This window comes from Manis pentadactyla, chromosome 2 (assembly GCF_030020395.1).
Source record: "Manis pentadactyla isolate mManPen7 chromosome 2, mManPen7.hap1, whole genome shotgun sequence".
Lineage (NCBI taxonomy): Eukaryota > Metazoa > Chordata > Mammalia > Pholidota > Manidae > Manis > Manis pentadactyla.
In genome coordinates this window covers 107,307,181-107,883,896 of record NC_080020.1, presented here as the reverse complement: position 1 = coordinate 107,883,896, position 576,716 = coordinate 107,307,181, and the positions used below count along the sequence as shown (strand labels likewise).

At 39.2% G+C, this 576,716-nt stretch overlaps 3 protein-coding genes, 2 long non-coding RNA genes, 1 other non-coding gene and 1 pseudogene across 9 annotated transcripts; 4 read left to right on the top strand and 3 right to left on the bottom strand.

Moving 5' to 3' along the window:
- The first annotated feature begins 69,058 nt into the window (after nt 1–69,058).
- Nucleotides 69,059–69,223, top strand: LOC118925247 (U1 spliceosomal RNA). Its single transcript, XR_005029959.2, has one exon. It is a non-coding gene; the product is annotated as a U1 spliceosomal RNA (small nuclear RNA).
- Nucleotides 69,224–160,418: 91,195 nt separating this feature from the next.
- GHR (growth hormone receptor) lies at nt 160,419–411,809 on the top strand. 4 transcript variants are annotated; one of them, XM_036910891.2, is made up of 10 exons: nt 160,419–160,853; nt 279,469–279,549; nt 345,521–345,586; nt 384,463–384,592; nt 390,909–391,081; nt 394,732–394,910; nt 398,940–399,105; nt 401,122–401,212; nt 408,463–408,532; nt 408,854–411,809. In XM_036910891.2, exons 2-10 carry the CDS (start codon nt 279,480–279,482, stop codon nt 409,820–409,822), a joined length of 1,914 nt encoding a protein of 637 aa, XP_036766786.2. In that variant the 5' UTR covers nt 160,419–160,853; nt 279,469–279,479; the 3' UTR covers nt 409,823–411,809. The 4 variants fall into 4 exon arrangements, with proteins under 4 accessions (XP_036766786.2, XP_036766790.2, XP_036766787.2 ...); XM_036910895.2 differs by lacking the exon at nt 160,419–160,853 and adding an exon at nt 161,371–161,589; XM_036910892.2 differs by lacking the exon at nt 160,419–160,853 and adding an exon at nt 260,927–263,778.
- LOC130681857 (uncharacterized) lies at nt 290,573–327,429 on the top strand. The gene is made up of 2 exons (XR_008995066.1): nt 290,573–291,751; nt 327,258–327,429. It is a non-coding gene; the product is annotated as an uncharacterized LOC130681857 (long non-coding RNA).
- Nucleotides 411,810–457,089: 45,280 nt separating the features above from the next.
- CCDC152 (coiled-coil domain containing 152) lies at nt 457,090–476,078 on the top strand. Its single transcript, XM_036910897.2, has 8 exons — nt 457,090–457,176; nt 458,862–458,967; nt 462,651–462,719; nt 468,557–468,621; nt 471,208–471,310; nt 472,902–473,029; nt 474,895–474,978; nt 475,956–476,078. Exons 1-8 carry the CDS (start codon nt 457,090–457,092, stop codon nt 476,076–476,078), a joined length of 765 nt encoding a protein of 254 aa, XP_036766792.1.
- A 136-nt stretch (nt 476,079–476,214) lies between these two features.
- SELENOP (selenoprotein P) lies at nt 476,215–485,985 on the bottom strand. The gene is made up of 5 exons (XM_036910896.2): nt 485,789–485,985; nt 482,517–482,732; nt 481,615–481,827; nt 480,231–480,348; nt 476,215–477,648 (listed from the first exon to the last, which is right to left on the bottom strand). Exons 2-5 carry the CDS (start codon nt 482,717–482,719, stop codon nt 477,028–477,030), a joined length of 1,155 nt encoding a protein of 384 aa, XP_036766791.2. The 5' UTR covers nt 482,720–482,732; nt 485,789–485,985; the 3' UTR covers nt 476,215–477,027.
- A 49,930-nt stretch (nt 485,986–535,915) lies between these two features.
- Nucleotides 535,916–538,964, bottom strand: LOC118925194 (uncharacterized). The gene is made up of 4 exons (XR_005029950.2): nt 538,850–538,964; nt 538,396–538,450; nt 537,945–538,102; nt 535,916–536,788 (listed from the first exon to the last, which is right to left on the bottom strand). It is a non-coding gene; the product is annotated as an uncharacterized LOC118925194 (long non-coding RNA).
- A 12,327-nt stretch (nt 538,965–551,291) lies between these two features.
- On the bottom strand, nt 551,292–552,306 carry LOC118925195 (etoposide-induced protein 2.4 homolog; annotated as a pseudogene).
- Between the last annotated feature and the right edge of the window lie 24,410 nt (nt 552,307–576,716).

Here is a 576,716-nt window from a genome sequence, read left to right as displayed (position 1 = left end):
GTGTTATACCCTGTATCTTACTGTATTTCCTTGAAAACCAAACACTCATTTATATTATTTAAATTTGATTAAGTGAAATACTCCCTCATTCAACCATTAGAATAACTTCTTGTTTCATATTCCTACTGTTCTTGGGTAGTTTATTACAGATACTAATTTGACACTAACTGGTAATTTTTGGGTACTCCTCAGGTACTGAACAAAAGAATCAGAAGATACAAATAAAGAATATACATTAAACAAGTCATGTGCTTAATCAGGATAATTACACAGGTTTGCTGTGGAAATAGAGATGCAATGTTATTGCCCTAGCTTTAAATCAATGCTGGTTCTACTATGCTCATTGTATTTAATTCAAGGACAAAATTAAATTCCATTTGTATGCTCTAAATACCTAATGTAAGTAAGTACTCACTCTAAGGTAATATACTCTGCACAAGTATATACTTTATATAACAAAATTAAAACATATAATATCCACACTTCACTTAATAGTTTTCTTACTTTTAATTTTTAAAAAAGACACTTTCAAAGGTTATAGATAAAAAGGAGGAAATAAAACCCCCAATCCTCAGATGGAAGATTGCATGATACAATATTTAACACAACAGAAAGAAGGCAGTGGGAACTGGTGTCTTTTACATTCTGTGTAACTAGCAGGTGACTTTTCCTCAAATGTCAGTTATAAAATCAGTGAGCCTTATGTACTATGACTAGATAAGACTTGACCAATAGATAGATAGATAGACTGATAGAAAGGGAGGGAAGGAGGGAGAGAGAGATAAGAGCACCCAGTCTACACTAACACTTGGCTTTTCTGAAGTTTAGTCCTCTCTCAACCTCACCAGAGTCTCCACTCAGAAGTAAAGGAAAACATCCTCTTAGACTTGAAAAGAGTTGTCTATAGCCATTATCAAGCTACAACATTTTATTCCAATTTAACAAATGTAGTTGCCACACTGGGTTAAATAGTGTCCCCCAAAGTCATGTATACCCAAAACCTATCATGAATCTGACCTTATTTGGAAATATTTATAGACGTAATCTAGTGAGGATGGGGTCACATTGGATTGAGGTAGGCTCTAAAGCTAGCATGCCTGGTGTGCCTGGTGTCTTTATAAGAAGAGGGAACTTTGGGCACAAGGATACAGACACATAGAGAGGACACTGTGTCAAGATGGAAGCAGAGATTAGAGTGGTGTGTCCACAGCCAAGGAATGCTAACAATTGCCAGCAGTTACTAGAAGTTAGGAGAGAAGCATGAGATTATCCTGCTGAATGCCCAACAAGAAACCAGTCCTGTGCACACTTGATTTTTAACTTCTGACCTCCTCAACTATGAAAGAATCCATTTCTGTTGTCTTAAGCTACTTAGCTTGTGGTAGGAAAGCCTAGGAAAGGAATACAGTTGCTTGGTTATCTGCTTTCCCAACAATGGTTGACTAAAGTAGCTAATGAGAAGGGATAAGAAAGTGTATTTTAGAGCTCTAAATGGTTTAACAGCTGTTCCAGTTAGTATAAATGGGAATTCCCTTCTTGGCTGTTGGGACTCCCTCAATGTCAGTTTGCAAGTTGATATGAATGAGAACTTTTGATGTTGGTTGGTAGGAAAATCAGAGCAAATATATGTGAAGAGAAAGAAAAGAGAGGTGGGGAATGGAAAAGGATGACATGAACTGTTCATCAGTGCTTGTGGAAGGAGAGGTTTAAAAGCAGAACCCAAATCAGCAGTTTTCATGAACAGTTTAATGAAATGTTGGTGTCTTCTATGATCAGCTAACCAAGTAGAAATCAAGGTCAAGGAAAGTCTCTCTTCCACATTTTGTTATGCTTGTACTATAGTTGTTATAAGGAAAACATAGATCAGTTCATGGAAATTAAGTGCTTAGAACAGGTCTGATACACAATAAATGTCTTCTATAATTATAAAAGAGAAGAACATAAACAGACCTATTTCGAAGTACATGGAAGGCACCCCTGAGGTTACTCCAAAATAACTGGGAAGGTTTACTGGTTGTATATCTGTAAGTCGAGGCAATAAGCTAGACGTATTTGTGTTATTAATTAATATTCATTAATTTAGTACATATGTGTTAAGTAGCTTCTAAATCAATAAACTCAGTTAAGGGAGAGACTGTTTACTCACACTACCCCAGTGACAAAGTGAATCCCAAGTCATGAGTGACCGAATGGCTGAGGGCCATGAATACAGGGGGACAAGACATCATTGTCCCACAGGCTAGCAGAGCCAAGACATATTCAGGTTAAAATGATGAACTTGATCCATATGGAACATTTTTTAATGAAGTTTTAATTTTTTTCTCCAATGTGACCAAAATAAACAGTTTTGCTATAATTATCTGGAAAATCAACCGATGCAGTATAGCTCATTTCTCCCAAATGCTCAGACAAATCAAATGAGAATGAAAATTAGGAAAAGCAACAGAAAATTAGTCATTTCAAGAAACTGCAATGAAACAAATGCATTTTCTTTGAAAACTCTCAGAACATAAATCCTTAACCATTAAAGTAGGTTTTACTAATTATAGGCAAGGCATTTCATTCTTTCATCCTTCTCTGAAAATAGAAATACACTGTAGCATACCCAGTCACAATGTTTTTGCTAAAGGAGTCAAAGGATTTATTTATTCCTGTAACATCACAGAAATAAGATCATTTTCCAAGCAGCATGATTTAGAATATTACTTTGAAAAAATCTAATAGCTACTTCTGATCTTCCTTACCCAGAAAGAATAGAAAACATCACCTACTGTATTATCCCTTGGGCTTTTGGCTAAACACCGGAAATCTTGGCAATCTGTCTTTCTGATCTCCCCATCCTGTATACATTTAATGTTGCCAGTTTTATGTAATGTAAATGCATTATTAGAACAACATGACAGACATGTGTACAAAACATTTTGACAAAGCTATGCAAGATGGGAGCAGAATTCTTTGAACAAGAGAAATGAAGCCCTCAATAGAGTTTTAGTGATAAATAGGAGGGGGTTGAGCCTCTCAATTCCAATATCAACTAATGGTAAATTTCCTTCCAGACTTACTAGAAATAGAGCTGGGTTCTGAGGTCTAGGAAGAGCATGCTCAGTGACAATCTTTATCTTAAAGCAGGAAAGTCCATTGCCCTAGTGGTGGGTGTAATTCAAACTGATTCCACTGTCCATTTTATAATGGCAATGTAATCTTAGTAAGAATATCTATTGTTATACTGAAGCAATACAGTAGCTCACTATGATACTGCTCAGAATTCAGAGGGATCATCTAATAGTTTCAGAATAAAAAACCATAGTTGTAACAAACAACAGAAAGATTTGTCAAACATTAGCCTAGTTGACTAATAACAGTATTTGATATATATTAGTTCCTTTCCTTACTCATACTTTTCCTTATCCATTGTCAAACTTAAAAGGTATATTTATTTCCAAGCTTAAAAAACTTTTATTCTCTTTTGTACTTGAGAAGTAGAGGGACAGTAAAATGAACACATTTATGATTACTGTCTGGTAATTATTTTGGAGGAGCCACTAAATAGCATGACAAGTAGACAATATCATAAGTGTTAGAGTTGAGTATGAAGTTCAGTAGGAATACAAAAGAAGAAATAGCAATGAACTTTTAAGATTAGATTGCTATTCTAACTATATTGTGTCATGAAAGAAGGAATCTTTTAACACATGATCTCTTTGGTTATGTTAAAAATAAAAACAGAAAAGTAATGATTTCCTCTTCTTATTCCTTTCCCCAGATGAATACACTATCTCTTGTTGGTTTCCCTTTATTCTTCTGACTACTGTATAAATAGATCTTTTATTAAATTATCCTCAATTGTCATCAGTTTCCTATGTGGACTTGGGTACATCCATCCATTTTTCTTCCTTGGCTTCAGATCTATTTCAAGAAGCTGAAGGGAAAATACAATGTCCATATATATCATGTATACTGTATATAAGACAGTTCTATGGACTGACATTGGCCAACATTCACCAGTGATAAGATTGAAGTGTGAAGTGGGGAACACAGAAAATATATCTGATTCTTTTTTTTTTTTTTTTTTTTTAATAATTATTTTTTATTGAAGGGTAGTTGACACACAGTATTACATTACATGAGTTTCAAGTGTACAACACAGTGGTAGAACATTTATATACATAATTCTAGGTTCCAGCTATCACCCTACCATGCTGCCACAATATCTCGACTATATTCGTTATGCTATACATTACATCCCGGTTACTAATTTATTTCACCACTGGAAGTCTGTCCTTTTTTTTTTTTTTTTTTTTTTTTTGTGAGGGCATCTCTCATATTCATTGATCAAATGGTTGTTAAGGACAATAAAATTCTGTATAGGGGAGTCAATGCTCAATGCACAATCATTATTCCACCCCAAGCCTAATTTTTGTCAGTCTCCAATCTTCTGAGGCATAACAAACAAGTTTTTACATGTAGAACAAATTCTTACATAATGAATAAGTTACATAGTGAACAGTACAAGGGCAGTCATCACAGAAACTTTCGGTTTTGCTCATGCATTATGAACTATAAACAGTCAGTTCAAATATGAATACTCATTTGGTTTTTATACTTGATTTATATGTGGATACCACATTTCTCTCTTTATTATTATTATTTTTAATAAAATGCTGAAGTGGTAGGTAGATACAAGATAAAGGTAGAAAACATAGTTTAGTGTTGTAAGAGAGCACATGTAGATGATCAGGTGTGTGCCTGTAGACTATGTGTTAATCCAAGCTAGACCAGGGCAATAAAACATCCACGTATGCAGAAGATTTCTCTCAGAACGGGGGGGTGAGGTTCTAAGCCTCACCTCTGTTGATCCCCAATTTCTCACCTGATGGCCCCCCTGCGACTGTGCCTGTCTTAGGTTGTTCCTCCCTTGAGGAATCTTACCCGTCTCTGGTTAACCAGTCATCTTCCGGGGCCATACAGGGAAATGTGAAGTTGGTAAGTGAGAGAGAAGCCTTATTGATTGAAAAAGTTAGCTTTTTACTTCTTTGCATATTTATGCCCTGTGGCTTCTATGCCCAGCATTTGTCTTGAGGTATCTTTACCACTTGGAAGAATTACGATACTCGATAAATTTGATACGAGGCACGAATTCTATTTAAGGGTTGTAATTAGGAAGGAAGAAGAAAAGCTATAGAAGTAGCAGGCGGAAGAAAACATGGGAAGATTGATTATTTCTTTGACATATCTTCTTGTAGAGTAACTTCAGCATGTATAGGTTTTAAGCTACTACTTAAATTGCACACACACATTAACATAATAGGAGTATAGTTACATAAACAAAGCATATCTGTAATTACCAGCCATCTGCAGTGAAACCAAGAAAACCAGTTAGGCACCTTAGGCATTTGTGAAAACTTATCTATGATATGGTGGATATTGTCCAACTGAACTTGAACAGTCTGAGAGAAATCAGACAAATTAAAACAACCCATTCCTGGGGACTGTTCACATGCCATATGTTCTTTTAACAGTAAATAGTTTGTAGTTGTAAGACTTTGGAGCGCTACAATTTGCACTTCTCCAAATTCTTGGTTGAGTTCCGACAGTATAGAACCAGTCCAATTTTGTTGTTTTACTGTCTGCACAGGCCAGCTTAGATATCTCCTTCCTCATTCCCATGGCAAGTCCAGGAACTGGTGGGATGAGTGCATCTACAGCTGTAGCAGTGCGTGGATCTTTGTTGGGGTTTTTTGATGATCATTTTCTGGCATGAGTCTTCCAGAGAGTGCAGATGTTGGAAGTTCTTTTTCATATCGTATCTTAGTTCATTTTCGGGGTAGCCCAATTAGGCTTTGATCCTCTGTATAAACACAAACAGACCCTTTGCCTACACTTTTATATGCCCTTTATACCCTTGTGTAGAACTCGTTGGAGGTTACCACACAGGAACTGCCCTTTTTTTTTTTTTTTTTTTTTTTGCTATCACTAATCTACACTTACATGATGAATATTATGTTTACTATGCTCTCCCCTATACCAGGTCTCCCCTATAAACCCCTTTACAGTCACTGTCCATCAGCATAGCAAAATGTTGTAGAATCACTACTTGCCTTCTCTGTGTTGTACAGCCCTCCCTTTTCTCCTACCCCCCATGCATGTTAATCTTAATACCCCCTTACTTCTCCCCCCCTTATCCCTCCCTACCCACCCATCCTCCCCAGTCCCTTTCCCTTTGGTACCTGTTAGTCCATTCTTGAGTTCTGTGATTCTGCTGCTGTTTTGTTCCTTCAGTTTTTCCTTTGTTCTTATATTCCACAGATAAGTGAAATCATTTGGTATTTTTCTTTCTCCGCTTGGCTTGTTTCACTGAGCATAATACCCTCCAGCTCCATCCATGTTGCTGCAAATGATTGGATTTGCCCTTTTCTTGTGGCTGAGTAGTATTCCATTGTGTATATGTACCACATCTTCTTTATCCAGTCATCTATCGATGGACATTTAGGTTGCTTCGAATTCTTGGCTATTGTAAATAGTGCTGCAATAAACATAGGGGTGCATCTGTCTTTCTCAAACTTGATTGCTGCGTTCTTAGGGTAAATTCCTAGGAGTGGAATTCCTGGGTCAAATGGTAAGTCTGTTTTGAGCATTTTGATGTACCTCCATACTGCTTTCCACAATGGTTGAACTAACTTACATTCCCACCAGCAGTGTAGGAGGGTTCCCCTTTCTCCACAGCCTCGCCAACATTTGTTGTTGTTTGTCTTTTGGATGGCAGCCATCCTTACTGGTGTGAGGTGATACCTCATTGTAGTTTTAATTTGCATTTCTCTGATAATTAGCGATGTGGAGCATCTTTTCATGTGTCTGTTGGCCATCTGTATTTCTTTTTTGGAGAACTGTCTGTTCAGTTCCTCTGCCCATTTTTTAATTGGGTTATTTGTTTTTTGTTTGTTGAGGCGTGAGAGCTCCTTATATATTCTGGACGTCAAGCCTTTATCGGATGTGTCATTTTCAAATATATTCTCCCATACTGTAGGGATCCTTCTTGTTCTATTGATGGTGTCTTTTGCTGTACAGAAGCTTTTCAGCTTAATATAGTCCCACTTACTCATTTTTGCTGTTGTTTTCCTTGCCCGGGGAGATATGTTCAAGAAGAGGTCACTCATGTTTATGTCTAAGAGGTTTGTGCCTATGTTTTCTTCTAAGAGTTTAATGGTTTCATGGCTTACATTCAGGTCTTTGATCCATTTTGAGTTTACTTTTGTATATGGGGTTAGACAATGGTCCAGTTTCATTCTCCTACATGTAGCTGTCCAGTTTTGCCAGCACCACCTGTTGAAGAGACTGTCATTTCGCCATTGTATGTCCATGGCTCCTTTATCAAATATTAATTGACCATATATGTCTGGGTTAATGTCTGGATTCTCTAGTCTGTTCCATTGGTCTGTGGCTCTGCTCTTGTGCCAGTACCAAATTGTCTTGATTACTATGGCTTTATAGTAGAGCTTGAAGTTGGGGAGTGAGTTCCCCCCTACTTTATTCTTCTTTCTCAGGATTGCTTTGGCTATTCGGGGTCTTTGGTGTTTCCATATGAATTTTTGAATTATTTGTTCCAGTTCATTGAAGAATGTTACTGGTAGTTTCATAGGGATTGCATCAAATCTGTATATTGCTTTGGGCAGGATGGCCATTTTGACGATATTAATTCTTCCTAGCCACGAGCATGGGATGAGTTTCCATCTGTTAGTGTCCCCTTTAATTTCTCTTAAGAGTGACTTGTAGTTTTCAGAGTATAAGTCTTTCACTTCTTTGGTTAGGTTTATTCCTAGGTATTTTATTTTTTTTGATGCAATTGTGAATGGAGTTGTTTTCCTGATTTCTCTTTCTGTTGGTTCATTGTTAGTATATAGGAAAGCCACAGATTTCTGTGTGTTGATTTTGTATCCTGCAACTTTGCTGTATTCCGATATCAGTTCTAGTAGTTTTGGGGTGGAGTCTTTAGGGTTTTTTATGTACAGTATCATGTCATCTGCAAATAGTGACAGTTTAACTTCTTCTTTACCAATCTGGATTCCTTGTATTTCTTTATTTTGTCTGATTGCCGTGGCTAGGACCTCCAGTACTATGTTAAATAACAGTGGAGAGAGTGGGCATCCCTGTCTAGTTCCCGATCTCAGAGGAAATGCTTTCAGCTTCTCGCTGTTCAATATAATGTTGGCTGTGGGTTTATCATAGATGGCCTTTATTATGTTGAGGTACTTGCCCTCTATTCCCATTTTGCTGAGAGTTTTTAACATGAATGGATGTTGAACTTTGTCAAATGCTTTTTCAGCATCTATGGAGATGATCATGTGGTTTTTGTCTTTCTTTTTGTTGATGTGGTGGATGATGTTGATGGACTTTCGAATGTTGTACCATCCTTGCATCCCTGGAATGAATCCCACTTGGTCATAGTGTATGATCCTTTTGATGTATTTTTGAATTCGGTTTGCTAATATTTTGTTGAGTATTTTTGCATCTACGTTCATCAGGGATATTGGTCTGTAGTTTTCTTTTTTGTTGGGGTCTTTGCCTGGTTTTGGTATTAGGGTGATGTTAGCTTCATAGAATGAGTTTGGGAGTATCCCCTCCTCCTCTATTTTTTGGAAAACTTTAAAGAGAATGGGTATTATGTGTTCCCTGTATGTCTGATAAAATTCCGAGGTAAATCCATCTGGCCGGGGGTTTTGTTCTTTGGTAGTTTTTTGATTACCTCTTCAATTTCGTTGCTGGTAATTGGTCTGTTTAGATTTTCTGTTTCTTCCTGGGTCAATCTTGGAAGGTTATATTTTTCTAGGAAGTTGTCCATTTCTCCTAGGTTTCCCAGCTTGTTAGCATATAGGTTTTCATAGTATTCTCCAATAATTCTTTGCATTTCCGTGGGGTCCGTCGTGATTTTTCCTTTCTCGTTTCTGATACTGTTGATTTGTGTTGACTCTCTTTTCTTCTTAATAATTCTGGCTAGAGGCTTATCTATTTTGTTTATTTTCTCGAAGAACCAGCTCTTGGTTTCATTGATTTTTGCTATTGTTTTATTCTTCTCAATTTTATTTATTTCTTCTCTGATCTTTATTATGTCCCTCCTTCTGCTGACCTTAGGCCTCATCTGTTCTTCTTTTTCCAATTTCGATAATTGTGACATTAGACCATTCATTTGGGATTGCTCTTCCTTTTTTCAATATGCTTGGATTGCTATATACTTTCCTCTTAAGACTGCTTTTGCTGTGTCCCACAGAAGTTGGGGCTTAGTGTTGTTGTTGTCATTTGTTTTCATATATTGCTGGATCTCCATTTTGATTTGGTCATTGATCCATTGATTATTTAGGAGCGTGTTGTTAAGCCTCCATGTGTTTGTGAGCCTCTTTGCTTTCTTTGTACAGTTTATTTCTAGTTTTATGCCTTTGTGGTCTGAAAAGTTGGTTGGTAGGATTTCAATCTTTTGGAATTTTCTGAGGCTCTTTTTGTGGCCTAGTATGTGGTCTATTCTGGAGAATGTTCCATGTGCACTTGAGAAGAATGTATATCCCGCTGCTTTTGGATGTAGAGTTCTATAGATGTCTATTAGGTCCATCTGCTCTACTGTGTTGTTCAGTGCTTCCGTGTCCTTACTTATTTTCTGCCCAGTGGATCTATCCTTTGGGGTGAGTGGTGTGTTGAAGTCTCCTAGAATGAATGCATTGCAGTCTATATCCCCCTTTAGTTCTGTTAGTATTTGTTTCACATATGCTGGTGCTCCTGTGTTGGGTGCATATATATTTAGAATGGTTATATCCTCTTGTTGGACTGAGCCCTTTATCATTATGTAGTGTCCTTCTTTATCTCTTGTTACTTTCTTTGTTTTGAAGTCTATTTTGTCTGATATTAGTACTGCAACCCCTGCTTTCTTCTCACTGTTGTTTGCTTGAAATATGTTTTTCCATCCCTTGACTTTTAGTCTGTACATGTCTTTGGGTTTGAGGTGAGTTTCTTGTAAGCAGCATACAGATGGGTCTTGCTTTTTTATCCATTCTGTTACTCTGTGTCTTTTGATTGGTTCATTCAACCCATTAACATTTAGGGTGACTATTGAAAGATATGTACTTATTGCCATTGCAGGCTTTAAATTCGTGGTTACCAAAGGTTCAAGGTTAGCCTCTTTAGTATCTTACTGCCTAACTTAGCTCGCTTATTGAGCTGTTATATACACTGTCTGGAGATTCTTTTCTTCTCTCCCTTCTTGTTCCTCCTCCTCGATTCTTCATATGTTGGGTGTTTTGTGCTGTGCTCCTTCTAGGAGTGCTCCCATCTAGAGCAGTCCTTGTAAGATGTTCTGTAGAGGTGGTTTGTGGAAAGCAAATTCCCTCAGCTTTTGTTTGTCTGGGAATTGTTTAATCCCACCGTCATATTTGAATGATAGTCGTGCTGGATACAGTATCCTTGGTTCAAGGCCCTTCTGTTTCATTGTATTAAATATATCATGCCATTCTCTTCTGGCCTGTAGGGTTTCTGTTGAGAAATCTGACGTTAGCCTGATGGGTTTCCCTTTATAGGTGACCTTTTTCTCTCTAGCTGCCTTTAACACTCTTTCCTTGTCCTTGATCTTTGCCATTTTAATTATTATGTGTCTTGGTGTTGCCCTTCTTGGATCCTTTGTGTTGGGGGTTCTGTGTATTTCCGTGGTCTGTTCGATTACTTCCTCCCCCAGTGTGGGGAAGTTTTCAGCAATTATTTCTTCTAAGATACTTTCCATCTCTTTTCCTCTCTCTTCTTCTTCTGGGACCCCTATAATACGGATATTGTTCCTTTTAGATTGGTCACACAGTTCTCTTAATATTGTTTCATTCCTGGAGATCCTTTTGTCTCTCTCTATGTCAGCTTCTATGCGTTCCTGTTCTCTGATTTCAATTCCATCAATGGCCTCTTGCATTCTATCCATTCTGCTTATAAACCCTTCCAGAGTTTGTTTCATTTCTGCGATCTCCTTTCTGGCATCTGTGATCTCTTTCCGGACTTCATCCCATTTTTCTTGTGTATTTCTCTGCATCTCTGTCAGCATGTTTATGATTCTTATTTTGAATTCTTTGTCAGGAAGACTGGTTAGGTCTGTCTCCTTCTCTGGTGTTGTCTCTGTGATCTTTGTCTGCCTGTAGCTTTGCCTTTTCATGGTGATAGGAATAGTCTGCAGAACTGGGACGAGTGACGGCTGGAAGGACTTCCTTTCTTGTTGGTTTGTGGCCCTCCTCTCCTGGGAGAACAGCGGCCTCTAGTGGCTTGTGCTGCGCAGCTGCGCGCAGACAGGGTTTCTGCTTCCTGCCCGGCTGCTATGGAGTTAATCTCCGCTGTTGCTGTGGGCGTGGCCTGGCTCGGGCAGCTGCTCCAAAATGGTGGAGTCCCATTGGAGCAGGAGCTGCTGGGAGGCTATTTATCTCCGTAAGGGGCCTCCCTGCTCCCTGCAGCCCAGGGGTTAGGGTGCCCAGAGGTCCCGGATTCCCTACCTCTGGATTAAGTGGCCCGCCCTGCCCCTTTAAGACTTCCAAAAAGCACCCGCCAAAACAAAACAACGACCACAAAAAAAAACAAGAAAAAAAAATTTTTTTTTTTAATTAAAAAAAAAAAAATTTTTAATTAAAAAAAAAAAGGTGGTCGTTCGTTTTTCTTTATTCTCCGGTGCCAGCCTCAGGCCTCTGCTCACCGGTCTTTCTGCCCTGTTTCCCTAGTATTGGGGTCCCTGTCCCTTTAAGACTTCCAAAAAGCGCTCGCCAAAACAAAGCAGCAAAAAAGCAAAAAAAAAAAAAAAAAAAAAAATGATCGCGCGCTTTTCTTATGTCCTCTGTCGCCCAGCCTCCAGTGCCTGCTCACTGTTCTTGCTGCCCTGTTTTCCCAGTATCGAGGGCCCTGCACTCTGGCCCGGATGGCTGGGGCTGGGTGTTCGGCAGCCCTGGGCTCCGTCTCCCTCCCGCTCTGCCTGCTCTTCTCCCGCCGGGAGCTGGGGGGAGGGGCGCTCGGCTCCCGCGGGGCCGGGGCTTGTATCTTACCCCCTTCGCGAGGTGCTGGGTTCTCTCAGGTGTGGATGTGGTCTGGATATTGTCCTGTGTCCTCTGGTCTTTATTCTAGGAAGGGTTGTCTTTGTTATATTTTCATAGATATATGTTGTTTTGGGAGGAGATTTCCGCTGCTCTACTCACGCCGCCATCTTCCGCCCCTCTATATCTGATTCTTAATGTAAGTTTTTATTAAATGCCAGTACTTTATAGAGACACAAAGTATGACCACACTTTATTCTACTTTTTCCACAGAACTGAGAGGGATCACATGCTTATCTTTCTTTCCTTTTTGCTTCCCAGTAATAAATCACTTTTACTCTCATATCATCTCATTGGCTGTGCCCCATAGTTGAGGTGAAAGCCTAGAGCTTGCTGTGATTGAACATAGCATATTATGGAAAAAAGAAGAAGACAGGTTAAGTCAAGGATGCCTATGGCCCTGAGAGTTAGTAAAACATGGGAAATAGAAAAGTACAAAGCAGTGCCATGCAAATCTCACTCATCCATTCAAGAGGCATGTTTTCTTTCTGGAATGAATATTCAGAGTGCTCCAAACGGCCTGTGAAGATTTACCCATCTGATGATTTCTACCCACTTCCACTGATTCACATGGGGCTTAATAATAAGGAGAGAAAAAAAGTAGGAAGTACTTTCGGCACTGGGAAATCTTGAGCAGGAAAAAGAGCGACCCATAGGTGCTTAAGTGCTGTATTTCATTCTTATTTCCAACTGGAGAATGAGTCTACTTCAGTAATCATCATACTGCTCAACAAAGATTGAGGATTATATTATGTGCCTGGACTAGACAAATTAGTTTAAATAAACGTATAACCTCATTAATCACAGCAACTCTATTTATGTAATAGGAAGCCTTTCACATGAAGAATCTGAAGCAGTGTTCAAGCATGTTAGGCAAAATTAAACTGAGAATACAGAGAACTCAGGATTTAAACTCCAGCCACTTTAGTCCCAAACCTGTGCTTCAGTCTGCTACATTGCTCCCAAGAGGTAAAAGGACTTGTGAAAAATAGTTGACCAGCCAGATGATAAAGTTCATTAGATTTTATAGAAATTATGACCATGTCTAATTTAGTGAAAGGAGTAGTTGATTTATATTTGAGAGGTGATAGATGTATTACTTAAAATCTGGTTATTAGAAAAAGTATTGGCTAAAATATTTTAGCTAAATTTATTGCTCTTTACTCTGGCATTATTCAAATATCCCACAAAAAACTAAATGGACAACCATAAAATTAATCTGACAATATATTTTTATTTTAAGATTATAATTGCTAGATCATTAATCTTTACTACATGAACAGCAGCTCTATCCTTCCATTTAGAAGAAAAATAGACCATCACATTGGCTTTTTTCCTGTTCATAAACTAGAGGAAATAACCCTGCCCAAGAATCTGATCTGGCTCAACATATCAAATGAGTTTAATTTGAAAGCTTCTCTGATCTGTCTGAAAAGAGAAGGATGACCACTGTCTTAGCTTGGAATCCCCAAAAGCAGTACATTGAATTGTCAAGTCCAGGAACAACTTTACTAATTATGTGCTAATTAGCAAAATATTTCTTTACTTCAGTTAGGATTTATACTGTAGTCTTTCTAAGAATTAAGGTTTATCCCAGAAAGACATTTGTGGATGTGTATTTTTTTTATGCATTTGGATTATCCAGAAGACTAAGGAGATACACTTGCCGCTCACAGATTTTGGAGTGCTGTATCCTATTCTGTGACTCACCCATCCTCATCCTCCACCTCTTCAATCTTTCTGGTGTTGCTCTGAGCTTAATAACTCAGAATTTGGGCTATACACTACTAGAGGATTATAGGATCCACGTCCACAGATATCCTGAGGGTAAGAAGTGGATGGTTTCCAAATGCAGACCAACTGGTGTAAATAAGGAATGGGGTTGCCCCCAAGAGAAGTTGGGATCTCTGGGGGAGTTTAAAAGAGAGATTCTTGCAGAGGATAGAGGATTTAAATATAATGCATGCAACCAAGAATTGGGTATAACCATGAGAGTACTCTCTGTAAAGAGTTTAATATTTGCACATTTTTCCTTGGATTATGGGAAGAGTCCTATTTGGCATACAATCCTAAATGCACCTGATCCCCACTGTAATTTATTTTATTGTCCTGCACTCTTTCAATAAAGGTTAATATACACATAGACTTCTGTGGCAATCCTGGGGAGTATATATCCTGTCCTGTATTTATTTCACCACTGAGGACAGCAAAGAGGTGGCTGTATCTCTTTCTGGATGGGGGAGATATTAGTATAAAATCTTCAGAGTAGAACCAGCAGCAAAAGAGAGACTGCCCATGGGAAACCTGGTACCAAGGGGAGGAATATGTGTTAGGATAAGTGACTTTGGGTGGAAATGAAACAATTTTTTGGATATGAACACATTTTTCCTAAATGTACCAGGGAAGGGATGGGGGAGCTTAATTCTTGCCTTATAATTGACAAACAAGAAAAGCTACAATTAACAGTCATGACCAACTCAAGATGCAATAGTGATGATTCTCTGACAGTTAAGCTTGTTATTGTCTTCATTGCTAAGCTTTGCATGAGAGGTGACACTATAATAGAACACTCAATTAAAGCTCAGGAAACTCTAGTAACGAGTTAAATTTAGTTTATAAACATAAACTTAAAATGTCTTTAATTACTCCCTTAGTACTTATCTCAGTACCATCCCTTATAAATGCATAAAAATTAATTCCCATGAAATTGTGTTGATATGAATGGCTTTCTTGTATGATCTTGAAACAGCCTTAGCATTATATAATAACTTCTCAATCAGGCAATAACCCAGAAGTCATGACCGGATTTTGACAAACACTGTTATAACTTGGGAATCAGTTATTATGGCCAACATCTTCTGAAACATGCAAAAGAAGCATGAGGTATGGGAGGTAGTATGAGAAGATGAATATGTTAAAGTATTAAAATTAAAGTATTAACATATTTGAAGTTATGGATCCTGAGAAATATACATATAACACTACAGGATAGGAAGAATAAATATAGTCATGGGGAATATGAATTCTAACAGTGATAAATAGAATCTCTTAACTATTACTACATATTGTATTGAATTGTTTGGAGAAGATAAAAAGAATATAACAAAGGAAAGGGTACACCTTATTCAAGGAATCAGACATACTAGGAATGAAGATGGAATAGCATTATATGTCAAGAAGATACAATTTAAAACAGCTTTATTTTTCTGTTTATTAAAGTAATATATGGCTCTTGTAAAAAAAGCAAACAATCCAAACATCTAAAAATGAGGCATAAAAGAATAAAGATACCACTAATGTCATCATTAAATATGTATTTATTTCTAGAAGACACATTCATATGAACATTTGCATAAGGTTCTATACAGAAGACATTTGCATCAAGAGAAAAACAGAGTCTAACATTGGTGACTTTGTTGTTAGAGGCCACTAGCTGCTGCCTAATTGAAGAAACTGGATATGAGGGACGACTGTTCACAAATTAGTAGAGGCCAGATATAATAGTAATGGAAAAAGGCACATTTAGTAATAGAAATTGTAGCAGTAACAATAATGGATATTTATTACAGACTGTCAGGTACTATGCAAAGCACTCTATATGGATTCTCTCCTTTAACACCACAAAATGAAGAGCTAGATACTGTTGTTTCCTTCAGCTTACAGATGATGCTAGGTAATTTGTCTGTGAATGCACAGTAGGTAAATTATGTTAGTGATCAAGAAGTTCAACTCCTAGATATTTACTAGAAGTTTCATTCAGCATTGCACATTAAATGCTCACTAGACTGCTGACAGTCACATGACCGTTTAGCTGGGGAAGTTACCTTTGACCACCAGGGAGGAATTAGTTTTTGAAGAGATGGATGAAATAGAGTACCTCTGGGGAAACAGGATATTTCTAAAGTGCTCCTGTCCCCACTATAGTAGCTTCTCCACCACACTGACTTCTGGTCATGAGCATTTAAGTCTTATTCTGAGTTAGAGAGAGCCTATCAGGCTGCTCCCAGAGCTGCACTCCCATCCTGGGAAGCTTGGGAAGCAAGCACCTAACCTGCTGGCTTTTAGGCTAGAGGCCATCTGTGCCTCCTGCCATGGTGCAGAGTGGAAGATTCCGAACACCCAGAGGAGGTCAGTTCTGGTTGCCAAAGTACAGCAAATGTCCAGGAGACCTGAGGAGGGAGAAGCCTGTCTTATTAGATGAATTTTCCTTGAAGGGGAGAAATAAAGGGAAGAAAAAGGTTTAAAAGTAAAAAAGAAAAAGGTCTGCCATGCCTTAACTTTTTTCTTCAATTAAAAAATCAATAACGTCATTTATTTTTCACAGATATTTTTCAGGTCAATATGTTAAAAAAAATTTGTCAATCAAGGACTACCTATACCTTTTAAAAACATTCTTTTTTTCTATCCTTTTATTATAGTAGCTTTCAAATTATCCTGTAAGGAGTCCCACAGGTATCCTCAGGAGATGATAGGACTCTAGGCCGTTTTATTTGTTTTCTTTTAATTAATTAATTAACTTTTCAGTTATAATTGAGTATTTCCAGTTAGTATTGAGGTATAATTAACAAATATAATTGTAAGATACTAAAAGTGTGCATTGTGGTGATTTAATATGCATCCATCATCTAACATACTATCCTGCTTTTTTTTTTTGATGGGAACATTTAAATTCTACTCTCTTAACAAATTTCATTTATATAATACTTGCATTTTTAAAGTTTACCCAGATTATTCATGAGGGTGGCAATTCTGTGGAAACAATAAAATGCTATTTGCTTGTACCAACATTAAACTATCCTGTTGCTCTGAGGGTGGAGATAGGAAGTAAGTAGTTAATTAGTTAAAAGGTCTGTTGGATCTCTGTAAACAGGAGACAATGGCAGAGGGTGCCTTTGAGCTCCAAAGCTTTCAAAAGGGGGCAGAGTCAGAGCAATAGAGCAATTTAACTGGTGGGAGAAGGAGGACCATAAAGATGGGATTTATTTGTTTTTGATCCAGACAAATTCTGAGAAGAAGCTAATTCTAAAAGCAAACCAGAGAAATAGGTCATTGGCCGTCTCATCGTAGGTCAAACTCAGAGCTATTACTTCTTGAAGGTTTTGCAGGGAGCTATAAATTTAGGTTTAAAACCCATCTTCAACTTGTTTGGCTGTCCAAGAACTTGCATTTTTGGCTTTTATTATAGATATTTATGTGTCTAAAAGACATTAACATTTCAATTAAATGGCTTATCTTTCACTCAAGCAGTATGTAATTGTTTTGAGGCAGAGTAAAAAAATTCAAAACATATATTGTACAGAAGATTTGACATATTCCTCAAAACTGAAACTTAAATCACTGTTTTGCCCCTTCTCTAGTCATAATGTTATGTGAGTTTTTCTCTTCCATTTTCCATGAACACCTATCATGCTGTCAAATAATTTTATACAGAAGTGCTATATGAAAGAATAGACATGTAATGAAATGCCTTCACACTAGGAAATAGCCTTTCCAATAGAAATGGTTCTATTCAGATCTTTTTTATTCTCCTGAATTCTCTAGTTTTGTTTTTCAGATAATAGAGCATTAATCCAGCTGTGGACCATTCTACGCTGAAAATCCTTTGATTTGGGTCCCCATCTGGGCAGAATTCACATACTCTATTCACTTTGTCATAGATTTACAGTTTGCTTGATTGGGGCCATACACTTTTGTGTGTATCACTTAGTCGCTATGGAAAATGCCTTTAGCGACAGCAAAACTCAGTGTTAGTTTCTTGCTTAGCTTTTCTCTCTGGTTGTAGTTCTAGCACAGCCTTATTTTAAGAGTATGTCAACATTATTAAAACACTGTCAGGTTTTCAGCACTCAGTGTTTGAAGAATATAGAAGCATGCATTAGATTGCATTATCCTTTTTCATATCCACAAATAATATATTCTCTTAAAATATGACTGTTTACATTGAATTACAAATTGTGTTCTTAATTCTTTCTGTTACTGCTATCTCTATGAGGCCCAAGTTTAGCTGACTTGTGGGATAATAGACTGACATCATGTATTGCTGAGTTCAAGCTAATTGGTGAGATATTTTCTTATATTTATTTCAGTATTTAGTGGCAGTATTTCAGTGGCACCAATATTTCAGGGACATATTGAACCACAATATTTCAGGAGCAACTGAAAGCATCATGTATATCTCAGCCATCTGGATAAATTTCTTTTTGAAATTTATGAATGAAAGTTATTTTAATAGAAGTCAAATCATCAAACACAAATGAGTGTCTGATAGACTCTAACCATGTAGTTTGGTAATGATAATGATACAGAAATTGATTATAAACAGTTAAGAAATTCGCATTGCAAGTGAATATGGCAAGTTTCAAGAGGGTAAAACCTCTCTTCTTTCCTACATCCCAGGATGTTTTAGGAAATTAAGCAGAGGATATTTTTATTTGGAAAGTCTAACTTCAAGGTAAGAATTGAAAGGAAAGGAAATTTTGTTTAGAAGTAAGCCAAAGAAAAACCAAATAAAGAAAAAACATATATATATAGTAGAAGATAAAAATGTGAACACTTCCTAGAGACACATAGTGAAAGCATTTTTGAGGTAACAGATCTACTAGCTAAGCTCCTTAGTCATCAATGGCTTTTGCCAGTAACTCACCCACTGTCACCTATAGATTTCTGCATGGGTTTGTTTCACTCTGTATCTCTCCCCTTACCTGCCAATTTACATATGCATCATCTTTTGGTCGATGTTATACTAAAAAGGACAAGGTAAACCACATAGTTAATACATCAAATTATAGGACCCAGTGCTAAGAGTGCAGAAATAGATCTATATCTTATTTATCCCAAGCCATGACATGTGATTGATATATCTACTGTATGTATCAGAACTTTAGTGTAAGTGTCAGAACATTTTAAATTTGTCTTTCTAAAAATGTTGAAATTTCAAACTGAAAGGACAAAAGTTATCTCTTTTTTTTTTTTGCACAAAAGTTCACAGAGATTCTTCTCCAATATGCCACCCAGAGTGTTTCTCCTGGAATATTTTTTCTTCCTGTGCATTCTCATTCTTTGAAATAAAACAAAGCTTGATTTATGACCAACTTTTTACATGATGTTGAGCGAATCATTTTGGTTTTATTTGTTTTGTTCCTTAAATAGCAAATGACTTGGAAAGATGTAATGAAAAACACATTTTAAAAATCTTTTAAAAGCAAAGTAATACCATCCTGTAATTTTATAATAAATCTACATATAAAATCTCAAAAGAATTTCCTCAAGCAGTTTTAATGCCACATCTCTTGTAGTAAATGGATACCCAAAGCATTATTTAAAATTTTTTATTAAGGCATCATCGATATACACTCTTGTGAAGGTTTCATAAGAAAAAGAACATGGTTATTACATTCACCCTTATTATCAAGTCCCTCTGCATACCCCATTGCAGTCACTGTCCATCAGTGTAGTAAGATGCCACAGAGTCCCTATTTGTCTTCTCTGAACTGCACTGTCTTCCCCATGATCCCAAGCACACCATCTGCACCAATCATGATGCCCCACAATCCCCTTCTCCCTCCCTCCCCTCCCCCTCTACATCCCTCCCCTTTGGTAACCACTAGTCCCTTCTTGGAGTCTGTGAGTCTGCTGATATTTTGTTCCTTCAGTTTTGCTTCATTGTTATACTCCACAAATGAGGAAAGTCATTTGGTATTTGTCTTTCTCTGCCTGACAGGTTTCACTGAGCATAATACCCTCTAGCTGCATCCATGTTGCAAATGGTAGGATCTGTTTCTTTCTTGCAGCTGAATAGTATTCCATTGTGTACATGTACCACATCTTCTTTATCCATTCATCTACTGATGGACACAGGTTGCTTTCCTATCTTGGCTATTGTAAATAGTGCTGCGATAAACATAGGGGTTCATATGTCTTTTTGAATCAGAGGAGTTGTTTTCTTTGGGTAAATTCCTAGGAGTGGAATTTCTGGGTCAAATGGTATTTCTATTTTTAGTTTTTTGAGGAACCTACATATTGCTTTCCACAATGGTTGAACTAATTTACTTTCCCACGAACAGTGTAGGAGGGTTCCCCTTTCTCCACATCCTCACTAGCATTTGTTGTTTGTAGTCTTTTCAATGTTGGCCATCCTAACTGGTGTGAGGTGATATCTCATTGTGTTTTTAATTTGCATTTCCCTGATAATTAGCGATGTGGAGCATCTTTTCATGTGTCTGTTGGCCATCTGAATTTCTTCTTTGGAGAAGTGTCTGTTCATATCTTCTGCCCATTTTCTAATCAGGTTATTTGCTTTTTGGGTGTTGAAGCATGTGAGTTCTTTATATATTTTGGATGTTAACCCCTTGTCAGATATGTCATTTACAAATATATTCTCCCATACTCTAGGATGTCTTTTTGTTCTGCTGATGGTGTCCTTTGTTGTACAGAAGCTTTTTAGCTTGATGTAGTCCCATTTGTTCATTTTTGCTTTTGTTTCCCTTGCCCGAGGAGATGTGTTAAGGAAAAAGTTGCTCATGTTTATATTTCAGAGACTTTTGCCTATGTTTTCTTCTAAGAGTTTTATGGTTTTATGCCTTACATTCAAGTCTTTGATCCATTTAGAATTTACTTTTGTGTATGGGGTTAGACAATAATCCAGTCTCATTCTCTTGCATGTAGCTACCCAGTTTTGCCAACACCAGTTGTTGAAGAGGCTGTCATTTCTCCATTGTATATTCATGGCTTCTTTATTATATATTAATTTACCATCTATGCTTGGGTTTATATCTGGGCTCTCTAGTCTGTTATATTGGTCTATGGGTCTATTCTTGTGCCAGTACCAAATAGTCCTGATTACTGTGGCTTTGTAGTAGAGCTTGAAGTTGGGAAGCGAGATCCTCCTGCTTTATTCTTCCTTCTCAGGATTGCTTTGGCTATTCGGGGTCTTCTGTGATTCCATATGAATTTTATAACTATTTGCTCTAGTTTATTGAAGAATGCTATTGGTATTTTGATAGGGATTGCATTGAATCTGTAGATTGCTTTAGGCAGGATGGTCATTTTGACAATACTATTTCTTCCTATCCATGAGCATGGGATGTATTTCCATTTATTGGTATCTTTAATTTCTCTCATGAGTGTCCTGTAGTTTCAGAGTATAAGTTCTTCACTTCCTTGGTTAAGTCTATTCCTAGGTATTTTATACTTTTTGATGCAATTGTGAATGGAATTGTTTTCCTGATTTTTCCCTCTGCTAATTTATCATTAGTGCAGAAGAATGCAACAGATCTCTGCATACTAATTTTATGTCCTGTATTTAAATTTTTTTCAAAATATACCACCAATGTTTTTAATCCCCTTTTGACTATGAACTGATCCCTTTGGGTAGAGTATCAGCAAATTTCCAGTTAGTCTTTATCACTTTACCACTTACAGGGTGCCAGATGCCTGGTGGAGAAATCTGATAGCATGAAAAGTTATGAGAATTTGGTATTGTTAAAGTTGGAGACTTGACTTTCCTCCTTGACTCTCCTCTATAATTATATCATGATGATCAAGTCAAATATTTTCTGTATCTCTGTTTTATTATCTATTAAGTAAAGAATTTGACAACATGATTTCTAAGGTCCCTCTGATTTTTTTAATTGCTTTATTGTATCCCTACATTGATGATTTAGAAATATTTTCCATCCAAGGTCAGTAATGAGTCTATGAGACTACAATAAAGTATTGTTCCAAAATTGTTCTGCTTTAGTTTTAGGTCTTACATGTTTAAGCCCTTACCACATTTTGTCAAATGTTCATGATACTTTAAACATACCAGAAACCATTGTCCATCATCATTGAGATGAATAATATTGTGATATATCATACTAACAATACTAACTACAGCTATGCACAGCAACATGAGTGAATCTTACAACAATATTTAATGGAAAAAAAAGGACACAACAGAATATTTACAGTTTTATTCCTATTGTAGAAATTTTAAAACCAGGGAAAATTAAGCTCTATTGTTTGAAGATGCACATATAGGTTATAAAACTTTAATTTTTTTTTAACGGGAAGGAAGCTATTATTCCAAAGGTCATGTAAGTGTAGAAAATTGTCTTCCATTAAGACTTTTGGTTGAGTCTGCATCATATCTGTGGGTTATGCCCACACCTTAGATAATGTTGTTCATTATTCTGGAAACACTGTACTGCCTCCCTAAGGGTAGACCAAATTGACTTGGTACTTTAGTAAATGAAACAGAGAGGAAGAATCCGATAATACATTAGCAATGCTATGTCTATTAGACTCTGTCCTTTCTTATAAGGTATAGCCCCTTACTTGGAAGTCTGTATTTTTCCTAATTTAAATCTGATGATTTTATTTAAAAGATATGAAACATAAGTTGTGTTTGATTAGGTAGTGACTCTCAAAGCAAATTTATCTTATCAAGATTTTAGGCAATGATTGACAAAACATATTGCAGTGAATTTTCCCATAGGGTATATTTAACCTCAATGGTCTGATATAATATAATGTGAAAAGGGAATTTATAATTCCATCCTTCTTTTCTTCTCTCCCTTCCCTCTAAAATATAGAGATAGGTGTTAGAAAGTGCAGAGAACATGAAGAAAAACAGCTAAGAAACTACCTATGAGATGCTTATATATTAGGCCAATTTTGTAATTTTGGCAAAATGACGACAAAAACTTCACCTTTCCTCATGTCTTCATGACTTTAATAAAGCCATTAAATGATGGCCCAGATTCTCCAATTTAATATCTTACTTATCCAGGTAGGTCCATAATGCTGCTTCTACTCCCTTAAAAATGAATATTCTACATTCCATTCCATCAGAAACTTGTTGTTGTTAAGACTATATTGTCAGTTAATTTGCACCAAGATGTTAATAGGTAAATAAGTGTGTGTCATTCTATTTTACCCAGGTTGCATTTATATTTTGACAAATATCTTCAATACCCAAACCAAAGGGTATACTAATTTTAGGAATTCCAACCTCTGGGGCTAGATGGTAAGAAATATACTATTATCAGAGTGTGAGAAGATATTGTTGGCTCTAATATCCAAAATTTCAGGGTATTTTAAACATAATTTTAATGTGTAAATTTCCATACATCCACAGTACTGTGGTGCTAGCACCACAAACTTTCATTTATTCAATAAAAAATTTTTAGTTCACTTTTTTTTTGCTGCAGTCCCTGTGTTGGACATTGAAGACTTAAAGATTAAGACATGATCTCTGTAATCAAGGAGTTCATTGACCTGTGGAATTTATAAATAATAGCAATAAAATGTAAGTACAATTGTGCAAATATGCAAATAAAGCAAAGTACTATAAGAGCATTGAAACAGGAGCACTAACAACCTGCAAGAATTGGGAAATGAAGTTATCTGTAGAGGGCTTACATGCTTACATAGCACTGAATAGACAAGACCCCCCCCTTCCCCAGGCTACCATTTTTTCCACTTTCTCTATGTCATTAATTTGCTGAAAGCTTAGGCAAGAATTTTGCACATGTAGGCTTTAAGGGAGCACATAGATAAAATAAGGGCAATGGAAAAGCCATCTCTGATGCCTCTATCAGTTCTAATGCACAGCATGACAAGGTTTAAGAGGAAAGATTATATAAACAGTAATAATCTTTATTTTACCAAATCTCTTTACATATCTCTAAAGTCTCTAAAAGGTATTCTAGATATCTCCACCAATGTCACAAAGAACACATTCTGTTGCCTACTCTGTGTCATCTAACCTTTTTTTCTTTTCTATTGGTATAGTCTACGTTAGTCAGAATAAGGGAAGCTATACTACAATAACAAACAAACCCCAAAATCTAAGTGGCTTTGTACATAAAAGTCCTTTCTTACACCAAGATCATGCCAATTTCAGTGAGGATGTGGCAGCCCTCCTGGGAAGCTTTCCTCCAAGTTGTGACTTGGAGAGCCAATGTAACACAGGTTCCACCATCTTATCATGTTTCCAACCCACCAAGTGGCCTGAAATTTCACTAAAGCAGGGAAAGAAATACTGGAAGGAGATGCATTGATTCTTGAATGCTTTGGCTCAAAGGTAAACAGTTCTCTTCTGTTCACAAAGCATTGACCAAAAGTAGTCATATATTCTCACTCAACTGCAGTGAAACTGGATAATGTGGGGAGCATGTGGATATTTGGCAAGATGTTAGTATCTCTACCTGGTTCTTCATAAGAGTTTTCATGGCAATTACTGCCATGGATTCTTTGCAGCCTAGAAGTGCCCAAGTAGTGCTATATTTTCTGAAGACTCAAAGCACCAGAACCAGACCACATTCTATCTTTAAGTGTGTGTAGACCACTTTTCTCCCATCATTGTGCGACACATTCTTCCTGGAGACCAAGCTGTGACTTGTGAACCAGTCATGAAGCTTTTAATGGTAATGTTTTTCAGGTTCTGCTTATGAGCCCACACAAATGTAATTACCTGATGGTTATCCAGAAGATAGAAACCATATTCTCCCTTCTAGGTCATACACTCCTTCTACCTCTAACTTTCAGTCATTCTCCTCCTTTTAGAGTCCCACATGCAGCCAGCACTCTGACATGAGGCTTCCAGAGTTCTGTCAATAAAAATATATTAAGGTTTTACTAAAGGCATGAGCTAGAAAATACATACCAGCCCTTAGGCCAGATGGAGATTTAATTCAAACCAATTTAAGGAGACATGAACATAGAAAACAATGTTTGTGTAATTTCTAGGCATATTATATTTGAGATCAATGTAAATAATTTCATGATTAATTTACACCTGGGAGGGACCACTATTACAACTTAGAATTTGTTTCCTCTAACCAAAACTTCTCATGAGGCATTGGAAGGCAATCACCTTCCTTGTGCATATGGAGAAAATAGTGAGGGCTACATGCCACATTGTTCTACCTATGTGGTTTTCTCCCCATTGTTTCTCTCCCACCAGAGCTAACTTCACCTTCAGTAAGCTTTGCATATTTCATCAACATTCTAACTATAAATTTTTTCCTTTTTCTAATTAAAATATAGTTGAACTACAATATTATATTGGTTTCACATGTACAACATAGTAAGTCAATAATTATATACATGACAAAATGCTCACCACCATTAAGTGGAGTTACCATCTGTCAACGTACAACAAACTTACAATATTATTGGCTATATTCCCTACACTGTACTTTCATCTCCATGACTAATTTATTTTATAATTTGACGTTTGTATTTCCAACTATAACTTTTAAAAGACTATTAGCAAGAATGTTAAATGGCTTTATGCTTTATGAAGCAGTGGACAAGTTTCTTTTTTTTTTTCCCCTCCATATGGCGCCTGAAATCCACTGGACTCCAGTGAATCCATGGCAGTCTGAATTAACTAATCTTCCAGCTGTCAGAGAAGCGTTTATCTCAGAGTTGCCTCTGGAAAGTTCCTATGCTGTCAGTCACAGGGCAGGCTCTGGTCTCCTGTCTGCTTAAGACACTTTCCTAAAAGGAAGGCCACCCAAGATGGGGCTGTCCCTAGGCCTGAAAGAGGTGGAGCCAGGATGAGCCAATTTCCCAAACTGCCAATTTAAACACTAACATGATTTCACATGCCAAAAACCTGTTTGTACATAATCAGGGAGAAAGCAGAAAAGGAAACTATAATAAGGGTAGTTTCTCCTGAGTTTGTATCCATGTCTGTCCATGTTTGTTAATTTTTTTTTCCCTCTTTTAACTTTAGAAGAACATTAGCTTTTTAAGGGCAGAACAGAGCTTTGTAATATTGGGTGTCTATCCTGATATGATGACTTAATAAATGTTTAATATATAACCAGGCCATAATTGTCTTTATAGTTTAAGAATGAGAAGCTGTCCCTCTTTGCATAACATTATTTAACTAAATGAGAGAAAGAACTGTTATGTTTTCTTCAAAACAATCACTGGTTTTAACTATGTTGTGTGTGTGTGTGTGTGTGCATGTGCGAAAACAATTTTGTTAGTACAGATCAATTGAACTCTCTCCTCCTAAGTATTGACATCATTATTTCTACATAAAGTAGGTAATAAAACTAAACAGAATATAGTAATCAAAAATTCAGTATTTTCAGTGGTAGCTGAAACAGCCTCAATTCAGGGAAAATATTTAGACATTTAAAGATGTCCAAAAATATGTGAAAATGGAAAGTTGGGCCCATATGAAGCAAAAGATTTTGAAAAGAGGAGGAGAATCTAAAGAAGGGAAAGATATAAAGTTTTGGTAGTGCCAGGATAATCCTATGAGTTTATGAATTAGTTAATTATACTAACCTAGCAATAAACTCAGGGAAATTATCAAATTAGTGAACATCCAAATGTTTTCACCTTTGTCTGAAGGCTCCTTGAATTTTATCCCCTTCTCCTTACCCTCTCTGCTTTTTTAGCTTGAGTTGAAGTCCAAGAGAAATAATTTTCCAAATCGATCTCAAATTAGAAGCTCTTATGATGAGATTAAACAATATTAAGGATATAATGCTTAAAAGAAGTTTTTGAAATTTAAAATAGAGTCAGTGTTAGAAGACAATATTGCCCACAGATCCTGGGCCTTGAACTTTAGGTTTTGCTATAGTCTTTTTTGCCCTCTCCATGTGGGGAGATTCTACACTGTAAAAGGGATACACGCACCTGAATCTCCCTTAATCCAGACCAATCTCTGAGTACCTGGGAACCTGGAATTTCCTGCCCTATGGCACCAAACCCACCAGGGCCTGGCACACCTCTTCAATTAATCTCCCAAGGACAGACTACATCCATGGTATGTATATGCTTGAGCCCAAGGAGTATTTCTTGCAAGTATACCATATGAAGTAGTATAATATTTAAAAATAGGCTGTAATAAAGCACAGAAGCTTAATATAAACCCAAGACTATCCAATAAAACAAAATAAATAAATAAATTGTGAAGATAAAATGAAATCCTAAAATACACACAATAATCCCAAAGAAGCCAAACAAGAGGAAAACTGCACAAAGTACAGATGAAGCAATTAACATCTGAATTGCAAATGGTAGACTTAAAAATATCTATACTGAAAATTATTTTAAGTATAAATAGTATAAAGATACATTTTAAAGGCAGTAACTATTGAAAAAGATTATTATACATGAAAATAGACCCATATACATGTATAAAAACCCAGATATATTAAAGTAAAAAGTAAAAAAGAATGGAAAAAGATATACCATTACTCAGTAAGTATAAATAAGAAAATTGGGATGGCTGTATTAATATCAGACTAAGTAGACTTCAAAATAAGGAAAATTACCTGGCATTCAGTATGTCAGTAGCAAAAACTGACATAAGTTAAAGAATAAACAGATTAATCCACCATTATATTTTGATATTTTAAAAGATATATAATTTAATGATAAAACAAGTAAATAGAAATCAGAAAACAGATGACATGAGCAATACTATCAATCAACTTGATCTAATTTATATATATGTGTGTGTATGTGTGTGTGTGTATGTATGAACACAGCAAAGAATAATGCATATTCTTTCCAAGTGCATATGGAAATTTTGTCCAGATGTATACTGAACCATTAAAAGGCTCAATAAACATAAAAAGGTTAAAATGTTGATAATTTAAAATTAGTCATGATTAGTAATTTAATTTTATGACCAAAAGTAAATTAAGTTAGACATCAATAACTAATAATATTTTCTAAAATCCCCATATATTTGTAAATTCTACAGCACAATCTGAAGAAAAAATTGTAAAATACTTTGAATGATAATAAACCAAGACATCAAAACTCATATTATGAAGCTAAACTAGTGTTTACAGAGAAGTTAAATGTTTGTAGTAAAAAAGAAGAAAGGTGAAAAATAATGATCTAAACTTCTACCTAAAAAAGCTAGAAAAAGAAGAGCTAATAAAACCCAAAGAAAGAGAAGAGAGGAAGTGATAAAGCTAATATTAGAAATCAATAAAATAAAAAATGTATGAACAATAGAGGAAAATCATTGTAACGAAACAATATTTCCTTAAAAAGCTTAATGAAATTGATAAACCCATAAATTCTCATCAAGAAGAAAAAGATATAAATTATGAATACTGGAACAAAAGAGATTTCATAGACATTAGGAAGATAAGAAGGGAATATAATGAACAACTATATATAAATATACTCAATATAGATGAAATGGAAAAATTCCTGGTAAGACACAAATTACCAAAACATACACAAGAAAAAATAGAAATTCAGAATAACTCTGAGTTAAAGAAATTAAATTTGTAATCTAAAATATATGAACAATGAAAACTCCAGGCCTGAAGGTAGCCAATGTAACATGTAATAAGATAACAAGGGGAAAAATACATATAATTTGAAATAAAAAGACTAAAACTGTCTTTGTTTTCAGATAATGTGATTGTGTATGGAGAAAATCTTAATGAACCTATAAAAACTATAATGAGTGAATTCAGAAAGCTTGCAGTCTACAAAGTTGATATACAAAAAACAATTGTATACTATCAATACTTAGAAAATAAAAATTGAAAGCAATACTTCCCATATAGGCATAAAAAATCTGACATATTTAGAGAAAAAAATTTTAAATATGTGCAAGCTCTGTATACTGAAAGCTATGAAGCATTGAGAGAAATTAGACATAGATGAATGTAAAGCTATACTCTGTTCATTCATTGGATGACCCCATATTGTTATGCTGCTATTTCTTCACAAATTGGCCTATAGTTTCAATGCTAACCCAATCAAAATTCCAAAAGGCTTTTTTATAGAAATTGACAAGCACACTCTAAATTGTATATGGAAATGGAAAAGATATAAAAGGATGAAAATAATTTTGAACAAAGGAGAAAAGAATTTACTATAAAGCTGCAGTAATCAGGACTATGGTATTGGCATATATCTATCTATCTCTATCTATATATCTGTATCTCTATCTATCTATCTATCTATCTATCTATCTATCTGTCTATCTATCTATCTGATATCTATAGTTATATATATCCAGGAAGAGACCCACCTACATTTAATTATTGATTTTGGGGCTTTCCCAATAAGGCTATATGCATAACCCATCTTTAATGTGTTCCCCAGACACTACCAATTTTGGGGAACTTAGTCTATGGTAGACCCTTATTGTACTTTTGTACAATAAAAAAATAAATAAACACTTGCTCTAAATTTCTGATTGTTTTCTACCAACAACATTCCTTAACAATGTGCTCATTGACATTCCTTCCTGAAGACACCAAATATAATGGGGAGAAAAAACAGAGCTTGTAGAACATTCCATTTTTTTATGGAAGGCAAAGAAAAGAATTGGAAGTCCAAGTCATGCCGTTTTGACTGCATGACACTGCTCTGAATTACAGTTAAACTGATAATAAGAAAGTGGTAAACTTTATATATTCTCTGGGTCACTTTGTCACCTCATGATCCCTGAAGTGATTTCCTTCAGCTCTTGTAATCCTTCCAGTTAGGTCTGTTTTCACTTTCGCATTGGCAACTTCCTATTCTGAGTCACATTGACCTCTGTCTGCCCTGAAACAAGGAGGGGGCCAGCTTAGCTGTTTGACTGTGAACATGTGGGGAGGAAAGTAGTGACATACCTCAGAGAGCCCAGTTTGCAACCTCCCTGAAGTATCTCCTATACATGAGGTCACCTACCAACATTTTTGCATTCTGTCTTCCCTAGGCCATCTTTTTTATCTTACTAAACGGAAGTGTACAAAGAAATGGTTCTTGAGTAGAGCCTGAACAATCAGTGTGTTCCCTGACACTTCCTCAGGCTTTTAGAGTATGTGTTCTCCAGTTCAGGAGAATTTGTAGTGTGGCATTTGACCAAATTCTTTATTCTATAGATCTAATAACCAGATCCAGTGTGCTCTATAAAATATCAATATCTCATTATCTTGCATATTTTCTTTTCCCTCTGGTCAAACCTTCTGAAGTATTTAGCTAAGTTACCAGCTCTTCCAACTATGCTGTCACACCACCATGGTGTAAATAAAGGAAGGCTTTTTTATTTCCCTTTTAAAAAAATGAGTTTTCTTTGGGAAAACATTACAAATAAGCTTAGGTCAATCACAAAACTTATTTGTCTCTTTATTCATCCCATATGTTTGAAGGAAGAAGTTGGTTGGTATGAGGATCTGAATTCACAAAATCACAACCATTCTCTTCTTTAACAAATGATTTCCAAGCAAACTTTGACTGCCTTTTTCTAAAGGATCATGCTCTAATTTGCTCAGAGGCCAGCCAACAAGCAGCTGACTAGAAGGGAGATTTCCAAAAGAGCAATCTCTGCCCAGCTCACAGGAAACAGCCTGTGAAGTATTTCCAAACCAACACTGCCAAAGATCTTTGCCAGCTAGTTGTGGTCCCCTGGTGTCCAGAATTCTCAAGGTCTCTTCCTCACAGCTGGCTAAATGCACAGTGGGACCTCTGAATATTCCAGATGCAGATTAAGGCACCCACAGGATGGTGTGTGGAACAGAAACAGAGAGGAAAGGGAAAGACATAAAACAATATAAAAGCACAGGAAATGGCAGATTAACTGGAAGGTATTGCATGTTGGGACAAAAAAATAAAGCAATGATAGCTGTATTTGAGAACATATTCAGATTGCAAATAATCTGAAGGTCAGTTTTATGGGACAATGTAGGCTGGAGAGTCTTTAGGTAGAGATTGTATCTTTATAAGTCGGAGGTAAACATTAAAGGGAAATAATACAAATAAAAGAAACGTTATGGAAAAAAGAATCAAATGTCGATTCATTTGAATGTAGAATCGGAGAGGGATGAGTCAAAAGATTTAGGTACTGAGCAAATGCAAAAGGCAATGCTGGGTTTACTGGCCTCGAATTTATGTTTTGGAATACATAATCAAAGCTTGTAGATATTTGCCTAAAAACTGTATAACTTTAACTGAGTTTCCACCAAATTAGTGTCATTTTATGGTAGACTTTATACTATAATATTTTATGACAGTTAACATTGCTAAGAAACTTTACAAAAATAATAGTAACATGGAGAAAGGGGGACAAGAAATGCAGTTTTCCATTCATGAATCAGCTGACATTTCTAAAGCACTGATATTTCTAAAGCATTAATCTGTGTATGTATGTACTGCCCCTCCTTATCAGTTTATATCCCATAATCATTACTATAATCACTCCTCTTCATATACTCCTAGTTCGGCGGCTTTTCTGTGCTGTCACTGTACTCGCTGGCAAACTCCAATCTTGGTTAAATCCAACTGCCTGCATTCTAGTGCCTATGGATGAACAGCTGAAGATGGCTGGAAGAAAACAGACTACTTTTCAAATCTCTTCTCCAAACTTCAACTTCCCTTTCTTCTAAATCACTCTGAGGCCTTTTCATCTCATTTCACTAATAAAGTACGGGTAAGCAGAATAGACATTCCTCATTTTTTTACCACCAAAATTTATAAAACTATCTGCATCTATACTGATACCCTCTACTTCTCTTCTAATAGATGAGTCATCCACACTTTAAACTAGGCCGATACATCACTTGTATCCTTGATGCTATTCTACTACTCAAGGACTTCGCTCCTGGAGTTATTCCTCCTTGCTTCAGTACCATTATTTTTTCTCTTTCTATTATATTATTCTCAATAGCATACAGACATGCTGTACTATATCTCTTGTTTAACAAAGCGGACAAACCAAGTCCATCTAGACAAATAAAACCAAACAAAACCAAAAGCTTGTACCCATATGCCCTTCTAGCTATTGTACTATTTCTCTGTTCCATTGTTTTACAAAAGTGTTAGAATAAGTTGCTTATCCTCTGTCTCCAATTTCTCATCTTTTCTCAACTCATTTCAGTTAGAATCTTATTTCTAATAGAAATATTATTTTTCAGGGTTAGTAATGAACATCATGCTGCAAAACTCAGTGGTCTAGTTTCAGCCATCTTATTTGAATTCTTAGTAACATTTGAGAGAATTTATCATTATTTTGGGACCATGTCTTGAAATGCCCTCTTCCCTTGGCTCCTGGGACACTACACTATATTCCTACCTCCCTGACTGCACCACCTTTCATGTGGAGCCCTGCTGACTCAGTGCTTCCAAGTCTGTCCTCAGAAATCAGTCTGAACTCTATCTAGGGATTCCATCTGACTCACCCAATTGATTCCCACATTTCCACCTCTAGCTCTGATCACTCCCATGAGTCTTAATCTAAGATATATGACTACCTATATGATATCTATACCTAAATGCATGTTAGGCACCTTAAACTCAACATTTTCAAACCAAATTCTCTTTACTTCATTACCCCAGACTTGCTCTTCCCATTTTCCTCATCTCAGGAAATGATTCCACATACACCCTGCCACTCAGACCCTAAAGTTGGTATATAGCTCCTTTCTCATACCTAATTTATCAGCAGAACCAGCCAGCTCTAATTCCAAAGTTTATCCTAAATTCAGTTTCTCTTACAATTTCCATGACTACCCTAGAAGCCAGCTTTGTGTTGATTTGAGAACTCCAGGGAGAGCTGGCTGATTGTAGGATATTATGCTTTTCTAATGTTCTTTTTAAGACTGTATAAATCTATTTTAGTCTCATTTCTATTTCAGAGCTAAATGGTATTTCAAAGGTTATTCCAGGTGAAAATGTAAAGTTTAAAACTATTAAGAGCACATCTGAGCTAATCAAGGCTTTTAGTTGTTAGGAGGAGGTAAGAAATGCTTCCCCACCACATTTTAAGGACCTAAAGCAATCCGCTTAGTGCTCAATGTTCATAAATGTTTTAGTGATTAGTAATTAGTATTGTCTGATAGCAAAATGGTCTTAAGCCACATGGTGAGAGATTCAAGTGCCAAGTGATAGAGGTTCTAGTTCTGTTTCTGTCAAATAGGCAAGTCACTTAACCTCTGTGTGTTTTTCCTTCTACGCACTGGGTACAGTAACTGCCCTTTATTACACAGAACTGTTGTGCGGATAGATGATGAATATATGTAGAAATGCTTTGTAATTTTTGAAAGAAAGAAGAAAATTTAAACCTAGGTTTCCTGAAACACAACTAAAGGTTGCCCACCTATTTATTTATTTATAATACCTTTTCCTTCTTTTTATTTAAAAAATTATACAATACATATAAAAAGCTTTATAATAGAAGAAAATAAACTTGGGTGAAAAGTAAAGGAAATCTTCAATTACTTAGTAGTCTTTCTGCATTCCACTTTACAATGGATGGGTCAATCATGATAGCAATACTAATACTAATTTTACATATAAAGAACATTTTTACTAGGGCCAGGCACTGTGTTGAGTGTTTTACAAAACTTCCTGTGGCAAGTCAGGGATTTCTTTCCTTAAAAGTACCTTCAGTCATAACATTTATGTCCTGTCAAAGATTTTCCCCATACTGCAATCAAAATTGAAGGCCAATGTGATACATTATAGATATTTTAATTGCAAATAGTTGAAGTAAAATAGGCTATTGGTTAACTCTTAGTTAATAGAACAAAATAAAAGCAACAAATGTAATTATTCCCTAAGAATTCTGATTGCTTGTGATTTGGTAGGTTTTGGTTTTACTTACGCATTGGTCTATATAGATCATCTGGAAATTTCCAGACTTTTACACTTAGCTGAGGCTGTGTATTAATGTTTCACAAGTTTCCAAGGAGAAAATTTTAGAGTTGATAACTTCTGTACTAAGTGACAAAATTCTAATCTAGTCAAGTATTATTTAATGTACTTATTGTTACTTTTCATTTACACTTTATTTTTTGTGTTCTTACTAACTTTTTTAAATGGCTGATTTTATAAAAGTTACATAAATAGAAATAGTCACAACCAATATGAACTTCCACCCTTCTGCTTCCCAACGTCAAACATTTTTCTTTTGCTATGTAAGGAAATGGTTTCCTTGGCAATTCTTGGCCACTCTTGCTGCATTTAATGGACTGTATTCTTTTTTTTTTTTGACTGGTGTGCAAAGGTAATGGACTGTATTCTTTTCTACATGTATAAAGCAATCTGCTGCCTTTTGTCACTGCTCTCACTCCATGATATTTTATTTTATGTCTGTTGACTTACTTTGTCATATATTCCTTCACTACTACTTGATATGAAACAGCATTATTTCCATCTGTCTCATATTGCTATTTGAAATTTATATTGTGCTTGCTTTCAAAGAGGAAAGTTAAAGTAATAAACTTACATTAGAGTGGAACAGTTATGGATGAAAAAATGAAGTGCAACATACAATCCTTATTCAGATATTCTATTTTATCAGAATCTGGGAATAAACTTTTGCCACTCTTGAAATTTAATTTAGCTTATGTCATTTGACAGCTATGTCATAAAAGGAAACATAATGGATTTTTTGGCCTCTTTGTCTAATAAAATGAGGCATCACAGATCATCAGGTAGGATTTGCTTTTTCCTTTGGTTCAGTTGGCAAAAGAGAATAATATGTTGATGAAGATTTATTCTAATTAAAGTATATATTACAAGAGTTAAAATGTGGCTTGATGTGCCACAGCAAGACAAGTGTCCCAATAACAACCCTAGGTAGCTTCAGGCTAGTGACTCATTCCCTGTCAGAACCTTCAGAGTGCCTGGCCCCCTCCAATGTCCAGTCTTGTGTATGCTTGATTTACCTTCTCACTGCCTCCTTTCTCTTGCCACTTCCATCTACTGCTCCTATTTCTATCCTTTGAAGGCCTCTGCTTACTGGTTTCTGTTTGAGATTCTGACTTCTACTTCTGACCACGTCCTTTTTGTTACACTTAAACATTGTAATTTGACTGATTGAATAGTATTTAGAATAGAGCATGGCTGTATTGATGAACTTAGAAAAATGGAAGCAGTTTGATACTGGAGATTAAATAGGTAGAGTAATGGACAGAACAGAAGCCAGAAGGAGATGTAAAATAAAAGTAGTAGTTCTAATAATCTATTTATCTACACGTTTCCTGTTGGTTCTGTTTCTCTCTAGAGCTCTGACTAATACAGATTTTGGTATCAGGATATGGGATACTGGTGAAACAAATACCTAAAAATGTGGAAGTGACTTTGGAACTGTGTAACAAGTACAGACTGGAAGAATTTGAGCTACAATGTTAGAAATAAAACCTGTGTTGTCTTGAAGAGACTGTTGGTAGAAATATGAATGATAAGGGTGCTTCCGGTGAAGTCTCAGATGGAAATGAGGAAACTGAAGGAAAGGGTATCCTTGTTATAGGTGGCAAAATACTTGGCTGAATTGTGTCCTAGTGTTTTGTAGAAGGTAGAAATTATAAGTGATTAAACTGGATATTTAGCTGTGAAGATTTCTAAGCTACACGTTGAAGATGCTGCTTGGTTTCTCCCTGTTGTTTATAGAAAACTGTGAGAGGAGAGAGGTAAATTGAAAAGGAATTGTTATGCAAAATTGAACCAGAACTCAAAGATTTAGAAAATCTTCACTCCTTAAAATCTAATGCAATTTGTCCTGCTAGATTTCAAACTTTTTTTGGAACCATGACACCTTTCTTTCTATTTCCCTCTTAGACAGGATGTATATCCTGTACCTGCCCCACCATTGTTTTTTGGAAACAGATAACTTACCTGGTTTCATAGGTTCACAGCTGCTGAAGATTTTTGCCTCAGGATGAATCTTATCTTGACTCTCATTCACATTTAATTAAATGATATTTAGATGAGCTTCTGGACTAGAGTTTATGCTGGAATGGGTAAAGACTTTTGGCTTAGAGATGGGGTGAATATGTTTTGCATTTGAGAAGGACATGGATTTCGGTGGTCCAGAGACTGAAGTGTTATGACCTGGGTTATGTGCCTCCAAAATTCATATGATGAAGTCCTAATCCCCAGTACATCTGAATGTAACTGTATTTGGAACTAAGGTCTTTGAAGAGGTGATTAAGTTAAAATGGAGTCTTTACAGTGGGCCCTAATCCAGTATGATTGATGTACTTATAAGAAGAGGACATTTGCACACACATACAGACACCAGACACATGTGTGCACAGGAGGATGACCACGTGAGGACACAGTGAGAAGGTGGCCATCTGCAAGCCAAAAAGAGAGGCCTCAAAAGATACCAAACCTACTGACACCTTGATCTTGGACTTCTAGCTTTCAGAACTGTGATATAATAAATTTATGTGGTATTTTATAATGGCAGCTCTAGCAAATTAATGTAGTGAAAGGTTTTAAGCAGGGAATAAATCTGATCAGATTTATATTTCTACAGTTTTCTCTGCCTCAGCATCTCCTTTGACCTAGCATTTACAATACTAGACATGTACTCTATGAATACAAGAAAGAGAAAAGCAGCTCCTAGCATCCCAGCCTGAGACTTACAACTAGAACTCAGAGTTGTCAGGAGCCAGCCTAATGTTGATGGCTACACCATGTTCTCCTGTTGGACATAGACATTCTCACAAAATATCAATCTCAGACAAAATCACTCAGAGGCTAAGTTTTGTTTAAGTGTAGATGAAAACTTTCACTGTGCAACCCACAAAATACCATTTGGGGAATATTTTTCCCCTTTCCTAACTAATATGTGACTGCTGCTTCTTTCCCAATTACATATTATCCTCTCTCTAGTAAGCTCTTCCTATAGATATGACTTGTTAAAATATTTAACCATAGAATTATTCCTGCTTTCTGACAATACCATATCAAGCTAATTCCAATTCCTTGGACCTTTTCCAAAATCACCCATAGTACACTTTATTTCTTGCTACCATGAGTAGTAAATCCAACTTGTGCAACTGCATGTATGATCTTGGTGGACTTTGGCTGGAGGTTGTAGACAGGTATTACTGCAAAAGTATGTCAAGTACAATAATGTTCATTGCAGCAATGTTTGTAAAGCAAAATGCTATAAAACAAACTAAAAGTCCATCAATTGGGGACTGAAAAAATAAATCCCAGACCCACCTTTGAATGGAATACCATGTAGCTATTTAAAAGAATGAGGTAGATCTTTGTGTGCTTGTAGAAAGATCTCTAAGTTATGAAATGATAAAGTACAGAAAAATGAGGACATTGTGATTTAATTTTAGTAAGTCTTTAAGTGTTTCTAAATTGTTATATTCATGATAGCATTTTACTGGTCCCAGGACCCTTCAAGTGCTCTCATTTTTGTGTGTTTTCTGTATTGATACTTACCATATTTTTTTAAGTTCTGTATTATTTCATTTTAAAGTAATCATATTCACCCAATACATTTAAAAATACATATTTTATGAAAAATAATTATTTTTCCAAAACAAAAAATTATGTTGGTGAGAAGTGTCATTCTTCAACATTTTGCAAATTTTATAAATATTTATCTTAACAAAGGACAACTGGAAGTGTCTTTCTGGGAAAAGATCATCTGAACTACCATAGTTTGTTTTAGTCATTCTTTCAAGTAAAAATATTATATGAAAAAGTAGCTTGTTTATCTCAAGATCCAAAAATTTTCTAAGTAGTCTAAGTACTTTCCTTGCGACAGCCATCACATTTGATATGCAGCAGAAGTATTTTATGTGCACTGTCCATTTCTTTCACACAAAATATTAAAAACTTAGGTGCTCACAGGTCAAGATATAATAAAATTATTTTTATTTTTGTTTTTACTTCATTAAGATCACTCTTAGGTAGCATTTTTGTTTTCCCCATGAGTGCTTGGCAATGACAAATATAATTACTACTATTACCTTAGCTACTTCTGTCTTGATTCATGCTGATACCAGCAGTTTTACCCACCCCTGTTTTTGCACCATCAGTGCAAACACAGTAGAAGAGGCAGATATCTTTTTACTATGATCGTGAAAATGGTTTTGACCTAAATGGATCCTGGAGAGCCCTAGTGGTGTGTGGGACCACACTCTGTGAACTGCTACACTAGAATATCAATTAAAACTAGGTAATAGGCACAACTATATCACACTGATTAAACTGAAATATTCAAAGGAAATCACAGACCATATATTTGATTAAATAGGTAGAAAATTATACCATACACAGAGCTTCTTAACTTGAGTGAACCACTGAATATACATATAGATGCAAAATTGGCATTCAGACTCCTTGAAATGATCTGTGGATCCCAGATTAAAACCTGTCACTGGGGACTATGCATTACTCTTCATAATTTTTATTGTCTTTCTCAATTCCATTTCCACTTATATTACTCTGCCTCTGCTTAAACTTAAAATCTCAGTGTTTCATAAAGGCTGTTAAAAGTGCATGAAACTTTTACAATTTTGTTGAGTCAAATTCAAGCAGGGAGATGCAGGTGCCTTTTGTATTCTCCCAACTTCTCTCCAGTCCCACTACTTAGCAGTGACACTGCTGTCTTTACTGTCTTAATCTTAAGCCCTTCTTTACTCCAAAGGCATATTTGTAAGTTAAGAAATAGCATTTTCTAAGAGAAGTCAGTAATGGCATGAGGCATAAACACGTGCATAAGAAGGGATTACAGAAGATACATGTGTAAAAGCTGATGGCCATGCATCATGCCAGTCAGTGCCTTTCAGTTAAGTGGATGTGTTGCAATGTCTCAAGCTTCCACAAGGTTTTCAAAATAATGGGGAAAAAAGTTACACCAGAGGACTTTATGAGCATAGGAGGGAAGCTCAAAACTTCAGGATTTCTCAGATAAGTTATTTCATTTCACTGTTATCTATTTTTCATATATTTTATGAACAGCATTTATTTTTATAAAAAGTTTACTTTATTTAAAAGAAATCTTTTTTTTTTTGGTAAAAAATAGAGATCTTTACTCACATAATTTGGAGTTTTCCAAAATATTGTAGTAATACATCCACAAACAGCAGGAGGTTCTTATCTGGACTTATGTGACATATTTTTTCTTTAAAATAAAGTCAATCCTTACAAATATTAGGAAGCTATTTGGATTCTGTCTACAGTGCTACATAACACCGTTTGCTGTTCTCTTCTGCCTTTTTAAAAAAAATGAACACATCTTAGAAAGAAAAACAAGGAAATGTATTTGCCTTTCATTTGCTAGAAGCCTGATATTAATGCAATTCAATAAGAATTTATCAAACACTTACTAGACCCAGGATCTGTACTAGGCTCTATAGGAAATGAATAAGATATAAAATTCCTGCCATCTAGATGCATACAATTTGGAAAGGGAGCAATATATGTTAAAAAAAAGTATGAGGTAACCTGGAATATGATAAATTCTAATAAAAATGTGAAGAAACAATAAAATTAATTCTTTTGGGGGCATCACTGAAAGATTCAAGGAGAAAATGGAATTTGAACATGGCCTTGAAAATGGAATTAAATCACAGGTGATAGAGATGGGGAGGACATTCTAGGTAAAAGTAATGGATATAGGGAAATTGTTGGGGGTGTTCTGGAAATGAAGAGTACTTCAGTTGAGAGCACTGGGCAAGGCAAAAAGCAGAGGGGGTGAAAAGGGTGGTTTTGAGGGGAAGCACTCATGTGGCCGTGCCTTCTCAGCTCTCCCTCCCACGGCATTTCTCCTTGCTTTATCAGTCTTCTTTTACGTCCTTGAACTGATATACTCCTCTGGCCCACATTGTTCCCCATGCTGCACATCTTCGCCTAGATAAATCTTACCTATTTTGCAGATCTCAGCACACCTCCTACACACTTTCTCTCCTTAAGGAAATTTCCTGATTGACTCATTTTGACTTAACACTTAAAATGCATTTTCAAAAGTATATGTGATATTTTCATTAATGCCTGTCTTTCAGCAGACTAAGGGTTCCAAGAAGTAGGAATGGTGACCACTTGTGTTCACCCTTTTATCTCCAGTTCAGAGCATAGTACCTGACACATAGCAAACACACAATAAATGAATATTGGATGAATGACAAATGAAGGTAGAAATGAATTAGTGATGTACAAAAAGATGCAGGGTAGCCAAGGTTACATAGCTTGCCCACTCCGACCAAAATGATACAGGTAGGAATAACAAAAAAAGAAGTTGCTCTTGAGTTGTGAATTCAACCAAGTGTTTTTCAAGTGTTTATAACTGATTTCCAGTGTTCCCTTGAAAAATTCTTATTTTGCAACTTTGAAATCTTGCTGTGTTGCAAGGAATTTGGATCAAGTAATTAATGTGTACTCTTGGGAGATAAAACCCTGTGGCATAATTTTAAAGTTTCATTTGTTTTGAAGCAAGTTTTGAATCTCCTGATTTACAAGAAAACATAGGTCAAGTCTTTCCCACCTACTCTAAAGAGCACAGAGCAGGTACACCATGGATGCTTAATATCTGTCAGCTGGAGACAAACATAGCCAAAAACCAGGTCCTCTGACCACAAAAGTACTTCTGTTCTGCACTGTAAATGAGTCATGTAAGTGGCAATAGGGTGAATAATCACAAAGTTAGTTCATGTTATATCAAAGAAAAAAATGACAAGTTTGAAAAATGAATAGAATAATATTTGGTGTTTCAATAATAAAAGTGTCATTTGATCAAATTTTCCATAGATTCTAGAACACCCAGTGATAGGAGAATTATTTCTAAGGAGGGCAGAAATTGTTGTAGCCTTGTCTTATTAATATCAGTGGAACCAGAATAACCCATTGCGTATTTCCAGCCAAGCCAATTCCTCTCTTTCTATTCATCCTTCCTCTGTCTCTAGATTTTTAACTCAACATACCCAAGTCACAGTGAAGGGATTTCCCTGGCTCAGGGATTTCCTGGAGTTTGGCAGTGCATTTTAATATGTACCAAGCATGGCCAGAAGGGTCTCACAAACACTCCATCCCCTTCCTTTCCCTTCAACAACTCTTAATTCATGATCTGCTTGATTCTTTAGCCATTCCATTTTGTTGCCATCAGATTGGGTAACACAGCCTTCAGTTGTGTGCTCTCTGACCCCCAGTATGAGGTGAAGAACTTCTTCATGGAATATAGACCTGGAAACCAGGCTTGTAGAACCAGAAAGAGATTTGCTGTTCTAACCCAACATCCCATTTTGCTTGTATAATCCAAGACCTAGAAAAATGTGATTTAAAGTGTCCTGGTTGGTCTATTCCAGAATGGTCTATATCCACTGAAAAAGAGGGGCAGAGAGGTGATCCCAGTCATTTGAATGTAGCAGGAATGTAAGGGAAACAGCTGGGAACATCTAAGAGCTGAGTTTTTAGGAAAGCAGATGTTTTAAGAAATAAACTGTTCTAAAAATGTGTGTCAAAGTAAGCCTCATTGTGCATTTATGCACCTGGGTCCCACCCAGTTCCTTTAGAAGACTTAGGCAATGGCTCTGAAATGTAGTTGTCTATGTAAATAGCCTGCAGTTTTTCCAAATTTTGCCTGCTTGGGCCCATCCAGAGAAATGAACCTGATTCTGTGAGGGTGAGGACTAGGTATGTTCATTTTGAAAAAGCTTCTTAGGAGATTTGAATGCCATCCCTGCTTAAATACTAGACTTGAGCAAAATAGAGGTATTAATATAAATGTGATGCTTAGTGGGTCTTATCCATCTGCCTGGGGAAAACAGTCTGGATTGAGTGGGGGTGGGGTGAGTGCGAGGCAGGGGAATGGCCCTTAGTGTAACCCCTATTTATATTTCCTTCTGGACACCAACAGTAAGGAAAAGGTCATTTCAGCAGTTCAGATGGGACAAAGGGTTTCTTTATGGTGGCGGCAGCAGGGTCTGCCATCACTGGTGACAGCAGTATTATGGTAACAGAGCACCTGGTTTTTGCCCATGGCCACTCCTAGTCCACAGATCTTAGGGAAGCTAAAATGACAGTCACAGCTTCTATACCACGGGAGCTGTTATGAGAAACAAGGCTCTACATTGGAGAACTGATTCAGTGGAATTGTGGATTTGTTGCAAGCTTTCTCAAGCAATTCAGTTTTCTTATATTCTTCTTGGTAGAAAAATGTATCCATCAATAAAATTTGAAATGGTGGAGGTTACTCTCCCACAAATTTGCTACCTGGTTTAAAATTAAAGTCAGTGTCATAAGATTTTCCACACATATAACATTTATTAGACAAATACTCATTAACAGTGCAGATACTAACAGTTAAAACTATTCTATAAGCTTGATGAGGTTCCATTTTTCTGTCCTTTAAGTTGCTTGGTCACACCTGGAGTCAGAGATTCATTTGAGGCAGATTTCCATGTCTGTGCCTTCTGGTGGGCATGAGGCAAACAGATTTCCCAAGTGGCTGGATGCAGGATCTGTTAAGGATCAAACTTTGGGTGGTATTTCTAACGGTTACAGGATGCAGGCCTTGATGAATCGTTATGTCAGGATAATACAAATGGGGAACACCTCTCATCTCACCAATGAACTACATGGAACATCCATTATGCTATTAAGCCAGTGCCAACCAGCTTTCCCAAGGAAGACAACTACAAATCAAAATGAAATACAAATAGCTAACAAAATAGAGAAGAGTCATAGTTTTAGGAGAAGAATTCTAGTTGATAGCTATAACAGTTTACAGTATGCATAATACTTAATTCTGAAACATTGTGCACACATTCCCTTCAAGAGGAAAAACAACCAAGGATGTCTGGCATCACTACTTCCAGTTCAACTCTGTTTTAAAGATCCCACCCTGCCCAGTACAGCAGAGAAAGAAATAAAAGGTGCAAGGATAAAAAGGAGGTAACAAAATGTTGTGTTTAGTAAATGATGTGACTATTTAATATCGAAGAGAGATTACACAAAAATTATTACAGTTAATTTAATATCCAAGAGAGATTACACATAAATTATTACAACCATTTAACAAATCTGCTAGACCCAAAGTTGATATAAAAGAAAAATATATATTTCCATATAACAGCAAAAATTAGAGAAATTTTGAGACAAATACCAATTTTAAAATTGAAATAAAATTAAATATCTAGGTATAAGTTTAACCAAAGATGAATAAGATCTCTACCCATAAACCTAAATATATTATTGAGAGAACAAAATAGAGACAACTAAATAGAGAGGTATATTATATTCTTGAATTTTAAGGCTAAGAATTATAGAATGTGAATTGCTTCCAGATTAGACCAGAAATTCAGTGCAACCCCAATTAAAATTGAACATCTATTTTTACAGAAATGGATAAATGTTAAATTTATGTGGAAATTAAAACTGTGGAGCTAACACCAAATTAGACAAATCAGCCAGTGGGAAAGAATAGAAGACTCCCAGAAGACCTACGCATACATAAATACTTGATTTATGACAATGGAGACACTAGAGCAAAGAGTAAAACATGTTATTTTCTATAGACTGTACTGGACGATTTCCCTTTGGAGAAGGAAATGAGTCAAATGAATCAGCCCCTGCCTCATACCATCACAAAAATCAATTCTAAGTGAGACTTGAATGTGAAAAGCAACAAAATAAAGTTTTAAAAGTTAATATAAGGGAATAGTTTCAATATATCAGGTAGGAGAAGATTATTTAAAAGGACACAAGAGATACTAACAATATAGTTGATTACATTATATTTTAACACTTCCTTTCCTCAAAAGAGAGTGAAATGGTAAACCAGAGAGTGGTAGAGGATATTTGCTACATAATACTAGACAGAGGGCTTCCATCATAAATTGTATCCCTACAAATCAATAAGAAGACAGATACCAAGTATAATCCAGTAGAAAAATGGCAGGGGAATTAAAAAAATAATTCTTAAAATAGTAATGCAAAATAACCAAACACATCATGTGAAAAAGTACTGATCCTCATTAGACATAGGGAAAATCCAAAATAAAACAACAGGAATATACTGATACTCACTCATCAGGGTGGCTAAAATTAGAATGAGTATCAAGTGTTGATCAAGTTGTAGACCAAGATTTAATAAAAATGAAATACAGCTGTGTACCAAGAGACATGTATAAGACACTGTTCATAGAGATATTATTCATAGTAGTAAAAAACTGTAAATGACTCTGATGTCCATTAAAAGTATAATAAACAAATTTCAGCAACTGAATTTTATTTAATAAGTAAATGAATAAACTAGAGCTATGTGGACCAAAGTGGAAAAATCTCATAAACAATATGAGAAAAAAAAACAGACACAACAATATATTAAGTGTGATTCTATTTATCTACAGTTCAAAATCAAGTGGTACTAAACAGTTGTGTTTAAGGATAAATATTTGGATGGCAAAAGTATAAAGAATAGCATGATATACTATATATATATATATATATGTCTGGTATATGGTATACTATGTATATATATATGTGTGTAGTGTGTGTGTATACATACACACACAGAATAGCATGATATACCTGAGCCAGAATGCTTTTTCTCCTACTTACCAGCTAGGCAGACATGTCACTAAAATTCTCATCATTTGTAAAATGAGAGTAATAATATCTACCTCTCAAGGTTGTTGTAACAGTTAAATGAGGTAATGCATATAAAACTCTCAGCATAGACCTGGTGTTAGGTGTTTCAGTCTTTGAGGGGTAACTTTACTGTTAACCCTCACAGTTCAGAACCAACTGACATTGGAAAAGAATCAGAATATGGGCTTAATGACTGATTAATCTGATGATCATATTTAAAACCACAATGATGCTTCATAATCTCAGGCCTCTGGGAGATGGAGTCCCCATAGGCAGTTTTAATGTCCTTAGATCTCTGTGGGTAGGAAAAAGAAAGCAAGGACATATATTTAGGGATCTGGCTCCTTTATTCCACCTAGTGAAGAGACAGCAAAGAAACGTCAGAATCTTTCCATCTGAGCCATCAGACAGAGGCAGACTCCTCCCACAGAGGAGGATTGAAGTGTTACCTCATTAAGTACTCCTCCCTTCACAGAAACTGAACTGCAGTTTCCCCAAACACATGACACACACTAAAGACTCAAAATGCAAGTATAGTAATCATGGTATTGGAAGGAGAAGTAGTAATTATTATTGCTAGCATGATGATGAGATTGATGATAGTTTTAAAAGTTAAAATAACATGCAGCATTGAATAAAAGATATATAAATTTGCTCAATTTAGCTCAAAAACAATCTTAGGAGCCAAACTAGCAGCATATTTCACAAGCATAAATGTTCAAATCATACCTCAAGACAGAGCTTTACACAGTGTTAATGGTCATCTGGCGGCTATGACTTGAGACATCCAAGAAATGGTCCTACTGAGAATTGTACCCTAAATTCCTAGCCCAACAGCATAAGGCTACATCAAACACTCATTTCTTTGGGTTTAAAGAACATGAACTAGAAAAATGCTATTGAAAGGGTCATTAATGGGGTTCATTCTTTGTTGTACTTAGTTCAACTTGAAGGATTAATCAGAGTACCAAGAAGTTCGCCACCATTTTAGAAAAAAGTGATCCGGATTCTGGGGCTTGGTAAATCTGTAGCTGAAATCTGAGTAGGAAGGTTTGGGAGGTTGGGAAGTAGCCTGTTAGGAATAGTATCAAAGGTGTGATGCCCAAGGAAGGACATCCTTCGGGGCATCTGGGCAGAGGGGTGATGATTGCAAATTTCACTTACTTCATGATTTGTCCAAGGCCTATTCCCAGCTTGAGCTATGAGTTTTTAATGCCATGATGTAAATAATAATGTAATCTTACGTGGAAATGAATCCTGTGTGAACCTAAGGAGGCAGAAGCTTATAGCATCACTGGCTTATAATGTGTTGTGGGAAATATATGGGACTCTAGAGACCAAATACCTCATCTTTCCTGGAGATGCGTAATGGAATGACCAAATGGGTTACATGTCTATTTATTTAAATCCTTTGCTTTGTATTTGTTCTTCCTCCCTTATTACATTCCTCTCACCTATGCCCTATCAGAATAGTTTACTTAGCATTACAGACACAAAACCTGACAACTCTCTCTTCAACATCTTTATCATTCTGGTTTTTTATAATTGAAGTATAATTCATATATAATATATTGCTTTCAAGTATACAACATAGTGACTTAACAGTTATCTTCATTATTAAATGCTCATCCCAACTAGTGTAGTTACTGTCAGTACAGAAAAATATTACATTATTATGATCTGTATTCTCTATGCTGTACTTTCATCCCCATGACTAATTCATATTATGATTGAGATTTTGTGCCTCTTTATCCCCTTCACCTATTTCACCAGCCACCTCAATCCCTCCCCCATGGTAACCACCAGTCACTTCTCAGTGTCTATGAGTCTATTTCTGTTTTGTTCATTTGTTTTGTTTTGTTTTAGATTCCATATATAAGTGAAACCATATAGTATTTGTCTTTCTCTGCCTGGTTTATTTTACTTAACTTAGCACCCTCCAGCTCTATCCATGTTGTTGCAAATGGCAAGATTTCCTTCTTTTTTATGGGTGAATAATATTCTACTGCATATACATACCACTTCTTCTTTATTCACTGTTCTAATGCTGGACACTTCGGTTGCTTCCATATCTTGGCTATTGTAAACAATGCAGCAATAGACATAGTAGTGTATACATCTTCTTGAATCAGTGATTTTGTTTTCTTTGTGTAAGTTTCTAGAAGTGGAATTGCTGGGTCATATGGTATTTCTATTTTTAGTTTTTTGAAGAACCTCCATACTTCTTTACATAGTGGATGCACCAACTTACATTCCCAGCAACAGTGTAGGAAGGTTCCCTTTTCTCCACATTCTTGCCAATACTTGTTGTTTCTTATCTCATGCAAAGTGGCCATTCTGACTGGTGTGAGGTGATATCTCATTGTGTTTTTGGTTTTCATTTCCCTGACAGCCTCTTAGTCATTCTTGACATCGTGAGCAGGTGAGAAGAATTCTTACTTTACTCAGAGGACATATTTTGAACACATCAATGGATTTAAATCCAAAAGGCAAATTGGAAAAGCTACTATTGTGCATGTTACATATTCTTCATTCAACTCATAATTTATAGGTGCAAGAATGAAAATGACAATAGCAACAACAGAACAAACAAATCAAAACCTTCAAATCAAACATCAAAACAGTAGCTGAATGGATTTACTTCCCAGAGAACACATTGTGGAGAAATTTACTCAGTAGTTCCCTAAGCAGAACATGTCACTGTTTTTTAAGTGTTAGCATATGGGTGGGCGTTCATGGTGCTCATGCTGGTTAATTGTATCCAGCACTCTGGATTGAGTGAATCCCTACCTCTGAACATAATTGGCTAAAATAAGTTCTGTTTACTTGTCAGAAAAGACTCTCCTGTAAATTTCAGTGAGAATCTGGTTTGCAGGGGTAGCTCAGTGTTCGTAGTCATTTATCAGCTTCAGCTGGTCAAAACCGGTTGTTTGAAAGAACATTGGTTTTGACATCTAGGAAAAACTGCCATCACTGGATAATTTTTCTTATACACAGGTAATTTTGTCTTTATGCTCCTTTTAATTCTCCCTTAAGATTAGCCCCAGACTAGATGGAAATACCTGTATTTATTATCCATTTATTTGTATGAATTCCCAAAAGGCTGCTCTCCACTAAAAGCCTTTCATTTCAGCAGGGACATACCTCCATGTATTCCCTTCTTCCATTCCTTCCAGTCAGTTACATCCCCAGGGGCTGGTCCCATTCCCTGTAACTCTACCTTCCTCTTGCTCTCTGCCTAGAGACTTTAAGAGATAAGTATATGATTTAAACTACCAGTTAAACAAGTTTAGAGAATGAATTCTTTCTTGGTTTCAAGAACATGTACAAATGCTTTTGATATAATATTAAGCTAAAGAATAAGAAAAACTCTATCAATAGTATGATTTTAAACACATGAAAAAAGACTACACAGTAGAAAGATAGGAAGGGGTAGAGACCTGAGGTTAGTGGTGTAAAAACTGATTTCTTTGGAGTGCTAGGATGACATGTATTTTTTTCTCCTGAAATTTGGAGTTCTTTTAAAGTATTTTTAGTACTCTTATAATCAGAAGGAGAAAAAAACTTATCCAAAAGACTATGGTCAACGCACCGAACATAGGTTGAAATACCATAAATTCAGAATTGGGAGTTTCACTTAATGACACTTATACTACACAATATAAATATTATAACAATAATATTTTATTGCTATAATATTAATTGCAAGTGATATTAATAATTCTTTTTCTTAAATATATTTAAGTAGACTTTTAAAGAAAAGATTTATGATGTCAAGTGCATCCCTATGGTGGAATCTTGTAAGATTAAGACTTAACACACATGGTAGGGGACAGTGAGGGGAGAATAATGTTAGGCAAAGAAAACAACCAACATTTGTAAAGAGTTTAGTCTGTGGCAAGACTTTATGTCATTATTTAAAATAATTGCAACAACAACCTGCAGTATGATACGTGTATCATTGTCTTCACTTTGCAGGTGAGGAAATTGATGCTAAATATTACCTGCTAATATGTGGCTGTGCAGGGGTGTAAATCCAAAAGCTCACATATCATCAATATCATCTTCATTATAGTGCTCAATAAATTGTAGTAAATGAATCTAGCCTTTCTTAAGAAACAATGAAAATAAATGGTGGAGTAAACTATGTTTGGTAGCAAGGAACTGATGGGGAATGTAACTAGTCCTAAGAAGTTTTTATTTCTTTTTTCTATTAGAAAAAAAATTTAATATTTGGGTGCTATTATAAAAGGCAGGATCATATTTTAAATAAAATACACTGGTTAGGATGCTCTTTCCTGTATATGAATGTCTCACCATTATTTGTATATGAAGAACTAACTGAGCCAATGAGCTGGACTGATAGGTTCCAGTTCACAGAGGATCACAGAGGTATGCCATGGAAGTATGAGAGGCAGAGCCAAAGAGCTATTTGTTTATGTGTGGTAATGTCAGAACCTTCTTTTTCCACTCCACACTGATCAAACCACCAACCCTCATCTGAATTCCTTCCTATTTCCCTCCTCTTTGCCTTCTTTTATATCAAGCACAGATATTTCTCACTTTCTTATTTCAAAGATTCCTTCACTCCCTCTTCTAGTGCTTTCCATGAGTAGTAGTTCCTGTGAGGCATGATTTCCAGGCTGGCAGAAATGCATCCTGCTGCCATATACTTTCCTGAACTACCCAGTGAGCCATGTATTCCAAGGTTAGAGCTCTGTGCCCTTTCCTGACCAAGCTGGGGATGTTTAAAAGTTCCAAAAGATGTGACTCATTAGGCCTTATCAGACACCCAAACCAGTGGTGTTCCCACAGTGCTTCAAAAAGTGCTAGGGCTTCCTTAGCAGTCCCTCAGATGTAGCTGGGAAGAATGGAGTTGAAGGTGGAGATAACTCTGGTGGTCCCCTTGGGCTGCCAAATTCAGAATGCATCATTTCTATCCATTGTCATCCTTGTAAAATTTCATTGAAGAAAATACTGTTATCTTAGATGCACCTTATCAGAGAACATTCTTAGGCTGAACCTTTTAGAAGTTGAAACAGGTCCCTTTGTTCTTAAGTCTCATATTACATTAAATGCTAAAAAGAATGCTCAAGAAAGGGTTAAAATTACATTAAATATTCAATATTGTCAATATGACTATGTATACTGTCATTTGGAGAGAACATCAAAATGCTGTTTGAAAACTATTTGAACACTGTACTCTGCTAGGTCCTGGTCCTAAGTAAGATTTGATGCTGTCAGTTGAGAGCTCAATAAGTGATTGCAAGCTTCAAAGGGATGAGGAAAGGGTGGCGAGAGAAGAGACCTGGGGATCCAAGACAAATCACCTACTTCCAACTATGGTTCTAGTTGACCCTGCTTGATATTGTTCTCCAACTCAGGACAAACTTCTGTATTTCCAAATTGTTTTTGGAAAATGCCCTGGATAAGCTAATCCTTATTACTGCCCTAGCCTGTCTTATCAAGCCAATTGAAACAATTCTTGATACATTGTGGTAGATGAAATTATTGTTCCTAACTATTCTCTCCTTCCCTGTGATAAAATTATTTAGGAGGATCACGGGAAGATGGCGGCGTGAGTAGTTCAGAGGAAATCTCCTCCCCAAAACATACATATTTATGAAAATACAATAAATAAAACTATTCCTAAAAGAGACACCAGTGGATGCAGTACAAGGGACTGCTCTAGATGGGAGCACTCCTAAAAACAGCACAGAACAAAACACCCAACATATGAAGAATGGAGGAGGAGGAAAAAGAAGGGAAAGAAATAATCATCAGACTGTGTTTTTAACAGCTCAATAAGCGAGTGAGGTCAGACAGTAAGGTAGTAAACAAGCTAACCTTGAACCTTTGGTAACAACAAATCTAAAGCCCGCAATGGCAGTAAGTACGTATCTTTCAATAATCACCCTAAATGTAAATGGACTGAATGCACCAATCAAAAGACACAGAGTAATAGAATGGACAAAAAAGGAAGACCCATCTATATGGTGCTTACAAAAGACTCACCTCAAACCCAAAGACATGCACAGATTAAAAGTCAAGGGTTGGAGGAAGATACTTCATGCAAACAACAGAGAGAAAAAAGCAGGTGTTGCAATACTAGTATCAGACAAAATAGACCTCAAAATAAAGAAAGTAACAAGAGATAAAGAAGGACATTACATAATGATAAAAGGCTCAGTCCAACAAGAGGATATAACCATTATAAACATATATGCACCCAATACAGGAGCACCAATATACGTGAAACAAATACTAACAGAATTAAAGGAGGAAATAGAATGCAATGCATTCATTTTGGGAGACTTTAACACACCACACACCCAAAGGACAGATCCACCAGACAGAAAATAAGTAAGGACACAGAGGCACTGAATAACATGCTAGAACAGATGGACCTAATAGACGTCTATAGAACTCTACATCCAAAAGCAACAGGATACACATTCTTCTCAAGTGCACATGGAACATTCTCCAGAATAGACCACATACTAGGCCACAAAAAGAACCTCAGTAAATTCCAAAAGATTGAAATCCTACCAGCCAACTTTTCAGACCACAAAGGTATAAAACTAGAAATAAACTGTACAAAGAAAGCAACGAGGCTCACAAACACATGGAGGCTTAACAACATGCTCCTAAATAATCAATGGATCAATGACCAAATCAAAATGGAGATCCAGCAATATATGAAAACAAATGACAACAATAACGCAAAGCCCCAACTTCTGTGGGACACAGCAAAAGCAGTCTTAAGAGGAAAGTATATAGCAATCCAGGCATATTTAAAGAAGGAAGAACAATCCCAAACGAATAGTCTAATGTCACAATTACTGAAATTGGAAAAAGAAGAACAAATGAGGCCTAAGGTCAGCAGACAGAGAGACATAATAAAGATCAGAGAAGAAATAAATAAAATTGAGAAGAATAAAACAATAGCAAAAATCAATGAAACCAAGAGCTGGTTCTTCGAGAAAATAAACAAAATAGATAAGCCTCTAGCCAAACTTATTAAGAGAAAAAGAGAATCAACACACATCAACAGAATTAGAAATGAGAAAGGAAAAGTCATGATGGACCCCACAGAAATACAAAGAATTATTAGAGAATACTATGAAAACCTATATGCTAACAAGCTGGAAAACCTAGGAGAAATGGACAACTTCTTAGAAAAATACAACCTTCCAAGACTAACCCAGAAAGAAACAGAAAATCTAAACAGACCAATTATCAGCAACGAAATTGAATCGGTAATCAAAAAACTACCCAAGAACAAAACCCCCGAGCCATATGGATTTACCTCGGAATTTTATCAAACAGAGAAGACATAACACCCATTCTCCTTAAAGTCTTCCAAAAAATAGAAGAGGAGGGAATACTCCCAAACTCATTCTATGAAGCCAACATCACCCTAATACCAAAACCAGGCAAAGACCCCACCAAAAAAGAAAACTACAGACCAATATCCCTGATGAACGTAGATGCAAAAATACTCAACAAAATATTAGCAAACCGAATTCAAAAATACATCAAAAGGATCATACACCATGACCAAGTGGGATTCATCCCAGGGATGCAAGGATGGTACAACATTCGAAAATCCATCAACATCATCCACCACATCAACAAAAAGAAGGACAAAAACCACATGATCATCTCCATAGATGCTGAAAAAGCATTCGACAAAATTCAACATCCATTCATGATAAAAACTCAACAAAATGGGCATAGAGGGCAAGTACCTCACCATAATAAAGGCCATATATGATAAACCCACAACTAACATCATACTGAACAGCGAAGGGCTGAAAGCTTTTCCTCTGAGATTGGGAACAAAACAGGGATGCCCACTCTCCCCACTATTATTCAACATGGTACTGGAGGTCCTAGCCATGGCAATCAGACAAAACAAAGAAATACAAGGAATTCAGATTGGTAAAGAAGAAGTCAAACTGTCACTATTTGCAGATGACATGATATTGTACATAAAAAACCCTAAAGACTCCACTGCAAAACTACCAGAACTAATATCGGATTCAGCAAAGTTGCAGGCTACAAAATCAACACACAGAAATCTGTAGCTTTCCTATACACTAACAATGAACTAATAGAAAGAGAAATCAGGAAAACATTTCCATTCACAATAGCATCAAAACAAATAAAATACCTAGGAATAAACCTAACCAAGGAATTGAAAGACCTATACCCTGAAAACTACAAGACACTCTTAAGAGAAATTAAAGAGGTCACTAACAAATGGAAACTCATCCCATGCTCCTGGCTAGGAAGAATTAATATCGTCAAAATGGCCATCCTGCCCAAAGCAATATACAGATTCAATGCAATCCCTATCAAATTACCAACAGCATTCTTCAATGAACTGGAACAAATAGTTCAAAAATTCATATGGAACTGTCAAAGACCCCCAATAGCCAATGCAATCCTGAGAAGGAAGAATAAACTGGGGGGGGATCTCGCTCCCCAACTTCAAGCTCTACTACAAAGCCACAGTAATCAAGACAATTTGGTACTGGCACAAGAACAGAGCCACAGACCAGTGGAACAGAATAGAGACTCCAGACATTAACCCAAACATATATGGCCAATTAATATTTGATAAAGGAGCCATGGACATACAATGGGGAAATGACAGTCTCTTCAACAGATGGTGCTGGCAAAACTGGACAGCTACGTGTAAGAGAATGAAACTGGATCACTGTCTAACCCCATACACAAAAGTAAACACCAAATGGATCAAAGACCTGAATGTAAGTCATGAAACCATAAAACTCTTAGAAAAAAACATAGGCAAAAATCTCATGGACATAAACATGAGTGACTTCTTCATGAACATATCTCCCTGGGCAAGGGAAACAAAGACAAAATGAACAAGTGGGACTATATCAAGCTAAAAAGGGTCTGTACAGCAAAGGACACCATCAATAGAACAAAAAGGTATCGTACAGTATGGGAGAACATATTCATAAATGACAGATCCGATAAAGGATTGACATCCAAAATATATAAAGAGCTCACATGCCTCAACAAACAAAAAGCAAATAATCCAATAAAAAAATGGGCAAAGGAGCTGAATAGACAGTTCTCTAAAGAAGAAATCCAGATGGCCAACAGGCACATGAAAAGATGCTCCACATCGCTAATCATCGGAGAAATGCAAATTAAAACCACAATGAGATATCACCTCACACCAGTAAGGATCGCCATCATCAAAAAGACAAACAACAACAAATGTTGGCGAGGTTGTGGAGAAAAGGGAAGCCTCCTACACTGCTGGTGGGAATGTAAATTAGTTCAACCATGTGGAAAGCAGTATGGAGGTTCCTCAGAATGCTCAAAATAGAAATACCATTTGACCCAGGAATTCTACTTCTAGGAATTTACCCTAAGAATGCAGCACTCCAGTTTGGAAAAGACAGATGCACCCCTATGTTTATCGCTGCACTGTTTACAATAGCCAAGATATGGAAGCAACCTAAATGTCCATCAGGAGATGAATGGATAAGGAAGATGTGGTACATATACACAATGGAATATTACGCAGCCATAAGGAAAAAAACAGATCCTACCATTCGCAACAACATGGATGGAGCTAGAGGGTATTATGCTCAGTGAAATAAGCCAAGCAGAGGACGAGTACCACATGATTTCACTCATATGTGGAGTATAAGAACAAAGGAAAACTGAAGGAACAAAACAGCAGCAGAATCACAGAACCCAAGAATGGACTAACAGTTACCAAAGGGAAAGGGACTGGGGAGGACGGGTGGGAAGGGAGGGATAAGGGCGGGGAAAAAGAAAGGGAGCATTACGATTAGCATGTATAGTGAGTGGGGGGCACGGGGAGGGCTGCACAACACAGAGAAGACAAGTAGTGATTTTACAGCATCTTACTATGCAGATGCACAGTGACTGTGAAGGGGTATGTGGGGGGGACTTGGTGAAGGGGGGAACCTAGTAAACATAATGTTCTTTCTGTAATTGTAGATTAATGATACCAACATAAAAAAAATTATTTAGTTACACCTTTTGTGGTGCCTTCCAATGAGTAGAATATATGTGTCCTCACTCATTGACTTTGGACTTGGCCATGTGACTTACTTTAATAAATAGAAAGTGTGTAGAAATATCAGTGTGTGAGTTCTGAGCTGAGGCTTTAAAGGCATCACATGTTTCTGCTCACCCTATCTACAACCATCCCTCAAGAGAATAACATGTCCTAGAATAACATGTCCTAGACTATTCCATTACTCTGGGTTACAGAATGAGAAAATGCCTGAAACTAAGCCAAGCCAAGCCCAGCATGGTTTATTTGACCTATAGCCTATATGTAATGAGAGCCAGAAATAGATGTTTATGAATTGTGGGGATTGTTACTGCAATGAACTGACTAATACATACATTTTTTGCTCTAAGTGTTTTTGAACAAACTTTCCATTTTCCTACTAGACTTGGAATATCTTTCCACAGCTTTATATTCATTCAAGGTTCTTTTTAAATCAAAAGCTCTCACAAATTACAGGATGGGAGAAAATTTCACTTTCTGTAAGGCTTCCTCTACTATTCAAACCAGCAAGGGCTCATCCACCACCCCTAGACACCCACTGATGACTTCACATAACAGAAACACATTATTTGATGTGTGCCATATTCAGTATCCATACAAATGCCCTTCCATATATTTTTCTGGAACAATATTAATCTATTTGCATTTGCAAACCCTTGGGCTGTGAAATGACATAGTTTTGTAATGAATTGGTTCCAGGCCTAGTGTATAGATGTTAAATAAATTTTTATTCAGAAGTGAATTTTCCTCACCAACTGTTGACACACACTTCTTTCTTCTGGCAGAAATTCAGATGGATTAGATTTTACCTGCTTGTCTGTATCTAGGGATTTATATTCACTGTAGTCTGGACAATTTGTGGGCCATATTGGATTCCAATTACATGTCAAAAATTTCAGCTTTCGTTTCTGATCTAATACCATAGATAATGAGGTTTCTAAGTTCTCAACTGTATGGAATGAGTTCTCATAAATTGGATTAGTGAGCAGAATAGTTATGATTTTTTTTAAGTTTAACTTTATCTTGTATTCTGGGCTAATTAATGTTCTGCAGTGAATTCCTTACTACTTGAACCTGCTTAAATCAGGCAAAATGCATCTTATTGTTTGCAAACCAGAACCCTTGACCTATTCAGGCCTCCTCCCTTTTACTTGATATTCTCAAACAAAACAGAAATTTCTTTAAAGAATATGTTCCCTTAAATAAAGGAAGATTAATAGTTTTTACAAAGAACTCAAAATTTAAGTAAAGAGACTGGACAGGCATAGCACTCTGATACACAGACATGAAAACAGGAGAATGCCAAAAATTGTAGCTAATTTAAAATGCCTGCAACAGGTATGTACTGAAAAAGGCTTTTGCATGAAGCATTCCACTTTATCAGGAAGCCAGTATGAAGAGAGAAAATAAAGGCCCAGAAATTTCAGTACCTGACATAAGGTGAAGAAGTTTGAGCTAGGAATCAGGAATACTGAGGTTTAGAATCACTTATTTTGGGAAAAACTGTGGCTTTGAGCAAGTTGCTTTACTCTTCTGAACCTGTTTCCTTATTGGTTTGATGTAGTGGATGGATTAAATTACTGCTAGAACCCCTCTGAGGTTTCTGTGAATTTCTACAACATAAGAAGAAAGAGTATGGTGTGTGGAAGATAGAAATATAGTAGACATTTCCATATCATTACCACAAGCATTGACCTTTAATCATATATTTCCATGTGTTATGTGCACACAAATATAAATTTTTCCTCAGTTTGAATTTTGAGAATCAGGCTAAGAAGAAAAATTAGGCATGGGGTGGGAGTGAGGGTCAGGCAGTGTTGCTTTTGTCTCAACCATAAAAGCTTATCCCTTAAAAATACACATCTTGAGGGGCTGCTATAGATGGAAGTGTTCCTAAGGCTAAATAGCTGTCACCAGAATAAATAAAACCACAGTAAAAAAAAAAACATCTTAATTAGCACATAGACTAGACTTTCTCCACTCTTCTACCACTGTCTCTTGAGAAGAAAAATCTTCCCAAACATTTGGAGTGATGAAAGCTTGTTGAAACACTGTTGGTTCATTCTTAGTGATGATTATGCAATGTAGCATCAGTACGGCTTTTGATGGATTTATTTGATTGTGAAAACACCAATCACTTTGTTTCTGTTTGTTTCCAGACTTGGGACTTAAAACTGCTAACATTTTAGAGACTTACAGATCATTCAGTCTTATAACCTGCTTGAGGTTTGAATCTTTACCACAACATCTCTGCCAAAAAGGTCGACCACCTTATGCTTTGATATCTATGGTGGAGAGCCCTCTAAGGAAGATTTTGTATCACTGAATCAAATTATTTCTCCCTATAGTTTCACCTGTTAATGCATATTGAATTATTTGAAATGACCAAGAGTAAGAATGCTCTTTCATAAACTAGTCTTTCATGAATTAGTTTTGATTCTTTCAACTAGTCACTCTTCTCTGAAAGCATTAGAGTTTCCATCCAGAACTGAACTCAAAATTCCAGATGCCAACTTTAGAAGACTCTGGAACTTCCTCATTTTGACATCATTCATACAGTCTAACATTTTATTGAATTCTTGAAATATATTCATTAAGCTCATTTTTATCTATAATAAAAATATTTTTTAAGCTTCTTAGCCTTCCCTTCCCTATCTTGTGGTTATAAGGTGAATTTTCTAACTCAAAGGAAAAATTTTACATAATCTCACTACATCTGTTTTAATATATTTGATTAACTTCTTAAAAATAAAAATTCCTGTTTAAAAAATACATGCACATGACATATATAAAAAGAAAAACAGCTGTAGTCATTTTTAAAAAGCTACAAATTACCTGAAATTTCAATACTTTGGAATAACTTAAAGATATTTCTGGAACATGATCCAAATATATTTCTATATATGCTGTTGGGTAACTATATTCAGAAAAAATTAATAGAAATATGATCATACTATGCACACCATTTTAAGAGTACTAAATATTTTTCTTGTACTTTAAAAAGGAAAGAAATTAAAACTGAAGTTAATTGTAAACTTCAAATAAGTGTTTATACAAGATAATTTTTCTAACATTAAAAAAAGGAAATGAAAACTACAAGGGATGGAAGCCATATGAATGATTTACTATGGGTTTCAATTTTATACAGTTATCAATTAAATTTCTGCTTTAAAATATGCAAAAAGGAAAGACTATGGAACAGTACAAGATCACTGTTTGCCAAAGGGTCAAGGGGAGGAAGGTAAGGAGGGATGAGGAGATGGAACAGAGGATTTTTAGGACAATGAAACTGCTCTATATGATACTGTAATGGTGAATACATGTCATTATACATTTGTCAAAAGTCATAGAATTACACTCAGAGCCAAACCTAATGAAAATTATAGACTTTAGTTAATAATAATCTATCAATATTGGCACATTGATTGTAACAAATGGACCACACTAAAAAGATGTTAAAAATAGGGGAAACAGTGTTTGGGTGGGGGTACTTAAGAAAGCTGTACTTTCTGCTCAATTTTTCTGTAAATTTAAAAGTATTCTTTTTTAAAAGGCCATTAATTAAAAACAAAAACTAACAAAAAAATAGATCTAAAACATTTAAAAAAACAAAAGGTTATGTAATCCTCCAATTTATACATAAAAGATTATGTATCTTCTCCCTAATTCCAAATTTTTATAGCTTATTTTCCTATGTTTAAAGAGTTGATAGCATTTATATCTTATTCTTCAACCACCAATGTATTATACATAGGTTTTTTGCTCAAGTGAATTCAGTGTTTGCTCTTGGTCTTTTCTCCAGACTTTCTCAAATTGTGTTCTTTAAATTACCCTTTAATTGGTTAGATATTATTTTCAAGAACTTACAAGTGTTAGTTTTCTTGATATCTTTCATGTCTGAGTATGAAGGTTCTCTGCCTTTATATTTGCTCAACAAGTTGGCTGGAAATAAAATTCTTGGATCATTTTCTTTTCCTTAAATTTGAGGACACGTCTCCTTTGTCTTTGAGAGCTGTTACTAGAGAGAAAACTGAGCCTGCCCGATTCTTCCCACTTGAAGATGACTCCAATTTTTTGAAATTCAACAATTAATTAGAATATGTCTTGGTGTCTTTCTGTTGAAATTAACCTTGACAGTAATTAGAATGTGTTTTAGTGTCTGACTTTCTGCTTCATTTTTTCCTGGCGCATAATGTAAAGAAAAATTTAGCTCCTCATTTCAAGAAAAATTGAAACGACCTACATACTTTAGCGCTACATATGGTTCCGTTTATATTTATTGGAGCTTCTACTTTGAGGATAGCATTATTCTTGTTTGATAATTTTGATTTGTCATTCATATCTGTCATCTTTCTAACAGCTTTGATTTGTCTGTTACTTTACAACCTGTGAAAATCTTTGTAGCTTCTCACTGTAGCGTCCAGTCCTCTTTATCCCTCCAGATTTGATTTTCTTCATCCTCAGTTTGGATAAGCACATCTTCTGTATCTTCTCCAAGTCATGATAAACATTGCCTAGGACAGAACCCTATTGTAAGGTTAGAGATTATAATTTAAAAAAAATTCATTCAAATGGGTGGGACTTTAAATAGTACCATATTATTCCATCTTTTGTTTGTGCATAACATTACAGACGTAGATTTAGTCAAGCATCTTGGTAAAACTTAGATTTTCAGCAAATGCTTTTCTGTGTTCTGTTAATCAAATAATCTTATCAAAATAGGATGTCTCTGCATTTTAGATGAACCCTTAATAATCTCTGCTTTCACTTCTAGGTGTTCACAAAACTATTTCTTCGTTAATGTTTGCTAAAAGCTTACTTGAAATTGACATCACACTTACTATTAATATTTTATGGAAATGACATCTTAGTTTTTTTGATAACCTGAAGGTATTTCTCTGTCTTGAGTTTTCTAATAATTTTCTCATTCTCCGTGATTCTCAAAGGTCACAGGCAGAGGTTAACAGTCTAACAAGTTTGCTCTCCATCTTCTCTAAAAAGCGATGAGCTGGACCAGGAAATGGAGACTTGTTTTGATTAACCATGTCATAAAAGTAAGAAGAGAAGATCCAGATTGTGAATCTGCCGCTGATACAGCTTATACTTCTATCCTCTGATTGTCTGATACTTGTCTCCCCAGTAAACTGAAAACTCCTCAAGGACGGTTTTTTATTCACTGTCTTATTCTCAGTGCTCAGCACAATGCTTGACCCATCAAAAATACTCAATAGTCATTAATGGGATGCATTATCAAAGTAGTTTGGAAATACGAAAGTTAACCGTTTGTAGGTAGGCTAACTACTGATCAACATCACAGCATTATTTCTCTAAATGAATTATTTTCCCAATTCTAAACAAACAATTTTCAGAAAATGACTCATTTCTCTTCTAAATAGTTTCTCAAATTTGTTTGGGGGGTTTTCACAGAGGAAATTCTTTTCTTTCATAATCTTCACTTGAACAAAAGGACAGACAGAGCAGCAATAGAAATACAAAAGTGATGGACAAGTGACAGAAGAGGAAATAATGAAAATCAAGAAAATAACTGGACATTATTTGGTCAAAGATAATTCTGCTTGCATGCACTCTATGCTAACTTTGAAAACAAATAAAAAACATAAAACTGGGTTGCTAAATAGATTCACTGGACCACCAAACTCCCTCAGACCAGGGGTATTGGGTTGGGTGTGGCTTTTCAATATCTAATGTCATATTTTCATGACCTTTAATCTTGGCATTATCAATCTTAACAATATTAAAAACAGGACCTGATATCATGTCCAGGGGTGCTTTTTAGTGAATACAAATTGCAACAGCGATTCTAAAGAGACATAACTGTGGATACATAGGCAAGTCTTCTTGTAATGCTGATAGCAGTCACTTGGAATGAGATTTCAGATAAACTTCACTTTGTCTAGAAGCTGAGGTTGCCTTGCTGCAGATGGCCTTCCTTCTCTCCGGTGTCTAAGAACAGGAATTGATCTGGGATCTTCATCATTTGTATCCCTTCTTATGATATCCACACAATTTACAAATTCTAAAGTTCTGTCTTTACAGGTATTAGAGAAGGAAATAACAACAGAAAATTAAGAAATCCCTATTTTAAAAGCCTTAGCTAGAAAAAGATACTGGCTGGAGATTAAATAGAAAAGCTGCAGGACTTAACATTTCTTTCCCATTTAGATGTTCATTCTTCTCAGTAGAAAATTGAAAATAAGCTTCATGCCTGACCTCAGACCACAGCTCCTTGTACTGAAATATCCTGTTCTGCTGATTATAAAACCAAGTAGCTTTTGTAGACTGTCTGCTATACCAAATGATGAGGAATATTTTGGAATTTTAAGAGTCCAATGTTAAAAGGGAATCTTGCAGCCAGCTCATGAGAGCCTTCATTATACCAAGGGACACCCATTTCCAACCCTGAGAAATCAAAAGCCACCTGTGGAACCCACTGAATGGGATGGAATTATTTGGAAATGCAGCTACAAGGAAAATAAATTAGCCTCATGACACAACAAGTGCTCTGTGTGGGAGTATTAAATTCATTGGAAATGTTGAGAACTCTGGACAAGTTGTTGAAAGAGGATGTCCAAAGTTTCTGCCAAATCTATATGAAAAAAAAAGGGACAGTTTAGAATACCTTTATTATTATTATTATTATTATTATTATTATTACTGCTATTTTTGTTTCTTGGGAAGGGAAAAAACAAACTTAGTGTCAGAGTTGGTAAATTATAGAATATTCTTAAACAAATGAAGCTTAGTTTGTTTCAGAACACTAATTTCACAGCTGCCATGCCTGTTGGTCTGGGCAGATGAGGGCCACTTACTGTCCCCACATGAAGGCACCATGAACTTCCTTAAGTTCCTACTCATTGGCTCCAAAAGCCATTTTGGAGCTTTTTACTCTCTGAATGAGCTCAGAGTCCAAATAAAGGAGGCTTAAAGAGTGAAACAGAATTGTGGCTATATAAAGCATCATTGTTGCCAATTCTTACTTATTTTTAAGTGTTCTAGGGAAAGTTATAAACCTGATCTTAAGTGAATTTGCCTTGGATTGGTTATAGTTAAATTGAGAATTTAAATTTGGAAGATGCCTCAATTCAATCTTAGTTCAAACAGGTACATGATGCAAGACTGCACAATCTTATAAAGCAGGTATCTCACTTCTGCTCAAATTCCTACTTGTGCAAAGAAATGTACTCTTCTCTTTTGATCATTAACATTTTTCTTCACAATGAGTCAAAGTATTATTTTTATAAACAAGGTATTCTAAATATTTTAGAGATAGCTCTTTTGATCCTCCTACTATGAAGTAGATAATATTAGCTCCACTTTACTGAGTCACAGTGAGGTTAAATAGCTCATCAGAACATTTACAGCTAGTAAGGGGCAGAGCTGGTATTCAAAATAGGGTGGCCTAGCCCCAGAGATTATGCTCCTAGGCACCATGCATATTGTTGAAATTTATCACTCTCTGGCTTTGAGATGCATTACTGTGGTGGTCTTCCTGTGGATATCTGTCATTGTTTTTGATGAATTTTGTAAATGCACAGGAGTGATATGCAAATTAGACAATTCTACAGGAAGTCTAAGGAGAAGGAACAAATACAAAAGAACATTGCTCATATTTTTGTAAACTAAAGACTTTATTTTCTTGTGGAGATTATAGAAGTTAGCAGGAGAAAAATTTCAGCTTAACATGAATGAACAAATAAAATTCACCTCATTAATATTTATTAATTTATTTTACTAATATTAATATTATCTGCCCTGCAAAAATGCACTGAGTCACTTGAGGAGTAAATAAACTCACCTTCACTGAAGAATCTAAGCAGAGGCTTGAAAACTGTCGGTCAAAAGATGCTCTTGAGGGGATCCCTGGATTTTATGGTAAATTGGGCTCAGTGGCCTCAGTGACCAAAGGTTTATATGATACAGTTTTCACTGATCCACACACCCTCATTGGGTAGAAACTATCCCTCATTTACCTTCATGCTCCAAACCTGCAGAACACAGATATGATATGGCCTTTGTAACATTTTATCATTCAGGGTTCCTTGGGATATCAGAATGAAAGCAACAAACCAAGTTACAACTCAAATTTAAAAAAGTTAAGACACTTTAATAGTGTAATATTTTGGTACTCTTTTGAGCATAACAAACTGCACAGACTTCAACAGATCTTAGATTTATGAAACATGGCAAAACACCATTTTTGCAACTTGATTTTTAGGAACCACTACTGCTGGCTCAACTATAATACCTAATTTGTATAGCTGGGCACCTAGACATTTTAGTGGTGCAAGGCTCTATTTCAGGAATTTTTTCATCTGGGTTTGGAGGGGTTTCAAAGTCTTTCTAACTTGCTAAACAAGTTGAATAATTCAGCAAATTATTGTCTAAAGTGGCTTCTTATTTTTGCCCCCCTCACTGCCACTATCATCAGATCCTAAAAGAGGAGGCTCAGAAAAATTTTAGAATTATCATAGGGTATTAGATTTATGCCAGAATTTGATGCCAGGTTCAATATGTTCCAGGATAGAAAGAGCTGTTGCTGTTACTATGGATTTAATTTAGAAAGGTCAGGGGTAACTGGGCCAAAGGCACAAATTCCTATCTTTAATTGAAATGTCTCTGCAAAGGAATGCTAAGAATCCAATCCTCAGTTGAAATCAACTTTTGAAAAAAAGGATTTTAAAACAGAAGTCCTAGATTTCCAGCAGCAGGTTTTGATCAGGTCTCATTTAAATTTTAGGGTTAATTGTTAATTGCTATCATTCCCCCACAGCTCACAGATGTAACATTTTCTATTTGCTGTTCAGTTAAAGAGCAGATTTTAAGCCACTTGTTCTCAAGGGCAACCTTCTTGATGTTATGATCAAGACAAAACCTAAAGGCTTATTTATTCTTAATTTTGTCTTTGTAGTAATTGTCAAACTTTATTATTCTTAGATTTGGAAACTATTTCTTCTTGTACTTTATACCCCTAAAAAGATTTCAGTTTGCTGAATTTATAGTAGCAATGAGTCTGGCTACATTTTAGGATCTAATTTTATATCTGTGGTATCAACAACGTAGATAACTTTTCAGAATCTTCTTTGATAAGCAGAAACATCACAAACTCTTTAGGATTCTGTAAAATGACCAAATTTTACCTAAGTGCTAATTTTACTCTATAATGGACTGTAATGGCTACCATTGTCCTTCAGCCCAAAAGACATATTTTTTTGTGCTACTAAAAAGAGATCTCTGGGGAGATACTCATGGGTAATTAGGTGTAGCTTTTAAAATCCAACATGTATTTCATCTAGTCATCTCTTATAATTTTATAGACTTCCACTGAGTGCCTGCACGAAGATGACCAGGTATCATTTGCAAAATGATTGGAGACCATCATGCCTACAAAAGAAATCATGTACTGAAAAGTCTAGGCCTTAAATGCATCCATTTTACATGTAGGCAAGAATAATAAAATAGAATGGCAGTGCTTGTTTTTTAAGCTCCCATGGCCACATCACTGTAACTAGATACTACTTGCAATAAAAATGACCTAAAAGCTAAATGCTTTTGCAAAGACAACCACAAGTAGCCTGTTTTACATTTCTCTCCAGTTCCCTTGTGCCAGTTTGACCTAACATGTGCTCCTTTCTTTGCCAGCTTGCCTCTGAAGTCCCAGCATCCCTTGAGATTGAGGTTACATATGTTCCCACAATGCCAAAGTCAACTATAAATATTGCTCTCTTCTTTGCTATAATTTAAACCTAGGAAAAGTTCGACTAGCCACAGGAATGCAGAATTTGGATAGGCAAATTTATTTCTAAATTTTCATTATAAAATTGATATTTCAATTGGATTAGCACTCATCTATATCATCAGTACATTTTCATTATTCTTATAAGAGAAAAAGACTTGGATTTGAAGGGAGATGAGTGAAAGGGTTAGGGGAGCTAGTGGTAATGCTGCTCTGATGTATCATCTGAAGTCTTTAACATTTCTCCTCTTTTGACCATGCATAGAGCATTCCAGAATGTTTTTCCCAATTCCCTCTTCTCTTCCTTTTCCTTGCCTTTCTCCTCCCTCCATTGTCCCCCAGTGCTCAAATGTAAGGAAATTTGAACAGAAGAAGAATAAGAAATGTTCCATTCTTCAAGTCTTTGGTCTAATCTTTCACAATAAACCTTGGACAAGAGCTCTTCAAAAGGCATGGGTCATAGAGAAGCTTCTAGCATTTTGGTCTCTGAAATACATTAATGCATATATTTATGTAGTCATGCTTTCAAATACTTATTGAGTACTCCCACTAGTCCCTGGGATAGATAAGGATATACCTAATTCTTCAGGGGACTCATTGCCTAACAATCCTTCTATAAAATGAAAACCAGAATTTAAAGTAAGGAACAAACAAATAAATAACAACAACAAAATAGAACTGGAATGGTTTCTTATTTCCTCTCCCCTGAGATATCAAACCTCATCATGTCACTGTCTATTATCTTAGTTTGGGGGACACTGAATGGATGGATGGATGGAAAATGGATGGATGGATAGATTAATTAACACTGATTGTTGACTGAGATTCAAAGTTCTTAGCACATAGTCCTGGGTCTTCCAAAGAGAGCCTGAGTTTGTAAAGAAATTACATAGAAAATTTGAGTTTTCTGATGGCAAATTATATGCAAAATGTATTTTATATATAAACATACATTAATACAGATATATATATATATATATATACACTCTTTATATACACAAAAATATTCACATAATAACTTCTAATACTCGATAGTTTAAAGAACCAAAACAACTCATTATTTTTTCAGGAGTTTTCGGTGACTTTGTCCAAGAAGAGAAAGTTAATGTCACAGTTGGGGCTAGACTCTATAGCCTAGACTCTAGTGCCTGGACATATGATGTAATTTTTTTACTTCTACATGCTTCAGTTTTTACCCTTTTAGATATATTTTCCTTTTCTCTTCATTATTGAACATATTTGAGGTAATTTAATAATTATCATTCTTTTAATTTTTTCTTAGAAAACCAGTCACTGATTTTCTCAAAAGCATATAGACAGGGTAGGATTAGAATTTCTCATGATGAAAGAAGAACAAAATTATTTTTCATGTTATTTGTCATAAAAGAGAAGATAAGTGGCTGGAACACCTTCATGTTTTCACAAGTCTAAATAAAATTGGTCTTTGCTATGTCTCAAAAGGACTTCCTATGGAATGTGAGCAGAAAGAAGCATCTGTTGTACTGAGACATGGGAATTGCTGGCATCACATAGACTTTTTCCAACCAGCTACAAAAACTAAGAGAAAATTATATAGATCTACTGAAATGTATCCAAAAAGAAGTCATTTTAATGTTAGCATGATTTAAGATCCCAAAGCCATCAGTGTTGCAATTGGCAGAAGATACTGAAGCATATTCTGAAATCACATACACTAACTCTGAATTACAAAGAAGAATTAAATAAAAGGTAGGGTGAAGACCTCTCAAGTTGTTTATATGGGCCTAATTCTGAGATGTACAAATTTGTTGACATACAGGCCAAAACAATGAGCTCTGACTGTCTCCTGAGTTTCAGTCAGTAGACAGTGTCCTGTCTATTAGGATTCCAGTTCTTTCCCTGAATTCCTAGATAGGTTGGTCTCTCTGTTTCTCTCATGGGCCCCAATGTGAGAGATGAAGCAAAGTTACCATGTGTCCAGGAGAAGACTAAAGTTAATATAAGTGGTTCAGTTCAAAAGAGAAAGACTCAAACATGATTACTCTGCCTGTCTATTGTCCACACTCTCTGGTTTAAAAAAATCTGCTTTTCCCAGTACCCCTTGCTTCCAAAGCAGGTATTTGAGTCAAGTGGCTATGTGGAGAAAGTGAAGGTTCCTATGGTCAGGATTTCACCTGGCTCTGGTCGGCTTGCTCACTACACACGTGTGAGTAATATGTTGTTAATGACTCTATATAAATAGTGCCACCCAGTGCTCTGGGCTGCTGCATGGCTACAGGGCTGCAAGGCTGCAGGAGAGCAGAGGCTGGAGTGGTGGTAGTGCCAAGGACAGAGACTGAGATGGCTGCAGGGGAAGAGAGGCCTAGAGGCAGAGACTGGCTTGCTGAATGAAGACTTGCTCTGAGATAAAGCATGCCCAGTGGTTGTAAAGAAAATAAAGACACCGAGGGTTCCTCTGGGAGAGGTGCAGCCCCCTCCCCATGTCATGGAGCACTATATGCTTTTGCTTTGCCCCTATACTCAGGCTGAGCTGGTAGATTTGGGCTCCTGTTTTAGCAGAAGCCCTTGAAGTCAATATCAGCTTGGCTCCTGCATCTTTGGGATTTAGGGGTGGATGGAATTGTGCTGTCTGGATCAGAGATGAGAAAGCTGGCTTCCCTGACAGTTCATCCTGCCTTGAGGCAGGGATTACAAAATACACATCAGACCCCAGCATATCACTCCCTCATCAATTGGTTTATGGCTGCACTTTGTGCTGTGTGGCCCAATCAGGGTGATTTTCCATCCTCCCCTGCTAGATAACAGACCTATGATGAGCTCCAACAGGGGTTACAGAAGCTAGGCATGAAAAATGCTACCTATAGTCCAGAGAATTATGGCTCAGATGAGAAGCCTTTTACTGTAGGGATGAGAAATGTACTTCAAATGGCTCCCACATCTCTCTTTGGGCCTCGAGTGGCCATTCTTGCCCCTCACTTAGGGAAGCCCATAAGTGAAGTTACCTGTAAAGTAGCAGACATGGGAGAGGCTCAAGTAATGACAGCACAGAAAGAAATAAGGTCTGCTACTCAGAGGAAGAATTTAAAGGGCCCTGTGAAGGTTATGAGGACTCAGGTTTGGGTTGATTTGATATGGGCAGGAGCAGACAGAAGGAAATTAGGTGGGAAATCAAGTAGAATCTTACTGGAGCTGTGGCAACAACTGACACCGGAGCAGCAGTTCCAGCCACTGAGAATGAAAAGGCAGAGACCAGAGACAGAGCCACAAGTCCAGCCTGTGTGTTTGCAAGACTTCCTGCTGGAGAATGAACCAACCTCACTTGAACCACGCAGAAAGATGATTGGGGCACACAGTTTGATTGAGGGGAAGATAAAGTTACCTGCCCTGGTGGACCAGGGGGGAACCGGAGGCCACAGGTTAAAATATATCCATTGGTCCCCATGAACCTACAGTGTGTTCTGATTCTGGTTGACACAGGTATTGAAACCCTTTGGCAAAACAGACTGGCCCCCCCATTCCATGTCCCCACCTTCCTTCACCACATTTGATTAAAGCAGTGATAGCAACCTGATTCACAGGTTGGCCAACTTTAAGAAACAAACACACTAACAACTGGCTTAGTCAGTTAGATTCTCAGTTTGGAAAAAATGAATGGAAATCAAAGAAATACTCATTTTAACACAGAAAAGCTAGAGTACCCCCAGAGAGTAGACAGCAGCTGAGTGTTGCAAATAGAAAAGTACCAGAGTTACAGTCTTTAAGTTCCTGTTTGTAGGCATTTAAAGCCTACTTCAATCCAGAAATATCCTCTATCTCTAACATTGAGTCCTTGTGTTTTTAAATTTCATCCACCTCTCATTCTATGAGCGTCCTTACACTAAACCTCCCTTTATTTGAACTACCCTGAGTGGTTTTCCCTACTTTGCAAACCAAAGAGCCCTGTTTAAGACAATGACAAGGAAGATATTTCACGAAAGTCACCTCATTATCCTATGACTAACCTCTAACTCTGAGAGTGAGCCCTGAAGTTCTTGAGTTCATCCTGTTCAGCTCATGGCCCTTAGAACTCCCCACAGAGACTTCTGTGCCTTTATATGAATGCCTTTTGCTGATTCTCACTTTTTGCCCCTTGCCCTTTAATTACAGACAATGGAGTAAACCTGTCTTATACCCACCTAATATGAACCTGGCATCCTGCTGGTCTTCATGCTTTACTTGATTTGAATCTTGACATTCCTAATAGGACAGCCAGTCCTATAACTGTCTTTACTTTAGCTTTTATCCTTTAAAAACTTAGTTTTCCAGTATATTTTCAAACATAAGAGACAGAGCCAGTTACAAATTGGTTGCTGTAAGCCTTGTTCCAGAGATTTTGAGTTTGTGAGCCTGGGATGGAGCCCAGAAATCTGCACTTTATCTAATGCTCAGGTGTTGCTGATGTGATTCTTGAATCAACTTTGAGAAATACTACTCTGGAACACTGGATTCCAGATCCAGTAGGAAGCCAATGGATTATTATAATCCCCTGGAGATCATTTGAAATGATCTCTTTTGAGATATCACAGTATCTCTGAAGTTGTTCTGATTCAATATTTCTGAAGAACAGAATGGAATCATGCTAATTTACCTGAAAAACTGAATGGAAAAGCAAAACAGATAGTCTTTGGATTGTTTACACCAGGTAGGGTTTCTTCTGGCGGATCCCGACGTGTGGGATATTTGCATCAGAATCATCTGCTGTGCATGTTGCACAGGGACTTATACCTCTCTACATACAGTGGTCACAATTTCTGGCAAAATGTGAGGATCTGCTAATTTGAAAAGTTCCTCATATTTACCTGGCAGGGAAGATACCATAATTACAAAGGTGATTTTTCTCAGGGTGAGACTTATCCATTGCCCTCCAGATGGGCTGACCCCTGCAATTTCCCCAGATATGGGAAACTGAACTGCTTAATTTGTGGTAGTGGGGGACTGCGTTTGTGCTTTCCCCTGTTAAAAAAAGAAAGAAAAAGAAAGTTCTTCAGGTGAGACTTAAATGTTCCTGCCTTTCCCTTCTAATCACTGATCATCCAAGCATGAGCATTACAGTATTTTACAGATTGTTCCCAAATTTGAAAATGCATCAGTTGGCCATGTGAAAACCCTTAGAACTGAATTAAGTGCTCTCATTTCATGAGGTATAATTTATGAAGTATCCATCTGGATCCTTAGAAAAGTTTCCATTTAAATACTGTTATCAACATGAATAATATGTAAGTAGCCACCTCTGGTTTGGAAGGATACTTCAGTATTTAATAAGAGCCTTTTGGAAGTGCATTAATTCATTGTGTGGTTCCCTCTTCTTCTGCCCAAACACCAACAGAGCCAGGAAATATCACTGGACAGGAATAGGAGTGGAGTACTTCTGCAGAGATTATACTTGGTCAAATATTGCCAGTTTTTCTTTTTTTAAAACTATTTTAAGGAACCAACAATACAAATTGCCTGTCAGATTTTCACAAATTACAAATCGTCTCACCTTCCAAAGAACATTTGCCATTAATTTCCCACTGTATAATCATCCCCAAGTACAATTTTTCTGTGTCCCTCCTTTTTAAGGAACTCTAAAACCTGCCCAAAGCTAGCAGAAGGAAGGAATAATGAAGATTAGAGCAGCAATAATTGAAGTAGTATACAAAAAATAATAGAAAAAAATAAATGAAACTAATGGTTGGTTTTTAAAAAAAGATAAACAATATTGACAAACCCTTAGCTAGACTGATTTAAAAAAACCCAGAAGACTCAAATAAAGAAAATCAGAAGTGGAATGGGAGACATTTTAACTGATGCCACAGAAATAAAAAATGGCAGAAGGAACTATTATGAACAGTTATACATAGTTATATACATAATAGTTATGTATATAAATTGAACAACCTGGAAGAAGTGAATTAATTCCTAAAAGCATCCTAACTAGACTGACTGAAGAAGAAATAGAAAGCCTAAACAGACTGATAACAAATGAGACTGAATCAGTAATCAAAAAACTCACACACAAAATATAATGAGTGCAGGAAGAAACTTTTCAAGGTGATGAATATGTTAATGGCATAGATTGTGGTGATGGTTTCAAACACAGGTATATACTTATTGTATACTTATCTCCAAACCTGTCACACTGTATACATTAAATATGTATAGCTCAATAAAGTAGTTTAACAAATGAAATAAATTAAAAATAGGAGTGGGGAAATAAAAGAAACTAGTCTTTAATCCTGAAAACCCTTACTAACTGACAGGTATGCGTTTGTTATTAATTACCACTTTATCTGTATGGTTGAAAACCATGATTTTGTTATGCTATAATGTGAAAATAAAATTTTTCATAAAAATTCTTTCCAGGGCACAGCAATTTTTTCCCTCCATGATTAAGAGAAATGTAACAGAAAGTTGAAGGATAAGGAAAAAGGAGAGATATTTGAGGAAAGGGAGAAAGCCAAGGAAAGCCAATGTGTATTACCATAACATATTTATTTAGGGTAAATGTACTAGTTGTAAGTATGTATTTCATAGTCTTTTTTTTTTTTCTCTATTTTTACCAGGGTAGTATCCTAGAGAGAGCCATCTTCATTTATAAAATTAACATGAGCTCATTGATAAGTGGGCATAGTCTGGAAAAAGATAGAATTCAGTGACTGAAATAAGTAATTAGAGTGAAGAGGAGAGGACATCAGCATGGGCCACCGAGAGAGGGGGCAGGGTAACATGGTAGGTGACCAAAGCACAAGGAGAAATGTTATTCAGGGATAGAGTCCCACTGTGAGGATGGCAGAAGGATACTTAAAAATAGGAATACATTATTATTAAATTAGAAGTGTTTGTGTTTGTGATAGGTGTAACCTCAACCATATCCCAAATCTGCATTAAAATCTGTTACCATGTGTAGGTCCTCACTGAGCCAGGGCACAGAACAGGGATAGTTTCTGAGGGCCAGGCAAGATAATTATCAAATTCAATTGGTTTGGCAGAAGCAGGAACTTGGGACCAAGTGACTAAGAAATGTAAGCCTCCTCTCTTTCAAGGAATCCCTGGAAAAAATAGAAAAGAAGTTGAGTCTCTTAAATTATGTGATTGAGATCATTTCATTTGAATCTTAAATCATAAGGTGTTATCAGGGGCTCCATTTCCTCTGGGAATTATCAGTTTCCTTCTTATATTTCCCTATGCTCAATGTTTCCCAAATTTCATTCTTCTCAATACTATTCCTCGAATAGGGTTGAGAATTTGTATTAATAAAAATAATAAATAAAGATTGCAAATTTATTATTTGGGGTGAATAGCCCAACAATGGACTCAGTAAAAAAACTGCATTTAATCAGATCCCGGGTAACCAGCAATATCCATTCACTTTGGTTTTCCACGTCTGGTAATAGGAGGAAGAGGACACCCTGAATTAAAGCTATAAAAGCCAGAGATTTGACTAGAATTCTTCCTGCTGTATGCCATGTACTGTGCAAGACCCTAGGAAACAGTTTTGAATGTGATAGATCTGGTATCTAGACACTTGAATTTCATTGGTTATTCCAGAAACACTTGTCCTGTTTTGTACATCTTCAAACCTAGGATTATAACAATACACCCAAGGTCCTCCATCAACAAAATAATTCACTTTTACATCTACTAAGACAAGCAGAAAAGTAGTTGAATGTACTTAACTCAGACAAAGTGTTTTTTTTTTAAAGTTGTAGAGACCAAGTCTCAGGTCTAACGTACAATTCTCAAGTGTTCTTTAAGTTTTACAAAATAAGTATTTTTAATATTTATTAGAATGGTGAAGGAAAAAAGAATTTGATGGAGTTTCAAATTACTTCTAAGTAAGACTGGATGCTTTATTTGTGGGACCCAATGCAAAATGAAAACTCAGAGCTCTTATTAAGGAATTCTTAAGAATTTTTAGGACAGAGACAGCAGAGCATTGAAACAAGCACACGGCCCTTCTAAAACAAGGGGCTCTCTGTAAATGCATAGGTTTCATGCCCATGAAGCCAGCCCTGTGTCTAAGCTTACAATTCACTTAATTTGTTCTAGGACTTTATTTGATACTTGAAAAAGCAAACACATAATGAGGGGAAAAATAAGGCTGTAGCCCAGAAAATAGGTAAATAAATTTTATCACAGTATCATCTAAGAAACTGTTGTAGAAACTTACATTATAATATTTTTTAATGTTTTTACCTAATGTTTACAATTGTTAATTACTAAATAATTTTAAAAATCAGATTAGTGATACATTTCATGGATATGCAGGATTGTAAGGTTTAAAGGGTCATCAGTCTGCAGATACTTCAAAGGAGGAAGAAATCAAATTTTCCCTTAAATGCAAATGAACCTAAGATATTTTACTTTCTACTTAAAAAGAAAAATTATTTAGGAATTGAAGGTTTATCAGACAAGATTTATAACCACAAGAAGTCTCCAGTAAGATGAGGTGCTTTTTAACAGAGACGATTACTTAATTAATTATGGGCAATTTACTTTCTCATCAAATACAAGTGAGTACACAAGAATGGACAGGAAATAAGTCATGTTTGAGTTCTTACACTTTCTCATTTTAATTAGTGCATATTGTGTGGTTTGCCCGTTAGCCCTTCCATAAATAACATTACCTACTGTTCAGAACTTCAGTTTCTTCATTTCAAAAATGAGAAGTTTCAGCTAATTGACTTCTGAATGCTCTCCTGCCCTTATTAAATTAAAAATTATATATTGGTAACAACAGTGCCTACAAATTTCTGTGTAGGATACTTAAGATACAAGAAAGAATAAGCCACAGTTCCTGACCATAGGCAGTTTACAGTCCAGAGGGGAGGCAAGCACAGCAGTCAATCACATGGAAGACAGCTCCAACGTTCTAAATTTAATTCTACAAAAATATCTTACCAAAGAAACACAGAGCCTTTTAAGGTTTGGGTATAATGTAAAATTAATGGTCTGGGAGCATGTAGCACAAATCAATCTCCTTGAACATTAAATGTAGATGCTAGAGGCCTGAGTGGGTTTTAACGTTATCTTATAGCCAGTACTTTGGGTGTTAGGCTGCTGTCACCCATAAAAATGCTCAGGGTTACATCTACCTGCTTCCTCTATATTAAATTGTGTTGATTAAATGCATAACAGGGACACAATTTCAGACCATATTTATCTTCATCACCAGACTATGGCAATAAAGTGACCGTGAAGCAAAACTTTGGCTTCCTTAATCCCCTTGTTTTATATCCTGGAAAATTTTATTTGGTCAGCAGCCTTTTCAACCTGACATGGCTTTCATCTCACATATTTGTTCCAGCAGATTGAATCAAGGTTATAGTACATCATTCATCTTCTAATAAACAATGAAAGTCAGAAAGATTAAAAAGTGACAGCTTGAAATAGGGCATAAAATACAACCAAAGTAACAGAAAATTGAATTAATATGGCTTTAACATGATTTTCAAAGGTCTCCAGTCTGGATTTTGGGCCCAATTTCCTGGCTGGTTTAAAATGAGGCCAAGGAACTTAAATGATGTGCCTGAGAAGAGGCCATGAGTCAGCGGCTGAACTAGCTGGGCCTATAAGCAGAGTGGCCACAACAGATAGTAAGCTTTTTATGTTCTGAATTTCAAAAGAATCACGAGCACAATTTTCATTAATAAAAAATGTGCTTGCTTGATTTCAAGACTTGAAATGGTACCTCCCTAGTTATTAACTTGGAAAATGTTATAGGCTGGGAAACAGTCACTTGGAAACAGATGCTAGGAAACAGACACTGGGATGGAGATTTGCAAGTGGACTGCTTATTGTGGGAAATCTTTAAGAATGGTACCTGTAAGGGAGTCGGGAAGGCAGAACTGGGCAGGGGCATAAATTGAGCTGTGATGCCTTGGCAACAGAGGCCTCAGCCACTCCCACAGAGAGCCTTGGGGTTGTTTTGGTTCTTCAGTTTTGTCCCAATTTGAAGCAAAGGGGCTAGGCCTTTCTACCCTGAGGCCTGCTTCAGCTTGCAGCCAGCATCAGGCAACACTCCTGACCCAGGGGAGGCCAGTGCCCTTAGACCTGGAGAGGGGGTCTAGGCTGTTCACCTCAGCATCCTCTGGAGTTCACCCCATGCATTGCTCAGGTTCACTTGTTACATCCTACTTGAGGAGAGCCCCTCCAGGATTCTGGTTTGTCTCTTTTCTTGGGAAAATTTACATAAGGTAGGTTAGTCGAATGAACTGCAGCCTCCATGGTAACCGTTAGTCTCAGGGTTGCAACTAATGCTTATCATTTCCTTGCTCAACTACCCATCCCAGATTACCCTCTCACTCAGCTGACACCTCTGCTGGGAGAAGGGGCTTGCCTGAGGGGGTGACTCTGACTCTAATCCCTGGGATTTAAGGCCCCAGGGCCTTCTAAAAATATATAGCTTCTGCACTTGTCTATTACTGTTGTTGCTGGGCAGCTTCATCTGGGGAGGTCTGTCCCTGTGCACTGGGTGAAACCTCAACCCCAGGTCGGGGAGAGCTCTTGACTCTAACCTCAATCTGGTCAAACAAGTGCCAGCAAGAAAGGTATTTATTAAAGCAAGAGTAGAAGTGAATGTCAGGAGAGGCATGCAGGCAGTAGAGAGCAAGGAAGAACAGAAGGAGAAAAGGGAAGTTCATTGAACTCCTGCTCGGCATAGGATAGATCCCTTGGTAATTCTGAAAGCCAGGGTCATCTGGCATCCAGTGTTCACTTGATCTGCTTGGTGTGGGAATTTTATGCCTATTACTCCAGAATTTTGGAGTGCCATGGAGCACTGGTTGGAATGAGATTATGTTCTGAGAACTTGAACTTCCCTACTGGTCTAAAATAAAACAGGGAGAGGGAAAAAGATTGTCTTAAGACTAGAAAGCTGAATTAAGTAGCAAAACGACAAACACATTTACATCGAAGGTGAAAGTCAGTGAGTTCTTGTCTTAATCATGAAAAAAGATTCCAATATGAGTGCAAGAGGCTTATGCAACAGGAAAGTTATTTGGTAAGACCTTACACACCCAGATGGGAGTGCGGGCAACCTCAGAGAAGTTTGGGGTTTTATAGAGCCTTCTGGGTAGGGGTTGGCATAAGGCATGATATATACAGAGTGATTCATAATTCTTCTGAGGTCTTGTTTTAAGAATAGGATTATTTAGGGGACTCTGTTGATCCAGATCTCCGCATTCTTTACCCCTGTAGGTTCACTTACACTCTGGAGGTCTATCTCTCATTCTGGTTACAAAGTTACTTAACTGATTAAGAAGTTGCAAGAAGAGGAAAAAGGGCATAGATTAAGTTAAAGAATAAACTGGGCCTTTTTTCACAGGCTAAGTAGATTTACAATGGCCTGACCCTTCTCCTATTTCCCTGCTCTATCTCACTGTTATAATTGGACAGTAGAGAACTTGGCTTTTGCCCTTGTCCATTTTCTTTAAAAATTAGAAGAGAAACATGAGACACTGTAGTGAATCATCCGGGTGACAAATACATTCTTCCCTGCTCCCATTGTGTAACAACAGCCCTAGTGTCTCCTGGTCATTAGGGTCAATTACTCCTGCTAGGATGGTGCTCTTCTTGCCTGGTGGTCCTGGTACAAGGAAGCAAAAGTGACCAGGAGGCACCTAGCTGATCATGAAAGCATTCTCCCTCTTGGAACCAGATCCTTTGGACCCTCAGAGTCTTGCAGAGAAGGGAAGCAAAATTCTCCAATTGTATCTCTGAAATTGATATTAAATATTGCACAATGAATGTACAAGAGTGATGGCTAGTATAGAGATTAAAAGTATATAACAATATTATATTAGTAATAGTATAGGGTAAATTCAAAGATTGGGAGAAATGTTAAAATGATTACTGTATCAATTCAGGCAAAAACTGAAAAGGGCCTAAAGTAAGTGAGCAGTGTGAAGCAGAAAGATCAGCAGCTGAAACATTGTAAATATGGAATGAACCAGGGGAATGGAAGGAGAGTCCTAAAGGAAAAGGAAAATCTCAGATAATCCCCATGATTCCAGCTTAGGTTACTGCTAAAGAGGATACAAGATACAGGAAAAGAGCAGGTTTGGTTCTTTATTCAGTTTGTTTTCAAGGTGCCATAGGAGATTTAATGTTTTAGGGTCCTACACTGATCAGTGTCATTTGAGGAGGCCCCTGATTTCTTATTTGCTAGTTTCAAACTGTAGGCCTCCTTCAAAAGTTCTGCACACAGAAGTCAGTTGTACTCTTTCAATTCTCGAAATTGTAACAAGCATAACTTCATATCTTTTAAAAGTTTTATATAGATTACTCTCCCATAGAAATTATTTAAAGTAAAACTAATGTCAGCTCTGTTGTGATGACTCCCAAATCGTATCTCCATACTCATTTTTCCAACTATATATTCCAAACTGCCTGCTGGACACTCTCACATGGAAGTCATGCCAGTGTTTTACATTCCGCACATCCAAATTCAATTAATCCCCACCTCCACTGGTTCTCCCTTATCTACAAGAAGGCTTCAGCAATTTTTCTATTCCCGATAAAGGAACCACTATCCTCTCAGCCAGGTTCACAAACTACAGCTCATAGATTAAATCCAGCCCATCACCACTTTCTGTAAACAAAGATATTGCAACACAGCCATACCAATTCATCTATATATTGTCTATGGCTACTGTTGTGCTTCAAGGACAGAGTTGGGACAGAGACCCTATGGCCCACAAAACCCAAAATATTTATTATCTGAACTTTTACAGAATAAGCTTGCTGACACCTGCCATAAGTCATCCAGGATCAAAATCTCTGAGCTATGTTAGACTCACTTCCCACATTTCTCTCACCTCATCTGCTGCCTTTTCTTCAATGTTACTGCTGCAGATGTCTCTCACTCTTCTCTCTGCACTCTCTGTCTACTATTTCAGCCCTCCACACACCCTTAACATATCTCTTACAGCACCACTGTGGGTAAAATTGCAATATTTCCAGAATCTGTCACCTGGCCTTAGTGCATCTCTATTTCAATAAGTGTTTCCAAGGTGTGGAGAGAATTAGTCCATCTCCATATCAATAGGTGATTACAAGGGCTGGAGAGGTTGGGTGGGGTCCCTTCTACCCTTCTTCAGCAGTTGCGCAAGAAAGATGTGGGAAAGCAGAAGTGGATGACTGCTTGTAAGAAATGAACAGGTTTCTCCCACCTTATTTCTTCCTTCGATTGATTTTGGTTTCAAAGGTATTTTGCCCTGGGATTTTCCCTCCAGAGTTACAACCACCTTTCAAGATCTGCCTGGCTTCCATCTCTACCCTTCAGACATGAGAGACTACAGACACTGTTGTTGTTTGGGGGAAAGGTGGCGGGGGGTGTTTGGTCAGGGGAAGCTTCCCAGAAGAGAGAAATTAGACCTGATGAAAGGAAAACAGGCAATTTTTAGAAAAACAGAGAACTCAGGGAAGGTGGCTGGAGATGTAGACTTGAGGACACTGCATAATTGTGAAAAAGGCATTGGAAAACAAGAAGTGTTTGGGGAACAGCAAGTAGCTTGGTATTGTGGGAAGATGTGTGTATAGAGGAAAAATGGAAATACAGACATAAGAAGATAATGAACCTGGTGACAAAGAAGCCCACTCTAGAAACTTGTTTAAGCTATGTCTCCACCTACAGTCAGTCTCAGCTCCTACTCACCATTCTAGGCCCAACTATGACATTTTCTGTGGTTTCTCCCAATCAAGTCTTCCCTCCTTCCTCTGGACTCCTGTAATAATGCATGCTAACCTCTCCCATGTATCGCTTTCTAACTTGGGTAGCAATATGGCAGAATAGAAGCCCAAGATTTTCTTTTAGTAGATGTGATAAACTATTAGTAGGTAATAATCTTTCTCCATTTACTGCCCAAGTGATAGCAGTCCCCTCCTTTTCTCAAGTCATGGCTTCCTCGTTTATAGTGTGGTAATACCTTGGTAGCAGATGAGGCTTCTGAAAACAGTAAAGTGCTGAAGAAATGAAAACTAGCATTTGTATAGTACTTGGTAGATATTTATAACTTGAGGAAAAACCTAATGTCCTACAAGTTTTCAGAGTGGGAAACCTTTTGTTTACTTATTTATGTCCCTCTCTGACCTATAAGATAATGATGCCGGGGTTCTTGTTTGCGGAGTCAAAGAATGAACTCAGCAAACAGTCAAGGTAGGAGAGCCAGGGAGAGGCTTTTACTTAGAGATACAGTGAGAGAACAGAGCTCCTGGCTCATGCCAGGAGGGGACAAGAGACTCCACAGCAGTGCGTTGTCTAGGGGTTTTATAGGTGGTTGAGAGACAAAGGACTAGAGATGCAGACTCACCAAATGGTCTCTAAATGTTTATCTTTGAGGAGACACTAAGTTTCTTATCAGTTCTCCAGACTATTTTGCAGAGTTAGCATAAGAAATTTACTGCTTTGATTCTTCCCAGAATAGCAGTTTCTTGGTTTAGGAGCATATCAATCAAGGCTGCTTGTCTTGCTCTCAAGGTGAGCTGAGTTATTGTCTGTTTGTTAAATAGTAAGTTAAGAATCTTACTTCTTAACTTCTTGGGTGTAGAAATGCAATCTTATCTTTAAGATGGAAAGAATCCTTCCTGCTCTTCACTATGTTGTTTACGGCTGGGCCTGCCTGCTATATTAATTGCCTAGGTTATATATTACTTGATTAGGGGCTAGAGGAGGAAAAACAGCATCTGGGTAAAGTTAAAGATAAACTGGGCCTTTTAGCAGGCTAAAGTAAATTTTCTAATAGCCTCATTTAATTGACACAAACAAGACCTGGGCTATGCTGAGGCATTTTCTTATCTGGGGGATGTTCAAACATTCCAGGCCAAGTTACTCCTGGCTTTTTAGTTTTAACTAATCTTTACTGAAGAATGCTTATATTCTTAGTTTTATATTTTACTTTAGAGAATTAATGTGACTCTGACTTTACTTAATTGTTTAATGCAGAGTTTTGGTAGGGGTCTTTTTCCAGAGGCCCTTACCCTACTCTGACTACACGCACTGTCCCTGTCTCAATAACTTCAGGTCAGACAGCAACTATGTGATGTGCATTTTTATATCAACAGCACATAAAGAGTATTCAGTACATGTTTATAAAATTAAATTGTCCTACTGCAGTGGACACAAGATGTGATCACAATTGCACTGATTATTTTTAAATTACACACTAAAATTATGGCTTAGCTTATATTGTTACTCTCTAGTCACCTTGGAATATTTAAGTTTTTCTGACATGTAAAGCATCAAAAGAAAATCCAGAGTGTTTTGATTGGTATGAATATTTTATTGAGTGAGAACAAACTATGAACAGGGGTACTTCAAACCAGAAATCAGTCTAAAGCTCAGAGGCATGCTCTTACCGACAGCTTATAAAGTGGAAGTAAGAAAGCTTTTTAACCTTTAAAATGATTAGTTATTACAATAGGGGTTTCCAGACAACAGGGGATTGGTTAAAAGTGGTTATCTTATACCATTTTAGGAAGATGATTTAAGTTTCATTTACTATTATCAGAGGCATTTACAAGAAGTAACCTGAGTTATATTTACATTTGTAAAATAAGTTAGACTTAATTTTGCTTATGTGGCTTAGTTGGTTTTGTCTGCTAAGGACATCTCCAAGGCTGGTATCCATTTTCTTTTATTTTAACCAAGACATTCAAAAATTTTGAGGTGACTTATTAGATTATATTCTAACTGATCAAAATGATTGTGAAATTTTTCTTTGGAGTCACTTGAAGGATGTGGCATCTTTTTATAATACTATCCTGAATGTTAGAAAATATTCATTCTTTGGGGATGAACTAATTTTTAGGAAAACAACCAAAATTATTAGAAGCCAACTATGATACTAATTTGGTTAGAAATGACACTTTAGAATGAAATAAAGAAAATTAATTTATTTCTTGCAAGCTTAGTTGAAAGGCAAGTCCTGAAAAGGAAGCACAGAAACATTTGAGCAGCAACACAGGAATACCACCTATTTGAAGAGTTCAGGACTTCTTTGGAAGCCTAAGTAACATCTTTGTAAAAATCCAACCCTTTCCTTCATAGTCGCTCATCTTTCTGCTAACATATAATCCATCATGGCCTGCTCTGCGGGGGATCACTGAACATAGAATTTATGGTAAAGAATCTGTCCTACCACTACAGAACTCTCAGCTCAGTTGCTATTAGGCAAATATTATTGGCCCTTGTTTCTAATGATTATTCTAATAGATTTTATTGAGATAAATTCATGCAGCTCTGTGCTTGTTTCTCAGATCAAATACTCCTTCTCCTCTACTGGGATTCTTGTGGGATCTACTAACCATTTGAAAATGTTCACACCCCAATTCCTATCTCTGTGACTAGGTGTCTTTGACATAGTTCTCTATGCCTTCAGTTCTTCCTGATTTTTTTCCTATCTGCCCAGTCCTGACTGCTCTGTAGAGCTATACTATTCACTACAGTGTATAGTAGACAGAATAATGTCCCTACCAAAGACGTCCATGTCCTAATTCCCAGAACCTGTGACGTCATTACATTACATGCCAAAAGGGACTTTGCAGGTGTAATTAAGGACTTGTGATGTGGAAGTCACCCTGGATTATCCAGGTGGGCTGATTATAATCATAAAGTTCCTTAAATGAGAAAGAGGAAGGCAAAGGAGTTAAAATCATAGATGGAATCTAACAGTGAAGCAGAAAATGGGGTGATGTGGCCATGAGCCAAGAAATATGGGCAGTATCCAGAAACTGGGAAAGGAAAGAAACAGATGATCCCTTGGAGTCTCTAGAAGGGATGATGCTCTGCCAACACCTTGATTTTAACCCCCAAGAACCCGTTTTGGACTTCTAACTTCCAGAACTTTAAGATAATAAATTAGCATTTCTTTAAACCACTAAATTTGTTGTAATTCATTACAGCAACAATAGGAAATTAATTCAGGTAGCCAATAGTCTCATGGGTTTTCTTTTTAATTTAAATAAATTTCAAATATTTAGAATTAAATTTCTTATCTTAGCTATAGCTTCAATTGGTAAGGAATTGTAAATAGCATTTGTGCCGGGGCAGTTAATTGGTAAAAAGTAATAAGGTTTGTTTATATAGGCTTCTTTGGCCTTGAATTCCCCGTCTCTGACAATAAGGATGACTCCTCATGTCCGGTGCAGGGAGGGTACCTTTCACATGGGAGATTCCTGGTTTCAAGGCAAGGCAGACAGAGGAGGGTCAGAGAATCTCTCTTGCTTCTGCTGTTTCTCCAGACGTTTTAGTTCAAAGTAATCAGTATGCCATTGTGGCACATCTTGGGGCAGCCTGCCCTTGGTCCCTACACTGTTATTGCAGAAAGTTCCATCCGACAGCATTGGATTGTGTTGTAACAGAGGTCTCTTTGATTTATCCCAGATGTCCTTCCATCATAATAGACTTAATAAAGCTAAACTAAACATCTTCCCTCTAATTCAAAACCTCCTTGTCAATAGCAGTGGCCCAGAAGACTATCCAAAGCAGTAGACATCATCTTTGCTCAAAAACTTCTTGATAGAGTTCTTTCAGGAATCAAATGGCAGCCCACAGGTAAGGGAAGGAAGACAGCCCCACTACAAGTCCTGCTCTTTATTAGAGAATGTTCAAGGTAGGGGGAGTTTTAGACACCTCAGAGGAAATTCTCTCTCCTAATTTTAAGTTCAAAGTATTTCTTTTATTTTCTTCACTGCTTATCAGAGTTGGGTTGTTTATTGTTATGCCAATAGTATTTTTATACCAGAAAAGCAGACTGTGTTCATTGGTAATGTCTTTCATTTCTTGGTATCTCAAAACTGAAGAGTGACATATTGAACTTTTATCTAAGTATAATAAAAATTAGAATAATAAATTTTGGAGTTTTTTTCCTCACTGAATCTACAAAAGAGGAACCTCTATTGTATTGGATCTCTTCATAGTTTAGAAAGTAGGTAACTGGAAACATTTTAGTAGATAGAAACTAGCTAAATTTTATTCTCATTCAATATGTCTCTGCTACAGGAGACCAGCTTTCTCCATACATTAAATATAACCAGGCAGATTCACTGTCGTAAGAGGATTCAGACAGTCAAATGCATGCATAGAAAGTAAGCTCAACTTGATGTGCTAAGCAATGGGAAATTTTTTTTTGAAGACATAAAATATCTAAGACAATTGCATGAAAAATGTGTGAAAATGCATATCATAAGCATTATTAATACAAACATATGCCCAACACACATAAGATTACTGACAAAGCCCATTACTTGATGAATCTGCTCTTAGTATTTGTTTTCATATAGGCATCTATCTTGTGACCTGTACAATTTTCCTCAGAAAGACTGTCACTTAAATAATATTCTCAAATGGAAGTTCTTGGACCATTACCATGTATTTTTCCTACAATAAATTCATAGCTTTTTCTTTTGCTGAAAATATATAACATCTTCAGTTTTGTCTTCAAATCTGGTTGCAAAAACTTGGAGAAGGCATTAAGGGGACTTTGGAACTCTGCTGGTGTTCTATTTCTTGATCTTAGTGGTGAATGCTTGAATATTACTGTGAAATTTTATGGAACTTTAGTCCTTATGGTATGTGTAGTTCATTAAAATTATACATCAATTTAAAATTTGTTAAAAGAATAAACAAAAAATCAGATTCATCAGGGTAGGCAAATGATGGATACTAGAAGGGTTTGAGAGACTGGATAAAATATATCCCTTCAATCCCCATTTCTTAATGGGAACTGATATGAAACAAGTTTTCTGCATTTATATTCTTAATGCTTTATTTTTCCCTTATTCCTCAGAGTATACATTCCTTTAAGAGAACCTAAGGAAGTAGCTATCAGGGGCTGGTTATAAAAGGATGAGGCAGGAAAAGGCAGTCAGCTGGTCAAAGGTCGAAAGTCTAATGTTTTTTGGAGCCTAATCATGTTATCAAAAACAATTTGCAAGATTGCAGGACTGGACCTATATGGATACTGTACAGTCTGGTTTAAGGGACAGTAACCTCTAAATAATTTTTCAATGAAAAATTACATTAAGAAATTACAAACGAAGGATTTATCACCACTTCGGATTCTGTATGCCTTGTATACTTTTTGCTTTAGATTAAACTCCAGGAAAAAAAACTCACCTTTTTGTTTTCCTGGTTTTCAGAAAGTTTGGGCAAGAATTTGCCCAAATTGCACCAACACAGCATTTGATTTTGGATTTGTGTTACCATATATGCTGTCTTCAGGAGAGCATCTGTTTTTGCCCACACACACCCTTGAAGTTGGATTTAGCACTTTTCACATTCATTTTGAGAACTGACTCCCTTCAGAGGCAACATTAAGCAATACATATTTTACTGAAGATTTAGGAAAATATTTGGGGAAAATAGTTTTTATTAAATTCCATAGAGCAAGCATTTAATAAACATCTCATTCAATACATTTTTTCTGCACCCTCTCTCTTTTTGGTTTCATACTAATCCAAGGTCTTCTCACTCTGATCCTTTTCCTCATTTTCCTGACTAATTTGTATCTGCTCCACAGACTCCCAAAAGTCCAACTCCAGATAGCCAACCCTCCCGATGCACACACAGCCCACTGGAAAAGGTGGTCCAATCTTTGCCCCTCATTTCTTTCTCAGCAGCCCCGTAGGCTTGACCAGCCTTCCATGCTCCACTGGAACTTTCGGTGGTTACTTTTGTCCAAAGCATTATATGTATAAACAGAAAAGTGAGAAACATCCTTTGCATACCTGCTCTGATGAACAAAAGTTTAGTTTAGACTCAGGACTTCTCAAGCCTTTAACTTCTCAGTGCAGCAAATTTCCCATAAAACTGAACAGCTCTGGAATATTTGGGGACACTTAAAAATTGTGGTATTATTAAAATACAAGGTGTTGTTATTTTTCCATCTTGCTCCCTCATTCCAGCCTAAATGCAGAAAAACAGTAAGGACACTAGCCAATAACCATAGGCCATGGTTAACATCATAATGTGCATACTCTACAGATAAAACAATCTCCTTTTCATATGACACGTAACAAGAAATATTACCATCACAATTTGTGTCATTTCCTCATAGTGACTCCTAAGCAAACAGTGACCAAAATGCTCAATGCTTTTACTTTGGATAGATTGAAATGCCTTGTGACAAAACTGCTCTGGTCTACAGCTGTGTCCGTGATTTACGCAGAAGTGAAAACTGCCATCCTCAGAGGGGAACTGTCAGTATTTGGGTTTCTGTCACTTACCTTATTTTGAAGATTTGGGCTGATTGTATTGCTTTCTTTGGTTCTATTTACTAATACACTGTAGCATAAAATGTACTTGCATTTATTAAATGAAACAAACATCTGGTCTTGCCCTGTCATTTCATTCATCTAGCCATCCAGTCATACATTTAAAAAGTTGTTTACTAGCTATTATTTGCAAGGCACTTGTAATGTAAGGGTTTCAAAGATAAACAAGTCAACTCCCCCATATTCATTAAGTTCATATTTAATGAAGGAAGATATACACAGAAAACAGAACAAAACAAACAACTATGAACAATAAAGACAAAGTAGAAGTAGAAGGAGAGGTTGTTCATTACTGGAGGGAAGTAGGGGAGCAAGAATGATCTTTTCAAAAAGCAAATCTGATCATTTCTCTCCTCTACTTATGTCCCTCTAAATGATTCCCCATCACCATAATAAAAGATAAAATGTGAGCATTTCAAACCAATCTCCAGCTTTTTAGCCAGCATCAAATCCTACTATTTTCTTTATTATTCACTGTGCTTCTGTCACACTGGTGTTCAACTTAAACAGGAGGTAGAATAAAGATTTTTAAAAATTAAATGGCTTACTGATTGCATGTCTTATGTTTACTATGTCAAAGGAATTCCTCCTCAACATGTAAAATACTTTCACTAGAGTTAAAATTCTCACCAATAAATGGCAGGGAAAAGAAGGGATTTATGCTACAACTTTTCATCACACCCATAGCTTGCTGATTTGGTTTTAATTTTTAAATTTTTTATATTTTATTTTTTTATTAGGGTATCATTGATGTACACTCTTATGAAGGTTTCACATGAAAAACACTGTGGTTACTACATTAACCCATATTATCGAGTCCCCCCCATACCCCATTCAAGTCACTGTCCATCAGCACAGCAAGACGCCACAGTCACTATTTGCCTTCTCTGTGCTACACTGTCTTCCCCATGATTCCCACACACACACCATGTGTGCCAATCACAATACCCCTCAGTCCCCTACTCCCTTCTTCCTCACCAGCCCTCCCCCACACCTCCCCTTTGGTAACCACTAGTCTCTTCTTGGAGTCTGTGAGTCTGCTGCTGTTTTGTTCCTTCAGTTTTGCTTCCTTGCTATACTCCTCAAATGAAGGAAGTCATTTGGTACTTGTCTTTCTCTGCCTGGCTTATTTCACTGAGCATAATACCCTCTAACTCCATCCATTTTGTTGCAAATGGTAGCCTTGTTTTCTCGTTATGACTGCAGTTTTTAATATTCCATTGCGTATATGTACCATTTCTTCTTTATCCATTCATCTACACTTAGGTTGTTTCCATGTCTTGGCTATTGTAAATAGTACTGCAATAAACATAGGGGTGCATATGTCTTTTTGAAACTGGGATCTTGTTTTCTTTGGGTAAATTCCTAAGAGTGGAATTCCTAGGTGAAATGGTATTTCTACTTTTACTTTTTTGAAGAACCTCCATATTGTTTTCCACAATGATTGAACTAATTTACATTCTGATCAAAAGTGTCGGAGGGTTCCCTTTCCTCCGCATCCTTGCCAGCATTTGTTGTTCCTAGTCTATGTTGGCCATCCTAACTGGTGTGAGGTGATACCTCATTGTGGTTTTAATTTGTATTTCCCTAATAATTAGCGATGTGAAGGATCTTTTCATGTGCCTGTTGGTCATCTGAATTTCTTCTTTGGAGAAGTGGCTGTTCATATCCTTTGCCCGTTTGTTAATCGGGTTATTTGCTTTTTGGGTGTTGAGGCATGTAAGTGCTTTATATATTTTGGATGTTAACCCCTTATTAGATATGTCACTTACAAATGTATTCTCCCATACTGTAGGATGCCTTTTTGTTCTACTGATGGTGTCCTTTGCTCTACAGAAGCTTTTTAGTATGATGTAGTCCCATTTGTTCATTTTTGCTTTTGTTTCCCTTGCACAAGGAGATGTGTTCAGGAAAAAGTTGCTCATGTTTATAGTCAAGAGACTTTTGCCTGTGTTTTCTTCTAAGAGTTTTATGGTTTCATGACTTACATTCAGGTCTTTGATCCACTTCAAGTTTACTTTTGTGTATGGAGTTAGACAGTAATCCAGTTTCATTCTCTTACATGTAACTCCCCAGTTTTGCCAACACCTGTTGTTGAAGAGGCTGTCATATCCCCATTGTATATCCATGGCTCCTTTATCGTATATTAATTGACCATATATACTTGGGTTTGTATCTGAGCTCTCTATTTTGTCCATTGATCTATGGGTCTGTTCTTGTGTCAGTACCAAATTGTCTTGATTGCTGTGGCTTTGTAGTAGAGCTTGAAGTCGGGAAACATAATCCCCGCAGCTTTATTCTTCCTTCTCAGGATTGCTTGACCTATTTGGGGTCTTCTCTGGTTCCACATGAATTTTTGAACTATTTGTTCCAGTTCGTAGAAGACTGCTGTTGGTATTTTAATAGGGATTGCATTGAATGTGTACATTGCTTTAGGCAGGATGGCCATTTTGACAATATTAATTCTTCCTATCCATGAGCATGGGATGTATTTCCATTTATAGGTGTCTTCTTTAATTTCTCTCATGAGTGTCCTGTAGTTTTCAGAGTATAGGTCTTTGACTTCCTTGGTTAGGTTTATTCTTAGGTATTTTATTCTTTTTGGTACAATTGTGAATGGAATTGTTTTTCTGATTTCTTTTTCTGGTAGTTCATTGTTAGCATATAGGAATGCAATAAATTTGTGTATTGATTTTGTATCCTGCACCTTTGCTGAATTCAGTTATTAGTTCTAGTACTTTTGGGGTAGTTTCTTTAGGGTTTTTTATATACAATATCATGTCATCTGCAAACAATGATAGCTTAACTTCTTCCTTACCAATCTGATTGCTGTGGCTAGGACCTCCAGAACTATGTTGAATAAAAGTGGGGAGAAGGCCCATCCTTGTCTTGTTCCCAATCTTCAAAGAAAAACTTTCAGCTTTTTGCTGTTAAGTATGATGTTAGCTGTGTGTTTGTCATATATGGCCTTTATTATGTTGAGGTAGTTGCCCTCTATACCCATTTTGTTGAGAGTTTTTATCATGAATAGATGTTGAATTATGTTGAATGCTTTTTCAGCATCTATGGAGATGATCTTGTGATTTTTGTCCTTCTTTTTGTTGATGTGGTGGATAATGTTGATGGATTTTTGAATATTGTACCATCCTTGCATCCCTGGAATAAATCCTACTTGATCATGATGGGTGATCTTTTTGATGTATTTTTTTATTTGATTTGCTAATACTTTATTGAGTATTTTTTACATCTATGTTCATCAGGGATATTGGTCTGTAATTTTCTTTTTTTGTGGTGTCTTTGCCTGGTTTTGGTATTAGAGTGATGCTGGCCTCATAGAATGAGTTTGGAAGTATTCATTCCTCTTCTACTTTTTAGAAAAGTTTCAGGAGGTTGGGTATTAGGTCTTTACTAAATGTTTCAGTAAAATTCAGCAGTACAGCCAACTGGTGCAAGAGTTTTGTTCTTAGGTATTTTTTTGATTACCAATTAAATTTCATTGCTGGTAATTGGTCTATTCAGATATTTTTTTCCTGTGTCAGCCTTGAAAAGTTGTATTTTTCTAGAAAGTTGTCTATTTCTTCTAGGTCATCCAATTTGTTAGCATATAAGTTTTCATAGTATTCTCTAATAATTCTTTGTGTTCTCTGGTGTCTGTAATGATTTTTCCTTTCTCATTTCTAATTTTGTTTATGTGTGTAGACACTCTTTTTTTCTTGATAAGTCCTGCTAGAGGTTTATCTATTTTGTTAATTTTCTCAAACACCCATCTCCTGCTTTCATTGATTATTTCTATTGTCTTATTCTTCTTGATTTTGTTTATTTCTGCTCTGATCTTTATTCTATCCCTCCTTCTACTGACTTTGGGCCTCATTTGTTCTTCTTTTTCTAGTTTCATTAGTTGTGAGTTTAGACTGTTCATATAGGATTGTTCTTCTTTCCTGAGGTAAGCCTGTATTGCAATATATTTCCTTCTTAGCATGGCCTTTGCTGTGTCCCACAAGTTTTGCGGTCTTGAATTATCATTGCCATTTGTCTCCATATATTGCTTGATCTCTGTTTTTATTTGGTTATTGATCCATTGATTATTTAAGAGCATGTTGTTAAGCTTCTATGTGTTTGTGGGCTTTTTTGTTTTCTTTGCATAATTCATTTCTGGTTTCATACCTTTGTTGTCTAAGAAGCTGGTTGGTACAATTTCAATCCTTCTGAATTTATTGAGGCTCTTTTTGTGGCCTAGTATATGATCTATTCTTTAAAATGTTCCATGTGCACATGAGACGAATGTATATCTTGCTGCTTTTGGGTGGAGTGTTCTATAAATGTCTGTTAGGTCCATCTGTTCTAATGAGTTGTTCAGTGCCTCTGTCTCCTCTTATTTTCTGTCTGGTTGATCTGTCCTTTGGAGTGATTGGTGTGTTGAAGTCTCCTAAAATGAATGCATTGCATTCTATTTCACCCTTTAGTTCTGTTAGTGTTTGTTTCACATATGTAGGTGCTCCTGTGTTGGATGCATAGATATTTATAATAGTTATATACTCTTGTTGGACAGATCACTTTATCACTATGTAATGTCCTTCTTTGTCTCTTGTGACTTTCTTTGTTTTGGAGTCTATTTTGTCTGATACAAGTATTGGAACTCCTGCTTTTTTCTCCCTATTAGTTGCATGAAATATCTTTTTCCATCCCTTTACTTTTAGTCTGTATATGTCTTTGGGTTTGAAGTGAGTCTCTTGTAGGCAGCATATAGATGAGTCTTGTTTTTGTATCCATTCAGTGACTCTGTGTCTTTTGATTGGTGCATTCAGAACATTTACATTTAGGGTGATTATCAACAGATATGTATTTATTGCCATTACAGGCTTTAGATTTGTGGTTACCAAAAGGTTCAAGGGTAGCTTCTTTACTATCTTACAGTCTAACTTAACTCGCTTATTCTGCTATTACAAACACAATCTAAAGGTTCTTTTTATTTTCCTCCCTTATTTTTTTTCCTCCTCCATTCTTTATATATTAGGTGTCATATTCTGTACTCTTTGTGTATTCCTTGACTGACTTTGTAGGTAGTTGATTTGCTTTTGCATTTGCTTAGTAATTACTTGGTCTACTTCCTTTACTGAGGTTTTTTTTCTCTGGTGACAGCTATTTAGCCTTAGGAACACTTCGATCAACAGCAGTGCCTCCAAAATACACTGTAGAGATGGTTTGTGGGAGGTAAATTCTCTCAACTCTTGACTATTTGGAAATTGTTTAATCTTCAAATTTAAATAATAATCTTGCTCAGTAGAGTATTCTTGTTGGAGGCTCTTCTGTTTCATTGCATTAAGTATATCATGCCACTCCCTTCTGGCCTGTAATGTTTCTGTTGGTGATAGAATAAAGGGTTTTTCTTGGTACATGATCTTTTTTCTCTCTCTGCATGCTTTTTATACTCTGTCCTTATCCTTATCTTTGCCATTTTAATTATTATCTGTCTTGGTGCTGTCTTCCTTGGTCCCTTATGTTGGGAGATATGTGCACCTCCATGGCCTGAGAGACTATCTCCTTCCCCAGATTGGGGAAGTTTTCAGCAATTACTTCCTCTAAGACAATTTCTATCCCTTTTTCTTTCTTCTTCTTCTTCTGGTACCCCTATAATGGGAATGTTGTTCCATTTGTTCTCTCAATATTCTTTAATTCCTAGAGATCCCTTTTTCTCTCTGTGCCTGAGTTTTTTTATATTCCTGTTCTCTAATTTCTATTTCATTTACTATCTCCTCTACTTCATCTAATCTGCTTTTAAATCCTCCACTGTATGTTACTGTATTTTTCCAATTTTCTATCTCTTTCTTGAATTCCTCCCTGAGGTCTTGACTAGCTGCTGTGGGGGGGCCACCCTCTGACTGGGCTGGTGCAATGGTAGGAGCAGCCAGTTTGCGAGCCATTGCTGGCTTAGAGGAAGGAGCAGCTGTGTATCACAATGGGGGCCCTCATAGCTGCTTTGCCAGCCAGGGAACTGGATACCCAAAGCTCCTGAAAGTTCCCAACCTGCTGGGCTGAGTGAGCTGGGACAATTTTGTCCACCTGTCCTCTCTCCTGAGCAGCAAGCTCTGTGCAATCCTTGCCCCTTTAGCAGCCCTCTCACTGTTAGGATGTCTCTCAGACTGCCTGCCTTTCTTTTGTCCCAGAGCAGCCAGATGTGGATCCCTGTTTTCCACAAGTGGCTGGAATCTCTGTCTCTCCAGGTATTCTTCATGTCTTAGCTTTCCAACCCCACTAATCACCAGAGCACCATGTAATGTTAATGTAGGTTTGTTCTCCCACAGCAGATCTCCAGGGCTGGGTGTTCAGCAGTCTGGGTCTTCCACCCCCTCCCTGATCCATTTCTCTTCCTCCTTCTGGTGAGCTGGGGTGGGGGAAGGGCTTGGGTCTCACTGGATCATGGCTTTGGTACTTTACCCTTTTCCATGTGGTCTGCTCTTTTCCCCAGATGTAGGCAGTCTGTTGCAGCCTTCTTTCCTTTTGCTTTTTCAGGATTAGTTGTATTTGCTATATTTTTATATTATATACAGTTTTGGGATGAGGTTTCTGTCTCACCTCTCACACCACCATCTTTTTGGGGAATGCTTCTTTGGTTTTAAAGTGGGGTCCTCCTGATAATAGTCCCAGAACTCAAAATTAGGAAAGAACCAACCCATGTGGAAAAACCTTTTCTGATTATTTATCTTTTGAAGTTTTATAATATTGTAAGGGAAAGAATGCTTTTAATAGTAATAGCAACAATAATAGTAATAGCAGCTAACATTTACTGAGCACTTTTCTATATATTTATGCCAAGCAGTAATGTTAACTTCTTTATACATATCATTTATGATAACTACCCCCACACCTGTGAAGTAGTACTATTACTGTTATTATCTTCTAGATGAAAAAGAAAACTTAGAGAATCTAATACCTTGCCCAAGAAAATAATTTTTTTATCTAGAGTGAGCTTTTAAAATTATATCTATATCACTTAATGTCAGTATCATAAAATTTTGTGAAGCCACAGCAAAACTTTCTGGACTCATTTTTCCAAGCTGTATTTTCACATGTGATCTATTTTGAAGACCTAGAAATACAAAACTATTGTATGTGGCAGTTTGTCCCTAGGTCTAGGCCTGGAGATGAGCACAGCAGTGAATGTATGGGCAAATTATTTTGATAAGTAAAAATAATACCTTTGATTTATTTTATTTTATTTACAAATTTAAATAAATACAAGCATGTATTTTGACAATTTCTATAAAGGCATTAGAAATAAATACATTATTTTAAATAATCAATAACATGATAAAAATTCAATAGTCCCTTAGTGCTATCAAATCTCAACACTTCCTCAGTGACTTCTCTGGTTGAGCCCACAGTCTCTCAAAGTAATATATTCTGCAGTGAAAAAGAACACTTACATCAGGCTTTAACTGAGGGGATCATTTCTTCCTATACTTACAGGACATAAGACTCTCCTCGGGTGCTTGAGAATCTGATTACTAAGCATGACTTAGATGGAACACATGAACTGGCATTTTAACCAGTATCCAAGTGGTTGAATTTAGTGATTGGGGAGAACATTTTTGAAAAATGGTGTTTTAGGACACACTCAATTTACTGCTTTGTTAAGAAAAAAAAAAAGCAACATCTTTTTTGATTAAAGGAATAAAAAACTTCCGTCTCTGATGAACTAGAGTTGCCAAATTTAGCAAGTAAAAATACAGAACATCTAATCAAATGTGAATTTCAGATAAGCAATGGATAATTTTTTACTATATGTATTTCCCATGCAATATTTGGGGCACACTTGTAGTAAAAACTTATTTCTTGGTTAACTGAAATTCAAATTTAGGTATCTGCTCTTTTATCTGACATCCTTATTACAGAGAGGCCAATCAAATTTTAATTCAATGGGTTTTAAGATTGCACTCATGTTTGTCTAGGCCTGATTGTATATTATAAAGAGGAATGATAGCACCTTTTACTACAAAAACTTTTAAAATCCGAATCTAAAGAACAAAACACAGAAAAAAAGAATAAAAAATAATTCATAGTGGGTATGTTGCCAAGTGCTCTCTTTCCGTTGTGTAGCTCAGTCTGATAAGGATATTGAGGTAGAATCTACCAGCATGTTCCATGTCAGGTAGGACATGATCTGTTTCCTGAGCCAAAGTGGGTTACAATTCTCACCACCATGAAGGTACCATGATCAGCTCCCATGGGAGAAAACCTACAGGCTACTCAGATGGTAAATTTGAAAGGGATTTATTTTCTGGTTAAAATAAAATCCTTCTCATCTTGATATCAGACTTCCAACCAGTTCAGTTATCCATTAAACTGTCATAAATTTACCAGTAAAGGGGGAAGCTTCAGAAACAGAAAACAGCTGGCATTGGCACATATTCTATAGCTGTTGTCATGGGATTGTGAGTAAACTTAACCATTCTTGCCTTTAAAATTATGATTATGATTAGATACAACAAGGAAGGTATCTGTTGACTGAGAGAATCAATGTACTGAGAAATTGTGTTAGATGGTGTCTTGCCAGAGGTTTCAGTCCTGGGCAAGTTCACTCTGGGTTCACTGAGACCAAATTGTAGCAACAGAACACTGTGGGTAAAACCAAGGGGGTTGCATGGTAGTTACACCAAGCTTTACTTTTCGGCAGGTCAAGCACTAGCATCCCATCAGCCTCCCTGGCAGTGCGCGAACAGTGAGCCTCTGCCTTGGGGCCACTTCATCTCCCAGATGCCCGTCTCTGCCCTAGGCGCTGCTGCCACTCCAGCCTCTGCTCTCCTGCAGCTGTGCAGCCCCAGGGCACTGGGTGGACTCTTTATATAGAGTCAGTAATAACTGATTGTTCACACATGTGCAAGCCTGCACCTGTGAATATTGCACATGCACTGGGGGCAACTATCTTAGGGCCAGGTGAGGTAAAGGGCCATAGTAACTTCCATTTTTCCCACAGATGGAAAATTCTGCATGTTAAAAACCATCCCAGGCTGGCTGGGCTGGGAGCAGAATGACTTCTCTTGTCTAATGACTCTGGAGGATTCCACCGCCTTATGGTAGGATGACCCTCAGCAATGGGGAAATGGCTACTTGCACTTTCAGGCTTCCCAAAGGGTAACTCAGGCCTCATATTCCAGTCTAACCTCCTATTCCTCTCCAGGCCAGGTGTGAGCAGGGAGGCAAGCAGGGCTGCATGAAGACCCAATCTGGATCTCCTGACTTATGCCTGGCAGCAACTCCCTGCTCTCAGCTTGCCTGGTCCCTAGTTCCCAGAGCCCTCAGCTGCTGCTGGAAGTAACTCCTAAAATCCCTAGGGCTTTAGCATCGCCACCTACTCTATCTGTCTCATGGCACCTCTGTAGCTATATTAGTTTGCTAACCACCACAAGCTGGCTACCTTAAACAATAGGAATTTATCATGTCATAGTTGGGCTGGCTTGAAGTCTGATAACAAGGTGTAAGCAGGCCCATGCTTCCTCTGAAGGAACAAAGGAGAATCTGTTCCCTGCCTCTTTCGTAGCATCTGGTGCTTACTGACCATCTTTGGTGTTTCTTGACTTCTGCTGCACCATCTTGATCTCTGCTTTCATGTTCACATGCTGTTCTTTCTGTGTGGCATCTATGTCCAATGTCCCTTCTTATAAGGACACCAGTCTTTTGGATTAGGGGCCCACTCTATTCCAGTATAAACTCTTCATAACTTATAATACCTGCAATGACTCTATTTCCAAATAAGGTCACATTCTGAGGTACTGGGGTTTAGGACTTCAACATAAGAATGTTGGGAGGAGGGCACAATTCAGTCTATAACTGGGTTGCAAGAGAAATGACAAATATGAAAGCCCCCTAGTACTGCTGGGAGAAGGAGAGAGCCTTCTCCATTTTCCTAACATTACACAAAGGAAGATGTTTTCACCACTATCCCTACATAGTGAATGTTGAAGGGATTACTTCTTGTTTTTCTCTCTCTACAGAGTTCTTTCCCATCCAGAGTAGACAATGAATTGCTAATAAAAAGATTTTATATGAGAAAATAAAATTTTAAATACAAGATTATATATGAAAGTGCATATTTGTATATAAGGGGCAAAGGAAAATTGGAGCCACGCAGCAAGTCCTCCTCTTGAATGCTAACTGTTATATCACTCTGTCTGGGGTCACTTATTGTGTGTCAGACATTGTGCTAAGCATTTTGAGTATGTTATTTTATCTGCATAACAACTCTGTGGGAAGTACTGTTACATGCCCATTTTAGAAATAAAATGATGACACTGAGATTCAAATGCCTCAAGATAGAAAGTCACCCAGGTAGGAGGCATTGGAGTTGGCAGCAAGGTCTGGGTGTCTAGGCTTGAAGCCCAGAGGCTCAACCATTTAGTCCTCCCTGGGGAAGGTTTAGAGTGGGCAGATGGGAGTGGAGGAGAGGGACAGAGGCCAAAGGACAAGTGTGAAAGACATTAAATAAGAGGAATTGAGAGGATTGGGAACAGGCTAAATTTGAGAGGGAAGAAGGAGCAGCAGGGTGCTCTCTGAGATTTTGAGCTTGTGTGGCTGCAGAACAACAATAACTCTGACAGAAATAAGGAAGTCCAGAGAGGGAGCAACTGGGGGCAAGAGGGGGAAGGCGAGGGGTGAGCTCAGTTTCAGACATGCCCAGCTTGGGCCTCACAACCCCAGGGGTAACAGCCAGAGAGACCACAGTGCCAGCAGTCCAGTAATCCACGGGCACAGATGCAGAGGAAAAGTCAAGTGTTGCAACAGACACAGGACAAGCTGGAAAGAAGGGAGAAACATCAGGTTTAGATTTTCCCAGTTCTGAATTTTTAAAACTTATTCTTATAAGAAGCCACCTCAATCAAGTTTACTGATGATTGGTGAGAGGGTGGAGTGTGAATTCTATTTGTTCACCACTGCCCAGTTCTAATTTAATCTTTTGAGATTACGTATCTTTGTCCCCCTTTTTTTCTCAGGAAAAGGCAAAAGAACTTAAATTGCAAAGTATCCAAGAAAAATAAGCCTCAATTCCTTATTCATTTCCATTAATGTCTGCCTTATTCTCTAAGAATCAAGGGAGATTAACATTTTTTTGTTGTTTTATTACTGCTTTGCTCTGGGATATTAGGTGTTTGTTTAAATATTTTTTTTCTAGCTGTAAAAGAAATCTTTGACCATAAAGGGATTTGCTGAATTTATGAACATTGGCCAGTTGAGCTCTTGAACATGAAAATTTTGTGGAATAAATATTTACATAAATCTACACTAGTACAAAAAAACAAAAAAAATGTACATGTACATATTAAATTAGCTCAAATTTGTATATGGGAGAGAAGATAGTACTAGATGATTTCTCACAATGTAAATTCTGTGATTCACTACCTAATGAATCATGTATTTGAAAATGCTGAGAACATATTGACATCCAGACAACTTATGTCTCATTTCTTTTACATTCACAAACATTTCTACCTTCTCCTGTCAATTGCTACACCTCCACAAAATGAAAGCTTTCTACATCATCTGTCCTTTATATTTGCCCATGCTCCCTTCCAATAGCTTGATAACTAGACTTGGTTAGTCTCATTTATTCTTGTTCTTTCTTTTAGCTTTAATTGGCATACTGTAACAGTGTGAAGGAATCACCTTTAAGGAGACTGTGTCTAGTTCTCTCTTGATTCCCATTCTCTAACAAACCAGGAGAAGGTTGTAGCTATTTCAGCTCCAGTGTAAAGTGCCTACACATGAGAGGGACAGAAATTAATCAGTCTCAGTTATATTCAAGCAGTGAATCTTAAATGTGGTCTCTAGACCAGCAGCATCAGTGTCAGCTGGAAAACTTGTTAGAAATGCAAATTCTTGATACCCTATTCCCAGACCAACTACATCAGCAATTGAAGGCCAAGGAGGGATTAAGCCCAGCAATCTTCATTTTAACAAGCCCTCTAGGTTATTCTCATGCACAGTGAAGTTTGAGAACCACTGTATTAAAGTAACTGGCTTTACTCAGAATAGAAAGGAGGATTGTTCTTAACAGAACAAAATTAATTTTCCCTGATTTTCATCAGAAGGGACAGGGCTTCATCAGAATTCTTTTGCTGTTTGCTTGCTTGTATGGAGAAAGTGAAAGTTCCTAAGGCCAGGATTCTCACCTGGCCCTGGTCAGCTTGCTCACTACATGTGTGGGCAATGCGTTGTTATTGACTTTAGATTAAGAGCTCTGCCCAGTGGTCTGCACCAGCATGGTGGTGTGCCTGTATGCTGCAAGGCTGCAGGAGAGAAGAGACTGGAGTGATGGCAGCGCCGAGGACAGAGACTGAGACGGCTGTGGGGCAGAGAGGCCCAGAGGCAGAGGGCAGCTTGCTGCATGCAGACTCGCTCTGAGTGGACAGGATTCTAGTGATTGACCTGCCACCGTGGGAATAAAGTTGAATATAAACCCCTTCACCCCAAGAACATTCCACTGTCATTTTTTCGGTCTCATTGAATCCATAGTGAACTTGTCCAGAGCTAAAGCCCATCGGCAAGACACTTGTTTTAGCAGAAATGGTGTCCTGCTTCTACCATGAACCAAGTAAGCTTAACCTCTTAACCTCTCTGGGTCTCATTTTCCTCATCTATCAAGTTAGAACCTCAAACTATCTGATCTCTGTGGCTTGCTCCCAATTCTAATAATTTACATTCTAATTTTTGGTTCATCAATCTCTGCTATGGCTAATAGCATTTATTTTTAAGAGGGCAGACCAGTGTCAGTATCATAAGGTGATAATAATATTGTGCACATGGCAATGAAACCCACATCCTTGTCTCTTCAGAGAGCCATCTATCAAGCATATTTTGTTTAAAAAAAAGTCACCTCTCCATAACAGAAGTAAAGACCAAATAGTAAATATTTTAGGCTTTAGGGGCCATTGGTCTTTTTCAAAACAACTCAGTCTGCCACTTTTTGTAAAGCAAAAACAGCTTTAAACAGTATTTAATGGAGCATGGCTAACTTTTAATAAAACTTTACTTATAAAAACAGTGATGGGCTGGATTGGGACCACAGGTCATAGTTTGCCAACCCCTGCTTTATATTTCTCCATTAAAAAAAATTAAAATAGAGGATTTAACCATTTCCTAGCTGATTGCTTAGTCATTAGTCAGATGTTTAGTTGCCAGTCCACTAACAATTCATTAACTGATTGTAATCATCAAAACAAAAAAAAAAATCTAATGTCCCTATTCTGCCTTGATGGTGGTTGATCTGAAGTCAACCAAAACATAGTGTTGACCAGACCCAGTTTTATGTCCAATTCCTGACCTTGATTCCCAAATGGAAGCAGATTCTCTACTTTCATAGACACACTTTTAAATAGTTTGACTTTGCCATTTCTACTGTTATCACAGGACACAGCAAAAGAAAACTTAATTTACCTTTACAGTTGTGGAACTCACTATGATTTAGCTGCTTTTCTAATGTACAATTCTTATCCAAAGGCTACTGCTGCAGGTTATTGATACTCTGTGTTACCAAGTTATTGATACAATATCCTTCACAGGACTCCTTTGTTTTAAACCTTGAGTCAAAAAGGTAAAGATACCATTGCACTGGTACTACAAAAGTTATAACATGCAAGTAAATTTCAGTACATGCTATTAGTTTATTTTCCTAATTAGTAGGTTAGTGAGTCTGTGTAGAGAAGGCCCAAGATAATGCTTTAAATTCTTAGTTGCATGAATGCATCCCAGAAACACAAGCAATTGGGCTCATTTCATAAATGGAAAAAGAAAAGCAAAAACACTAGACATCTTTCCAAGTACAATAAGAAAACATGTTGGGTAATTCTGAAAAATCCCACTCTTCAGTCTGGTCCCAAGTAAAAGCATATGCCAGAGAAACAGCTTGAACTTATTATGAACTTGGAATTAGATTCATGCTAACTTTCCTTATATTGTTATTCTGTCAATATTATCTATATTATCCTTCTATGCCCACTTATAATTAGTCCTCAACTGAATTATTGTAGAACATAATGCTTAAGACTTGGAAAGCTAAGTCTTAGACTGTTGATATTTCCACCAATTTAATAAATATCTTGTCACTGAATGGAAAATGAGCACCACAAACATAACAGCATATTGTTGTATTTTAGAACAACTTCAATAGGGCCATACTTCCAAAAAGTATTAGTGAAGTGAAGAATGAGGATGAGATCAAATGACATGGGCTTAGGTGTATGCATCCTCATGTACAAATGAGTACCTGTTATTCATCTTCACCTGCTTTTTCTAAGAAGGATGTAAGATGGTCTATGACTCCATTTCTTCAAGGAGATTTCATTAAATAAATATATCAAATTCTCCAGTTTCATGAATCACAGTCTAGTGCTAGATGTTTTCAGTGGTTATTGTTTTTATCATAAGAAATGCATGCTACAGTGGACCTCACCCGTATTCTCTTCATACTCATGGATCAAGTTTATGCCAGCAGCATTCTCCTGCAGTCCCCTGTCACATGGCTTTCTCTCAGCCCATGTATGAGACAAGCTGGAAGTGTCAGGGAATTAAATCTCCCAGGAACAGCTCTTACTCAGAGACTGATGAAATTTAAGAATAAATATCCTGGCTTCTCCACCTGTCAGATATGGTAAATCCAGGGGTGTTCTACATTTAGTTCCCCAGAGAGATTGAGCCCCAGTTGCTCACAGCAATAAACTGCTTGACAATGCATCTCCTTCCCTTTTTGCCTCATTTTCTGTCCCCTACTGATGCCCTCCAAGATCACCTCCTAAATAAACTATTTGCACTGAAATATTTGTCTCAGCACCTTCTCCTGAGAAACCCAAATTAGGAACCCAAAATAGGAGATGTCACAAGTTTAGATAGATTCTTTGCTGGTTGAATTAAACATGTCTGAATTTCTGGGAAAAGACTTAAATTTCCAACTTATATAGCCTGGCTGGATTTTAGAAATCAGAACAGTAGGACCAGTCTGTTAGTCAGAATTGATTTGGGTCTTCCTACCATCTGCTTATGGATTTCTGTTGCCTGAAGATAAAGAGATGAAGCTTCAACATTGAAATTACTAAATTCCACTCAAAGTTACCAAACCAGGGTTATGATATTTATTCTAAAACATATTGAAACTTTTCAACTGCTATAGTTTTATTAACATACCATAATTGTCAGTAGCTAAAGATTTCAGAAATCCAATCAGACATAGCACTGAGTTAAAGATTTAAAGAGCATTTACTGGATATATTTAAGTGTTAAAGGATGACCGTAGATTAAAAGAAAAATTTCAGTATAAAAGACAATTTAAATAGGCATTCATAGGAAAGGGAATTATCCCAAGTGTCCCTAATCAAAGATAATTCAACACTTAATTAAACTACTTCATATTCATCCCAGTGTACTGCCTACTTCAACTGGGAGGAGAACAGTTGCAGATCTAGCCAAGGAACTGAAATATTGATACAGATTTCAAAAGTGTCATCACCGGCCATTTAATATTGCAGCTTCCCTCACTTTTAACATGTGTCAAGGGTGAAAAACAGCAACGACAAAAAGACTACCAAGGGCTAAACCCCCATCCTTAACTCTTCAGACAGAGGAAAAATGCTGTCCTTAGTAAAATAGTAAGTCTATTGTTTAAATCACGTAACTCTTACATGGAAACTTCTGTTCTCTCATAACTCAGACATTTGAAGTTAGAATCTGAAAGCTCAACCCTGTTAAGGTTCATTAACATTACACACACACAGTAGACCTAGTAAGTATAATCCCACAGATAAACTTTCACCAAGAACGATCACAGAAACTCACATTTTCATCTTCACATAACAATACAGACTTGTAATTCATTTTATAATCACAAGACTGTGGACATCTCTGAATATAGAAGAATCATGAGGCTGTGGAATATCAATATTTCCTGGACCTCTCACTTATTACTCTAAGGCATACCCCAGAATGATTAGCTTAGTGGACCAAACACTACAACTTTTTAGGAACAGGTTGGAGTAAGACAAATAACTTCAAAAATTCAGTTGTGAAAAAGAGTTGTACAAAGACCAACATCAGCAAATTAACTGATGATAAATCAGTATTGCCATTCTGCCAAAGAAGCTTCTTTTTAGAACTTCCACCAGCCACATTCTGGGGTGATCTTTTGACTCCCCTAACGGTTCTTTGGTTCACTTCCTCTGTGTTCTCATCAGAAACATCCTTGATACCTAAAGCATGCCAGCCCAACCGCAAGCACTAAATAACCCCAAACAGCCATGCCCAGCAGAAAGACTACCCAACTTCAGCTCACTGACTGGTGGATTCCCCATTTCTTCTCATTTAAGTATGTTCTCTCCTTAGCTAAACAAATTATAAAACATCCTGGGGATTAAACAACACACCCACTATTAATTTTTTCAAGCTTGATTAGCATGAATTACAATAAACAATGGAACACAGATTCTTTTAATGAAGAGGCAAGGATATTTTATGTAGGTTGACAAGGAGTATTAGGCTATGTTAATAGTTACCATTAAATGAATATTAGTTATTTTTAGATTAGGCAATATTTCAGAATCTGGGAAATCAGACCAGAGCAAGAGGGTTTGAAGGGAAATTTGGAGGGGGAAAGGGATGGGTTAAGAGTAAAAAGATGTAGAGAAGAGTAATCCTAGAAGGGTTTTATTGGACTCCCCTCCTTTCCCGTTCATCTGGGAAGAGAACCATTGCAGGTAGCTATACAGGAGGGTATTTGTCAAGTCAATTCAAATCTTAAAATGGGAAATAATTTAGTCTTTCTAGGCTCCTATTTGACTATTTGACACAGATGGGACCATTTTAAGGTGATTCACATAATATTTTAAAAATTCTTCGAAGACCTGTAAAAGTGACAAGGTTAGTAGATTTGAATTATTTCAGTTTATATGAATGACCCTTAAGACATATAGAATATATATATTCCTGAAAGGATAATCTTAAAAACAAAACTATAAGCAACTATATTCCAATTTTTAAAAAGAAGAAAACAAAGTTATATATAGTGAATCTAATTTTATCAAGGAGAATTTATAGGTGTGTTTCCATAAGAAAACAGTATCCCCAAAGCATATTAAAATCTATGCTGTAGGGACGTTTTTCAGTTCACCTCCAAAGACCACAGCCTGAATTTGAAGGGCTCCTTTCAGTATTATCCAAAGGCCTTTCAATGGGAACTGGAAACCAAGCACAGGCTGCTTGGGAAGGACACATCATGGAACACAGGGACTGAGCTCTACATCAGACAAGGACTCAAATTCTTTCTTTTGACCATGCTAGTTATGAGTATTTTTCTAATGCCTTGGTTAAGAAGTTGAGATCAAAATAGATGAGAGAGGGAGAGAGAGAGATGTATGTAAATACATATATACATAGATTCTTAGCATTTGTTGAGGTCAGTGAAATATATAGTGTGTAATCATGTTGTCTTTAAAGTTTCAGTCTAAAAAACCTCCTTCCGGTAGGGGTAGATATATATAATGCCCAGGATGTTTAGAGCCTTACTTGTTATAATTAATCCTGGAGCCCCGAATGAGTAAAACTAGATCATCTCTTATAGATCACTATCTGAATGAGCTTTCTCACTGGGTCAGCTGCACTAGTACATTGTAAATAGCTCCCCCACATGCTAGAATACACGTCACTTTAAATGGTCCACCATAAGTCAATCTCTCACAGTGTGTTTACACAGCATAGTATTCACTCTTGGCACTTAGGGGGAGCTCCTGGTAATATTCCATCTCCTCCACCTTCTGTCTTCTCCATCCATCTCCTCCCCCACCTTCGTCATTTCTCATTCTTGAATACTTGCCAAATAATTCACATCTATCTGGACCGGGAATAAGCCAAAGTAAATTAAAAATTCCAGGTGTCACTTCACCTGGATATATTTACCACCCAGAGTCTCAGGGTCAGAGCATATGAAGCTAATGCTTTTTTCAGGCCTCCCGTAACTAAAAATTGTTTGGGTCTTTCTTATTTTGGTATCAGATTGCATAATTCATTCTGTGTGCACACTCAGAGACTTTTTTGGCAATATTACTCAGCAGGTGTATTTTCCCACCAGAATAACTGTGGAGCATATTTTTTTAATGCATTAGCTAATATTTTGCCAAATGAAGTTCAATTTATTATTTTCAGCCTAGGACACTTTTATGTATGTCTAGGGCTCAAGCTGCTTGCTGGTATAGCTGCAGATTTTGTTTTAGGACTATTACACGTTTTTCAGCAACCCACTAATGAACCATTAAATAAAACTAGCTTGTTCACTGCAATTTGACCAAGCCCAGGCCATTAGACACACAAGTTACCTTTTTTATTTCCTGTTGTTTGGAATAATTCTCCTTTCCACAAACTTGGATAGGCTCCTAGGGAGGTGAATTCATTCCTTAGATTTGGCATCTTCTAAAAAATAAAGTCCTGATAAAAATCTAAAGACTCAAGACCCAACCCAGGACAAACGTGCTCAGTGGTATTTTGGTTCCACCTTCCCCTTCAGTGGCCTTTCTCATTCTAACGTCCTTGTCTCGTGACATCCTGGTCTCCAGAGCATGGAGGGGAATAGTCCAATCAACTCTAATCCCCTGTGAGGCCACTGGCCCTCCCCAGGGGTAATCTAGCCTGTCAGGGGGCATTGACAGTGTCTGGAGACATTTTTGGTTTTCACAGCTGGGGAGTGGGGTGGGTGGGCTACTGGCATCTAGTGGGTAAAGGCCAGGGATGCTCTCAGCTGTCCCCATCTCACAATGCACAGAACAGCCCCCAGCAAAGAAATATGCTGCCTACATGTATTAGTGATATTGCCTGTTACTTTTTTTAGAGTTTCTTCATCTTTTAAAAGGGACCAGGAGAAACATAATTAACCCTATAATCCTATCACCTACAATTTCAGATATAAAATGAGACATAAGACCTATCAGCTTTCAGAGATCCAAACATATCCAGAGACTTCTATCACATCACATCCCCACCTACCCTCCCCCCACACACCAGTATTTCAACCTCTAGAGAGGATAAGAACAGGGAGCAGAGCTCAATAATGGCACTTAAACCTCTTTTTCTCTCCTAGAAACTCCTTCCAATCCAGAAAGGAGCCATCACCTCCTCTCACCATTCCAGGGTTTTAAGTTAAGGGATTCCTCCAGACTTTGTGGTTCATATTGTAAATTCTGTCTTCTATATCCTGTATCGGTCTATAGCTTTTAATATTTTAAAAGAAGCTTTTGACATGAAAAATAAATGTGTAAATAGATAGCTAAGTATAAATAGATAAATAGTGTTTCCTCTTAAATGCTTGGCTTTTGCCATTGAAATCAGAATTTTCAAAACTGTTGCCTCTGCTATAGGCTACACAAGACTGTAAAAGAATTCAAAAATAAGAATTTAGATTTTTGTCTTTTCCTGTGTCATTTCCATTCTAATGGTGGTGGCTTCAAGATGAAAACCTTCACTACTATTAAATGGTGGGAGGAATGTTAAAGAAAAGTGAATGGGGAAATATGTAGCTTACTAACAAAATTTATCCTATTGTCCTTCCTATTTTTTCCATAAACCACCACAAAAGGATATTTATTCTCACCTAAATTCTTCCCTTCTAGGCAGGTGGGACTGTGACTCTTTCACAATGTTTCTTTAAAATATTTCTGCTAGGCTCATCAAGATCTTATATGGCGGCCTGGATACTGGAAGGAACATTCATCTCCTCCCCCCAGGGTCTCACCGCTCCTTCCTCGGGGCTCCTGCCATGCCCTCACCCCCAAGGGTATGGCCTCCGGAGCCCCGGCAGCCTCCCTGTATGTGAGTAGGCTCTGCAGGCCTTCCCTGAACAGGCCTCTGCTCAGATCCTGGCAGTGACCCGTGAGGACAGTAGGCACCAGCAGAGCCAAGCCTGGCTTGACCCAGGACCTAGGCTCCACTCTCTGGTCTCCTTCTGACTTCCAGAGAACTCTGGACCCTATTAGCTTTTGCTCAGCTGCCCACTCTCTTTGTGATAAAAACATTGCCAAAGTTCCATTTTCCTACCAAAAGAAAACCAGAAACAAGGGCTTTATTTCTCTTTATCTGCTTTATCTCTCAGTTGTCATCCTGGAAAGGTCCCCCCTCAAGATCCTCCTCTGGAATTTGAGCTAATATGATTGGAACTAGTCTTTCGTCTTAAAGAAAAACTTCAACTCTTTTCTAACTTCAGAGTCCAAATAGAAGCCTTAATTTTTCATCACACTGCTAACCCCCACCTTCACTTTCTTACTTCTGCTACTTATTTCTTGGGAATTTAAAGCCTTCTTCAGTGTATGTTCAAGCTAAATATTAATAAGTCCACTATTCTAAAATAAAAATCTGACTCCTCTGTGTGTATACCATCTCTCCTAGAGTCTAGGTCCTGTCCTCAAGCTGACGCTCCAGTTCTCAAGTAGGGTTTATAATAGTCCACGGTGCTTGAGAATTTTTTAAATTTTGGACTGATGTCCCTGAAAGACATAGATGTGAGAGAGGCAATATAGATGTAATCTCTTCCTACAACTGAACAGTAGCTAGCACAGAACTCTCCATCCCTCCCCGTGGGTCCTAAATTATGAAAAGGGAGGAAGCCTAGTTGAGAATAAAAATATTTTGATGCTAAATGATACTTTAGGGATTTTGATTCTAAATGATATGTTCTTTGCTATTCCTTCTACTTTATGCTCTTTTCCCACAATTCTTTTATGCCTCTTTCACCATTTAATTTCCAATGATAGCTTTTTTCATGGCACTGCCCACAAAAAAAGAATGAATACATCCTCAAACCAAGGGATAGACTGAGTTTCTGAGTGGCCTTTTGTTGAACACATTAGGTATGGAAGCAAAAGTAAGAGCCAAGTTTTGTGGGAAGAAAATGGATTTTTGTTTGGTACACTTGATTTAGAGATTTTGTTTCCTGAAATTCCAGAGTCTTGCCTTTTCTAAGCAAGAATAAAGCTAAAAGCTAGAATGTAGAAGTTTTCAAAAACACAACAATAAAATTGAAGTGTTTCTAGAATGATGATGTTAGCCATTCTCCCACTTAAAAGTTCAATTAGAAAGAAGGAAAAAGGAAATTGGAAGAGATGTGGCAAAATTTAGATCCCAGGGCATGTATACCCAAGAAATAAGGCAGAAGGATTGAAATTTTAGTTATAAATTGTTATCATCCTAGTCTTCCAAGAAACAGATGCCAAGCTGAGATTAAGAAATGACAGAGACATTGGGGGAAACACCAGTGAGGGAAAGTGGGGAGCAAGACATCAGACCATGGTGAAGGGCTGAGTCCTGTGATGGAGGGAGGGAAGGAAGGAAGGAAGGACATAGACTGTAGTACAGTTCAAGGAGATTTTTGTAAAGCCTACAGGGAACCTTTGAGACAAAGTCCCCCATCAGATGAACACTATGCATCCCACGTGGTTTTATGACCTGACTATACTGGCCATGCTACCCACTGGCTGGGAGCAGTTCCTGAGAAGTATGGCCTTGCTCAAACACAGTGATGCATTTCTGGGCATGGCAGGTAGACTTAGGGATCAACTACACTCCCCAGTTGGAGGTCTGAGAGGTGTATTTCCATGCTAACCATAGAAACCCTCAGGGGATCTGGGAAAATCTCATAGCAGAGGAATCTTGTGTAAGCCTAAGAGTCCAGCCTCAAGTCCAGTACAGCACCTAGGTGGCCAAATACCAATGATAGACAAAGGGATCTTGGCAGATTGGCTTAGTGTCGTATGGCAGATCATCCAAAAGCTGGCTGGGAATGACTTAGGGAACCCACAGGATTCTGGTGCCAGTATGAGAATGACACTAACTAACATTGTAAACTGAGACAATGAGAAAGACCATGGATATTAGTCACCGATGCCAGTACCCACTGTCTGGAGACCAGGTGGGACTAACAACATCTTAGCTGAGGTCAGAGCACATCGACCGATGTGCAGACATGAAAAGGAGCTACATCACAGCAAAGGCTCTAGTGGACAGAGGACAGCTCAGTACTTGCCATGGTGGGTATCAGCAGGTGGTAGCAACCCCACAGTAAGGAGGGCTGCAGTACAGATGTTTGGATGTGGAGCATAGGGAAGTTAAAACTTATGTTTTTCTCATTTGGTACAAGGCGGCATTTGTGTTTTTAGGATATCTCTAAACGGATCAAAATAACTGTAATACAATTATTGGATAAGAACTTGATTACTTTATTTTAGGGTTATTATGATAGTCACTGCCATGTATATACTTAAACCAGAAATACTAAGGTCACTATATTCATCTAATTTCATTAATGAACAAACAAGAAATGAATTACAATATTTATTTGTTTTCTCACACTATGTATGTTTCTAATTAATTTGAAGCTAATATATCTGAATTGTTTATAAATTGTTCATAGTAAACAGATTTGATTTCAAGAAAAAAAATTAATTGCAAATGAGCTGACTCAAGCGTTTGCAGAAGAAGCTAAGTATTAGCCTAGGGCAAAGTATGAGATCCTACCAGCCAGGGAAGGATACCTACGTTTCAGGAAGTGCGATAGCAGCAGAAATGAATGGCCATGGGGAGTTGTTAAGAGTATAAAGGGAATACTGAAACCAAAAAATCTGAGAACTTCTCTCAGAATAGGAGCTCCTAATTCTGGTGGATAGTTGTGTCTTTCCATGTTCAAGGTTATGTAAGTATATAAAAGGGACACAGCACAAATTTTGATGTGACAAATGATCAGAAAAAGTCATGAATTCAATAATAAGGGAGTCATGCTGGGGAGAACAGACCGGAGAGGAGCACCATGGGTGATTCCTGTAAGTCATGCGTCTCAAAAGATGGTGGAGTTTTGTGGGAGTCTAGGAGGCCCCAGTAGGAATGGAGGAAGTAGAGAATACACTTTTATGCATGTTTTATATATGTATTTGGTGACCTGCACTGCCTTCTCTGCTAGAAAATGAAAAAGAAACTTAAAATAATGCAACATATATAAAATCTATTTTGAGTACTTAATATCTGTCTGGATTTACCTATATCATTTGAAATGAATAGGTTAGAAGTGGATGGAACCCAAAAATAAAGGTCACCAGTCTCCCTACAAAATATAATTGACATCTTGAGGAACTGTACTCTTAGAAGATATGGGAGAGTCTAAAACTTATATTCAATCTAAAACCTTTATTTAAGGAAACTTAACTACTCGGCAAAGCTACATCATCTCTCTTCAGTACTTTACTCAAATGGAAAAATGGGTGATTTCCCAATGTGGAGGATTTCAAAGTTTCTAAGCCAAAACGAAACTTCTTACACTTGTATCTGAAAACCTCCCAGTGGATCACTGAAGCCATAGCAATACATTACTTAGGCACAGACCACTATCAGACTTCTGTCCTTGGCTGAATACCAGGAAAAAGAAAAAGAAGTTTTCGAGCAGCCTTAACAGATGTCAAGGATTCCAGGCATTAAAGCTGATGCAATTTGCTATTAGGACAGCCTCTTAACTGCTGTTAGTGCTAATTCTGTATATGCCTAACACCTTGCTGATGTAATGCTTAGGCCACAGCAGCCACAAGAGCAGCAGAAAAGTTTGAATTAGGTCAAGAAAAAGAAGCACCTATGGCAGGCACCCCAATAGAAGGTAACATTTATTTCTTGTATCCCATGTGCCTTCATATGTATCTTCTCTAATCCTGACAACACTGAAAGGTAAATGCTATTCTTCCTATTTTACATGTAAAAGACATTGAGTTTGAGTGACACGTCTGACATTACACCACCCACCTTAGATCTAAGTAGAAATCCACACTGAGTACAAATCACATAGGTCAATGTTTAGGTCCATACATTACAGCATTTTCTTCCTCCTGAGAAATGTGCATCTTATCAAAAATTATTTAGAAATAAAATATATAGGTATGTTTCTTCATATACACAACAAGATTTTTGGATAAAAATGTCTTGAAGATTGCATTCAGTGTTTAAATGTTTGACTCCATAATTTTTATCCAAAATTTTATTTTTTGTGACTTTATTATTACATATTTATGTGACTTTATTTCTAGTTGCCAAAATAAAAGATATTCATTAAAATGTATTCATTCTCTCTCTGATCTTTTTTCGTTGTATATTCCATCAAAAAAGAATTCAGAGAAAAGCTATTTAAAGAAGCAGATGATTTTAATGAAACCATTCTTTTAAAAGGCTGTTTTTATTTTTACTAATTAGATCTATTTCAGAATTAGGTCAGAAATACTTTTCTCCCCAAAGACTTATAAAGCCTTTCTAAAGAATTTCTAAAGTTTATTAACAAGAAGGGTAAAAGCCTCTAGGAAGATGCTTTGGAAAAAAGACAGGCAAGTGGTCCAAGGGGACCTAAGCTCCCCTGGAAATGCCTCACACAAGCATGAGGCTGGAGTGAGTACTGGGAGGGAGTGAGAGGGAGGAGGCTGTGTGACTTGTTTCTTTTTTTAAGAAAAAAGAAAAAAAAACCTCTTCTGTTGGCTATTTTCCTGTGCATCTCAGGAAACCACAAGTCATTTCTGAACCCTCTTTTCTTCCCAGAATCCTCCCCTTCTCTCTTGGCCCTCCCCTCCCCCTCTCCTTCTCCCCTCTCTTCTTCCCTCCTCCCTCTTCTAGCTGTTTCTGTCCTGTCCTTGCCTCTAGTCTTTTACTCTGTGCATTTTTCTCTTTATTTCTATTTATTCTTTCCTTTTGTTCCACTGTTTTCTTGACATCTTTATTATTTGAGGAAATACTCCAAAGAACAATGATTTCCCAAGGAAAATCACAACCTCGTGGAGTTTGATCAGACTTGGAGGAAGAGGCACTGAGGTGCCTTGTGCTCTCTTCAAAGGAATAAGAATTCCATCAGGGAACTACAGCTTCACTGCTTTCATCTTATAGCACTCTAGTATAAAACTCATCTTTACCCTTAAGCCTCCTGATTGTACATTTCAAATAAAATGACCTCCCTTATACATGCAGCAAATTCAACTCCTGTATTTGCAAAAAACTCAAGAGTATAAATAACTAATGTATACAACTAAATTTAATAAGGCTGCAAATTCAATGAAGGCAGGGACCATGTTGTCTCTTTTAGTATTTATTTTTCTGACTATTGTGTATGCAGAGTCTTCACCATGCCAGGCACATAACAAGACAATCCATATTTGTGGATGAAAGAATGAATGAGTGCAACATTCTACAATTTGGCCACCTATAATTCTTAATTCAGATCAAAGCAAGCACACAAAAAAATTTAAATTGAAAGGCTTTAAATTGGATAGAATTTCTGAAAACTAACTGATTTAATCTTCTGAATTTCTTTGCTCTTTCTTTGAATGGGAATAGTCTAAATGGTAAAAATTATATCTGGTAAAAATTCTCTTAACTAGAAAACAAGAATATAAAATTATTGAGGCTTTTTAATTGTACTTTTAGTGTGGGAAAAAGGCATGTAAAATGGACAAAATGTTAATAGAGGGATATTAGCTTGCATATAAAAAATATATATAGCTGAATTCTGAGGATGCTTTACAAGTCAATATACACTATGCAAGCCAGTCTCCTATTCCAATCTACACCCATATTCACAGATCACTGGATAATGCAATGGCAGATAAAGTTTTATATAGCTAATCTGCCTTTCCTAAACAATTTCACTCTCTCTGTTGTGTGCCCCTATGCACATATAATGACTTGTTGATTGACTACATTCTTTGTCAAAAGAATATTAAAATCCCCTTCTTACATTATCTCTTTCTGTTTAAAAGGGTTTTTCCTCCAACCCTAGCTCTCTGAATCGACCCAGAAAAATACACAAATATAAAAAAAGAAGGTGTTTGCTGGTAGTGAAATCCAAAGTCAAGGAGAATAATGACCAGTTTATCTTTTCTAGTCCTCAGGGGTGAATGGAAAACCAGCACAATGATAGAGTGCTTGCTTGGTAGTTCTCATAAAAACCAAGTCATGAGGGGAAAAGACACAAATCTATATGCCAATGACTTCCCAAGCTATAGGAAAAGTTACTAAAGGGGCCAACATGAAGAAAGAGGGTAATTTGGGTAGGAAAGCAATGGTTTTAAAGGTAAAATGTCAGAACCTCTTGGATTCACAAATACATAAAAATATGTTCTTTTTAAATCATTAAAACTAAGGCATAGAGGAATAGAGAACAAAGTTCCATTAAAAGTTACTTTGAATACTGCTATGATGACCATGGGGGTGCAGATGTCTCTTCAAGATAGTGATATTTCCTTCATATATACATCCAGAAGTGAGATCATATGGTAGCTCTATTTTTAACTTTTTGAGGAACCTGCATACTGTTTTCTATAGTGGCTGCACCAATTTATATATTCACCAACAGTGCACAGTGTTCCCGTTTCTCCATATCCTCCCAGCACTTATCTATTTTTTTTTAGGACATACTAGACACATTGTTAGAATGAGATCTCTTGTTTTTTTGATAATAACACTCTGAATAGTATGAGGTGATACTGTGCTTCTGATTTGCATTTCCTGATAACTAGTGATTCTGGGCAACTTCTAATGCACCGGTTGGCCATTTGTATGCCTTCTTTGGAAAAATGTCTATTTAGCTCTTCACATTTTTAATTAGTTATTTTGCTATTGCATTGCATGAACTCTATATTTATTTTGGATATCAACCCCCATCACATACATGGTTTGCTATATATATGTGTATCAAATCATCTAATAGTACATCATAAACTTACACAGTGTTATATGTTAATTACATCTCAATAAAGCTGTAAAAATTTCAATTTAAAAATTTTAAATTGCTTTGACTCTAGAACTTTGAATGAATCCATGTTTTTTAAGTCCACGAGATATTGAAGCATTTCTGCTTCAATGTCTTTCCCCATAAATACGGATTGTCATGCTACTGATATATCAGCTTAGTCTAGGAAAGGTCAGGTGACCCAAGGCCTGTGAAAAGGAACCCAGTATAAAGAATCTGAGCCCTTTGAGGCTGGAGAGCTTTTTTCTGTCCTTGCCACATGATGCAACATTACCTGATACTAAGGCCAGTGTTTTTTCTAAAACCTAGTGATTGATTTGCCTTCTCTGTCTTTTAAGGGAAAAGGGCCAAATAAAGATAAGCACTTAGATTTTAAGAGTCACCGTAGTCATCTTTATTAAAATTTAAACTGTAACCATCTTTATTAAAATTCAATTCCATTAGTCATTTATTGAGATTCTTCTCTCTGAATAACTCAGAAAGTATGAAAATAATCTCCAGCAATGAAATCCAAATTTAGTTCAGAATACTCCAGAAGATTAGATGAATGAAAATCAGAGAAGAGAAAGAAGAGCCAGCAGTGGGATAGCTGCCTGTTGTCAACAGACACCATACATGGCAGTTTTGTTTAAAGGAATTAAAGGAATTCTGCATCTCTGGCAAGTTTCCCCTCTGATATAGGGCTCTCGATGCCAGGGCAGTCTTCAGGGAGCCTTGGCCTTAGGATTTTAGATTTGGGACCCACAGTATGCAGAAAATATGTTCTCTTCCTTAGAGGAAATAACCCTCTGCCAATATATCAAGGGCTATCATTAAAAAATCTGTGAACAGTGAAAAGGCACTACATTTTGGAGCCTGCAGCAGAGATTGCTAGAGGTCCCCAGCCACTCTCTCTTTCCCCTGGAGTATTATATTCCAAATTTTTAACTAGGCAAATGTCTATACTGCATAATGGCTCTAGTTTTCAGTCTCTTTTCCATCAAGGTTGGAAATGCAGTGAAATAATTTGATAAGATTCAGCAATGTGAGTAAAAATGAACTCTGAGTAAATTAGAAATACAAGAGAACTTTCTCTCATATGACAAATGATATTTGAAATAAAACCTACAATAGACATTATAATTAAGGGTAAAATTTTTTAACAGTTCTCTTTGAGATCAGGAATGAGAAAAAAAATGCATGATATTACCATTTCATTTCAACATTGCACTGGATGGTCTAGTGAGAACTAAAAGGTAAAGCAATAAGAAATTTTAAAAGGTTTGCAGATTGGAAAGGAAGAAACAAAACTGCCATTTTCATAGATCACATGATTATGTGCATAAAAAATACAAAAGAATTCTCAAATAAACTACTAAAGTTAATAATAGAGTTGAGCAAAGTCCCAGAAGAGAAAATCAATATACAAAATAAACTGTATGTTCATACAACAGCATCAAACAGAAAATGAAACCTGTAAAAAGATACCATTTATAAGCTTGTCAACAAATATAAGGTCAGAATAAACCTAACAAAAGATATGCAAGACTTCTACAAAAAATATAGATGTATATAAAATGGAATATTATTCAGCTTTAAAAATTATGTATGAAATATTATAAAGTCAAACTCATAGAAACAGATAATAGAGTGGTGGTTACCAGGGGTTGGGAGGTGGGTAAATGGGGAAGTATTGTGAAAGGATACAGACTTTCATTTTATTAAATGAATAAATCCTGAATTATACCTAATTACAGTGCAATAACCATAGTTAATAATAAAATACAGTATTCTAAAAATTTGCTAAGAGAGTGGATCTCAAGTGTTCTCATCACACACAAAAAAGGTAACTATGGGATGTGATTGATGTTGAGTCAACTTATTGCGGTAATCATTTCACATTGTATACAGATATAAAACATGCTGAAAACCTTAAATGTATACAGTTTTTATTTGTTAATGATAACTCAGTAAAGCTGGGAAAAAATAAATAAATAGAATGAACAATGGGAAAAAAACCACTATTTGGCAAGCAGTGCAGTGATAATTGTTGCAAGCCAGAATCATAAATGGATGCTAAAAGTAATCAGCAAAGGTATGATAGGAAGCAGGGTATTTACATAGTTTCAAAGTATTTCCCCACAAGATATTTATTAATTTAAAAAAGTAACATCACAGTGGAGAAGCCTAGCAAATGACCTCTTAACCAAGGGATCAAAGTTTATACTATAAATAATAAGACAAATGAGACAAATCAACTTCATGTACCTCCTGATATGAAACCCTGAGAAGGACAGAACGTTTTTCTGTAGTACTGTTGCCAGAAAGGTGTAACCTGGTGTTAATCCTAAACAACTGAAATCAAGGGACAATCAGCAAACACACTGGTGAGTACTTTTCAGATGCATCAAGGTTTGTAAGAGAAAGAAAGTAAAAGGAACTGTTCCAGGTTTGAGAACTGTTCCAGGTTTGCAACATTAGATCCTGTATTAAATAAATCCTGGACCAGAAAGAGGATTATAATGGGACAATGAACAAAATATGAATAAGATCTATAGATTAGTTAAGAATATTGTATCAGTGTTGATTTCACTTTGGCTATTTTTTACTTTAGCCAGATAAGAATGTCAACATTTTGGGAAACGTGACAAAAGATATATAGAATTTCTTTCTACTATTTTAAAAACTTTTTTGTTAGCCTGAAATTACTTTAAGATGAAAATTTAAATAACAAAAAATTAAAGAGAAAAACTTTGATTTAAAATTCAAGCTCTATTCACTTCTAATATAAACTAAGTTGTCAGCAATATTAAATTTGTTGAAATCATATAGAAAAATGAAATGTAAAAGGAAACTGGAAAAATACATAAAAGCTTCCCAAATGCTTTTAAGATAAGGCAAAGTTTGAAAAAACCACTGATCTACTGCTGCTATTCTAGTTTAATAAAATGAGTAATAGAACAATTCTTTCCTATTCTCTGGAGCCATTTTGTAGAAATGGAATATCTGTTCCTTGAATACTTGTTCTCACCTATAAGGCCATTGCCAATTGCCATCCTCAAAAGTAATGCTGCAATGAACATCTTTATAGACATGAATGAGGTTTTCTTTGGGGTATATGTGCAGTATTCCCATACCTTCTACATTTGCTACCCATACCCCTCACACCCCCATCCTGGATGAATTTGAAATGAATCTGAGCCATAACATGAAATCCATAAATATTTTAGTATGTATCTCCAAGAAATAAGGACTTAGGTAAAATAAATCAATGACACCATTACCAAGCCTAAAAAAACAAGAATAATGTATTAATATCACCAAATAAAGCAGCTTATTTTTGAGTAGGAATGATTAGGAAGTTTAGATATATATGGTGGCTACAAGACAGGACTGAATGTGGTAATGTTCTTAGGAAAACAACAAATGAGTTATGGGAGTTCAGGGAAAGGGGAGTAATTTCCAGCATTGAAGAATTCACACAGGGGAAAGGATCAATGTTTAGGACATTTTACAACTGTTTGTTTGGCTTTTCTCAGAAAAGTGGTCTGAACTAGTACACAGGAGGAAGTTCCTCTTCTCCATGAAATACTTGTGAATTCTGTGTTCTTTCCCTTTTCCCTAGTAGGCAAGAAAGAACAGGGAGAGAGATTCAGTTAGAAAAAAAGAACTTGCATGTTTACAATTTAGACAAATTTTGAGCATTCAGAGCCTAATTCTGAGGATTCCAATATGGAGTTCATCTTCCCATTCATCTTCCTAATTCAATGTATCTTTTTTCCTGATTTAAAATCCTATCTCTAGCCATTGAAGGTATCTTTAAAGTTCTTGCTTGAAGAAAGCTCTTTGGAATTATGTATTACCAAAATATATCATTTTCTCATGCCTTGCAGCCTCTAATTGGTATTTCTGAAAGATTCATTCAGGTCTCTCACTAAAATTTAATATCTAAGGATAGGTGAGAGGATCTTTTTTTCCTGAAAAAATTTTCACCCTTTAAGAATTCAAGATGCGTGAGGTTAAAAAAACAAAACAAAAACAAAAAAACCTATGCCAGCAAATAATGATAGTAATAGATTATAACCTATAGACTAAAAAGAATCCCTGAGTCCATATTGACATAAATAAATAATTGAATAATTAGATAAATGGGGGAAAAGGGATATCTCCTCCTTGCAGCAGAACTCCAATAAATAAATATAGGATTCTAGAATAGAAAATTACCTTTAGGTGATTACCATCATAATAATTGTAAAGAAAAACAATTTATGGACATTAAAATTAATGGGTAACATATAATGAAAAATAGAATATTTTCAGAGCCCCAAAGTATGTCACTTCAATATATTAATTAATTACAAACTGAAAGTAATAACTTTATGGTGGGGGATCCTGGCAGACACCACCTTAACCAAGATTAGCATCATCTATGATTTAAAAATAATAGTATCTGAGATTGGGAACAAGACAGGGATGCTCACTCTCTCCACTGTTATTTAACATAGTACTGGAGGTCCTAGCCATGGCAATTAGACAAAATAAAGAAATACAAGGAATCCAGATTGGTAAAGAAGAAGTTAAACTGTCACTATTTGCAGATGACATGATATTGTACATAAAAAACCCTAAAGACTCTACTCTAAAACTACTAGAACTGATATCGGAATACAGCAAAGTTGCAGGATACAAAATTAACACTCAGAAATCCGTGGCTTTCCTATACACTAACAATGAACTAATAGAAAGAGAAATCAGGAATACAACTCCATTCACAATTACATCAAAAAGAATAAAATACCTAGGAATAAACCTAACCAAAGAAGTGAAAGACCTATACCCTGAAAACTACAAGACACTCTTAAGAGAAATTAAAGGGGACACTAACAAATGGAAACTCATCCCATGCTCTTGGCTAGGAAGAATTAATATCGTCAAAATGGCCATCCTGCCCAAAGCAATATACAGATTTGATGCAATCCTATCAAATTACCAGCAACATTCTTCAACGAACTGGAACAAATAATTCAAAAATTCATATGGAAACACCAAAGACCCCGAATAGCCAAAGCAATCCTGAGAAAGAAGAATAAAGTGGGGGGGATCTCACTCCCCAACTTCAAGCTCTACTACAAAGCCATAGTAATCAAGATTTGGTACTGGCACAAGAACAGAGCCACAGACCAGTGGAACAGATTAGAGACTCCAGACATTAACCCAAACATATATATGGTCAATTAATATTTGATAAAGGGGCCATGGACATACAATGGCGAAATGACAGTCTCTTCAACAGATGGTGCTGGCAAAACTGGACAGCTACATGTAGGAGAATGAAACTGGACCATTGTCTAACCCCATACCCAAAAGTAAATTCGAAATGGATCGAAGACCTGAATGTAAGTCATGAAACCATAAAACTCTTAGAAAAAAACATAGGCAAAAATCTCTTAGACGTAAACATGAGTGACCTCTTCTTGAACATATCTCCCCAGGCAAGGAAAACAAAAGCCAAAAAAAAAAAAAAATACTAGTATCATAAACTTCCAACCTGATGCTCCAAAAAGGGTATGAACAACATCAGCTCTATGGCATATTTGCTCAAAATGCATAACTTCGAAGAGGGAAAGTCTTAAAAATACTGATCAGTGCTCCTCAAAAGTGTTAATGTCATGAAGGTAACAAAAAACTGAGGAACTATCACAGATTGGAGGTGACCGAGGAGATATGACAACTAGATGAAAAGTGGGATCCTGGATTAGTTCCTGAAATAGGAAAAGGACATCGGTGGAAAACTAGGAAAATCTGAATGAGGTCTGTAGATTAGCTACAGTATTGTGCCAATGTTAATTTTCTAGTTTTGATAATTGTGCCATGGCTATGTAAGGTGTTAACACTGGGATTCAACCAAGTCTGCATAGGAACTTTTGTACTATTTTTGCTACTTTTCTGGAAGTCTAAAATTGTTGCAAAGCTGTAAGTTAAACACTATGGAAAAAGAAACCTATTCCAACAATACATGAGTATATCCTGGCTTGGGGGAATCCATTTACACACATCTTGCCCTTCAAATGGCTGGACCACACCATATTGGGAAAGAGGATATTTGCCCTGCAGAGGAGGGCATTTTTTCAGAGACCTCTAAGTTGTCACTCAATGCTGTGTAGCCATCAGAACCAGCAATAGAATAATAAGGAAGGGTTAGGAAATGTGTCTTTTATGCACCATATTTTGCATGGTTTACAGCAGTTCTAGGAGTAGTTTTTATTTGTTCTCAAATTGTTGGACAGATAAAGACCCATTCTTAAGCATAACTGTGGACTAGAGGAAGCCTTCCATGCCATGTGCAGAGTTCTCTTTCTGTCCTTTACACTTACCTTAAGAATCTTGAACATCCCTTATTCTTCCTTCCATCCTGTCCTTAATATACTACCTAGACTCTACTCTCTGAGATTAAAGGAATCAAGCCTTGGTCAGAAAAAATCCCATTAAGGGTACAGACGTGCATATATGCATGTGTGTGTGTGTGTGTGTGCCTGTAATTTACGAAGTACCCACAGCAACAGTCTCCAAACCTGTATCTGCCCATCCACAGGATGGGACAGGAGAGCAGCAGAACTGCAGGCAGTAAGTTTGTACCTGCTACCCTAGTTTCCCTTTCTATCTCTTTTCTCTTTAAATGGCATCCCCTTATCTGCCTTTCCATTTTACATGACTAGCTCTTCCCTGCTTTTCCTTTCACATCCCCTGCTAAAGCAGAAAGATATCAGTAGCATTAATGATATTGACACAATATCTGTCATACAAATGTGATTGTCCCTTTCCATTTGTGGGTGGAATGAATTTTTTAAGGGTTTGGGATGTTTCAAATTGTATCAAAAGTATTACACTAAACCCAAAAAGCAAGAAGTGCTGCTGGCACCACCAATATACCCTTGGAGCAGGAGTGGGCTTGCAGACCGACTGCCTTGGAACAAGACCTCTGACTTAGGAGTGAATGAGTAAGTCTCCCAGCGAATCTCCATCCCAGCCTGAACCCTTACAACCACGGTGGGGAGCTTTGGGAGTGACTCTGCTGACTGTCCAGTTCGGATGCATGAGCCATCCAAAGAAAGCAGTTTTTACACTAATCTCCAACTATTTCCAGACTTGCCTCACCATCCCTGTCTCTAGAGGTGGCAGATGTAGAGACAATATCAGGATATCCCCTTATCTTTGTAATTAATAAAATAATATTTGAGGAGAAAGATTGATATGAGCACTGATGTTTTAGTAGTTGAATTTTGAGCATAGGCTTCTGAACTACCCACTCTTCTTCCACCATTATTACAATACTATAACTGATCTTCAGTCCTTTTTAGAATTTCACCAGTTTTCCCATTAAGTCTTTTTCCTTTCTCAGAATCCAATTTAGGATCCACGTTGCATATGTAGTTATCATCTCTCCTTGGTCTGCTCCAATCTTCAAATACTTTAGGCACTTTCTCTTCCTCTGCCCCAGCAAGATGGTAATTTACACTTCAGACAAAGCTGAGTTTCCTGGATTGCCTCGCCCTGGCTGGGGTCCGCTTCAAGAGGCTGCTGCGCTGCTGATTGACATAAGCTGTAAGGCTGAGCTGCTCTTCTTTGCACACGTGTCCAGCCTGACCAATAGGAAAGCTCTGAAGAAGTCTGGGGACTTGGATGAAAGCTTCAAGCTACAAGCACAAGATGCTTTTGAAGTCCCATGCTTTGTTTACATGGATTTTATATTTTGCTCAATAAATTATGCATACTTACTTTTAGTTCAGAAAGAATAGTTCCCTAAATTTTATAACAAAATTAACATTTCGGAAAGATGTGCCATGTTTATTCCACAGCTTGAAGTATTCATCCCTGCCTACTTCAGTGTGAGAAGCTCATTACTTTACTGTTTCAAATGTATAACCCTGGATTAAACAAGCCGCAGTGACTAAATGCCAGTCGGTGTTCAGCCACCACCTACAACCCTGTTCCTATAGGCAAATGCCTTCCAAGTCACAGCTGTCTTACAAACTTTTGGCTCATAGTCCATTTGTAAGTTGGGAACCATTTGTCCCAACAGTGTCCTTGCCACAGAGTTTTTAAAAGTCATCGCAACAAATGGTTCTTTTAATTTTTATGAAAACCCAACACTTCTCCAAGTTGCATGCAATTTTCTCCTCTAGATATCAAATTGCTTTCAAGCAGAACTTCCCAGTGTGAATATCTAGTTGGGAAAATAGTCTGACAACATAAAGAAGACAAATGAAAACGCAAGGCTGAACAAAACTCATTTATAAGCAAGGGCCTTTGATTCTGTACTTTGTCCTTCAGCTTCAGGTTTCAATTTTCCTATGCAATTTTCTGCTGCTCAAATGATGCAGTCGTTTCGTTGCTTGGATATAGATAGTAGACTCCAGCTCTGAAAGCAACAAAAGTTGGCGAAAAGCTCACAGGAAGCCAACTTCTTCCTTTAGCTTTTGTCAAGGCCCTTTGTATTTCTGAAATGATCAAAGGCAAGCGCAGGTGAAAAGCAGAGCATCACTGCTGAGTGCTACCAAGGACATGGCCTGGAAATTATGTTTTCCCTGGAAGAAAGTTTTTACTGAAGGGGAGTGGGAAAGGTGAGTATAGTCCTAGAGGTCACTGGAGTCAAATCCTAAACTTCCCAGCCTCATTTTAGACTCGGGACATTGCTGTTACTGGGTCTGCTTATGGAAAACCTCTATCAAGGGGTAAACAAATCTTTTCTTGCCCTCACATGATGTTTTTCTATTCCTGCAGCTTCCCCTCTTCAGGTGTCATGTTTGGAGGAGAGTAACGTCATTTATGCAGCAGCGCATTCCAGCCTCCTTCCAGGCAGTGGTAAGTGCAGACGGAAACCACTCCACAGGAGACCACCGGTGGTCATGAGAATCTTAAAGGTGCCGTGTGTGGATCATAAGGCTCTGAAATCTGACTTCCTGAGTAATTTCGAGTTCTTTCAAGATGGGATAATTCTCCCTCCTCTCTTACAATTTAGGATAATTGGCTGTCATAAAGGAGCCTAGACACACCAGATCGAAAGACCCTGCCTGAGTGCGCAACTTGTGCAGAAATGTAAGTAGAGTAAACCTCATGTCACTCGCCTAAAATTCCTAGCTCCTGAGAGTTTATCTTCTATATTGGGGGTCTGCAAGCTACAGTTCTCAGCCAGATCTGCTCACAGCCTAGTGGGGTTTTTTTTTGTTGTTGTTGCTGTTGTTCTTCTGCTTAGTTGAATGTTTCTTATACTTTTAAGTAGTTGGGGGAAACCAAAGGATGAAGTATATTTTGTGACACATGAAAAGTATTTGAAATTCAAATTTCACTGTGCATGGATACAGTTTTATTGGAATATGGCCATGCCCATTCAGTTATGTATTGCGTTTGGCTGCTTTTGTGCTTTAACTGCCAAGTTGAGTAGTTGCAACAGAAACCATGGACGGCCTGCAAAGCCTAAAATATTTATGACTTGGCCCTCTATGGAAAAAGTTTGTCATCCTCTGGTCCATGTCCACTGAGAACTCACTTTCACCCAGTGCTGTGCAGCAGCGAGGTGGGGCATGCCTGCCACAGGGGGACAAGTGTTAGGGAGGGGGGAGGAGTGCCAGGAGAAGCATGAGAGAGATTTGGAAGGCACATGTGCTGAGCCACGGGTTATCTGCTGCTAAAGCTGTTTTGTGCTTTGCTCTGAAGAATTTTATGTGTATTTTTAATAGAAGGAACTAAGACCCAGTAAAAGTTGGACAAATTAGGACACAGAAAGCAAGGCAAGAATAGTTGTGGCTATAGCATAGACATGTACTGCCTCTGTCTCTGAATCCTGGTCTCTACCTCACTGTCTCTTCTGGTTATACTTGAAATGAGAATTACAGGAGGAGGAATGAAAGGAGGAGGAGGGGAGATAGAGAGAGTTTTATATGAAAGCAAAGTACTGGAGTAATAGAGTAGAGGACAAAGCAGAAATCAAAACAAGAAAGATAAAATTACTGATTGTGGAATAGTGAGGAGGGCCTCGCAGAAGAAGAGTTCTGAGCCACAGATGATGCCATCCTCTATTCCTACTGCAAATTAAGCTTCTTAAAAGGAGTCCATGAGTCTATTAATTGATTGATTAATTGGAATAAAGATGAAGACAATAAGGACTTAGAAGGTAGAAGTGAGACATGGCATCAAAAAATAATTTTTCCAACTATAATATGTTAAACAGTGACTTTAAAATTTTTTTCCAGTGGATTATTAATTCAAATAAAAGCTTATACATGAGGCTAATATGTAGAGGGCATAAAGATAAACTGGCTGTGGCTAAAAGCTGGCCTGACCTCCAACCCCACACACCCCTCTCCCTTCACCAGCATTCATACACCAGAGTGTCATTCAAGGCTCTGTCTCTCTCAAAAAGAATAATCACCACTTTCTAATCTGATGGGCATTGTTCTGACTTTATGGGAGTCACTTTGAATCTAATTGCCAAGAAGAAGGAGGATATAAACATGTGTTTGCAGTCTCTGTCCACCCTGGACTTGTATAACTGCTATGAAATGTTTATAGTTTGGTAATCATGCAGATTAATTCACAGCTCACACATTTTAAAACTGTGTTGTAATTCTCCCATGAAACTCAAAAACACTAAGGGTTAGTTTACAATGCATATAAATCAAACAGAAGTTTGTTTCATGTGGTATTTAGGGCACTACACACCTAGAAAAGGAGGACTATCAATCCCTAATTTTAAAATAATAACATTAACAGTACAGGGACTACAGTACTAACAATGAATAGGATTCTTGTTACCTGAATCCCTAGCAGATTTGGAGTTATGAAGGCATTTACCATTTGTGTTGCACAGGTCAGTGTGAACAATGAAGGATCAATTTATTGATAAAGTTGTCAAAATAACAACTGGTTTTCCTTTAAAGAGTTTTCTATTCTTCATTCTGTGGTACACAAGTCAACTTGTCAGGTCGTCAGGAGACATGGGGTTCTCTATGCCTTCTTGCCATCTAGTTGTTCAGATCACACATGAGAAAACACACACAAGTGTGCCTGGCATGGCTGTCTGTTTTTCCATCACATTCATAGCCACCTATTCCTAAAGGGGGAGGGCTTCCATGACCTCACCGCACACCAGGACCACTTCAAAACACCTCCAAATGTCCTAATGAAAATTAATGTAGACCTCATTCGTTGTTTTTCCTTGAGAAATGCATTACCAACATTAGCACTCAAAGAGAGCATTGTACTACCTTGAAACATTGCCTAGGAAATAAATGTATAGTGGGGGAAACAGACCAATGAAACCTTCTACCTCTCCAATCTCACCTCTTCCCTGTGGCTAAAGGAAGCATGGTATTTCCCATCAGCTCTACCCCACAATCAATAGGAAGGAAAATGTTGAGTAAAAGTACAAATTGTCTTCTTCTACTTATATAAAGAAGACTCCCCTAAGGAGTCTATCAACATTTAATGTGAGTTCTTCAAAAGAGAACCACAGGTCTTCCAGGTAGGCAGATCCTGAAATCAATAGATGTTCAAGTTAACATGAGGAATCACAGCTGCATGGTACAAAGAGGGCCTGTGTAACTCATCTCCAGTCTGAGCTAAAAGCATGGAGTTCACCTAAAGCTCTACTGAGGAAAGAGTCAGGACAATGATTAATGACTTGCAGGACCTAAGAGCTCAAATTAGACTTCTTTTGAAGGGCATAAATTAGGGGGAAATGTTATTGCTCTTATATATGTTGTTAAAATTGACAATAATATAAGAAGTAATATCAGCATAAAATGACTATTCTTCTTGAACAGAAACTATCAAAATCGAAGGTATACTGAGCAGTAATAAATCCAATTTGCAATATCCAGGGCTTGAACAATTGTCAGATGATTATGCCTCAAATAGATTTTCAGGGTTCCATTTCCCTGTACAGAACTGCAAGGGGATTTTTCATGCTCCACTACTTATTATGAACAAACTGAGCATCGTGTTCCTGCATGAAAGCTTAGGAAGGCCAGAGAAATTTAGAAAGATTAAATGCATTATGATTCTGGAAATGAATTTTTGGGGAAGGAAATGTTTGTGACCACATGATTCTTGCTGTAATATTAGTTTTGTGGTTGGATGGAGGTGGAAAGTTGAATGTTTGAGAGGCTAAAAATGTGGAGGAGGAAAGAAAGCCATAATGTACAAAAGTAAGTGATGGCAGGTTGTTATTCGACAGTAAGTTTGAAATTGTTCCAAAGAATGGTAGATGAAAAGGCTAATGCAAAGAGGTGGGGAGGGTTTGACATTACTGATGAATGTGATAACTGAAGGGAGGCTTCCTCCAGGAGGACCTAGACCATACACTGGATTTAAAAGCAAGCCTGTGTGTTAGTTATACATATGAGGGGAGCTTGAGCTAAAGAGGTCTACAATTTTCAGTAACAACTAGGCAAGGTAGAAGATGGAAAGACTAAGCCAAGTACAGAATGCAGCAAATTCAAATTCAAAGTCATCATAACTCCAGTAGCTGTATGTTGCTCTCTGGTAAAGTCTCCAGTAGTCAACTGATGGTCAAGTATTTGTGCAATATAAACCACAGACCTAGTCCTGAGTGAGGTGCTGTGAGACAGACAAAAGCCCAAGGAGTTTAAGGTGTAGCTCAGATCACAGGGCTTTTCCTTAAGAGCCATTTAGTGAGCCAAAATGTGTATAATGTATCATATTATGTGATACTAATAAGTTAAAGTTAGGAGTAAATATAATAAAGTGTCCCATTGCTGTAGACAGAAAATTCAAAGAATCAACTGGACTAGATTCACCCAGGAAGGCTTTAAGAGGAGTAATTTAGGAAGGGTTTCTCAAAGTGTATGTAGTGGTTCATCACCCCCTCCACAGTGTCAGTGGAAGGTGGGGCACATGGGAATGAATATACAGGGGTATTTCTTTTATTTTTTATTTTTAATTGTGGTAAAATACACTAGCAAAAATATACCGGTGAGAAAACCATTTATTACCTTGGGATCAAGAAGACAAAACATCCAGCAATTCCGAAGACAGTCTCCAAAAAATGAAGAAGTTTCCTACCTAAAATGCCATTGGTGCCCCCCACTCATAAAACATCGCAAAAAAAATAAATATTAAGAAATAGGCCATTGCAGTAAATCAGTTACTAAGTGATAAAGCCCTAAACTTTGGAGGAGGCAGTGAAATGAGGCAGGGATTCACAGAAGGACACGTTGACAAGATTCAAGATAACACTGTAACTAACTGAGCAATCGAGAGGTAAGAGTTACCTGTGTGACTTAGGACCGATCTTGGCCCCTATTTCTTCTTATTCATTTGCAAAATGGACATGTAATCTCTAATGTCTCTATCAACTCTCACATTCTATGGTCTTTTGACACTAAGTGTTTAAGCCTAGAAATGACTGTCACAAGCATAAACGAGGATGTTTAGAAGCTTGGTAACCCCTGTAGAAAGGTCCTTCTTTGAAAATCCTTGTGAAGTTGGCCATGTTTGACTTGATAATTCCTCTACTGTCTTCATTTCAGTGTTTTCCCATCAAATACCTGCCCAGGAACATTCTCATGGCTTTCCAGTTTCCTAAACTCTCTGAATGCTTTGGAAGGACTTGCCTTTCTAGAGCCATACTCTATACCCACAGAAAGTTTTCATATTTCTATTACTTAGCTACAGCTATATAACAAACCACCCTGAGACCTAATGGCTTATATTTTCAGGTTTAAAACAGTAATGTGTTATTACTAATCATAGCTATGGGTGGGATGGGTAGTATTGTTGATCTGAAAGACATAAACTGATCTCAGATATGTTCACTCATAATTCTGTGGTCAAATAGCCAATCAGTTGAGTCTGGCTGGGCTAGACTACCCTGGTCTTGTTCTCCTGGCTGTAGCAGGGTTTTAAGAGAGAACAGAAGCACACAAAGTTTCTTAAGGCCTAAACTTAGAACTGTCACATCTGATTGGCAAATAACAAGGCCAAACTCAATCTCTTAAGGGGAAGAACAACAAAGTTATATTGCAGAAGACATGATTACAGAGAGAAGAAAAGGATGTTTGAGCCATTTTTGCAATCAGTCTATCAAACTTAATTATTTCCTCTAGTCTACCCTTTCAGGATATAGCTAAGTGACAGCTAATAATAACCCACTGATTCCAGACAATGATTTCTTCAAGGATGAGGATGACTAAGTCTTTAATCTTGGTGTCCTTGCTTAGTACAATACGAGGGTTAAGGCAAGCTCTCAAGAATATTTGTTGAAATGACAAGAAACAAATTTACAAAGACATTTTAATGCTTATTGTGGAAAATGTCTTTCCTATCTATTCTTCTCTAAGAGTTAGTAGGTAATTTAAAACTATGTTTTATAGAATGCTATCGTGTTGATTTGGACTATTACACATCACTAGAAAAACCTAAAGCTGTAATTTTACTACTGGCATATTTTTTAAATCTTATTTTTCTTATAACTCTTTTGTATTATGCTGGGGACTCAATATGATTCTTCAGTATGAGCAACTGAATGCTTTCAGTTAATAGCTGGATGAGAACAGCTGAACTAACATTATCAGGGAACTCCCAAAGTGGAGAGATGGAAATACTCTGAATTAACATATCATGTCATTTTAGATTTCTTTATTTTCTAGATGTTTTAAGCCAAAAATTGGTTTATTGTTCCTCTCTGCCCTGAATATTTTTGGAGTATTTCACACAGTGATGAAATATCTATCGGTGGTTTCTTCTGCAAGCCTCTGCTCTCCAGTTATGATAGAGCTATCTTTAAAATCTCATCCATCAATTGGCTCTGTCAGTGAATGGATCAATTAGGATTTGCTACTTTGATTTAAAATAAGTTGACAGTGTGTCTTATCCTTGATGTACCAGAAATTATTCTCAAGGGAGAGCAAAACATTGGGCTATATGGAACAAGCTAGTAGCCCCTGGGTGGTTATAGACACAGTTACTATGAAAGCCAAATGATTTGGGTAGATAATTCTATTTCCTATTTGTTTCACAATAAGCAGTTCCCTGAGTAACAGTGAAGGCATTGGAACAAACAGGTTTTTGGTCATGGTCAAAACTACAATGGCTCAGACTGTTACTGGATCTCTTCTGCATCCTGTGGAAAACAAGGGTAATAACAGAACTTATCACAAGGAATATTTGTGAGGATTAAGTTATTTAACTCACTTAGAGCATTAACTATCATGTCTGACACATAGTAACTTATCATCATTATGGTTGTAGCTCTGTTAATTTGCTTCATGGATTCGTTGTTGCTCTTGCACAAAATGAGCCCTCTGATGCTTATTCTGGACAAATGATGACTTTACTGCATTCCAGCTGAGCATACTAATGGTACTGTCACTAAAAATAGTGTTAATAATAATATCATTAATGGAGACTGAGTGTGAAAAATGAAAGACCCTTTATCCAAGGAACTAAAGAGAAAGATGAGACATTACCATGCTATTACCTAAAAAAATGAATATTCAGCACCAAGGAAAACTAATCATGGGTAAAACCCAAATCCAAAAGATGTTGATGATCCCAAAAGAAATATAAAATTGATTCTTTGTGTGGAAAAGCAAAATTAGATATCTGTTTCACACAATGAAAGCAAATAAATCTGGGATGGAAAACAATCTCTATGACATTAGAATAAAAAATGATTTTGTTAAGAAGCAAAAAGCATAGATCAAGAAGGAAAATACTAATATATTCAATTCCTTTAAATTCAAGAACAAACAAGAACATTTTGTGTGAAACAAAAGTTATCATAAATAAATTTTTAAGACTAACCATTGGCTAAGAAAAGATAATTGCAACATAAATAACTGACCAATGATTTGTATTCAAATATGTAAATAAACTGAAAATGAATATGAAAAAAATCAAACTAACAGGAAAATAAGCCAAGTATATGAATACACAGTTTACAGAAGCAGAAACCTCAATGTCCACTAAACATCAGAAAAAATGTAATGTTTACCTGATAATTATGGAAGTACATATTAAAAAATAACTGGCAAACTGTAACACATACATCAATTTGGAAAAAAATGTTTAAATCTCGCAAAATAACAGCTGGCAAGGAGCTGAGAAAATAAGATTGCCTGGACATTGCGAGAGGGAATAAAAGCACCACCTTGAGAGTGCTTTGCCATATCTAGTAAATGTGAAGACATGCATATTCTATAATCTAGCTATTCTAATGTCTGCTGTATACCCTAGAGAAAAATCTTCCACATGCATAATAAGAAATAATGTACATAATGAGATGTGAACAAGAATGTTTATAGTAGCCCTGTTTAAAAGAGTGAAAAATTCGTATAAGCTGTGTTAGTCAGACAATGGAATATTGCACAGCATTTAAAACTGAATTAGAACTACATGAATCATATAGATCAACCTTGAAAAAGCATGCTTGAATGAAAAAAATTGCAAAATTTTACATAAAGTATGACATTATTTATGTAAAATCAGAAAACATATAAAGCTGAATTATATGAATGAGTCATGAATACACATACACTGTGAATGTATGCAACTTTGGACAGAAAGGACACTCATCAATTTCAGGCAACTGGATACATCTGGGAAAGAAGATGGAGAAGGGAATCTGTGAGGAATATAAAAAATTTCAATTGTTTCCATAACATTTTATTTCTTTAACAAAAATTCTTAATTTAGGAAAATGTCAACATTTTATGCAATCTGTACATGTTATGTAAATATGTAATTTTTAAAATAACTTTTTTGGTATTTTTTTGCATAATTTGAAATACTGAAATATTTCATAATACAAGAAGGGGGAAATTTTACCATTAGGAACATTTATAAAGTCATTAGTAAACCAAAGCATATTATGATAACACCAAGCTGTCCCTCATCAGGTAATTTCCATCTCACACAACACAGCTGAGACTGAGATGCATCTAAGTTGCTAAACCAAGTTCCAAAACTATATGCTCAGACTCATAATTATTACTCTTAGCAGAAATCCAGATCTTTCTTTAAAGCTTATTAAGTGTAGCTTTTGAAGATTGTTTAAAAGTAGCAAAAAGTAAAATATTATCAGAAGAAGAAAAAAATAAAAATATAATAAACACTCATGAAATTTGAGTAAGTTAGATGGTTGCTATTAAGTGTACACATAAGTAAGTCCATAGGCCCTCTATCTATAATCCATTAGGCCCTAAAAGTATCGTATCAGATGGCACCATACTGTATGTCTGGTAATGATACCAAATACCTAAAAACACTTGTCATTCAGTTCTGTGTACTCTAAGAATTCAAGAATGTAGGATCAATACATCTTAGAAAAATGCCCATCTAAAGTTTATACTTTTTGTTTTAATTTTGAAATGTAGTGGGCTTCATTTCTGTTGCCCATGTGGTAATAGCCTTAACTCAAAGATGTGACTCTGAGAATGGGAATTGCAGAGTATAATGTTGAAAGTTTTATGTGGATACGAGACAAATATTTCATTTAGATGCATTGTGCTACTTTCATACCTACAGCTTCCCTGAGAGTGTGATTGAAAGCAGAGCACCCAAAGGGGAGGGAGAGAGCTATATTTCTCTGAGAACAAACAATAATTCAAAAATTCTGTGTGTATAAAAAACAGCACTGCAGTTTTTAACTCCTGAATGTCATACAACATATTTATGAATATTCAAAACAAAGATTAAACATTAATAATTTTATAAATATAACAAAATTTTATAAATTTATTTCTTACCTCAAATTCTAGTTCTCTTAGTTTAACTGAAGTAATAATTTAATAAATGGAAAAAAATTTTAATAGAGAAAAACAGATCCCCTAGGTAATTTGTTAAAGAATGGGAAAGGTGAGTATGATGATAACTTTGTTAATATTTTATAAATTATTTCAATAGATTTTATTTTTTAAACTTTATTATTTTAGAGCAGTTTTAAGTTTGCACAAAATTGAGAGGAAAGTACAGAGATTTTGCATATACCCCTGCCCCTACACCTGCATAGCCTCCCCATTATCAACACCTCCTGCTAGAGTGGTACATTTGTTAACAAGTGGTGCACCTACACTGACACATCATAAGCACCCAGAGTTTACCTTAGGGTTCTCTTTTGGTATTTTACATTGTATAAATTTAGACAAATGTGTGAGTGACATATATCCATCATTATAGTACCATACAGACTATTTTCATTGCCCTATAAACCTCTGTGCTCTACCTATTCATCCGTTTTCTCCTCCAACCCCTGATAACCATTAATCTTTTTGCTGTCTCTATAGTATTGTCTTTTCCAGAATGTCATATAGTATATAGCCTTTTCAGATTGGTTGCTTTCACTTAATAATAGTTACTTAAGTTTCTTCAATGTCTTTTCATAACTTGGTAGTTCATTTCTTTTTAGCACTGAATAATGTTCCATCATCTGGATGTACAGTTTATTTATCTATTCACCTATTTGAAGGATACCTTGGTTGCTTCCAAGTTTTAACAATTATGAATAGAGCTGCTATAAACATCTATGTGCGAATTTTGTGTGGACATAAGTTTTCAGCTCCTTTGGGTAGATGTCAAGGAATGCAATTGCTGAATCATATGATAAGAGTATATTTAGTTTTGTAAGAAACCATCAAACTGTCTCCCAAAGTGGCTGTACCATTTTGCATTCCCACCAGCAATGAATGAGAGCTCCTGTTTCTCCATATCCTCACCAGCATTTAGTATTATCAGTGTCCCAGATTTTGGTAATTCTAATAGCTGCATAGTGGCACCTTGTTGTTTTAATTTGCATTTCCCTGGTGACATATGATGTGGCACATATTTTCATATACTTATTTGCCATCTGTAGATCTTCTTTATTGAGGTGTCTAGAGTGGTCTTTGGCACATTTTTTAATTGTATTGTTTGTTTCCTTATTGTTAAATTTTAAGAGCTCTTTGTATATGGCTAGCCATACTTTATCAGCTGTGCATTTCACAAATATTTTTTCCCAGTCTGTGGCTTGTCTTTTCATTCTCTTGACACAGCCTTTCAAAGAGCAGAAGTTTTTCATTTTAATGAAGTCTAGCTTATCAACTATTTCTTTCATGAATCATGCCCTTGGTGTTATATCTAAAAAGTTGTCACCATATCCAAGGTCATCTAGGTTTTCTCCTATGTTATCTTCTAAGAGTTTTATAGTTTTGTCTTTTACATTTAAGCCTATGAGCCATCTTGTGTTAATTTCTGTGAAGAATGTAAGGCATATATCTAGATTCACTTTTTCACATGCGATGTCCAGTTGTTCCAGCACCATTTGTTAAGAAGACTCCCTTTGCTGCACTGCATTGTCTTTACTCCTTTGTCAAAGATCAGTTAACTATGTTTATGTGGGTCCATTCCTGGGCCCTGTGTTCTATTCCATTCATCTGTTTGTCTGTGCTTTCACCAATACCACACTGTCTTAATTACTATAACTTTATAGTAAGTTTGTAAATTGGGTGGTGTCAGTCTTCCAACTTTGTTCTCCTTATTCTGGGTCTTTGCCTCTCCATACCATTTTTAGAATCCATTTGCCAATATCCATGAAATACTTGCTGGAATTTTTATTGGAATTCCATTGAATATAGAGATCAGATTGGGAAGAACTGACATCTTGACAATTGTGTCTTCCTGTCCATGGACCTTCTCTCCATTTATTTAGTCTTCTTTGATTTCATTCATTAGAGTTTTGTCATTTTCCTCAGACAGGTTTTCTATATATTTTGATAGAGTTATACCTAAGTTTTTCATTTTGGGGGATTCTAGTGTAAATGGTATTTTGTTTTGAATTCAGATTCCACTTATTCTTTGCTGGTATATAAGAGATTGATTTTGACATGCTAATTTTGTATCCTGCAACCTTGTCATAATTGCTTATTAGACCCAGGAACTTTGTTGTGGTTGTGGTTGGTTTTTTAGATTTTCTACATAGATGATCATGTCATCTGTGAACAGTTTTATTTCTTCCTTCCCAATCTGTGTACTTTCTATGTCCTTTTCTTGTCGAATTGCCTTTGCTAGAACTCCCAATACAGTGTTGAAAAGGAGCAATGAGAGGCAACATTTTTGCCTCATACGTGATCTTAGTGGAAAAGCTTTGAGATTCTCACCATTACGTAAATTAGCTGTTGGTTTTTTGTAGGCATTCTTTATCAAGTTGAGGAAGTTCCCATCTGTTCCTAAATTACTGAGAGTTTTTATCATGAAATGGTGTGTATTTTGTACAGCACTTTTGGCATCTGTTGATATGATTGTGTGATTGTTTTTCTTTAGCCTATTGTATAATGGATGCATTAACTGATGTTCATATGTTCATGATGTTCAAATGAGTCATCTTTGCATACCTGGTATAAATCCCAGTTGGTCATGCTGTATAATTCTTTTTATATACTGTTTGATTTCATTTGCTAGTATATTGTTAGATTTAATTTGCTAAAATGCTGTTGGGGATTTGTACATCTATGTTCATGAGTGATATTGTTCTTTAAGTTTTCTTTTCTTGTGATGTCTTTGTTTTTTGGTATTAGGGTAATCTGGTCAATTGAACAAGTTAGGAAGTTCTCCCTCCACTTCAATATTCTGGAAGAGATTGTAAAGAATCAGTATAATTTTTTCCTTAAATATTTGGTAGAATATAGCAATCAACCCATCTGGGCTTGGTTATAGGCTCATCAAACTTACTGATATTTTCAAAGAACAATCTTTTGGTTTTGTTGATTCTCTCTATTGATTTCCTACTTTCAGTTTTACCAATTTCTGCTCTATATGAATTATTTGATTTAAGTTGACAGGAAGAAAGCTGTTTGGGCTTCTACTTCTCTTGATTAAAAGGCTGAAGAAAGCTGTATCTCTATTAGATGATGGATAAGCCTATGAATTTCTCTAGAGCATCAACAGAATATTATATTGATATGGAATATCAATTTATAACTCTTTTAAAACTCTCTCCATCATCTTTATAACCCTACAGCTTTTGGATATAGAATCTTCAACACTATTTTACTAGTATTTCATAGATTTTTAAAAATTATTTTCTCTTCCATTGGAATCACACATATAATCAACAAGCTTATGTCCAATATGCATCCAAACTGGACCAAAGAAACACTTCTTTTGGTGTTGGAGGGGCCATGGAGGAGCTGACTCACAAGCTGGGCCTGGGCAACTGGAAGCTCCCACCTCCTCCCCTGTCCTTGGAATGTAGGTTGCATCCACCATGTCAGCAGTAGGAGCTGTTTCAAGGAGGTAGCCTTGAGGTAGTGAGGTGTTGTTGAGACCATCTGGACTGAATACATGACTTAACTCAGTTAAGGCCTCCATATAAATTAAGATTCTGGTGGGCAGATGCAGAGATCTACTCATCCTGCAGCCACCCTGCCCAAGCCTCGTATTAATCTTACATTAAGGCTTATTAAAACTGCCACCTACCAACTCTCCTTGTCTTTGTGTGGGGCCAGTTTCAGATTTCACTGGGGAACTATTGAGGTTGCAAACCAATATTCAGTCTACTTCATGCACTGTCTATATTTGTCTTAATTGTATTATTGTTAATATTAACATATTAATTTTCTCCATCTTTCATTTATTTATTTTAAACAATTCAGGGAAATGTAATAAGCCAAGTACCATTGTAATACAAAGATGGTTGTTTTATGGAAACCAAACAAGTTGACTGGTAGGCAGAGGTGGATGGCAATGTTTGATATTCTGTTGCTAGATGAAACTCTAAATTTGAATTAAGAAAAGTGGTTTAAGGGTAGCAGAGTAAAAGTAGAAATCCTATAGGGCACACTGATATGTACTAGAAATAGCCTGCCTAGGCTGTTTTGATTAAAGAATAGAGACTTAAGTAGCAAGACTGCTGAAAAAAGAAAAATCATACACACACTCCAGTTGGTGAAAGGTGTGGAAGCCTCTGGTCCGGAACTTGGTCTTAATTCAGAGAGAGTGGTGTCTTTTATTAGATGCTGTACCACATAGTTTGATTCTGAACTTAGCACAGATACATGATATGAGGCTAAATGTAGCCTTACAGACCAGGTTATTTAACAAGGTGACATGATCAGTTTTCTGACCAAAGCTGCTAGCTTTTGGCCAAAGGTCAGCTGCCTTTTCTCACTGGCGTCCTTTCCAGTGCTGCTGCCTTATCTTGGTTCCTCTGTCTGGTCAACTGTGACAGGTAATAAAATACTGTCACCGAACAAAATCCAGTGAAACCCTCCTCAAGTAGTAAAAAGAGAGGAAAAAAAAAAAGATATGCTTAGTTCCCAGAGCTTGGGTAATCGAATGTTAAGAATGCCGAAAGGACCTACATCTGCCTTCAGTGCAGTAAATGAGCCAAATAACAAGTCAAATAACCTGGCTGACACAGAGTCCACAGGTGAGGTGACAGACAGCTTATAGTTGGCATGAAAGAGAAATGAAGGAATAGAAATGTCAGGCAGATGTGCTAGAATGTCTCACAATTTCTCTATTGCTTTCATCACTACACTCTCAAGATATGCCTTTTGTAAATTCTTCTGCTTCCATTCTGGCCACCGTTCAAATCTTACAATGCCACCTTATCTGTTCCTCTAACACAATTATCCCTGAAACGAAAGAGTCATGTTCAACGCCTTGGTGGCAAGAGCAACTGGTAGAAGACTCTTGCTATATCCAAGACTCCCTTATTCTCCTCTTAACTTTTACAGCAATGTCCAAACAACTATCAATACCTTTCTTGTGCTTTGCGGACATCATGCAGGTTATCCTCCTTAATGATCTGTCTCTAGGTTACTGCATCTATTCTCTTGAGTTACATGATTCCTACTCATATCTTTCAGAATCAAGTTTTTCCTGTCTCATGGCCACCATCTACATGTGTCATTGCAAAAGGGCTCATTGATAACAGAGACTATTTTCTTATTCATCTTTCAATGACAAATACCCAACTGCCTAGGACCTAGTAAGTTCTAGATGTCAAATTCATGTTTCTTTACTGATTAAATGGCATTTTCTTCATTTACTTTAGCTTTTCAGAAATCATTTTTTCAGTGGCTTTCTTCTCCAACCAGCTCCATTACGGTCTTCACTCGGAAGTAGTTAGCTACTGCCTTGGGTACTGCAAAGAAGAAACAACTTCCAGATGCTGGTTATTAATTTAAGAGGATTCATATTACATACAGAATTAGTACCATGCTTGCTTCAGTTTTTCATGTCTTAAAAAATGCCTCAGGCCACATCTGGATATATCAAAACACAGCAGGAACTCTAGAGCTGCCGTTCACCTGGTCATGGCTGCCAGTGGAGAAGAACATACATGGTCTCATGCAAGACACTATGCAGGTGGACAGAGTAGGGAGATGACTACATGTAGCCCCTGAGATGTCTGCACTCAAGGGGGTAAACCAGGCATTCAGGCATGTCTAAGATTTGACTAAGGTACTAAGTTCCCCAAAAGTCTGCCAGCCAACTGATTTATGTTTTACAAAGCAGGGACCACTAAACAAGTAATAACGGGGCTAATGTCTACAGTTGTCCCTACCTCTTCTACCAGGTTCCCCATCTCTATCCCACCCATCTCCCCTAAATCATTTTAACTGTCACTCATGCTTTCCTCCAACACACACACACACACACACACATGCACATTATCTCAACTACATACTAATCTATCTTGACCAAAGTTTAAAAAAAAAAAGCATTTTCTTCTTAATTTAGTCAAATTAAGGTTTTAAAGAAAGGTTTTAAAATTTTAAAGAAAACTTTAAGGTAGAAAAAAAAATCCAAGAGAACACAAACAAAACAGAGTAGAGTGGAGAAAACAAAAGTGTAGAAACAGATGCTTTTAAAGCATATGTTTATGAGCCACATTTCTAAATTTAACCAGTTAGATTGACTGGCACCACTGACTTCATAATGAAGGAACCCTTTCAGCACTGAGCATATTTGCACAACAAAAGTGACTGCCTTGGCTAGGACTCCGTGATGCATCCAACTCTGTTACCAGCCCTTCTCTTTCCCTTAAAATGATTGGCAAGCCCACCAAAAATACCAGCAAAATAAAAAAACCAAGCACATTATTCTGCAATTACATTCATCACCAAACTTCTTGGAAAACAAAGCTAAACTCACTGCGTTTCCTCCCCTTGACCCCCAACTGTTCACTCTTGTTCCCACTGCACTTTGGCACGTGCCCCCAGAGCTCCTCCAGCACTGTTCCCCGGTCAGCAATAACCTCCTGATGGCCAAATCCAGTTCCCAGTTCTCTGAAATTCGGCCTTTGACCCTGTTGACCAATTCTTCATTCTTGAACCTCTTTTTCCTCCGTTTCTGTAACCTCCTGGTTAAACTCCTACTAAGGAATGTTTGTGTCTGTTTGTTAATTTCAAAATTGACTTGGAAGGGCTGATAAATAATATTATTTTCTATCACATGCCCTCTTTCTACCTCTGAATATTCTCTGTCTGTCTTTGTTAATGACGTTACATTTACCTATTTCTTAAATGTAATTATTTATTCTACTTTCATTTGTATCACTTACCCTCTTAACCCCCTAAATTTCTTCCACTTCCATAGCTCCACTTGTCACTTGATGAGCAGAAGACTTCTTAACTGACCTCACCAACCCTGCATTCTTGGCCCACATTTCCCACCATCTGCTGTCTACTGCTGTAATTTCTGATGGACTTTCCTTCTGTTACTACCCACCCCTTTTGCAGCCACAGGTTTATACATTTTAAAAGTCTACTCACTCTTTAAAGCATAATTGGAATTGTTCCACTTTTCATCTCCCTGGTCAGAATTCAGTCCTTCCTATGAACTGTTCTAACCCAGCATCACCCTCTGTTTTAAGACCTCTTATAGGATGTTGTATAAATTCATTCTATCATGCTCCCTAATATGACTATTACTAGATTACTAAACTCTATAAGGACAGAAATCAATCTTGAACACTTGTTATGCTGCTTAGTATAGTGCCTTGCATTAATTTATTCACACATCCACTTATTTTCATTAAGAAAGATCTGTTGACCACACACTTGTGCTAGACATAGTGTTGGGCACTGGAAATACAGGGATGAGCAAGACAGATACAGTCCCTAACTTCAAGGGACTAGTTGGAAACAAATAGGATAATTGTAGCAAGTGCTATGAAGAAAACATAATGACACAGAGACTGATAGGGTAAAGTCAACTTCAGAAATGAAGTCAGAAGGGATTTCTGACATCTCAGCTGAGATGTCAGAAGGAATTTCTGACATCTCACCTGAGATCTAAATGATAAGGACAAGTAAAGCACAAACAGATCTGGAAAAATACCATTTCAAATAAAAGGAGGAATAACAAGATCAGAATGTAAAGATAAGCAAGAGGGAGACTGTGTACTCCTTAAAACAGGATTTCAGATTTATTTTTAATGCAATGGGAAAATACAGGAGGATTTTAACCAGAGAAGTGATGTGATCTGAATTCCAGATTTAAAAGACCACTCTGGCTACTGTGTGAAGAGCGATTGAAGAGTGGACACAGGACACTAGGTAAGAGGTGATGCAGGAGCCTAGGCAAGGATAAATGGTGGTTTGTACTAAGTTGGGCCTGAGGATATAGTGGGAAAATGGTTATTATATTTGTGATAGATTTCAGAGTTAGTGTCAATAGGAATTGCATCGGATAAGATGGGGTGTGCGAGAGTTATCACACAGTAATTACTCAATAAAGGTTTGTTGTTTGGCTGATGGCTTCTGAGTTCAGGTGCTTCCAAGGTAAATAATCTAAGATCCTCCAAGTATGATTTAACAACAACAAAAAATGTTAGACAGGTATGTATGTATGATTCTCACCAAGGGAAAAAGTGGTTTCAATTCCAGCCTAAGTCCAAATGCCACAACCCCAACTCCTATTCCCTTCCCATATTTCTATATTTCCTGGGAAAAGAATTAAGCATTTTTAAGTGGATTTAAGGGAAATGTAGAATGAAATCTGTAGATATGCATATGAAAAGTTGTCTGCCTTTGTCTTTTTTGAGAGGTCTTTTCATGTTCCTAACCACACAAAACTGACAGTTTACCCTGGAATTAATCAAAGGATCATTCAGTGATAATTAGAAGAAACTGCTTTGACCAACTCATAAGTGAACTTCTTAGTAGTCCTTTAAAGTTGTGAAAGTTTTCTGTACAAATGAATAATTCTTATATAAGTTATCTCAAAAAGCTCCTCTTGGTCCCTGGCCAGTCTGTTATCACAAGCAAAAAATAAAATGCTTAGAGGAGATATTTTAGTAACCTGAAAAAAAATTTAAAAAAGAATTCAACTTGTAGTAGTTCTCAAACCTCACAAGGTCCACAAATATACTTTTGGCCAAGTTTGCACTGACTTTTCTTATAGTAACTAAAACCTTGTCCCTTCTCTCTCCTAGTTATCTTCAATTCCATTTATGTACACATGTATTAAGTATGTATGTATTTGACTAGTTGAATTTTTTAGGTAATTTTAGATTTACAGAAGAGCAGAAAATAATATGGTTTCTATACATCATTCCCCTAGCTTTCTCCAATGTTTATGTTTTACATAATTATAGAACATTTATGAAAACTAAAAATTAATCCCAGTGTAATTCTAATAACTAAAAAATAGAACTCATTCATGTTTTACCAGTTTTTCCCTCTAACTGTCCCTTTTCTGTACCAGGATCCTACATTGCATCCAAATCAGTCGTCACCACAGGCCAAATCTGGCTCACTGTCTGTTTTTGTAAATAAAGTTTTATTGGAACAAACCATGGTCATTTATTTATATATTATCTCTGCTTGCCTTTACACTAAAATGGTAGCAATAAAAAGTTGTAATAAAGACTATGTGGCCTACAAAGCCTAAAGTATTTAATACCTGTCCCTTTGCAAAACCAGTTTGCCCACTCCTAATTTAGATATAATGTCTCCTTGGCCTCCTCCAGTCTGTGACTGTTCCTTAGTCTTCTCTTATACTGCAAGACCCTGACATTCTTTAAGAGTACTAATCAGTTATTTTAAAGAATGTTCTTCAACTTAGGGTTGTCTGGTGTTTCTTATGATTACATTGTAATTATATATTATTGAGAAGGTGACCACAGGCAAAATGTGCCCTTCTCAGGTATATCAGCAATCATGATATCACTGTTTTTATAGATGATGTTAAGCTTGATCATTTAGCTAAGGTGAAAACTTACTATTTTCCTTTTTGTAATTACCAAAAATTTTGGCAGAGATACTTTAGGGTTATGCAAATATCCTGTTTTGGTTAAACTTTAGCCAATATATTTAATCATCTATAATGGACCTTGCCTCCAGCAATTCTTACTACGCTATTTGAATGTTGATTTTCTATTTCCTTCATTCCTTTTACATTTACTGACTAATTCTGATGTAAGTTGCCACTTCTAGACCATTTGTTTATTTATAATTATGTCAGTATGCACTCAAATATATTTGTTTAATTTTTTGGGATCTTAATCCAATACTATCATTATTTATTTTGTTGCTCAATTTGTTCTAAATTTGGCCACAGGGAGCTTTTTTTAGTGTCACCTGTGCCCTTTTGATATGCCCCCAATTTTTTTTTTTTTGAGCACCTTCTCATTTCAGACACAGCAAGATACTCAAGTTAATTTTGTGTTTCCCCTGACTCAGTCCTGGAATGAACCAGTTCTCCAAGAAGTCCTGGTTCCTTTTATTGAAGAATGGTATTCAGAAAATAATATCTGGATGTTAGATGTGCTTGTTTGCTATTGAGGTGTCACTATTCTAACCACTCTCAGTGGATAAAACTAATATACAAACTCTATTTATTTACTTATTTATCTGTGTATGTATTTAAAAAACATGAGTCCATTTTGATGTCTCTGACACCAACCCATCTCTAAAGTATTCATTCTAATGTCCTCCTTTCCTTATTTGTAACTTCTTTCACTGACAATGAGAAAACTGGCTCTATTATCTACAATACATATACTTATTTATCAACTACTATATAAAAACAAAGCGGTTTCAGAATTCAGAAGCCATATCTCTGTAAGAAACAAATTTACCAAATATAGTACTGTGTTTACATATGGTTCTTTTATCTTTAGCCTTACAGCAGTCAAAACACCATTTCCCAGATCTATTTCAGTCACCTCCTTTCCTTCCATCTCTCAGTTTGGTTTTGTGATTTACCTACTGTATTCTGTTAGAAGCAAGTCACAGTTCCCACCCTCTAGGGAATAAGGCTCCCAAGAGCAGAGATCTCTTCTTATATATCCTCTAGTTTCTATACAATCTATCACTTAAGACTAATAACTACACAAACTTGGTTATTAGGTCATGCTTGTGTTAAATTGGTTAATATTTTTAAATTTTTTTATTCAGGCTGAAAATAGAAAATCGAGATGACAGCTCTATATCACAGACATCCCTTCATTTCAACGCAGTTGACCCCGAGACATTTCCCTAAGCAACTGCCTTGACTTTGCGAAAACTAACCCAGGCACTTCCACACAGAAAAACCCAGGAGGCTGTAAGTGCCTCCTACAGCAGGTAAACTCTGCTTAGATCTTTCCCTTAATATCAAATCCTTCTCAGGTCACACAGAAAGAAGAGAGGGCAGGTCTTCTAAGAGCCAATGTCTTGTTTTTTGCAACTTACATTTTTTTTCCTGGCCCACATTTGCTTCATTCAGGTATTGGACATGTGAGCTAAAACTAATTTTCATAACCATATAAGCTGGGACCATGATTACTTTTAATATGCATACTCTACATTATGCTGTAGTATAGATGCTGCTGTCCCTAAATGTGTTTAAGTCTCCCCCAGTCCTTATGAGAAAACATATGCAAAGCTTTGGAGGGTTTTGCCAAGTATTCCAGAATTGAGAACCTGCCATAATACAATGAAGAACAAATCTCTCTAGAGAAGGCAACAGGCTCATGATGAGAGCCAGGGAATAAGGCCCTGCCTTGGGGCAGAGCAGATCAGAGAGAAAGTGTAGCTCCCCATTAAGCCTGAGGGGGGTTTGAATGTCTTAGAAGAAACTGTTGAACATCAAGGCTACTATTAGATAAACAGAGTCACTGCTATAATTTGCCACACAGAGGCCTTGAAAGTATGACTGAGATGTCCACTCCTTACTCACTGATCTGGCACCATAACCGTGAATAACTGCTCAGCCCTGCACTTTGAAGGGTGTAAAATATATATATAAGAAAAGGCTTTGGTCGTCAAGGACCTTGGAGACTCACCACCTGCTTTCATCAGATAGTGATAAAGACCAGTCTTGATTAGGTGACTCAGCTTCTCTGAAAGACCAGGAGAGAAAACAGTAAGTGGAGTCTAAATCACTGCATATTTTTAAACTGGAATATACAAAGAAAGTAAGGCAAGTCAGGGCTGCTTAGGAAAGTGGAGATGGCAGGACAAAGGAAGAAAAGAAATGCAGACTGACTATTCAATTACTGACAGTGTTTTTGAAAGTATGTGAATCCAAAGACACAATGAACTAAAAGGGCCCTAGTGCTTTACTTTAAAGAGGAACCAAATCTGACACTGAAGGTGAGGTAGTTAAAAACTTTCTGAGATTAAATAGTTGAGGAAGGGGTACTGGAAAAAGGGCATTCCTTGAGTGTTTTTAATGTATGTTCAGTTGCTGGGATTCTCGATTGAAATAAAAGACATAAAAGTGACAAATCTCGGAACTGCAAAAAGGCTGAAAGGAGAAGGAAGGGAATAGGTGCCAAAAACTCAGGGGAAATGCATCCGCAGAGTGTTTTTTAACAACTACAAACTGGGATGTGGATCGTCTGAATCTGAAGAAACTACAGCAATGTAATAGCAGGGCTTTAGAAAAGTAGTAAGAAATAGTGGATGAAAGCCAGCAGAAGCCAAGATCAAGAGCTGAGTCCGTGGGAGACCTTCAGAAATGGGTGACTTTCTTGATCTGGGTAACAATAAAGGTTAAAGCAGAGAGACTACTTTAAAAGCATATAGTAAAATTCAGTAATTTCTTCTCTGCCCACAGTGACTTATATCTTCCAAGCACTTTCACTCCCTTGCCCTCATTTCAGTTCCCGCGACAATCGCAGTATGGTTTAATGCTTTATAGGTGAGGAAGTTGAAGTCCATGGAAGCCAAGTAGCTTATTTTGTATCACAGCTAGTTGGTGATAGAACAGGGTAACAAACCTCTTAATCTCTCTCGAGTACTCTGCACTGTACCATGCTCTATCTTCCTAGCAAAACAGGTCATCATCTATAAGACCATTTTTATAATCTGAGAAAATGTCAAAAAGTGTCCTTTAAGTCCCACATGGCTGAGCTCCTTCTCATCCTGCACCCACATACCCTCTCCCCTTTCCCCAGTGGCAGCCACACAGGTCTCCTCTCAGTCATGCACTGGACTTGATGCAGGCCTTAGACACGACATCCCTTCTGTCTAGAAAGAAACCTTCTCCCATTTCCTCGGGTTCCCGTGGACTCCTCCTAACTTGAGTGTGACTTCTCTCCAGAATGTCTTCCTTGAACTTCAAGCTGCCTTAAATCTCTCTGTTGTACTTTAAGGCTCTATGTAAACTACTTCATAGCATATCACAGTTTTGTTTTACATTAATTTAGATGATTCATTGATTAATGTCTTTCTCTTCCATTCGTCTGAAAGCTCCATGAAGGCAAGCCAAAGCCAACGCCTGCTTTGCTCACTGTCATACCTCCATGCCTGATTCAGTGCCTGGCCCAGAGGCAGTGTCGTTAAAAAGTTGTGCAGGGAATGACTGCTAGGACTGCTTCTCACATGGATATCACTAGCTTTCTGAAATAATTTATCCATTTTGAGTACTATGTCTAGATCATATATCTGTGCATGGGAATTACCTGGTATGCTTATAAATCTGGATCCCAATTCCCAGAGATTTGGATTTAGGTTGTATAAAGTGGAGCTCAGTAACCTTCAATTTTATACCAAATATCTCAGGTGTTTCTGCTCCAGGTAGTCCATGGACCACACTGAGAAACACTGCCAAGGTAAAGCTGTTCCCAAAAAAAATTAATAGAAAACGATTCTAGCCTTAAGCTATACCTTAATTAAAGACAAATTATGGGAAGGATAAAGCATGAGGAGAGAGAGAGAAGGAGAGAGAGAAAAGTGGTCAAAATCCAAAAGGATTCTGCATAATATACTAATCGAGGGCATGTTTGAATCCAGGTTCCACTATATATTGGCTATGTGACCTTGGGCAAGGCTCTCTGACCTGTTTCTTCACTAGTGTAATGGAAATAATAAGAGTATCTTTTTCATAGAGCTATGTAAGAATTAAATGAATTAATTTTTGTGAAGCTCTTAGAATGGTGTCTATAACATAATAAGAATTATATACATTTTTGATGAATAAATGAACATAAATAAATTTCAATGGCATACCATCCAAAACATATATAAAAAAGATTATAGCAAATTTTAAAGTATCTGATAATATTAGATACTTCATCAATACTCCTTATTCTAAATTATCTTGGCTATTATTAGGCAGTTATGCTTTCAGACATACTTTACAAATTCTTTTGTCCCAACCCATTGGAATACTGATTGGAATTATAATAAATTATTTTATTAAATTGAGAAGGGTTGATATTTTATGATAGTAAATCTTACATCTAAGAACATAGGTTTTTCTTTCTTTATTCAAATTTTATTCTATGTTTTTAAAATATATTTTATAGTTTTCCTCATAAAAATCCTGTCCCTTTCTTGCCAAGTTTTATTCCTATGAATGTTACAATTTGGAGGACTTTTGTGAATAAAACTGTTTTGTTTGTTTCCATGTGTTTTTAAATTTTTATTTCTTTTGGAAGACATTATATATATGCATGGTTCAAAATTCAAAATGCACTCAAGAGTATTCAGCAGAAGTCCCTCTAACCCCTTTCTTTGGTTCCCTCCCTCCTCACCTTTAAAACTAGGAAATTTCATCTTTGCACTGTAAAAATAAATTATATAAGTGATTCAGAAAACTATATACACTATGCAAAAAGATAATACATAAGGTGTTCAACCTGCTGCCATTTAATTATATCTAGATTTCAACACAGCCATCATCTCTCGTGGCTCAACCTCTTTCTCTAACTCACTGAAAGTATTTGTTACTTAATGCAGGCTGTTTTCATAAACTTATCTGATCTTGATGAATAAACAACATTCACTCCTCGATGAGTAATCAAATTTCAAATTCTGTGAATTTCAGCCTCAAGTTTCCTTCACCCATCAAACAAAACTGTCCTTCACCTCTCTTTGAGTTCAGTTAATGACTTCGCCATTCACCAGTTACCCAGCTGGGAAACCCCAGGAATGGAAATCCAGCTCACAGTAAGCCCAGAACCAAGACAGACACATCAAGCTTATGTTTTCTTCTTTATTGGGTGTGGGGTGGGAGGGGAGTGGGAGAGGTGCCGAGTTTGGCTTTTACTTTGTATAGAGTATTTCAGGATGCCCCTCAGTTCAGAAAAAGATAGTGTAAAAAGTTCTGTTATTTATCTGTGTTTGGGTCAAAAAAGAAACCCCAAACAAACTAATGACACTGAAAACACTACATTAAAATCATATATGAGAAGCTCCAAAGCTTTACTTATTGGTACAATTATAGCCTTAAATTATTTTGTTCTTAAAAGCAAGAGAATGAAAATAAATGAATTATGCACTTAAGTCCAGAATTTAGGAGGAGGAGTAGAAGAGGAGAGGTGGGGTGTGCAAAAAATAAGCCTAAGGAGACATTAACTAATTAGAAAATAGCTTTTTTAAAAAGAGAGAGAATCTATATGTAAATGCAAGTGCTGTATACACAGGCACACACACACACTCTCTTACACATATATACACTGAAACACAATTTTTCATGAGACAAAGTTTAAACCTACAGTGTGATACACTCTGATAAACTACGATATTTAAAGTGTACAATTTGGTAAGTTTTGACATATGTATATGTTCATGGAGCCATCAACACAATAGAAATAATGAAAATGCACTATATATATATATATATATATATACAGGAATAGGCACCAATGTCTAGATTACTATATAACAATGGAAACTTCCTTCTTGAGAAAAGTGACTGTTAGAAAGTCTGCTCTGGTGCTCAGCAGCTGGTAACTGCCAGTTCTTCCACTGAGCTAATTCAGCCTCACTACTATCAAAGGAGAAGAAGAAATGAACCTCCAGAACCATCTGTGGCTCTCCTTGCCTGATGAAGAAGCAACATCAAAGAGTTGAGAGTAATTCATGCTTCAAATGTTGCTAATGGGTTAAGTAAGATAAGGACTAAGAATTGACCAGTGGATTTAACAATGGGGAGTTCACTGATCACCTAGACAAAGCCAGTATCAATGGAGTCATGGAGGAAATGGCTCAGTGGAATAAAATTAAGAGCCCTTGGAGAAAAGGAATTGGAAACAGCGAGTTTAAGTAACTCAAAGAGTGTTGTTGTCAAAGGCAGAAAAAAAATGGTGATGGATGGGAGGGGAAGTGAGACCAAGAACAGTTTTTCTTCTTACAGTAAAAATTATGACAATATGTCTGCCTGCTTGCAAGAATGATGACTCAGAAGAGAGCAAAAGTTGGTAGTAGGAGAGAAGGGAGACAGCAATGTCATGAGTGAGACAACATGGATTCTTGCACAAAAGAAAGGAGTCTGGCTTTAACCGAGGTGGGAAGACTGATCCATCGTAACAGGTATGTGTGGACAGATGTTGGAAGCTGGGACATGTAGTGGGAGTGGAGGCGGGTCTTGAAAGCTATCTTCATTACTTCAATTTTCTTAGTGAACTAAGAAGCAATGTCATCAGCTAAAAGTGAGGATGGAGAAGAGGTATTGGAGGTTGGAAGGGAGATGAGAGCTGAAATAATAATCTGAAATTATATACTCTTGTACATAATTGGTAAGTCATTCTAAATGGGCTCTGAGTGGGAGGATAGTAGCATCAGTCAGAAAATTAAACAAGTACACACTGAAGAATTATTCACCCAGGAAAATATGGGCATGCTTGAACTCATTGCTCCCACAAAACCCTAATCCCTATAGTTACCTTCTGTGACTTAACATTAAGACATTAATTTCCATCATGTTTGCTGTGTTTGCCTTTCATTACAATACTTCACTCAGGGACTGAGAACTATAAGACAATTTCCTTTTAGACTCTTGGCATTTTGCTATTACTTATTGCTTAACAAGAGCAGTATCAGCTGTGTGGCACCTCCATGGGAGGGGGGTGGGTGTGTGTCTGGCAAGGTAGGAGAAAAACTGTCTTTAGCTTATTTCTTCCTTTTGTTAATTCTATGTTTCAAATAGGAAGAGAAATCCAGGTTTTTCTGTTTCATTTTGGTGACAATGTATCAACAGGAGCCCATCCTCATCAACTGAGAGAGCTCCACTTTGTTTTACAGTCACATTTGCCAAATTAAAATCTGGGTTATCTCCTTTCATGGGGAAAAGAAAAGGAAATTGTATTTTTCAGGTCTGTCTTAATGCATCCATAAAAAGAAAGACCAATTTGTCTCTGTTCCTGAAGAACATGAAAGCATCTCTCTCCTAGCTGCCTTTGTGAAAAAAATAAGAAAAACTGAGCTTTACAGAATTATTTCATTTTGATCATTCAATGTGTTTTCAATAAGAGGCTAGATTTGATTTTTAAAGAAATAACAAAAATGCAAAAGCAAGTCCATTGAACAGAAGTTTTGGCTTGAAGTTGAGGTAGATGATAAAATAGGAATATAGACGGGGAAAGAAGACATGAGAAGAGTAACTTTATAAAGTAAATTCTGAGTTCAGTATTTTTCAGGACTCTCAGTAGGCTTTGTTTAGTTAAATATTGACTTCACTTTTCAGTAGTCCTATTGTTTGGTAACAAGCACAGGACAAGCAGGTTATTCAACAGCAATCTATTACAGCCCCAAATACCAGAAAATCCATATGAGGCTTCCTGTAGCATACAACTCTGGGAATAGATTAATAAAACTGAAGAGAATTCTGAGGAGGAAATTATATGATTGTGTCATAGGGCCACTTGGCCTGAACAATAATGCCATACTCCATTTGGCATCAGTTTGCTAATACAAATGTGAAATTGACTATATTTTCTGTGGAAACTGCATATTTTTAACCACAAGATATATTTGAGATGCTAGTCTTTCAAAGAAGGCAAATAATTTATGTCATACTGCATATTCACTGATTTTTGAACAGTTTTGAAGTGGTCATTTCTAGATCCAAATGGCCTTTCTCACAGATATTATAGCTTGCTAGCATTATCAGACTAGAAACTTTAGGATGAGTGCAGGTGAGGAGATGTACATATCAGAAACCTGTCACCCAAATACTACTGCTTAATTTAGACTTACAAGAAGGAAAGCTAATTTAAATTTTGTAGGAGATATGGCTTTTTTAAACCTTTGGGTGAATTCACTTGCATTTTTATATATAGTTTGCAGCTATTCATTTGTTTTAAATTATGATGCCTTGGTTTTGAGATTTATTCATGGCTTTAAACTTAAACATACTCCCAACATGAGCACAGACACCCATTCATCAAAGCTATAAACATTTTTCTTTTCTTGCCATATGTACTCTATGGTAAGTTAGAGGGTGAAATAGAAACTTAAGAACATTTGAAAGGATTTGGCACACCAGATCGGCATGTGCAGAGGCTTGCACCCTATGTTGCATATAATATTTTTTTCAGATTATATTTTCGTAGGAGCTTATCCAGATTAGCTATAGAGTAAAGGAATGTTGGAACAGGAAGGAACCCTAGAGAGAGTCTAGAGCTTGAGGCCAAGCCAACCTACTTGTTTTATAAATTCTCCTAGAGAAATTAAGGTGCCCAGTGTTACAACAATGTGTGTCATGACCCCCGTCTTCTATTGTGTAGGATATTTGGGAAGGATGTATCATGTGTACGTAAAAGTACAGGCTTGGGGTCAGACTAATTCACATTAAATCCCTGCTCAACTGATAGCTTGCTATGTAAACTTGAGCAAGCTTCTCAGCTTCTGTACCTTAAATTAGGGATAATAAGTAGCATACCACGTAAGACTGGTGCATTATGTGATATAATCGATGTAATAGGTCATCACACATAGAAAATAATAACACAGGAAATGTATAAATCATTATGCTAAAATTCCTGATGGTATTGTAACACATAGTGAAAATAACTGGCTCTAAATAGCTTAAAAATTAAATTTGAGTGGAGTTTTATCAAAAAATTATTCAGGCTACTTAAATTTTATTTGTGAATCTCATTTATTGCACAGCATATAGTATTGAACCTGGGTTGCTTGCACACCCTAAGTGCTTGTGTAAAACCAAGCCACTTTGAAGAAGGTCTATGTAAAAGTGGATGATCTCATGCAAGGCAAATGAATAAATTATAGATACATACATATGTGACTGAAAACATGTAAGAAAACCAGCCCTCTTGATTTATCCTTTTTCATTAACTGAATTGGAATCTGGTCATATTAAAATCAGATTTGGTCACCCTCAATGAATAGATTATCGTTTTAAACAAAAAATGTCAGAAAAATCCTATGTCATCTTTAGTATTTGATGGATCTGGTTATTTGAATTCTGCACTTAAGAACTCAGAACCTGAACATCAAACATATTTTTACAAAGTATAGCCAATGAAATGCCAATCAACAGTTATGGCCAACTGGCATTGAAGCAACTCTTTTTGGTTGACAGGCAAATTGTACTTGGGTCAGAGAGAAAGCCAAGTCCGTGAGGATTCTCTCATAGCATTTTAAACAACAAAGGCTCTATTGTTCAGATAAGGGGTCCCTCATGGAAGGCCTCCTTGTAAATAAATAATCTGAAACACACCAGACAGAAATGACTTTTGTTGGAACAAGCTTCCAAGCAGTGCTTAAAAGTTTTTCAAAAAAGTACTTGAAAGTTAAAATAACTTTTATCATTATTGCAAGTTAGGGTCCACTTAATTCAAATGCGTATCATTTCAAGTTGTCTGAGAAGCAGATGCCAGGATGAAGTTAGATGTGTGAAGGATTGAACTGGAGGAGATACCTGTGAAAGGGGAGAGGGAGCAGAATGAGCAAGTAGAGCATTACACCATCATGCAGGCCTAGCATCTGGGTAAGAAGAGAGAGAAGATGATCATGTAGGAAAAGCCTCAGACTGTAATGCAGCCCTGAGAGTGCCTCAGTCATGCAATAGGGGTCCCTAGAGCACAGATTGCCCTTTAGTAGAGTCTGGTGTCAGGCAGAAATGGCGCAGCTCCAGTTAGCCAGCCCCTGTCTGGGAGCAACCTAAAGAAAGCGTGGCCTTGGCATGAACATTATGGTGGATCCCAAGGTGTGGCCACTGGAGGCTGTCTGCCAACCTCCATACTCGCACAAAGTTCTCTGGAAGAGAACATCTTCCATCTCCATGGCAGAACACCTAAACATCTCCATGGCTGTCACAGATGCCTTTCTAAAATAATATCCACCAGGGTTCTCTAACTGGGCTCCCTGAAAAGACAAGAGGGTTAGTTAAGAATAATTGAAAGAAGAATTAAATCCAATTTCCTATATACAGTATCATAAGCAATGAACTATAGACAATAGCCGGGGCTCAGATATTAACTTCTAGTTTCTGTACATAGGAAATGATAAAATCTTTGGCCTAGCATGGCTTAAATAAAATTTCTTCTGTTGTGGTAAGCTCAGGTTTTCCTTTTACCTATTTTATGGCCCAGTTATTTAATTATTTATTTCATCCTTTCCTGCAGTTCTAGGTTGAAATGACTTTTCTGTCAAATAATTGACCACCTTACTAATAGTACTACAAAAATCATCAGTTTCAACTGCACAAAGTTCTTATCTTATGAATTCTAACCCTGAACACTATTCCTAACTTGATGACACTTCTTTATTTCACAAAACCTACAAATAATTCTCCTCCCTTCTTTGACAGTCCTCATTACGTGGAAATGATGACTTTGCATAGAAGACCCCGCAGAGTTCTGCTGCTTCTCTTGCTCTACACAGAGGAGGTAGGGTAACCAGACAGTGGGTGGGTTTTATGTCCCTGGCTTTTGGGAGAAAAAGTAACCACAGGGATTGAGCCTAAGAAACAAACTATAGTCTGTTACACTTTTCCTCTGTACAACATGCTAAACCTCTCACTGCAGCAACCCAGAGGTGTTTCTATCAGTGTCATAACTACTAAATGTAAACTATACAGGCACCTCACCCAGGCCCTCTGACCAGCCGTGCCTCCCATTTGGCATATCTAGAATTTATATTTTTAAAAGGATCATCTCAAGCTTCTGACTAAAACCTTCTGTTTGGGTAGAAATGTTAGGACAACAAAGCACTTCGTATGCAGAGTGTTCAAGTAGAAAAGCTCTGTCGTCTTTGAAATCCACCAGGGAGCATTTTTTCCTCAGTAAATTCTATCCCTGGACAAATTAACAAAGTACAGATTACCTCCTGAGCTAAACTTTTATCACTATAGCATAACCCAACCTTAACCTAAAATGTGCCAAGAATTCTGACAGCTCCCCAACAGGAAAGAATGTGCAGCTCCTCCCTGACTTATGCTGAGCTAATCTGTCAAGCACAGAGACTGGGCACCAGCACGGAAAGAAACTGACCTACAGTGGGAGTTGGAGTAGTGACCAGCCTTACTCCACTGGAGCTCTCCCTTCCCTCAAAGTCTATGAATTGTTGGACCTATATGAACCGCAGGGAGGCCCTCTGGGGATTTTTTACACAACTATCATTCTTTGTGACTCAGTTTTGCTAAGGGTGTTATGACATCTCCAGCTAGTTGGTTTAATAATGCCAAATTTTAATGTAAACAACACTTCCTGAAGGAAAAGCTTTCTAATCTAGCGCTTCATGTTCTTAATGGGAGTTAGCTTTCACCCTGTTTGCTTCAAGGGTTTATCTCTGCATGTGGACTACACAGTTTGACCACATTACCTGTTTCTTAAACCAGAGTAAATGTATTACTTTCATCTTTACAAAAATCACTGCTTTTTTAAAAGGTTCAGGAATGTTCTTTGCTCACTGGAAAAAAAAACTAATAAAACTATACAAAGAGTGAACTTGTGAAAGTTTTATATTACTCATTGGAAAAAATTCAAAGAGTACACAAAAACTATATGAAATAAAGAGTGAACATTCACCTTTCCCTCATTTGCCCCTTCCCCCATGTCCACTAGGAGTAACCAGATCTTTTGCTATGCATTTTTATAAGCCAGTTCATACTTAAGATATTTTTCTGCAACTACTTTATTTATAATACATCACCAACAGCAGCCCATATCAGTGAAGATTGGTCTTATGCTTTGTGAAGTTGCATAGCACTGTACTGTATGTAATTTTCATTTAGCTGATCCATATTAAGAAGCATTTTGTCATCAGATTTACCATTAAAATTACCATTTTATCAATTACCATTAAAAATGGAATAAGTGTCATTGTCAGTATGTGTGTGTACTTGGGTAGATGTTACAATAGGATGATTCCAGAAGTAGAACTGATAGTTCAAAGGGTATGAAGAGTTTAAGTTTTGATATATATTGCCAAATAGCTCTCAAAAATGTTATTAAGCATGCATTACCGTCATTATATGGGAGTGACCCTTCCCATGCACTTGCCGCCACTGATGCTATCAATCTTTGTGATGTGTCAGTTCCCCATTTGGAAATCTCTGAAAACAGTACCGTCTCTTGGGGAATTTTATCAGGGAACCTTTGATGACCTTGATTCACACTACAAATATTGGGCTGCTGATTCTATTAGTCCTATTAAGGCCACTTTCAGTAAGTTAAACTTACTAATGTTATTTATTTCTACGAACTTATTTTCAGATGGTGATCTAAAGAGGCAAAAACAGGCTCTAAGTTGTATTTTCATAGTTTTCAGTTTGGAATCAACATCCATAATGCATAAAGCAAGCGCATGTGGTTAAAATTGTTGATTAACTCTTTTGTGAGTCACAAACATAAGTGAAACAATCAGCATATTTATAGTAAACTTAATAAACACCCAGATAAAACAGAAGTTAGGTCAATCTCTTACTTCAAGTAATTCCAGGAAAGGTGAGAATTGTAAATAAATCTCAGATATCTTGCTCATTTTTTAAAAATCTGGATGCATTTTGCTTAACCCCTGTAACACACATTTCTACAAACTCTTTAAGATTTTCATGAACTATGAATGCAATTAAATTTTCAAACACCAGCATTCTCAAATCTAAGATATTACTATTAAATAACTTTGAACCAAACATTCTGAGGTCACTATGAAGTTAACATTTTATGTTTCTTAAAACTAAATGTCAGCAATGGCTTTGAGTTAAAAAGGAGTTGAAGGTGAATCTGAGATCACCTCTAATTTCTGGTGGCATTTTCCCACTGAGGTATCTCCACCCGAATGTTCAGAGGAAGAGAGGGTCCCTCAGTCACATCCTGCACACATCACCAATACAGCATCCATTCTACCACATCAAGTCCCTGTGTGATGACCCCAGGAACAATTTCTTAAACATATTAGTTTCAGAAGAAGATGCACTTCTAACAATGGTTGGCTTTCACCTCATGGCCTGTGTGCATCTTGTAAAGGATAGTGTTTTCTTACTTGTTACAATCACCAATAAACTCAGAGCCAGTATTGTGGCCCACTTCTGGCAAATGAACAAGACTTTATGATATACATTTCAAGGGCCAACTGTCCCTGCCTGTTATCTTAGTTTTATACCCTATTTTCCTTTCCTTCCAATTTTTTCCTTTGTTTTATTTATTCATCTTTTTAATTGTATATTTCTCCAAAAGCCATCTCAAATCCTCTCTTAGTAGAAGGGGGCTAGAAAAACATTAAATAGACAGATAAGTAAGGCAAACAAATAATAAAATAGAAAATAAGGTATATGGACAGATTAAGAACTGTGACACCATATGTTTAGAAAATTATCAAAGTCAACAGAAATTTTGCTATGCATCAACCACTTTGATTTATTTATGCCTTTTATTATATAAAAAAGGACAAATTAATTACAGGGCTACCTCAGCTCTCCTTATACAGTGGATGTATTTCTAAAATGTTTGTGAATCAATTTATTGTAAAGCAAATTATGTATTTAATCTACTAGAGAAACTTGCTATTCAAACACTTCATAGTGTTTGAAAGCACAGAATTTTAGTATGTGAATATTCATCTAATATAGATGAGGTTTTTTTAATGCAGATTTAGGTTTTATGTTCCCTGATTTAAAACAAAGCTAGAGTGTAAAAGAAACCTAAAAGTCCTTGTTCTTTATACCTCTTCCCCTCCCACTTTCTAAAATTTTTCACTCCATAGAGAAAACCACAGTTAATAATTCAATGTGATTTTCCCAAATAATTTAAAAAATGAAAATTCAGAGATTTTATATATATATAACAGACACTTCCAAAAGATATCCAAATGACAAATAAATATACAAAGAAGCTCATCTTCCTTAGGTATCAGAGAAATGCCTATATAAATCACAATTTAGTGCTTATTCTATAGGCATCAGAATAGCTAAAACAAAAAAGGTGAAAAACACTGAGTAGTGCTGAGGCTGTGAGCAATCACTCTCTCTCATACACTGCTGGCTGAAGTGTAAATTCGTACAACTGCTTTCAAGCACCGTTTGGCTGTAACTCAATAGAAATGTGTACAATGCTTACCAAACCACACATACCAGAACAGCCATTAAAGAACTATTTGCAATAACCAAAACCTGCCATCTAACAAAATGCCCATAAACAGTACCACTTTTTGTTACCAGATTGTTGGTGTCTTCTGGATATAAACTTCACAATATATTGCTTTTCTTTCAGCTTTACTTTCAATATTGGTATTGGATTGCCTTAAAAAATGAAATTCAACTTTTTGAACAAACATTTGCTAAGTACTTAATGTACACTGAATTCTGCACTGAACATCTCAACTGAAAACCCAACATGGACCTCCTTTCCCACCCTGCCTTCTAAAGAAATGTGCTTGGGTCTAAACGAGATCATGGAGTAAGTACTGCCTTCAGGCTTGTGAAAGAGAGGCCCCTGTGCTGGCTCTCTTCCAGCTGTACAATTCACAAGACAAGGAGCCTTTAGATAATGAGATGTGCCCACCTGTGGGCTCTGCTTCCTCTTTAGACCATCCTCCAGATATCCCAGACTTTGGAGCACCCAGCCTAAATGTCCTGGAGTCCTGAGGGTGGTGAGGAAGACGTGGAATAGAATTTGGACATGTGAACTTGGGTTACACACATGTGTATAGGAGACCATCTCTGTGCATATGGGAAGCCAGGAATGGGAAGAAAAGTGGGGAGGATTGGAGATTGAGGATCAAGCCCATCTCTCTCTGCATTACCACTTTCCAGTGCAGAACTCTGAGAAATCTAAATTTAAAACTCTCTTCCAAGGTCATTAAGAGGGTATATTTTTCAAGATAAGAAGATAAAGCATATTGTGTCCAACAATTTGTTAGCTCAACTGTAATTTTTAATATTTAGACCTACGGTATACGGGCTCCATTTCTCTTCTGGCTCTGTACCCCACAAATCTTAGAGGTGAACCTACATGTAATGGTATTAAAAGTGCTTTGCTTATCTTTCCCACTCCACCTCCACCTCTGCCCTCCCCATTAATTCAGTTCCTGGACATTGGGGGAAAATTGTAAAGTTTTTGCCTCAGACAGATGCTTGTGGTCCACAGGTTTAAAAGCACAAGATGGACAAGATGTTAGTTGTGGCTATGCAGAGAGGGTAAAGGAGTCCAAAGAATGGACTTGGCCCAGAAAGTTTCTGGGTTCCCATCCAGCTCTTATAAATACCTAATTATATGGCATGGTCATGTCCCTTTGCTTCTGTACTCCAGCTTCCTCACTGATAAAGAGAAGATGACCACACCTTCATGGACTGGTGTGAAGAAGAATTGACATAATTTATGTAAATACTATATAGTGTTAGGAAAACACAAGGTAAATTTTATGAAGCAAATTGAATTTTGACAGACATTCTGATTCATTATTTGTCTACAAAGCTGAGACCTATTTCACTTAGTGCTCCAATTCTTGTATGAAAGATATGATTTCCTGTGGTAAGATGTCTCAGTCTTATACCTGGTTCAGCAAATACAGCAAAGGGCCAGTGACCTTGAGAAAAGCGCTGTTACCTTCTCTCCTCAACATGGTCCTTGCTCTCCTGAAGGGTTTTTCTCCAGCCAGTAATTCTCCAGCAGTTCATCCCCTCACCTGCCCTTTCCTGGCTTCCCGGGTAGACACTGGGTGGTAAGCAGGTTTGTTGCTTTCATGAGGGATTCAGTGGTCTTCTTCTTGGGTTTTCACGATGCCCTTAGAGAAGTCTGATGGCAAACTAAACATTTAGTAATTGCAGATATTCTGTGAGCCTAATTTCTATAAAGGAAAGTTGCTTTGAGAAACTTTTTCATACTTGTTCAGATTTCTCCCTCACTCACATCCTTTTTTTGCTTTTATATTTCCACCTCTTCTAAAAATAAAGAGGATAGGAGGAAAGAACAAATAATATATGATGAAAAGTAGGGAAGGATTAAATGTGAGGAGAGAATCAGTGGAAATCTTCTGATCATGGCAAGGTTGCAAAATTCCCTTCCTTGGAGGGTAGGCTGAGTGACAGAGGAAGTCAGGTCAGAGCTGGGGTTCCCACCACATCTACCCAGCTCCAGGGCTCCTGCCATTTCCATCATTCCAGTGCACCTATGTGGAAGCTCAGGGTCCTCCTCTATATTGTGGTGACCATAATGAGACTGGATCTGATACTGAGAGCAGTAACTTATAAAGGATTTTGGTGAACAAGAGCAGGTTCTTAAAAGTGGAGGCCCAGGATGGCATAGGATCTGAAAACCATATCACATGAGAAGTAGTGGAAAAACCTGCATATGTCTGGCCTGGAGAAGAGGTACTTTGTGGTAAGATGTGTGAAGGTGTGACTTATGAAAAAAAAAAAAATTTAAATTTCTAATTTTTTCCTTGTAAGCTGTAAAGAAAGAAGTCGGTATAAATAATGGATGAGTGGATTCTGGCTAAAATACCTTTAACAAATAGTGCGGTCATATAATGGAACGTGCTTGCTTTCCAGTAAGGGAATTAGTGGGTTACTCATCACTACAATTATCTGGACAGAAGCTAGATGACTATCAGATGTTTTTTAAGAACAAACTTTCCCATTTGATGAGGATACAGAAAATAATCTCAAAAAAACGTTTTTTTAATTCTTTACAGTTAAATGATTTAAAAGGAAACACTCACTCATGAGCCACTGTTGAGACCTATTTTAGTGTGTTCCTTTCCACCAGGTGGCTGTACATAGCCTGGCATGGTCCAGGCCCTGAGCTTTCCTGTGGTTGGCTCTGAATCCACCAGAGAGTCAAGGCAGTCATATTCTTTTTGTTTTTGTGAGCTCTGAATTGAAATGTCTGTTTTTTTGAAATTCATAAAATAAATGGTGGTTTGAAGCTTTAATTCTGGCTCTGGGATTTCCTCAGAAGTCTTGGCTAAAAATTTCCAGATCATTAAAGAGATTTTACCCTGTAGACTTTCAACAGAGAAAAGACAGGCAAATACTTCAATAAATTGTTTTCTTCCCTTCATGATTCCCCTGCCATCATCTCAACCAAGGCATTTGTGGGCTGGGGTTGGGAATGAGGGTGGAGCTCCTGCTCAAGGAGCTCTTACAATGTGTTCAAACTAGCACATACCCAGTTCATCATGCACTGCCGAGTTCTCAGCGAGGACGGGACTCCTGGCACACTTACACCTGGTGCCTGACATGGCCGAGTTCCTCATCTCCAGCTACAGTATTCTTTAATCAGCACTTCTTATTATGTCTCTAGTTCATTGTTTGCCCTAACTCAAATGAAAGGTCCATGCGGTTTTTGTGGGTGTGTTACATAAGTTTTGTTCCCTGACACATCTCAAGCTCCTAGGACAAATCTGTCATGGTTTAGGCTCACCAACATTTGTTGAATGAAAAAACCTGGTGGATGGCAAGTCAGTGTTAGTTTAAAAAAATCATTTAAAGTGTGTTTTATTTTTAGAATCTTATTAATTTTACCAATAAATATTAAATAGTCTGAGTTCTCAAAGAAAACAGGACAAATAGGATGTGTATATGTATATATATGTATATGTGTGTGTGTGTGTACATATATGTACATACAGGGACAGAGATTTATTGAGTTGATTTTAAGGAACTGGTTCATGCAGCCATGGAGGTTGGCAAATCCAAAATCTGCAGGGTAGGCTGGCAAGATGGCAGGCTGGAAACCTAGGGAAGAACTGATGAGGTAGTTGAAATCCAAAGGCAGTCTGCTGGCAGCATTCCCTCTTCTTGTAGGTCAGTCTTTTTCCAGTAAGTCCTTTAACTGACTGGATGAGGCCCATTATGGAGAGTAATCTACTTTACTCAAAGTCTACTGATTTAAATGTTAATCTCATTTTACAAATACCTTCATAGAAATATCTAGAATAATATTTGAACAATATTTGGATACCGTAGCCTAGCCAAGTTGACATACAATAGTAACCATCATAAATATCAACCTAATAATTTGTTTTACAGCTGAAATTATCTCCGATAGCAGCCTCCACATTCTATGGACCAAGAAATTCAGTCATTGTGAGATGAATAGTTTATCCAAAGTCACAGATGACACACACAGCACCCCAAGGCTCCTGACTGCCAATCTGTGTTCTTCAATTACAGATGCTACAAAAGGATGCAGCTATAGAATGCTGCTTCAGGGATTTGGTGTCTGTTTGGCTTACAATGCCCTAATCCCAGACAACTATAGATTTAAGGAATTCATACTGTGGAGTTGTATGGTTTGGGGAGATACAATCTGACCTAGATATCTGCACTTGAATACACATAATCTAAATCATGTTATAATTGTTTTTATTGTCTTCAAAATGCAGTTTATATTGCAGCTAAGCTGTAGTGGGGGTATGCAGCAAGGTGGGGGAAAGGCTGACTGCTAAAGGATAAAATGGGTTGGCCAAGATAGAACTCATTGACAAGGTAATATCTGAGCAAGACTTAAAGGGAGAAAGGGAAGATATCAGGGGAAGATATTTAAGGCAGAGGGAAGAGCCAGTGTGAAGGTTCTAAGTGAGGAGTGTGCTTGGTCTGCTTAAGAAACAGCGAGGATGCCAGCTGTATTTGGAGCAAATAAGTGACTGAATGATGGGGAGAGTTAAGAGACACGGTGGAGGGCAGAGGTACATAGCTCTTGTAGGATCTTGTACATCATTTTGAATTTTATTCTGACTTAAATGGAGAACCACTGGAGAGTTTTGAGCATGGGAATGCCATGATATGACTTAGTTTTAAAAAAGAGTCCCTCTGGCAAGTGAGTTTAGACTAGTCTCTGGGTTAGTGATAGTAGTGATAGAAGAGAGTTTGATCCAGGGAGACCAATGGAGTTGGGAGACTACAGCAGTAATCTGGGTGAGAGATTATGGTGGTGCTAGTGGTGAAGAGCTCAAGAAGTGAACATAGTCTGAATGTGGAGGGTGAGCAAAAAACTGTGGCAATCTGGAGTTCTGTATATCTAGGCTTGATATACAAATTCAGAGGATACAAATTTTCATTCAATTTGGTTAAACATTTATTGGTCACTCTACCATTTGCTGGGAACTAACCTAGACCTTTCTGGTACAAATAATAAGACTATATATATTGCCTCCCTCAGGGGACTCATAATTAATGGGGAAAGCAAATATATCAATAAAAACTGAAATATGTAATAAAAGTAGGTATAAAAGCCTCTAAGGATGCAGATGCAGGGATAACTAATTCATTCTACCTTTGGGAAATGCCAGGAAGGACTTTAAAGAGGAATTAAATAGTTGAGCTAGAAGTTGAAGATTAAGGAGAATTTCTGTACATGGACAAAGCAGGATATTCCAGGCAAAGGGAAAGAACAGTTTTATGTTTCATAAGGTAAATGAACTCTGACGTGCCTTCACTTGTAATAAATTTGTCAATTTAATGCCTGATACATTTTCCCCTTAATCTGGAAAATATAAAGAGACACATACCACTATAGACCTATATATGGTCATATGTGAGATCAAGAGAGTTTCATTCATGGGACTTAAAGATAAAGACTGCCCTTCATGGACATTTCAAGTTTATATGTGGTTCTACACTGCTTTATATTAAACAGCATGTCTTCTCAGTACTTTCTGTGCACAATGGCCTTTCTGTCAAAGGCAAGGCAGTAGCCAGAGTGGTCTCCTTTCCTGTCTCACGGAATGAAGGCTACAGCTTAACCCAGAGGGGAAAAGAAGGAGCCTGGCCCTGAAACCATCTCAGGGCATGAACAATGGGACTTAGAAAATATTTTGAGTCCATCAGCTCCTTGTAGACTAGATTAAGATTTTCTGGGCTGAATTGGGGTGGGTGGTGTGTGTCAGTGGGGGGATGAGGGGGTGAGAAGGCACCAGGGGATATAGAGGGAGGGTTTGGCGGGGAGCCAGAGTCTAAAGAGTCAACCGGAAGGCCGCCTCAGATAGGGGTGGAGTCAGCACGTGAGGACCACCTGGCCTCCATTCCCGACAGTACTTCCCTTTTCAGCGAGCTTGGCATGTGCTGCCCACACAGCAGGATTCTGCCTGCCTGTGTCCTGATCTTTCTCTATGTGCGCCACTCCCCTTTTAAAAACTCCAGATATTGGTAAGCACTCCTACTACACTAGCAAAGTGTGGAACCCCAGAAATCAAGGGATTGGGGAAGCGTCTTAGGCAAAAAAAGCCTCATTATCCTGGGAAGAACAGAACAGGACCAGTTCAAGATTAGTATCTACCCCCACTAATGCCCCAGGATGGGACAGCGGTGCTACACAGCCCTTCAGAATCACCCCTCCTCCTTTCATTCTGGTGGCATTGCCTGGGACTTTTGGGTTGCTGAGCCTCTGCTGAGCCTTGGAAGGAACTTTACATAAAGAACAGAATTTTCCACTTTGATTGCTTTAAATACAGTGGTGTGTTATGTGACATCCACTGCCCCAGCGTTTCTGGTCCTGTGTTCCTTCTCAAGTCTTGGCCTCCACGTACTACTCTCCATGCCCCATGGATCTTTTACTCTAGTGCCAAGAAACTTAGTTTCTTTAAGTTGTTGTTTAAACATTTCTCTTTGGATATGAACTTGGCTTCCTGTCTGGGAGCCCTGTAAAAAAAATGTCATTTTCTAAGCCAGAGCTGTTAGAAACTTTTAGATAAACGACATTGCAACTGGTTGTCAGTAATAAAGCAAATAGTAAAAAGATAGCATGACTGGCTGCTCCTTCAGATCTCAGACAACCTGGAACTGGACTTTTGTACTTTCTGCTTAGGAAAGCATGTGGAGGCTGCGAATTTGATGCTTTACAAAATGTTGTGCTTGTATGCAAGGACATGAACTTTCTGAGCTCTTTAACAACTTCTCCTTTCACTTTATTTTCCCTACATTGGAATGAAGTTGGCAGGCCTGTGTTTGACAGATGAGTTATGTCCAGCTCAGGGCAGTCAAAACACATTCCCTTGGTCACACACAAGGACAATCCTCAGGCTGAGGCCTGTGCCTAGACACCCTGCCCCCCTATGTTCTGGCTTCTGGACATATGTCTCTTCTAACATGCCCTGTGTCCTTGTTAAATTACTTCATCTGTCTCCGTTTTTTAACTTCCACAAGGTCCTTCCTACTTTTAACTATCTTTTAACTGTTATGCCCCAGTGAGCAGGAGTTTGGAAATTGGTTGCAGGTGGAGAGAGGCAACGTTTGGTTGTCTAATCACGTTCTCCAAGCTGTCTTGCTCATTTTTTTTTCTTTCTTAAATCTTGCCTGCAGACAGCTAACTTTTCTGTAGCATTCCTTTGAAGTTGTGATTGCACTTACCCTCTTCTAGGTTCTGCCTTCTCTTTGGGAACGGGTGGGCGGAGAGGAAGGAAGTGTCCTGCAACTACCAATATTTTCCTCTAGGAGGAGCCGCGCAGCCCAGATGAGTGACACGCACCAACTCCAACTCCTCTCCCGGGAACGCTTCATCCCAGCTCCTCGGAATGCGTGGCCCGGACGCCGCTCTGCGTCTCCGCAGCGGGTCTCGAACCGGCCTCCCTGAACTCCCGCTTCCCCTCTTTTCGGCAACCCAGGACTGGGGAACCGCGGGCCGGGCCCGGCGTGACCCCCGGTGAACGACGGCCGCCTTTTCCCACCCATCCCCTCCCATCTTCCTTTCCCGTTTCACCCCACCCCCTCCCCTCCCCGAGCCTGACAGCCCGCGAGCTGCCAAGCAGGGCGCAGCCATGGGAAGAGGAGGCGGTCTAAGGAGCGGCGGCGGTGGCGGCGGCTGCAGCGGCGGCAGCGGCGGCTGCTGCTGAGCCGAGGCGGCGGCGGGGACCCCAGGCTGGGGCCACGCAGGCCGGAGGGCCCCCGCGCCCTCGGCCCCGGCGCGGACGCAAACCCGTGCTCTCTCTCCGGAGGCAAGGATCGGAGGTACTGGAAGGGGGCACCGGGAGTCGGGCTCTTATTTTCCCCCTGTTGTGCCAGGGGGCCTGGAAGTGGACCCAGGGACACCAGTTGTTTATGAAAGTGGGGATCTTTCTTATTTACATGGATAATTGTTTTCCGAGTGACTTGGGAGGTGGTTGTACTCCCCTTCTCCCCGCCAGGAAATTGTTTTCTGCGGTGGGCTGTTGTAACCCGATCCACGCTGTGGACGCGCGCGCGCGCGCGCGCGCGTGTATCTGTCTGTCTGTCTGGAAGTTGGTGGGGGGCGTTAGGGAGTTGGGGTCGTCCGAGAATCATCTCACGCTGGTGCCTGCTCGTACCCGTGTTGGCGGTGCCTGGAGGGGCTTCCTCCGAAGCCAGTTTTGTCGTAAAAGTTTTGCGAGTGTTTGTGTTTGACATCGTCAGTCGGGCTGGGGCAGGAACTGCTGAGGCTGCCGCTGCTGAGCCGGGAGAAGTCCCTGGCAAGCGGACCGGAGGAGAGGGGAGGCGGTCCGGCTGTGCGCGTCCACTCCGCGCTCTTCTTTCCAAAGCGCACCGCCCTTTGCGCGTGTGTGCAGGCTGCAGCGGTTCATTGGCACCCGGGGAGCTGGGGTCAGTAGAGTCACGGTCACCAGTCCCTATGAACTGGGGTGGGTGGAAATCGTGGCGAGCCGAGCTCTCCCTGGACACACTTGTAGTTATGAAATCAACCAGGCTCAAAGTTTTGACAGGACTGCCCGAGGTATGAGAGCTGCGGGTGAGTGGGGTAGCGGCGTGCCTGGGGAGAGAGCGTTGGTGCCGCGCAGAGGCTGCAGGGCAGGGTCACCCACTTGCGAGTGCGTGGGGAAGTCTATTTTGGGGTGATGGCTTTATATATAACCCGGGGGTTGGGATGGGGACGCCGGTCGGGACACGGCTGCGGGAGCTTGTGGCCTGGCGCGGTATATGTGTGCTGAATGGGTGGGTGTACGTGCGCGCTGTGTGTTGTGCGCGCCTGTGTGCGCTTGGGGAGGCGTGTCGGCGCCTGAGCCAGTAGGGTGTGCAGCGGGGGAGGAGGAGGCCGGAGAGGTGCCGCCCGCCTGTTTGTGCCGCCTGGAGACCTTGGAAGGGACAGGGAAAGGTAACGGGAGACCAGAGGATTAGGAAGGCGCAGGAGTTCTGCATAGGATTTAAGTACCACGCACTTTCAAACATTAAACCGTTTGCGTTTGAGGGGCTGAGGGCTGGAGGTGAAGGTTTCTGGAGCTCTCAGGAGACCTGCAGAGAAGGACAAGGGTTATGGGAGATGTGTGTATGTGTGGGTACAGTGCCCGAGACCCGAGCCCAGGTTGGAGCTGCGGATCTGAAATTCTCGGGGCGCTGCTGTCCACAGTCCAGAGACTAGCTGATCTCTGGGGTGTTTGTTTACCTTTAACCCCCGGTGTGTGCGCCTGAGAAGGCACTCACCTTTTTTCTCACAGATGTTGTGGCAGCTCTGTGCCCTGAACAGTTGGTACTGTAGGCTATTTTCCATGTGGGTCACCATGGAAGTCTTTTTTCTCTTGGGTGCTAAGTTACAGATCTTGGAGTAACTAGTATTGAAACATTTCTAGAAATTAAAATGCATGATAGAAATGAAATAAAATGGTTAGTAGACAGAGTTGTTGGTTCCACATTTTCTGTGATTGGGGATTCTGTTTCCTTTTGAGAAAAGTAAAGCTCAGTGTTCTCAGATGTCAAAGAGGTTCTCCAGTTATTTATGGTTTCCCTTCTTTGGAACTTTAGATGGAATTGGAAGGATGTGTTTTAGCCTAGAGACCTTTGGAAAATACGATTTGTACCTAAAGCATGTCCCATCCCTTATCTCCTTCTTCCACCCTTACAAACTTTTGCTTCACATTAGTCTAAGGAAAGTTGGTGAGTCACATTCACCTTTTCATTTGGTGTAAATATATCACAGAAATTAAAGTTTTGTTCTCCTGAATGCCAATGAAAGCCAACACTTAATGCGCAAAGATGTAAAATGGAAGTCTATAAATGCAATGACAAAGTGACGACACGAGGACATTTTTTTTAAAAAATAGAGCATAACCCTGCCTTGCAAATATTTGTTCTAGGCAGAGTTTGGGGCTGTGTTTCTGATTATTGCTTTTTTTAACAGCAGGCTCCACATCATAAACCACTTAAAATGGTTGCTAGACGCCCTCTCTATGCTATCTCTGATGCCTGTGTTAATGGAGGTTTGCGGTGCTTGGTAACCTATGGGACTGTCACATCGAGTATCTTGTTAGCTCAGGACATAGTTATAGCACATAGTGTTTATGTAATACATGGAACACCAGTTGCAGCCTGCTTCTACCAAGGGCATGAACCACCCCAGCACAGAAACAAATCTTGAAGTCAGTCCAACTTGGCGAGCCTTTTCAGCTCCCTGGTAAGCATTGTTAATGTAAAGATAGATCTGAATGGTACAGTGAGAATGTGGAAGCAAATTGTCTACCTCAGGAAAAAAGGCATGGGCTACATTATTTAAATCTGCTAACCTGAAGATTAAGCTTCTCTGGTCACTTCACTGGTAAATTGCAACTATGGAGATTTGGTGTACTTTAGAGAACAACTTTTAAAAATATATGTCAGGAATGAAAATAACCTCTTTTTCTTAGTGTCTCCACATATGTCCATACAAACCGTCACTTTTTAATTTTAATAACCCTGTAATCTCTGTGGTAGTGATTTAAAGAACATTAGTATTCAATTCATCTAATCATTATCTGAATCTTGAATTGATAGCAATTGAAGTTTGATAAGATTGGACACAGCCTTCTACTAATTGTGTAAACAAGGCAATATAGGATGTGCTTTTGGCAAATGATTTTTTTCAACCTGGAAGATATACTATAAATAATGTGCTCAATAAAATGGGTGATTATTATGATAATAAACTTTAGGGGTAACTCCCTATCCAGTACATGAACTTCCACTTCAGTATCCCTCCCTGTAAATGGGCCAGTCCACCTCTTCTTGGAATAATCAAATGGCAAGATTTCCAGAATGGACTGGCCAGCCAGAAAGCAAGATATAATGTATCTGGTTCTGTCTTGAACTGAATCAACATTTTCTTCCACCCATTGGCCTACAGTTCAGTTGCTGGAGCAACACACACTATGAATCTTATCTCTTTTCCCTTTACATGCTATATTTGAAAACACACCTTATGCCCCTTCGCCCTGAATTATTTTTTGTCTATTGCAGCTGTTTCTCACCCACTGTAGGGTCTCACTGTTCCCTGCCCTAACCAATATGCCCTAGTTCCACATTCTTGCCATTCCTCCTAATATATGTCGTCTAAAACACAGATGTGAAATCTTTAGTTCTTGATTTTCTACATCTATTAGGGCAGCTTACTGTTCATGAGCTCATTATACTGTTTACTAATTTCAAACCTATAAACAAAATAACAATTCATTCTTTTCAGAGGGCTAATCATCCAGAGTCAAAACATTATGACAGTAGTTTCAAAACATTTTTTTCATGCCTGAACTTTCCTATAAATATAGAAAAGGTAATGCTGTGCAGGTAAATAGAGTTCTACATGCAATGAAGATAGCTACTTAATTTCTCCTTATCAAAGAATACCAACCCCAAAAGTACCAAATGTAGAATGTTCTGAAGACAAGCAAAGTGAAGCTGCATGTACTAGATATTACAGACTATGATGTAGGCTTCTCCTGGACCTTACCGTGTTTGCTTCCACAAGCGTGAGTCAGTACTAGCAATCAAGCATTTATTGAAGGCCTGTTCTGTGCAAGTCCCAGAGAGTATGCCATCTGGCCCTAAATGAGGTGAAAGTACATCTGACAGAAATGCTTCCTCAGGCAACTGGGATTTAAGGTGTACATGCAGGACATGACTGAGTCAACAACCTTCTCTTCACCTGGAGGTAAATGGTTTGCCAATGTTGCAGGGAAGTCTAAAGCAGGTATCATGAGGCATGAGTGCTAGGGAAGTTCCTTCCTCCTGTGATGTGTCTGGTCAAGTCGGACAAAGGTTCTTATGCTCCTCACTTTCCAAGCCCTAGCTTTCTTGGCAGAAGGAAGCAAAGCTGGTATTTATAGGGGGAGAGGGTGTGGTTCAAAGGCAAATACTTTGTGACCCGTTGGACCTCAGTTTGAATCTGAGCTTTACCACCAACATGAAAATGAACTCCTCTGAGACTCACTTTTCTCCTCTGTGAAAATTATAATGTCTTGCCCAAGGCTGAGGTATTTCCACACAACCTAGGTAGCATTTATGGTCTGCACTGCATATAAGACACCTACCTGGTATGATTGATTTCTCTTTTATGTTTCTGTCTGAGGCTTCCCAACTAAATTATATTTCCCCTGCTACCAGCTGAGAATCTGCCACAGCTGAGAATCTTCTGTCTTCCTGCAAGAAATGTTTATGGTTGATGATAATGACAATGTGTTAACAGCAAGTTTGAATGTGAAGGAAATGACTATTTTTCTTGGCAAAAAGAGAAAACTCACCTGGGATATAGACTGATGTCTGGGCCTATAAGAAGCCCCTACATTGTGCACAGACCCTTAGTCAGGAAAGGGGGCAAATGGCAGTCTTGTGCTCTTAGATGAAATGGTCCACCCTGTTCTCATTGTATGTGAGAGAGAGAGAGAGAGAGAGAGAGAGAGAGTGTGTGTGTGTGTGTGTGTGCATGCAGTGAGATTCCTTACTCATCCTTTGTATTATGGTCTCTGTCCATATTGCATTTACTTCTTTGCTTCATTCTGTTGTCCTTTAAAGGGAGGAAATAATCAATGGTAAGATGCATTTTTTTAAAGTTCAAAAATATATTTCACTACTTTTCACTTCCTATCCAACCCCCATCCCATCCAAATTATTGCAGACCTACTGACAAGTACTGGGACATGCAATTACCAAACCAAAGTTTTACTTTGATAAAAGAAACCCCCAAGTTAGAATGGCATAACATGAAATAATAGTAAACTAGGTGTCAGGAAGCCTGCTCCCTTCTAAGTTCTGCCTCTAATTGGCTTTGCAATTTTTGCAAACTATTCAGCTGTCATCAGCTTCATATTTATAAATGTTAATAACATATAGACAACACCAACAAGAAGAGGAATGAAAAAGGTGACCTCTTAGATTCTTTTCAAGGCTATGATTTAAAGCCATATAATTACTGGATTTCTCTCTTCTCTCAGCTCCTTTGGAACTTGGCTCAAACTTCTCTGAGAATACCTATTTCATTCCTTTTCAGTTTCATGGTCTACATTGTACCTATCTGCCTTGCGAGGCTGTGGTTTCCTCAAAAACAGGAAGTAAATATTATTCATTTTTACAATTTTACATTCTTTGATAAATGCTGAAAACACAGCAGCAAGTAGCTGTAGGAAGACTTAGCTGAATTAATATGGAATGCTTTGGACAGGTAAGCTAGAACTTATATTACTTTTTTAATGATATGCTACAATCTTGAACACAAGCATCAAGAAACAGTGTTTGCTTCATTTACTCCCTCACCGTTAACTTTTCAATCAATTAAGTAGAACAGATAAAAATGTAATTGTGTCTGTGCTCCCAGTTCCCATTTGAAAACAACCAGCTTATCACTATCTGATGCAGAAAGTCTTTGTGAGGCAGTTTTCTTTTCTTTGGCTGTTGTTTTTGCTTTCAGCCAAAGAAAATTCCATGATGATGCCATCCTTAAAATAAGGACGGTAGATGGGATCACTATTGAGTCTCAACTTCCTTCTTCGTGCTTCTCATCACCTTTTAATATAGGCAAACGAAGCCTTAGCTCAGGCACCAGTTTTACTTAATAATGACTCATAGAAAGGCAGCGTTTTGTCAGAAATTGCTGGGCTGAGTGTTTTTAATTAGCATCTAAATTTACCTTCAAATACTCCCTTCCAAAATCCGTAGGTAATTTGCTCTACAGGTTCCTTAAAACTTCCAGATGTGTTTACTGCTTTGATTAGGGCTTGCTTCTTTTGTGATTGACTAGACTTCTGTCAGTTTTCTTTAGAATAATATCATTAAAAGCCGAATGAATTATACTTCTTAAATTGTGAATTCGTTTAAACATAAGCAAATCTGTTTCCAGCTGGCTGGGCTTTGACGTGGAAAACTTATCTTAGGAAAGACGCCCACTTTACGGAGATTTGGCTTGGGTGGTAGAAACGACCCTGATAAAGCCCTCATTCAACCTTACAACATCAAAAGATTTTGCAAATTGAACTGATGCTTTTATATATTTATCTATGCTGGACAGCCTGCTATGCTGAACGTTTGCTATAGTAACTCCTTGATTGTTTCCTCAGTTGTTTATAAAATGAAACATTTAAAGTGGCATATAATTTAAAAACTTAAGAGGCATCCCTTTCTATTCCTTTAGTGTACATTAGACATATGATAAAATTTTTTTTTACATCTAGGTTCCATTTTTATACCTAGCAAGTCAGAAAAATTAAAGAGGAGCAAGAATGGAGATGAATGACTTCTTTCATATTAGCAGTCAGTGTAGGATCTTATTCGTATAGAGGTGTTGGCAAAACAATACTTTGCTTGTCATAGAGTCAATATTCAATAAATATTTTATCGACAAACTTAGTATGTAATAAAACAGAGAAATTGAAGTTCTGGCAAGAAGTACATGGGGAGTTGGGGTACAGGGATGTGGATAGGATTGGGTGATACCTAGGATCTAAGCTCATAATGCCAATTGCTATTATTCTTCTTAGATTAATGACATCCAAACTTGATAACCAGCTTTCCTAGGTAGACCCTGCTCAGGACCTTGGAAATATCTAGAAGTTTTTAATATTTGAAGCAAGATGGAGACGTGTTTAAATTTTTCTGTAGGATTCAGTAGGACTTGTAAGACATATCCAGTTTGGTATACAGACATACAGCTCCTGGCATACCCCTCATCACTGAGCATGAAATTCTGATTCTATTTGCTTTTGTCCCATAAACTTGAGTGTTCTTATTCATTCCTCTAAGTACATGTAGAGTACATGAGAATTAATTATGTCATCTGAAAAGTACTTTGAAAACTACTTGGGAAAAGCTGTTGAATAAATAAGACTTTTTTTTACTGATCTACAGGATGTAAGTTTGGCCAAACTAGTGGTATTTTGGGGACCACTGTGAAAAATCAAAGACAGAACACATATTTATTGAGCCATTACTGAGTTCCCAGGAATGTGCTAGACACTCAGGGGAATATTAAAGTACTATAAGATATGACCCTTTGCTTTGGGGCCTAGCATTCAGGCTAGGAAGGCAACACTAATAATGTACATGGTGTGATGATTATAGAAGAGCTGACAATTACACAAGTTAGTGAAAAATACTATTAAACTGTAAATGCAACATTTATTTAGAGAAAAGGGAGAGCTATTTGGGCTGAAGTATTTGGTGAGAGGCCTTATGGACAAAGTGTCTTCTGAGTCAGGACTTAAAATATGGGAAAGTTTTTTAATAGGTAGACATTTTGTGTAAGAGGGTTGGGCATCAGGAGGTATTCCATGGAGCTCACTGGAGTCACCTGTAACAGGAAACAGGCAGCGTATAGCAGCTGTGGCTTTGTTTTCCATTGGAAGTGTTTCTCGTTGCTTACTATAGCTGCTGCATATAGGGTCATCACTTGGGTGGGGTTATTGGGATGGGCACCCTGAGCCCAGTCCTTGCTGGGGGATGGTGATTGTTTCAGGGTGGTTCTGCATACTTCTTGTGGAGAAACAGTGCATAAAGTCAATTTTAAAACTTCTTGCTTTATCAGTATCCCAAGGTCTATTGAAAATACCAACAGTATGCTTTCCTTTCAAGAATATGATCTTGAATGGATCCTACAATGGTAGAGTTGGCCTGAGATTCCCCTCCACTCCCACTTCCCGGCCACATGCTTATCCTGACAGTCTTGGACCAATAGAGCTATAAGGCCATGATGGGTGCATGGTTTACCCATTAGTGATTCTCATCCAAGGTACTGCCTCTCTGTTAGGCAGTGTCTAGGGTATTTAGAAATGTGGTGGTAATCAGGACTAGGAAGAGTTATATAGGCTTTTGTACCTAGAGTCAGAGATGCTAAATTCTTGTAATGCCTGGGGCAGACCTATAGAAGGAAGAATTGTACCTCCTCAAATGCTAGGAGACTCCTGTTGAAACTGAGTCCAACATCCTCACTTTATTTATAGGTGAGGAAATTGGAGTCCCTGAGAAGTGACAAGTCTTCCCCAGGATTAAACTCCACAGTGACAGTGACAAATTTATGACCAGTTCTAGCTTTCTTTCAAGGGCTCTTTCTGCTCTAACACATTCCCACCCATAAACATTGACTTTAACCATGGAACAGCACGTTATTTATCGCTGTCATTCATATGTGAGGTTGACAGCTGTATTAACTATCTGAGTGGGTGGGCTGTGAACTGAGACAAGTGACACTTAACTGGATGTTCTTTTCACTGGGGTACACAGATTTACCTGTGAGTTAGGGCTGGTACATGCCCTTTGAGATGTCAACCAATGTGAAGACCTAAAGGTGTGTTAGCATTTCTGGAAAGGGCATGGAGCAGGCTTTGGAATTAAGTAGGCTTGTCTTACGGGATTTGAATCCAGCTCTGTCATTTACTACCGTTATTACTCTTGGCAAGTTAAACTTTGAACTTTATCTGCCAAATGTGAATGCTTTACTTTGCAAGGCTGTTGTAGTTAAGATGAGTCAAAATAATGCCTGGCATATACTGGACATGGCAGGAAGAGAAGATTCCCTGCGACACCCTTTTGAGAGGCTCTGAGAGGGAAGACTTAAGACCCTCACCATAAACCATCACTTGCTTATTTTTACCCTCCTCTTTTCTTAGCCAACCAATGTTAGGGCTTTAGTAAGTCCCTGAAGGGTTTCTTTGGTTTGAACTATTGGAATTCCCTCCAGAAGAGTACTGCTGGCCAGAGATTAGTTTCCTGTGATTTTTCTGTCAGTGTGCCTAGACTATTACCTACAACAGAAACAAAAGATATATCCAGATGATTATTGTGGGCTTATGAAATTTGAATGTTAAAATCAATACTAAGAGCCATTCCTGGATATAGATGTCTGTCAGATGTCTATCTGCCAGTGATGGGAGATCCTCTTTCGGTCAGGTGAAACTCTTGGCTGGTTAAGGGACAGTTGGCAGTAAGCCAGTTGGGGTGGTGGGGTTTGTGGTAAAAGGCCTTTCTGGGTAAAGAACAGCCTGTAATGACATGCTGTAAGACATGAAGACCTAGAGGAATGCAAGCAAATGTCTAACAGCGTTTCCTTCTTTGACTTTGAAGAAATATAAAGGCTTTGACACAGGAGCACTTTCCAATTATTGACCCATTTTAAAATTACTTACTTTGTTAAAGGATAATTCCCTAAAAAGGTAAAATCATGATTCTCCTGCAGATATAAAATGAACAGATGTAAAGTGATAGAGATATTAATTAATGATGAAACTTGAAATGTTACAGCCATTTCAAAGGAGAACTCATAGAAGCACAAATTGATGTAAAGGAATGCTGAAATGAATTTGCAGTTCCTGTTCTATCCCTAGGGCAATAATAGGTTACATTCCAATGAATGCAATTGATTGGCATTTGTATGAACCAAAATTATTCTTATGGCTCATTTCTACAAGGTAACTTCTGACTTCTGAGAGCTGTAAAATAGCTTAGTCAAAGACAGAAAGGCTCAGGCCTCTATATGACCAGCTAATCCCTGGAAGCTTCAGTATTCCACTGAAAGGATATCCAGTCATTTTTCTTATCTCAAAGTCAAAAGGTTTTCCTTACACCTTAATGTTTCCACTGGCTGCCATACCTGCTTGAACTCTTAACTTGCTGATGAAAATTTTGCAAGATGTGATTACTTATAACCTTGGGAATTCCCCATCTTTCCTAGATCTATACTTTATTTTTAAAAACTTTTGATTATTGGAAATATCAAACATAGACAAAGGAAAGAGAGTATTGGGAGCCTCAGTTACCCATTACTCAGCTTCCAAAGTCATCAATATTTTGCTAATCTTGTTTCACCTTTCCACCCTGCCCATGAGTATTTTCAAATGATCCCCAAACATCTTGGCTTTTCATTGGTAAGTATAAATACTTTAGTATGAATATCTAACAAGTAAGCTTCCTAATTTTTAGTAACTATATGGTCTTACATTTTATGGGAATAGGGAGATAAGAGAGGACATTATACTCTTCAGGCCTGACTGTGATTATGATGGAGGGGGATTTCAAAGAGCCAAGTCAGCATGTATATGTATATGGCTGTCTTCACAGGACTTGTTCTCTCTTGTCATCAGGCCCTAACTCAAATGTCACCTCCTGAGAAAGAACTTCTCTGACTCCTTTCCAGAGTAAACTTCCCTCAACTAGGTCATGCTATCATCTGATCTATTTTCTTCACTGCACCTATCACTACCTAATATTATGTTTATTAATTTGTTTTCCTGCGTTTTGTCCATCTCCACTGACAAAAATGTAAGTTCCCTAATAGTGGAGACATTTTCAGTCTTGTTCACTTTATATCTCATACAAAATCCTCGGTAAGTTTTGGTTGAGTGAATGAATGAATGCATTTTAGTAGTTGATACGAGTTTTTGTTAGTATTTTTCCAAACATTTATTTCCCTTCCACACATCCAAAAATGTTTGGCTCTCATGTGCCAGTTCCTACTATGTTTATAATTTGGTGAGATTTCCTCATGGTATCGAGTGAGGAGATCTTTCCAGGGACCAAAGATAATCCAGGATAATGACAATATCTCCCATAAGTGACCTTGAACTGAAACACTTCAGCAGCCACTTCACTTGATCAGCAAATATCTTTAGGAGTAATGTCTTGGTTTGGACTTCTACCAGAAGCAGACTGTGAGGCAAGGATTCAGGTAGAAATTTGTTTGGAAAAGTGAAATAAGGAAGGGAAAGGAGCCAATAAATGGTGCATTATGAAGCAAGTTACTGCTTTTGGCAGCTGGCGTTTGTCATATTCCAGGAGAGATTTTTGGAGTCCAGGCAGAACACACATCTCGTGGTCCTCTCAACCAAGGTTGAAGCAGTGAATATTTATCCACCAATTTCCATCAGTCATCCATTCCTGGTCGCTAACACTGGGGAGGGTAAAGCAGTCTCCAGCTATAAGAGAGAACCTTCAGGAAAAGAAATGTAGGTGCTAGCCATTAGGAATTGCAGTGCTCCATGCTGTCTGCAGTGTGAAGTGGCAGGAGTGAGGAGATATGCAGAAGGGACAGGCAACTTGCATTGGATAATACATTAATATGATTTTTTAAAATACACTTTTTATTTGGGACCAATTTCAGATTTACAGAAAAATTGCACAGACTGTACAGTTCATATTTATATATCCCTTGTCCAAAATTCCAGGTATATTTGTCTGAAACTAAGAAACTAATGTTAATGCAGTACTGTTCACTAAATTTCAGACTTCATTCAGATTTTCCTCAGTGTTTCCACTAACATCCTTACTATTCCAGGATTCAATCCAGAATGTCACATCACATTTAATTTTACAATTTTTATATACTGTACATACACTCTTTTATTTGGGTCCACTCATGTGTTTAACTAAGCCTTTAAAATTTGATAGTATTTTTTATGAGTGAGAATATAATGATGTTGACATCCAGCATCATGTTGGACACAGCGTATGTTCCAAATATAATAAAACAATAAGAATAAAACCTTATTCAGTAGGCATATGTGAGCTGGGCCTCCATCAGTTAGCTAACATGTACTCCTAACAGTGTGACAACTTGGAAGAAATTTTATTTTGAACATTTGTCCTGAACATGAAATGTGAAGCAGACAGAACCCTATCCATCCAATGTGCGTAGCATTATATGTGCATGTCACATTTCATCTTGCTCATTGTGAGTCACATGGCCTTGAGAATTTTAGACAGAATGAGACTCCAGGATGTTAAGTTACTCCCAGGGATCCACAGGTGGTAAATAACACAGCTGAGATGAAACATATTTTCAAGCTTCAGAGCCTACACTCTTAATACTATACTCAGTTACTCCCACTCTTCTCCAGTTGCCTACCACCTACCTCGGTGCCTTTCTGCTAAGCATGCAGTCTTCAACAAATCTGTATCATCAAACTGCAACAGCTATGGATGCAGGCAGGGTATATTTCTTAGTGAACTGGACTAGGTGTCAGCCTTGAATTTGTGGATTATTTTCAAAGCCTGTCTAATATTTGTAAAACCCGTTTTCTTGATATTCACATACACTGACTACAACGCTCTTCAGAAAGTTATCCACTCTGATAATAAGGTTTTGATACAGGGCTAATAATAGGCTTGGAAACAAGGATCTCCAAAGAGCAGGGCATGATGTTATGTGATAATTCAAATATTTGATTGTTTTGTGTGTTTGAGTTTGGATAGTTGACCTCCGTTTCTTAGTTTTCCCGTAGTTACTGTGTTTTTTTTGAAGTGTTACATGAGGGATATGGAATATTCAATGAAATCTTTGACTAATTTTATACTTGCAGTGGTCCAACAGAAAATTACCCTTTGTTGTCTTGGAACCAGGGCATGAAATTCTGGTTCCAAGAAGGAAAAATTCTTATAAATTACACTACCTTTAATTCTGGGAAGATAAACAACATGAATATCTAGGCCAACCAATGCTGAAATTTCTCTAACCTCTAATTCTAAATTCAGAAAATAATAGGCTTTCAGGTTTTTTGTTAATTTTTACTTTGATTACAGGTTGTTGGAAGCCTAGGGTCGGTATCTAATAACACAATCTATGTAAAACATGAGTTATTGTTCTCAGAATGAGGTCTAACTTCTAAGGAGATACAAAGGGATAATCATGTAAAAAGATGGGCTTTTTTTTGGAAGGAGTAAGCAGGGATTGACTGAAAGGTAATCCCTTAGACTAACATTTAGAGCACTGCACATATTTAAAGGAGAAAAGCCATTATCTTTCAGAACATATGTATGAAACTGTTTCCTTTACTCAAATAGCTTGCATTAAGTTGGCACGGTTTTAAACCACAACCTTTGACCCTGTATATATGTGATTACACGCATAATCTGTCAATGCACATTTGCAAACTGTGCCCTGGCAAGCCCTTCCAGGGGCCTTGGGGTTTCCAGAGGCCAGGGAGGGCCATGCTGGCAGCACTGCTTGCCTCCATCCCTGCAAAGTGCTATGCTTTCATTGTCTCTGCTTCTGAGACAATTCAGGTTGAAGGAACAACCTCTCTTTCTTAAAAAGAGCAGGCAAAAATGTTTAAACCCATTATATATTTCTTATAGTTATATAGACTGCTTTTCTGACTGTCATTAGGAAGCCCTCAGACTTCTAGAGGAAAAATCACATTACCTTTATATGTCTAAGGTCAGATTTACCTTCATAGCTGCTCAATTGTAAGCCCCTACAGGGAAAAGGACTATTTACTTTCTGCTTAGTGGGTACCCAATAAACAGTTTGCTTCACCAGTTACTGTTGTGTGGGCAACATAAGGAATTGCTGACTATGACCAAGGCCTATCCCAAGACCTTTTATCATGTTGGATTATTTAGTTCCACACAAAACCGCTATGACCCATCTAATTCTATGTTTGGTGAAGCTGTGACATAGGGAGGTTAAATCCTGTGCAAGGCCCACAGTTGGTAGGTGGCAGAGTCAAGATCAAACATAGGTCTTCCTGGTTTCAAATGTGTCTAAGTCTCATGACTGCCTATGTGGTAGTTTTAAAAATATGCCCACAAATTATTTGATACTTCTCCCTTTAAGATGTGGAATTCCCAGTTCCCTCCCCTTGAGTGTGGGCTGGATTTAGTAACTCATTTCTAATGAGCAGAGTAGCATGGAAGTGAAGATACATAACCCTGGAGTAGGGGTCATTCACAGGCAATGTGGCTTCTGGATCTTTCACTCTCGGGGAGCCAGCTGCCATATTTGGAGCTGCCCTATAGAGAAGCCCACATGAAAAGGAAGTAAAGGAATCTGACAGCCAGAGAGGAAGGAAGAACTCAGGTCGCCAGTCTAACAGCCAGTGTGAACCTGAAGCCCCTTGACAACACCCACAGTGAGAGAGACCTGGAAGATGGAGCCTTCAGCCACAATCCAGCCTCGGAGTAACTGTAGCCCTTACCTCCCAGCAGTGTGACTGCAACCTCATGAAAAACCCTGAGCCAGAACCTCCCAGCTCAGCCTCTTTTGGGTCCCTGCCCCTAGACTATAAGATAATAAATGCTTGTTTAAATAAATCTTTAAGTGGCTAAGTTTGGGTTAATTTGTTATGCACCAATATATAACTGTATAACTAAGGAAACCTAACACTGCCTTGATCATTTTTTTAAAAAGAAATTGTTTTAGGAGGCGGAGCCAACATGGCGGCGTGAGTAGGACAGTGGGAATCTCCTCCCAAAAACATATATACTTTTGAAAATACAACAAACACAACTAGCCCTAAAAGAGAGACCAGAAGACGCAGGACAGTGGCCAGACTGCAGCTACACCAGCGAGAACCCAGCGCCTCGCGAAGGGGGTAAGATACAAGCCCCGGCCCTGCGGGACGCGAGCGCCCCTCCCCCCAGCTCCCGGCGGGAGAACAATAGGCAGAGCGGGAGGGAGACGGAGCCCAGGACTGCCGAACACCCAGCCCCAGCCATCCGGGCCAGAGCGCAGACACAGTATATGCCCAGGGGGCCCTGGATACTGGGAGAACAGGGGGTAGACCTCAGAGCGGGTGCTGAAGCTGATGCCCCTGTGACAAAGAAAAGCGGGGGCTTTTTTGAAAGTCTTAAAGGGACAGGGACTTAACAGCTTGACGGAAACAACCCAGGTCACAGTACAGCAGCTGGAAATTACAGGGAAAACCGGGTGCACTAACCCCCTGGGCAACAGCTCTGAGACCCCTCACGGAGGCAAACAGTCAAGCAGCCCCCCCATCCATCACCCCACCGGGCGCTGCGAAAGCAGAGAAGCAGCCTGAGACAAATTCCGCCCACAGAAAGGGAAATTTCTCCCTTCCGGCCAGGCAAGACACAAAGACCCACTCTACACGCAATTACCCAACACAAGCCACTAGGGGTCGCAGTTGCCCCAGTAAAGAAAGGCCAGTAGTAAGTGAAAATTTTGGCCCTCCCAGCTGACAGTCAATAGCACCTGTCAACATGAAAAGGCAAAAAAATATGATTCAGACAAGACTAACCCAGACAGCTTCGGCATCTGCTACATCTTCCCCTGAGAAGGAATCTGGGGAGATAGATTTAGCCAGTCTACCTGAAAAAGAATTCAAAACAAAAGTCATAACCATGCTGATGGACTTGCAGAGAAATATGCAAGAACTAAGGAAGGAGAATTCAGAAATAAAACAAGCTCTGGAAGGACTTCAAAACAGAATGGACGAGATGCAAGAGACCATTAATGGACTAGAAAACAGAGAACAGGAACGCAGAGAAGCTGATGCAGAGAGAGATAAAAGGATCTCCAGGAATGAAAGAATTTTAAGAGAGCTGAGTGATCAATATAAAAGAAATAATTTAAGAATCATAGGCATTCCAGAAGAAGTAGAGAGAGAAAAGGGGATAGAAAATGTCTTTGAAGAAATAATTGCTGAAAATTTCCCCAAACTAGGGGAAGAAATGGCCTCTCAGACCACAGAGGTACACAGAACTCCCATGACAAGGGATCCAAGGAGGGCAACACCAAGACACATAATAATTAAAATGGCAAAGATCAAAGACAAGGACAAAGTATTACAAGCAGCCAGAGAGAAAAAAAAGGTTACCTACAAAGGAAAACCCATCAGGCTATCATCAGACTTCTCAACAGAAACCCTACAGGCCAGAAGAGAATGGCATGATATACTTAATGCAATGAAACAGAAGGGCCTCGAACCAAGACTACTGTATCCAGCACGAATATCATTTAAATATGAAGGAGGGATTAAACAATTCCCAGACAAGCAAAAGTTGAGGGAATTTGCCTCCCACAAACCACCTCTACAGGGCATCCTACAGGGACTGCTCTAGATGGGAGCACTCCTAAAAAGAGCACACAACAAAACACCCAACATATGAAGAAGGGAGGAGGAGGAATAAGAAGGGAGAGAAATAAAGAATCATCAGATTGTGTTTATAATAGCTCAACAAGCGAGTTAAGTTAGACAGTAAGACAGTAAAGAAGCTAACCCTAAACCTTTGGTAACCACAAACTTAAAGCCTGCAATGGCAATAAATTCATACCTTTCAATAATCACCCTAAATGTAAATGGACTGAATGCACCAATCAAAAGACACAGAGTAATAGAATGGATAAAAAAGCAAGATCCATCCATATGCTGCTTACAAGAGACTCACCTCAAACCCAAAGACGCGCACAGACTTAAAGTCAAGGGATGGAAAAAGATATTTCAAGCAAACAACAGAGAGAAGAAAGCAGGTGTTGCAATTCTGGTATCAGACAAAACAGACTTCAAAATAAAGAAAGTAAAAAAAGACAAAGAAGGACATTACATAATGATAAAGGGCTCAGTCCATCAAGAGGATATAACCATTATAAATATATATGCACCCAATACAGGAGCACCAACATACCTGAAACAAATATTAACAGAACTAAAGGAGGAAATAGAATGCAATGCATTCATTCTAGGAGACTTCAACACACCACTCACTCCAAAGGACAGATCCACCAGACAGAAAATAAGTAAGGACACAGAGGCACTGAACAACACACTAGAACAGATGGACCTAATAGACATCTACAGAACTCTACATCCAAAAGCAACAGGATACACGTTCTTCTCAAGTGCACATGGAACATTCTCCAGAATAGACCACATACTAGGACACAAAAAGAGCCTCAGTAAATTCCAAAAGATTGAAATCCTACCAACCAACTTTTCAGACCACAAAGGCATTAAACTAGAAATAAACTGTTCAAAGAAAGCAAAAAGGCTCACAAACACATGGAGGCTAAACAACACGCTCCTAAATAATCAATGGATCAATGACCAAATCAAAATGGAGATCCAGCAATATATGGAAACAAATGACAACAACAACACTAAGCCCCAACTTCTGTGGGACGCAGCAAAAGCAGTCTTAAGAGGAAAGTATATAGCACTCCAAGCATATTTAAAAAAGGAAGAGCAATCCCAAATGAACGGTCTAATGTCACAACTATCAAAATTGGAAAAAGAAGAACAAATGAGGCCTAAGGTCAGCAGAAGGAGGGACATAATAAAGATCAGAGAAGAAATAAATAAAATTGAGAAGAATAAAACAATAGCAAAAATCAATGAAACCAAGAGCTGGTTCTTCGAGAAAATAAACAAAATAGATAAGCCTCTAGCCAGACTTATTAAGAGGAAAAGAGAGTCAACACAAATCAACAGTATCAGAAATGAGAAAGGAAAAATCACAACAGATCCCGCAGAAATACAAAGAATTATTAGAGACTACTATGAAAACCTATATGCTAACAAGCTGGGAAACCTAGGAGAAATGGACAACTTCCTAGAAAAATACAACCTTCCAAGACTGACCCAAAAAGAAACAGAAAATCTAAACAGACCAATTACCAGCAACGAAATTGAAGCGGTAATCAAAAAACTACCAAAGAACAAAACCCCCGGGCCAGATGGATTTACCTCGGAATTTTATCAGACATACAGGGAAGACATAATACCCATTCTCCTTAAAGTTTTCCAAGAAATAGAAGAGGAGGGGATACTCCCAAACTCATTCTATGAAGCTAACATCACCCTAATACCAAAACCAGGCAAAGACACCACCAAAAAAGAAAACTATAGACCAATATCCCTGATGAACGTAGACGCAAAAATACTCAACAAAATTTTAGCAAACCGAATTCAAAAATACATCAAAACCATCGTACACCATGACCAAGTGGGATTCATCCCAGGGATGCAAGGATGGCACAACATTCGAAAGTCCATCAATATCATCCACCACATCAACAAAAAGAAAGACAAAAACCACATGATCATCTCCATAGATGCTGAAAAAGCATTTGACAAAGTTCAACATCCATTCATGATAAAAACTCTCAGCAAAATGGGAATAGAGGGCAAGTACCTCAACATAATAAAGGCCATCTATGAAAAACCCACAGCCAACATTATATTGAATAGCGAGAAGCTGAAAGCATTTCCGCTGAGATCGGGAACTAGACAGGGATGCCCACTCTCCCCACTGTTATTTAACATTGTACTAGAGGTCCTAGCCACGGCAATCAGACAAAACAAAAAAATACAAGGAATCCAGATTGGCAAAGAAGAAGTCAAACTGTCACTATTTGCAGATGACATGATACTGTACATAAAAAACCCTAAAGACTCCACCCCAGAACTACTAGAACTGATATCGGAATACAGCAAAGTTGCAGGATACAAAATCAACACACAGAAATCTGTGGCTTTCCTATATACCAACAATGAACCAACAGAAAGAGAAATCAGGAAAACAACTCCATTCACAATTGCATCAAAAAAAATAAAATACCTAGGAATAAACCTAACCAAAGAAGTGAAAGACTTATATTCTGAAAACTACAAGTCACTCTTAAAAGAAATTAAAGGGGACACTAACAGATGGAAACGCATCCCATGCTCATGGCTAGGAAGAATTAATATCGTCAAAATGGCCATCCTGCCCAAAGCAATATACAGATTTGATGCAATCCCTATGAAACTACCAGCAACATTCTTCAATGAACTGGATCAAATAATTCAAAAATTCATATGGAACCACCAAAGACCCCGAATAGCCAAAGCAATCCTGAGAAAGAAGAATAAAGTAGGGGGGATCTCACTCCCCAACTTCAAGCTCTATTATAAAGCCATAGTAATCAAGACAATTTGGTACTGGCACAAGAACAGAGCCACAGACCAATGGAACAGACTAGAGAATCCAGACATTAACTCAGACATATATGGTCAATTAATATTTGATAAAGGAGCCATGGACATACAATGGCGAAATGACAGTCTCTTCAACAGATGGTGCTGGCAAAACTGGACAGCTACATGTAGGAGAATGAAACTGGACCATCGTCTAACCCCATATACAAAAGTAAACTCAAAATGGATCAAAGACCTGAATGTAAGTCATGAAACCATTAAACTCTTGGAAGAAAACATAGGCACAAACCTCTTAGACATAAACATGAGTGACCTCTTCTTGAACATATCTCCCCGGGCAAGGAAAACAACAGCAAAAATGAACAAGTGGGACTATATTAAGCTGAAAAGCTTCTGTACAGCAAAAGACACCATCAATAGAACAAAAAGAAACCCTACAGTATGGGAGAATATCTTTGAAAATGACACATCCGATAAAGGCTTGACGTCCAGAATATATAAAGAGCTCACACGCCTCAACAAACAAAAAACAAATAACCCAATTAAAAAATGGGCAAAGGAACTGAACAGACGGTTCTCCAAAAAAGAAATACAGATGGCCAACAGACACATGAAAAGATGCTCCACATCGCTAATTATCAGAGAAATGCAAATTAAAACTACAATGAGGTATCACCTCACACCAGTAAGGATGGCTGCCATCCAAAAGACAAACAACAACAAATGTTGGCGAGGCTGTGGAGAAAGGGGAACCCTCCTACACTGCTGGTGGGAATGTAAACTTGTTCAACCATTGTGGAAAGCAGTATGGAGGTACATCAAAATGCTCAAAACAGACTTACCATTTGACCCAGGAATTGCACTCCTAGGAATTTACCCTAAGAATGCAGCAATCAAGTATGAGAAAGATCAGTGCACCCCTATGTTTATCGCAGCACTATTTACAATAGCCAAGAATTGGAAGCAACCTAAATGTCCATCGATAGATGAATGGATAAAGAAGATGTGGTACATATACACAATGGAATACTACTCAGCCATAAGAAAAGGGCAAATCCAACCATTTGCAGCAACATGGATGGAGCTGGAGGGTATTTTGCTCAGTGAAACAAGCCAAGCAGAGAAAGAGAAATACCAAATGATTTCACTCATCTGTGGAATATAAGAACAAAGGAAAAACTGAAGGAACAAAACAGCAGCAGAATCACAGAACTCAAGAATGGACTAACAGGTACCAAAGGGAAAGGGACTGGGGAGGATGGGTGGGTAGGGAGGGATAAGGGGGGGAGAAGTAGGGGGGTATTAAGATTAGCATCCATAGCGGGGTGGGAGAAAGGGGAGGGCTGTACAACACAGAGAAGACAAGTAGTGATTCTACAACAGGTTGCTACGCTGATGGACAGTGACTGTAAAGGAGTATATAGGGGGGACCTGGTATAGGGGAGAGCCTAGTAAACAAAGTATTCGTAAGTATTCGTCATGTAAGTGTAGATTAATGATTAAAAAAAAAAAAAAATGCAGTTCCTATGTGGTGACCTCTAATGAGTTCTACACAATAATATAAAGGACATATAAAAGTGTAGGCAAAGGGTCTGTTTGTGTTTATACAGAGGATCAAAGCCTAATTTGGCTACCCCGAAAATGAACTAAGAAACGATATGAAAGAGAACTTCCAACATCAGCACTCTCGGGAAGACTCATGCCAGAAGATGATCATCAAAAAACCCCAACAAAGATCCACGCACTGCTACAGCTGTAGATGCACTCATCCCACCAACTCCTGGACTTGCCATGGGAATGAAGGAGATATCTAAGCTGGCCTGTGCATACAGTAAAACAACAAATTTGACTGGATCTATACTGTTGGAACTCAACCAATAATTAGGAGAAGTGCAAATTGTAGCGCTCCAAAATCTTACAACTACAGACTATTTACTGTTAAAAGAACATATGGGATGTGAACAGTGCCCAGGAATGGGTTGTTTTAATTTGTCTGATTTTTCTCAAACTATTCAAATTCAGTTAGATAATAACCATCATATCATTGATAAGTTTTCACAAATGCCTAGGGTGCCTAACTGGTTTTCTTGGTTTCACTGGAGATGGCTGGTAATTACAGGTATGCTTTGGTTATGTAACTATACTCCTATTATGTTAATGTGTGTGCGCAATTTAAGTAGTAGCTTAAAATATATACATGCTGAAGTTACTCTACAAGAAGATATGTCAAAGAAATAATCAATCTTCCCATGTTTTCTCCCGCCTGCTACTTCTATAGCTTTTCTTCTTCCTTCCTAATTACAACGAATTCTTAAATAGAATTCGTGCCTCATATCAAATTTACCGAGTATCATAACTCCTCCAAGTGGTAAAGATACCTCAAGACAAATGCTGGGCATAGAAGCCACAGGGCATAAATATGCAAAGAAATAAAAAGCTAACCATTTCAAACAATAAGGCTTCTCTCTCACTTACCAACTTAACATTTCCCTGTGTGGCCCCGGAAGATGACTGGTTAGCCAGAGACGGGTAAGATTCCTCAAGGGAGGAACAACCTAAGACAGGCACAGTCGCTGGGGGGTCATCAGGTGAGAAATTGGGGATCAACAGAGGTGAGGCTTAGAACCTCACCCCCCCTGTACTGAGAGAAATCTTCTGCATATGTGGATGTTTTATTGCCCTTGTCTAGCTTGGATTAACACATAGTCTACAGGCACACACCTGATCATCTACATTTGCTCTCTTACAACACTAAACTATGTTTTCTACCTTTATGTTGTATCTACCTACCACTTCAGCATCTTATTAAAAATAATAAAGAGAGAAATGTGGTATCCACATATAAATCAAGTATAAAAATCAAATGTGTATTCATATTTGAACTGACTGTTTATAGTTCATAATGCATGAGCAAAACCAAAAGTTTCTGTGATGACTGCCCTTGTACTGTTCACCATGTAACTTATTCACTATGTAAGAATTTGTTCTCCATGTAAGAACTTGTTCGTTATGCTTCAGAAGATTGGAGACTGACGAAAATTAGGCTTGGGGTGGATTAATGATTGTGCATTGAGCATTGACTCCCCTATACAGAATTTTATTGTTGTTAACAACCATTTGATCAATAAAAATGAGAGATGCCCTAACAACAACAACCAAGAAAAAGTACACACTTCCAATTGTAAAATAAATAAGCAACCGGGATGTAATGTATAGCATAAGGAATATAGTCAAAATATTGTAACAACTTGGTATGGTGATAGCTGGTACTTAGAATTATCATGTATATAAATGTTGAATCACTGTGTTGTACACCTGAAACTAATGTAATGTAATACTGTGTGTCAACTACCCTTCAATAAAAAATAATTATCTAAAAAAAAAAAAAAAAAAAAAAAAAAAAAAAAAAAGAAATTGTTTTAATTTCATTGATTCTTAAATTTTGAAGTATTGATACAGAAGAAAAATTTTCCAGAAGAATGCATGCTGCCAAAAGTAAGTAGTAAAATATTACTGCCCAGTTAATGTAATAGTTAGAATGATTTCTCTGGGATTTGGGATTTTGTAGTTCAAAGGACAACTGCTTTAAAAATCCATGATTTAAAGCAAAGGATATTAATAATGACCACATTGCTGAAGACAGCATTTTGAACTTTATAAAAATCCTCCTGGGGAAACTCAGGAAGTGTTCTGTTTGGTAAGTTATCATTGATAATCTTAAATTATCAGGAACACTTTACATGATTTAAAGAGGGATATAAAACAAAGTTGAATTTTAACCCTTTTCCCTGGTGATTTTACTTAGCTTTTCAAAGGAGGTCCTAAAAGCTCATAGGTCAGGCTATTTCTTGGTTTGCTCTGCCTGAAAAACTGCATTAACTCTGCTTTATGACTACTTTCAGTTTAATAAATGACTTAGACTTTGATTAATATCTTTTGAGCTTAAGCCCAAGAATTTGTATAAGACTTTGGGATATAGTACTGTAAACTTATTTAAAGATGAACTCTGACAGCTACAAGAAGATATAATAGTGTTGGCTTTAGTACATATATATGTGAGTTAAAGAATTCATGAGTTAAATGAGTTAAAGAATTCATTCATGAGGTGGCTATGGCTAGCTCTTATTTGTATTCAGAATGAATATAAAGTAGAGATGCTGGTTTTCTCACCTAGGCTGGAGGACACAGATCAGACCTCCTAAGTCCTTCTCTTCAGTCTTTTTTCTCCATGCAGCTTGTACCCTGAGTTCTCAAAACCACTTTTTATATTGAACTGAACTTGATAGTATGTACTTGACCTTGATTCGTGGATTTATGCCACAGGAGAAGATAAAGATGAATATTGATAGCCTGAGTGTAAAAACCCATTATTATCATCATTCGTTCATTTGCTCACTTACTCACAAACTCATTCATTAATTTAATACACAACTTTGTCCAGCAGAGCAGTGGACGAGGTGCTAGAGTACTACAATAAACAACTCAGGAATAGCCTCTGTCCTACTCAACCTCCTGCTCTAGGATGGAGAAAGATATTAACCAGATATAATTAAAACCATTGTAAGTAACATAAAATAAAATATAAGGGGACCTGATCTAGGTTTAGACTTGGTGCTTAGGAAAAGCTTTCAAAAAAAGACATTTGGAATTTAAAGAGATAGAAGAGTAATCTGGGCAGAGTGAACGAGAGCCAGGAAGATACTCAGTACTTTTAAGAAATGAAAATTGTCTGTGTGATCAGAGCCGAGAGAGTGAGAAGAAGCAAGATCTAAGAAGAGGCCATAGAAGTGAGCAAGGACTGTATCTTACATGGTGTTGCAGGCTGTGTTATCGTCTTTACTTATCCTAAGAGCAATGGAAAACCATTGAAGGTTTTGAAGCAATGGGGTAACATAAATCATGTCTGCATTTTAAGGTAGTCACCTGGCTCTACTATGAAGAATGGGTGGAGGAATGGTAAAGTGAGGTATCCAGGGAGATGGATTATGTGGGCCAGAGATGTTGGTAGCTTGGACCAGAGTGGTGATGATAAAGATGGAGAGAAGTGAATAGATTTACCCTTATTTCTGGTTAGTAGGATTGGATTTAGTGCTAATTCAGGTATGACAGGGGAGGGATGTCATGGATAACTCCCAGGTGCTGGGCTTCTTCAAGTGAATGGGGAACACTGGACAGAGAACAGGTGCAGGTTGAGAGAAGTGGTTTAGTTTTGGGACATTTTGAATTGTTGTCTTTTTGAAGACATCCACAAAAGGAAATGCAGTGCTATCTTGGTCCTGAATCAGAGGAGATACCTGGAGATATTTGGAAGTCAGTGAATTACACACGGTTTTGAAGCACAGAGATAAGTAAGATTACAGACAGCAATGTGATAGAGTAGATGCTAGAGTGTCATCTCAGAGTCCTAGAAAAGGGAACAGTTTAAGATGCTGATGAGGAGCACAGTTAAAAGGTCCTGTAAATGTGCTTTGGGTTAATAAGGCAGATGTCTTGAAGGGCTTTTAGAAGTACTCCAATGGTGCAGTGATGGAGGCAGAGGCCAGAATGAAGTGGTATGGGAAGTGAAGAAAGGGAGACCACAGAGACGGGTAACTCAAAGACATTTGACTGCCAAGGGAATCAAAAGAATAGAGCTTTAACTAGAGAAGGAAATCGAATTAAGGGAGTGTTTTCTAAGGTGGGAGAAGATGTGAGCATGTTTCAAGGTTGGTGGGAAAGAGCAATGGGGAGACAGATGGGTATCTCGAAGATAGAGAGAGGATGAATAGTTGATCGTGCAAGATTCCTGAGAAGATGGAGTGCTGAGACCAGAGCACAGTCGGAGGAACTGCATGGGGAGAGGACTCCTGCCCATCTGTCTGAAGAGGGAGGAGGAGGAAAGTGTGTGCATGTGGAGGTGTAACTATGACATAAAGGGGTTTCTGTTTCATGGCTTCTGTCTGCTTGGAAAGTAGTTGAGTGGGAGAGAGGCAGTGGATGGCATACTGGAAAAGAAAGGAGGTAATTTCAGAGATTTGAGGACAGAGAAAGCTCAAATGTGAAAGGGGATAAATTAGTAAAGCTTAGTAGGATTGCTAGTTATTACTTGAAGGGCAAGTTGAGGTTGCTGATCCCAAATTCATGGTGATACCATTATTAAAAGTATTGTAAGATACTCGATCCTTCCTGGAGGTGTTCAGTGGTTTACCAGGCATAGAGAAAGTGGGGTCACCTAGGCCTCAAGTGCTGTCAGAGAGAGATGACAAAAGATGGCACCAGCAAGGAAGCCAATGAAAGGAGAAACCAGGAATCTAAACTGGTTGAGAAAGAAGGCAGGACAGGAGAAGGAGAGAGTGGAGATCTGCATGAAGCTTGTAGTCAGAGCTGTTGATTGAATGTGTTGGGAGATCAGAAGTCAGTGATCTGATCGGAACAGGATGCTGTGTCTCAGATCAATTAAACCTGAACCCCTGGGGGTGGGGCCATAGGTTATGTAAAGCTTCCCCAGGTGATTCCAGTGCTTATTTAAAAAATCAAACTATGTTGATTGTTACTAAGCCCATGATGGCAGGAATCAAGATGAAGGCGCAAATAGAGAAAGCAGGCAAAGGACTATGTCTTAAAAATAAAACAACAAAGTAAAATACAAAACCACACATTTCCTTCTTCACAAACCAGAGTCATAGGTTTTGTCATCCTGCTCATTCCTCTCTAATATTAGAATTCCAAGGCAAAGAAATAAGATTGTTATGGGGAAAATGGTACAATTTAAAATGAATTACCTGAGACCAAAATAAAATTAAAAAAAAAAAAGAATTACCTGAGGGCTAGATGTTTTGGAATTTGACTAATGAAAACTGGCATCAGCAGCATGGTGACTGCTTTTGTTCACTGTAGTCTCTGTGGATGGACAACTCTCTGACTCCCTTGGCATGAGATGGTGTTGGTCTGGCTGCACAGGTCAGAACGTGTGGCTCAGGTCCCTACACGGGGCTTCACTGGCCCTCAGCCTGGATCCTTGGTCTTGGTGGCTTTATCTCAGTCCTCTTGTTTTGGAATAGTACCAAAATTCTATTCACTGAAGTCACTTAGGAAGGTATGATAATGTTTTATCTGGAATTCAGTGACAAGGATCATCCCTGCCAGGTTTTTCAGGTAAGAAAAGTTACCTCTGTTCTTTCCATATTAAATAGAAGGCTATTGTGTAGGTCAAAGACATTGTCTAAGGAAGACCATCATAAAAAGATTCAAGTAGACATGGAGCATGTTGTGAAAAATCTGACATGTTTTGCCAGTGTATTAGGGTTCTCCAGAGAAACAGAACCAATAGGATGTGTGTATAAAAAGATTTATTTTAAGGAATTAGCGCACACAATTGTGGAAGCTAGCAAATCCAAAATTTGCTGGTGGGCTAGCAGGCTGGAGACTCAGGGAAGAGCCAGTGCTGCAGTTCAAGTCCATTGGCCATCTCTTGTAGAATTCCCTCTTGCTTGGGAAGGTCAGTCTTTTCTTCTCCTGGCCATCAACTGATAGGATGAGGCCCACCCCATCATCATGGAGTGCAATCTACTCTACTCAAAGTCTAACTATTTAAATGTTTATCCCATACAAAAACATCTTCACAGAAATGGAATAATGTTTGACCACACACAGGTTTCCCCCACTATCCATAAGTACAGCATTTCTTTGAAATCTTTTGTAAGTTGAAATGGTGTACAGCAAAGAAGCAATTATCATTAGTTTATATGCAATTTTTTTTGCATTTCCAGACCCCAAAAATAACCTTTCTTAGACTTTTCTGATACCTTAGGACATCTTGTTAACAGATGCACAAAATAAGTAAAGATAAAGCACAGATGCTTACAGACACAGTTCAAAGCTCTGGTGGCTTGGTGCTGAGTATAGTTCCCAGGGAAGAGCCACTCTTGATGCTCTGGGTGTGTGTTGTGCCTTTAAAAAGGCTCGCTGCAAAACAAACACTGAACATTATTTTTGCTTTTCCCCTTTTTTTTGTATAAGTGAAAATCCTCTTCAGATTTCTTTCAGTTAGTGAAAACAGGTACTCATGTATGTCTTCCATAAAAGCAAAGAGGTACAATTTAAACTTTCAAGAAGCACAGGACACCTGTATCTAGGCACTTGAAGCCCAGTCAAGTTGATGCATAAAATTAACCATCACACCAAGGGAGGTTCTAGCACTGTTTTCTCTGTATTCAACAACATCAAAATTGAATTAAATTTGTCATGTGTTGAATGCTTAATATGTGCCAGGTGCTATACAGACAATAGACTGCAAGTTTTGGTCTTCTTTCTGATGGTGAGCACTCTGTATATTTATTTTTGTGGCACTGTGTTTTAACACTTAGAATACTTCTGTCCACATAGAAAGCATGCAGACTTGCACAATGCTAGTGATAAGAGACTTCATAATGTTGTGTTTGAAGCCAAAGCTTTGTGAAGTCACCACAAGCAGTTAATATATTTCCATTTGACAGTAGTTATAAACATTAATCAGAAGGTTCACTACTGTTTTCAGCTCATACACCTGGGTTGGAGCAGAAGCAATAGCCACAGCAGCCCTTATTTATCCTCCTTTAATTCTATCTCACCATTGCCAAATACTATTAAATAATTGTTGTTCTGATGACTCACTTTCTCAAAAGTCATCTTATGAGTCTCTGGGTTGATTTTCTGATTCCTTAGCCTGATATTCACAGCCTTGTGATACTACCCCAACCAACCTATTTGTATTTTCTGCTGAGCTTCAAACTGAACTGCTTTTGCCCTCAAAATATCTCATTTGTTTCTGCCCAACAACTTTTGTTCCTGTTGTTTCTCCACAACAGCCTTTCTCTCTGTCATTTTTGCATCCTCTCTTTCTACTTATCTTTTGAGGCTGAGCTCAGATGCCAAAAACTCAAACTCCAACACTACAATCTGGTCTTTCCCCTGCCTCTCCTGCCTTCCCAGCTATGAGCTCCTTCTTTCCCTTCCCCCAGGCACTTCATCAGCACATTATTTACAGAGACTCTCAATGAGCTTCTCACGAGCTGACTATGGCCGGCCTGCCTTGGGGATCCTTTCTGCGGCCTCCCGACTAGCTACAGTACCTTGTGGACGGTGAGTGCTCTGTAAGTTCTTGATGGGAAAATTAAAGTAAGGAACCTGGCATGTAAAGCCTCACTAAGATGTATGAATTTCATCAAAGGAAAGAATTTTTTGTTGACTTTTATGCATATCCTCCCCAGTACTTAGTAATGTGCTAGGCAGTGGGCCCACAGTGGGCATTCAGTAATTAGTAACTGATGGATTTATTCTGTATTTGATGAAGTTTTTTGGATGCTTTCAGACTAAAGGCAGTGTTATTGCTGCTAAACATTATGAGGGAACTACGGTATTTATTAAAATACAACAAATAGAAAAATGAATCAGACATGAGTCAGATTCATTGAGGAATTGTGCCACCATCAGGCTTTAAAGTATTAGTGGTGATGTCACTAGAAATATCCAACTCTGAGACTACCCATAGCCAGCTTTATGTACTAAAAAAACAGTAGGAGTGTATTCTTCTGCTAGGGAAAAGACTCTTTTCAGTAATACCTGTTTTTTATTTTTTATTTTTTAATTTATAACTTGACTGTGCTTTTCTGTTTCTTCCATTCTGTGGTGGTGAGTTTTCTGAAAATACTCTTGATTTCTCCTGATTTAAATCACAGCAAAAGAGACTTAGGCAAATATCAAGAGAGACTGCATATGGTATCTGTCTTCTGATTGGGAAAATGTACTTCAGTTCATTCAGTGTTTACTGATATGTCATATGTAAACTGAGCAAGGAGGGTCTGACTTAACGCTCTGTGTGCTTCAGAGAAGGAAGCAAATTTTTTGTTTGTTGATATGCTCTAATGTATTTTAAGGTCCTTGTTGAGATATAATTGACAGATGCCATTGTGTAAGCTTAGGGTATATGCCATGAATATCTGACATGTATATAGTGTGAGATGATTCCCATATAAGGTTAGGCACCACGTCCATCACCTCATACAGTTTACCTGTGAGTGTGTGTGCACATGTATGTATGATGAGAACATTTTTTAGATCTATGTTAGCACATTTCAATGCAATACAAATTTCAGTACTGTATACAATACATATAGTTAACTATAGTCATCATGCCAGACAGTAGGTCTTTAGGACTTCCCATCTTATAACTGGAAGTTTATACCCCTTCACAAATCTCTCCCCATCTCATCCACCTCACAACCCCATGGAGTCACCAATCTACTCTGTTTCTATGAGTTCAGCTTTTTTAGATTCCACATATAGGTAGGATCATACAGTATTTTTGTTTGACAAGAGACTCATCATGGGGCAATTGAAGCCAAAACATTGATAAACGGAGTAGCCACAACCAGCAGTAGGCCCACTGTGGACAGAAGTCATAGTTGCCACAGGAGGCCGAACTGCCCAGGAAACCCACCTTTGTCCGCTTACCCACACAGGTGCACAGCAGCCTCAGTTCGTTGAACTCAGCAATGCTGGGCTCCATACTGACTGCTGGCGTGAGTCAGACACTCAGGATGTGAAGAGAACAGATGTGGACTTGGGAAGCCCACAGCCTAGGGGCATTTAACTTCCCTCACAACTAATCCAGTGGGAGGCAGAGAGATGGAAGCAGCGGAGACTCATTACTGCTGGAGGAGTCATGGAAGGCTTCCCAGATGTGCAATTTGAGGTCATTCTTGAAAGTTCTCTAAGAGGCCACTAGGCAGAGAAAAGGGGGAAGAGTGCTTATAAGAAGGACATCCCAGAAGCATGGAAATATAAAAGAAGATAGTGTATGTCTTGCCAATGGTTTTCAACCCTGGACAGTTCCCTATGGATTCAGTGTGACCAAAGAAATGACAATAGAACGTTCTTGGGGTGAAAGGGTTATGCCCAACTTTATTTCCACGGTGGCAGATCAGTCACTAAAATCTCGTTCACTCAGAGTGAGTCTGCATGCAGCAAGCTGGTCTCTGCCTCCGGGCCTCTCTGCCCTCACAGCCATCCTCTGGGCCTCTGTCCTCTGCACTGCCACCACTCCAGCCTCTGCTCTCCTGCACCCTTGCAGGTGTGCCACTGTGTTGCCCAGAGCACTGGGCAGGGCTCTTTATATAGAGTCGATAACAACATATTCCCAACAGGTGTGCAGTGAGCTAGCCAACCAGGGCCAGGTGAGGATCCTGGCCACAGGAACCTTCATTTCATCCACAGTGTATTAGAAAAATAAGTGGCCAGGTATCTGAGGGTAGGTAAAGGGAAATGGTATTGGAAAAGCAAATGAGGTCATATGCTGTGTCAGGCATTTTGGCTTTTTCTGGGGCTCAGTAGGTGGCTGCACCAGAACTTCTTATGTAGGTAAGTGACATGATCAGATGTGTTATTTTGGATAACTCACTGTGAAGGAGAGAGAGACGTTTGGATTGCATTGGTTGACAGGTTGGGCGGAGGTGTATTTTTTTAAACAATAAACTGAATGAGCAATAACTTGTCTTACTCTTGCTCAATGAGTAGGATTTTGCCAACATCTTCATAGGATGAAAGGAAGCCTGATATTTATCACTAAATCTTTGGAGATTTAAATATAACACTAACAATGCTGTATTCCACTTTTGAAGCCAGTCATCCCTGCTGGTGTGTGAAGAGGAATACTTCAAGTGCACACATACAAGGGAATGCAGCAGTTCTCCATCACAGGCAGTCCGGAAACCAGGCAGGATATTTAAGCTGTAGCTGTTGTTATTGGCAAGAGTTCAGCTCCAGGGAAAATAAATACACTGAGTTAGCGGTGGTGATGAGAGTGACCTAAGAGTTGTCTTTTTTATACTGTTGCGGGGGAAAGGAAGCCATATGCCTAATGAGATGGGTTCTTGTGAATAGCTTGCTGTTCCTTCTCTTAGTATTACAGCTCTCTGTCCACAGTGATCTAAGTGATTGTCCCCTGAGAATGCTGAGACCCCATAATGTGTTTCCTCTGAATGGATTCTAGTTATTGATGTTTCTCTGTATGAGATTAATTTTTGAGCTTTCATGGAACTTTATTTGCAGGTTACATGGGAATGGAACTTTGAAAATCTTACAGTCATACATTGACCAAGTATTTATTGAGGCACAGAATCCTGCACTGGTGAGGGAAGGACTGACAAGTCCTTTGCCTCTTCGAGTTTACATCCAAATAATTGTCGCATGATAGTCACTAGATTTAGGAAATAACACTAGCATCAAAAACCCGCACTCCTGCTCGGAAGCATTTGAAACATTTTACAGACTACATGTATTGAAGCCCAAACTCTACTTCCAGGGTTCTCTCTCTCCTGCTAGCTGTAGGCTGCATGAATCTTTGGGCCACCATTTTTTCCACTGTAGAATTAATAAATTAGCCTAGATTAGTGGTTTTCAACTCTGGCTGCCAGTTAGAATCACCTGAAAGCTTACCCTTACCCAATTAAATCAGAATTGCTGTTGGAGGAGGAGGTAAGCATGCATATTTTTAAAGCTTCCAGATGATTCCATTTATTTTGAAGCCAGGGCTGAAACTCACTGGACTGAGTTGGAGATTCCCAAATGGAAATTGATAGGTGAGTTTTCTCTGCACATGAGTATCAAGCTTATTTTTTAAGTTAGTTGTCAACATTAAAACAAAAAAGATTTCCTGTTTCTCTTGAAAAAAATGGGAAAAGTGGGCTTATGTTTCCAAGTGACAAAAATTCAATGAAGTAAAACACTGTTTCTACCCAGTCCAGTTGATTCATTTGAGTTAGTTAACTGGCTCTTGAAGCATTTTCATTTGTGAAACTAGATTATCTTTAAAGTCTCAAATTATTTGAATTGCTTGTTTCCAAAGCCAGAAAACTGATGGCAAACAAATGACACCTATATTTGTAAGCCAGTTGTTCTATGAAGTCAGAGGGAATTTAATCTTCAAAGATGGAAAAATCCCAGGGTCCAGTAGAAGGGGAGATACACCTAGTTAACAGCAGAACTCCGCATCCTACTGTGTAGAGGACACCTGCCCAGGGGCAAGAGGGAGGGGGTATCAGAGGATTAATTTATTTTCCGGGGATTTTTAATGAAGCTTCCCTCCCCCAAACCCTTTGAGTTTTTTCACTTTTTCCTGTTTGGGAGCTGGATCATTAGTTGGGGTGTGTCTCGCATTCCCTAGGGAGCAAAGAGGCAATTATCAGAGACCGGGCTCCTTCTGCCTGGGCTCTGCTGTGCAAAGCTCTTGAGGTTCTTGCCCTCTTTCAGCTTCTTTGTGGCTTTTTGCTGTGTCTGCCTGAGAGCAAACACCTGCAGTGAGGGGACTGATTTGTGTGGTTAATTGGCAGCTGCCTGGCATGTGATTTAAATGGGGTATATTTGAATTAATAGGATTTTATTTTTTACAAGTTGAAAATATGTACTTAATCTGTGTAGGCCCTCTTATCCAAAGGGAATAATCCTTTGTGCCTTGCTCTATTAAAAAAGAAAACAGTATACTTGCAACTTCATGATATATGCTACATATGATGACAATAATAAAAATAACATTTAATGAGTACTTTATGTGCCAGGAGTGTTCTAGGTGCTTTACATAAATACCAAATTTATTCCTCACAACTCTCCTATGAATTAGGTGTTGTTATTATTCCTGTTTTATACATGAGGAACTCTGAGGCTCCAAGAAGTTATTTGATCCTCATATTACAGAGCTAGGGTGAGATCCATTAACCTGTGAAACCAGACTTCTGTTAGCATTTTTTGGCAAATTCAGATGTGTATTGATTTTGACAAAGACAAGGCTCACTGCTATATAGTAAATATTATTTTTTCCCTAGTTCCTCCAATTACTTCACTGGATATGCTATTATTGTCTGTTGATGTTGTTTACACATGGTGGATTACTGAATTCCACGTAACTTCAAAAATCTGGAATTTAAGCTTATTGCCTATATTTCCTGCCTTTCACTTAAAAAAAAAATGACACTGGTAACCCAAGTAAATTACTTATTAGCAACATGACCTGGGCCTTCCTACCTTGATTATTTTTGGTTAGGAAAATGGGGATTATAATATATACCCAACCTCAGCCCATATTGCCAGGATCAAGTGTGATGACAGATGACACTCTAGAAGATGCCCGTGTGTATCTCAGGTACTGATGCAGTCTTCGTAATGTGGGATGTAAGGTGGACATTCTTTAGCCTAGGGACAACAATCCATGGAGATTTTTCCCTTTTAAAGTTTTAATCCCATTAAAGGTTTCTGGATTGACTGGACAATAAGGATTATTTTTCTCTGAAATCCAGGCTGAAAGTTGATTTCATCTCCCCTCCCCCCAATCTTGAGGCAACTACTGCCAAGTTCTTTAGTGGGAATGGCTAATGTGATGGTTTAATTTCTCTTATGAAACCGTGTCTATTCTTTGTTGCTGAAAGGTTATATATGTGTTCAACCTCTGCAGTAAATTGACATGAGTGAATATCTCCTTATATAGTATAGCTCATGCTAATGTCAGGAAAATATTTACTGAGAACAGAAGGGATATGGGGGCAAAAAAATCTCATGCTTGCTAAGTGATTTCAGTTATTAGTTGAGACTTTCACTCATCGTTTTATGTGTGGTCATGTGCTTGTCATAACTCTTGATTTTATGGCAAAAATAGCAGCCTTTAGAAAAGTAAAAATGGGTCTGCATTCTTAGGTCCCAACTGCTCTGTGATGTATGTGTGTATATGCATATGCACACATACATGTATATACATTATAAATATGGATATATATAGGTGTGTGTGTGCATACTTACCATAACTAATGCCACATATAATTACTGTAGTGAATTCAACAATGACAACAGTTAGAAAAATGTCAGGAAACGTAATCTTTCCCAGTAAATACTTTAATTGCCCAAGAAACTTCTGTGTTTTTCATATTGTGGGATAAAATAAACATTTATTTTAAAACAACTTTCTCATAAAGTTCTCTCTGACACATACAAAACTAATGTTTGTTAACTCTTAGAGTAATCTTATGAAGATAGTGAAGGGTAAGCTCTATAATCTCTCCTACACTAAAGATTTATAAAAAAAGAGATTTAGGAGTTTTAATTTTTTTTAATCAGTATGTACTTTAGGGTTTGATATTGGTTTCAGGACAATTAAGTCTTTTAAGGGTTATTTCTTAATACACGTTTTAACTCCTATTTGTTCAAACTCAGTTAAAGCAAATTTTTGCTTTAAGGAGAGGGTTTTTACTTCCAACCCCTTCAGTAATGTCTAACTTGAAAGAAAATGATGCCAAGCTAAAGAAGCTTTATAAATCCCATCACCAAATACCTGTTTTCTTTTGACTATGTCCAACATAATGAATTACCTGCTCGTTTATGCTTCAATTTCAAAGGCTAGATCCTAGTTGTTACCCTATGTTTCTGTCACTAAGCTTTACTCGCTGAGGTGAAATGCTTAACAGGGGAATCCACAGTATAATTGTGAAAAATTTCAGTTTCATTATGAGGAGGCTGTAACAAGATAAAAAAGAAGTTGAAAGACTAATGAGTAGGACATTAGCACACTGAGATGAATGGGCTACTTCTCTGAGTTGGCTAGCTGGGCTAGTCTTGATAAATAAGTGCCATTGTCTTAGCCAGAACATCATCATTAGTGTGTTTTTTGAAGTTTAAACTATACTTCCTACTTTGAGAGGTACACCAAGAGAAGTGGACTGATCAGAGGCCTATAAGACCTCTAGTCAAATCCTGCTCTTTTCATTTTTTTAGTCACATGTTATATATGGACCAAATGTTTGTGTCTGCCCCAAATTCATATGTTGAAGCCCTAGTCCACAACGTGACTGTGTTTGGAATCAGGCCTGTGAGGAGGTGATAAAAGGTTAAACGAGGTTGTAAGGGTGAGGCCCTAATCCAATAGGGCCAGTTACCTTACAGGAAGAGAAGAGGTCCCAGAGGTCTCTGCCTGCCATGCGATGACATGGCAAGAAGGCAGCCATCTACAAGACAGGAAGAGAGCCCTTCCCAGGAACAAAATTGGCTGACATGTTGATCTTGGTCTTGCAGCCTTCAGAACTGTGAGGAATAACTTTCTGTTGTTTAAGCCACCCAGTCTGTGGTATTTTTTTATGGCAGCCTGAAAAGACTTAATATATCATGTAAACAGATTACTTAAGTTGACCAGGTAGGTGAGTACATTATTTAAATCTCAAATCCTGGTTCTACCATATTCTAGCCATTTAAGCACATTACTTTTTCCTCAACCTGTAAAATGGTTTTGTTGTGAATTTTAAATGAAATTGTACATGTACCTTGCTTACCATAGTGCTGACCCATAGAAGGCACTTTGTTTTGTTTCCAGAAAGTTTCGAGTGGATCTTAATTATGCAAATGTTTGCCATTGGGAGTGTTTATTCCTATATGCAAAGGGTTGACCTCCTGTTGAAATAGTCCTATGACTGATTGCAATAATTTTGCTTATTAAACTTGAATATTTAAAAACCTACAGATAAAAATGTAACTCAAAAGCAATAAAAAGTGTTTCTTAATAGTTGATAGATTAATAGGGAATCTAGAAGGAACCAAATGTTTAATAACCAAGGTTATATTAATAATACTCATTTGAGTGCCTGTCAATAAGGAAATAGTTACCTTTCATGATTAAAAAATGAAGACCAACTGACATACTTAGGGCTCTATTATGTTTTCTTCATATGGCCCTCTAGGACCTTATTCAATATCATTTCGAGGCATAGAAAGGCTCCCATGTTCCCAAATATATCCTAAGGTGTGCTCAACATCCCATCATTAACCATGCTTTATGACTGAGGAAGAAAGATGGCTGGAGTATCTTAATATCCGGCATATGTTTTCATTCACAGAGTGGGCATGTTCCTTCCTTGCCAGTAAGGAAAAAGGAGGAACACCAATGACTTATAAGAACAGCCCTAGTTAGCAAAGGACATGGCCTGACTGAGGAGGACGCAGCTGTCCCTTCTAAGCAGGGAGAATGGAAGGAGGCAAACAGGCTGAATTCTGCCCTTTCCCCATCCTGTCTGTTCACCACATTTGGTTAGTGACCATTTTCTAAACTCAGACTTCATCATCATGTCATTCATTGTCTGCATACAATTCTTTAGTTGTTCCCTAGTGCTGTTAGAGTAAATCTTTAGCAATTTTCCTCAAAAAGCCGCATGGTCTGGCACCTGTCTACCTCTCCAGTTTCATATCACAATGCTCCTTTTTGGCAGTGGCCTTCTTTCAGGTCTTGAGATTATTTGCTCCCCACTGTGTTCTTGTATGTAGTAATGACTGTCAGCTCAATTGGCATTTCCTTAGGGAGATCTTCCCCGACGACCCTCGACTGGCTATATGTTTATATGATTATTTGATTCATGTTTGTCTTCCTGCAATAGTCTGTCACTACCATGAGCATGGAACTGTGTCTGTATAACTCTGTCTCCAGCACTTAGCTGAGTGCTGGGTTCCTTACTGGAGCTCTCCTAGTATTTACAGATTTATCCAGGGAGGGTGAAGCATGAGCATCTTAGTAAAGCAGAATGTTAGCAGGGGACACTGGTGGGAACCAGTTGGAAGGAATAGAAAAGTGCAAAGAATGAGTTTTCCCTTCTTCAAGATTTTGCCTCTGGCAGACCGCCTCCAAGTCAATACCTAAGAGGCTATAGAAATAATCCCTGTAGGATTTGGGTCTTTTCTTCCTGTCAGATATAGTACCCAGGAACCAGGAGCTGCCTCATAGGAGGTAAATTCAACTGAAACTCTTCAGGCCACATTTGGAAGGAGAGTCTGATAAATAAGTATCCAATCTAATCTATTCGTATTTCCAACCCAAGTACGGAGACTGACTTTAACAATGAAACCAGGAGTTTCTCTGTTTAGGGATTACTTGAATTGTTGGTTTTCTCTTGTCAATCTATTATAGATCAGAGTTCTGTTTCTTTCATTAGAGTGATTTAATGCTTCTCAACTCTGACCCTATGAGCTAGAGGTGAATTTATTTTTCTTATGGCCATGGTTATTATGAAGTTGCTTCTTATTAAAAATGAACCTAATTTAAGTTTAATAGTTTTTATGTTTGGGAATATTTTACTTTTACACCTAAAAAAGATGCAAAGGGAAAACTAGATTCTAATAATTTTCTCAATTCATACATAGACTTAACCACTTTGTCTTAATACATAAATCAATTACTTATTTTGAAAGGAGGAGGTCTATTTTCAAATAGATGAGATTACCCAATTATTTGCCTTATGTAAGCTTTCACCATTCCTTATTATTGAAAGCAAGTTTTTATCTTTTTCTCTGGTTTATCATGATTTTGAAACAATACTTTGTCTTAGTTATTCAACAACAAAATTGTGTGTGTGTGTGTAAGAACACATGTATAGATAGAGAGACCCTCAAATCTAGAAATTATGATACAAGGTTGAAATGTCAGCACTTCCTATTGCATAGTTTTACATTGGGAAGGTATAGCTATGCATTTCAATGCATTACCAAAATGGAAAACTAGAATGTGTTTTAAAATATAGTATTTCAATTAAGATCTGAATGGGAATTGGCATACATCTGACTTAAACTTTTGAAAAACAAGGAAATTGTCAGAAAATAATTAATGATAACTTAGTTTCAATATTATACTGATAAATATTTTAAGAATAGGTTATAAAAACTAAGGGAGAGGTTTATGATTTTTAAGGCTTATAATGCAATTCCTGAAAGATTGTAATATTTATTTAACCTTTTCTTTATTTAATTTAGAATAAAATTACTGTCATCTTTCTAAGCATTTATGTAATAATGTTTCATTTACTTTTCCATTAAAAGTTACTAAGATAAATAAGGAGTCGTGGTGCATGGGGTATAATTTAATAAACATGTATTTTTTGGTAGAAAACTAATCAAGTCCTGCTACAAATGTATATTTACAAAGAAGCACAGTAAACAAGCTTAATGATTTAGTAAATGATATGGCTTCAGGGAAAATATTTTTATGCATTATTGGCCATATCTTTTAATACTTTCTTTGAAAATAAAATTACATTCCAAGATTATGAGGATAATGGAATTTTATAATTGGATAGTTAAGTCCTAAATTGATTAACAGCAATATAAACATTAAAATGGATTTTAGGTTAAATCTGAAAATGATTTTTTTTAACTAAAATCCTGATTGACAATGGGAAATTCAGATATTTTCCTGGAAATATTGGGTAGTCAGTCGTCCTTCTGGAAATATGAAATAAAGGGGAGGGAGAGATGGTTGGACCACAAACCTCTTCAGAGACCTTTTAGCCTTTAGCTGTAAGGTTCCTATGTTTTATCGTCATAGAATTTTTAAAACAGAAATACCTTAAAATAATTTAGTGCTGCTTCTTTGATTTTTACCAAGGAAAAAATGTGCTCATAGACACATAATGTAATTCAGGCAAAGCTAGTGCGAGATTCCAGGTCTTCTGACTTCTAATACAGCCTTTATTGTCTTCTACCTACTGATGCCTGGTCCTACATATGTGTGTTTATGGGTCATTTACCGTGTGCCAGCACTGATCTAGATGCCAAGGATGGATGGTGAATAGGAGCTCATATTCTGACTCAAACATTCACTTGCTTGCTTCTTTTTCTGATTGAAACTGCCTTTTTGCTTGATCTGCAGCATTGAGTTGTGGGTTTATTTTTACTTTTCAGTTCTTAGAGAACTGGCAGTGGGGACATGTCATCAGAAACACCGATCTGAAAAGCTCAGATGCGCTGTGTGACTCTGAGGTCTCTGGAAGGTGGCAGATAGTGGGAAATCATGTAGCCTGGAAAGATTGGACTTAGTCAAGGGGAAAGAGAGAAGAGGCAAGTGTGAAGCAGAGAGAAAGTAGGAGAGTCATGAACCCGTTCTGCAGCTGTGTGCCCACAGACTGGAAGGAGGAACAGGACCGGGATGGCTCAGCCATGTCGCCTCAGTTTTGTTAAGTATGTGATGGGGATCAAGGAGGGTTGATCTAGGGGTTCCTAGGAGTCCCTGGCAGACCTAATATTCTCAATTATGAATTGCTGCACACACATATACACACATACAAAATGTACTTGGTAAATAATGTCTGTCATTAGGAGTGTCCTGTGTCTCCTTCACAAATAAAGGAAGAGAATCGGACTCTTCCCAGATTAGAAGAACTAGGCCATAGTGACCCTAGTGGGTGAATTAAACTGACTGAAACGGGGCATTGGAATAGATTTATTTGGGGGAAAATAATGAAGAAAAGAAATAGGAAAAGATTCTCTTTTGAGGACTAGTTTGCTATTGCCAGTTAGGAAACTCTGTGACCTTCTTGAAAATAGAGAATGATCCTTCTGTAAAAAGTGCTTTCACTGTAGATACTGTGTGACACAGAACCCGGCTCCTCGGAGTCTAAGTCGGACACGATGAAGAGCGGTGGAGCACCCCGGTCAGCGACGAGCATCTGGAGCCAGAAGAAAGACGGACGGGCTGGGCACAGAAGCTGGTTCTCAGAGCCAGAATGGATGGAGTTTGTTTTTCTTATACTGAATGTGACTATTTTGAAGAACAGATTTGTTTTAAATATGGCTATAAAGGTTAGGCAAGGTAAATTTCAATATGAATTTTTATTAGAACATAAAATAGAGCCATATTTAGTTTTGACTATGATACATTAAGTGGCAGTCCCGAATAACTTCATTCTAGAAAAATGTCCTCTCATTCTGAGAAAAGGATAGTTTGGGAGCTTAAAACAAGACAGGTGTTTTCAAAAATTTTATTACTTCTAACAAACTGCATTTTCCCACTTTTCAGTGGGAACTTATGGGTTCAGGGAACTTATGAGAGCCTGATAGGAAGTGATAAAGAAGGAAAATTATTCCCTAGGTTTGTGTGGTCTATAAACAGTTGATAAAGGAAGAAATGTAGTGATGGGGTCTGTTTTGATCCGTTTGAGCCACCATAACAGAATTCCATAGACTGGATCGCTTACAAGCCACAAAAACTTCTCATAATTCTGGAGGCCAGAAAGTCTGAGATCAAGGCACCAGCGAAACGGATGTCTGGTGAGAGCCGTCTTTTCACTTTGTCCTGATGTGGCTGAAGGAGCTAGGGGGTTCTGTGGGGTCTCCTTTCAGGACACTAATCTTGTTCAGGAGGGCTCCACCCTCACCACCTACTCACCTACAAAAGCCTCACTTCTGAATACCATCATGTTGAGCATTAAGTTTCAGCATATGAATTTTGGGAAACACAAACATTCAGTCTGTAGCAGGTGGATCACCCACTTTGGGATTTCCCTGGTAAGAGACAGTATCATTATCCCCACCTAAAAGATAAGGAGATTGAGGCTTAGACCTGTTCTTGTCTGGTATATTTCTCTTTAATAAACCAGTCTGTCATCCGCTTCAGCCTACACTAGAGAAGCTGCCAGAAGAGAAAGGGGAAAAAATGTCTCATGGTGCTAGAGGAAGTATCTGCTTTCTTCTTGCCACTTCTACCCACCTTTGCCTCTACAAGTCATGTCCAAGCACCTTGTCTTAAGAGCCTCATGAGACCTTCCCCTCTTACCAGGACCCCAGTTCCCATAACAATAGGTCCAACACCCAGGGCAGTCCTGCCAGGTGAGCGCCCCTTCAGACCCAGAGACCAGGACATTGCTGCACACAATTTGCATGATACCTGCCTCACCTACACCAGAGCATAAACATAAGCAGTGTTTGAGTTCTCAAGTTTGGACTTTACCTGGGCTGTTGCTTCATTTTCTAACTGTTTACTGATTTTTACAATGTACAAGTTTCTTTCTGGAAAGTTCCCAGGGACACTTACTCAATGGGGGCAAATATTCATTTTGTCTCTCAGGAAAACATGTCAGGAGTTAGCCTATCTCAACAACCTAATCAGCCCACCTCCTAAAGGGGGAGGGAGGCATGTGTGCATGCATGTATGTGTGTGTGTATGTATATGTAAGTGAGTATTCACATATATTGCATTATTTTCTTAAAATTGCCTTGCAATTGTTAATTGTTATTTCTTTCCCTTCATTTAATACATCAGGAGAATATTTCAATTAGTCAAAGGTGAGACTGCAAATTTATGTTTGGTTTCCTAAAAGATTTCCTCTGGACTTGTGGGGCATCATTCTGTCTATACCATCAGTTGAATGTGGATACTCTATTGCTGTATCCAGTACTGGTTCATTCAAGGAAATGTGACTTTGGGCCCTTCAAAAGCCCACCAGTGCCCTTCTGATGATTAGAGCAAATCACCATAAACTCCTCTCAGAAATGAACTTTCCAGAGAGAAATCCTGAACTTAGACTAGTTTGCCACAGACCCTAACCTTTTACTGAAAATCTTGCCTTCTTTGAGGTCCACTGTGAGACAGAAACATCCCCCTTAGAGCTCAGCTCTATGCAGGCATTAGTGTACTTCTTACTGAGCTGAAGGAATACTGGATCCAGTTTGAGTCTAAACTTGGAGTAAAAAAAAAATACCACTCAGTGTAACTGCTTCTGTGACTGCTTTGACTTCCAACTTGCTTTTTCCTTCTTTCCCTATCACCCCACATTCTTGAGAGGTTTGTTTGTTCATAGGTTTTGTTATCTGGCTTTCATTATTTTAAAAAAATTAATTGCACTGAGTCCATTGGGATAAGTACATGGTAAGTAGTGAGCACTGAGGAAATCCTCCACTCCAGCAGGCCCAGGGCCTGGGAATGTGTGTGTGGAGAAGCCAGGAGCAAGGCTGCAAGTCCTGAGAATTTTCTTATTTGTGAGGGTAGAAGTCACTGTTTATACCTCTGTAAACAGCCTGAAAATATCTGAGCACCTTTCTGTTCCTGCTTTCAACTGGGCTAGCACTTAGCCCTGGAATATGCTGCACCTCGGTGTTTTTCTGAGGAAATAACGTTTTTCCTTTTCCCTCAGATCCCTGGTGCCTGGCACAACACTTTTTAGATTTGCTGTTGTTCTGGCAATAGGTCAACTGGCTCTCATGGTCCTTAACATTTTGGATAAATACTTCCAACAGTTGTGACTGGAAAGAATCCAAATCATTTCAAAGCATTTGCATCCATTCTGTGTTTAAGACACTGTATTTTGAGTGAGTTTTCCATTAGTAACTTTTAGAAAATGACTCAGAAGGAGAAGCTACTGTCTGAGGAACTAATAGAAAATTGATCAGTTTTTTATATATCTCTGTATCAATGATATAGTAAGGGATTCACTTCTTATGTAAGGAATATGATCAATGATCTTCCTTACTGTCCAAGGAAGATAAAGATCTTTCTTACTACCCAAACATTATGCCATCAGAACCTATGGAAAGATAGTGTGGCATAGTGGTTAAGCACACACGTGCAAAAGTCAGACAGCCTAGATTTAAATCCTATCTCTACCACTTGCAAGATAGATGATTGTGTCTAAATTAGTTGACCTTTCTGTCCCTCAATCTGGTTTTCCAGAAGATTCAATAAATTAATATAGTCAAGTGCCTCAAGCTGTACTTGGTTCACAAAATGTACTACATGAAAGGTTGGGATTGTTCAGATGGAGAAACGAGGGTCTTAAAAGGCTTATATGTATTTTGGAAGTAACAGAATCAGTCAATGCCAGAGACAAGAATATCACTGCTCAGTGCCCTAGTGGAGAACTATCATTTTTAAGAGTGATGTGGGGAATGAAATTTATTGATGAAAACCAATTCATTATTAAAGGGAAGGTGGGAGCATGGGAACTAATCATTCATTTATCCAGTGGTTTAGTCAGTAACTGTTTAATGCTTACTATGGACCTTGAACTATATTAATGTTGTGGGGATGATGCGAAAAATAGTAAAGAAATTCATAGCACATTTATTTAACCTGGGTTAGGCAAGATGTCTGGTTTGCTTTTTTTTTTTTTAATTGCTGGTGACCATTCCACTGAGGACTCTGTAGTCTTAAATTTCAGGACAACACGCTTGCATATAGTATAGTGCCTTGCAGACATTTGGCAGAATTTGAAGGCTTGTTTGCTGACTTTAGGTGGAAAAACTCTGCAACAGGACAATGGCGGGATTATTATGGGATTCCATCCTTTAAACATCTCCTGGAAGTTGATCATTTTTAACTACTTCTGGACATGTGATACCTCTTTCCTTGGAGAAATCTACATTAGAGAGTGTTCTGGTTTTAAATATAATTGACCATGAGCTTAATTTGGGCCAAGTGCTTTGTTGGCATAGTTACCCCCAAAACTTAACTCAATTGTGAATTGTTTAAATGCTATGTACAAAAGTAGAACTATCTGATACAAATATGCATAGTCAGACCACATCTAGGATTAATGGTTTCTGATCTAGGTGACATGTTTTAAGAGGATGTTAACAAATTGGGGAATATTTAGAACTGGGTACCAGAGTGGTAGAAGGACAAGAAATCATGCCAAAAGCCTAACAGTAGAAAGTGCATTAGATGCCTATGTGGAACTTAGTATATTGTTCATAAGAGTTAAAAGGATTGACATCAGCAAAGGAAGAAGAGCGTTAGTCCAAGCTGCTTCCAGGGAAGAGTGGTGGATGGGGGACTAAGCCTAGAAGTGGACAAATACAAGGAAGACTTTCAAAACATTAGGATCAGTCCCTAAAGAAACCAACTGTAGGGTAAGGAAAGAGTTCTGTGTGAATGGATTGATTCAGTTCAGCTGATGAACACGCCTCTGAGCTTGGGGGGCTGAAGTCCTGGTATATGTAAGATTCAACTGGATCACCTGAGAGATTCTTTATCTTCTAAAGATCTTTTGCTCTGTGAGTTTATGACTTGGATATCACCCCCAGTGCTGTCTTTATGCTGCTTAATCTAAATAATGTTGAAGTCAGTGTATGATTAAAGATTGGGTGAATTGCTGTGATGTATAGCATGATTTTTGCCATATTAGCAGTTGAAACTAATAAAGAAAATGCTTTTTCCAAGTAAGAGAGGTATGAATATCTCAAAGATAAGATTTCTTGGTGGTTAGAAAGAATTTGCTCTCTGGGTCTGTGCTGTATACACAGTAGGTCTTAACCAGAACCTAGTTAGGTGAACTGTACAATGTGCATTCTAAAAATGAGATTCTATTCTTAGACAAAACTCAGAAAGCTGGTAAATGAATTAGAATAGTCTATTAAAATGTATGTGTGTGCCAGAATGCTTCTGAGAAGATCCCTCTTTTGACAGTGGAGTGCCTGGTTCAGGATGGCCATATGCTCTAGCTGCTTTCTGGAGGAGTCAGTGATTTGCTGAAATGTAGCCAGGACTGGCTTTGATAAGACCTTTTCTAGGAGAGGCATCACAGATAGCCTCAGAAGCAGACAGAGGTCTTTGGCAAATTATTTCTGAATAAAGCCTATCCCTCTGACTCAATCCTGGAATCACGATAGAAGGTCCTGTTTGAACTTACATTCCCCCTCTTTTTTATGTTCTTAAAGACAGAAGTAAATTTTGGTTACTAACGGTAACATTCTCCAAGAGGAACATGGTAGTGTGCATCCTATGAAAGCTGGATGCTCAGGTAAGATGATCAAGGAGATATGGGTGGTATTTTCAGTATTAGAAACCTTTTTAGGAACAGTATTTTAATGTTTTACAATTTTCCTTTATTTATCCTTGATTTTAAACTATGTCTTTTTTGAGAAGTTAAGTATTTCTTGGATTAAAGAGAACCAGTAAAGGGAATTTGTTAGGTTTATTCTTGGCCTAGAATTTCCCCCTCAGGTGGGCTGCGGTGGTGGAGGTGGAGGTGGGGGTGAGCACAGGCAGGCTCATTGTGAAGCTGTAGAATCTGAAGCCAGAGGGGCCCTAGCCATGTGTTCTCATGGTGGGGCATTTTTTTTCTTTTTTGGTAAAAACTCAGAACACCTTGTATTTCAATCATAATTGATTAAAATCACTGTTTCCTTCCAATTCAACTTTCCCTCTGTGCTTAAAAAGGATCTCTCAAATCACTTAAGTTTCCAGCATTACAAACAGGGCTCTTCCCCTGGGCATAGGAATGGAGTGGGTAATGAATCAGAAATGTCCTATGTAGCAGAGTCAGCCAAAATATCAGTAGCAAGTAAAAATGGGAAGATGTGGTGCGGGAGAGTGAATGAGAGTCCATATTCTTACCAGAGGTGACAGAGGGAAAACAGGGTCTTTTCCCTCCAACTTTAGTGTCTGTTTTGAACAGGGATACCCTGTGCATGGTACCGTTTTATGTATTAGTTAAGAAAAATACACCAGATTAAATCATTTTAAAACTCATGAACTCTTCAAAATAATGCAAACTGACAATGAGTTAATTGTGAAAATAATGGTGAGAAACTGCCGACTAAAGAGAGAAATTGTTTAAAGACTATTCTCTTTTCCCCTGTTAAATTACATAATTATAAAGCTTTATCCCAAAGTTCCCTTCTGAGGGAGAAAAAAGGCCAACCGAAATTCAATAGGAATTGGAGGCTCCTGGGGTTCAGTTTACTGTGCTTCAGAGTGTCACTGTCTAACAGGCTGTCAACGGAATCCTGTTAGGCCAGGGTCTGACTTTCCTGCCTTCTCCCTCACCTCTCCTCACACACACTTGTGGTTCTTGTTGGCATTCACACTTGGTCTCTTTTTAATTGTCAGCATACGTAGCTTGCAAATGAGAAATCTGCTCAAGGAGCCTGAACATGGTGAATAAAGGTTCCTTTCAGCCCCATCTGTGAGTTTATGATTATGTGAGATCTTACAGATGTATTTTATTTGGACATATAAAAACACACACACACAAAATGTTTCTTCACGATATCCAAAATATTTTATTGTTGGTGATAAAGATTAAGGAAAGGGGTCATCACTCCTGAAATCAACTATTTCCCAAACGATATGTAGTTAACATGCTAGGGGAGGGAATCAAATCTAAAAGTGATGCCCACTTCATGAGGCCAGCTGATGTGGGAGGAGCCTGGAAAAACTTGGAAAGGTAAGTTTTAGCCCATGTCCAGAAGATTATTATTAACATAAAGACAGGTTGCTGAGGAAAGAGTAGCTACTTAATCAATTCATCCAGATATGAAACCTAAAAACTCAAAAAAGGATTAAAAACCAACAATTGTGACTTTCTGGCTATATTCCAGGGGAAGGATTTGACTCAGATTTTTATCTTGTGTTTAGAATCAGCCTCTGCTGTCTCTTTCCTCAACATAAAATAGGTGCTTCATAGTGCTTGCTGGCCAGCATGCTGATTGATAATGGTAGAAAGTATGCAGCCTAAACACTTGTGTCTGCAAAGATTGTTTCCCCTTTGGAGTTTTCATACTATGGGCAACCCTCAAGAAACCCAGAAAAGCCACCTTTATAGACAGGCATATGACTATGTTTACTTAGAACTCAGTGAAATGCTGTTCCTTGGACTATTCTTTCCAGGCTTGTGTGCATTAACTAAAAATATGAATAATTCTTTAAGTAGAACCACAGGTGTCCACCATTAGGTGCCCTTTCAGTCTAGCAGTTTGGAAGGTTTTCAGAAATTGTAAAAAGTGACTGATAGAAATAACATTTTCCAGAAGAGGGAGGTATATTGTGATTGATCAGCCTGCTGCTTAGTCCGGAAATTGTGAAATCTGATCAAAATGAAAAGGATGTTTTCTTTGCATTCTCTTCCAGAAATACAGAGCCTACTACTCTTCTGTCTTAACTTATCTGTGCTGCCCTGACGAGAGTCCAGAACTGCTTTTAAATTCAAGAGGACAAATGCTTTCTGCTCACTCAGGTCCTCTGAGACATGGCCCAAGACAGGAAAAGGGTGCTTAGCAAGGGCTCTTTGCCAGAGATCCAATATATGAATTATATTATGAGAATAAAAAATCGGCCTACTTACAAAAGGTTAATCAAAAGTTCATTGTAGTGTGTTCCTCCTTTCCTATGAAGGAATCGATTTAAGTTCTGGCCTCTCAGCAGCAATAGTTTTCAAAGAGGCAAGCAGCCCTTCTACCAAGTGGTGCCAGAAATACCTATAATTCTCATGTCAGTCAGGAGGATGGAACATAAAAGGTTTGCACACTCCTTCACCAATTTACACTCCTGGTTATTTTACTTTAAAGCCAGTTGGGAAGAATTCTGCAAGGCTTTTGCCCAAAGTTCAGTATTTGTGAACTGTTGAAAAATTTAAAAAGTGTCCCAGGATGGGTACGGTTGATAAAATTACACTATCAAATTTGCTCATTATTTTCAGGCTGCTGAAAATTACTTGAAAAATCAGTCTTAGAGCTAGAAGAGATCTTGTCCCTCCCTTAGTACAGTCTCACTTCTACAAATCCGTATTGGGCTCTTTCCATTCCCTACTTTTGCCCTGTGCTTTCTTACTCTCCACCTTTTGGGCCCTCCACTCATTAATTTTCTCACTCTTCCAGGTCTAGCTCTTCAATGGGAAGGTTTCTTGTTTAGAATTAATTGTTTAGTTCTCACTGTTCTCTTGGCATCCTGTATAGATCAATACCCCCACCATAGCTTTATCATAATAGGCTTAGGGCTGGGTTATTTGTGTATTTGTGTACTTATCTGTTTTTTCCCCCCTCCCTTGTTGTTTGAATAAATGAATAGATTTATTCTAGATCCAAGTTTGCAGATGAGAAAATGAGCAGTGAAGAAGTTTAATGACTTGCCCAGGGCCATATGTTAGAAGAATTACGAGCTTCACTCTGAATCTGCTGGTACTCCAATACATTTCCTCCTCTAGTCCTATGCATATTTTCTTTTTTGCTTAATTTGATTCATTATAGTTATATATAAACACACACAGAGCAATCCCTAAATTATAATCAAGCTGTCTCTATAGTCAGTTATATGCAAATCAGAATGCCATTTTACTTAGACTCATTAATACTGTACACGGAAGATAGACCCAGAAGCCAGCTCAGGAGAAGACTTTTAGTTCACTAGCTTCATATGGGCCTGGCGTAACTCACTAGCCTTTCATTAGTTCCTCACCTCCATCCTATATCCCTCCCTGCCATGTTCTAAATCTCCACTCCTGAAATCCTGCCCCTACCGTCTTGTTCTCAGCATGAGCTTGTTTATTGCTTTAACTGAGATGATTTAGGTCAGTGGTTCTCAAACTTAAATTTGTATAAAAAGATCCCACAGCAGGTTTGTTGTCACATAGTTTGCTGGGGCTTATCCAGGAAGTCTGATTAGGTGGGTCAAGGGTGGGGCTCATGAATTTCCTACCCTAACGCCCTCACAGGTGATGCCAGGACAGCTGACCTGGGGACCACACTCTGAGAACCACTGCTTTGGGTCCCCTATGTGACAGGGCGACCTCTCTATGATACAGAACCTCTCTGATTACTATCTTTCTTCTCTTTCTGTGAGTTGGAATTCAGAGAAGGTTATTCTCCTCCCTTTCCCCAACTTCTAGCCCCCATCATTTTGTCTGTTTCAGGACCTTGCTCCAGCTAGTAGCCCATCTCCCTCTGAGTATCTTTTATATCGCCCTCTATTGCCTTTATTTCTCTCCTACTTTACTAACGTAACTGCTTAGGTTTCCTTCCTCTGGTGTACAATTTAAGATGCATTGATAGATCTAAGGATTGTAAGCAATTTATTTCTATAAGGATACATGACAATTTCAGATTTGACTCTGTTGGTTAGGAACTGAGCTCCTGTAATTTGAGCATTTCCTTGAAGACAGCAGAGTTGAGAAGCCATGTTTAATGTTTATTTGAATGGAAGTGGATAGAAGAGACTGCTGACACATCATAAAAGAGTTAACTTGTATGTTTCTATATTCCAAGAAGAGCTGGTTCCTCTAAGTACTCAAATGTCAGACTTGACTCACTGACCTGCACTGTTCCCCTCTGAGGCCCTGCAGTACTGGCATGCCAGGCAAGGCCCTCCAGCTTTCTCTTGAGCGGTTGGAGGTGGAAGAAGGGTGCACTGGTATACTTTGCAGTGCTTCAGTGATAGCCCTCTTTACTTAAGAACTTGACTGCGGAAGGATGCTTGTTCTTCTGACGGTCACTCACACTTTTCATTTGTGTTCACATCACGTCATTAATCTTGATTACTTCTAATAAATCATAATCTTATCCAATCACACATCTTATGTGACTCATTCCTACCTGTTTTTTTGCTTTGAACTCTTTCCCTAATTCAATATTGGTATTCTTTTGAATATATAGGAATCAGATAAAACATGTAGGTGAGGTATATGAAAGAAATGGGGACTTCTCTGCTTTATTCATTTTCTAAAATTTGTTCATATTTCTATAACATATACAATTTTATTTGTTCATATATAACTATATTTTAAATTATCTGGCAGAAACCTAATGAAACATTGTCCCCTATCTAAGGTGTATATTCCTTGAGATCAAAACTGTATCTTTTATTCCTTTTGAAAAATCCTTAGTAACATTTTAATACAGGCCTCTGAACTTAATTGGTGCCAGCTGAATGAATCAATGATAGTCATGAGTGAACATGTAAGTCTCTAACTTTATGGTTCAAAAGTCTCATTGTTTTAATTCAATTGATGCTCTTTAGAAAAAAATGTTTAATTGTGCAAGTTTGTTCAGATTTTTCCTCTTATCCTTTTTATGTATGGTTTATAAAAATACTTGGCTATCATTATTTAATAATTTTTTTTAATCCAGAAGGTATGTTCTAAAGCATCACTTATGAATTTGTAGATAGCAGTCTTCTACATAATGATACCCTTAATATACTCAATAATTCAGGTTCCATTCTTTATCCTTCTAATATGCTATTACTTTAGTGACATTGATTTTCTTCAGAAAACTTTGTACAATTAGATTATCATTATTCATGGTGAATCTCAGGAGTCAAAATCAAATGATTGACCTCTCTGCACATTGCTCCCTAAAGGGCCAAAGTGGTTCTGGATTCAAGGACTTCAGAAAGGTTCTCTCCTAAGCTGGCCAGTTTTATTAAATAGAATATTATCATGACTGTTGTTTAGTCTACAGTTTAGTGTATGGCAAACACCTTTTCTTGGTCTGATAACTCATTGACAATTGACTTAAGCCTTGACAAACAGATTTAGGTTCACAAAAGCTTCATCCTATGTGGTGATTTTCAGTACCTAACTTCCTTGTGCCTGTTTCCAAATTTGCTAAATAAAGATTATGCCTGTCACTACACAGCTCATCAGGATTACAATGAATAGAGATCATGAAATACAACACTAGAAAAAGACCATTATGGACCAGATTGCAAAATTGCTACAAATCAACACAGGGCAACCTACTATAATGCCAGATTCCCAGACATGGTTTCTCAGGACAGTGGGCTGCATTTGTCCCTCATTTTTGGTTCTTCCAAGATACCTACCAAAAGTACATTTCAACTAAGAGACAAATGCCATTTTTCTTCTACTGTTGAAAGGCACTACTAAGAGAGTTATTTATTCTATCCATCAGCCTATAGGCAGAATTGTATTTAAAATAAAAATATGTAATAAAAATTACTGCCTATGTATCTTAAAAACCTTCCAAATGAAGCTTATGCTGTTGATTGTATTTGTCATGGCTCTAAACATTTACATATCATGAAACTTTTTTGCTAACATTCTTGACTTTGAACTCTTTCTGACTCGGAAAGTGAGAAGAGCTTTGTACCTTTACTGATACAACTCTTCATGTACTTTTATTTTTGCTTCCTGCTGCCCACCACAATATGCATACCTGGTGTGCTTGCTGTGTCTATATTCTGGCTCCTGCTTTCTTTTCTTCAAGCTTAGTTAGCCGAGCTTTACTTGGTCTCCCCATGCAGAATATTCTCTAAATCTATGATGAACTCTAACTAGAGTGCTAAACTCTAATAAAATAATAATGATATCACTTTTATCAAAACACTATGCTCATTTATGTATTTCCTCATTTAAATCATTTTCTCATGTAACATGTTCAGAGTCACCTTTTAGTAAATGGCTTAGCTGGGATTTGAGCCCAGGTCCATGCAGTTCCAAAGCCCACCCTTTTAACTGTTTGCTAATTATGATGCAACACCCTACACATTTCACCTGTTCTCTATTTTAACTTCTCAATTTTTTTTTCACTTGGCAGAGCTTCAGTGTGTTAGTGTTTTGAGTTCTTTGGTACGTGTGTTAATATTGAAGACTCACCAACTATTTCTCATTTTATATAAAAGATTCTTCTGTCTCCATATTTTTTTAGCTTCCTTTCCAGTGTGTTTCTGGAGGAAACTGTAAGCTGCTCATTTTAGGGACTCCCCATTGAGCAAGCACATATATACCTGACCCCAAATAGTCCTCATCTTCATCATTACAGCTAACATTTAGGTAGTTCATTATGCACAAAACATTTACATGGATTCTTTCAGTTAATCCTCAGAAAAATCCTGTAAAATAGACTATATTGCCATCCCCAAGGTTAAGAAACTTGCCCAGGTTCAGTTACTACATGGTAAACTTGAGTTTATCCAACAACAAATTCCACATGTTTAACTATACCATGTTTCTCTCAATGGAATCTAGGGTTCTGCCTGCTTCCTGTTCCTTCCACTCCTCACCATGTGTCCTCCCTGCCTCTTTATCCTGTCCTCCCTGCTCCTTACTTCTTCCCCTGCCCATTACCCCCCTGCCTGTTCGATCCTCTCCATTTTCCCTTCCTTAACTTGTTCTCTTTAGGTCATACCTTGCCTTTCCAGTGTCCTCCCAGTTCATCTACATGACCCCCTTTCCTTTTTGTTTTTTTTCAGCCACTTACCTATCTTTGAAAAAAGTTTCAAGCCTGACAGTGGACCTTCTAACTCTCTTGGCAATTTCTGATCATGATGACATAAGATAACAACTAGCTATCTTGAGTAGGTGAAAACGGGTGGAATATGAGATTGAGATAAAAAAGAATCTATTTTTTTCTATTAGAAATATAAATAATAAGTGACTAATGTCTTGAGGTCTATAATTTCTAGGTACTAAAAAGGACACTATTTATACATAACAACATACACACATTTTATGCATTGATTACCATTTTACCAAGCAGCATATTTTTGGCAATGCAACTACAAAAGGATTTTTCAGTTCTCATCATATAGAAGCACAGAGAGGCTCAGCAGTTTGCCTTTCATTTGCTCTATTGTGTAGAGAGCTGCTTTGGAGATCATTGTGCATTGACATGAATTATCACTTTAGTTTCATTTGGATGTCTTGGCTTAGGCATGTTGCTTTTCTCCCCAAAATCAGAAGTTACAGCCATTCATTATCATAAATAAGACTTTTGAAAGAGAACAAAGCCATAAAATAAACATTCAAGAGTAGCATTGGATATGCCCGGGTTAGCAAACTGCCCTTCTATTTAGTTGAACTCTAAACTTTATTTAAATACCCTCCTTTTTTTCCTCTAAAAAGAGATAAGAAAACTAACGATTGCTATTTTTCTTTAGAATCCACTGTAAGAACATTTTAGTAAGAAATATTCCCACATGGAAAAGTACAAAAATTGGGCAAGTACTCGCAGCTGACCATTAGAACTTGGAAGGGGAAACATGAAATGAAATTCTTAGCTTGCGGAATGGTGTGGATAAATTTTGATTACTGAGACCCAGAGATCCAGCATTTTATTCACTGAGACTTTGGAATGATTCATATGGTCCCCTGTGACTTCCACCTTATTTCTTCCAGAAGAAATAAGCAATGTGTTACCTAAGACCACATTTATTTTCAGTAATGGGATCACCACATGGATTATGTTATGCATACTGTGTACTAATGCATAGAAGGATCTAATGCCTCAAAATGTCACAAATTGATAACTCTGGCCCAGAAATCTGAATTACCTTGGCAGAGCTATGTTGTACAATTGAATTCATCTGATTAATATTTGCAGTTGTGACAGCTGGGATGGCCTTCACTGGTATATGCCACTCTGCTGTGCCCAAGCTATGAATGCAAAATGAAAGATCAGCAAGATCTGGTCAAGAGGCCCATGCTTCATAGAGGTAGCTGTCCTAGTAAATAGTGTTTTAGCTGTAATCTGGCCCCTAATATCCTGCCTGGTTTTTCTGAACTGAAGTCAGCTTTGTCAGAAAAAAAAATTTCTACATATTTTTCCTTTAAAAAAACAAAAATAAAAACTGCCCACCATCTCCTACCAAAAGCAAAGTCATAGTATCCATTATACCACATTTTTTATTGCACAGATTTAAAAAAAGACATTCACAAGCATGTTTCCTGAAACATGACTCTGGACTTTAAAACATGATTTTATCACAGCCTATATAACTCAGGGACCAGTTTGATGTCAGAAAGCCATTTTTTTGGTGTTTTAATCATCAGAAAATCCAACTATTGAAGAGAGAGTGAAGGTTTTAATATTTAAGTAAGCCTGGCACTTGAAGAGAAACACACAAATCTTATTTGGAAAAAAAAATGCAAGTTCCATTTTGGACACTGCAAATGACAGTGCCAGCTGTTGTCATAATATTTCTAACATCCATGGAGGATTAATTCCAGGCCCAGCAAGTTCATTGGATGAGCAGAAAGAGCTGTGGAAGTAAACATTGGTGCTTATGCTCTGACATTGTGAAATGAGGCAGGAGGCCTCTGTGGAATTAGATATCTAGCCAACACTGGATTATCATGCCTGTGGATCATTCATTTTGTGGATTATCTGCAGAAATTTTAATACCATACTTGCTGTCTTCTGCCTCTTGGCCTTCTTCCTCTGTAGTAGTATACTTAGGAAATGCAGTCTCACTTGAATGTACCCTTTCCATGAATGTTCATCAAGTGTTCATAGAGTACGAGCTGAGGGCACTGGGGGATGTAAGACATAGGCTGGTTTTAGCATTTACTTCACTACAGAAATAGAGGAAATTAGCATGATGAAACATACATGGGCTTCTGAAGCAGGTGGGCCTGGAGTCAATCCCTAGTTCTTTTAAAATGTGTCCTTGGCCCATCACTTCAATTTTCTGAGGCTCAATTTTTTTTTCCTATAAAATGTGGGTCCTAATACCATGTTTGAGTTCTTTTGAGAATTAGAAATGTTTATATAACTCCTAGAGCACTGTGTGGTAGTTATTTTTCCAGGATAGATGTGTCTTTTTGTGTATGTTCTGCGAAGCAGAATGCAGAAGTGCTGAGGCAAACAGTCAGAGAATTCCCCAGGCCTTCAAGGAGGCAGAAGTGGTGGATAGGAGGTCTGCCATCAAAGGAGTGGGCTTGAGCCAAGGCAGGGTGGGTGGGCGGTACCTCACTCCCCAGGCAGAGGGAGAGGGCATTCCTGATGGCAGGTGTGGGTCACACCAAGGCATGCAGACAGGAATGCAGGTGGCATGTTCAAGGCAAAAGATCAGGACTTTTTAGATAAGACTGGATGTGGAGACCTTGAACAGCAAGCACACTAGGAGTTCATGAAATAGTGACTCCTAGCTGTAGTGAAAGAGAAACCACAGGGCCTCTTTTCTCTCCTACCTCCCCTCTTGCTTACATCATGTTTGGGCAGTTCCAGCTTGTCCTTGCACTCTGTTTCTGCAAGCACTTTTAAGAAGACAAAGCTGTAAAAGGGATCTCTTTTTGTCTGCACTAGTATAGCCACTGTGAAGCTCTTCAAACTACTAGGTGGTGACTAGTAATGATCAGGCTTTCAAAAGACAAATTGAGTTTATAAGACTGGTGTATCCTGTAAAGTGGATGGTGATGAGAAAAACAATCAGTGGTTAATATTGAAGAGTGGGAGGATTAGTATAGAGAAAACTGAAATATAGTGAAATAAATAAAAGGTAAAAAATATCAGGAAGGGACTGCTTAAGATTCAGGTTAAGCCATGTAGAAATCATATTGATTAATGGAACAATGTATCTGATATGTGTAACTAACAACTGACTGGGGGCTGTTTCCGTTGTTGGTTTGGGAATAGGAATGCTTGTTTAGGAAGATGTGGAAGGGGTTTTTATGCTGTAGCAGAAGTAGTTGAGGTGAGGCCAGGAAGGGGACGCAGTAGACAGGGCTGTGGTTCTATTTTACATGGGTTGTGTTTATAGAGAGGAAAGAGTGATTTTAAACAGTTAACTGATGGTAAATTATGAACTAACACTTGCAAATGTCGGTTTTAATCCAGATTTTCTTTTTGTTGCTGACTTGGAAGAATTTTAGAGAAATCTATTTGGGATGATTAAATATTATTTATGAGAGCACATTTTGGTATCACAGTTTAAGGTACTCCTAGGAGAAAGCTTTACAAACAGACCAACCTGAAAAGACCTATTTTGTGTGTATTCAAATTCAAGATAAGGGAATCAAAAATTCTGTTGCCTGGGTAAAATTTTTGAGAGTTTTTTGGAAATTTGGCAAACAATGGGCAAAAAAACTGACTTAAAATACAGATAAGCCTGCAAGCATTCAAAGGGTGGAGGCATCAAAGAATGTAAGAAGTAGTTTAGATCACCGCAAATAAATAATGGAATGTGTAACGGAAAATCGGAATCCTTGCTGTCAGGGCAAAGTCATTCTATTCTACAGAAACTCCATTGCTTGGCATGTTTAAGATAAAGTGCAAGTGGTGTTTTCAAAGGATTGGCACCCCCCACCCACCCATGAGTGACTGGGCGTTTTCTCATGTTAGTCATTCTGTAGGCAGAAAACAGATTTTGTTTCCGAGTGTGTCAGAGGAGGTGGGGACATAGAGGACTTACTGTGTTAAATGAAGGCTGTTGCTTAGAAGAAAGCTGGCCTTCCTTTAGAGTGGACAAGGATTTGGTATATCATATATTAGGAAAAATGTGTATTTAATAGATTTTTAAAATTTTGGTTATCAAGTATGCTTTAAAAACTGCTGTCTAAATATTTAAACATTTTCAGGCTCTGATTGGAAAAAAAATAAGAAAATCAGTTTCTGTAGAAGGCTGTGTGCCTAAAATTATTTTTTGTAGCTGCATGGATAAGTAAGATGCATAGTTTCTGACCTATGTGGAGAACTTTCTAGGAGAACTGCGGTACCCAATAATAAATGATCTTGTGAAGGGATTTAACACATAATTAGAAGGATCACGCATTATCTGTTTCCTACTAATGGGATCCATATGCAGTGATAGAAAAGAAAGTAAGCTTTTTATGGTCTGTTAATGTTCATAAATTTAGAGCAAAAGAAGTATTTCCAAAAGTACTGCTTTTATTTACATATGCCCAATTACTATTCTTACACACATTTTAAACATTAAGCTTAAACTATTTCTTGCAGCTTTCATTTGCCAAGACAGACTAGGATGACATAAGTAAAACACAACCAAGGTGGGGAAGTTTTCCTTTTCTTGCCCTACATTACAGTCATGCTGCAAACCTTCCATCGTGGTTCTTTGGCTGTGGTAGGTCTAGCTGTGTAGAGATCAACTAACATGGCTTTACATAATCAACATAGGGAAGTTTTTTAAGAGACTGTGAGCTCTTAGAAAGCAACAAGTGAATCTGAAAGTTTCTGCAGATATTCCTCTCCACCTCAGTGAATGGGCACTGTAATGGATGCCCAATAGATGCTTAAGAGAATATAAGTCCCATAAGGCAGCATATACTTAATTCTACTAATCATGGCCACACTCTCCATAAACCCTATAGCTGAACTATTTTAGGAATTCAAAAGGAACAACAGGAACTAAAGGGAACATCATCACCAAGATTGGCTCTCTGGCTGACATAGTACGTCTTGTCTTGTTAGAACGGTTGACAACCGTACCCTGGCTGATTGGAAGTGTGGGATGTCATTTTTAGGCAAAAGGAAGAGATCATACACAAGTTCTTGCCTCTCCTTTTCTGCCTTGCTGGGTACTAGTATTGGAGCTCAAGAAGTTATGGAGCCCTATTGAAATTCCTAATATTCAGAAACCAACTCTCGTTGTTCAAGACTTGGGGACAATAATGTCTCCTTATGTCCTCTTCTATCTTAAATTCCTCAAGTACCCACAAGTATGGATGGATATACAGAAAGTGACAGTATCTAGGAGGCACACCATCTGTGTAACTAATGCTAAAATCCTAAGCATTTATTCAGCAGTCTATCTTCTGGAAATTTGCTGGGAGGCAGTCACAAACATCTCTATGTACCTTTAAGCGCAACTTCGCTTGGATGGGAGGATAAGAGAGAAAGCATACTGCCTTAAATACAACTCAGATATAGCAAACCAATCCCTTCTTAGGTACATGGCATCTCCACCAGAATGTAAAAGGCTTTAATAGATAGTCATGAAATGTTGGATTTTTATTTTTGCTCATTGTCCTTTACAGAAGAGTGTACTGCAGGGAAGGTATTCACCTTAAAATGCACTATAAAAATGCAGTAGTTCTTTCTGGTGCAATCCTTGGCTATCAGAGCCAAACATGTAAGTGGTTGGAATTATTTCTGATTTAGCATCCCCCTTAGGTAGGTGATGAAAGCTCCCACGTCTTGGTATTTCTGTTTCTGAATATCTGCAGTCTCACCGAAGCACTATGCCAGCATCCACATTTTATTGTTTCACAGGTATGGAACTAAGTGACATATCTTCCAATCCCCCCAGCCACTCCCCACCCCCACTCTTTTCTTCCCTCCTGAGAAGGATGGATGATCTTTACATGATGCAGATATTATTTCAGAGTACTTTTGTTGCTTTTATAGGCAGGCAAGAAAGAGAAGTGAAAATATCATCTAGAAGGAAGGTGTGCCCACGTCACATTCAGGTCACTCTATCTGTAGTAAGTACTCATAGAATGTTCCAGTCACCTTACATATACTGGGAGATATGTACACAGAAGAAGAATGCAGTAATAGCCTCCTTTGAAAGTGATATAGTGTGGCTGAAAGGTAAATAAAAATTTTCTTCCCTACCCCAACCTCCCAGGCTATGAATTATTTATTAGCTAATTTTTCCACCAAGATCATAATCCTCTCACCTGTTGCTTGCCAGCCTAGTGGATTATTAATATTGTTGTTCTATTTATTTACATATTTTCCTTATGTGTGTCATTCATCCTATATGTATTAAACACAACTGCCCAGTTACCGTTTCTTATTTTTCTTGTGGATGACCTTTCGTCACTGCCCTATTACTGTGAGATCAGAAAAAAAATGCACTGGCCTCAAAATTAGCCCAATACAGACATAGGGGGCAATAGGGGGTTCATTTGGGTTGGAGTAGGGAGCTGTTGATGCAGATAACTGACATTTGTGTACCTGTCTTCAAATTTCTAGAAGAAACGCTTGCAGCAGAGGAAGCATGAAAGCCTTGGCTTGCAGTGGTCTCTTGGGGCTGGAGCTCAGGAATCTCAGAAGTATTTAGCTCTATATGTCTTCATTATGCGGGAGATAATGTTGAGTATTTCATCTCGTACTGCAGATTAGTTTGGGGGCCATCAAAGCTTCCCTGAAGATCAAGTCAGTCCTCTGCGCTTGCCTTCACTGGATATGAAATCCACTTTGACAGCAGCTCTGTCTGCTAAGTCATCAGTAATTCCACTGATTATGTCAAGTAGGACTGATCCTTTGTGAACACCCCTCTTTTTATTAAAAACAGAAAGAAAGAAAGTAAGAAAGAAAAAGCTCCCTGTATCTAGCTGGCTGTGATTTAGCACTTGGTAAAGAGTTATTACAGATTGAGATGGTGCCAGGCTGTTGCTGTGATTCATCTCTTCTCTTGTTAAGACCAGTTGAGACAATTCAGTCGGAAACCTCCCTGCTTTGTAAAGAGGTACTTTGTGTCAGAAGAGGAAGCATAAGTGTAAAAATAATTACGCTTTGTGAGCAGAGACAATTAGTTTTTGATTTGTAAATAATTCCTGCAATTTAAAGTCAAAAGTACTGTCAACTAATTCAATATACTGGGCTTCTTCATCATTTCCAATGGCTTTTTCTCCCTTTGAAGGTCATTGAGCTAGCTGAACCAGTTTTCTTCTTAAAATTTTGCTGCAGAGCTAGTGACATGAGGAAAGTTTAAGGCCAGATATATTGGATGCATCTATATCAAGATGCAGCTCTGGAGCTGTGCCTGATCTTGGGACGCCAAATGGAAATCCATGGCCTGCACTGCATTAGCCTAGTTCCTGGAAATGGAGGCAGTATTATTTGACCTGTGAAGTTTGTAAGTGTCAGCCGTGCCTTGCCCGACAAAATACTGATTACAGCTGTCAAAGGACAGATTCCCTTCAGGACAACTGGCACCCATGGATGGTTGACTACCCAGAGTTCGCAGTGTCCTGACAGAAAACTCATTTACTCTCACCCATCATTTTCATCCATAATTTCTCCCCTTAGTAGAAACATTAATCCCAATGTAGGGCACATTACTTTCCACATTTTATTTTACTCAGTAGAGTCCCTTCCTAATCACTAATTTCACGTTCTTCCTTCTCTTGCCAAAACCCAGGGTCTGTGTCACAGTGGTACAATAAAGAAGCTTTCAGTAGAATGGAGCTGGATAACCTATTGGGGTCTAGTACTTCAGTCTGGTTTTCAAGAGCATAAATCTTCAGTTCTAGCTCTTAGATTATGGATCTTTTTAGGAACTCTAACCCAAATGCTTTGATTTACAAGTAAAACAGTTGAGGTCCACAGTGGGTGAGTGACCATCTAAGATCGCCCAGCTGATTGGTTGTGGAACTGGGATCGAAACCTAGGTTTCTTGGGACAGTGCTTTGGCCATGACACCATGTGGCCTTTCAGTCTATCATGTGTGCAGATGTTCCATGTTCCCTCCACCATTTCCTTTTCATGCTCCAATCCTGAGACCTGTGGGTGTGACCTTCTTCCTCCTGCATTCTACCCTGAGCTTGTCAGCAGTGTGGTGAAGTACTGGCCAGAGTGTTAGAGGAGGTTATGTTTCATTGCTCTGAGATTATTTTAGTGCCATTCAAGAAAGTCACTCATTAAGAAATTAAGTTGCAGCTTATTCCAGCACCTCCATGGCTTATCTTTCAGGAACAAGAACAATTTACTCCATACTTGCATTGCCTCTAAACTCTTCCTTTAGGCTTTAAAATATCTACTGAAAAAGAAAGAAACTATAAATACAGATGAAATACTAATAAATCTAGAATCTCCTCCTTGCCTGAAGTTCTGTATGTAAACCCTAGTGTGGTTTTCCGTCAAATTTTTATAAATCTCTTATTATATAAGATTTTCAACATTTCTATAAGTAGGCAGAATAACATAATGAACCCAGAATAGCAAATTACCCAGCTTCAGTAGTTATCAACTCATGGCCAATCTTGCTTCATTTCTGCCCTACCCAATTTTCCCCTCCCATATCATTTGGAAGACAACACCAGACGTCATTTCATTTCATTCATTAGTATTTCAGTATAAATCTCTAAAAGATAAGCATGTTTTCCCTCACCTTCCCCCAGTATTATTAAGGGAGAATTGATAAATTGTAAGATAATGTGTGTATTGTAATGATTTGATATATATATATATACATTGTGAAAAGATTTCCCCATGTAGTTAATTAACATATCCATCACCTCACATATTTAAAAGATAAGCATTTAAAGGTATATTTTAAATACCATAATTATATAAAAAATTAATAATTCTTTAAATCATTGAATAGTCACATAGTATTTAAATTATAATTATCTTACAAATGTCATAATTTGTTTTTCATAGTTTAATTATTTGAATCAAGCTCCAAATAATTTCTACATATTATAATTGGTCATAAGTCTTTTCAGTCCCTTTTAATCTATAGGTTCAAGATCTCTGTATCTGCAGTTTATTTGTTGAAGAAATTGAATTGTTTGTCCTAGAGAGTCCACTACAGTCTGAATTTTGCTGATTGCTTCCCCATGGTATCCTTTGACATGTTTTTCTGTCCTCTTTGTTTCCTGTAAATTGGTAATTGTATCTGAAAGTTGCATTAAATTATTTTTTCAAGAAAATGAAAAGGTACATACTGATATTTACTGGAGGGTAGAGAGGAGTTGTTGGTGTGAGGTGCTCAGTCAGGGTGAGGTACTCTTTGGATGTAGAGGAGGAAGACTGGGGGAGCTCAGGATGATGTGGTGGCTGAGAGCATAGACCCTGGAGCCAGATGGTTCCAGTTTCAGTTCTGTCACTTTGCTGTGTAGCCTTAGGAAAATTACTTGACCTCTCTGCTGTTTCACTTCTGTCATCTGTTCAATGAGAACAATACCTCACAGGATTGTGAGGATCAACATATATATATATATATATATATATATATATATATATATATAACATGCTTAGCACATTGGCCTCATGTAAGTATTTGTAAATGTTGTCTGTTGTTTATGAAGGAAGTTAGAGGAGTTTCAGACAAGGAGAATAGTGGAAACAAAGGTACATTTCTGGAGGACAGCAGCATAGCCACAGACCAGCTAGAAGGCCAGCCTTCTGGAAGGCTGCACCAGGCCTGATGACCCCTATTCTGACTAATTTTTCTCCATTGCAGTCTCTATTTTTCTCAGCTTTCTCCACATCCCATCCCACACAAGCTATTTTTGTCATATGCACACTTGGCATGCAAGTAAGGAAGAAAGCAAAGGCAGAACACAAGTGTCAAGTGGTGTTGGGGCCAGGAGTGAGGGAACCTCGGGTGTCCGGAGGGCATTTGTGTGCTCCAACGTTCTGCGACATCCCCCAGCCCTTACTGCACATCTGCCTTGTGTCGTACTTTAGTGCTTCAAGGGTCAAAGGTGGAATTCTCATTGGTGTTCGCCATTTATTCCTGACAGTTACTTTGACCTTCACGTGGAACCCTGACACTGTAGTCCACAGATTATTTTATTCATTTGCATCTATTCATCTTAAGCTTTTTATGCAACCAGGTTGCATTCTCTGCCTCTCCTTGCTTATCACAGTTTGCATTAGTCTTGGAACATTTGAGTCTTTGGCTTTGCATGATGGCACTGTTTCTAATATTGTAGGAATGCCTCCCTCTCCCATCTCATTCCCTTTTTCCTATTGGGTTCCTCTGCAAGCCCTCTGGGTTGTTTCATGGTGATGATTATTGGTGAGAGTCTTATCTATTACCAAATGTTTCTTGTTTGGTTTTCTATGGTTCCAGTGTCCTTTCAAGCAGAGACTGACAAACCGTAGGGCACCTGTAGTTTAACTGGAACACAGCCATATCTGTTCTTTCACCTATTGGTGATTGCTGTCTCACTACAACAGTGAAACTGAGTATTAGCAACAGAGATCCTATGGACCGCAAAGCCTGAAATATTTACTCTCCAGCCCTTTACATTAAGAGTTTGCGGATATCTACTTTAGAAAGAGGGAAGTTATTAGATTGGTGTGATGCCAGTGAACTGCTGGCTAGGAAAATAGAAATTGTGGAATTCTAGAATTTTTTTTAAAATGCAGAGAACACGGTAAATAGTTACCTGTTTACAGGTGACTTACATGCACAGAGGTTTCAAAAGAATGTGTGGTCTTGTAAATTGGGGGAAGCAATGGAAGGCCTTTTTTGTGTGTGAAGGTCTTCAGACCATTAGGTCATGCAGTGGGTTGCTCTCCTTTTTCACTTTTCCATTTTGCCATAATTTCCTGGAAGATGAATGTTCTGGGCTGCATGGGGATTTGGGATACTTTGTACTGGTTGCGTTATCTCTGATATTCTTGGGTTCCCTCCTAGCAAGTCCACACATTCTCTCTGCTCCCGTCTTGCAAGGCCCGATCTGCTACTTAACTTGGGTTCCTGCTGCTCACTTTGAAGGGAATCTCTTTCATTTGCCTGGGGCCTTGTTTACTCAGTAGTATCTGTGCCAGCTGACAAGTCAAAAAACTCTTTAGACAGAGGCCTGCTTTGAAAGTGTTAGCTAGTAGCAAGTAAGTCTGGCTTAATTTCTCCTAAAGTCTGGAGATCTGATTGGAAGGGAAAAAGAAATGATTTATTTGTTGATTGGATTGACTAATTCATATCAGGCATTCTGAGATAATTTCACACACATTATCTTATTTAAAACCCCATTAAAAACCGTGTAAGGGAGGTAATATCATACTCAAGAAACTGAGACTCAGAAAAATGAAACAAATTATAAAGTTCCCATGCTGTAGTCCAGTCTCTATCAGTAAATGTCATGAGCTGCTCCTAGCTTTCTATTCCATAATCCTTAGCATGTTGCCTTCTTCTCCTGCTCACAAAATGGCTGCAGGAGATCTGGCACCATGTTTCCAAGCAAGAAGAAAGTGAAAAATAAAGGATAAAAGGCAAACAGATGAGCCAGCCAGTTTATTATTTTTCCTAGTTGTTCTGCTTGGTGACAACTTATATCTTACTAGTTATCATCATAGGGCCATCCCTTCTGTAAGGGAACCTAGAAAATGTGGAGGTTTTTTGTTTTAACCTGGGCACATTGCCACCTTATAAAAATGTGTTCTGTAGATACAGAAGTTGGGGAGAATTGTTATTAAATAGGCTCTTTGGTCCCTTTTTCAAGAGGTCATTCTGATGCATAGAAAGATTGAAAATCTCTGGTCTAGATTCTTGTGGACCTTGCTTTTCTTCATTTCAAATGAATTTGGTAGAATAAAGATTGTTATCTCTGCAGTCTTCTGGTATGAGACAGGGATCCAACGGACAGCATGATTTCCTTCCAGCTTCCATGGTAAAACAAGGCCCATGCGTACGAGGAGTGGCGGGTGCTTAATGTCCTCAGCCAAGTGTGGGGAAGTGCGGTGTGGCTCCAAGTCTCGTAGCTACATGGCGGCAGCAGAGGTCTCTGTGGACCACCTAGCAATCCCTTTGGTAAGGGCATGGGGGGGCCACTCAGAACCACTGGATCGCATCAGCTGGGCAGATGCATGTAGCATCTACTGGAGCCTTGGCGGGATAGGGAAATGTCTGGAACCCATCAGGTGTCTACTGTTTAGTCAGCAGTAACTTTTACCTTCCAGTCACCATTCCCTATGGCTCTTGGGTGGCTGCGCACCAGCTCCAAGCCTGGATGAGTCCTGCTGTGTTGTAAGGAGAGGCATAATGACGCTTCCAAAATGTAAATGTAAACACTTGTGTGGGCAGTTTTCACATTGAAAAGGACGTGCTCTCAGGGAACCAGCTATCACATGCCTGAGTACTTGCCCCACACCTGGCTACCCACAACTAAGTTCTTTTGGGGGGACAGTTTGTCATCAGTGCTGTGTGCTGCCAGGCATAGAGCCTCAAGGGAACAGGATGGCCTAAAAAAAAATAAAATGAAATAAAAAAGAATTTCAGTCTGTGAAGGAAAACAGCATCCACCCTGCTTGGTTCTCTGAGGGAATCAGGCAGCTCAGGAGAGCTGGGCTTGTTTATTGTTGCTCTGCAAAGGGGGCTAAAACCTAGTGGAAGCACTGACTGCACCCTTTTTCAAGAGGAGGGCATTGTAAAACAAAATGCCAGAAATGTCATAGTACAGAAATCATAAACTCGGGAAGCCTATAGCACTTGGCAGGTACATAAACATGTGAAATGAGCCAGTTTCACACAGGCAAGCATGTGTCCAGAGGCATTACTGACACAGAGGAGTGATGGTTCTAACTCCCTTCCTTCCTCCTTCTAGTCCTCTTGCCTTTCCTCTTTTTCCTTCCTCTCCTTGAAAAGCCATGGACTTAGAATTTTGTGTGAATAACCCAGTTTGTTAGTGTTGAGGACCAGGGTTGCCACTAGTTCATCTGGCTCCTTTGTCCAAATGAGGAAACAGCACCCTGTTCCTTCATGCCTGTGCCCGTGGCTGTGCAAATCAAGGCAGCCTGCATTTCATCCCTTACTCGCCCCTTGGCTGGGCCTTTGTGCCAGGCACAAACTGCCCAACTTTAGATGGTGGCCTCAGAAGTTAACCATGTTATGCGAACCAAATAAAATATATGTGTGGGCCACATAGCCCACAAGCTTGCATTTTACAGCCTAAGGGGTTATGGTTAAAACAAAGCTCCAGGGTCAAACCACCTGGCTTCAAATCTGGGTTCTGTCATTTAGGCAAATTATTCAGTATCTCTCTGCCTCAGCCTCCTGTGTCTATAAAATGGGGATGATATTAAATAATGCATGAAAAGCACTGAACATTCAGAGTATGGCTAATATCATAGCACTTTGTAAATGTTCATTAATATCAAAATTCCATAAGAAACGGATTTTGCACACTTATTGGCCTATCTCTCTCTGCAAGTCAAGTTTGTTGGAGAATTCACAGCACATGAAATGGATGAAAGAATGCATGTTGGACCTTCATTACTTTCATTCTACTGCAACGGAAAATGCTTATGTTCTGTCCCTGGTGACTGTGAAGGCAGGGAGCCCAAAATAGCAAGCATTACTTACCAGATGGCCTGCTAAGGCCTCAAGAACCTTAGTGAAGGGAACACGGCTTGAACCACTGTTTGTCTCCCTGCATATAGCATTTACACAGGTTGACAACAGACGTGCATAATGACATTTTAAAACTATTAAGAAAATATTAAATTAAGTTCAGAGTCATCTGTTACAAAAGGCAAAGGTGTGTGGGATGCATTTTAGAATAATTTACACTGAAGCATTTTTAAAGTATTTGAGTTTAAAGTGTCAGTTGCTCAGTTATTTATGTTCATCTTCTAACCTGGCTCATTCTCATGGGGACAAGCCACAGAGCTAATACTCTATCATTACAAACTGTCACAGTTGTGTATATCCAGCATGCATCCAGCTCTGCACAAAAGATTGATTTCCATCATTGAGACTGTCCTGGGAGGAGAGCAGTAACTCAGCACTGACTCCAGTGAACCTGTGGTTGGCTGCAAAGATCTCACTGAAATGAGAGCAAACCCAGCGGTGTGGCCCTGCTGGGTCCAATCATATCAACGTGTCCAATAGCGTTACACAAAAGCGGCAGCCTATTGATGAACTTTAAAACATGCCTAGAAAAGGGCATCCAAGAAACAATTTATTTCTGTCTACATTTAAATTAATTTTTTTTTTCTTACTTCATTAATATCCAAGTTTCCCCTAAATACTCATCAAGCTCTACACAGATATGAAGAATGTCCCTGGACTTGCAAAGATGAGAATTGCCCCAAGAATTCTATTATTTGCCTAACATAGACTTGGCTGAACTACCATCAGTCTAAAGCTTCTCTTTCTAGACCTGGGTTTCTCAGTCTTGGCACTGTTGACATTTTGAATCAGAAATTCTTTATGGAAGGAGCTGATCTGGGCATTGTAGGCTGTTAGCAGCATCCCTGGTCTCTACCCACTAGATGCCAGTAACACACCAACTTGTGACAACCAAATATGTCTCCACCATTGCCAGATGCCACCTAGGGGAGGAAATCTTCCAGGTTGAGAAACCACTGCTTAAGACTAAGAAAAACACAGGTTTGTAAACACAACAGGTTTTTATTTTTTTATGACAAAAAAAAAAAGGCTCTAAAGATGGCAAGTGTTGAAAATCAGCCATCTGCAAGCTATACTGACAAAATACATTGGAAAGATTCTGTAGTCACCTTATCTGGCAAATCGGTGACTTTGCTAAGCTCACAGCAGCTTTTCCATGTGTCATGTTAACTGCTAGCAAACTTACGAGTCCAGAAGGGTAATTTGTCATCGAAGCCTCCACATTACCATGGAAGTATTTGTACAGACTCCTTCCATACAGAAGTGTGGCTTGTCCATTGACATTAGCATATAAAAATTCAGTGTGTGGGAGTAAGAAATTCATAAAACAGAGAAGGACCTCTGAGATCGTCAGGTCTGCTTTTCATGTTCTATAGACCAAGACACTGAGGTCCAGAGAGTAGACTTTGCAGCACAATTCATGATAAATCTCAGTGATTCAGATACTAGCTTGAAATTTTCAACATTATAGGCACAGAATCATGGCTGAGTAAAATGTTAAAATTGTACTTTCATGGCAGTTTTCAAGGTTTTAGGAATAAATAAGAGAAACCAGAGACGTAATTAAAAACATCTTTCAAATTGAAGACATTTCAAAAAATTAAGGATACCATCAATGCACCTTTTGCTTCAGGATCCAGAAACTTTTTTTCCTTTATAACACATAATTGTATAATATCAACCTACTGGGCATGTAGATTTCCATTAATTCACCTTATTGTGTACTTATAAATTATGACTAAATGATTTGATATATGAAAGAAAAAATGGTTTATAATGTGTCCTTATGTCAGACCAAATATTCTCATTGTCTCTCTCCCTACCTCCATATACCATATTACCTCCACCTGGATTGTATTCCTAAAATAAGATGATGTGAATAAATTCATCCCATTGGTACATAATAGTGTCCCTGTGAAATTTCTTTTACTAATTGGAAGAAACCACTAATTGCATATTTTACACTTGAAATGTTTTTAAAAATAGGTAGTATTAGTATTTTCTTCATGTGGTCAATTCCTGATCTCAAGGAGAAAGAGTAAGGCAGGAAAACAACAGTTGCAGATAGTTTCAGACCAGGTGTTCAAACTGGATGATGAGAACATCACCAGAAGAAAGGTACAACATGTTCTAGAATGTGCAAGTTTTGATTACAAGGTGTACTCTTGCTGCATGGTGTGGTGCCTCGGACTCTAACTTTAGTGTGTGACTACCAAGGTCTCTGAAACAGAACTCCACAAGGTCAGGTATGGACCTAATATTTCTCCTGCTGTGTTCCAAATATCTCCCTGTGCCCAAGCAATGAAAGGAAAGTTTCCTACTGTGATGTGGCAGAAAGGTTATCAAAAGACTCCAGGAAATGCCTTTGACCTTGTTTTGGACCTAGAGGATGATCTCATTCAGTAATCGATATGGTGTCAAAATATGGAATGTACTAGTAAAACATGCACACGATTCATTTTTTTTAAAAAAGAAAAAAATTTGTTGGAAGGCAGAGATGCAATCCATCCTAGATTTTAAGGCAAGAAATGGTTGAAAAGAGATATTATTTTTTACCTAAAACATGTTGAACTACACTATCACCTTTTGGCACTGATGTGAAATGAAGATTCCCTTTGAAGACTATTAATGCATTTAACAAATATTTGTCAAGAGCCTGTTATGAGCTAGTCACTGTTGTGGGTAGTAGAGATTCCATTTTAAACAAAATAAAGTCATTTCTTACATTTAATGAAAGGAGATAGTCAAAGAAATTCACAATATGCCACTTATCCTGTAAGTGCTATTGGGAAAAACAAAACAGGATAAGGAGCCAGATGAAGTGGGACTGGGCCAAGGAGTTAGTATTTTATATGGAAGAGTCAGGGAATGCCTCTCTAATGAGGTGACATTTGCTCAGAGAACTGAAAGAAATAAAACAAAGAGCCTTCTGGGTATGTGGGGGAAGATAACAGAAACGGCTATCAATGTTCCAACAGGAAATGTATTAGGACTCAAAGCAGCAGGCCTCTCTGTGCTTAGAATGAAAGAGGGTGGGATAAAGCAAAGGGGAAGCTTTGGGAACACAACAGGGATACACTGAATGTCTGCACAGAATTGATTTGACCCACCCTAAAATGAAATTATGTGTTTACATATCTCTTACATGGTTTTTAAATATGAGACCTACAGCTCTGTTAAGTAATATGGTCTTTGGTTTTAGCTGAGTTGTAACAAACATGGAATTGTCTTTTGGAGTTATCCCACAGAGCTGAGACCGACTCAGAAAGCAGTAGTTCGTATACACTGCACAGGTTGGATGATATATCAATCTGGGCTGGGAAGTAACAACACCAGACTGCGGTTGCCTATGGGCCCTGGTCCAATTCACCACATCATGTGCCTGATTTTTAATGGGAAGAGAGTTTGCTAAGCAGACAAGTGGAAAGAAGGGGGGCAGTTTCAAGAAGGAACTGCAGAGGAATTGAGTGTAGGTGAAGCTCCCATGTTATCTGGCTTCATGTTGCCTTCACATCCTTCAAATGACCCCCCTACTCGTCTTCAGTATAAACAATATGTTCTTCTAAAAGGCAGACAAGGATTCCAAGGACTTCAATCACAACACCTGCCCAAGAGTCTTTTAAGAAATTCTTAACTTACATTCTGGGTCTCTTACACATTCTCTGTAAATGTGAAGAGAGAAGAGATACGAACTAGCTCTGTCCTTTTCAGCTAAGAATTGCTCCAGGTTTTTGAGTGCCTACCATTAATCAGGGGCACATGTACCAGTTGGAAATGGTTTGCCTGCTCTCAAGGACAGTCAGATTTCACCTGCACGCCTCTCAGCTTGCCCTGCCTTGAGGGTTGCTGAGCGTGTCTGTTGGGAGTGGTTGACTTAAAGCAGGCCTGGCATAGGACCAGCAGGAGAATATGCTAGAACTGTACTTCTTAGAGCTGAGGGTTTCTGTTCAAGCCCGATCCTTGGACTGATTAATCAAAAGTGATTAAAGAAGCAAAGAGGCACTTCCTGAAAAGGGATGGCATCCAGGCACAAGTCATTACTTGAGCAATTTTGTCCATAGCACTTACTTCAAGTGCTTCAGTGTCTATGGCTTTTTGCTTTTACAAGTCATGATGTTTTTTTAAATGCTACCATACACTCGGCAAACATTTTTTTACATCTACCCAAGGCCTAGTCCTATGTTCAAAAGAAATGGGTGACATTGTCCTTGTACTTGTGGAATTAATAGTTTTGTTAAAAGATAAGACTTCAGCAGCAAAATAATCCAAAAAGTAGCAAGTGAGAAGCCAAGTAGGTGTTAGCTAAGCTCTGTAGGAATCATCCAGGCTTTGGAATCTGATAGACCTGGATTTGAATCAGAGCTCCGACTGACCAAGAGTGTGCCTTTGTGAGATCCACTTACACTGTCATGTTGGATCATTGAGATGACTCAATAATATACATAAAGCAATTACTAAAGTGCCTGGCACATAGGAAGCACTTTATTATTACTATTATTAACAGTAATGGAAAAACAGGAGAGCTAGGTTCTAGTTTTGATTTTGCAATATTTAGAGAACTTCAATAAGTCATTTAACTTCATCACACCATCCATGTAGATCATCTACAATGCAAAGGGAATAAACATTCTCTGTATGATGTATCTTACTTCCAAAATTCCATTGTATTTTGAACTGAAATGTGTTGAACAAAAAACTCATTGGATGTTTCCTTAATACTAATAATAATGCAACAATTAAACATAAGTATTTACCAAGGACTTGCTCAGGAAGTAAGAGCCATAATGGACTCTTTATATTCTTTGTTATTCATTCCATGTGATACACTCAATGAGATAGATAACCTTGTTCTATTTTCTAGATTCTAAGCCATATTTTATCCAGTTTAATATTTCTGAAGTCAGGATTCATTATACAATTGAAAAGTATATTTAATGTGCTAATTTATTTCTGTCCCAAAAGCCATTTCTAAGTGAGATCAGCCTGTTATAGCCCATAAAATCTTTGAAGCAGAGGAAATGAATAATTTTTCCTCTATTTTGGGTGATAATACTGGGGGCTCAGACAGGTTAATTTACATGCCCGAGATTAATGAAATAACAAAAGCAAAGCCAGAATTTGAACTGAGATTTGTCTGGTTTCACCCACTCCTTCATACTTCTTAGGAGTGAAAGGTTTAAAAAGTTGCCAACATATTGTCTTTTGTTCACTTCATTTTCCATAGCAAAGTATATTTGTTTCATTACTAGTGTGAACTTTAGATTGCCTACTTATTAAATCTTAACATTTAGTCCTCCTAGCCAGATTTCACAGGCTGGGTATCCTGTGCAATGTAACATTAACATCCATTTACTGTTGACATTGCTGGTGACATTGGTCATTCTGAAAAGTTGTTTTCCTTAAGATAAGAAACTAGTGGACTTACAGATCTCCCTTAGAAATTTCACCATGACCTGAGTTCACTTGAGTAGTAGATTTTTCCCTAGACTTTCAGAATCCGGGGTCCTTACAAGGAAACAGGAGTGTAGTCACTAACAGTTGATTATTAAGCAAATTCATTGAAAATTAACAGCAGTATTCTTTGACCTCAGTCTTTATAGCAAACTGCTAATCTTAGGTAAATATAAGATTGTATTACTAATCTATTGACATTTAGCACAAATTAGCTATCAAATGGGCTACTTGTTACTATTGAAAACTTTTTGAAGTATATTACAAATCTTATTTCCTGTGTGTTTCCTCTCTGAAACAGAATCTTAGGACCTTTTATTAGGCCAGGAGAACCTCCCAAACAATCTAATAATGAGCTGATTAATTGTCTGTGATATCAAATTAGCTCTGTCTCCAAAATCATTGTAGTTCAGCGTCACAGTTAATAGAAAAAGATTTCAAAGAAGGTGACCACTAACCTTTGTAAGTGTCCTTTGCATTGGTAAATGAAACTTTAAGTGGAAAAAGTGATTTGCAGACCTGATTCCCAGTTAAGTCATTCTGAGGTTCTTAAAGTGAACAGTTCTGTCTCTGCTTTTAACAGGACATAATTGTTAGCATGTCCACCTAGATTAAAGGAATGAATAAACTTACTTATGTTTGGGATTTGCCTTTCCTTCCTCTAGTCTAGAAGCTTCAGCATAGCAGTGCAGTAAAATTACACAGATAGAATTTGAAAGTGTATCAGTCAGGGTCCTAGAAAGAAATATAGTCTAATTTAGAAGATTCAGAAGACTTTAATGTAAAAATGTGGGTGGGGTTACAGTCACCAAAAAGGCATGTGTAGACACTGGGCCCGTGGCTGCAAGAAGGGGCTGCTAGATGTGGAGCAGCCATGGGAGGAAACTGCTGCTATAGTTCTGGGAGAGCAGGAGCTGCAGAGGAGGCCACATGATGGAGGCTAGGTTACTGTAGGACTTAGGCTCTGCCAGAGCACAGGGACTGTGGGGAAGTCATCCCTGACCTCTCTGTCAACCTTCTCATCTCCATTGTTCAAACCCAGTAGGAAGTCAGCCAGCAAGGAAGCCTGGAGATTACATCCTGTCGTGTTCCAATATTATAAAAGATAAACATACAATTGTTGACCTGTGTCTTTAGCCACTGCCCTATTTTTCTATTCCTCTTTTCAGCCAAACTTGGGAGAGCTGTCCATTGATTATGGTGGGACAGCAGATGGAAACTCCGCTTGTCCCTGGGACAGTTTACTCTGTTGATAGCAAATCGTTGATCTTCATCTTTGAAGATGGTCACCCACCCTTCTTTACTTGGTCTCCAGTACACGTACTTCCCTGATTTTCCTCACACCTCACAGGTATTCCTTGAAGCCATGTTTGCTGTTTTTGCTTATCACCCCAACCTGTATTCAAATGACCCAGGAACCAGGCCTCAGAATTTGTTTTTCTTTTGTACTGCTCTACCACTGTAAACACCCCCTATTTCCATTCCAGGAATACAAGATCTTGTGCAAATAATTGGAAATTAAGTCCTCAGGTTTTGTAGATACTAGCCTGGGTTCTACCTGCTGGTAGGTTGCTAGAAAATCACTATTTGATGGGAATTTGAACACATTTTCTCTTGTGGTTTTGAATAAAACCTATATACTGAACACTTCCAAATTAACCTCACCTGAGCTCTGATCATGTCTATTTAGCTACGTAGTTGATATCACCACTTGAATGCTTTAAAGAAATTCAAAAAATTGACCTTACCAACACTGAATTGATCACCCTTCACTGGATCATCCTTCAATCACCCTCATATCAGTTGTTGACACCTCCATCCTTCAGTTGTCTAGGTGAAAAATATTGGAGACCATTGACTCTTTTCTTTCCCTCATTACCCACAGCCAGTTCATCCATAAATCCTAACCATTTCTGCTTTATGCTGCTGGTCCAAGCCACCATCCTCTCTCACCTGGATTCTTGCAGAGACTGCCCCCACCCCCACCAAGCCCCAACTGGTCTATCTTCTCCTGCAGGTGCTTATCCTCTCTCCTCCCAACCCCTCCACCAGTTTATTTTCAGGACATCATGTCATCACCTAATGCCTCTGCTCAAAGCCTTCCATTGCTTCCCATTTCATAGTGGCCTATAATGCCCTTTGTGATCTGGTTCCCTGTTATCCTTGACTTCACTGGGTAGATGTTTCTGTTATGACACTATAAACATGTCCTGTTCAATTCTGTGTTCTGTGCAGTGTACTCTAAAAATAACAGGAAAATTAGGATTAGAGCAGACTTCCTCTGTCATGTACAACCAAAGCAATACTCCTGTCCTACCCAGCCCTAACCAAAGCAATAATGGACACCGTGGGAGAGCTGTGCAGGTGGGAGGGTGCACATTTCTGGGGAGGCGGCTCTGGCGCAGGCACTCATTTTTAATTCTCCTAAGTGGAGTTGAAATCACTCCAGCCTATGCAGCAACCAACCTGAGGGCTTTCTCCTTTCCTACTAAAACTAGAATTCCACTACTGCCATTCTGGCTCTTTTTGACTAAGAAAAATCTTGTTTCCATGTTATATCAATATTATCCTACTATTTACCAATAGCCTGTGAGCTAATTGCTGTTATAGAAACACATGTTTTAACAGAACAGCATGTCCTCCCTTACTGCCTTCTTGGCTATTTCTCAGATGCTAGGCGAGTGCCTACCTGGAAGCTTTCACACTTGCTCTTCTCCCCACCTCGTATCCTCTGCCACAAGAGAGGCTCCTGAATTTCTTCATCTCTTTCAAATCTTTACTCTTATTTTTCCTTCATAGTGTCAGCTTCCCCAACAGCCCACTTAAAATTACAATATCCGCACCTACCTCCAGACTTTCTCTCCTATACATCATTATTTACTTTTCTTCATAGTGCTTAAAATCATCTGATGTACATTACACATTTATTGCCTGACCCACATCCATGAGTATGTAAGCTCTGTGACAGCAGGGGTTGTGGGGTTTTTGTTTCATTTTTTTTCTTTTTTTCTGTGCTACATCTTGAGTGCCTGCAATATGGTCTAGCATGTGCAAGGCATTTCATAAATGTCGAATGAATGAATGAAACTCAGACTCCTTTAGAATTAATCTGAATTTCCTTCTTAATCTTAAATCTTAATCTGAAAGTCCATCTGCCGTTATTTTCTTTCTGATTTTGTTTATGTGTTTGTGTGTGTATGGCACAGGGAGCGTGGCTTTTATCAAACCTGGTTTCCTATCTACTTTGCTATGCATCAGCCTTCATACCTACCACACTCTCCCTGGGGATATTTAAACATGTAAAGCTTTGATATTTCAGTAATTTATTATAAGGAGTGTCCTGGGAAAGAATTGTGATGCAATTTATATATATATATATATATATATACACACACACACACACACACACACACACGCACACACACACATACATACATGTATCTTTTTGTATGCCTCTACCAACATAAGCATTCCTTGCTCCCAATCTGGGAATCCAAGATCTCGTGCTAACAGTTAAAAATTAAGTCCATAGGCTTTTCAGATTAGCCTGTGCTCTAGCTGCTAGTAGGTTGCTGGAAAATCAATTTTTGATGGGAATTTTAATACATTTCTTCAACACTCATTACCAATCTTAGTGTACATTCAAGACAATAGATCATTCCAATACTCCACAGTGATGGCGATGGTGCAGGTTAGTGCCAACATTACAAAGGGGCAAGGCGGTGGTGACTAACTCCTTCTGTTTCTGGGCAAGGCTTCACAAGGGTAGTGATGATAAACAGTTGCAGGTGGGGGAGATGGTAACTGCAGAGTTGCTAGGGGCAGAGAATGGGGAGGCGTGAATCCAGGAAGTGACCTGTTGAAAGGTACAGAAATGAACAGATTCCTGGTATGTTCAGGGAACAATATGCTGAATCATTAGGCATGGGTGGTGGGTGTAGGGTAGGCTGAGAGGCAGCCTCATGTGCCATAAAGAGTTTGGACTTGATCCAACTAGAGAGCTATCAAAGTTTTAGGTGACATGACTGGACTAGTCTTCCTGCTCCTCACCTTTCCCAGCTGAACCCTGGCTTCTTGAAACTGTCAACTTTAAGCTTATGTGCTGGAGAACAGGCTCCTGTTCCCAGTACTTGGATGAGTACTTGACATACATATATATGTACACATACACACACACACACACACACACACACACACATGCACACACACTTGTTTTCATAAATACATTTTTTGTATATAAATACATATGCATACACATATACACACATGTTTATGCACATATGTATATGTATGCATACATATGCTCATGTATATGCACATATACATATATTTGTGTATTTATATATGTATTTATGTGCATTTATTTATGTATTGTACTTAATTTATATGTATATATATTATGTGTAAATATAAACAAATGACCTATCAATATTCATTTCTGCATTTTCTCTATAGCAAAATTTACTCTCTATCCAAATCCTTTAGGGTCCTGCAGTTGACCAGCAGGCTACCCATTGGAAACTACCTTTATAGACTATTAACTAATAAAATTAATGGATTCTAATTAAGTAGACACTCCAAAACATTTTTTGACTTGAATTAAAAGCTTGACACATATTCTTGCTCAGGTCTGTCTTAGGTTCCTTCTACCAGTTCCAATTCACCACTCTGCCTGTGGTGGTATCACCCCCAAACATTTTGAATACCCTGAGATTCTTTGGTGTCCTAAACTCATGGCTCAGGAAGAAAACTTGTTTTAATGGTAAAGGAAATAAGACTGAATTGGAGAGGTCCCTAGTGAAGTTTATTATGAAAACAATACCCTGCTGTAAGCTGTCTCAACTGTCATTGACAGGTTGCATATCATTGACAAATTATTCCATATTTCTGCATCTCAGTAGATTAATGTAGTAGCTCAACTTTGGTAATTGTGTGATTGCTAAACACCTGACACTTTAAACAAAAACAAAAGCAAAAAAAGTACCTCTTTGGTGAGATTTGAACTATATAGGGGGCAGTTATTTGAGAGAAAAATGCCTGCTTAGCCTCTTAAATCATATTTCCCAGGGCTAGAGTATGTACATGGTTTCTTGTGTGTATCCAAATGACTTTGTGGGTGTCCAACCTCTAGTCTTCTCTCTCCTATGTGGAGGCCAGCTATCTTAGGCCACTTCACAGCTCATTAGCAATCCAACTGGAGGCCAGGGATAGGAAATAGATGAGATGAAGCTTAAATATGTCACATTGGTTATTTCTTAGCAACTGATAAAAGGCTTAGCAGGATGAGGTTAAAACTTTATTACAGAGGTTTGGGGATTATCTGTGACTTTAGCATATACGTTACTCCTTTCCCCTGCTCCCTTTTTCTAGTGATTAAGCATGGGTTGGCTGCAAACATTAATGGGGCCAATATAAAATTTCTGCACTTACCATGCAGGTCCTTAAACAAATTATTTTGTCATTTATGAGAAAATTAAAATAAAATGTACTTTATTCAGAATGTTATTTTTCCTAGCCCAAATTAGACAAGTTCTTGAACTACAACTGCTCTTGAAGACAAGTGTCTAATTATAATAAAAAGCTTTGTTAAAGTCAGTGGATATATCTTACACTTATGTTTTAGATTCTGCTGCTTAGCAGTGGCTTTTGGATACAGGTCCCCAGAGCAGATTTGTTCTGCAAATCCTCCATGAACAAGGTCACCTCTTTTCTATAAGAATACCAAGATATTCTACACTGGGAAGATAAATTCACACCACTTCTTGTTGGGATCTCCAGCCTTGCTTTTCTGATAACTGGACCTCTCTTTCCTCCTATTAGAACTTATAATCCTCAAAGGCAAGTTTTATCTGGGTTTATGTAAACTCCCAGGTATCTGTGATCACAGACATAAATGGCTTTATATATAAGAAGAAAGAAACTATTCCGAAATATAGGGATACCCTGAAACCCACATAAGTGGAAAAGCCAGCAGAAACAGGCATTGGATTTGAGAAATAGAGATGGAAGATTGGGGCATAGCTTAAGTAAGGGGTTGGGTGGGTAGGTAGGGCAGTGACTAGACTGGGATCTCTGGTGAGGTGATGCCCGCGCCTGCCCCTGGAACTCTGCTGTGGTGGGGACATTGGTAAAGGTCTGTGATCGTTGCAGAATGAGAGGGGAGGATAGAAAGAAAGACTGTGGGAGGATTAGTGGAAGATCCCCATAAGTAGGATGATACCAGTTCCATTTGATAAAGGAACTATGAAAGATTTCCTGTTTAGTCTCTAACATCTGAAAGATGATTAGACCTTTAAGGACCAATGAGACACTCTCATTTCACTGGGAGGTTGTGACATCTCAGAGGAGGAGGAGCGATGAGGACAGGTGATAGGGCCAGCTAAGTCTTTAAAAGAAAGTCTCATAAAAGGTGGCCAGGAGAGGGCAGTCACCTTTTATCAAGAGCATGGACTGAAATTGTGGTACACAGGCCACAAGGTCATAAAGCATGATGCAGGTTTAACCAAAATGCAGCATTACACACAGTAGGCACTTAATAATTGCTTGCTAAATACATGTTACCTGCTGCTTTTCCTCCAGTTATCATCAGAATTCCATAGAGATCTTGAATCTGGTCCCTCCCAGAAAACCAAAAAATGACACTAAAGAAATGTGATTGCAAACCCACAAGTCAGTTTTTGCCAAACTGCTTTCTTTTCCTTGTAGTTTATTTTGGCATAGACCAGTGTCTCTTTCATGCAGAAGGTACTGTTTATGGTTGTCATTATCACAATTTTCCTTCTGTATCTTGCTGTATACTCTCTTCCTGTTGATAAATACTGTCTGTTTACTAATGGACAATGCTTTGTAAGCTACTGAATTTTTCTTTTTCCATGGGATCAATGTTATGCTCTGTGTCATCTAAATAGTGTTGACTTCTATATACTAGGGAGCTGTTCAGAGGAAAGAACAGTGATGGTGGACACAGGTTAGGGCTAACTTAATGATTTCATGCTTTTGCTGTGAAGCTTAATTAATAAGATCCCAGTTTCATTCTGTTGGATTTAGTCTGTAATCTGCTGAACTCAGTCTTGAATTCACCATGGGGTACATATAAAAACAGCAATTTTTGCCAGAAGTTTGCATTTCTCTCAACTGTAGCTATTTATTCAGCTCTGAAAAATTTAGTGGATGGTCCAGCCTTAATAACCAAAAAGAACAGATTTGACTTAGAAAAGCTCTGGTAAAGGAGGGCAGTAGAAATCCATTTTATCAGTTTTATTACAGCCTATAAATTAGTTCATTAGTTATATTGATCTTATAGGAGGTAATATTTTAGCTTTCTCTTTATCAAGTTGTTTAAATATAAGAACTTTGTCTGTTGTAAGCTCTTCCTGACCCATGAAATGAATAATAATAATAAATGCTAATAGAGACAAAGACTTTCTTTAGCTTATTTTTAGAGTGGGGACAGAGAGTAACTGTGACTTTATGGGATAGAGTTTTATTGTTTTTGTTTACTCATTTGGGTCATTCTAACCTCTAATTGGTATTCCTGACTTTCGTCAATGTGCTCCCGTATGGGAGAGGCAAAGGCCTGAAGCTGGGAGTGATGTCGCAGAGATGGCTATAAGCCACCTGACCAACTAACAACTAACCAAGCACTACCAACTCCACAAGCACAACTAGCCAACTATTCAAGAACAGGGCACTCCTGAGAGAATCTTAGAATGTGGGGTGAGGCTGAACCCACACCCTGTACCACAGAGACCAAGACAGACTATATTAGAAGGGTAAGAGAAAGCTATACATTGACTGCATTGCCCCTTCCCCAGGCCAGCACAGGAACTTAGGGAGAGGTCTCCCCTGAACCTCTGATTCCTCCAGTGGGGAAAAAACCTAGGGGGACAGCTAGCCACAGACACACACACCCAGCATTGTGGGTTGCTTTGGGGAGCCCCTACTCTAACTTTGCACTATAGGGGTTGCAGGGTAGTCTATGGGGCTCAACCACTGGGAAGCTGACTGTGATGGAACCTAATCAGAGCATATGGGAAGCAGCACAACCCTTTTAACAGCCCTGGCTTTCTGTCTGCAGAGCAAAACTGGTGGCCTCACCTGAGCAGGGAATACATTGCACACTCTGGACAGGTCCCCAAACCACAAGCTATACAGGCCCTTGGTCCTTTTCTGCTGTCCTATTAGAGCAGGGAAGTTAATTCATAGCCCCATCAATTACTGAATATAGTACCTAGCCTGACCATCTTGTAAACCTAACTAGAGAACCCAGACAATGGTGTAGCCCATGCCATAGCCTCAGCTGTGGAAGGAGTTAAGTGATTAGTCCTATCCAATTGTTCTCAGCCAGTGCCCCAACCCCCATCCCTGTCCTCAGAGCTCAAACATTTGCCTTGCCTCAAAATAGACCATAATAGCAGGCTCCATTTGCCCAATGACACTGTCAGCAGACAAACCCAGAAACCTAAATTGAGCTGACTGGTAAAAAATTGTCTCTGCCACAGGAGACCTGTAAAGTCTGGAAGGGGATCTTGATTACTCAAATGTGCAGACACCAATAGAAAGAATCAAGTATCATAAAAAATCAGGCAAAGATGACACCATCAAAAGAAACTAATATGGCTGCAATAACTGGCCCTAAGAAAATGGAAATCTATGGACTGTCAGACAAAGAATTGAAAGTAATCCTTTTAAGGAAGTTTAGTGAGCTACAAGAAAACACAAACTAAACAAAATTAGGGGAAAAAATGCATGAACAATACAGGAAGTTCAACAAGAAAATAGCAAGCATCAAAAAAAATACAAATCCTAGATTGAAAAATACAGTATCTGAAGAATTCAAATAGAGAGTTTCAAAAGCAGACTTGACCATGCAGAAGAAAGACTTAGTGACCTGGAGGATAAGACATTGGAAGTTACCCAGCCAGAAGAGCAGAAAGAAAAAGGAATAAAAAAGAGTGAAGAAAACCTACAGGAATTATAGGATGCAGTGAAAACAAGCAGTATTTGCATTATGGGAATTCCAGAAGAGAAAGAGAAAGGGACAGAATATATATTTAAAGCAAAAATGGCTGAAAAGCTCCCAAACCTGGGGATAGAAATGGGCATGCATATCCATGAAGCCTAACAGATCCTAAATAGGTTGAACCCAATAGAGCTACACTGAGATACATTATAATTAAATTGTCAAAAGTCAAAGACAAAGAATTTTAAGAGCAGCAAGAGAAAGAAAGAGAGGCTAGATAAAAGGGAACTCCCATAATACTACTGGTAGATTTCTCAACAGTATCTTTTCAGGCCAGGAGAGAATAGGATGACATATCAAAATATTGAAAGAAAATTACTCAACCAAGAATGGTGATCCTGATTAAGCTGTCCTTCAGAAACAGGATGGATAAAGATTTCCTCATTCAAACAGAAGTAAGGTAGTTTATTACTACCAGACCTGACTTATAAGAAATGGTAAATGGAGTTCTTTATTAGTACTTCCACTTAAAGAATAATTTTTTTAAAAGTAAGAAATTAAACATAAGACTAAAACATTTTTAAAAGAATAATTAACATCAGCATTCTTCAATAACTAGAACAAATAGTTCTAAAATTTATATGGAACCACAAAAGGCCCCAAATAGCCAAAACAATTCTCAGAAGGAAGAATAAAGTGGGGTGGATCTCACTGCCCAACTTCAAGCTCTACTACAAAGCCACAATAATCAAGACAGTTTGGTACTGGCACAAGAACAGAGACACAGATCAATGGAATAGAATAGAGAGTCCAGATATAAACCTACACATATATGGCCAATTAATATATGATAAAGGGCCATGGACATACAATGGGGGAATGACAGCCTCTTCAACAGCTGGTGTTGGCAAAACTGGATAACTACATGCAAGAGAATGAAACTAGATTACTGTCTAACTCCATACACAAAAGTAAACTCAAAATGGATCAAAGACTTGAATGTAAATCATGAAACCATAAAACTCTTAGAAGAAGACATAGGCAAAACTCTCTTGAATATAAACATGACCAACTTTTTCATGAACATATCTCCCCAGGCAAGGGAAACAAAAGCAAAAATGAACAAGTGGGACTATGTCAAACTAAAAAGTTTCTGAACAGCAAAGGACACCATCAGTAGAACAAAAAGGCATCCTACAGTATGGGAGAATATATTCATAAATGACATATCCAATAAGGGGTTAACATCCCAAATATATAAAGAACTCACATGCCTCAACACCCAAAAAGCAAATAACCCAATTAAAAAATGGGCAGAAGATATGAAAAGACACTTCTCCACAGAAGAAATTCAGATGGCCAACAGGCACATGGAAAGATCCTCCATATCACTAATCATCAGGGAAATACAAATTAAAACCGCAATGAGATATCACCTCACACCAGTGAGGATGACCAACATCCAAAAGACAAGCAACAACAAATGCTGAGAAAGGGGAACCCTCCTACACTGTTAGTGGAAATGTAAACTAGTTCAACCATTATGGAAAACAGTATGGAGGTTCCTCAAAAAACTAAAAATAGGAATACCATTTCACTCTTAGGAATTTACCCAAAGAAAACAGGATCCCAGATTCAAAAAGACATATGCACCCCTCTGTTTATTGCAGCACTATTTACAATAGCCAAGACATGGAAGCAACCAAAGTGTCCATCAGTAGATGAATGGATAAAGGAGATGTGGTACATATACACAATGGAATATTATTCAGCCATAAGAAGAAAACAAATCCTACCATTTGAAACAACATGGAGAGAGCTGGAGGGTATTATGCTCAGTGAAATATGCCAGGCAGAGAAAGACAAGTACCAAGTGATTTCACTCCTCTGTGGAGTATAACAACAAAGCAAAAACTGAAGGAATGAAACAGCAGACTCAGGGAACCCAAGAATGGACTAGCAGTTACCAAAGGGAAAGGGGTTGGAGAGGGTGATATAAAATTAACATACAAAAACCAGTAATTTCTATGTAATAACAATGAATTTTTCTGAAAAGAAATCAATTCCATTTTTAGTAGCACAAAAACAACAAAATACTTACAAATAAATTTGAGAAAAAGATCTCTGAATGCTGTAAGACATTGACAAAAGAAATAAAAGAAGATACAAATAAATGAAAAGATATCCCCTGCTCATGGATTGGAAGAACTATTAGAATGTCAGTACTACCAAAAGTCACCTGTAGATTCAGTGCAATCCTTATCAAGATTCTAATGTTATTTTTTCAGGAGTAGAGAAAAAGAAAACTCCTAAAATTTATATGGAACCACGAACGAGACCCCAAATAGCTGAAGAAATCCTCAGGTGACCAAAGCAGGAAGCATCACACTTTTTTATTCCATGCTATACTGTAATGCTGGTGTGCATGTGGAGAAAGGGAACCCTATTGCCACTATGGGAAATAGTGTGGAAGAGCCTCAAAAAATTAAAAATAGGACTACCATATGATCCAGCAATTCCACTTCTGGAAATATGTCCAAAAGAAAGAAAAACACTAACTTGAAAAGATATGTTCACTCCCATAGTCATGGCAGCATTATTTACAGTAACCAAGATCTGAAGACAACCTACTAATGGATGAATGGATAAAGATTGTGGTGTGTGCGTGTGTGTATATATGTATACACACACGCACACACACACAGATACACAATGAAACATTATCAGCCTTAGAAAAACAAGAAAATCCTACCATTTGCAAAAATGTGCATAGACCTTGCAGACATTATGTTAACTGAGATAAGTCAGCAGAGAAAGAGGAATATTGTATGATCTCACTTATATGTGGAATCTAAAAAAACAAAAACAAATTCATAGAAAAAGAGATCAGATTTGTGGTTACCAGAGGCAGACAGGATAAGAGAAAGAGAATTGGAGGGAGGTGACCAAAAGGTACCTACTTCCTTCACAGTTCTAAGATAAAGATGTACTACATATCTAATGTACACGGTGATGATAGCTGATACTGCTGTATGACATACAGGAGAGTTGTTAAGAGAGTAAACCCTCAGAGTTTCCAGCCCAAGGAGAAAGTTTTTTCCTTTTTTTCTTTCTTCTTATTGGATCTATATGAGAAGGTGGTTCTGAGCTGAACTTATTGTAATAATCATTTCACAATATATTAAAACAAACCATCATGCTGTAGGCCTTAAACTTACACAGTGACATATGTCAATTATTTCTCAGTAAAACTGTGGGGAAAAAGGTCTGAAGTTGGTACAATTAAAACATAAAACCTTAATAAACTATCCCATTAATTACCACCTTGAAAGCATTTTAATAAAGTAAGTTTGTTAGATTTTTTTCAAGTGTAGCAGAGATTAATTTCTTATGTATCTGTGGATAAAGTGAAGGCTTCTGTGGCCAGGATTCTCACCTGGCCCTGGTTGGCTAGCTCACTACACATGTGGGCAATATATTGTTATTGACCCTATATAAAGAGCTCAGCCCAGTGCTCTGAGCAACATGGTGGCATGGCCGCAAGGCTGCAGGAGAGCAGAGGCGAGACTGGAGTAGTGGCAGCACTGAGGACAGAGACTGAGACGGCTGCAGAGGCAGAGAAGCCCAGAGGCAGAGACCGGCTTGCTGCGTGCAGACTCACTTTGAGTGGTTGGGATTGTAGTGATTGACCTGCCACCGTGGGAATAAAGTTGGGTATAACCCTTTCACTCCAAGAACGTTCTACTGTCATTTCTTTGGTCTCATTGAATCCATAGTGAACTTGCCCGGGGCTGAAACCCATTGGCAAGACAGTATCACGGCTATGCTTCTACTTAATGCCTAGAAACAGTTCATCTATCATAAACACTTAGGCCAAAAATCACTTAAGAGGCAGTAAAGCTCAGTGATTGAGGACTCAGAGGCCAGGAGGGCCAACAGAAGTCCTGGTTTGGCTACTTCCCAGCTGAGACCTCGGGCTTCAGGGTTCCTTTCTGCAACATGATTGTAGGGCTGCTTCTTAGGTTGTGAAATGAGGTTGTATGTGTAAAGAGCTTAGAACAGTGTCTCCCTCTGTAGGAAAAGTAGGGGAGAAATACTGAGAGGAGAGAGATCTGGGGAGGTGGTGTAGGAGAAAGTTGAAGCAGGAAAGTAGAAGAATCCCAAGTATAAAATGGCTTGAGATATATCCAAGAGGAGATACATAGGTGTGCTTATCAGCAAAAGATTGTAATCTGTGTGACTTAAGTCCTGGCCAATTGCCTGGTGTCCCCTAGGGTCAGATCGATCCCTGTTGGCACAAAGGATTTTATGGACAGGTGGTTGGGGCAAAGTTCGAAACCTGATTGTTTGCATTTGATTGACAGGATGTGTAATTATTTACCGGTGCTTGCTGAGAATATCAGTTCAGCTTTTTTGGCAGAAAAAGTATTACATTTAATATTTAGAGGCATCTGTTTAGTCGCCTGCTCTGGCTTTTGTTACAGTTCTCAGTTTGGCATGTAGCTACAAACCCACTCGTTAACTCACTAGACATTTATTATTTAGAAACTCATTTTCTCAAAGCAAAAAAGAACCCTTTGTCATGTCCTAGTTCCTTCCTGTAAGGATGACAGTACCTGTGAGTTTAATATCATGGGGCTCGTTGGAGGGCTGAGAAAATAAACTTTGCAAAGACAGTAATAACTTAAATTTTTTTTTCTTAGATGGAAGTTTCCTTTTCAAAATCTGAATTGAACTTTATCAAAACAATAACTGAACTTTGAATAAAGCCAGATTACTGGGTTGGAAGCTCCAGGAGGGCAGGGATGTGTCTATGTTATGACTATTACCTTTGGGCCTAAATCAGTACCCAGGTCATAGTGGGCACTCAGTAAATGCTGACATAATGAATACAATATTTATGTTAGCATGGCTGTCGCTTGGCATAAGTACAAGTCAATGGGGAATAGAATGCATATCACCCAAAACATAAGTCCTTATGTTTCCAATGCCATCACTTCTTCACGGTCAGGACTTACGTTGTCTATTCCAATTAAAAGAGAAAATTGTGATGTAAAGGAAACACAGTGAAATGTTCTGGGTGCATATTGTGTTTGACATCTGTAATACATTTTAAATAAAAATATCCCAAATCCCATTGTATTGAAATCATTATGTTTCTTCGCAGTATTGTTCATTCCAGCTTAAAGTGAAGCTAGGTTGCTGCCACTGACAGTGGGCACGTGTTTTACGTTATTAAAATGGTATGTCTTCTGGGCCTCGTCACGTGCTCCTAAAGCGTGCGTGATTTCTTTTGATGCTGTGCCCTGTTGCCGCTGCAGATCTAAGTACCAAATGTGGTCTTGTTCCTTTCCTGTTGTTCTTTTGACCATTTTGGAATATGCCACATCCAGTCACAGAACAAACTGGTTCAGTTTTCTCAGTTCCCTGGTCATCTCCTGTTGGATTAGAATCTAACAGCAGGAAGTTTAGACATTAAAAATAATGGTTATAGTCTTCCCACTTCAATGCTCTCCCTTCCCTTTCTTTCCCTAAAATTGGCATCTTTATCTCATGATACTATTATTAGTATTATGTATTTATATACTTATTTTATATTATATATAGCATATATTAATAAAAATAGTATAATTAATGGTGTTTGTGTATGCACACACTCGTAGATAGGAGAGAGAGAGAGAGAGAGAGAGAGATTGATTGATGAGTGGATAATTTGACTTGTTCTTAATGCTGAAATTTCTTGGTAGCAGTTTTATGGGGTGGGGGGGTGCTTATTGCAACTGAAATACCATAGTCATCTTGAGATGTGAGGAAAACATGCTTAGAAAACCGCCTCCTTTTCTCCTATTGTTATGGAAGACATATGCAAAAGGAATGAAGGAACCTGTATTTTTGTAGCCAGAGCTTTGTGAGAAATAATACTGGTAGAGAAACTGTCTCAAAGAGAAGTAAAAACTCATGGCACTTTCTCTTGGCAGGTTAACCTCATCTCCCTCAGCTTCCCCTCCCTCAGAGAGCTGCCTTCGGCCTTGACCAAAGCAGAGTGCCCAGCTTGAGTTAGCTAGCCTTTGGATTGTCACTGGCCTCTGCCAGGATGAGTGGAACATTGCATGATCGTTTGTGACTTTGCCTGCCATTAGCCTACTCAGCCTAGATGAATAAATCCTATGGGAGGGGGCAGGGAATTTTGGCCTACACAGCAAACCAAGTTGCTATCTCATCTGCCCTCTGGGGAAAAGTGAGAAAGAATGATTCTCTGAGACTCTGAAAATATAAACACAAAATAGAATCCACTTGGAATCAATAAAAGTGTTAAATTCTCTGTTGGTCATGTGACTTATTCTTGGCATTCAAGGAGCGAGAGGCTCTTGTGGTCTAATCTGGAAAGAGCCACTAACTCGCTATGTCACCTTGGCCAATTGGTTGATCTCCTTGTGCTGTAGTGCTTGGTCCAGCTGCTGGATGGATGAAAGCAAGACCTCACTGAAACCAGATGCTGCCTCTCCGAAAAGCTTTCGGCAATAAATAATATCGTATATACTTTGTTCCTGGCAGCAAGTACTGAACTGTTGTAACCCTCTGTTTTCACTTGCTTCTAAATTTCTGGAAATTTCTCCTTTGGGCTTGAATTTTTCCATGCTTATCCTCAGCCCAAAACTTTTTGGAAAGTTTGACCAAAATTTCACTTAGCTGTTTTTCCTGAATGAGGGGAGAATCAGGGCAATGCATTGTTTTTTTCAGCTCATAAATTTCAGTTTTTCCTGGTATACTTCAGAAAAATAGCTGAGCTGCTCTATTTAAAGTGTTGAGTAGAAGAATCATGGTATAGTAAGGAATGCCTACAAAAGACAATTTTAGGTTGTTGAGTGTATCCTTCTGTCTTTAAACCAAGCCACACACAATCAGGACACACATAAAAAACTCTAGTCTAATTTTAAAGGTGGCCAAAGAGGAAAATTCCACATATTCTCTCAGTAATCCATCCCCAGTTACCAAGGGGCAACTTCAAATACCATCAGTTGTTTCTTTCTTGACCACTTGCTCTATGTCCTCAGGCCTAGTTTCTAAAAAGATTTCATGACGATGTGCTGGCACGGACCCCCTTGTCTACATTTTGAATAAAGTTGACCATGTTTTTCAGGAGGCCTTCAAATAAGCCTTCTCCGATCGTCAAACTGCATCACGCATCCCTTCATGGCACTCATGACATAATTACATACATGTGTGATGGCTTGAGTGTGTTTCCCCACTAGCCCCATAGCTCTGTTATACTGGGGCTCAGGCCTGTTTTACCTGCCATTGCCTCTGTGGCACTAAGCATAGTATTTAGTAGAAATACATTGCTGAATGAATTAAATGACCCTCAGTGCAGTTGTTCTTGTTGGGATTTGTTCACAGATTTGTCCACTCAGACATGCATGCACTCAACAAGCATCAGTATCTACTTTATGCCAAGCATTGCTGGGAATCTATCTGTCCTTTGGCAGCTAGGACAGAATTTCTTTTATACACCAAAACAAAACAGTTTATTTGGTACCATTACTATACCTATAATTGGAATATTGGACTAATAAAGCCAAATCTAATCCTAGGGAATCTTATCATTTACTGAGTGTCTACTGTATGCCTGACACTGTTAGATCCTGAAAACAGAACAATTAGTAAAATATAATCTTTGCCAGGAAGTCACTTACAAGTTAACATGGCAAGAAAGCAAATCCTAAAATAACTATTATACAAGGCAGAATTTAATAAAGACTCAGGTGGGAGCTAAAAGCAAGAGAGAGATCACTATACCCCAAAGATACCTTGTGATCTTGGGCAAATCTGAAGAGTCAGGAAAAGCTTTTGGAGTTCCCTGTGTGGTCAAGCACCCATGAGAAGAGCAGTTTTCTGTGGTTCCTTTCACAGGCATACCCTTGCTCCCTAATCCTACTAGCCTTGTCCTCTTTCTCTCTCTGCCTTCAACTGTGAGAAACTGGTCAAATCTATCAATGCTGGAAAATAAACTGGAGTGAAGCTCAAGCTCTTGACATCGAGGTCATTGGGGTCATTACTGCATGCATAAGACCCCAAAACCTCGTTATGCTTTTATAAGCATGGGTATGTTTTTGTCTGTAGATCTCCTTGTTTCACCCCCCAGTATGAAGAACATGCCACAGGGACACAGTGTGTGCAGTTATAGGTGACTGAACTGAGGACACGCTGTTCACTAAGCTCCAGCCACACTGGCTTTCCTCAGCTCCCTAACCAACCAAACTCATCACCTCCTAGTCTGGAGGGCTCTGCCCTGAGATTTGGGCACAGCTGGCTCCTCTTGTTCTGGTCTTAGCTCAACTGAAAGGTCTTCTATGACCCCAGTTATGTAGGAATCTACCCCTCACCCCCCGTTTCCATCACTCTGTCACATCAGTCTATGGTGCTTGCTTTATAGCATGTATCCCATCTGATAGCTTCTTTTTTCATTTGCTTACTTTTTTTTGTCAGTTTTTTCCCACTAGAATGTCAGTTCCATGAAAGAGAGCTTTGCCCTGATGTCAAGAGCCCTGGAGAGGGCCTGGCATCTGACAGGCATGCAAACGTGCTTCCTGAGTGACTGACTGCATGCATTGTGGTGAGAGGCCCAGGGAGTTGGTCAAGCATCCTATTCTGCTTTTTGCCTAAAAAAAACCTCTTGTGAGAACAGCTGTGCTGGAGGTGCCTCTGCCTTGATTCCAGCCCAGCCCTTCTCTCCACCAGTGCCGCAGGTGCACGAGGTACACACACTTCCATGGTTTTCAGCTAAAGGCTGGCATCTTGGAGACAGGTTCCTACTGCTGCAGAAGCCAGTATTTTTCAGAATTTAATCCATATTTCTTCTAGGCCTTTCAGGCATCTGACAAACTAGCTTCCAGGTGTAATTTAGAAGGTTGCTTCAGGTTTATAAAATAATTTGTGCTGTGATCTCTCTAACTTTTCCAACACATTTGAAAAGCTTTACCATTTCTCTTGTTAATGATTTTCATCTGCCAAAGAGCTTGTCTAGTTAAAAAGAAGATCACTGAAGACACTCTTGGCACATATTTTTCATATTACTTAGGTTGATTTTGTTTTAATGTTTTTGCTTTTCTGGAGAAACCTGTTGATAAAAAGAAAAAATTGACTTCTGTTTTTAGAAAAGATGTTACTTGGGTCAAGAGTTCTAGTCACATAAAATATATTTCTCAAGTTCTTAACAAAAAAAGGGAGCAAACAGACAATTTTTGGAAATAGTTTGGGGTAAGAAGGTTTGTCCTATTCAGGGATTCTCTCAGCTATTTAATACTAATTTTGAAAGACTTATTTGCACTCTCCAAATTAAAGATTGTGGCCAAAAGGAAAGGCTAAAGTCATGGTTTTCTTCAGCTCAACATTCTGGGTGTTAAGAATTTATAAAAAGAATTTTTTGAAGGGGGATCATAGATGGGACCTTTGTACAAAGTCACCGGGCCAAAATAAACACTCCATTGTTACATAGTTTTGTATTGCACATAGGAAAACATCCCTATCATTATTCTATTAAGGGGATACAGATTACCAGATTTGTGAAAAAAAAAGGCCAGTGGTTGATTGAGCCACTTTGTGTGTAAAGGGTGGTGCACATTGACTGCCACATTTCCGTCAACACAAGAAACAAAATTCATATATCAAAACAATTTTTTTCTTATCCATTATGTAAGAAATTTATGCATATTAGTACTTAACCAGAAGAAATGGCACAGATACTTTTTGTTTTCAGCAGGCTGTTGAAATATCTTGATTAAGGACATTTTCTACTTGAAGCTTAAAAGTGACAATGTAAATGCAAATTAACAGTTTTAATAGATGGGTCTTCCCATCATTTCACCACATTTTTCCCTCTAGCAACAATATTAGCTATGGTAATCAACATAAAACTGCTAAATATAAAAACATTTTTCTCTAATCTTGAAATAGCATGTCAAAAAAACCCTCCACTACTCCTAGCTCATCCTGAAGAAGAAATTGCTGTTTGTATAATCACTATTATCTGCCACCAAGATGGATTGCCATTGTGGCGGCTGGTTGGGCAACTTTTCTCACTTGGTTATTTGCCCAGGGTTATAAGAACAAGGACCCAAACCCAAAGATCATGCACTTTTTTATGGTGAGCTATTGGCTCTGCTTGCATCAAGCAAGGCTTATTTACTAGAGTAGAGAAAGAACATTTTATCAGGGCCTGTAATCTTCCAGGTGTTATGCAAGATCATTGAGGAGGCAAGGATGAGGTCTTGTGTCTGGTCTCAGATCTATTGCCCTTTGGGCAATAGGGAACAAGAAGGCAGAGCTGGAAAGTTCTAGATGATTCATAAATGTTATTTTCTTTGTAAACCACATTTATCATGTACCTTTACTGATGATATTAAACAGTGTCAGTTTACTGTTATATATATATACAAATATATATATTTTATATATATATATATACAAATATAAATATTAAGCCTCTACTGTCCTGAGGGAATTTATAGTTTGGTAAAGAGAAGATAATTTATGCCTCACTGTCATAGATAGGCTGTGATAAACTGAGCAAGAGAGTGACAAAGTACAGTGGAGCTTCAGAGCACAGAAACGTGCCACCTGATTCAGTGAGGAAAACTTTCATGAAGAGAGTTGAGGTGGACCTCGAAAACTTGGTAGGTCTTACAAAGTGAAAAGAGCTGAGATGTGGCAAGAGGGGGAAGCTGAGGGGACTCCGGGAAGTACCAAACATACCAAGTGAGAGTTTGGGCCTCTCCATACAGCAAATTAAATAGAGCTGAGTGTTGAAGGGAGTATAGCTTGAATGAGACCAGGGAATCAGTTGCTTGGGGACTTGATTGACAGCTAAAGACTCAGAGTCCTAAGCAATGGGAAGTCATTAAGGAATATTAGAGAAGAAGATGTTATGTTCAGAGGTAGACTTTTGATTCCTAGCAGCAAAGTGCATGATGGATTGGAGACAGAAGAGTAGGAAAACAGGGAGATGATGACCGTGTGGAAATAGTCCCTAAAATGAGCAAAGAGACAGATATACATATCTCTTATATATGATCATGACAAAACCTCTTCACAGACTGGTGTCTTTCAAAGGAGTAGTGTCTGTATAGAACACAAGTTAAATGAAATAATTCAACGGTGTTTCATTGTAATGCGATTTAGTCTGGATGGCTCAACTGTGTGGAATTAGGAGCAATGTCTAATGATGTCACAGATCTCAGTCAGCTGATGAACAATATAAGACATATATTCAAATACATGCATCAGTAGGGATCCCCCTTGTCAAAATCCTGGCCATCTCTAATTATCTGCTACATTATAGATGGCAGGGCTATGTGTGCAGGGCTGTGTCTGTACCAGCAGTAAAGGCAGCTTTGGCCGTTTCCCACCATTCTACAAGTACACAAGTGTCTGAGTCCTAAAGGTGACTCCGTCCAGTCAATTCTGAGTTTGACAGACTGCATGGAAGCTCCACACTGTGTGTAACTGAAGCCCACTCTCCCAGATACCACTTAACTCTTGGGTGTGTGTTGCTTAGTTCCTGTTCCACTGAGTCTTCAGCAAGTTTCTCATCTACCGTAAAAATATCCTACTTGCCTAAGGTGATTTTAGGAAGTATATTCACCCCTGTAACCCCTTCTATTCCTGAGACATAAGATCTATAACTTTTTTTTGGATCTATGATTTTTAAATATCTTAATATTAACTAAAAAATGGAGCCAAAAAGTCCATTCAAAAGAAACAGGGGGCCTCTTCAGTCCACCTTCCCTAACTTTATTACACTGGCTCCATCCTCTTCACCTGAAACAAGTTAAATGTAGAATTAGCACTGAAGAGAAAGAGAGTGAAATTGTTCACTTTTGAGCACGGGCTACAGTTTACAACACAAATTAAAATTCTGATGGAAGAAGAGAAATTGTCATGTAGCTATTTAATTTTAGTTTTAACTGACAAAATCCAAGCTTTATAAGGAAGACTCAGGCAGACATTCATGAACGAATGGGAGCACTTATCTCTGAAGTTATTGAAATGCAAGAAAATGTCTACACTGTCTTACAAAATCATTCACATTGCCAGTTTAGTTAGAAGAGTGAGATGAGCCCTGGTGGAACTGAGTGGCAGCTCTGTGTTTTTATTTAATCTATTAACTACTTGGCCTTCTTGCTGGGAAGTGGGGACCACATTAGAAATCAAAACAACACTTCTTTCAAATCACAGGACTTTGATATTTTCTAGATACTGATAGAACTCAGTTGGGGCTATAGAAATTACTACTAGTGCCAAATCTTTTATTAACATGCAAGGTGAGATAGTTTGGGTAGCAGCATCAGATTCAGAAATAGATTGTTGGCACAAACTGTATCACCTATTCTCTTGGGTTTTCCTCTCTTTCAATGAGAAGAACACCTAAATAGACTGTTTTTTAGATAAGCAGTGGAAGCTGCTCTGATTAATTCTGTGGAAAATGTCTGAAGGCTATTAGTGTGTGACTTGCAGAATAAATATATAAGGAAAATACTTCTGCATGCTTTGAAATATAAAGGGAAGCCTATTTGAAATAATTATACAATTTCTTACATGTGAAATCATTTTATTTAAACCACTGATTCTTTCTCTAAGGATTTCTCAGCAGGAGCTTCTGAATTCATTCTCAATGATTGCTGCTTATTAGCAGCAGAAAAAATTAATTATGGACTTTCTCAGGATATTCTCTGCAATCACTTGAGATAGTGAATGTGGCATCCTGGTGCATTTGCATTTAGGAACTGAGATGACCACAGATGTATGAAGTTCACCCTGGATTATTATGTCCTTTACAGGGTCTGTGCTTGCACTGTCCTTTAGGGTTACTGTATTATTATTTTGATGTTCCTTTACCAACTGAATCACAAATTTTGTATACAAAATGTTTGGGTTCTTGTTTTAATGGATATTTGCTAGCAGTTTCACAATGGTCCACTTGAGTAAAGTGAACCAGCCCTTTCATAGCCCTTTGTTGCAATTCAGGGTAACTAAACAAAACTCCCTGGTCCAGCTCATCCAGGTCTTGTCTGCATTTTGTGATGTCTGGGGAGAGAGATTGAGAACCATTCAGTAATCATTGTGCTCCTAAATCTGATGGAGTTTTTCATTGGAGTTTTTAAGAACATAGCTTCCTTTCTAAGGCTAGTGAGAAATACAGCAATTTTTGCATTAATGGGATTCTGCTGGCATCAGAACTCTGGAAGCCTTGTGACAGAAGTGTTATAGCCTGTGCAATATCACATGTAATTTTCTTTTCTTCTTGGAAAGTCTACTCTGTGGCTTTTCTCTGGACTCTGAAAAAACTATTCCTCAGCCTAGAAATGGGGATTGAGAAATCTCCCCTTCCTCTTCATACAATGCTGTCTGGAAGGGTCAACTATTGAGTCTAGGGGGTGGCAGACATGGATACAGTGACTGGAAGTCCCCTGAGGCACCATTCCAGCCCTCCCCTCAGCATATTACAGGAGTGGATGCCTTAGATATGGGAAGTCACCTGAACTCTCTTTATCTTTCTACCTGTATACATTTTTATGGGCTTATTATTTTTGACTGTCAAAATGTAAACATCTTTCCCATATGTGCTTGATAGCTGTTATTTATAAAGAAACAAAATTATCCAGATAAATTTGTGGTCCCCAATTTTCCTTCTCCAGCCTCACTCTGCTCTCTGCTACTCTGGAGAAAACACTGTCATATACTGGCATTTATGCCATCCTGTTTATATACTTTTAAGTTTTACTATATATATGAAATGTGCATTTTACATGCATGAAACATAAGTTCTTTGTATATTTGTAGATGTACTTTAAGTGTGATATGTGGTATTCTGGCAATTATTACTTTTACTACCAAATAGTTTGTTTTCAGAATATGTTGTTACATTACTCTTGTTCATTTTTTAAATTGTTGTATAGTACTCCATCTTATGAAAGTACCACAGTTTACCCATTCTCATACTGAAGGATTTGAATTTATTTGTTTGGCTAAAGTAAGTTTGCTGAAATAAATACTCTTCTATATTTCCCTTATGACACATGCAATAGATTTTTTCTGGAATATGCATCAGTGGGCTTGCTGTCTCGTGTCACAGAATATATGCATTTTTGGGTCTGGTAGATATTGCCAAACTGCTGTCCAGGGTGCTCATCCCAGTTTACGCCCACCAGCAATGTGTGCGAACCCTCACTTCTGCAGCTACTTGCCAGCACTTCTTCCCAGAGTTAATTATTTGTGGGTGATGGATATGAAGAATCACCATCTCATTGTTTTAATTTTCATTACTCTGATTATTTATAAAATTGAACATCATTTTTACAGGGAAATTAGGCTTTTCTCCTCTCTGAAATATGTGTTTCTACTTTGTCCATTTTGTTATTGTCCTCTTTGTTGATTTATAGAGACGTGTGTGCATAAACATACATATAATCCTAATGTATATATATCTTAGTATATGTGTTTATATTTCACATGTGTATAACAAATGTTTTGTTGTATTTGTTGAAAATTGTGCTCCCATCTGTTGATTGGATTTTTATGACATCTTTTAATACAGATAATCTTTAAATTTGTATATAGTTAAATTTCTTTTGTTCTGCTTTCTGTGCCTTCCTTAAGAAATCACTTTCTCCTCCATGGTTATACTATATATAAACTCCTCTAATAGTCAAATTGCTTTAATTTACTTCTGAAAATTTTGTTTAAAAGTATGTAGACTTTGAATTTTTTGGAGCTAATTTATGTGTATGGTGTAAAGCATGAAACTGTTTTTCCTTATGAAATACTAGTTGTCCCAACACCATTTACTGAATAGCCCCATTCTCTCTTCTATTGTTTGCAATGCTTTCTCTGTTGTATACTAAGATCCCATAGATGCTCTGGACTTTTCTAGGCTTTTTTTTTTTTTTTCTTTTGATCTCCTGTCCTTACAAGGTACCATGCCATGTAAATAGTATTAGCTTTTTTAATAGTGAACATGCTTCAAAGTATAGGTTGCTGTTAGCTATAGGTTTTTGGGTGGCATATTTTTTGTCAGATTAATGAAACTGCTCTCTATTTCTAGTTTTTTAAGAGTGTATCATAAATAAGTGTTAAATCATGAACTGATTTTCTGCATTTTGGAATAAACATTTTATGCCTCTCTTAAAATATTCATGTAGTAGATTATATTGATAGACTTTCTGATATTGGACTATCCTTGCATTCTTCTTTCCTCTCTTCTTTCCTTCCTTCCTTCCCAGAAAGCCCAAAGCATATTTTGGTAGACTTGCTGAGGTATTAGTTTAAATCATTACTTTTCAGGAATTTTATTTGAAAAGCTAAATATGGAAAAATTTTTTACTTTAATTTTATTTCAAATATGGTAATTACCTAAGAATAAGGATACTCAATTTCTGCCTACTGAAAATGAAAATATCTACAGAACATAAGCCTAAAAACATCTCCTTTTCCTATTTCTATACTACGTGAGGACTATCACTTTTCCATAAGTTATGGTCAGTCTCAGCTTCTCTTTTATTTTTTTCTGTTGTGAGGTGTAACCTCCTCAGTCCTCCCCAGTGTGAGGTCCCCCAACTAACTCGGCTGATTTTCAAGGTAGCAGAAACCTGCAACAACCGCATTGTCAGTGCTCACCCATGTACTCTTACACCCCTCAGTCAGGCTGCTCACTCCCACATCAAGCAACATTAGTGTTACCAATTTACACACATTATCTATTTCTCCCAAACAAAGCAGAAAATCTAGTGCATTTTAATTGTCCTCTGAGATAATCCTGTTTCTATTTTCTTTGTTTCTACTGTATAAATTGTACTTTCCTTGTTTCTATGTATTTTTGCCTTTTTTGATCTATAGAAAATGTAGTCCATATTCTTTCTACAAGCAGTATTTAGTTGAATTAGACACCATGTTTTATCTTTTTTCCCCTTGCCATTTATTTATTTGTCTAATAAATCTTTACTGCATGCCTTCTACTGACCTTTCGTGTTATAGGTGCTTGGAAATATGGCAGTGAACAGAAGTCCCTGAACTCATAGTTAACATACGTGTAAGAGGAAAGAAAGAAAATAAACAGTAAACAAATATATCAAATAAAGATAACTGTTATGGAAAAAATAAGAGAATAGGAGTTAGCTGATCTAAGTTGTCAGTAAAGAGCTCACAGATGAAGTTATATTTGAATGGATATTTGATGGAAGTCTGGAGAAGAGTATCCAGACAGAGCAAACATCATATTCTACATGGGGTCTTAAAGAAACATCAGGTATTGTTGGAGCAGAATGAGCAAGAAAAGTGTGATGATAGATGGAGGAAGAAATAGTGGGTAAGGTTATGGGGTGAAGGTCAAGAGAAATCAAATAAGACTTTCAGACTACTCTAAACACTCTAAGTGAAATGAGATGAACAAGGGACTGACATGTTTTTGTTTTAGCAAGATCAAGATCTTAGTGGAAATAAGGGATTCAAGACCAGAAGCATGTAGATTGATTAAGAAACTATTATAATAATACAGATAAGAAATGTTGCTGGCTTGGATAAGGGAGGTAAACATGGAGATGGTAAGAAGTGGTCATATTCTGAATATAATTCAAAGGTATGTCTGAGAGAATTAGTTGATGGAATGGTTAGGGGTATGATTGAAAGACTTGAGAATCTGGAAAAGGAAGGTGATATTGACTGAAATGACCAAGAATGTGGAGTGAGCAGGGTAGGAGGATAAAGTTAAAAGTTGGGTTATAGACTTTAAGTTTGAGATTCCTATCAAACATCCAAAGGTTTGGTATTTGGACACTATTCTCCATTGATTCTCCCATCCTACTGGGCACTTCATATTGGTCTACTTTTCCATGTCCTTTTCATTTTTCCCAACTACATAATACTGAAATACCATCAGGCTTATATATCCAATTATTAGTCAATTGGATATATAAGCCTGTAGTTCAAGGATGGGGTTTGGGTTGAAGTTTATATTTAGAGAACAAAGTCATATAGACAATGTTAATGTCATAATACTGTATGATATCACCTAGGGAATAAGTGTAAATAGAGAAGAGAAAAGAGGAAGATAAATCCTGAAGGTATTTCAGTATTATGTAGTTGGGAAAAATGAAAAGGACACAGAAAAGTAGAGCAAGATGAAGTACCCAGAAGGGTGGGAGAATCAATGGAGAATAGTGTCCAAATACCAAATTAAGACAATGTTTCAAAGAGTGATCGACTGTGTCATATGTTATTAATAAATCAAATTAGATGATTAAGAAGTAACCACTACATTTGGCAATATGAAAGTTATTAGTGACAGGAAAAAGCTATCTCCTTGGAGTGGTAGGGGTTAAGTCCTGATTTGAACGATTTGAGAAAATGGACAAAGAGTAATTGGAAATAAGAGTGCAATGTACTTACTTCAAGAAGTTTTACTATATAGAGGAGCAAAGAAATAGGTCAGTAACTACAGGAATAATAACTGGAGTAGTCAGAAGACAACCTTTTTCTTTTTAAGACATGAGAAAGTCAGCAAGTATTTAAGAGGGCCCTTGTTTCCTTGTAAAAATAGCTCCTTTAGCCATTATTTAAAAATTATAATCTTTAGGTAGTAAAGTCTGGTTTTATATGCCTCCTCCACATACAAAAGACTTAGTGATAGTTTAGCTAGGTATTGAATTCTAAATGGATGGTTGTTTCTCCAACACTTTAAAGGTTTTCATTTGTGCCCTGGCATCTTTTGTTGCTGAGGAAAATTCTTCTACTGGTCCATTTGAGTTCCTGAGTATATAATCTCCTATTTAAAGTAACTTCAAAGATTTTTTTCTTTATTCTGATGGCTTGTTGCAGACTTATTTTTTATTTATACTACCCAGTGATTACTGTGGGATTTTTATTTGAAAACTCATTCCATTCTTTAATTTTGTATAATTATCAATAATAGCCTTTTCCAAAACTGAAAGTTTGCAGTTTGAATTAAATTCTCTCCTTCTGGAACTTCCATTATATGTGTATTGCAACTTCTCAATCTGCCTTCCATGCTTGTAATTTTTCTTTCACGTTTTTCAGTACTCCTCTCTTAATTAAGAAAGTAATAAACCTGATATTGCAGTATTTGGCACAGAGAAGGAAGTTCAAAGTGTAAACTTGCAGTGGCACATTGGCCAGCACTTCAGACATTTTTTTTTCAAGTTATTTTTAAGGCTAATTGACCATATTAGGCAGATGGCCTCAAAATCAAATCAAAGATGAAGACCTAAGGATAGTCTGATATCAGCCTGGCAAAAATCAAGCTGATTAAAATGCTTTCTCCCATTTTCTATTCCTGTTATACCTTCATTCCTAGAGAATAATGAATAAGATTTCCTTCAAAAGATACATGTGAAAAACAGAATTAAAAAATAAAAGTAGGAGCTCCAATAAAGAAAGGAACCCAACAAAAAGTGGGAGGACATATATAATTACATTAAATGTTTCAAAGAGTTAGTCCCCCTAATTCTCAAATAAATGTGAATTAAAACACTGAAAGATCATTTGTACCCTTTAAATTAGAAATTATGGAAAAGAATATTTTTGCTGACAATTGTACAGTGAAATTGAAGTTCTCTGCTGATCTGGTCTGAGTCTAAATTAGGACAGTTTGAAACCCATTGAGTGATATCTATCAGTTGCATAAATATTCTACCCCTTCCATGTTCCAAGCAGCAGCATCACTTCTGGGAATCAAGCCTTAGGCAATAAACAGAAATACAAGCCAAATTCCCTTCCTTTCAAGAGGTGTTTATTGTACCATTACTTATAATATTGAAAAACTTGATGCATTCTCTATCAATGGCCTACAAACTTTTTTGACTGCTATCCACAGTTAGAAAATACTGGGTCTGTCTATGTGCCAATAAACATACACATGCATTAAAAAGTTTTATGTAAAGAAACTGTCTATTCCTTTTCTTCTGTCCTGTGCCACCTGTCTAATAGACAGAGTGGCCTATAAACTACAGAAACTTATTTCTCATAGTTCTGGAGGCTGGTAAGTCCAAGATCAAAGTGCTGGAAGATTCCATTTTGGTGAGGGCCCACTTCCTAGTTCACAGACAGCTGTCTTTTCACTCTGTCCTCACAAGGTGCAGGGTGGTGGGAACTCTCTAGGACCATTTTTGTAAGAGCACTAATCCCATTCATCACCTAATCACCTCCCAAAAGCCCTGCCTCTGAATACCATCACATTGAAGATTAGGTTTCACATATTAATTTGGAGGTGGGGTGGGGGGAGCAGGACAGAGTCTATAACACCATCCCATTCATTTAAACAAGCCAACAAACAAAGCTCAGTTTGACCCACTAAATTGATCCCACAGCCTAATAATAGATTGTGATTCAGTTCAAAAAGCAGTGAACTGAATGACCAGTATAGGAATATCATGGAATATTAATGTAGAAAATAAATTTTACGTTCACAGTTTTTGTTTTTATTTTTGGGTGATTGGGGTGGGGGCAGATTATGCTTCTTTAGCTATCATGGAAAAGAATGTTCCATGTAACTCCATATAATGGGGATTTACTGTAATGATACCAGATCTTTGTTGTGCACAAATATTTTCATGTATCTGTCTCTTAATACAACATGGATCCTTTATAGATTATTTTATATTATCTTCAAATTTCTTATCCATTTACTTGAAACTTCTCTAAGCTAATAGAATCTGCCTAGGTCACCCAACATTTAATTTCAAGTACAGTTGACCCTTGAACAACACAGATTTTAACTGCATGAGTCCATTTATACATGAACTTTTTTCAATGAATATATTGGAAAATATTTTGCAGATTTGGGACTATTTGAAAAAATTATGTCTTTTCTCTAGCCTACTTTATTTTAAGAATACAGTGTATACTACATATAACACTCAAAATATGTGTTCATCGACTATGTTATTAGTAAGGCTTCTGGTCAACAGTATGCTATTAGTAGTTTAGTTTTGTGGGAGTCAAAAGTTATACATGTGTTTTTGACTGCTTGCGGGGGAGAGGGGTGAGCACCTCTAGCCCCAGCATTATTCAACGGTCAACTGTATTTCCTATTGGTCAGCTGTTAGCATTCATTCGCAGTCTAATCAGTTAATATTAGCTGAGCCAGGTGGATTTCATTTGAGTCAACAAAGAATTGCTAAAAAGGTACATTTCCTAGAAAAAGTGGCAATTTAATTGGCAGACTTAAGAGACACTAATGTTAAATGGAAAGAGAAAAATCAAAAACAAACAAAAAAAGAGACACTTTTGTTTGGGGTCTGTTTTCATCTTTCTTTATAAATTTTATTAGAGAGTGACAGAAAAGGAATCTAGAATTAGTATAATAATACATCATATTAATACTTACTACATTGCTACATAAGTAAGTACTGTACATTTATAAGCAGAAAAAAAATTAAAATTGGCTCTGGGAAAAATGATCATTTTGTTCACCAGTATCATATACTCCTACTCTTGACTTAGCTCATCTTCTCGGAATAAATATGAAGTGTCTATGAGTAAAATTGTTCAGAAGCAGAAAACCTCACGTTTGTCCCACTAACACCATTTCAGAATACATTGCTTAGCATGCAATTTGGTTTTGGGGGACTGGGAATAAAAACTTGGAAAGATAGATCCCAGTAATAGGCCAGGCTCCTTTTCTAAGGTCCTACACTCCCCTACTCTCTTTGTATAACCATGATTTGTTACCTGTTTTTATTTATTTGATAAGTTCTCCAGTAACTTGAGGTTTGGAATTTGGTTTGGAATAAAGTGAAGCAGATTGTCACCTGTTTTCATATTAAACCAAAATAATATTTCTATATGACTAGGATGATCATTTCTGTGGCCTTAATTTCCCAAATAAAAGTATTCATAGGTTCTAAAGTAACAAATACTTCTGATTCCAGCACACTAATAGGATGGTTTCATAACTCTCTTAGAAAAGGAGGGCATATGTCTTAAAACTCATAAAAAAGCCATATCTAAATGTTTCATTCAGATAAAATTTCCTTTCTTTATAGAAATATATATTTCTTCATGGAAATTTTTTTCAGCTTCTGTTTTTACACAAGTTTTGTGTGATTACTCTTCCCCACTACTCTTAGTTGAGCCTGAAAAATCAGGTGTAAAAGATCTTTTTCTTTCAAGGATAAGGTAGAAGGTCCAGGCTGGCTGAAAGTCCTGGCTAGTTGGCCCTTTGCCAGTGTTTAAATCCTTATTATCTGGGATCCTACTTCGGGGTGAGAGCCAGGAAGTGTTTCACAAATCAGGCTTTCAACATCCCAGCCAGCAGGAGTGGAGAACGGTAAGTGGAGGTGATTTCCCTGAAGATACATATACCACTTCTGCTTACACCCTGCTAGCCAGAACTGAGTCATGTGACCACAGTTGGCTGTAAGGGTAGCTTGAAATGTAATCTTTCACTGAATTCTATTACTAATTGACAGGTGAGTGAATATCAGAGGACAATGAATAAATATTAGGGCACCCTACAGATTGTAGTGTTAATCCTTTGAACAAAGAAAGTCATTTAAATTTTTATTCAGAGGGATGTCATAATCATAATTGTGTTTCCAAACATAATTTTGTGTGAAAAGGATTGGATGGAGCCTGAGTGGGTGTGAAGAGGCCATTCCTGAAGTCCAAGTGAGAGATGGTGGCTAGAACTTGGCAATAGCAGTAGGCAGGATAAAAGCGATGGGGTGAATTCAAAAGATCCTGAAGAGGTAATATTGACAGATGAAATGTGAACAGAGGAGGTAGAGAAGATGTCCAGATAACTCTAGGTTTCTGGCTTGTGTTGCAGTCCCTGGAAGAAGACCAGGTTTAGGGATGAGATGTTTATGGACCCCGGGGCCCCTGAGTTCAGCTTTGGAAATGTGCTTTAGAGGCATCAGTCAGGCTGATTCTACACATCCAAAATAGGATTTCAAAACAAACTGACCACCAGTTCACAATCAGAGTCTCATATCTAGTCATTGTTAACTAATCTGTTCAATGGGATGTTTCCCTGTGAGGGTTTCTTGTGTTAAAGGTCTTTGTACTTATCACTTGTCCAAGAATGAGTCATCACACACAAACATAGGAAAGCCAGCCAGGTGGAAGGGAGTCTTTTAACCAGCAGAAGGCCTTGCTGATTCTGGCTATGGTCACAGTCATGAACAGTCGTCTTGTGTAGATAGTATGGATGGGACTGTGGATCACACACAGGAATATTAGTTACACAGCCCCACATGTACAGTAACTCAGCCCACACTCAATGAATGGAATCATCATCATTGTTCTAACCATATTAGGCACTACAAGAAATATGTAAAACTCCAGAGCTAGAAAGCAGTCATTTTGTTTCTTGTGTTATTTATATAAGTAATTCACTAGATGTTTAGTCTTTTGCACCTTTTAGTTGACTTGTGACATTTTTCTTAGACTTACTTCTATCACAAGGTAATTAAAACAAAAGAAAAACCACATTAGAGTGCTGTGTCCTGCCCAAGCAACCAAAACATCCTACAACTAATATATAGGTGGTATTGACAATTTCCTAATCAACTACTTTGTACCACTGATGCTATGGCTACACATTTACAATTAAGTATGTTTAGATTTCCAATGAGCACTAATGTTTTTGAATTCATTTTTTCTTCATTGGACAAATATACCAAGTGCTACACTCTGGAGCTTGGGATATTCAGCGAGTTACTAATGAATGCAAGGGATGGCCGCCCTGCCTTCTGGGAGCTGTCATCCTTGCATTGCCATGGGATTCAATTCAGATAAACCTATCACGCTCTCCAGCCAGCCCACCTCATAGTCTGTCAATCTGATCACATTCTAACGCTTGGCCTCCTCTTCATCTGGCCTGGCTGGCTCTGTGGTGATGGGTCTCCTGAGGCTCCTGCCCAGCCCTGGCCTTCACTTTAGTTGGCAGAGCCCAAAGAAGTACTGGGCAAAGGTCGGGGGGGTTCGTTATGTGAGGCAATGGGCTGCGTGCTTTCATCTACTCTTCTGGTACCAAGGGTGTGTGTGAGAGACAGAGAATGAGAATATAATTGATTTGGGGAGGATTATATATGAAAGCAGCAAGACCGAGAAGCTAGAGACTAAGACATGCCAAGCAGTGACCAAGAAACTTCTACCATATTGTACAAATTAGTGTAATATGGTCTGCTTGTATACATGACTGAATGAAAAAGGAAATTTAAGACGTTCTCGCCACACAGCCCAGAGGAAACCAAACGAAAATCCAGCCTCTGTTTCAAGAATATTGCTGTACTATTGGTTAGTATTCTGTTCTTGTTCACTTCAATTTTAGGCTGAGTCAGGTCTCTTTTTTTTTTTTTTACTTTCTTTCACATTTTTTAGATGTAGATCTCTGCCCTGGCCTGTGCCAGTTGTTTTCCTTTTCCGTGCCCCTCATTCTGCCTTCTCCTGGCTCAATTTCTCCTTGCTCCTTCTTTTCTCTATTCATCTGCTCTCCTCCTTTCTGCTCTAAGCAAAACGTCTTTTTCTTGTCCTGGAGGTTATAAAATATTTTTTATTAGGCAAAGCTTCAGACTGCCTTCCTCTTTGTCTGATCACCATTAAGATATAGTTTGAGTTTCCAAGTTTGTTCTTCGAATGAAAGGCTGGTTTTCTGAGCTGGTACATTTTGAGAAAGTCAATAGAGATTATGATTTGCACTCAGGAAACACTTCAAGGTCTTAATTCTTGTCTATGTTTTACATTTCAACAGTCAGTGTATATTTTAGAAGAATATCGTAAAGGTGAAGTGACACCACACTTCATGCTTGTTTTGGATTTCTTTCAGGTTTACTAAAGTCTTAGGGATGGCCAGCACTTTGAGGAAAAGAAAATGAGACTATCTTTTTGTGTTTCTATCCATACCTCTTTGGTGATTAGCTCTGGGGCTTTGGGTTCCTTACTGCACACTTGATTAAAGCTAGCCCATCCCCTGATGTGGTGATGGGAAACATGACTTACTCTCACTCATTGCAAAGCATTCTGATGAACTTCTAACAGAAGGATAATCTCCCATTGCTGCAAAATACCCATTTTAAAACAGTGTCAAGGGGTCTCTGTTTATTTCTTCAATATTCATTTAAAACTGAGTGTGCTGGGCACTGTGAGAAATAGGAGGAGACACAGAGATGAGCCTCAGGAGAGAGTTGAGGAAATCACAGGAGTCACAGTGCTAGGAGAGTGGTGTGTCAAGGCAGCCAGCATGCAGAGAGCAGGGGCACCACACCTCACCTGGGAGGGAGTAAGGGTGTTGCTGGAAATGCAGCTACGCTGGTGACCTTGGGCTGAGGACTGGGGGAATGAATAGCAGAGATGGATGAAGTGGGAAGAGGACAGGAAGCAGAGGGGCCAGAGGCGTCATGACCTGGAACCTTCTGAGATTTCTCCGTGGACAGAGGAAAGGGGAGGTTTGGAGAATCAGTGGAAGATGGGAATGAAACGGTGAAGAGAGGCCAGATCAGGATATACCTTTTAATAGTTTCTTGTTTGTCTGAAACAGAGAGGTGGAAACAGAGGCTGCTGATCTGCAGTTTCAGAAGATCACTGTGGTGTTGTCAGTGGAGAGAATAGATTTTTGTAAGGTTCTAACCAAGATTGTTTTCGGAAATTTATCTGGCAAACTGATTTCTCTCAGCAGCCTTGAAAGTAAAAGAAGATAGACCATGAAGGAGGCTGTTTCAAATCTAAAAAGAGAAAAAGCAGTGGGAATAGGTTTGGGGGACTTGGAGCTACATTCTAGAAAGAATGTTGAGGTAGAACCACACCCTTTTGGGTACATGGGGCATGTGAGAGGAGTTGGACCAAAGTATCTAGTTCAGGTACCTGGGGAACCCTAGTCTCATGTGGCAAGAAAGGAAATGTAAGAGATGAAGCTTTTTGTTCATTAGGTAGGAAACTGGGGCAGGTAGGAGATGCTGGATTCGGTTTGAACAGGAGTTATTTCAGATGCTTATGGACACCCAGCTGTATTAGGTCCCTGTGTCTGAGGTACCTGCCCTCTGGCTCTTTAGCATTTCCATGATGCTGTATGTAAACTGCCACCCTGGGAATTCCTTGTAGCTTTCCTTCCTTATTTGGAAGTAAAGTATTAACTGACAAATAATCACAAGCAGTTGAAAGTGAAAAATTCATTTGACTCACTTTTCAGTTTGATGGGAAGATGAATGTTTTATTACTGTTCTACAAGATGTGAAAGAACTGAGTTCACTCAGCTTGCAACAAAAAAGCCTTTAACTGTCTGTTCCTTTGACTTCTTGATAGGTGGACAGTTTCCATGAATCAGTCGTGGTGCAGGGTTTGGCTCAGCCTGCTCATTCCAACCCTCATGCACCAGCCAACCGGTTTAGGAGAAACCTAGGCAGGTCACTACTTCGAGTCTCCTGAGTGATGCTCTGGTGGTACCAGAGGGTGGCAAACATAAGGCTCCTGGGAACTGAGTGTTTCATCGAGGAGAACTGAAAACAAGCTCTCCTGAGCCCAGGTGTTAGGTGCACAAGAACACATTACAAAGATAGCCTGTCCTTCCCCATTCCACAGGACCTTTTCCTTCATAAATACATTCTTTTTGTCCTTATGTTTCCCCTACCCTAATCTGTCATGGATTTTGATCTTGGTTTTGATTTACATTCCCATTGACACATCATGTTTTTTAATTCCCTGCTTACACCTGAAGAAATTGAACAGCAAGGCCAGCAAACCGATCTAGACAAGCTCTCTCAGGCTTTCTCACTTTCCCCAGGATCATCTCATGTCCAGATTTACTTGTTCAACAATAAATTGCTTTGATTGACCCAGAGGTGATCTGACTCTAGAGGCCTGATTTATACTAGCCATACTCAAGAAATGGGTGGGTATACCAGAAGGCCAATACATTTGTTTATTCTTCATTTCAGCTGTCAAGCAATTTCATTTCAGCTGGCTATTGTATTTTCCAGAAAGAAAGCAAACCTTGAATGCAAGATAAAAATCAGGAAGTCATCTGGCAGTTTTAGAGTTGGAATACAGGGAGGTGATTCACCTGAGGGGAGAATGTCGCCAAGATCTGAGAGGTGATTGTACCTGTTTCTGGATTCAGACATTTTTGTTGGCTGGTCAAAGCACTCTTGGAGGTAGTTGGAGGAAACAAAACCATAAATTATTTACTATCTAATTTTTTTTCAGCATTCTTCATCCATCATTAATTGATGGAACTAACTTGTCTGTAAAGTCCCTTCCACCTCCAAATTTATGTGCTCTGTCAATAAGGTTCTCTCCACATGGACATGTTTCGATAGTAACTGGATAATTATCCTACTGATTGATGTTTTGAAAGTCAACCTTGGACTCTAATGGACTTTTAGAGACTGTATTAGTTTTCTATTGCTTCCATAACAAATTATCATAAATTTAGTGGCTTCTAAGGCCCATTTATTACCTCACAGTTCTGTGGGCAGAGCGGCTCAAATGAATTCTCTGCCTAGAGTTCAGAAGGCTGAAATCAAAATGTCATCAGGGCAGTTTTACCTTCAGGAGGCTCAGGGGATAAAGCTGCTTCCGAGATGATTTGAGTTGTTGACAGAGTTCAGTTGCTGTCCCTTGTAGGATTCTCTTCCCCATTTCCTTGCTGGCTGTCAGTTAGGAGCCAGATTTTGCTCCTGGAGGCTGCCTCCATTGTAGCTCACGTTTTCTATGTGGTCCCCTCCAGCAGGACTTAGCCTCTCAAATTTCTAATCTCTTGGACTTCCTCTTCTAACACATCCCACTGACTGACTACCTCATCTGCTTTTATAGGCTAATGTGATTATATTGACTGACCCTGATAATCCCGGATAAACTATCTATTTTTAAATCTGTTGATTTTAATTAAAATCTGCAAAATCCCTTTAGAGCAGTACCTTGATTAGTGTTTAATTGAGTAGCCAGAGATGGTCATCTTGAGGGGAACTCTGGCATCAGTCTCATCAGCAACACTTTGATAAAATGCTTTGTGATTACTCAAGTGATGATATCTGTGGATAGCTGATTTCATCTATACACATGTATTCTTTTTATCTTGCCATTTCATAGGATAGTATTTTCTTATCCTACCTTCATATCTGATATTATAGCCCCTTGGCATAGAATATTCTCTTTTGAAAAAAGTACATTTATTGGTCGATTGAACAGTGAAGATTGGTGTTTCTTTTCTCTCCTTCCACTCTTGTGAGGAATACTCCTTGAAGGGAGATGAGCTCTATTTTCACAAACTTAAAAATCATAGCACATATGGTCAGTGATTCTCACTCCTCCCTGCATCTTAGAATTACATAACAAAAATTTTAAGGTATCAGTACTTACCCCCACCCCCACCCCCAAGAGATTCTGATTTACCTCTGGTAAAGCCAGAGCTTTCTTTTTTTTTTTTTCCTTAAAGTTCCTGAGGTGGTTCTAATTTATAGCCAAGGGTGAGAACTATTGACATGCCCCAAACATTCTATCTTGAAGATAAGGAAACTGAGGCTGAAGGTGAGAAATGATTCACATAAAGTCCTATAACTAGTGACAGATCTGGTACCCTGTGCCAGTTCTGTGCCCCAAATGAAAGGGTTGTGGTTTTACTGTATGTAGAGTTCAGCACTCAGTAAATATAAGCAAAATGAATGTTGGGAAGGTCTGCAACACCCTGCTTCTTGCTTCAGTACCAAGACTGTTTCTTTCCAGGGCTTTAAAAACTATTAGACCTTGCAAAATAACTGTTTAAAGGTCTCTTTCAGCTGCTTGGCCTGATCATGAGCGGTAATAAGCACAGAATCACATAACGAAAATTTTAACTACATTGCACACCAGCCAGGGAGCTGGCCACATGGACCTCCACCTTCTCTCAGATCCAGAGCTACACAGTCCAAGCCTCTTAGCTGCGTGGGCTATTGACTGCTTGAAATGTGGTTAGTGCCAGTTGTGAGGTGCTGCATGAAATACACACCAGATTTGAAGACTGCCTATGAAAAATGTAAAATACCTCAGTAATGCTTTTCATATTTATCACATGATGAAATGATATTATTTGGGTGTGTTGGGTTAAATAAGATGTTAAAAGTAATTTTATCTACTTCATTTTTAATGTGGTTACTAGGATATTTAAAACTATATATGTGGCTGGTACTTGTGTCTAGTGTTATAGTTCTATGACACAGCACTATTCTAGAGAGCATTTTTATTAAAGCTGTTAGCAATGAATGGTCCAAGTCCAAGCTATTACACCTCCCAGGATCTTGAAGAGTGAAGTGGTATACTATAAACTTCCTGGAGATGAGACATGACATTGATCGGCCCTGTGTTTGCCGTCTATCTGGCAGCCAGTCAGTCTGGCCAAATAAACTTCTTTCTGTTTGTATGTATAGGCTTCCAGGAGGTAGGGGGATGCCCCCATGTCATGGAAAGAGCACACTTCATAGCTCTTAAGTAATGTAACCAAAAGTAGACCAGGTGCTCTTGGAGGCTCTAAGGCCTAAAGATGAATATTATATCCCTTGAGCACTACTGCTCCTAGGGAAACCACTGTGTCAGCATTTATGAATTAGCACCATCCTATAGGCCCTAAACACTGGAAATACTAGGGTGTCTGCCCCTGCCCATAATTCAAATCCAAACTTTACTCTTTCTCTTTGTCTTGTTCTCTGTGGTTTGTCTTGCCACACTGGTCCCTGCTCATGTGTTTAATCAGCCTTCTAACATTTAAGAAGCAGGATAGGAAGGTGAAGGCAGGCCTTGAGGTCATCAAGCAGGTTTCTTTCTAATCCCTACCTGTCTGGGGGTTCACTTAACCTTTCCAAGTTCCTCTAAACTTTCATTTTCTCAAGATTAAAATGAGTTTCCCTCTGGTAAATGTTGAATGAAATAATAAGGCACCTGGCCCATTTATTCATTGGATATTTTTGTGTGTGTGTGTGTTGCAGGGAGGAGTGGGGGAACATCTACTCTGTATCAGGCCCAAGGCTGGTTGTTGGCAGTACAATACTGAGTGAGACATGGCCACTGCTCTCAGTTTGCTCACAGCTAAAAGAAGAGAAGGGCAGGGAGCCTGGTAGCATCGGGGCAGGAGTGGTCCTCAGTGAATGGCAGCTTTCACTCCATCACACAATGCGGTATTTGACTTATCACAAAATTATGGACTGATGTGCCAATGATGAAACTGAGGCCCATGGCTATTAAAGAACTGCCCGGGTCACTGAGTCAGGACATTTGGGCTGGCATCAGAGCACAGACTGCTGACTCCTTCTCTAGCAATGCTCTTCCCAGGAGATCACATTGCTTCACTCTTGGTTTCCCAACTTGTTTACCTTAAAGGAACAACTTCACCCTTTGGGCTTGATAGAAAGGAGAGCTTCTCCCAAGTTTTGCTCTGTATGTTATCTGGGTCTGCTAGTAACTCCTATAGTACTTTGAGTTGTTGCACTAATCATTATCAGATTACGATCTCATAAAGAATTTTTGTTTGAAGATTTCATTCTGTGAGTTCTTATCTTCAACAGTTGTCTATTTCCTGTTATATAAAACAAAGCTAATTTCCATCTGAGAGTTTGAAAGAAACTCCAGCATCTTCAACTTTGTTTAAAGCACTTTCTCCATGTTCTATATGATCTATCACAGTAATAAAAAAAAACATTTAAGAAAGAGCTGCTTGTGGAAAGAGAGAAAGCAGAAATCCAGTAAGAGGTCTGTTTTTTCAAATTTGTCTTAGAAAAAATGACTTACTAGATGCAATGATGTAAAGTAAGATATTAAAAACAAATATAGTTCAGATAAGCATCTATGCAATTGATTTTCTCCTTCATGTGAGAGTCACATTTGTATCATGAATCAGTAGCTGCAGCAGGTGAATTAGACTGGGTCAGTATAAGAACCATCCATAGGGATAGTTACTACAGAGAGGCTTCTGCAAAGTGCCTCTGGGCCTTGCTGAACTCAAACAGCATGCCCCGTGCACTGAAAAAGGTCTGCTCCCAACAGAATACCCATTCATACCAAGATAGGAGCAGCATGAAATGCTCCTTATTCTTTCACTCCTCCAGAAAGGAAGAGATGGAGACCCAGCTGCCTGTAACCCAGCTGCCTCTCCATTCTCACAGGGAGAGCTGTAGCTTCAAGCCATACTTCTGATCATTGCAATTCATCTACCCAATTTTCAGCTCTAGAAATCCATGATTCACAAAAAAAGTGATCTGAGCCCAGTAACAACAGCATATCATTTTCTTACAGTGGATGAGATAGTGATTAAGGGTGAAATCAGCCTCTAGCTTATTTCCAACACAATTAGGCCACAGTGTCAAAGGTGTGCAACTGCCAGTATACCTAAGCAAAAATCGCAGCATTCCTGCCTTACCAGAAGATGCACACATTACATTATAATGATCCCTCATTTTCCCCGGACTCTCATGTAATGTAAATGCTTAATTGAAAAAGCCACATACTGTGGCTGCCCAAGAACACATTTGCTGATCACTTTACCCACCTACCAAGGCTTCTGTTTCATGATATGTACATGAGGGCCCCATTCCCAGTCTGCCCTATGGAAACATTATAAAACATAGGCTATTACTAATATCAAAGAAGTCTAAAGAATAGCTGGCACTTACGGGATATATGCAGAGGGTATGCCAAATGCTTTGAACAAATCATCTCATTTAATCCCCTCCTGATTTTTCTATGAAAATGAAAATATTATCACCCCCATATTAGAGATGAGTGAACTGAGGTTTGGTACAGCCAGAATTTGAACTAGCTCTCTCAGACTCCAGACCATAATGCTTTTAACCCCTAAGTGCACCATCTCTCTAAGTGAAGATCAAGGATAGCATCTGTTAGAGGCTGATATGAATTTCTAAAGACCTGGGAAAGTATCTATCCCAGATACTTTAGTGATTATTAACTAAAAGTGGAACAGATGACATTTAATGAAATCAAGTGTCCAGGGTTCACTCAGGAACACTGTCTCTTATATCTTGTATCAGTGTCAGCAGATTGCTTAATCTTTGTACCTGCTACCTATATGGAGCCTAGATAGCATCATTCACATCCCCAGCCAGTGATGTGCTGGGTCCAGTTCATACTGGCTCATAAATCCTGCTCAGTGACTTAAGTGAATCCAGTGATTCTGTGAACCCAAGTTCAGTGACTTGGTAGCTTAAAATTAGCCTTGTCAAAGGTATTACACCACAGAAATGGGCAAATGTCCCTCTCCGTTTTTTAATTCCAGAAAGACAGTTGCTAAATATTTATCAGTACACCACTGTCTCTGACTCAAAGAGAGATGCAATGTGAATTGTGACATTTTTAAAAGTAAATAAAGATACACCAGCTATCCTAAAAAAAACCTACAAATACAGTCTTACCTAACTTTGCAGTGAATCCTCTGTCCCCATCATTCTGCATTTGGGAGAACTTCTTCAAACATAACCATAATGAGTTATATGTCATTAAAAATATAAAATTTTATTTTGTTTATTATTTTTGTTACAAAAGCAATATGCTCACTGTAACAGTTTAATGTTTCTTAAGGCAAGTAAAAACCTACCAACCATAAACAGTATATCATGTTGCCAAATAGAAACATAAAATGTAACACAAGACTCGTGTGATTTAAAATTTTCTACTCATCACATTTTTTAAAATGAAGAGAAATAGATATTAGTTTTTAATAATATATCTTACTTAACCTAACAATCTAAAATATGACTTTAACATATAGTCAACATAGACATTCTTGAAATATTTTGTATCCTATTTTTGTACCAAGCCTTCAAAATCCATGTATATTTCACACTTACAACAAATCTCTTTAAATGCTAAATTTTCATCAGAAACACTTTATCTGTATTTAGATTTCATAAAATCTACAGGTCAAAAAGTAGATTCACTTACCCAACCTGTTCTGAATATACTTAATTAAATAATTAATTGAAATACATAATTAAAATTAAATAAAATTTACCTTATTTAATTCCTCAGTCTCATTAGCCATATTTTAAGTGCTCAGTAGCCACAGATGACTTTAGAGGCAACTGAATTCGTCAGCACAGGTACATACTATATATCCCTTATTTGTTTTATAAAAAAAGAGACCTATTATTATATTGCCCCCAAAAGTCTTTTTTCCCTCATACGTTGCACATTTAAAATACTTTCCCCCAATACTGTATTTCCCATGGATACAGAAAAGAAAGTTCAGCAAAAATAGTCTTATCAATAATGTCTGTGAACTTTTTCTCTCTCACTAATGGGAAATAAATAAATTGACCTGAGGCATTTTGGGTCTGACCACTTTTCAGCTGACCCACCACCATAGGAAGTGGATAATAACATGAACTCTAAATGCAAACCGTTCCAATAAATGCCTGGTGCTAATTAGAATAGGTCATTTCAAATCCCCTTTTGGATTAGTTTCCTTTTTTCAGAGCTGAGTTCATAGAAAAACTTCACCAGGAAATCAATTAGATCCAGTTTTGCAATATTTCATTAGTAATCAACACCAGTACCAGAAAGTACACATTTATTAGGTTATCTAGGTTACCTACTTGGAGTCTTGGTTTTGCAATATGAACAGTTCTGCTTTGGTGGGGAGTTTTTTTCAGCTCTTGCCTTTTCAGTATCGGAATAGCTAGATCAATAAAATAAGAATTGGGGAAACTTATTTCGGATCCCTTTGGCTGCCATTTTGGTGTTATGCCTTCACAGCCTTAATCTGTCATTTTATTCCTCCGATATAATACTATGCTAATACACTTTGAGGGATGCTTCTGACCACTTTTAAATACTTGATGCAAAGGAGAGAATATAGGTGGTTTTTGGTGATGGTTCATTTTGTCTCTGCCCAATTGTGAACCAGGTATGAAGACATTTTTCCCTATGCCACTTATATATAATACATAAATTATCAAAAGTAATGTATTTTAATAATAATAAAGATGATGTTGGGGGTTCTTCACCAAATAATCTTCACATTAAATGCATCTGATACTCATTGTCTCTGTGTAGATGTCTCTGAAGACCGGTAATGACTTCTCTCTCAGTCTTTGATCTCCTGCTGTCAACTTCCCACTAGACATTTCTAACATTTCCACAAATCTCATGATCACCTTAAACACCAAGTTTCCAAGACAGTCATGTGAGCTTCTCTTCCCTCAAAATAACTCAGATCCCAAATTCCTGATTTCTGTCAATGTACCATCTTTCATCCACAAACATACTGTATATTCTGTCATTTGTGATAGATATGTCTATCTTTTTTTTGTTTGTTTTTCATTTTTTTTAATTTTGGTATCATTAATGTACAATTACTTGAACAAAATTATGGTTACTAAACTCCCCCCTATTATCAAGTCCCCCCCACATACCCCATTACAGTCACTGTCCATCAGTGTAGTAAGATGCAATAGAATCACTACTTGTTTTCTCTGTATATACTGCCTTCCCCATGCATTATGTGTGCTAATTGTAATGCCCCTTTTTCCCTCTTATCCCTCCCTTCCCACCCATCCTCCCCAGTCCCTTTCCCTTTGGTAACTGTTAGTCCATTCTTGGGTTCTGTCAGTCTGCTGTTGTTTTGTTCCTTCAGTTTTTGCTTTGTTCTTATACTCCACAGATGAGTTAAATCATTTGATACTTGTCTTTCTCTGCCTGGCTTATTTCACTAAGCAAAATACCCTCTGGCTCCATCCATGTTGTTGCAAATGGTAGGATTTGTTTTCTTCTTATGGCTGAATAATACTCCATTGTGTATATATACTACATCTTCTTTATCCATTCGTCTACTGATGGACACTTAGGTTGCTTCCATTTCTTGGCTATTATAAATAGCGCTGCAATAAACATAGGGCTGCATATGTCTTTTTCAAACTGGGCTTCTGCATTCTTAGGGTAAATTCCTGGGAGTGGAATTCCCAGGTCAATGGTATTTTTATTTTGAGTTTCTTGAGGAATCTCCATACTGCTTTCCACAATGGTTGAACTAGTTTACATTCCCACCAGCAGTGTAGGAGGGTTCCCCTTTCTCCACATCCTTGCCAACATTTGTTGTTGTTTGTCTTTTGGATGTTGGCCATCCTAACTGGTGTGAGGTGATATCTCATTGTGGTTTTAATTTGCATTTCTCTGATGATTAGCAATGTGGAGCATCTTTTCATGTGCCTCTTGGCCATCTGAATTTCTTCTTTGGAGAACTATTCAGCTCCTCTGCCCATTTTTTAATTGGATTATTTGCTTTTTGTTTGTTGAGGTGTGTGAGCTCTTTATATAATTTGGAAGTCAACCCCTGATCAGATATATCATTTATGAATATACTCTCCTATGCTGTAGGATGCCTTTTTGTTCTACTGATGGTGTCCTTTGCTGAACAGAAGCTTTTTAGTTTGATATAGTCCCACTTGTTCATTTTTGCTTTTGTTTTCCTTGCCCAGGGAGATATGTTCATGAAGAAGTTGCTCATGTTTATGTCCAAGAGATTTTTGCCTATATTTTTTTCTAAGAGTTTTATGGTTTCATGACTTACATTCAGGTATTTGATCCATTTTGAGGTTACTTTTGTGTATGGGGTTAGACAATGATCCAGTTTCATTCTCCTACATGTCTCTGTCCAGTTTTGCCAATACCAGCTGTTGAAGAGGCTGTCATTTCCCCATTATATGTCCATGGCTCCTTTATCATATATTAATTGACCGTATATGCTTGGGTTTATATCTGGGCTCTCTATTCTGTTCCACTGGTCTATGGGTCTGTTTTTGTGCCAATCCCAAATTGTCTTGATTACTGTGGCTTTGTAGTAGAGCTTGAAGTCAGGGAGGATAATTCCCCCCACTTTATTCTTCCTTCTCAGGATTGCTTTGGCTATGTGGGGTCTTTTATCATTCCATAAGAATTTTAGAACTATTTGTTCTAGTTCATTGAAGAATACTGTAGGTATTTTGATGGGGTTTGCATTGAATCTGTAGATTGCTTTAGGCAGGATGGCCATTTTGAGATATGTCTATCTTTATCATCTCCTGTATCCAGTCATCACCAAATCTTGTCCATATTTCTCATGATATTACATTTAGAAGGTGTAAGGGGCAGATTTATCCTGAAGAAAATCCACTTTTGCATATGATTTACCTCTACCAAAACTTCCAGTGACTTCCTCATGAATGTGAGTTGAAAATGCTGTTTGTCTGGTCCTCCCTCCCTTGCCAATCCAGTTTTATTTCCTTTTATTCATAATTTCAAACCTTGTTCTCTATTTCACTAGCCCCTCAGACTACTACCCTGAGCTAATGAGACGCAGACCATATCCAGGACGTCAGCTCTGTCTGAGCTTTGCACCAGAATACTTCACACACTCTCTCGTACTTCTACTAAACTATTACAGTCTTACTGTTGTTTAGTTCTAATTTTAAGCCCCTGAATTCAGTGGCTGATTTTTCCCTATTCTGACCTTCTGTTTTTAGATACACTTCTTCCTTCCTTTTCAGTTTCATGTGCCTATTCTTGACTCACTCTTGAAACCAAGAACCATGATTTTGGTTGCTTCTGTATTCTCCATTTTACCTTGCACAATGCTAGCAGGCACTGGTAGTTCAATAAATACTTGCTAAATTAAAATTAAGGAGAATTCAACTAATTGCTTTCAAGTTGGAAAAAAATATTTTGTTTACTCTCCCTCTCTTCTCATGTACTTATGTACTGTGTTATAGCCAAGGAATAAAAGTCAGTATATCATAGTCCCACATATAATTTGGAGACCTCCTTTGTTTGGCAGTCAACAGAATTAAAACTTATGCCAGCTGCATCACAGTGTGTCTCAACTGGCTCTCCCTTGAGGAAAGGGGGAAAGAGAAGGCCAAATACCTCAGGCTTTGAGAGTGGGAATGGTGTGAGTTCCATTATGCAAGAAATGAAACTTGTCTTCCCCCCAAAAGGAAAATCTTGCCATGAGGCTATTAGCCAAAGAATGCATAAATATAGAAATGTAGAGAGGGATTTCCCTAGAAAAATATTGCAAACTTTAAAAATCCAGTAGGCTAAGGTGCAAATTGGTAGATTCCTCTGGACAATGCCTGTGTCTGTTTAGATTCTTGTATTGGGGAGGGGGGATAATGGGACTTTGTCATGCTCTAATCTGGTGCATCATTGATAGATTGCATTAAAGTTCCAAACTTCGTGTGTTGGCACTCTGTCCTCTCCTAGGGACACGTTATCTCAGCTAGAACCTAGCAAACTGAGGTCCTCTCATCTCGAAGCACCACATGGAGCTCTGAAATACTGAAGATGGCAGCTTACAATCAGATTGAAGGGAATCACAATTGGCCTGCACCATGAGATGGCTCTAGAGAGACTTCATTAAGAGTTCAAATGTCTATTTTTGTAGTCCTCCCCTGGGTCAGCAACCGTGAAGGGGGCATTAGTCTCTAATGAAGCAATTTGCTCTTGCCAAATCCAACCACATTTCTTTATCCTCTTCTCTGCTCCCACCCCCTAACCAGAGAGTTAGAATTGGGTTCCTGTGCAGTGCTCAGTGGCCATGAACTGTTTTCACCTCCTATTTGAGAGAATGGCAGTTTTTAATACCTCCTTTTCTGCTGTAGGAGTGCACAGACAGATTTCTGGTTAATTTTGCACTGGAGGTTGTGATTTATTTGTTTGTTTTGCTTTGTGAGATAAGAGCAACTTCTATGGAGATGTGTTTGCCTCGTAAAGGAATTGTGATAATTTGAGAGAAATTCATTTGCAGACAGCAGCTTTCAAAAGTTTGAGGATGCGAGGGGGCCAACTACTATTCGCCTGAAGCAAAATTCACTTGTTTCTGGCATCTGCCAAGTCTCTGAGATGCTAGAGGAGGTAACTTCTGGAGCAGAGAAGCGCCCACCGGAGAAATGCAAACCTGTTCATACCCTTAGTCAGGAAGCAAAAAATGCAACCTGGTAATTGGGATTCTGTCACAACCTGCTGTTGAGAGAGTTCACGCCAGGGGTAGCTTCTTTACCTGACGCTAAATGTACTGACAGGCAGCTAATAAAACTAACACTTTATACAGAGTCCACTTCCTCAATGCTTTTCCTACCTTAAGAAAATACTTCAGAAATAAAATTCAAAAGGAAATACCCAGTTATCAATAGGGTTGCATTATCAGACTATGACATATTTCTCTGTAGTCTTTTTATATATTTCTATTGGAGGCTTCAAACTATACTCAGCCTATTCATCTTGGAGTAAAGGTGCTCAGTGGTTCCCATTTGCCAAGTAGATGGGATGGTGCAAGTCCATTAGCCCCAGAGGCTTCCAGGTCAGGAACTTAAAACATGCTTTTTACAATAACTGCAACTCACATTTGTATGAAATCTTGCAGTTGGCTGACTGTGTTCACCCTCACTCTCATGCTTGATCCTATCAGTGACTCTGTGAGGCGGTGTACTATGGAGCTCCTTAAGCGTGTCAGCATATGCATGCATGCTCAGACACAGGAAGATACTCAGTTTATGTGTTTTCTTTGAATTTTTCTGAAAACATAAAATCACATGGAACACAATATGGGTCATCCAGTGCATAGAAATGAAAGAACAGAGAGAGCGTAAAACATTTTATACCTATTCAGATTTATGAAGCCATTCCTGGGGACCACACCATTCCATTACCCGTGAAAACAAACATTCTTGTTCATCGTTTCAGCCTCATTAGGGTTAGCAGGAAGATCTGTTTCTATATCATTATGGGTAAGAATGCCCAATAATACAAATGAGGCTGAGGGAGGCCCTGGTGGAGCTCCCAGTGCACTGCTGAGGTGCGCCTTGTGACTTGGAAGTAGTGTAATTTTATGGCAGTATTTCAGCTGAGCTTCCAAGTGGTTAGCTATCAGAGGTAACAACACTCTACTCTTCAAAGGGCAGTCTGCTGAGTTCATTTTAAACCAGTCCAAACTTGCCTCTTCAGAGGTCCAAAGAGAGGCTGCTTGATTTATTTATTCCAAAGAAGCATATTTCCTCCAGGTAAAGGTGTGCATTGGCTGAGGCATGTTGATCTGCTCCCCCATTCATCAAAGTGAAGGGTTTAAGGTGTGGCCACACTGGGAATTCCAAACAGCCAGCAAGGCCAGCCGTGAACTGACTGTCTTTGAGTCTGAGGTCTTTACATTCCTGGGCCTTTCACAGACCACATTCCTCCTCAAACTAAAAGCCCAGGAGGACACCAGATGTCCCAGGGAGCCATCTAGGAAGCACAGATGTTTTATTTTCTTTTGCTCCTCACCTCCTTTCTGCCACCTGCTACCCAGCGAATCGTGTCCCTGCTAAGACTACTCACTGAAGACCCTGCAGCGCCCGGTTGGCCTGTGCCCGCACACCCTCCTTGTGGATGCACAGGTAGCAGGGATTTCCAAGTGGGCAGAAGTTTAATAAAATAACTGTTATTTACAGGAACCTACCCCCACAAAAAAAATAAAAATAAAACCTCCCCAAGGATGGCTCATTCGCATAGTATTTTGAGTGTTAATTGAACTCTTCTGTTCCCTGGGGAACACATAGAAGTTTTGTTGTTACTTAAGTTGTTTGTTTCTCCTTTTATGGCCTGTGCAGCTCAAGGCCCCATGCTGGGTGATACTGTTGACAAGTTTTTCTATTTCCACATCAAATTAAAGTGAAGCACGCTGGCCCTGTTACTGAAGCAGTGGGGGGGGGGGGGTCTTTTGCTGTGAGATAGCCCTATGGCTGTTGTCCATATGGGAAAATCTCTGGTGTGCATGTTATTTCTCCAGGTAAATACCTATGGGAGGTAGAAATTATTACAACCTGCTGTTTGCTTTCATGAGAAGTATGACAATATGAGACTGGGGCAATGAAAGATGCTAGAATTTCTTCTAGAACTTTGTTCATGTCAGCTCATTCATGGTTTAGCCACCCTTCAAACAGTATTTAATGATAATAGTCTGCTTTTAATTGGCTTTATCTATTCTGTTTTGTGTGATTGCAGGTCCTCCAGGTATGGATCTCTGGCAACTGCTGTTGACCTTGGCAGTGGCAGGCTCAAGCGATGCTTTTCCTGGGACTGAAGGTAAGTTCTGCTTTCCCATTCCCACTCCCAGTGTTTTGAAGTAACACTGAACTTTGTTAAATATAAGTTCTTTGGATGATTTAAGTTAATATTTAAGTAACAGAATAAAGGAAACTCAGCTTTCAAATCATAAACAACCTGGACTTTTCTATGGATATTTAGGAAGAATACAATTTTGGCATCCAGTGTTTTTACCTCAAAAATAACTGCTACAAATCAGGCTGAGGGCATTTATGTTGAGGGCAAGGACAGGGGCAAGCCAGGTCTCTTGGTCCTCAGGCTCTGGGAGAGATTTTGAAATTGCACTGAAGGGTAATTAACCTACTGATTACTCAGCTCATCTGTGACTTAGACATCATAGCCTACCTCCAGAACTGAGAATTAAGGTCCCTTAATCATATTCTCTGAGAGTGGAAATTGAGGTTTCAAATAAATTTCACCGCTCACTCTGTGAATGATTACCATTTGGCAATGTCTGGAACATGAGGCACCTGAAATAGTTGAATAATGTACTCACAAATCATGAGCTTCCTCAGCCATATCCATAATTCTCTGTTCTTTTTTATGCCTTCTTCCTACTGGAGAAGTCTCAATATATTCAAACTTTTGTCTCATGGCAGAAATAACTGAAACAAGAAAGAATAATGAAAGGGAATGAGAAGAAGGATTTTTTTCTGTCCAGAAAGAAAACTGCACATAAAGGGACGGGAGACTTCCTAAAAGATTGTCTTGAGTACTTGACTTTTTCCCTTGCTTGGGCTTCAGTGGAGGAAAGGAAGAACCTGTTTCTCCGATGCTGTGACACCACATTCAGTTGTTGCTCTGAGAGCAGCTCACTCCCCTAGTCATCAGGCCACTCACGTTGGAAAACAAAGTTCCACAGCAGTGCCTGAAGTTGTCCTCCCTGACCTTTGAGGCAAAAATACATCCATAGTAGTGAGCTGCTGAGGGCAACCAGAGTAACTAAGAAAACAAGAAGGATAAAATATGTTATTTTATATCTTACAGCAATTTAAAAATATTTATAGAAAAGAAGTCATAATTGAGATATTTTTGGGTCTCTCTGGTGTTATAATGTCAACATTATGCAAGTCAAACACGGAGAGAATTGCAGGCTCTGTTTCAGCAGCTTTTCCCATGGCTAGTTTTAGACCCTGGTTCTGAGCCAAAGAATTATAGCTGAAATCCTCTGCTGTTCCAAAGTCATGGTAGTTGAATCTCTACTTTCTTCATTAAGGTGACTTTCACTCCACTGGGCGAGGCTTAGGAATTTTAAAAACCTACGAAATGAAAAGCATGGCAAAGGTAATCTTTAAAGACAATTACAAATGTATCCCCAGATGAAAGACTAGAGCTCAAGTTACATTTGAGGCCTAGAGAGTCTTCAAAGTGCATCTATTTCAGCTGCTTTGACATTGTATCTCTGACATATACCTTTAAGTTCATAAGGAAGGTGGAGAAAACAACATCATTATCTGGTTTGTTTTCCTTTTGTTTTGCTTCTATATAGCTTTGTGTTTGCTTTGTGGAGAGCAGAGCAGAAAAAATAGCAATGGTTTGTAATTAACACAAATCACTAGCCTACTAGTACTTACACATAGTAAGTAATTTAGTAAAGATATTTGTTCCTCCTCCTTTTTTTCTTAGTGGGCTAACCAAAATTTCTTTGGAATATGTGGCTGTTCCAGAATTCTACCTTAAAATAGCCTGGGGATTGTTAAGGATGGGTATGATGTTTATATAACAAGGTCCAGGTGAGTGAACGAACATGTACACGAGTGTGTATGTGAGAAAGAGAGAGAGAGAGAGATTGCCATGTCTGGCCGCTCTGATGGGCTCAGCCAAAGTGTTCACATGACATGACATGGACTGAATCTCAGATGACAATCATTGGCCACGTGTTCCTTTTTCTGCCAGGTCTGGATTGTAGCCAAATCATTTTATTTTTATTTTCTCTCCCATTGTGTAAGGCAGACTAAAAATACAGATGAGGACTTAAAATTTTTTTAAAAAGGACACTACTGTAGCATCACCAGCCATTCCTTTGATTTCAGTTTGGTCAATGAAGATGTGGCCTTGCTGAGTAAGGAATCTGTGACATGTCACTCAGAAAAGTTGCCCAGGAGCAAGTAGAAGGTGACAGATTTGTATGCCGGGGAAGGCTGGCACTTAAAGCTTGGGCAGATGAGCAATTAGAAATATACTAGCCCTGAGAGGATTTTTTATTTAGTCTAATTTCCCTGAGGGAAATTTAATGAGAACTAAACCCCGAGTAGTACCACCGCCGTATCAGCTAACATGCTACAGTGGAGGCTCTCTCTTAGTCCTTCTTCCTTATTTTAGTCTGTACTTCTCCAGGCAGTTTATGTAGTCTCAGGGAGAATTCCCTGCTCCAAAATCAGGAATGCCCAACCATTCCTCCCTTTCAGAGGGCTACCCAGGGTTGAACTGTCCACTGGTTGCATCAAACTTCTCCTCAAATGACGACTTTGATGAGAAGGGTGCAAAGAGGTTTGATGACTATAAGTTCTCTACCAAGAAGTGCCTGATGTGTTTAGGTCGTATCTCTACTATTTCATTCAGCCTGCAACTGAGCATCCTCTGACCTCAGCAACCTAGAAGGGAGCATGCAAGCCCCCTGCCCTGAAGAAGATCAGTCTCCATGTGAGGAAGTTCATGAAATCAATGAGAAACTATATAGCTTTAAGGTCTAGATTATGTGGTGAATCCAAACGGTCAAGATGCTCTGCAAAAGAATAAATTGAGGTGGACTGGAGAAGTTAATTCTACACATTCAATGTATGGATATTTCTTTAGAGCTTTCTGTTTTCAAAGACTGAGCCTCAGGTCTCTGAGGAATGCACTGATTCTTCCCTCCAGGAATTTATCATGAGTTAAGAGATAACAAATATACACAAAGAATCACTGCATGAGGCAGTGTCTCTGAACTCTCAAAGTGTGGCCTGTGCTCTACTCTTTACTAAGTATATGCTGTACTAAGAGGAGTGAATTGAGGAGGAGGGTCACCTCTGGCTAGAATGAACCAGAACGTCATGAAGGAGGCTGGTGTGATTTCAGCAGGAATAGAATATTGGGTGGGCCAAGACTTTAAAAGGCTGAGAAGAGCAGGAGGCAACTAAAGAATAAGTGATGTGATAAAGGAGCAACAAGCATAATAGGCATGAGGTATATGCATATGCAGAGAACAACTCATTCAGTGGCTGAGTTTATCCTATATGTGGGCGCTGTACTAGTGCTGTTCTATTTCACACATTTAGCATTCAGCACATGTTTTTTGAGCACTTACTTTGTGAAAGGCATAGGATTAATTTGGCCAGATTACAGGAGCACAATAATTATTCCCAATGGAAGTCAGATTAGTAGATTCAAATTAAATTATAAAAGGTCTTAAGATGGCAAATACTTCATGGAAAAGGCAAGTCTTGCTGGGCCTTGGAGAATGGGGATAGTATTTGGAGAGGAAGAGAAAATAGTGGAATTAGATGCCAAATCCAGCAAGTCATAGTCCTTCTCAAAGTTGTAGGCCAGGCAAAATGCTGATGATGGAACATGATTGTGTAGTGTGTATATAATATTTATATGGAGCATATATAATATTTACATATATATTGCATTTGTATTTGTGTGTATGTGTATATGGCACATATATATATGGCATATATATGGTGTGTATATGTATTTATATATGTATGTACATATATGTATATATATATGGCATGGCTTGCAGGCAAGGCACATAATTAGTATCTTATCACTCTAAAGACTAAAAAGGACTACACCATTCTATACGAGAAAAAGTAAGAAATTTATACTAGGAGTGTGATGCCATGTCCTAAAGGAGTCAGGATCCCCAGAATAATGCATCTGCATATCTTTGAACACTTTTCATAAACCTATGCAAACTGATACAACACTTACGTGAAAGAAAAGACATTTCTGTTCTCATTGTTAACAGGAAATAATGACTCAGTGGAAGGAACATTATATATATGTTTTTAAATAAACCCTACCCTCTTAGAGTTGAAGCTCTACAGAGCCCTGAGAGGTTGCCATGACATATAGGATATGTTTTGAGCAAGTATTAGAATCATGGTGTAGTTGGTAAGTAGTAAAAGGTGTGCCTGTTAAATGTTTTCAAGAAATGACAATTCAAGGCTTTCCATTGACACTGGAATTTGGGGGGAGCCATACAGCTTAAACTTGCTACTGTTTTTACTGTCACCAAGAGGCAAGAAGAAATCATACAGTCTGTTCTAGTGCCAAGGCCTGAGTCCATGTACATCAGCAACCCTGTGCTCCTGGTCCTCTTGATATCACAAAGAGCTTTGACACTGGAATTAAGCAGGTCAGAGCAGGCCAGGTGAAGGAACTCCTGGTCATGCACATCTAGATGGAGCCAATAGAAGATATGAGCAGAGAACTTTGCAGATAATGACACAAAAAAGTCTTTCAGCAGATATTTACTGAGCACTTTCATGGATTCAAAGGTGAATTTTCAATCTGTGTTCCTGCCTTTAAGGAACTTCTTCCTGGTCTACAGAAGGGAAGATAGACAAGTAAACGTAATTTAATCGTGGTCCCCTTAGGTTATTAAAGAGTTTTAAGCAGGACAATAATACAGTTAAATTTTCATTTTGAAATAATGCTGGCAATAGAATAAAAATAAATTTGAGAAAGACAAATGTAGAAGAAGGTGATTGAAATAGGTCAGGAGAGAGATGATGTATGACAGCTGTAAAAAATAGATGAATCACAGAGATGTTGCTAGAGACAGTATCACCAGTCTTACTCCATCTATTTCTAAATTCCCACATTTTAGCTATTGTTATCAACATTAGCAGTGACTCACTTTTAATACAGTGAAGTCCTAGAGCGCAGCTCAGCCTATTAGGCATGAAGTGGTACTTACACAGAGCAGCTCTGTGGAGGAGGAGCAACACACTGAGACTGACGACAGCAGAGAGCCACCTTTCTTTTGTACCATTTCCGAGAACTCTTGCCTGGGCCTCGCCTGGGTCCCACGGCCATCTGTTCCCCTATGCAGTGTGGCTGTGATATGCTTAGGCTGCTGTGCTCAGAGGGTCCACAGCAGGGACAAAGGCCTGAGGTCCCTCCCCATGTAGTCTGGCCATTCATGACTATATCCCAAGACCTTGACATACCCCCAAATATTTTACCATTGATAGAATATGTATGTACCTCACAATGCAGTAAAACAAACACATGCAGGATTGGTTGAGTGTGAGCTAGCAGCAGTGCTTTGTGCTGGGCAGACTCTGGTGGTCCGTTAAGCCTACACAGCGGCCAAGTGACTCACCCCTGCAGAGCGGCTGGCAGTGGGAGCAATTAGGTCCATGCCTCAGTGAACTAGTATATAGAAGGACTGGGACCACCCAAGAACAGTCCAGACCTTGAATGTTCATTCACACATGCCTCTGGTTGATTATACTTCTAGTCTTCCACCTTAGATCCCAACTGTTACAGGACTAGAGGCAGTTCTGGTATGCAAAATGTCCCCACACCACTTCAGTTCAGTAGCCTAAATTGGGGTTCCCATCAGGGGGAGACAGGAACGAGTTGACATAATGTACTTGAGCAAAGCTCCTATTCATGCACAACCTGGTTTTCTGCCTCTGGCTGGAGGCTAACCCAGGTTCAGCTGTGCGGAGGGCCACACCAGCTGGGACCTGCCCCGCCGGCCTCTGCCTGGGATCATACTCCCAACAGGGCACCACGGCCCTCCATCACTCCACACCTTTTCCCTAGGAAAACCGTTCAGCAAGAACTTGTGGTTGGTGGTTTTCCTCCTCACTGCAAAGTTAAGTGAATGGGTTATTTCCCCGAGCTGCTTCACTTTCAACCTTAATCTCTGTATAATAAATAATTCTAGGCACTTCACAGCCATTGACAGAGGCCTCTTTTAAGGCTTACTTACCCCTTTCTCCTTATTACTGCCTGCTCACACACAGTACTGTGAGTCTGACTTGTCATCAGGCAGAGTCACTAGCAGTCACAACCTAAGGGCCACCCTCATCTTTCACAAACAGCAGGCACCACCCTCCCGTTTTGGCTTCTCCAGCACTGACATGGGTGTTTAAGTAATGCTGTCAACGGTGCCCTCCACAGACCCAAAGCGAAGCTTCCCTCTCATCTGTAGTTAGCCACATTAAGGCAGCGATGATGTGTCACATAAACACACTTTGAAATCCAATGCCACTGATCATACAAAGGATTCTGTGGTGCCCTGTCTGGCCATTACTGCCCAAACTCAGAGGCCCGGGGGCTTGGAACACTCCGGAGCCTCAGCTGCAAATCAGAATTTTCTCTGATCTGTATTTTCCGAATCTATTTAAAAACGAATCCATGGTATTTCATTAGATACATCTATCAGGAATCTCTGTTTCTGTTTACAGAACAACTCACCGACCTTAGCCTGAACCTTAACTAATTACATCTGTGTTGCATTTCCGTGGCAGGGTTGCAGGTATTAGAGCATGGTGGATCGTGTCCCAAACACAGAGGAGATGTTTCAGGATGCTGTTCTAGAAGCCCTCAGCATGAGGCAGGACAAGGGGATGAGTGGTGAGAGGGTGAGGGAACCTAGAGGTAGGGGGTACCATTTGTTGTGGGTTCCTCTTCTAAATGAAGTTGTAATGATATCTGTATTTCAAATTGTGTGACAAAGTCTAGATTAGGTTTGAAATATTATGCAATCTGTTTTCAAATGACTGACAAAATGAAGATGGCATACTGTGTAAATAAAGTGTTGCGGATTTAAAGCTCACCAGACCTTAAAATCTATGAAAGATGTTTTGTTCCTCCCTGTACCCTTTAACATTCTGACACATGGAGTAGATCTTCATTTATTTGTTGAGTGGATGAAGAAATCAGCATATAAATCCTGACCTGGGACTTCCCCAGTCACACCCTACAATTATCACTAATGCTATTATCTCCAATCCTAACCAGGGCAAGAATTGAATTAAGACCCCCCTCCCGTGGGAGAGATCTGGAAATAGCTGTGCAACTGTAGAAGCCAGAACCAGTGGCCTCCAAGGAGCCCAAGCATCCTTGTGCCCTACCTTAAGCCCTCATCTGTGGAGTAATCTCATTTTCCTGGTATTACTTCAGATACCTTCTGCCCGACACACCAATGTCTGGGAACCTGATGACCTTTCTAAGTCTTGCCAACCTTTTTCCAGATGACTGAACTCTGTACCCGATTCATCAGCCATTGGACAATATCCTACACTGAATGAACTGGTCACCCAGCACCAGTCCCTGACACCACCTTTATCTGTGTTCCACCTACCTGATTAAATCTCAAATATTGACAGAGAGGTATAATGAGGCCTGCAAATCTCAAATCCAAGTTTTCTCTGCCCCTTTGGACATTAAACTTTAGATTGTGAAAACTCTGATTAGGGATTGAATTGATAAATGGATCAATTTTTTCAGCCCCCTTCCTTAAATATCAGATTTTTCCCAATTGTCCAATAAAGCACATTTTGAAATATGAAACCCTCAAAATTAAAAGTCAATGTTATACTGATAAAATCTTTAATTTCTTGACCCCTAAATATGGAAAAAACTGGTATTTTGTATATCCTCTAATCTTTCAGTAAAACCTTGCAAATCTGTGGAACAAGAAATAATGTTGAGATATTATTCTGGATAGCCATGTGCTTTGTGTAAGTATTAACAGATTTACTTTAGTGGAGATTGAGTTGGTGATGTTTTCTACTTTCTATTTTGGAGAATCTTGGCTTCCCCAAAAATGAGAGATCATTTTTATAGGAAATGACCATTTTGTGGCTGCCTAACATTTAGGACTTATCTTCCCTCCTCCTCTACCTGGCCACTGACCCAGCTGCTTCCTTGGCTGAAGTGACAGGCACCGTGCTTTTCTCAACAATAGCTAATGATGAAAGGATGTGTTCTGATGAGAGCAGAGCAACAGGGACACAGGCGAGAGTCTGTCGGAGAGCCCTGTGCTATGTCAGGGCTCATTATGGCCATACGGGCCTGTGAGGAGCAGACTGCAGTGAAGTCCCCAGGGGCTGTGCTCTGACAGCCCTGGCTGGGTTTACAGACTGGGGTATGACTCTGCCTGACTTCCCTGTGAGCCGTGCCAGCACCATACTTTCTGGGTGTTTGCTCTGAACGTCATAGGCACGGCTGGCTAGCTCTCTCCTCCTCCACAGCTATCACCAAGCCTGACTTCCTCGAAAGCTCTTATCGAGGAATAGAAAAAACTAGATTAACTTCTGTGTATATCCTAGCCATATTTGCATGTCTCACTCATGTTTATATAGCTATTATAGGTGTGAAAAGCAAAACTGTAGCTATGACCAGACATGTCTTATTTCCTTGGATGGGTGCTAAAAACCTGTAGTCTTAGGTCTAAAAAAACATAGTTTAAAGAGAAAATAGAAGACTATTAAAGACAAAAATAGGATATTAAACACTTTCATTAACATGAGATGTATCTAAACTAAAACTGTTGAATTTAGGAGGTGGTTTTCTCCAACATATTGGTTGGACGTAGGTTATTACGAGACCAAGGCGGAAGCCCTTATTATGGGGGGAGAGCCAACTGATGCCTTAAAGCAGGAGGTAGAAGGAGGAGACTGCAATACCAGGCTGAAATGAGACTGTGGCACTGCTGAGCCCACAGTTGGCATTCAGTAACTACTGTGTAGACACCTGATTGATTTCTGCGGTGAGCTGATAGGAGCTCAGTTCAGTTCGCATCTGATTTAGTTATGCAAGATGCCCCTCTGTGGCTGTCACTTCCTTGGGGCAGCAGGAATCAGCCAGAGGCTTAGGCTGCCGTCGGGTAATGGAGTCCATGGAGGAGCTCCCTGGGAGGAGAGAAGAGGCCAGGCGAGTGGCCTTGGCTGGCCTCAGAGAAGCTACAGAGACGCCTAGGGAGTAGGACCAGTGACCAAGTCTGTGCACCAGTCATAGCTGATTCCCGTTAAGTCCTTCTTGCCATTGTGAGGGAAGGTAGACTAGAAGGAGGTATTACAGAGCCTAGATCTTGAACTTTGTCAGAACTGGGTTTGATTCGTAACTCCACCATTTATGCGTTGTTGGGGAGGAGTTGATTTCTCCAGAAGCCAGATGCTGAGACAAGGATTCAAATGAAAGTGAATTGTTAGAAACGTTTCAGGGAGACGCTGATAGGGAAGTAGGGAAATAAGACAGGGAAGGTGAAAAAAAAACAAAAAACGAGAGGGCAGTATCAAGTATTATCCCATGGTGGGGCAGGGGGAGGTAATATCTGCCTCAGTCCCCACTGCAAGCAGTGTTTCAGATTGTCCAAATCAGCCCTCCACTGGGGATGAAGGGCTAACCCAGGAGGATATAAACTCCTAGAAACTCAGTTCTCCAAGTGCTCCCACAGCCTGCAGGAGGCAAAGAGACCCAGGTGCTGGGGGTTGGAAGTGAAAGCGTACAGGAGTTTGTGTACCAAAATGGTTAAGGCCTCCACATCAGCAAAGGGCTGACAGCATCTGCTATAAACAGTTTGGTAGTTTCCTACACTCTCTGAACCTCAGTTTTCTCACCTGCTACATGGGAGGAAAATAACTTGTTTAAAGTCATTAGGTAATGCAAATAAACTACCTGCTGAGATGACATAGGAACAGCACTTCATATTCAATAAATGGTAGCAGTTATTGGCTTCAAGTTGAGTCACTGCAAACCCTGAGGCCTAAATAAACATTGAAACTAAACAGCTATGTAGACTTTGTGTTAACAATATATGCCTAAAAGAAGCAGTACAGTTGCACAAGGAAGTTTTGGAAGCTAAAGATCATTTTAATAACAACTCCAGAACGCTGCATAGAAGAAGAGTCTAATGTCTAAGATGTCTTCAATTATAGAACTAAGATATGATGGCATAAAATTTTATAAAACAAGATACTGTTCTGTATTTATAATGTTTTTTAAAGTTTTTATAATGAATGTTCAGAGGAGAAGTTTAATAAAACCTTAGTACTGTAATTCATGTACTCTTAATAAAACTAAATCTGATCAGTACAGCAAGAGGGTCTGTAGTGAGTTGACTCTGATGTTGGGAGTGATAGGGGGCAAGTCAGTTCAGCCCATTGGGCATTTGCTGCATGGTAGACATGCCTTCAAGAGGAGTAAGGCACGGTTCCCTAGGCTAATCACTATGGTGCCAGGTATGTGCAGAGACAGAACTAAAACCAGTCATTCAGGTAATAATAGAAGCATTTTATTGGCTCCATTTTTAAGTAATTCTTATGCATTATTTCAGTCAACTTACACGGAAATGTCAAAAGGAAGGTTCCACTATTACCCTATTTTAGGTAAGGACACCAAGAATAATTACATAAGTAGTTTACAAAACTAATGAAGGCAAAAACTGGGAATCCATCCCAGAGAGCGGGCTGCACTCCCTCTCATGTCCTAGGAGCCCACTGGCAGCTGGCTGACTGAAATACTCCCATCTGTAGGCATTTCAACCGATTCTTGGAAGTTGCATTCACTTTACCTGATCAGCCTATGAAAGAATCACAGTTATATTATATCAAAAAGAGAAGATGTTTCCAGGAACTACTTTTGTAAATGCTCTAGATACAGATTGGTTAAGCTTAATGTAGTATTTAGACTTTCAATGTTGGGTCTCATTATTTCATAGGTAAATAGGTAGATGATAGATAGATAGATAGATAGATAGATAGATAGATAGATAGATAGATAGATAGATAGATAGATAGATAGATAGATAGAAATTCTAATATATTATTTCATACATACATATAGCCTTCTGATGAGGTCTGGGTAATTTCCTCAAATCAGATGGGCATCTATCTCTTCCTGATAGATAGATAGATAGATAGATAGATAGATAGATAGATAGATAGATAAATAGAAATTCTAATATATTATTTCATACATACATATAGCCTTCTGATGAGGTCTGGGTAATTTCCTCAAATCAGATGGGCATCTATCTCTTCCTGATAGATAGATAGATAGATAGATAGATAGATAGATAGATAGATAGATAGATAGATAGATAGAAATTCTAATATATTATTTCATACATACATATAGCCTTCTGATGAGGTCTGGGTAATTTCCTCAAATCAGATGGGCATCTATCTCTTCCTGAAACTAAATCAGTAGCAAAAGTGAGGACAGGAACTACCTCTTCTTTTGGAAAAAAATCCATGGAAGGGCCCTCCTGGACCACTGAACTACACTATCTGGTATTGTCCAGCCCTGTTATCTGTAAGGCTTTCCCCCCAGGTAAGGGAGGTGCAAGGACTGTCACTTGAAATCAGCTCTGGGTTTTCTCTTCTGGGTCATTCATGGATCCTTCATGAATGCAGAAGCTGCTGAAATAAAGGGAAACCACTGCTCCTCTCTACTAACACACAGTCACTAGTATACCATACACTTTTGCCCATTTCTAAATCTGTGCTTCCTTACCCAAAGGTTTTCCCATCCTCATAGCATTAATATTCCCTATTTTATATATGGGACTGTGTATAACACTGTTTTTACACCATTTTCTAATAGGATTTGTCCAAATCAATCAGTGAAAATGAAGCCAAGCTTATGAGAACAAGAGCTTTCAGTTCACTGAAATTTATTTTTGTGTTGCTCTTTTAGGAGAAAGAAGCACATTGTCAGAAAAGAAAATCACATCAAGAAATTATTTAAAAACAAATTTGGAACATCTTCCTTGCCATTAGTGATCCCATCTAATGATGTGATGGGCAAAAACATTAACTAGTGAGCAACTCAGGCTTATGAATCCAATTCCATCAGTAATCGGATTCTGTGATGATAGGCAAAAACTCTTAATTCTCTAAATTCAGTTGCTCATCTACTAATAAAACTTTTCAGTGAAAAAAAAATCTAATCTGTCTCTTCCAATTCCAAAATTTTTTTGTGTTATTTTTAAGATACAGATATGGGACTCCGAAGGAATTCTCTCTACAGTCCTTAATAGACCTTTGTCTCCTGGGCTTTTTTATTTTTATTTTTTCATCAGTGTCTAGAGTGAAGACAAAGAAGGCTGGCTAACCCTATCTACAGATGAGACAAAGCTAAGGACAGCTAGTGCGCTGAATGACAAGCGTAGGATTCAGAATATCTTGACAGCCTACAGAAATGGGTCAGAACTACCAAAATAAAGGTAATGTCTAGGTTTAAAGGAAATCACAAATGAAGAAAGTGAGAGCCCTGGCTTACAGCAACTACTTTGTGAAAGAGTTGAAGTTGCTTAGTTCATTGGAAGTATAATGAGTAACTAATCTGTTATGATGTAGCTGCCAAAGGAGACTTAGGCTGTCTTAATAGAATTAGAAGATCTAGAACAAGGAAAGTAACAGATCTCTGGACTCTGGACTGGGTACAAGCTATCTAGCGTAATCTGGTGAGTTGCAGACATCAAGATTTAAGGTTGCTTACAAAACAGGAAAAAACAGACTTAATGGTGAAGACTCCTGAAATCATGTGAAAGGAACTAGAGATGTTTAGTCTGAAGGTGATGAAGGGGGGCAATCAAAACACATTCGCTTTTAAAGCGTGTCGTTTTGAAGAGGGCTTTAATCAATTCCATTTAGAAAACATTATAAAATAGTATAATAGAACAAAAATGTAGACTTTGGGAATCAAACTTATGCCCATAAGAATGTCAGCTCTAGATTTCAATTCTGTGACTCTAAGTAATTATTTAACATTTCAGCACTTCCATTTCTCATCTTAAAATAGAAATGATAATATCTTGCTGAGAAAATCATCTATCTGAATTAAGTGATATAGCATGTTGAGCTCCTGGCATAGTTACCATTATAAGTCAGGTTTTCAGTAATGGTTAATCTCCTCCTTGTCTACCTTCTCTTCAAGAAAAGAATGAGGACAATTAGGTTGCTGTTCAAGAAAGTACTGTACGCCAAATGTCATTGTCCCAAAGTAGAATGAGTTACTAGGCCGGACAGGGCTGGGTTAAGGTGCGGGAGTATAGAGCTGAATGGCCGAGGCACTCCGGTCCCCACTCTCATCCAAACACAGCTTCATATAATGATTGTTTGGATTTTACACACTGGATTTCCAGGGACAATTTCATGCAAAATTTAAAAAGGCACAAAGTCAGTGGATAGAATAATCCCTGAGATTCCTCTGTTCTCCCTGCTCAGTGTACTTCTGTGTTGTTGGAATGGATGTTCACTGGAACATGTAATTTACTGCTGGAGATTGAGTTATAAAAGATCCAACTGTGTTACTCCACTACACCTAAGTTAGGGGATCGTTTTTGTAAGTTATAGGAAGATATACAAAAGGGATTTCTGGCCACCCCTTTGTAGTCCTCTGTAGTACCATCACTTCCTGTGTACTCCCACTCGCTTATGTATGGTTTTCTCAAAGGCAAAAGATGGAATTAGCCTGCCAGTATTTTGAGTCTGGTGTTTCTTTTAAGCAGCTGATGTTTAAATCCACCTGGTCTTCTCTAGTTGTCCTCCTAAGAGCTTCAATCATAAGAAACAGCTGAACTTGTGCATGTTCTAAGAATGAATGCATTCTTCTTGAAATGTATGGGTGCACCCAGGTACTAACTACACCCAAGTGCCTTTTCTAAAACAACAGGGTTGGCAAACCAAGCATTTATCCTGGGTCAGCAATTAGGAATGAAAACATATACTTGCTATTCCTGGGCTTTTCAGTTACATTGAATGTTTTTTAAGGAAGATGACTGAATGCAAGTAGTAGTTTTATATGGTACACTGAGTAATTTCTTACAGGATATACTTAATCATAAAAATATTGTTGGACAAGAGCTCACAGAATTTAGGGTTACAATAGTTTTCAGAGATCGTGGGCCTGGATGAGGATTTCTCAACCTTGGTTTATTGGCATTTTAGGCCAGATTAATTTCTGTGTGGTGAAAGGTGTGCTAGGCATTGAGACATGTTTTTGCAGCATCTTTGACCTCTGTGCAGTAGTAGGTGGCACCAGTAGCATCCCAACCCTCAGCTGTAACAGCCAAAATGTCCCCAGATAAGTGCTCTCTGGGGGACAAATGGCCCCTGTTGAGACCCACTTTGTCTGTATCTGGTGATTACATGTTGAACTGAGAGTGACCAGGGTTTTGTGGGGATCAAATTAGATAAAGCATGTTCAAGTGCTGTTAAAGCCAAAATATTCATACATATAATTACAGTACAGCTCCTATGTTTTCACTGGTTTATTTATTCATTTATTCATCTAAGATTTTTTTGAAAAGACACATAAATAAACCTTGAAAGGCTTAAAGGTTTGCTAGGTGAACAAAAAGATTAGAAGAAAAAGAGAGATCATGTGAGGCAATCCAAAATGAACATATGTCCATAACGTGCACAAAATGTTGTGGCAGTACCAAGAAAGAAAGGGTTACCTTTGACCCAAACCATAGAAAATCAGTTGACTATACAGCTGAAACTCTGTAAGATCAATTACCACCTGACTAATTCCCTCCCATACAATGCTGTATATTCATGTAATTTTTCTGGAAGTATTTAAAGTGCATGCTTACATTCAATATTCAGCACAGATTAAGTTACTGCCATTTTTTAGGTCTACTCTTGAAGTGGTATGAAATTGATGAGCAACTTAAGAATTGAAATTGTCACATACACCTATTACTTTCCTGTCTTTTTTCATAGCTGCTCCAATGAGAGCAAACAATCAAAAAAACTCCAACCCACATTTCCTTAGTAGAGCCACAAATACCAGAAACACTACAAAATAATTCCAGGAAGTTCAGTCCTGCACATATTCTTCAAGTGGACATTGACCAATTAATTTTACATCTGTTGATTTAAAAAGAAACTTACTTAACATCATGAACATTCTTTTAAACTTGAAATCTGACAATTGTATATTTAAATAGAAATAATTTTGCCTGAACAATCATCTGCTAGTACCATGGGGATTGTGTTGACTATCATGAAAGTACCAGAATTTCGAAACTTTACTCAGGGTGTTGTATAGTAAATATTCATCAACAAGGAAACTTCATATAAAAACCAGTGTGCCCAAAGGAGCCACAATTACAGTAAAGGCTGCAGAATTTTCCCTTTTAAATCTCCTCTGTGATTTTACCTACTCCATGTTCTAGAGGCACTGATAGGTTGGACAGAGCAAGAGATGTCAGCTTTAACATGTGCTGCATTAGTGGTGATGAGTCACATTTGTTTTGGGAAGATTTCCCTGAAAGCCTGTCACTCACACTTGTTTATGAGAAATGCAACAACTTAAACGTCATCTAACAAGTCCCCATGAAAGCACAGTCACATATGAGTGCTTCCAGCAAATGTTTCCTGTCAGTTCTTCCTTGGCAGCTTTGAGAATTAAAGGCTGGTGGAGTGAACTGGGGTACATCCATGAGCGTTTATTAAAAGAATCATGGGAGGATACCATAACTGCACAGCCAGCTGCTGAAATTAATATAATTGGTGTGCCATTAAGTTTCATCAGTCTTAAGACCTGCTTTTGACCACCAGAGAAATCAATCTCCATATTTAAGGCTACTTTAATATGGAACATTCCACATCCTGAACTGCCACATGCCTTTAGAATAACCATGTCATGCTGTTTTTTTAAGCATTACAAGTGAAACAAGCTGACAGGTAGATCTTGTATTACTTTCATAATCCTTATGAAAACTTTCCTGACATTATTTTGTAGTCTCAATTTGATTATATTTATAAGAAACAAACATGCCATATATAGGCAGAAGCATGCATCAATAGCCCTTATTTGATGGCTCTTAATGAAAACTAAGCCTGTATTTTGATTTATAAATCAAGAATTTATTGGATGTGTTTATGTCTTATCTCTGGGGTGAGATGATTGTCCTCAGCTTCCCTCCTGGAAAAAAAAAACTACTTTTCATAAAGTTACCAGGAATTAACTCACTCAACAAATAATTTTTGAACACCTACTACGTGCCAGGCACTACTCTAGGTGTTTGGAATGCCTCACAGAGCAAGATTAAAAAAAACTACTGTCATGGAGCTTTCCTTAGTGGGATATGTGTGCCTGTGTGTGTATTGAAGAGAGCCTGTGAGTGGGTGAGGCAGATGACAGGCTATAAAGTAATAATTAACATATCTAGTATGTTAGAAGGTGGAAAGGGCTATGGAAATGTCTATTTGTTTCTCATCAGAGTGTACCCAAAAGTTGATCTTGATATTTTATATGAATCTCCTGGGTTTTAAATGGTAGAAACCAATTCAAAAGAATTTGACACTAAATGAAATCACTCTGCTTCCCCTATATAGTAGGGCAGGCACAGAAGCATGACCCCTGATTCATCCCTCATTGGTCTATGTCACTCACAAATTCCACTGACCATTTCCCTTCTGCTTCCTGTATCACCACAATACGCAGCTAGAGATGGTCTATTGGCCCTCCCATCACAGCTTTCTCTTATTCCTATTTTCATTCCTGTCCTACATATAACTTGGGTTTGGCCATCATTCTTAGAGTTCCACTAAATCATTTGATGAAAAGATTGTTTACAAATCTCTGGTAAGAACAGTGAAAAGGCATGGCACATTGTGATAGAATGCAATAAGCTGAGGTCAGCTTCTAGGCTCACCACCATAGGCAGCCTAGCTAGAACTTGGTTACCTTAACTGTGAGTGGGGTTTTTAAATCTTCCTACTTACAGGATTGTTGTGAGGATTAAAAGGTTAAGAGAGATCATGTATGCAGTAGCAGTCTGAAAACTGTACATTGCAATCCACATTCTAGGAATTTTAGCTAATTCTGCCTCTTCTTTCTCTAAAGACAAGCTCCTGGGGAGATTGACAAGTTTACCATTGTTTAAAAAGTTACTTTAGGCATACTTCAGGCTAGTTAAATTAGTCTTCCAGGAGTAGGAAGGGATCTCAGACATCCTTGGAGAACCAACCTTGGCTGTTAATTAGAATAAGCTGGGAGAGTATTTTTGAAAAATACTGATTCATAAGCTCCATACTGAGAGATTCGGATGCATAAGACTTAGAGTGGTGCCCTGGAGTTTGTTTGTTTGCATGTTATGTGTGTGTGTGTGTGTGTGTGTTTCTTTACGGAAACTCCAAATATAAATCTGAAGATTAGATGGTTTGAGAAACTTTGCTCTAACTTCCTATTGATGCTGCCTCCTTCTCCTTCCACTCCTGGCCTCACCTGGGAGTGGAAAACCACTAATTGTGCAGGATCTCTTCTTTTCCCCTCAGTTAACTTGCCCCCTTGCTCCTCTTTTACCTGGCACCCCGCTTGGACAGCTGCTATTGCCAAACATCAACATTAATCCATTTTGACAGCCTCGCCTTTCCACCTGCCGCCCTCTAGTGGACGTGCTCACAAGCAGCAAAATATTTAAATAGACCATATGTTGGGCAGTCTGAGCTGGTGGGCTCTCTGGGGTCAGCATAGGTCTCCATGAGGCTGTCCACAGGCCACAGCTATGAGAGAAGTCTTTACGATAGCCTCAAGCCGTTTGTACACTGTTTGCACACAACTTAACATTGAGAGCAGGGCTTTATAAAGACCCAACATCTATTAATGGGTTTTTTTCAGATTTCAGAAATCTACCCAGGAAAGATTATTCTTGGGATCTTTTTGCTTCTTTGTCCCTCATTTCTTTCTTCTATCATTTACCCAAATTCCACCTCCTGCAAAAGAAGGTAGTTCTTTTCTACCTCCTCCAACCTTTGTATTTTCCAAATCTTGCAAAAACTGAAAGGATAGGGGTTTTTTTGTTTTGTTTTGTTTTAATCCTTACATTTTAGCAGCTTCCAGTCGCCAGGTAGAAGGGATTAGCAGTGTAATGGACACATGTTCAAAGTGTTCACCTTGCATCCCTCCAAGACCCTGTGAGGTGCCTGTACTGGTCTTTTTTTACCCAGGAGGTCCCGAAGGTGAGAGAGTTGAGAAGACTGTGGTATGTCACACAGCACTGGGCAAAGCTGGCACCAGAACTCAGGTCTGGCTGCTGGAAAGCCCTGCTGTGGTCCTTTAATGGGCTGTGCTTCCTCCACAGAGTGAGTGTTTAGTTTTCTACTTAGTGATCAAGAATAGCTTTCATAGTAAGTGACACCAAGTCTCATGGTACTATATTCATAGTAAAATCATTCAACTTTTCTTTTAATGAATGTTTAATAGCCAGTGAATCTCTGCACAATCCCCATTCCTCATCTTAATACTCATGCATCCAGAATTGTTTAGCAAAGGAAGGTTCACCATTATTTTGACTCAGCGAAGCTTACAGGAGTATTTGGTGTCCACCTTGTGGCAACCATTCTCAGCTTTGCTTCAGTTTTGTGGCTTTTGCTATCCTCATCTCCTACCCAAGCTTACCCACCTGCAGAATTCCTTTGCTAAATAATTCTGGATACAAGAGTATTAAGAGGAGGAATGGGGATTGTGCAGAGATACACTGGCTATTAAACATTCATTAAAAGAAAAGTTGAATGATTTTACTATGAATATAGTACCATGAGACTTGGTGTCACTTACTATGAAAACTATTCTTTATCATTAAGTAGAAAACTAAACACTCATTCTGTGGAGGAAGCACAGCCCATTAACCACATAACGAAACACTAAACTGGAATAAAGGTATCGATCCTACCTTAAGCCTTTTAGAAAACAAATGTGCCTATGCAAATAATGACATCTGGTTTTGTTTCAATTCTATTGTTTTGTGAGTTCAAGTTTCCAGGCACAGAGCATGTTTGGTTTGATAGGTGAAGGCTGAGCTTCAGGTGGTCGGTTGTTATCCAAACTCTACTACTGAAATGTTCCATACTACTTCTGTATTAGCCAGCAAAGCAGAAATTACAGGCCAAGCACTGATATAAACTCTGTGTGTGTGTGCACGTGTGTGTGTATCCATCCCCCATAGGGCCCTACATTATGTTTATACCAGTATGAGTTTACCCATTTTGTGATGATATTTTTCACTCTGCTTTTGTCTTTGATTGTTAATATCTTGGTAAGTGGTATTTTTATTAATATATATTTAAAGAACATAAATAGTATAGAATTTTATTTGGCTAATTTTTCTTACAATTGTATATCATCATTATTATAGGAATACTGTCATATAACCTATTTAACCTCTTAATTGGAATGTGTAGACACATACACACACACACCTACACCTGAACTGCCTTTTATCCCTATAATGATTGAAAACACAGATCTATGTAGATAAGAGAATTTTGAGTCCCAGACCCACCCTCTACTCTGTGTGTGAACAGTATAGTGTGGAAAGAACAATACTTAGAACTTGGATTCCAGCTCCCTATCCTCCTGTCATTTTTAAACTTTGCTATCTTGGCCAGGTAAATAAATTTCTGAGCCTCGGTTGCCCTTGTAAAGCCATGATTATATTATACCTGTGCCTCAGTTGAGCAGGCTTATCCAAAGGATTCCTCAGGGCCTCTCCAGCTCTGTGAGCTGTACCTTGGTTTGTACAGTAGTTGAAGCCCCTGAATAGTTAAATGACAATCATGTTAATTAAAATTATATAGCCGTCAATCGAATCGGTTTTTTACTGGCTTGCATGAATGATACTTGGCCTTCCTTTCTGATAGGTACTCAACTGAGAGGATTCCTTCAATCTGGTTTTCTCTCTTGTGGTTTTTCTGGGTCATAAATAGCCTATAAACAAACACTAAACTAGCATACTTAAAGGGATCCTAGATTAAGCCTCTACTAAATTAAATACCCCTATGTAAATAATGACACCTTATTTTTATTTTAACTTTGTGAGTTCAAGTTTCCAGGCACAGGGCACATCTGCCTTGATAGCTGAAGGCTGAGCCCCAGGAGGTCAGCCGTTATCCAAACCCCAATCCTGGAATGTTTTATGCAACTTGCTGTGCGTCCTTCTTACAGTTAAGCACTGATGACTTGCAGAGTGTAAGCACCACAGCCACACACCTGCCTGCCCCTTTTACGGCACACCTTTTTAATTTGTTGCTGTTGTCATGGCTTAATTATTTAACATCCAAACTAAAGGAAACTTTATCCTCCAAATTTTGACCATCTTGGTGTTTCAGGATTCCAAGGAATAACCATCTCTCTTTTTGATGAGTAGGATACTGAATAAATGTGCAAGTGTAATCCCTGTAACAAATTTGACCGAAATAAAGGAACGGGGAGTTAGTAAGGTTGAAGGAGAAAGACTGCGGCTGGGCTAACGATGCTCCCCTGGCAAGCACTCCTGGCGGCTGGACACGCGTGGGCAGTAAGGCAGACATGGCTCACAACATGGCCTGGGTCTGAGCCCTGCTTCCAGCACTGAGGTGTTGTGTGACCTCCAGGAAGTCACTTCACTTTTCTGGGCCTCAGTTTCCTCGGGTGTAAGTGGAGATAATACTAGTGCCTAAGATACTGGGTTATTGTGAGGATTAAATAAATTATTACATGTAAGGAACTTTCAAACCTATCTGGCATATAAGTGTGCAATAGATATAAGCTTTTATCATTATAAAGCTAAAGAGGGAACCTAGAAGTCATACGGGTTGGTGGGGTAAAGGTAAAAATTTCCTTTCTTCTACTTCCTCCTCATCCTTTGACCCCACTTGGCTTTCCTCCCAATCTACCTCTGTCTCCTATTTCTCTTCTTCCCAACTTACGAGTTTTCAGTAAAAATGTTAAGAGGGAAAGGAAAGAAGAAATGCATATTTTGGAAGGTGCCAGCCAAGCTTTTTGATAGCCAGGCACCCTTTTTAGCCAAAGTGACTGTATTCGACAGTAGGTAGTGGGCTTTATGAGAACAGAAAGCTTATCTCTTAAGTAATGAGTTTAACTTTTTGATGGATGGGCTGTCTGTATGGGCACGTGGAAACTGGCCCAGTGATAAATGGAACAGCTGGACTCAAGGATATAAAGAATGAACATGAAGGAGAGGTCACGTATGCTTTCAGGAGAGAAGTTCACTCCACAAAGCCTATTTGTCTGACTTCGCCAACCTTTGGTTTCAGTTGCTACATTTTGAAAGGTGATACTTGGGAAAGCACAGTGGAAGTCAGAGGTGTCCCTCAGGCCCGCAGACCTTCGGTGTGTCTTCCCAGACTCGCTGCTCTTCCCCCTTCCTCACCAAGGCCCCACTGACCTCAGAGGGCCCTTCTTGCCAGGCCATGAAGCACATCTAAGCCAGAGGCCTGGGATTACAGCCAGTGCTGACTGAAGGTGCAAAATGTATGGCTAAAAAAAGCCAGAACACGTGACACTGGGTATAGCAGATAATTCTGTTGAAAAAATGGTTTATAAATAACATGGAAAGGGGAAACGGGTTGAGGGCCAAAATATTGAGCTGTTGTCCGGTACTTGAGGTCAGCCTCACAATTTCTAATACTGAACCCGAAATTGATACATGCTAAAAAAAAAAAAAAAAAGGCCTCCCTGAGTAAAATTAACTCTACTGGGCTCACTTTTCTTACCAAGATGTTTGTAAGTTTGTCAGGAAGCATTTTTAAGGAGGATTTCTTTCATTTGGGGTATATTGAAAACTGTGTATCATTTCAAAACAAACAGGTGAAAACCAAAACAAGAAACCAAAAAGCAACATAATAAAACACCATGAACTTGATATGCTTTTCTGAGGTGGTCCAAGGTTAGGGAGCTACAGAGCCGGGAATCTTTAAGGATCTTGTCGCAATGGTTTCCTTCTTCAAATAAAGCACCATCCCAGGGGGATGGATGGAATAAAGACAGAAGGATTGAGGGAAAAAGGAGATCAGTAACTTAGGAAGGCTTGCTTTCATTTTCCCCCTTTCTGTTTCTGGTTTTGTCTTGTGTTTCCCTTGTCAAAGCCAGAAGAGTTCTGAATTCTGGCCCAGAAGTCCCAAGTCCAGAGGTCAGGGAAAGCTCCATGCACTGGAAGATGGCTTATCACCGACCAAACCCCTCTGCCTCCATCCCTGGGAACCTTGTGCAAACACCACTGCCTGGGCTTCTTGTTTAGTGGCAAAGCTTTGCTCCTTCTCTTTCATATGGGGATATGAACTTTGGGGATGCCTTTTTGCTGTTGTTTTTTAAAAAACACAGACATTTCTTGTACTTTTCACAAGCCCTTTCCCTGGCACAGGGAGACCACAGCTAACGACAGAACAAGATGAGAAGCTTAGACAGATGAGGCCACATGCATTCCCTAGGAGTTGTACCGTGTTCCCTGTCCCCCATGCCTCTCTGTCTCACACTACCCCACCTCCATCTCCACCATGCTTTGCGGTCATGTGTCTGCCCCTTGCTGTGCATTCTGATCTCTCAGGAAGGGTAACCCATGGCTCAGGGCCAATCTTCTGAGAAGTAAATAAACTTTTCCTTTCTCTTGACCAGGATGTTTATCTTTGCCAGGAAGGGCTGAGGCAGGGAGACTATTCTCAGTGCTAAAGTGTATGTTGCTTTTGTTGTCTGCTTTGAATCTCATTTTCTGAATCAAAACAAGCCTTGCATCAGATCACACTGCTACAGCTTCTCGGAGTGTCAGGGAAAGCTCTGTGGCAGCCAGGCTTTGCCAGCTAGATCAGGCAGTGGTACGTGGTGAGAAAGATAAGTAAGGTGCCCTATAGGAGACTTTTGCAGGAAACTTTCAAATTCATACTCAGGACTTTACATATTCTCCACATTAATTTTGGAGAATTTTAGTTCATTTTAGTCCATTAGTTGAACCTAATGAATCTTTTAGATTGGAAATCCAGCTCCTCTTTTTTCCTCCATGACAGAATTAACCAGTTTTTCCTTTCATCCATTGATTTGATAAATCCATAAACACACCTTTTTTCCTTTCAGTCTTCTACCAAAGCCTTGATACAAAATGAAACTTGCAACCTACCCTTGAAGATCATGCCCCAGGCTGTTCAAGAATTCTGTAATGAACTTTTGGGGTGATTTGTTTAACCATCAATGAATTCACTTATCTTTATAATTACTGAGGCCACAGTAATATATTTTACCCATAACATATCATGAGAGACTAAATCGCCTCCTTACTGAAACTGAGAGACGTTAGATGAACAACACTCCCCTAAACCACAGCCAAATAATCCTTTCATGAGAAGGAATGAAGTACATCTCCTATAATGATTTGGTCTTAGTGAGTCCACGCTGGCTCTAAGTGACCTGATGTTAACTTTCTACGTCCTTAGAAGCAGTCTAACAATTAGTTCTAAAATGTTGCTGGAGAGTGAGGTTAAAGGCATAGTTTTAAGAATCCACCTTTTTAACCTATTCAAATATTGGTTTATCTCCTTTTTTGTCCTCTGAAAATCCCCAGAAATAACCAATAGTTTGTTGACCTATTTATGCTTTTCGGATCTGGGATCAAACTTATCTTGAATATTTGAACTCACTGTTAGCTTTGAGATTGTGCTTATTGTCTTGTTGACTTTAGACTTCAGCTCTATTAACTGCATTTATCTATACTAACTAGTCTTCCTGCTATTACCCTTGACTATGAAGGAAGAGTTTTCCTTTGCTTTCTCTTTCTTCTCTGATTGAATCATCTTTTCTTGTTTTCACAGTATTTTAGAGTTTTATGATATGAGACAAAATGTATTACCTTTTAGTGTAAAAGTTCTGGACTATTGATTATTACATCTTAAAAAAAAAAACAATCTGGAGTGTTTCTCTCCCTTTCCTTCCCTCCCTAACTTATCCCCACGCACTTCCTCCCTCTCTCTCTCTCTCTCTCTCTCTCATTCTGTGTATTTGTGTGTGGGGTTTTTTCCCATTATTATTCTGTCTTTCAATGTATCCTGAATACTTAAAGGTCATTTGCAGTACATGTGAGAGAACCACGAGGATACCCATGCATGAGGTTTAATTTAAGATAGAGATGACTCCTTTGAATTAATTTATTATTCTTGGAATAAGTAACAAGTCTCAAAATTACGATCTAAACATAGCAATCATCAGACTTGGTACCATTGCTTGACAAGAGCCAGTGAAACACAAGACCATTAATTTCACAAGTAGAAAGGAATGGTGGTGAGAAATTCAGAGCCAGAGAGGAGCAGCCAGAGGTGACAATGCATGTGAGTGGCTCGGAGACCCTAGGAGGTCATTGGGAAGTTGAAAAGGGGAAAGGCAACATTGACCAATTATTTCACGCATTCATAATGGTTATTGAAAGCATGCTGCATACCTGGCTGGCATCATTGTAGTTTCACTGAAAAGGATAAGGGAGACCCAAAATGTGATGATGAGAATAAATGAGAAATGATCACTCTCTGCCCTTGGTCATGGCTGGGCCAGTCAATATATGGATATGCTTTTTTCCATACTGAACACACCGCCAAGCACTTAGCCAAAGTAATAAACTGTAGACAACTTCTACTTTGACACATAATGTTTCAAGTTAATAAAACGAAAGATTTCAGAAGTCTATCTGCAACCATTCAAGGAGATTGAAGATTAGGATTAAAATCAAAAAGAAAGAAGTGTTTCTGTGGGGAAAGTGTTTAAGTCTAGTGTTTTCTACTCAAGTAGTAAGCATGAAGTTTTTTCATATCCTCCTTCCTTTGCATGTGAACTTTTAGTATGGGGAGGGGGGTGATGGCAGCATGGCATGGATCTGACCAAGGAAATGGAAGCACAAATCCACTCAATATTCAAGAGCTAACTATGCCCCTAAAAGCAGCCACAGGTCATCAGGTTGTGCCTCACAGTCTGACTGTAAACCAGCTATAGAATGTTACAAGTTTTCTATTACAATCAAATATCCCTGGGCTTTTGCTCTTTAAACTGCTGTGGGAAATGTGACTGTACACCAGCATTAAAAACAGGTAATTTTGATATCACAGGAAGATGGCAGCATGAGTAGTTCAGAGGAAATCTCCTCCCCAAAACATATATGTTTATGAAAATACAATAAATACTATTCCTAAAAGAGACACCAGTGGATGCAGTACAACAGCCAGGATACATCTATATCTGCGAGAACTCAGCATCACATGAAGGGGGTAAGATACAAGCCGCGGCCAGGCAGGACCCGAACGCTCTCCCACCCCAAAACCCGGCGGGAAGAAAGGAGTCAGAACGGGGAGGGAGTGAAAGCTCAGGACTGCTGAACAACCAGCTCTAGAAATCCGCACCCGGAGCGCAGACACAAGGTGTACGGGGTGCTGGATATTAGAGAAACAGAAAAGCAAAACCTGTGGGCAGGTCCCCGCAACCAGCGCCCCTGAGACAAAAGAAAAGCGAGTGCTTTCTGCAAGTATTAAAGAGACAGGGACCCCATAGCTGGACGAAGTTGTCCCGGCAGCTGGGAGTACGGGGGAAACTTAGGCGCCCTAAACGGAGGCAGTGCAGCTCTGAAGGCCCTCACAGGACTAGGCAGCCTGCCAGTCGTTCCTCCAACTGGCGCGGACCCCGACACACGGGCCCAGTAGCAGGAGAGTGGGAGCGCACGCCGGGGGCGGAAGCACTAGAAGGAACCGAGAGAAGATCCATGTGCCGCAGGGCTAGCCCCCAGCAGCAAGACCGAATAGCCCGGGCGCAGCTCACGCACACCGGCGACAGTGAAGCCAGAGCCTGGTAGAAGCCTGCGCGGAAAAGCCCCGCGTGCACTGGCAGCGGAGCCAGAGGGAGCAGGTGCACTCCCAGGAGCCAACCAGAATCCCAGCCCAATGCACAGCTGCCCGGGCCAGACCCAAAGGCTGTTGCTGCCACACAGCTGCCCGGCAGGGTCGCCACTAGCATGGAGGAGCGCACCTGGCATGCCTGCCACTCCCCGCAGGGCTCCTCACTGCTCTGATGGACACCCCGCCCACAGCAGTTTAGGAGATTAACCCGGTGGCTGCTCCAGGAGTGCAGGTAGCTGTCACAGGCAACGGAGAAGGGCAAGGCATCCAGCAAGCAGGAAAGGACTTTCTTCTCCCAGCTGACACACCCTCAACCTGCCTACAACCACTGCTATCACCATGAAAAGGCAAAAAAAATCTGGTCCAGACCAAAATAGTTACACCTGAGAAAGGATCTGCAGAGGAAGACCTAACCAGTCTCCCTGAAAAAGAATTCAAAATAAAAATCATAAACATGCTGACAGAGCTGCAGAGAAATATGCAAGAGCTAAGGGATGAAGTCCGGAGGGAGATTACAGAAGTGAAACAAACTCTGGAAGGATTTATAAGCAGAATGGATAAGATGCAAGAGGCCATTGATGGAATAGAAACCAGAGAACAGGAATGCATAGAAGCTGATGCAGAGAGAGATAAAAGGATCTCCAGGAATTAAACAATATTAAGAGAACTGTGTGACCAATCCAAAGGGAACAATATCCACATTATAGGGGTACCAGAGGAAAAGAGAGAGAAAAAGGGATAGAAAGTGTCTTTGAAGAAATAATTGCTGAGAACTTCCCCAAACTGGGGGAGGAAATAGTTGCTCAGACTATAGAAGCACACAGAACTCCTGAGAGATGGGATCCAAAGAGGTCAACACCAAGACACATAATAATTAAAATGGCAAAGATCAAGGATAGGGACAGAGTATTAAAGGCAGCCAGAGAGAGTAAAAAGGTCACCTACAAAGGAAAACCCATCAGGCTATCATGAGACTTCTCAACAGAAAACTTTCAGGCCAGAAGAGAATGGCATGATATATTTAATGCAGTGAAACAGAAGGGCCTTGAACCAAGGATACTGTATCCAGCACGATTATCATTTAAATATGAAGGAGTGATTAAACAATTCCAGACAAGCAAAAGTTGAGGGAATTTGCCTCCCACAAACCACCTCTACAGGGTATCTTAGAGGGACTGCTCTAGATGGGAGCACTCCTAAAAAGAGCACAGAACAAAACACCCAACATATAAAGAATGGCGGATGAGGAGTAAGACGGGAGAGAAATAATCATCAGACTGTGTTTATAACAGCTCAATAAGCGAGTGAGGTCAGACAGTAAGGTAGTAAACAAGCTAACCTTGAAACTTTGGTAACCACAAATCTAAAGCCTGCAATGGCAATAAGTACATATCTTTCAATAGTCACCCTAAATGTAAATGGTCTGAATGCACCAATCAAAAGACACAGAGTAATAGAATGGATAAAAAAGCAAGACCCATCTATATGCTGCTTACAAGAGACTCACCTCAAACCCAAAGACATGCAGAGATTAAAAGTCAAGGGTTGGAGAAAGATATTTCATGAAAACAACAGAGAGAAAAAAGCAGGTGTTGTAATACTAGTATCAGACAAAATAGACTTCAAAATAAAGAAAGTAACAAAAGATAAAGAAGGACATTACATAATGATAAAGGGCTCAGTCCAACAAGAGGATATAACCATTATAAACATATATGCACCCAATACAGGAGCACCAATATATATGAACAAATACTAACAGAATTAAAGGAGGAAATAGAATGCAATGCATTCATTTTGGGAGACTTTAACACACCACTCACCCCAAAGGACAGATCCACCAGACAGAAAATACATAAGGACACAGAGGCACTGAACAACACGCTAGAACAGATGGACCTAATAGACATCTATAGAACTCTACATCCAAAAGCAACAGGATACACATTCTTCTCAAGTGCACATGGAACATTCTCCAGAATAGACCACATACTAGGCCACAAAAAGAACCTCAGTAAATTTCAAAAGATTGAAATCCTACCAGACAACTTTTCAGACCACAAAGGTATAAAACTAGAAATAAATTGTACAAAGAAAGCAAAAAGGCTAACAAACACATGGAGGCTTAACAACATGCTCCTAAATAATCAATGGATCAATGACCAAATTAAAATGGAGATCTAGCAATATATGGAAACAAATGACAACAATAACACAAAGCCCCAACTTCTGTGGGATGCAGCAAAAGCAGTCTTAAGAGGAAAGTATATAGCAATCCAGGCATATTTAAAGAAGGAAGAACAATCCCAAATGAATAGTCTAATGTCACAATTATCAAAATTGGAAAAAGAACAAATGAGGCCTAAGGTCTGCAGAAGGAGGGACATAATAAAGATTAGAGAAGAAATAAATAAAATTGAGAAGAATTAAACAATAGAAAAAAATCAGTGAAACTGAGAGCTGGTTCTTTGAGAAAATAAACAAAATAGATAAGCCTCTAGCCAGACTTATTAAGAGAAAAAGAGAATCAACACACATCAAAAGAATCAGAAACAAGAAAGGAAAAATCACGACAGATCCCACAGAAATACAAAGAATTATTAGAAAATACTATGAAAACCCCTATGCTAACAAGCTGGAAAACCTAGAAGAAATGGACAACTTTCTAGAAAAATACAACCTTCCAAAACAGAAAGAAACAGAAAATCTAAACAGACCAATTATCAGCAATGAAATTGAAGAGGTAATCAAAAAACTACCCAAGAACAAAACCTCCGGGCCAGATGGATTTACCTCGGAATTTTATCAGACATACAGAGAAGACATAATACCCATTCTCCTTAAAGTTTTCCAAAAAATAAAAGAGGAGGGAATACTCCCAAACTCATTCTATGAAGCCAACATCACCCTAATACCAAAACCAGGCAAAGACCCCACCAAAAAAGAAAACTATGGACCAATATCCCTGATGAACGTAGATGCAAAAATGCTCAACAAAATATTAGCAAACCGAATTCAAAAATACATCAAGAGGATCATACACCATGACCAAGTGGGATTCATCCCAGGGATGCAAGGATGGTACAACATTCGAAAATCCATCAACATCATCCACCACATCAACAAAAAGAAGGACAAAAACCACATGATCATCTCCATATATGCTGAAAAAGCATTCGACAAAATTCAACATCCATTAATGATAAAAACTCTCAACAAAATGGGCATAGAGGGCAAGTACCTCAACATAATAAAGGCCATATATGATAAACCCACAGCTAACATCATACTGTACAGCAAGAGGCTGAAAGCTTTTCCTCTGAGATTGAGAACAAGACAGGGATGCCCACTCTCCCCACTGTTATTCAACATGGTACTGGAGGTCCTCACCACAGCAGTCAGACAAAACAAAGAAATACAAGGAATCCAGATTGGTAAAGAAGAAGTTAAACTGTCACTATTTGCAGATGACATGATATTGTACATAAAAAACCCTAAAGACTCCACTGCAAAACTACTAGAACTAATATCGGAATTCAGCAAAGTTGCAGGATACAAAATTAACACACAGAAATCTGTAGCTTTCCTATACACTAACAATGAACTAATAGAAAGAGGAATCAGGAAAACAATTCCATTCACAATAGCATCAAAAAGAATAAAATACCTAGGAATAAACCTAACCAAGGAAGTGAAAGACCTATACCCTGAAAACTACAAGACATTTAAGAGAAATTAAGGAGGTCACTAACAAATGGAAACTCATCCCATGCTCCTGGCTAGGAAGAATTAATATCATCAAAATGGCCATCCTGCCCAAAGCAACATAGAGATTCGATGCAATCCTTATCAAATTACCAACAGCATTCTTCAATGAACTGGAACAAATAGTTCAAAAATTCATATGGAACTGTCAAAGACCCCCAATAGCCAATGCAATCCTGAGAAGGAAGAATAAACTGGGGGAGATCTCGCTCCCCAACTTCAAGCTCTACTACAAAGCCACAGTAATCAAGACAATTTGGTACTGGCACAAGAACAGAGCCACAGACCAGTGGAACAGATTAGAGACTCCAGACATTAACCCAAACATATATGGCCAATTAATATTTGATAAAGGAGCCATGGACATACAATGGGGAAATGACAGTTTCTTCAACAGATGGTGCTGGCAAAACTGGACAGCTACATGTAAGAAAATGAAACTGGATCACTGTCTAACTCCATACACAAAAGTAAACTCCAAATGGATCAAAGACCTGAATGTAAGTCATGAAACCATAAAACTCTTAGAAAAAAACATAGGCAAAAATCTCATGGACATAAACATGAGTGACTTCTTCATGAACATATCTCCCTGGTCAAGGGAAACAAAGGCACAAATGAACAAGTGGGACAATATTAAGCTTAAAAGCTTCTGTACAGCAAAGGATACCATCAATAGAACAAAAAGGTACCCTACAGTATGGGAGAACATATTCATAAGTGACAGATCTGATAAAGGATTGACATCCAAAATATATAAAGAGCTCACACACCTCAACAAACAAAAAGCAAATAACCCAATTAAAAAATGGGCAGAGGAGCTGAATAGACAGTTCTCTAAAGAAGAAATCCAGATGGCCAACAGGCACATGAAAAGATGCTCCACATCGCTAATCATCGGAGAAATGCAAATTAAAACCACAATGAGATATCACCTCACACCAGTAAGGATCGCCATCATCGAAAAGACAAACAACAACAAATGTTGGCGAGGTTGTGGAGAAAGGGGAACCCTCCTACACTGCTGGTGCAAATGTAAACTAGTTCAACCATTGTAGAAAGCAGTATGGAGGTTCCTCAGAATGCTCAAAATAGAAATACCATTTGACCCAGGAATTCTACTTCTAGGAATTTACCCTAAGAATGCAGCACTCCAGTTTGAAAAAGACAGATGCACCCCTATGTTTATCGCAACACTATTTACAATAGCCAAGATATGGAAGCAACCTAAATGTCCATCAGGAGATGAATGGATAAAGAAGATGTGGTACATATACACAATGGAATATTACGCAGCCATAAGAAAAAAACAGATCCTACCATTCGCAACAACATGGATGGAGCTAGAGGGTATTATGCTCAGTGAAATAAGCCAAGCAGAGGACGAGTACCACATGATTTCACTCATATGTGGAGTATAAGAACAAAGGAAAACTGAAGGAACAAAACAGCAGCAGAATCACAGAACCCAAGAATGGACTAATAGTTGCCAAATGGAAAGAGACTGGGGAGGATGGGTGGGAAGGGAGGGATAAGGGCGGGGAAAAAGAAAGGGGGCATTACGATTAGCATGTATAGTGCGTGGGGTGCACGGGGAGGGCTGTGCAACACAAAGAAGACAAGTAGTGATCTTACAGCATCTTACTACACAGATGGACAGTGACTGTGAAGGGGTATGTTGGGGGGACTTGGTGAAGGGGGGAGCCTAGTAAACATAATGTTCTTTCTGTAATTATAGATTAATGATACCAAAATTTAAAAAATCAAAAAAAAACCAGGTAATTTTGGTATGAAGAAACAGTGTTACTCATAACAGTAAATACATGCTTATTGATATTCTAGTGGGTGGCTTTGTGCTTGCAGGATCAGAAACACAGTATGTATGCCTAGAACTGACAGAGCTGTTCGCAAGGGGTGTGGGAGTGAAATGACCCCTTGCCTTCCATACTGGATTTCTTTATACAGCTGTGCGCATGTTCCAGGGACTATGGTTGATTTTTCTGATGTAAACCTAGCAACTTGTTTTTCAGTTAAGCGCAGTAAAATGTGAGCAGAAGAGAACTCCCTGTTGGCCACCCACCTCACAGCCTCTGAAAAGGAACTCTGTGTAGAAGCATTCCACATTAGGCAAATGTACAGTTCCGCAACCAAATGAAAAACACTTGAGCTGAATCGTGTACCACTAGCTATAGCTTCCAGCCCTGACTTAAAAGAATGCAGAGAGCCCGGCAAGTTTAAGCGGTTTTGGCAGGCGGGGAAACAGCTGTAACATTGTCAGCGGTCGTCTGTAGGAGCTGTGCAGGCTGTTGACAACCCCTGGAAGGCCCAGAAACAGGGCAGACGCCTTCTGCATTAGGTCAAAGGAGAGGCAGCGGCTTGGTTCATGAAGTGAACTTTTGACCCTGTATGAGGCAAATGGCTCTCACGGACCTTGTTCTGTCATTTCCCAGAATAGTTTTCTCTTTCAGAACCAGTGGGTAGGATCTTTGGTTTTTAAACTGCCTCACTTTCATGACAAGTTAGAAGTTCTAATAACTGCAGCTGAAGGGAAGGAAGATGAGAAATGAGAACTGGAATGTCTGCCATCTCCCCAAGGCATGGGGAAGTCATATCAGAGGCTGTTGCACTAAACCCTAGAGGTGCTATCTAGGGAGAATTGTGCAGTTGACAGGGTTGTTTTCAGCATCTAAAGGCCACCACACCTCTCTCTATGAGACCCCCCTGGCTCCCACCTTCCCCAGGCCCGCCTGACTCAGCACCCTCCCATTGTCCTCAATGCCAGGGTGTCCCCTGCTGTCCCTAACCAGGCCTACCCTCCCCAAACAACTCCAGACCTTGGCCTTTCTCTTCCACCTCAAAACTTATTTGCATGTGGCCCAGACTGATGGCCCATGGAAAGAATCAGATAAAATAATTTATGCTGAGGTATAACTGAGTATTCTGAATGTGATAACTCTCTCAGTGGTATGTGTATTTTAATAGGGGGCCATAATTCTTGAGCTAAAGAAGTCTTTAGTGGTACAGTCTCTGTTCTCCTGCAACATTTGGTATGGATGTTTGGGGACACCAAGGGACTCTTCCCTCAGTTTCTCAGGTCATACTCTCTGAGTGAACACCTAATCCAGCTCCCCATATTTTCCTTTAAAGTTGTAGAGTTGAGTCATTATGTCTTAGAAAACATTTATCTTCACACCTTTGCCAAAATCAGTGAAGTCAGTGAAAATAACAAAGAGGTATTTTTTTGCCACTTTATTTCAGGTTATTAAACCACATCTCTAATTGGACTGAAAATACCCCTTGACATCCTTGCCTAGAGATCTGTAAAGTTTCAGAAAACTTCCGTTAATCAAATAATATGAAGTAATGCCAGATGGATGAATTGATAGAGAGATACACTAGTCTGGTTAATTAGAAAAGGGTAGTAGTTGCCCTCTAGAAAACAACATTCTAAAGGAAATCATTTCTAAGATTCTCCATGAAAGCCAAGCAGTTTCCAAGTGTAAAATCTGGCTTCTACCCTCGAAGTGCTATTAGAAATTTGTAATTCAGAAGCAAGAAATGATGAGGATGTTTTTCTTCTGAAAATGAGAGTTAATAATGCAAGTATTATTTATTACAGAACAATAGATACTGTAAAAAATATTTATAGAAATCAATATGGGACTTAAACTTTCAACTGTGTATAACTCCATGTTAACATTTTTTTTTAATGCAAACGTCTTGTGTCAGGTACTGTATCTCATATAAGTCTACACAGCATCTAGCAGAGTGCTTTGTGTAAAGTAGGCAATTAGTAAACACTTGTTTAATGAGTGGATCCAGTTTTGTTTTTACTTTGCCTCCTATATTTTCCTTAGAGTGTGGAGTGGCCCTGCTGAAGGTATTGTGCTAGAATGTAATGCCTGGGACTGGAATTTAAATTGAGGCCTCAGGAGATCACAGACATTCTCTACTTGTGGGGGAATTCTCTTAGCTAGAAATAGATAGTGATTTCAGACACTTGATCCAAGCCCCACTCCCTCTTTTGAATTGAGTAGGCTAATAGTCATTCTTGAGGCTTTGAAATACTGAAGGATCTTCCTAACCAGGAATTCAGCAGCTGGTTTCTTAAGGAAAGTTGTGAAGTTGAAGGATGAAAAGGGCACAGGCTTAGAACAAGGGGCCATTTCTCTAGTCCAGCTTCCCTCCTCCCAGCCACCACCCCGGATCATACCCAAATCATCCTCAGAACGTGAAAGGAAATCCCTTGAAATCCCCAAATCACGTGTTTCTCTTTAGCAGTCCTTGCCTTCAGAGCATTTTCCTATTGTTGTAACCTAAATGGCTCTGCGTGAATGGTGACCATATTTGCTTGCCAGAATTTTACCAACATTTTGCTATCATTTTGCTCATGACACTGTCATACCTGTGTGTATTCACCACACCAGCCTTCCTGTCTTCTCCTCTGTCAGAAGTTCCCAGACTCTTCAAATGTGATTCCCATTCAGTGTCACCTGCCACAGTCCGCACAACTCATTGTGGCATCTTACCTACTGTTTCAGGCAATCCCGAGGCATGGACTCTTGGGTTCAGAACACTCCCGTCTCCATGCTCTCACTCCCCCACAGGGGAATATAGTCCTTAGTTTAGAATCACCGTCTTGGGTTAACTAACCCTAAACCTTCCATCACTTTTTGTAGCTCTTTCTTTCATGCTTTCCTTTTAGCTTCCTTAAAATGTTAAGACTGTATCGCATATATTATTAAAATTATGTCATGACCAATACTGTGTTTAGGTAAAGCTGATGCTTTTACCCCCAGCCACCGAGGTACCAGTGCCAACTGCGGACTCTCTTTAGAATGATCGCTTTGGTAACAGTAGGCCCTTGAGCACATGCAATGTAAACTTTTTAACATTTTTCTATATTTAGTAAATAACCTACATAGTAGAACAGCAGTCCCCAAACTTCTGTATCACAGGACCCCTTTATACATTTTTCCAAGTTATTGAAGACAAAAAAGAGCTTTTTATAGGAGTTTTATTGATTTTTATAGTATTAGAAATTAAAACTGAGAAACGTTTAAAACATATATCCCTCAGAGCAATGACATCATCACATGCCATATAGCCTCTAGAGAACTCCACAGTAGGCTCATGAGCAAGACGAATAATAGTTTAGTATTAGAACAACAGTTTTGACTTGTGGACCCACTAACATATTTATGACATATCCCCTAACACCTAAAAATTTACAATCTAAGGCCCAAAATAAATACTAGTAAGTGAGGCTAAATTCTGGTTTATCAATGCTTCCTGCAATAATCCTAAAAAAAAGAGATTAGGCAGAAGCCAGGATACAACCATTAGCTACTTGGTATTGCTTATTCCCTTACTAACTGCTCTGGAGAATTGCTTTTGCTGATTTTCAATTTATAAGAAACAGCCCTATGAAGTGCTTTACCATAATCTTAGCAACAACGTAGACCACACTGTTCCCTTTTCTAATGATCCTTGGGAGAAATGGTCTAACAGTCCATGGGAGAAATGCTGCATGCAATAGTAAAAACTCTGTTTCTCCTCCAAACCTGCTATGTTTTTATTTTATGGCCACTGTAAATCTCATAACTGTGCTTTCTCATCTGCTTTGGCCACCAGGCAGGCAAGAGTTGAAAGTCCAACTTATATTTAGTTATTATTCAGGGCCCAGTGGACAATTTTCTATGAAATTGTCCCTGGAATTATCTTATTCCTTAACTTGTTTTTCCTTTGCTCTGATTTATGTTTCTTAATGTGCTTCACTGTGCATATTTCTTAACATGTTTTATTGTGTATTTAATCTCCATTGGGAATGAATGAATGAATGAATGAATGAATGAGAAAGAAAGATATGTGACCCAGTTTAGAGGGATTGTTGGAGTACCTGGAGTGGTACAGACCAAGTAGGGTTATCGGTATAAGGTTTCATTAATGAAATGGATCTTAAGTGAAGCTTAGGAGGGAAAGGAAGTGGCCTGCTGTAGACATGGAGTGTCGTACGCAAGAGATTGGCTGTAACAAAGCCACAGCTGTAGAGTGAGTGAGTGCTGTCCTCAAGACAGTAAGAAGATCTGTCAGACAGTAGTACTGGAGCTGGATTGCCTTATTATGTTTTTATTTGATTGAGGAGGCAGCTGGGGATAGGAGCTGTGGAAAGGGGGAGTAACGGTTTCCTGTTTAGGGAAGGAATTTCACTTCTGTGTCGAAAATAAATGAGAAGGTAGAGAATTAAAGCCTGAGAGGCCAATTAGGAGAAAGTTCTGATGGTATATATGGAAATAGAAGGGCCTATCTGAACGCAAGTATGGAAGAAGAGGTGAGAGTGCAAAGAAGAATCGGTGAATTGCAGCTAGCTTTTGTAGCTGGTTTGAGTTAAAATCGATTCACTCTTTATTAACTTTTCACCAGGCCTGCTTTATTCATCACTGTATACAGAGCCCACCACAGTACAGCACATAGTAGGTGCTTCATAAATGTTGTCTCAGATTAATGAAATGGGCCCTTACCTCCAAGGAAAAATGGAGATAGATAAATAAATAAATGAAATGAAATACATATGAGTTGCTTTGAGAGGGTCTTATAAACAAGGGCAAGTAGCCTTCTCAGCAGAAAGGCTGGAGCCGCAGTCATTGGGGAAGCCCACAGAGCAAAAGGAGAAGCAATGTGCAACCCCTGCTTTGCCTTTTCACGTTCTGGAGCAGCACTTAAGTGGTCTGGCACAGTCAGGGCCCCTGGACTGTGGGACTCTAAGTCACCTGATGTGGGAAGAAGTTCCAGCCTATACCTGCCAGCTTAGTGTTTGTGGTGGCAGGTGGCACCAGCCTCCCTCCTGACATGATCAAGCATCTGAGGTCCAAGCACTTAGGGTGAATAGAGGTGATTGCCTTAAGAGTTTGGTTAGAATTCTTCCACAGAGTTTTTCAGGAAACCAACCCCTTTCCCGGGAAGCCAACTTGTAGGGAGATCAGTCTTAAGCAAATGAGTCAAGTCTCGGTTCCCCAGCCTCATTGAAAGGGTGGCTTCCAGACACTGCGTTCCATTCTGCTAGCAGCCTGTTCCATTTCCACCTTAATGCCTGCGAGGCTGGTCAGTGACCTCACCATAGGACAGTGGCGGATGGTTAGAAAAGGCTGGAGGGCCGCTCCAGACTGCAAGGGGTGTTCACTTAAAGAGGATTGGCAAGGACTGTTTGCAGTGCTTTCCTGGTAGATGTCTAAGAACTGCTCTTGGTTGGGGGGAGCAGTGATCTGCAGTATTTGCTGATTTCCATGGCACAAATACTCCCACCGTGGCCAATTTCAGGCCACCAGTGTGACTGAAAATGGCATTGGGAAGGGAGGCACAACAGTCTACCATAGTATTTCCACCACACAGATAGAACAAACATAAGCAATTTCAAGTTCTTAGACAATTAAATGGAGTAGTAAATGTACTAAAAAAATTAAGAAGTGATAGGCTTTAAGTATTTATCACATTTTTTAGTCTTTGTTTAATTTTAAATTGATATCATTTAATTTTTAGTAGTGACTGTGTTTAATAACCAGCTCACAAAATTCCTATAAGTTCAACAACCAGCTCACTCCCATGAGCATGCATGGTTCCAGCATACCACTAGCTAGGTAAGAGCAACCTGGGAGAAGTACTCTGCGCTGCCAGGAAAGGTGCCAACACTGGCATCCATGGTTCTAGTGTGCAGCAGCGCCAGGACTGAGGAGAGACTGATGAGATCCTGCAGCATTTCCCAAGGTCTCTTCCAGGGGCCGGGGAAACTCCTCCCAAGGCAAGAGCGGGCCGTCCCCAGTGCTGACGCAGCCTCAGGTCCTGGTAGCCCCGGTGGACAGGCTCGCCTGCAGGTCCCAGGTGGTGCAACCCCATGAGGTTTGCCAAGGGGCTGGAGGCCCCGAGAGCAGAGCAATATAGTTAGGAGGCATCAGAACGGTCACACCTCTCCCCCTGCCGTGTCCAGGACCATTGAGGAGACCCAGCAGCAAACTCATGGAGGACTCCACCAGAGAATTCGAGGCGGCCTGGATAATGTTTTTCTTAGAGGGATTCAAGTTTAAGCTAGTCAACAGGCAGAAATGGGGGAGAAATCATTATAGCTCTGAAATGGGTCAAAGAAAAATGAGGAAAGGAAGATGGACTCGAATTGGGTGTTTAATGATGAGTAGAGAAGACTGATCACGGAAGTGGGAGGGGAAAGGTGCCAGTGGTATTCCTGGCAGAGGAAGCAAGGTGGGCAGAGCACAGGAATGCAAAGGAGCATCGAGTGCTCCAGTGTTGCCGGGTGACTACGCAGGTATCCGGGCAGCAGGCTGAGTGCGGGCTGAATGTTTCAACAAAATTCATATGTTGAAATCCCAATCCCCAAGGTGATGGTAGCAGGAGGTGGGCCTTTGGGAGGTGATTGGGTCACAAAGGCAGAGCCCTCTGAGTGGGATTAGCTCCCTGGTAAAGGGGACCCATGGCGCTCCTTAGCCCGGAGTGCGAGGACAGAAAAGAGTGGAAGAGGAGATTCGGAGCCAGGTTGTCAAGGGCATTCTATGCCATGCCAAGGGGTTTCAAGTTTCTTTCCTTTCAGTAATAGAAAGACCTTAGAATAAGCAGGGGACTGAAAGAACCAGGTTTGTGTTTTTGAAAGAATTCTGAAAACACCCTTGGGCACCACACCATTACCTGGAGATTATGGGTGAAATTTCCCAAGTCAGTGTGCATTCTGCTGGGTCCTGCTCGAGGCTTTCTCCCTGCCTCCTGTGTCAACACTGGGGCTTCTCAGAGCTTGGCCCTGACCTGTTCTGAAAGGGGATGTTTGCTCACTGACAAAACAGTAGTCCTCATATTTAAAGTTATTCTACCCCTTTCCAAAAGGTAAATTAGAAAAGGACTATGCCTTTAGTCAAGAGAATTCATCTTTCACCATTTAGGTAACTGTCCACTACTCTTCAGTTTTGAAGATAATTTGATTCATGTCAATGGCTGGGAACCCCCAAACTCTCCCCCTTAACCCTAGCCTGGTCTTCTGACTTGGTGTATAAATTGCAGTTGTTTCCACATTTCCAAAGATGTCACATCAGGCAGAAATTAGAAAAACCAGCCAGCTACCAAACATCCTATTGGAATTGGCCCCCTAGGACCACGTGAAACAGACCCTGAATCACAGAGCTCACAAACTGATGTCCATGGGCCAGATCTAGCTCATGCACATGTTTTGTTTTGTCTAGGCAGCATTTTTTATAAAGTCAAATTGGTTGGTATCATTTAAAATTTGAAAGATTTAACAAAAAAAATTCTTACTTCTGGCTTTTCTTTGACTAATTGGACATGCCTGGGCCTGCATTCTTAAGACAGTGGCTGGAACTAAGTAGCTGCTGCCCCTTTTAGATGGGGCAGACATTCGGCACCTTTCCACTGTCTCCCTTCCAGCCTGCTTTTTTGCTACCCACTTGGCTTTGGTAAGCTGAGGTCGTATTTAAAAGGTTGAATCAACAGGTATTGCACAGGCAGTCAGATACCAGTCAGAAGGAACAGGCCTGAGCACCAGTACACAGTCCAGGAATATGATTCTGCCTGGCTGGACATTACGGCTTTAGCTACTGGATCATGGAAAGATCCAGAAAATCCCAGGGAAAGGCCTGTGGAGGCAGTTTGCAGAGTGGGTCCCTCAGGCGCTCTGGATCAGTAGTTTTTTACCAGCCAGCAAGGAAGTGTTTTCCATATGTAAAAAACCAATGTTACAGGCAGTGTTCTCTAGGAAGCTGACCGAGATGGAGATTAGCGTACAGGGTGTTTATTAAGGGTATTCTTAATCAGTCAGTACCTGCGGAAGAGAGAGAGAGGAAGGAAGCAGGAGTTGGCAAGAGGCAAGTTGAGCTGCAAAATGAGCTCAGTGACAGCCTCAGCTGATCACCATGAGGAGCTCTGGGGCTGGGCGGCCTTTCATAATTGCTTCCCATGGGACCAAGGTGGCCGGGCCATTCTACCACAAAAAGGATCGCACACAGAATGTAGGGAGGGCCTTGCACTTGGAGGAGGTGGCCCACTGCTGCCAAGGTAAGCCCTCCAAGGGGCTGAAAACTGAAGGTGTTGACCTGGCGTACCTCCAGCACTGGAGCAGTAAGTCCTTCATTGGAGGGGGTCTAGACAGCACATCACAGTGGCCACCATGACCAGCCACTGTACCAGGGACAACAAATGGGTGTCAGCTCTACCTCTAGGCACCGGGTGTGTGACCCTGTCCTACAAAGGACCCAACGCTGTGCCTAAATTCTTTGGACTGACTCGGAATAAAGCAAGTTCTGGCCCCAGAGGGAGCAGTGTGATGCCATGGTACTCTGTGTCCCAGGTACTGACTTATCATTCAGTCACCATAGAAACTGTTTTTGTCTTGCGTAGTATTAGATCTTCGAACTGTTGCCACCTTGTGTCCAGAAATCTAAATCAATTCTTATCATATCTTATTATAACTTCAGAAAAGAATACTTTTCAAGAGGGACCAGAGTCTTCCTCCTTTTGATGCCTTCCCTTTCCTCTCCCCAAAAGCTGTAACTGTACTATTTACCACACAATGAATAATTAGTCATCTTTGAGTGTGGTTTGTATAATTGCTGATGCAACTTTTTACTTGTACTTATTTATTTCATTTTAGTCTATTCATGAGGGTTGTTGCCGCAGGCATTTGAAGAAATATCTCTTCATTGCAAAGGAGATTTTAGGGAACATGACCCAATAATAGATACATTGTTCTATGTGGTTCTGAAGCAATTGTCCCAAGTAAGAAATTACAATCCTGAGCACATCATAGGTTTGTTATTTTCCAAAATCTCATTAAAGCATTAATGCAAATGGAATTTTCCTACTACTCCCCCCTCTTCTCTCATCCCTGACAGGATTAATGCCATTAATTGCTAAGACCTAATTTGATTTATTATAATTCTGTGTTATTTAATAACATAATATAATTGCCCTTCAATGTTCAAATACTAAAGAACCTGCTACTATTTGAGTTGTGCTGGTTCTTATCTTTCCTATCTTTCATTCAGCTTTTGATTCACCTCATAAACATTTAATGAACACTTATTGCATGTCAAGGATTGTTTTTAATAGGACTTATGGCTCAAAAATTTGTCTCCTGTCCGAAAATATGAAAACTGTAAAAAGAAAGAGGGAAGAAAACAAACAGTATAAAAATAAGTCTGGCATTTATTAAAAGCTATCTGGTTTCTTGAACACACCAACTACATGTTCCATATTGTGCTAAGAGCTGAGAGAGATACATCCATAAAAGGCTTCTGTTAGCCTTATTCTGAGAGAGCTTACAGTCTAATCAGAAAAGACTGACACACAGAAAATAAAAGCAAAATAACAAGGCATCATAATGAGTTGCTAAATGCTGTGGCGATGTGTAAATGCTGGTGGAATTCAGAAAACTGAGAGGGTGCAGGGTGGACAGGACTTGGTCAGGATGACTGCCTGGAAGAGAAGGAACTTAATTCGAGTAACAAAGAAGGGGTTGGGAGTTAGAAGAAAGAGGCTCATTCCAGCGTAGTAACAATAACAGAAGCATAGAGCATATATAAAGGTAGCAACAGCAGAGGTTTGATGTTGTTAAGAATTTACTGCTTTCTCCTAAGAATTCCAAATGTTGAAAACATCCAACACCATGGTCTACTTTCGAGATTTCCTGGCAAAGTGAAAGAGGCAGGTATTTCTGTTGTTCTACAGCTGAGGTTATTGACTCAGTTTAATTTGGGCTGATTTTAATTACCTACTGAGAGTTAAAGTTCAGCATCAGAAGATGGAAATCTCTGCATTGTTTGGCAGCATGAACATGAGGAAATTGTGGAATCACTGTGAGCCCTCATTTTCTTATCTAGGAATGGAAATGAAAGCCTAATCTATCTTACTGGGTAATTCTGGCTATTAAATTATATTAATGACTGTGAAAATTCTTTTTAAACTCTTGAACAGTCCACATTTTAATTAGTATTTTTGTTACCCTCTCCACTAGACCACACTTTTACGTCATAGATTTAGGGTCTTTTCACTAACAACTGTTATTTAACAATGCTTTTTATACTGTAAGTAGCAACCATCAGACTGCAGTGGAATTTATTTAGTAAGGCTCAGCTAGTATTTTTAATGAAATAGCATAGAACAGAAGAGTAAGATAGATATTGTACTTTTTAGTGTGTAAGATTGTATCATTTATAGTAATGATAAGTATTGTTTAGTCATACAGAGGCATAATGATGTACATAGGGGTCAAATGTAAAATATATTTCTTTTTGTGGATTGTTGTCAAAGAAGGTTGAAAGTCACTGGTTACAAGTATGGTACTGAAAGTGCAAAACATTCAGTCCTCATTTTTTGAACTTCAAGTTAAACAAACCAAAAATAAATAAATTTCAGAGATAAATTACACTATGTAAAGAAAGTGAGAATATAATGAAATAGGGCATGGAGCTAACTACATATTATGCATTGTTTTCTTGCATCTGTTGCCGAAACCCAAATTCTATCTTCACTTCTACCACCCAGTGTAGAAAGCAGAAGGTTTGTTTGTTTCCATTACAAATCTATATGCCTACAGCCTAATCCTACCCTGCTTTTTCCGGCAGCTTTTAACTGACTTATTTTTAAAAACTCTCAATCAGTATTGTGGAGTCAAAAAATAAAACTCGATTTGTGTAGAAATCCAATTTATCAGTCTGGAGCCAAGAGGGAAAGAGATGGATAAACAAAGAGTTTAACAAGAGTGGTGAGAGAGGAGCCACGTGGCTAGAGCTGTCACGGTGGAACAGTCTCTGCAGAAACAGAGGGGCAGAGAGGGGGCTTTAAATGATCTTTGGTGCAAGTAACAAAATATCCCAGTAACAGTTGTCAAGCCATATGGATATTTACTGCTTCCTTAGATTTAGAAGCAGGTGGTCTCAGGTTTGGTTAGGCAGTTTAAGGATGTCATCAAGATCTCAGACTTTTCGTGGATTTCTGATTCGCCGTGAGTGTGTTGGCTTTTTGGCTTCATGATTATCCTTGTGTGATGACCAGATGGCAGCTGGAACATGGAGACAAAGGCAGTGTTGTCTGCAAGTGTTTCTCTTATACCTGTCTGTGCTGTAAAGCGTCAAGCTTTTCCAGAAGACCTCAGCCAGCTTCCACTTAAGTTTCTTTAGTCAGAATTCTGTCTCCTGCCACTTCCAGGTGCAAGGGTTGTCGGAAGGGTGAGCATCTGGTGAAGGTGAATGGGATGCCTTAACTAGGTTAAGCTGACCCCAGTCTAGCCATGGATAGGCAGGGCACTTTGGGTAGCCAACCAATGGTGTCTGCCCACAGGAACTCCTTAGAACTCTGGTAAAGAACAAAGGGTCTTGATTGATTTCATAGACATAATAGGTTCTAGATCAGAGGTTCAAAGAAGGAAATAAATTAATAAGTTAGGAGAACACAAAATTGGCCCAGATGCATTTCTGCTTTATTGTGAATACAGTCATCTTTGGCTTTCTCAAGATTAATCATTTTCAGACATCACTTGAAATCTAAACCCCCTTCGCAACTTTGATATCTGTATTCTTAGTGCCTTGCTCAAGAGAGAAATAATGACCTAGTAACTGTGAAAAACTTCCAAGGATGAAGTGGCCTTAGTGACTGTCACTAAATTGAAAACATGGCTTTAAATAGTAATCAGGAGGCATGAAAGGCTCTTGACAGCCAAGGCTCTCAGCAAGCCCTTGAATGGTAGGAAGTGGCATTTTTAAGTGTGTAATAGGAGTTACCCTTCTTTTTTTTTTACTTATGTGTCAAAGAAGGGAAAGGAAATTTCAAAAGACCAAACAGAAATTAAAAGAGATACAGGAAATATGTGGATAGCATGTTCAAGGGGAGAATGAAATCTAAGAGAGAAAGTCCTGGATGCTGAGATTAGTCATATTTTTTCAGCCTCTGGGTCCTGCTTGGCAAGCACACCACTGGCAATGAATCTAACCTTAGTATGAACCCGTCTAAGTCCTTGAGACTCTCTTTTTATTTTGAAGCTTGCCAGTCTCTCTACCCAGTACATGCACTTCACTCAGAAGAAACAAAACTAAGTGGCTCATAAGCTCATGGTACAGTGTTTGGGGGCCTCTTCAGCAGCTTGCTGGTGGCCGGCCAGTTGAAATCATTTATTTTTCTCAAGCTATTGTGATTCTGGACATGCAAGGTTTGGCTGCTATGTTAGCCTGGCTTTCTGAGATGCAAACCTGCAAGAGATTTACTGAGAGATTAGATGTGCAGGAGATTTATTTTAGAGGAAACGCCTGTGAGAAAAAATGGAGATGGAGCTAGAGGAGGGCTGGAGAGCTGTCGGCTCCAGTGCAGGTCTGACCCCTGTGGAGAAGAAAATAGATCAAGGAAGGAACAGAAAGGGGAAAGTAAGGAAGAAAGGAAAGAGGAATGCTCTTAGTTGCAGTACAGTGCTAAGAAAGTGGTAAAGCCAGCAGGGAGTCGCCTGACAGAGGAACCCCCATCCTCGAGGAAGAGGCCCACCTTGGTATCCTGTGGGGACGGATCGCGGAGCCAGCCACTGACGGCGTGGGCTAGCTGTGCTTTCTGCAGTGGGTTACCTGAGAGCTGTGTTTGTTTTTCATGGCCACCACTCCTGCCACTGAAACCTTTTGGGGGCAATGGGCTATGCAAGCAAAATTTGGAGATATTGTATGTTTCAGATGAAGAAATACATGGAAGAAGGCCCTTCTTTAGCTATGAGGTTGATTTTCACATTCCAACTATCATTTCACTTCTCTCAAAGAATTTTCTATGCTTTCCCTTTGTCTGTACTCACATACGTGATCTTCTACCCCAGGTGTTCTGGAACAGTCCTTTTTCAGATACTCCCACTGGCCCATGAGTACACAGTATATCTGAATTTATGGTTGGAAAAATATGGCTATTGCTTCTAAATAATGAAGTCCAAATTTCCTTAGCTTGGAGTTCAGTCTCCCACAATCTAGTCCCAACCACCTTCCAACCTTAATTACCACTTCACTTTACCTTATATTTCAACTCATTTGAAGTATTTGCTGTTTCCTAAATGATTTTTGTTTATCCACTGCTGTCTCTTTGCTCATACTGTTCAACTAGAATTTATTCTTATTTACTATGCTTTCCCCATGGGCTAAGCCCCATACTTAGAACTGGGCATATGTTAGGAAACAAAACAAATGTCATTTATGCCTTCTTGGAGCATCAAATCTAGTGGAAGAGCAACAGATGAGAAACAGGACAACAGATTAATACATAGTTATCAATCATACAAGTGGCAAAAGTAAAAGAACAGGATGCTGTGACAGAGAATTAGAAGAGGGTTCTATTTTTGATACAGTGGTCAGGAAAGAGACAGCATTTAAGCTGAAACTTGAATGAAGGAGATGTAGTTCCATAAAGAGCTTACTCTCTGCAGGTACAAATTCCACATCTTCAAGATATTTCCATGGTCTTCATAAAGTCTTTCCAGACTCTTTGCATCAGATTCTCAACCATTTTAGCCCTTTGTTATGTACATCTTGAATATAAAATACACATATATACATAAAAAGTAGTTTTACTGTATGTTTGTACTTGTCATCTTTCCTGTCAGACACTAAGCTTTTTAAAGTTTAGATAAATCATGTGTGATTTACCTCTGTATCTAGCTTGGTATTTAGGACAACACTCTCAGGTTGCACCCAACAAACACTTCTTGAGCAAATGAACAGTGTCTGACTCTCTGGAAGTTTGCCTTTTCTGATGGTTATCTGAGTTATAGGAGGACACAGAGACTTCGTGTGATAGTTGAAAAGTACCTTCATCTAACCAGAGACTTCTGAACTTCAACCAGAGGCAAATTTATAGTAGATGAGATCATTTCTGTTGAGGGAAGGAACTGTAGACTCCTTCAGGATAAGATTTTGTAAGTTTGTCATTTATTTGAAAATCCATTAATATATGCATCAAATTTTAGGAAGAAGATCTGGCTGAGTGGTAAATCAGTTACTATTTTGAAATAGCTCTTCAGCAGGTAGTTAACACTGGCTGCTAGAAGTTAACAGATTGTTTTATTTTATCAAACTACCATGTATGTTCAGACACAACCTCTCCATGCAAATGAGTGGCCTCCTCCTTAGAGACCAGTCCATAGCAATGTAGATGTAGATTTTTACAGCTGTTATAATTTTTATCTTTTTCCCTATCTTCTCAGAATCAAAGGGTACAAAGAAAGGAACATATTTTTGATAGACTACCACCTCAGATCTTCACTTCAAAGTTTATTTGGAGAAAAACTTTTATTTAACATGGATCTGTACAAGGACTATTTTAACAAATGTCACTTTCTTTTCTACCAAAAATTCAAACCATAGGCAGTGTTTAAGGCAAGAACTGCAATTTTCACATTGTAATTCCTTGAAACTCCAGTGTGGTAATGTTCCTTATTTTAAATTTAGTGTCATTATAGTTAATTTTACTATTTAAAAAGTTACTTACAACAGAAACCTTAAAAAGATGTGTGCCAGCCTTAATCCAGAACTAGAGAGGTCATACACAGTCTTTTCAAAGAATAAAATGAATGTTAGTCACCCAACTTCTCTACTGGTTTTCATAACCTAAATAGTTGCCAGAAACAAGTGTTTAGGACATCATCCATTTTGGAGCAGAAATGAAATGACATCAACTTCACTTTTTTTCCTGCCTCTAAACTCTGAATGCCTTTTAATATCTGTTAGATTTTTTAAGTGTTTTAAAATTTGACCCTATATTTATGAGTCTCCATTCTAAAGTAAATACTAGAATTTCTACCCAATTTACCACTTTTTTTGTCTGCTAGGCAAGAGGTACTAGTTTCCGTCTCTTTTGAACAACTTTAAAAGTCATTCCTGTCCTATTACATCACTATCTCCATCCTCTCAACCTCTGTCCTCCCCAGACACACATGCAATTCATATTGCCTGAATTGATTGAGATTCTATCCAGAGTGAAAAGATCTCATTTAACCAGTTAATCCAGTATATATGTATATATGTACCTTTTCTACATTCTTACTTCTCATTAAAATGTTATCTATCATAGAACCTGTAAGTTATACCTTGTAAATACAGAGAAAGCCATCAAAAAATTACATAAAGTGTGCACCAGTTTAACTCTGCAGTTTAGTTCCTCTGTCTTTATGATTTCAAACATATTCCTGCCCTGAGCCTTGCATGGGGGAGAGGAGTACTACGGCAGAGGAGTGGTAACTAAGGAGGCAAGGATGAAAAGAAGAGCCCAGCAGAGTAGAAGGAGCCATAACAGGCCAGGCTGAGTACCTAGATTACATTTTCAGTTCAACTTACTAGTTGTATGGTTTTGATCAGTCCTTTAACCTCTCTGGGTCCCAGTTATTTCCATGGCCCATTTAACAATTAGGTTCATTCCAACTCTAGCCATCAATTATTTCATTTTGTTTTGTTTGCTGTTTTCATTTGCTGCTGTCAGATTCTGATGATCAAACTGGAAGATCCATAGACAGAAATACTATAAGAAATACCAGCTAGATGGCAGGGTTTAAACATGTGAGCTCTAGAGCATCTGCCAGGCTTAAAATCCCACTTCTAGTACTCACTACCTCGTGACTTGGGGTGAGTTACCCACACTCTCTTTGCCTCCCTATGCACATCTTAAAAATGATGGTAATAAGAGTACTCACACAATTGTGTCATGAGATTGTCTCTTGAATTAAATGAGATGACTTTTGTAAAGTCTTTAACATGGTGTTTGGCCCATGAAAAGTGGTTATTAAATGTCAGATAGTATTTTTGTTCCATATTAAATATCTCTGTGCCCATGCCACTGTGCAGAGTGAAGTTACATAATGTCCCCGTTTTTCCCTATTGTGAATTCAAAATTTCCAAAATGCAAAAGTTCTGATCCAGTAAGGTGATAGATAACAATGCAGCAAAGAAGTCATTTATTTTTATTATTTTGTTGTTTTGTTGGAAAAGAAATGTTGTATTTAACTATACTCAGAAATTATCATAAATGAAGGATGCAGAACTGAAGAGCTGGAGGTAAGGCAGAGATAACAATAGAAAAGGGGGCAACAGGAATGGGAAAACATGGGAGGAAAACACGAATGCCTTTACTAAGGTTGACGAGCAGTGGTAATAATAGTCTATAAATTCTTAGTACATTGGTTTTAATATGGCTCTTTCTGAGATGCCAGAGAAACAGTAGCTTATTTGCTTGCTTTTAGAGTAGGCTGACTGAAAATCATCTAATTTAGGTATTTAGGTTTTTATTTTCCAAAAGGAAAGTCTGGAACACATACACACAGGACCAGCTCTTCTGCCTCAGTGATGAATGAATGCCTCTAAGTCCTGTTACAAAAATAGCTGTGGAGCGAAAACATCAGCGTGGCCTTTCCTTAGTGTTGTGATTTGCAGGAACTCAAAAAAATAAACATTTCCCTTAAAGTCTCTGGGTAGATGAGCTATGTCATTGATTTAACCTAAAGTTACAGACATAATATTTCTCAGAAATGTTCTGCCAGTAAACCTGCTAAGGAAGCCATTTAATTTTGTCATAACATTAATAATTTTCACAGTGATAGGTGATTTGCCTCACATGGAGGATTAGTATTGGAAGTTCCTCACATCCATTCTCTGGTTCTTTCCTAAGACATAGCCCCACAGGTAAAGATTAAACTCTCTTCTGGCATTTTGATTTTTTTTTTAAGTTTTACAATATTCCTTGGATAAAGGGTAAGAATTTATAATAACTCTGACTTAGTAGTACAGTGTGAGAGGCTAATTCCATCAATGTTAACTGACGAGGAATGAGAATGGAAGGAATGCAGAGACTGCAGTGAGGATTGTATTTGCTAACGACTGGGTTCTGGACCAGGCATCTCTGAGGTGGTTTAATTATTGCTCAAATATTTTTCTGATGTTTACTTACTAGGTGGTGTTATTTTTGTTATTTGTTTATTTGCTTTAGATTTTTACTAATATAAAACTTCTGGCTGCTCAGAGGAATTTCAGCTCAAGGCATTTGATTGAACAAAGATGTGGGAAGCTGTTTGTCCTTCTGGATTAAATTAGAACTGCACTTGCTCTCAAAATGAGAACTACACCTCCCAGGGGAGATTTCCATCTGACTCCAGCGTCCTGAGCCTCACCGGCATTGTTGTCTGTAGTGAGCCCTGGTTAAAAATTCTCAGCATAGGGTCCCCTACTCTCTGTATAAGTTTGGCATCTAGACTTTCTGCAAATCAAGCCTCACTTACTCACAGAATGCAGTGATTCACTTCCAAATTGCTCTTCCAGAGGAGAAATTATTTTCTTTTATAGTTATTTTAGATAGAGCTGATTCAAAATCAAAATAAGTACATAATATTATTGATGACTGTGCCCTCTTGACAATTTTCTTCCTCTGACTCCTACATTCAGGGTCCACTTCAAGTCCTACTTTATCCGTGGAGGTTTCCCAGACTGCTCCAACTTTAAATGATCTCAACCATGTCACTGACCTAGTTAGCACCTCATCAGACAACACTGTGGGAAGGCCCTGTAGGAAGACTTCAGTTCTAACTCATCCTTGCCGTTGGTTTGCTGTGTGTGTTCCCATCTGGAATTAAGCTGTTCCTACTTAAGCATGGGAATTTGTCCTACACACACAACATTTGCCTTTTACTTTGTTTAATCTAGGCTTGGTAATTATTGGATGCATAATAGCCACTTGATAGGTGCTTTTAAGAAATGCACAAACCAAACATTTTTTGGTAGCACTCTATACCAGGTACCACTATGGAAAGCTACATAAGGTGGAGAGCATCATTAATTTAAAAAGGGCATATGTCACTTGTAAATTATTTCAGATGTTTGATATTGACATAACTTGAAGACATAAAATTTCTTTAAAAACTGCTACTTAAAAGTGGACAAAAATGGAAATGAATCGATGAATGAGTGAAAGACATACCTAAATATCATGAAATGTGGAAATGATTTTCTTTTAATGTTAACCAAAATCTGTTTCTCTTCTCTAATTAATCGCCACTGGAGTGACAAGTGGGGAAGAATTGGGTATTTATAACAGGCAAATTTTCCCAATACTTGGCTTACTAAAGTTAGGGACATTAGGAGAACAGGATATCTGGTTGGAAAATAAACAGGCATTGCAAAGTGTAAATGGTTGAGCCAAATGCAAACTTTGTAGGCCAAATAGAATTTTCTCAAGTCTAATGACTTTTGAAAACTACTTGTACCCTGGCTCAAAGCACTCTTTTCTTGTTGTCTGTAGATAGCAGTCAGTAAGCTGTGTTTGGGACCTGGACCAGATGCTGATCTCTCATTTCTCAAATTACAGTTTAGAGATCCCAGCTCAGAAGTCCCTCCATATACCGTTTAGTAAAATTAGCAGCACAAACATAGAACCAGAGTGTAACTATGCCTTGTTGCCTCCAGAAAAAAAATGTGAACTTTCTTCCCATTGGGAGTCTATTGATTACCTGATCCCAGATGTTGTGGCACACTTTTCCTCCAAGTACTACAGAGCAAAAAGAAGCCCCTTTTAAAGCTTAATGATCATTACCCACTGGGAAGGTCTTTTTCAGGGCCCATATGAAATGCAAGGATTATGCCTGCTTGAGAAACTGGAAAGAAAAAAGGGAAGAAAAACCACCTACAGAAGTGCTTCTCAAACTTTAAGATGCATATAAATCACCTGGGGAACTGGTTAACATGCAGATTTATTCCAAAGGTTCCAGGTGGGGCCTGAGATTCTGCGTGCCTAACATGCCCCCAGGGGCACTGACGCTCCTAGCCCACAGACTACAGTACTTTGAGTAGCAAGCTCTATCAGACATAGAGCAAGTTTTCTGCATGGAGCACAAATTACTACTCTATTGTAGGTTTTAAGTCCAAGGAAATAATGATGAACATTGCCGCCTTTCAACACTTCTGAGTCATTTAGTAAGAATGGAAGGTGAGTGTTGTGTACTCAGTGCTTTGACTTGTGCCACTTACATTTCAAACATGGCCAGAGCATTTACTGATGCATTAATTTGTGCTTTGTTCCAGCTCCCATTCCAATAGTCAGCCACGTCTTCTTTCTTGATTCCCTGGGAGTTTGCAGGTCTAGAACAGGACTCCTCCTCCTACACTTGTCTACAAATACTGGGGAGGGAGGTGAGCTTCTTTGGAGTTAAAGAGAATTGGGACCTGAGGAGAAGAAAGACAGACACTGGACACATTTTTTGTAAACATTTATCTCTGTCTAAGATCTCCAAAGACCCTCACTTGACCCAGGAATAAGAAACAGAGTTATTTCCAGAGGAAACAGCAGAAATTGAATATCCACCAACATGGTAAGAGTTGGGAAGGCTCAGACAGACTGAAATCAATCACAGAGAAGTACAGTAATGTGGCATTCTTGCACCCTGGTGACTTTGCCGAAAATTCACACCTACTTCACATGAAATCTGTACCTGGGTGGCTCACATGAATATGCCCTTCAGGTTTTCTCAACACCACAGTGAAAAATGCTATGGAAAAAATAAGGATATTTTTGTGTGCATACATTGATGTACAGCTGTTAACTGAGAAATGAGTGCAGGAGGCATAAAAAACCCACCATGCAAACTTGAACCTTTGTTAGAAATATGCATTTAGAATGTAGTGCTGTCACTTCTGACTTTTACTTGGGTTTACATTTTAAATTATCCAGAAACTGTTTTTATATCCAATTTATGGTTGTGTTGGTCAATTACTGAGTTCTATATACAACAGATTTAACCAAGATTTTGGTTATTTTCCAAAGTTATATCATAATTTTTGCATCGTAATCTAATTCCCTAGAATATAACCTTCATGAGAGCAGGGATATTTCAGTGTTGTGTACTCAGTGCTTTGACTTGTGCCAGTCACAGTGTAGGTGTAGTAAGTTATCAGTTATTTGTCAACTTAATGAATAAGTAGAAACAGTTATTTATTCTGCCGTCATAAAAGCCTCATAACTTTCAGTTATTTGTACTGATAAAGGAAATATTTTCTTTTTTAGTTCTTAAACTTTTTGCCAGAAGCTTTTTGATCAGTGGTTTCTGCAAAGAGGAAGCAAGTAAATGCTAACCTAATGGGTAGACTGGGGCCTTGTACTCTGTTTTCTGCCAGAGCAGCCCTATGTTAAAATGAACAGACTGAGTCTTTAATACAAGAATGAGATTTTTCTATTAAGTGAAAGTATCTGAAACTTTCTAGGACTTTTCCAATGTGAAACTAAAGAAGCACCAACTGAAGGAAAGGGGAACTTGACACAGCCCACTTTGCAGGAAAGTAGGGAACCTTCAATAGAAATTTATACTGTTCTGTTTTTTATCTCGCAACAAAACTTTTCAAAGCAAACATTTGTGTTTTTAGACCCTTCTGGGCTTGATGTTTCAGCTGTCACAAATTTGGGATCACTTGTGTTTTAGCACTTCATGGTCACGAGGGTGAGGGTAGTACTGCAGAGTGGGTCATCATTCACTGAAGAAGAGAAGCAAGGGGGAATGGTCCACGGGAGACTTGGCAGGAGAGGTGGAGCAGGAATCTTTCACGCAGAAGTCAAGTCATCTGGAGAGAGCCTTATTTTGTCAAGGTCTTCTGAACAAGTAGGAACAATAGAGAATAATGGATATGATCTCAGTGCTCTCAGAGGTCATTCGAGGGCCATTGCAAGAGCCCCTTGAATTCCCCAATCCCCCAGGCACGCAGCTGAAGAGCCCAGCTTCCTAAAACAGCCCTTTTGTCCTACCACACTCTAGCTCAAGAATCTCAATGGCTCATTTTGCCAAATGCTTCAAGCCTGTGTTTTGAGGCCATCTGACTCATTGGACACTAAATGTCCAATTTTTCCTCTATCTCCTCCCAGACACTCTCCCATTACAGCCATCCCTTGTCCCTAGTAATGCTCCAATAAACCAGTCTTGCCCTTTTATCATTGCCCTAGGGTATGTTATTTTATTCACCTGTGCATCTATCTGCATCCTCCAGTCCACAAAGCCTTTGAAATCAATTCAAGTTCCATCATTTCCCTTAAAAGTTATCAGGCTGTTCCTGGTTGATCTCCCACTTACCAAGCTCCTTTTGAATTAACAACTTCTAAACATTATAGCCCTTAGGAGCCTCTGGTAGCATCTGGTCTGTTAGGTTTGCCCCCCAACTCAACTATAACTTCTAGGCCCAGGAAGCATGTCTTGAACTACTTTTTCTTAGCCCAGATAACGTAGCAAAGAGCTAGGCATTTAGGCAATGCTCACTATAAATGTGTTGACTGAGATGATTATGTATAATCATGACAGTTTTTCATCTCACTATTTTTCATTATCAAGAAATGGGTTTAAAGACATTTTCAGGCAACATAGACATATGCTGCACTTACCTTTATACATGCCACCAGCCATGAATAATAAACACTGTAGGTAAAAAAAAAGAAAAATAGGAGGTTAGCTGCTAAAACTGTACTCTAGAAATAGAAATTTGTAGAAATAAATACTTAGTTGGTTTTAAAGAAAATTGACTACAAATTTAATATTTCTAAAATATACCGATTTGTGCTATTCTACTGTTAAGAAAGTATCCAAGGAGGGATAACAATGTAAATTATTTCCTAGAAGCTTTGGACAGATTCTAATTATTGGAAATCAGTATCACAAATAGTCCACATTCCAACATCACTTCAAGAACTTTTTTGGAAGTCTCTGTGTTCTCTAACACTGTTGGGCTACTCATTTATAGCAGACCCTTGGGTCACATTTTCCTGTTTGGAGAGATCATCCTAATGATAAGAACTGCATACAAATAGTTTGCATTCCATGTTCCTCCTCAGCAATGTTTTCAAGAAAAATCACTGATGGAGAACTTCAGTAGCCAGTTCAAGGGGAGGGGTGAAATGTCAAAAATTGTCAAAATGGAGCAAATTGTCAGGGAAGGTTTTATGAAGGAGAGGTGTTCTCCAGGGAATTGGACATTTTGCTTAGGGAGGGAAGGATGGAAATTTCAGCAGCAGAGGATAAAGAGAAAAAAGGTTAAAGAGATACAAAAGAGGACACAGCTGACAAGCATAAGGATGCTATCATGACTGAGGCATGTGTTTGCACTAAGTTGTGGAGGAGAAGACGGAGGAGCAATGCAGTGCCTTAGGAAGAAACACTTTGAATGTTGGGCTGAAGAATTTGAGCTTAATCCAGCAAGTGAGAGGCACCCATTTGAGTCCACAGCAGGGGCCCAGCAGAATGAAATAGCATTTCAGTAAGATGAATCCAACAGGAATACAAAGAATGGAGTAGAATACTTGCTCTGGGCAGAGATAACAGAAGACTTTGGAGTAAGGCATGGGTGAAGAAATGAGGCCTCATTAGGAAAGTGTTAAGTTGGAAAGAGAAGAAGGAAGGAGCCTAAGAAACGTATGGGAAAGAAAGAACCAATTTATGTTCTGATAGCCAGTAGGAAAAGGAGGAATTGTAAGCCCCAAATTTTCAGTCTGAGAGTCCAAGAACACAGTGATGATGCCATTAGCTACTCTTTAGATTGCCAACTATTTGCATTCAACAGTTCTGCCTGTGGTAACAGATATACACCTTTTATGCCCAGCTAAACAACCACTTTTTTGTTGCTAATTTTAAGGAATTGTCACAGGGTTTCCAAGAAAATAGTTACAGATTCATCTCTAGAACACATAGCCTAAGACTTTTAAATCTGTTGCAGATAAGGTAACAAGCAGAAAGTAGATAAAGTCCCCATTATTGTGAAGCCAGAGGTACACTCATGCATTAATCCATTCAACAAATATTTATAGAATGCATACTTTGTGCCAGGAGAGAAGATTCTTGCTTTTTTTGGCCTTATATTCTAGTGAGGAGAAGATAGGAAAACAAAAAGAATACAAATAAATGAATAAAATAACTCAAGGCAAAGATAAATAAGGGCTACGAAGAAAACAAAACATGATTATGTCCCAGAAGTGACTGGGGATGCCTCTTTTTTATATTATTTGGTCAGAGAAAGCACCTTGGGAAGGGACTATTTGAGCTAAGGCCTAAGCCAATCATGCAAAAATCCTTTGGGTGCTAGGGACAACAAGGGCTGAGTAGGCGTGGCAAGTTTCAGAGCTGGGGCCTAAGTTAGGAAGACATTGGCACAAGAAGTAAGAAAGAAGAGCAGGGACCACTCTTAGAATGTGTCAGTCAGGGTCAGAAGAAGGTGTCAGAAAGCACAGTTCAAACTGACCTAAGTGGTAGGAAAATCCATTCACGTTTAGAAAACCAGAGATAGGGCATGCTTTGGATTGACTAAATCCAGTGGCTCCAAATTCATTTTCCAGAAGTTTTCTTGTCTTTGCCATCTTACGTGTAGTAGCTTCACCTTAAGGCTTGGGGTGACGCAGATGAAGCAAGGCAACTATGTCGTCCCATAACATTTTTCACTAGAATCCCCCAGTAAGATCCGCTTTGGGCCATCCTCATCCTTGAACTTCGGAAGAGGATGTGAATGACCCTCCATTCAGGTCTACCTACTTCTGGAGCTGGGGTTGGGTCAGCTTCCCCTGAGGCACATGAGCTGCTTGGGAACGAGTGGCTACCTGAACAACCTCAAGACTGTTGGGGAAGGGGAAGGGGGAAGGCAGAGGCCAGGCAACTAGCCATGTTTACTACACAAGGGATGTTAATCATTATTGGAGTTTGGACTTTACTCAGATTACACGGAAAGCCATTGGAGAATTTTAGACAGTGAAGTGACATAATGTGATTTATGCTTTAAAAAGTCACCCTGTTGAATGTTTCAATAGGTAATTGAAAGAGAGCAAAGGTGAAAGTGGAAGACCCGCTAGGAAGCTATATGATAGTCCAGGCAAAAGTCGTTGAAAGCTTGGGCTATAATAATAGCAAAGCAGATGGAGAGAAGTAAATTGAGATGGCACTGACGTAACTGGTTGATGGGTTCAGTGAGGGAGCAGAAGGCAGGGGAAAAGTGAGGAGAAAGGGTGGCCTGAGGACCAAGATGGGTGGTGAAATAACTTACAAAGGTAGCAAAGAGTTGAGAAGGAGGGTTTTGTCAAGGATTAATCAAAAGTTCTGTATTAGGACTGAGATATCTACCGAGTATTTAGTGAAGATGCCCAAGAGGCTGAGTAGAGTCTCGACTTCAAGGTAGAGGCTCAGGCCGAAGACAGAAATGTGGAACCATCATCTTAGAGATGATGTTTAAAGCCAGGAGACTTGAGATTCCCTTTGAAGGAGGAAAAGAAAAAAAGACTAAGGAAGCAAAGAGGCTGTGACACAGTAATATTTAGGGGTTAAGCAGAGGAAGAGAAGCCTAGAGAGGAGACCAGGAAGGAGCAGCCAGTGAGGAAAAAGGGGAACCAAGCAGATTTGGCATCATGAAAAGCTAGGCAAAGAGCATGTCTTTAAGGCCGTGGTCTGCTGGGTCACATGCACCTGAAAAGCTGAGTTACATGAGGAATGAGAAGAGACCACTGGATCTGACAGAAACAGGTTCGGTAGTGGAGAAGGCTCAGAAGCACAACGGAAGTGGGTTCAAAAGAGAAGAAACTGGGTAATGGAGTCAGTCATTCAGGCAGGGCTTAAAGATCCAGGAATAGGAGAGAAGATTGTGCAAGCACAGTTCCTAAGAACCCAAAATTGAGTATATTTCCAGAAGTTTTTTTGTTGTTCTTTTGATGTTATTTAGAAAGAGAAATGTCATTGTCATTGTTTTTCATTTGAAATGATATTGGCGCCCCAACCATTTCTGGCTTCTCTAGATTCCTTTTCCCTGCCTACTGCTCCCATTAATAAGACACTAGGCAAGTCAGGTTTTTCCAATTTAGGGCAGGGGACTAATAACAGACAGGACTCAGTTGGGATCCAAATGTCCATACATGTTATTTTGGTTGCTCTTCAATTGCACTAACTGCTACTAGGAAGTTCATTAAATATAAATGTAAATGTAAATCTAAACTAAATATTACAATTTAAATTTAAATAACTACATATATTAATTTTTTTACACTTGCTACAGACCCTGACTTGAACTATATAAAGTGCCAGATCTTCCTTTGCCCCACCTACCCAAAGGTGTCCTCCTCAGCCTTTTTAACTTACATCTTCCAGAAAGTGGAGCAGGACAGAAGCTCTGTGGGAGTCCTGTCCCTCTCCCTTCCCCTCACCCCCTGGCCTCAGCACAATGAAAACTCTGTTCAGAACTTGGCTAACTGCTGCTTTTCCCACATTCAATCAGGGAACACTTAAAGCCATACAGTGTCCCTGTCCCGCCAGAAAGCCTATGGGCAGAGTGCCCCTTCAGGTTGACACAAAAACCCACCGTGCAAGGCATTTATGGCCAGAGCAGTGGCCACATATGGATTATCAGTAAGGCCTTTGATTTTTTTCTTGATGTCCTATCATCACATTAAACATAATTCAAGCAAGGAGACAGAACTTATATTCTAGAAGGTAAAACTTTACCTGCCCTATAGCTGCAAAGAAATGTAGCTACTTTTCAGTTGAAACCTGTTCCTTCCAGAAAAAAATGTCATAAAAATTTTTTTCATGCCCAGTATAATTGCCCACTTTTCACTGATGTCATGCAGTTTGATTGTTTTGACTCTAATTTTAAGTGTCTATTTTGGAAACTAAAGTTAGATTTAGAGTTAAGGTTCAGCACCTATCAGGGTTGCTTCTCACCAGAGCCAAGAGCTACAGAAGGCACAATGAAAGGACAAAGTTCAAAAAAACAAGCATCAGGTACCTGCTGCCAAGGTACGTGTCTCTAGTAGAGTGTCACCTTATCCATCTCCATTCACTTTTTGGTAGATCTTCCATTATCCACTGCAAAATAATTTTTGGAGCTAGACCCATATTCGTTAGCCACAGAGCAGAGTTTCAACAATTTCTTTCCAAAATTGGCCTTCTAAAAATGGATCTAAAAATTTTGAGCCAAGTATCTGAGAGAAGCTATGTCTAAGTTTTCCAGTTTGGTTTTTTTACTGTATATAAATGTGACAAATATGTCTAGAAAATGTACATGACCCTCTGTTAAGACTCTTTGTTAACTAAGAAGGCTTTCATCTGAAAAAAAATAATTGAAAGGAGAGGTTGTTAAAATAAAAGGCCAGATAGCCATCATTCTACAGATATTTATTGAGGGCCTACTGTGTGCAGGCTTGGAAAGGATCAAATAAGGTTCCTACTTCAAGGGATTTTGTAATCTGAGGCAAGAACATAAATACATGCAAACTAAATAGTGCAAGATGCAGCATAGGATGTAAGTATCAGATAATAAATCCCATTAATTTAGAGGCAATCATAATCATAAATATTATGTGCCAGACGTTCTGTGAAGCACTTAATGTACATTATTTCATTTCCTGAATTATTATCCCCACTCTGTAGATGAGAATTACCTCTGATCTTCTCCCCATTCTGGAGAAAGCAAGGAGAATGATATAGGGTGGACAATTACCTAGAATCAGGAATGTGCCAGATGGCAAGGAGATGCATTGGTCTGGGGCTAAGGACCCATATGCCTATTAGGGGAATAGAGAGAAATCAACTTGGGAGCCTGTGGTGGTCTGTTCACCACCATGTCCCAATACCTAGCATAGGGCCTTACACATGATAGGTGCTCAATAAATATGTCTTGAACAAACAAATGGCCCTGTGGTTTGTGTCTATAATCCAAACCAAGTGTAGTGGGATAGAGGTAATTCATTAGTTAAAGCCATATACCAAATAGCCTCAGTACCCAATGCCGATGCTCTCCAACCCCCAACTAGTATGGAGGATTCCGGTGGGACACACACACCATAATGGGACACGTCTGACAGCAGCAGCAGCTCCAGCCCTACACGTTCCTTCTCCTGGAACCTGACATGGTGAGCAGTCTGCAGGTCCTCCATGGAAGGCCCAGCCCTCAGCACCTCTGCCACTTCATGCTCTTCCCTCGTCCCCTCCCTCTGCTCTGCCACACCAGCCACCTGGCTATCCTTCACCCATCTTAAAGCCTGTAGTCTGATGTGCTGCTTCCAGGTCTCTCACAGCCACTCTCCCACATCTTGCTACCCTACCCTGCTACCTGGCATCATCTCTTTCCTTACCTCTTTACTGTCTACCCACACACACCAGCATGTAGACCCTGAAAGGCAGAATTCCATCTGCCGTCTTTAGCATTGTGTGCCTGGCATCTAGGACAGTGCCTGGCACATCGTCAGGGCACGCACACTGCAATTCTGACTGAAGACCATTTTCTCTAGCTCTCAAATACCTACTTCCTAGGGGAACAGGATTTTGTTCAAGAAATATTACGTGGAAATTGATGAGTCAACCTTGGAAACGAGAGGCAGAATGGCAGGAGCCCAGACCAACCTGCTTGTAAAAGATGCCTTTGCCCAGAGAGAGGAAAACACACCTCAAAACCTCTGGCAAAGTGTTTGCTTTCTTAGGACACCCTCACCATGCTGTTCTTCTGAAACAATGCCTGGTCCCTGCAAGAAGATGAGTTCACCAAAACAACCAACTGCCAAGACTTAAGAGTCACTACTGCCTGCCACAGCCTCGTAAGTGGGCAGCAAGTCCTGTCCACCTTGATATCAGACTGACTCGCTGCTGTAAACCAAGCCAGGCAAATGCAGCTGCCAGGTGACAGCAGGGGAGGTGAGGAAATTAAACAATCTCATTGTCATTATTCTTTCCCTCACCAAACACTAGTAAGGGTCTAGATGCTAAGAAAATTAGTTGAAATACCCAGACTTTGCCTCAAGTTTGAGTATCCACTGTCCCAGGACACCTGTCATGGGATTTAATGATGTACTTTAGGATCTTCCTTTATGCAAAGTCAGTCTCTAGAGACCACCGGATGCCTGATATATTCAAAATAATAATATAAGTAAAGTCATGTTGCCTTAGTTCACAAATATGTGTTGAGCATTTACTATATTAAGGACCTGTTGATGATATGGTGGATCAAAAGGAGGATGAATATGGTCCTTGCCTTCAAACTTGAAGGAGGTTATCATTCATTGGTCAAGTCAGGTAACTAAGATACTAGGCAGGGAATAAGTGCCGTGGTCCAGGTATTAAGGATCAAAAAGTGTTACAAAAGCACAAAGGATGGGGAGATGGATTCCAAATGGGAGAAAATTTAAAAACACTTCATGGAGGAGAAGACACTCCTCCATGAAAGGTGGATGGGATTTCCACAGGCTTACATGGCAGAAAGCCTTGATTTTAGCATTTGCCAATTTTTATGGTGTAAATATTCCCACTATGGCAAATTTCAAGTTAATGACATGATGTCACTGAACACAGAATTGGGAGGTGCCAGCTCCATCCAGCACACCATCTCTGAGTCACCATCTGAGCTTTGGACTTTATTAAGTCAGTCTGACTTGGTTGCTTTAATGAGTGAATTCACTCATATTAGAAACACTTAGGACATTATAAGGAGAGAGACACTCTGACCTCTCCCCCGACCTCAGTCTGACCTTTTAATACTCTCTCTTTCCATTCTCAGTCCTATGGCGCTGATGGGCATGCCTTGTATTGATCTGGGCCCAGTGCCAACCAGTGATTCTGGCTGCTCCTCTTAGCATGCCTGTGATTACCCTGGGTCCCTGCTGTCACATGGCATAGTGGGCTGGCTTACAGCCCAGGACCCAGGGTTGAAACCCCTGCAGTTCTCCATAATGAAAAGCAGTGTCAGGGGCAGCTAGCCAGGTGGGGTGTTTCGCTGTTCCTGTAGCAGTTGACAGGGAGAGCCAGAGAATTTGTTCGGCAAATTTGCCGAAGGAAGATGCAAGCCAGCTGAGACCCAACATTCTTATTAATTGCTGCTTTTAGTACTCCTTTAAAAAAAACCAGTACCAGTGTGTTCCCCTTAGCCCGTGTGTGCACCTCTAATGGGCCTCATCACCCAAAAGGCTGCATTTGAAAACTCAGGCCCTAGTATCTGTCTTTAATTGCAAGCAGATGTCCTCAGTACATGTATAAGCTTGTGTCAGGAGGATTTTTTTTTAAATAAAACTCACCAAGGAGCACACTGCTAGACAGGAAAGGAATATGTGAATCTTGAAGTTATTACAAAATTTCCTCCTTTATGGAAGATACCACAAAGCCAGAGGTAGTCTTACAAGAAAGAAGGTCTTTATGAACTCTCATTGCACATTGATTCTTCTTACTGTGAGGCCCAACTACTCTCAAAATACATTTACAATAAAATATGGCCACTGCAGATTTATGTCAGCATGTGCATATTCTCATGATGCTGGATTCTCTCCCAAACTTGCTGTGTATTTGCAAAGCAGCTTTTTTAGCATTAAAAGATATGTGAAACTATCAGCATCATTTCATGGTTCCATTTTTTTGTTTAAATCATCTCACATAATATGCCCTGCAATTTACTGTTCAAATATAGAAGAAACCCTCTACCTCATGGAGATCTGGGGAGGTAATCCTGTCTGAAAGGTCCAAAGATTCCCTGTTCAGATTACACAGGCTTCTTGAGAGCTGCCAAGAGTCATACTGTGTACAAGATAACACACTTGAGTTCATGAGGCACTATGAATGTGAATTCGGTTAGGCCAGTGATCCACAAGGAAAGGAAACTCCAGCTCAGCACTGTCCTTGCCATCAGGCCCAGGACCCCGTGTGCCCTGAGCCAGCCATGGCCGAGAAGACAGCCGCAGCCCCAGGACCAGTGTGATGTCACTCATTGCAGAGCAGGAGGAGGAGGCCTGGCTGCCAGCATGTCACATGAGGCCTCGTGAATTGACTCCTGAGGGGTATTTCTGCCCAAAGTCTCAGCAACCTGGCCCCTTCAATATAACTTACCAGAATGTTAGAAGCATTCAAATAAATCAGCCTGTATTCTAGCAAGTGCCTCCTCATGAGCACCAGCTGTGGGCACACAGTGGGGGGGCCCTAGAAGTAGAGCCCCACAGAAGACACAGTGACTCAGACCAGAGTAAGGAAGTGGGTAATACAGAGTCTCCCAAACATGTCTTGCCACAAAAACCACGTGGCTGGGGGATGGGGAGTACAAGGTAAACCTACAGATTCTCAGGATGTTGCCAACACACAGATTGACCAGGGCCCTAGAGATTCAGATTCTGTAGATCTGATACAGGACCTGGAATCATATGTTTAATAAATGCCACAGTATCTCTTGATCAGGCAAGTTGGGAAACAGTAGAGTCAGAACCCTGCTGCAGTTCAGATTGGGTCTCTACCATGTAATTGCTGGATAGGCTTAGACAAGTTAGTTAACTTGTCTGAGCTTTGAATTCCTCATCCATAAAATGTAACTAACAATAATACCCACTTTAGAGGGCTGCTGTGAAGGTAAAATGGGAACATCCATAAAATGTGCTTAATACCTTAAAATGCCTGGTGCATTTTAGGTGCCCAGTAAATGTGAAATAAAAGCACTCACACACATTTTTTGACTTTACCATCAGCCAGCCCCTTCACAGGCAACAGAACAGTCCAGGGCATAGCATCAGTGTGACCAGACAGTGAACTTGAGCTTGAGCTTTACTGACAGGCAGGTTGGAAGGAGACAAGGACTTTAAACTGAATACTCTTCAGTGATGGTGATCATAGTTTGACAGGAAGGCAGAAAAGAGAGGCAAAAGTGAGTCTGGAAAGGGCTTTAGAGGTTGGAATCTAAAAATCTGAGCAGAGAAACTTCTGGACTATGCTCAAGGATAAACAGTCTTCAAAAAGACAGGAAAAGTAGTCAAGCAAACTTGAGATTTTCAAGGAGAGGCACAATTTACTAAGAATAACGTATTTTTATTTGATTCCCTTTTAGCCCAGAAGCCAAAGTTTAAAACATTTGTAATTCATCCTTACCTGCCTCATTTATTTTGTGAACTTTATTATTTTAGTAGGTGCCAGGCCCTGTGCTCCTAACTGAGGCTACAAAGAAAGCAATACCTGCCTCAAGAAACTCACTGTGTACTGCAGGGCACAGGCAAATAGCGGCTCCCAGGGCTGAGGGGTGGAGGGCAACAACACTGCCCCAGGGGGAAAGCAAAACCTCTCCTCTCAGAGGCCGTCTTTCCCATCCCAGCTTTATTAAGATAAAATTGACATAAAACCTTATGTAAGTTTAAGTTACAACTGAATATTTTGATATACACATATATTGCAAAGATTACCACAGTCGGAGAAAGTCTCGAAATAGATTACATGACAGTTACATCATCACTGTTGTCATCATGACCATAAACTAATAGTGACAACAGCTGACGTGAGCCAGTGCTTATTTATGGCCAATGTCAAGCGAGACCTTTACATTATCTCCTGTCATTGGGTAAATTGGTCGCCATATGCAGTACCTCAGTTTACTTACTTGGGTTTGCACTGTGGGTTCGGGGCTGGTCCTTAATGCCACGCTGCGCCATTGGTAAATGATGATACTTGGCACTGATTCTCCCATTCTAGCTCCCTAAATGATAGAGTTGAGAATTCACTTACAAGAACTGGAATTGACTGCATTTAGCTTCAAGCTAAATCTGTGACACAAAATGGATTTCCATCCCCTGCCCTCAGAGCCCCACTGCCTACTTACAGCCCACACAGGAGGACCTAAATAGTGCGGGCCTTGCTGGGCTGAGAGCAGCACCCTGTCTTCACATGTGCAAAGTCCTGAGCTTATGAACTCTAATGTAAAAGCACCATCAAGTTCTCCACAGGAAGCAATGTGCCCTTGCCTTCAGGCTAACAGCAACACAGTGACAGTGACAGTAACAATGAGGAGAGTATCTGACATTTACTAAGCTGTTCTTACATTGCACATTTAGTGTATCCCATATCCTAGGTGATTTAATCTTGTGTGTGTAGTTGCTGTTACTGTCCCCATTTTACAGACAGAGACACCAAGGTCTAGATCCATGCTGTTGCTGTTGGGAGGTTGTGTCCAGGACAGGCAGAAGTAGGAACGGTTGGCTCGCAGTTAGTTCTCGTCTCAGGGCCTCCCCTGGGCAGGCAGGATGAGGGACACCAGGGCCTGCAAGACAGAGGTTCTGCAGTGTTGGCAGGATCAAAAACCATCCCCAGTGTGCCCCCGACTTTGCCCCTGACGCCACACAGCCTGGCTCAGCTGTGCCCACTCCCAACAGACTGCTGCTCTTGCCAGGTCCAGCTGTCTCACCTCACACCCTCGTGCGACCCTTCCCTTGGCTTCATCTGCCCTTTCCCTTCCCCTGCATTGCCTTTTCATCTCAAGTTCAGCACCCATCGCAAGGAGTCACCTTCCCTAAGAAACTTGTCCAGAGCTCTGAAGGGCCATTCCTTCCTTTAGAGATTCCTGCCCAGGAGACCCTGGGCTCCTGAGAGGCTATAGCAAGTTCACTTTATAAGGCCAGCATGTAAAGCCCTTACATAAATACATTGCAGGAGTCATTCTCTGCTTTTGGTCACTGTTTGTTTGTCTTTCCTTCACTGCTCAGTGCTTCTAGACCTTAGAGAGCTCTGACGCGCACTGAAACTGACAGACACCTCGCTTTGCCAGGACGGTGCGGTGGTGTTTGTTGTGCTTTCCTTCTGGAAACAGCACCTTCCTGGGGCTGGCATCCATCTGTGGGCCTTCCTTGAGGACGCCATTTGTTCCTTTTATATCTTGATTCATCACATACTGTGGAGGGTGTTAGCTGAGTAAGGCTTTTTGCCTTACGAAAACATTACCAAATACAGACACCATCAAGAGAAAAGCACCAGATGTCTGTCTGCAAAGAAAGCACAAACCTGGTTTGTGGAGAGTCAGAGGTGGCCAGGGCTCCCCCAGCATTTCCGGCCGGAGGCTTGGTCTACGTGCCCCCTCGGGGCCTCATAACTGAGCCCCACACTCCATTCTGCAGAAATTTGTCAACTTTCCTGCTGAACTGAACCTAGAAATTGGTGTCCATTTGTTTTCCCCATTTCAAGCTGAAAATTGAGACAGACTTGCTGGGTAATTTTGACCAAAATAGCACATATCATTGTGTCCCATCCCATGACTGACTTAACTTTCCTCTTCCTTTGAGCTGTCGAACTTCCTCAAGGAGTTGTCAGTGAAACAGGTCATTCACAGTTGGAAATTATATAAACTTGCTGACCTTGACCAAAAATAATGTTTAGTGCCCAAATCAGAGCAAAGGGCAATAAAACAAAGTATTCTCTGATTTGTGGCAAAGAACTGGGGGTGGGCACAGGTTCTAGATAATGGTGATAATAAAGACAGGATACTAAGGCAGTGTGTAGACTTGAGGGGATTTTTGTAACATGCAATTTTCCTTTCCAGTCACATTAAAATCAATGGTTAATACATTCTCTTCTCTAGGAAAATGCTTTTTGTCATTCTTTATTGTTCTCAGAAATAAATGAGTTTCTACAGATGAAGTTACATTAAAATTTAGAGAATAAAAAGAAAGACTTTGAGAACTAAGTCCTATAGAGTTTAAAATATTAATTCACTAAAACCTAAATTCACTTAAAAAAATATTCTCACTGATGTACCCAGGCTGAAAAAATCTCCGAGGAGTCAGAATTCTGCAGCGTTCAGTGAGATCTTAACTTCATCTGTTGGGTTCAGTTTCACCAAGACCTTTCAGCACCTTGCCACTGGGTGGGTTAACTGGGGGTTAGCTGGGTGGGAGGGGCACATCCTACAGCAGACCAGCCAGGTGGACTAGATTTCCTGAGGTTCAGGGAGACAGGAGGGGTCAGCTCACTGCCCAGCACACCTTCATTTTCTACCTCTTCTTTTTCCATATCGGAGAAAGATTTCTTAGCATTGTTACTGTAGGTTTCTACTGAGGACCCAAAGCATCAGCAGTTTTACTGCTTTGATGTAATGCTTAGTGTTTGGGCTGGGACCACACTCCCTCTCTAAGAATAATGCAGACGTATGTGGTCTAATGTGGAGAAACCCCCTTCTCCTTCGAACCCAGATAGCAGTTGCAAACTTTTATATCAGAGATACTTGCAAAACAACCCAGTTCAGCAGTGCAGTGACAGTAACATTGATCAATTTCCATTTGTCCTGTTTTTTAATGCAACATAACACCAGTCAATAAAGTTATAAGCACTTTTATAATGGATGACTCATTGCCCATCTCACATCCCAAAGTTCTGTGTCCCTCTTATCCAGCTTTTCACTTCCCCTCATTCCTTCCCTACTCCCAGGACTGCTCACATGTTTATTTCTAAGAATAAGATTTTTGACTGAACTGTTTTTAATACTGGTTTTAAAAAAGAATGTATGTTCCTCCCTGTTTTCACAAGCAAGACTTCTGGACTCAAATGATAGAAGAAGGCATTTTTTCATTGTCCTGACTATGTCTTGGCATGAGACCAGAAGCTTCCATGTGCTCTTATATGTGTGGATTCTTTTCAGAGGATAGATGCAATTTTAAGAAGAGAGAAAGAAAAAGGAGAGAATTATCATGAGGTTGGACCAGGTCACATTTTGTCACTTGCAAGTGAGATCATAATAAGGTCATATCAAACTATGTTTACAGGGATGACTAATGGTTTTCTTCTCTTTCTGTTCCAGCCACAGCAGGTACCCTTGGCAGAGCATCCCAGAGTCTGCAAAGAGTTAATCCAGGTGTAGGAACAAGTAAGAATTTTAGTCCTTTTTCTACCTTCAGAATACTGTCCATGCTGTACTATAATCCAAGCTACTGTCCTTTGTTTTATTTGGGTGACTGACTGAAATGGCACAAGCAAGCAAAAAAATTTTTTTTCTGGGTTGCTTTTTCAACTTCTCTACAAGCCTGCTTCTTTTGTTTCTCTGATTTGCTTATCCTAAAAGGTTATGTAAATTCAAATTAATGAGAAGAAAAAAAGATGAAATAATTTATTGTGGACCGACAATTAGGTTGAATTTAAGAACCTGTCTCTTTTTACAAACCCTATATTAAGTTATCATTATTATTTTCAGATATATCTTTACCTAATGATCACATTGACGGTTAAACTCATGCCTTCAACCAAATTGCCCTGTGCTCCAAAATCCTGCCTTCCATGCAAGCTCTCTCTTCTCCTTAAACTGCCTTTGTACATCCCCTCTTGTCCTCTGACAGCCTCCTCCTTCATCCCAAGACTGAGTTCAAACAGCAGCTCTGTGGGGAGATTTCTCCAAATCCTCTAGGCCTGAAGAATTGTTTTGCCTCTGTGCTTCCTCAGGACTTTGTCCGTTATTCCATGATGGCATTTACCTCACTACATTTTAGCATATATGTTAGTGCCATGAATGAACTCAGTGAGTTGTGAGGGCTGCATGAATTAATTAATTATGTTGAGTTTTAAGGCAAAGCTATTTTTTATGTTTCTTCTAAACCCTCACATGACCTAAAAAAAATCCTGATCACATAGTGGATACCTTTAATTAAATTCTAGGGATGGATTTTTTTCATCCGTTGGAGTGTATGCTAGAGTCCACATTACAGAAACCAAGGAAGAGAGGACAGTGCACCTGAGTTTAAGCTCTTGGTGTTTCATTGCTAATTCTGGTGTCATTAAACCATAATTTGGATTCTATGACTAAATCGCAGAATAAGTTTCTAATATGAGATGTAAACATCATTTCCTTGGAGGTGATGCCAAGGGGGGGGTTGGGGCTGTTTTTGACAAATGTCATCTACTTGTCAGTTGTGCCAGACAACAAAGTCTTTACGACCCTCCTGTTTCAGAAGCATCTGACGTGTTAGTCTGCTCTCTGATTAATGTAAAGGGTTGTAAAAGGGGTGGCTGTTTGGTTATGTTTGGTTTCTCCCAAGCCTTCACTCAGGAGATAATGTGACTTATTGTTAGTTTCTATAAGGAAATGAAAAGCAGTTAAGAATGTTCTATTAATGGTGCATGCTCCATCCCACCCTGGAAGCCCCCCACGCACGTGCAAACATCATACACTGCCCTTCGCTTTCCCCCAAAGTGTTAGCGGGATTTCCCCAAGCCATTTTCTTTGTCAAGTCACGGGGTCTAAAGAGGCTAAGCCTTGGACCTTGTTGAACTACAACCTCTGGGTATAGCGGATGTGTTAACGAAATTCCTGCCAGTCATTGGGCCTCTGTTGATTTTCTGTCTTTGCCATAGCAAGAGCACAACTGAATTGTCCTTCATCTGTGGTATATCACACAGACACTGACCTACCCCCACAAAGAAAAATCCTATCCTTCCAGCTTCTCCTTACCAAAAGTTACCTGCACTCTGTCCCAGGACTGATTGGGTTATGTCACACAAGTCAACAGACATGTCTATATCCATGGGCACCTTCCACAATGTGCACGCTTTGACACAAGACCACCTTTATGATCTGAGCATCTCATTGATCTGCAGCAGGCCCTAGCGCTCACAGCCTCACTTGTCACTGAGTGCACTGTCACGGTGTCACACATGTTTGACTCCCTGCTGTGCACCCAGCACTAACTCTGCTGGCAAAGAAAGAAATGAGCAAGGCATTGTCCTGATGTTAGGGAGCTTATATTTTCCCTAAGGAGACAATTTCACAGTAAGAACTAGTGTTCAACATAAAATGTCCTGTCAGTATGAATTATAACTTATGCATTTCCTACGTGCACTTTTCTAAACTTTCAGATTCAAAGCAAAACCCATTGGGAGAAAAAAACAATCCTATCAGAGCAAATCCTAGACAGAACTGACCAAACATAAATGCACACCACCTCCCTCCTGCAGGCTACCTTTGCCTTACACTTGGGCTCTTGGAATAATCCCTTAGCAACTGCCTCCCTCCTCTCTCCTTACACCCTCTACCCCTTCTCTTCTTCCTTTCAGCCATATTCCTCTGCCAGTCACAGCTTTAAGAACCCAACATATTGCTTTGCTCTAAATAACCTGAACTCTCTTGGGTGCCCTCCCTGCTGCCTACATCTTAAACAGCAAACCAAGATGCTGACATCCACCCTCCATCGTCTCTCCCCAGCTTGTGAGTTTAGGCTGCTTACTTCTGCACAGGAACACTGTGCTCCCCCTCCTCTGCAGCTTGGCTCATGTCATCCCACCTTCAAGAACTACCCTCATCCTCCTCACCCTGCATTCAGCAAATATAAATCCTCGTCATTCTTTAAGGTTCAGCCAAAATACTTTGACCCTTGGCCTGAAGCAGTTCCTCCCTTCCCCACGCTTGTCTTTGAGAGAGGTCATGCTATTTCATACCATTCTTAAAGGATATATTAAAGGCTGCTGTGGAGTACAGTTCTTTGCGTATTTTTCTTAGCTCCCTGTCTGGATTATGAACAGCCTTGTTCAGAGCTGTGTAACTCACAGTGCCAAAAATAGTACCCTAAACACAGTAAGTAATAAATGATATTGCAAATAAATTAATTCCCCTTAACAGTTCCCTGATTAACTACCCTTCTCCGATGTAGCAGTTCCCACCAGCCCCCTAGTTTTCGTGGAGCCCCTGGGCTGGTGGGGGCCATTCGCTGAGGAGCAGACCTCCCTGCTGTGTCAGTCACACATTAATCACCTTACGTCTTCCTGCCATTGCTGAAAGACTCATAGGAATCAAATAATTTATATCCAGAAGACAGACTCCTTACGGGCAAAGGACACAGTATGGCATCAGTAGAAAGGGGCATGTATTGAACGTGTGCATGCACACTTGTACACTTGGAGTGCCCAGGTGCTAGCCTCTTCGTCCTCCCACTGCTCAGTCACATGAAGCACACTTTGTCTCTAGGTCTGGAACCACTACCTATGTGCCTGTTGATTCCCTCACTGCCAGCAAGCCCAAAGTCTGCCCCTGATAGGGTTTCCCGTAGTGAGCAGGTCATGAAGGCACATTCTCGCTATGTGGACAGCCTTAACCAGCAGCCCCCAGGCTCCACTGAATTTACGTGCAAATCATAAATCTAATTGTATTGCTAAGCAGCACTGACAGGCTGGTATATCCTGCCCTGAATCAACTCAAGGACCCGTGACTGTAGCAAGTTAATTATATTTAGTTAACACAGTTAACTAAATTATATTTAGTAAATACAGTCCAAACATCACATCACCAAGCATAAGAACTGGAGAAAGGCATGTGGTCAAACCAGACCAGCTAAGATTAACCCATGCAACACAACACCTAAAGAATTATCCTTTGCTCTAACCTTCTCTTTCTTCTCTTGCTTACCAAAAAGTACCCCATTTTCTAAGCACTCAGAGCTCTGCTCTCCACATGATGAAAGGGCTTAATCCATGTGAATGGGTATTTGTATGTTAATGGGCACCAACCACCATGTCTTCCACAGAGTAGATTCATAAGAAGTATTTTCTGGAAGAAAAGGGCTATTTTTGGAAGTCTCATGAGGACTTTTCAGCCCACACATGGGTAGCAGCCCACTTCAACTATGCAAAGGCATAAATATGAACAAGAACACACATTCTGGATAAGAAGGAAATTGAGGGGGGGATCCCAGTTTAAAGAGATATGCAGACATCTTGTTATACTTTAAAGAAATAATGGTACAAAGTACCCCAATAAAAAGCTGCTTTTTGTCTCTGGGCAGAGTAATGAGGATGGTTAGAATCTTCTAGAAAAAAGTAAAACATTTTTAGTAGTCCTGAAGAAGGCAGATTCCTTGGTTAGGGTGCTTTGGTTCCATGCTCTGTGTTTCTCCAATAATTTTATTTCTCTCTCATAGCTGATTTTTGGCAGAGGATTTGATGATCATTTGGGCCAAATACATAAGACTTATTAAACATATATACAGAGAACTTTCTAGATGATTTGATATCTTTCTGAGAGGGATTTTTTCCTCTCATTTTTAAAAGTCTTTCCTTTTCACTGAATTTATCACATACTACTATGAAAGTATAAATTTTGTAATCAATGGTATTTCCTCCTCAAATAAAAATGAATATCCAAGTGGAGAAAGATATTGAAGTTTCATTGGCATTTGGAGCATAATTAACCCAAGATTTTATGAAAACAGGCATTCTGAACATAAACATAAGTGACCGAGGTCACAGTTTTGAAAGTATTCCAGAAGGTTATCATATTAGATAGTGACAGCAAATGAATGACTTAAATGTTTGTTAAGTTCACAAACCACTTCCTTCACAATTATGAGTTACTTTTTAATAAACACACTTTTGGGAGATAAAAGTTTACTATTGTAACTGTCATCTTGCTTGTTCAGATCCATATTGTACATTCTTAGCTGGACTCCTAGTGTCCTGTTTTCTCTTCCCTACCTCCTATTTTTCTGGACCACAAGCCTTCCTGCTCTCTGCTTCCACATTCATTCTCTGCCTAGCTCAGATCCAGTGATTCTTCTGCCCAGTCATCTTCAGTAGCTCCCCACTGTTTTCTAAATGTCGTCTCCCTGTTATTCAAGGAAGTCCCCACCGTGGATCCCCTATGTGCTTTTCAAGCCTCCTCTCCCTTGTGTTGCTAGGTACATCAGGTTTATGTCCCTGCAGTCCTGTTTCATTATGTGTGCTCATAGCGGCCCCTTCGCCGGAAATTCTCTCTCATCCCCCAGTCAGAAGCAGCCCTTCTTGGGTTTTGTGTTTCAGGCAGATTTCAGTTATCACTTTATGCACAAAGCTTTGCCCTGTTGCCCCAAGAGAATGAGTGCTTCTGCGCATACCTGGGATCTCTGCAGCTCTTTCTTTCTCCCTCTTGAGGAGAGAGAGCGTACTCAGCCCTGAGGGGCGCAGCCTCTGGAGGAACACAGCTTTGGGTTAAGTCCTGGGCCTACTGCTTCCTTCCTACATGAGCTCATTTATGTTTCATAACCTTTCTGTACCCTGATTCTGTTCTGTTTTGTTTTATCTCTAAAATAAAGACGCTGATAGGACCTACCTCATAAAGTTGTGAGAATTACATGTGTTGATATATCTAAAGTAGTTAGAGTAGTATCTGTTCCCGTGGTGTTTATTGTACTCTCTCGTGGCTGTTATTTTATTCCAACAAGTATTAGAATTGAACTGTGTAAAATTTCCCATACTCAACTCTATTTGGGACATTGTAACGTTATGTCATTTGTTTCAACCTAATGGAGACTTTCGTCTGCTTTCTATTTCCTCTTAATAGACCGTCCTTAGGGACCAGAGCAGGTTCTTATACATCCTTGTGTCCTACAGCAGCTGATAAGTACCTAGCACATGCCATACCTAATGAGTAGCTGTTGGATTTTGCACACACAGCAAAAACTAGTAAAAAAATAGAATCCACATTTCCCCAATGTCTCAATTACTCCCTGGCTACCACAGAGAACTTCCGTGTCCTCCAGCAGTCATTTATAAAAGGAGAGAGATAATGCTGTACAGGAGGAGAAATTTATCTTGTCCATTACCATCGCTACCTAGAGTCTTTCCTGAAAGCCTTCCACAGAACCTTAACTTCAGGTCAGGAGACTAGTGTCATGGTCTGTCTTGGAGAATGTCAGGGCATCTCCATGTCATCGCTATGGTAACTGGTGGCATTTCAGCTGCCGAGGGAGGAGGAGCCCCACTCCGCCATCACTGCCCACATAAGAGCTGAATGACCTTCTCAGTTTGAAGTGTTCTTTCTCCTAGATATTTTCAACCTTCAGGGCTTATTTGCAGACAATGCAGCTAAAATAAGCACAGCAGAAGGGAAGTGTGTCAGGGAAGGAATGGTATCTTCAGAGTGTGCAACATTTATTTGTTGCAAAGCACTTGAGCTTTGGACATGCTTTAGAGATCAATGCTGACTTTGGGTTCTGACACTGAAGCTGACATTGAATTCTCAACAGTCTACTGTTTATAAATAATTCAGTAAATGACTCAGTAAGTAAACAGATATTATTGTGATCCCTTTTGAGGAAACAGTGTATATGTTGACTCCTTCTTGCACCCAAACTAGTGGTCACCCTTCCTGACTCACAGCACTAATCTCCAGACATGCCAAGCATCCTGCAAATACTATTCATCCCTCTCCCTTGCCTTGGAAGGCAGGTAGCATTATGCACTTTTTACAAGAAGAAATGGAGGTACAGAGAAAACAGCTTTCCTAAGTCTCTTAGCAGACCACATGAGAGTAAAGAAGATACTGTAGGTATAAAATAAAGGGCAGATGATGCACATTATTGGTAATTCTAATAACAGTGTTCAGTTATCTTAAAATACAGACTTAACAGTAACTTTTTCCCAGCTTTAAACACCCAGATAAAGCCTGCCATTCATTCCCCAGTGTTAGTGCTTTATTGCACACCGCCCTGCTGTCATATGAATTGTTGGGAGGTAACACTTCTTTGTAAGATAAATATTAGGTCTTCACTTTATCCTCTGTCAACTCCCAGCAATTTGCTGAGCTGTAATCAGTAGTAAGTAGGTATTTACTACTTAGTTTACAGGAGACCTGTTCTCTGTGCTTAGGCAGGTATTAGTGAAACCTCTGGAATGGGGAATGAGTCCACTGCTCAAGGTCAGCCTCCTCAAGTACCTTCAGGTCCCTTCTGATCATAAACCTATAGCAAATCTTCTATTTCTTCTGGAACCCAAACAATGAGAAAATAAACAAAATCTACAGGCATAGGCCTCTGAAAGCCTTGATCTTAAAAGTACGTAAATTTGTTTTTAAGTCTGAGAAGGATGATTAAACATCTCCCTAAAAATTCCAGTGATCCTGTGTGTATTCTATATACCAATTCCTAGTATGGTTTTTCTTCCAAAGCATAACGTGCATTTTTCAAGGATGACATCCAAGACAAACATTCTTTCACCCTGGATGACCTCAGTGGGTGGTAACCCTTCTTAGTGACTGTGGAAAATAAAAGCATCCCAAAGTTGGTTGCAACCTTTGAGTTCTTCAAGCCTGCAGGCTTCTGGTTTGCTTCTCCATTCCACAGCTTCAAAATGAGCTCTGTAATCATTGCTCCTAAGAGAGGCCTGGCTGCTGCACGCAGGAGCCCCTCCAGGGAGGGCACCCCGGTCCATCATTCCAAAAAGGCTTCGTCCCACACCAGCTCACTTGTGATGAACTTTTTTTCAGATAATGTGCACTTGTGCATTAAAAAAAAAACTTGAAATTCATCATATAGGTATACCCTGATTTTAATACAAATTAATCTATACCCTGAAAAAGCAGACTATACATCACATTTATAAAAAAATATTTATGGAATTCAAACATGAATACAAATTATAGTGTGCCTCTGGCAAATACATGCGTTTTATAAGATTTTATATATCATAAATATATACATTTTATGAGGTCACATATTTTTTAACCAAAAATAACTTGAGGTGATCAATTACTAAATAAAGAACTTCTCAGTAGAAAAGAGGTCATACAACTTTCAAAGGGCTTTTAAAAATAGGATTTATAGGAAATTGATTTACATGTAATTCACAATATATGATACAAAAAAAGCTACTTTTTTTTAAGGTCAGGAATTATTTAAACCAGGGGATGACAAACTATGGTCCTCAGACCAGATGCTTGCTTTAGTAAAAAAACTTTTATTACAACACAGCCAGGCCTATTTGTTTCAGATTATCTATGCCTCCTTTGGGGATACAATGGCAGAAACATAAACTATAGGTTTGCAAGCCTAAAACATTGATTATCTCACCCTTCAAAAAAGTATGCCAACCCATTACAAACAGAAAAAAAGATGATTTCTGTAACGTATTTTGTGGCACTAGTCTTGTTTGTATTGTTTGTTGTCTTTTAGTCTCCCATAGAAAATTATCTCCAATTTGGTAACTGACATTAATGAGAATACTCATTAATGGTATTAATGGAGAGGACTCACTTTATGAAGTTACTTCACAGTTAACTCTTCCGAGAGACACTATATTGTAAAGTAAAATTAACAGTATCTCCTAAGCAGTGTGGACATGGACATTTACTATTATTATTATTCCTGGTACCACATCAGATGCAAGCTAATCATCTACTAATGCCTGGTGATGGATGGAATGGGCAGGAACTTGCAGTGGGATTGTCAGAATGCACCATCATTATCACAGAGTGCTTATCTTATGAAGAGTTATAGTCAGTGTACCACACGGCTCCAGTATGAGGGCTGACTTGACTTTTCAGGTTTGTAGACCTTTCACAAAATGACTACTGCCACCAAATCCATGCTGCAGGATAAAGACAGAAGTCTCTTCTACTAGGAGCCTATGCACTGTAAAAGACTCACCATTTTGAGAACTCACAGCATCATAATTGATATTACAATTCAGATGAGCGGCCTTCATTGAGTCCTCTTGGGGTTCTCAGGTAGTGTTCATATCTTTACGGCTGCAGGTTATCTTTTGATTCTTCATGTGTTATTGAAAAGTAGCCTTACCTCTTCTTTTTTATCTGTTAACATTACCTAATAAATAGAAGTTTAAGTTTGGATGGATGTCAAAGCAAATATATGCAGGAGAGCCCATCTGAGTTCTGTACAGGTGTGCACGTGGCTGTGTGCACCTGCTGTGGTACAACTCTTGCCAGGCAAACCCCAGAGAAATGGAGAAGCACCTGAATAGCATCGTTAGTGTGACTGAAACTCTTCTTTTTCTGAATTCCAAATGCTTCTAAAATTGTGCATTTTTGCATTGATGTCAAGTAGCTGTTTGCACGTGGTATCTTTGCAGATTGTAAGTTCTTGGAGGGCAGTGACTTAGTCTTCCTCATCTTTATAGCTCCGCTCCCTGCCTCACAAGTTAAACAGGCCTTCCACAAAATGGGAGCTTAGTATTTGTTAAATGCGTATCATACAGAGTTCCAGGAATTAGTGGAGTGCAAATGCAGAATGAAAGTGGCGGGAGGGGCATTAGCACAGACTTCATGGCATTTGAATTTCACATTTCCCTCTAACACCAAGAGCAGCACAGAGGAGTAAGGTACTTGTTTCTTTAAATCTGAGAGCGGTAGATGCATTTCCTCTTCTGCCATTTTTCTTTCTCATGGGGAGAAGCAGACCAGAGGGTCCTACAAAAGACTTGGAGGTGTTTGTTCTTATCATACAGCAATGGTTGCAGGCTCTGTGTTGGCTTCAGTTCATGTCCCAGGCTGTGTGATGAAGACTTTGGGGCTTGGGGAGCTGGAGGCCGTAGTTGTCTTACATGTATGCACCTGCCACGCTGCCGATATACCATGAGCTGCATTTCCTCCGTCAGTGGAGATGTCCACATCTATCTCACAGGGTCGCTGTGAGGTCACTGGATTGGTGCACAGAAATCTGGCACAAAGTAGACAGGAAGTAAATGTTAGCTGTTGTTTTTACTACTACCGCTGGACTGCTGTTCCCACCACTGTTACTCCTGCTGAAAGAGGAGCAATACCCTGGGTCACTGGACATGCCCTACCACCTCCTCACCCCACTCCCCAAGGCTCATCCCTAGTTTAAGTTCATTTACATTTTCTGGGAGGACAGCAAGGACTTGGGACCTCCTGTGGTATATCTCCCATTTGAGTAGTATATATTTTTAAGGAAACAAAATTCTCACAGTCTCCAAAGAAGACTTTGTCACTGTCTCCAAAGAAGATGAGGAAGACTAAGTCACTGGAGACAGCCCAGTTTGGGAAAAATTGATTTAACAAATGCATTTTAATGTTATAAATGGCTTTTAATTGCCATTTAATCTACAAAAAGGGCACAACTTAATCTGTAGCCACGAGGAGCCTTGTTTGAGAAGCCCTGCTTTCGTGTTCTGCCTGTAAGCGCCTCTGTGGGGTCTTTGGGTCAGGCTGCGCCCGGAGGGGTGGGGGAGCAGGAGGTGCTGAAAAGGAAGGCTGAGAGGCTTGCCCTGGGCTGCATGGCCAGAGGGGAGCTGAGAGCGCAGGCCAGAAAGACACCCAGACGGAGAGGTGGGGGGAAGAGGGAGAAGGGCAGCCTAGACGCCTCATTGCCCTGGGGTGGGACTGCCCTCAGGCAGGATTAGGTACTCTGTTTGGTGCCAAGTAGGTCGTTGTTCCGTTTCCTTCCTCCTTCCCCTGAAAAAGACTGTCCTTAGGTACAGAAGAGACAGGCCGTACACGTAGCTAAAAGGAAATTTTCCAAAGAGCAATTTTACCCACCACTGGACTAAACCCAGTCCCCAGCTTCTTTCTCTGAGCTTTCAGGACATTGCCTGCCATGTGATGAACCATTTGACAAAAATCATGTGCTGTTTCACTGATAGAATTCTTTTATATGTGTACATTTATAAGCCCCTGGAGTCCCTAACTTAAAATTTGTTTTTGCTTCAGAAGTTCAGCTCTAAGGTTTCCCAGATCAAGCTTCACAGCGGCAACAAATGATGTATTAACTTGCAACTAAGGCCCCAGGCTAGCCCACGGCGGCCTGTTTGACTCCTGCTGCAGATAAGCTGTGGCTGGCTGGGTGCTGGATCGGGGGCTCCTCTGGACATGAGGAGGAGGAAAGCCTCCCACACCATTTCCCATTTCATGCTGCTCTCTCTATCCCTGTCCCCCCATCTCCCCCTACTCTAAATACTCTGCCTTTCCTGGGAAGGGTACAAAAATTTTGAACGAAATGAAAGTTTCCTTGTTACATACTCAAAATTTTAGTTTTTGACTGATACTCTCAGTTAATCCCTGAGTAAATAACCTCCTGGGGTGTAGTGAGCCTCAGTGTGAGAAGTTGTCAGGCCAGAAAACAGCATAGCATACACCAACTCCTTCCTGCCTTGCAAACCTCTCCTTGCTGAGGTATTTACAAGAGCAGGTGCCTTATTTATTAGTCATCAGTTATTGACAGGACTCAAGACACATCCCCAGCTCCTTTTGGAGAAACCAAAAGACTAAGAGAGAAGTACACACACTAAAAAAAATGATAAACTGGGGAAGCCAGGACACTAAAAAGAGAACAGTTAAGAAATGAAATCAAACATTTTCAGAGGAATAGAATCAGGGATGAGAGAAGCTGACTCCTCAGGCAGCCAATGGAAAGAAGGAAACTGAGTTCAGAAGGATCACAAGTTAATTTAAAGGATTAAAAGTCACAGGAGACCAAGATTTCTCAAGTCACCAAAAGAAAGGAGGCTCAGCCTTGTTCAGCCTGCAAAACGACCAAAGCAAGATCTGTATGTCTAATTTGACAAAAGCTGATTTCCCCTCTTTCCCCTTTGAGCCTGTAATTCTGTTCTCCTCACACAGCCTTGACAATCATCTCACCTGTAATAAGTAACTAGCTCTGATGTACCTCTTAAGGGATGGCCCAAAAACATTTCCTTTGGGAGTCCTTTCTCTGAAAGAGACCTGGAGATAAAGGGCAGGAGGCTTCACTGGTATAACCAGAGCCAGAGCAAGAGCCGAATTGTAAGCTTCTTACTTAAGGACTGGAGGCATGGGGGCTAATACATAATGGGCAGTTTTTTGTAGGAGTGTGTGAAGAATCATTTGTTTACAGCTGATTATAAACCCCAAAAGCATAATGGATTTAGGAAAGATTCTCAGTGAATGACGAAATATTTAGGTGTGCTCTATTCTGGTTGAAACAGGCTGACATTTGGGAACCAGATCAACCTTATTATCTGAATGTTCCTTATACAGGAGTTCACAGTTCCACCCATGATATATTCTTTCCATGAAGGTGAAACTGAATCAAATTAAACATCTAGGCACCATACTGCCAGATTATAGGAAACAACAAGGATAAAAGAACATTTTAAATGACTCTTCAAGCATGCAATAAGATAAAGAAAATTATCTTCAACCAAAAACTCATATAACAAAAAGAAGAAATGTCATGAATTTGAACAGACTTAAGAGACTTGTACAGGCCTGTTTTGCATCCTGATTCAAACAAATAAATTGTCAAAAGACATTCTTTTGAGATATTTTTGGAAATCTTGAGCACAAACTGGGAATTAGATGATACTGAGGAATCATTAATTTATGAGGTGTAATATTGGTATTATTATTTTTTTAATGAGAGAGTCCTTAATCTGTAGAGATATACTGTACAAAGTTACTGATGAAAGCAGATGATTTTAAAAAGTAGGTAGGGAAAGTAAATAAAACAGGATTGGTAAAATGCTAATAATTTTTGAAACTGGGTGAGGAACATATATACTGAGTGGTTCATTAAACCATACTATTTTTGTGTATATTTGCAAATTCCATAATAAAAGTAGAGTAAACTCTCACAAACAAATGTTCTCAACCCCTATCCTCAAGTACAGACAATTAACATTCCCAGTGGAACCCGTGACATTAGCCTTACTAGTGACTGAAAAGTGGGAAAGGCTCTTATATGAACACATTTAGAGAATTGCTATGGGAAAACCAGTAAATGTTTGAATTCTGGCTAACTAGACATTGAACGAGTTGTGCTGAAGGGTACGGTTCTGAAGGGTTGATGCGGAAAGGCATCCTTCTTTTCAAGTAGCAAGAAAAATAAATAATTTGGCTAGAATTTCAGGCTGTGGCTCTAGGTCATATTTGATCTCAGTTTGGGAAGATTTCATTGTTGCTGTTATCTAGCATGATGTTATTTGCTTGCACATAAGCTCGGCTATATATGTTTAATGTTGGTGTGAGCAATTTCCTAGAACTGAAGTCACATCACAGTAAACACTGCTGTGTCCCAGTAGACATTCCAAGACATGTGACCATGTAGTATTTACATTCTGCCCCATAAGTCAGCCTCTCACCACTCAAGAAACAAGCAAAGATAACCAATAGGCTTTTGATTAAATAACAGACCAAAAAGAAAGAGAAGAGAAGAGAGAACCAGTTAGTTGCAATTTTCTAAATGGAGGCTTTTCCTTATTTCTGCTTTCTAGCTATTTGCTCCTGATGCCACAACTGGGAAGCCTTGCCATTTACAAGCCTACAGAGAACATCTGGAATATGGCACTCCTGCCCCTGTTCATGCTATGTGGCCTATTTCTTCCCACTCACCTCTGCCCAGCTGTCCTGGGTCAGGGGCTTAGAGGCTGAGAGCATGCAGGGAGTGTAGTCCATTCAGGCTCACATAAATGAGAAGTCCAAATGATAACCAAAAATAACAATTTCATTTAAAAGACTACTGAGTTCCCTTAGTGTTGCTGACTGATTTCTAGGAGCCCTAGTCAGCTCTTGGATGTCTCTGACCCAAGCAGAGGACTCATCTGTGCTGTATGCATCTGCTTGTTGGCCTAAAAGCCGTCAAAACTGGTTCATAACTTGGCCTACTCTGAAGTGAAAAAGTACACTTGAGAAATAATTCCTAAAATATAACAGTGAGATATGTACTAGATGTGTCTTTCCATCAAGTCATCTTTTATGGTTTCCCACAATGTTATCTTCCATTCCTCCCATACCTAAGGTTCCACAGAGCAGGACAAGTCAAAGAATGTCGAGGTTTTATGGGAACATTTAAACCAGAGGCTTTGGGCAAGCAAGCAAAAGGTGTACTGGAAATGAAGCCTCTCTCTCTTCCCCTATCTATGCCAGACAGCTGGCAGGAGATCTCTCAGGCAGGAGATCTGATACAAATGAACCCAGCAAATTCCATTCATTCCCCACTCCTCTCTTTGCCTGACTTAGTCCATGCCTGTATATTAAGAAAACGCTCCTTTTTAGCCTATAGCTAGCTGGTTGAAGTTTTGGCCATGCAAGCTGATATGGATGAGTCTACATCATTCACAGTAAAAGTAAAAGCTTTCTTTGTATTCACCCAGGTAAATAAGCAGAAACAGGTCTAAAATACATTAGAGTTAAATTCCATGAGGACAGAGATTTCTGCTTTCTTGCTTGTTGTGTACTTGGCACCAAGAACTGGCCCATGGTGGGTATGCATGAAATACATCCTAAAGAAATGGCTGGTCCTATAGGCAAGAAGTCCTCTGTGCTTAGATGGCTCATTTTCCTATAGGCTCAGAGCCTAGATAGAAAATATTGCCATGCTGTTGGTCTTGTGGACTGATTTGAGGTGCTTGGGGATACCCTTCAGCAAGGCACATCAAGAGAGGACACCCTTGAGACCCCACAGTGGCCAGCAACGTGTCCATCCGCTTTACCTTGCCCATCCTAGAGCTTCAGATTAAGAGTCATTGCAGAAACCAGGCTGGGAATCATACCTCCCACAGCCTCCCATACTGAGGTTTGGAGTTTTTATTTTCTTTTTTGGCTTTTTTGTATCTGAAGTTGTTGTTCAGAGAACCATATTAAGACTATGATTCTTCCATTACCATGCATTTCTGTTACCAACAGAGGAGGTAAATGAATCACTTAAAATGAAACCATTCCATCTTCTTAGAATGCTATAAACATGGTCTTAGCTTTGGCTGTAATTACAGTATGTGGGTGATGCTGCTGAAAAAATGGTATAATTATAACATTATGTTTGAGAACCATCTGAGTAGAAAACACTGAGCTGCACCGCACAAAGTTAAAGATGGGATGTGGTCCTTTTTCAATGTGAATTAGACCCGCCAACCGCAACCAAGAGCTCTGTAGTATGATATTAATGGTGTAGTAAAATCAAGGGCCCTAGTAAAAATGAAGGGAAAATCTGGTGCCTTTCTTTAATTTTCACATGTTCCTAGGAGTCTTACATGAAAGGGTAATGCAGAGCAGAGAAGCTCACCAACTTGAAGGAAGAATGAATAAAACCACAAGAAGCTAGCTTAGAAAAATCAGCCCTCTAGCTTGTTTTGCCCTCTTCCCTCATGGCAAAAGGACCTTATGGAGGTTTATCAAGTACCTACAGTTTTAGTCCCTCAGATACACATTTTAAAGTTTTTGCTTTAAAGTTTCAAAATAAGAAGTTTTATTCAGTTCTCTGAATATGGCTGTCTTCCTCTTAAATAGCCTTACCCAGTGGTCCTAGACTTTATGCTACCATAAATTTTAAAAGACCGTGTTCTTTAACTTGATTGGGGTGTGGATGACACTGTGTGCATTTGTCAAGTCATTGAAATGTAAACTTACATTTGTGCTTTTCACTGTGTATAAAGTTTATCTCAATTTTTAAAAAAGTGCCTAGAGTACCTGCTCCATCACACAAAAGCACCTTTCAAAGCCTGTTTCCTTTCTTTTCAAATATGGGAGTATTTATATTTACACTCAACTTTACCAGGATCAGATATGACAAAGATATTTGTGTTCCCTTCAGGTTTTCTAGGACTCTGTAAATTATAAGGCCTTCTGAGGTTTCCTCTCACAAGAGAGGAAGTTATGGGTTGTTCCAAACAATGAAACAGGGAATGGAGAATCTCGGTCATATAACCAGGATCTTGGGTTATTTTGTCCAGTGAAGCAGGACATGGCCAGCGCTGCAAGGAGTTTGTGTCTGTATGTATGTATGTGTTTTGGAGGATGGAAGGGAAAATAATTTGTCTTCCTGACTTCATCTGTATTCCCAGCTTTTCCTAGAGCCTATTCCTCTCTTTACCACAAACCTCAAAACAGCACTCCTCACCTTGCTTTTTAATAAATATCAAAAACCTAGGATTTCACTTGGCCTTGTCCTACTGTACTTTCTTGGTCTATGACATACTAAATGTATAATGATAGTAACAGTAACATCAAGCAGGAGGAGGTCAAATAGAAGTAGGAATGACTAGAACTGTTCCCTGGAGCTGACTGGTAGTTTGCATGGCCGCCACGATTCCAATTTGATTCTTTTCACTTTGCTCGTTTTGTCACGTCCTCAACAGACCATGACAAAGTGCAATATCTGTGGTCCTTAAGATCTTGTTTCCTAAACCTGACCACTATATCCCCTTCCTGGATCAGTATGACAATCTTTACTGTCTGAGAGATTTAGAAAGCATAACAGACTTTCCTAAAACTTCCCTCAAACGAGAGGAGTCTTTGAAACGCAAGGCTCCAAACATACCCTCAGAGGCCTTGCTGAAGCCCTCGGACTCCGAGTCATACAGGTGTGGCTTGGATTCTGACACTGCTCCTTACTAGCTCTGGGGTTTTTGAATAAGCCCTTAACCTGTGAGCCTCAAATTGCTGATCTGTTAACAAGGAGAAATGCTACCTACTTTGCAGGCTTGCAATGAAAATTTCCACTGAGCCTTATGTTAGTTTCCTCTTCCTTTTTTTATGGAGCTCTGAAAATAAGTGGCTGTAGGAAGTCATTAACATTTCATTAACACAAGGGGAAAGTATATAAATATGCCAAATCTGAGACTTGAGATCCTTCAAAATATTTTTTAAAGGGGTATTAATTTGGAATTTTATAAATGTCATAAGGAGTATTTATAAAATAATAACAATAATTAGTTTAAAATAAACAAACATACAAAATACCCTAATTGCAAATCTGGGAAAAATAAACTGAAGACAAATATTCAGCAAAAGAGAAAATTATCTCAGTAATAATGTACAGGACCCTTGATATTTGCAAATACAGAAGTCATAAAACCCCATTTAAGAGGAAGCAAAACCAAAAAGCTGGTTCTCTCTCAAGGGCTCTTGAAAACAGACATCTGGAAAATTATGGTCTGCTCCTTGGGCCGTATTCCCCACTCCAGGGGAATGAGCAACCTCCTCATGCATAAGAAGAATAGCCAAAATAACTAAACGAGATGAAATGATTTATCAGAACTGGTTAAAATAATTAGGTCTGAAAAAACATGAGCCTGGCCATGGAGTGGGGTGATTTTTGCAGACAATTTGAAAATAAAATAGCCTAATACAAAGATTTAGTTTGACTGCTGAAAAGCAGAGTGACAGGTTGAAGAACTGAGAATGTTCTTCAGATCCCGTTGACTTTGGTGGTAAGACAGCCATGCAGGGAAGAAACCAGAGTCCCATCCTTTATAATAAATATAGATTTCAGTTGGAAGGAGAAATTAGAAAGATAGGTGTGAACCTTCAACCTATATGCTAGTGAATTGGGCATATTTACTGAGCACCTATTATAAGCATTAAATTATCTTAAGTGACCCAGGGAATGGATGAGGAAGGAGCCAGGAGTAGGAAAACAAGTAGACATGGCCCCTGCACCTGAAAAGCTTTTAGTCCCATTTTCCTTATACCATGATGGTTTTCAAAGTCACAAGAGGGCACATAAATTTACTAAGGATAATATTACAGAGCTTAACAGTGACACTTAAATGCTCCTATTATATTCACTACCACCCCCCCTTATCTGCAGTTGCCTGGGGGAATTGCAGGCAAGGACAGGAAAATGCCAGTACCAGCCAGTTCCAGATAATGAAGTTATTTGCTCCAAAAGCCTTCACTGTACTATTTAGGTTGGTTGGGACTAAAAAATAGTAAGACTGATTTTCTTATGTGGCTCATGAGTTAACCTAACTCTAAAGAACATTCCCAAGAAAGGGTTTTAAAAATCGTTTGGGCATTTATTTGAAATTTCCTAAGGTACTCACTTTTAAAGATAATGTTATTTACATATATGAGTGCTGGCATGATGATTAAAATTATGCTTTATTACTTTGTAATGACATCAAGTACTAGTAATTGGAATAAAATCTGTGAGATTAGTGAATGCAATAGTAATAGATAGTATATGGAATTCTTTCTCTAAGAAGCACATGATTGCTATAATTATGATTGTCCTCCTGGGACCCTGAGCCAAATAAGAGGGTAACATAACCTTTATCTTGAGCAGCTTTCCAAGCAGTATAAATTCATGAGTGCAGGGAGCCACTGTCAGTTTACAGCCATAAATTCCAAGGTGATTTTAAATGTGTATAGGTCTTCATTAGAATACACTGGACTTAGCTATCCTGCTATATGGGGACTTCACTGGAAGAAAGTGGAGTTGTTGAATAGGGAAAAGAGATCTTGGGAATAGGGTTCTGCTTGATTGTTAAGCGCCTCCAGAATGATTCCAGGAGACTTTCATGAGTACTGACAAGGCACGGCTTCCTCTGAGTGAATGTTAAAGAAGCCGCACTACACTGCTCCTGTGTTGCCCTAAGGCGTGCCTGGTTCACTTCTGAGAGGAAAGTCTCTATTTTACAATGGTTTGGTCCCAAGTAACCTTCAGTCTCCACACAACCACATCTCTGATCTTTCCATCACCTTCCCAGCATCTTGCAAATCCCAAAACGTTTGAGAAACCTCCAGATTTCTCCAGATTGGATCAGGTTTTGAGCAGATACTCTGCAGTGATGAAAATGAAAGAGAAACCCGGGTGTACTGCGGTATATTATGTCTGCCTTGTCCATAGAAGATGTGAAATTTAACAGCTGACCTGACCACTTGTCACTGTTGACACTCCTATAAAATTTCTCAAGACAGGAACTCTGTGTTCTAGTTCAAACCAAGTGAATATTTCCTGTTTGTTGACCTACAACTTCAAAGGTGCTAAGCCATCAGTCTAGAAAGATTCCTTTACTGACCTCTGTTTTAAATTATGGTAGTTCTACTAAATGTCTAAGGAATCTTGCATATTTCCTTTGTGTCAAAAACACTAGCCTTTCTCTTTTTCCTTGTTCTATACGTTTAGGTTTTCTCTCATCTGTTAACCAGTGGTGTCTTGAATTTTAGAACCATATGGGTGGTGCAAGGGCAGTTAAAAATGCACTGGTTGTGAATTTCAGAGAGACGGTGCAAATCTCATCTCTGCCTCTTGCTAGCTAAATGGACTTGGTTAAGCCATTTAACCTCTTAATCTTACATCCCCCATCGACATAATGGAGATAATACTAAAGCCTTCTGTGGTTGTCTTGAGCATTAAACATATATGTTTCTGGAACATAGTTGCATGCACTGATTGGCAGCTGGATTGGTCCCAGTGTCCTGCCCCCATGAAGGAAAAGGCACATCTCAAAAAACCAGAAACAGGTCATCCTTTTCAAGATGAAGAGCTACAATCTCTCCTTCAATGTATCTAATTCTACTGTTTCATTTCCTTTATGAGCCAGAAGTTGTCTTATACCTTACCAAACAAAGCTCAGAGAATGAATATAAGACAGTCTTTCAAATGTTAGCCCCTAATGACCTCAGGATGGTAGGGGAACCTCTTATCTTGTCTTTTCTCCCTTTCTGGTTACCAGATAGCACATTTGGCCTGAGAATTGGGATCCAAAGGTACACAAATGAACTAGGGGAGTCAAAAATAGTGATCCCTAAGCCCCTCCCAGAGAATTTCTTTCAATAGATCTAGGATGGAACCTAAGAAGCTGGATGTTTATCAAGCTCCCCAGGGAGTCCTGGTGTAGGCAGACTTCCAGGAGCACACTTTGGAAACACTGGGCTGTAGAAAGGGTATACACCTTCTGTAGCAGTTATGCAGACCACTACAGCCTCTCAGCCAAGCTTCTGCAAAGAAAATGGAGCCAACATAGAAAAAAAACGTCAGGAACATGGAGACCCCTCACCTGGGAGGGAAATTCCTCTTGTGCCTGCCCCAGAATGCCAGACTATATTCTCCATTCCCACATCAATCTTTTATTTTTAAGCCATTCCTCATTCCCCATTCTCTTGTACAGTTCAAAATAGTGAATACATTTTTAGTAATTCTCTTGCTTATGAGAGTTCATTTGAAAAGAGCTAATCAAAGGAGTAAGCACTGTAAGTGCCCAGTGTCTTTCTGCTCTAATATCTGAGTCTTTCCTTTGCACATAGTTGCATTTTATCTGAAGGGCAGATGCCTCCTCTTTAATATTCCTCTTACTAGTGTGTTTCCAACAGAACAATCCTTTAAGCATGAAGGCATCTGGAGAGTTGTGAGAGGATAAGGAGCCTGGGTCTGTGTCCTGGACCTACATGTGTACCCGATAAGTTAACCTGAGGAGGGGATGAAAGCAGCGTAGGATGAAGTGGAAAGGGTTTGGCTAATAGGAACTTGGGACTCTTTGCTCTGTGGTGACACTGGCAGTCCCTAAACCTCTTGCCTCCTTTTACTCATTCATCTGTAAAGGGATTTGCTCAGTCCTAGGTTACTGAAGTTTGGATTCTATATCCCATTGGTAAAATAATTTTGAACACACCCTCACAATATGCATGTTTACATGCACAATGTTCTAATATATTTTTCTTCTTCTAGACTTATATTTCATATGAAGCATATAAACATATATTTTTTATAAAGCTGAACCAAGCAATATTATAAAACACTTTGGTTTTAATGTTTGATAGAACAAAATACTTCCTGCAATGTATTTGAAAAAGTTTACTTCATTTGGAGGGGGAGTCCTCATTTAACGGTTTATGCAACACAATTTGAAGGTTTGATCTATGTTATATTTATTTTAATATTTGGTTTAATTCCTGTCTCAGTCTCATGTCTGTAAAAGGCACAACAAAAAATGAATAGTAGTTGTAGTAGGTGTCGATCTGTTTCAAATAGTCTTTAGGATAATTTCCCATTCTAGAAGTCAACTTCCTGTCAGATTTGGTTAGCGCTTATCCTACAGGTAAAAAAAGGATCCGTCTCCTTATTGTTGACTTGGGCCTGCTTTATTAGAATTACCTTCAATATGAGATTTCCTTACATGAATATTTTTAAGCCACTTGTTTGTTACATCATGATTAGTTAAACCACCATAATTATCAGTATAATCTGATTATCCATTAAATCAGCCACGTGGAACCTGCAAAAACTCTCTGACATGTTAAACAGAGACAAGAAAGGTGCTGTTCACCAAGCCCCTGAGCTGTACTGTCCCCCCTGCTCTGCCTGAAAAATTCTCCTCATACCAGATATGATGTGTGACTGACACCCACGCTCTGCAAAGGTCCCACGTAACTCTACATGTCCAGCATTAGTAAACCTTATTTTCTTCCCTATTTTAGATGAACACATAGAAATAATGTGTTTAGTGCTTTCTTTTCATTCCCCAATGGATCTTCTTGCCTAGTGCATTTTGAAGACAATAAGCAGTAATCTTTCGGTCCTACCAGTGATTATGTAGCCTCTAATTTTTCCTAATTTCAAATACCTCTTTTGCCAGTATTCACAGCCTGCTTTTGCTAATACACTTTTCCACCACATGAATCCTGAAGTCATATCATGCAACAGCTTCTCCCAGACCTGTCTTTTCACTCCTGAGCATCCCCTATCCTCCAATTATTGCTCTGCCTCTAACAGCCAGGAAAAAGATTCTGGAAAGATATAGTATTGCCCTACCTGCCCAAGAGTCAGCAATTGTACTATTCCGCATTGCAGTTCACCCTACTATGTGTAAGGAGGAACCTGGATAAAAAACATTCAAGAAGAACCACAACTTCTTGAAAAATGTTTGAATTATGTGAGAGCTTAATGTTTATGGAAACCTTTACTTTATTCAGGCAAATTTAGACCCAATCTATGCATTTTGTTTTCAATTTCCTAGCTGACTATACACCTAGATACCTATTTGCTGCCATCTAGTGTAATAAAATAGGTGGATTATGCATGCAATTCTCAACTCACTACATGGTTGAATGTTAGTACTTAAAATAATTCTTCATTTTGGTTTCTTATAAGCTTTCAAAATGCCTAATCAGAGACCTGTTTTTCTTATCACTAGGACCCTGAACATAGTCTTAATACTGCCATAGAATCTAGGGTTCAGGAGCAAGCTTGAATCACTTTCTAGAAATGTGACACTTAGAAACTTCACAGGGCCTTAGAGTTGGTTGGTTCATCCGAAGTAAATACATAATAATAGTCAAGAGGCCATCCAAGGTTAGTGAGCATGATTTTTCCTTCATGGAGGCATTGGAACACATAGTCTGGCTTCTTACAAGTCATGTGACCTTGGCCAATTCACTTCTCTTTTTTGGAGCATCATTTTCTTCATCTGTAAAATGAAATAGTGGGCCTAACTGACATTTCTAACTTTAAGAGTGTATGACTGCATATAAACTGTTTTCTCTTTGAAACTGTCAAAATTATGTTCCCAGAATCCCCTTATATGTGAAATACATGTTATATCTCTAACTCTTCTATTCATTCATTATTCTTTTGTTTATGGTTAGAAGTGAGCAGAAATCCTGACTTGGAAGAGAGAGAGGCAGGTGTGGGCCATGAACTATGGCCTTCATTAGAAAGTTATCCAATGGAATGTCCACCAAGGGACAAGCAGATACTCACTAATATGTATCTAACCCCTTCTCTTAACTCACAATGGCAAAGTTTGAAGTATAATACTTGTTATAAATGATCAACTTCCTAAACTGCACCCCCATTTTTTGTCTCTCCATCTCCTATCAGAACTCCTATGGAGGGCTCTAGGTCTATTTGTAACTCACACTGGTCTTCGCTTTTTTGTATACAGTCCTAAATAGCTACTGCAGCATGGCCTAAAACATTTCATTTTCTATTCCAGTATGTCCTACAATGTTTTATTTTCAAATCATTTCATATATGTAAATCTAATTTCCCCAACCAGACTCAAAACTTCACAGAGACAGGGACTTTCACTAATTTCTCATTTCCATGAGGGGAACTGGCCCTGTTGTTTAGGAACTGCATATGGTTCTGATAATAAGGATGCTTTTCATATTCACTTCATATAAATGAGAGTAAAAGGTGAAGTACAGTACCTTCTCAGAGCTAGTACAGGACAGTTAATCTCTAAGCTCTAGTCTCTCTCTACAAGCTCTCTAACAGATCACAGAAGCCAATAAATCTCTGAGACTAATGCTAAAACAGCAACCTTACCATAAAGAGAAAACCCAGATAAAACTGAAAGAGGCAGTTTAGCTCATGAGGGAAAAAAAAAGCCTTGAGGTAAGAAAAATCTAGATTCAAATCCCAGCTTTGCTGCTTGTTAGAGTTTTGACTAAAAATTATTTATCTTTTCTGAAATTAAGCTTCCCTATCTACAACACAAAGATTGTAATCCTGTTGCACAACCTTCCTCACAGAACGGCTATGAAGATGAACCAACAAAGCATGTGGCAAGAACTTAGCATAGAGTAGGAGCTCAAATGATGGTAGTTAAAAATAACTTTTATGCATTAAGTAAAATGCTTTTGCTTGTTACATACAACAAAAATTATACAATTTAAGTGTAATTACACAATTTAAATATAATCAGAGCACCTACTGAAGTATTAAACCAGGCCATACATTCCCACAGAGCAGGGGAATCCTTCTTACGAAGGGTGAATTTGTCCCCCAGGAGACATTAGGCAATGTCCAGAGATGTTTTGGTACTCACAGAGTGGGGAGAGGGGAATGCTACTGACATCTGGTAGGTGGAGGCTAGAAATGGTACTAAGCACCCCACAATACACAGGACAGCCCCCCACAACAAGGAAATGTCTGGTGCAGATTATCAATAGTGCCAAGACTGAGAAAACGTGCCATAGAACCTAAGGAGTCCATTACTTCTGCCCTAAATTTGTTTTGCCTTTAAGAATGACTGGGTGCATGGATAAGAAGGTAGCTTCCAATTTGGTGGATTATGAAGAGACTTACCTGGTCCTAAATATCTTTCTAAGTGAACTATTCCAATGCTTCAGGTTCTCACTGTGAGGCATACTGTCAGGTTAAGGCATTGCCTGTTATGTTTCAAAAATTTCCTTGGAGGTCAGTAGATGAAAAGAGTCAGGATCTACTAATCAGTAAGAATTGGTACATTTGTTCTCTGTAATTATGGTGGGTTTTTTGTTGAAAACCAACATGTGCCAGGTGCTTTATGTAAATAGTCTGATTTCATTTTCAGCAGCTTTGTAGGTATTTTGGTCTCATTCACACATGGGAAAACTGGGGCTTCAAACATTGATGTATTTCTAGTAAATTGCACATCTGCATTCAGACCTAAATCCACTGGCTCCCAAGCCTGTGCTCTCTCTACTACTCTGTATTGACCCTACCTAGCAAGGATCTAAGACTGGAAATGGGGATGGATGTGTTTTTAAAGAAAATTAGATAGGAGAGAAAATTTTAGAAGGTTGGGGGCTCTGCTCAGTGGGGTCAGGTTGGATCCACTACTGAGGGGGCTAAGCATCCATGAACTAAACAAAAACCTCTGAGCTCTTGGGAGAGTGGGCCACAGGGGATGGATTCACTGAAAGGGTGGTTAGCACCATGCCATAATACACAGCTTGCCAGTTTAGCAATGTTTTTCAGGTCTTCCACGTTTAAGTCTGAAGCAGTATATTTTCTGAATTCTTTGTTTTTAATTAAATGTGTTTCCTTTAAAATCAGTCTGAAATCATCTAAACCAGAATGTCAAATAGAAATAGAATGTGGGCTACATATGCAATTTTAAATTTTCTAGTAGCCATATTATAAAAAGTAAAAAAAAAAGTAATTTAAATAATATATCTTATTTAACCCAATGTATCCAAAATATTATCATTTCAACATGTAATTTATATATCAAAACATTATTAGGGAGTTTTCTTACACTATGATTACATAATTTTTCAAAGCCCAGCATGTATTTTGCATTTACAGTGCATCTCAACTGGGATACTCAGTTTTCACCAAAGTGAAATGTAGCCCTAATGAAACAATGAAGTTATATTTAAAGAAAAATATTCTGTGCTGTTTTCATTTTTAAATTTGAATGTCAATTAATTAAACTGAATAAAATTAAAAATTCAATTCCGTGGCCACACATAAGGGCCCAAGAGCCACATGAGGCTTGAGGCCACAGCACTGGACAGCACAAATCTAGATTCTTGCTCCTCAGAATGTGGTCGCCAGAAGCAGCACCAGGAACATTTAGCAAGTTGTCAAAAGTACAAAATCCCACCTGCTGAATCTGCATTTTAACAAGATCCCCTGGTGATGCCTGTACACACTAGCATTTGAGAAGCACCTCGAAAATACACAGACCTCTCCAACAAAGAACTCCTGAAAGTAGCTGAAGGGCAAATGAAGGACAATGGGGCCTTAGGAAATTTGTTGCCGGAGAGCAATGCCAGGGATTAGTATGATGTGTTCGCTTGAGTTGTACGTTCCCCACAAAGACAAGTCTCCCAGTCTGGTTGTTCTGTGGTGTGAACTGACATAGGGCTGTCCTGGAGCCTGGAGCTGGCTCTGCTCCCAGGACCGACGGCAAAGAATCTAGCACTAACTTCCATGACTCCCGCAGTGAAGGCAGCTGCACTCTCACTGCCATAGAGGCTTGAAACGGCAACCTCAGAACTCCTGAAACGCAGCTGTGAGCATATGTTGCTGCCCTACACAAGTGGAATTTAATGCCAGACCTTCCTGGGAGACCCCAGGCGCATCACCCACAAGAGGGGCCTGTGCTGGTCACCACAGTGCCATCCCTCAGAGCCAACACAGATGCACTCAAAGTCCTACTTATGTGGTCCAGGTCCTGGAGATTCAGGGTGTGCTGCTTCACCTTACCAATCCTTATTTGGTTTGCTTTCCACAGGAGTCAACATTTGAGAGTGCTTCAGTATTTTTAAGTGTGTATCATTGCACTAATCTAACACAGAAGCTCGTTGTTCTAGTTTATGGTCCTCTGCACATTAGCTGTTTAGAAAAATACCAATGCCCAGACACCACCCAAATCTGTTTTTTTACTCAATATGTTGAGAACAGTATTTTGTCTCTTTAGATACAATTGCCATATAACATTTTGTAAGGCATCACCCAATCTAATTAACTGAGCTCTCTGGAAGGTATTTTGTTAAAGACCGTCCAAGTGGCCCTAATTGCAGCCAGAGTTGAGGACCACTGGTCCAATTATGAAGAGCCCTGAGCCGGCAGTCAGCTGCCTTCCATCAGTGCCTCTCAGTCTTTACTGAGCCTACAGATAACCTTGGGATCATGTTAGAATGCAGATTCTGATTCAGCAGGTATGACAGTAAATAAACCTAACTGTGCGTAAGGATGTGGCCCTAGTGGCATTTGGTTGGGATCATCATCAGCGTTTTTCCATCTCAGCAAACTAGGATGAATTACTCACTATCTCCTTACTCCTCTTTGAAACCTCCTCTGTCCACCCTCAGCCCTTAATAATCACTACTTTCTCTGATTTCCTAAAGCAGTTACTATCTTTAAGTGCCTTTTATTGTGAGCTACTCCTCATATGCACATGTGTTTTTTCCTGTACTAGCTTACAGCTCTCCAAAGGCAGAATCCATAGGTCATTTTTGTAACTCCCATTGCATCTGAAAGAGTGCCTTATGCGAGAGGTGCTGCATAAATCCTTCTTGATTAACTGAAACATGGAATGACTGTGTGAAAGTCTCCTTAAAAAATCCAAAGGACTTAAAAATGCAAAGTATTTTTCTTTGTTGAGCAGAAAAAAAGTTTAGACAGGCAAGGGAATAGAGGAGTTTGGGGATTTAGATTTTTATGTTAGCTTTTTCCACTCTGGGTAATTATTTAAATTTTGGAGAACTACTTTGCAATTAAATGGTTTTAATTATCTGTTTGGAATAGGGCTTTACTGCCATTCTGGACGGGATAATTCTTTGTTGTGGGGCTGTCCTGTGCAGTGTGGGATGTTTCCCAGGACCCTGGCCTCTACCTGCTCAATGCCAGTAGCACCTCCTCTCCCAGTTGAGATAATCAAAAATGTCTCCAGACATTGCTAAATGTCTCCTGGGAAGGAAACCCATCCCTGGTTGAGAACCTTTGGATTAGAAGATTGAAGTATGACCCAGCTGCCGTACTGCAACAATTAGCACCTTAAACATACACATACAGGAGAGAATGACAAGCTATGTTCCTAAGAAATATGCATATTTATAAGTATAGAAAAATGTTCTCTGTTCCTGCATTCCAGTGGCCATGTCCATATTTATCTGTGTATTGGTCACATGGGTCATTCTTTTTTGGAAATAGAAATACATATGTGAAACATTTTTAAAAATCTGAATATAGACTTAGGAATTCAAACATGTGGTGATAGTAATTCCACCACACAAGAGAATGTACACAGAGCAAAAGTTATTAAGCAAGAATGGCTGAGCTGATTCTCAGGGAACTGGCCCAGCCTCTTTATATGAAACAGTCAGGTGTGCCACGCTCCTTAGACTGAATATACTGTTTCAGCAAGTGATGGTGTCAAGCTGAAGCCTGGCATATAAAAGGTTTTCAATGACTGTTGAATAAATGAACAAATGAATGAATGTTGGATGTACTTGTAAATCCTAAAATTAAAAAGCTTTGGTGTGCTCATTACAAAAGACCCTGTTTTATTGCATTTGAAGCTCTAAACCTTAGAAATGAAATTATATAAAAGGGTATTTCATCATCATTGAGAATTACATGGCTTCAACAAAATTACAACAAGGGAAAGTGAAGTCTCCCTTGTTGGCTGGTTTCTCCTGGCAACAGGAGGCTCCCCTTAGACTTCAGGTGTTCACATTTTTCAGTGACAGATTTTGGTGGTAGCCAAGCATTGCCAGGCTTCCAAGCTTGGATTAGAATGTCTCCACACTTAATTTTTCCTACCATTCCTGCCTAAGAACTTTGCATGCAAGAACCAGACAAGAGGCTCCAGTGGTGGAAACAATGAAGATGCCTTCTGGGCTCAGAAGGCAAAAGATGACCTAAGTCAGTGGTTCGTAAATTCTGCTACCCTTTAAAATCACTGGGGAGCTTTTAAAAATTCAATGCCCAGACAGTTAAATTGGTGATTGCATAAATTACCAATTAAAATAGGATCTCGAAGGCTGGGACCCAGGTATTGTTTGTTTGTTTTTTTAATTCCCCTGGTGAATTCACTGTGCATCATGTAAATTCTGCCTATAGACCCCCTGCCAGCTAATTCTCAGGAATTTGGATGGTTTCATGAAAAAGAACCTGACAACCCCATTCACAATTGCTTCAGCTTAGTTTCATTTAGAACATTTTCACAGAACAAGGGATCCAGTAGTGTCTTTTGTGCATTGAATTACAAATGCCCGGTTTTATGATAGTGACATCCCTAAATCAACAAGGAGTGATTTTAAAATTGAAAAAGTAACTGTCCAACAGAGGATAGAAGAAATGAAATCAAATTCTATGTGGTAAATGTACTTTCTTGTTTTATACATTTGAAATATATTTTCTTACTAAGATGATATTTGTCATTATCTTTGTGTATTCACAACATTGTGCAGCCATCACCACTAATTCAAGAACATTTCCATTGCTTCAGCATGAAACCCTGTACCCATCAGTAGTCACTCCCAAGTTCGCCTCCCTGCACTTCCTGGCAACCATTAATTGACTTTCTGCCTCTATGGATTTGCCCATTCTGAACCTTTTTTGTAACTGGAATAATATAATATGTGACCTTTTATTTCTGGCTTCTTTCACTTAGCAAAATATTGTCAGGGTTCATCCAGGTTGTAGCATGTATCAGTACTTTAGTCCTTCTTATGGCTGAATAATATTCTATTACATGATTATACTACATTTCATTTATCTACTCATCAGTTGATGGACATTTGGGTTGTTTCTACCTTTTGATTATTATGAATAATACTGCTGTGAACATACTTGTACAAATTCTGTATGAACATGTTTTCAGTTCTCTTGAGTACATACCTGGGAGCAGAATTGCTGGGTCAAATGGTAACTCTGTGTCTAACTTTTTGAAGAACTGCTAAACTGCTTTTCTACAGTGGCCATACCAATTTACAGCCCTACCAGAGGTTCCAGTTACTCCACTGCCTCTTGCTTTATATTTTAATTATTTGATTGTGTCATCTAGGATGTCCCTTACCTTACCAAACAGGAAAATAAACTTTACTGACCTTAGTGTTGTTTTCCTTCACATCTCAAAGCCATGCTATACAGATACATTTTTTTAAATAATGAAATCATGACAATTCTATTTGCTTAGTTCTCCGCCAGGGCAGGAAGGCCCTGTCTTTGAAGTGCCATTCCTGTTTCCATCTTCCAGCCGGAAGCTGGGGCTGCCATAGCTTCCTTCCCTCTCTCTAGCCAGAGAAAAGAACAAGGAAAATAGTGCCCCCAGCTTTCCACCCAAGGAGCCCTATTAATTTTAAGAAAATTGATGGGTAAAGAGCCTGAAATCAAGGGAAAAGAGAAAATTTTAAAGCAGAGAACTACATGAGCACTCTATCCAAGACAAACGCAGTAAGGTGAGAGCACTGAGTAAGCTAACTGCATCAGATAAATGCTGCGAAGGAGAAAAGAGGAGAAAGAACGTGATTGATTAATGCCCCTGAATGTTAAAAACTGGGATTATGTTCAACTTCAACTATTTAAGAAGAGAAATAACTTCAATAATTTTATAATGAAAGTATTCCATAAAAAACAAATAAAACAACATAAAGCAAGTTTTGGTAAAAAGGTAAACTCTTAAATACTAGTATTAGTACCTGCACAGCCCTCTGTTTTCTGACATTGCTATACACATGAACTCTCCACATAGGCTGTGTCCAGTTAAATGCCCTGCCAGACCACATGTGCTGTAAATACTTTTCCAAGACACTACAAACTGCAGTTGACATTCATCTTCAAGTAACTGGACATGTTCACTAAGCCTTTATTTTAGTCAATCCTATAATTTTGTCATGTACCAGAAATCCATGTTTAGAGGTGACTGGCCTCTAAAATTTTTAAAGGAAGAAATGAACAATAGGGGAGATTTTATGAATTCTTATTCTCAACTTGAAGCCAATAAGTGTGTAAGCAGGAGATTTTACAGATGAGCCTTCCACAGAGAACTGCAAGGGAAATAAAATATGAAGGTGAATTTCTTATATTCATATTGCTCAACACAAAATGTTTTATTAAATTTTTTTGCCAATTTCCACTATTAATTTAAAGTTTTTTTGCCAGTAGCCTATACAAACTGAGTATTTGCAGTTTCATAACCACTCAGCAATTCCATACATTAAAAAAGGCCTACCTGTCTTTTCTTTTAATGTGCTCTTTGACACTATATTACCTAGAAGGCAGTTCAGTTACTTTTGAATACTGATCAACAACCAGGAAGTTTACAGATTTCTCTTACCATATTTTGAAAGACCAGCATCCATCAAGGACATAACTTTTGGTGAAAGGGGTATAAGGTGCTTTAAGGTGGAGGAATCACTGAATTCCTGAAGGTCTTCCAATAGAAGAGCACTTTGGAAACACAAGAATGCATTAGAGAAGGATGCATGTCCTCAGAGCAGAGCTTCAAAAGGGAGGACTCCAGTGAGCTTGGGCAGGGATTCGTGCCTCTTTATTAGCCCTGTGCAAGACTCAGTGCCCCTCAGTACAGAACCTGGTCCCCAGAAAGCTCCAGTAAATATTTGGCTGCATTTCCTTTACAGAAAAAGTAAAAGGTAAAAATTTTAAAGTACTATTCAACCACCCAGGCTGTTGCATTCAGAGTGGCTTTGGCTCAGAGAGATGGGAGAATTAGATAGACCACTGGTAAGAGAAGCAAAACTCCCCAAATTCTGGGTCAGCTCTCTCCCATTTAATACACTTTTTCTGAAAAGATCATTGCCAAGAGGCAGATAAAGTCTCTGCTGTGATTCCCAAGTTCCCAGGTCTCCAGGGAAAAGCTTCAAGTAGCATTCTAAATGTTCCAAAGACCCTTTTAGGACCAGCCCCACCATGTCTGCATGAGTCACTGGTGATTCTCCTGCATGAGCTTCCTCACATCTGCAGCATTCTATTTTAATTGTTTCTCAGGAAAACACAGAGAAAAACTTTATTTAGAATTTTTTAAAATCTTAATCCTAATGCGAGTTAATAGGGCAACATCCCTCAGTTATCAGGGACTCAGATTTCAATAGCTATGGTCATCGAGAAGACAACCACAGAAAATCACCTCTGACCAGTGAGGGAAGCAGTCACAATATCACCACATACTCTTCTGACGTTTCTCCTAGCACCAAAAGACTTCTAATGAAATGTCAAATGCAGGGTGAATTCAGAGACAGCAATGTTTATCATTTGCTCTTCCTAGGTAAAAACAGTCAACAAATTATAAATTGACAATGACAGTGACTCAGCATGGAAATAATAAACAGCAAATGCTCACATAATACTTACTCTGTACCAGGCACTGATCTAACCGCTTTCCACATATTAGTTCATTTAATCTTCGCAATAACCCTGAGATATGGTTATCATCCCCATTTTGCAGATGAGGAAACTGCAGAGATTAAGTGTGTTGCTCGAGATTACACAGATTGTGAACAGTGGAGGTGGGCTTGGAACCCAGGAGTCTGTCTCCAGAATCGTGCTCTCAGCCACTCCCCAGTGTTAGCAAGTTACTTCCCAGTAACTTCTGTCTATTGTCAAGGCAGCTCTCAAGATGAAGGATTGTTCTTGTTTTTAATAAATCATGTCATTCCCGGTAGGGAATTACTGGCGAGTTAAAGCTGAAATCAGAGCACAGCTATCACTAGCAAGGCAGCGCAGGCCAAGAGCAGAGCCGCCTCCCAGCAGCCCTGCAGGCAGTTCCACCACGATTCCATATAGTGATTCCTGATCCCCCTGTAAACCCATTAGAAAAGTCAAATGACACTTGACAAACTTTGTTAATGATTCAGAAACCTTAAAATATATTTTAGGTAAACTAATTTCAAGAGTAAGTTTCAGTTACCCAGAAAATGCAGTTTGGTTGATCATCTCATGATCCATGCCAGATACATGAAATGTTATTGACTTTCTTTGGGGGAATTGCAAACTGTAAGGGAAACACCCAGTTTTTCTCTCCTGTGTGTCTCCTTTGCCCACGGAACACTCTTACACTTCTGCTGACCAAATATGTGTGTATTTTACCCCCACCAAGCAGTTCCCTGTCACCAGCTGGATGTCCTATAATCTACCTCAATTCTGACACTATCTACCTGGAAATAGTATCAGACCCACGATTGCCCTCCCAGAAGAATGCCCTCCACTATAAATCCCAATTGTGAGTCCAGGTTACCTGTGCTTCTGACCAATTAGCAATAAATTAGAGGTTCCCACAACCCTTGGGTTCGATTAATTTGCTAGAGCAGCTCACAGAACTCAGGAAAACAGTTTACTTACATTTATTGGCTTAATATAAAAGGATATGATAAAGGATACTAATGAACATCCAGATGGAAGGGATGCACAGGGAAGGTACATGGGGCAGGGCGGGCAGCTTCCATGCCATCTCTGGGCACACCACTCTCCCAGCACCCCATGTGTTCTCCAACACACAAGCTCTCTGAACCCCATACTATTGGCACATTTATGGAGGCTTCATCATGTACGCATGATCAGTCATTAACTCCACTTCCAGCCCTTCTTACCTCTCTGGAGAATGAGGGATGGGGCCGAAAATTCCAAGCTTCTAAAAATGACTTGGTTTTCTGGTAACTAGCTCCAGCAGAGAGTTTCCTCATTAAAAAAACAGGCCTGTCACCCAGGAAAGTACAAGGGTTTCAGGAGCCTGGTGTCAAGAACTTGGGCCAAAGACCAAATATTATGACAAAAGGTGCTCCTTGTGCTCTTGTCACTTAGGACATTATAAGGGTTTCAGGAGTTCTGTGCCAGGAGCCAGGGACAGAGATCAATCCCTATATTTTCTGTTATCTCACAGTGACCAACATTTATATTAATTTTCAATTTTCATAGAGGTAGCTTAGCTTCCGTACACAGTGTTTTTCAAAATGCAAGTGACGACCCATTAGTAAATCAGTTTAACAAGTAGTGAGTGGGCATTGTTTATAAATTGAAGTAGAATACAATAGATCAGAGTTGAATGCAGGCAGTAAGAGTTAGTGTGTTTTGAGACATTTCATTTTTTATACAGTTGACCCTTGAAAAATGTGGGAGTTAAGGGTGCCAAACCCCTGAGCAGTCAAAAACCCATGCATTACTTTTGACCCCCCAAAATAACTTGACACAAGCCTACTGTTGACTAGATACCTTAGTAATATAGTGGAATAACCCATATTTTGTATGTTATCTGCATTATATACTGTACTTTTAAAGTAAGCTAAAGAAAAGAAAACATTTTTTTCAAATTGTCACAAATCTAAGAAAGTTTTCTGGTATATTTATTGAAAGAATATCTGCATATAGTAGACCCACACAGCTCAAACCCATGTTGTATTGCTCAAGGATCAACTGCATGTGTGTGTGTGCATGTATGTGCATGTCTCACTGAAATATGTGCATACTGGATCATGATATAAAAAAATTTCTTCCTGAGGATCACTTTCCACAACTATAAAAACCACAAGTTTTGGTCTGGATGACAGACTATGTGGTAAGACTGCCTGGCTGGAGTCAGGGCTCTGCCACTTAGTGGCTAAGTGATATTAGACAAGTTACCCCACTTCTCTATGCCTCCATTTCCTCATTCACACAGTGGTGAGAGTAACAGTCCCTACTTCATTCTGTAGTTGTAAGAATTAAAGTGGTTAATACATATAACGTGCAAGGCAGTGACCAGCTCATGGTAACCCAAGAAGCCTTAGCTGCTATTATTTTGTCACCCACCTTCCACTCTGTTTTTGAACAGAGGGACTTGAAACAGGTCTGTTGAATGCAGTACTTCTTTCCATCAGGACAGAATTACATATTCACAGCTCCTCTTATCCAACCTTTCAGGATCATGAACGTTCTGTTCCATAATATTGTTTTACCTTAATGTAAAGGCTAAATACACAGATGTTCTTAAATCATTGCTTCATTTAGGCTAATCAGTCACCCAAAGATTTTATGTAAAGCATACATGCAGTTGAAGTCTAAGGAGTAGACTAACCCTGCTAGAATCAACATCCCTTATTTATTATTTGTGGGAGGAATATTACACTTTAACACACTTGGCCTGGGCCAGTGTGCTTGTGCAATCTTCAGGACATATTAAAGCTAGTTCAACTGATAATAAGTATTTCCTCACTTTGGCTTACATTCAGCAATAACCATTCGCTATCCAGATCAGGGTGACTGAGCATCGTGAGACTATTCTTTCCTTCTAAAACTGACCCTTGATTGACTGAATATGCAGATTTCTTAGCAGAACCCAGATGCACCAAACAGGGGCCAAAAGTCATTTGATCCAATGTGCCTCCTGCTTTTCTCTCATGACAATATTTCCTCTTTCATTTTTCATGCACATATAACCACATACTCTGGTTTGGTTTTATAATGTTTTTCATCTTTTAGGATTAACATCATGTTTGAAGTTCATTTATCCTATAAAGTTATTTTCCTTAGTATGTCTTTTCAGGTTTTAATTCCTAATCATATTAAGGACTATTGTTTGCTTCCTTACTGTTTGTCAACTACTGCCCAACTCAAAAGGAAATTCTCAACTGGTTGTTTAGTTACACTTTGGTCAGAGGGAAAGGTTTTTCCCAAAAGTCCCTACCCCAGCACAAGGTATCTAAGTCCCCAGCCTCTGTTCATGGTGGTGACCCATGTCTGGGACTGGTAACAGCAGATGACCCACATGACATTGTGCAGTGGAGTTCTACATGTAAGGGCAGATGGCTGCTGAGTGCCTTCCACAACCAGAAGGTTCTCCCTTCCTTCCGGTCTTCCCTTCCCACATCAGTTGCTCCTCCTCTTCCTTCTCCCCTAACCCCAAACACCAGGCAGACTTTGGGAACTTACATGTGATTTCATTTGGCTTTTGTTTCTGCTTTGTCATGAGCTGAGGACAGGAAAGCATGTCTGGGGAGAGAACCAAAGGTCAGAATGCAAATGCATATATCACCTGCAAGATGTCCTCCCTCAGTGGCCTGTCTGGAAGATCATTACCCTCCAAAGAAAGAACCACTGGGCAGCAAAGGAAGGAGGCAACCTTCAGCCCACCCAGCCATCCTGACCCATAAAATCAGCCACAGTCCCCGTCAAGGTGGGTGTGTTACCACCAGCACAGCCTCCAGCTCCCTCTGACACTGTCCCTCTGTCACTGTAGGCTTGGACACAGTATCATTCTATCGGCTTTTAAAACATGTATTTAGTAAAAGTCTTTTTAAGCTTTATAAATAAAAATGTCACTAGGAAGACCTTTTAAATCATTCTTAAGTCCTATTACAGTTCATAGTCCCTGAGAAGTTTAGGCAGGATTAGCATTTAGGTATGTATTTTGCACATCTATTTAAAAGATCTCTTTGTTCTCTGAGCATTCATTATGAAGCATTATTGTACTTTTCTGAGGGGATAGTTAATATTTGTATCCTTTGCACACCCTCCCAAACTAGGCTCCTAGGAGTTTATGCAAAGTGTCACCCTTGATAGGAAGCTTTGCCAGAACTGATCAGGAACCTAATAAAATGGAAAACTAACTTTTCAGGGCTTACATATAACTTTATTTCTCTAAAGCAGTGGGTCTCACCCTGGACTACACATTGTAAGCATCTGGAGAACTTTTTAAAAATCTCAGTACCCAGGCTGCACCCCAGATAAATTGACTCAAGCCAATTATCTGGGACTAGGCCAAGGCATCAGCATTTTTCAAAGCTCCCCATTTGATTCCAATGTGCAGTCACAGGAAGTGCTGCTCTAGGGTTTGCCAAGTTCCTGACTTCTGAGAGTTGAGTTCAGAGCACATCTGAGTTTGTCATTTTTCTCTTCTGGGAATTTTTGGAGAAGCAAGAGAAAATTATCTAACAAAAAGCTACTGTCTTTTGCAAGTGTGAAGAATTTAGGCTTGAAATCACACAGACCTGTGTTTTAGTCCCATCCCTGCTACCTACAGCAATATAAACATGGACAACTCACTAAATCTCTGCACTCCAGTTGGACCAATTAACGAATAACACAAACATGTAGTTACAAGTCAAAATCCTCATTTTCAAAATGAAGGCTCCAAAGAGAAAAAAATGAAGCCCAAAACTGTAGGACCTTTGAGCATTGCTCAGTGTTAGCATTGACATTTCTTCAGAATGTGGGGCTGCTTGGTTTGGAACACTCATTTCTCTTAGAATTAATGTAGGGCCTCTTGTCAATTGCAATAGTCTTTCCAACGAAGCTGTAAATGGATATTGAACTGTACTGTCTCTGGGTTTAGGCTAAAGAAGATCCCAAGTGAGCAGGAATTATGACTAGCTCAATACATGACTATCTGTGGCTTACCAGTGAGGGCCTACGAGTGTCTAGTAGCCTTTTGTTGCCCTCATAGTGAAGTAAAAAACAAGTTTCTACTAGGATTTTCAGACATAGTCACAGAGATTCTTATTTGAAGGTTAGGCTAGTACCTGTCAGATGTGGAGGACCTCAGCATGACATGAAGGAGCTGGACTTTAGCAATGTTGGCTGTCTTGAGCCAAAGTGTATTAGCTGAAGCAGAAGATGACTGAGGAGATAAGCAGCCAGCTATATTATAGTTCTTGCCTCCAAAAGAGGTACCCACTTTCCTACGCTCACTGTGATACATTCCATTGGCTAATATTTACTAAAATATTTACTATAGTTAGTATTATTCCCTACCCTTCCTGCAAATTAACCCATCAGCTGGGACCTCTGCTTCAGTGTCTCCCAAGGCCATAATCAAGTGTTGGCCAAGTCTGTGGGCTCCTCTGAAGGCTGGACCAGAGGCCTGCTTCCACGCTTACTTACGAGGTCGTTGGCAGGACTCAGTTCTTTGGGCTTGTTGGACTAAGGGCCTCTGCTTCTTGCTGCTTGTCAGCCAGAGGCCATCCTCAGTGCTTTGTCATGTGGGTCTCACCAGCACAGCAGCTTGCTTCAACAAAACCATCAAAAGAGAGACTCCATTAGCAAGACAGAAGTCACTCTTTTGTAACCTACTCACAGCTGTGACATCCCCTCAGTGCTGCCATATTCTGAAGATTAGAAGCCAGTTACAAGGGGAGGAAATACCCAAGTTTGTGAATAACATGGGACAGGGATCACTGGGGCCACTGAGAGGCTGTCTGCTACAGCACTTCATAGCACATAACCAGACATGACAGAAAGAGAGGAGGAGGAGGAGAGAAGACGAGTATAAGGAAAGAAAAAGAAAGGAGGACAGGAGGGCAGGCAATGAAGGCATAAAAAAGAAAAAAAATAGCTTTGCTGCACTACCTCTATATCAGGGTTCCAGGGTGGCTATACACGTCATCACATTAGCACCATAACCATGAACTTCCTGCTTCTCATTTAGAATGAGAAGATAATATGGGGCTTTCTATACATCTGGAGTTAAAAGGAAACAGAATAAGCAAGAATACTGAGTTTAAGCAAGCAAAATGTGTTTCAAATTAATTTTTTTAAGTTTTTTTTTTCCGCAGCTAGCAAAGTTTTTTCCTATTTCAAGTTTTGGGGTTGAGTTTATTATTCTTGCCATTATGTGGTAGGCTTCTTGCCCAGGGGATATAGGAACCTGGATCGCGTTTGCGTCTGGTTCTCTGTTGTCTCAGTGCAAATACCAATGTTACGTTTTGGTTCTGTGCATTGTTATTGATGTGGTGTATGGCATTAAATTGTAAAACTGAAGTTGTAAAGTACCTTGGATCTCATCTATTCCAGCCTCTCTATTGTGGGAACTGAAGCCCAAATGGCTTGGAAAGATCAAGGCCAAATAGTATCAGAGGCAGGACTAGAATCCAAGTCTCTTCATTTGTAATCCAGTGCATTTCCTCCTCTTACCTTCTAGGCAGAATAGTCAGAATATATTATACTGTCTTCAGACCTGCAGACACTAGAATTGTTGTGGTTCAAGTATGTCTTATTCATTACTGATTTTCTGGAAGGATCTAAAAATAGCATTTGCAGTGCTTCGGCTAATAGAAAAGGAAACTTTTCCAGGTAGGTACTCTACTATATAGGAGGTGCTTGCCTAACAAAACACACACCTTTCTCACTGTATTTGTTTCTAATAGATCATGCAGGCCCCTACACTTCAGTCCTCCAACATGCTGACCACCTAGAGAGAGCTGACCACCTGCCTGGCACCAAAGCAGATCCTATCCATGCCCCAAACTCTTGTGAATCTCTTCATTTATACAGGAAAAGGCATATTTCTTACAAGAGGTTGGCTATGGAATTTTATTAAGGAAAAAATTCTACCACCCCCAACATGGGCTGCCAGGGCAAGGGACCTACCTGCAAGACAGAATTTCTCAAGATTCATTTGCTTGTGGCCAGAGTATTCAGGGCAGCAGGTGTTCTAAAACAAAGACACATTTCCCAAGCCTGAGCTTCTTTGCTGCATTAACATGGGTATTAGTGGACGGAGGATGGGGTCCCCATTTCCAAGCCCCTTCAGGTGCCTGCCAGGCTTCTCCAAAGTCAGGCATGGCCCCTAAGCCCAAGTGCAGGTGCCACCTAGAAGTTCATGGGCATGAACATCTTCAGGGCAACCTTGAAGCAGTGGGTGGGGGGGGCTGGTGTGTAAACACCCAGGCCTCCCATTCTTGTCTAGGACACTGGGAACACACTCTACAGCTTCTCAAGGGCCCCCTGGGGACTTGGGCCCCAGTTGGCCACTACGGTAACCAACTGAATAACACACACTTTATTAGATGTTCCCCCTCCATTCCCACCCTCTCTTCCTCTCCCTCCTAGTTCCTGGGGTCACCTTCTAAATAAACTCTCTGTTCCCAAATCCACCAAATCCATGTCTCTAGCTCTGGTTTCTTAAACAGGCCCTAAAAAATACTGTTTGAAATAAAGACAAAATGGTTTGTCCCTGGAATTGAGGGCTGACAGAGAAATAACGGGCATACAACAAGCTCTGAAACTCTGAACCAGGAAAACAGCGTCTCTAGAAGATGTGGTTCTTTGCCGCCTTACATACGTGTTTCATTAGGACTGCACATTTCCCTCCCGGTTTCATGCCTTGCCTTTTGTTTTTATTCTGCAGATTCTTCTGGGAAGCCAAAATTCACCAAGTGCCGTTCACCTGAACTAGAAACTTTTTCATGCCACTGGACAGATGGGCTTCATCACTGTTTAAAGAGCCCGGGATCCATACAGCTGTTCTATATTAGAAGGTACCACCTTCATGCTTTTCTGACTTTTCTCTCCAAGGATTCTCTGAGTAAAGTACAATGAGTTGCATGCAGTGACAGGCATGGAAATGATTTATTTTGATTACTTGAATTTATTCATTTATTCAAAAAATATTAATTAAACCCTTACTGTGTGTTTGGTACTATATTGGCACTGGAGATACAGCAGTGATTACAAAAAAGATAAAGTCCCTGATCTCATGGAGCTTTGTTTCCAGTGGGGGAAGACAGACAATAAAAAAAAATTTTTTTAATGTCAGCTGGCGATATGGGTTATTAAGAAAAGTAAAGCCAGAAAGAGGATAGTGTCAGCACTATGTGGAAATACATGTGTGAGTGTGAGCATGTATGAGGGTGTGTAAAGGTATGATGAGTGAGTACCTGAATGTGTGCGTGTAAGAGTGTATATAAGTGGGTATGTGTAAGATGTGGGTGAGTATGTGCATGTAGAGCTTGGGTGGTATTTTAGATGAGGTCATAGGAGTCCTCTCTAATGTGGTACGCTGTAGCAGAGACATAAATGAAGTGAGAGAGGCTGCAGGGGAAGAGCTGTCCAAGTAGAGGAAATTGCAACTGCAAAGGCCCTGAGGCTGACTTGGCACATTGGAGGAAAACAGGAGGCCAGCACGGATGATGCCGTGCGGGAGATGGGGAGAGGGATATGAGCCAGGGCCAGACTGTGCCAAGCCGTGTAGGCCATGCAGGGCTCTGAAATTTATCTGCAGTGGGAAGCCAGAGGGGTTTTAGAAAAGATGTATGTTTTAAAAGATTCAGTTTGGTCTCTATGTAGAAAATAGACTATGTTCTTGTTAAATTCGTATATTCAATAAGAGACTGTAATACTTTTCTATTCCTTTTGTACCAATGGTCCTATGAAGTAACAGAGGAAGAGTGAAACAAAGATCTCTCAATCTAATCACCACCCAAGTAGTGTATTTCTGAATCCTCACCTGGGATTATTTTCATTTCTGTTCACTCTTATGTTACACCTTTTTGCTTTTTAAAATTTTAGGTTCAAACACTCTGTCATTTCCTCTTTTCCACGCAACCCAAGGAAGGATAAACCAAGATTCAAGGTTAGCGGGACCCTTTGCCCCAGGCTGGTGGTGCTCATCAGTCTGAGGATGATGCGCTCCACCTGACAGAGGCGGGAAAGGGAAGGAAGCCCCAGGGGGAACAGTTAAGGACATGGGCTCAGAGCCAACAAACTCACCTCTCAGACTGGCTCACCAAGAATTCCAGGCAAATGAGTATGTCCACAACTCAGTCGCCTCATTTGCCAAACAGACATAATAGACTTTGCCTCCTGCTTCTCATGAGGACTCTGTTAGAAACACTCAGTGCTGTGCTTGGCACATAGTCTGTACTCAAGAAATGGTAGCTGCTATTCTTCTGTTGGTGATGTTGTAATTTAAAACAATAATGATACAGAAATCCAATTCCTGGGCCAAAAAAAAAGATTTTTGATTCTTTAATGTTTGTGATAATTGATTTGCTGTAAGACCATTTTTAAGGCATAACTTGGTGCTCAATTTATAAATCAAGGTTTTGAGTTAGCAACCAGTACTTGCCTTACCTACCTCCCAGGGCAAGAAAGGTCTCTTGACTATACCCCAAAGGGCATGCACAGATGGCATGTTTGGGTACCAAATGCACATTCTTTTCCCCTAGGGCTGGCACTGCAGAGAAATAGGGGCCAGTAAACAAAGTCAATTTGTATAAATATATTTGGACAGGAAGCTAATATGTTTGGTAATACTTTTGAATATCCATTGAATTGAATGACTGTTAAATGAAGAGAGATTTAGTAGGTTCACTTTTCATGCTTCTGCTTCAGCAATTTAGAGAGCCAGCTTGAGCAAAACAAAGGAAGTTATTTGAAATAGCAGAGTCAGGCTCATTTGAGGAAAGGGGATTTTCACCATATGAATATTCACCCAATTTGAATCTGAGCAAAAGATCAATATGAAGGTGTGAAGCCTCCATGAATATAAATGTGTTCAGACCCTCATGCACTGCCTCCAGGCCTCCTCTGCACACCCCAGGCCTTTCAGCATCCCCTAGTCCAAGCCAGGCTCTGTGCTGACAGAGAGGCCACTGAGTGTGGCCAGGAGGAGAGAAAATCTTGGCACATCCAAAAGGATGTTATTAGTTTTGCCCTCATGGAATTTGGGATCCCAGGAGAAACAAAAAGTCACATCATCAAACCCCCTAAGTGTAAGTTCACAACTAGTGCCAATCCAGACTTGCAAAATCAGTGTTTTGTGTTTTCTCTATAAAAATATAATTATTTTGAGTATCTTAACCAAAATAGTATACGCACCCAGCCCAGTTTATCAGGTAAGGCTAGAATCAAAGGGCTATGGTCACAGGCCTAGCCCACCCCTGCCACTGTTCAAATGTGTGAGACTCTGAATTACCCACTCACACAAAGAGCACAAGACCATTGCACCTTCTGACTCGATTCGTTGTCTCTTAGAACTCAGTTCCCAGGCCAGGAACCCCCATCCCTGACACACAGTTAAAACTGACAGGATTCCATCCAGATCCAGAGCTGCAGAGGCAGGAAAGAGCAGAGAAGGGGCCATGCTCTGGGCTTTCAGCTCACTGGCCTGGCCTCAGTGAATAAAGAATCAGGGAACTAAACATTGAGCTGTCAACAGGACAGGCCCAGAGGCTGCCACAAGCTTGGCTGGCTCTGCGGCCAGCCAGGTGAGCCGGCAGGAGAGGCAGCGCTTCAGAACGGTCTCTGCCAACCTATATGATGGAATTGTGCCCGATTTAGCCTCTGAGCTGGGAGGGGACTCAGCATGAATACAAATCCAGGCACCACAAAAGGACGCTCTGAGGAATGGTCGGAGATGGTCTGCTCTCACTGCTTGCCTGCAAATGCCTCATTCTCAGAGAAAGTAGGCACGTAAAGACCCAGTCCCTAAGGCTGTATCCACCCACCTCTGTCTTCTCCCCACAGCCCCCTCAACAAATTATCCTGACCTCTTAAGAGAAAGTTTATTTTCCATGCAGGATTGTGGGGGGAGTTAAAAGGGACAGAGAGCACTGCTTTTCTTTTTTCTGAGTTTAAAACACATGGTCTGTATGTAAGGAAAACAGAACATAAATGGTGTTGAATTATTATGCTTTCTCTTCCAATTGGTTATTGGGAAGCATTTCTTTCTTTATTCTAATTTTTATTGATAGTCTCTTTCTACAGTTCTCTTATTTCAAAGACAGACTGGGAGCACACCTGCTTAACTCTTGGGAGTGAGACAGGGAGGGAGTAGCTTCCATTCTTTGGCTTTGGTCACCCGTGTAGAAATTCAGCCTAGTGAAGGCAGGCAATGGCATATCGGCTTGGTGAGTCCCCTTGGTTTTTTGTTTAAATTTAATAGTTTAAAAATAAGTTCTAAATATTTGTTTAAAATCAAAATCAACTTTGGTTAATAAGGGAAGCAACTGGAAGTTGTGTTTTGAACTAGCTATTCCTGATCCATCATGCTTGAGATCAGTACTTAAGTTGTTTGTTCTGTGGAGCTAATGGATTTGGGATCATCTAAACAGGGTTTCTCGTACAGTCCCTCTGAGGACCAGGGTGCTGACATGTCAAAGTTGAGAAACTGTGTGAAACACACAGAGCTAACCTCCCTATATAACAAATCCAGACCTGCTGAGCTCTGTTCTACACCTTTAAAACTTTAATACCAACTTTAATACTATCAGTTATGCTAAATACATTTGATATCTCCTCTACTATTATATAAAAGCCCCATTTCCTGGGCAATCTTGTTGAGCTTTCTCTTTAATGCACTCTTACTTAGTTTGAAACTCAACATAAAATAAACCTTACTATTGTTCAGTGACCCACATATCCCTAATTTTTTAATCATTTTCCTGCTACCCTAAATACACACACACATGCACATGCACACACAATTTGTCCTTTCCTCTACCCTCTTCCCACTTCCTTTTCCCATCAGGGATGAATCTCCCTCTCATCCAAGGGTCTGCAACCTTTAAGACTCTCAACCAGAATGTAAGCAACAGTTTGCTGTCCATGATAATCCCCAGTTCTTTCCAACAGCTGATGAGCAGCTGCCTCAAGAACCCCCTGATACAACATAAGTTTCCTTCTAGTGCCAAAAGGCGAGCCTGAGAAACAGCTGTAAAGAAGGAAATGTGTGCTTCTCCCAACTCCTCACCCCTTCGTCCCAGGCCTGCCTTCCACCCCACCCCTGGGGTCCTTGCCGCTAGCTGCTCCCCAGCACCATTCCCTGGGGGGCTGCTCGCAGACCTCCACAGTCTGGCCCCTGCACCTCAGCCCACAAAAGGTCGTCCCTTCCTTTCTCTCCCTCAGCCACAGATTACCTGGCTTTATGTCTCCTTGACTTATGAACCCTCTTCTCAGCTCATAGCCTAGTGAACAGTAAGTGAATAATAAATTACCCCACCCAGTAGCAATTCTAATTAAGGAAGTTTTTCCCTTTAGTCCCAGACATGCCTTCCCCTCCGTGTCTCTGACCACTCTGTTCCCTCTCTGCCTCCCCTGTTGCTGTCTATTAAACATTTACCATCCTTCCAGATTGCTGAACACACTACCTCTGCCTTGAAGCCATCCATGAGCAGCCAGAGCCGTCAGCCCTCTCCTGAACTCACAGGGAGCCCAGGGAGCCCCCTCTGTGAGCATGCATCCACTCTGCTTTGTAATACGGATTTCAGTCATCCCGCCAAGGCAGGAGGAATTCCTCAGCCACACGGGAATCCCCCATAATGCCCATTCCAGTTCTGTGTATAATTAGTGCTTATTAAATGTCAGTGGAATGAATATAAGAGACCAAAAAAGTACTCAGATGGCAATTTCTAAGTCTTCCTCTAGCCTAAAGGTAGGGACCAAATCTTACTAACCATTATATCCACACAAGGCTAGTTCCAGATGTAATGCTTAAGTAAGTGCTTGTATAACAGTAATAATAATAATAATAACAACAACAATAATAATAAAAGGATCCAAAGATGGTTTGCTGAATTTATTCAGTCAGGCAGACAGATGGGATTTGGAGAGCTGTGTCACATTCTAGCACATGTTTGTTCTCTTCCTGCTGGGGTGGGCTTGAGTCTAAGCTATCTTTTGATTGCTCTGCATTTTTGTTCAGGTCCCTGTGGCAGCTGACTAGGGAATTTCCTATCCCCAAACTCTGACTTCCTTCCACAGCGAGCTTCCTGCTATCTCTTTTCCATTTAACGCACATCCTGCTGTTCTTTTGAGTTATCTCAGTAAACAGTGCTTTTGTAGGGTGGGATGGAGGTGAATAAGTCTATGGTGGATTGTAAATATGATGTAGCTTTTCTGATTTCTTCAGTGTTTACATGTTCATCTAGCATCCATGGTTTGTTTTTATCTGATCCAAGATAACTGGAAAAGATGAACTTGTTCTTTGTAGAGAAACAAAAAAGAGGACTGATAACCACATTGATTTAATTCAGCCCTTTTTTTGATATTATAATCATAATTTTTTGATATTATAATTATACTCCATTACTATTTTTCAAAATGGAGAAGAAAAATGTTTTCTGGTTGGGGAAAATTTTTTGATTTCCAGGTTCATGCCTTTTGTCTCTTTCAAGAATGGGAGGGAAAGACCAGGATTCCCCTCTTTCATTAATGCCACCTGTATGTCCAGTGTGTTTGAAATATTCTAATGGCTCTTCATGTAATTAAGGGAACAACCAGGAGTATGGGAAGGGTCCAAGGCATAGGAGAGCCTTCAACAGATGGTACAGGAGTGGTTCAGAGTAGCGGTTTTGAGGCTTTTCTACCTCAAAGCCACCCACATCTCAGCAACACTCAGCCTGGAGACGGCTCTCGGTATGCCTCCTCCATTTCTTCCACCAGGAGCTAGGGAAATGCACAGGTCCAAAGATTCACTGTTACCTGGGAATCGTTACAGTTTTGGAGTTGACTCTCTGCAATGTTTTATTAAAAGAACATTTTTAAGCCTCCAGAAGCCTCAGAACCCCCAACTGTAGAATGGGGATAATAAAGTACTACCAATAAATCACTTAATTTAGGAGGTGGCATGTCGTATGCAGTCAGTCAACACTTACTTTTACTATAGCCTCCTATTGGTCCACAGGCAATGATGTCCACAGATATGACACTTCTTAGAACTGGCACCGCTTAAATACTTGCTCATGAAATATTTGTGTTCCAATTTATTGAGTCTGACTGTCAAGCACCTCTCTCTGGCTTAAGCTATGGCATGGGTTTTAGAATGATTCATCCTTTTTTTCCCTTCCATTTCAGGAACACTCAAGAATGGACTCAAGAATGGAAAGAATGCCCCGATTATGTCTCTGCTGGAGAAAACAGCTGTTACTTTAATTCATCTTATACCTCCATTTGGATCCCCTACTGTATCAAGCTAACTAGCAATGGTGATACGGTGGATCAAAAGTGTTTCTCTGTTGAGGAAATAGGTAAATCACAGGTTTGTGTTGTATTTGACGTGGCTTTAGATCACATAAGCAGGGAAGCCTGCAACATCCAAGTGTATCTGAGTCGGAACCTTGTCACTGTACTGTGTAGCTGGATGGAGGTCTACTTTACAGGGCAGAGATCAGCTGGTGAACAAGAAGCAAAGGGCAGGTGAACTTAAGTTGGCTTTAACATGAACAACCTGGCAGGAAATGTTGTAAATAAAAGAATGGGAGCCTTGTGGAGTCTTGTGGAGTCTTTAAAACCAGATTGTGTTCTTTTGTACCACTGGAAGGAACAAACTCCATTTATCAATTTACTCCTAAGATTCCTTCTTTCTTAATTATTTGATATGATTATTCTGTACAGCTCTACTGAAATATATTGCCCTTTGCACTCTCTCATTGCTGTAATAAAAGCCTAGATTTCCTTTAACTCAAGGCACAATAATGTTGGAATTTTATATTTACAAAATAGCCCCAAATCAGTTTAAAGACATATTTATAAGATCTCAAGACAAACACTGGAGATAATTAGCTCAATGAACTAAGTGAAAGATCCAGATTATCCCTTCCTCATCATGTGGACACAAGGGAAGGAAAATAAAACAACTATAATTATAATACTCAGGTTTATACTGTAACAGTGTAAACAGCAGAACAGACTCAAAGAAGGACTTGGAGTAGCTGACAATGGTGCCTCAAAATCTGCCCACAAAAGCTAATTTGTTGCTTTTCGAGTTCCTTGTGTTGTTTTTGTATGCTTATATGTGGTTTCCCAGGCATCAGTGGACTGGAAGAGACTAAGAGAATGTGGCTAGAAGCTGCAGATAGAAACAAGTAAATCTCATAGCCTGACTTTCAGGGAGAAGATTGAGAAAATTGTAACAAGCAACACAGAGAACTCAGTGACATAGTTTGGAAAGACTACTGAGTAATGTCCTAATAACAGTAGGTGCCATGTGTGTTGAGTGGCTAAGAGGTTAGTAGAAGAACACTGAGTCAAGACCCACGTTCTAGCCCCATCCCGGCCAACAGCTGGCCCCATTCATTTACCTGGATGCCTTTCACCGAGGAACTGTCACGTGCTGGGCATTGTGCTGTGTGGAGGCTACAGTATGAGTGATATATGGTCAAGGAGGAGAGTCAGGTGTGTCAACAAATAACCACAACACAGTGCCTGAGCACCTGCAGTGTGCAGAATGATAGGCAGCCAAGGTGGTGGCCAAAGGCACAAATGACTGGCTGGGCCTCAGGGATGAGGAAGGGCCACACAGAGACGAAAACAGTTCAGTTACTTTTCACCCATCAGTGGGAGCGGCCAAGTATACAAGATGGACTGTGTCTTCCAATAACTACTAAGTTCCAAAAGTGACAAACAGCACAGAATGTGCAAGGACTCGGGAGCAGTTAGGCAGGCTTGACTAGTCGGCCAGAGAGGTCACCAGTGGAATTGTGTACCCCACAAAGGAACGCAGACCTTATCTTACTGCCAAGAGGTTCATTTGAGAATATTTAAGCAGGGAAATGACCTGAGGATAGTAACAGCTAATACAGAGTCCTTACCATGGGTCAGGGGTAATAACATGTAAGATGGTTATATTATAATCCCCATTTTACAGATGATGAAGCTGAGAGTAGGTAATTAAACTAGCTTAAACCTGAACAGAGCTGAGAATGGAACTTAGGGAGCTTAGCTCCAGAGTCCATGCTCTTAATGTCAAAGTCATACAGCAGCACCTGTTACATCACTATGTCTCTGGGAGATTCCTCCTGCTGCAGTGTGCAGGGTAGATTGGAGTAGCACAGACCAGAGATAGAGGGACTAGAAAATTCTGTGACGATGACAGGCAGAGTGATAACAGTAGCAGGAAGGGAGCTGTCAGTGAGCAATGACAGAGAACTGAGGTGACCATAACAGATTATAAGATGACAGGCACAAGCTCAGCTTCCTTGTGTACTTTGTGTGTATTCCACCACCACCTCCCATGGCTATTGTCTGAATTTAAAGTATTATATTAGTTAGACTTTTGTTGTTCATTCATTCATTCAGCAAATATCAGTTGAGTCTCTTCCTGGGGCCAGGCAGGTGCTGCGGGCAGAAAATGCCTGCCCTCAAGCTTTTACCCCAGCGTGGCTGGGAAGAGACAACACTGTGAGCAGACACACTGGGGAGGAGCAGAGGAGTGCTGGGGGTTGTGGCTTTACAGGTATCAGGGTTGGCTTCACTGAGACAGTGACACTTGAGTAAAGAAGGAAAAGGGAGAACAGTCACATTATATCTGAGGGAGGGGCATTTCAGCAAGAGGGCACAGCAAGGGTGAAAGTCCTGGGGCAGGGACATGCCTTTGCTCACTCAAGGAACAGCACAGGGGAGAGCAGCTGGCGCCGTGTGAGCATGGAGGGGCTGCTAAGAGGCCAGCTGCGGGAGACCCCAGCACCGAGGTGCTGGTCCCCCTTAGGCCACTGCCGTGACTTTGGCTTTCACATGGAGGGAGATAGGAAGCCCTCGGGGGTATTAGATGATGAGTGATGTGATCTGACTGAAGTGGGAGGTAGTCCCTGTGACAGCTGTGTGCAAGACTGTGCTGAGCACAGACTGAAAGGGGGGCAATGACTACAGGAGGAGAGCGTTTGGGAGGCCAGGGTGGCACATGGGCCCCCGTTACCATGGCGAGGCCGGGCTGATGGAGGTGCTGACCGAGAGAAGGGGTTGGATGCTGGGGATGTCTGGAGACTGCAGTGGACAGAATGCCAGGTGGTGAGGAAAAGTGAGTCAAGGAAGAGTTCAGCGTTTTCGTCCTGAGCGGCTGGAGGAATGAGGTCACTGCACCCGGAGACAGGGAAGGTGAAAGGAGAGTGAGTTCTGGGAGAAGCCTAGGGGGTTGTTTGGGGGTGTATTCAGCTCCAACTGCTTCCTGATGCCTCAGAGGGGTTGTCACGTGGAAGCACGAAGAGAGGTGGTCAGAGCCCCTCCATCCCTAACAAACCCAGCAGTGGGAACCGAGCATGACACTATTTCAGATTGTTTGCATGCATCGAAGTAAAAGACAGAAAACACTGAATCTTCACCATGGGAGACAGTGGTGTAATGTTTTCCTTCTTGGTCTGCAGAAACCATCCTGTGAGGCTGGGCAGACAAGCGAGGGAGCATTGCTGAGTGGTCAGAGGGACAGTACTAGCAGCAGTATGGAAATGAGTGAGACAAGGTCCTTGCCCCAGGTCATCAATAGTTTGAAAGAAAGAAGATTCTTTACCCCTAGTTCCAAAATAGCCTAGTGTTTAAGTACTGTTTAGGTCTTTCTGACTCTCTGTTTCTTCAATTCTGAATCGAAATGTATTTCCTTTGCCAAATTCCCAAAGCATTAATCCTATCAATGCTAAAAGATACGTAAAACATGGCAGATCTTCAAGGAAAGTTATAGGTGAGATTTTAAAAATCAAAAGAAATTCTTGTGGGGGCTTTTTTTAAGTTAAAAACAGATCATCATTATGAAATGATATTCTCTTATAAAATGAGGATATAATAGGAATATTGGGAGAAGGATATAACTAATAAAAAATGGTTTAAAGTAATTTGGACTGTTCAGAAGAAAGCACTGCATTAATATCACCTGTGTCTCTGTGTACTAATTCTCTGTTGAAATGCCCAGTTCAACCAGATCCACCCATTGGCCTCAACTGGACTTTACTGAACATCAGTTTAACGGGGATTCATGCAGATATCCAAGTGAGATGGGAACCACCACCCAATGCAGATGTTCAGAAGGGGTGGATAGTCCTGGAGTATGAATTGCAATACAAAGAAGTAAATGAGACCCAATGGAAAATGGTAAGATGTCGTTACATCTCATGCTTAAAAATCAATCCTTTGACTTTTCTTTTTATATCAACACTGTTCTCATTTATTAAAGTTCCTTCTGACCTAATATCACATGCCCACACTCTATGAAAAATTCTTATTTGAGGAAAACCAATGTAATTAATAAAGTATTATGTTGGAATTCTGTCCCACAGCAGATGTTTCCATGGAGCTATACAGAAGCCTGTGGAGGGAAGGGGAACTATTTCCCCAGTCATCCTTGGTGTCCAGTTTAATTTTAGAACAAAGTCATACACTCTAGCCCTTAGCAATCTTTGGGGATGTGGCTAACCATGGGAAGGGTTATGATTAAAGTCACCAGTGAACTATGGCTAAATATTCTCCCATGATTTCAGTTGCTACTATTCACAAGACCCCTATTAAAATAAGTTTTTAAGTGACTCCAGGAGGGAAGCAGGAGGAGGGAATTTGTCCCCAGAGGTTTCAAAGGATGCTTTGCTACATACCTCAAGGAAGAATCAAGCTAAGAGCTTTTTATGTAGGCATGGAGCATGGTACTAGATGACATCTGAACTCCTCACTTCCTTGACAAGTGTATGGGAACTGGGCACTTGGAAAAATTCCACATGGCACACAACAGGAAGAAAAATGGGGTTATCTTGCTGCTCACAATGTAACTAATTCTAAATCAGTCTAACCACAGCTACAGCCCTGGCTAAGCCAAGTGGTTCCAGGCTAGTCAGCAGGTCATGCCCAGCAGCCTAGCACAGCGTCACTCCCAGAATTTGGAGACACCAGGCCCTGTCCATTCAGGGAACTGCTGAAAAGAAGCCATTGTTGTCAGAGAAGAAAGTTGAGGTTGGAGCAGCTATATATTGGGCTTCAAGATTCTGTTTTCAGAATCATTTTAATTTAGATATCTGTCCCTAACTTGGTGCAAAAAAAGCTCAGTTGGATGCTGAGTCAAAGAAGACTTTCTATATCAGGCTTCAGGCTAACATTTCTTCAGCAACCAGGTACTGAGATAACTATGGAACACAAAGTACTGTGCTAGGTATCCCAGGGCAGCAGTTCTCAAAATGTGAACCATGGATCCCCAAGGGCCCCTGAAACCTTTTCAGAAAGTCCACAAGGTCAATACTATTTTCATAGTAATACTAAAAGGCTTTTTCCCTTTTTTCAGTTTTGAGATTTGCACTGATGGTACAAAAGCCATGGTGGGAACACAGCTGCCTCCTTCCCACAAATCAAGGCAGTCACTCCAAACGGTACTGCCTGTCACTGCACTCCATATCCCCACACATTCAGTCAGAGGGGGAAGGCCGGTTCACAGAAGAAGGTCCATGAGGAAGTTGCACATACTTTGTGTACTCAGCCTTTGAGGACACAGTTTTGAATATTCTGTGTGACACACAGGAAGTACACATAGAGTACTTCTGCTGCATACTGAGGAACTGATGGTTGCCTTGAGCAAAAGCACTGAAATGGCTGAGCTGACAGCTGAACTAGCTGCTTTTTGCATGGCACACCTGTTTCCCTTGAAAGAAAACTATTGATAAACTGATAGATGATTTTTCATATTTGAGTTGGCAAATATTAGGCAACCCTTTCTCAAAACAAAATGAAATGAGTATATCATTTCAAGAAAAAAAATTGATGGTAGTTGTTGCCTGTGAAAAATATTTAAGCTTTCAAAGGAAAATGAGAATTTTGGGAAACTTACCTCTGTAACTGTGAGCTTGATACCTTTCCCAGTCTTTAGAGACGTTCCTGATGAGATCAATGGTGATAATAGCAAAAGTGATTTTTTTAATATTGTATAGTAAAATTTGTGAACATTTAGAAAACTGAAGCAGTATTTTCCAAATGACTAATACATGATGTAACCAAATGGGGATGCATGGGAAATGATCCATTGAAAGTGCTAGATGGAAAGGTGAATTTTAATGTGACAAACTAAGAAAGAGTCATTGACAGTTTCAGGTTTCACATTGCAGCTAACCTTTCAGAAACTACCACTTGTGCCTACCCTAGTTCAGTCAGTAGTCCTCTTAATTTGCTTAATGCCAGCCCCCAAGCAGGTCATATGCTTCTGGTGTTTGAAGCATCTGATAAATTCTTCACACTGGAGTCAGAGTGATCTTTCTGAAATACACTTCCTTGCCTTAGATCCTTGTAATGAACACTCAAAAATGGGCACACATTAAAACCCACTCTTCACTTGTACAGTTCTGTGAGTTTTGACAAATCCATAGAGGAGAAAAAATCTAGTGTTTGTTGTTTATATCAGGAACTGATGTTACCATACAATGATACTGAATTTGGTATTACTGTATCTTTTTTTATTAAGTATGTTGTGAATATAAAAGTAATACTAGTGATCATCTAGTTGCTTACAATTATTTACCAAAGTTACACCAAGTTAAGAATTTGTGTTTTTTTAAAGACTTAATGGATGATGTAGAATTATCCACAACGTATGGGGCCATCTCTTTAACACCAACTGTACACTTGATTGTGTTGGGCTTTGGAAATGCAAATATAATGAAGGCACTGTTTGCCCCCAGAGAATCTTCAGAGTAATATAGAAATCTGAGCAGTGAAATATAAGAAGTAATATAAGATGGGAATTCTCTGGCAGGATGGAATATGGAAAAGTGCCAGGAATGACTTCTTAGAATATCAGCAATACTCACTCACACTGAGGATTGGCTGAGAAGAGAGACTCCTTGCAGGCAGCTGGCAGGGTTCAGTGTGGGTAGCAGAAGGGGAGTTTGGTGTGGCTGGTGGGGCAGATTGAGGGAAGAAGGTGAACGGGGCCATAGGTCAAATCACTGAGGACCCCTTTTCAGTGTTGTTATTAGTGAAGTCTGTAAAGAATATTGGTGACAATAGAGAAATTAGGGCTTAAGTGTGGAAACAGGCTTTTTAAAATATTTTAAGAAAAATAATAAAATGTTTAAAATTTAGAATCCTGCCTTAGAAAAGCATTTTAGCTATACAATATTCCACATTTTAAGAAGCTTCTTTAAAACATGCAAACTAAAAAAAAAACAAAAAACAAACAGGTACTTTATAAGTAGAAACCAAGGTGAAAGGAAAATTTTAGAAGCTGAAAACCCAGCTTCTAACTTAATAAACAAATCATGAGAATTTATTTATGTGAAAAATCCATGCTGTTGAAAAGTAAGTGTTCCTGATTTAAATGGGAACAGGGTGTTCTACCCAAAAACATATGAAAAACACGTACTGAATACCTGCTTTGAGTATTTGACTCAGGGGAAAACACCATCATTAGTTGAGTCTAGCTCTTTGATCTCTGTATGTCTTAAAGGTCAAATAATCTCACCTGCCTTTCCCCAGGAAGGTAAAGGAATATTCTTATCTTAAGGGTTGTGGGACCCTGGTGTTCGTTACCAAAGATTCCAGTGACATTTCTTCACAGATTTTTAGTAGCAAACTCTTTTGAGGTGGCTTTAAGCCTTCTAGAACAAACCAATTAGGTATATAGTTGCTTCTCATAGAATTATTTAAACAACTGTGATTTTTATAGTTCTGTGATCATGAGTGACTACCCAGAATTTCCAAAGAACAGATGTATATATGTGACTATAACTTGTTTTGTGTGGAAATAGGTTTTTCTCTTCCTATGTCTTCATACAAGACTGTAAAATCCCCAAGGACAATTAACATATCTGTAGTCTTCCCTAGATTTCTGCCATTCTCCATAATAATTCTGTCATGCTTTGATTGTAGTAGACCTGACAGCAATGCAAAGATAGACCTGCATTTCTTTAAACAAGTCCGTCATATCTTTGGGTTTAGACTATTATCCATTTAACAAAATGATTCTTCACAAAATTGTTTTCCTTGATCTTAGCTTAAATGGCATACCAGTGCACTTAAAAATGTTATCTACTTTGCAGAAATTCATCCTGAATTCAAATGCAGCACACAAAGGTATTTACCTTGTAGAGTTTAGAGTTTTGGGTTGTTGACTCTCAAAAAACCAGTAAGTTTTATATTTTGTCTTAAAAGATGGACCCTGTATTGTCAACATCAGTTCCTGTGTACTCGCTGAGACTGGATAAAGACTATGAAGTGCGTGTGAGATCCAGACAACGAAACTCTGAAAAATATGGCGAGTTCAGTGAGATGCTCTATGTAACACTTCCTCAGATGAGCCCATTTGCATGTGAAGAAGGTAAAAAGAAAAGATTTTAAATGGCAGCCAATGTGACTTTTCTCAGTATATATTAATATACTCCCTCTTTTATTAGGGTGTTGCCCAGATCAAGATTCAATAGCATCAAATGTGAGGGTGAGAGACCTCAAGCTCACTATCTGTGGCACATATTATCCACTACCAAAGTGGAGGGAGAATTTAGTTTTCAAGTTATTTAATTCCGGAAAAGTCCTAGGGTAAATGCAAATTAGAGGGATGATACACTAAGATATTAATGGGAGATCTCTGGATATTAGAATTTCAGATGATTCTTGTCTTTATGTTTCTGTATTTCTAAACTTCTCTACAATGAACTTGGTTTGCATTTATAATCAGGAAAAAGTTTTTTCAAATGCATACTGAGGAAAATCTCTGCATATGTGGATGTATGGGTATGTGGCATCTAAGAGCCTAATATTGAGTCAAGTGAGGTAGTCAACAGCAGGTGCTTATTGGCTTTAGAAAGTTTAGGTGTAGCTTTTACCTTGAAGAGAGCTTAATAAGTGGTGTACCAGTTATGCTCAAGAATGACACAGAACATTTAAAGGTACTATATAAGAAAAAGACATAATTGAAGTTTCAGCAGATGGGGCCTATAAATTGAGAATAAAAGAACTAAAACTTTTATATACAGAAATAAAGAAGGCTGCTTAATAATAAACAGTAGATGTGTAATGTTATCACTCCCCAATGGTTATTGGTGATAACTCATCTCCATTAAAACCAGAAGGTTTACAAGGCCATATGAGGAGCTGGGGTTTGTTAATGAAACAGTTACAGGCTACAGAGAAATTAGATTTCTGCATTTATGGTACAGGCAGAATCCATACCAAATACTACTTAAATGCCTATAGTACCATCCCTTCTAAGTTCTGCTTAACAGGCTTGATGCTTCACACAATGTTATAATGAAATTCTGATTTAAAAATACATTTGCCACATGACCTCTAAGCTTATTGTGATGACATTTAATTCTAGCATAGCATAGATAAAATCTAGCAGAGATTTTTTCTTAACTGTCTTTTCCTTCCATGTTAAAAGAAAATTTTAACATAAAGCTCTAGCTTTATGTTATATTCCTGAATATGTCATTCAGTTATAAATTATATGTAAAGTTAGAGACACAAGATACAAAATTTCTCTCCCCCACAAATTATAATAGCCATAATATTTCCCTTGGGGATTTTAATAACTGAATAAGAAAATTAAAACAAGAAAGGAATATTACAGCATAAAAGCCTACTTTTAATAAAGCACCATTAAGGTAAATTCCACCTCTTTTTTATTAAAAAGCAGATAACCTCTGTCAGTGTGTAAGAACACTGGGAACCAGCTGCAGGGTTGCTCGCAGGCATTTGTTTGTAAGGAATGAAACAAGTTTTACAAACACATACCCCCAAATCTGCTATGATAAAATCCGAAGTTAGGAGCCCCAATAGTGATCTCCTGTCAAAGGATTTTATTAAGCTATAAAATATATGCTCTGCATGTCTAAAAACTTCAGTCATTGATCAAAAATAGGAACTCTACCCTTACCTTTTTGATAGATCCTCAGTGTGGAGGATCAAAAAATATTACCACCCTTTAAAAAAAAACAAGCAAGTGGACATTATTTAGGTAAAGCAGTAGGTACGTTACCAAGCAGCACTTTGTCCTAGAGCTGAAGCCTTTAATGACTAATGACATACCCTGAGCACATAAGGTGTTTAAAGCCATTGGGTGTTTTTTTTTTATATAAACATGGCTGTGTTTAAACTATTTGCTGTCTCTTTATTTTGACTTTCTTTTTCCTACGTGAAAGGATTAAAAGTAGTGGACAGAGGTATTCTGGGTACAGAAAATACTATTAATTCACTGCTTTCTGTTTCAGAGGTTATCAAGAGAAATTACAGATTTTACTAGATGCGTACAAGTTAAATATTTTTATGTGAAAAAGGAAAGTGACATATAAATATTTCATAATTCTGAGTGAGATATTGTTCTTGTGTGTTTCAGATTTCCAGTTTCCATGGTTCTTAATTATCATCTTTGGAATATTTGGGCTAACAATGATAGTATTTTTATTCATATTTTCAAAACAACAAAGGTAGGTATGAAATAGTCTACTTTGATATGTTTTTGACAGTTGTTTAGAAATCCATGTGCGTTTCCATTTGTTATGATATTTTCTTTGGAAAATCATGAGTGAAAATTTTAATTACTATGGTAACATATTACCTCCAATTATATGTTTGCCACTTTGTTCGTCATAGGGAATTCATAGGTTTCAGTTCTATCTAGGAAGTTGCTTAACATTAAGAGGCTGAAACGAGTGACTGCTCACCTTGTGGTATGTACCTCCTTGACGAAACTGTCATCTCAGAGCTGCCTCTTCACTTCTTCAAAGTCCTGAGCAAGGTGGCTCATTAGTTCCAGGACAGTAAGGTAGCTGGAACCTTTGACTGAGTTTGACACAGACCTGATGCATAAGCAAATTTAAGTCGCAACTAAAACCACCTAGATAATTCACTTTAATAAAATCTTTCTAGATTTCATATGGTGATTTCAAGTAAATTTTGGTTTTATTTAAATTATTAAATTTTAGGGGCGGAGCCAAGATGGCAGCGTGAGTAAGACAGTGGGAATCTCCTCCCTAAACATAAATTATTAAATTTTATTTATATCATTTAAATGATACGTTAACTGCATTTGTAAACACTGCTAAAATTCCAAGTTTGAAGAGATGCCATTCTGCACTCCTTTGGAGTCGAAGGCTTGGGTTCCAGTTATTATTCTGCCTCTACTGTTTGATCTTGTTTGAATCCCTCAACCTCCCTGGGCTTCCTTGTTCCCATGGGTAATATGAGGGTGTAGGATTGTATGACCTTTACATTTCCCTTAAGCTTTAAGATCTATCATTCTACTTTTCTTCCTGAAAGAAACTCAGTACAGACTACAAAAAATTTTAATATTTTTACATTTTAAATAGGAAAAATTATTGGTATCCATTTGCCATTTCTCCCATTTTCTTCCACTTAGAGTATTTTTTCAGTCCCATTTAGAGTATTTTTTAAGTCCCATGGGTTAATCTTTCCCCTTCTCCCAGAACTAGGATGACTTAACATCCCAGTTTGCCTAGAACTTTCCTGGTTCTAGCACTGAAAACCTTGTGTCCCAGAAAACCCTGTTCCAGCAAACCGAGGTGGTCAGTCACCATGCCTAGAACTGAAGACTAGGGTTCCAGCTGAAGCTAAAAGACTTCTACAAATCAGAATGGAATTTATGTGAATATATGGCAAAAGCTTTTTAGTTCTTTTTTTTTTGAGGTTGTATAGCATTTGTGAACATCAAAATAGAATTTTAGTAGACAAAAGAATTTTCACAATGCTGGAGTTCTAGAGTGTCAAGCATCCTAAAAGCTTCCAACTGAATGGGGAAAGGGTTATTATAAGTGGAATTTCATCTCCAGTTTTATCATGTAAACCAATGGGAAAACAAAACTCATTCTGCAGAATTTCATTTGGCACTTAACTTTCTAGCAACACCTCTAATTTACAAACAACTGGTATAAAGCAGAACAACACAGTTTTCAGTTGTTTGAGGAAAAATTAAATATATAAATTTCTCAAATCCTAACAATGTATTTATTTACTAAGTAATAAATTGTTTTCAATTGTTTGAGGAAAAATTAAATACATTAATTTCTTAAAATTCTAAAAATGTATTTATCTACTAAGTAATGCCAGCCACAAAGGAGTCAAATTATTCGGTTGGTTAATTTGAATTCATTGATCTGTCCAGGTGATGGGCTAATTTATATGTAACTGCAGTAGATATACCCACTATGTTTGTAACTTACTCTTAACATTAGCTGTCAGCTTTGAGTCATTGTGAAGGCCAAGTAAATTTGTTATGATGTTTAATTATGTTAACAAGATTTCAAAGAAAAAAGTATTCTCAACAAATAGGACTTCAAAGAAAATAAGAGTGTGTTTCTATGACTAATGATGTTTTTAACTATGATTGGTCAAATCACCAAATTATACAATTGTCCTGAAATCTTTATCATTCTCCCAAATTTCCTGTGCTAAATTAAGTTCTCCGTAGAAAACAATTAGGTTTTTTTCTTTCATTTGTCCACAAAAACCCTTGTTATTGTCTAAATTTCCATGTTCTAATGAAAGTAGGAAATGGAAGAAAATAGTTGTCAGCAGGTGTGCAAAGAACATGTAGTTCCAGTAATTAAAATGATACTCCAGAGAACAAGGTGCTTATGTCTGCTTTCCCCAGAACCGGAAGGCTAAAAAGAGCTTCAGGTCCTACATATCTTTGCTTGAAGTTTTGTGAATCCACAATCCAAGCCACTTCTTCCTTTCTTAATCCGGATAATTGTGTCAGCTCTAGGAAGGTTTATATTTCCAACTTGAATAGGATGATAGGAAAGTCACAGATGTAGTTTCATGCCAGGTTATCTTTATACTCTGTTGTATACAACCCACCCAGCCTTTGAGCTATTACTAATGGGAAAGATAGAAATGAGTCAGCATGAAACAAAAGTGGCAAAGTGGGAACCTGAAAACCAAATTTGGCCTACAGATCTGTGTTTTGTCATTTTATGACACTTTGATTTTGGAGTAAAGATTTTACTACAAAGTGTTTACCAAATGGAAATTTGGATTTTTGAAATTTTCAAAATTGGATTTTGAGAATTCTTTAGATTATCTTTTAAAACTGAAAGACCTAGTGAAACTGGGTTGATATTCCTGCATGGCAACATGCATTGAGCAGAAGACTAACTATCCCATTTGGGAAGGGCGTATGTTCTTCTGTCACCATTCCCATCCCATCCTATGATATTGCATCAGGCCTGCTTCATTCATGTGCATGACCTGCTTGGGCCCTGTAGGCTTCAGGGTCTGCCACCCTGGCCTAAAGTCAACCACTACTCCCAGAATGCTAATATGCGCCGAAATGCATCCATCATCCTGTGCAAAAAAGAAGGCCACATAGAACCAAGTCAAGCATTAGGCAATTGGGAATCTTTGCTTTCTGTAATTAGGGTTATGTCAGATATTTGTAAGTTTTTGACATTTGAAATATTCATTTAGAGTAGCAGAACCAAATAACACAGCAGCATGACAAAAGACAAGGGCCTGGGTTTTGGAGTTAGGTACTTTGGATTTGAGCCCTAACTGTGCCAAGTTGGGTGCATGACTTGAACACTTTCCTTAAATCTCTGAATATTTCCACAGATATCATCTGCTTCCCCGGTAGTTGTAAGAATTAAATGAAGTACTTAGTGCAGAGGTAGACAAACTTGTTTATAAAGGGCCAAACAGTACATTTTTAGGCTTTGGGGGCAATATAGTCGCTGTCATAGTTACTCAACTCTGCCACCTTGGCATGAAAGCAGCCATAGCTCTATGTAAACTAATGAAAGTGACTGTGTTCCATTCAAAATTTACAAAAACAGAGAGCAGGCCAGATTTGGCCCACAGGCCATAATTTGCCAGCCCATAGTTCAGTACAAAATACATCTCACAGGGTCTTATCGGAGACATTCAAAAAAGGTAGGAGTTATTATTAATCATATATATTTTTTCGGTATTTTCATCAGTAACAATTCATTTTAACATTTGCCCCATTGAAGAAACCTAATAAAGGCTATTCAAAGAAACTTTTGGCTTATTCCTTGTTTAGGTAAAAAGGTAAATAGAAATATTTAGAGCATGTGTTCCCTGTTGAATAGACTGTCCATTCACATTAAGTGGAATATCAGCTGCTACCCAAAAATTAGTGTACCAACCTGCCCAGCAGTGGATTCTCTGATATATAAGGCTTTTTTAAATAAGAAAAAGAATTGGTTGGAATGGATAATCTCTGAGCTTTATTCTAGGGCAACAATGCTAATTTTAAGATACAAACTCTAATTATACCATTAAAAAATAGATAAAAGATTTATTCAAATGTATTCAAGAAATATTTATTAAGCACCTTCTTGTGCCAGGAATTGTTCTAAGTTCTAAAAGATGGAATAAAGCATAAGACAGGCAGAATGGACATTGTAATGTGTTATGGTCAAAAAATAAATATTTGGAACAGAAAACTTAAGTGCATCACAGAATTGTGTATGTATAAAACCATACTGATTACTTAGAGATAGTTCATATTTAGTCTTTCCCAACCAAATGATCTTTGTAAAGATACCCTGGTTTATAAGATCAGATTATATAATTTTATACTTACTGTGAGCTCTGTGGTGTGAATTTATCCAAGTCCACCCTTTTTTGAAGGTGCAAATAATTTTGGCTCCATGTGGATTAGCTTTTCTTTCTTTTCTCTGCAAAATACTAATGAGATATATGCATTAAAATTACCTTTTTTTATAATTGACATGGAAATTGGCTTCAGATAAATTAAATTTCTCACTCCCAAATCCTAATGCTGGCTGTCAATAAAAGACATTAGAAGAAGAAAAAAAAGATGATAGGAAAACCACTCTTTAATTAAACTGACTTTTTTACTAGTAACAAAACTGAACCAGTAATCAAAAAACTCCTAAAAAAACAAAATTCCAGGACCAAATGTCTTCACAGGAGACTTACCAAACATTTAAAGAAGAGTTAGTACCAATCCGTTTCAAGCAAGTCAAAAAAAGAAAATTATAGACCAGTATCCCTCATGAACAATGATGTAAACATCTTCAAGAAAATATTAGTAAACCAAATTCAGAAATACATTAAAAGGATCATTCACCACAACCAAGTGGGATTTATTCCAGGGATGCAAGGATGGTACAATATCCACAAATCAAATAATATGATACACCACATTAACAAAAGAGAGAATGAGACCATGTGGTCATACCAGTACATGCTGAAAAAGCATTTGACAAAAATATCCACTTATGATAAAAACTCAACAAAGTGGGTATACAGGTAACATACCTCAATATAATGAAGGCCATATGTGACAAACCCACAGCTAACATCACACTCAATGGCCAAAAGCTGAAAACTTTTCCTCTAAAATCAGGACCAAGACAAAGAAGCCCACTGTCACCACTTTTATTCAACATTGTACTAGAAGTCCTCACTATAGCACTCAGGCAAGAGAAAGAAATAAAAGGCATCCAAATTGGTGAGGAACAAGTAAAATTATCACTATCTGAAGAGGACATAATACTGTACATAGAAAACCCAAAAGATTCTGCCAAAAACTACTAGAATTAATAAATGAATTCAGTAAAGTTGCAGGATATAAAATAAACATACAGAAATCTGTTGCATTTCTATATACATCTATTGCATTTCTATATATCAGTTTAACCAAGGAGGTAAAAGACCTGGACTCTGAAAACTATAAGACATTAATGAAAGAAAGTGAAGAAGACACAAATAAATGAAAAGCTATCCTATGCTCATGGATAGAAATTGATATTCTTAAAATGGCCATACTGCCCCAAGCAATCTGTAGATTTAGTGCAATCCCTATCAAAATACCACTGGCATTTTTGACTGAACTAGAGCAGATAATCCTAAAATTTATATGGAACCACAAAAGACCCCAAAGAGCCTGGGTTTTGGAGTTAGGTACTTTGATTTCAAAGTACAAGGTACAAGATTTCAAAGCTATCTTGAAAAACAAGAACAAAAGCTGAGGATATCACACTCCTGGTTTTAAGCTATAGTAGAAAGCTACAGTAATCAAAACAGTATGGTACTGGCACAGAACAGATATATAGACCAGTGGAACAGAACAAAGAGCCCAGAAATAAACTATGCCTGTTGGTCAATTAATAGATAACAAATGAGGCAAGAATATACAATAGGGAAAATACGGTCTATTCAATAAATGTTTCTAGAAAAACTTGACAGCAACATGCAAAAGAATGGAACTGGATCACTGTCTAAACAAGATATAAAAATAAACTCAAAGTGTATTGAAGACCTGAAACCATAAAACTCCTAGGAGAAAATAGGCAATAAACTCATGAACACCAGCATTAGTAATTTTTTTCTGGATGTGTCCCCAAGCAAGGGAAACAAAAGCAAACATAAGTGGGACTATATCACAGCAAACTTCTGCATAGCAAAGGAAACCATCAACAAAATGAGAAGACAACCCACTGTATGGCAGAATATATTTACAAATGATATGTCTAATAAGGGGCTAATATCCAAAATACATAAAGAATTCATACAACTCAACATCAAAAAGACAATCCAATTAACCATATGATTTCACCTGTATGTGGAACCTATAAAGCAAAACAGAGAAACCTTAAATAGACTCATAAACAGAGAACAGACCTGGTGGTCACCATAGGGTATGGAGGTGGAGAGATGGGTGAAATCGATGAATGGAAAAAAAGGAAAAATTAGTGAGAATATTTGGGTCCTAGTCAGGGTGATGGTTATATGGGTGTATACATGCCAAAATTCATCAAGCTGTACTCCAAGATTTGTGCACTTTATATACCTCAAAAAAAAATAGAAAAAAGAAAATCACTAATCAGAAAAGATATTTACACTCCTAATGTTTATCACAGCATTATTTACAATAGTCAAAATATGGAAGCAACCCAAATGTCCATCGATAGATGAATGGATAAAAATGATGTGGTACATATATACAATGAAATATTATTTGAACATAAAAGAAATGAAATTTTATCATTTGTGACAAAATGTATAGACCTAGAGGGTATTATGCTAAGTGAAATAAGACAGAGAAAGACAAATACTGTATGATTCACTTACATGTTGAGTCTAAAAAACAAAACTGAAATAGACTCGTAAACACAGAGAACAGACTGGTGGCGGCCATAGGAGAGGAGCGTGTAGGGACAGGTGAGATACGTGAAGGGGAAAAAAAGGAGAATGTTTGATATCTTGATCTAGGTGATGATTACATGAGTGTATACACAAGTCAAAATTCTTCAAGCTGTACACTAAGTGGTATGCATTTATATACCTCAATATAAAATTTTAATATTTAACAAATTTAACAAGAATGTAAAAATACATTTTAAACTTTGAGCATCATAAAACTTGACCTTTGTTATGTGGTAGGTTACATTTTTCTTGTTCAAGGTGGTTTCCTTAATACTATTACATTAGGTGGATTATACTTTTTGAAAATAAAGTAACTATGAAATAAGTAAATTGAATTCAGATGAAGACTTTTTGGTCTTTTTCTTTTTCTATAGTGTTTCCTTATTTACCTTAATATTTTCCTTCTCTTTCTCATATCCTACTTATATACAGTACCAGAACATTTGGAATAAGTAATACCTCTTTAAATAAGAGAATGTCTAGCTTTTAAGATATATCAAACCAAACTTTTGTTTTCAAGGATTAAGATGCTGATTCTGCCCCCAGTTCCAGTTCCAAAGATTAAAGGAATTGATCCAGGTCTCCTCAAGGTAATTAATAAATTATGTAAATTATAAATAACATTAATTAAATGTTACCTGCAGAACACTGTCTTACATTGAGAACTTTTGCAAACTATATGAATCACATTCCATTTTTTTGTACCCCTTCAGGTGAAAAATTTTTTAAATAATACATCTCTTAAAATTATGAGAATGCCTTTTGTATTTAAAAGTTCTACACCAGTGTATTTTTTGTTATATGGTTTTGTTACTGTTCTTATACCATAATTAGTCTCTGAATATTATTTGTTAAATCATTTAGTCATTACGAGTTTCTTTTCATAGATCTTCATTTTCTTTGTTTCCTAGGAAGGAAAATTAGAAGAGGTGAACACAATCTTAGCCATTCATGACAATTATAAACCCGAATTCTACAATGATGACTCATGGGTAGAATTCATTGAGCTGGATATTGATGACCCTGATGACAAGACTGAAGGATCAGACACAGACAGACTTCTACGCAATGACCACCAGAAATCACTTAATATCCTTGGGGCAAAGGATGACGACTCTGGACGTACCAGCTGTTGTGAACCTGACATTCTGGAGACTGATTTCAATGCCAGTGACATTTGTGATGGTACCTCAGAGGTTGCTCAGCCACAAAGGTTAAAAGGGGAAGCAGATCTCTTGTGCCTTGACCAGAAAAATCAAAATAACTCGCCTTCTAGTGATACTACCCCTGCTCCCCAGCAGCTCAGTGTTACCCTAGCAGACGAAAACAAACCAAGAGCACTTCTTAGTGACGCTGAGTCAACTCATCAAGCTGCCCATCCTCAGCTAAGCAATCCGAGTTTACTGGCAAACATTGACTTTTATGCCCAGGTAAGCGACATTACACCAGCAGGGAGTGTGGTCCTGTCCCCAGGCCAAAAGAATAAGGCAGGGATATCCCAGTGTGACATGCATCCAGAAGGGGTCTCGCTCTGCCCAGCCAACGTCATCATGGACAACGCCTACTTCTGCGAGGCAGATGCCAAAAAGTGCATCACTGTGGCCCCTCATGTCGAGGTCGAATCACAAGTGCAGCCAAGCTTTAACCAAGAAGACATTTACATCACCACAGAAAGCCTTACCACTACTGCTGGGAGGTCTGGGACAGCAGAAGGGGCTCCAAGTTCAGAGATGCCTGTCCCAGACTATACCTCAATTCATATAGTACAGTCTCCACAGGGCCTCATACTCAATGCGACCGCCTGGCCCTTGCCTGACAAAGAGTTTCTCTCATCGTGTGGCTACGTGAGCACAGACCAACTGAACAAAATCATGCCATAACCTTTCTTTGATTTCCCATGAGCTACATATTTAATGGCAAAGAGTTGGCTGAGGCATAAACGCTCAAACCAAAACAATGTTTAAACCTTTTCAGGGGAGGGAGGCATGGACTCTAAATGCCTTTTACCTGAAATGTTGACAAGTGATATTAAAAAAAAAAAGAACAATTAATCAGATAGATATTCCTGTTGTGAACTGTAAATATTTTAATCTCAAAGACTATTTAGTGGCAGTGATTGTCTTGTTATTATGGGTGTTAATTTTGTGATACTAAGCATTGAATGACTATGTTTTTAATGTAGAGTAAATCATGCTTTTTGAAAAAGCAAAACATCAGGTGGCTTTTGCAGTTCAGGAAAATTGAATGCAAGTCATAGCACAGTTTAATTTTTTTTTATTAATTGGAAACTAAAATTATAGGTAAGAAGACATAGTTTGGATATGTAAAATGTTTATTTTGACATAAAATTGATAACAATATTTTTAATAATTTACACTTCAAGTATGGCTATTTTATATTACACTACACACTGTGTACTGTGGTTCCTACAGACCATCTGAAGAATGTAGCAACTACAGTCCAAAGTTGGTTTAACACTTTGATTAGCGCACCTAAAGGAAAACAAACAACTTAGTTTTTTACAATGCCCTTTTTATACTTCCCCAAATCCCTTAAACAGTTCTAAGATGATTGTAGTTAACTTCATTATTGGAACATGCACATCTTATCTGAATTTCTAAACAATACGTGTTAATTTAGAAAACCATTAAAGGTTTGCACGCCAACTTACCATGAACCCAAACCAACAATAACTCTTTCTTGTCCAAATTTGGGTTCACATCAGAGAGCTACACACTCAGAGGAGTGGGAAGTATAGCTGGTCCATACCTATGGGATATTTACATGCGGCAGCCTGCGGAGTGAGATTCTGAGTGCATGCAGATCGTTGAGAGCTAAGCCCTGGGAGCTCTGCAGCAGGATCTCTGCCTACACAACTTGGTTTTATTCTACAGTTACTAAGCAGGAGTAAGGGACAAGAAGCATTTTGTCTGTTGAAGCAAGTCGAAAGGCAGTTAACCAGATAATGGAATAAAAAGTTGAAGAAAATCATTTTTGTCCCAGAACCTATAGTCAGACACAGACTCGGTCATGGTAACAAGACACAAAAGAAACAAAATTTAAATCCCCACAGATAACTTAAAACTTACTTAAACCAATAGCAGAAACGTCCTTCCTCACCAAACCTTTTATAGGATTTATTTAGTAAAAGAAGTCTCACCGTTATTTATTTCCCCTCTGAATGGACTGGCCTCAGAACTGTCAGAAGAAAGAAAAGGGGCCTGAGTAATTTACAGAGTATCGTTCAATCTCCTAATAACCTAAACATCACTCTTAGGAGCACTGGGACTGGCCCCAAAAAAGATTGTCAAAACGAGAAGAATCTCATCTCACTGAAGAATGCTTCTCACTTTAAGGGGTTTTTTTAAAGGGTAATTTAAGTTAGCTTTAAATTAAATAGTATTTGCCATTTAGCTCAGACCTTCTTAGGAAACAAGCTTAATGACTGGTGATTTAAAATTCCTTCTTTCTTGCAGGAAGGACAGTGAAAAGCTAGAACTGGGTGTTTCAAGTTCAACAGGTCCCTTTGTGATAGTTCAGTAGGTTCCCGCCATCTTGCTGCTATGGTTTTCTCTGAGCTACATAATTGAGTTTTACACACAATTTCGTCAATGTAGAGCCTGATTCAACTTAAAACTGTGTGTTTTGGGAAAACTATCTTACTATTTCAAAATAGGCTGACAACAATTTCTATAGCCAAAAATAGCTAAATACCTCAATCAGTCTCAGAATGTCATTTTGGTACTTTGCTGGCCACACAAGCCATTATTCACTAGTATGACTAGTTGTGTCCTGCAGTTTATATTTAACTTTCTTTATGTCTGTGGATTTTTTTCCTTCAAAGTATAATAAATTTATTTTCTTGGATTCATGATGGTATGGTATGCTTCTATTGTAAAACACCCACATGAAAAGCATCCAAAACCGGAGTGCATATTCTTCTGAGTTCTTCTCATTGCAAGGGGGAGCTTAGCACAACTTGCTTAAACACATTGATACTGGGGGTGGAGATTTTTTTAGTGCGTTTTCAAGGAAACAAAAGCCCAGCTCAAAAATATCCTGCTGGCTTGCCTGGACTGTACCCTCTCCTCAGGCTGCAGCTCCCCATGGCAGAGGCTCTCAGAGCCATGTTTTAGATGCGTTGTAGTTTGCCTGACATTAGGAGGGGGTTTTGAGGAGGGGAGGGTGGTGCTTAGCATTGTCTTTAAGCTATATTTCTAGGTTGAGCATGTTGCCAGGAGGGAGGGAAAGCAGCTCTTCCTCTCCATTCACACATTAGCACAAGTCAGTTTGTTAGGTTAGCTGTCACCATGGGAAGCAGATAGTAAGGCAAGGCTGGAGGCTGGTTAGGTAGGTCATGTAGGAGCCTGAGGCAGCAGTAAAGCCACAAAGCATAGATCCCTCCACAGAAGGCAGGCTGCAGGCAGGTTACCTAACAAATCACAGGCTCTTGGGCAGGGTGCAGAGAGGTGAGAGTCTGCAGTGGCATTGAGAAGCCACTGAACAATTCACTGCTTCAGCAAGTTGAATGCAAACTGCCATGACTTTTCATAATAGTAGAGGGTTGGCATTCAATACTGAAATTAAAATTCTCTGCCTGCCGCCTTCAGCCCTTTGAGGAGCCATTAGTTACCTGAAAGAACTATGGGTGAAGCCATAGTTTCCTACTTCCTTATTTGGAAATAAGGTTTGAAAATCATGTCTTCCCTGCCACTAAGATATCAGAACATTCACTTTCTTAACATTAACCTTAAAAGGTCACCATTTAAGCACCAAGTATTTACTTCTTACATATGCTACACCAGACTCACCCTTGTGATATGACAAGCTTATTATTCATATGGGGTGCTTCAGGTGTCAGGAGTGAGGGGAAAGGAGGGCCTCCCTATTTCCTTAGATGAAAGAGCTCAACCCTTCCTACTATAGAAGATTAATGTCATATACAGAAGATTAAGGTGGCTACACGTGGTTCTGCATTTTAATGGTTCTACTAAGACATACTAACACTGACATCTATTCACATGTTACAATATTTCTATATGTTCATAGTTGTACACCAAAATACTAAATGTCTGTTCATGCTCCCTGCTTAGGGTAGGAAATAGGGGGAAAACTGCAAGTTACATGAATCCAAACTCTTTAGGTTGTAATCCAAGACTTCGCATAATTTTCCCAACCTTTGCTTGCTTAATATGTTAAGAGCTGTGTAGAAAGGGCATAGCTTCTAAATAAGAATTTAGCCTTTGCTTAAAATTCAAGCTTTGGTCCTCTTGAAATCAATAATGGTATTAAGTCAACTATGCTACATAGACAACACTGCTCATGCTTAAAAACCTCTGATGGGTAAATTACATCTGGATGAAGAGAAACTCTAAATACCTGGAGATAAACCTTACTGTGCACTTGAGTATGATGACACTTGTCAGTGAGCATGTCTCCTACGGGGACACTGGAAGCTGTGCCTACCATGTTGTAACAAGAGCTGTTGGCTCAAGTGAGACAGAGAGTTTCTAAGTCTGGGGATACCTTTACCTGCCCAATAGGAGTCTCCTCTCTGAGCCGTCACTTGGGGAAGGGGAGAAAGAAAATACCAGACAACTGTAAAAAGCTGTGCTGGCTGCTGCATGGATTACTGCCACACCTATGACCCTAAAGCAGAAAGGCTGATGCTGCCCTGTCCTACATTCTCCTGAGTAGACTGGGGCCTAGTGTGGTCTGTGGTCAGCTGGGGAATGTTTAGTTGAGCCTAAGAAGAACCTCTTGCAGATGGAGTAAGAGGTATTGTCACTCCTTGAACAAAGTTTGTGCTTTCCCATCTCTACATCCTTCTCATGTCTCTTCCTGCACCTGAAAAGTTCCCACTTACTGATCCTGCCTTTCAAAATTCCCCTCATGCTTCACAACCTACCTCAGACACTTCCTTCATGTAACCCCCCCTAATAATTCCCTCCAGCCTTAAGTGACCCTTGCCTCACATGAACCACTTTTAATGGTGCTTATAACGCCTAGCTGTTAGCTCACCTAATAACCACATAGGATGAGTTTACCAACATTCTGGGGCATGCTTATTCCCTGAACTGTTTTTAGTGTTTCTGTAGTCAAATAAGTTTGAAAAACACTTTATACTACACTTCCCCCAAGAGAACCAGACTGCATGTTGACATAAGCTTTTTAAAAAGCTTCTACAGTAAAAAACAATAATAATAATATAAAATAAGACAAGCCTGTTTGATACATCACTTCCTAATATTTAATAATGAAAAATATAATGATGGGAGGTGGGTCCAAGATGGCTGTGCAGAAAGCCTGAAACCACCTTCTCCCACGTACACATTGAATCTATACCTACACACAGAACAATTCATTCTGAGGAAGAGCTGAGGCCCAAGTAAACACCTTCTGCACAAGGGATAAAAAGACCACATAAAAAACAGCAGGAGAGACAAAGACACTGTAATGGAAGAAGCCTCACCTCAATGCAGCCCTACAGCACAGAGGGATATCACTGAGGGACCTGAGCACAGATTTGCCTTCCCAGAACAAAACCCCCAGTTTAAAATGGCTTAAAGACCAACCACACCATACAGGAAAGAAACACGTTTCTCAGAACTAAAGCCCTCTCAAATGGCAGGGGAACTGCTAGCGCTCTCTCTGGGACTGGAGGCGCTGGTGAGTGTCACTGATTACACTCCCCACAGACACTGCTAGTGCACCCAGAAGCAGGGAAAGCACCATTGTTTATGTTCCCCCTGCACACTGAAGTATGAATGGGAGCAGGGTCACAATCCACACACCAGCTCCAAAATTAAGAAAGGCAGTCTCTTACTCTGCCTGTACCTAAGCACACCTGCCAAAGATCCCATAAGCAGCCCCACCAAGGGGGCAATAGCATGCTGCCCACACTGTTTCACCCTGCTCACACACCCTCTATACCCAGGCACCCCATTTGCACAACCCTAACAGGCACCCATCCAGGAGAACTTCAGACCATGCCGCTCTGCCCCTAGTTACCCTGCCAACAAGCCCAGAACCCATCCAGAGTCCCCCAAACCAAGCCCTTCCACCCCCAGCCACTCCACAAGTACAACACCTGTCCAGAACCAAGCCAAGAGAACCCAAGACTGCACCCCTCCACCACTGCCCACTCCATTAGCACAGCCCCAGGGACCCCTGGACCATGCCCCTCTTCCCCTGTTGCCCTGCAAGTAAGGCCCCAGCCTTTTGCCAATCCTGAAGCTCCCTAGATTGCAAGCCTTTGACACCAGCCACCCAGCCAGTACAGCCCCAGCTGGTACCCATCCAGGAGACCCCTGGCCCATGTCTGGGGAGCACTGAGATATCCCAGCCCATGCCCACCCGGCCTCCAGCCAGCCAGTCAAAACTGCTAGGCACACACAGTCTACCCAGGGACATTTCTACACAAGGCCATGCCTTCAAGATTGGAACAGGTAGCCCTTCTATCTAAACTATAGAAACAAACACAGGAAGTCAAAAAATGAAGAGACACTGGAGTATGCTTGAAACAAAAGAAAATTATAAACTTCAGAAAAAGAACTAAATGAAATAGTTAAGCAATCTACCACATGAAGAGTTTAAAGAAATGATTATAAAGTAGCTCACCAGACTTGAGAGAAGATGGATGTACTCAGTAAAAACCTCAACAAGGAAATAGAGAATATGAAAAAAACAACCAATCTGAGATGAAGAATACAGTAAATGAAGAGGAAAATACACTAGAGGGACTCAATAGCAGATTAGAGGATGCAGAAGAATGGATCAGCAATGTGGAAGGCAGACTAATGGAAACTACTCAAACAGTAGAAAGAAAAATCAAAAGAAACGAGGATAGGAGTTGGAAGAAGATGGCAGAATGGGAGGTCACTCTGATAACTTTCTCCCATGTACACACCAAGGAAGCAAACACAATACAACTAACTCTGCAAATGACATAGAGACTGCAGAACACACCATCTATACCTGGTGAGCAAGAGAAGACCACATTGAGAAGGGGAAAGGGGAAAACCCACAACTGATCAGGATCCAAGCTTTTTCCCCATCCCAACCCACAAGTGGGAGGGAGAAGAGTAGAATGGGAGGGGATAAAATCTCAGGAACCTGGCATGCCTGGCTCTGGGGATCTGCTCTGGGAAGATGCATTGAGCATTGAAGATTGATGGGGCTGAACAACAGGTAAAGTTGGAGTACTGCAGGGGCCCAAGTCTCTGGTCACTTGTGGAGGACAAGTGTGGTCTGTCAATTCCTCTGAGGGGCAATTTTAAAGATTTCCTAGCCTTGGGAAGCATGCCAGAGGGACAGGGGCCTGAGTGAGCTCTCTATGGAGGAGAAAGGGCAGGTGAACAACACTTTTCCAACCTTCCTTCAGCCCAACTGGCCAGACACTTGCAGGAGCCAGTTGTGAAACTCTCCACCTATCCCCCTGGCTCAACCCCATTATCTCCCTGCAGAGCTGCCTGACCGAACAGGCAGAGGGCAGCCCCACCCACAGTGCATACCAGCAGAAATGCCAGACATCACACACACACACACACACACACACACACACACACACACAAATGGCAGCAGTGGGGATCTGCCATTGCTGGCAGTCAGGCAGAAGGCAGGTCCCACCCACAGCCCACCAGTATTAGTCACCAGCTCAGCTATAGCAAAGAACCAGGCTCTGGTGAGCAAGGGGTTTTGCATTTCTGGGCACTACAGGATACATATTGCATTAAGCCATTACTTTCAAGACCAGGAGGCACAGCTGATCTATATAATACAAAGGAAGAAACACAGTAACCCAGACAAAATAAGGAGGCAGAGAAAAACATTCCAAACAAAAGAACAAGACAAAACACCAGAAAAAGTGCTAAATGAAACAGAGATAAGCAATCTCCCTGATAAACAATTCAAAGCAACAGTCATAAGAACACTCACTGAACTGGGGAAAAGAATGGACAATCTCAACTAGAACTTCAACAAAGAGATAGAAAATATACAAAAGAACCAACCAGAGCTGAAGATTGCAATAACCAAAATAAAAAATACAGTAGAAGAAATGAATAGTAGGTTGGAGGAGGCAGAGGAACAGATGAGCAAGCTGGAAAGTATAATGGAAAGTAACCAAGCTGAGGAACAGAGAGAAAAAATAATTTCTTAAAGTGAAAAGATGCTAAGAGAGCTCTGTGAGAACTCTAAATGAAATAATAGTCACATAATAGGGTCTCAGAAGGAGAAGAGAGAAAGAGAAAGGGGTTGAAAGGCTATTTGAAGAAATAATAGCGGAAAACTTCCCTAGTCTGGGATAGGAAACAAACATCCAGGTCCTGGAAATGCAGACAGCCCCTAACAAGATGAACCCAAGGAGGTCCACACCAAGACACATGGTAATTAAAATGGCAAAGATTAAAGATAAAGAGAGAATCTTAAAAACAGCAAGATAAAGGCAGACAATTACCTACAAGGGAAACTCCATAAGGCTATCAGCAGATTTTTCAGCAGAAACTTTACAGGCCAGAGGGAATGGCATGAAATATTCAAAGTGTTGAAATGGAAATATATAACCAAGATATTCTTCCCAGCAAGGTTATCATTGGGAATTGAGGGAAAAATTTAAAGTATTGCAGATAAACAAAAGTTAAAAGAATTTATCACCATTAAACTAACCTTACAGGATATATTAAAGGGACTTCTTTAGATGGAAATGTGTTTAGGTTTAAATGTTTTTCATCAGTGAAAACAAATCTACAGTAAAGGTAGTAGAGCAATCACTTACAAAGAAAGTATGAAGCTCAAAAGACAAAAGTAATAAAATCAATTATACAAAAAATTAGTAGAGGAGAGGGATACACAAAATAAAAAGATGTAGATTATGACATCAGGTATATAAAATATGGAGAGGGAATAAGAATAAAATAATAGTACTTTTAGAGTGTGTTCAAAATTAAAAAGTGACCATCAACCTAATGTAGACTGTTACATATATATAGGAAGCTATATGTGAACTTTTAGTAACCACAAGCCTAAAGCCCATAATAGATATACAAAAAATAAAGGGAAAGGAATCCAAGTATAATACTAAATAAAATCATCAAATCACAAAGAGAGCAAGAGAGGAAGAAAGGAACAGAGAGGAACTACAAAACAATCAGAAAACAATTAACAAAATGGTAATAAGTACATACCTATCAATAATTACTTTAAATGTAAATGAACTAAATGCACCACTCAACAGACAAAGGGTGGCTGAATGAATACAGACAGAACCCCATCTGTAAGCATCCTACAAGAGACTTATTTCAGACTTAAAGACACATATAGACAGAAAGTAAAGGGATGGGAAAAGATACTCCACACAAATAGAAGAGGGAAAAGCAGGAATTGCAATACTTATATCAGACAAAATAGACTCTAAAACAAAGAAAGTAACAAGAAAAAAAGAAGGGCATTACATAGATAAAAGGACCAATCCAACAAGAAGATAAAACAATTGTAAATATCTATGCACCCAACATAGGCATGCCTAAATATGTAAAGCAAATACTAACAGACCTAAATGGAGAAATTGACAGTAACACAATAATAATATAATATTTTAACATGCCACTCACATCAAAGGATATATCATTCAGACAGAAAAATCAATAAGGAAACAGTGGCACTGAATGACACATTAGATCATATGGACTTAACAGATATATATAGAACATTCCACCCAAAAGCAGCAGAATATACATTCTGCTCAAGTGCACTTGGAATATTTTCCAGAATGAATCACATATTAGAACACAAAATAAGTCTCAATACATTTAGGAAGATTGACATTATACAAGCACCTTCTCAGACCACACGATACAATACTAGAAAAAGATCATAAGAAAAAAACTGGAAAAAACACAAACAGGGAGGCTAAACAACATACTTCTAAATAATCAATGGATCAATGAACAAATCCAAGAGGAAATCAAACAATGCATGAAGACAAATGAAAACAAAAACACAATGGTTCATAATATGTGAGATGCAGAAAAAGTGGTTCTAAGAGGAAAGTTTATAGCAATATGGGCCTACCTCAAGAAACAAGAACAATCTCAATCTAATCTCACAACTAGAGGAACTGAAAAAGAACAAATAAAGCCCAAAGTTAGTAGAACGAGGGACATAATAAAGATCAGAGTAGAAATAAATAAAATAGAGACTAAGAAAACAATAGGGGAAAAAAAATCAGTGAAACCAAGAGCTGATTCTTTGAGAAGATAAACAAGATAGACCCCTAGCCAAACTTATCAAGAAAAAGGGATACAAATAAACAAAATCAGAAATGAAAAAGAAGTTACAACCAACACCACAGAATCTGACCCTACCAAGAATTTTAAGAGAATTCAAAGAAAAATTATGTACCAATAAGTTGGGTAACCTAGAAATGGGTTAATTCCTAGAAACATACAATCTTCCAAGACTGACCCAGGAAGAAACAGAAAATCTGAACAGACCGATTACTAGTAACAAAATTGAATTCGTAATCGAAAAACTCCCAATAAAAGTCAAGACACGGATGACTTTACACTTGAATTCTATCAAACATTTAAAGAAGAGCTCATACCTATCCTTCTTAAAATATTCCAAAATATATAAGAGGAATACTTGCAAACTCACCCTATGATGCCAGCATTACTCTAAGACCAAAATCAGACAAAGACACTATAAAAAAGAAAATTGCAAACCAATATCCCTCATGAACATAGATGGAAAAACCCTTAACAAAATATTAACAAACCAAACTCAAAAATATATCAAAAAGATCATTTATCATGACTAAGTGGATTTATTCCAGGGAAGCAAGGATGATACAATATATGCAAATCAATCAATGTGATATACCACATTAACAAAAGGAAGGAGAAAAATCATGTGGTCATCCCAATAGATGCTTAAAAAACATTTGACAAAATTCAGCATCCATTCATAATAAAAACTCAACAGTGTGGGTATAGAGAGAATGAACCTCAACATAATAAAGGCCATATATGACAAACCCACAGCTAACATCATACTCAATAACAGAAAGCTGAAAGCTTTTCCTCTAAGATCAGGAACAAGACAAAGATGTCCAATCTCAACACTTGTATTCAACATAGTATTGGAAGTTCTCATCATAGCAGACAAAAAAACGAAAAGGCATCCAAATTGATAAGGAAGAAGTAAAATTGTCACTATTTGCAGATGACATGAAACTGTATATAGAAAACCCTAAAGACTTCACCAAAAAAACTACTGGAACTAATAAATGAATTCAGTAAAGTTGCAAAATCAATATACAGAAATATATTGCATTTCTATACACTAATAACAAACTAGCAGAAAGAGAAATACAGGAAACAATTCCACTTACAATTGCATGAAAAAGAATAAAATACCTAGGAATAAACCTAATCAAGGAGGTGAAAAACCTATACTCTGAAAACTATTAGACATTGATTAAAGAAGATACAAATAAATGGAAAACTGTCCCATGCTCATGGATAGGAAGAATTAATACTGTCAAAATGACCAAACTTCCCAAAGGAGTTTACAGATCCAATGCAATACCCCTAAAAATACCAATGGCATTTTTCACTGAACCAGAAAAAATAATCTTAAAATTCATATGGAACCACAAAAGAGCCCAAATAGCCAAAGAAATCTTAAGAAAGAAGAACAAAGCTTGGGGGTATCACTCTCCTGATTTCAAGCTATATGACAAAGTCAACGTGATTAAAACGGTATGAGACTGGTACAAGAATAAATACATGGATCAATGGAACAAAATAAAGAGCCCAGAAATAGACCCATGCCTATATAGTCAATTAAAATATGACAAAGGAAGCAAGAATATACAATAGGGAAAGACAGTCTCTTCAATAAACAGTGCTGGAAAACTGGACACCTACATGCAAGAGAATGAAACTGGATATTTTTTTATCCCATACAAAAAATTAAACTCAAAATGGATTAAAAACCTAAATATAAGACATGAAACTATAAAACTTGGAAGAAAATGTAGGCAGGAACCTCTTAAACAACAGCATTGGCAATTTTTTTCTGGATATGTCTTCCCAGGCAAGGGAAACAAAAGAAAACAAAACAAAACAAAACAAAACAAGTGGGACTCCATCAAACTGAAAAGTTTCTGCATAGTAAAGGAAACCATCAAAAAATGAAAAGGCAAACTACTGTATGGGAGAATATACTGCAAATTATATATCCAATAAGGAGCTAATATCCAAATTATATAAAGAATTCATACAACCTAACACCAAAAATATGAATAATCTGATTTTAAAAATGGGCAAAGGACCTGAAGAGACATTTTTCCAAAGAAGACATTTTAGATGGCAAGTGGATTAGAAGATGCTCAGCATCAGTAATCATCAGGGAAATGTAAGCCAAAACCATATCACCTCACACCACCAGTCAGAGCAGCTAATATCAACAAGACAAGAAATAAAAAATGTAGGTGAGAACATGCAGAAAAGGGAATGCTGTATACTGCTGGTGGAATTGTAAATTAGCTCAGCCACTATGGAAAGGAGTACAGAGGTTTTCAAAAAGCTAAAAATAGAAATGCCACATGACCCAGCAATTCCACTTCTGGGAGTTTACATGAAGAAAACAAAATCACTAATTCAAAAACATATAAGCACTCCTATGTTTATCACAGCACTATTTCCAATACCCAGAATATGGAAGCAACTTATCCATAGATGAACGGATAAAGGAGATGTGGTACATATACACAATGGACTATTACTCAGCCATAAAAACAAGAACTTTTGCCATTTATGACAATATGGATGGACATTAAGTGAAAAAGTCAGGCAGAGAATAACAAGTACCATATGGTCTCACTTATATGTGGAAATGAGAGACCAAAGCAAATAGACAACAAATGGAGAAGACATTGATGGTTCATAAGGGAGGCAATGTATATCTTCATCTGGGTGATGATTACATGAGTTTATACACATGTCATATTTCATTATGTGTATTAATCTGTGTACAATCAAGCTGTACACTGAGATTTACACATTTTTTTGTATGTACCTCCAAAAACATATAATGGTGAAGGAGTATCCATTAATATAGCTATTAACACTTGGAGAAAGCTCTTCTAAGAAGAGTAACTAGCAGGCCTGGCACAAAATAAAATTGTAATAAATTTCAGGTGAAAATGAATCTGAGTAAAATACCTTCATGTGGTACCATTAAACTTACTTTCTCAATAAAACTTCTTTAAAAATAAGAGACAAAAAAAAAAGAGACAAAGCAGCTGCATGATTAAAATAATCACAGATTCTTCTCATCTCGACTCGGTACATTACTTTTTTGCATACATGGAATGACATTTTCTAAGGGCTTAGAGTTCTCAGGGCATTCGCTGTCTTCTCTGTGACAGTAACTTTCTATTCTTGCTGAAACAGATTTTGAATCCCCTCATCCTCAGCTGGGAAACTGGAGGAGAATGATTAACACATGGGATATACCAACACTAACAATTCTCAGTCTTTCGCTGAGTGCTTGTCTGAAATCTGAGGCTTACAACCCTGAGCAATGCTTCTATCACCCTGCATGAGAAGGAGCACATTTTGCTATGAAGCTACAGAATAATATGTATCTGGTATTACTTGAACAAAAATAGTTCATCATTACTGCTGTCTGCTGGGTTGAAAAAAAAAATCCAGATAGAACTTCAAACATAATAGATTTTTGCACAGTAGTCTCAGGAAGCAGTCTTTGTAGGGATATACAGAAAAGCAATTTTCTATTGATTTTTTTTTCTAAAGAATCTCTACATGATTGCTTTTGTGGTATTAAGAGAGTTTACCAGCATTTTCTGTAAGGATGAGATAATTTGTCAGGAAATGGTATGCACTTTGGCTGTCCCAGTGGTACTGTAGTCAAAAATTCAAAGTAGAAAAATGTTTATTGTTAACTTTCCTTTAGAAGGTACAGGATAAAAGTGGTTTGCACAGGGTTTTGATATTATAAAGGATTTTCATATTTAAATAAAAAATCTGTATTGTAGGCAAGTCAGATGTTTCTCTTAACATTTTATAGGAAGAAAACCAAGATTGAGATGTTCCCAAAGTGAATTATCTAGTAAGAGATGGAGCCAGGACAAAAACACAGACCTTCTGACTAGTCCAGTATTCTAAAAACAATGTAGGCTGTAACATTTTTTCATAGGGGAAAAGCTTCTGGTCCTATTCACAGCATGAAGAAAATGGGAAATTAATTGTTTTATATCCAAGAATCACCTGCTACAGATAAAAGGTTCTTCCTCTGATAAACATAACCAGTTCTGTGCTCATAAATGTCTAACAACCAGTTCTCCAGCAATGGGGAAGGGGAGGTCATATGTCCTGCATTTACCAATTTCCATGGCATAAATGCTCCCAATGTGGCTGATTTTAAGCTGTCAGTTTCATCAATGAACATGAAGTTGGAGAGAGATTGCAGTCAGCTCTCCTGAAACTATATAAACCAGCTCCAGCACACCAAATCTGCACAACCTTATAATTACATCGAATGGATATTTTTTATAATGACTAGATCGTATTTCTAGCTAACAGTTATTAAACATGTATCATGTGCCAGACACTGTGCTGAACACTTTATATACCTGAACTTATTTTAATCCTCAAAGCAGTCCAATAGTAAATTCTATGATTCCCAGTTTACTGATGTGGAAACTGAGGCACACATATTTTAATTAACTTATCCAAGTCACAGAATTAATAAATATTAGAGCCAGGATGCAAAAATAAGCACTCTAGCTCCAGAGCCCATGCTCTAAATTCAGTGCTATCCTACTTCTCAGCAATAACTGTGTCTTGATTGGATGTACCTAATGACAACAAAAGTCAGCCAACTACTGAGCACTTACTAATTCAAGCAGACAGTTCACATTCAGTATTGCAGTCTTTACATAACACAGCATCATCCTCCCATGTCTTCCAGTACAGCTGACCAGGTTAGTATCTGGGAAAATCAGAGATTGCCCAGTGTCTGCTTCTGAGTCTTCCAACCAGCTGTGGTGGCTTTATCTTGTGCCTCTCCCCTTTGCTCCAAGTTTGCTGCTAGTCACTGAGCAGAACTGAACCATAAACTTCCTTGAAATAGTACTACAGTGAATCAGGATAAGTCAAACTCTCTGCTCCCCTTATTCACCAAAGTGAAAGTAAATTCTGGCACGCTAAGACCCTCACCCCTTAAGATCCAGTCACCAACGCAGAACACAACCTACCTCTACTCCTTAAAAACGCACTTCCTCACCCATAAGCTGCTGCTCCCTCTCTCTCTGAGGGCAGTCATTTTCTCTTTCAGATAATAAAATCTCTTGCATGGGCCCATGTCTCCTGAGTCATTCTAGGGTAAGGAAGGTCATGGCAAAATACCCTTTCACACAGCACCTCCAAACTAGACTGTGCAGAAAGGTTGTGATTCATGGTTCTATTCCAGCCACCTGATGGGGGGATTGTAAGAGAAGCAGACCCCAAGCATCCCTTCCAACCTGTAAACCCAATGCTTCCAGCTGATGCCTTCTCAGAAAATGACCACAGGCCAGCAGGTAAAATAAGAGGCTGTGCAGAACTTGAACTCAAGCCTGATCCTTGTGTGGACAGCACTGCTTATGGGAGGCAGGGGATGTGAACTGCCTAGGAGCCATTCTGCAGGTAGTGGGGGACCTTTGATACCTTCCACAACAGGGTGATATAAAATAAAGTCTGCATTCCCCAGAGCCAGTCACTGCCCCTTCTCTGGACCTCACTTTCCTTATTTGTTAAATGAGGATTCCAGGCAGAGAGTCCAGGGGTGTACTCTTCAGCAGTGAGACAGGGACCATGGGCTTAGACAGAGTAGGGTGAGGTCCTCCTGAAAAAACAAGGCAGGCTATTTACAGTCAAAACAGTGTAACAATGTAAAGTCCCTATCGAAACTCTGTGTTCAGCATTATGCAAAGTCAAGGTCACACTAATTCTCTATGGTAAAGATACCAGACTAGGAATATAGACATCTTCAGTGAGATCAGTTAAAGGTCAAAAGGCCAGGAGCAACTTGGCCTGGAATGTTTGAGTGTTCCGCAAGGGTATCTCAGCATGACCCATGACTTCACTGTAAACAGCCCTAGCAAACAGACAACAATCCAGCCCACCTTGGGGGCAGGGCAGGTGGTACAAGTCCATACCCTAAGCCCTCAGTTCCCAAAAATCCTCAACTGCCTATAAATCTCCTAGACAAACGCACCACCCCGGGCTCTCTTGTCTCCTCCTGGGGTGAGCCAGGAGCTCTTTCCTTTCACTTTATTTCTAAATAAAGCCTCTGCCCTGGCTCTCCTACCTTGGGTGTTTGCTAAGTTCATTCTTCGACTCTGCAAACAAGAACCCCAGCATCAATAGTGTAGTGTAACTCTGCAGGGGGGAAATCCCAGGGCAAAATAACTTTGAAACTAAAATCAGCCAAAGGAAGAAATAAAGTGGGAGAAACTCATTTATTTCTTACAAGCAGTTGTCCTGCCTCTCTCTTGAACTGCAGCAGAAAAGAGCTCCACCCAACCTCTCTGGTCCAGATAAACCCTCACTTGCCTATTGATGTAATTACCTATTGATATGGAGATGCACTAAAGCCAGGCAAGAGATTCTGGAAATATTGCAGTTTTACCCACAGGTAGCCACTAGCCACATGTGTCTTTTGTAATTGTAGAATACACACTGGATATCTAAGATTTACTACCAAAAAAAAAAGAACATAAAATATCTCATTAATTTTTAGTCTGATTACATGTTGAGATGATAATATTTTAGATATACTGGGTTAAATTAAATACGGTATTAAAAACTTTTTTAAAGGTTGTGATTAGCTAAAGAGAATATATTTACAGTCAAGTTTTATTTTTACCTGTAGAAACACGTGAACAGACATGAAAAAAGTAAACTCTTAACAAGAGTTTCTGTTGGGGACACTTCCAAGCTCTTGCTTTCCCCACCTCCCTTCCTGAGGCCAAACTTTCTCGCTGAGAATCATCCTTCTTCAGACCATGGAAGTGTGATTATCTCACTTCCTCAGAAAAACCCTGCCCTACTTCCACAAAGGTTTGTCTCATACCTTTATCTGCACCCCAGGTAATCAGTGAATCAGTGCAAGGTGAGTGTTATCTTCCTTTGAACTTCAGGAGGTTCTTTGATACATGAAAGGTCACAGTGCCAGGGAGAGGCAGAAGCAGCATTGTCCCTCTGCTACAGAGCCAGACTTCTTACTAAACCACAGTGCTTCCTGCCATGCCTCCCTAGGCCCAGAGACAAACATATCCACAGATAGTCATCTAGGAGCCAGCACCATAAAGAGGATTTAAGAATAGTTACTGAGCACCTACAGGACCAAGGATTTGCTCAACTAAGAGGATTTAAGTGCAACATAAGCTCTGCCCTCTGGGTCACAATTGAGACAGGGTCAAACAGGTAAACAATGTGATACAGTGAGAAGTCAATATTAGCACTATGCACAGGACACTGTGAGGGACAAGGAAGGAAATAATATGCCTGGAGCATTTGAGGAGGTTCTGGTAGGAGGCAAAAGAAAAGGTGGTGGGGACAACCAAATCTGCTCACATTTCTGCCTCTACTGGAAGGATTTTCTTTCACTATTGTCTTTCTAGGACACTCCTAATGGTGGCTATAAATATGGTTGGTGTCAGCATATCATGCAAAACCATTTGTACCATACCTAATTGTTCCCTCCTTAGCCAATTCGTCATAAGAAATTGCCCATGAGAGCACACATGTAGACTGAAGGACCAAAGGACAGAAAGCATGCAGGAAGAGAAGTTGTAGAAGTCTGATCTATTCATGCGAATTACTTATCTGTTCAGTACTTGCTCAAATCCAATCTCTTTATACCACTTCCACTTGTTGATGGATTGCTGATGCACGCCCCCAGCTTTATGGCATGATGGGTGAGGTAACATATAGTTCATGATTGGCAGTTTATTTACATGGCCATTTGATGTCCCATGGCCAGGCATTCAGACTCTGCCAGGGTCCAGCATCAAACCAGGAACTGTTCCTCAAAAAATAGTTACCTGCAGCAGAGGAGATGCAGACCCTAGAGTCTGCATTGTGATTCTCTTACTGGTATTATCCAGAAACACCATACAGCATCTGCATTTGCCACAGAAACTGAGTATTATTAACTCTGTGTCAAACTCACAAAGGGCAGAGCTGCCTGTTTTACATCCTGGACTTTTCTTACTCAGAGCCCACTTAAACCTAGCAGTCATGGGTTACTAAATAAATCTTTCAGAGCAGCACACTCAAATATAGTACATATTGTGCCCCAAATCCAAAGAATCCCATCAAGTATTGTTAGTGCTCACAGTTCAAGGTACTTTAACTAGTTCTCTATTTTGGAAATGATAGTCTGACATATTCTAAACTACTGAAGCCCCAAAATCAGCCTCTCTTACATTCTTAGCCCATCTGGGCTAAAGAAAAATATGATGGGATGTGAAGCTGGAAAGGAACAGAGCATTTTTGTGACACACATTTCAGTCCTGAGACATTTTTTCACTTCTTGATAAAATGAATTATTGCTGGATGTCTTTATATATCTCTTACTTCCTTCCCTCTTGTCTTACTTCATTTGCCCTTTCAGTTAAAACTCTCAGTTGCAAGTAACAGAAACTAAAGGTTGGCTTGAGAAAGAGAATTTATCTATAAAGTAATGGTGATATCTCATAAAATCCCAGAAGAGGAATGAAGAGCTTCATGATAAATTGAAATGAGAAACTGGAAAGGTATCAGAATCCTGGAAGAGACGACAGCCTCAGCAAGATCTCTCTCTCTCTCTTGCATTTAGAACTCAGAAAACAGGAAGATTCAAGATGGCAGCATGAGAGGTGAAACAGAGAATTCCTCCCAAAACTACATATAGTGTGAAAGTACAGTTAATACAACTAGCCCTAAAACAGCAACAGGAAAGAAGGCTGCAGCAGACTGAACACAGACAAACCTCACAAACAGAGCAGACCTCACGAAACAGGGTAACATACCAAAGTCTTGATCTGGTGGGACCCAAGCCCTTCCCCCACCCCATTCACTGGCAGAAGGAAGAGAAATGGAGCAGGGAGCGGGTGGAAGCCTATAACTGCTGAACACCCAGCCCTGGAGGTCTGCTTTGGAGCAGAAACCTACATTGTGTGGTGCTCTGGAGGTTGGTGGGATTGGGGAGCTGGGATAGGCAGAGTGCCTGAGAGACTGAGTTTCTGGACAATTGTGGAGGATGGGGATCCACATCCAGCCACTCTGGGGCAAAGGAAAGGAGGGCAATCTGACAGGCTTCCTAGCAGCAAGTGGGCTGCTGAAGGGGCAGGGTTTGCAAGGAGCTTGCTAAGCAGGAGAAGGGATAGGTGGACAAGGTTGTCTGGGCGCACTCTGCCCAGCAGGTTGGGAACTTTGAGGAGCTTCAGACACCCCATACCCCTGGCTGCCTACTCAGCTCTGAGGCCCCCCGCTGTGACACACAGCCTGCTGCACCTTCCTCCTGGCCTGCCAGCACCTGCTTGCAAACCAGCAGTCACTGCACTGGCATCAGGCCAGCCAGAGGGAGGCCCCACCTACAACAACTAGAGACACCAAGTACAGAGGCTTACACCTGTGCGCTCGGCCCACTGGCTCTGATACTGGAGACAGGCACTGCATCTGGGAATCAGGAAACAGCTCTTTCCTCCCACAGGCACCAGCGCCACTCCCCTCTGACCCCCAACCTCACTCTAGGGGCTGAGCAGCTCCACAAACTGGAGCTTCTGGACACTAGAGGACACTACATAGAATTATGAAATGTCAAAGGAACCTGGTTCAGACAAAAATCTCACAAAACCCAGAAAAAGGGCTAAATGAAACTGAATTCACCAATCTTCCTGAAAGAGAGTTTAAAATAAAAATCACAAACATACTAATGGAGGTACAGAAAAATATTCAAGAACTCAGGGATGAATTTAAGATGGAGATTCAATCATTAAGAAATTCCATATCTGAAATGAAACATACAATGGAGGGATTTAAAAGCAGATTAGATGTAGTAGAAGAGACAGTAAATGGAATAGAAATTAGAGAAGAGGAATACAAAGAAGCTGAGGCACAGAGAAAAAAAAAGATCTCTAAGAATGAAAGAATATTGAGAGAACTGTGTGACCAATCCAAACAGAACAGTATCCACATTATAGGGGTACCAGAAGAAGAGAGAGAAAAGGGGATAGAAAGTGTCTTTGAGGAGGTAATTGCTGAAAACTTCCCCAATCTTGGGAAGGACATAGTCTCTCAAGTCATGGAGGTGCACAGATCTCCCAACACTAGGGACCCAAGGAAGACAATTCAAGACATATAATAATTAAAATGGCAAAGATCAAGGATAAAGACAGACTATTAAAAGCAGCAAGAGAGAGAAAAATGATCACATACAAAGGAAAACCCATCAGGCTATCATCAGATTTCTCAACAGAAATCATACAGGCCAGAAGGGAGTGGCATGACATATTTAATGCAATGAAGCAGAAGGGCCTCAAACCAAGAATACTCTATCCAGCAAGGTTATCATTTAAATTTGAAGGAGGGATTAAATAATTTTCAGATAAGAAAAAACTGAGAGAATTTACCTCCCACAAACCACGTCTACAGTACATTTTGGAGGGACTGCTATAGATGGCAGTATTTCTAAGGCTAGATAGATGTCACCAGGGGAAATAAAACCACAGCAATGTAGAACAATTAATTACTAAGCAGATGCAAAATCAAATCAACTACCCCCAAATTCAATCAAGGGATAGACAAAGGGTGCAGAATATGATACCTAACATATAAAGACTGAAGGAAGAAGAAAAAGGAGAAAAAAAAAGAACCTTTAGGTTGTGTTTGTAATAGCATATGAAGTGAGGTAAATTAGACTGTTAAACAGTAAGGGAATTACCCTTAAACCTTTGGTAACCACGAATCTAAAGCCTGCAATGACAATAAGTACATACCTATTGATAATCACCCTAAATGTAAATGGTCTGAATGCACGAATCAAAAGACACAGAATCACTGAATGGATAAAAAAAACAAGACCCATCTATATACTGCCTACAAGAGACTCACTTCAAACCCAAAGACATACACAGACTGAAAGTGAAGGGATGGAAAAAGATATTTCATGCAACTAAAAGGGGGAAAAAAACAGGAGTTGCAATACTTGTACCAGACAAAATAGACTTCAAAACAAAGAAAGTAACAAGAGACAAAGAAGGACATTACATAATGATAAAGGGATCAGCCCAACAAAAGGATAAAACTATTATAAATATCTATGCACCCAATACAGGATCACCTACATATGTGAAACAAATACTAACAGAATTAAAGGGGGAAATAGAATGCAATGTATTCATTTTAGGAGATTTCAACACACTACTCACTCCAAAGGACAGATCCACCAGACAGAAAATCAGGAAACAGCTCTTTTTGAGGCACTGAACAATATATTAGACCAGATGGACCTAAAAGACATCTACAGAACACTTCATCCAAAAGTTACAGGATACACATTCTTCTCAAGTGCACATGGAACATTTTCACAAATAGATCATATACTAGGCCACAGAAAGAGCCTCAGTAAATTCAAAAAGATTGAAATTGTACCAACCAGCTTCTCAAATCACAAAGGTATGAAACTAGAAATAAATTACACAAAAAAAATGAAAAAGCTCACAAACACATGGAGGCTTAATAACATGCTCCTAAATAATCAATGTATCAATGACCAAATAAAAACAGAGATCAAGCAATATATGGAGACAAATGACAACATGATTCAACACCGCAAAACTCTTTGGAATGCAGCATAGGCTGTGCTAAGAGGGAAGTATATTGCAATGCAGACCTACCTCAGGAAAGAAGAACAATCCCATATGAACAGTCTAAACTCACAATTAATGAAACTTGAAAAGGAGGAACAAATAAGGCCCAAAGTCAGTAGAAGGAGGGACATAATAAAGATTAGAGCAGAAATAAATAAAATAGAGAAGAATAAAACAATAGAAAGAATCAATGAAAGCAGGATCTGGTTCTTTGAGAAAATAAACAAAATAGATAAACCCCTAGCCAGACTTATCAAGAAAAAAAGAGAGTCTACACACATAAACAAATCAGAAATGAGAAAGGAAAAATCACTATGGACACCACAGAACTACAAAGAATTATGAAAGAATACTATGAAAAATTATATGCTAACAAACTGGATAACGTAGAAGAAATGGACAACTTTCTAGAAAAATACAACCTTCCAAGGCTGACCAAGGAAGAAACAGAAAATCTGAATAGATCAATTACCAGCAAGGAAATTGAATTGGTAATCAACAAACTACCTAAGAACAAAATGCCTGTACCAGATGGGTTCACTGCTGAATTTTATCAAACATTTAGTGTAGACCTAATACCCATCCTCCTTTTTTCCAAAAAGTAGAAGAGGAGGGAATACTCCCAAACTCATTCTACAAGGCCAACATCACTCTAATACCAAAACCAGGCAAAGAAACCACACACAAAAGAAAATTACAGACCAATATCCCTGATGAACATAGATACAAAAATACTCAACAAAATATTAGCAAACTGAATTCAAAAATACATCAAAAAGATCATCCATCATGATCAAGTGGGATTCATCCCAGGGACGCAAGGATGGTACAACATTCGAAAATTCATCAGCGTTATCCACTACATCAACAAAAACAACAAAAACCACGTGATTATTAGCATAGATGCTGAAAAAGCATTCAACAAAATTCAACATCCATTCATGATAAAAACTCTCAGCAAAATGGGTATAGAGGGCAAGTACCTCAACATAATAAAGGCCATATATGACAAACCCACAGCCAACATTAGACTTAACAGCGAGAAGCTGAAAGCTTTTCCTTGAAGATTGGGAACAAGACAAGGATGCCCACTCTCCCCACTTTTATACAACATAGTTCTGGAGGTCCTAGCCGTGACAATCAGACAACGCAAAGAAATAAAAGGCATCCAGATTGGTAAGGAAGAAGTCAAACTGTCCCTGTTTGCAGATGACATGATATTGTATATAAAAAACCCTAAAGAATCCACTCCAAAACTACTAGATCTAATATCTGAATTCAGCAAAGTCGCAAGACACAAAATTATTACACAGAAATCTGTTGCTTTCCTATACACTAATGATGAACTAGCAGAAAGAGAAATCAGGAAAACAATTCCATTCACAATTACATCAAAAAGAATAAAATACCTGGGAATAAACCTAATCAAGGAAGTGAAAGACCTATATTCTGAAAACTATAAGACACTCATGAGAGAAATTAAAGAATATGCCAATAAATGGAAATACATCCTGTGCTCATGGATAGGAAAAATTAATATTGTCAAAATGGCCATCCTGCCTAAAACAATCTACAGATTCAATGCAATCCCTATCAAAATACTAACAGCATTCTTCAATGAACTAGAGCAAATAGTTCTAAAATTCATATGGAACCACAAAAGACCCCACATAGCCAAAGCAATCCTGAGAAGGAAGAATAAAGTGGGGGGAATTACACTCCCTGACTTAAGGCTCTGCTACAAAGCCACAGTAATCAAGACAATTTGGTACTGGCATAAGAACAGACCCATAGATCAATAGAACAGACTAGAGAGCCCAGATACAAACCCAAGCATATATGGTCAATAATATATGATAAAGGATCCATGGATATACAATGGGGAAATGAAAGCCTCTTCAACAGCTGGTATTGGCAAAGCTGGACAGCTACATGTAAGAGAATGAAACTGGATTATTGTCTAACCCCATACACAAAAGTAAACTTAAAATGCATCAAAGACCTGAATGTAAGTCATGAAACCATAAAACTCTTAGAAAAAAATATAGGCAAAAATCTCTTGGATATAAACATGAGCAACTTCTTCATGAACATATCTTCCTGGGCAAGGAAAACAAAAGCAAAAATGAACTCATGGGACTATATCAAACAAAAAAGCTTCTGTACAGCAAAGGACACCATCAGTAGAACAAAAAGACATCCTACAGTATGAGAGAATATATTCATAAATGACATGTCCGATAAGGGGTTGACATCCAAATTATATAAAGAGCTCATGCACCTCAACAGACAAAAAGCCAATTAAAAAATGGGCAGAGGAGCTGAACAGACAGTTCTCCAAAGAAGAAATTCAGATGGCCAACAGGCACATGAAAAGATGCTCCACATCCCTAATCATCAGAGAAATGCAAATTAAAACCACAATGAGATATCACCTCAGAGCAGTTAGGATGGCCAACATCCAAAAGACAAACAACAACAAATGCTGGTGAGGATGTGGAGGAAGGGGAACCCTCCTACACTACTGGTGGGAATGTAAAATAGTTCAACCATTGTGGAAAGCAGTATGGAGGTTCCTCAAGAAACTCAAAATAGAAATACCATTTGACCCAGGAATTCCACTCCTAGGAATTTACCTGAAGAATGCAGAGCCCAGTTTGAAAAAGACATATGCAACCCTATGTTTATCACAGCACTGTTTACAATAGCCATGAAATGGAAAGAAATCAGTAGATGAATGGATAAAAAAGATGTGGTACATATACACAATGGAATATTATTCAGCCATAAGAAAAAAAGCAAATTTTACCATTTGCAACAACATGGATGGAGCTAGAGGGTATTTATGCTCAGTGAAATAAGCCAGACAGAGAAAGACAAATACCAAATGATTTCACTCATCTGCGGAGTATAAGAACAAAGAAAAAAACTGAAGGAACAAAACAGCAGCAGACTCACAGAACCCAAGAATGGACTAACAGTTACCCAAGGGAAAGGAATTGGGGAGGATGGGTGGGAAGGGAGGGATAAGGGGGAAAGAGGGGTATTACGATTAGCACATATAATGTAGGGCAGGGGGGACACAGGGAAGGCAATATAACACAGAGAAGACAAGTAGTGATTCTATAGCATCTTACTACACTGATGGACAGTGACTCTAATGGGGTATGTGGTGGGGACTTGATAATAGGGGAAGTCTGATAACCATAATGTTGTTCATGTAATTGTACATTAATGATAGCAAAAAAAAAAGAAGTCAGAGGACAGCCTCTGCACAGCTGCCCAGTTGACATCACTTCTTTTCTAGCCAATTCAAGACAATAACTGATGATTTCTGAATACCCATTTCAAATATCAGGAGACTGTAATTTTCCCCACTGGGTTAGATTTCCATGTTCATCCATGTGTCAATGTATTTGTATGGGTTGGGGGGGATCACATACCATAAACAGGGATGTTGACATTTTCAGAGGAAGTGAGTTGAGTTGACATCATATAAAACAATTTACTAAAATCTTCCCCTCAGTGAAGAAGTTTCTTTCCTTCATTCTAGACTTTTGGGATTTTTTTTTTTAATTCCTCATTGACTTTTAGTATTACATAGACATCTATGCCCAGCTCCTGTTAAGTTTATTACATTCTGAATTGACCCTTTTGAGATTTATTAAAGGGATTCATGTTGGAAGAGCAAGTGATTACTAGGGTTCACATGTGGAAAGAGCAGTTAGCCATGTGAAATGAAATGAAATCTTTATGGCCCTCTATGGTGGTCCCAAGAAAGCTATCCAAGGCGTACAGGCTCTTAGCCAGAAAAACTCATGCTGTGCTGTGAAAATGCCTTCTCACCTGTGTCAGCAAGACTGCCACAGCCCCTCACCCATGGCTAAGAGACACAGCCTTGACTGTTCAAAGATAAAACTGAATGGGAGCCTGTTTCCCACATCCCTGACAGAACTCTTTAGGAGAATGAGTACCAATCCTTAATCTTGCCTTCTCGCACACACAGATAGCACCATAATACGTAGTGTCTGTTTTTTCAAGGCACTAACCAAATGTATCCTTGACACACTGCTCTGATGTATCGATTAATGTATCCCCTATTGTAAAAAAGGTATATAAACTGTTCTTAGACAAAATGTTGGCAAAATAGTCTGAACAGAACTCTTTCTTTGATTAAATGTTTTCAGGCCATGGTTCTCAGTAAGAATCTGAATAAACTCTATCTTTCTTAACACAATAACTGTGTTCATTTCAGCCTACAGCCACTTGCAAAGTTAGGGCTCCTGGTTTGGGACCACCAGTCTAGAAAACAGAATCCACCCAGTTTTCTCTGGTGGTGCAGTCAAAGGACATTGATCAAAGAGTGTTTTTGTGGTTTCTATCTGTTCAATTTTAGCTGATAAAAGCATATAATGAAATGTGGGTTTTTTCCTGATTAACTTGCCATAAGTTAAACTTTACTTCAGAATAACCTTAATTTGGAGGGAACTCCAAGGGGTCAACATAGAAAGAGCCTGAAGCTACCTCCTCCCGTGCAATACACATCTAAACCGACACACAGAACATTCGTTCTGGGGAAGAACTGAGGTCTAACTAAACACCTTCTGCACAAGAAGGGATGAAAAGACCACATAAAAAACATAGGACAGACAGAGACACAATAACAAAGGGAGCCCACTCCCAATGCAGCCCTGCGGCAGGGAGGGATATCACTGAGGGACCTGAGCACAGATTTGCCTGCCCTCAGGCACAGAAAAAAATCTGCAGTTTAAAAGGGTTTAAAGACCAACCACACCATAAGTGAAGGACACCAATTTTCAGAACTAAATCACCTACCTAATAGCAAGGAAACTGCTATAACTCTCTCAAGGACCAGAAGTTCTGGTGAGCACCATCGTTTACCTCCCCCCACAGACATTGCCACTGGATGGGAGCAGAGTGAGTGAAATCATTTATGAATCATTTATTAGCTCACAAGTCAGTGGATTGGCCATTTGTGCAGTTTTTCTGCCTGTCTCAGGGAGGCTGGGGAGATAAAATGAGAGTTCCTGTGGCCAGCATTCTCACCTGGCCCTGGTTGACTAGCTCACACCTGTGGGCAATACATGGCTGTTGACTCTATAAAAAGAGCTCTGCCCAGTGCTCTGGGCACAACACGCTGGCAGGGCTGCAAGGCTGCAGGAGAGCAGAGAAGAGGCTGGAGTGGTGGCAGCACCAAGGACAGAGGCCCAGAGGATGGCTGTGCAGACAGAGGGGCCCAGAGGCAAGGGGAGAGATCAGCTTGCTGCATGCAGACTTACTCTGAGTGAATGGGATTTTTGTGATTGACCTGCCACCTCGAAATAAAGTTGGGTATAACCCTTTCACCCCAAGAATGTTTTGCTGTCAATTTCTTTGGCCACATTGAATCTATAGCGAACTTGCCCGGGGCTGAAACCCATTGGCAAGACAGAGGTTCACCCATTCATCAACTGCTTAGACGACAGCTTGGCAGGGGCTGGATGGTCTAGGAGGGACGTACTTATCTGACAAGCTGTCAGCTGGAGAGCCTCTTCCACATGGCCTCCACAACAGGGTAGTTCACAGACGTGTTCAGTTGGTGAGAGTGGAAAAAAACATGGGTGTGAAAGCGGCATTCTCTTGAAGAGTAGGCTGGAAACCCTCACAGCATCCCTTCTGCAATGTAACAAGGCCCATTGAAATTTAAGCAATGAGGAAACGGGCCCACCTGTGGAGCTCCAGTAAATTTGGGGCAATTTTTCATCTACCACATTATGGGATGGGTCCCAATACATACATTAAAAAGTAAGGAAGTATCAAATGACAAAACAAACAATTTAGTAACAAGTTTGATGTCCTCTATTCAAGGGAAAACAATCCACGGACTGGGGAGTACAGGGCCTCACCAGCAGTGGAACCTTCTCCCCAAGAGATCTGGGGCAAGAGGGAGTTAGTTTTACCAGGTGGTAGAAGAGGCAACAAGGAAACGAGGCAGGATTGGCAAGGAGATCAGGGACTCCCTTAGAGAGCCAGCAGGTCCTATTTTCGAGGGTTTTTTGGGAGAAGAATGAGTTTTACAGAGCATTGGGAGAAGCAACATGGAAACAGTTGTGGCTGGGAGCTCTGGGATCTCCTTATAAAGCCAGCAGATGTTAATTTCTAGGATCAGGCGAGCCAGCTGACGCTGAGTCGGGAGGTCGGGATAGGCACAGGTTGGCTACGACAGGTGTTTCCCATAAGTGCAGGCTGATTTAGATTTAGATTTGTAACATGGGCCAGGCTTCTGGCTCAGCCTCCATTTTGTGGGACCCAGTATAAAAATTAACTTTATGAAAAACAAAGAAAGTTGCATTCCTAGCTCCGCAGCCGGGCTCCATCGATGAACCAAAAGTCGCTTCGTGACTTGTGGCTCCTCCCAGGCCTTCACCTGATGTTCCCTCCCCTCTAACCATCCTGTTATCTGATCATTCCTGTGGTTCACTCCTTTTCTGTATTCCTCTTTACTGCCTGACACAGCCTACAAGAGTTCTGATTCGGTTGGGTAGTATTAGTTCATATACAGCATCCCTATCAGAATTCTCTCACTAGATCACCTCCAAAAGGTGCTGGCCTGTTTAAAGATTTCTGATTCTCAAAGGGGAGAGGAGAGTCAGCAAGAACTCCCTGCCAAAATCACCTGTTGACATTATGTTTTCCCTAATTATGCCAGGACAGCTCTTTCCCACCTTCTAGAATAGGCTCAAACCTACAAGAATTCCTTCCACCATAAAAGCTTCCCCAGCATCCAGAGGTAGAATCAGTGGCTTTCTCTCCTGTGGTCTTGTATTATCTCAATTTTTGGACTGGCTAACATCTTACAATAATACAGACAGAATACTGGGAAGGGTGGGCAAGGTTATAGAAACATTTCTGGTGGGCAAAATGGACTCAGATTGAAATTACCTGAAGGTTGTGGTGTTTACTTCTAAAGCCCTTCAAGTATGGTTATTGCCTCAGCCTCATAGCTCTCACAATGCTGACAGAAGACAAGTCCTAGCTCACTGTTAAATTTCTTAAACAAGGAGGCCTTTAGACTGAGGTGGCTCTAATGCCATGGTAGCCTACTTATGTAGCAAAATCTAAGCCTGTAAATGCCTCAAGGTTATGATATCAAAACCTAAGGACAACTGATCACAAACAGCCAGTCAGGCTTTATGCTATAGCCAATCCATAATGTCTGTGTGTTGCTTCCTGCTTTTCTCTGAGAAATCTCTCCCCACCTCCTGTTGGTAGAGCCCTCCTAACCACTTCCAATTTGGTGCTGCCTGGTGGAGCCAATTTTTGCTCAAACTTTTAAAAATTTGACATAACTCAGTTTATCCTTTAACAACAGAGTAACCTCTGAAGTTAATTGATCGCCTAAAGTCACACACACAAGGGCAAAGACGTAGCCCATTGAGTTGTATTTCTGAGTGGTTCTCAAATGGGCCCACTGGAAAGATGACTTATGTAACAGTCTTTAGTTCCATTACGCTAATATTCTCTGACTTGCATTTCAACTGAGTTTAAAATAATAGCTACTTCCTTCTACATCAGTTTCAGAAATGTAATTCATTGATTTGATGACTCATTATAAACAATGAATTTCAGCTTTAATAAATAAGGTAAGTGCTGGAATCAGAAAATCAGTTTTCAGCATGTTAATATTGTAGAGGAGGAAAAATTCTTCCTTCCTCCCTTTTAGGTTCTGTGGCTGGTCTAAAAATTAAACTGACATAAGACAGATTAATAGGAGAAGAAAAACAATTTTAATTATGTTCATACAGAAAAGAGCCTCAAAAAGGTGGCAGACAATCAAGGTTTATATAACACCCTGAGCTAAGGAAAGGATAGGGGTCTGGAATGTCAAAGTAGGGGAAGGCAATTTATGGGAAGGTGAAAAAAGAAGAGAGGAAATGTTTGATAAAAAAAGTTTGCCCTGCCAGGTAGGTAAGTCTCCCAGATGAACTTATCTCTATTGTTAGCTCTCTTCCTGGTACAGGCCCCCTTTCTAATATAAATTACCCTCACAAAAGGATAACTTCTGCTCTGTTTCTAAAGCTTCCCCTGTATCTGCAGTTTCTCAAAATAATCCTTACACCAAAGAGGCATATTTTAGAGTAGCATATTCTGCTACCCTTCAATATTTTACTTCCTTGATTAGAGCTGGAGGGAAGAAGCAACTTTTCAAAAATAGAGAAAGCAGAATAAAATGTAGAACAGAATGTATTTTCCTAAAAACAACCATTTCAATGTGCAACAAAATTAGGTGGCCTTCTCACTGGCATGTTGTATCCATTTATTGAGATTGAACATTCAAATAATGTAACATAATTTAATTGTATAGTTATTTGTGCTTTAAAACTTGGTTGAAAAATAGTCCAAGTGTCAGGTTGGATTCTCCAGGAAGCAGGCTGTGAGCAGAGTTTAGCATGCAGAATATTTATTAGGGAGTGCACTGGGGACCAACGTCTGGGGCAGGGAGGAGAAGAAAGTAAGGGTGGGCAGATCAAGTCAAGATGCAATACAGAACCGATAAAGCCTGGGCTGACCCCATAAGGGCTTGTGGATCTGAATAGCCCTTCAGAATTGTCCTGAATTGTCCCAAGATGCTCAGACCTTCATACCTCTGCCTCAGTTAGGAGTATAAACTGCTACAGCCATTCTGGAGAACAGCTGAGCAGTGTTTAGTGGAACCTAGTGGGCCAACACCCTGTGACTTGCCACTATTACTCGTTCACATGTGCTCTAGAGAAACTCTTGCATGGGTTGATAGGAGAAAGGTTGTGGCAGGGAAATGGAGTCTCCGTGTTGTCCATTATCAAAGAACTAGACAAATAGAATAGGGTGCTTGCACATGCCTACTCAATGGTCAAAAACAATGAATTAGATGATGATAATAATAGTAAACATTTAATAAATGTTAAAAAACAAAATTCAAGTAAATTTGAAGCTCGAATTGGCTTTATTAAGCAACTTGTCAGCCTCCCTTGTAGCAAGCAGAGAGATGCTCTGCTGAACTACAGAAAAGGAAAGGTTTTTAAAGTTAGAGAGGGAGCAGAGAAAAGGAAATTATTAGCAGAGAATCCATTGTTCTAGGCAAGGTCACACTCCTCAGGTGAATAGAAAGAGTCTATCAATAAATTTTCTAGTGCTAACGGGAAATTTCATGTTGACTGATTAAAGCTTGTGTAGAGGTGGGTGGAGGGTGGGGCAGGCATGGGGGCTTGCTGAGACTGCCGTTAGGTTAGGTATTAAGTCTTGTTTTCCTGACATAGAGCCATTAGCATAAGTGACCCCATCTTTATCTGTGGTTGTTCTTTTAACAAAAACCACTATGGAATCCTAATATTAGCTAACATTTATCAAACCCTTACTATTTGCCAGACCCTTTGTTTACCTGCATCATCTTTATTCAGACCTATGTTATCTGCATTGGGTATCTCTAGATGTGGAAGCTGCGGTGCTGAGAGGTGAATTTGCTCATGATCACAGCTAAGAAGTAGCAGAGCCAGAGTTCAAATGCAGGAATTTTCCCTTTGACAGGTTGTACTTTTCCCCACTACCCAAGCATAGCTCTTTGAGACAGAATGTTGAGTGGAGAAAAAAAAAGAAAGAAACACAACAAGGTCTAGCACATAATACTTGTTATATAAATATAAAGCACACCTAATACACATTAACATCACACATCTTTGAATAACCCATACCTTGCCAAGGACTTATGTTAAGCACTTGAAAGTAACAGCCTTTGGTGGAAGAAGGGAAATGGACATAGGAAGATGAAAGGGAAACATAGTGAAAAAAGAAAAGAAAGAGGAAAAGGGCCTAGCATGTATCTCTGATGCTGCTGCACTGTAAACTGGTTATGGCTGAGTCAACACTGCACCTGGAGCTCAAAGCACATTAAAAAATACAGTAAAACTTCAGATCTGATCAGGCCTCAAAACTTCCCTGATAAAAGCATTTGTCATTTCTTTGGAATAACTTACAAAGTCCTTGAAAAGAGATACATGACTCTCTGTGACCTGGGCCCCTCTGGCACACTTAATGTCCAGCCATTCAACTCTTTCCTCTGTTCCATGAATACCTTGTACCTTCCCCCTGAGAGCCTCCCCAGACCATCTACCTTCAGCCTGAGTGTCTGCTCCTTCTCCTTACATGTTGGCTACATTCTGCCCATCCTTCAGGTCTCAGCTGAAATATCCTTTCTCCAGGGACACCTTCCCTTGTTCCCCAGATCAGGTCGGCTCTTCTCCCACCTAATATGGGGGCACGCACATTATTTGCTATGTTCACCATCCCTAAGCCCCACAGAGTGTTTAGCATGTATTAGGCACACAGTTAATATTAAATGAATAAATGAAAGCCAGAGCCACATTTTTTCTAATGACCACAAATTTGGGGGCACTTCTTCCTTTAAGTGGTAGAAATCTATGTTCCATCCCTTTGAACCTAGTGGGTTTGTAACTGTTTCAAACAATAGTGTTAGACATAGAAGTTATACTGAATGGTTTTGAAGACTAAGTCCTGAAAAGTGATATGCCTTCCTCTGAGCTCTCGTAGGACACTCCATTTGGAGGAAGCCAACCACCACGTAACTCCAACAACACAGAGACCACCAGGCTGGAAAGGCCACATGGAGTCACTGAAAATATTCCCAGCTGAGCCCAGCTTCTAGCCATCTCTGCCAAAAAAAAAGACCAGTGACACCATCTGGGACCCCCCTCACCAACCAACCCACTCGCTGAGTACCAAGGAATGACTTCATTTGTAGCTACAGGAACAGAATTATTGTTCAGCCAACCTCTCTCTGTTCAGATTTCTGATCTACTGATTATGTGAGCTATACTAAAACTGTCGCTGTAACCATCATTAACTTGGGTAGTTTGTTCTGCAGCAGCAGCAACTGGAATATCCAGAGACCAGAGAAGAGGGATACAAAGAAACCCTGGAGATTGAGAGCACGTGCATGTACTAGATGAATGATAACACAGGGTTTCATATATACAATACAGCCACAAATGTGCTGGTAAAAGTTACAAATTTTGAAAGTAAAGAATCCTACAAGTATCCAAGATTTGAGGCACAAGTCTGCCCCCTGTCTAACAGGGGTTTAGCACCATTACCGTCCAGATGCTAATTCTACTAAGGTCTCCAAGCATTGTGATAACCCAAAAATATCCTTTACACACTGGAAATTGGACAATAAAACTCATTTCTTACTGACATCATTAATTAAAATCATTCTTTCTATAACCACTGTTTGAAAAAGAAATTATAAGAGTATCACAGGATTGAATTTTCAGACTATCTTATTCAACAGTTTTATTCTAGTTTTGAAACTTTTAAGATTGTTTTAGGAGCTTAGAACTTAAAAATAGTATCAGTGAAACTGCATTTCTCAGTAGATGAGGTTTGAATTTCAGGCCTAGGTAGATCCTTCTGGGAGATTAGGGAAAGGAAAATTTCCCACCATTATTAAGGATTTTTTAATGTTTCTTGAGGTTCCAAATCCCAGTAATTTGTCTCTAAACTCAACCTTGAAAAAATTGTTTTCTACATAATTTTGTATTTGAAACTTGTAAAATTTCAAAGCCATAAGAAATGCTCTGTAAAGAAAATCTCACTGCCACTGCAAGCAGTGAATATGAAATTATAACAATTCAACAAAACTTCTTTTACTCAAATTGAGGATATGAACAACTCTGGATAAATAATTCTCTACAAAGTATCATGCATAGCATAATGCCTTATGTTATTGAAACTTTTATCAAGACTTTTTGGTAAACATCTATCTTGGCTATATTCTACTTAGTTTGACCTTATTAAAAAGGAGTTTATTGGACAGAATCTGTTTAACTTTGCTTGGTAATTTCAAAACATATAATAGCCTAAATATCTAGAAATGTGACTGCAAGTAGTAGAAGTAAAAAAGATAAATATCTTGGTTTGTCACTGTCTTACTAAGTAGAAAGGAGGACCCCCACCACCACCACCACTACCACTACCCTCACCTCCAAACAGGAAATTTAATGGCTGATTTATTCTTCCTCTGCTGCTCCCTATATCAAATAAGTACATCAGCATTTATGATGATCTAAGTTACAAAATACCTAAGCCCCAAACAACCATTCTCTCTGACCTCCAAATACCCATTCCATCACTGAGATTCAACATCTTCATATCCCTTGAATTTTCTCTTTTAAAAGTTCTTAGATTGTCTGATTTCCCTAATTCCCTTTCTGTAAGTTCTGGTCTCACTGGAATTGTCCTTCGAAAATACAGATGGGATCATGTCAATCCCTTGGTTTAAGTATGTTGATGATATTCAAGTGCCATCAAGATACAGTTTATGCTCCTTAGCCTGATATTCAAGGCCCATGATAAACCTGTCCTGTGGCCCCAGCCTACTGTAGAGTTTCCGGTTAGGTACCTTTAACTCCAATCTCAACTTAGAGCCAAATCTTAATCAAAACTCTCAGCTTTAACTCTGGCCTGAAGATTCTGATGGCCTATATAGATTTATTATTTTTAATGAATTGACTTAATGGTCTTAACCCTGCCTTATTTACTGTATCTCCCTGACTCCATTAAATCTCACCAAAAATAGAGCCAAGTGTCCTCCCCTAAGTGTAACAAAGAGATTTTTGGAATAACCAAATTCACCTGTATCCTTTCGAATTGCCCACAGACATAGTATTTTCTGAGCTCATTTACAGAGTTGTTTACTGGTTCATGGCTATGAAATAGTGACTGTCAGGGACAAAGCACTTAGAGCAAACCTGGGAGACGCCTGCGCTCCTTCCAGGAGGTTATGCAATGCTGCAAGGCAGTCAACAGGGGGAGCTGCACCCCTCTACCTCTGGGTGTTAAGCATTCCCAACGCACAGACTACAGGTCTTAAACTCCAGGCAACACCAATAAACAACAGGGGAGCTAGAAAAAGGTAAAACATGATGGAGTGAGAGTGCTGGCATCAGAGGCAGGGCCAGCTTCGTATATGTGTGACCTGTGTAGTAGCCTAGGGCTGCACATATAGGAGGGCCCATACTTGGTTTAATGCATTGCTGTTCTGTCTTGAAATTCTTCATTTTGTTTTTAACAGGAGCCCCACATTTTCATTTTGCACAAGGCCACACAAATTATGTAGCCAGTTCTGGTCAGAGGGTTTTGGACACTGGCACTTCCAGCCACATTTGGCCTTTGCTAAGGAAAGATATGATGTTAGATTTTCTTCATCAACTTTTCTTGCAATCCAGATCCAAACATAAAACCTTTCAATCCTATCCCCCCCAAAATTGACTAGAAGATATTTTACCAGCACTGATTTTATTTTACCACTTGGTAACCCTGTGAAGTTGATTTCCTGTGATCCCTTCAGTGAGCAAAAAGACCCAGGTGGAATATAATTATCTCCTTCTGTTTCCTGTGTGCTTTTGACATTCTTTTTTTTTTGGCAATGTTATTTTCCAGTATTTTATAACAGCCATGATGGAATCAACTTCAGGGTTGGAAGCTGGCTTGAGTTTTTTGGCCTGAAGAAGCAAGTGGAGGTCAGTGCCTTCAGTCCAGTAGCTTAAAGATGTTTAACCCTTTGCAAGGTGAGATCACCTGGTGGGCTCCAGAGCAACTGATGAAGGTGTCAAGGGAACAGGAGGTAAAAAGTGAAAACTTGGCATTTATCTGTTGCCCACAGCAAACATTTTGATGTGCCTTTCAGGTCTTGTTTTCATCTCATCTGTCCAGCATCACTCTTGGACTGCTGTATCTACACACTGTGCTCATTCACATGGGTTTGTGTTTCGTTTTTTGCTCTCATTTCAATTTTGTTAAGCAGTTATTTATTTCCTTTCTGAACTGTAAGCCCTCCGGGGTCAGAGACCATGTCTAATTTTTTTTCTAGTGTTCACACAGATCCCAGAACATGTTTGGTGTTCAACAAGTATTACATGAATATTTAAATAAATAGATGGGTAATTGCTGAATGTTCTAAAAAGGCAGTTTTATGAGACTATAGATTCCAAAGCAGAAAAAGAGTATTTTATTTGTCTTGCTCTCCTTAGTACCTCAACCCTTAGTAGCTGGTACCATCTAACTATTTAACAAATATTTTTGAATGAATTAATAAATGAAGTTGTTTGTGACCTAAAAAAATCAATGTGTCACTCATCTTAGGATCTTCATATGCATAAGTCAGTAGCTTCTGAGTTTTTAATTGTGTAAGTGCATATGAGTTTATTTTTCAAATTAAATTAATAGATTCTAATATTACTTTTTTTATACTCACTTTGTTACTACGGCATAATAATGTAAGCTATTTCTAATGTTTTTCCAAGCAGTTTCTGAGCAAATATTCAATGAACACTTTCTGTTTCTCAATCAAATGGCATTTGATAAATGAAACTGTGAGAACAACTATGAAAGTCATTCCCTTTTTAAAGATGAAATCATGGGAAGCTCATATAGTTTCTCATTGACAGATATATTTTGAACTCACTAGGATTCTTTGAAAAAAGTGCTAATATTTATAAACTAGAAGAGAAGCTTACTCATTTCAAACTAGGAAAATTGAGCTAAATTTTTCTGATTTACTTCTGGTGTATTGGTTCATTTCTACTTATTCTGACTACACTAGACACTATGATGAAGTTCTTATATACACATAAAATAGAGTATCTTCTCTGGAGGAGCTAACAATACATAAGAAAGAAAAGGTATCAATTCAAACAGCCCTAACAAATGCCACAAAAAGGCTAGCATAAGGGTAACAGAAGCACAGAGCAAGGAAAGATGGGTCACTGCTGATAGATGTGATCAATTAATGCTTCATGGAGAAGGTACCATTTTAGGTATGTCTTAAAATGGGCTTGTTTCAATAACTATTATGATATGAGTTACATGAAATATTTTATACATGCTAATTGGATGAAACAATCAATTCAAAAAGGCCATTTTCAGTATTCCTTTGTGTTGGTACTAGTATCAAGGGAAGCAAGCCTACTTGAATAGCCAGAAGCTTCAAAATTAAAAATTCACATATATAGATGAATTCTGTGAAATTAGTATGGTAAAAAACATGAGAAAATGACATCTTTCAAAGCATTTCGATGAGCAATGTTTTATCATAAGACCAGTTTAAAATCCTAGTATTTTAGCTCTTATTTAGTCCACTTCTCTTATTTAAAAAAAATTAAGACTAGGGAAGATTAATCAGCCTTCCCAAGATTAGTGACTGGGCAGCAGCTGAGAGAAGACTCCACTCCATATTTCCCACCTTGACTTAGTTCTCTTACCACCATGCTATACTCTGCCTTTCAAATAATAAAGTGTGGATTGTCCTATTCCAGTTTGCATTTTTCTGCTGGCCAAATTTTAAGTTTCATAGAAAACAAAATTAATGAAAATCAATCTTCCAGCAACCAGGCAAAAAAAAAAAAAAGTAGGTAAGAGCAACGTTGGCAGTACATACACTTTCAAACTGTTATTGAACAAAAATTTCAAAGTATAATGATTAATATTTTTAACAATTTATGCAGGAACTGTATTAAGCACTTTTAAAAGGCATCATTTCATTTAACCATCACAAAAACCCTTTGAGGTAGAATTATTGATGTGTACTCAGATAAAACAGCTGAGGCAGGTACAATTAAGAACTTGCCCACGATCACCCAGTTAGCAGACAGAAGAGCTGGGGCTTGAATCCACACGGAACCTATGCCCTTAGCCACTAAGTTACCAAGACAAACCACGGCAGATGCCAGACTACATCCACTAACAGACTCTGGACTGCACAGACTATATTGTATTAAGCTTCCATCTCCCTTAACCTCCCTTCCATCCAGTCCCTGATACTTTATAAGCCTCCTTTATAAACTACTTGAATAACTATGGGTTATTTATCCACTCTATGGTGCCGACCCACTAACCAAAACTTAAACCGATGTGATTTATTCTTTGGTTGGGGAAATAATTGTTGATCTGGCTTTTCCTGGACGTTAAGTCATGTTCTTGCAACCATGTGAGAACATCTAAGAAGCACGAGATGCTGAGGGGAGCGAGAGCGAAGGAGGTTACGGTCGGCACAGGCGGAAGGGTGGGACTATTGCTGGGGACCCACTTCCGCTTCCGGGGCCGGGACAGTTGTGTGGGGCAGATATACCGGCACCCCGAGAGGCTGTGAGGGAGACTGTGGAGAACTGGGAGTGACAGCAGGTAGGCTCCAGACCCTTTGTCGGCGTGTTCGAAATATCCACCTTTTCCGTGGATACCCTTTTCTTCATCCTGCCTCACAGTCTCCTGGCCAAGCTGTGTGGTGAGTCAGCCACTTCACTCAGGCCTGTGATCGAGGAGAGCCGCCCGAGCCAGGCCTCCAAGCTGTGAGTGAGTTCATGGCGGGCGGGCGAGCGAGCCGGGAGATGCGGAGGGACGGAGCCTGGCCCCACTGAGCCTGCCCTGGGGCCTGTGAGGACGGCTTGGCCAGGTGGGGGAGAGTGAGCGGGCGAGGCCCAAGGCAGCTGGCGGAGAGGGCAAAGAAGGAAACGGGATTCACGCCCCCGTGGAGATGGTTGAAGCGGGGCCCTGACGGCCGTGAGGGCCGTGAGGGCCGTTAAGCAGTCTCTGCTTCTCACCGAAGAATTTGACAGGCACTGAATCACCAGCTTGCCACCTAGTATCACCCGGCAAGAAGACCTTATCCACTGAAGAGACTTTGATCTAGGAAGTTAGGAAAGGGCTAATGAAGACACCTAGAAATGAACCCGATGGCTCTCCTTCCAGCGTGACCAACTCATCCAAGAGAGAACATGCAGGAACAGCCAGTGGCATGTTCGTGAGGGTTTTGTAAGCACGCCAAGAGCCTCATTAGGGGAGAGGAGTTGGGAGAAAATCACGCTGAAAGTAAAATGAATTTAAATCAGGAGCTAAGCCAACTTCCCTGAAAAAACCCTACAAACCGTTTTTATTTTCAAATGTTAGAAACTGAAAAAAGGAAAAGTTGAGAGGAAGGATTTCATATTAATGACCAGCTTATACTATAGTTCTATTAAAGAATAATAGTATATCAAGTAGAGATGATTTTTAAATTTTGTCCCAAATGAAATTTTGTTGTATTTATCATGGAATGTTATTTCTATTATTCTCCTGCCTCAAGGATCAAGTTTTAACTATTTAAGGGATTTTATAGAGTCTTACTAGCATATATGATATAGAGGATAAAATATATAGCTAAAATTCTCTCAGATTTAAAAACAAGTAATATTTGTTAGTGTAATATCTAAAAAAGAAGAAGGAAATAGGATTTCTTTATGAAGTAACGTGGTCAAGCAATGTCAGTTTTGGTGTACCTCATTTTAAATAATAATATGACCCCCAAAGTTGCTTTGAGTAATTAAGATTTACTTACCTTTTACTTTGGACTAGTTCTCACTGCCCTTTTACACACCAGGTGTTAGTATATGTTCTTTTCTCAATCTAGAATGCCATAATTTCAAATTGGTATTTTCTCCTTTTTTGCCAGAGAAGAGTCTGAGGACAAATATCTTATGCTTTAATTAATTGTATTAATCCTAATTTTTCTAGATCCTCTCCCACCGCCAATGCTGGTTGTTTTGCAAAAGTCAATTTCTCTGTCCTGACTGAATGAGTTTAACTCTGGAATTCTGTAGAATTTCTTATGGTTGGTTCTAAAACTGATTATTCTCCACTTTACTAGTTAGCTGGCTATCCCTGAAAATTTTCAGGTATACTCTTGTACAATGTAACAAGAGAATAGAAATGCTGAGTGATTGCTTTGAGCATATTAACTTCCATATGTCTCCTATTACCAAGAAAGTACCAACAAAATATGAAAAATAAGAGTTTTTGTCCCTGATGCAAAAATCCTCAATAAAAATTAGCAAACTGAATTCAGAAATACATTAAAGGATCATTCACCATGACCAAGTACAACTTATTCCAGGGATGCAAGAATGGTTCAATATCCACAAATCAGTGTGATATACCACATTAACAAAAGGGAGATTAAAAACCCTATGGTCAAGAGATGCTAAAAAACGTTTGACAAAATTCAGCATCCATTCATGATAAAAACTCTGAAGTGGGTATAAAGGGAATGTACCCCAATGTAATAAAGGCCATATACAAAAAACCTACAACTAACTTCATACTCAATTACAAAAACTGAAAGTTTCCTCTAGAATTAATAATTGAATTCAATAAAGTTGCAAGATGCAAAATCAATATACAGATATTTGTTTTTGTATACAAATAATGAGCTAACAGAAAGAGAAATCAAGAAAACAATCGCATTTACAGAATTGCATCAAAAAGAATAAAATACCTAGGAATAAATTTATCCAAGGAGGTAAAACACCTGTACTCTGAAAACTATAAGAGACTGATGAAAAAAACTAAAGAATACACAAATAAATGAAAAGCTACTCCATACTTATGTATAGGAAGAATTAAAATAGTTAGAATAGCATACTGTCTAAAGCAATCTACAGATGCACTGTATTCCCTAACAAAATATCACTGGCATTCCCTAACAAAATACCACTGAACTAGAGAAAATAATCCTAAAATTTCTATGGAACCACAAAAAAATCCTGAATAGCCCAAGCAATCTTGAAAAAGAAAAAGTTAGAGGTAGCACACTCCCTAATATCAAACTATACTAGGAAGCTACAGTAATCAAAACAGTAAGGTACTGGTACAAGAATAGATAATATAGACCAGTGAAGCAAAATAGCCCAGAAATAAATCAGTACCTGTATGGTCATTAACATATGACAAAGAAGGCAAGAATATACAATGGAAAAAAAGACAGTCTCTTCAATAAGTGGTGCTGAGAAAACTGGACAGCTACCAGCAAAAGAATGAAACTGCATCACTGTCTTATACCATGCACAAAAATAAATTTGAAATTGACTAAAGACCCAAATATAAGATGTAAAACCATAAAACTAGAAGAAACATAGGCAGTACACTCTTGAACATTAGCATTAGTAGTTTCTTTCTGGATATGTCTCCCCAGGCAAGGGAAACAAAAGGAAAAAAAAAATAGACTATATCAAACTAAAAAGCTGCACAGCAAAGGAAACCAAGAAAACTAAAAGGCAGCCTACTGTATGGGAGAATATATTTGCAAATGATATATCCAAGAAGGGACTGATATCCAAAGTGTATAAAGAACCCATACAGCTGAACACCAAAAAAAAAATCCAATTAAAAAATGGGCAGAAGATCTGAATAGACTTTTTCCAAAAAAGACATCCAGATGGCCAACAGACACTTGAAAAGATGCTCAACATCACTAATCATCAGGAAAATGCAAACCAAAATCACAGTGAGATATTACTTCACAGGATTCAGAGTGGCTAATATCAACACAATTAAGAAATAAGTGTTGGTGAGGATATAAGGAAAAGGAAACCTTTGATAATGCTGGTGGGATTGTGAATTGGTTCAGCTGTAATGGAAAGTGGTATGGCAGTTTCTCAAAAAACTAAAAGTAGGAATATCACAGGACCCAGTATTCCCACTTCTAGGAATTCACCTGAGGAAAACAAAATCACTAATTTGAAAAGATATATGCATCCCTATGTTTATCACAGCATTATTTACAGTAGCCAAAATACAGAAGCAAACTAAATGTCCACCAATAGATGAATGGATAAGGAAGATGTGGTATACATATACAATGGTATATTATTCAGACATAAAAAAGAATGAAACTTTGTCATTTATAATATGGATGAACCTAGACAGTATTATGTAAGTTAAATCAGTCAGACAAAGACAAATACTGTATGATGTCATTTATATGTGGATTCTTAAAAACAAATGAACAAACAGAACAGAAACAGACTCATAAACAATGGTGATTGCCATAGGGGTGGAGATTTGGGAGATGGATGATAGTTAAAGGGGAAAAGGGGAAAATAGGTAAAGGGGAAAAAAATTAGGTTGTTTGATATTTTGATCTGAATGATGATACAGGAATGTAGACACGTCAAAATTCATCAAGCTATACACTAAGATTTGTGTATTTTATTATATGTAACTCTAAAAGTATTTATTTACATATATGTGTGTGTGTGTGTATATATATTTGTATCATTAATCTACAATTACATGAAGAACATTATGTTTACTAGGCTACCCCCTTCACAAAGTCCCCCCACATACCCCTTCACAGTCACTATCCATCAGCTTAGTAAGATGCTGTAAAATCACTACTTGTCTTCTCTGTGTTGTAGAGCCCACCCCATACCGCCCCCCACATTATACATGCTAATTGTAATGCCCTGTTTCTTTTTCCCCACCCGTATCCCTCCCTTCCCACCCATCTTCCCCAGTCCTTTTCCCTTTGTTAACTGTTAGTCCATTGTTGGGTTCTGTGATTCTGCTGCTGTTTTGTTCCTTCAGTTTTTCTTTGTTCTTATTCTCCACATATGAGTGAAATCATTTGGTACTTGTCTTTCTCCGCCTGGCTTATTTCACTGAGCATAATACCCTCTAGCTCCATCCATGTTGTTGCAAATGGTAGGATTTGTTTTCTTCTTATGGCTGAATAATATTCCATTGTGTATATGTACCACATCTTCTTTATCCATTCATCTACTGATGGACACTTAGGTTGCATCCATTTCTTCGCTATTGTAAATAGTGCTGCGATAAACATAGGGGTGCATCTGTCTTTTTCAAACTGGGCTGCTGCATTCTTAGGGTAAATTCCTAGAAGTGAAATTCCTGGGTCAAATGGTATTTCTATTTTAAGCATTTTGAGGAACCTCCATACTGCTTTCCACAATGGTTGAACTAATTTACATTCCCACCAACAGTGTAGGAGGGTTCCCCTTTCTTCACAACATTGCCAACATTTCTTGTCGTTTCTCTTTTGGGTGGTGGCAATCCTTACTGGTGTGAGGCGATAGCTCATTGTGGTTTTAATTTGCATTTATCTGATGACAAGCTATGTGGAGCATCTTTTCATGTGTCTGTTGGCCATCTGAATTTCTTCTTCAGAGAACTGTCTATTCAGCTCCTCTGCCCGTTTTTTAACTGGATTATTTGCTTTTTGTTTGTTGAGGTGTGTAAGCTCTTTATATATTTTGGATGTGAACCTTTTATCAGATCTGTCATTTATGAATATATTCTCCCATGCTGTAGGATACCTTTTTGTTCTGTTGGTGTCCTTTGCTGTACAGAAGCTTTTCAGCTTGATATAGTCCCATCTGTTCATTTTTGGTTTTGTTTCCCTTGCCCAGGGAGATATGTTCAAGAAGAGTTCACTCATGTTTATATCGAAGAGATTTTTGCCTTTATTTTTTTCTAAGAGTTTTATGGTTTCATGACTTACATTCAAGGCTTTGATCCATTTTGAATTTACTTTTGTGTATGGGGTTAGACAGTGATCCAGTTTCATTCTCTTACATGTAGCTATTCAGTTTTGCCAGCAACATCTGTTGAAGAGAGTGTCATTTCCCCATTGTTTGTCAATGGCTCTTTTATCATCTATTAATTGACCATATATGTTTGGGTTAATGTTTGGAGTCTCTATTCTGTTCCACTGGTATGTGGCTCTGTTCTTGTGCCAGTACCAAATTGTCTTGATTACTGTGGCTTTGTAGTAGAGCTTGAAGTTGGGGAGTGAGATCCCCCCCCCCACTTTATTCTTCCTTCTCAGGATGCTTTGGCTATTCAGGGTCTTTCGTGGTTCCATATGAATTTTTGAACTATTTGTTCCAGTTCATTCAAGAATGCTGTTGGTAATTTGATAGGGATTACATTGAATCTGTATATTGCTTTGGGCAGGATGGCCATTTTGATTATATTAATTCTTCCTAGCCAGGAGCATGGGATGAGTTTCCATTTGTTAGTGTCCTCTTTAATTTCTCTTAAGAGTGTCTTATAGTTCAGGGTATAGGTCTTTCACTTCCTTGGTTAGATTTATTCCTAGGTATTTTATTCTTTTTGATGCTATTGTGAATGGAATTGTTTTCCTGATTTCTCTTTCTGTTAGTTCATTGTTAGTGTATAGGAAAGCCACAGATTTCTGTGTATTAATTTTGTATCCTGCATCTTCGCTGAATTCTGATATTAGTTCTAGTAGTTTTGGAGTGGAGTCTTTAGGGTTTTTTATGTACAATATCATGTCATCTGCAAATAGTGACAGTTTAACTTCTTCTTTACCAATCTGGATTCCTTGTATTTCTTTGCTTTGTCTGATTGCCGTGGCTGGGACCTCCAGTACTATGTTGAATAACAGTGGGGAGAGTGGGCATCCCTGTCTTGTTCCTGATCTCAGAGGAAAAGCTTTCAGCCTCTCGCTGTTCAGTATGATGTTAGCTGTGGGTTTATCATATATGGCCTTTATTATGTTGAGGTACTTGCCCTCTATACCCATTTTGTTGAGAGTTTTTATCATAAATGGATGTTGAATTTTGTCGAATGTTTTTTCAGCATCTATGGAGATGATCTTGTGGTTTTTGTCCTTCTTTTTGTTGATATGGTGGTTGATGTTGATGGATTTTCTAATATTGTACCATCCTTGCATCCCTGGGATGAATCCCACTTGGTCATGGTGTATGATCCTTTTGATGTATTTTTAAATTCGGTTTGCTAATATTTTGTTGAGTATTTTTGCATCTACGTTCATCAGGGATATTGGTCTGTAGTTTTCTTTTTTGGTGGGGTCTTTGCCTGGTTTTGGTATTAGGGTGATGTTGGCTTCATAGAATGAATTTGGGAGTATTCCCTCCTCTTGTATTTTTTGGAAAACTTTAAGGAGAATAGGTATTATGTCTTCTCTGTATGTCTGATAAAATTCCAAGGTAAATCCATCTGCCTGGAGGTTTTGTTCTTGGGTAGTTTCTTGATTACCGCTTCAATTTCATTGCTGGTAGTCAGTCTGTTTAGATTTTCTGTTTTTTTTTCTGTCTTGGAAGGTTGTATTTTTCTAGAAAGTTGTCCATTTCTTCTAGGTTTTCCAGCTTGTTAGCATATAGGTTTTCATGGTATTCTCTAATAATTCTTTGTATTTCTGTTGGGTCCATCGTGATTTTTCCTTTCTCGTTTCTGATTCTTTTGATTTGTGTTGATTCTCTTTTTCTCTTAATAAGTCTGGCTAGAGGCTTATCTATTTTGTTTATTTTCTCGAAGAACCAGCTCTCGGTTTCATTGACTTTTTCTATTGTTTAATTCTTCTCAATTTTATTTATTTCTTCTCTAATCTTTATTATGTCCCTTCTTCTGCTGAACTTAGGCCTCATTTCTTCTTCTTTTTCCAATTTCGATAATTGTGACATTAGACTATTCATTTGGGATTGTTCTTCCTTCTTTAAATATGCCTGGATTGCTATATACTTTCCTCTTAGGACTGCTTTCACTGCGTCCCACAGAAGTTGGGGCTTTGTGTTGTTGTCATTTGTTTCCATACATTGCTGGATCTCCATTTTAATTTGGTCATTGATCCATTGATTATTTAAGAGCATGTTGTTAAGCCTCCATGTGTTTGTCAGCCTTTTTGCTTTCTTTGTACAATTTATTTCTAGTTTTTTACCTTTGTGGTCTGAAAAGTTGGTTGGTAGGATTTCAATCTTTTGAAATTTACTGAGGTCCTTTTTGTGGCCTAGTATGTGGTCTGTTCTGGAGAATGATCCATGTGCCCTTGAGAAGAATGTGTATGCTGTTGCTTTTGGATGTAGAGTTCTATAGATGTCTATTAGGTCCCTCTGTTCTAGTGTGTTGTTCAGTACCTCTGTGTCCTTACTTACTTTCTGTCTGATGGATCTGTCCTTTGGAGTGAGTGGTGTGTTAAAGTCTCCCAAAGTGAATGCATTGCATTCTATTTCCTCCTTTAGTTCTGTTAGTATTTGTTTCACATATATTGGTGCTCCTGTATTGGGTGCATATATGTTTATAATGGTTATATCCTCTTGTTGGACTGAGCTCTTTATCATTATGTAATGTCCTTCTTTATCTTTTGTTACTTTCTTTATTTTGAAGTCTATTTTGTCTGATACTAGTATTGCAACACCTGCTTTTTTCTCTCTGTTGTTTGCATGAAATATGTTTTTCCATCCCTTGACTTTTAATCTGTGCATGTCTTTGGGTTTGAGGTGAGTCTCTTGTAAGCAGCATATAGATGGGTTATGCTTTTTTATCCATTCTTTTACTCTGTGTCTTTTGATTGGTGCATTCAGACCATTTACATTTAGGGTGATTATTGAAAGATACGTACTTATTGCCATTGCAGGCTTTAGATTCATGGTCACCAAAGTTTCAAGGTTAGCTTGTTTACTACCTTACTGTCTAACTTAACTCACTTATTGAGCTATTATAAACACAGTCTGATGATTATTTCTCTCCCTTCTTACTCCTCCTCCTCCATTCTTCTTCATATGTTGGGTGTTTTGTTCTGTGCTCTTTTTAGGAGTGCTCCCATCTAGAGCAGTCCCTCTAAGATACCCTGTAGTGATGGTTTGTGGGAGGCAAATTCCCTCAACTTTTGCTTGTCTGGGAATTGTTTAATCCCTCCTTCATGTTTAAATGATAATCATGCTGGATACACTATCCTTGGTTCAAGGCCCTTCTGTTTCATTGCATTATATATATCATGCCATTCTCTTCTGGCCTGTAAGTTTTCGGTTGAGAAGTCTGATGATAGCCTGATGGGTTTTCCTTTGTAGGTGACCTTTTTTCTCTCTCTGGCTGCCTTTAATACTCTGTCCTTGTCCTTGATCTTTGCCATTTTAATTATTATGTGTCTTGGTGTTGTCCTCTTTGAGTCCCTTCTGTTGGGAGTTCTGTGTGCTTCCGTGGTCTGAGCAATTATTTCCTCCCCCAGTTTGGGGAAGTTTTCAGCAGTTATTTCTTCAAAGACACTTTGTATCCCTTTTTCTCTCTTCTTCTTCTTCTGGTAACCCTATAATGCGGATATTGTTCCTTTTAGGTTGGTCACACAGTTCTCTTAATATTGCTTCATTTCTGGAGATCCTTTTATCTCTCTCTGCATCAGCTTCTATGCATTCCTGTTCTCTGGTTTCAGTTCCATTAATGGCCTCTTGCATCCCATCCATTTTGCTTTTAAGTCCTTCCAGAGATTGTTTTATTTCTGTAGTCTCCCTCTGTACTTGCTCCTTTAGCTCTTGCATATTTCTCTGCAGATCCATCAGCATGTTTATGATTTTTATTATTTTTTTTTCATTGTCTACTCTGGCTGCTCTAACGAAATATTGTGGGCTGGGTGGTTTAAACAATAGAAATTTATTTCTCACAGTTCTGGAGGCTGGGAAATCCAAAGTAAGGTGCCAATAGGGTTGGCATATGGTAAGGAGTCTCTCTTGGGTTACAGATGGCCACTTTCTCACTGTGTACTCATGTGGCCTTTCTTTACTGTGAGCACACGGAGAGAGAAAGCTCTCTCTCTCTCCCTCTTCTTATAATCCCACAGTCCCACTGGATTAAAGCCCCCCACCCTTATGACCTCATTTAACCTTAATCATCTCATAAGGACCCTATCTCCAAATACAGTTTGTTTGGAGCTTCAGTATATGAATTTGCAAGGTGGGGAGAGGAGACACAATTCAGGCCATAGCAATAAGCATGATACCAGGAAATACAGCAAAAAATATTTGTGGCATGGAAGTTAAATGTATTTTAAACATCTTAAATTGAGAATACCTATATTTAAAAGTCATACATAAGATTAAGTAATATATTTTAAGTCCCAGACATACTGATGGCAAGGAAATGAGCTTTGAACAGTGGCATCTCATTTTTTATATAATAGAAATAATTTCTACATATGCACATATCATTGCACTAACTTTTTTTATTGAAGTATCATTGATATACAATCTTATATTACTTTCAAGTATACAACACAATGATTCATCAGTTACCCATATTATTAAATCCTCACCCCCACTAGTACAGCTACTATCTGTCATCATTGCACTAATTTTAAATTTGTTTAGAGAAAACTTGGCTGGGATGAGTGGAAAGATGTGGAGAAGCCTAATGCATTTGACTATTGTTGATAAAGAGTATAACAAAAATTCTCTGAATGCAACAGAGTTCAAGTAGGTGCTCTGTGAGTGGAGTACAGAAACATTATTTGAGCTATTACAGTATTGTAGTACTTTAGATTTTATTTGTTTATTTTAATACTATTTACCCCTTACCTGTTTAGACATGAGTCGATGCAGCCAAGGATGTATGAAAAAAATGAGCAGTGTGAATCTTGACAAACTTATAAATGACTTCTCACATATAGAAAAGGTATGTAAAGAAAACAAACAGTTGTAATATATAAGAAAAAGTGAAACAGATTTTGCTAATGGAAGGAGGTGGGAAGTAAGAAAAAAGTACCAAAAAATGAGCAAAGTAAAGATAATGGAAATGTATTTTGCTAAGCTATTTCTCATTTTTTAAATCTGTATTTAAAATATAACTAGTTTGGGCCCCTTTGTACTAGTATATCGAAATATTTCTGGGGCAAGCAAACAAATAACTGATACACTTCGGCTGAAGTTAAAAGGAAAATACAAGTTTAAATGCCAAGTGTCCGGAAACCCAGGAATGGTTTAGAAAGCACTGAAGTATACTCACTCCTCAGTCTCTTACTGACTAAACACTATTTTTTTCAGTCTTTCCTATTCTATCAGATCCCTTTTCCTTCTCTGTCAAAAAGCAGACCCATTTTGAAGTCTGCTTCCCCAACTCTGGACTAACTACATGGTAGACCAAACCCCATAAGTATACATTAGGTTTTCCCCACCTCATCAGCCCCAGGTAAGAGAAGGAATAGCTGTTGAGAAAATATAGATGAATAAATTAAAGAGTTGGGGGTGGGTTTCTAAAGCAAGGGTAGGAAGGGGAACAATTACCACCCCTATTTTCTCTCCTTTTATCATTCTTCTCTATTCCTTCTTTTCCTCTGCATAATGTAGTATTGCCATAATAAAAAAATTTTCATGGCTGGGTATTTTGAGGTAACATGAGCTTTTTTAAAACAATACACGTGGGTTTTCTTAATCAAGTAGTTTTACCAAAAGAAGGGAGGAAAGGAGGGAGGGAAAACAAACACTGTTGGTGGGAGAAGATTTGGTGCAAAGTTTTTGGAGATCATTTGCAAATACTTATCATATTCTTGAGTATTTTAAATGAGAAAGATTGTTCATTTCTTGATGTGATAATGTTTTGTGACTATTTTTTAAGAATCTTATCTTTTAAAGATACGTATAGATGGTAATAGTTAGGGATGAATAATATAATGTCAGGGAGTTCCTTTGAGATAAATTAAGAGATTGTGAGGATAGGGAAGTGAGCAGAGGTATAGATGATACAAGACTGATTGTGAACTGATTTTTTCAGCTCTTTGAAGGGTATATGGTGACTATAATAATATTCACAAAGCTACCAAAGACATATGTTCAAGAATGTTTATTCATAGTCTGTAATCATAAAGAAGTTGTAACAACAGAAATTCTCCTCCATAGGGGACTAGTTAAATAAACTGCACTATATTCATAAATGAAACTCAATGTAGCTATTAAAAAGAATGAGGTGGACCTAGATGTGCTTACATAACATCATGGCCAAGATAATAGTGCAGTAGAACATTCAAGGAACAGAACAGAGTATAATATGATCTTTTCCTATAGTTGTATGGCCAGGAAATATTTTGGAAGCATATATAGGGAATTGTTAACCATAAGACTGAGGGTTGAATAATTGGAAAGAAGGGTTCAAGTGAGGCCATCTTTTTACTTTTTGTAACTGTTAGTCTGTTTTCATTTCTATCATGTAACTTGAAAATTTTAAAATAAATTAGGAAGTTAGCTTATTATGCCAGACTTAATTATTAGACTTTCAGGTATTAAATGGTTTGTATTTTCATTAGTCTTCATTAATAAAAAAAAAAAAAGCAGCATTGATTTGGTAATAATATGTTTCTTCCACAGAAAATGATAGAAACCAGTGGAAAGAACAGTGTATTGGATATGCATTTGGAAAAAACTAACAATTTATTAAAAGTAATGCAAACAAAGGAGATCGCTATTAAAGAAGGTTAGTTCTTTGCTGCCTTAAGAAATACTAATGAGAGTGATTTTTTGGTACAGCAGTGATTAATACTACACCATACATTTTTAAAATATTTGAAATTCACATAGAACTTTCCAGGCTATCATTTCCTTTTATCCTTAATATAGCTCTAAAGACAGATAGCACTAGTATCACTATTGCACCACAGTAATGAAGAAACATAGGATGAAAGAAGTTAAATAAACTCTCTGAGGCCATTCAGCTAAGAAATAGCAAATCCAAGGCTCAACCCAGGCCTTCAAAATCACAGAAAAAATGCACTTGAATTTCTGCCTCACATTTACACCAAGACATTTCAGATGGGTCAATATGTTTAGTGTTGAAAGGGGACTGTCTAGCCAGAAGGTGTCCCCTCACTTCTCCAGCACCCAGGCCATGTGTGCACTCACCTCCCAGCAGCCAGCCTGCCTCAGGCAACAGCCTCACTCCACCCACTCTGCAAGGCCGCTGGCTGGTGGGAGCCTGGGAACCAGCTCCAAGGCACAAATTCCAGGACTTATGCCCAGAGGGCCTCCAGCCCCAGGGCCTGGTAGTGCTGGAGCTCCCGTGCAACCCATACCCAGCATCAGGAGAAGGCCCAGGATGAAGAGAGGCAAAACTCCCTCAAGTTCTCCTGGAACTTTGAGAAATTACTGGTGCTCCCCTGCAGTGCATCTGTGCCCAACATCAAGGCCCTGTTTTCGCAGGGGCCCAGCTGTGCCTGGTATCCCTCTTACCCCTGCTGCTTGGAAGTCACAGTGCTGCCCTGTGGGGGGGTTTCATCCATAGTGGAGTTTACACTAAACATGCATGGAGGAATGCCTGATATCTAGGAATATTCTCCCAGGATGACCTCTGGGCCTATCCATCCCATTTCCCCTTTCCCAGACCAGTGCTCCTCTAAAGAACCAAGTGTTAGAGAAAAAAAAAGCTGTATACATATATTTCCCTGCTGTGTGCATTGAGAGGGCCTCATATCAACAACCCCAGTAGTTATTCCTAGCACTCAGCTTTTGGTTTCTAATAACCATTTACAATAAAAGGAACCAGTGTTCTTTAGAGAAATGGCTGATTCTAGGACTACGGCAGGAGATGTATAAGATGAGCCTGAAGCATCTTGTATTTAATATTTCATAATTATATAATAATTATGATAATATTAGCAGTTGTATTTAATATTTCCAATGTCTTGTGTTTAACATTTCATAATTATATAATTATAGTAATAAATATTATCAATTATATTTAATATTTCAAACATCTTGTTTAACATTTCATAATTATATAATATAGTATTATAATAATATTAACATAATTATATTTAATGTTGCCAACAGTTTTGTGAGGTAGATTTAACCACATTACTAATGATAGAACCTAAATTTGAGCTCAAAATAATCATTGGTTTACTAAATTATGTAGCATAAAACATAACTTAATATTCTGAGCTCTTGTTTTTAAAAATTTGATAGGATAGTATTCTCCCAGTTACATTGTAAAGTCCAAAGAAATGATACAATAGGTAAAGGTTTGCAAAGAGAATTAAAAGCCATTACTTTAAAATAACGAATGGTATTCCACCTTATGAGCAGTTCTTTATTGAGTCAGTTTCCTTTTAAAATAAAAATTAAAGTAAATAAAGTGTTGAGAGAGCCACCTTGTGTTCATATTTTGAAAGTACACATTTTTGATCCTCAGTATACTTTAAAGTTTCAGGGCTCTTTTTTCAATTTACTGATTACTGTGGTACCTTCAACTACTTACATCTCATGAAATACTGGATTCATCTGTCTTAAAGGCACAAATTCAAGTGATGGCAGATTCCATGCCTCCTTAATTTTATAATTGTAGCATCTAACACAGTAACAGACATGAAGTAAGTACTGTCAAATGTAATTTAACCATCAATCTATTACTGGCAAAAGCTTGGAGAGAAAAAAATGGAGATGGTGAGAACTGTGTCTAGGTAATGGGACACAGAGCTGGTGTGGGGAGGAGTGAAAATCACAATAGTAGAACCTTATATCTGCATAAAGCTTTTAACTTGTGCAAAATTCTTTCATTTATATTAGCATAGTTGAAGAAAGTACATTGAGACTAGTATAGGAACTCTTAACTGAAAGGTGAAGTTTTGCATTCTCCCCTCACAGTTATTTAGTCAATAAATAAAAACTATTGAACACCTACGAAATAGTCACCATGTTAGATGCAAGGAATATCAAATAAATAAGATAATGATCTTTACCAGAACACTTCACTATCTAGTTGGGGAAACCACAAATAGTTAAAATGCATCTTTGTAAATGGAGAAAAGAGAATAAGTACAAATAGTAGATGGGCGCAGAGAAGAGAAATAAGAACAACAACAATATTAAATATTTGTGAGTGAATTTTAAAAATATGTTTTCCCACTTGGCTGTCAGACAGTCCTCTATCTGAGAATCGTCTCATGTGTGAGGTAGAATGGGAGTTACCCATACTTTTATTTTGCAGTTGAGGAACATAAAGCTCAAAAGTAGCTTATCCAGGTGTCATAGCTAGAAAGTGAAGAAGAGGGAACTTTAATCTAGTTCCTCTGACTCCAACTTTCATGGTTTCATCAGCATATCCTATAATTCCTGAGGAAGTATTGGATAGCGGATTAAGAGCACAGGATTTGAAATGAGAAAAACCTATGTACAAGTCTATACCTTCTTCCATTTACTAACTTGACAAGTAACCAAACCTCTATGGATAACTTCCTCCTTTTGTAAAATCAGGATTGATGACACCTACTTCTCAGTATCATTTTGAATACTAATTGAGGTAATGTTTATAAGGCACTTAGTGTAATGCCTAGCAGAGTAAACATTCAAGAAATGGTACTATTATTATATCTAGACAACTTTTGAATATTAGATACAAATGTTATATTTAATATTTAACCAACAAAACAGATGCCCAGTTAGAATGGAAGCTAGTCGGTATGTCATCCTGGTGCATACTGGTGTTGAATGTCATTGAGGATCTCTAAAACTGAAGTAAAGAGAATAAGGCTCAATATTTATTAGCTGTCAGTCCAAGCACATAAAGATGAAATTGTCCATAAACTTTAAACAATTACATTTCCTTTTGAAAATATTAAGTTACTCCTTTATGAAGTTTGCATCATTACATAGTTAGCTAGTGCAATTGTAAATTTAAACTAGTACAACTTAAATTAGTTAAGGTTTTCCTAACCTTATAATAAAAATGTGATAGCAATAACTACTAGAGAGCATGATGCACACCAGTTCTGGCCCTCTATCTTTGAATAAAACTTTATGTACCTTGACTCTTTCCCCAAGATGTTCTTTCTTATAAAACTTGCATGGATGCACTCTTCATAGTTTCCCAGACATGCCCAACTATGCCTCATTTCCAGGACAGATATTACTAAGGCACATAGCAGAAACCCTCCTCCTATACTGGATTTATTGTCTTAGAAAACACGTTACTAATTCCTGGAATGCATTTGAGTTAAAGGCTGATTGAAAAGTATTTATTGTACAATTTACTTTGCGATGCCTGGTTACTTTATTAAGATCTCATAATTGTCAATTAAATGTTATTTTAAGTATTTAAACTTTGAAAGAATAATCCCCAAATGAAAGCAAATAATCTTCAAGTAAATTTCTTTTATGTTTTAGAATGTACTGCTCTTAATAGTATGATAAAAGGGTTACAACAGACCATTGAATATCAACATAATTTGAAAGGTAAGTTAGAAAAAAAGTTTAAAAAAATAGGTATTTGAGTATCTTTAAAAATAGAGAGCTTACATCTTTTACAAGTTTCCTTTGATCTGGTCTTGTTAAATTATTTATTATGAAATAAGAAATGCCATGCTGAACAGGACGATTCAGTCATATTCTGACAGGGATATCAGGGGATATTTTATAATCAGTTATTCTAATTCTCTGTGTTACTTCCAGAAGTTTACAAGTGTGTTTATTCTCAATAGTACTCATGGTGTTTAATAGCCCTGTATTCAGCTTTGAAGAATGGGTGTTTACTAGTAGTTACATCATGAATACTCTATTCGAACTACAGTGATAGTTTACTATGTAATTTTTTTGTCATAGACTAAGGCTGTGTTTGTATAAATGAAGCCATCATACTCAGCTTATCTTGTTTTTGCCTGCCACGCTAACCCAATAGGCTATATTGACAAGACAAAGAAACCATATGTTTTGTCCTGTTCTGGTTTAGCTACAGTGTAGTGTTTTTGTGGGCTTTTCCTCTACTATATTGGAGATTAGACTAAATTGCCTTTAAGGTCCCTTCCAACATAAAACTCACATCAAAAAAGAATTTGTTATCAAAGTCCTCTGCTTTTATCATTAACTACTTATGTAGGTGAGATAAAATAGTGATCTATTTATAAAATCTGCTGTTTATTTGATTTGGTATGTCATTCCTTACTGTCTTTCTAATGTTCTAATAAGACTTATCTTTTTTTAAGAATTACTATTAGTTCTTGCTTTTCCCCCATTGCTTTACCTTAAAATATTTACTTAAGTATTAATTAAACAAATATAGAAACTGTATTAGAAAGTTTCACACTTAAAATGGCAAACAGCATCTGCAGTACAGAAAGGATTCATCAATACACCACTAAAAGCTGCTCCAAAGATTAAGGGTAATAGATGGGGAACCATACCAGTCCCATTGCCTTTTCTTTCGGCTAATTCCTGCACACTTCTGATCCCCATATGTCCCACAAATTTTTCACTTTACTTGGTTCTATCATTTTGCTCAATTTTTGCCCAGCATTTGATCCCCATCCCATCCCTGGTTTGGGCTTTCATTTTCCCATCTTAATACTGATGGCTAAGAACATTTCCCTTCTCTGTGACTAAATACAACACGTAGCTGCATTAAAAAATATGTGATTGTATATAATCCTGTACAGTCCTCTATTCTAGGAGTCAAATGGTATTTAATTAACTCTTCCCAGGATTTTGATCAAGTAAAATATGTACCAGAAATTAGTTACATACTGTGAAGTCCCAGAAAGTCAATTATAATTCAACAATGAATATATTAAACATTATTTCTTTATAAAAGGATATCAAGTATTGACCAGTAGTCAAGAACACCATCTTTTCACAGATAGAGTTGTACAAATTTTTAAATAGCCATTTCTGAAATGGATATTCTATGGTGTTTCTCAGGAAAAAGTAGAGATTCATTGATTTCATTTTTCCATTTTTACAGGCCTTGGTTTGGGCAAAGTGATATATGTGAACTACCTGTTTTTCACCTCTTTAATCCATTTGACTGTCAAGATTATATGGTTAATTTGCTTATTTAGGCTACAGAGTAGTTACAAATGTTTGCCTTCCCAAAAGTTATTTTCTCTTCTTCATAGAAACCTGAATTTTTTTCTGACATTCATTCTTCATCCACTCAATCATATGCCTCAGGGGAAGCTAATTTCACCCCAGCTCCAAGGGAGGATTTCTGGAATAATCATTTCCCTCTTTCCCAAAAGATGGACTGTTGGTCGAAGATTGTTGAGAAATCTGTATATGATGCTTGAAATTGTTGCAGACTTCTTGCTTCCAGCCTGAAAATTATGACAGCATTGAAGATAGCAGGAAGAAGAGACTAAAAAGGATGTGGTTTCTTCATAACGTTATTTAGCTGGTGAATCAATTTTCCTCTAGGCTTGAGAGTTTCTTCAGCTACTATAAGAGAAACAGTTACCTCCCTTTACTCTTATCCATTTATCTTTTCATGGGGGCTTATAGGCTGTGTAAAATATAATCCATTGAGATATAGGAAGAAAACATTGGAATTTCTGTTTACATTTATTTATATCTAAAAATCAAGACAAAAATCTGTTGAAAATTTAATAATGGAATGTTATTCCTTACTGCCTGTATATCAGTTATGTGTTATTCAAGGTACACATATTCCTCTTCTCCCAAGAACAGTAGGAGTACTAAAGACTGAATAGTGGCATCTGTATTTTTTTCTCCAATCTCAGTGTATGACAAGGAGCATTAAAAGGAAACTAAAAAACAAAACCTATAAATAAAGCTAGATACATAATTTCCAGGGCCCAGCACAAAATGAAAATGTGGGGCCTCGTGTTCTAAAAGCAGGAAAAAAGTAATAGGAAATGTTCTGAAATAAAATATAAAGCTTTTTCCTTTCTTCTGTCATCTCTCTCCACTTATCAGGGGTTTTTGTTTGCTGTTTAATGTTGCTTTAAGTAAAAACAAAACTTTTAATTTAATTATGAGCATGAATTTTACCATTCATCTTTCTATTGTGTCCAGTTTTAGATGTAGAGATAACAGCATTTAACCCATGTGTGGAATCACAGTATACAATTAATATTTCATAGCTTGTACATGCATGTGTATTTCATTCTTACCAGAATAAAACTACCTAAACCATTTTTATTCATTTTACTTCTTCATATATGCACATTCTACCAATACTCTATACCTTCAACTTACTGATGAGTGGAGAAAGACTGAAAGGAAAAGAAACGTTACATTTTCCTCTTTCCCTTTCCTTCTATTGTTGTCATTTTCAGCATAATTGGTTGGCTAATAAAGGAAAGTAATAAAGAAAGGATATGATAGAGTTTTTGGTCATTCATGTTTCTTAGAATGCCATGCTTTCTTTTGTTAATGAAGCAAGTTCTAGTTCAAAGGGAAAATGTAGCCTCTCAGATCTCTCAGGGCTCTTGCTTACTTAGCTGTAAATGGAATGTGTTTACCTTGTCCTTGTACTTGTACCTATGAGTCTTGCTGAACTCCCAAGCATTGTGACTGCACCAGAATTCTGTTTGTGGGGCATGGCAAATGCTGTGTATGAACAGGGTGGTAAGGAACAGTAGACAGGAGTATTGCTCATATCTTCTCTGCTCACGTTCATGCTCCATTGTCCCGTTGGAATTTACTTACAAATATAAGTTCAAAGACAAAATTATTAAGAATCTCAAGACTTTGATAGCAAAGTATTAAACCATGCATGGCACCCTGTGCAGCTGCACAGACTACACACTCTTAGAGCTGGCCCTGCCTGTACAGGAGCAGGAAAAGAGTTGAGTAGATACTTTGGTCAGAAGCCTAAGGAGTAGTTACTTCAGTGTAGCATAAGGGTTAACTCTAAATTCTTTAGAAACTGAGGCAAAAAAATTTCATCATTTATTTAACTATCAATACATGATTCTTCTAAGATAAAATAAAAATACTCAGTTTATTAAAAGGCAAAAACTTCTACAGGGTCTGAGTAAATGTCACTTGAGGATGATAATTTAAATCCACACAGCTTTTCTTCAGGCAACCAAGTAAGAGCCTTTAATGTAAAAATATCTAGTTCACAATGGAATGAAATTACAATAATGCTAAGCATCCAGTCATCAATGATACCAAAGAAAGCCAACTCACTAGAAGTATTTAATGAATTTCAAGACAATGCTGCTTAAGTACGTTCCTCCCTGTTTGATACCAAAGGAGAATAACCAATTTTAGAAAAATATGTTGCAAAATTATTAGTGTCCAAGAGAATAAAATATATTTTGGCAAGGTCAGAGAATGACTTGAAATCGGTAACTGGGACCCAAGATTTTTTAAAAATTTTAAGTGAAATTCTCACCCATTCTAAAGAGAGCTGCTAACATGTTTTCAGAAGTTGAGGTGAATCCAGACTCTCCATTATATTAGCCCACAGAAGCAATTCACACCTATCAGAGAGAAAACTGGAACCCCAGAAGTTATTTAGAGAATCTCTCCCCATTCCCTGTCCCCAATCCCAAAGCTAGACAGGGAAGAATAATTAAAGCAGAAACTAAGACTCTTTCCCCACTTCTGTTGAGTCCTACAAAGCACAGATCTAGACAGTGATAAAGGTTATGAAAACTTCAAAATTTGAAATAGGAGATTAGAGTTTTAAACTGATCTGGATGTTTAGAAATGGAAATCACTGCAGAGTTTTTTAGCTTGCCCAAAATGTCATTAAATTATTGGAGACTCAGAGAAGAAGGGAAATTCAACATAGCACTGTTGAATATACTGATAGGGAAGGGTTGTGGCAGGAAGCTTTTCATTTTATATCACATGGAATTTGAATTGATCAAAAACCACAATAATAAAATAGAATAAAAACAATGCTAATCTATCATATAAAAGTTAAATGGTACACAGACAAAAAAAACAGTCTGCCCCAATTGTGGCCAGCTCGCTCAACCTCAAAACCAAAGAGAAAAAAACAGAATAATTGACCATTTATATTGAGCCCATTTCCCCTGAACTATAGTCTTATAACTACTAACTTTACAATCTAATGGAATTTTGGAGAAACTATTTTTTAAATGAAGTACAATTTGCATACTGTTAAACACACAGATCTTAAGTGTACAGTACATTGAGTTTTGATTATTTCAGACATTCATATAACCTAATCTTTTACTGATACATCAAATATTTCCATACCCATAGAAAGAACTTTCATGCCCCCTCCCCACAGGTAAACATGTAGTGGTTTCTTTCAACATAAAGTAACTTTGCCCACTCTAGAGGTTCATATAAATGGCAGTATACATTTTGTTCTCTTACCTCTAACTTCTTTTCCTCAGGATAATTACTATGAGATATATTCATGTTGTTGAGTGTATCAGTAATTCATTCTCTCTTATTCCATTGTATGAATATACCATAATTCAATTACCCTTCATCTGTTAATGGTCATTAGGGTTTTTTCCAATTCTTGGCTATTGTGAACAGATCTGCTAGGAACATCTATATACAGTCTTTGAGTGAATTTTTGGATCATCAGATAGATCATGTCCAGCTATCAAGAAAAATACCATAATGCCTACTAAAAGGCAAAAAACAAAATTTGAAGAGACAAAGTAAGCATCAGAACCAGACTAGGCAGAGGTGTTGGAATTACCACACTGGGAATTTAAAATAATGATTCATATGCTAAGGGCCCTAATGGATAAAGTAGGCAGCTTGCAAGAACAGATAGGCAATGTAAACAGAGAGATGGAACCCCTAAGAACCAAAAGAAGTTGTGGAGATCAAAAACATTGTTAAGGAATGAAGAATGTGGTCTTATTATACACCATGACAAAGTGGGATTTATTTCATGTGTGCAAGACTGATTCAACACTGGATAATCAATTAAGGTAATCTAGCACATCAGCAGACTAAAAAAGAAAAATCACATTATCATGTCAGTAAAGTACAGAAAAAGTATTTGACAAAATCCAACACCAAATCAAGATTTTAAGTGGACTTAGGCTTTTCTTACACAGGCCTAGTGTTTCAGGCACACTGCTATTAAGAGCAATTTTCATAACATATCATAACTACTTACACATCTGTCTCACCACTAGGCTTTAAATTGTTTGAAAAACAATGATTTTTGTTTGTTTCAGTATTCCCAGTGTCATGAACAGAACGTGGTTTGTGGTAGATGCTGTATGTGTTGAATGTATACATGAATGGAAACTTGAAATGCTAAACATATTCCCATATTAATTGAAAAATACTATTTATTAGGATGCTCTTTGATGATTTTTATACAGGTGAAAATGAACAGTTAAAAAGAGATGCTGATGTTATGAAAGAAAAGTTAAAATCTTATGAACAGGTGAGTTTATGTATTTTTTTAATCAATCAAATCCTTGTAGAGCATTTAGAAAAATTAGGGAAAAAACTTCTTTTCAATAATAAAGACAGCCAAAAGTTATAGAGTAATATACACATGTGTGCAGAATTTTTAATAAACAAAAAATTTTAATAATATAAGTTTTGAGGACCCTAGTCTTTTTGCAGATCATAGTGTACCATGTATCACTTCTATTAGTTTTCCTTTCTACCAAAAAGAGATGCAACTATTTTGCTACATATTTTCTTAATTATGTTAATAGGGTTTTTCCTCTGGAGTACACTCTCTTAATTAGCACTTTAAAACTTTTTTTACTATAAAGTAATAAGTCTTTAATCTTTATGATTTGAGTAACCTGTTGTAATTTTATTGCACCATCCAAATGAAGGGGCCATTTTATGTGAATCACCAGTTAATTCTCTCCCAAGATCCACCATACCCTCTGCTATTTTTCTGCTCTCCTATGGGAACAGCATAGTGATAGCAATTATAGAACATACAACACAGTGCCTAGAACATAAAAAGTATTCAAATAAATGTCAGTTCCCACCCACTGTGGCCAATCTAAGATTAACAAAATTCAAGTTGTATTTGTATCAAGCTAAGAACTTCAACTTGGAGGATCATCTCTAAATTCAGTCTTGTTCCTCACTTGAGGAGCATCTGAAGAAACACAGGCTAATCCTAAAACCCTGCCAGGGTTTCTGGGTAATATTCAGGAGTAATGAATAGCATCTGGCTGTGCTCTTAGAAAATTCAGCTTCTCATCACCAACTTTGAGATAATTTTAAATATTCTCTGGAGTGTATCCTACACTTTATTTTTCCTCTCCTTTATCCCTCTCCTTTGTTCTTTCTTACTCTTTGCCTCCAGAGCTCAACAACAAATGACAAAGTTAGTGTGTAATAATGACAGGGAGAAGGGGAGGAGATTTTTGCCTCATTTCTCTTCTAAAATGTCAAGCCATAGAATACTGTTTTGTCTAGAATACTATAGGAATTTTCAGAAGGGTGGGAATTGAAGAGAAAACACCACAACCCAAGATTCTGACATTAATTAGCTGGTATCCAAAGCAAACTACAGAGGAACTCATTCCAGTGAGAATTATCTAGTACAAAAAAACCTCCAGGCACATCAAAACATGTGGAGAACCACTCCCTAGAAACAAACTCAGGAGGTATTGGCCATATTTGTGGGACTGGGAGAGGTTATAACTTGTACACAGAAAATCCTTAAGCTTTTTATAAAAACAAAAATACAACCAGAGGCTATGCCTTGAAATTTAAAGTTCTCAGAAGGCAAATGAAAAGGCAGCCAGGAATAACTTGTTGGGACTTGGTCCCCTTAGAAAGAGGAAGGGATTGGATCCCATAGGGCTGGCACAGGCTAGAGTGGGGTGGAGGAACCTTCTGAGACACAGCCTGGCCCCAGGCTGTTGCCTTGCACATAAATAGTACCAGTAGGAATTCAGACTATATCCAAACCAGTGAATCTTGACCTTTGTTTTCCTCTTCAACACTACCGAGTATCTATTACAAACTGTGAGCCCTCTCAGAAAAATGCTCAACAGTACACACACATATGCTAGTGTATAATTTTCATACAATGTCAGAAAGCCAGTGGATCATCAAAAGCCTATATCCTCGGTCTATGCTAAGAACTCTGATATAAATAATTCTTATTGGCACTCTAATTCATTCAAGTATAAATCAAGAGATAAACACTAGGAGTTGGGAATACGACAATGAGTAAACACCAAGCCTCAGCTTTTATATTTAGAGGCTTTCCTTGATCTCTTGCCTTCATTACTGTCTCTTTCTTACTGTCCTACTTCCCTTTTATTCTTCCTGCTTTCCTTTTCTTCTGCCTCTATCTTAGGCCTGCAAGTGTTTTCTTTTTGAAGGAACATACCTCTGGGAAGTTTGTAAATTTTTATCTTAGAGGCTTTCTCTTCCAACACCTCTCTCAATGTCTCCGTATTAGCATAATAAACAGTGTCTATGCATCAATAACCTAAGAAACTAATCCCAGGCACCTGTTGAACACTTCTCAAATTCCAAACCCATCTTTCTTTAGCCTCCTCCTTATAAAGCTAACCTTACCATGGGTAATGCTTAACTTTCTTCTAGGTATTAGGGGTGTTTATATAAATTTTCAGAAACAGTACTTCAGCCCACATCAAAGGGATTCATCCTTCCTTAGGTTAAGCTTGCTGGCTATCAAACAGTACCTACCGTTGGCTCTAAAGTATAGTTTTGGCTTTTATTGGACATATTTTAATGCTATCATATCATTTACTCACACAAATAAAATACTCTGAGATCTATGCTAAACACTGGTGATGAGTATTCAGAAAACAAAGATACTGTCTCTAGATGATCTCTTCCTGGGACCAGAAATTGGTCCTTTTCAGAGCTAATTAGTCAAACAATGAACAATATCTTTCCCCTCTAGATATGATTACATATCAAAAACTAATATAAACTTGGAGAATTTCACCTTTCTAATTAATCAAAATCTCTATATACATATTTAAATCGAGGAATAAGTATATATTTTAATCTTTAGGAATATAAGAATAATATTGCCAAACTCATGACTGAAATGAAAATCAAAGAGGGGGGATATAAGAAAGAAATAAGGAAACTTTACCAGGATATGCAGGAAAAAGGTAAGCTTTTTATTCTTAGTTTACTGAATTTTAAGACATCATAAAATAATGTAAGTACCTATATAAACTTTTTTCAGTAATTTCCAGTATTAGTGAATGAACATTGCCTTGATGATTTAAAAATTTTGTACCATTCTATATATTTGTATGACATAAATTACAACAGTTCCATATTGGATTCATGATGTTTCCACTTAAGATTATTTAATATGAAATAGTTAATATCCTTAGAAAATTAATTAAAAATGTATAATTAATAACTTTCACATTTATATACTCAGCATATTGAATATAATTTCAGTAATGAAATTTTTTTTCTTTGGTAAAGCAGGTCTCATGAACTTATGTTGAGGGTTAACTGGTTTCCTAAATGTATGAGCCCATATTTATGCACACTGTTTGCAAAAATTAACAAGACGAATGATAGGTCTGAATGTAAGCCTACATCTATAAAACTGCTAAAAGTAAGCAGAGAAGAATATCTTCATGACTTTGAGTTAACCACAAGTTCTTGGAAAGAAAGAAAAAGCACAAACAATAAAGGAAAATAATTCTAAATTGAACTTCATAAAAATTATTAACTTCTGTCCTTCAACACTATTAAGTACTAGGCCATAATCTAAATCCTGAATATGGATAATGTTCATCAGTGAAGATGGGAACAAGAGCCTCCTGGCAGAAAGAAAACAAAAGCCAAGACATAGAGAAGGAGACATAGGACAAGCTAGGGAATAGTAGTCCATTCTTGCCTTTTTCTTGTGTTATACGAAAAGATTCAGCAAGGGAAAGACCAAAGTGTGGCTGGGGCTGGATGTTTTGACCCCTTCAATTGTCAGGGTAAGGAAATAGAAGAGATTAAAGGTTTTTGAGAAGGTGACGGCCATACTTAAAGGTTTGCTTTAGGAAGACTAGCCTGACCACAGTATGTAGGTGGTAGAAACTGCTAACAGAGAATCTAGACACAATCCAAATGAGGAGAAAAGAGGCATAAAATCAAGTAAGTAGTGAATTACTCATGGGTGGAAGTCCCTTATTTGTGGGGTTTGTGGACTAATTGACTCTTCTCTCTCTAAAATCAAAGATTTCCTTGAGGATCCCATTAATAGGAATTAATAGGGGTAAGAAATTTGGGAAAGAGGAAATCTGCTGAAGTATAGCGACATGATGGGAATAAAAGAGGCACAATCAAATGGAATAGAGTATAGTAGGGGCTTGACGTAATTCTAGAATCATCTATTAATTTGGAGCCATCTAATCTATACTTAGCAACCCAGGCTTTGTGTCCTTCTTTAATCACTAAATCTCCTATTTATTTTCTCTCACTGAAATATGTATGTATATATATAGCATTGATGTTTAAGATTGCAAATTGGTTTATTCATTCTCAAGTGTTTGATGGGTGACTTGTGCGTTTCAAACATTTTGCGAAAGTTTGTCAAAAATATAGAAGCTACCCTGCACATAAACAGGTTTTAAAAATTATATTTTTATTAATGAAATTTACTTATGGATTGTTTAAAATGCTAAAGAAATGTAAGCTTGTAAGATTTTTGAAGTGTTAAGATGAATTCCTCTGATTTATTTTATTCAGTTGTAATAAACGAAGAAAAGCATAAAGAACTGATAGAGAAAAAAGAAGTGGAAATTTCCGAGTTAAATGCAAAGTTAAGAACTCAAGAAAAGGCAAAGCAAAATGAAATAATCAGACTACAGCTAGAGGCAAGTGTTTAAGGGTCTGTTAAATTTGAGGCTGCGTCTCTTAGTCTAGACCATATTTAGATTATCTTTTATCACAGTGAGAAAAATTCCAGGAGTAGAAACAATTCTGTCAAGAGGTCTTCCCAACCGCTCATTCTCTGTCCCCTGCATTTCTCAAGTCCCACTCAACTACTGGCTACGCTGCCTTGCAGCACTTAGCCTGAAGGTGGGACTCTTCAGCCATTCAAAAGGACCTAGTTTCTAGTGAGGGTACTGTTTCCCCTGAAATAGGGAACAGATGACTGAAGATTACCTTCATTTGTAGCTGAGTCTCAGCAGCTTCATAGGACTCCCCTTCCAGCAGTGGGGAGTGTTTATGAGCCTTAACATTTCTCTCTCCTCAGCAGAAATTATGAACATGGTGAACCAACTAGAAATTCCTTTTGTTTTGAGATTAAAAAAAAAAAAGACAAACTTCTCCCTAATAAAAGTGTGTGAAATACATATCATAGGGGCAAAGCAGATATTTGAAAATTTTTTAACAGGTCTGCAAATAGGGTATCTCAAAGGCTGATGTTCCAGTTCTTGGCTCTAAAGTCCTTTCAGCAGGTTGTAGAACAGATGTTGGAATCTCAGAGATACTGATATTTTGACAGTATATTTGTCCTTTAAGTTTTTTTTCTGGCTTCTACCAATCTCACTTTCCATCACTCTTCCATTGCTTTCCCCCAGCCTGACTCTCACTTACCTTATGTTCACTGGCTTAATTCAGATAGCTTAATATTCACATTTCTGAATATTTGGTGTGCCTGGAGTGTCTGATGAGGTACAGTGTTGCAGACTATACAATCATTGAACAAAAGGGGACCAGCGTTATTTGAGAGGCTCTTTGCAGCTCCTGCCATGTGGTCGGGTGCATGCACGAGCCACAGAGGGCTGGATGGCCGGCTGAGACACAAAAAACCGTGATTTGGGATCTACCTTCGGCTTCTAATTTACTGATTGGAAGTATACATTTTGTTTGCCATTCTGCCCTGTCACTGGTCCAGCCCAACTCTGTTGTTTGACTGATACACAGAACTCTTTGCTATCTGTCTTCGTTGAAACTATCCATTTCTCTCTCCAAACCAGGACGCAATCTCAGGGAGTTTGTGTCACATCCACAGAGAGGCTACACTAAACTCAACCTGAAAGGGAAGAATTATAATGGAAGATTATGCACAAAATATAATCTATCAGAATGGCCTATGAGAATTTTTTTAACTGGATTCTGTTTAATGTCAAACCAGCATGAGTTCAAATTAAGTCAACAAAACCATATCCAAATTCTACTACTCAGCCTCAAAGTTTCTACACAAGAGCATATGAGTTTTTCTCCCATGACTGTTGATCATACTACATTTTCTTTACAAAAGCACACTCATAATAACATAAAAATATTTTTAACTATCTTTAGAGGACTAGATCCTCAGCACTGGTTAACTAGATCCTTCACCCTGCATGATAGAGTCACTTTATACTGAGAAAAAGATAATGCTGACCCCATCCCAGAATCTCTAAAGTAGTGCTCTAGAGTTACCTAATATTTACTAACAATATACTTGGTACTTCTGAAAATCTCCTCACAAACTGTACTAGACCATACTTTTAGAGTTTCTTTAAAACAATAATTTCAACTTGCAGTCAGAGTCAATCTTATTTGGGTGTTCTTTGCTCTTTCTTAAAAATTTTTTCTTTAAGAAAGACTCCTCTATCTGTTATACAGAGAATGACTTAAGTTACAGATTATATGTCAAAATTATTAGATTGTACTTATATTTATAGAAACAATTGTTTCTATATGCTGAACTAAAATGTTCTCAGTAACTTTATTTTTAAACTTTCAGTTTGATACCAAACTAGCAAGAATTCAAAATAAATCAAAATCATATCCAGATTCTACTGTTTCGCCACAGAGTATCTACAGAAGGGTATGTGTTTTTTCCATGACTGTTGCTTAAGAAAATTAATTTTCTTAGTAAATTTCTATAACAGTTATCTAATATTTACTAACAATATACCTAACAGTTTTTCTTAAAATATATTACAAAAGCAGAAAGGTACTCGATTTTGGATAATCTTCACTTCCAATTTAAACTTGTAAATCTCAGTAGTAAATTAAAACACTAGGGAAGTCTTCTGACTCTTTGGACCATCCAAGGAATTCCACAGTGTATTTTTAAATAAGACTGACTTATTTAGAAATAAGATTTCTAAGGCTTCATTAATTCTGGGGGTCTCAAAATGGCCACCCATGAAAACTTAAATTTTCAAACTATATACCGTCTGTTAATTAACTTAAAAGCTAAACAGTTGGCATCTGCATTCCTGCAGAAAGGTAAGCAAGAATGTTTGCCCTCCTGCTTAATATCCTTCTGTGCAAGGATGTATTGTCAGCCCCGCCCCCACTCTTTCCTCTGCATCATGTCTATGTAAATGAAGTGTACCTGCTTTGAAGTTTTGTCTTCCCCTGCCTGTCTCCTAAAGATATAAAACCTTTGTATGGTTTGGACCCTTTGGAGCCTATCTCCTATTCTACCTGTAGGAGTGAGATCTTCCTGGGCCTGTGTCCTCAGTTTGGTTCCAATAAAACCATCTTTATTTTGAAGGTGATTTTAATGAACTTCTCATCAACGAACTCCTCCTTTGTATGGCTTATACCTTCAGGCTAGATAGGGAGAAAGGAACAAACCAAAACAAACAGTGCTAATGTATGTTTTTGTATTGTTACACCATTTTTACCATGTTAAATCCCACAAAAATAAAATCAGAAACCTTTCAAAATAAGCTGTCTTTTTTAAAACCTGCTTAAACCAGAAGTATAGTTTTTGTTGTTGTCTTGTTCTTCCTTGTACTTAATCTCAGTATTTTTGAATTGCAATAACAAACTTTTATCTCCTTCGTTTAGAAGCTTCAACATCTTCAAGAAGAAAAGGACAAGGAGATTACAGTTCTTCGTAATACCATTCGTGACTTAGAGCAACGCATCTCTGTTGGCAAAGATCCTCACCGTAAGCGTAGACGGTTTTGAGTATAGCAGTATATTCACCCACTGCTGTTTAATTTCTTTAAAAGCAGAATTTTCTTCAAAAGTGAATTTCTAAAAAATCAACTTCTATTGTCAAAATATACTGCCTAAATAACAATGGGAAAAAGAAACAGCTTCAAACATTTTTAATTGAGTTTATTTAAAGAAATCCACACTTGGCCAACTGTGTACTGCATTCTTGCTTAACAGTATTTACCATAAAAGAATTCAGGTTTCTAGGACTTAGTTTACCTATTGAACCATCATTGACTATGGAAATACTTACTAAGCAATCAAGAGATAGTCAGCATTCTTTTATCTTTTCCCTTACTGCTTTCAAGACAGGCAATCTCAAATTTTAAAGATTCAATACAATGCTAGATAAAGAAAACAAGATATAAAGGTTCCATTGATATGTGATAGCAAAAATCAAGATATGGATCTTAGAGTAAAAATGGATATTTAAAATGTAGTCATGGCAAAATATTCATGTGTAAGTATTTCTGGATCTTAAAAAGTAGAATTGTTTCAAAGTTTAATCAGTTAAACATGTAAGATTAAAAAGACAAAAATAATATTGTTTTGAGAAATAAAGAAAAAAATGGAAAACATGTTTTTGTTGTTCTTCCTCCTTTCTAAATTGCTAACTATCCAACAGAAACCCCTAGGTCATAGTTTCTGTTTCTGTTCTCACTAATGCAAGTAGAAAGCTGGAAAAAGAAAAAGAAAAACATATTAACCAAATGCTTCAATCACCTTTCAGTTGCCCTGTAATAAAAATATGGTTTGGGTGAAAATTTCTTTGACTCAAATTTTAAAATTTGGAAGTTAGTATAATAGATTTCTTTGCACAAATCCAATTTCTGTTTTTGGATCACTATTAAATAGGTAGCTTGTAAAAATGGTAGAAATTGTCTAGACTGACTTGGGGAATTTATCCTATTTTAAATATTTAGTTTGAAGGTCACTTTCACATTTCTGCCTTATTTTTTCAGCTTCAATTGGTGCTGGCTTCTGTGGGCTTTAGCTGCTGACTTGCCTGTCAGGCAGCTGCAGGCAAACGTCACTGTCAAGATTCAATGACGTTCTCCTGTGCCCATTGTCCCTGTCAGCTACATAAAGAGGGGAGGTTTTCTTTACACTGTCAGGTGATTGCAGACCCTGTTTTTTCAAATACCAGGTGTCGACAGTGTCAGCATCAGCTGCTAGGGGCCAACTCTGAATTTTGGGGCAACTTGCAGAGTAATTGGTTTATACATCCCTTTCGTCAGAGCTTCTTTCGTGGAACAGGAAGTTGTAAACTTTCACTTCCTGCTGGCATATCTCAGTTCTCTGGGTGACCCTGTCTTTGGTGGCCCTTGTGCTTATGGTGGTGATGAAGGCCTGGAGGCGGGGGGTGCACAGGAGCATCTGGTGCCTCTGGTTGCTGATTCTCTGAAAGCTGACCACTTTCAAGATGCTGATGCCCATGCGCATGACCATGCCAGTGATGATGAGGTGGCTGCAGGGCCTCGGTGGTCTGTTCCACAGTAGCCGAAGATACATTCTTACAGAAGTCTTCATCCTCTGGTGTCTGGAACAAATTTGTGAATCACTTATCAACAAGTTTATAGGATTAGCAGGAATGCATGAAAAATGATCTGAAGAGCTAACATATATGAAGCTTGATAATTAGGACTGAACTGGCTTTGTTTTTCTAGCATCGTATTAATGAGAAAAGTTGATGTCAGTCTCAACAGTTAGACTTATGATTATTGAAATTTGGTTCCTAGCCATACCCATTATGAAGTATTTCTTGTGCAAAGTTTGCATTTAACCAAAAAATCCTTAAGCATCTTACAAATGAATTAACATTAATGTTTTGAAAATAGATAAAATAAGGTTTAATACAATTGAAGTTCAATAGTTCACCTAAATGTCTATCTATACGGGTTAAGTCAATAGCAGAATTCAAACTTTCCTTTTCATAAAATGAGCATTTCTAAAAGTTTTAAGAATTCTGAAGAAGAAAATGAAATATACGTAAGGCTTAAAAAGAAAGCCAAACCACTGTATTGATATCTGCAGAAGCAAAATTGAATAAACTGATTAAAAGAGCTTAGATTGATTACAGTAAAGTCAAACAAATAATTCTAAAATCAGTTGACCTCCATGGAACCTTCTGCACCTGCGTCAACAGTGCATCCAATCTAATGTTATATTCCAAAACAAACTAATATCTCTCTGATAATTCAAAAATGCCAATAAACTTTGCTCAAAAATCAATAATTATTATCTCAGCTATGCCAGGAAATGTTTTGAACTTCACCAAACTTTGTTAATGTGTCCACCATAGTGCTGTCAGCTGAAAGTAACAAATGACTGCCCATTTACCATTGAACATAATATTCTATTCTGCATGAATCTAGTCCTTTAATTTGCTGAAAGTCTTTATCTTTTTCTGTGCCCACAAATCATAGGTTCAAAGCTGATAGATATAAAACAACACAATATTAAACCCCAGTTTAAAGCTATTTGTAATTTAAATTTCAAAATTATCTTGAGAGCCCAAAGGCTTGCAAAACTAAGTGCTTTGGTAATTTGAATGGTTATAAATTCCAATGGATTTTAGCATAGTAAAATGTACTAGCTAGTGGCACAATTTTTTCTCATTTCTGAATTGCTTTTGAGAGCTTAATAGAATTTGATTTAAAAATTAAAGTTGATAAATGTTTAACATTTACTGTGTAATGTTCTAAATGTTCAAAGATTAAACAAATACAAGTAACCATAGCAATAGTCAAGTTGATTTCAAAACTAATTACTGTATTTTTTATTTTATAGTGTTTTTTTTCACATTTTAATATCTTTAAAACTCAGAATGCATCCTACTATTGATGGGGCTATAGCCATGTATCTTACTTTAACAGCATTTTTTAAATAGGACATAAAATAATGTGTCTTATAATTGATGGCATCTAGGATACAATGAAATAGAAAAACTCCACTTTGATTTGGCATATCCAATAGGTATGGTATATTATTTCTATACTTACAGATGCTTCATAACTTTTAAGCATGTTATAGGAATTGTTTCTGCCTTTGTTTCAAAATAATTGGGTATATTTATAACTACTAGGCATTTGCAGACATGCAAAATACTGAAATAATCCCAAAATATGAGGAATTAATGTAGCATTTATTAAACAGTATAAGTTATATATACTTTGCTTGCATTGTCTTAGTGTTTACATCTTTAAAAGCAGTAAATAAGCCTTATAGGGTTATTATGGAGATTAAAATGTGAAAAATGACATAACTAGAACAATTAACCTGTTGAGCTCACCAACTAAATTAAGCAATTCATTAAAATCTGAGAGGGTGTTCTTTAGAGCTAGAGAAAGTCTGAAGGAAGTACAGTTTACAAATAAAACAATTGTTTTTAAACCTGAATTCAAATTTTGCCAATTTTCCCTCTCAAGGAAACACTGTTTAGAATTATTTTCCTTCTCAATATGGCGGGATGGGGAGGAGACAATACATTAAAATCAATTCCTTGATTGTCCTCTTTATAAACAATATTTTAAAATAGTCCTTCTCATAATAAGGAATATTCTCATGATTGTTAAGAAATATCACTAAAGAATAGAAAACTTATTCCATTATGAAATAAATGCAATTCCAGAGGCAGAATGGGCAGACAGTGTAAGGGCTTCACAGAAAGGCTGACAGTCTGGCTTCCTTGATATCACATACAATATTTTACATAGTTATGTGGACCCCAGTTCCATTTCAGGTAAGGCCATGGATAAAGTGTTGCTCTCACTATGCTCTTAGGTGAACACATTCAAGATATTACAATAATGTTATTTTATACTGGTGAATTCTTTGAGCTCTTATACACATGCAACACCATTTGGTGGTAATTAAAATATGTGATCTATGTTAATATTTATTTTCTAAATTCCTTCTAAATAAAAGCAGCAATATGGAGCTTGAAAAGATATTTTAAAGTATATGTTATATAACAGGAAGTGTCTGTAATTATAAAAATTACTTTTGTAGTTTAGTACACCAGCAGAAACAATGATTAGCTAATTGGTCATAACACTAACATTATTATAGCTCTAAAAAGATTTCCTCTTTTCTCCCAGTAAAAATAATTTAGAAAAATACCGTGAGAGAGCAGTTTCCACATTTCTTTTCGCAGTAAGCAATCTTAATGGTTTCTTCCACATATGGGAAGACTAGGAAGGAGTAAGGCAAACTAAGTTGATATACAAGACGGCCGCATCTAAAAATAAAAGGCAAATACAATGTTACTACAATATTTTCTGTGTCATGATCCTGCTCAAGCATGGTCTGGGATAGGTATTACAGGTTTAATGGTTTTATAACTTACAACCCTTTCATACCTTCAGTGTATTTCCTTGAATGGGGTCTCAGGTGAGCTTGCTGGCTCTGTATACCAGCTCAGGTCATGGCAAGACTTCAGTGAGTCTAATACTAGCTTTTTGAAATTTTTTAGATATGTCACTATAAATAATATCAAACTGTGTCACATAATCATGTGACTTGATCAAATAAAATTTTGTAACTGACTTATAAATTCTACCAACACCCAAATCACTGACCCTAAATTGGGCTCTGTAAATCACACAAACTTTTCATAAGTACTAAAGCAGCACAAAGTCTACACAACAAGAAATCACAGCATAACAAAAAGATCCTTGAGTTTGGCCAGTACCCATTCATTAAAAAATATATCTGATGCAAAAAAACATTTCAGCACAGGAATAATTCAGGAATTACAACACTTGGTATCCTTGGAAATGGTGGAATTGAAATGTTCTTCTTGCCACATTTTACCAAAGGTTTTCAATTTTATGTGAGTATCAGATATCAATATAACACTTTGCACCTGACTGTATTAGAAGTTTGAAGTCCTGAGAGAATGATGTGTAATATTAAAAATATGTAGAGTAAGACCAAGTAGGGCTTAAGCCAAGGCAGAGTCTGGCTCACCATCCCTGAAGAACCAAAAGAAAACAGAACATCAACTGGAGATGCTGGTAATAGCAAATAGTACTGTATGCATGAAGGTCCCTGCAGTATACAAATGCCTTATTTATTCACAGAATCAGAAGCAGATTGATGCAGATCATACCTAAATGATTAACACACTTTACCATTCAGAAATTCAGGTGTGTACCTTAACATATTAATTACATTAGAGATAACCAAGTGGTCTGAAAGTTAGAATTGTATGTGATAAACAAATTGATCCTTCTTTTCATTTTATCAGAATGCCAATTTGTAGTGGGGGGAAGTATAGTCAATTTTCCTTACTTCCCTTCTGGAATGGTAAATTCTTTTTTATGAAAGTCACTTCAAAATATTAAAACCAAATATTTTAATGGGCTCACTTTGAAACTGAATATTTGGTAATAAAACAAAAACAGATGTCTTGTTTTAAACCATTTACTATTAAATACAAAGAAGGTATCTTTTACTTTGATGTGTGCATGTGTGTGTGTATATGAGTCATAGGTGGACACACCTGTCATATATGAGGAAGTCATCTTTCTGTCCATTTAAAAGAGTCCAGACATCTGTTTGGCTTTCTTCTTGTTGGTAAACAGAAATATTCTCTGAAACCTTATCTTTAAGATGTATGTATTTTAATCGAGAAGAGATTCCTTGATGATTAACAACAACATAGGAGATGTTAGTATATCCTTCTTTCTCCAATTTTACTCGCAGCTCTTCCAATCTAAAATATTTGGGGAAAATACAAGAAAAGGAATAATCTCTAATTTTATTAGTAACTTCTCTTCCTGTATGTTTTTTTACATGAAACTCTTATATTTTTCTTACTCATACTTCTTTTTATTACTGTAAAAAACTAAACTTTCATTTTTTAAATTATTCACTGAGCACGTGTGCTCAGTAAAACCTTAAGTACTTAGACAAACATCAGCACATTTATTCCTCAAATTTATCCTATGAAGTGTATATTTTTTAATCCATCTTGCACATACACATAAATTTTGTACATACACATAAATTTGTTAAGTGACCCAAGACCTTTGGTGGCAAATCGAGGTTTCATTCTACTCTGGCAAAACACTCATCTTTGTTTCTTATATTGAATGACTGATCTGTTTGCAGGAGTACCCTTTAGAATGCTTTTGTTACACAACCCATATATATTTAGTAAGACATTATAAAATACGGATCCACAGAATGTAGAAAAAAATTCCAAAATCTCAAGAAAACCACTGTAAACATTTTGCTGTATTTCCTCCTAGTCCTTCTTTTAACATGTTCTATGCTAACATAGATAGTTTTTCCAAAAATGGGGTTTAATAAATACATCTTTTCCATTCTTATTTTAGGTATATGTGTATGTCTGATGACTTTTCCCTTAAGAGATCCTAGACCTCAGAAGGACAGTCTTACCTGGAAGCCTGCAGAATGCACAGGTATCAGCTGGCCTGAAGAAGAGCGACCACAGTCACTGACCCAACCGAGTTCAGCATCGGATTTCGGCCCCTCACGGTCCAGGCCGGGGGCCACTTACAGAGGGAGCTCTGCCCCTGGCTCCCCGTTCCTCCCCCCGGGAGGAGACAGAGGGCCAGGGCAAGCCCCAGGCCTCTCCACATCGCTGGGGTTGTCCTGAGAAAAAGAAAACCTTTCTGTCATCTTCCCAGGTGACTTCACAGACATATTTAGGACTTTCTATAAATCCAGCAAATGTAATTCCCCTTCTTAAAAATATCTAGCCTGTGGATTCTGTCTCCATGTTGTTGGCTCATTACCTTGGGCCTCCCTGCACCAAATCTTCCTATAAAGGGGGGAAAGTTGAGTCAGAGTCAGGGAAGTTGTCAAAGCCTCTTACCTACCCGGCTTAGCAAGATCCTCTAATAAGCATGCTACGAAGATCTGCCAGACCAGGCAGCCACGTACTTCTCTAGGAGGAGATCATGTTTAGAAAAATTTTGAGAATGTAGCCTCTATTGCCAACTAGCATTATGCAAATACGATTTTACTGTTATCTGATGCCCACCCGCAAAGTTCTGCCTGCTTCTTCCCATCCTCTACCAATCTAAGAAAGGAAAGGGGATTCTGCACAGAAATGAGCAGAACCAGCATCTAACACAAACCCAGGAAGGAAGGAGGTGACCATGAGGACAGTGCACCCATGTGAGGGCAGCTCAGGTGGGCCGCCGCTCTTCAGGCGCAAACCTTCTCTGTTTCAAACCTTTGGGTAGGGCTCCCTCTTGTTCCTCTTACTTTTTGAAGTCTAGTTTTATGTTAATATAAAAGAACCTGAATCTCTTCAGGTATAAAACTGCCTGCTGAAAATTACTGCCACATCCAAGATAAGTATGGACTAAGGAAAGAAACCTGACCAAGGAGAGATGTCACAAATCACTGCCCCCTGTACCATTTATGACTCACTGAAATCTATGCTCAATCAGTCTGTGTATTGGCTACCATGTCTGTCAGGAAGTTCCTGTGACTAGATGGCACATTCTTGAGTAGACAGATGCCTCCTCTCAGTAGAAAGGTTAAACACCTGGCCAGAAATATTCCCCAAACTAGGGCTAACTCCCTCTTCAGAGAGGTGTGAATAAAACAGGTGAACTGTAGAAAGGTGGTGGAAAAGAACGCACTCTGCAGAGATGAGCAGAGAAAGACAAGTCCTCACAGGTAATCAGACCCATTTTGATGAAAAAGTCTGTGGAGAGAAATAAGGACAAAATTCCAGAACTGGGAAGTTGGTACATTTTCAGGCACTGACCTGACCTGAGATAAAAAAAAAATTAAAATACTTTTTTTTTGGGGGGAGAGGGGGTAGTAAGGGGAGCAGCTAATGACAAGTTACCTAGAGTGAGCCCAGATTAACAGGGAAGTGGAAAGGCTATAATCAGATGGACTCGGGCTCTGATGCCCTGGTAGATAGTGAATTTTTTAAACCTGAGTATCTTTCACATTACATATTTAACACAAAATTCCTACCCATATAAGATATCTTAATAAAAGTCTATATAAAAGAAGAGAAAAAATGGAGAAAGGTTGGGAGAGGATAAATTAATTTATTAACACCATCCCAATCCTAATATTTTTAAATTGTAATATTTGAAAAAGGAGAGGATGTATCTAAATCCAGGGAATTTCTCGAGGACAGTATTTATGCTGATTACCCAATTATCCTTATAATAGCTATCATTTATTGGGCATTTATAATGCAGGTGGTGCTAAGTACTTTTTTATTTCGTGTCAGTTAATCCCTACAACTATGTGACTCTCATCCCTTTTGCAGTTGAGGAAATTGGCTAAGAGACAGTTTGGGCATCTTGCCCACATCCACACACGTAATGAGTCACAAGAGAGTCTGGATCCAAGCCAGTTCAGCCAAAAGGCAAATCATGACCCCTTAGCTCCTACAGTATATTGACAGTTTTTAGATAGGTCACCTTTAATAACTATAGTAGCCAGGGTTTTGTTTGTTTATGCCCTAGGATGGCAAAGAGAACATCAAAGTAATTCAAGCTGTTTTTTTTCTTGCTAGAATGGCTAGATGTTTCCATACTTCCTGGAATATAAATTCAGCAGTTACAAAGCCTTCAGCATAAATTTAACACTTGGTATCCTCACTTTGTCACATAGGATACGCTTCCAAATGAGTAAATAGTGAATATAAACAAAAAGGCTATTTCATTCATTTCCCTCATTGAGATTTTTGATGAAAAAATAATGAAGGCCATTGGCAGAGGTTAGTGGATTACAGAGTTCACACTTTCAGATTTTCTTCTTTTGTTATAAGCAATCAGCGGTCCAACTTTGTTTTCTTAAGATCATTTTTTACATAATAAACTTTGATTATAGTTACAGCTGTTAGACAGCTACATAAAAATAATGAAACCAAGTAATGAAATTGGACTTGCTGAAAGCTGATCCAATAACAATTAGAAAGTAGTTGCAAATATCACTAATCTCAACACTTATTTATCACAAAATCTAAATATTTTTGGCCACCTATAGACCCACACTTATTTAAAAGTCCCCATTAAAAGGCAGGTTATGCAGAAAAGTTTTCCATTCTCTTCCCCTAAACCTCTGACGGGTATCTGAGGATCCTTCTTTACCACTTACCACTTAGACTGCAAAACTTCACATTAATCACAGGCCACCTGTTTTTGATGTGAGTTTTAACTCTTTAGTGTGACCATTTTTGCAGTTTGCTGAACCCGCCCTCCTTTTTTTCCCCCTGAAACTGCTCACATATTCCTAGACATTTCTACAGCACTGCAGAGTAGCCATATTTCAGTCTGCTCTTCAAATCCATGGGCTGTTTATCCTTAGAGTTCTTTGCGTTTCAGTGGGAAATACTTAAGCTTAAACTTACAATAGTGCCTATATAACATCACAACTTTCAGAGAGTGCTAGATTCTCCACCCTCCCCTGTTCCCACCTTCCTCCTCCGTTGTGCAAAGGGCTAGGCAGAAACCAGCAAGGACGGCCAACATGCCCCCGGCCAAACTTCACGCACCACACCCACCCCTAGACTTTTGTTCTCTCTCTTTTGTATTATTTTTATTTTCTTTACCCATCCCTTCTTTAAAAAATCTATTCTAAGGACAGAAACATTTCATCAGTCTCAAAATCAAATTATCTACCAAACTCTCAAAAAATTTAGTATTAAAAAAACACAAGTTCCTACTTACACAACCCCTTCCAGCTAGCCTGTTTCCTTCTCTCTGCTCAGCTCTGCAGCTTCACAAAGCCACAGCTCGCAACTCTGATATTTATAGTCCTGTTGTTTACCTCACCCCTCAGCTAGAGTCCAAAGTTCAGTGTCCACTCTGGCTGTGACCTCCCAAGCAGAGCAAACCCCTGAACTGATTTTTATCATCAGCCTGACAGAAAGTCGCAAGGCCTGCCTGTGCATACAGTGGGGGAAAGTGTTTTGCCCTTACTGATTTGTTCCCTAACTCTTTTAGTCACCCCAGTATCTAGGATTTAATGGTACAGTCGGGGGCGGGAGGAAGGGCTAAGTGTAAAAAGAGCCTCCAGGCACGCTCTTTTCCAAACTAAAATAGGCAAAAATATTTGCTGAACCAGCAAGTTAAGCTGCTGCTTTGGAAAATAATTTCTTTTCCCTTTTGCACTGCAGTGGCCAGGGTGCTAGCCTAATCCGAACTGGGCGAACTTTCTCAGAAAAGTCATCCGTTGTTTCAGATCTTTCCGGTCTTCTGCTGTTACAGACCTGCTTAGACAGTTTTGCTGTATTTAAAACTGGAATCCATGTGGGCTCTCGACCTCTGTTCTTCTTCACTTAAGGAAAGGAATTTTTAAAATATGTCTCCTATCTGAGGGAAAACAGGCCCCACTTTTATTATCACAGAAATCCTGCTGCCTGGAAGAGCTATCTGTATCCCACAGAATTTTTTAGATCAAATTAAAATCTTTACGATAAGTACCAGACAGACAAAACTAGTGGTAGTAGTTGGACAACTGAATTCTCAAGCAAATTTCAAAATGTACAAATAAAATAAAAAATTCCTAGTCTTTCAGAAAAAGGTACATTTCCCCCACTAACTGCTACCTGTGAGCACACGGTGATGAGTAAGGCAGAGAGCGAGGTGAGAGGATGTCATCCCTGGGTCGTGATGGTTTGCAGGCAAGCCCTGCTTTTACTACCGTGCATGTTGTCCAAACAAACCCCTATTGATTTCTGTGTTCTGGGTACTGTTGTACCAGGCGCAGGAAGTACAGAGAGACTCAGATGGTATCCTTCTTGGAAAGAAATTTATTATCAGATTAGAAGCTTGGCATTTGGAAGCCAAATTCACTTGACTCATACTACGCAGGAGGTATTTGGGGTCCCATTTTGGGTCCCAGATCCCTTTGAAAACCCAGTTAAATGCTTAATTTCTCCCCAGGGTAAAAAAGACACATACTTTCTTTTTGAAAGAATCATGTGAAAATGTTTGTGTAAAGCAGATAATCTTCCCTGTAGTTCATTTTCTTGACAAGTTTAAATAGTCACCTGGGGTCTGTCTGCAGCCGGAAATCCAGTATTTCACCAACACCCCATTCTTTCCAGGTGGCTCAGCAGCTGCCTCCTGCCCCCGAAGGATTCCAAGTGTGCAGCTACTTCCAAAGCAGAGTACCCGGGGGGGGGGGGGGGGGGTGTCCAGGCTGGTGTATATTGTAAGAATGAGAATAAGTTAGCATAAGAGTAGCCATCTTAAGGGCCTAGAAGCAGTTTTCTGAAGTTGTGACTTAAAAGAAAAAAAAAACTGGAACTGGGTAAGGCCTTGGAAAACAAGTTAATCATGAACACCGGGATGGGGGCAGCTGTGGCCTTCAGTCAGCTAACCTTGGTCAGTTAATCCTACATACCAAGCTTATCGTGCAGAACCTCCCTAACAATTGAGGAGTGGTCTTACCTTGCTCTCGCTTAACCCCAGGATGTATGTCTTGCAAAGATAATGTGCAGCTGTGGAAAATTACTAAGAGTTAAGTGTTTTAAAAATGCTATATAAACCCTTGGTTTTGAGTGCTCGAGGTCCTTGTTGAAACCCGCTGTGTCGGGCAGACACTTGGACCCCAGCTAGCTGGAATAACAATAAACCTCTTGCTTGTTGCATCGATCTGCCGTGGCCTTGTCTCCTCACTGGGGGGGAAGCGCAGACCGGAATAAGGCCGTTGGGTCTTACATTTGGGGGCTCGTCCGGGATCGCGTGCCCCCCCCGGAGGAACGACAAGCCAAGGATCGGAGGCTTGCCCTGGCCAGGTATTACTGTGTTTGTGTCTGTGTGTCTCTTGTCAAACCTGTAAGAACGTTCTGTGTTTAATCAGAAAGTGCCTTGCCGGCTGGTGAGTGTACCCAGTGTTTTTGTTCGCGAACAAGCCTGAAACCTGTATAAAGCCTGTGGGAACGCCAATCTGTGTCTGGGTCGGCATAGACTTAGGCGGACGCGCTGGCAGGTCGCCGACCAGGGGTCTTGGGAGACGTCCCTTGCCCCCGTCTGGAGGACGAGGTCCTCATCTGTGAGGAAAGTTGGCTGCTACTGCAGTCTGACAGGCCCTCAAACCTGTGGGAGCTCCAATCTGTTTCTGGGTCAGCATTGACTTAGGTGGACGCGCTGGCAGGTCACTGACCAGGGGTCTTGGGAGACGTCCCTTGCCCCCGTCTGGAGGACGAGGTCCTCATCTGTGAGGAAAGTCGGCTGCCGCTGCAGTCCGACAGGCCCTCAACTTTCAGGTTTGTCTCCGCGGCCGCGGCAGATTCTTCTCTGTAGGCGCCTGGTTGTTGTTTGTCGTGTTTGTCTTAGTCTTTTTGACAGAAGAAATGGGACAGACGCAGACGACCCCCTTGTCTCTCATGACAGACCATTTTTCTCAGACGTTAGGGAGAGAGCTCACAATTTGAGCACGGACATCAGGAAGAGAAAATTTCGTGTTTTCTTCACCTCAAGTGGCCATCCTTTAATGTTGGCTGGCTGCCGGAGGGAACCTTATCATTATGTCTCAGTCTGTAAGTTTGTGTGTCTAAGTGTGTAAATGAAAATATCTTTCTACCTCCGGATGGTATTAATGAAATTGATTTAAAGACAAGCGCTTGTGAAAATTGGGCATTCTAAAACTTCCAGAAAATCTGATGGAAAATGTTAAGCATTAATGCTAATTTAGGTTTGCCTGAGGCGGGCATGTCATTGTGGTTATCAGCTGCCAAAGTTTACTTAAAGTCATTTAAGTTGATGTTACCAGTTAAACATTTCAAGAAAATGCTTGAAGGAAAGCTTGACTTTGTCTAATGTTTAGTAAAAGTTTTCTAAGTAATCTGGCATAGTTGCTAAAAATAAGTAAACAAGTGTAGCAAATAAACACCTTAATAATAATACTGTATTAATGTATAACAGTGTGTATGTATGCAAACAGCTTGAGAGTTTTTGTGGTAACCAAAATTTTTAAAGTTTGCTAAGTTATATAGACATATTTTGTGCCTAATGAGAAATTGTGTTGTAAAGCACATTTCCAAAAATGATAATATATGTTCATAGATGAAGAATGCTAGTGTAACAGTTGACGGTGGCCTGTTTTTCAGTGTTCACTGAAAGTTAAAGTATCAAATGATTTTAAGTTCTAATGAAAACTACTTAAATAAGGAAAACATTTCTCTATGCTAAAAGATGTATGTTTTAATAAGAGAAGGTATAAAGAATGGAAACTCGTCTGCATGCTAAAGAATGTGTTTTTTGATAAAAGAAAGTGGCTTTGTTCTAAAGTGCAGCTGTTTGTTAAAGAGGGACGGAGAACAGAGACAGAGAGCAGTGTGGTGCAGCAGCGTGGTGCCTTTTGTTGTAGCGGATCCGCTCAGCCTGTTGCTTTGGAGGAAAGTCAAGATGTTTAGAGATAAGGCGGGACAAACCCCGGCAAGCCCAGGCATAATTCTCACCCGTTTATGTGCTTGAGACCATGGGGCAAATGAAGAATAAATTACTATATTCTTACAGATATAGTCATGCTATGTGAAATTAAAGCAAGTGAGTCTTGATATCAAGTGCACAGCAAAATTAGAATTTTGTTTCCAGTTAAAGAAAACTGCTTCTAGGCCCTTAAGATGGCTACTCTTATGCTAACTTATTCTCATTCTTACATATATGTCTAAAACCCAAGATGGCAAAACGAAAGACAGGGAGCTTGTGGTGTTTGAAAGGAAATCCATTCTTATCAACCTCTGCTGTGCTAGGCAACCGGGACCTCTCAGCATCTTTAACAAAGCGGAATTTTCCAACAGACCTTTACTGGGTATTAAGTCAAATTACATTAAATCAAATAAATAAGACAAAATCCAGCAAACAGTTTTAGGTCCTCCTGGTAGTTGCAATGCTGAATTCCCTTGTTCTCAGAGATCTCAAAATTTAAGAATGTAGACATACAAGTAAGCAGAAAAATTCTCTACAGTGTGACAGTGTCTAGGATGACTGGGTGCGCAAGATTCTGTTGGAACCTTGGAAATGCAAAAAGGAGCGTTGTAACCTAGCCCTGTAGGTTGGTACACTCTCAAGCAAGTGCAACAGGCAATTTATCATTGATTTTACACTCAGCAAACCTGACCAAAGCACTGCCTTAGAAAGTTGTTCTGTCCCAATTTGTGTGAATGATTAAAATCTCCTGACAGGTTTCTCCAGCCGCTGCCACACTATTGAACAGTAAGACGACTGACTAGGAAAGAGGTGAAGGGGATACAAACTGTGAACTGTAAAATAGGTTAGTCATAGGAATGGAAGTACAACATAGAGGATATAACCAATGTATTGTGATCTTGGTATGGTGACATCTTGGTAAGGGGAACTACACTTGCCAGGGAAAGCATCTAGTAATACATATAACTATCAAGTCACTATGTTGTGCATCTGAAACCAATATAATACTGTATAACAACTTTATTCCAATAAAAAAGTGAGGAAAAAAATTTTTATAAAAATTACTGACTGTATCCTGTCAAGTTGAACTTTATCTTCTTGATCTTATCTCTAACAACTTTCAAACCTGGAGCCAAAAATCTAGCTCTCATCATTCTGTTTCATCTGCATCCTTATTATTTGTCTCCAAATGTTTATGCATATAGTATATCTATGTTTTTAATAAGCATTCTCACCTTTTTATGGGTAGTAGGTGATTTCCATGGCAAATGGGACCCTATGACTCTGTGGTTTACAATATACTTAAAAGAAAGAAGGGCTATGAACTGTGATTTTATAAATCAATTTATTGGCTATTACAGGCAACAATATGGGCTCATCCATTACATTTGTAAAATACTGATATCTCAAAATATCATAAAGTGAAAGACTATTATTAGTACATAAGAGGTCTATGTGAAATATTAAACTTAGCTTCATTGTTAGGAGGTGTTTTACATGCAAAGGGAAACGAAGACTTTCCCAATATTTGAGGGAATATGCCTTTGACCTAAATTATTCTTCCTTCCCCTTGCACATACAAAAAGGTGCCCTAGACCTCATGCTGTGCATTATACCAAATATAATTTCGGTTTGAGGAGCCATGTTGAAAAATAAGCTACTGAGGATGCAAGGGATGCCCGGGGAAAAAGCAAGATGTTTTCAGGATAGATAAGATAAACAAGAACAATGGCCAGAGGAAGGCAGGGGAATAGCAGCTTCGATTAGATAAGGACTAATTTGATCCTTTGAGATTTATGTAAAACTGAAATATACTTTGAAAGGAACTATTCTTCAAACTCACAAGTTTACAGATTTGAGACCCATTTGATAGATCAAATGTAAATGCAGCTAAGAAGTGTGTACAGTGCCAGATTTCATGTGGAACTAGCACATCCAGAGAGTAACAAACATCAGAAGAATTTTTGCTTCAAATAGGATGTTATTTTTTTTTAATTTTGTCAATACCAGAGGGAATGCCTGGAGCTCCTCAAGGGTAACACCCAGTGTTGGCATCAACATGCAAGAAGCATAAGAGATATCAAATGGCCCATAGAGGCCATTAATCCCCTGAATTAGTGAACTACCTGTATTTGCAGAGTATGCCATTTGTGTTTTGACCGACAGCAAAACCAGGTGCGTATGTGTTTAACACATATGCTAGTTGGTAGAATTTTGACAGGGTTTTTTTTACAAAAGCATGATTGTTTTTTTAAACAATGAGGTTAATACTAATTGTTTTCAAAACATTGAGTGTTTGAGAAAATAGAGATTAAAATATGTCACTTTTTAAAGTATTTTAATTAACACTGAGTTTTTGACATTATGATGCCATTTGAAGAATCATGTATGCTAAAAAATCAAGGTTCTGTTAACTTATTTTTAATTTATCTTTTAAAATGTTAGCACAAGAGTTTTCCATTAGTTTAAGCCTCGATGAAACATTTTTGTGTGTGTTGGAATGGCATCCACATGACACTGGCTGTATCTGGGCTCTAACACACACAAGCTTTTGTACTTACAGAGGGGTAAAGGGGGGTGAGTCAAGCACAGCTCCTTAGGTGAGAGAGAGCGTGGGAAAGCGGTATCCTGACTCAGGCCATCTGCACTGAACTATTGGGAGGGTGGGTCTCCAGTCCTCTGGGAGAAAATGCAAGCTGATGTCTCGGACTTACCCTGCAGCCCAACTAAATGTGTGGGTTTGATCAAGGACTCTTTCTGTGGGTCTACTGACTTTTAGAAAGCCATTTCCTTAAAAAAGAATATTTCTGGCAAATCTGGCAATTACTTTTCATTATAATAACATTTATCAATCCAATGCCAGTGTTCAAACTGGTATTTGGAGTGGATTTTATGAACTCTCTTCTCAAGTGTCCCTTCTAGTTTTCCCAAAATCTAAAATAGCATTTCTGGTTCCTATTCTTGTATTTTCTAATAAATGGCCCTTGTCTATTATATTTTTCCTGTGCAAGTGAACTGCCTAGCCCAGGAGGTGAGGGCTCCCAAAGTTAGGGCTGAATGGATTATCTTCTAGAACCACAAACTCCAGAGAAGGGAGCAATCACCTTGGGCCAATTCATTCCCCTCCATGACAAATAAGGGAGGAGAGGCCCAGGTTAGATAAAATGACTTCTCTACATGGGGAAGGAAGGAGAAGAAGGCAGGAGGATGAAGCTGGGAGAAGTGCTGTGTCGGCTACTTGAACAGTACTGGCAACTCATCAGTAATTACCATTAGGCCAGTGATCTATTCATTTTGCCTTTTGAAATGAGACACAGGCTATGTAAATAAGACATCTGTTTCAGCTCTAAGAGCTTCCATGTTTGTGTAACTTAAAAATATAAATATTCAAACACAGCCACCAATAGTAGAGTATGTACTTTCCCTGATTAAAGAGTTAGTGGGGAAAATGGCAAAATATTTGTTCTTTTTGAAAAAGGCTACATGATAATTATTAAGACAAGTTTTGACCTCTTAGTGCATAGCTTAATCCTGAATACATGTTTGTGCAGGATTACCTACTCATTAAGGCACATATGCTAACCTTTACAAGAAACATAAAGAAGTGTGTGTGTGATGTATGCATGTGCATGTGTGTGCATGTGAGCACTTGCACGTGGATGGAAACTCCAGTTACTGGTGCATGAGTCCGGAGTGAGAATAAACAGATGAGCACCTGAAGAAAGACTGGGAAGATATACCCAGAATTCACAGTGGTTCTCCTTCAGTAGAAGGCTGATTTTTAGTTCTTTGTGCTCACATGTTTTTTTTTTAAATGTCTACACTAATAATGGCTATCATTTATTACATGGCAGCCATGACCCTAAGTCTTTATAGGTAATAGCTCATTTACTCCTCACAACAGCCTATTGCTCTTGCTTTATAGGTGAAAAACCTGAAGCAAACAGATGTTTGCTTCAGATTTGGCTCTAGAAAGCAGAGGAGCCGGGATTCAAAATCTGGGGAGCTTGCCCCAGATTTGGCTCTTAGAAAGCAGAGGAGCCAGGATTCAAACTCAAGTTCCGAAGTTCGAGAGTTCAACTGCTACAATAAATATGAATATATTTTTCTTCATAAATGTGTATGCATATATATAATATGTGTATGTGTGTGTTTTGTTTTAAGGCTAGACACATGCATGCTGAGGCTTGGTATGTTTAAGTAAATGCATAGCACCTAAAATTGAAATCCATTCTCATGGTTGCTGGAGAAATGTCTTTATAACTATTTTCCAAAAGACGTTAACTGCTAGTCTTTTTCAATTGGAGAAAGAGAGGCAGAAGGCTCTGCAAAGCTGCTCCTCCTATGGGGCTGACAGCCACCCCAGGACAGCATGCTCTCAGAATCACTCCTTGGAGCCTTAGATTCAGACTGACTTCAGATGTGCATGCTGTACAATCATAAAAATGTAGATTTGAAGTCCTCAAATTCTATGCAGGAAACAATTCTGAGACCTCTCTCCTTAACTATCTTCTAGGTTCTGCTTAAACACTACCAATCTGGAAAGCTCACCCCTCAGGGAGGCGGTACGTTCTCTTGCCGAGCCTCCCACACCATTAGTAAATCTCCTTACACGAACCTGAGCCATCGCTGTGCAAGCTCTGCGCCCAGGAGCTATCCAGGAAAGCCTACCGTCTGAACCTGCTGTGGTTAGCCACTTTACATGTCTCTCTCCTTACAAATTCTACCTTCTTCTTTCGTGTTCCCATTCCAGTTACCCTGTGTAGTAACAAAAGGTAAGCTAACCTCTGAAAGTAGTAAGTTCCAGTGGAAGCATCTCTCTCTTGCCTGGGTGCTCTAACAGTCTGGGTTCATCACATCCTCTTAAATGTTAAGTGTCTAACTATAGATACTAAAACCTAGTGCTATGTGTCAGTAATGTTTCAAAGATGTTGACATGTACAAATATTGCTATAAAAACCATCAGGTATGTCATATTCCAGGTTTCTGGTTCTTCAGCTCTCTGACCCCAAACCATCGGACCCAGACCCTGGCCTCCCGCTCCTGTAGCTGAGACTCGTAGGACGTGCCTGGACCCGACCTTGGCTGCTGCTCCTTAGTGTGTCCCAGCTTCAGCCCTGGATCTGCCACTGGCCGAGGGTCCTGTCTGTGCTCACAGCTGACACCTCCTGGTTCCGACCTTGGTCATATTCGTTGACTGAGCTTTTGCTTTCTGGACAAGGTTTTCACTTCTTGCCAGCACCTGCTTGTTTATTATTATTATCATTATCATTATTTCAGTCTCAAGACTTGCAAGGCTCATAACCCTGAAGGCTTACCCAGGCCAGTGGATTGAGCCCAAAGCACCTTTCCTGCCTTACTCCCACCCCTGCGCAGTGCACCGCCGGCACCTGCATGGACACCATCTCCCTGCCCAGAGGGCCTTGCCATTTATGCTCCAGCTTGAATCCGAGCACGGGGTGAGAAGTTCAGGCCCTGGAATCAGATAGCCTGTGTTTGCGTCCAGCTTTTCTATGTATTACCTGTATGACCTTGCGCAACTTACCCCTCCGTGCTTAGGTTTCCTCATGTGTAAAATGAGAATAAGGGCAGTGCTCTCTGCGGAGGCGCTGCCAACTGCCTATCCAACATCCAGTAGCTTCCTTCTCCTTCAGCTCCAAAGTTTTTAAGCAGCTCTATGCTCAAACTAAGAAAAAAAATTTTTAAACCTCCCTTTCTCAGCTGTCCTGCAGTTTGAGCCAATGGGGTGGTCTGCTGGGGACCCCCTAGGGAGGTTTTCCTTTCCATTTATTAGCATTTCTTTGTTTTCTTTGTCTTTCTACCAGGAGGCCCATGCAATGCTGCAGTGGCCCTGCCACCTTACAGCTGGGGATGGAAACCACGTCCACAGCCTGGAGGAGCAGCCCGCTGGAAGGAGGAGGGAACTCCGTGACTTCTCAAGTGCCTGCATCTGCCCCCACTGCCAGCCGTCCCTGGATCTTTTATGATGTGAGGAAAAATAAGTCTCAGCTTGATTATGCTGCTGTGGTCAGGTTTCTGTACCACTTTATTGTGGGAATTGAATAAGAAAATATGTGTGAGCACCTAGCACTATGCTTGACTTAGTAATTGCTCACTAAGTGTTAGCTGCTCTCGTTACTTCAAACCCCAACTTAAGTCCCAAGGGCCCCAAAGCCCACCATCCCACTGTGCAATCACCCTCCTCAAAGTGCCCTTCAAACACTGTTTTGCACTTTGCATTAGAAACATGGAAGCCTTAAGTCTCTTCTACTGCTGTGTAATTTCTGTACTGTTATTAAACTTATATTTCCTAACTGCAGTTAAATAACAAGCTGCAGGCGCACTGTATGATGCTTTCTGCTTGGCCCAGTTTTCTGTGTGCAGGGGCCACTCAATAAATACAACACTGGTTTGCTCAGGAATTTTTTAACTGCCGAAGTATTTGAAAAGTTGTTTTCTCACATTTCCTGTTGTACTTTGTGGCCAGATTCTTTAAAACTAAGGAATTCGCTTGATGAGTTACACAGCTGAGAGGTTTTTGTGAAATTATCCACATAATAAGCTTTTTTTTTCTTTTTCTTTAGCTTTTGGCTACTGTAGAACTGATACTCTTTATCAATGGCAAGTTTTGAAAGACTACTAATTGAACATAGATTTTAACAGTAACATTAGCTATAAATACACACTTTCTTCAGACTATAAACAGACGTAAACCTGGAAGAGAAAATGTACACGGTGGGCTCTTCGGGTCCTGCCCTCCTCTTCACTTGCACGGATTAGCCTGCAGGTGACAGGTCCCTGCCTGTTTCCTCAACCCTGCCCTCTGCGTCTCTTCTATCTGGCTGTTCTTGAGTTATATCCTTTTATAATCAACAGGTAACCTGGAAAGTAAAATGCTTCTCCGAGTTCTGCAAGCCCTGCTTGCAATTTAATCGAACCCAAAGAGGGGGGTCACTGGGATATCCCATCTATAGCTGGTTGGTGAGAGGCACAGTGACAACCTGGACTTGGGATCTCTGTCTGAAGCCAGGGTGGGGCAAGGAGCAATCTTGTAGGACTGAGCCCTTAACCTGTGGGATCTGACACCATCTCCCTGTAGATAGCGTCAGAATTGAGTGAAACTGCAGGACACCCAGCTGGTGTCAGAGAATTGCTTGGTGGTGTGAGGGATTGGGTGTCAGAATTATACCTTATTATCCAGAAGTGGTATAAAAATTAAAAGCATGGCAAAAATCCCAGGAAGGGAAGACACACATTTGTAGTGTTTTGGCCATGTCCTTAGGATGTGCTTCTTATTAACTCAACACATACTCATTGAGTATCTAAGTGCCGACATTATTCTAAGCACTGGGTATATATCAGCAAGCAAAAACAAAAAAGTAGAGGAAACCCATCTCTCCCCTCGCAGAGCTAATAGCCTAGTGGTAGAACAAATATCAACAAGTGCTAAGTGACAAACTAGAAAAGGACAGCAGCAGGTTCGTAGAGTTGGTGAAAGCTTCCCTGATGAGGGAACAATGGAACCACAACCCCAAAGAGCTGCGGGAGTTCATCAGATGCCATCAGGGCAGGTCAGAAGAGCCTGTGCGAAGGACTTCGGCGGGAGGGGACACGGCAGAGAGAAGGGCGGGACAAAAGCCTGGGGAGCCGAGCAGAGGCTAAGTGCCCACACAGGAGACGTGTGCAGGGGCCAGACCGTGCTGACCTTTGGGAAGTGTGTGTGAGACGATCAGATTTATATTCCCAGGATCACTGCACAGTGAGGAATGGATTGGAGGACAACCAGAGTGGCAGCGTGTAGCCGATAATCCAAAAAAGCTTCTCCAAAAGCCAATCTCTGCCTTGTCAACTATCGCCCGGTTTCTCACAGGTGCCCACAGACTCCAAAGGGAAGCTGGAGGGGCCATTTATACACTTGGCCAGAATAGTTTGGGGTTGGGGGAAGGGCCAAACTCCATTTCAAGTGTTGTTCTAAGATTCTTGTCAAACGCACATTCAGCTACCCTCTTAGCTTTTAAGGGAAACTCAAAATGCACACCTTGCCATCTGGGTGACCGCAATTGCTATTATGTATAGTTTGTTGTCCTGAGAAAAGGGAGCCAGTTTTTTTTTTCCATAAAGTAATTCAGCTTAGGGTCACTATGAAAAGTAAAGAAGTGGCTAATACAAGGAAGAGTTGAGAGTCTTAGAAAGGTTCTGCTGTGTCGGGGAAGGGTGTGTGCAGCAGGGCCACCGCCTGGAGGAGACGCTGTGACTGGCTTCCTGGCAGAGTCCCACGGTCCTGGGTTCCCATGGCAGTGCCCGGCCGCAGCCCCTCAGGCCCAGGGCCAGGTAACCCTACACTGTGGTGTAAGGTACACACAGTGTCCCTCGGAGCTGAAGACTTCACTTAAAATCTTATTTGCATTTGCTCTGAGAAAAGCCCTGCGTTTTCTTGATATTAGTCCAAGGGCGAGGTTTTCCGGAAAGTATCAGAAAAAATTTATTCCTAGCAGTTAGAAGCATACAAAGAGGGAGAACAATATGCTTCTTTTCCTTATTTATCTGAAGAAAGCTCCAGGAAGCATCTTGCAATCAATCTCTCTGGCATTCTCAAGCCCTTGGAGGATGCACATTGGCCATTCTGTACTTCTGCAAAAAATACCATTTAGTCCACTACTGACACCAGGAAAGCTGAGTCTTCATAAGGAGGTAAAAGTTGCTTAGCAACACAACTGTCTGTATTCCTTCAATCATTTATTCCTTCCTTCATTTATTTGTTTGTAAAGAATCGAGCATCAGATGGGCAATCACACCTTGTGAGATGCTGGGATTACAGTGGTAGGTCCAGCATCTCCGATGTCACCAAGGTGCCACCGGGGCATGTGTCCCATGAGCTCTGAGATCAGGGGCCGCAGGAGGGTGCCCATGACCTCAGCCTGAATGATGAGCTCAGACTTGCCTGAGACCAGGACCTTGCACTTTGGAGAGAAAGGTCTTCCAAGCAATCTTCCCATCCTGCAAACTCACAAAAAATGTGTTGTGGATCACAACAATAGAATTAATATACTTAACATTGCTGGTCTGTACACTTAAAACCAGTTCAAATATGTTTTTTACCACAGTAATGTGTCCAAGGTCCCAAAGCTAGTAAGTGGGGAAGGTAGCTCCAAAGTGCCTGCTCTTACCCCCTGCGCTAAGCTGTAGTTCAGGCTTCAGCTCACGTGTCCTCTCCTCAGAAAGGCTGTGCTTCTAAGACTTGTACAGTTACTCTGTCACCTCATCTTACTTCAATCGATGGCACAACTTATACCATAATACAAATAATACACATTTGTTAATTACCTGTCTCCCCCTCTAAAATCAGAGATCACAGCTAATTACATTATAGGAGTGGCTGAGAAAAAAGTTTATAGAGCACAGCTGACACATGTGAGGCAACTTACTAATTGTATGACTTTGGGCAAATTACTCAACCCCTCTATGGCTTTAAAGAGGTAAAGTAAAATGAGATCATATGGGCAGCCCGTTCAATAGGACTGGGGTCCTTAATGACACAGGCACCCACAGAGGACAAACCGTGTGAAGACACAGGAGGAAGATGGCAGCTGTTAAGCAAAGACCATGGCCCTCAGAAGAAACCAACCTGGCCAATACCTTGATCTTGGACTTCTGGCTTCCAGAACTGTGAGAAAATTAATTTCTATTGTTTAAGCCATGCAGCCCATGGTATTTTGTTGTGCAAGCCTTTGCAAACTAATGCAGAAGTCTTCATAACTTCAGAAACAAAATAAACAGAATTGTCTCAAAACTTTCTAAATCATCCTTATGAGTAACCATATTTAACTCATAAACTATTTGGTACAGTTTCCCTCACTTTTCAAAAGTTCACGTTACCTCACTTCACTTACACAAAAGACATACATTATTAGTACCTGTTTTCACTAAGCAAAGGAAATCGAAAGAGGATTTTCACTTTTACCCAAAAAAGGCAGAGTGAAAATAGCGTAAAGACAGCGCACATTGAGCAGGGAGAGTGGCGCCACCAAGTTCCTCCCCCGGAACTACACTCAGCATCTCTGCATCAGGCTGCTGTAGCCTTGAACTTTGTCCGTGAGCATCTGCGCTTTACCTCCATTTAGTTTGTGCATACATTAGCAAAATGTGTCCTAAGGTATCAGAAAAGGCTAAGAAATGTTAATTTTTGTGTCTGGGAAGGCTCAAAATTTTTCTCGTATAAATTAATGGTAATCATTTCTTCTTCAACACCATTTCAGCTTGGGAAAGGTTTCATAGGAACCCTCTACTTCGGCATAGTGAGGGAAAACTATATTTAGTATAAGTTTCTCACTCAAAAAACGACTTTCTGTTAACAAAGATAGTCATTAGTGAGAAATTATTACAGAATATACATAGCAAAATGAAGAAAATAAAAATCACTCATTATCCTTCACTAACTAATATGATTTATCTTTGAAGATATATATAGTAATGGTCCAAAATATTCTAATGGATCATGGGCTTTCCCCACATATATCAACGTGACTGGTCAAGTTCAGTTAAGTTAGAACCTCCACGAGTTTCCACTTTCCCATCTGTAAAATGGGGGTCGTAAGAACTGCTTCACTGGGATTTTGTCATCTGTAAAAAATAAAGTTCTGTATGTAAAGCAGTTAACAAAGTGCCTGGCACATAGTGAGCAAACAATGAACAGTCTGAACATTTTTACATAGCCTGTATTTACTAAAATGGGGTCATTCTACACATGCTATTTCTGCAATCTGTTTTTTTGTTTTGTTTTTTGGGGGTTTTTTGATCCATGTTTGATATAGTTTTATTGCTAGCTATTTATTAACTTCTCTTCTGGGTTTATAAGTGCCCCACACATAAGAATGTCTTTTTCTGGTCTCCTAGTGTTTTCATTTGAACAGCCTTGCTTCCGGCCTCCTGGTGTAGAATTTCATGCCCGAAGACTCTTGGTCTTTTAGCAGCCCTCTTTGTGTTTAGGAAAACTTCCAAAAGCACAGTTGAGGTTGAGAACGCACTCAAATTTGAGACTTTGCCAGGCAGCAAAGAGAAAACAGAAATGTTCTTGCTGACTTTGCAAGGCAGCTGCCAGATGCCTTGGTTAACTTGCGGGAAGGAAAACAAAAGAATCATGAAACAAAATTCTTTGGAGACCACAAAATGTGGGCGCAGAACGTTTGCTCCTCTGGTGTGTCAGCAGTGGTTCGAGGTCAGCTCTGTCCCAAGCACATTGTCTGAGCCACAGCCCAGCTGCCACAGGATGGGGTAACCCTGTAGGCAGAGACTCCAGTCAGGGTGCCAAGGGTGCCAGGAAGTTACCCCGTCAGTGCCCCACATCAGCACTGCCACCAAAAAACAGCCTCCTTCATCTGAGCCTTTGTTCATTGAATCTTCCTAAAATGCAAAAATTCATAAGAGTATGTAAACCCAAATTTCTTAAGATGAACGAGTTTCAAGTTCTTTCCTAAAGTAGGTCTTGATTGGGGAAAGGGAATAGCTTGAGAGAACACATAGTGTGTAGGTAAGAAAGACACCAGTCCAAAGGCAGGGAGGGCTAGAGGCTGAAGTTAGGTCCTGCCTTCCTCCAGTTGTGCAAGGAGCAATACTAGCTGAGCTGGGGCAGGGTGGGGGCAGAGTGACGGGTACTCAAGGTCTCTTACAAATGCCTTACAGCTTTCATGAGGAAAAGACTCTGTCCTAACGGGTGTCAGGAGATCAGAAAACCACTGCGTTGGGGTGAGGGTGTGGGGGTGGTGAGCTCTTGCCTGTCAGCAGCGGTTCCTTCTGCCAGGAGATCCATTATCACATCAAGTCACTCAACAAACAGTTGCCAGGCACCCACTGTGAGCAAGACTTTGCATTGAGGTAAGATCTGCCAAACGAAGGCTGCTCCAGGGCGCTGGGGGCTCTTCCCTGTGACAGCCATCAGAGGCCTTGGACACTGGAGGCTGTGAGGAAGCCTGACACAGGGAAACTCACAGAGGGACCATCCTCAAACCCAAAGGTCACCTGCTCTGCTCCCCTGCACTGCAAGGGAAAAATCACCCTTCTGCCATGACCTGGCCCAGCAGGGCTTTCCTGCCATTGAGCCTTTTTAAAGACAGGGACTCTCCCTAAGGATAAATGATTTAACATGGATCTTTGAATAATTCTAAAAACAGATGTGACTGTTTATGCTATCAGAGAGAGCTTTTGTGGAACAGTATGTTCAAGAATGTGGGTCAATGGCAAAATATTGCTGCAGCAGGTTACATACATTCTATTGCAATTTTTTTTTGCGTGTTTTTCTACCACAATTTGGAAGGTTGTCAACATAAACTTTATGCTATGAAGATGACCTCAGTAGAACTCCTAAAATGACACAATTCCCAGATTATTGCTCACAAGTACAACTAAGCAATCCCACTCTTTGTTCTCCAGGATGCCTGAAGAGATGGGTTGTTTTCTTCATGTGGAAAATGTGCATTGCACTGGCAGATGGATCACATCGCCTCCCAAGTCTACAGTCTCCTTCCAAACGAAACTGCATCCCACAGCCCTGTGGAGGAAAACGGCTCCAGACCAGAGGTCCCTCCTCTGACTGCACATGAGAATCACTGGACAGCTTTTAAAATATGTCACTTTTGAGGCCCCACCTCCACAAATTCTAATTTCAAGATTCTAATTAATCTAGGATGGGATCTAATTTTTAAAGCCATCACAGCAGATTCTACTTTGCAGCCTGGGCTGGGAACCACTGTTCTAGATCATTCCATAAGATAGAGTGGCCAGGTGAAGTATACCCCACCCTCCCTCCCCCATATGCAGTTAATTGGACCAGTGTTGACTTCTGGCCCAAGGACAACCAACACCTAAGATAGTTTGTGTACTGTGGGGTAGCCTTAGCTGGCATCCCCAAGACCATCCACTTACTCAGAGATCCGTTAGAAGACTCATGGGACCCAGCACATAGTTGGACTCATGGCTAAGATGTATTACAGGGATGGAGTAAGCATACACAGTCTGATCATAATGGAAACAGACACAGGCAGAATCTACAGAAATCCCTGCACAGGCTTCCTGTGCTCTCTCCTGTGAGGAGATACGTGTGAGCATGCTAATTTCCCCAGCAATGAGAAATGGAGTAACCTGGTGATGTTTCTGCCCAGGAAAGCCCATTCGAGAGAGTGGGTGTTCAATATTTTTACTAGGGGCTGGTCACATCTGCACTCTCTTAGCCCATTCGAAATTCCAGACTCCCAGAAGGAAAGCAGGTGTTCAGCAAAAGTCATATTGTTTACACAAACAGTCTAGGCACAGGGAACCTTTATCAGTTTTGAGACTGGTGGAAACACCCAGACACCAGTCAAAGGTCAATTGTGCAAGCCAGCCCTTCTACAAATAGCAATCTCATGTGAGGGCTACATGAGTGCATATGCGTGTCAAAATGCATTGAGCTGTACACTAAGATTTGTGCATTTTATGGTATTTACTTCAATAAATTTTAAATTTTAGTAATAAATAAAGATAATAGTCTTGGGCCTGCTATGTTAACTCCTTTCTGCACACAGCCCAAAACTGAGATGAGAATTACTAGCTAGACTGATAAAGTCTGTCTCAGGAATATGACTTGGGAAATAAGAACAGCTACAGGCAGTGGATTCTGAGAGGAGAAAGGACCAGACACAAAGAAACGAGGACAAGAGCATGAAAGAGTCACGCTGACAGCAATGCTCTGGCAAAGAGAACAGACTTCAGGGCTCAGGACTCAACAGGACAACTCAGCCCAGAGCTCTGCTGGTTCTGCTTCGCAAAGGCTCTTCCTGTCCTTGCCCTGAAACCAACCACCCCAGCCTCTCCTGGTTTTCCATGAATTTTCTCTATCCCTTAGACCCACTGTGTAAGATTCTCCTCATTACATGTGGTTTATCCTCTCTCTAAGCCTCATCACTCAGCCAGAGGAAGTCTGAGGAGCACATTCATCACCTGCACATTCATCACCTGATACTAACCCAGGACCACCTCAGACACAGGCAGAGAGAGAAAGAGCAACCACCGCCAACCTCAAAGGCGGAAAAACACACGTGAGCTGGTCACCCAGACTAGGCTTCACCAAACCACCATTGTCATTCTTAGCAACATGCTGCCTTCCACGTCATTTGGACTTCTGGCTGGATTGGGTGATACTTTTGCAGAAAAGACTGGAAAGTTTTGGTTATGGAGACCATAAACATTTATTTGGTCTCATGGTCCCAGGGTACAAAACAGCCAACTGAAAGTTGTGGAAGAGCTCCTGGTTCTGGGAAACACATCTACTTCCATCTTGGTCTCACTCATTTTTAATGCTCAACTGGACATGTCCCTGGACATAAAAATCTTTTTCATCAGTGAAATAATCACATAAATATTCAGTCAAAATGCTGTGAAATTCAAGCTCTTAGGCTGAAAGATTAAGTCCTTCGTCTACCAAAAGATCACTAGTTTATTCCTCGCCATTCTACAGCCTGTCTTTCCCGTGCTTACTCTTTGTCACCCTTATATACTACTCTTTTTATCATAATGGTTGTTGAGTCAAATAAACAGTAAAATCTTAGAATTCAAGATACATTACAATCATCTGACATTCAACCCTATGGTTTTAAAGATGAGAAGCTTTAGGCCCTGCAGTATCTGTAGACTTATTCAAGGTCCCACAGCTGGCTCGAATCCAAGCAGACCTAGAACTCTAATGCCTGACTCTCAGGCTGATTTATTACCCCTGTAATCGTCTTTTCCTGGGCAATAGAATTCAGGCTCCAAAACTGTGGATAACTTCTGACAATTCTTGCAGCTTTTATCTTTTCCAAGTCTGTTGGCATTCCCAGAAAACATTAACATTCACAAGGCTGTGGATTTGTGATTGTGCAATAAGTAAATCATACATCATTCTAAAATGTGCTAACGTTTGCAGACTTAGATCACATGCTCCTAAAGAACAGGAAGGTACACTTAAAATGCATACTTTCTAGTCTCTAAGAACAAGTCAGCACAGTGTTGTTTACAATAATCACACTTAAGAGAATTTAACCTTCACCCACTCATTTACTTTTAAAACTATGTCACGTGACACTATTCAACTCGAAGGTAAATTCTTCCTATGTGACCACTTTACTCAAAAGTTAGGCATCAGTTAATCTACCAGTAATCAACGAAGAAGAACTTAGTTTATTAGAAGCCCAACTCTGCTCCAGATTGGGGTGGTAGAGGGAGTCAAAGCAGTGCGAACTAAGATGTTCTCAGAACATTTCATGTGCAGAAGGCAAAATGCAGAAAGATATTAGTAGTGGGCAAATATTTAAAACATAAGCATTAGATCACACAGTAGGTCTTACAATGCCATAAGAACTTAAGGGTGAGAGAAATCAGCAGATACATTTATTAAGCACATTTTTATATGTGTGTATCACTTTACTAGCCATTGCAAAGGAACCAACTATGAGCACATTGCTTAAATTCTCAAGGCCTCAGTTTCCTCATCTATGAAACATGAAAAATGGACCAGGTAATATTAAGTCCCTTCTAGTTCTTACTTTCTATGACTCTAACATCTCCAAAATGAAGAAAGAATTCCTGCCAAGCTCTTGAAATCTATTTGAAGTGACAATATTTGCGTACATGGACTATTAAAACAGGATACACAGCACCTGATTCTCAGGGGTTCTAGCCTTTTTTGCCCTCCTTACACACAGAAGAGTTATAACAAATTTCCTTCAGTGACTTCTATTTCCTTTAGTTGGTATGTCTGGAGGGTGGGAAGCATACCCCATAAGTATCAAAATGGCAGTGGGGATTATATAAATTTGGAAAAGTTCTCCTCAGACACAAGGCCTTCCACCTCAGAGTGCCTCTGCCACCTCTTAGCTCAATTAAGAAGCATTGGATTAAATTTTCATATGAATGGAATTGCAGAAGGGGGGAATAGTGAGGAGAAATGGTAAAAAACAAAACTGTCTTCTCTCATTCAAGATAAATCCAGTTGTTGTGCTCCATACAACAGATAAAAAACAAATAAACCAGAGACCCAGCCCTAAAGGGACTTAAAATGTTATAGCCAGATCAACTATAGGACACTATAGACTGCAAATATCAGAAAACCTGATGGGCTTAAACACTGAAGACTGGTATTGGATGGTGTAACTAGAATCCTGAAAGTAGGACAGGCATCATAGTTGGCTTTACCCATTATTCTGGTTTCAAAGAACCACAGTTCAAGGTTCCCAGCTCCCCCACTTTCTAGCAATAAGACTTGGGAAAGTCATTCAACTTCTGTGAATCTCAAGTTCAACATAATAGAAATAATAACAGTTCCTACCTCACAGTGTTGTTATGAGGATTCAGTGGGACAACAGGAATGAAGTACTTAGCTCAATGCCCAACAGAGAATAAGGACTCAAAACAGTTATTATTATCACCATCATCATAATTAAAGTGGCCAAATACATGCAATGTAAGATTTTTTAACAGAATTTAACAACCTACAGCACAGCTTGTGAAAGAAGATAAGTTGGTTGAAAAGTGATTTGAGAGCAATAATTTGCAGATGTAATAGAAGTCTTTTAAAAGAAAAAAGAGCTTGACTGAGAAAAGAAGGTAAAATGAAAAGGTAGTCACTGGGGGAAGACCCCAGCATACGTAGGAGTTTTTATTTTGGAAGAAAAATAACCTGAATATTTTTATACCCTATGAGGTAAGATCTTGTAGAGAAGAAGAAGTTAAAAATACTAGAAAATAGAATATTGCCAATTGCAGAGGAGTTGGACAGTGAACACAGGTGAAGGAATTTACCTTAAGTAAATGATAAGATAATAATGATTTTTATTATTCAACTTTATTAAATGCTTACTATGCCAGGCAAAAGCCTAGGTGTTCAATATGTTATCCTTTTTTTATCCCCACAACAACCTTAAGAAGCAGATACTCTTTTTATCTTCATTTAGCACCATCTGTCAAGCCTAAAACTGAGGTTTAGAAATTACTAAATTATTAAATAATATCTAATAAAAATGGAACACAAATGTGAACCTGAGTTTCATACCAAAACCTGTGTCCTAATACCTATGTTAAGCTGAGGTAAATAAATGGAACAAGGTACATATTTTGAAACATCTGTAGGTATTGGAGTAGGAATTTGTGAAAGTCTGTACTGGATGGAATTCATATTCCCTGTGAAGTATATGAAATTAACTACCAAGATTGAGGAGGTCAGACAAAGGTCTAGAAGTTAAAAGGAAACAATGGAATGACTGCAGGAGAGGCAATATTTAATAAGAATTTTCCTGAATCAATGAAAGACTAAAATTTTCAGATTTAAGAATCACAACAAATACAAAGTTAAACAAGGAAAAATCAATGCACATCTAGACTCAGCTGGGTAAAACTTCAGACTATCAATAATAAGAAAGTCTTAACAGTAATCAGACTAAACAGACAGATTACCTGCAAAGTCACAATTAGACTAAAGCAGACTTTGAACAGAAAAAAAAAGAAAGACCACAAAATACTAGAAAGTGCTAAAGAAAAATATCAGCTGAACTATCATTTATGAGGAGAAATAAAAGAAAAAAGAAAATCTAAGTGTGTATGCCATATGCAGTGAGTGGTGTAGGTTTTCAAATAGTCCTTGAAGAAACTACTAAAGTGTAGATCAAAGAGCTGGGCAAAAACTTAGGTGAATACTCATTGGCTATTTGAATTAACAACAATAATAATGACTACTGAAGAGAGGAATTTAAATGAGGTAAAACTAAAATCCAAACAAAAAAAATGGAAGATGGGAAGATGATTGTAATTAAAGAGTTCTAAAGTCATTATTTGGTTCAGAAAAAGTATGGACATATTAACTTGTGACTTTTTAGAGTATGTATTTTTTAATGTAAGTGTAACCATTACAGAAATAAAATTACAATCTCTAATTTCAAAAGGAGAGGACATCAGAACTACAGTTTTAGATTGGATGTAGGAATAGGTGTGACCATCTGTACATGTAATTAATTTCTATAGAGAAAAGGAAAGATCTAAAGGAAATATGACAAAATGTTAATATGTGCTAATTCAATAAATATGTGTATATTTATTGTGCTCTGTATTTTTGAAATATTTTACAATTAAATTTTCTTTTACATGAATAAGCTTCTGGTGTTTTTAATTGACAGGTTTTGCTTGATTGCATATGCCACACTCACTGAACCAGCACTAAATAAAGGAGCTGAGCTAGCAAAGCCGAGTTTTATCTGGGTGGGATCTCGTCTCCTGCAGAAACAGAAGTAGATGATGTGTCCCTTTCCATTTCTGTTAGGAAAGTGCCCCTGTAAGGCATTTGAACTTTGAGCACATGAGTCAGGCTCATAATAACAGTCTCACCTGTCCCTCCGTCACAGTGACCTCCGTGTTCTAGTTTGTGATTATCCTTCGGATTCTCTTGAAAGAGTAATCTTAGTAGTCTTTCAAAGTCCTTTCCAAGTCTCTGTCAGTCTATAACATTTTCATGGTCCGGTAGGGCAATTTTCATAAATTAATACACAGTGTGTCTGCATGATCACAGTCATGCTTTACAGCTCTTGTAAAGATAGATTACCACTCTGACTCCATCTGGCCCCAGAAGTGTTTGTTTTGATGGGCTATAGGAGTCCTTACAGCAGTCTAGTACCTTCCATTTACAAAAAAGTGAGGGACAGAGAAATCAGTTTTCTTGCCCAATTTCTTACAACTCATAAATAATAAAGCTGAAAACCAAATTTCAGACCCATCACTAGCACCATTCTTTGAGATAATACCTACATTCCTAAGATATTACAGAACAAATACGTTATCCGTGACGATCCTAAAAGTATCATTCACTGATACCATGCATTATAGCCACCTGATGTAACTCTGGTGGAATGTAATGTAATTACATCTGTCTTAAAGTGTAATGCATCTGGCATTAAAGGTCACACCCCTGGGTGGTATTCACATCCAAGGCAGCCACGCTCCCAGGATCTTCAGGAACAAATACCCTCGCATGACTCCAAGGTGTGAAGAGTTTCAGGCAGATTTGTTTATTGCCATCACCACCTTAACAACAGCTGTACCATTGCTGACATGGTTAGGCACACCCCCTGGGGTGGTCAAAACCTCCCAGGCTGTTGGGTTAAAGAACCACCAACTAGGCAGGACTTTGAGAAGACACAAAGGACACCTAGATTGACAGCTCTTCTCAGAACCACACAGGGATCTTGTTAAAATACAGGTTCTGATTAAGTAGGAGTGATGCCTTTGTATGTATACACCTAATCTGAGTCTCTGACCTATCTATAACTTGCTTGTTATGAGTGCCCCAGGATTACACATTACCCCTTAATATATACCCAAATAATTTGTAAATCAATTTTGTTATAAAATATGATGCTTGTATATTACAATGGACATGGTGGCTGCTTCCCTTTCTCTTGGCAACTACTCCCTGTTTCATTTGCATATTCACACCTCCTGGTAGAGTCTCTGCTTACAGCAAAGGTTCTCGTCCAGGAACTATTTTGCCCCAAGACATTTGGCAAGGTCTGGAGACATTTTCAGTTGTCACAGATGAGACAGAGGTACTTCTGACAACTCACAGATAGAGGCCAGGGATGCCGCTCTACACCCTACAAAGCACAGGACAGCCCCTCACAACAAAAGGTCATCTGCACCAAAATGTCACTGTCACTGAGAGTGAGAAACTCTGGCCTAGACAGAAGTTAATCAGGGGCTGGTTCTAGCCCTGGGGCACATGGCGTAAGCCTTGCTTCAAAATCGCAATTTCAATAATAATAAAGAGAGAAATGTGGTATCCACATATAAATCAAATATAAAAATCAAATGAGGAGAGGGGCGGAAGATGGCGGCGTGAGTAGAGCAGCGGAAATGTCCTCCCAAAACAACATATATCTATGAAAATATAACAAAGACAACCCTTCCTAGAATAAAGACCAGAGGGCACAGGACAATATCCAGACCACATCCGCACCTGAGCGAACTCAGCGCCTCGCGAAGGGGGTAAGATACAAGCCCCGGCCCCGCGGGAGCCGAGCGCCCATCCCCCCAGCTCCCGGCGGGAGAAGAGCAGGCAGAGCGGGAGGGAGACGGAGCCCAGGACTGCCGAACACCCAGCCCCAGCCATCCGGGCCAGAGTGCAGGGCGCTCGATACTAGGAAAACAGGGCAGCAAGAACAGTGAGCGGGCACTGGAGGCTGGGAGACAGAGGACATAAGAAAAGCGCGCGACCATTTTTTTTTTTTGCTTTTCTGCTGTTTTGTGTTGGCGAGCGCTTCTTGGAAGTCTTAAAGGGATAGGGACCCCAATACTAGGGAAACAGGGCAGAAAGACCAGTGAGCAGAGGCCTGAGCCTGGAACCAGAGAATAAAGAAAAACGAACGACCACCTTATTTTTTTTTTTTTTAATTAAAAACTTTTTTTTTTTTTTAATTAAAAAATTTTTTTTTCTTTTTTTTCTTTTTGATGGTCGTTGTTTTGTTTTGGCGGGTGCTATTTGGAAGTCTTAAAGGGGCAGGGCGGGTCACTTAATCCAGAGGTAGGGAATCCGGGGGATCTCTGGGCACCCTAACCCCTGGGCTGCAGGGAGCAGGGAGGCCCCTTATGGAGATAAATAGCCTCCCAGCAGCTCCTGCTCCAACGCGACTCCACCATTTTGGAGTAGCTGCCCGAGCCAGGCCACGCCCACAGCAACAGCGGAGATTAACTCCATATCAGCTGGGTAGGAAGCAGAAACCCTGTCTGCGTGCAGCTGTGCAGCACAAGCCACTAGAGGTCGCTGTTCTCCCAGGAGAGGAGGGCCACAAACCAACAAGAAAGGAAGTCCTTCCAGCCGTCACTCGTCCCAGTTCTGCAGACTATTCCTATCACCATGAAAAGGCAAAGCTACAGGCAGACAAAGATCACAGAGACAACACCAGAGAAGGAGACAGACCTAACCAGTCTTCCTGACAAAGAATTCAAAATAAGAATCATAAACATGCTGACAGAGATGCAGAGAAATACGCAAGAAAAATGGGATGAAGTCCGGAAAGAGATCACAGATGCCAGAAAGGAGATCGCAGAAATGAAACAAACTCTGGAAGGGTTTATAAGCAGAATGGATAGAATGCAAGAGGCCATTGATGGAATTGAAATCAGAGAACAGGAACGCATAGAAGCTGACATAGAGAGAGACAAAAGGATCTCCAGGAATGAAACAATATTAAGAGAACTGTGTGACCAATCTAAAAGGAGCAATATCCGTATTATAGGGGTCCCAGAAGAAGAAGAGAGAGGAAAAGAGATGGAAAGTATCTTAGAAGAAATAATTGCTGAAAACTTCCCCACACTGGGGGAGGAAGTAATCCAACAGACCACGGAAATACACAGAACCCCCAACAGAAAGGATCCAAGAAGGGCAACACCAAGACACATAATAATTAAAATGGCAAAGATCAAGGACAAGGAAAGAGTGTTAAAGGCAGCTAGAGAGAAAAAGGTCACCTATAAAGGGAAACCCATCAGGCTAACGTCAGATTTCTCAACAGAAACCCTACAGGCCAGAAGAGAATGGCATGATATATTTAATACAATGAAACAGAAGGGCCTTGAACCAAGGATACTGTATCCAGCACGACTATCATTCAAATATGACGGTGGGATTAAACAATTCCCAGACAAACAAAAGCTGAGGGAATTTGCTTTCCACAAACCACCTCTACAGAACATCTTACAGGGACTGCTCTAGATGGGAGCACTCCTAGAAAGAGCACAGCACAAAACACCCAACATATGAAGAATCGAGGAGGAGGAACAAGAAGGGAGAGAAGAAAAGAATCTCCAGACAGTGTATATAACAGCTCAATAAGCGAGCTAAGTTAGGCAGTAAGATACTAAAGAGGCTACCTTGAACCTTTGGTAACCACGAACTTAAAGCCTGCAATGGCAATAAGTACATATCTTTCAATAGTCACCCTAAATGTTAATGGGTTGAATGCACCAATCAAAAGACACAGAGTAACAGAATGGATAAAAAAGCAAGACCCATTTATATGCTGCTTACAAGAAACTCACCTCAAACCCAAAGACATGTACAGACTAAAAGTCAAGGGATGGAAAAACACATTTCAAGCAAACAACAGTGAAAAGAAAGCAGGGGTTGCAGTACTAATATCAGACAAAATAGACTTCAAAACAAAGAAAGTAACAAGAGATAAAGAAGGACACTACATAATGATAAAGGGCTCAGTCAAACAAGAGGATATAACCATTCTAAATATATATGCACCCAACACAGGAGCACCAGTATATGTGAAACAAATACTAACAGAACTAAAGGGGGATATAGACTGCAATGCATTCATTCTAGGAGACTTCAACACACCACTCACCCCAAAGGATAGATCCACCGGGCAGAAAATAAGTAAGGACACGGAAGCACTGAACAACACAGTAGAGCAGATGGAACTAATAGACATCTATAGAACTCTACATCCAAAAGCAGCGGGATATACATTCTTCTCAAGTGCACATGGAACATTTTCCAGAATATACCACATGCTAGGCCACAAAAAGAGCCTCAGAAAATTCCAAAAGATTGAAATCCTACCAACCAACTTTTCAGACCACAAAGGCATAAAACTAGAAATAAACTGTACAAAGAAAGCAAAGAGGCTCACAAACACATGGAGGCTTAACAACACGCTCCTAAATAATCAATGGATCAATGACCAAATCAAAATGGAGATCCAGCAATATAGGGAAAAAAATGACAACAACAACACTAAGCCCCAACTTCTGTGGGACACAGCAAAAGCAGTCTTAAGAGGAAAGTATATAGCAATCCAAGCATATTTAAAAAAGGAAGAGCAATCCCAAATGAATGGTCTAAGGTCACAATTATCGAAATTGGAAAAAGAAGAACAGATGAGGCCTAAGGTCAGCAGAAGGAGGGGCATAATAAAGATCAGAGAAGAAATAAATAAAATTGAGAAGAATAAAACAATAGCAAAAATCAATGAAACCAAGAGCTGGTTCTTCGAGAAAATAAACAAAATAGATAAGCCTCTAGCCAGACTTATTAAGAAGAAAAGAGAGTCAACACAAATCAACAGCATCAGAAACGAGAAAGGAAAAATCACGACTGACCCCACGGAAATGCAAAGAATTATTGGAGAATACTATGAAAGCCTATATGCTAACAAGCTGGGAAACCTAGGAGAAATGGACAACTTCCTAGAAAAATATAACCTTCCAAGATTGACCCAGGAAGAAACAGAAAATCTAAACAGACCAATTACCAGCAACGAAATTGAAGCGGTAATCAAAAAACTACCAAAGAACAAAACCCCCGGGCCAGATGGATTCACCTCGGAATTTTATCAGACCTACAGGAAAGACATAATACCCATTCTCCTTAAAGTTTTCCAAAAAATAGAGGAGGAGGGGATACTCCCAAACTCATTCTATGAAGCTAACAGCACCCTAATACCAAAACCAGGCAAAGACCCCACCAAAAAAGAAAACTACAGACCAATATCCCTGATGAACGTAGATGCAAAAATACTCAACAAAATATTAGCAAACCAAATTCAAAAATACATCAAAAGGATCATACAACATGACCAAGTGGGATTCATCCCAGGGATGCAAGGATGGTACAACATTCGAAAGTCCATCAACATCATCCACCACATCAACAAAAAGAAAGACAAAAACCACATGATCATCTCCATAGATGCTGAAAAAGCATTTGACAAAGTTCAACATCCATTCATGTTAAAAACTCTCAGCAAAATGGGAATAGAGGGCAAGTACCTCAACATAATAAAGGTCATCTATGATAAACCCACAGCCAACATTATATTGAACAGCGAGAAGCTGAAAGCATTTCCTCTGAGATCGGGAACTAGACAGGGATGCCCACTCTCTCCACTGTTATTTAACATAGTACTGGAGGTCCTAGCCACGGCAATCAGACAAAATAAAGAAATACAAGGAATCCAGATTGGTAAAGAAGAAGTTAAACTGTCACTATTTGCAGATGACATGATACTGTACATAAAAAACCCTAAAGACTCCACCCCAAAACTACTAGAACTGATATCGGAATACAGCAAAGTTGCAGGATACAAAATCAACACACAGAAATCTGTGGCTTTCCTATATACTAACAATGAACCAACAGAAAGAGAAATCAGGAAAACAACTCCATTCACAATTGCATCAAAGAAAGTAAAATACCTAGGAATAAACCTAACCAAGGAAGTGAAAGACTTATACTCTGAAAACTCCAAGTCACTCTTAAGAGAAATTAAAGGGGACACTAACAGATGGAAACTCATCCCATGCTCATGGCTAGGAAGAATTAATATCGTCAAAATGGCCATCCTGGGGGGCGGAAGATGGCGGCGTGAGTAGAGCAGCGGAAATCTCCTCCCAAAACAGCATATATCTATGAAAATATAACAAAGACAACCCTTCCTAGAATAAAGACCAGAGGACACAGGACAATATCCAGACCACATCCGCACCTGAGAGAACCCAGTGTCTCGCGAAGGGGGTAAGATACAAGCCCCGGCCCCGCGGGAGCCGAGCGCCCCTCCCCCCAGCTCCCGGCGGGAGAAGAGCAGGCAGAGCGGGAGGGAGACGGAGCCCAGGGCTGCCGAACACCCAGCCCCAGCCATCCGGGCCAGAGTGCAGGGCCCTCGATACTGGGAAAACAGGGCAGCAAGAACAGTGAGCAGGCACTGGAGGTTGGGCGACAGAGGACATAAGAAAAGCGCGCGACCATTTTTTTTTTTTTTTTTGCTTTTTTGCTGCTTTGTTTTGGCGAGCGCTTTTTGGAAGTCTTAAAGGGACAGGGACCCCAATATTAGGGAAACAGGGCAGAAAGACCGGTGAGCAGAGGCCTGAGGCTGGCACCGGAGAATAAAGAAAAACGAACGACCACCTTTTTTTTTTTTTTAATTAAAAAAAATTTTTTTTTTTTTAAATTAAAAAAAATTTTTTTTCTTGTTTTTTTTGTGGTCCTTGTTTTGTTTTGGCGGGTGCTTTTTGGAAGTCTTAAAGGGGCAGGGCGGGCCACTTAATCCAGAGGTAGGGAATCCGGGATCTCTGGGCACCCTAACCCCTGGGCTGCAGGGAGCAGGGAGGCCCCTTACGGAGATAAATAGCCTCCCAGCAGCTCCTGCTCCAACGCGACTCCACCATTTTGGAGTAGCTGCCCGAGCCAGGCCACGCCCACAGCAACAGCGGAGATTAACTCCATAGCAGCCGGGCAGGAAGCAGAAACCCTGTCTGCGCGCAGCTGCGCAGCACAAGCCACTAGAGGTCGCTGTTCTCCCAGGAGAGGAGGGCCACAAACCAACAAGAAAGGAAGTCCTTCCAGCCGTCACTCGTCCCAGTTCTGCAGACTATTCCTATCACCATGAAAAGGCAAAGCTACAGGCAGACAAAGATCACAGAGACAACACCAGAGAAGGAGACAGACCTAACCAGTCTTCCTGACAAAGAATTCAAAATAAGAATCATAAACATGCTGACAGAGATGCAGAGAAATACGCAAGAAAAATGGGATGAAGTCCGGAAAGAGATCACAGATGCCAGAAAGGAGATCGCAGAAATGAAACAAACTCTGGAAGGGTTTATAAGCAGAATGGATAGAATGCAAGAGGCCATTGATGGAATTGAAATCAGAGAACAGGAACACATAGAAGCTGACATAGAGAGAGACAAAAGGATCTCCAGGAATGAAACAATATTAAGAGAACTGTGTGACCAATCTAAAAGGAGCAATATCCGTATTATAGGGGTCCTAGAAGAAGAAGAGAGAGGCAAAGACATGGAAAGTATCTTAGAAGAAATAATTGCTGAAAACTTCCCCACACTGGGGGAGGAAGTAATCCAACAGACCACGGAAATACACAGAACCCCCAACAGAAAGGATCCAAGAAGGGCAACACCAAGACACATAATAATTAAAATGGCAAAGATCAAGGACAAGGAAAGAGTGTTAAAGGCAGCTAGAGAGAAAAAGGTCACCTATAAAGGGAAACCCATCAGGCTAACGTCAGATTTCTCAACAGAAACCCTACAGGCCAGAAGAGAATGGCATGATATATTCAATACAATGAAACAGAAGGGCCTTGAACCAAGGATACTGTATACAGCACGACTATCATTCAAATATGACGGTGGGATTAAACAATTCCCAGACAAACAAAAGCTGAGGGAATTTGCTTTCCACAAACCACCTCTACAGAACATCTTACAGGGACTGCTCTAGATGGGAGCACTCCTAGAAAGAGCACAGCACAAAACACCCAACATATGAAGAATGGAGGAGGAGGAACAAGAAGGGAGAGAAGAAAAGAATCTCCAGACAGTGTATATAACAGCTCAATAAGCGAGCTAAGTTAGGCAGTAAGATACTAAAGAGGCTAACCTTGAACCTTTGGTAACCACGAATTTAAAGCCTGCAATGGCAATAAGTACATATCTTTCAATAGTCACCCTAAATGTTAATGGGTTGAATGCACCAATCAAAAGACACAGAGTAACAGAATGGATAAAAAAGCAAGACCCATCTATATGCTGCTTACAAGAAACTCACCTCAAACCCAAAGACATGTACAGACTAAAAGTCAAGGGATGGAAAAACATATTTCAAGCAAACAACAGTGAGAAGAAAGCAGGGGTTGCAGTACTAATATCAGACAAAATAGACTTCAAAACAAAGAAAGTAACAAGAGATAAAGAAGGACACTACATAATGATAAAGGGCTCAGTCAAACAAGAGGATATAACCATTCTAAATATATATGCACCCAACACAGGAGCACCAGCATATGTGAAACAAATACTAACAGAACTAAAGGGGGATATAGACTGCAATGCATTCATTCTAGGAGACTTCAACACACCACTCACCCCAAAGGATAGATCCACTGGGCAGAAAATAAGTAAGGACACGGAAGCACTGAACAACACAGTAGAGCAGATGGACCTAATAGACATCTATAGAACTCTACATCCAAAAGCAGCGGGATATACATTCTTCTCAAGTGCACATGGAACATTCTCCAGAATAGACCACATACTAGGCCACAAAAAGAGCCTCAGAAAATTCCAAAAGATTGAAATCCTACCAACCAACGTTTCAGACCACAAAGGCATAAAACTAGAAATAAACTGTACAAAGAAAGCAAAGAGGCTCACGAACACATGGAGGCTTAACAACACGCTCCTAAATAATCAATGGATCAATGACCAAATCAAAATGGAGATCCAGCAATATATGGAAACAAATGACAACAACAACACTAAGCCCCAACTTCTGTGGGACGCAGCAAAAGCAGTCTTAAGAGGAAAGTATATAGCAATCCAAGCATATTTAAAAAAGGAAGAACAATCCCAAATGAATGGTCTAATGTCACAATTATCGAAATTGGAAAAAGAAGAACAGATGAGGCCTAAGGTCAGCAGAAGGAGGGACATAATAAAGATCAGAGAAGAAATAAATAAAATTGAGAAGAATAAAACAATAGCAAAAATCAATGAAACCAAGAGCTGGTTCTTCGAGAAAATAAACAAAATAGATAAGCCTCTAGCCAGACTTATTAAGAAGAAAACAGAGTCAACACAAATCAACAGTATCAGAAACGAGAAAGGAAAAATCACGACGGACCCCACGGAAATGCAAAGAATTATTGGAGAATACTATGAAAACCTATATGCTAACAAGCTGGGAAACCTAGGAGAAATGGACAACTTCCTAGAAAAATATAACCTTCCAAGATTGACCCAGGAAGAAACAGAAAATCTAAACAGACCAATTACCAGCAACAAAATTGAAGAGGTAATCAAAAAACTACCAAAGAACAAAACCCCCGGGCCAGATGGATTTACCTCGGAATTTTATCAGACATACAGGGAAGACATAATACCCATTCTCCTTAAAGTTTTCCAAAAAATAGAGGAGGAGGGGACACTCCCAAACTCATTCTATGAAGCTAACATCACCCTAATACCAAAACCAGGCAAAGACCCCACCAAAAAAGAAAACTACAGACCAATATCCCTGATGAACGTAGATGCAAAAATACTCAACAAAATATTAGCAAACCGAATTCAAAAATACATCAAAAGGATCACACACCATGACCAAGTGGGATTCATTCCAGGGATGCAAGGATGGTACAACATTCGAAAGTCCATCAACATCATCCACCACATCAACAAAAAGAAAGACAAAAACCACATGATCATCTCCATAGATGCTGAAAAAGCATTTGACAAAGTTCAACATCCATTCATGTTAAAAACTCTCAGCAAAATGGGAATAGAGGGCAAGTACCTCAACATAATAAAGGCCATCTATGATAAACCCACAGCCAACATTATATTGAACAGCGAGAAGCTGAAAGCATTTCCTCTGAGATCGGGAACTAGACAGGGATGCCCACTCTCTCCACTGTTATTTAACATAGTACTGGAGGTCCTAGCCACGGCAATCAGACAAAATAAAGAAATACAAGGAATCCAGATTGGTAAAGAAGAAGTTAAACTGTCACTATTTGCAGATGACATGATACTGTACATAAAAAACCCTAAAGACTCCACCCCAAAACTACTAGAACTGATATCGGAATACAGCAAAGTTGCAGGATACAAAATCAACACACAGAAATCTGTGGCTTTCCTATATACTAACAATGAACCAACAGAGAGAGAAATCAGGAAAACAACTCCATTCACAATTGCATCAAAAAAAATAAAATACCTAGGAATAAACCTAACCAAAGAAGTGAAAGACTTATACTCTGAAAACTACAAGTCACTCTTAAGAGAAATTAAAGGGGACACTAACAGATGGAAACTCATCCCATGCTCGTGGCTAGGAAGAATTAATATCGTTAAAATGGCCATCCTGCCCAAAGCAATATACAGATTTGATGCAATCCCTATGAAACTACCAGCAACATTCTTCAATGAACTGGAACAAATAATTCAAAAATTCATATGGAAACACCAAAGACCCCGAATAGCCAAAGCAATCCTGAGAAAGAAGAATAAAGTAGGGGGGATCTCACTCCCCAACTTCAAGCTCTACTATAAAGCCATAGTAATCAAGACAATTTGGTACTGGCACAAGAGCAGAGCCACAGACCAATGGAACAGACTAGAGAATCCAGACATTAACCCAAACATATATGGTCAATTAATATTTGATAAAGGAGCCATGGACATACAATGGCGAAATGACAGTCTCTTCAACAGGTGGTGCTGGCAAAACTGGACAGCTACATGTAGGAGAATGAAACTGGACCATCGTCTAACCCCATATACAAAAGTAGACTCAAAATGGATCAAAGACCTGAATGTAAGTCATGAAACCATTAAACTCTTGGAAGAAAACATAGGCACAAACCTCTTAGACATAAACATGAGTGACCTCTTCTTGAACATATCTCCCCGGGCAAGGAAAACAACAGCAAAAATGAACAAGTGGGACTATATTAAGCTGAAAAGCTTCTGTACAGCAAAAGACACCATCAATAGAACAAAAAGAAACCCTACAGTATGGGAGAATATCTTTGAAAATGACACATCCGATAAAGGCTTGACGTCCAGAATATATAAAGAGCTCACACGCCTCAACAAACAAAAAACAAATAACCCAATTAAAAAATGGGCAAAGGAACTGAACAGACGGTTCTCCAAAAAAGAAATACAGATGGCCAACAGACACATGAAAAGATGCTCCACATCGCTAATTATCAGAGAAATGCAAATTAAAACTACAATGAGGTATCACCTCACACCAGTAAGGATGGCTGCCATCCAAAAGACAAACAACAACAAATGTTGGCGAGGCTGTGGAGAAAGGGGAACCCTCCTACACTGCTGGTGGGAATGTAAGTTAGTTCAACCATTGTGGAAAGCAGTATGGAGGTACATCAAAATGCTCAAAACAGACTTACCATTTGACCCAGGAATTCCACTCCTAGGAATTTACCCTAAGAACGCAGCAATCAAGTTTGAGAAAGACAGATGCACCCCTATGTTTATTGCAGCACTATTTACAATAGCCAAGAATTGGAAGCAACCTAAATGTCCATCAATAGATGAATGGATAAAGAAGATGTGGTACATATACACAATGGAATACTACTCAGCCATAAGAAAAGGGCAAATCCAATCATTTGCAGCAACATGGATGGAGCTGGAGGGTATTATGCTCAGTGAAACAAGCCAAGTGGAGAAAGAGAAATACCAAATGATTTCACTTATCTGTGGAATATAAGAACAAAGGAAAAACTGAAGGAACAAAACAGCAGCAGAATCACAGAACTCAAGAATGGACTAACAGGTACCAAAGGGAAAGGGACTGGGGAGGATGGGTGGGTAGGGAGGGATAAGGGGGGGAGAAGTAGGGGGGTATTAAGATTAACATGCATGGGGGGGTAGGAGAAAAGGGAGGGCTGTACAACACAGAGAAGGCAAGTAGTGACTCTACAACATTTTGCTATGCTGATGGACAGTGACTGTAAAGGGGTTTTTAGGGGAGACCTGGTATAGGGGAGAGCCTAGTAAACATAATATTCGTCATGTAAGTGTAGATTAGTGATACCAAAAACAAAGCAAAAAAAAAAAAAAGGGCAGTTCCTGTGTGGTAACCTCCAACGAGTTCAACACAAGGGTATAAAGGGCATATAAAAGTGTAGGCAAAGGGTCTGTTTGTGTTTATACAGAGGATCAAAGCCTAATTGGGCTACCCCGAAAATGAACTAAGATACGATATGAAAAAGAACTTCCAACATCTGCACTCTCTGGAAGACTCATGCCAGAAGATGATCATCAAAAAACCCCAACAAAGATCCACGCACTGCTACAGCTGTAGATGCACTCATCCCACCAGTTCCTGGACTTGCCATGGGAATGAGGAAGGAGATATCTAAGCTGGCCTGTGCATACAGTAAAACAACAAATTAGACTGTATCTATACTGTTGGAACTCAACCAAGAAGTTGGAGAAGTGCAAATTGTAGCGCTCCAAAGTCTTACAACTACAGACTATTTACTGTTAAAAGAACATATGGCATGTGAACAGTCCCCAGGAATGGGTTGTTTTAATTTGTCTGATTTCTCTCAGACTGTTCAAGTTCAGTTGGACAATATCCACCATATCATAGATAAGTTTTCACAAATGCCTAAGGTGCCTAACTGGTTTTCTTGGTTTCACTGGAGATGGCTGGTAATTACAGGTATGCTTTGGTTATGTAACTATACTCCTATTATGTTAATGTGTGTGCGCAATTTAAGTAGTAGCTTAAAACCTATTCATGCTGAAGTACTCTACAAGAAGATATGTCAAAGAAATAATCAATCTTCCCATGTTTTCTTCCGCCTGCTACTTCTATAGCTTTTCTTCTTCCTTCCTAATTACAACCCTTAAATAGAATTCGTGCCTCGTATCAAATTTACCGAGTATCATAATTCTTCCAAGTGGTAAAGATACCTCAAGACAAATGCTGGGCATAGAAGCCACAGGGCATAAATATGCAAAGAAGTAAAAAGCTAACCTTTTCAAACAATAAGGCTTCCCTCTCACTTACCAACTTCACATTTCCCTGTATGGCCCCGGAAGATGACTTGTTAGCCAGAGACGGGTAAGATTCCTCAAGGGAGGAACAACCTAAGACAGGCACAGTCGCAGGGGGGCCATCAGGTGAGAAATTGGGGATCAACAGAGGTGAGGCTTAGAACCTCACCCCCCCTGTTCTGAGAGAAATCTTCTGCATACGTGGATGTTTTATTGCCCTTGTCTAGCTTGGATTAACACATAGTCTACAGGCACACACCTGATCATCTACATTTGCTCTCTTACAACACTAAACTATGTTTTCTACCTTTATCTTGTATCTACCTACCACTTCAGCATTTTATTAAAAATAATAATAATGAAGAGAGAAATGTGGTATCCACATATAAATCAAGTATAAAAACCAAATGAGTATTCATATTTGAACTGACTGTTTATAGTTCATAATGCATGAGCAAAACTGAAAGTTTCTGTGATGACTGCCCTTGTACTGTTCACCATGTAACTTATTCATTATGTAAGAATTTGTTCTCCATGTAAGAACTTGTTTGTTATGCCTCAGAAGATTGGAGACTGACAAAAATTAGGCTTGGGGTGGATTAATGATTGTGCATTGAGCATTGACTCCCCTATACAGAATTTTATTGTCATTAACAACCATTTGATCAATAAATATGAGAGATGCCCTCACAAAAAAAAAAAAAAAAAAAAAAAAAGGACAGACTTCCAATGGTAAAATAAATAAGTAACCGGGATGTAATGTATAGCATAAGGAATAAAGTCAAGATATTGTAACAGCTTGGTAGGGTGATAGCTGGAACCTAGAATTATGTATATAAATGTTCTACCACTGTGTTGTACACTTGAAACTAATGTAATGTAATACTGTGCGTCAACTACCCTTCAATAAAAAATAATTATTTAAAAAAAAAAAATCAAATGAGTATTCATATTTGAACTGACTATTTATAGTTCATAATGCATGAGCGACGGCTGCCCTTGTACTGTTCACCATGTAAGAACTTATTCACTATGTAAGAATTTGTTCTCCATGTAAGAACTTGTTCGTTATGCTTCAGAAGATTGGAGACTGATGAGAATTAGGCTTGGGGTGGATTAATGATTGTGCATTGAGCATTGACTCCCCTATACAGAATTTTATTGTTGTTAACAACCATTTGATCAATAAATATGAGAGATGCCCTCACAAAAAAAAAAAAAAAAAAGTATACACTTCCAATGGTAAAATAATAAGTAACTGGGATGTAATGAATATAGTCAAGATATTGTAACAGCTTGGTATGGTGATAGCTGGTACCTAGAATTGTCATGTATATAAATGTTGAATCACTATGTTGTACACCTGAAACTAATGTAATGTAATACTGTGTGTCAACTACCCTTCAATAAAAAAATAATTATCTAAAAAAAAAAAAACGCAATTTCATCTCCCGTCTAGAGTTATGCGTTCAGGGAGAACACATGACTGTTACTGAGCAATGAACCCAAAACGGCATTTTCCAAGGAGAGAGAAACTTCCTCACTTTTTTGAGAGGTTGTAAACATGACCTTGGCGGTTCACCGTCCAGCCAAGATGGAGTAGCCAGGGACCAGTTCTACCCTCTTTTTGAAAATTACTTAAAAACAGGAAAAAAGCATATGAAACAATGATTTTAAGACATTTGACATCAGGTTCACAGGAGAGTAATCCCTGAAAAGGGGAGAAAAACTGAAATAAACATAGTACCAGTGAGCTGTGGAGCAACTTCAAACAACCTAATATGTGTTATGGATTAACTGGGGTGGGGTGGGGATAGAAAAAATATTTGAAGAGATAATGGCTGAAATTTTTCCAAGTTTGATTAAAAAAAAAAAAAACTCAAGATCCAAAAATTTCAGTGAGCTCCCAAGTATAAGAAAAAAGAAGAAAAGAGAGTAGAGAGGGAGAAAGAATAAATCTATAGAGAGGAGTGGGAAGATGGCGGCGTGAGTAGAGCAGCGGAAATCTCCTCCCAAAACAGCATATATCTATGAAAATATAACAAAGACAACCCTTCCTAGAATAAAGACCAGAGGACACAGGACAATATCCAGACCACATCCGCACCTGAGAGAACCCAGTGTCTCGCGAAGGGGGTAAGATACAAGCCCCGGCCCCGCGGGAGCCGAGCGCCCCTCCCCCCAGCTCCCGGCGGGAGAAGAGCAGGCAGAGCGGGAGGGAGACGGAGCCCAGGGCTGCCGAACACCCAGCCCCAGCCATCCGGGCCAGAGTGCAGGGCCCTCGATACTGGGAAAACAGGGCAGCAAGAACAGTGAGCAGGCACTGGAGGCTGGGCGACAGAGGACATAAGAAAAGCGCGCGACCATTTTTTTTTTTTGCTTTTTTGCTGCTTTGTTTTGGCGAGCGCTTTTTGGAAGTCTTAAAGGGACAGGGACCCCAATATTAGGGAAACAGGGCAGAAAGACCGGTGAGCAGAGGCCTGAGGCTGGCACCAGAGAATAAAGAAAAACGAACGACCACCTTTTTTTTTTTTTAATTAAAAAAAATTTTTTTTTTTTTTTTTAATTAAAAAAATTTTTTTTTCTTGTTTTTTTTGTGGTCGTTGTTTTGTTTTGGCGGGTGCTTTTTGGAAGTCTTAAAGGGGTAGGGCGGGCCACTTAATCCAGAGGTAGGGAATCCGGGATCTCTGGGCACCCTAACCCCTGGGCTGCAGGGAGCAGGGAGGCCCCTTACGGAGATAAATAGCCTCCCAGCAGCTCCTGCTCCAACGCGACTCCACCATTTTGGAGTAGCTGCCCGAGCCAGGCCACGCCCACAGCAACAGCGGAGATTAACTCCATAGCAGCCGGGCAGGAAGCAGAAACCCTGTCTGCGCGCAGCTGCGCAGCACAAGCCACTAGAGGCCGCTGTTCTCCCAGGAGAGGAGGGCCACAAACCAACAAGAAAGGAAGTCCTTCCAGCCGTCACTCGTCCCAGTTCTGCAGACTATTCCTATCACCATGAAAAGGCAAAGCTACAGGCAGACAAAGATCACAGAGACAACACCAGAGAAGGAGACAGACATAACCAGTCTTCCTGACAAAGAATTCAAAATAAGAATCATAAACATGCTGACAGAGATGCAGAGAAATACGCAAGAAAAATGGGATGAAGTCCGGAAAGAGATCACAGATGCCAGAAAGGAGATCGCAGAAATGAAACAAACTCTGGAAGGGTTTATAAGCAGAATGGATAGAATGCAAGAGGCCATTGATGGAATTGAAATCAGAGAACAGGAACGCATAGAAGCTGACATAGAGAGAGACAAAAGGATCTCCAGGAATGAAACAATATTAAGAGAACTGTGTGACCAATCTAAAAGGAGCAATATCCGTATTATAGGGGTCCCAGAAGAAGAAGAGAGAGGCAAAGAGATGGAAAGTATCTTAGAAGAAATAATTGCTGAAAACTTCCCCACACTGGGGGAGGAAGTAATCCAACAGACCACGGAAATACACAGAACCCCCAACAGAAAGGATCCAAGAAGGGCAACACCAAGACACATAATAATTAAAATGGCAAAGATCAAGGACAAGGAAAGAGTGTTAAAGGCAGCTAGAGAGAAAAAGGTCACCTATAAAGGGAAACCCATCAGGCTAACGTCAGATTTCTCAACAGAAACCCTACAGGCCAGAAGAGAATGGCATGATATATTCAATACAATGAAACAGAAGGGCCTTGAACCAAGGATACTGTATCCAGCACGACTATCATTCAAATATGACGGTGGGATTAAACAATTTCCAGACAAACAAAAGCTGAGGGAATTTGCTTTCCACAAACCACCTCTACAGAACATCTTACAGGGACTGCTCTAGATGGGAGCACTCCTAGAAAGAGCACAGCACAAAACACCCAACATATGAAGAATCGAGGAGGAGGAACAAGAAGGGAGAGAAGAAAAGAATCTCCAGACAGTGTATATAACAGCTCAATAAGCGAGCTAAGTTAGGCAGTAAGATACTAAAGAGGCTAACCTTGAACCTTTGGTAACCACGAATTTAAAGCCTGCAATGGCAATAAGTACATATCTTTCAATAGTCACCCTAAATGTTAATGGGTTGAATGCACCAATCAAAAGACACAGAGTAACAGAATGGATAAAAAAGCAAGACCCATCTATATGCTGCTTACAAGAAACTCACCTCAAACCCAAAGACATGTACAGACTAAAAGTCAAGGGATGGAAAAACATATTTCAAGCAAACAACAGTGAGAAGAAAGCAGGGGTTGCAGTACTAATATCAGACAAAATAGACTTCAAAACAAAGAAAGTAACAAGAGATAAAGAAGGACACTACATAATGATAAAGGGCTCAGTCAAACAAGAGGATATAACCATTCTAAATATATATGCACCCAACACAGGAGCACCAGCATATGTGAAACAAATACTAACAGAACTAAAGGGGGATATAGACTGCAATGCATTCATTCTAGGAGACTTCAACACACCACTCACCCCAAAGGATAGATCCACTGGGCAGAAAATAAGTAAGGACACGGAAGCACTGAACAACACAGTAGAGCAGATGGACCTAATAGACATCTATAGAACTCTACATCCAAAAGCAGCGGGATATACATTCTTCTCAAGTGCACATGGAACATTCTCCAGAATAGACCACATACTAGGCCACAAAAAGAGCCTCAGAAAATTCCAAAAGATTGAAATCCTACCAACCAACTTTTCAGACCACAAAGGCATAAAACTAGAAATAAACTGTACAAAGAAAGCAAAGAGGCTCACGAACACATGGAGGCTTAACAACACGCTCCTAAATAATCAATGGATCAATGACCAAATCAAAATGGAGATCCAGCAATATATGGAAACAAATGACAACAACAACACTAAGCCCCAACTTCTGTGGGACGCAGCAAAAGCAGTCTTAAGAGGAAAGTATATAGCAATCCAAGCATATTTAAAAAAGGAAGAGCAATCCCAAATGAATGGTCTAATGTCACAATTATCGAAATTGGAAAAAGAAGAACAGATGAGGCCTAAGGTCAGCAGAAGGAGGGACATAATAAAGATCAGAGAAGAAATAAATAAAATTGAGAAGAATAAAACAATAGCAAAAATCAATGAAACCAAGAGCTGGTTCTTCGAGAAAATAAACAAAATAGATAAGCCTCTAGCCAGACTTATTAAGAAGAAAACAGAGTCAACACAAATCAACAGTATCAGAAACGAGAAAGGAAAAATCACGACGGACCCCACGGAAATGCAAAGAATTATTGGAGAATACTATGAAAACCTATATGCTAACAAGCTGGGAAACCTAGGAGAAATGGACAACTTCCTAGAAAAATATAACCTTCCAAGATTGACCCAGGAAGAAACAGAAAATCTAAACAGACCAATTACCAGCAACGAAATTGAAGAGGTAATCAAAAAACTACCAAAGAACAAAACCCCCGGGCCAGATGGATTTACCTCGGAATTTTATCAGACATACAGGGAAGACATAATACCCATTCTCCTTAAAGTTTTCCAAAAAATAGAGGAGGAGGGGATACTCCCAAACTCATTCTATGAAGCTAACATCACCCTAATACCAAAACCAGGCAAAGACCCCACCAAAAAAGAAAACTACAGACCAATATCCCTGATGAACGTAGATGCAAAAATACTCAACAAAATATTAGCAAACCGAATTCAAAAATACATCAAAAGGATCATACACCATGACCAAGTGGGATTCATTCCAGGGATGCAAGGATGGTACAACATTCGAAAGTCCATCAACATCATCCACCACATCAACAAAAAGAAAGACAAAAACCACATGATCATCTCCATAGATGCTGAAAAAGCATTTGACAAAGTTCAACATCCATTCATGTTAAAAACTCTCAGCAAAATGGGAATAGAGGGCAAGTACCTCAACATAATAAAGGCCATCTATGATAAACCCACAGCCAACATTATATTGAACAGCGAGAAGCTGAAAGCATTTCCTCTGAGATCGGGAACTAGACAGGGATGCCCACTCTCTCCACTGTTATTTAACATAGTACTGGAGGTCCTAGCCACGGCAATCAGACAAAATAAAGAAATACAAGGAATCCAGATTGGTAAAGAAGAAGTTAAACTGTCACTATTTGCAGATGACATGATACTGTACATAAAAAACCCTAAAGACTCCACCCCAAAACTACTAGAACTGATATCGGAATACAGCAAAGTTGCAGGATACAAAATCAACACACAGAAATCTGTGGCTTTCCTATATACTAACAATGAACCAACAGAGAGAGAAATCAGGAAAACAACTCCATTCACAATTGCATCAAAAAAAATAAAATACCTAGGAATAAACCTAACCAAAGAAGTGAAAGACTTATACTCTGAAAACTACAAGTCACTCTTAAGAGAAATTAAAGGGGACACTAACAGATGGAAACTCATCCCATGCTCGTGGCTAGGAAGAATTAATATCGTTAAAATGGCCATCCTGCCCAAAGCAATATACAGATTTGATGCAATCCCTATGAAACTACCAGCAACATTCTTCAATGAACTGGAACAAATAATTCAAAAATTCATATGGAAACACCAAAGACCCCGAATAGCCAAAGCAATCCTGAGAAAGAAGAATAAAGTAGGGGGGATCTCACTCCCCAACTTCAAGCTCTACTATAAAGCCATAGTAATCAAGACAATTTGGTACTGGCACAAGAGCAGAGCCACAGACCAATGGAACAGACTAGAGAATCCAGACATTAACCCAAACATATATGGTCAATTAATATTTGATAAAGGAGCCATGGACATACAATGGCGAAATGACAGTCTCTTCAACAGGTGGTGCTGGCAAAACTGGACAGCTACATGTAGGAGAATGAAACTGGACCATCGTCTAACCCCATATACAAAAGTAGACTCAAAATGGATCAAAGACCTGAATGTAAGTCATGAAACCATTAAACTCTTGGAAGAAAACATAGGCACAAACCTCTTAGACATAAACATGAGTGACCTCTTCTTGAACATATCTCCCCGGGCAAGGAAAACAACAGCAAAAATGAACAAGTGGGACTATATTAAGCTGAAAAGCTTCTGTACAGCAAAAGACACCATCAATAGAACAAAAAGAAACCCTACAGTATGGGAGAATATCTTTGAAAATGACACATCCGATAAAGGCTTGACGTCCAGAATATATAAAGAGCTCACACGCCTCAACAAACAAAAAACAAATAACCCAATTAAAAAATGGGCAAAGGAACTGAACAGACGGTTCTCCAAAAAAGAAATACAGATGGCCAACAGACACATGAAAAGATGCTCCACATCGCTAATTATCAGAGAAATGCAAATTAAAACTACAATGAGGTATCACCTCACACCAGTAAGGATGGCTGCCATCCAAAAGACAAACAACAACAAATGTTGGCGAGGCTGTGGAGAAAGGGGAACCCTCCTACACTGCTGGTGGGAATGTAAACTTGTTCAACCATTGTGGAAAGCAGTATGGAGGTACATCAAAATGCTCAAAACAGACTTACCATTTGACCCAGGAATTGCACTCCTAGGAATTTACCCTAAGAATGCAGCAATCAAGTATGAGAAAGATCAGTGCACCCCTATGTTTATCGCAGCACTATTTACAATAGCCAAGAATTGGAAGCAACCTAAATGTCCATCGATAGATGAATGGATAAAGAAGATGTGGTACATATACACAATGGAATACTACTCAGCCATAAGAAAAGGGCAAATCCAACCATTTGCAGCAACATGGATGGAGCTGGAGGGTATTATGCTCAGTGAAACAAGCCAAGCAGAGAAAGAGAAATACCAAATGATTTCACTTATCTGTGGAATATAACAACAAAGGAAAAACTGAAGGAACAAAACAGCAGCAGAATCACAGAACTCAAGAATGGACTAACAGGTACCAAAGGGAAAGGGACTGGGGAGGATGGGTGGGTAGGGAGGGATAAGGGGGGGAGAAGTAGGGGGGTATTAAGATTAGCATCCATAGCGGGGTGGGAGAAAGGGGAGGGCTGTACAACACAGAGAAGACAAGTAGTGATTCTACAACAGGTTGCTACGCTGATGGACAGTGACTGTAAAGGAGTATATAGGGGGGACCTGGTATAGGGGAGAGCCTAGTAAACAAAGTATTCGTAAGTATTCGTCATGTAAGTGTAGATTAATGATTAAAAAAAAAAAAAAAATGCAGTTCCTATGTGGTGACCTCTAATGAGTTCTACACAATAATATAAAGGACATATAAAAGTGTAGGCAAAGGGTCTGTTTGTGTTTATACAGAGGATCAAAGCCTAATTTGGCTACCCCGAAAATGAACTAAGAAACGATATGAAAGAGAACTTCCAACATCAGCACTCTCGGGAAGACTCATGCCAGAAGATGATCATCAAAAAACCCCAACAAAGATCCACGCACTGCTACAGCTGTAGATGCACTCATCCCACCAGCTCCTGTACTTGCCATGGGAATGAAGGAGATATCTAAGCTGGCCTGTGCATACAGTAAAACAACAAATTTGACTGGATCTATACTGTTGGAACTCAACCAAGAATTAGGAGAAGTGCAAATTGTAGCGCTCCAAAATCTTACAACTACAGACTATTTACTGTTAAAAGAACATATGGGATGTGAACAGTGCCCAGGAATGGGTTGTTTTAATTTGTCTGATTTTTCTCAAACTATTCAAATTCAGTTAGATAATAACCATCATATCATTGATAAGTTTTCACAAATGCCTAGGGTGCCTAACTGGTTTTCTTGGTTTCACTGGAGATGGCTGGTAATTACAGGTATGCTTTGGTTATGTAACTATACTCCTATTATGTTAATGTGTGTGCGCAATTTAAGTAGTAGCTTAAAATATATACATGCTGAAGTTACTCTACAAGAAGATATGTCAAAGAAATAATCAATCTTCCCATGTTTTCTCCCGCCTGCTACTTCTATAGCTTTTCTTCTTCCTTCCTAATTACAACGAATTCTTAAATAGAATTCGTGCCTCATATCAAATTTACCGAGTATCATAACTCCTCCAAGTGGTAAAGATACCTCAAGACAAATGCTGGGCATAGAAGCCACAGGGCATAAATATGCAAAGAAATAAAAAGCTAACCATTTCAAACAATAAGGCTTCTCTCTCACTTACCAACTTAACATTTCCCTGTGTGGCCCCGGAAGATGACTGGTTAGCCAGAGACGGGTAAGATTCCTCAAGGGAGGAACAACCTAAGACAGGCACAGTCGCTGGGGGGTCATCAGGTGAGAAATTGGGGATCAACAGAGGTGAGGCTTAGAACCTCACCCCCCCTGTTCTGAGAGAAATCTTCTGCATATGTGGATGTTTTATTGCCCTTGTCTAGCTTGGATTAACACATAGTCTACAGGCACACACCTGATCATCTACATTTGCTCTCTTACAACACTAAACTATGTTTTCTACCTTTATGTTGTATTCTACCTACCACTTCAGCATCTTATTAAAAATAATAAAGAGAGAAATGTGGTATCCACATATAAATCAAGTATAAAAATCAAATGTGTATTCATATTTGAACTGACTGTTTATAGTTCATAATGCATGAGCAAAACCAAAAGTTTCTGTGATGACTGCCCTTGTACTGTTCACCATGTAACTTATTCACTATGTAAGAATTTGTTCTCCATGTAAGAACTTGTTCGTTATGCTTCAGAAGATTGGAGACTGACGAAAATTAGGCTTGGGGTGGATTAATGATTGTGCATTGAGCATTGACTCCCCTATACAGAATTTTATTGTTGTTAACAACCATTTGATCAATAAAAATGAGAGATGCCCTAACAACAACAACCAAGAAAAAGTACACACTTCCAATTGTAAAATAAATAAGCAACCGGGATGTAATGTATAGCATAAGGAATATAGTCAAAATATTGTAACAACTTGGTATGGTGATAGCTGGTACTTAGAATTATCATGTATATAAATGTTGAATCACTGTGTTGTACACCTGAAACTAATGTAATGTAATACTGTGTGTCAACTACCCTTCAATAAAAAATAATTATCTAAAAAAAAAAAAAAAAAAAAAAGTAAACTCAAAATGGATCAAAGACCTGAATGTAAGCCATGAAACCATTAAACTCTTGGAAGAAAACATAGGCAAAAACCTCTTAGACATAAACATGAGTGACCTCTTCTTGAACATATCTCCCCGGGCAAGGAAAACAACAGCAAAAATGAGTAAGTGGGACTATATTAAGCTGAAAAGCTTCTGTACAGCAAAAGACACCATCAATAGAACAAGAAGGATCCCTACAGTATGGGAAAATATATTTGAAAATGACACATCCGATAAAGGCTTGACGTCCAGAATATATAAGGAGCTCTCACGCCTCAACAAACAAAAAACAAATAACCCAATTAAAAAATGGGCAGAGGAACTGAACAGACAGTTCTCCAAAAAAGAAATACAGATGGCCAACAGACACATGAAAAGATGCTCCACATCGCTAATTATCAGAGAAATGCAAATTAAAACTACAATGAGGTATCACCTCACACCAGTAAGGATGGCTGCCATCCAAAAGACAAACAACAACAAATGTTGGCGAGGCTGTGGAGAAAGGGGAACCCTCCTACACTGCTGGTGGGAATGTAAGTTAGTTCAACCATTGTGGAAAGCAGTATGGAGGTACATCAAAATGCTCAAAACAGACTTACCATTTGACCCAGGAATTGCACTCCTAGGAATTTACCCTAAGAACGCAGCAATCAAGTTTGAGAAAGACAGATGCACCCCTATGTTTATTGCAGCACTATTTACAATAGCCAAGAATTGGAAGCAACCTAAATGTCCATCAATAGATGAATGGATAAAGAAGATGTGGTACATATACACAATGGAATACTACTCAGCCATAAGAAAAGGGCAAATCCAATCATTTGCAGCAACATGGATGGAGCTGGAGGGTATTATGCTCAGTGAAACAAGCCAAGCGGAGAAAGAGAAATACCAAATGATTTCACTTATCTGTGGAATATAACAACAAAGGAAAAACTGAAGGAACAAAACAGCAGCAGAATCACAGAACTCAAGAATGGACTAACAGGTACCAAAGGGAAAGGGACTGGGGAGGATGGGTGGGTAGGGAGGGATAAGGGGGGGAGAAGTAGGGGGGTATTAAGATTAACATGCATGGGGGGGTAGGAGAAAAGGGAGGGCTGTACAACACAGAGAAGGCAAGTAGTGATTCTACAACATTTTGCTATGCTGATGGACAGTGACTGTAAAGGGGTTTATAGGGGAGACCTGGTATAGGGGAGAGCCTAGTAAACATAATATTCGTCATGTAAGTATAGATTAGTGATAGCAAAAAAAAAAAAAAAAAAAAAGGGCAGTTCCTGTGTGGTAACCTCCAACGAGTTCTACACAAGGGTATAAAGGGCATATAAAAGTGTAGGCAAAGGGTCTGTTTGTGTTTATACAGAGGATCAAAGCCTAATTGGGCTACCCCGAAAATGAACTAAGATACGATATGAAAAAGAACTTCCAACATCTGCACTCTCTGGAAGACTCATGCCAGAAGATGATCGTCAAAAAACCCCAACAAAGATCCACGCACTGCTACAGCTGTAGATGCACTCATCCCACCAGTTCCTGGACTTGCCATGGGAATGAGGAAGGAGATATCTAAGCTGGCCTGTGCATACAGTAAAACAACAAAATTGGACTAGATCTATACTGTTGGAACTCAACCAAGAATTTGGAGAAGTGCAAATTGTAGCGCTCCAAAGTCTTACAACTACAAACTATTTATTGTTAAAAGAACATATGGCATGTGAACAGTCCCCAGGAATAGGTTGTTTTAATTTGTCTGATTTCTCTCTGACTGTTCAAGTTCATTTGGACAATATCCACCATATCATAGATAAGTTTTCACAAATGCCTAAGGTGCCTAACTGGTTTTCTTGGTTTCACTGCAGATGGCTGGTAATTACAGATATGCTTTGGTTATGTAACTATACTCCTATTATGTTAATGTGTGTGTGCAATTTAAGTAGTAGCTTAAAACCTATACATGCTGAAGTTACTCTACAAGAAGATATATCAAAGAAATAATCAATCTTCCCATGTTTTCTTCTAACTGCTACTTCTATAGCTTTTCTTCTTCCTTCCTAATTACAACCTTAAATAGAATTCGTGCCTCATATCAAATTTACCGAGTATCATAATTCTTCCAAGTGGTAAAGATACCTCAAGACAAATGCTGGGCATAGAAGCCACAGGGCATAAATATGCAAAGAAGTAAAAAGCTAACTTTTTCAAACAATAAGTCTTCTCTCTCACTTACCAACTTCACATTTCCCTGTATGGCCCCGGAAGATGACTGGTTAGCCAGAGACGGGTAAGATTCCTCACGGGAGGAACAACCTAAGACAGGCACAGTCGCAGGGGGGCCATCAGGTGAGAAATTGGGGATCAACAGAGGTGAGGCTTAGAACCTCACCCCCCCGTTCTGAGAGAAATCTTCTGCATATGTGGATGTTTTATTGCCCTGGTCTAGCTTGGATTAACACATAGTCTACAGGCACACACCTGATCATCTACATGTGCTCTCTTACAACACTAAACTATGTTTTCTACCTTTATCTTGTATCTACCTACCACTTCAGCATTTTATTAAAAATAATAATAATAAAGAGAGAAATGTGGTATCCACATATAAATCAAGTATAAAAACCAAATGAGTATTCATATTTGAACTGACTGTTTATAGTTCATAATGCATGAGCAAAACCGAAAGTTTCTGTGATGACTGCCCTTGTACTGTTCACTATGTAACTTATTCATTATGTAAGAATTTGTTCTACATGTAAAAACTTGTTTGTTATGCCTCAGAAGATTGGAGAGTGACAAAAATTAGGCTTGGGGTGGAATAATGATTGTGCATTGAGCATTGACTCCCCTATACAGAATTTTATTGTCGTTAACAACCATTTGATCAATAAATATGAGAGATGCCCTCACAAAAAATAAAAAAAAATAAAAAAAAATAAAAATAAAAAGTATATATATCCAATTTAGATTCTTCATGTAATAAATTGTAAAATATAATGTGCCCATTATCAAAAAAAAAAAAAAAAAAAAAAAAGAATAAATCTATAGCAAAAGTAATTTAAGTCAATGGTAGAAATGTGTAAAACATTTTCCCTGAAGAGTGGTCTGTATGGGTGGAGAAAGACGAATACCATATGATTTCACTTATTTGTGGAGTATAAAAACAAAGCAGAACAAAAGGAACAAAACAGCAGACGCTGAGAAGGGACTAGTGGTCGCCAAGGGGGAGGGGTTGGGGCAGGTGAGTGGCGGCGGGGAAGGGGGATAAAGGGGCACACTAATCCGCAGTCACAATATAAGCCGATCATAGGGAGTGTTGAACCACTGTGATGTACATTCAAAACCAACATAAGATTATATATAACGATATATTTAAACCATACTTTAAAAAAAAGTGGTTCTGAATGAAGTTTTGAAGAACCTGCTTCAAAATGAATTGCTTTTCTTCAGCACCACAATGGCAATTGTTTCATTTCTGTTGTAGCAGAACTCAAAGCTAGCTTGTAAGTGAATAGGTCTCATTGTTCAGCGGATGTATTATTCATCTTGGTCACATGTTCAGGCCAGACCAAGTTCAAAAGGCAGCCAGAAATTCTGTGCCTATTTAGTTATCTGTTTTACCACAGCTACAAATCCAGTGCCCCTTTAATGTATGCGTTCTGGGCTTTGATTCCCTTCCCATTTATATTTAGCTACACTCAAAGTCAAGATAGTCTATGTGAAACTCTTGCAAATAATTCTGAGTAAAAATATGGTGACGACTTTATTTTTACTTAATTGTTCCAAGCACTTATACCCTTCATGTCCAGCATCTCTCCCAACAACACACAGCCTTATTGTCCAAGAACACAAGGAGTTTCCAAGAATCAAATGTTGAAAGAGAGAGAGAGAGAGAGAAGAGGACATTTTCGTCAGTCCACCAGCACATGGCACTCTGGGCGCTGCTCCATCTAATGACTGCCAGCTCCCTGCTCTGGGTGAGAGTTCCAAGGTTTCAGCCCTTTCGTCCCACAAGTCCACCCTCTGATGCACAGCCATATTTTCTGCAAATGCTTGAAACCATGCCAGAATAAGTATGTGATCTAGAGGGATTCCTGCCTTCAACACATGCTGCCCTAAAACCAGCACTTAACACAAACCCTTAGACCACTGTATTGAGCCTAGGATCCCCTGTCCTCCTGGTGATGTCTGCTTTAGGGCCCATGCTGTCCTTTCCTGTCAACAATCTCCAATTCAGCCTAACAGGTTTCCCTAATTCACCTCACAGGGAGCAAGTATCGCACAATCCCATTCTTTATTGTAGGAAGGCCTGACCTCCGTCCGCATGCAACGGGTCTCCCCTTCTCCAGAACTCTGCAAGTCCTGACCAAGGAAGGGGCTCTCTTTATCAAATACAAAAGGTTTCATTCCCTTTTCTGAGGATATCAGCATTGTAATCTCATCTTTAGTAGTTATGAGGAAGCCACTCAAGTGATTTCATCCATAAAAAGTGAAACAAATGTCTACATCAAGGTGATTTTCTCTTTCTATAAATATGGAATTTGTTCACATCATATTTTAAAATTCTGTTTTCATCACTTACCCCAATATTCAGAATCTCCATCATACTAAGATAGCTGAAAGAATTCCAAAGTACATCTCTCTATAGGTGGGAGAAATCACATTGTTTTTATTTGTTTGAATACACAATGATCATTGTTAGGCATCAAGACCTGCTAACAGATCCCAAATCCAAGGAATCCCAGGCTCCAAGTCCTCCTTGTTGCTATCTTACCTATCTTAACATAAATGAGTAAGGGTCCTCTCCTGCCCACGCAGCTCAGTGCATAAACATCCCTTATTCTCACCCTCCCAGCCCAGGGCCCCTCAACCAAAGAACTGTCTCCACATAAGCCACAACAGCAGAGTCCACATGCTCCTATTTTGGACTTCTTTCCTTGTCCTTCCTGGGTGTAACTGAAGAATAAAATCCAGGGAGGAGACACATCAGAAATTGAAATTTCTCATTTAGATCTAAAAAATCTCTACCTCACTAGACAAGCCCTTCACAAACTACCAATCAGAAAACTGGCAGCACTTTTAGCATCTAGCCCATCACTTAGCACATAATAGGTGCATATTCAATACTGAATGAATGAATGAATCTATGCATTTCCATCTCTCTCTGACTTCAGCAAATGTCATCATGAATTTTGATAATTTAATATATTATACATCTATATTTGCACTTTAACAGGAACCTCCCAAAATCTTAAGACAAAAGAAATCATCATTGCTGTGAAATGCCATGGCTACTCTAATAATAGGATTTCTGCATGGGTCATTTTGCATTCTGAGGCCGTCCTAGTCCAGGTCATTAATGCGAGCTTCTGCAACAAAAACAACCCTGAAATTTCAGTGGCTTAAGACAACTGTTTTATGTCTAGTCCACTTCACATTCTGATGCTGGCTGGGTGGCTCTCCCTGGTGGACTTTTCCAAGGTTTGGCCTCAGAGACTCCAGGCTCCTTCCATCTATGGCTTTGCCTCCTGGAAAGGAGAGGGAGAGAGCAGAAGACCAGGAAATGTTAGTGGCTTGGGTCACTTCTACTAGTATTCTGTTGGGGAAAACTAGTCAGATGGTCCTCCGCCTAGATGCAGGGGCACTGGGAAATGTGCTCTTCTTGTGTGCTCAGGAATTGAATGCATACTATCACAAAGAGAACCACAGGCCCAAAGGTGGAGTCACTCATTCTGATGGCCCTCTGTCAGCAAAGCCAGACTTAATACCCAACCTAACTGCAGTCTCAGCAAACTCTACCCCCCTCCCCAGTGTAACCTTTCATCAGTCAACAGGGAATTTCTGGTTAGCACTAGAAAATTTACTGATAACTCCTTCTGTTCCCCTGAGGAGAGTGACCTTACCTAAAACAATGTATTCTCTGCTAATAATTTCCTTTGCTCTGCTCTCTCTCTACCTTTTAAAAACCTTTGCTTTTTTGCAGTTCAATGGAGCATCTCCACTTGCTGGAGGAAATGCTGACCAATTCATGAATCATTTAATAAAGTCAACTAGATCTTCAGACTTACTTGGTTGAGTTTCGTTTTTTAACAATACGGTTTGGTGAATACATTGCACTATCTTTCCCAGACAAAATAAGGAGAATTTCATGTCAGGGCCTAAGACCTTAACCTTGTAACCTTTACCCTATTCCTTCTATGCACGTCTCTCAGTGTGGACACATCATGCATATCCTCTCCATCAGTGACTTAGAAATAAATTATTTTGCTATAACCTGGAAAATGATAGTAAGCTGACCGTCCAAGTAGAGTTATTCCATGTAAATAATCTACTTTCAATTTCCAGAGCTGTATTGCTTATGTGATAAACATTGTCTAGATTTAGTAAATATTTGCTATTGATGGTGAAAACGATAGCAGTGATTTCTCTGCCTGATCTCTGGCCATAACCCTTTCCATCTCAAACTCTCCCTGCTCTTTCCAGTTTCCCTTTGCTCAAGTTCCCAGTTCTACTGGGGGAAGTAAAGTCATTTCTATGGCTTCCTCATTTCAGGTCAACATGAATTTTCTGTTCAAGTCAATAGTTTTGGTGCTAATGCTAACCTTCTGTAGCTATCCGCTCCCCTTTCACTCCTATTCATTATGTATACTTCTCTTCACATTGGATGAGTAATTTCTTTCTTACCTGTCACCCACTACAGATCTGTAGGCCTGAGTACCACTCTGTGTGGCACAATCAACAGCATACATTGAAGCCAGAGTCCCATATCATTAGATCCTCGATGCTAACAGGGTGGTCTCCTAATCAGCTGTTGCCACTGACCTCAGCATCTTCAGGCATTTCTGGAAAGGAGAGGATTCTACTGACAAATTCTTTCCCCGCTTCCCAGTTAGCTGCCTGTACACACTGCCTCCCTCCTTTCCAAGTCAGGGATCACAGGACCTTGGGGAAACCCAAAGCGGTTATCAGCTGGAGAAACAATGAGTTTGTCAGCATTTGCTGAGAATCTACTGTTTGCTAGACACACAGTTTCTAAGTGTTTTCAGTGGATTATCTCAAAGAATCTTCAGAAGGCCTAAGGAATGTTACCATTTCTTGTTTACAGATGAGAGAACCAGGAAGTTAAGTGACTTACCCTAGGTACATACACACTACGATCTGGCCCACCTCGTAGAGTGGTGTGTGTGCTGCTTCAAAAGGAAAAAAACAGGGAAAGGAGGGTGTCCATGCCTCTATTCCAGAGGTGGGTGGTCGTGCACCGAGGACGGTGGGCAGACCCCCACGTGCCACGCTTCCCCTCCCCGGGCCTGCTCTCCCGCTCTCCTGCCCGGACCCAGAGGCAGGGCCTCCCTCCGCCACATCTCCATAGGCTATTCCAACTCTCAGCAGCTTAATGGGTTAACTTAGTTCTGAGCAGAAAAGATAAGGAATCTGGTTTGGTATTTAATCCAGACAGCCTTCTTCCATCCAGTTTTACCATCAGCAACACTGGAACTATTAACGTGCTGACTCTGATTACTTGGTAAGGAACCTCAGAAGATAAGCCACAGGCGGGTTCTTGAACCCTTTTCCTCAGGGACACAGAGTACCTCATTCCGGCCATGCGGGGTGACAGGGAGGGGCCCCAGCGCCCCCCACACCCAGCGCCGGCGCCGGGCAGGGCAGCTGGGCAGCCTCACCGTCTGCGCCGGGATCCGCTGTCACCACGACCCGTGTGCCCGAGCATGCGCACTTGCTCCTTTAACAATGTGTGGTGTCGTTGCCCACTCTGCCCCTCCTTCCTCTCATGAAGGCCGAGCGCTCTTCTGCAGTGCACAGCTGCAAAGCACAGTCAGGCTGACCGGACTCATTGTCCATTAAAACCGCCTCACTTTCTTTCCCTTTATCTTTAAGAACTGATTCGCAGGGAGGGTGGATTAACCACTTCCTTTCTATCTCAGTGAAATGCTTCCCTGTTCGGTTCTTAGAACAATTAAGTCAGAATGATGGAGTCTTGCAGTCTTTATACTATGTTTTGCCCTCCTAGTGGCTCACAGTTACAAAAGTCAACAAATCTTTTCAGAAGGGGCCACCAACGCTCCAGTGACAGGAGCCCTGCCGCCCTCATCTTAGGCTGCAGTGTGCAACCCCCTCCACATCTACTCCCACCATAATGAGACTAACTGGCAGAGAAGAGGGATAACCTAACGCAGGAGTGATTTACACCACCCATATAGTTCATCTTTGTTTTCAGAGTTTAAAATCACACACATACACACACATGATGTTTACTCTGTGGCCAAACACATAGAGCTGCAACAGGTTTGACAACTTAAGTAGCTAATGTCAGGTACTATATTGTTCCACGGTTTATCGTGTCTCATTGTTGCCAGTTGTTTTGTCCCCTCTGAGGTCACAGGACACTGAGTGGACATGGCACTGGGGTGGAGGTGGAGTGGGACAGATGTTCCTCCCTCTAACTACTGTGTCACTGTGGACACCTCTTAATGCTATTAGCAAAATAGTTTATACGGACAAGGAAACCAAGTTGCTGAATATCTAAGGTGGGTGTCTGCATCTCCCTACCAGGATCCTATGAGAAGAAGAGATAAGAAAGTAGAAAGGTACTGCATATCAATAACAGATTTTTGGTGCAGAGGCTACTACTGTTGCATGAAAGCATAAAACCCACATTCTGTGCAAGAATTCCAACTTCTAGATTGTTTTTGAGCTGTAATTTGATCTCTGTCACAAGACAATCATTATCTAGACTATGTATGAGTCATCTACACCAAAGCCAGCTCTAGTGTTTATCTCACTCTGTTGGAGTTACTGACTTGCATTCTTCCAGAAGGGGCTGTGGCTTGCCAATTTTGTATCTGCAGCCCTTCTAGATCTTCTCTTCCCTTTCTCCTTTCCCTACCCTGCCGTGTGCCTGCAAGACGAGGGGTTCCTTGCCTTGGGCTTCTGATTGGATGCAGCCAATGGAGAGCATTGGCAGGAAATTGAAGGGAGGGAGGAAGCAGCAAACAGAGCCCCTTCCCACCAGGCTTAGGTTAGGCTATGTGCCTCTGCTGAAGGCCGAAATGGCCATCAGGCAGCTCTCCTCTGGCTGTGGCTCTCACTAAATCTCAGGTGATTATCTCTTCCTTTGCCCTTCTGGCCTAGAGGTAAAGCCTCTGCTACTAGCCTCCGGGTGCCTTGGCAGCCTTTGTTAAAAGTTTCCTTCTATCGTGACACTGCATTTAAAAATACTCTCTATTAAACTGTTCTCTCAACCCCTTTTGAAAAAATTCTGTTGCACGTGTTTTATGACTAGGATCCTAATCAATGAGGATGCACATAAATATATATGTAATTTTGCATAACTTTTCTTCAACATGATATAACAGGAAAATACATGACTGACCATATTGGGATGAAAACTGACTCAGAGGTGACACTCTTTCCAAGACCATGGCACTTGAAAAGCAGACTTCACCTTGAATCCCAGCTCTGTAATTTGCTAGCTTGTATGCAAAATCCTCCACAAATCTTCCACACACATGTACACAATGCTTATACCCAGGATGCTTACTTCTCATCCAAAAGAGCAGCCCTGGTGGTTTGCTCCACACTCTCAGAGAAACCCCTGAGACTCCACAGTCTTTCCTGCATTTTGGTGGCTCCTGCTCTTTACACATACATACACACTCTCACCCAGACACACACTCATAGACGTACACACATACTTCACACATTCACAGACCCATACCCACGCCTGTACACACAGTCACATACACATACACACACTCGCACTTTCCCTCCAAGATAGCTCAGAAAAATGAGATCAAGAGGGATTCCAGCTTCAGCTAAATGCTGTGCTCAAAACCATTCTTGCCTACGCACATGATCTTCCTCAACCTCAAGAGTTGAGAAAGTACAAGTGGCACACATCACCACCATTTTCTGCTGCAACATGAATAACACTGAGTTCAGAACAAAAGCCTACCCACACGCAATCTTCACTGAAATTATTTAAAAATATTCTATGAAAGATGAAATTATTATCTTTTCCTGAGTTTCTGCCTTGCCCATGAAACTGAAATACAAGTGTTAACCAACAAATTTTCAAGTATTAGAGTAGATTTTTTTTAACAGAAATGGCACATTTTTCTAATGCTTTGCAACTCACCCTGTTTGGTCCCAAAGAGTCCTATTCTGTCCTTGTTGTCAGGACAAAATGATGCTGTCTCCAAGTCACTACAAATCCAGACGCGTTCTGAAATTAGTACATCTGCCCTCCAAGTTATCTGAACTTTGCTGAAAGGTGGGGAAGTGCAATCAGTGCCCCAAAGGCAGGTCCTCTATTCCTGATCCTCTCTCTCCTGGTCACACATACACACACAAAAAGTACTGGCATTTGCTGGTACTGTATAGTTAAAAGAGCATTAACATATCATGGGGCATCTTGGCATTGGGATGTAACAGTGAATATTGATTGAAATGGCATCCTGGAACTGTGTCACATGTTGTCCATTCACCCGTTTCCTTCAGTTTGCCATCAGCCTGTGCTCCTGTGTATCTGTGCTATATATGAATCATAAGAAACAAATGATAAGTACAATTGTCTTAGGTGGGTTCCCTGGAAGCAAGAGAGAGGGATTCTTGCATAAAAGGTTGGTAGAGAGAGGGTTCTCTTACACAGGCATGGAGAGAGGGAGGCAGGAAAAAGAAGCTGGGCATGGATGAGGGCTCAGTGCAGTTGAGAGCTCAAAGCTCTGAAGCATGAGGGCACCACAGAGTTGCTCCTCCTAGAGGCAAGAGAAGGAGGAGCCCTTAGCTTCCAGGGCAACGAGAGTCAGAAAGCCAGGGACAAAGCTCTGGATGAGCAGTAGGCTTTGAGCTGCTGGTGGCCAACGCTCCCAGCAGCGGGGATGGTGCAGGGGCTCCAGCCCACAGAGCTGGTCTGGGCAGGTACCAACAGCGTCTGTGACACAGAGATTTTGCAAATCTGGGAGCCATGGAATTCGCGATCTGCACCCTTGCATGTGTGAAGAAGTGTCTTGAGGTAGCTCTCAAAAAGTGCTCCCAAGTTCACCTGGGAAGTTGGGGCTGCAATAAGCAAGAAGAACATTAGTCCAGCTCTTATTTCCTCTTTATTTGTTTTACATATTAGGTTTCTAAATAAGATTATAAATGAACAAAGTGTCACCCAATTAAAAAAAAAATTTTTTTTTAAGGCTGAAAACCACTGATGCACTATGGAATATAAGTGCCCTGGCATCTGGGTCACCATCCATCTTGTTCCCTGAGAACCCCCAAAGGCTGGAGGAGGGTGAACATGGAGTAAGCCTTTCATAAATATCTGTGTAAAAAAGTCAATGAAAATCAATTAACCAATTTAATCCTCACAACAGGCTTAGAAGACAAGGCAGGTGTTTTCTCCCACACTTACATAGGAGGAGACACAGTTTGCCCGTGCCCACCTGGGTTTGTATCACTGGTTTGGTAACAGTAAGTACATGTGGGCTCTGATGTGTCCATGACCTTTCTCCCTACCCATGCTAAAAGGTGCCCAGAAATGAACAAGCAGCAAAAATGACTTAGAGAATCTGAGTATTTCATGCATTGGAAGAGTAACAAATCTGAAGTTAGTATCTTGGTATAAAATTAAAATAAAAACCTCTCATCTGATCTGAAGGCACCATGACGGACCAGTGTATGGGGACAGCTGTCACCTATTCTGCCACATTCACTGGGTCTGGGGTACAGGTCCCCTAATTCAATGCTATGATTTCTTCCGCCAGATCCTATTGGTCTGATGGTTTTCCTCTCTTCTCTTATACCCTTTCTTCTGCCCCCACATTCCCAAACATTTGAGATCCAAAATCTGCCTTTAAAATGTCCACACCCTGCCCCATGAGAAGTGCTGAGCCAACCACCTAAGCCCCCTGACTCAACACGGCTCCTATTTCCTGTGGGGAATCACTGTTCCTCTTTCTGAGCTTCCCCTTCTTCAGGCCACAGGGACAAGGAGGAAGCACAGCCTGGGTCAGGCTGAAAACAGGAAGTGGGTGGGCTCAGGTCCCCACCTGTGACAATAGGAAGCCAGGAGTCAGTCCACGGAAAGCAATCGTGGTGCATAGACTACCCACCCAACCATTAATTTGCAACCCCTTGGGGCCTGGGCACCTGCCTCATGTGTAATCCAAAAGATAACTGAGTGGGGTTGGGGGGTCCCAGCATCCCTGGACTTGCCCCCTCCTCTTCCCCTGGGGGCCCCGTGGGCTCTCCTCCTGCACCTTCCACTCAGTACTCACTCCAGGAGCAGATGGGTGTCCACCTGGTGCATGATATCCGAGGAATCAGAAAACCTTCCCAGCCAGAAACCCCACCCATCAGAGGTTCCATTTGGGTTAATTACCTTCATTTGCAAAGCCTATTTTTAAAGCGGAGAAAAAAGTTAAAGGCAATCACATGGTGCCCCACTGCCAAGCACGCAAAAGGTACGCTTTGAATCTGCCAGGTGAGGCAAATACGAAAATTATGCCTCTTACCTTGCTCAAGCAAGAAAAAGAACAGGAAAGAAAGAGTATTTGACAAATTAGTAATTACAGATGCTAAAATTCCACATAAAACAGTGATGTGGAGAGCAGGAAAATCCTCAAAGCACTTCCTAATTTGCCGCTTTCCATTGTTCACACCTCACAGGAAAACAAAATGCAATACAACAGTCAGAGCAGCCCGATCGGGATGACTTACTTCACCATGTGTCTTCTTCCTACAGTATCTCCCAGGCAGAAGCATGGGCAGATGGAACAAGAGCTCAGTGTGAAATATGGGTTCATTAAACATGTCTCCCAGTTCATTTGGGATGATCACGAGCTCAAATGTTCTTTTCGAGGCCCTCATTATACACTGAAACTGATCAGAATGCGTGTATTCATTTTTAGATAAGAAAGCAAGGTCATGACAAATAGCTTCAGAAAGGTGATGTTTTACTTTCAATCAGTATAAAACTAGGTTTAAATACCTTCTCTGCCTTTTACAGCCAGGTGACTGGACAACTCAAACTCTCTGAGCCACAAATTTCTCATAAGCAAATGGGGTAAATGCTCACTAGTAGTACCTGGTGAGGAGTAAATCAAGTTAGACAATCTATTTAAGGCTGCTACTAAAGAGCCTGGGACTTAAAACAGATCTTCAGCAAATGGTAGCTTTCACTCTTTTGGGAGCATTCCGAGAGAGGCCCATAGACGTGGGACACAGGCTCTAAGAAAAAGTTCTACTGGGGGAGTTGTAGACGGCCTCATCATCCATAAATTGAAGTAACAATCTGTATACATTGCCTTCAGGATGACATGAGAGAGCACACAACACAGCTAGTGCGTGCCGCCTGTGCCACAGGTGCTCCATGCTGCCTGCTTTGAGGCTGTGGTCGGTCGCTGAACTTCCTAATGCCAGAGAAAGGTTGGAGGTCCAGGCACCTTGAGAAAGATGATCCCACTGAGGAGGAGAAAGCGAAAGCCACTTGGCGTCACTCCTTTGATAATTCTGTCTGAGGTCTGCTAAACTCAAAATCATATGGGGAGGCTGGGTCAAGGCCAGAGGAAAACAGACCTCAAACCTTCAAGTCCCTCTTGGCTGTCTTATAAAATTCTCTCTCAAGCACTTAACCTTCTAAATAGGGGCTGAGAGTCAGTAAAAGGGGCCCAGAAGTGACAACACGGTGCCGCAGAGCAGTCCCTGGGATGGAAGTAGAATCCCTGGGATGCAGTGTCTTTGCTGGGACAGTAAGGGCCTAAAAATCCTCATACAATGACTCCAAACTGAAAAAAAAAAAGAGTGACAAGAGGAAGAAAATCAAACCTGAAATTATTCAATACCAAATTATAGCAACTACCCTTTGGCAACAGCCATGGAGTTAAAACAAAAACAAGGGCTGCTGAAACAAAATAGTCTCTGTCCCACTCACAGTTTTTAGGCAGGAATTCCAGGTGCTGCTCTACTGACCAAGATACATAGCCACACTTTCTTTTTAATTACTGTAATCCTAAGTTTAACTACCTCAAATGCAAAAAAGAAAAGAAAACCCTCTGTTGGATGTTTTCTACAGGGAGAACTGAAAGGAGAAAAAAAATCTCATAGATTTTATTTTAATGAGCAAAGCCAACTACTTAAAACTCTTGAGTGTTAGATCTAGAAAGAGAGAACCTGGCTTCACTCTAAAAATTGTGAATTTAGCATTTAGCCCTCTCACTGAGAAAGAAGAGAGGATAGAGAAGAGAGGGTATTTGTCCTGGTATGTAGCTCTTCTACAAGATAACCCACATCTGGAATCATTAGATATCAAAAATGAAAAAGCACCCAGAAGACCTGTGCTTGGTGAACCGTGTCCTCAGGACCATTTTCCTGCTCCTAAGTACAGTGTGTGCATGCATGCATGAGTGTGTGTGTGTGTGTGTGTGTGTGGGTGGGTGGGTCTGTGTGTCTGTCTGTGGAGAGAGAGATCATTGACAAGTTGAGAAGGGATATATATTCAGGGCTTTCCTCTTCTCTTTACTGGAGAGAGGTAAGCATGTGTGTGCGGTGGGCAGAGAGGGGGCAGGGGTGTGAGGAATGGGGGAGGAACTGGGGGAGGGTAGAGCGGAAATCAGAAAGACTAAACTTTCTCTGGCTTAGAGTATGAAGAAAAGCTTGCTTGTGCTCTACCAGCAGCTTAAGATCAGGCCCCAGCACAGGCAACAGAAAGCTAACTCTGACCTGGCAATGGGAAACGCCAGTCTAGAAATGCTAATCAGATATTTTCCCTGCAGAATCCACTGATAAAGGAGTTACCTCCAGTATGGACTTGGCCATGAACTCACCTCCCAGGGGTCAAGGGCCTCTTCTCTGAGACTGCTTTATGATCTTTAGATCACCAGATAGTTGGGCATTGGAAGAGAGATAATATGGATTACCAGGGCCCTAGGCTTGACTTACACCAACTTGATTTGACCCAGAGTTCCGAGAAACAGAATGACCTAAGCAGCTCTTACTCTGGGGTCTTCTTGTATTCAAGCTTCCTTGAAAGTAGTAATGAAAGTCTGAGAAATTTCTTTAAGATTGTGTTTCAAAAACACTGCATCTTTATCCACCTGCTCTAATGCTGCAAGTACGTAATTACTAGACTCTTCAGGATTTTTGTGGGGGGTTTTTTCAGCTAAAATTATGTCAATTCACTTTAGTTATATACACAATTGGTGATTTGCCTGAAAAATCCAATGTGTGAAAAATCCAAACATAAATTAGAATGGTTCCATACTTGATGGAAGTATTTTTTACTTTGTCAAAATATTCAGTGTTTAAATATTATTAAAATATTAAATATTAGCATTTAAATAATAGTATTAGCATTTTGTCTTAACTTTTTAATATATATTGAGTCACAATAAGCTTGTGCTTTCGATTAAGTTGTACACAAATGTTTTAACAGACAGCTGGACTGGGAGCCTGATTAGCATTCTTTTTGAATGTGAGAATTTTAATGAGGATAAAAATCTCAACCTAAAACTATCCTATCTCTATGTAAGTAAATGGACATCTTCCTGTTTTTATAGTGATTTTATTTTTTCAAAATTTTACAGACAAAAAGCTGTACATAATAAACACATTTAACAATGAGTTTAGAAATAAGCATAACAAAAAAAAAGCAAAAAATTTTTTAAAAGAAATGAGCATAGCAATTTTAAATAGTGATAACATGTTGATTTGCTCAGAAATTTCTCATGTAGATTTCTATTACATAACTTGTAAAAAATATGTACACAGAGGATGAAGGGCACTGATGGAGCACATGCCTACAGCCCCTCCTGCCATAGGCCCAGGGTAATTTACATTTGATTTGAAGCCACATCCCCAGCAATTGGATTTGGCATTAGGTGGTTGGGATTGGTACATGGCCAGACCAGGAGACGTCAGACTGTTCTTTGTACTTTGTTTATTAGAATTGACAAGTTGGAAATTGTCCTGAATAGTAGCTGTGGCATGTTCCACATCTGGGCCCAAGAGGACTGCAGTCAGTGTAAACCCTTCCTGCCGAAATGACAGCATCAGATTCCTTAATGGCTCTGACCTGCCAAACCAGCTACAGGCCTTGATTTCCTGGGAGAGAAGACACACATGTCTCCACTGCTGACCTACTCTCTTAACAACTCTCTTTTTCTTGGAGGACAAATTCTTGGGATAATTCAAAATATAGAGCTTAGAAAACTATCTAGGAAGCAACATTTTTGATTAGCACTTATTATGTAGCTTGTTGTAATATATTCAGTAAAGGAAATAAGGAAGTGATTGTTCCTTTAATTCAGAAACACAATGAGAGAGGGTACGTATAAGATGCCCCCATACTTCACAGGTATTTAAATGAAAATAAAATTTTAAAAAATCAAGAAAATTGCAGGACCAGAATGGGATCACTTAAAGGTTAGGGTTCCAACAAATCAAGATTTAATACCCAACCTAACTGCAGTTTCAACCCCCTCAGGAATGTAACATTTAACCAGCCAAACTGAAATTTCCTGGAGGTAATCCCCTGGGAAACCCTTCCCTCTTCCATGGACAATCATATCTAAACAGTGCATTTCTTGCTAATGCATTCCTTTCTTTTTTTAATGCTCTTTGCCTTTAAAAACCTTTCTTTTCTGTAGCACGTAGGTGCACTCTTTACTTGCTGGAGAGGATACAACCATATTCGTGAATCACTTAATAAAACCAATGAGACCTTCAAATTCTTGATTGAATTGTTCGTTAACTCAGGATAGCAAAGAATCCTTAGTCTTTTCTGAGACCTCACTGTTTAATTCAACAGGATGATCACCACATAATTATTGAATAATGCCAATTTATTTAGTATTCCCTTGAAATCAGACCCTGAGTTAATCACTTGGCACCAGGAGTTTGTCTGAGAGTCTATACCATGCAGCAGGACGGCGCAAGTGCGAAGAGTGAGAAAAGAAGGAGGTAGAGTTCATGTAACAAAGCATAACTGAGGTAGGTCCCTGCCGTTGGCCAGTGATGCTCATATCTGCTGGAACTTTATTATGTAGTAATAAAATGTCAGATTTTCACAGAAGAAAAAGTGATGAGTATACAATATTAAGTGAAAACAGCAGGAAGCAGAACTATGGAGGGGGTGTTGCCTATCTGTTGTTTTCATCTGATCAGCGTATGTTTTCCCCCTCTTTCATCTGCTAATAAACTTCCTTTTCTCATGGGGAAACAATTTCATGTGCTTCAAGTAGTGCTGACTCCAACCCATATAATTCAAAGAACTGAGTCAGATCAAATCAGATCAAATTTAAGTACCTTACTCCCTTGGCACATCATGAAAGACAAGCTAATGAAGACATTCCTGGGCCTTTTCTTCCTAGAGTTGTTAAGGGAGAGAGCCCTTAACTTACAAATGAAATTAAAGATAATAAAGTTATCAGACACCCCTGAGTGAGAAGTTGTTAAGGTCAGAGCCAACCTTAGACATGTGCTATTATCCAAATGTTTATAAAAATAAACAAAATTATTTGCAAACAGAGAAAAACCCAGGCATTACCAAATGTTAACAGTGGTCCTGTTTAAATTTGTGGTTTCAAATTAGTGAGCTTGCTGCCTCAGAAATTTTTAAAATACAGATTCTCAGGCCTCACCCTTAGAAACTTTGACTCAGTAGTTCTGGATTACAGATCATAAACATGTATTCTTAAGATCGCCATTCAAAAATCAACAAACAGCTTTGGAAACCACTGAGCCCAGGTGAGTACATTATATGTGAATATTCCTTTTCCTCTAAGCATACTTTCTCATTTTACAACGAACAAATATTACTTGGGTAATGACTACATATCTTAAAAGCACAACTGTTAGTAACTTAGAAGATAACTCAGGATACTGCTTTTCACATTGATTCTAAAGGAAATATTACCAAGATTTAACTAGGGTTTCAGGGTTATATTTCTCCCTGAAATAGACTATTAAGCTTTAACACAGCACCTCTATCCCCATTGCCAGCTCAGTCAGTTTCCACATTGGGAAGGAAGAGACATGAGGGTCAATAGAATGGAAAGGTATAAAGGGGCAAGAGAAGGGGGTTCCTGAGAGGCTAAAGCAGTCCTTCAGTATGAGGCAGGTGCTGAGGGCCTGGAGGTTGGGGATGCAGATCCAGTCCAGAGGGTACAATGTCCAGAAGGCACCAAGACACTTACTAGGGACACAAGCCTGCTGCCTGGCTGTGTCCTGAAGGCCCTAAGATGAGAAGATGGCTGGAAAGAGGCCTTCTGCAGAGGACCTGGGAGGGGCATCGGGGTGCCACGGCACCGGGGAAAGGGCCAGGGCTCTGGGCAGTGGCTCAAGAGCAAGCCAGTGACTATAAAGTGGGTGTCTGGGTTTTAGACTAAATAGAGTCAGGAATGGCCTTCTCAGGGATCTGGGGCCATCTCTTTGAAATGTAAACGAGGCATACAGAGCCACAGACTCTGTGGGAAGGCAGGAGCCCAACTTCAGTGGGTGCCTTGCTTTAAATTGTAAAACTGATTGTCAAAACAACATGTGACGTTTGTTTTTCCTTTGGGTAAAGCCAATTAGCCAGCCCAGATGTTCATCCAATTACCAGGTGAGTTTAGGATTAACTGCATGTGACAAATGGTGTTAAGCTCTCTTACTCGAGGACTAGTTATTGTTCATCTACAGAATGTGTATGAATGGGTTGTATCTGCTTGGCTACATAAAAGGGTGAGCTTTCTTGCTGTGTTTGCCTGTGATGCTCATCAAATTGTAGTTTAATGCTTACTCAATAATAAAATGGTTTTCTTTCTTTTCTACCTTTGTGGAGAGGTTTTCTAGCCTGGAAAAGATTATGTTTTTAATTATATTTCCCCTGCAGCAATTAATGTGTACACGTGAGCAATAATTGCTGAGCCTGCATCAGAAAGACTCACATAACACAAAATACCCACTGCCAACACAAGAATCGCCAAAGTAGAATTCAATCTGCAGAGAAATCAAATGGCGACACAGGTCTTAAGAGAATCACATAAACAAGCTGTCAACATGAGGCCCTGAGGGAGCCATGCTGGCCAATAGCTCCACCTGGTGGCATCCCTGAGAAGCCTTTTGACCGCCTTGAGAGCAGCCACAGAAGGGACGAATGTTCCTTGTCTTTTGTTTGATTTTGTTTTGTTTTTCATGGGTTTCATGGATTTAATAAGTTTACCCCTTCGGTTCCTATTTGCAGCAAACAATATTCCTTTGAAATACCAGACAGACCTGGCAGCGGCCCACAGTAGATTTCAGACCTCCAGAGTTTAAAAGTTCAGGTTCTCTGAGCATTCTGGGTTGCAGTGGAGCTTGTCCAATATTGGTACCTGCCTCTAGTTGGGGAACTTTAATGAACCAGTGAAAAAAGCTTCTTTCCCCCTTTCAAAGGGAAGAGAGAAAATCACGCCTCAAAACAGCAGATCTGGCTGTGAGGTCTTCCTGTCCCATCTCTTCAGGGTTGTTTTTTGCAGTAGAGCAAGAGAGCCCCCCAAATCTAACCTGAGATGCAAGAAACAGGACAGTGATGGCTAAGACGGGAGTGGCCAGGAGCAACTGAGATACTTCTTTACCCCCCACATCTAATGTGTGTGCTTCACAGGAAAACAGCAGAAGTGACAGGTCCACAAAATACAACATCTAGAATCACAAAACTTTCATCCAAGGGTGGTGGAAGGCAGGAAGGGGACGAGGGAGGGTAAATGGCCCAGGGAGAAAAAGTATTCAAATCAGTCCAGACACAGGGTCCGAGAAATGCTAGAAAAGAGCTGAGAAAAACCTGTGGTCCTTCCAGACTCATCAGTGTTAAAAATCCCCCTACTGATGTCAGGAAGATTCTGCCTTACACACGCACCAGAGATAAAATGCCAGTTCCCAGAGAGAAGGGAATATGTAGAGGGCCCTTGGCAGAGTGGGTCCTGCCCTCCCTGGTGAAGGAGGGGACAAGGAAAAGAGCTGCCACAGCCTCCTTCCAATCCCACCCACCCCCTCGGGGTGAAAGGAGACTCAGTGGCCTGCAGCAGTCTCCAGTGGATGCAGGGAAGGGAACTCTCTGCAGAGGCTGAGTTCCCCAGGGCAGACTTCAGGTAGGCCGTCTTGTGGAAAAGTCTGTTACTTAAGAAAACCACCAAAGAGAAGAGGCACAACTGGAAAAGATATGCTTTGCCATGGGTTTCGCTTCGTTGGTGCTGATGATGAATAAAGGGAAGAGGATAGAGAAGAGCAGCCATGATACTGTGTGAGGACTGCATTGCTGTGAGGGAAGCCAAGGGCAAACCAGTCCAACCTAGTAAGGCCGGTTCCTTTCTATGTTTGACAACCTCTGGTGCATTTCGATTCCTTTATTGAGCCAACAACATTCAGAACAGTATAGTGAGTAGAGAAGGGACATATGCAGGAGACTAACCAGCTGTGCAACAAGATGGATGGGAAAGAGACTCAAAAACATCCCCTGAATGAGGAAAAGAGCCTGCAGCAAAAGGCTGAAGAGCCTGTCAGCAATTATTTTGCTGACGCTAGGGGATAGGTGAGGCTTCCTCCCTGACACCTCAAGTGCCAGATCAGCTATATCATGAAACCAAATGGCATTTACAACTTTGTTAAGCACAAAGAGGGGGGAAAAACAATGAAAATTGACCTGAGGAAGAATTCCAGCCCGACTAACATCTTGTGGTGATGGATCACCAATAATCTGGGCTGTTACTGACGGAAGCACAGGAATAAACACTCATAAAACAGGAGGAGACTGAACCAGCGTACTCCACCGTTTCATGCGCAGCCCTGACAAATTCTACTAACAATGCCTGGCTCGCTCTCTCGCCCCCTCTCCGTGGTTTGGGTTCCCCTCTGCGCCAGGGCACTACTTGCCCTTCTCCGACGCTGCTCCCCTCTCTTGCGAGCATCTAGCTTTGACACGGTACAAATTCCCCAGAGGGAGTCTGATTCCCCTGGCAAGGTCCCGGAGAAAAATTTTGACACTGTCAGCCATCACTTCACCACCCAAACTACCGACTACACAGAGGAGAGAGGAGATACCGAAGTCTCAGCAAGAAGGGCCCGGCCCTCGCCCGCCGCCGGCCCGCTCGGCTCCTCCGCGCGCAGCCGCCCGCTCTCGCCCGGGGCGCATCCAGGCCCGGCGCCGCTGCGCCCCCGCTGGGCACGCCCGGGCCGCAAGGGGCCGCTCGAACGTTACTTAACTCTTGTCCTCCTCTTCTAAGAGATAGAGATTAGCTGCCCTGAAGAAGAATCCGTGGTTGATTGAATCTGAACACCGCCTTACAGGCAGAGGGAGGACATCTTTGTTCCCAAGGGCAGGGAAGGCAAGGTTAGCCCATATTGTGGTTTGGCACTGGGTATATCTGGAGGGTATGAATAGATCTGAGTGGGAAAGGGGCAAACAGTTTTAAGATACAAATGTATGCATCTTCTTACATGCCCTCAATGACCCCTCCTTTCTTCTGCTTGGCTGGCATGCCGCTGTGAGTCCTGGGTAAAACACTGGCCCAGCAAGTACGGGATCTAACGCCCGGGAAAGCCTGGCAGACTGAACGAAACAAACCAAAGTGCAAGAGAGTTTGCTTCCCTCAGAGTGAAACATGGAGACACCAGGCAGCCAGACAAATACGCTATCTCTTCTTTCTTAGGAGACTATACAAGGCATGGTTTCTCCTCAAAGTCCAGGTAGACAAGTCCTGAGCCAAGAGCACCGCCCGCGGAATCATTTGTGCCGTGTCTTCCCAGCTCTCGGTGAGGCAGAGGCAGCTGGAGTGCCATCTCACTGCTTGGTGTCTTCCTCTCCTCTTTCTCCACGCCAGTCACCAGAGCTCGCACAGCCCAAATGAACTGCTGGCATCTTAGTCCTTACTTCAGCCTATACTTTCTAGCAAACCCAGGTTGCGAGTCAGTGTATCTCTCAATTCTCGTCTTCCTGTTTCTTTCTCTCCTTAAATGTATAAAAGTTTTTCCTTCTTTGACTTGACGTTTACTAAGAAACTGTATCATAATTTTCAGGAGAATATCCCACATTCTAGATTTGACCAATTATATTCCCAAGGGGCCATTTTCTAAACTGTAAGTTAGATGTGAAACTGGATCAGCTTGAGGTCTGAGTTGGAGTATTTTGGCAAGAATACATTACAGATGGTGCTGCAAACCCCTACTGTGTCACTTCAACAGGCACACAGTGTCTAGGTGTCCCCCTTTGGTAAAGTTAAAATTGATTAGTGGTTTCAGGCCAACTACACAGAGGAACCCAAATGGCATTTACAACTTTTACATTTATTACAAAGTAAAATTTAGTGGCTTTAGGACGCATTGATTGACATTGCCTAGATTCCTTATTTTATTAGGAATTACAAAATGGCAATACTGTAATTTTAACAGCCCACCTTTATTAGTTTGGCTTCTTATAAAAGGAGGAGCATTTCCTTATCAACAATTCGTTTACCCTAAATTATAGGTTGTGAAGGAAAAGCAAGACAAATGTTTATTTTGCTTACCAGTTTCCTGATAATTATTTGGTGGCTATGAGCTCTTTTGTAGTATCATTATGGATGGTCACATTTAATATGTTTCAATTCATTGGCAGATAGTAAAGGGGAATCAGCTGAGAAGATTCAATTGAAGAATCATCAGAAAGGTCACAAAAATGTGTGAGTATTTTCAGCCAAGTGAAATATTTTGAGGAGGAGATGGTAACCAACTGGGTCAAATGCTGTGGAGGCCAAGTAAAAGGAGGACTTGAAACTGGTGACCATGAATTCAAGGTGAGGTGAGTGAGCGTGGTGGGGCGTTTTCTTCAGGCATTTTCATTTGTGCAGGTGCAGGTGTGGGTTAGACAGAGGGACGGAACCAGGACTGCGGTTTCACCAACTGCAAGATGAGAGAGGGACAAGGATGCTGAGGGTTTATGCAAGGGTGTGGATATACTAACTAAACATGGAATATAAACTGGGGGAAGAGGAGAAAAGACCCGAGGGTGGGGGTGGGGTGGTAAGGTATTGGATTAAATATTAAGGCCCTTGTGGGGTTGAAATTGTAGGAGTTTGGATACTTTAGATGATGAGTTGGAAAAACAAGAAAGAGCCAGAAGTGGGAGATTTGGAATGAGACTCTGAAGGGGTTGAAGTTACTATAATGTGAGAGAAATGGCCAAGGGAACAACTGACACACTATCATAAGAGAAGATAATCAAGGAACTGACCAGGTGGATTCATTTCCTATGGCTACTGATAAACTACCACAGACTCAGTGGCTTAAAACAACACAAATTTATTATCTGAGAGGTCTGGAGGTCAGAAGTCTTAAATCAAGGTGTCAGCAGAGCTGTGCACTTCCTGGAGGCTCTGGGGGAGAATCTGTTTCCTTGTCTTTTTCCAGTCTCTGGAGGCCACCTGCATTCCTTAGCTCAGGATGCCTTCTTTCAATGTCAAGCCCAACAGCATAGCATCTTCACGTCTCCCTGATTGCCTCCACTGCCTTCCTCTTATAAGGACCCCTGTGATCGCATTGGGCCTTCCAGGTAATCCAGCAGGGTCTTCTCTTCTCAAGATTGTTAACTTAATCATATAGAAAAAGTCCCTTTTTTCCATGTAAGGTAACATACTCACAGTTTCAGGGGATTAGGACTTGGACATCTTTGGCGACCATCATTCAACGTGGGGGTTGCAGCTCATGGCACAGTGATACAGATGAGGCTTCTAAACCCCAGTACTTGTGGAGATAATTCTCTCTCCTGCCATCCTCCCAAAAGATGCCACCTGGATTTAGAATTCTAGATCCTTGTCTAGATTGGATATAACTTCTCTGAGGGAAATTGGGTTTCTTTGAGTTTCTAAATGAAAAAAAAAAGTTGTATTACTATGGTCTCTGAAATTTCATTTCTGTCAAGATAATTATATCTTCAACTATTAATATGGAAATATTATTAGACCAGCGAATACAGCTCTTTTTAAACTACTTTACTGAGGTATAATTGCCATACATATTCAATGTACACAACTGATGAGTTTAGAGATAAGTATACATCAGTGAAACCATCATCACAATCTATGCATAAACATATTCATCACCTCCAAAAGTTTCCTCCTGCCCCTTTTATTGATTTTTTGTGATTAATATAAGATATATCCCCTGAGCAAAATTTTAAGCAAAGAATACAGTGTTGTTAACTGTAAGCAATACGCTCTACAACAGATCTCTGGGATTTATTCATCTTGCATAACTGAAATTTAGCACTCTTTAACAACCCCCCATTTCTTCCTCACCCTAGCACCAGGCAATCACCATTCTACTCTCTATGAGTTTGTTTAATATTCCTCATATTAGTGGTATCATGTAATATTTATCTTCCTGTGTCTGGCTTATTTTACCTAGCATAACGCCCTCCAGGTCTGTCTTTATTATAGCAAATGGCAGGATTTCCTTCTTTTTAAAGGCTGAATAATATTTCTATTAAAGACATAGTCTTTATCCATTCATTCTGCAATGGAGAGTGAGGTTTCTTTGTCAACCAGGCTATTGTGAATGAGGCTGCAATGAATTTGGAATGCAGGTATCTCTTTGAGGTCCTGATTTCAATTCTTTTCGATATATACTCAGAAGTGGGATTACTGGATCATTGGAGCCATTTAAAAAATTAAACTTTTTGGTTTGTAAAGATTTCAAAGTAAAAAAATGGAAATTGAAAAATAAAAATAAGGTATGCAAAAAGCAATCTGATGTAAATATATAAACTACAATATGGAATTATCATCACATTTTCTAGGTATCAGGATCTCCCCACTGAAGCCCCAAAGATCTGATTACCAAACTACAGACAGCAGATAACTCTTTATCTCAAAATGATATGCTTAATCTCTTTGTGATCAAAGATATAGTGGCCAAGAAAGAGAGGCCATATAATTTATCATCAAAACCAGGACATAACTGCGTGAAAGAGGGCCACAACAATACTTATGCTTCTATAACAGGTACAGAAGTGATTAGCCCCACACCTACCAGGACATAGGATCATGCTACCAATGCAGGCCTTGCAAAAGTAGAACTCTTAATCCAACATTTAGTTGTAAACTACAAAACAGGAGACACTATTTTAGGAGAGGATTTGGGCAATATAGTTGTTAAGAATGTTAGGTAGAAAAATAGACATGAGCAGTCCGTAAAGGAGAAGATAAGGTCAAAGAAAAAGCCACCCAAACTCTGCCCAGGCAGCGGGTCCCATGTGAAGACAAGGCTTGGTGGGAGATAACTTCCTTTCTTACCAGGACCAGGCCAAACTGGTCCCAGCCAGAACCCAATGTGGGCACAATCCAACAAAACTAAGAACTGCCCAAACCACACCTCATCATGGAAAGGACATGCTCACTGAGACGGATGGCTACATAGATGGACCTATAAATCAAATAACCCCACCTTGTCAATCAAAGAGGTGCCTCCTAACCAGAATGCAATATGTAGGCCTCCCTCCTAATGGATCAAGGCCTTTGTCTCCCTTGACTCTGGCCCACTCCTCCCTGGGAGTGTATTCAAATAAACTTTCACTCTGCTTCACTATTGTGTCTCTGCATTTCAATTCTTCATTAGGGTGGGGACAAGAACCTGGGGGAACAAACTCAACCTGGTAACAGTCTCAGCCATGTGGTTTCTTAAATGGTATAATATCATTATGATGAATGAAAACAGCATTACACAAAATAACACATCCCACATGATTCCATTTATATGAAGTTCCAAATAGGCAAAACTAAGTTATGGTGAAGATGGGTCTATCTGAAAATGCATGCATAAATATATATGTATATATCTACCTGTGTGTTCATAAAAGTCAGTCGTTGTTTTAAAGTGCATTTTTGCTACATTAAAACATTAAATTTCATGCAATCCCAAAAATAATACCAAAAGTTCATTTCTTCCTATGCTCTAAAAGAGCTAAAATAGCATTGGAAAATAGTGACAAATTGGACTACACTGAATTGACCACTACATCTGTTGATAAGATACAAGAAACAGATTAAAGCTAGCCTAAGAGTGAAAATACATTAAATATATATAACAGAGCACTAATATAGAGGATATATAATAAAGGATCAATGTACATTAAAGTACTACATTTAAGAAAAAAAGACTCTTTTATAGGATATTGGACAAAGAATATCGATAGGAGGCTTTTCCTTACCTGTGTGGCCCTATTTCCCTGTGGTAGTCTATGCTGCCACCAAGCCCTGAGTCCACAGTCTTAACTCCACAATCATTTACCCACAAAAATGCTGCCTGCAAAGACTCCACAAGATAAACCACAGGAGCCAGCCTGGCTTCATTTGAACATGACAGAAGCCAAAACGCTGGGAAGTCAGCACTGTTACGGAAAATTGGTGATGCTCACAACTCTAGATTAAATGATAATAATAATGACAAGACATACACTCCAGAAGGCAGTGTGGGCAAGACTTATTTGTCCATTTTTTTCTTTTCCTTTCTCTTATCCGGGAAAAGGAACCGACTTTAGTTTACAAAGGATGAGCTGATTCTGGCTTTCTGTCTCTTTAACCCCATATATATATATGGATCAGCACTTCACAGAAAAGAAAAATCCAAACAGCCAAGAGACAAATGGGAAAATGGGAAAAGGTTCAGTTTCCCTGGTAATCAGAGACATGTGTCAGGCTGACACATGAAACCTTCTGACAAAATCAGATGTTCTATAAAAGCAGCAAGTTACAAATCCACTTACGGTAAGAAACGATCAACGTCACCTCCAAAAACCCAAAAAGAAGTACAGACTGCTGCCTACTGGTGTCCATGCACATGAAAATATAACAGCTAGAGGAGGATAAACACCAAATTCATGACACTGGTTATATCTGCAGAAAGAAGAGAATGACAAAAGGAAGAGGACTACAAGGGATTTCAACTTGTCCTGTTTATTTATTAAAGTTAATAGATAAATATTTAAAAAAGGAAAGAAAGCATTTAAAACTCCAAAAAGAGAAATGGAAACAATTGCCAAACAAGAAATTCTCAAAACATTTCGACAAGCATTTCTTACTATATGACAATAACTTTTCTTAACTCCCCAGGGAATATGTCAATCATCCCATGGTTAAGTACAAATAGAAAAATCTGATCAAAGGTTGTTTTTGACTCTAAAAAAGTAAAAATACTTACTCTGTATCCAGCGCAATAGAAAGAGCAGCTTGGGATGGCCGGGAAGCTGCCACTTCACCTTACCACCAAACATACCAGGCCGGGCCGCCGGCCAGACCGCCTAGAACTCGGCGCTCTCCTTTGGGCGCAGTCCTGGGCAGTCCTGGGGGACAGAGCGAGACCCAGTGAGTGGGTCCAGGCGGAGGGCTGGAAGCAGGGAACGGAGGAAAGCGGGAGGCCCACCCACTCAGGTCTTAGCGAGCTTTGTGTTTGCCCTTAGAGCCAGTCCCTGAATGCTCCTTCCCCATCGGGACATTCGAGTTGCTTCTCTGCCTTCTCTCACCAGCACCGCTCTTACGGCCACATCTTTTGAAATCCCCATACACACTTAACTCCAGTCGCTCCACGAGGGCACCAACGTTTTGTGGGGCAGAAAGTTCACATAAATTGGAGGTGGGGTTGTCATTAAGAAAGACAGGGGTAAAAAATCTTTATTTTGCAAATCTTACATGTCCTGAAAGCCTAAGTCTCGTTAGCTTCATGAGGATCCTGCCTCTGGTTCCAGTCTATGTTAAACTATCTGGACGTTTGGTTTCCGTGTCACAGTCAGGCCCTTGTCGGGGGAGGACGGAAAATGCCCAGGACAGAGATCCGAGAAAGGAACGCGCTCACTTGAGGAGGAGACGGTGGGGAAGGAAGAAGGTAAACACTGAAGCTGCCCCCGCCAGGAGCGGCCTTTTCTCACGAGGCTCACCCTGGACGTCCTTGCTCCGGCCTCGGGTGTTAGGACGCGCATGGACCACTAGGTGGCCCCCGGGGACCGCAAATCCCCGGCGACTTCGGCGGGAAGACGGCTCTCGTCCGCGGCCCTCCGTGCCCCTGGCCAGGCCCACAGGGCTGGGGTCCTCCCTCTCTCCCCGTGGCGCTGCTCACACGTGCATAGACCCCTCGCCGGAGAGAAGCCGGTTGCTCAGGGCAGCTGGGTGGGCGGTAAAAGGAGGCCGAGATGGCAAACGGGGAGCTGGAGAAACCAGTGGACAGAGCTGCCGGGGCCCTGGCGCGGAACTGGGGCTGCAGGGGCAAAGGCGGCTACCTCGCTCGGGGCTGAGCTGAAGACCCGGGTCCATGCCGCCCGGCCGCCCACCCGCACCCGCTGTCCGCGCCACCACTCCCCGCGCCCCCGACCGGGTCCTGCGTGTGGCCGCCACCTCCCGGTTCCACCTGAGGTTGGCGGGGCCCTCCACATATGGAGGGACTTCGCAGGCCTCTGCAGACCTCTAGGCACCGGTGCCACCTCCCACCCAGAAGCTTCCTGCTCTGGTTCCCAAGCCGCTTACCCCGCCCCTCCCTGCGAGCCTTGCTCCCAGTACCCCCAGCCAGTCTGCCAGGGAGCAGGGGGCTCACCACCCGATTCTGTTACCTGCTGCGCATCCGGGCTCCCAGCTTTACCCACTGAGAATGCCTGGAGCCTGAGAATGAGACTGCGCCTCTTCCTTCTAAGGCCAGCGGGGAGAAGGGCCTCACTGGAAAAAAAAAAAAGAGGTAGATGGGAAAGGGTCCAGTGGCTCAGCTCCAGAGCAGGAGCAGCCACCAGGGGACCAGCCCAACCCTCTCCAGTGCGTGGAGGAACCCAGGAGGCCTCAGTAATTGCTAGGTGAATGAGCAGAAGTCAAACCCAGTTTATCAACTCAGCCTTGTAATAAGGGTTGGACTCCTAGTTGGGTTCACTAGTGGACAAAAGAATCATTGAAAGTGAGGAAGTCCCTGCAGTGGTACCATGTAATCCTCGTCCGGAAGAAATTTGTTAAAATGGCCATCCTGCCCAAAGTAGTTATAGATTCTATGCAATCCCTATCAAAATGCAGACAGCATTTTTCAATTAACTAGAGCAAAGAATCCTAAAATTCATATGGAACCACAAAAGACCCAGAACAATCTTGAGAATAAAGAAAAAAATCTTATATTACTCTCCCTCACTTCAAGCTATATTACAAACCTACAGTAATCAAAACAGTATGGTACTGGCACAAGAATAGATACACAGACCAAAGGGACAGAATAGAGAGCCTGGATATAAACCCACACATATATGGTCAATTAATATGATAAAGGAGCCATGAATAAACAATACAGGAAAAAGAGTCTCTTTAATAAATGGTGTTGGGAAAACTGGATGGCTACACACAAGAGGATGAAACTGGATTACCAACTCCATGCACAAAAGTAAACTCAAATGGATTAAAGACCTAAATGTAAGACATGAAACCATAAAGCTCTTAGAAGAAGACATAGGCAAAAATTTCTTGAATACAAGCATGAGCAATTTTTCCTGGACACATGTCCTCGGGCAAGGAAAACAAGAATGAACAGGTGGGGCTACATCAAACTGAAAAACTTCTGTACAGCAAAGGACATCAGCAGAAAAAGGTATCCTACTACAGTATGGGAGAATATATTTGTAAATGATCTATCTGATAAGGGGTTAACATCCAAAATATTTAAAGAACTCATATGCCTCAACACCAAAAAAAAATGACTCAATTAAAAAAGGGGTGGAGGACCTAAGCAGACATTTTTCCAACTAAGAAATACAGATGGCCAACAGGCACATGAAAAGATGCTCCACATAACTAATCAGGGGAATGCAAATCAAAACCACAATGATATCACCTCATACCAGTCAGAATGGCCACTATCCAAAAGTCAAGAAATAACAAGTGCTGGCAAGGATGTGGAGAAAAGGGAACCCTCCTACACTGTTGGTGGGAATGTAAATTGGTGCAGCCACTGTAGAAAGCAGTATGCCAAAAACTAAAAGTAGAAATACCATATGACCCAGCAATTCCACTTCTAGGAATTTACCAAAAGAAAACAAAATCCCTGACTCAAAAAGATATATGTACCCCTATGTTTATTGCCTCATTTTTTACAATAGCCAAGATATGAAAGCAACCAAAGTGTCCATCAATAGATGAATGGATAAAGAAGTGGTACATGTACACAATGGAATATTATTGGGCCATAAAAAAAGGAATCCTGTCATTTGCAACAACAACAAGGATGGACCTGGAGGTTATTATGCTAAGTGAAATAAGCCAGATGGAGAAAGACAAATACCATATGATTTCACTTGAAATTCACGTGGAATCTAAAAACAAAGTAAAACAAAATGAACAAAATAGCAATAGACTCATGGTGCTGAGAAGTGACTGGGAGTTACCAGGGAGGAAGAGTTGAGTGGGGAGGGTGAGGGGGATAAAAGGACACAAAAGTTCTCAATCATAATATAAGTTGATCACAGGGATGGTAGTACAGTGTGGAAAATATAGCCAATGATTTTGTAATATCTTCCTATGCTGACAAATGGTAACTGCACTAGTGGGGGTGAGAATTTAGTAATATAGGTAACTGTTGTGAGAAACACCTCACTGGTCCAAATTCAATAAGTGGACGAGGAGACAAAGACAACAGCAGGACGACGCTTTAATGACGGTCTTGCAAGATCGGGTGTCTGGTGAACAGGCACACCTGGGGAGATTGGCGCCAATAATTTTCCTCCTAGTGCACAAGTCTCTCCCCTGGTTCTTCATTGACTGAGTACTACAGGGTTCACATTCTTTCCCCAGTCGTGGCCTAAGCCCGTTATATCTTTTCCTTACATTTGTCTTAATCTTACTGGTAGGTTTAAAAAACTCGAACAGGTATAGCCAGGCCCTTATCAATTCCCACCCCCACTCTCAGCCTGAGCAGCTTCCACCACGTGGCCCTTTGTTAATACCTTACTGTTAAAATGTTTTAAACCTCCTGGTGGGAATTAAATCACATTTAGGTTTTATGCTGTTTTCTAACACTGTTGAACCATTGTGTTGTATACTTGAAACCAATATAAGATTGTATATCAATGATTCTTCAATAAAAAAGAAGAAATTTATTGACCCATGTATCAAGTAAGAAAACCTGCTCAGAGAGATTTGCTCATTTTAATTTACACAAAGTCCTGCATCAGATAAGAGGCAAGTTGGGATTTGCAGGTTACTTAAAAAAAAAATAGTTGTATTTAATGCATATTAATCCCTGTGTGATACTTTTGAGTGGGTGCTAAGACCAATTTGAAGAATTCATGCAATGACCTAAGCCTACAACTCTGCTAAAGGGCTGTAGATGTCACTATGGACATAGTAAGTAATGCAGGTAGGTTACACGGCTGAATGTCAGCAGTTATTCCTCTGGAAAAAAAAAAAAACACATCTAAAAAACTTAGGTCATCCTTATAATTAAGAGAAATTATAGGTTATTGTGATATTTGATGAGAAGCTTTAACAAGAAGAAAAATATTTTGAAGTTCCAAATTTTTCTTCTAAGATAATGGATACATTAGGAAATTGTGGGGAAGTTGGGGTTCCTATGGTCAGGATCCTCACTGAACTTAAACCACCTGATGATGTAACTGACCTGTTGCTGGGCTGTGGCTTCCACACCTTTAGGCATTAAGCTATTATTGTGCTATATAGAGAGCTCAGCCCATTGCTCTGGGCGGAGACAGAGACGCTAGTGCTCTACCTACCGCCAGAGAACAAGCTGGGTAATAAACCCTTTCACCCCAAAGAATGTTTTGCTGTCATTTTCTTTGGTCACACTGGATCCATAGTGAACTTGCCCGGGGCTGAAACCCATTGGCAAGACAGAAATACTCTGTGATCAAAGTTAAAAAGAAAAAAGAATCTAGACAGTTATAGAAAGATTCTTATTTAAAATTGAGTGTATCTGGCTCTGCCTCTGATCGCATTTAGCAAGGAGCAAGTAGCTTCCATGGATATTCAACTATTAACCACAAAGCTTTCCTTTAATATTCCAAAAGTGTAACCTTTATTGTCAAAGCATGGGGTGACCACAGGTTTATAAAACATTACATTGTTCACATATAGATTATGAAAGTCATAGGAAATAGAATCTGTTCAGTTGCCTTGTCTTATGTTGAAGGACTGTATGATGGAGTTCTTTAGTTAGAAATTGTAGACTCTTGGTCTACCTTTCTTCTTGGAGACCAGAAAAAAGTTGTCTCCACAGATTTATATCTAAAAATGCCAAACCTGGTTTCCTCAGAATATTCTCTATGTATAATAAAGATCTGGTGTGGGGGTCAATAACAGAATTTCCAGAATCTCCTGCCTGGCCTTAGTTCATTTACATATCAATAGGTGTTTACTGCTGCAGCCTCCCACAGACTCTGGGGCAAGGGGTGGAGAGATAACAGGCCATTCTCTCCTCCCCTCCGTTCCTGGTTTGTCGTCTGCCAGTCACCAAGGCCCACCAATGGAGTTCCTCCTGGGAGGGGTAGGAGGAAAGGAGAGAGCTGCGGCCCCAGGAGACGGTTGGGCCAGGTCTAGCCAGTGAATTTGAGCAAGCTGTGTGCAATAAGATTGGTTTCTCCCAAACTACCCTTTCCCTTGACTGACTTACACCAGTTTCATTGGTTTCATAGGCGGATTTGTTCTGGGCAGAAAGCACCCTTCCCCTAGGAGCTACACCTGGTGTATAAAAATAATCAAGGAGATAAAAATAGGACAGGACCAAAAACCATATAATAAAGGTGCCCAGATTCACTAGACATTAAGAAACTAAAAGCACAATTCTCTGTCTCTACACACACCTAAAGCGTAAAGTGAAAATACAGAAAATGCTCAATATTGGCAAGAATGTGGAGCAACCCAAATTTTCATGCACACCTATGGCACATGAATTAGTGTAATATTGTGGAAATCTGTTCCACATTCTGTGGAATTATTTGTAAATAGTTACAAATTGTCAGTAACTACTCAAGCTGAACATAGACTATACACCCAACAATTCACTCAGCTGTGTAACCAACAGAAGCTTGTGTGTGTGTGTGTGTGTGTGTGTGTGTTCACTTAACACACCTATGGTAATGTTCAAGGTAACACTGTTCATCATAGCCCCTGACTGAAAAAAATCATTTATCACAACTGATAAATTGTAATCTAGTCTCACAATCAAATACTGTGCAGGAATGAGAATGAACAAACCTGTTTCCAGCAGTTGGAGCAAAGCGTCTACAGTCCTACTTCCCCTAAACCCCACCAATCCCCGCTGGGTCTCCAGCAGAGCCTCTGCCTCCACCTTCCCCGCCCACTGGCTCCCTTCAATCAGACAGTAAAAGGAAGAGCCAAGGCTATTACTGTTATTGTAAATTTATTGAAAAGTGTTAAAGTCTTCTAGGGAAAGGGGAGGAGGACAAAAAAGGAGATCAGTTTTTGGTAAAGATATCCAAGTACTCCATGTGGAGGGGCAGTCCCAGGCTCAGAACACTGCTGGCAAGCTCTGAACTTGAGCGCTCTGTGCCTGGCTGCCTGTGGCCCTCGCCCTGCTGGGCTGCACCCTCCTAATAGCAGGAGCCCCAGACAGGTGCCCCCTACAGCAGGTCTCAGCCTCCTGGGAGGGTCCCAAGGTGTCCATCTCTCTGACTGCTCTGGGCCTCATGCCCTATGCAGGCTCAGCCTGACCCACGTGGATGGACCCTTTGGATCCTTTGGGGTCCAGGCTGTGGTCTGGGGCATGGAACAGTCTGGGCAGGGCTCCGGTTTGCCTTGAACACACGTCTACATACCGAGCACTGCCAGCATGACAGCCCAAAACAGCAATGAAGCAAGTTAAAGGAGAATTGAGGGCTGTGCTGAAAGGGGTCGCCCAGCAGGCAGCAGTAAGGCAGGGCCCATGGCCCCAAAGGCTCCCAAAACAGGGCTGACAGCTCGGGGCTCTGGTTCCTCCCCTGGGGAATTACAAGCCTGCTTTCTAAGGAAAACCACGAGTGTACCGTAGCTTCAGTCTAAAGATCCAAAAGCCTAAATTGTGTCTTTGAAGTTTATTCCAGGCCTGAGAGGGTGTCAGAAATCAAAACACATCAGAATGGTCACTGTTGACATTAATCTTTGGTGGCACTGATTCAAAATGCCAGAACTGATGGAATTGAGGGGAAATTGGACCATCCCGGATAATATTTTTCAAGTTGAATTTATTGTAGTATGGGTCAGAGCAGAAAAATTTCAGTAGAGGCCCTGAAAAAGATGGTCAGCAATGGGTTTCAGCCCTGGGCAAGTTCACTCTTGATTAGGTGAGACTGGGAAATGACAATGGAATATTCTTGGGGTAAAAGTGTTTATACCCAACTTTGTTCCCGAGGTGGCAGGTCAAGACTAGAATCCTGTCTACCTCAGAGCAAGTCTGCATGCAACAAGCCGCCCTCTGCTTCTGGGCCTCCCCACCCCTGCGGCCGTCTCAGTCTCTGTCCTCAGCACTGCCACCACTCCAGCCTCTGCTCTCCTGCAGCCGTGCAGCCCAAAATCCTGAGTGGAGCTCTTTATATAGTCAGTAATAACATACTGCCCATACATAGTGAGCAAACCACCCAGGGTCAGGTGAGAATCCTAGCCAAAGTAACTTTCTCTACAGCAGTTACAGCTTCTAACCATCATGGAAATTTGGCTCCAGAATGTTCATGGTGTCTGCAACTTATGACATCTCTTCCATATAGGAAGTCTGGTTTGGGGGATGAGATTCAGTTCACAGTACTAGTTAGTGCCGGGGCAAGACTGGAATTCATTTCTCTGAGTAGCCCTGTTAGGAAGAGGGAACAACCTTATATTGGGTGGTCAGTAGGGAGGGGAAAGAGAGATACAGGTGGAAAAACAGTAATCCCTCTCTCTCTCTCTAAGACCTTCTTACATTCACTTCCTACTTTGAATACCCCAATCTATGGGCACAGAGAGTTTTTTTTAAGTGCAAGTGAGCAAAAAACATAAGCTCATGGGCTTTGGGATCAGATTCTCTGGTGCAAATAAAGGTCCCAACATTTACTAAGTTTGTGTCAGTATCATCTCTAAAACCTTAGGTGTTTCACTTGTAGAGTGAGGATAAGACGAGTACCTGCCTGACAGCTACTTCTCAGGGATTTACTAAAATGCAGACTGTTACTCCAGAGATCTGGGGTAAAGTTTATGCATTTCTATGCAGTCCAGGTGATAGCGATGCTGTTTATCCTCAACTCCGGCAGACCAGAACCACCTTTGGAGCTTTGACGATAACACCAGTGCTTAGGCTTCACACCACCAATGACTAGATCTTGGAGAATAGTGCTTGGGCATCAGTAATTTCAAAAGCTCACCCAGATGATTCTATACCTGACTAGGGCTGAGGACCACCACTCTAGAGATTAGAGAACTGAATCTCTGATCTCTGACCCACAGCTGACTGAAAAACAAATGGTATATGGGCCATTCTGAACATGTGCTTTTAACTTGTCTGTGGCAGATGTTGCCAGATATAAATGAAGATGATATATGTATAAGCTTAGAAAGAAAACTTCCTTGCTTTAGCTTGAATGAAAAATGTACAGAAAGAAATTATATCCCTTCAGTGCTAACTTGCACTAGATGAGGTATAGAAATATTATGGGTAAATTTTGTTAGCAGTGAATAAAATGCTTTCACATGTAGAAAGCAAATTTTAGTATTTTTCCAGACCTTCTATCCTGTTCCCTCTGCTTCTCTACTTTTCCTGCACACTTGTATAGGAGCTAAGCATCTCTGAATATTATGTGTAGATTTGGGTTGGGAAGATTTTTAGTACTTAAAGAAATTGTTTTATAATTATGTAAATTGAAAATTGAAACCAAAATGAACAAAAAAGATCCTAATGTCTAGCGAGTTGGTGTCATAATCGCACAAAGAGAAACTATTTCAAGTGACATTAAAATACAGTAATTTTACTATTTCTCTTTAATGGGATAGACCTAAGAATTTTTTTTTAATGCCTGTCATGCCTGATGGTTTCAGCCCTGGGCAGGTTCACTATGGATTCAGTGAGACTGAAAAATGACAACAGAACATTCTTGGGGTGAAAGGGTTTATACCCATATTTATTTTTGTGGGGGCAGGTCAAGCACTAGAGTCTCATCCACCTTGGGGAAAGACCGCATACAGCAAGCTGGTCCCTGCCTCCCAATCTCTCCACTGCCTCATAGCCCTGCAGCCCTGGGCGGAGCTCTTTATATAGAGTCAATAATAATTTATTGCCCATATGTGCAAGCCTGCGCTCATGAGCATTGCACACGAATAGTGGGCAAGCAGAGCAGGATCAGGTGAGAATCCTGGCCATGGAACTTCCATTTTCTCTACAATGCCCCCAAATTATAATGATTTTTGGCAATTATATTATTGATGTTGGAATATATATTGATGTCTGACATGGCTATGTAAATAAAAGATATAATTAACTGTTCATGTTGCTGGAAAGTAATGGGTGATAGGAAGGGAGAGACCAGGTGGGAACTGGTTTCTCTCATCTGGGGCAAGCTTCAGGTTTCTTTCCATGCTCCCCCTCCTCCCCCACCTCCCCACATCCGCTTTTTTTTTTTAATGTTTTCTGAGACATAGAACATGATGATTTAGTATACTGTATACATTGTGAAATGATTACTACAGTCAGGTTCATTAACACATCCATCCCCTCGGGGTAGTCAGGTGTGTGTTGAAAACACTTTAGGTATATTCTCTTCATGCTCCCTCTTGTGTTAGGTTTAAATTTTGTTCCCTTACTGGCTAGTAGCTGCTTCCTCAATTTTAATGTGAATGTCTTGTTTCTCATCATTAGCTAATAACGCAGTGCAGTTGGGCCACTAGTCTGCTAATAAGCAGACTTGAAATGCAAGCTAATACTTTCAAATATATGCGAGGGATTAACTTGGAAGGCAAAGCGTCGGTACAAAGAACATATATTTTCCCATTAGCTGAGTGTTTTACTCTCCTGCTTAATATCTAAACGAATAAATTGTTGAAATGACTGTTAGGGAGTGGGGGGAAATTCTCGCTGAAAACCATTCCCTCAGAATCTATAAAACCAGTAAAGACAAATCTCGTTACGGTGTTATTGACCTAATGCAGGTGATTTGATTCGGACGTTTTTTATATGTGTAGAAAACGAAGGGCACGGAAAGGAAACAGCCCCGGCGCAGAGGCCCTCGCGTCGCCGTGTAGCCACAGCTGGAGCCCTCGGTCCCGCGCCGCGCCCAGCTGCACACCCCAGGAGAGAAGGGGCGTCTGGGGAGCCACAGAAGGCTCCGACGTCTGACCCCCTTCGGGCTCCGTCTGCCTCTCTTCGGCGCTTCCGCGCCCGCCAAGGTGGGCCAGGACCTCTCCCCGCCCTGCCTCGGGTTCTCGGTGGCAGCACAGGAGCGTGGGCCCCACTTGGCCTGGCAGAGGTCTCAGATCCGGGCCGAGCCGAGATCGTGCCCGTGTCCTTGACGATCCGGCGCAGGGGCCCACAGGGAGGCTGGCTAGGGTTGCCAGCTGCACAGGGCTTTTCGGAGAGCTGTTCCCCAGCTGGTGAAATCCCGCCGCTCCTGGACCCTGTCAGGCTGGAACCCTGGGGCTGCAGATTATGCACCCGCTTCTGGAAGGAGAGGAGAAATGGGCCCTAGCTGTCTGCATTTAGAGCTCCTTCCCCAACACCTGGCAAGAGGCGGTTCCCAATATATGCTTGTTAAATGAATGACTATGCAGTGATGACATTCAAGAGTAAAGTTTGGTCAGGTATGATGCTAAAGGATAGCTATATTTGTTACAATTTTACTGTGACTCTGATAAAAGAATGTAAGGATCTACTTGCAGTAAGGATATTTTTCTTTTTTTCCTTTTTCTTTTTTTATTTTGGTATCATTAATCTACAATTACATGAGCAACATTATGGTTACTAGACTCCCCCCATCACCAAGTCCCCCCCACATACACCACTACCGTCACTGTCCAGCAGCAAAGTAAGATGCTATAGAATCACTACTTGTCTTCTCTGTGTTGTACTGTCTACCCCATGCTGCCCCCGCTAAATTATGTCTGTTAATCGTAATGCCCCCTTTTCCCCTTATCCTTCCCTTCCCACACATCCTCCTCAGTCCCTTTCCCTTTGGTAACTGTTGGTCCATTCGTGGGTTCTGTGAGTAGGCTGCTGTTTCGTTCCTTCAGTTTTTTGTTCTTTGTTCTTATACTCCACAGATGAGTGAAATTATTTGACAGTTGTCTTTCTCTGCCTGGCTTATTTCACTGAGGATAATACCCTCTAGCTCCATCCATGTTGTTGCAAATGGTAGGATTTGTTTTCTTCTATGGCTGAATAATATTCTGAATGTATGAAGAATATGTACCACATCTTCTTTATCCATTCATCTACTGATGGACACTTAGGTTGCTTCCATTTCTTGGCGATTGTAAATAGTGCTCCAATAGACATAGGGGAGCATATGTCTTTTTCAAACAGGGCTCCTGCATTCTTAGGGTAAATTCCTAGGAGTGGAATTCCTGGATCAAATGGTATTTCTATTTTGAGTTTTTTGAGGAACCTCCATACTGCTTTCCACAATGGTTGAACTAGTTTACATTCCCACCAGCAGTGTAGGAGGGTTCCCCTTTCTCCACATCCTCTCCAACATTTGCTGTTTGTCTTTTGGATGTTGGCCATCCTAATTGGTGTGAGGTGATATCTCATTGTGGTTTTAATTTCCATTTCTCTGATGATTAGGGATGTGGAGTATCTTTTCATGTGCCCGTTGGCATTCTGAATTTCTTCTTTGGAGAAGTGTCTGTTCAGCTTCTCTGCCCATTTTCTCTGGCTTATTTGCTTTTTGTTTGTTGAGGTGCATGAGCTCTTTATATAATTTGGATGTCAACCCCTTATTGGATATGTCACTTATGAATATATTCTCCCATACTGTATGATGTCTCTTTGTTTTGTTGATGGTGTCCTTTACCATACAGAAGCTTTTCAGCTTCATATAACCCCACTTGTTCATTTTTGCTTTTGTTTCCCTTGCCTGGGGAGATATGTTCATGAAGAAGTTGCCCATGTTTATGTCCAAGAGACTGTTGCCTATGTTTTTTTCTAAGAGTTTTATAGTTTCATGACTTACATTCAGGTCTTTGATCCATTTCAAGTTTACTTTTGTGTATGGGGTTAGACAATGATCCAGTTTCATTCGCTTACATGTAGCTGTCCAGTTTTCCAACACCAGCTGCTGAAGAGGCTGTCATTTCCCCATTGTATGTCTATGGCTCCGTTATCATATATTAATTGGCCATTATATGTTTGGGTTAATATCTGGACTCTGTTCCACTGGTCTGTGGGTCTGTTCTTGTGCCATCACAAATTGTCTTGATTACTGTGGCTTTGTAGTAGAGCTTGAAGTTGGGGAGCGAGATCCCCCCTGCTTTATTCTTTCTTCTCAGGATTGCTTTGGCTATGTGGGGTCTTTTGTGGTTCCATATGAATTTTAAAACTATTTGCTCTAGTTCATTGAAGAATGCTGTTGGTATTTTGATAGGAATTGCATTGAATCTGTAGATTGTTTTAGGCAGGATGGCCATTTTGACAATATTAAGTCTTCCTATCCATGAGCACAAGATGTGTTTCCATTTATTGGTATCTTCTTTAATTTCTCTCATTAGTGTCTTGTAGTTTTTAGAGTATAGGTCTTTCACTTCCTTGGTTAGGTTTACTCCTAGGTATTTTATTCCTTTTGATTCAATTGCGAATGGAATTGTTTTCCTGATCTCTCTTTCTGCTAGTTCATTGTTATTGTATAGGAATGCAACAGATTTATGTGTATTAATTTTGTATCCTGCAACGTTGCTGAATTCAGATATTAGATGTAGCAGCTTTGGAATGGATTCTTTAGGGTTTTTTATGTACAATATCATGTCACAAACAGGGACAGTTTGACTTCTTCCTTACCAATCTGGATGCCTTTTATTTCTTTGTGTTGTCTGATTGCCATGGGTAGGACCTCCAGAACTATGTTGAATAAAAGTGGGGAGAGTGGGCATCCTTGTCTTCTTTCCGATCTTAAAGGAAAAGGTTTCAGCTTCTTGCTGTTAAGTCTAATGTTGGTTGTAGGTTTGTCATATATGGCTTTTATTATGTTGAGGTTCTTGCCCTGTATACCCATTTTGTTGAGAGTTTTTATCATGAATGGATGTTAAATTTTGTCAAATGCTTTATCTGCATCTAGGGAGATGATCAGGTGGTTTTTGTTCTTCTTTCTGTTGATGTGGTAAATGATGTTGATGGATTTTTGAATGTTGTACCATCCTTGCATCCCTGAAATGAATCCCACTTGATCATGGTGTATGATCCTCTTGAAGTATTTTTGAATTGGGTTTGCTAATATTTTGTTGAGTATTTTTGCAACTATGTTCATCAGGGATATTGGTCTATAATATCCTTTTTTTGTGGGGTCTTTGCCTGGTTTTGGTATTAGAGTGATGCTGGCTTCATGGAATGAGTTTGTAAGTATTCCTTCTTCTTCTCTTTTTTGGAAAACTTTAAGGAGAATAGGTATTAGGTCTTCATTAAATGTTTGATAAAATTCAGCAGTGAATCCATCTGGCCTAGGGTTTTGTTCTTGGGTAGTAGTTTTTTTATTACCAATTCAATTTTGTTGCTGGTAATTAGTCTGCTTAGATTTTATGTTTCTTCCTTGATCAGTCTTGGAAGGTTGTATTTTTCTAGAAAGTTGTCCATTTCTTCTAGGTTGTCCAGCTTGTTAGCATATAGGTTTTCACAGTATTCTCTAATAATTCTTTGTATTTCTGTGGTGTCTGTCATGATTTTTCCTTTCTCATTTCTGATCCTGTTTATGTGTGTAGATTCTCTTTTTCTCTTAATAAGTCTGGCTAGGTGTTTATCTATTTAGTTTATTTTCTCAAAGAACCAGCTCTTGGTTTCATTGATTTTTTCTTTTGCTTTATTCTTCTCAATTTTATTTATTTATTCTCTGATATTTATTATGTCCCTCCTTCTGCTGACTTTGGGCCTCATTTGTCCTTCTTTTTCCAGTTTCAATAATTGTGACTTTAGAATATTCATTTGGGATTATTCTTCCTTATTTAAATAGGCCTGGATTGCTATATACTTTCTTCTTAGCACGGCCTTTGCTGCATCGCACAGAAGTTGGGGCATTGTGCTGTTGTTGTCATTTGTCTCCATATATTGCTTGATCTCTTTTTATTTGGTCATTGATACATTGACTATTTAGGAGCATGTTGTTAAGCCTCCATGTGTTTGGGAACCTTTTTGTTTTCTTTGTACAATTTAGTTCTAGTTTTATACCTTTGTGATCTGAGAAGTTGGTTGGTAGAATTTCAGTCTTTTTGAATTTACTGAGGCTCTTTTTGTGACCTAGTATGTGGTCTATTCTGGAAAATGTTCTGTGTGCACTTTAGAAGAATGTGTATCTTGCTGCTTTTGGGTGTAGAGGTCTGTAGATGTCCGTTAGGTCCATCTGTTCTTGTGTGTTGTTCAGTGCTTGTCTCCTTACTTATTTTCTGTCTGGTTGATCTGTCCTTCAGAGTGAGTGGAGTGTTGAAGTCTTCTCAAATGAATGCATTGCATTCTATTTCCTCCTTTAATTCTGTTAGTATTTGTTTCACATATGTCAGTGCTCTTGTGCTGGGTACATATATACTTATAACGATTATATCCTCTTGTTGGACTGACCCCTTTATCATTATGTTGTGGCCTTCTTTATCTCTTGTTACTTTCTTTGTTTTGAAGTCTATTTTGTCTGATACAAGTACTGCAACACCTGCTTTTGTCTCTCTACTGTTTGCGTTAAATATCTTTTTCCATCCCTTCACTTTTAGTCTGTGTATGTCTTTGGGTTTGAGGTAAGTCTCTTGCAAGCAGGATATAGATAGTTATTGCTCTTTTTTGCATTCTATTACTCTGTGTCTTTTGATTGGTGCATTCAGTCCATTTACATTTAGGGTGATTATTGATAGATATGTATTTATTGCCATTGCAGGCTTTGGATTCATGGTTACCAAAGGTTCAATGTAGCCTCTTTACTATCTAACTGTCTAACTTTAACTCAGGTATTATGCTACTATAAACACAGTCTGATGATTCTTTATTTCTCTCCCTTCTTCTTCCTCCTTCACTCTTTATATGTTAGGTGTTTTATTCTGTGCTCTTTTGTGTTTCCCTTGACTGCTTTTGTGGATAGCTGATTTTATTTTTTGCCTTTAGTTAGTATGTGGTTTGTCTTCTTTCTTTGCTGTGATATTATTTTCTCTAGTGACATCTATTTAACCTTAGGACTACTTCCAATGAGGGCAGTCCCTTTAAAATACCCTGTAGGTTCATAGGAGGCAAACTCCCTCAACTTTTGCTTATCTGGAAATTGTTTAATCCCGACTTCAAATTTAAATGATAATCGTGCTGGATACAGTATTCTTGATTCAAGGCCCTTCTGTTCCATTGCATTAAATATATCATGCCATTCTCTTCTGGCCTGTAAGGTTTCTGTTGAGAAGTCTGATAATAGCCTGATGGGTTTTCCTTTGTAGGTGAACTTTTTTCTCTCTCTGACTGCCTTTAATACCCTGTCCTTGTGTTTAATCTTTGCTATTTTAAATATTATATGTCTTGGTGTTGTCCTCCTTGGGTCCCCTTGTGATGGGAGATCTGTGGGCTTCCATAGTCTGAGAGACTATTTCCTTCCCCAGCTTGGGGAAGTTTATAGCAATTATTTCTTCAGCGACACTTTCTATCCCTTTTTCTCTCTTCTTCTTCTTCTGGTACTCCTATAAGGGGAATATCGCTACATTTGGATTGGTCACACATTTCTCCTAATATTCTTTCATTCCTAGAGATCCTTTTATCTCTCTCTGCCTCAGTTTCTCTGTATTCCTGTTCTCTGATTTCTATTCCATTAACAGTCTCTTGCACCTCATCCAGTCTGCTCTTAAGTCCTTCCAGAGATTGTTTCATTTCTGTAATCTCCTTCTGAACTTCATCCCTTAGCTCTTGCATATTTCTCTGCAGCTCCATCAGCATGGTTATGACTTTTATTTTGAATTACTTTTCAGGAATATTGGTTATATCTATCTTGCCAGGCCCTGTCTCTGCCATTGTTTGAGTGGTTTTGGACAGGACCAGGTTCTTCTGCCTTTTCATGGCGATAGAAGTGATCGCCAACAAGTGTTGCATGTGTCAGCTGAGAGAACAAAGTCCCTTCCTGCTTGATGGTCACCTTGCCCTTCTCTGCTGCCTGTGCCAGTTACCCACATGCTGGGAGCAGTCTCTGGGTTAATCTCCTGAGCTGCTGTGAGTGGGGCAGTCCTCGGGATAGCCTAGGGCACTGAGGGGGGTTGCAGACACTCAAGGTGTGTTCTCCTGCAAGAACGGCGCCCCTTCATGCCTTCTGGACCTTGCACAGCTTTGTCTGCCTGTGCTGGGCAGCTGCATGTGGCAGCAGCCTCTGGGTCTGTCCTGGTTAGCTGCACTCTGGGAGGAGACTCTGTGTGGTTGCTGTGGGCGGGGATGCTCCCCAGCTGCTCCGCAGCAGTGGCGGGTCAGCCGATTTGCTTGCAGTGCTGGGGAATGAATGGCAGGCTGCTTATCACTGTGAGGGGCTTCAGAGCTGCGTTGCCACCCAGGAGGTTAGGGCACCTGAAGTTCCTTAAAATTCCCAGCCTGCTGGGCTGAATGTGCCAGGACGATCTTGTCCACCTGTTAAACCCCTGTCCCTTTAAGACTTTTAAAGCACCGGCTTTTCTTTTGTCCCAGGGGAGCCAGCTGTGGGAACCTGCTGGCAGTCTCTGTCTCAGATTTTACTTTTCTGTTTCTCTAATATCCAGTACACCATGTGATGTGTGTCTGTGCTTCCGGTGCAGATTACTAGGTCTGGTTATTTAGCAGTCCTGTGCTTCCACTCCCTCCCCACTCAGACTCCTTTCCTCCTGCTGGTGAGCTGGGGTGGAGGGAGTGCTCAGGTCCTGCCAAGTCGCAGCTTTGTATCTTACCCTTTTTGTGAGATGCTGAGTTCTTGCAGATGTAGATGTAGCCTGGCTGTTGTACTGTATCTTCCGGTCTCTCTTTTAGAAATAGTTGTATTTGCTATATTTTCAAAATATATATGGTTTTGGCAGATTTCCACTGCCTTACTCACGCCACCATCTTGAGCACCTCCTGCCATTTTAATTATTATATTCTTTGGTTTTGTCTTCCTAGGGTCCCTTGTGTTGGGAGATCTGTGCACTTCCATGATCTGAGAGACTATTTTCTTCCCCAAATTGGGGGAGTTTTCAGCAATTACCTCCTCAAATACACTTTCCATCGCTTTTTCTCTCTTCTTCTTCTGGTGCCCCTTTAATGCAAACATTGTTCCATTTGGATTGGTCACACAGTTCTCTTATTATTCTTTCATTCCTAGAGATCCTTTTTCTCTCTGTGCCTCAGCTTATTTGTATTCCTGTTCTCTAATTTCTGTTTCATTTACCATCCCCTCTACTTCATCTAATCTGGTTTTAAATCCCTCCATTGTATGTTTCATTTTGGATGCTGTATTTTTCAAAGTTTCTGTCTCTTTTTTGAAGTCCTCCCTGAGGTATTGACTATTTTTCTATAGCTCCCTGAGCATATTTATCTTTATCAGGAAGATTGTTGATTTCACTTTCACTTGTCACTCTTTCTGGTGTTTGAGGGATTTTGGTTTGTACCAGGTTCTTTTGCTGTTTCATATTTCCAATGATTCCTATGGAATAATAACTTTGTGTAGGCAGCACCCTCTAGTGACCAAAAGCTCTACTCTCTGGAGCTGCCCAGCACCTGGAGCAATGGTATGGGTCACAGGCATGTGGTGCAGTACCTGCTGGGAGGAAAGAGCTCTTTCTTGCTTCCCAGCAGCAGTTCCTGCCTCCGCTGCTATGTCCAGTGGGCCAAGCTCACAGGGGGAAGCCTCTGCATTACACCACTGTAGTTGCCATAGGCAGGGCCACTCTCAGGCTGGCCTGGTGCAATGGCAGGGAAAACAGGTGTGCAGACCAGTGCATGCCAGGAGGAGTGACCAGCAGGCTGCATATTGTAGTAGTCTGTGAGACTATTTCCTTCCCAAGCTTGGGGAAGTTTTCAGCGATTATTTCTTCAAAGACACTTTCTATCCCCTTTTCTCTCTCTTCTTCTTCAGCCAGGAGGATGGAGTACCTGAAGTGCCTGGAAGTTCCTAACCTGCTTGGATGAGTGTGCCAGGATGATTTTGTACACCTGTCCTTTATCCTGAGCAGCAAGCTCTGTGTAATCCTTGCCTCTTTCACACCCCTCTAGCTGTTGGGAAGTCTTTCGAAGTGCTCACATTTCTTTTGTCCTGGTGCAGCTGGTTGTGAGTACGTGCTCTCCACAAGCTGCTGGATCTCAGTTTCTCCAAGTATTCCACCTGTCTTTGCT

Excerpts from the sequence above, each read along its gene's own strand:
- CCDC152 (XM_036910897.2), top strand. The coding sequence starts at position 457,090 with ATGAGTCGATGCAGCCAAGGATGTATGAAAAAAATGAGCAGTGTGAAT. Across the intron at positions 471,311-472,901 it reads CCAGGATATGCAGGAAAAAG|TTGTAATAAACGAAGAAAAG; the intron begins GTAAGCTTTTTA and ends TATTTTATTCAG. Across the intron at positions 474,979-475,955 it reads CACAGAGTATCTACAGAAGG|AAGCTTCAACATCTTCAAGA; the intron begins GTATGTGTTTTT and ends TCCTTCGTTTAG.
- GHR (XM_036910891.2), top strand. The coding sequence starts at position 279,480 with ATGGATCTCTGGCAACTGCTGTTGACCTTGGCAGTGGCAGGCTCAAGC. Across the intron at positions 279,550-345,520 it reads TGCTTTTCCTGGGACTGAAG|CCACAGCAGGTACCCTTGGC; the intron begins GTAAGTTCTGCT and ends TTTCTGTTCCAG. Across the intron at positions 345,587-384,462 it reads TAATCCAGGTGTAGGAACAA|ATTCTTCTGGGAAGCCAAAA; the intron begins GTAAGAATTTTA and ends TTTATTCTGCAG.